The sequence below is a fragment of the Mobula birostris genome, chromosome 10, assembly GCF_030028105.1.
Source record: "Mobula birostris isolate sMobBir1 chromosome 10, sMobBir1.hap1, whole genome shotgun sequence".
NCBI classification, from domain to species: Eukaryota; Metazoa; Chordata; class Chondrichthyes; order Myliobatiformes; family Myliobatidae; genus Mobula; species Mobula birostris.
Genome location: NC_092379.1, coordinates 67029604 through 67477995, shown reverse-complemented (window position 1 = coordinate 67477995; position 448392 = coordinate 67029604). Strand labels below are relative to the sequence as shown.

The 448392-nt window shown below is 43.7% G+C and overlaps 2 protein-coding genes and 1 pseudogene across 5 annotated transcripts; all 3 read left to right on the top strand.

Moving 5' to 3' along the window:
- Nucleotides 1-4959: 4959 nt before the first annotated feature.
- On the top strand, nucleotides 4960-330170 carry dock11 (dedicator of cytokinesis 11). 2 transcript variants are annotated; one of them, XM_072270403.1, is made up of 53 exons: nucleotides 4960-5216; nucleotides 52839-52955; nucleotides 59740-59829; nucleotides 81126-81208; nucleotides 82368-82437; nucleotides 83535-83630; nucleotides 86102-86236; nucleotides 89140-89323; nucleotides 91960-92039; nucleotides 98212-98295; nucleotides 100142-100282; nucleotides 103265-103477; nucleotides 105498-105620; nucleotides 112840-112922; nucleotides 116771-116893; nucleotides 123823-123902; nucleotides 124003-124190; nucleotides 124284-124349; nucleotides 126072-126164; nucleotides 126264-126387; nucleotides 128172-128293; nucleotides 137241-137327; nucleotides 147358-147447; nucleotides 150830-150945; nucleotides 153998-154067; nucleotides 156323-156448; nucleotides 162541-162612; nucleotides 162771-162917; nucleotides 164548-164631; nucleotides 168253-168364; nucleotides 180080-180258; nucleotides 185913-186029; nucleotides 191166-191265; nucleotides 193517-193638; nucleotides 194689-194806; nucleotides 203013-203079; nucleotides 204289-204336; nucleotides 206058-206200; nucleotides 208624-208739; nucleotides 209215-209349; nucleotides 221940-222122; nucleotides 223939-224052; nucleotides 228714-228929; nucleotides 233836-233893; nucleotides 254445-254551; nucleotides 271092-271214; nucleotides 271596-271709; nucleotides 283914-284060; nucleotides 300008-300218; nucleotides 305270-305460; nucleotides 310447-310547; nucleotides 314902-315040; nucleotides 325482-330170. In XM_072270403.1, exons 1-53 carry the CDS (start codon nucleotides 5115-5117, stop codon nucleotides 325590-325592), a joined length of 6261 nt encoding a protein of 2086 aa, XP_072126504.1. In that variant the 5' UTR covers nucleotides 4960-5114; the 3' UTR covers nucleotides 325593-330170. The 2 variants fall into 2 exon arrangements, with proteins under 2 accessions (XP_072126504.1, XP_072126505.1); XM_072270404.1 differs by having other exon boundaries at nucleotides 193520-193638; nucleotides 325482-330169.
- On the top strand, nucleotides 169102-174511 carry LOC140204395 (clusterin-like; annotated as a pseudogene).
- A 17320-nt stretch (nucleotides 330171-347490) lies between the features above and the next one.
- Nucleotides 347491-403641, top strand: LOC140204082 (interleukin-13 receptor subunit alpha-1-like). Of its 3 annotated transcripts, XM_072270402.1 has the most exons (11): nucleotides 347493-347838; nucleotides 362583-362731; nucleotides 364891-365056; nucleotides 371594-371714; nucleotides 371792-371976; nucleotides 382851-383002; nucleotides 388580-388709; nucleotides 390146-390245; nucleotides 391734-391818; nucleotides 392383-392457; nucleotides 402265-402352. In XM_072270402.1, exons 1-10 carry the CDS (start codon nucleotides 347739-347741, stop codon nucleotides 392449-392451), a joined length of 1257 nt encoding a protein of 418 aa, XP_072126503.1. In that variant the 5' UTR covers nucleotides 347493-347738; the 3' UTR covers nucleotides 392452-392457; nucleotides 402265-402352. The 3 variants fall into 3 exon arrangements, 2 of the variants coding, with proteins under 2 accessions (XP_072126503.1, XP_072126501.1); XR_011887518.1 differs by lacking the exon at nucleotides 390146-390245 and having other exon boundaries at nucleotides 347491-347838; XM_072270400.1 differs by lacking the exon at nucleotides 392383-392457 and having other exon boundaries at nucleotides 347498-347838; nucleotides 402265-403641.
- The last annotated feature ends 44751 nt before the right edge of the window (nucleotides 403642-448392 follow it).

The following is a 448392-nucleotide window of genomic DNA, read 5'->3' as shown; positions in this document are numbered from 1 at the left end:
CAACTCCCATCCCCTCCTCCCTCCTCTCATTGTCTCTACTGTCCATGCCCTCTCCTGCGCATCCCCCTCCTCATTCCAAATCCCTCTCACTACCTCCATCCCTCCCTGCTCTCATCCTCCCAAATCATTCCCCCTCTTTCCCTCTCATCTTAATCTCTCCCCACTCTTCCCATCATACCCTCTCCTCCATCCCTCCCTCTCTGCCTTCTCCTCTCAACACCCCTTCCTCCCATCCTCACCAATTCCCCCCACTCTTCCCAACCCCTCCCTTCTCCACAGCCCTCTACTCTCCCTCACCCTCTACACTCTCACCATCCCCCTCAACTCCCCAACCTCTCGCTTCTCTTCCCATCTCCTCCCTTCCCCTTTAAACCACCCCTCCTCCCCTACCCACTCCCCAATCTCCTCCCCCTCTTCACCCCTCCTTCTCCCCTCACCCTTCCCCTCTCTCCCTTTACCTACCTCACACCTCCCCTCTCCCCTCTCACCATCCCTCTCACCCTACAATATCCTCTCCACTCTCTCCCCTTCCCCTCCCTCTCCCCTCCCCTCCCTCTCCCCTACCTCCCATTCCCTCCCCTCTCTCCTCCCCCTCCCTCCCCCTCTCTTCTCCCCCTCCCTACCCCCTCTCTCACCCCCTCCCTTCACCCTCACTCACCCCTCTCTCGCTCCCACCCCACACCCCACCCCTCCCCTTTCTCCCCACACCCCACCCCTCTCTTGCCTCTCCCCACACCCCACCCCTCCCCTCTCTCCCACATCCCACTCCCCACCCCACACCACACCCCTCTCCCCCACACCCACCCCTCTCTCTCCACCCTCCCCTCTTCTCCCCACACCCCAACCCCCACCCCTCTCTCTCCACCCTCCCCTCACCTCCCCACACCCCAACCCCCACCCCTCTCTCCCCACACCCCACCCCTCTCCTCTCCCCCACCCCTCCCCTCTCTCCCACACCCCTCCCCCTACACCCCACCCCTCTCGACTCTCCCTTCTCCCCACACCCCCTCTCCTCATCCACCCCACCCCTCCCCTCTCTCTACCCCCTCCCTACCCTCCTCCCCACACCCTTCCTCTCCCCTCTCCCCACATCCCTTCCTCCACACTCTCCTCCCACACCCCCTCCCCTCTCTCCCCCCACACCCCCTCCCCTCTCTCCCCTCACCACTCCCTCCCCTCTCTCCCCTCACCACTCCCTCCCCTCACACCCCACACCACTCCCCTCCCTTACACCCCTCCCCACCTGCCCCACACACTCCCCTCTCTCCCTCCCTCCTCCCTCCTCCCCACCCCTCCCCTCTCCCCCCCACCCTCCCCTCCCTCTCCCCCTCCCTCCTCCTTCTCCCCTCTCTCCCCCTCCCTCCTCCTTCTCCCCTCTCTCCCTCTCCACCCCCTCACCCCTCACTCCCTCCCTCCCCCCTCCCCTCCACCCTCACCCCCCCTCCACCCACCCACCCCCCCCCCCCCTCCCCCCTCCCCCCTCCCCACCCCCCTCCCTCCCCCCTCCACCCCCTCCACCCCCCCACCCCTCCCCCCCCCCACCTCCCCCCACCCCCACCCCCCCTCCCCCCACACCCCTCCCCCCCCCTCACCCCCACCCCCCCCTCCCCACACCCCACCCACCCCCTCCCCCCACCCCCCACCCCTCCACCCCCACCCCCCCTCCCTCCTCCTCCCCCTCCCCCACCCCCCACCCCCACCCCCCCACCCCTCCACCCCCCTCCCACCCTCCCCCACCCCTCCCCCTCCCCCCCACCCTCCTCCTCCCCCTCCCCACCACCCCCCCCTCCCCCCTCCTTCCCCCTCCCCCACCCCTTCCCCCCACTCCCCCCCTCCTCCCCTCCCCCTCCCCCCCTCCCCCCTCCCCCCTCCTCCCCTCCCCTCCCCCCTCCCCTCCCCTCCCCTCCCCCCTCCCCTCCCCCTCCCCTCTCTCCTCTCCCTCTCCCCCCTCCCCCTCCTCTCCCCTCTCTCCCTCTCCTCCTCCCTCTCTCCCTCTCCTCCCCCTCCTCCCTCTCCCTCTCCTCCCCTCCTCCCTCTCCCCCTCCTCCCTCTCCTCCCTCTCCCCCTCCTCCCTCCCTCTCCCCCTCCTCTCTCCCTCCCTCTCCCCCTCCCCCTCCCCCACCCCCCACAGCCCTCCCTCCCTCCTCCCCCTCCCTCCCTCCCCCTCCCGCCCTACACCCCTCTCCCTCCCCCCCCACACCCCTCCCCCTTCCCCTCCCTCCCTACACACCTCTCCCCCCTCCCCTTCCCCTCCCCCCTACACCCCTCTCCCCCCTCCCTCCCCCCCACACCCCCTCCCCCCTCCCTCCCTCTCCCACCCCTCCCCCCACCCTCCCCCCTCCCACCCTCCACCCCCCCTCTCCCCCACCTCCCTCCCCCACCCACCCTCCCCCCACCCCCACCCACCCACCCTCTCCCCCCCACCCCCTCCATCTCCCCCCTCCCCCCTCCCCACCCCCCACCCCCCTCCCACTCCCCCCACACCCCCCCTCCCCCCCTCACCACACCCCTCTCCCACCCCACACCCCTCTCCCCCTCCCCCTCCCACCCTCCACCCCCCCACCCACCCTCCCCCAACCCCCACCCTCCCCACCTCCCTCCCCCCCTCCCCCTCCCTCCCACTCCCCCCCTCCCCCTCCCTCTTCCCTCCCTCACCCCCCTCCCCCTCCCTCCCTCACCCCCCTCCCACTCCCCCCTCCCCCTCCCTCCCTCTCCCCCTCCCACTCCCCCTCCCTCTCCCCCCTCCCCCACCCTCCCTCCCTCCCCCCCACCCTCACCCCCCCCCCCCCACCCTCCCTCTCCCCCCTCCCTCTCCCCCTCCCACCCTCTCCCCCCCACCCCCCCACTCCCCCTCCCCCCCACACCCCTCCCCCACCCACCCCCCCACACCCCCTCTCCCCCCTCCCCCCCCACACCCCTCTCCCCACCCACCCTCCCTCCCTCACCCCCCCTCCCACCCTCCCTCTCCCCCACCCTCCCTCCCCTCCCTCCCTCCCTCTCCCCCCTCCCTCCCTCCCTCCCTCTCCCCCTCCCCCTCCCTCCCTCCTCCCCCCCTCCCTCCCTCCTCCCCCCATCCCCTTTCCCCTCCCTCCCTCCCCCTTCCCCTCCCTCCCTCCCCCTTCCCCTCCCTCCCTACACGCCTCTCCCCCCTCCCCTTCCCCTCCCTCCCTACACCCCTCTCCCCCCTCCCTCCCCCCCACACCCCTCTCCCCCCACCCTCCCTCTCCCTCCCCTCCCTCCCTCCTCCCCCCCTCTCCCCCTCCCCCTCCCTCCCTCCCCCTCTCCCTCCCTCCCTCCCTCCCCCCTCCCTCTCCTCCCTCTCCCCCCCTCCCCACACCCCCCTCCCCCCTCCCCCCTCCCTCTCCCCCCTCTCCCCCTCTCCCCCCTCCCCCCTCCCTCCTCCTCCCTCCCTCTCCCCCCCTCCCCCCTCCCTCCCCCTCCCCCTCCCTCCCTCCCCACACCCCTCTCCCCCCTCCCTCCCCACATCCCTCTCCCCCCCTCCCCCCTCCCTCTCCCCTCCCTCCCTCTCCCCCCTCCCCCCTCCCTCCCCCTCCCCCCCTCCCCCCCTCCCTCCCCCTCCCCCTCCCTCCCTCCCCACACCCCTCTCCCCCCTCCCTCCCCACATCCCTCTCCCCCCCTCCCCCCTCCCTCTCCCTCCCTCCCTCTCCCCCCTCCCCCCTCCCTCCCCCTCCCCCCCTCCCCCCTCCCTCCCCCTCCCCCCCTCCCCCCTCCCTCCCCCTCCCCCTCCCTCCCTCCCCACACCCCTCTCCCCCCCCCTCCCTCCCCACACCCCTCTCCCCCCTCCCCCTCCATCTCCCCCCTCCCCCTCCCTCTCCCCCCTCCCCCCTCCCTCTCCCCCCCCTCCCCCCTCCCTCTCCCCCCCTCTCCCCCCCTTCCTCCCCCTCCCTCTCCCCCCCTCTCCCCCCTCCCTCTCCCCCCCTCTCCCCCCTCCCTCTCCCCCTCTCCCCCCTCCCTCTCCCCCCTCCCTCTCCCCCCTCCCTCCCCCTCCCTCTCTCCCTCCCTCCCCCCCTCCCTCCCCCTCCCTCTCCCCCCCTCCCTCTCCCTCTCCCCCCCTCCCCCTCCCCCCCTCCCTCCCCCCCCTCCCCCTCCCCCCCTCCCTCCCCCCCTCCCCCTCCCCCTCCCCCCTCCCCCTCCCCCTCCCCCTCCCCCCCTCCCCCCCCCTCCCCCCTCCCTCCCCCTCCCTCCCCCCCTCCTCCCCCTCCCTCCCCCCCTCCCCCCCTCCCTCCCTCCCCCCTCCCCCCCTCCCTCCCCTCCCTCCCCCCCTCCCCCCCTCCCTCCCTCCCCCCTCCCCCCCTCCCTCCCCCCTCCCCCCCTCCTCCCTCCCCCCCTCCCTCCCTCCCCCCTCCCCCCCTCCCTCCCTCCTTCCCCCTCCCTCCCTCCCCCCTCCCTCCCTCCCCCCCTCCCTCCCTCCTTCCCCCCTCCCTCCCTCCCTCCCCCCTCCCTCCCTCCCTCCCCCCCTCCCTCCCTCCCTCCCCACACCCCTCTCCCCCCTCCCTCCCCATACCCCTCTCCCCCTCCCTCCCCACACCCCTCTCCCCCCCTCCTTCCTCCTTCCGCCTTCCCTCCCCACCCCTCCCTCCCTCCTTCCCTCCCCACCCCTCCCTCCCTCCTTCCCTCCCCACCCCTCCCTCCCTCCTTCCCTCCCCACCCCTCCCTCCCTCCTTCCCTCCCTCCTTCCCTCCCCACCCCTCCCTCCCTCCTTCCCTCCCCACCCCTCCCTCCCTCCTTCCCTCCCCACACCCCTCTCCCCCTCCCCACACCCCTCTCCCCCTCCCTCCCCACACCCCTCTCCCCCTCCCTCCCCACACCCCTCTCCCCCTCCCTCCCCACACCCCTCTCCTGCCCTCTATCTCTACACCCATCACCTCTCCTGTCTCCGTACACCCCCTCCCTATCTCCTCCCTGTCCCCCAACCCCTCTCCCCACACCCCTCCCTATCCCCCATTTTTTCTCCACCCTCTCTACTCCCTCCTCCCATCCTCTCACGCATCTCTCCCCGTCCGTCCCCTCCCCGAGGCGGGGCAGTTTAAGGGCGGACTCTAACGGTTCTCTGAGCTCCACGCTGATCGCTGGTTTCAGCCGCCGCTCCGACCATGGCCGAGGTTCGCAGTTTCACCAAACGGCTCAGTAAACCCGGGACGGCCGCCGGGCTCAGGCAGAGTGCGTCCGAGGCTGTCCGTAACTCGCTAATCGCGGTGAGTGTCGTGCCCTGTCTGTGTCTGTCTCTGTCCTGGGTTTGGCGCCTTCCGCGGCTCTGTGCACTTGTCTGCCTGCTGCCTGTGTATTTAAGTGTGTGTTCTTTCCCCTCTACGTGACTTTCTTTGTTCGCAACTTTGGGTTTGATTCGTGTGTATATGTCTGTCACTGGTTTGTGGGTTTATGTCACTGTTTGTGCCACCCTTTGTGTGTGTGTGATAGTATATGAATCTGACTATGTGTTTCCTGTTCTGTGTGAGTCCATGTGTATTTGTTTCTCCTCTGTGCATCTGTCTTTTTGTTTCTTTGTCTGTGGGTGATTCTCAGCCTGATGTTCTGTGTGTCTATCTTTGACTTCATGGGAAAAGACAGTATTTCATAAGGAACAGTTCTGGTGTATACTGTATGACTGTGCTGTGGAGACGATCCTATAACGGAGTTGTCTGCAGTATTGGAGTAAAAATCAAACGGATTATAAGTGGAAAAGCATGTGATGGACATTTAGCAACTAATACCTCCCTCGACAGGAGCTGAGAGGTATTCAGAGCGCCAGTTCTTCATTACGGATAACGGAATGGTGCAACAATGCCTTTTAAATCTAACTTTCAAACTATAAATCTTCTGAAAGAATATATAGTCGCTTGCTTTTGTTTAATTCAGAGTTGTGTATTAAAACAGTGTAGGATTGATGTGCTAGAATGTTGTGCCCATTAAGACAATGATAAACGGGACCGTTACAAGCCCAGGGGAAATGAACAAGATCGCACAGAAGCGCAGACTAGTCATTATGTTTTCCACTTAAATTTATTGTGTTTCAAATTTAAACCAGTAAGAAGTCATTGTGGGTACTTTAAAAATGTTCTAATCATGGTCTGTGGTAAGTTTATAAATCTAATCAGGGAATGGCTGTGTTATGGAAATTATTCCTACCAAAGATTTCTGCAGCATCAGTTTGCAACCTGTGTTTGCCCAATGGCATTCTCACCAGGAACCTCCCTCAGCAGCTCCAGTTCTGATCCCTCATTTCCATGGCGGTATCATCAGTGGCCATGCTTTCTACTGATCAAGGACACCACAAAACAGCAAAGGTTTAGAGTATGCTTATTAACGTGGTCTCCCACAATCTCCGTAAAATCCGAGAAAGCAGCAGTTTATGATGGCTATGTAATCCGTCCACTTAAGCATCAGGTTTGGCCTGAGGTAGGAAGTGCATCATGCATTTGTATATCCAGCTGAGAGGATGAGTGAATTTCAGTTTAATATCTGCTGTGAAAGGCAGCACTCCTGACAGAGTTGTTCCCCCCCGCAACTGCTCTTCCATCCCATTCTGTGCCTCTTTTCAGTGGTGCAGCAGGTAGTCCTGCTTTCCGCCCAGCTCCAATGACCCAGGTTTGACTGTGACCTAGATTGAGCAGTTTGCACGATCCCGCTGTGACTGCATGTGTTTTGCCCAGGAACTCCGGTTTTCCCTCCTGCATTCCAAAACTGTACTGCTTGGTTAATTGTCCACTGTAAGTTCCCACAATGGACAAGTGAGAGGTAGGAGAATCAGAAGAAGAATAGCTTACAGGGAACTAAGTGGGTGGAGGGGAATTGTGTTGAAAAATAGTGTCGATTCCATTGGGTGATTAGCCTATAGCATAGATTCCATAGGGTGAATGGCCTATTTTGTTGTAAATATGAAAATAAAATGAGCGCCCCTGGTTTGGGACTTGAACTCGCAGCCTAAAGACAGCGATGTTTGGGTACCGCAACTGATTGTAATACTTGATCTGGCTGCTGAAATTGTATTACAGAATACTATGCTGGAGGTGTGGGAGTCAATTTTGGTAATATCAAGAATGGAATGGATGGGACAGAGTTAAAGTGAATTTTATGATAGTTCAGATATGAAGCTTGGGTTTAAGTGACCTATTGGGCCAATGAATTGATCTAGGCTAAGCAAGCAATCAAATGAGGCAGATGAATGTTGAGCGTAGAGATTGTTTCTGGCAGGTTGCACAAATGAGAATTATGGTTGCCATTTGGAAGCCAGAGACATAACAAGGTATTTTTAGGATATGGAAACTCATCCTGTATTTGCAGTAGGAACTCTGGAGTTGGGATCTAAATCAGGGGAGAAGAGACTTTAAAGGGTGTGGCAGATTATGCAGGTGCATTTGGCTAGTCAAGTTGTTTTGGACGATGGACTGTGAAGGCAACTTGTCTCTTCAGTGGACATACTGTCTTTGGGGATGTCTTGAAATTGTGAAAGTTTCATGCAAAGAACATTTTCCATCAATTTGGAAGTGAAATCTGTAACTAAAGTATAAGTGAAGAGGTGAAGATTCAGAAGAAAGTAATTTTTTTGTGAGGTTCTCCTGCACTTGGAATACGATCATGTGCACTTGTTATGAGTTGGGTTAAGAGCCCACCAAATGATTGGAAGGCTGAAAAGAACCATCCCTCTGGGAGAGACTCTGTAATCCAAAGCCTGGAAATGATGTTTCCAGCCTCATCCTTACTTGCTCTGACAGATCAGCAAGGCTGAGCCATTTCTGGATAGTGGCATAACTTCACTCAGGGGATGGAAAATATTATGATGAGGCCAAAAGATTTTACAGCATTTTAGAACTCAAAAATTCAAAGTAAATATATGTTAACAAATACAACCTTGAGATTCATTTTCTTGTGGGAATACTCAATAAATCCAATAACTATAGTAGAATCAATGAAAGACCTCACCAACAGGGCGGACAACCAGTATGCAAAATACAGCAAACTGTGCAAATACAAAAATAAAGGAAAAAGAAAAGAAATAATACTAAATAAGTAAGCAATAAATATCGAGAACATGAAATGAAAAGTCCATAGGTTGTGGATGCAGTTCAGTGACAGGACAAATGAAGTTTTTCCCCTCTGGTTCAAGGGCCTGATGGTTGAGGTGTAGTAACTTTCACTGAACCTGGTGGTGTGAGTCCTGAGGCTCCTGTACCACCTTCCTGATGTCAGCAGTGAAAAGAGAGCATGTCTTAGCTGGTAGGGTCCTTGATTAATGATGCTGTTTTCCTGTGAAAATGCTTCCTGTTGATGTGCTCAATGGTGGGGAGGGCTTTACCTGTAATGGGCTGGGCCACATCCGCTGGCTGTTTCCATACCAGGCTGTGATGCAGCCAGTCCATATACTCTCCACTGCACATCTATGGAAGTTTGTCAAAGAGGCGGCTGGCATGCCTTCGTCGTAATTGCACTTAGGCCGAGCACAGGTCCTCTGAAATAGAAATGTACTGGTATATTACTGGATTGGCCCCCGTCAGGCCTTATAGTACTGATGGCTCTCTCTAATACTTTTCACCAATGCAGAAGGTGGAAAAAGAGGCAGGAGGGGAATTAAGGGGAGCATTGTGTTCCAATAATGCAATATTTCCCAGGGGAACAACTGCTTTTGAAGATTCGCTGTCCTATCTTGTGAAAGGTTCAGCTTTTTGTGGAAGTGTGATTGTTGCTGCTGATTTTTAAGATAAATTAGAATTTGATGGGTAGCAGCTGGAACGTTGTTTGAATTGCTGATGATTTGGGAGAGATCGTTTTCGGTCTGCATATCCGTGTAGAAATTAAGGAGTGTTGGGAAAAAGCAGGATAGTGGAGTTAAGCCATAATCTTGTCAATTGTGATCTTATTGAATAGCCCTGAGCGTATAGGACCACTATTTTGTTAGACGTTACCTAGCTCGATAATGATGGAAGCATTTTGATTTTCTCTTTGGGAATTTGCACTTGATGCTTTGCGGAATTAAATTAGTGTAAAGTGAATTGATGTTGCTCATTGTAGATTCAATGGGCTGAAGGGCCTGTTTCTGTGCTGTATGTCTCTCTGAGCATACCGGACTGCTCTGAAATGGAAAAAAATAAGGAGCATATCTGCATCACAGCTCACATCAGGAAACAGGTAGTGACTGCCAGATCTTTTTTTTAATATATAAAAAATGTTGTTGTAGATTTTGGACTGAACTTATAACTGCCGTTTTTTTTTTGTTTAAACTTGTGACCCTCAGTGAAGTAAATATGTGCTGCTTGGCTTTGATTTGAACTGTAGACTTGTGGCCGAGGGCATTGACTGAGCTTGCATTTGTGCTCAGTGAAGCCGATTGACTTTCAGAACTTTGATTTTAATTTTAACATAAATGCTTCCATTGACACGGTTTCAACTGGATGCAAATGTGCTTAGAGCAAGTAGCAATGTTGGAATGGATTTAGATCTCGATATCCAATCAGCCTGCTGTGTGCATGATGGGTCGGAAAGTTCTGATAGTTGCAACAGGTGTGGTGCAGTAATCGTTTGTACAGATGTGCCAGGAACTCTTTAGCTAAGTGCCCATCTGTTGCACATTATATCGACTATCTCTTAGAGTGTCTTCAGATTTCCCCATGCCAAAATTATTAACTATCAACACTTAGAGAGTTGGGAGTTGACTAAACACTTGAGATTTTCTTTTGGCTGCCGGATTTACCTCTAGGTTTCCAAGGATTTACTTGTTGCTGGGGCAATAACAATAACAATAGTTTGATTTCCTCTTTGGGATCTTGCAGTTGATGCAATGTTGGTCCCACGTGGAGAGTATAATAGGCATCGAGCTCTCTGTGTGCCAGATATGGCCATATTAATAGTAGGTAAGCAGTATTTTATCCAGAGAGACTTTGGTTTGCTTTCCCTCAAGCTCCTCCAAGGATCCCCCTCTATTAACGGAGAAAGCATTTGCTTATAGGCTTCCTCTGTTCCTGCATTAATATGAATCACAGGACTGAGAGTCTGTCCCTTGAGGGAGGGAGTGAGTGATGAATGAGTTTGAACTGCAGTTTGAAAGTCAGTAACTTGATAACTCCATGGTCAAAATGAATTAAAAGCAGTTTACTCCTTTCTTGGGGGAAAAAATTAGGACATACTTATTTTGTGGTGATTGCACTAATAGTGATTCTCACATTCGGCTTTAATCCGTTCCGTCAGATTTAGTAATGTTAGTAGGAACTGACTGGTTGCTTTCAAGGAGAAAAAGAGGTTCCTGCTGCCAACAATGACTTGTCAGCCAAATGGGCTGTAAAACTGAGTATCGGTGTTTTCTGTGAATCTGTTGCACTAAGGAATGGGTAGAGCAGTGGGTTAATGCATTGTCACTTGACCGCTGGAACCAAGGTTCAAAGTTAATTTAATCAGCGTCACAGTTAGCTTCTTGCCTGATATTGCAAAACATTGCCATGTCCTGCAGCTCAGTGGTAGCTACTGCTGCTTCTTCTTTGTCAGTCCCTTGGGATCAGGGATGACTGTTTCTTCTCTGTCTGTTCTGAAGTGGATGATGAGATTGATGTGGGAAGTGCAGATTCATCCACAGTAGGGGCAGGAGGGGGCAGATAGGTTAAGTGGGAGGGTGTGTCATATGCGAGGTGATGCGCTGCTTTCACAGTCAACGCAAGGCCCATGTGTACTCTTAATGCTCAGCCTCAGAGTTCTCAACACCATTCTGAGTGCTCCTGCGCCAGTGGTCCCAGCAGTCGTGGGGATGTTTGCATTCCTTCCAAGAGTCTTTGAGCACATCTTTGAACCATTCTCTTTACCTCCCTAGCCATCACCTCTCATGACACAACTCAGAATAGTTTGGGAACCTGCTATCACACATCTGTGTGATGTGGCCTAGTTGGCAAAGCCAGAATTCCTTACAAAATAGACTCATTGAATCTGTGCCAAATTATGGAACAATTCCAATCCCTAACTAAAATTTCTTACAACTGTCTATTTCCTCCAGATTTTACCACTCACTTACACACATACAGGTTTGGGTTAGTAAGTTCTGGGCATGTTATTTTGGTGGTGGAAACATGGGAACAATACCCAGCATATCCCCAGCCTCTGTTGGTCATTGCCGCAAACAATCCATTTCACTGTACGTTTTGATGTTTCTGTGTACCAAGGACAAATAACCATAATCTCTTTATCCCCCTTTGTCCCTGGGTAATGAATAGGTTCTGTTTTTACCAATGTCCCTAAGCTGATATTGTTCAAAAGCAGAAAATACACAAAAAACACTTGGTACTTCACCAGTTGATTCACAATTCACTATACCAACTTGCTGATATAGTAGCCATATCTCCACAGTGTTGTAACGAATGACATCAAAAGTGCATAAATTAACAAGAAAGAGCAATGACTAAAGTGAAGAGAGAGAGGAAACTAGTTCTAATGTTCATAGGAGCATATGGAGTATGTTGGACTTCCGAATTGAATAATATTATAGGAGCTCTTTGATATCTAGGGATGTCCATACGTCAGACATTTATAATGCAGAGACAGATTGTACAGTCATTAATCTGTTGTGGACATTCATTCACAAGAGAAGTGTTTCTGAAGAGGTGTTCATGGCTAGCCTATAGAAATCAGTTCCAGATTCCACAGTTCCTTCATGGTCCAAGATGGAGATGGGACAATTAAAGACTCTCAATAGTGAAAGTTTGGACAATGTTTGATGTTTTGCTTATTATGAGGAAAATGACACAGACATGACAGTCATGACCCTCTCCTCAGGCACACAGTATCATGATGTGCTAAGTACTCAATTTTTCACATGAAATCTGCAACATATTGTGGTGTCTCAGCTTTTAGAAAGCAACACATCTACATTCTGGTCCACTCCTCAGCACTGCTAAGTAAATGTGTTGCTATTGATAACCTTACCACAGCTGTTTGCTGACTTCCTGCCTTGGTAAAGTTTCCTTTGAGGATCACTCTGTCTATGCTACTCTCAGGTGTTGGTACATTGCATTAACCTGTATCTGTTTTGAAGTTTGGATTGTTGGAGGAAGATCCCATCCAAGGTGGCATGGAAGGCAACATGTAGCTATAGACTTTTAGCTGGTTTTCTATGACTTCTAATGAGGGGCCACTTCCTCTGCAATTTTCTGTAAGGGGAAGTGTGCATGCTCTATCATTTAGTAAAGGCGTATTGCAGCATACATTTCCTGGAGAAGAACCCTCCCACTGTAGCTACAATTCTTGAGCATATCCTTGGCATTGCCATTATCAGTGCTATTGCAAATTAGTTAAAAATCCTGGAAATTGGTGTTCTGATGGTAATAGAAGAATGCTTAATTAGTTCATGTAATGGTACTTGCTATCTTCAGAAAAGGGAGCTGGTGATTGAAATGGATTTGTAACGTGGCTAGAATAGTGTGCAGAGATACTACTTGAAGCTAACTGCTGAAAGGCCTTCAGCATTTGCTCCAAGATCTAGTTCCATTTATAGCTGTGCTTACAAGTCTTCCTTTTCTGAATTCTACCTTTCCTTCCTTGTCTTGTGCTTCTTACTCCATCTCTTTTGGCAAGTGGAAAGCTGAAGTTGCATTTCTTTTTGCCATTATGTTAGCAAAAATAAGCTTAGATGTAATTTTCCATTTAACCTGTGCACAAGACCCATTGATGAAAATTCATACCCAGTGACTCTATTAACGCTGTGAACTAACTTTGTGTTCGGGCATATCCCCTACCTAAACTGACAGCCTGTGTGTAACTCCTTGGCTTAGATCTTGATTTAATTTTGCTTCTTCATATTTAAGTCCAGGAATAGATGCATTAATTTATAAATAGTCCATCATGGTTAAATCTCTCCCCACCATTGAGCACATCTACACAAAGCATCAAGGACTCCCACCACCCAGGACATGTTCCCTTCTCATTGATGCCATCAGGAAGAAGGTACAGAAGCCTCAGAACTTGCACCGCCAGGTTCAGGAATAGTTATTACCCCTCAACCATCAGGCTCTTGAACCAAAGGGGATAACTTCACTCAACTTCACTTGCTCCATCATTGAAATGTTCCCAGAAGCAATAGACTCACTTTCAAGGACTTTTCATCTCATGTTCTCAATATTTATTGCTTGTTTGTTATTTATTTCTTTATGTATTTGCATAGTTTGTTGTCCTTTGCACACTAGTTGAGTGCCCAAGTTGGTGCATCTTTCATTGATTCTATTATGGTTATTATTCTATTATGGATTTATTGTGCATGCCCACAAGAAAATTAATCTCAGGATTGTCTATGATTACATATATGTATGCTGATAATAATTTCACTTTGAAGTATGTAAGTTATTATGCAAGATAAGAGGATCCAAGAGCATTTATTGATAGGGGAATGGACAGACTCACAATAATATTCATTATTGACAACATTTTCGGGAAAGGTCATGATCACTTAGATGGGTGATTGAGACATTAGCCTAGGTCTCAGAGAACTGAGTAGGAATTGGGTTTCATTCCATGAAGGTTAAGAATTGTTGATTAACAATTATTTAGATGTTACTGATCTTACATTGACAAACCTGTCAGTTTCCACTTTCATAACATTAGGTTTTTTTGTTATGATATGTGTCCATTGATTATAAGGTAGAAAGTTTCTAATTTATTGCACGAAACCCCTCATTATTTAGAATATCTTTATTAAATCTCCCCTTCTCTGCTGTAAAAGGAAAAACTCCATTTTAACATCAGCTAACTGTAACACCTGCTGAATTACCAAGCAGTCCACAAGATGAAGAGTGGACAGTCCCAGCAGTGAAAGGCCTGATGGTCACTCTGCTATCAGAGCTTACAACCACCAGTATCTCAAAGTCGATGTGGTCACCGTGATTGATACATGACGGGTAGAAGGTGTTCAGTTTAAGGAACAAGGCATCTTCTTCAGAATGAGCTAGTCTAGTGTCTGAGCAACTCTCCTGTGGAATTAGCGAAAGCTTTATGAACTCTTACTCACCCTAACATGAAACCAAAACTACGTGGTTATCAGTACATATCCTACTCTTGACTGATTGAGGATGACTTCCACTTTGACCTTGAAACAGTCATGATGTACGTCCCAAATGGACACAAATATCTCTCCTGAATTACTTATTCCCAACAATGTAGAAGATGTAAATTCTCTGGAAAGGATGATCAGCAAGTGGGGAGCAGAGGAGGATAAGTTTAGTGTCATCCTGTTCCTGAGAAGATGCTTGGAGCAATGAACATGCTTTTACTGCAACCTTGACCTTCAATGGAAGGTTAAATGGACGTCTTCGATTAACACTTATTTATCTCTAGCAGACAGGACATGTTGTTCATGTGTGTGACTTCAGATTAATAAAACAGATGCTCTGTTCTGAGCTCCACTTTGTGACGTCACAGATTCATGGGAATCCTTGACCCTAGACCATTCAAAGTGCAGAAGGAGCTTTTGGGTTGAATGCAAATTTGAAAGGAGAGCTCCATGCTTTCCTCCTTTTTGAATCATGCTTATGTGTTTAAGAAGAAGAAGGCTATTTTCTCTAAATTCTCTGCACTCCTGCAACACTGGTTCCATCAGTCAAGATGGCTGCATTGAGACAAGCTGGTTTGATAATGACATTAAGGAGACAAGTGCTTTGTTCAGATGGCCTTGAACATTGCAGCAAAAATATCACTGTTAACATAAATTTTTAACAAGAGAAGGCAGTAAATACCAACACTGAAATACGGACTTCTTCCTAACTGAAGGGGAAATTGCACAATGGGCAGATTTGTAATACAAGTCATGACGTCTGTGTAATTTACCCTTGCTCTTCATAAATTTGCTGGTTTATTAGAGGAATGTTGTAATATATTATGTATTCTTTGAGACTTGGGAAGGAATATATCCCAGTTATGACTGCTGCTCTAGGAAATTAGGGACTGTAGTCTCCATGGCTAATTGATCTGTAATCTCAATTCCTGTTTTCCTGTCTGATCCCAAAGATGCTGGAGTAATAAGGTAGAGGATGAGCTGTTAGCATATAAGTAGATGCACCATGTAGAGAGGCTGAGGATGGATTGGCGGTTGATAGGGCAAAATTGCAGTCAGTGCAATGGATTGGAGTGTGCCTTTAAACTAAATAGATACAGGGTGGGTTCAACAGTTCAGAAAGTGCAGTAACAGTAAAAGGGAAGGAGAGTGCAGGAGAGTTTACAAATCTCCTAACTAAATCAAAGGACAAAAAATTTAGAATGGAATAAGAATTTAACTTGCAGTAACATGGAGGCAAAATTGAAAGGTGATGAATACAGCACTGAAGGTATTATATTTGAATCCATGCAGTGTATGTAATAAGACAGGTTATATTGTATCGCAGTTAGAAATGGCAGGGATGACATTGTGAACATCACTGAGTTGTAGCTGAAAGAAGATAGTGTTGGCAAAGGATAGCTTTGTTGGTAAAACATGAAATAAAATCCTTAGAAAGAGGTTACATAGGACTAGAAGGTGTAGAACCCTTGTGGCTGGAGTTAAGAAACACCACAGATTAAACTAAAAATCCTGATGGGGGTTATACACAGATCTACAAACAATAGCCAGCATGTGGGGTACAAATTGCAATGGGACAGAGAAAAAGCATGTAAAAAGGGCAATGTTATGATTGTCATGGGGAGATTTCAATATGCAGGTTGATTGGGAAAATCAGGTTGGTGCTGATTTGCAAAGGAAGGAATTTATAGAATGCCTATGAGATGGCTTTTTACAGCAGGTTGCAGTTGAGCCCACTTGGGAAAAACCCACTTGGATTGGGTGTTGTGTAATGAACTAGATTTGATTAGAGAGCTTAAGGTAAAGGAACCTTTAGGAAACAGTGATCATAATATGATAGAATTCACCCTTCACTTTGAAAGGTAAAAATTAAAATCAGAATTATCAGTATTACAGTGGAGTAAAGTGAACTGCAGAAGCATGAGAGAGGAGCTAATCAAAGTTGATGGGAAGGGGATACTATCAGGGATGATAGAAGAACATCAATGACTGGTGTTTCTGGGAGCAATTTGGAAGGTGCAGTATTGATTCATCCCAAAGAAGAAGTAATATTCTAAAGGCAGGATGAGGCAACCGTGGCTGACGAGGGAAGTGAAAGACAGCATAAAAGCTAAAGAAAGGGCATAAAATATAGCAAAATTTAGTGGGAAGCTGGTTCTTTGTCATAGCCAGGGGAGGTAGTGGGGATAAACTTTCACTACTTATTAAAAGCTCCCAACAGTGTTCATCTCAAATAGTCTCTGACAACCAAGTCCAGCTCCAGGCCTTCACACATGGCTTAGCTACGAAGTTCCGCTGAATCGTTTATACTGACAGGAGGAAGGGTGTTACTGGCACCTTAAAACCAATCGCTTGGGCAGATGGGGTTCATCAGTCGTAGTTGGCAGCTCATCTAGGAGAAGGAAAGCTCTGATCTCAAACCTCCGCTGCCTTGCGGCTATGCCGACTTATGAGGAAGGCTTCAGGAGATAACCCTGAGGAAAAATCCAGAGCTGTAGTCCCTAAGGCAGTCCCGTGTTGAGTTCAGTGCTGAATGGCAACTCGTGAAGCGCTGCTGGTGCCAAACTTTGTCGGTCTCTGCCATTCCTTTGGACTCATCAGTTGCATATAGAGGGGGAGCCTGCTGCATGGGCAACAGCTTGCTCTCCATATTGTAGTGCATTAGCTATTGTATCACGTAGATAACTAGGATGCCATATCCATGGTCAACCCCAAACCAATGGTGTGAAGCTAGAGGATTGGGAAGCTTTTGAAAACCAACGGAAGGCAACTAGAAAAGCAAAAAGAAGAAAAAGATATTAAAAAATGTCTTGGCTAAATGCCACTGAAAAGCAGTGGTTCCGCCGCCTCCTCTGGGAGCACGTTCCAAATATCAACCACTCTGTGTGGAAAAACTTACCGCTAATCTCCTTCCTCTCACCTTAAAACTTTGCCTTTTTGTTTTTGACATCCTTGTATGGAAAAAAAGATTCTGACTATCTACCCTGTTTATGCATTATGCATAGTTCTCTTCGGTCACACCTCAGCCTTCTTCATTCCAGGGAAAAGAAGTCCAACCTTATGTGAAGTCCTTCAAGTCAGGCAACATCCCAGCGAATCTCCTCTGGACCCTTTGCTAGTGTCTTCATGACGTTCCTCTGTTGAGTAAAATAAGATTCACAAGTTGCCCATTAACAGCTAAACTTGAGGATGTCCTGAAATGCTCAGAAGTGTTTTGGAATTTATATGGGGAAGTTCTCAGTAAAAGCACAGTGCTAGTGAGCAGATGCTGTTAAGAGTTGTTAGCAAAAGGGCTAATGTAGAAATGGATGCACAAGATCAGTTCCTGTAAGCTCACTGAGGATAAAATATTGTACTTTAAAGAATCGGGAAGAATGAGAGGGAATCTTATAGAAAGTTACAAAATTGCAACAGGCTGGATGGATGAATGAAGGGAGAATAGTCCCATAGGCTGGAGCATGCAGAAACACGAGTTCCAGCAAAGAAATACAAAGTATGTCATTTAGAACCAAGAGTGGTAATGGGTAGTGAACCAGTGGCATTCTCTACTACAGAAGATGCTGCAGGTCAATTAATCAAATACTTTCAAGAAAGGAGTAGATGTATTTCTGAACAGCAGAGGGTCAAGGGATATGAGGAGAAGGCAGCGACAAGAGCCTCAAGTGGATGATCATGTTGAACAGAGGAAGAAACTGAGAGGGTGAAATGTCCACTCTAATTGTCTGTTCTTTCTAAGTAACATGGTTCAAAAATTCAAGTCCCATTTGAAAAAAACAGCTGCTCTGACACTGCAATAATCCTTCTGTGCTGTGCATGTAATAACTTGGCTGATTTTGCTTTGTATCACCTAACACCATGACATACCGTAGCAGCCAAAGCAGTTATCTCGGCTTCCTTTTGCAACTGGCGGTTGGAACCAGATTAAACAGCTGTTATACAGGACTCTGCATGTTCTCGTGATGTTTCAATACCTATGAAGTTGTTGGCTGGAGCGACGCACTCCTCACCTCAGCTTGTGGTTACCAGCTTCCTTTCGGAGCTGCTGCTGAGCTCCGTGAGGCTGGTGCAGCAACATGTTGAGAGGAAGTTCAGCCACAAGCAGATAGTTCTGTTTACAGCCCCATGGTGGGTGGCCACTCTGTGTACAGTACATATTGTAAAAACTTTTTTACAATGGCAGTGCTTTTAGGAGTTCCATGAAATTCATTAGTTGTTGTACTAGTAGTCCGAATATTGACATCTCTTGAGTTAGATCTGACTGCAGATGCTCTGAGTATCCATCTGTCAGGTATTACAATGAGCTGAAGTTTGGTGCCTCTGCTTCATACATGTTGGATTCAAAAAATTTCAAACATCTGCATTAATGGATGAGTCAAGTGCTGGTGAAGTCAAGTATTAAGCTTGGTGGAATGGTGATGGCCTTTTTTATCCAGCTCATACAATGTGTATGGAGAATGTTCCTCACACAAGCTCTGATTCAGGAAGTTCCATAATGTTCCCTGTGTACTGAGGTGACATCTAAGGTGGAATAGATTTTGAGTGCTATGCCCTATGAACATAGATTCACTGGTTGCCTTACTATTTAAGGAAAGTAACTAATTTTGAGTATGGTGGTCTTGATGTGGATGCTGACGAACAGTCAGTGATCAGGTTCTCCCCATCCTGTCACTGCATCTTTAACCTTGTGAGTTTCAGTTCTGCTAATCTCAATGTGCATATACACACTAACAACTCTATCACTTTTCATGAATCAGCCATTTCCTTTCCCTATTCAAGAACTCAAGTCAAGTTCAACTTACCCCTTTCCAACTTTAACCCAGTCAGACTGGTATCAGGAATAGGAAAACATTTAGAGACACAAACCCTTGAAAAATAATTTATTAGTCCTCATTATCCACAAATCTTACCTATTAAAGGTAAATTATTTCTGTCATTCCGTCCTCTTCGTATTTCTCAAAGATCTCCTGTGAGTTTAAAGACTTTGGCCAGCACTGACACTGTCACCTACAAAGTATCATGCACATGGCTGCATACTGTAATTTTGGATGCTATTAGTCCTGAAGTGTGTTTTCCATAAATGTAGTGACATGGAGTCAAACAACACTGTAGCACAGAAACAGGCCCTTTAGCCCATCTGGTCTGTGCTGAATTGTTATTCTGCCTCGTCTCATCGACCTGAACCTGGCCCGAGCCCTCCGTACCCCTCCCACCCATGTACAAGAATGCTGTTAAATGTTGAAATTCTGCTGGCTGTTCGTTACACATTTTCACCGCCCTCTGAATGAAGATAATTTCCAAAGGGTTCCCTTAGATACTTTGCCTTTCACCCTTAACCTATGACCTCTAGTTCTGGTCTCAGCCAACCTCACTGCAAAAAGCCTGCTTGCATTTGCCCCATCTATATCACTCATAATTTTGTATGCCTTTGTCAAATCTCCCCTCATTCTCGTACACTCTAAGGAATAAAGTCCTAACCTATTCAACCTTTCCCTATAACTCAGATCTTCAAATCTGATAAACTTACTCTACTCTTTGAATCTTTTTGATACCTTTCCTGTAGGTAGGTAACCAGAAATGCACTCAATACTCCAAATGCATCACCCACGTCTTGTATACCTTAACATCCCAACCCCTGTACTCTGTGCTTTGATTTATGATGGCCAATGTGACAAAAGCCCTCTTTATGACCCTACCTACCTGTGAAGCCACTTACAATGAATTGTAGATCTGTCTTCCAAGATCTCCATGTTCCATGACATTCCTCAGTGCTCTCTTGTTCATTGTGTATGTCTCACCCTAGTTTGTCCTCCCACAGTACAATACCCGACACTTAAATTCCATCTGCCATTTTTATTCCCATTTTTTCAGCTGGTCCAGATCCCTCTGCAAGCCTTGATAGCCTTCCTCGCTGTCCACTACAACTCCAAACTTGGTGTCATCCACAAATGTGATGATGCAGTTTACCACATTATCATCCAGATTGTTAGTATAGATGATGAAGAACATTAGCCCCAGCACAGATCCCTGCAGCACTCTAATTAACCAGTCAGAGAGGCGAACATCCACTATCGATCTCTGGCTTCTGCCACAAAGCCAATGTTGAATCCATTTTACTACCTCATCCTGAAGAATGTCAAGCGACTGAACATTCTTGACCAGCTTTCCATACAGGACCTCGTCAAAGGCCCTGCTAAAGTCTAGGTAGACAATATTTACTGCCTTTTCTTCATCAATGTTCCTGTTAATCTCCTTGAAAAAGTCTAGATGATTGCTTAGATACAACCCCTAACGCACAAAGTCATGGTCACTCTCCCTAATCAGGCTCTGTCTATCCAAATACTTATATATCTAGTCCCTTAGAATACCTTCCAGTAATTTACCCACTATTGATGTCACGCTCACTGACCTATAATTTCCTGGCTTGGAGCCTTTCTTGAACAATGGAAAGACATTAGCCATCCTTCAGTCCTCTGGCACCTCACCTGCGGCTGATGACGATTTAGCCACCTGTGCTACGGGCCCCTGTAATTTCTGCATTAGTCTCCCACGGGGTCCTAGGGAACACCTTGTTAGGCTCTGGGGATTTATCCACCCTAATTCACCTAAAGACAGCAAATACCTCCTCTTCTGTAATCTGTATACTTTATACTTTATTGTCATCAAACAATTGATACTAGAACGTACAATCATCACAGCGATATTTGATTCTGTGCTTCCTGCTCCCTGGAGTACAAATTGATAGTAAATATTAAAAATTTAAATTATAAATCATAAATAGAAAATGGAAAGTAAGGTAGTGCAAAAACACCGAGAGGCAGGTCCGGATATTTGGAGGTTACGGCCCAGATCCGGGTCAGGATCCATTCAGCTGTCTTATCACAGTTGGAAAGAAGCTGTTCCCAAATCTGGCCATATGAGTCTTCAAGCTCCTGAGCCTTATCCTGGAGGGAAGAGGGACAAAAAGTGTGTTGGCTGGGTAGGTTGTGTCCTTGATTATCCTGGCAGCACTGCTCCGACAGCGTGCGGTGTAAAGTGAGTCCATGGACGGAAGATTGGTTTGTGTGATGTACTGCGCCGTGTTCACGATCTTCTGCAGCTTCTTCCGGTCTTGGCAGGACAACTTCCATACCAGGTTGTGATGCACCCTCGAACAATGCTTTCTACGGTGCATCTATAAAAATTAGTGAGTGTTTTAGGGGACAGGCCAAATTTCTTTAGTTTTGTCAGGAGGTAAAGGCACTGGTGGGCCTTCTTGGCAGTGGACTCTGCTTGGTTGGACCAAGTCAGGTCATTTATGGTATTGACCCCGAGAAACTTAAAGCTTTTGACCTGTTCCACTTGTGCACCACCGATGTAAATTGGGCTGTGCAGTCCGCTATTCCTTCTGAAGTCAACAACCAATTCCTTAGTCTTGCTGACGTTGAGGGATAGTTTATTGTCTTTGCACCATGCCACCAGGTTCTTAATTTCCTCTCTGTACTCAAACTCATTACCTGAGATACGGCCTACAATTGTTGTGTCATCAGCAAACTTATATACTGAGTTGAATGGAAACTTGGCTACACAATCATGGGTGTACAGTGAGTACAGCAGGGGGCAGAGTGCACAGCCTTGTGGGGCACCAGTGTTCAGAGTGATTGTAGAGGAGAGCTTGTCCCCTATTTTCACAGCCTGGGTCCTGTCTGTGAGGAAGTTGAAGATCCAGCTGCAGATCTGAGTGCTAAGGCCCAGGTTCCAGAGCTTAGGAATCAGTTTATTTGGAATGATGGTATTAAAGGCAGAGCTGTAGTTAATGAAAAGGAGCCTTACGTATGCATCTTTATTCTCCAGGTGTTCTAAGGAGGAATGTAGGGGCAGAGAGATGGCATCTGCCGTTGACCTGTTGCTCCGGTAGGCGAACTGCAAAGCGTCGAGGTTGACCGGTAGGCTGTGGTTGATGTGTGCCATAACCAATTGCTCGAAGCACTTCATAGCAATTGATGTCAGAGCCACAGGTCGATAGTCATTCAGGCATGCCACCTTGCTCTTCTTCGGCACCGGGTTTATCGTTGCCTTCTTAAAACACGAGGGGATCTTAGACTGAAGCAAGGAGCAATTGAAGGTGTCAGCAAACACTCCAGCTAGCTCGCTTGCACAGGCCCGGAGAACCCGTCCTGGGACGCCACCTGGGCCCGTCGCCTTCCTTGGATTTATCTTCAGGAAGGCCCTTCTAACGTCCTCCTTGGTGACGATGAATCTCAATGCCACCAGGTCGGGTTCATCCGGAGAGAGTGGGACGTTCCTGTTCTGTTCGAGTCTTGCGTAGAATACGTTAAGTTCGTCAGGAAGAGAAGCGCCACAGTTATTGATATTCCCAGCCTTTTCTTTGCACCCAGTGATCTCATGTAGACCCTGCCATAGTCTACCGGCATCCCTCTAGTTAGCCTGGGCTTCCAACTTGGCTCAATATTGCCTCTCGGTGCCCTTAATGGCTTTCGGGAGTTCATGCCTAGATCCCGTGTAGCGACTGGTATCCCCGGACCTAAAAGCCACAGCTCTAGCCTTCAAAAGGGGCTTGACCTCATAATTCATCATTCATAATTCAAAGATACAAGTATCTACTTGTATCTTTGATTGTGACATCTTCCTTCAATGCAGATGGCCACAAAATATCTCAACCACCATAAGATTTTTTCAAAACCCTCACAATAAAGAATTTTCAAAATCCTTTATTTGAGTACGCGTTTGCTTTTTCTGCATTTAAATAAGATTTCTTGGCTGCCTTTAATCCTGGCCTATTACCTGTCCTCATTCTGTCTTTTCGCCTGTCTTATTTCCTTTCTCCTCTGCAAAGTTTGTTTGCTTTGAGCGTTGACTCTATTTTGCTCCACTTGAAAGAAATGGCAGGGAGTTGTAAACTTAGCTCCATCGTGAGCACCAGCCTCTGTAGTATCCAGGACATCTTCAAGGAGCACTGCTCAAAAAAAGGTGGCATTCATCATTTAGAAACCCCACCACCCAGGACTTGCCCTGTTCTCAATGCTAGAAACAGGAAGGACGTGTAGAAGCCCGAAGGCACACACTCAACGATTCTGGAACAGCTTCTTCCCCTCTGCAATCTGATTTCTGAATGGACACTGAACCCCTGAACATCACTCCACAACTTTTTTTATTTCTATTTTGCACAACTTATTTAACTATTTTATTTGTATATTACAGTCATTGACTTGTATTTTTTCTATTATTCTGCATTATACTGCTGCTGCAAAGACAACAAATTTCACAACACATGCCGATGATATTAAACCTGATTCTCATTTCTGATGGCTGAACTTTTGGTGCTGCTGCTTTACAGATCCAGTAACTTGGGACCTAAGGTGTTGTCTGCTTGCAACTTGCACATTCTCCCTGCGACCACGTGGGTTTCTCCTGGCTACACTGGTTCCTTCTCATCTCACTAAGACATGCTGAGGAAATTTCTGCAGCCCTAATGCAACGGCCTTGCAATTTGAGTCCATTTTAGCTTCCAGCGTTGATAGCCTTTAGAGAGATCACTTCCATCAACCATGCAATGAAACCTGTTTCAGTAGTTGTCGGAAGTCAAATCAGCTTCACTATAGTCTCACTCGATTAAGTAAAAAAATAAAACCAACACTGACAAGTTCCCAAACTTACTACATTAACACATCATCCTGTGTAAAGGTAGCTTAAGTTTTTCTTCACCAAAGATGCATTGACTCACTGTGGAGGATTTACTGATGCTTTGTGTCACCTAGACTCTGGCAGTTTTGACTGGATCGCAGGCACATTTGTTCCGAAGATTAGAAGAGGATGCTGGTGATGGTCTTTAGAGGTTTGACCATGACAAACACCCAGCCATTGTCAAAGCCAGGGCAAATACTTAGTAAGGAGAAGCCTGATTAAATCAAATTGTTGAATGAGCTCATGCTTGTTATGACACAGATGACCAATAGGGCCTTACCCCAAATAGAGCAACCCCATCAGCCCTATTTGCCCTCTATACGTTTCCTGTGAACACTGCAAATCCCACACATGCTTGTCAACAATCCTTTGAATACTTTGCCACTTATCAATGTTAAGGGTTAACTTACAGTGACCAGGTAACAAATCAGTGGGTTGTGGGAAGGAAACAGAGACCCACACGGTCATGATTGTCATGAGAGTGCAAAGCACACACAGGCAAGAGAGCACCAAAGTTCAAGATGAGGGGGTGCATGGGGCCACGACGAGGGGGTGCAAATGACACGCAGACGAGACGGCACCAGAGGCCAGCACTAAATCTTCTCCATGGCACTGTGAGATCGTGGCACTAACTGCCATACCACCAGGCCTGTGAATTGCAGAAAATGTTTAAAAGGGCCAAATACCTGAATGTAGATTGTAAGCTGCTGGATCCTTCAACTGTAGGAAAGACTTGAATCAGAAACCATTCCCTTGGATTTGTAAAGTTGTGGTGTGGGGATGGTCGGTCAGTCGGGGGAAGTAAAGCTTCTTCCAAGATCCAGATGGCTACGCTGTACTACAGAGCATAGAAATGGGCCCTTCACCCTGCCATGAAACCATCAAGTAACCATCTACACTAACCCCTTTGATCAGTACTTGGTCCATAGCCTTCAATTTTCTGTTCATTTAAGTCATATCCAGATACTTGAATGTGGCCAGAGACCTGCCTCCACCACCTTCTCAGATAGTGCCTTCCAGGTACTTTATACTTTATTGTTACCAAACAATTGATACTAGAGCATACAATCATCACAGCGATATCTGATTCTGTTCTTCGTGCTCCCTGGAGTACAAATTGATTGTAAATATTAAAAATTTAAATTATAAATCATAAATAGAAAATAGAAAAGGGAAAGTAAGGTAGTGCCAAAAAAAACAAGAGGCAGGTCCAGATATTTGGAGGGTACGGCCCAGATCCAGGTCAGGATCTGTTCAGCAGTCTTATCACAGTTGGAAAGAAACTGTTCCCAAATCTGGCTGTACGAGTCTTCAAGCTCCTGAGCCTTTTCCCGGAGGGAAGGGGGACGAAAAGTGTGTTGGCTGAGTGGGTCGTGTCCTTTATTATCCTGGCAGCACTGCTCCGACAGCGTGCGGTGTAAAGTGAGTCCAAGGATGGAAGATTGGTTTGTGTGATGTGCTGGGCTGGGTTCACGATCTTCTGCAGCTTCTTCCTGTCTTGGACAGGACAACTTCCGTACCAGTTTGTGATGCACCCCAGAAGAAGGTATAGTTATTAACTTCATGCAACTGAAACAGAAAATGCTGGGCTACACAGTGGGCTGCACAATACCTGTGGGAAAAGAAACAGAATTAATATTCCAGGTCAAAGACCTGTCAGCATATTTCTAACATCTGCAGTTTTTAAATTGTCGATAGTTAGTGCATGATGTTGCTGTAGCTGATGAGCGATCGCCCAGTCAGCGCAGAATATATGTAGGAAATTCTGTAACTCTCAAGAAATTCACCAGTGGTTTTAGCCAGTGGACTAATACGTTATAATTCTGTCTTTGAGAAACGTAATCATGGTTTTTGTGGTATTGTGAAATTAGGTTTATTACAAAATAGATAGATACTTTAATGATCCCAAAGGAAATTACAGTGTCACAGTAGCATTACAAGTGCACAGATATACAAATATTAGAAGCGAAGTAAGAAAGAATGAAAAATAATTTACCTCGAACAGTCTAACAAGAAGGGGATCATCACTTCCCCAGCTCCAAGTTGACTTATTTTTGAGCCTAATAGAACAGCGCAGTTGTCTTAGTCCATTACTAAAAGTACTCCTCTGTTCAGCCAAGGTGGCACGCAGAGGGTGGGAAACGTCCAGAATTGCCAGGATTTTCTGTAGGGTCCTTTGTTCTACCACGGCCTCCAGTGTCTCCTATAACAGAGCCAGCCTTTCTAATCAGTTTATTGAGCCTGTTGGCACCACCAGTGTTGATGCCATTGACCCAGCACACCACCGCATAGAAGATTATACAGGTGACAACGGACTGTTAGAACATGTGAAGGAGGGGCCTGCAAACTCCAAAGGACCTCAGTCTCCTCAGGAAGTAGAGGTGACTCTGGCCCTTTTTGTACATGGCCTCTGAGTTGGTGCTCCACTCAAGCCTGTTATTCAGGTGCACCCCCCCCCCCCCCGGTACTTGTGGGTCCTCACCACATCCACGTCCTCACCACCAATAGTAACAGGGAGCAGTACAGGCTTAGACTTCCTAATGTCCATCACCATCTCCTTTGTATTACTAATGTTGAGCTGCAGATGATTCAACTTGAACCAGAGCCCTGTATACATCAGGGGTCCCCAACCTTTTTTGCACCGCGGACCGGTTTATTATTGCAATATTCTTGCGGACCGGCTGACCTGGGGGGTAGTGTTGCCAACAGACAAGAGTAGCAGTCAAATACGTTGTGTTTACCCTGCGAAAGACTACCATGACCATGAAGCCTTGCGCGGGCACGTGTGTGCGCATGCGTGTGCGTGCCGATTTTTTTTACAAATCGTTTTTGGCGATCCTGTTCAGTGAAACTACACTGTACATACATTAGTTCTACTTTATATAGGCCGTGTATTTATCATATCATTTCTGCTTTTACTATATATTAGTGTTATTTTAGGTTTTATGTGTTATTTGGTATGATTTGGTATGTTATTTTTTGGGTCTGGGAACGCTCAAAAATTTTTCCCATATAAATTAATGGTAATTGCTTCTTCGCTTTACCCTATTTCGGCACGAAAGGTTTCATAGGAATGCTCGACCTTAGCAGGGGAAATACGGGACAAGGGCAGTCCTGTATGGGACAAACCAATTTAGCCCAATATATGGGATGTCTCGGCTAATACCGGACCGTTGGCAACCCTGTGGGGGGTGGGGGCAGTGTTAGCCACGACCGGAATATAGATGATAAGTCATTTGAGTTAATTGATATAATTTTTCCACGATCTAATTGTAAATTCTTTTAGTATATTTTCTTTTCTTGCTGGTGGTTTGATGTTTATTTTTAGAAGCTTTTTGTATGACGCATGGCTCCGGGGTTGTACACCTTACGGGTTCTTTTTTTTTTCTCACTTTTCTGCTCAGTAGGTTTTTTTTTCGTTATCACAAAATAGCGCGTATTTTCCTTGCATGAATATAGTGATGTCAATTATAAGTCACTTATAAGTCAATAGCATCATAACATTTTAAGTAACGTTTGGATATTAAACACACAGCACATATTTTCCCCGTATGAACATATAAAATCATTGCAACACACCAATATCACTGAATCAGTGGGAGCCCTGGGCTTGTTTCCCTGCAACAAGACGGTCCTATCGAGGGGTGATGCGAGACAGCGATACTCGAAGGGGGTTCCTTATGTCCAGTCTATTCCGCAATTTAGTTTTTGTTGCATTCTTTGCAGAAAACCCCGCTTCGCAGAGATACGTTAGAAATGGAAGCAAGATTTTCAGTGCTTTCGTGGCTATCTCAGGATATTTAGCCTTGACTTTGATCCAAAATGTTGGCAGAGATGTTATGTCAAACATACTTTTCAGCCCTCCGTCATTTGCAATCTCGAGGAGTTGATCTTCTTCCCATGCTGACATGGATGATGTGTGCATAATGACCTCACGTGTGTTCAAGTTCAACAGTGGGCGTGACAGGGAATGAGGAAAGGTGCAGCTGATGCATATCGCCAAATCATATCGTTTCCTCGTGGCCCGGTAACACATGCTTTGTGGCTCGGTGGTTGGGGACCACTAGTATACATCCTCCCATCCTCCCTTTAGACACCCAACTATTGCTGAGTCATCAGAGAATTTCTGCAGATGACATGACTCAGTGTTGTACCTAAAGTCCGAGGAATACAGGGTAAACAGAGAGGGAGCCAATACAGTCCCCTGCGGGGTCCCAGTGCTGCTTATAACCATGTCTGACACACAGCTCTGAAGCCGCGCAAACTGTGGTCTGTGGTCTGCCAATCAGGTAGCCCATTATCCAAGACACAATGGAAGTGCCAACCTGCACTGAACAGAGCTTTTCCCCCAACAATAAGGGCTGTATGGTATTGAAGGCATTTGAGAAATCAAAAAAACTTGATCCTCACTGTGCTACCCTGCTTATCTAAATGGGAGTAGGCTCTGTTCAGCAGGTGGATGACAGCATTGTCGACTCCAATGTGCTCCTGGTAGGCACACTGCAAGGGATTGAAGGCTGCTCCGACCAGCGGTCAGAAATGAGCCAGGACTGGCTTCTCCAGGCTCTTCACAATGTGAGAGGTTTGGGCCACTGGACGGTAGTCATTCAACACTTACAGTAATTATAGATGAGTTCCCAATAGTGCTCCACAGTTTATGGAGTAATATATTGAAGTTTTTTAATGCAGAAGATGTGACAAGTAATTTGTACACATCATGCTCCCATGGAAAGCAAGTTATTCTATCCTGCGTGAACACAAGGAATTCTGCAGATGCTGAAAATTCAAGCAACACACATCAAAGTCGCTGGTGAATACAGCAGGCCAGGCAACATCTCTAGGAAGAGGTACAGTCGATGAGCATCTCTAGGAAGAGGTACAGTCAACATCGATTGTGCATCTTCCTAGAGATGCTGCCTGGCCTGCTGTGTTCACCAGCAACTTTGATGTCTATTCTATCCTGCAACATACACAAAAAATGCTGTTGAATGCAGCAGGCCAGGCAGCATCTATAGGAAGAGATACAGTCGACGTTTTAGGCCAAAACCCTTCATCAAGACTAACAGAAAGAAGAGATAGTAAGAGATTTGAGAGGGGGAGGGTGAGATCCGAAATGATAGGAGAAGACAGGAGGGGGAGGGATGGAGCTAAGAGCTGGAAAGTTGATTGGCAAAATGGATACAAGGCTGGAGAAGGGAGAGGATCATAGGACTGGAGGCCTGGAGAGAAAGGAAGGGGGAGGGGAAGCCCACTATAGTGAGAGGGACAGAGGGAGAAAAAATAATAAATAAATAAGGGATGGGGTACGAAGGGGAGGTGGGGCATTAACGGAAGTTAGAGAAGTCAATGTTCATGCCATCAGGTTGGAGGCTACCCAGACGGAATATAAGGTGTTGTTCCTCCAACCTGAGTGTGGCTTCATCTTGACAGTAGAGGAGGCCGTGGATGGATATATCAGAATGGGAATGGGATGTGGAATTAAAATGTGTGGCCACTGGGAGATCCTGCTTTCTCTGGCAGACAGAGCATAGGTGTTCAGCGAAACAATCTCCCAGTCTGCGTTGGGTCTCGCCAATATATAGAAGGACGCATCGGGAGCACCAGATGCAGTATATCACCCCAGCCGACTCACAGGTGAAGTGTTGCCTCATCTGGAAGGACTGTCTGGGGCCCTGAATGGTGGTAAGGGAGGAAGTGTAAGGGCATGTGTTGCACTTGTTCCGCTTATAAGGATAAGTGCCGGGAGGGAGATAGGTGGGAAGGGATGGGGGGGATGAATGGACAAGGGAGTCGCGTAGGGAGCGATCTCTGCAGAAAGAGGGGGGGAGGGAAAGATGTGCTTAGTGGTGGGATCCTGTTGGAGGTGGCAGAATTTACGGAGAATTATATGTTGGACCTAGAGGCTGGTGGGGTGGTAGATGAGGACAAGGGGAACCCTATTCCTAGGGGGGTGGCGGGATGATGGGGTGAGAGCAGATGTGCGTGAAATGGGAGAGATGCGTTTGAGAGCAGAGTTGACGGTGGAGGAAGGGAAGTCCCTTTCTTTAAAAAAGGAGGACGCCTCCTTCATCCTGGAATGAAAAGCCTCATCCTGAGAGCAGACGCGGTGGAGACGGAGGAATTGTGAGAAATGGATGACATTTTTGCAAGAGACAGGATGGGAAGAGGAACCTGGACTATTCCTCTTACTATCTCTTCTTTCAGTTAGTCCTGCCAAAGGCTCTTGGCTCGAAACGTTGACTATACCTCTTCCTATAGATGCTGCCTGGCCTGCTGCGTTCACCAGCATTTGTTGTGTGTGTTGCTTGAATTTTCAGCGTCAGCAAATTTCCTCGTGTTTGTGTTATTCTGTCCTGGGCAACCAAAAGATAGGAATTGGTTTATTGTTTTCATATGTACTGAGCTAGAATGGAAAACTGGTCTGACAACTGATCCTTGTAGCTGATTTCAAACATACTGTATGTCTATCGAGTTAGTACTGGAGAAAACTAACAAAATGCAGATTATGACTGACACTTGCAGAGAAATTACAGTTCAGGTAGACATGGGTGGATTGTGAGGTTGAGTTGATCTTTATCATACAAGAGATTTGTTTAATAGATTTTTAACAGTGGGGGAAAAAGCTGTCCTTGAGCCTACTGGTGTCTGTTTTCAAGCTTTTATATCTTCTGCTCAGTGTAAGTGGAGAGAAGAGTGGGAGGTGTCTTTGGTTCTGTTGGCTGTTTTTCCGAGGTAGCGAGAAGTGTAGACTGGAGGGGAGTCTAGTTTTTGTCATGGACCGAGTTGTGTCCTCGTCTCTCAGAAATTTCTTGTGGTCCTGGGCAGAGCAGCTGCCACACTGAGCAGGACAGCAGATGGATTGTTGGTGATTGTTATTGTGGCTGATTTTTGCTGCGGGCGAGGGGGTTTGCTTCGGGCCTGCGAATACTGTTTCTTTTCTCTTCCGTGCCTATGGGGGGGGGGGGAGAAGTTGATGTCCTTTGTTTCATCAGCACCCATGCTCTGTATCTAATAGCTATCTGGAATAGACAAATATCAAAGTTGTATTGTACATACATACTTTAACAATAAAATGAAACTTTTTGAAACTTTATATAGAAAAAAATCTACTTCCACCTTAATACTTTCAATGATCTAGCCTCCACAACCTTCTGGGGTAGAGAATTCTAGAGGTTCACACCCTGAGTGAGCATTTGTTTTAAATGACTGCCCAAACTGCCTTTTAACTATAATGACCACTGCTTTAAAGACCAGAAGTAGGAACTGACGAGTTGGCATGTTTGCTGTGATGGTGATTAATAGAAACCTGGACAGATAGAGTGGTCGTCACCACCTGATAACCTCAACAATCTGAAGTTAAAGTAATACGCACTCCCATTTAATTCTCAGGATGCTGCCATCACTGGAAGGATGGTGTTGTTGCCCATCCCAGGTTATGCTGTAATACTGACGGCGAGCTGCACTACAACAGCAGTTTGATACAACTGAGTAGCTTGCAGTTAACCGCTTGATTTGGGAGATTTGACAATTTGTTATTCAAAGCAGTTTGCTGTGTACAACTTAGTTTACCTGGCGCCTACATTGTAACGTTAACATTGTGTCAAGAAAAGCTCCCCAAGGACTGCACTAGACTTTGGGACATCCCTGAGACTTGTAAAGTGCAATGCTCAATACAAGTCCATGGTTTTATATCCTCCTCTTTATTCTTCTCCTGACAGGACTGAGCAAAGAGTGTGGTTTTCCTGAAGAAAAATAAAGAGCCATTAGCTGGGTCAAGCAGCATCAATGGAAGCAAAAAGTTTTAACTCAATGTTTCGGATCAGGATCCTATATTAGTACTGAGAGGAAAGATGGACAACTGCCAGTATTGATTGCCTGCAATTGGAAAGTGCAATGTTTAGAACATTGCATTATAAGCTACCAAGCAGAAATGAACAATGATATGGATGATAAATTTTCCATTTTCAAGTAACCCATACCCTCAGTGTTCCCTTCGCAACTGATTCTCTCTCAGCCAACAGCCTCTGTTCCCCCTCTGGTACTGCTAGATACTGGTAATCAATGTTCCCTCTAATTTTTAGTAGTTAGTGTACGCAAAAATCTTATGTTGTGCAAATTTTTTTCCTGTGACAAAAGTATGTGCGCACTGAATGCACACATGGCGCAGTTTATGTAGGTTTACAAAATATTTGCACAGAATAACAACAAAATAACATACATATTTAAGTCACTCTGTTATTTTTTTCTCTCTCCTGTCTTTGGCATTTACCCATTCTTTGTAAACTCTATCTAGACTAATAGAACTTCCATCCAACTGATAGCTTTTGATTCTCTTTAACATATCCAAATGACATTCACCCAAACGGTTTCTCAGCTTGTTTTTGAGTTGATTCATTAGGCTAAAACCTCGCTCACAGTCCACACTAGACGCAAGAAAGGTTCCCGCGATGTCCATCAACTGTACAAGGTCACAAAACTGTTCATTTTGAAGTACAAATGCCACCATTTGAGCAAAGTTTGAAATCAGTTTGGATTTAATTTTTTCTTGCATGGAAAATTTGAAATCATTAAACTGTCTAACTATTACAGTATTTTCAGCTAGAAAATCATGATATTTTAGACATAAGGCATCGCCAAATGTGAAGTCAGCTAACAACACACTGTTGATAAGAATTTTGATCTCCTCTGGGTCTGATCGTTTTCGCTCTTACTCATCTGCACTCAACCAGCACTCCTGTAACGGGTAAAGACGGGTTCTGTTGCCTGAGCTTTTGTACACCGTCCAAATGGATTTACTTGCCAAATAACTCTTCAAAAAGTCATGTTTCCAAATGTTATCCCACTTCTTTCCACCAGCAAGTTCTCCAGCAACTTTCGCATCGCAACAATACAAACAGATAACTCCAGTTTCCAAATCATACATAAATATTTTTCGTAGCTGAACGTTCATGACCTCATGAGCTTTCGGTGTAGCAGTTTCTACTATTTTGTTAAGCCATTCAACTTTAAACAAATTTGCAGTTCTTTTGCGCTTCACGCCCTTCGCTCCTTTTGAATTCGACATAGTGAATTAATATTTTTTTCGATGAGAACTTAGCTATCTACAGGACTTGAAAGAGATCTTTGTAAATTTTATGATATGAACACTGTCCGCCAAAGATGGCTGCCACCGTCATGCAGCTGTACAAACTGGAACAGGAAAGGTGAGGTGACATAAGTAAGTGACGTGCATTGTGGTATTTGGAAAACTGACTAACTAGTTAACAGAAGCATCTAGCTAAAAGATTATTTTTAGTAAGCATGATTATTAATTATTACAGTATTTTAGGTAACTAATCTTTTGTGCGCACATTAATTTCCTCTGTGTGCTGGTTGAAAAATGTGTGCGTGTGCGCACACACGCACAGTTTAGAGGGAACATAGCTGGTAATCAATCCAGTCAAAGATAATTCTGTCAGGGTTTTCTTTCTCAAACTGAGAAAGGAATTGAATTTCTCTTTGCCAGTGTTGGGGTTGAATGGATCTTCTGGGTATCTGAATCAATGCAGAAACTTTACCACAGATTCACTATTTTTAACAAATAGATCCTCTGCTGTGACAACATTATATAGAACAAAGGACATAGAATATTACACCAAGAACATGGAATATTACAGCACAGTACAGCCCTTTGGCCCATGATGTGCTGACTTTTTAATTTATTTTCAGTTAAATCTCACTCTTCCCTTCTACAGATCCTTCCATTTTTCTATCATCTATGTTCCTATCTAAGAGTTTCTTAAAAGTTCTTAATGTATCTATCTCTACCACCACCCCTGGCGGGATGTTCCATGCGCCCACCACTCTCTGTTTAAAAAAAATCAACAACAACAGCAACATACCTTTGACATGCCCCCTCTTAGCTCCATAAAATTACATCTCCTTGCTTGAGCCACTTCTGCCATTAGCTATAAAAATAACATACCTCTGACATGTTCCCGAACTTATCTTACCATAAAGTTATGTCCCCTTGCATTAGCCACTTCTGCCATGAGCTATTTGCATTTCATGACAGGTTTTACAATTTATTGTGTGTAGGTTGATTAATCACGGTATTGCATCAGCTGCGAACTGCGAATATGCCTTAGTTCCCCAACTTGGCCTGCCACTCAAGGACATCAGTTTTCTTCATTTGAAGCCATTACATGTTTGCATTGGCAGTGTGCTTTGGGTCATTGAAAATCTACCATACTTTTGGACCTGACAGAGAGCAGGGGTACTTATTCAGGTGATTCCCAAATTTTCTACATTAACAAATTGGGTGAATTGGTAAGGTATATTGCAACTGAAGAAAGTTAAATTTAGAAAATGAGACAGTGAAATGTGAAAATAGTTGTAGGGCTGAATATGTTTTCAAGACACTAAGTCTAAATTTAGCTATTCATCATGATTAATAATGAAATGTCTGTTTCGAATAGGCAGAATCCCTTGTGAGGCTCCCAATGTGCCTTGGGGTTGACATTTAATGTGAGGAATTTAACCTTGTCTTCAGGGCAGGATGTCATTGAGTCATTTTGCAATGGGACCTTTGTGTTTGCATTGATCTGGCTGAGAAGACAATGTGTGAGAGGGTCTTCAAAGTGGATTAACATGAGACACTGACTTGCTGTTCCTGACATTGTGCATTTTACATTGTCGAGTTGTGGATCTGCAGGTTCAGTGAAACTACTCTGAGGCCCCAGTAACGTGATGGGAAAGGCTGAAGGAACTTGTATGGACCAAAGTTTCCAGAGGGCACAACTTAAACAGTGTGGAGATTTGAATTCAGTTGAAACATCTCTTAAAATTTCAAGAAGGGAGCATCCATTCTTAAAAACCCAAGAATATTTCTAGAGTGTCTTCCCTCAATAGTACATAATGCTGAACAGCACCGGCCCATTGATTAATCTAGCCACATTCTGCATTGAATTTATAAACTATCACACCCTTCATTTTGGCTTCCTTTTGCACATTTATGATGTATGTTCCATTTAAAACTGAAACAGCAGAGATGGAATAGTGCTGGTGCTGGATGAGAGGTTAGCGAAGCAGCTGATCTGTCTGGTGGAGGTGCAAATAGAAGGAATTGTATAGTCCTATTTGTTCTATTTTTTAAACCTTTGACAGATTCAGTTTTTAAAGAATGGGATAGATTGGGTATTAAATGCTTCCAGGATTTGTTTGTTGGAGGAAGTCTTCTTTCATTTGAGCAAATGTCAGCTAAATATATTTTACCCAAAACTCACTTTTTCATTATTTACAAATTAGAGACTTTCTGAGTTCTCAACTATATACATTTCCTATAAGTTCCGATAAGGACTTATCAAATGTAATTTTTAATTTGAAACATTTTTATAATGGTTCAATATCCAATATTTATAGAACATTGCTAGGAATGAGAAATGTTCCTATAGACAAAATTAAAAATCTTTGGGAACAAGATTTACAGACCTCAATCTCTGAGGAAACTTGGAATAAAATGTTCAAATTAGTTAACACTTCATCATCATGTGCCCGTCATTCCTTCTTACAAATTAAAGAAGATCAAGCTAACATAACATTGCACGTTATTAGCTTTGCATTGGAACTGGCTGATCTGAGATTGTTGAATTTTATGTTGCGTTCTGGAGGCTGTCTTATACACAGCCAGATGTGATGCTGTGCCTTACATTGGATTGTATTGGGATGGTGGAAGGGGATTAAGCAAAGACTTCAGAATGGAAAGAAGCTTTACAATGAGGGGCACCAGGAATCTAGAGTCCATTCTTATGGGCTAATGAAGATGTTCTGTAAAGTGGTTATTCAATCTACTGGGCCCTCAGCTCCCTTATCAGAATTAGAATCACTTTCTTTCCAGTATGTGAAACATGCCAGAATTGATTGTGGTTTGGTGCCAAGCACAAAATACAGGATAATACCACAACAGAAGACACAATAGCAAGAAAGCAGCATCCATCATTAGGAGCCTCTACCATCCAGGACAAGCTCTCTTCTCACTGTTACCATCAGAAAGAAGATACAGGACTCACACAAGACTCATACAAGATTCAGGACTCACACCACTAGGTTCAGGAGCAGTTATCACCCCTCAACCATCAGACTCAAACCAAGAGGGATAAATTCACTTAACTTCACTTGCTCCATTATTGAAATGTTACTACAATCAATGCAGTCACTTTCAAGGACTCTTCACTTCATGTTCTCAATATTTACTGCTTAATTATTATTGTTGGGCAGGTGGCCAAGTGTTTAAGGCACATCTTTCCCTCCCCCCCTCTCTCTGCATTCCGCAGGGATCGCTCCCTACACAACTCCCTTGTCCATTCGTCCCCCCCATCCCTCCCCACTGATCTCCCTCCTGGCACTTATCCGTGTAAGCGGAACAAGTGCTACACATGCCCTTACACTTCCTCCCTTACCACCATTCAGGGCCCCAAACAGTCCTTCCAGGTGAGGCAACACTTCACCTGTGAGTCGACTGGGGTGATATACTGCGTCCGGTGCTCCCGATGTGCCCTTTTATATATTGGCGAGACCCGTCGCAGACTGGGAGACCGCTTTGCTGAACATCTACGCTCTGTCCGCCAGAGAAAGCAGGGTCTCCCAGTGGCCACACATTTTAATTCCACATCCCATTCCCATTCTGATATGTCTATCCACGGCCTCCTCTACTGTAAAGATGAAGCCATACTCAGGTTGGAGGAACAACACCTTATATTCCGTCTGGGTAGCCTCCAACCTGATGGCATGAACATCGACTTCTCTAACTTCCGCTAGGCCCCACCTCCCCCTCGTACCCCATCTGTTACTTATTTTTATGCACACATTCTTTCTCTCACTCTCCTTTTTCTCCCTCTGTCCCTCTGAGTATACCTCTTGCCCATCCTCTGGGTCCCCCTCCCCCCGTCTTTCTTCCCGGACCTCCTGTCCCATGATCCTCTCGTATCCCCTTTTGCCAATCACCTGTCCAGCTCTTGGCTCTATCCCTCCCCCTCCTGTCTTCTCCTATCATTTTGGATCTCCCCCTCCCCCTCCAACTTTCAAATCCCTTACTCACTCTTCCTTCAGTTAGTCCTGATGAAGGGTCTCGGCCTGAAACGTCAACTGCACCTCTTCCTAAAGATGCTGCCTGGCCTGCTGCGTTCACCAGCAACTTTGATGTGTGTTGCTTGAATTTCCAGCATCTGCAGAATTCCTGTTGCTTGTGGTTAAGGCATTAGTCTAGTTACCTCAAGGTCGCTAGTTCGAGCCTCAGCTGTGGCAGCATGTTTGTGCCCTTGAGCAAAGCACTTAATCGCACATTGTTCTAGTGTCTGTGCGAGGAGCGGCGCCCCACACAGACTTCCAATCTGCGCCTTGTAAGGCATGAAAATGCCCGACGCAGGCCTCTCATGGTCTGAGCCGACGTTCCCTCCCTCTATTATTTTTACTCTTTTTCTATTTGCACAATTTGTCTTCTGTACCCTGGTTGAACACCCTCGCTGGGTGGTCTTTCATTGATTCTCAGAAATCAGAACCTGGTTTATAATTACCGGCATGTGTTGTGAAATTTGTTAACTTAGCAGCAGCAATTCAATGAAATGCATGATATAGAAGAAGAAGAAAAATAATAATTAAGTAAATCAATTTACAATATACGTGTATTGAATAGATTAAAATCGTGCAAAAACCAGAAATAATATATATTAAAAAAGTGAGGTAGTGTTCAAAGGTTCAATGTCCATTTAGGAATCGGATGGCTGAGGGGAAGAAGCTGTTCCTGAATCGCTGAGTGTGTGCCTTCAGGCTTCTGTACCTCCTCCCTGATGGTAACAGTGAGAAAAGGGCATGCCCTGGGTGCTGGAGGTCCTTAATAATGGACGCTGCCTTTCTGAGACATCCCTCCTTGAAGATGTTGTGGGTACTTTGTAGGCTAGTACCCAAGATGGAGCCGACTAAATTTACAATGCTCTGCAGCTTCTTTCGGTCCTGTGCAATAGCCCCCTCCTCCCCTCCCCCCCACACACCAGACAGTGATGCAGCCTGTCAGAATGCTCTCCGCTATTAAGATTTATGTAGTATGCCCAGGAGAAAAGAATCTCAGGGTTGTATGTGGTGACATATAATGTACTTTGAACTTTGATTAGCAACCAAGGATTTACAAAACAATAGTGCAGACAGCCATGAGCGATCAACAATTAACACAAACATCATTAATTAAATTTAAATAAATGTGAGCATATGAACAGACTATCTCTCTCCGAAGGCAGCTTATCTACCGATGTCTATTATAAACCAACGGACTCTCACAGCTGCCTGGACTATACTTTGTCCCATCCTGCCACTTGTAAAAACACCATCCCCTTCTCTCAATTCCACCGTCTCCGCTGCATCTGCTCTCAGGATGAGGCTTTTTATTCTAGAACGAAGGAGGAGTCCTCCTTTTTCAACGAAAGGGGCTTCCCTTCCTCCACCATCAACACTGCCCTCAACCACATCTCTTCCATTTCATGCACATCTGCCCTCACCCTATCCTCCCGCCACCCTACCAGGGATAGGGTTCCTCTTGTCCTCATCTACCACCCCACCAGTCTCTGTGTCCAGTACAGAGTTCCCCGAAACTTCCATCACCTCCAACCGGATCCCACCACCAAACACATCTCTACACCCCCCCCAGCCTTCTGCTTTCCGCAGGGATCGTTCCTTATGTGACTTGCTTGTCCATTCGTCCCTCCCCACTGACTTCGCTTCCGGTACTTAGCCTTGCGAGCGGAACAAATGGCACACCTGCCCCTACACCTTCTCTCTCACTACTACTCAGGGCCCCAAACAGTCCTTCCAGGTGAGTCTGTTGGGGTCATCTGCTATGTTCGGTGCTCACGGTGTGGCCTCCTGTACGTCAGTGAGACCCGACGTAGATTAGGAGACTGCCTTGCCGAGCAACTACGGTCCATCCGCCAGAACAAACAGGGTCTCCCAGTGACCATCCATTTTAATTCCACTTCCCATTTTGATTCCGATATGTCCATCCATGGCCTCCTGTACTGTCGTGATGAGGCCACACCTAGGTTGGAGGAACAACATTTTATATTCCGTTTGGGTAGCCTCCAACTTGATGGCATGAACATCAGTTTCTCAAACTTCCAGTAATGTCTTCCCCCCTTCACCATTTCCCATCTCCTCATCCCTTCCTCATGTTATCGCCTTGCCTGCCCATTGCCTTCCTCTAGTGTTCCTCCCCACCCCCGTATTTTCTTTCTTCCAAGGCCTTCTGTCTCTTTCACCAATCAACTTCCCAGCTCTTTGCTTCATTCCTCCCCTGCCAAGTTTCACCTATCGCCTGGCGTTTCTCTCTCCCCTGCACCCTCCCACCCCCCACCTTTCAGATCTACTCCTCAGCATTTTTTCTCCAGTCCCGCCGAAGAGTTCGGCTGGAAACGTTGACTGTACTTTTTTCTGTAGATGCTCCAGCACTTTATGCGTGTTGGACAGACTCATAAATTATCAACCAGCTGAGCGGAGCAGGAAAAAACACTTAACAGAAGTTGTGCAAGAGCAGTTCAGGTATTAAACCTTAGTGAGTTTGTTGAGAAGCTGGATAGCTACAGGAAAGAAGCTTCGGAGATGACATTTGTAGCACAACATTCTAACTCTTGTACTCAATGTCTCAGCTGATAAAGGCAAACATAACCATACGTCTTCACCACTCTGTCTACTTGTCTTTCCACATTAAGGAAAATATGTACTTGTATCCTAAGATTAATAACACTCCCTTGGGCCCTGCTTTCTCTGTATACAGTATGTCCTGGCCTGGTTTAACTTCCCAAAATGCATAATTTTGCACTTAACCAAGTTAAATTCCATCAGCAATGTTCTTGCCCACTTCCCCAGCTGATTGTTGTAACCTGAGGCAACTTCTTCACTGTCCATTCTACACATTGCTAGATCCCTGAAATGAAATTGTAACTCTCCCAGCCTTGATGAAGGGTCTCAGCCCAAAATGTTTGCTGTTTTCCATAGATGCTGCCTGGCCTGCTGAGTTCTTCCTGCATTTTGTGTGTGTTGCTTGGATTTCCAGCATCTGCAGATTTTCTTGTGTTTGTGGTAACTATCTTTCTCACCAGATGCTACCTGAATTACTGCAAATCCTCTGTTTTTATTTCAGATTTTGCTTTTAGACATGTATTTAAAATTGTATGCCCCTCAGTTAGCAGAGTATGTAATAAACCAATGCAATTTGATTAACTTTGCTGTTGAGCGAATTGTTAATCATGTCAATGCAGTACTGAGGTAATTACATATGCAACATCTGCAGAAATAGGAAATGGAATAATTATTGGCATTTTGACGATTATTATCTTGATTCTGTTTAGTTCTAGGTGCACTGAAGTATGGCTAGCCCTTTTGCCCACTTGTTGCTGTCAATTTCAATCATGCCCTGCCAATATTCCTCATTTTAAGAAGATTTAGTTAATAGAGCTCTCTAGGATTTATCATTACTGTGTCATGCTAACATTAAGCTTTGCCTTTTTTCGGAGAAGCCATTTAAAGCACGGCATCCTGGTGAAAAAGGCACAATGTGCAGAGTCAGTGATACATGGAGATATGTCTGCAGTCTCTGCAGATTTCAGCTTGGCCCACTCACCTCTGATTGAGTAAGCACACGGGTGTGTGTGTGTGTGTGTGTGTGTGTGTGTGTGTGTGTGTGTGTGTGTGTGTGTGTGTGTGTGTGTGTGTGTTCAACTATGAAGTCAGTGGTGAGTACATTCTGTCAGGGGTGTTGAGTCACATTTGGGCTTAGCTTATTAAGGATGACGTGCAGGAGCCAGACGGGTTTTTACAACAATCCAGTAGTTTCATCACAATTTCTTTAAGAGATGAGGCTTTCTTTTTAATTTCAGATTTATTTAATTATTTGTCTTTTTAAAAACTCCCAACTGCCTTGGTGGGATTTGAACCTGTGTCAGTATTAATGCTCCAGAATGCGGGTTACCTGTCTAGTACCTTAAACCCTACCAACCTGTATCCATTATACCATGCATTGATATTAATTAGAGACATACCCCAAGTGTTACTGACCCTTGCACTTGGTGCTTCAGCTATTAACCTTTACCCTCAGTACTTGGGATCACTGTCTCCTACCAAAAGCACCCAGGATCACTAACCCTCACACAGCACCTGGGCCATTGACTCACCCTTGGTGCCCAAGGGCACTGTTCCTTGCCCTCAGTCACCAAGGTCATTGAGTGTCCTTCAGTGCCCAGATCACCAACCCATGACCTCAATGCCCAGGGTCACTGACTCTCCCTCAGTTTTTGACTTCAAATTGACCTCAATTAAATCTCAGGGCTGAGTACAATCTGCCAGGGAAGGGTTTAAATGTGGTTGACATAATGATTTGTTCACTTTTTTTAAAAAAGCAATTTTTTATTGTCGTATCTCGAGTTTGAATGCCTGCAACTTACTGATAGTTCATATACAAAAGGACAGGGGTCCCAATTGCCTGTATGTCAGGAGTATATATATTCTCATAGATTCTTGCTGCCTGAACTCACTACCACTGGAAACACTGAACTCATCCTGAAACACTTGCTAGGTTTTCTTATAATACAAGGTGATGCAATGAAAGTGTGCCATGAATATGGTAGGCCATTCCAAAAGGGTTCCATTGTGCTTTGGCAGTGTCTGTATGTGCTGGGGTATGTGCTGCTCTCTCACTCTGAGTCAACTCCACACTACTATTGTGGTAATTGTAAAGATATGGGAAGTGGAAAAAGGAGGAGTCTATTCAGCCCATTGTGCCTGCTCTGCCATTTAACAAAAATTGTGAATAATCTTGGATATCAACAAACTTTCTTGCATTAACACTGTTGCCCTCAATTCTCCAAATGTCTAATTATCTGTGAATTTACTCAGTGACCAGGCCTCCCGTTGGGCCAAGAATTCCAAAGGTTTTGTGCAGCATTTTATTTAGAAATACAGTGAGAAACAGGCCCTTCTGGCCCAACGAGCAGCTCCACCCAGGTGGGTTACCTTTTAATCCCAGCCTAGTCACAGGACAATTTACAATAACCAGTCGACTGACTAACTGGTACGTCTTTGGTCAATAAAGAATGATAAACCTTGGAGAGAGCCAGTTTCCATCAAGGATTTCATGGAAAGCAGTTGGAATCTACTTTCCTTCCTCGAAATACCTTCCAAAGTTTCCTTAACATCAGAAAAAATGCAGGTGACTGATGGAAAGGAGAAAGGGAACTCGAGGTGTGAGAAGCAACACACTCAAAATGCTGGAGGAACTTAGCAGGCCAGGCAGCATCCATGAAAAAGATACAGAGGATGTTTCGAGCTGAGATGGTCTTGATGAAGGATCTCAACTATACTCCTTTCCATAGATGCTGCCTGTCCTGCTGGGCTCCCTGAGCATTTTGTGTGTGTTGCTTGGATTTCTAGCATCTGCAGATTTTCTCTTGTTCGAGGTGTTGGAAACCAGTTCGTCTAATATCACTCACCTGGAAATTACTCATCTTTACAACAAAAGATAGAGTATTGTCTTCTGATTTTTGAAATAGCTGCCAGGGAAGGTCTATGGTTTGGTTTTGTGGAGCGCCAAAGGGCACAGGATGAAAATCCTCAGAAGGGACTTGCTAAAATTGAACCTCCTGGACTCAAGTAATAAAACAGGTGTAATATAGACTGAGCTGCAGGAAACAGAGGATATTGAGCTGGTATCTTGACTGGGTGACGTGACAAGTAATGTCCCAGCAGCTTCTGATACTTCAGCCAACTCGTGCGATTTTCATTTACTCCAGCCTGCTAAAGGTGACTGTACTTTTATGCTGAAGGTCTGAACTCCTGAAGTTCCCCAGCTTTCCCTGTCATTCCCTGTTTCTTCATCCCTTAAAACACTCCTTTAAAACCTAGTGAAGGCAAACCTCTGGTTGTTAGTTTTGACTCAGTGTCTGATTGCCATCCTATAAGCATTGTGTAAATGTGGGCTCTTGTATCCTGCCCAAAGTGCTGTGCTAGGATCCTTGCATCATTGCCGCAAAGTTCCTTTTGGACACAGCTTCCTCTTTATTGAATTATCATTTATGTGACAATTTTCTCGGCAATCAAGTGAATTGCTTAGCTATGAGGTTCTTGCAAAGTTATTTTTTTTTTGTGGATGCACCTTTTTAAAAAGAGAAAGGCAAGGCAAAAGAGTGGACTAAACCAGTTAGTTGATCTCACTTTCCTGGGCTTCCGTGGATGGCTTATTCTCTCAGTTAAGCTTCAAAGGTTGAGGTACAACACAAGGTGTTTATACTGTTGGAAGTGAAAGTTGAATAGAGTGTTGCAATAAATTTGACTGTTTACTTCCTGTATTGATGCAAACTCAAAGTAGGCTTTGGACAAGAAATAGTTCAGTCAAATCAACAACGTTTAGTTTCATGAAATTATTGAGCTGATCATGAAATTATTGACAGCTTGCGAAGAAAATACCTGTGAACCATCTCATTTGGGTAGAGAGAAAGCAAAAATCAACGGGTGTCCTATATTGCTGTTTTCTCTGGCCTACTTATCTGATCTTGGTGTGTAGTGTGATGCCTTATCTCCTTCATTGGGAAGTGTTCTTTTCCAGCTGCCTTCTTCGGATCATTTGCTCACATAGCGCTGCCCCTGCCATGCAACAGAGGGTGCAGTGAAGCAGCTTGAAGCCACCCTTCCCGACCCCAGATATGTGATGAGAAGTAACATTGTTTAACTCCATCCTGTATCTCCAGGAGTCCATTTTGTGAATCAAAAGGCAACGTGAGACAAAGGGAACATTTCCAGATCTCCTTTGCATTCTTATTGGAATTTTTTCCCTCATTTGTTTTATCAGCTCAATGATACATAGAAACATAGAAAATAGGTGCAGGAGTAGGCCATTCGGCCCTTCGAGCCTGCACCGCCATTTATTATGATCATGGCTGATCATCCAACTCAGAACCCCGCCCCAGCCTTCCCTCCATACCCCCTGACCACCGTAGCCACAAGGGCCATATCTAACTCCCTCTTAAATATAGCCAATGAACTGGCCTCAACTGTTTCCTGTGGCAGAGAATTCCACAGATTCACCACTCTCTGTGTGAAGAAGTTTTTCCTAATCTCGGTCCTAAAAGGCTTCCCCTCTATCCTCAAACTGTGACCCCTCGTTCTGGACTTCCCCAACATCGGGAACAATCTTCCTGCATCTAGCCTGTCCAATCCCTTTAGGATCTTATACGTTTCAATCAGATCCCCCCTCAATCTTCTAAATTCCAATGAGTACAAGCCCAGTTCATCCACTCTTTCTTCATATGAAAGTCCTGCCATCCCAGGAATCAATCTGGTGAACCTTCTTTGTACTCCCTCTATGGCAAGGATGTCTTTCCTCAGATTAGGGGACCAAAACTGCACACAATACTCCAGGTGTGGTCTCAGCAAGGCCTTGTACAACTGCAGCAGTACCTCCCTGCTCCTGTACTCGAATCCTCTTGCTATAAATGCCAGCATACCATTCGCCTTTTTCACTGCCTGCCGTACCTGCATGCCCACTTTCAATGACTGGTGTATAATGACACCCAGGTCTCGTTGCACCTCCCCTTTTCCTAATCGGCCACCATTCAGATAATAATCTGTTTTCCTATTTTTGCCACCAAAGTGGATAACTTCACATTTATCCACATTAAATTGCATCTGCCATGAATTTGCCCACTCACCCAACCTATCCAAGTCACCCTGTATCCTCTTAGCATCCTCCTCACAGCTAACACTGCCACCCAGCTTCGTGTCATCCGCAAACTTGGAGATGCTGCATTTAATTCCCTCATCCAAGTCATTAATATATATTGTAAACAACTGGGGTCCCAGCACTGAGCCTTGCGGTACCCCACTAGTCACCGCCTGCCATTCTGAAAAGGTCCCGTTTATTCCCACTCTTTGCTTCCTGTCTGCTAACCAACTCTCCACCCACACCAATACCTTACCCCCAATACCATGTGCTTTAAGTTTGCACACTAATCTCCTGTGTGGGACCTTGTCAAAAGCCTTCTGAAAATCCAAATATACCACATCCACAGGTTCTCCCCTATCCACTCTACTAGTTACATCCTCAAAAAATTCTATGAGATTCGTCAGACATGATTTTCCTTTCACAAATCCATGCTGACTTTGTCCGATCATTTCACCGCTTTCCAAATGTGCTGTTATCACATCCTTGATAACTGACTCCAGCAGTTTCCCCACCACCGACGTTAGGCTAACCGGTCTATAATTCCCCGGTTTCTCTCTCCCTCCTTTTTTAAAAAGTGGAGTTACATTAGCCACCCTCCAATCCTCAGGAACTAGTCCAGAATCTAACGAGTTTTGAAAAATTATCACTAATGCATCCACTATTTCTTGGGCTACTTCCTTAAGCACTCTGGGATGCAGACCATCTGGCCCTGGGGATTTATCTGCCTTCAATCCCTTCAATTTACCTAACACCACTACCCTACTAACATGTATTTCGCTCAGTTCCTCCATCTCACTGGACCCTCTGCCCCCTACTATTTCTGGAAGATTATTTACGTCCTCCTTAGTGAAGACAGAACCAAAGTAATTATTCAATTGGTCTGCCATGTCCTTGCTCCCCATAATCAATTCACCTGTTTCTGTCTGCAGGGGACCTACATTTGTTTTTACCAGTCTTTTCCTTTTTACATATCTATAAAAGCTTTTACAGTCCGTTTTTATGTTGCCTGCCAGTTTTCTCTCATAATCTTTTTTCCCCTTCCTAATTAAGCCCTTTGTCCTCCTCTGCTGAACTCTGAATTTCTCCCAGTCCTCAGGTGAGCCACTTTCTCTGGCTAATTTGTATGCTGCTTCTTTGGAATTGATACTAACCCTAATTTCTCTTGTCAGCCATGGGTGCACTACCTTCCTTGATTTATTCTTTTGCCAAACTGGGATGAACATTTGTTGCAGTTCATCCATGCAACCTTTAAATGCTTGCCATTGCATATCCACCGTCAATCCTTTAAGTGTCATTTGCCAGTCTATCTTAGCGAATTCATGTCTCATACCTTCAAAGTTACCCCTCTTTAAGTTCAGAACCTTTGTTTCTGAATTAACTATGTCACTCTCCATCTTAATGAAGAATTCCACCATATTATGGTCACTCTTACCCAAGGGGCCTCTCACGACAAGATTGCTAATTAACCCTTCCTCATTGCTCAAAACCCAGTCCAGAATAGCCTGCTCTCTAGTCGGTTCCTCGACATGTTGGTTCAAAAAACCATCCCGCATACATTCCAAGAAATCCTCTTCCTCAGCACCTTTACCAATTTGGTTCACCCAATCTACATGTAGATTGAAGTCACCCATTATAACTGCTGTTCCTTTATTGCACACATTTCTAATTTCCTGTTTAATACCATCTCCGACCTCACTATACTGTTAGGTGGCCTGTACACAACTTCCACCAGCGTCTTCTGCCCCTTAGTGTTACGCAGCTCTACCCATATCGATTCCACATCTTCCCGGCTTATGTCCTTCCTTTCTATTGCGTTAATCTCTTCTTTAACCAGCAACGCCACCCCACCTCCCCTTCCTTCATGTCTATCCCTCCTGAATATTGAATATCCCTGAACGTTGAGCTCCCATCCCTGGTCACCCTGGAGCCATGTCTCTGTGATCCCAACTATATCATAATCATTAATAACAATCTGCACTTTCAATTCATCCACCTTATTACGAATGTCACAGCTTCACTTCAGCTTTTGAGAAGAATAGTATAAGCTGGAGTCCTGAACATAATACATTTCTCCATCTTCTGACAGGATATCTGGGTTTCACAAACAATTAATAACATAAAATGTTTAGTCAGTGTTGAAGTCAGGGGACCATAGAGTGAAGGAGGAGGCCAGGTTCTCCATTATGCCCATGTTAGTTCTTTTAAAAGAACTTCCCCAACAGGTCCAATTTTCCTACTTTTTCCCATCCAGTACTTTTATGATATTCATTTTTGAAAGTTTTGAACCTTTTTAACCATTCACTATCAATAAATATAAAATGTGTGTGTATATATATTATCTTCTACCCATGCCCATCAATTCTGTAGTCGCTCCATCACGCTGCTCATTCTCCTGTCAGTCACCTAGAAAAGGTGTAATTTACAGAGACCAACTAATCTGTCAACCTTTGCTGGATGTGGGAGGGAACTAGAACTCTTGAGACAACCCCTGCACTGCAGGGCAAAGGAGCAAACGTGTGGATACTTTTATGAAGCGATACTAACTGCTTTGCCGCTGTATTGCCACTGAAGATTTTGCTTTCCTAAACAGCCTTCTCAGCTTATTCAACCACTTTCAAAGACTTATTTGAGTAAATCCTCTGGTCTTTCAATCCTTGTTCTCATTGTAAAATTACATCCTTCAGTTTACAGGAGTCTGTCTTGTGTTTTCTTCACTTCAGTTTTCAGCATAAATTTGCATCTGTACATTGAGCTGCTCTCATGTCCATTCAATGCTCTCTCTCTGTCCTAGATCTGTGCCATTGGAATTCTGCCCTTTGCTTTTCTTTCTCTGAAACATTATTACTCTTGTTCCCACTATAGCGCAGTTAATTACTAGTTTAATTAGTTTGGTATAATATTGGGGTCAAAGGGCCTTTGCCTGTGGTGTACGGATTATGTTCTAAGTAACAGGAAAAGAAAATGTACTTCCTGTCTTGAACCATCCTAAATTGCTGTCACTTGGTGTGTGCCCCAAATATCTCAACTATCTCATGGGAGAATAAATTCCTAATTCATTCAAGGGGGGAAGAATCGCAGAAAGTTAAGCTATCAAAACGAATGCAGGAAGCAAGGTCTTTCTATATTTTCAAGGTAGTAGGAGGAACATAGTAATGAGCAAGGGAGTGAAATGTTGCAATGGGTAAACAGGAATGCAGAGTTGAGGTGACAGTCAAATTTGCCATAATTACACCAAATGGTTGAGTTGACACTGAGCATCTAGGTACTGGTCCAATGCTGCTGGTGAATCAATGTTCATTGTTAAAGGTCTTCCATTCTCTGCGAAAGGAAGAGTCACCAAGCGTTAAACTATTGACCATAGAGGAGCGGGCGAGGAATAGAAAACTCTGTCCCTCGGGTTTGATCATAGTTCAGCAAGGCTGGGACTGATCATTTATCCAACTCCATATAACTGTTTCATGCAATGTTTCTCAGCAACGTTAGTTAATGTGACTGTCAGCATTGGATTCCAAGAGAACAACATCTGAACTAACCAACTGCCAGATGCACAAGTGACTTCCAAACTCTGTCACTTTCAGTGTGTCAAAAATGTTCATTGACCACTTGTGGAATGGGAACTCTCAAGATCTCAAATTATGATGAATTGGCATACAGGAAGGTGACAGAGAGCCTAGTGACATGCTGTCATGACAACAGTATTTCCTTCAATGTCAGCAAAACCAACAAGCTTGTCATTGACTTCGGGAAGGAGGGACAGTGCTCCTGCTCCTGTTTGCATCAATGGTGCTAAGTTCAAGAGCGTTTAGAGATTCAGGTTCCGAGCAATGTACATCACCAGTGGCCTGTCCTGGTGCAAGCACATTGACAACACAGGAATGTAAGGTCACCAGCATCTCTACTTCCTCAGGAGGATCAATAAATTTAACATGTTCCCTTTGACATGTATCAATTTTTCTTGTCACACCATAGAATGCTTTGTGTTTGGATACATCATAGCTTAGTGTGGCAACTGCTCTGCCATGACTGCAATAAACTGCAAAGAGTCGTGATCACTCCTCAGCACATCACAGAACCCAACTCCTGTCAGTGGAATTTGTGAGCGCTTCTTGATAAAACAGTCAGCATAAAGAAAAATCCAACCTGCACTAGACATTCTTTCTTCTCCTCTTTCCATTGGGCAGAAGATACAAATGCCAGTAAGCACACACCACCAGGCTCAAGGGCAACTTCTATCTCACTGTTATGACTATTGAATGGTTCCTCAGTATAAGATGCAGTCTTGACCTCACAATGTACCCCATCGTGACCTTGCATCTTGTAGTCTACCTGCACTGAACTTGTTCTGTGCTGTAACACTTAGGGTAACTCTGTAATCTGTTATTGTTTTATCTGGCACTACTCCATTTCTCTGTTGTAGTGAATTGATTTGTAAGGATAGAGGTTAGCTTTATTTGTAGCATGTAGTTCAAAACTTCGAAACACACAGTAAAGTGCGTTGTTTGCATCAATGGCCAAGCATGTCCTGAGAGCAGCACACAAGTGTCTCCATTCTTTAGCTGCTAACATGGCATACCCACAACTTGCTAGCCCTTACACCTTTGCAATGTGGGAGGCAACCAGAAAACCCAGATGTAATAGAGAATGTACAAACTCCTTACAGCAAATGGCAGGAATTGAACCCGAATAACTGATCAGCGGTGCTGTAAAACATTGCACTAACTGCTACACTACCATCCTGACCGTATGCTCCTGTGTCATCTATTACACTACCATCCCGCCCATACTCCACTGCCATCCATGACCCTACCAACCCGCCCGTATGCTCCTGTGCCGTCCATTACACTACCATCTTGGTCATACATTCCTGTGCCATCCATTACACTACCATCTGTCCGTACATTCCTGTGCCGTCCATTACACTACCATCCGCCTGTACATTCCTGTGCCGTCCATTACACTACCATCCGCCTGTACATTCCTGTGCCGTCCATTACACTACCATCTTGGTCATACATTCCTGTGCCATCCATTACACTACCATCTGTCCGTACATTCCTGTGCCGTCCATTACACTACCATCCGCCTGTACATTCCTGTGCCGTCCATTACACTACCATCCGCCTGTACATTCCTGTGCCATCCATTACACTATAATGCTGTGCATAATGGAGGTACACAAGACAATTTTTCATGGTACTTTGGTACATATGACAATAATAAACCATTTTTCCAATTTTCGAAGTGATGTATTTTGGGAAGTTAAACCACAAGGACCTGCACAGAGAATAGCAGGTATGGGGAATAGTCAGGAATTTATTTCAGTCTGGTGTGTTGGATGAAATGCCTGTCAACTATCCATCAGGTTATAACCTGTAGTGCCAAAGGTCCCAATGTACTAGACCACTATCAGAGTAAGGTGAGGAATGCCTACCGTTCCATTCGCAGACTGCACTTTGGGAAACCTGGTCAATTGTCGGTTCTCCTACCCTCACACAGGCAGAGGCTAAAGAACAAGGCTCCAGAGGTTAGGACAACAAAGAAGTGGTCGTGGGAGGCAGAGGAGTGACTAAGGGATTGCTTTGATCTGGGCTGTGTTCGAGTACTCTTCTGTGAGTCTGTATGAATACACGATGGTTGTCACGGACAATAAAGACAGTTGTAAATGAGTGTGACCTCACAAAGTCATTCAGAGTCTTCCCCAACCAGAAGTCCTGGATGAACCATGAGATCCACAATCTGCTGAGGGCCTGGTCAGGGGCATTCAGCTCTTGCAACCAAGAAAGTTACAAGGGATCCAGGTACAGCCTACAGAAACCTATCTCACAGGTGAAATGGCAATTCTGGACTAAACTTGAATAAATGAAAGATGCTGAACGTTTGTGGTAGGGCTGAATGCTATCACCTCATATAAAGTAAAATCAAGTGACATAGGTGACAACAAGGCTTTGTTTCCAGATGAGCTCAATGCTCTCTATGCTCACCTTGACCAAAGCTGCTCATAATACTCCAAGTGAGGCCTCACCAGTGCTTTATAAAGCTTCTTGTATTCTAGTCCTCTTGAAATGAATGCTAACATTGCACTTGCCATCCTCACCACCAACTCAACCTGCAAATTAGCCTTTAGGGAATTCTGCACAAGGACTCCCAAACCTCTTTGCACCATGGATTTTCGGATTTTCGAATTTTCTACCTTTTATTTCTTCTACCAAAGTGCATGACCATACACCTCCCATCACTGTGTTCCAACCTGCACTTTTTTGCCGATTCTTCTAATCTAAGTTCTTCTGTAGCCTCTCTACTGCCTCAAAACTACCTGCCTCTCTACCTATCTTCATATCATCCACAAACTTGGCCACAGAGCCATTAATTCCATCATCCAAGTTGGCCATAATGTAAAAAGAATCGGTCCCAACACTGACCTCTGTGAAACACTACTAGCCCCTGGCAACCAAGCAGTAAGGCTCCCTTTATTCCCACTCTTTGCCTCCTGACAAAAAGCCAATGTTTTTTTCCATGCTAGTATCTTTCCTGTAATACTATTGGCCCTTAACCTGTTAAGCAGCCTCTAATCATGAACCTACATTGATAGGTTCCTGATTAGTCGGAGCATCAACGGGTGCAGGGAGAGGCAACGTGGATGAGTTGGGCTAAAGACTCTGTTTTTATGTTGTATAACTTTTTGACAATGTTCAAAGTTTCAAAGTGCATTTATTATCAAAGAATGTATAACTTATGCCACCTTGAGATGTGTTTCCTTACAGGCAGTTGCAAAGCAAGGATTCCAAAAGAACCCAATTTAAAAAAATAAGACAAACCTCCACACCCCTCACCCCGTGCCCACAGAGAAAGAGAAAAAAGACACAAAACAAATCATTTCAACAATAGATGCGAGCAACAACAATAGCATTCCAAACCAAACTGAGTCCTTAGATCCAAATCCCCAGAGTAGCCCGGAGTAGGCCCAAAGCCTTGGTATTCAGTTCATCATATTAGTGAAGCATCTCACTGTATAGTTCATTGACACAAAACACAGCAGCCGGGGGCGGTCTCACAGCCTTAGCAGTGTGGAAAGAGAAGCCCCTAGACTATCTGGGCCAGGGTTTAAGTTGTCCGAACCTCATAGTAGGACCCAGGCCCTGCCACCAGCGAATCGCTTCAGGCCTAGATTTCAACGTTGAAGGAGCCGTTGTCGACCTCTCCGAATTGATTCGTTGTCCAGATCATCTGGCCTCACCTGACTCTCCACACCCTGTCTGTCGAGTCTGTCTGGGCTGGCATTTAGATTTTCGAAACAGCAGATTGTGCCTCACATTAGGACCTGGGTTGCTGCGGCGAATCGCCCTGGGCCTTGAACACATTGCCCATCAATTTGCTTCAGACCTGGATTTCACCGCCGAAGAAGCCGTTCTGGACCTCTCCGATTCGGCTTGCCACTTAGAGCGATCCACCCTTGTACCTGGGTTGGTTGGGTGGGCATCGGAACTCCTCTGTCCCATCTTCTCCCCTCCAAATCGCTCACTCCAACCAGCATGGCTCCTACTCCAAGTGTGTCGAGTTTGCAGCGCACCAGCATGGCACATCCAGTGAATTCACTTTGCTTTTGCTCGTTTCTTCATTGCTTGTAGTGATAGTTTGCCACAATCTACTTTTTAAAAAAAAGTGTTATTAATAATGGTTTTAATCAAATTGCTTTGCTTTCGAACTACCAGTAAGCTGTTAAAGTTCAAAGTATATTTATTATCCAAGTATGTATATGTCATTGCATACAACCCTGAGATCCATTCTCTTGTGGACATACTCAACAAATCTATAGAATAGTAACTATGCCGGAATCCATGAAAGACTGCCCAACTAAAGTATTCATCCAGATTACAGAAGACAACAAACATGTCTGAGTATCTAGTCATTTGCAACATCACAGCTTCTAAACAAACATCTACGATTAAAGGTGAGCAACAACAACAGCAATGGCATATACAACTATGTATCAAAAATAGGAAGGATATGGTTAAGTTCCAGTAGGTCTATAAACAATTCACAAGAATGCTGAACAGAACTGAAATTGCTGGAGGAACTCAGTGGGTTGAGCAACACCTGTGGAGACAAGGGGATTGACGATGCTTCAGGCTATTATAACCCAGGCTATACCTTTGCCTGCTGAATAGCCTAATTCTGCTCCTTTGTCTTATGGTTTTGTAAGGGTTCTCATTAATTGCCTCCTCAAAGAATTGTGAATATGCTTATCAGCTTTCTGACTCCATTACCCCTTCCTTATTCCTGTAGTAAGATGTTTAGATATGCTTTTATAATAAGAGTAGAACAAAACTCTTGTGTAAAGTGTTGGTTTAATTGCTTTCCATTAAGCCTAAAATGTTTGCCTCTTCACAGGAAAAAGCAAAGATTATCGAGCCATTGGATTATGAGAAAGTAATTGAGCAAAGGAAGACACAGATTCAAAGTGATAGCCTGCGAGACCTTCTGCAGTTTCCGACAGATGAAGTCTCGGTACGTAGCAAATCAATAAGCTTGTATATCGTGTCAAACATCTAATGGATTTTGCAGATATTGGACATGAAGCATAATCGTGCTAGAGCACTAGGAAATGTGAAAGTTCATCAAAAGTTTAGGAGCAAGACAGGTCATTTAGCACAGAAGGATGTTCAGCACCTCAGCTTTGAAATTATTTAGTGGGTCACATTGTAAACATTCATAAAACCAGAATTGCACAAACATCTGAGACACATCTGAGTGGCTTATTATGCCAGTTGGAACAAGGTCACAGAGTGACAGCTTCTAAGTTCATGGAAATCAGTGGGTATCTGAGCAGGAAGAATATAGTGCAGGCTTGAATGTTTCCTTGTACGGCACTGACACCCTTCTCCCACGTCAAGGGTGGGCTTTAGAAAGATCTTGCACAAAAAAATACATTTTAACAATATATTACAGCATTCAGCTCAATGACTAGCACACCATCTTCTCCATAGTTGAGTGTGTGAGTAATTTAACCACCCATTTGCAGTTTTCCCACAGTGTTTAGTCCTGTGTCTGGCCTGTGTAATGTCACCCTGGGCAGCCTGGCACATATATAGCCTTACGTACAATATATACCAATGACATATCGTTAATAACACAGACCTGAATACCGGTGAATATTACACAGCTAGCGGAGCAGAAAGAGCTATGGGCTACTCAACAGTTATGTACCATTACTTAACAGAGAGTCGCCATAAGCATGCAGTCAATGCTCAGTCAGGCTTGGCCATTAGAATAGTTTCCATTGTACCATCCATTGTCCTGTATTATCACATATTGAAGTCTGTGATGTCCACTGAGAACCGTTTATGATTGTCTGACTGGCAGAAAATGAAGCACTCCTGAACACCAAGAACCTGAAGACATCTCCCAAAAATGTGATAGGGGCTTAATAGATCCTGTTGACCCCATACTGGGCTCAAGCCTGCCGATATATGGCTGATTTCTTGATTATGGGAAATGGCCATAAGGCCTGCTCCTGGATCGACTTCCTCTTCCTGTCAGAGTCCCTCATGGTCAGGTCCACCGACGTCACGCCGGTGTTCTTCTCTGACCACCGCCTTCTGCAAGCCATCTGTCTCTTACGGGAGGACCAGAAAGCAGGCAGGGGGATTTGGAAGCTGAATGTAAAGCTGCTAACCCCAGAGAACATCGAGGAACTAGAGAGGGAGTACACAGATTGGAGAATCTTGAAAGCCTTCTTTGATTCCCCGGTTCACTGGTGGGAAGCCATCAAGGAGAACATCAAGAAGTTCTTCATTCGCAAGGGTATCCAGAAAGCAAGGCAGGAGCAGAGGGAACTGCGTGAACTCCAGATAGAGTTGCAGCAACTTGTCCTTCTGCAGTCGAAGGGGGTGGATGTCAGGGAGGAATTGCGAGAGGTGAAGGGCCGGCAAGCCCAGCACCTCGCCGCCGAATCCTCCAAGGTCATCTTCCGATCAAGGGTCCAAACCGTGGAGCAGGACGAGACGTGCTCACTCTTCTTCTTCCAAAAGGTGCACGGGGGGAGCTCTGTGATCCACAACCTTAAGGAAGAGGACGGCTCAGTCGTGTCCTCGCAGACCGACATACGGAGGATCTGCAAGTCCTTCCATGCCGGTCTGTACGACGAAAAGGCCACAGAATCCACAGCCTCCCGCAACTTCCTGTCATCTATCACGCAGGTCTTAGACAACGGCAAGCGGGAGAGCCTGGATCAGCCACTGACCCTGGACAAGCTGACAGGCTCCATCCGTTCCTTTGAGTCGATTAAGACTCCCGGAAGCGACGGCTCACTGGCTGAGTTGTACTCGGCTCTGTGGAACTGGATGGGCCCAGACCTGCTGGAAGTGCACAACGCTATGCTTCTGGCCGGCAGCATGTCAGAGTCCATGAGGAAGGGCACAATCACCCTCATCTACAAGCAGAAGGGGAAAAGGGAGGACATTAGAAATTGGAGGCCCATCTCTCTCCTGAATGTGGATTACAAGATCCTGTCCAAGGCTATTGCCAACGGGGTCAAGGCTGTTCTGGGACAGGTGATCCACCCGGACCAAACCTGTGCTGTACCAGGCAGGAAGATCTCAGACAGCCTCGCACTGCTGAGGGACACCATCGCCTATGTGCAGGACAGGGGGGTGAACGCCAGCCTGGTCAGCTTGGACCAGGAGAAAGCCTTCGACAGGATATTGCACACGTACATGGCGGACGTGCTCTCCAAAATGGGATTTGGGGAGGGAATCCGGAAGTGGATCAGACTGCTCTTCACAGACATCCATAGTGCAGTCCAGGTCAACGGGTGGAAAACAGACAGCTTCCCCATCAGGTCTGGAGTCAGGCAGGGCTGCCCCCTCTCCCCTGTCTTGTTTGTGTGCCGCATAGAACCCTTTGCGGAAGCCATCAGGAGGGATGGGGGCATAAGAGGGGTGACGCTGCCAGGCAGTGGAGGGACCTAAGTGAAAACCTCCCTGTACATGGACGACGTCACCGTCTTCTGCTCTGATCTGAGGTCAGTTTGCAGGTTTTTTGGCATCTGCGAACATTTCGAGCTAGCGTCGGGAGCCAGGGTCAACTGCACGAAGAGCGAAGCCATGCTGTTTGGCAACTGGCCCGACCGATCCAGTGTCCCCTTCACTATCCGGTCTGACCAGGCGAAGGTGTTCGGGATCTGGCTCGGAGGGGCCGAGGCATGCAACAAGAACTGGCAGGAGCGGACTGCCAAGGTGAAACAGAAACTGGGACTGTGAGGAGGGCGCTCCTTGTCGATAACGGGCAAGAACCTGGTCATCAGGTGTGAAGAGCTCTCAGGGCTGCTGTACTTGGTGCAGGTCTGGCCTGTCCCCCGCTCCTACATCTCGGAGATCACCCGGGCTGTCTTCAGATTCGTCTGGGGATCCAAGATGGAGCAGGTGAGACGGACCCTCATGCACAAGGCCCTGGACAATGGGGGCAAGAACGTCCCCAATGTCGCCCTCACCCTGATGGCCAGCTTCGTATGTGGCTGCATCAGGTTGTGTGTAGAACCCAGGTATGTGGGCACCAAGTACCACTATGTGCCCAGGTTCTACCTGTCGCCCTGGCTATGAAGGATGGGCCTGGTCCCACTCCCACGCAATGCCCCAGTCAGCTGGTCGTTGCCGGCATACCTGTCCTACGTAGAAAAGTTCTTCCAGGAGAACGCCTTTGACCGCAGGGCCATCAGGCAGTGGTCGGCACGTAATATCCTGCAGGCACTGCAGGAGAAAGACGTGATGAACACAGTGGGGTGGTTCCCCGAGCAGACCGTCCAGTTCATCTGGCAAAATGCCTCATCGCCAGACCTTACCAACAGGCACCAAGACCTCGCCTGGCTGGCAGTGAGAGGGGCCCTCCCAGTCAGATCCCTCCTGTACGCCCAGAATTTCGTCTCCGCACCCTGCTGCCAACGGGAGGACTGCAGTGAGGAGGAGTCTGTGACCCACCTCTTTGCACACTGTCAGTTCGCAGAGAGGGTGTGGAGGAGGATGGACGGGCTAGTGTCACGTTTCATCCCCAGCAGCTGCGTAACAGAGGACTCTCTAATCTACGGGCTGTTCCCGGGGACACACACGGAGACCAACATCCGGTGCTGCTGGCAGATCATCAACTTGGTGAAAGACGCTCTTTGGTCGGCCCGAAACTTGATGATCTACCAGCACATGGAGGTGTCCGTGGGAGAATGCTGCCAACTGGCACATTCTGGGCTGCAGGAGTACGTGCTGAGGGACGCACTGAAACTCGGTGCAGCCACCGCAAGGGCCCGGTGGGGAAGGACCACGGTATAGGTTTCTTTACCCGTGGGAATGGGAGTGGGAGGGGTCGGGTGGCGGGGAGTAGACCCCTCAACAAGGATGTGATAAGGTGAACAACTGGAGTGCCACGTGGGTGGCCTTAAGTATGGATATGTACAGACTATGATGGAAACGTATGTAAAGGATGGAAAGTTATTTAATGGTTTATTGTATATAATTTATTTCTGAATAAAGTATATTTTGAAATAAAAAAAATAAGGTGCAGCTCTAATGGTAAAATCTGACACACGTGGTCCTTCCTTGAAAAACTGATCCTATTGAAACGAGGAGAGAAGTGTCACCATGTATTTCACTGGAAATGGAGCTGGGTAAGTCATTGCAGTTGGTGTTGAAGCTGACCGTTGCTTGTCTTCTGAACTTTACCTATCACGGTTATCTATATGTGGTCTTGTTCAGTTGAACCCAACTTGCTGGTAAAATTTTAAACACAAGAGGCTCTGCAAATCCTGAGTAAGCCCCTTCCCACCCAAATGCTTTCTGATGAAGGGTCTTAGCCCAAAACGTCGACTGTTTGTTCCTCCCCATAGATGCTGCCTGAACTGTGGAGTTCCTTCAGCATTTTGTATGAGTTGCTGCTAATTAAATTTTAGAGAGAGAGAGAGGAGAAAGGACTTCAACAAGACAGATGTTTTAGACAAATTATTACTGAGGGCTAGAGGCAGGACTTGCAGGTATGTTTTTTTTCTGAATTATGACTGCTCCCTTGCAGGAGGCCTTTCAGGTAACAGTCGAGATAAGAAACTGCTTCCAGAGCAGTACCCTTGTATAATCCAACCTTCCCTGAGACCACCTCAAACTTATAATTGGGTTGAGAATGAGAGGGGAGGGTGGGGTAAATACAGCTGAAAGGTTGGATGCAAAACAGAAGCTAGCAAGTGGTTGCCATGACAACTTTCGAGGCGGCTGCAGAGAAAAGGAAAGTGGAAGGACTGAATTGTTGAAAAGGGTGAATGTTATTTCAATGCAAAGTAAATTTCAGGGATGACTGTACCAAGTAGGGAGCTTAATGCAAGTGACCCCACACAGATACGATATGCTAAATCATCTCCTGAAGAGCTGAAAGATCCTGAGCCTTGTGGGGATATAGCCATTGAGTCAAGCCTTTCACTCCATAGATTCTGTGCCAACCATCAAGCACCTGTTCCAGGTTACAGTGTGATAATCATCCTAATGTTTTAAGGTGGTTCAGACATGCAGCTGATGCATGGGTCTACTATGTAGAAAGACAGCATGCACTGCTCTTAAGGTTTAAAAGTTTAAGGTAAATTTATTATCAAAGTACATATATATCACCATATACTACATGGAGATTTTCTTTCTTGCAGGCATTCACAGTACAAGAAAAACAATAGAATTAATCAAAAACTATATACAAACAAGAACTGATAAACAACCTTTCCAATGTGCAAAAGAAGACAAACTGTGCCAATACAAAACTGAATAGCAATAATAATAATAATGCAACCAAATATGAAATATTTAAGTCTCTGGGACATCAACATACAAAGAAAATAGATTACTGTGTGATAAAGGGAAAACTTTCAAGAATTTACTTCAAATCTCTTCCCAGAAACAGAGGGGTTCCTTGTGGCAATAGAGGACCAGGTGATTAACACAAAGAATTATCAAAAATACATAATAGAAGACCACCAAAATCAAGATGATAAACACAGAAGATGCCAAGAGAAACCAGAAACAATCCAATGCATTATGGGATCCTGCAGCAATTTAACTCAATCTGATTACTTACATAGGCACAATCAAATGGCAAACATCATTCACCAAAATCTTGACTTAAAATATAAACTCAAAAGGCACCATACCTTACTATAAATACACGCCTGATCTGGTTTTAGAGTCCTACAAATTTATATTATGACCAATGCTTTATTATAGATAGGACAATAATTGGATGTAAAATTGCAGGATAAACAAGTAAGAACAACTTTTACAGCCATGCCAAACACACATAACTTACAGAAATCACTAAGTGCAAAACACCAGAATATGCTGAATTAAAAGAAAAAATTTAAAGACAATGGAACGTGAACAGAATATACATTGTTCTGACAGTAATATTGACGACAGGTATCATCTCAAAGTCACTACACAATAGCATTATAAATTAGGTCTAAACAGCAATATTTATGTAAATCTTAGGAAAGCCACAATACTAACTACCACTAGAATAGCCCAAAAGTTTCTAGCAGTTGATGAATGAGTATGCCTGGCTATGCCCGCATCTCAGGCTTTACCCTCTTGAGGTGAAAAAAAAATAATAATAAAAGTAAATAAATAATACTGAGAACATGAGTTGTAGAGTCTTGAAAGTGAGTCCATAGGTTATGGAATCAGTTTACTGTTGAGGTGAGTAAAGTTATCCATACTGGTTCAGGAGCCTGATATTTGAAGGGTAATAATCGTTGTTGAACCTGGGGTGTGGGACCTAAGGTTCCTGTACCTATGTCCTAATGGCAGCTGTGAGAAGAGAGCATGTCCTGGATGGTGGGGTCCTTGATAATCAATGATGCTTTCTTGTGGCTGTGCTCCCTGTAGATGTGCTCAATGGTGGGGAGGGTTTTCCTCTGATGGACTGGGCTGTATCCAATCACAAGCAAGAGAAAATCTGCAGATACTGGAAATCCAAGCAACACACACTGTATCCCCCACTTTTTGTAGGCTTTTCCATTATCGGGCTTTGCTGGTTCCATACCAGACCATGATGCATACAGTCAGAGTGTTGTTGCCAATCCCAGCTGACTGAGATCTGCAAGTCAGGAAATTGAGGATGCAATTACACAAGGAGATATCGAGGCAAAGGTCTTGGAATTTATTGACTAGTTCTGAGGGCTGAGCTGTAGTCATTCAAGAGCATCCTGATGTATATATCTTCACTGTCAGAATAGTTCTCAGTAGTTTCTAAATGCAAATTTTATTTTCCTCTCTAGATCTCTACAATTCCACGCCAGAGGAGGACTGTTTACTCCACGCTGCCTTCGGATGCTGAGAAACTGGCACAAAGTCTGTTGGTTAAAGAGGTACAGAACAGTGAAGAGTAATCATTGATTTCAGGTTTATAAGCATGTGCTATGAAATATAGTCCTAAAACTTAGCAGACCCATTATTGGAGCCCTTAAGATCAACTCCTCCAATAAAGTAATTACTCACCTATACTACAGTCATCATGGCTTAATGGAAGGTTTTCCCTGATTATGCACATGGAACTGGGAGGACATTGAGTCTGGAAGAGTGGGAATTTTGGATTACTGTGGAAGCTTATATAAAGGGACAGAGAGGCACAGTAGTTGGTTTAGTTCCTCCTTGGCCCCAGTGATACAGGTTTGATCCTATCCTCGAGTGCTGTCTGTGCAATCTCTGCGTGGGTTCTCCCCACGTGCTCCTCTGGTATACATCTACATCCCAACACACAGTAGTCAGTAGTTCACTGAACACTGTAATTCATCACCAATATAAGAGGGTGATTTGGAGAATTAGAGACATGTAAGAAAATAGTGTAAAGGGGAAATAAATCGGGCAATGTGCTTGCAGAGGTCACTGTGAGGACACCACCCTATATATCACACCAGTTTGAAACACATAATTTACCATCTTTCTGTCATCCAGACTTGTATCCACATGACACTAATCCCTTTCACTCAGGAGTCTAACTAGCTGATTTGTGCAAGCCCAGCCTTGTACCCTCCCACAATTGCCGTCTTACATGCTTCAGTAGCAGAAGGCTGATTTAATTGCCCCACATACCTGTGAGTCAGGCCGAACACTCCTGCATGCTTTAAGGTAGAGCCTTCGCACGCTACGCCCCTCCCCCCACCACACAGCTGTCAAGGAATTTGGATCAATTATAATGGAATTAAAAGCATTCAAATCAAAATTAAGAAGGCTGATAAGGACCCCTGCCTTCCCATTCGTGTCCAAAGTGGAAATCAGTTCAGTTAATGGATTCAATGCTGACCTGACCTGAGAAATTCCAGTAAGACTCCAGTGGGAAACCAGAGGCAGGACTGACAGAATATTTTCTTCCATCAGTTAATTGTAAACAACAGTGGTGTCATCAGCAAACTTGAATATGGCAGCTTGAGAGGGTTACATTTGTTGGGTGTCTGTCTGGGTTTTGCTGAATGCTGTGTGAACGTTATTTTTGAGGACTGATTAAGTGGTTTGTGTGTTTAAGCCTGTGTTCAAGCTAGTGTCAGGGAAAATGATTAAGTACTTTATCATGGACACTGCAGAGGAACTGCACCCTAGGGTTCTGAAAGAGGTAGTGTTAGTGATTGTGGTAGCATTAGAAATGATCTTTCAAAAATCATTGGACTCCGGCATAGTGCCAGAGGACTGGAAAATTGCAAATGTCACTCCACTCTTTAAGAAAGGAGGAAGGCAGCAGAAAGGAAATAATAGACCAGTTAGTCTGACCTCAGTGGTTGGGAAGATGTTAGAATCAATTGTTAAGGATGAGCTGATGGAGTACTTGGTGACACAGGACAAGATAGTACAAAGTCAGCATGGTTTCCTTCAGGGAAAATCCTGCCTGACGAACCTATTGGAATTCTTTGAGGAAGTTACAAGCAGGATAGGTAAAGGAGATGCAGTGGATGTTGTATATCCAGACTTTCAGAAGGCCTTTGACAAGGTGCCGCACATAAGGCTGCTTACCAAGTTAAGAGCCCATGGTATTACAGGAAAGTTACTGGCATGGTTAGAGCGTTGGCTGATTGGTAGGAGGCAGCGAGTGGGAATAAAAGGATACTTTTCTGGTTGACTGCCAGTGACTAGTGGTGTTCCACAGGAGTCGGTGTTGGGGCCACTTCTTATGCTGTATATCAATGATTTAGATGATAGAATAGATGGCTTTGTTGCCAAGTTTGCAGATGATACGAAAATTGGTGGAAGGGCAGGTAGTGTTGAGGAAACAGGTAGGTATTAGACAGATAAGGAGAATGGGCAAGTAAGTTGCAAATGAAATACAATGTTGGAAAATGCATGGTCATGCACTTTAGTAGAAGAAATAAATGTGCAGACTATTTTGTAAAGGGGAGAAAATACAGGAATCTGAGATGCAGAAGGACTTGGAGTTCTTGCTCAGAACCCTAAAGGTTAACTTGCAGGTGGAGTCCATGGTGAGGAAGGCAAATGCCATGTTAGCATTCATTTCAAGAGGTCTAGAATACAAGAGCAAGGATGTGATGCTGAGGCTTTATAAGGCACTGGTGAGACCTCACCCTGAGTATTGTGATCAGTTTTGGGCCCCTCATCTTCAAAAAGATGTGCTGGCATTGGGGAGGGTCCAGAGGAGGTTCAAAAGGATGATTCCTGGAATGAAAGAGTTATCTTACGAGGAACGTTTGATGGCTCTGGGTCTGTACTCACTGGAATTTAGAAAGATGAAGGGGGATCTCATTGAAACCTTTCAAATGTTGAAAGGCCGAGACAGAGTAGATGGGGAAAGGATGTTTCCCGTGGTGGGAGAGTCTAGGACAAGAGGGCACAGCCTCAGGATAGAGGGGTACCCTTTCAAAACAGAGATGCTGAGAAATTTCTTTAGCCAAAGGGTGGTGAATTTGTGGAATTGGTTGCCACATGCAGCTTTGGAGGCCAGTTTGTTGGGTGTACTTAAAGCAGAGATTGATTGGTCATGGCACCAAAGGTTACGAGGAGTAGGCCAAGAACTGAGGTTAAGGAGGAGATTTTTTAAAAAAGGATCAGCCATGATTGAATGTTGGGGCAGACTCGATGGGTCAGATGGCCTAATTCTGCTCCTATGTCTAATGGTCTTATTAAGGTTTGGTGCGATTTGAAGAGGTTATTCACAGATAATGCTTGTGTTCTGAGTGGGGTGGATATCTGAAGCCCTGATGAACTGCTAATTAGAGTGCTGAGTTCTTTAAAAGTACTGGGGAAAGTACTTTAAAAGTATGCTGATCGAACAGCGTTTTGTTCAATTGGCTGGTAAGGGTGTTGTGTCATGTTAGTTCAGACTAGCAGTGACATAACTGAAGTTGCACTGCCTGATAGGATAGGGGCATCTGGAACAACAGGGCCATGGGGAGTCCATAATTTTAGAGAAGGGGAGCATGCAGCTGAGGGTGAATAGTTGTTCTCATTTCTGTGAAGTAAGGGAAAGGAATTGTCTGATGTGAAAGGTCTAATGGGTCCTTCAGCAGGTGATGGAAATTCTGAGCTGGTTTTGGCTATTACCTCACTGATTGATAAATGCCAAAGAGTACCTGCAGAGAGCAAAGTTATCGTAGACTGAGAATGTTCTCTGGGGTCAAGTCCACCCCTGATGGGTCGGAGGGGTATGATACTTGGGCTGAGCAGACACCTGAGTTACTGGATGAGTGGCAGTGCCCAGATAATATGAAAAGACAGCGACTGGTAGAGAGTCTAGAAGGTCAGGCTGCTGAGGTGGTGAGGTCTCTAAAGGCAGAAAGCCCATTAGTCACATCTGTGGAATAGATGCAAGTGTAAAAAATGGTTTTATACATGACGGATAGCCCAGCGGAGTTTATGATGAGTTCAGGCACACAATCCAAAAGAAAGGTGAGGAAATTCCTGTTTACATTTTCAGGCTAGAGAGACAGCTGCATTGCTTGTGCCGTAATGGGGCTATCCAACTGGCTGAGAGAAATCATTTAAGGATGGAGAAAGTGGTGAAGGGTGCACAGTCACGCGACATGATTGCTTTAAGCATGTGAATGTCTCTTAAGATGTGTCCCCTCCCTCGTTTGTTCAACTGATCATAGAAGTAAGAGAGGGGGAAAATAAAACGGAGGAGTGGGAGGCGTCCATCAGCAGGGCAAAGTCCTCAGCAGCTGCCTCTGTTGCTGAAGTGACCCCAGATGCCGCACAACGGGGGTTTTGCTGGTTGTAGTGAGAAACCTGCAGGCCAAGGTATCATGGTATCGTGCTGCCACCAAGTGTGATTGGAAACTGGACCCACAGGTAGGGTGTACTAAGCAGAGGGCTGCTACTGACTGGGGTCACTTGATAAGAGAAGTGACTGGTATTTTCTGTTACAACTGTGATGAGGGTGGACATTTCAAGCAGGGGTATAAAGGATAGGAAATCCTTCAGAAAGTACCCCAACAGTTGCTTAAACAGAAAAGGAAGTTGGGAAGCTCCATAGAGACCAAGTAGGGGAATGGTCTGGTGTCTCAAGAGCAGCGGTCCCCAACCACTGGGCCGCAGACCGGTACTGGGCTGCAAAGCATGCACTACCGGGCCGTGAGGAAACGATATGATTTGGTGATATGAGTCAGCTGCACCTTTCCTCATTCCCTGTCACGCCCACCGTTGAGCTTGAACACACGCGAGGTCATTACGCACGCGTCATCCATGTCAGCGCGGGAAGAAGATCAACTCCTCGAGCTTGCAAATGACGGCGAGCTGAAAAGCATGTTTGACATAACATCTCTGCCGGCATTCTGGATCAAAGTCAAGGCTAACTATCCTGAGATAGCCACGAAAGCACTGAAAACGTTGCTTCCATTTCCAATATATCTCTGCAATGAATGCAGCAAAAACTAAACTGCGGAATAGACTGGACATAAGGAACCCCCTTCGAGTATCACTGTCTCCCATCACCCCTCGATAGGACCGTCTTGTTGCAGGGAAACAAGCCCAGGGCTCCCACTGATTCAGCGATATTGGTGTGTTGCAATGATTTTATATGTTCATACGGGGAAAATATGTGCTGTGTGTTTAATATCCAAACGTTACTTAAAATGTTATGATGCTACTGACTTATATAACCATATAACAATTACAGCACGGAAACAGGCCATCTCTGCCCTTCTAGTCTGTGCTGAACGCGACTCTCACCTAGTCCCACCGACTTGCACTCAGCCCATAATCCTCCATTCCTTTCCTGTCTATATACCTATCCAATTTTTCTTTAAATGATAATATCGAACCTGCCTCTACCACTTCTACTGGAAGTTTGTTCAACACTTACTTCAAGCTCCCCTGTCCTCCCCTGATAATTGACTTATCATTATATTCATGCGAGGAAAATATGCGCTGTGTGTTTCATATTAAATTCGTTAGATAAACCCTTTTAGAAACGAAATTGAGTGTATTAGCCACCTATATTGTGTTCGTGATTAACAGCACCCCCCCGCCCCAGACAGAATCGCCAAAACCGATTTGTAGAAAGAAATTGGCATGTACACGCATGTGCAAATCACGCATGCGCACTGGTGCCCGCGCAAGGTTTCATGGTCATTGTAGTCTAGTCAGGGTAAACCCAACGTATTTGACTGCTACTCTTGTTCGTTGGCAACCCTACCACCCTACCCCCCACCCCACCTCCGGTCGGCCGGTCCGCAAGAATATTGTCAATATGAAACCAGTCCGCAGTGCAAAAAAGGTTGGGGACCCCTGCTCAAGAGAACATGTTCCAATCAATGTATCAAGGAAAACACTAAAGTGCAAAACTCTGTTCCTGAAAGCTTAGTGGGACTAAAGTTGAGTGTATCCACGCAGATTGAGGGTATTTAGGCTACAGCCATACTTGACACTGATTCTCAGGTTACTCTACGGATCCTTTTACAGCCAGTATTTGATGCATTTACCATTGACGCCACTCAGCGCTCTAGAAATTTGGGGCTTTAGGAATGATGATTACTCATATGATGGTTACTTGTCATTGAATCTGGAGTTTTCGGAAGCAGATGTTGGAGTAGCTGAGACCGTTGATATATTGATTTTGGTCTGTCCGGACCTGGTTGAAAAAGGTGAAGCTTCCATCATTGTGGGAATAAATACTCCCATTGTGAGAAGGCTCCTAGGAGCCTGCAAGGAGAGGGATGGAGAGAATTTTGTGAAAACCTTGTTCAATTTGAACTGTTTTTGAGAAGGTGCAAGTTCCCCCTAAGCAGGATAATGAGTAAAAACGAGGAACTATGTGGTACACCCGGCCAAAACCTGTCGTATTACATCCTAGGGAAGTAGCTAGAGTGATGGGAAACCCCAAATTTCCCGGAATGCCTGATACCGAGGCCCTCCGGCGGATCATGAAGATGAGTCAAACTTAACTGCTGGGGAGCTGGTGAGACCTGAACTGCAGAAACTTTCAGCAGTACATGTAAAACAGATGACGGTGATTATCAGGAGAGAGGGGTCAACCTCAAATGTGGAATGCTGGTGGCACATCTTTTCCCGGTCGCCATAATGTCTAGTCTTCTGGTGAGAAAACCAGGAGAGAGACAACCTCCTGGATCAGGTAAGTTAAACAGCAAAGTTATTCAACTTTGGTGACTCCCCGGTACCCAGGAGATGGAAAAGGAGACTAATGGAGAAGATATTGAAGTTTGAAGATGTCTTTTCTACTGACGAGTTTGATGTGGGTTGCTCCAAAAGTACTCACCACACTATCCAAGTGACAGAGGACCCCCCTTTCAGAGAAAGGTCTCGAAAGTTAGCACCAGCGGAGCTGGAAGATATTCAGTAGCATCTGCTGAAACTGAAGGAAGCTGGAATTATCACTGAGTCAAGGAGTCCCTATGCATCACCCATAGTGGTGGTGAGGAAGAAGAATGAGAAGGTACTAATACGTGTTGACTATCGGACACTGAACAGATGTACAGTCCCTGACCAATATATTGTTCCATGGAGTCAGGATGCACTGACCTGTCTGAGAGGAGCAAAATATTTTCAATGTGCTGGACATAAGCAGTGGGTATTATCAGATACCCATCAGTAAAGCTGACAAAGAGAAGATGACATCTATACGTCCACTTGGATTTTTTCCATTCGAAAGAATGCCCTAGGGTATATCAGAAGCACTGGCTACTTTCTAACACATCATGGAGAAGACTGTTGTGGACATTAACTTACTTGAGGTACTGGTGTATTTGGATGATCTCATAGTATTCAGGTCCTCACTAGAGGAGCACGAGGCGAGGCTACTGAAGGCACTAGACCATCTGAAAGCTGAGTGCCAGTTCTGTAAGATATCAGTCAACTATGTCGGGCACATAGTCTCACAGAATGGAGTAACTACGATAGAGGCGGTGAGCACATGGCTAAGGCCCAAGAATGTGTGTGCCCTTTGTTCATTCCTTAGATTCTGTGGGTACTACTGAAGATTTGTGAAGGACTATTCCAAAGTAAGCCACCCTTTGAATCAGCTTCTGTGTGGTTACTCTCCCTTGGGGAAGAAAGGGTGGAAAACAAAAGGAGAAGAAAGGTAAAGTTTATCTTAGCTCTTCGGAGCCTTTCAGAGAAAGATGGGATGCGAAATACGAAGAGGCCTTTCAGCTACTGAAAGAGTTGTTGACTAAAAGCACCTTTGTTGTCCTTTGCAAACCCTCAGTTGCCATACGTACTGCATACCGATGCCAGCCGTGAGGGTTTAGGTGGCGTTCTATATCACGACCAGGGCAAAGGGTTGACATCTGTTGCTTTCCTCAGCTGGAGTCTGTCACCCTCCAAGCAAAACTACCCTGTGCACAAATTCGAGTTTCTGGCATTGAAATGACCTGTGGTGGATGAGTTAAGTGACTATCTATATGGTGCCAAGTTTGAGGTGAGGACTGACAGCAATCTTGTCTCTGGTGTTAAAGCAATGTGCCAGTTTTCCACAGTGGGGAAATCAGAGGCAAGGCTATGGCATGATAGAGCTGCTGATCATTTGGGAGCTTCTAGTTCCACAAGCATATTTCATTTTGACGGCACTGGATACAAAACAGTTGCTCAGGAGCTTGAGACCTGCAGAACTGGCAGCAGCCCAGTGAGGCAACCCTTGTATAGGTGCCATTTAGTCTTCTGTTGGCAAAAGGGATATGGCCCAAGTTGAAAAGATGAAACACCCTACCATACCTCTACTGATGAGGGAGTGGGAGAAACTAGAGTTGAGCAACCAAGTTTTATACAGGGTCACGTCTCCTCCAGACAGGCCTCAGTGGTTCCAGATGGTTGAAGTCATGTCATGATGATTCAGATTATTTGCGGCTTTACAAGACCCACAGATTGGTCTGAGATCGGTTCTATTGGCCCTGAATGAAGCCTGAAGTTGAAGAGTAAGTCGTGCATCCACTGTATTCAGAGGAAGACGCTGCCTATGAGAGTTTCTCCTCCATTTTCTCACTTGCAAAGTATGGGGACCACTTAATTTAGTGTGTATGAATTTCTGCTCCATAGAGCGTGATTCCAGTAACATTGCAAATGTCTTGGTCATCATTGATCAATACACCAGATATGCTTAAGCCTTCCCCACAAAAGATCAGGGTGCATCCACAGTCACCAAAGTGTTATGAGAGAAGTAACTTTGTTCATGATGGTCTTCCAAGAACAATACACAGTGATCAGGGAAGGGCTTTTCAGAATTAGAATTAGGTTTATTATCACCAGTACGTGACGTGAAATTTGTTAACCTAGCAGCAGCAGTTCAATGCAATACATAATCTAGCAGAGAGAAAAAATAAAATTAAAAAAATAATAATAAACTAACAAGTAAATCAATTATGTATATTGAATAGATTTTTAAAAAAACATGCAAAGACTGATATACTGTATATTTATATAAAAAAAAGTGAGGTAGTGTCCAATGATTCAACGTCCATTTAGAAATCAGATGGCAGAGGGGAAGAAGCTATTCCTGAATTGCTGAGTGTGTGCCTTCAGGCTTCTGTACCTCCAATCTGATGGTAACAGTGAAAAGGGGCATGCCCTGGGTGCTAGAGGTCCTTAATAATGGATGGTGCCTTTCTGAGACACCGCTCCCTGAAGATGTCCTGGGTACTTTGTAGGCTAGTACCCAAGATGGAGCTGACTAGATTTACAACCGTCTGCCGCTTTTTTCGGTCCTTTGCAGTAGCCCCTCCATACCAGACAGTGATGCAGCCTGTCAGAATGCTCTCCATGGTACAACTATAGAAGTTTTTGAGTGTATTTGTTTACCTGCCAAATCTCAGACATGAGTTACTGAGCGGGCTTGGAGTCGAGAAGTCGAGGACGACGCCTCATCACCCTCAGAGTGATTCCTGGCCTGAAAGGTTCAACCGGACATTGTTAGACATGCTTAGAACCCTGGATGCCAACAAAAAGAACAAGTGGAGTTGGCAAATTGGGCATTTGGTACACTGCTACTCGCCAGACTATTTGAGGTTTGGACACGAAGCGAGATTGCCTGTGGATTTGCCTGTAGGTCTCTGTTTTTTGAGCCAGCAGTAAAGATTTACCACAGAAGACATATCTAAGGTATGTGTCTGACATGAGGAAAGAATTACAAAAGGCTTATGAGCTAGCAGCAGTCTCTGCTACTAAGTAAAATCAAGAAAATGAGGAGATATGATCAAAAGATTAAGTTCTCCCAACTAATGCCTGGAGACAAGAGTTTTAATAAGAAATTTGGCGCTACCAGGGAAGCATAAGTTGGCTGATCACTGGTGTCTATACCTTGCAAAGTGGAGAGCCTGATGTCAAATGTGCTTTTTTTTTTGGGTGAAGCCAGAATTTAGGAATGGCCCTGTCAATATTCTTCATCACAATCACATTCTACCCCTAGGGCAGGAGATATGCATTGACCCAGAGTCTGACATGGAACCTGCACCTAGTAGGAGAGCTCTGCACAGCAGAACAGAAAGGCGATTAGCAGAACACTGAATGCTGTATGGACTTAGAGGATGAGGAACTGGGGATGTGGTATGTGTTACCTCATGCAAACTCCCTTAGAATTGATGAAGAGATTGGTAAATCTCCCAGTTCTGGCTCAGATGTAGCGAGGAGGACCGCCAATGGACAGACAGACGTGATGATAGACAATGAAGGGGAACTGGGCTCCAATATAATTCGGGATGAAGCTGAGCTCAGTCAGGTGACAGGGGGACCTGAGTTGCCGTAAGGCACGAGTGATGACAGTGGGAGGCATCCCCAAGTAGACAGGAACAGTCACAAGGAATGCCTGAGGCTGAAGAAGCTGAAGATGAGATAAGAAGGTCTCAGAGAGTCAGGAAAGTCTCCAGAAAGGCTGGCTTATGGTGCACTGGGCAAACAGTGCTGTGCCTAACACAATGAATTGGGGGCTCTGAAATCATGAAATTCATTTGAATACTGTGTTATTAATAATGTTTTAGTAAGTTTAAAAGTCATAAAGACATGACTATTTTTGATGGTGGGGGGGGGGGGCGCGGGGAGTGTAATGCCCTGATTAAGATTTCGACTGCTATGCTGTAAGGTAGTTTATGTGAGCATTTTTCTGAAAAAGCTGTGAGCCATGCTGGAAAGTATGCTTTGGCTTGGTCAAGATAAGGTCACATGTTGTCCAATTTAGGGATGTGAGTCAGCCAGTCAGGATTGTGGGATGTGTGAGAAGGATTCTAGGGAGCTGTGGGGAAGAGCTTTCTGGAGGACAGTAGTCTGGTTTGTAGTCTGTTGGTGGGAGCTGTGGTAAAGAGAATATTGGGAGAGATACTCATGGGATTCGATCCAACGGGAAGATGCGATTGCATGGAGTTCCTTGCGAGATGAAGGACCTCAAGATGGGAGGTTCTACTGGTGATTGGTGATGAGAATTCAGCGCCGTGAGTAACGGTCGTACCCAGATTTTGGACAAAATGAGCCCCAACAATGTACACATTTGGACTGGTTTAACTGTAACGGGCCCTTTTATTTTTTTTTCTTTCTTTCTCTTAATAATGGTTTGATAATGAAATCAGTAAATATACTTTATAATTTTATGTAGTGTACAGTCTGTTATTTCTTGCCAACCAATAATTATGTACGGGTAGTATTTACACAGCATTCGCTCAAACCAAGGTTTCTTTTATTGGAAAATCACAACTTTCTTGTTTGGTTGAATTCCAAGTCATATCAACCCTAGACATACATTGTTTATGAAAGGTGGCCTTCTGACCACTGGGTCACGTGGCTGTTAATCAATGAGCCAGGTTTGTATACCGTCCCTGGTGGGAGGGTTACAGTACACTAATAAGGATGCCTGCCTTCCCATTAGTGTCCAAAGCTGAAATCAATTTAGTTAATGGATTCAATGACGATCTGATCTAAGAAATTCCAGTAAGACTCCAGTGGGAAACCAGAGGCAGGACTGACAGAATATTTTTTCCTATCCATTAATTGTTTATAAAAATGTAATGCGCGCTTAACCTCTAGCAACAGCTGGACAAACCCACAGGGTCTACCTGGCAAATCTGTCCACAGCTTCTGGACTGAGGGTCCCTATGTATTCCTGAAGCTAGCTTCAATTTAAATGATAGAAGCCAGGAGTTTAGTTCCAAACAGCTGCAGCGGCTCAGCCATTACGTGGTATACCGGCAGTGCCTTGTGTGCATAAACTGCACTGTCCTCATCACAGATGAACCCACCGTCAAAAATCAGCTTTGATCTACCTGTTACCCTTTATTTTTAACCCATGCTTTCCCAAATGTTCATCAGCATTTGTCCAGGTCATTGCATTGTTGAGGGTTGTTTCAGTTTCTGAATGCACAAATTGTGATTTGAGAGTATTTTTAATGAGTACATTTTTTGCGACCCTCATATTCCAGTTGTATAAGACAGTGGTTAGGCAGCATCTGGAGTATTGTGTGGAATTCTGCTTGCATCACTGTCAGAAGAATATGATTAAGCTGGAGAAGGTGCAAAAAGATTGACAAGGATGTTACGGAGACAGGAGGCTTGAATTATAAGGAGAGATTGGATATGTGAGGGTCTGTTTTCCCAGGACCGAAGGAAACTGATGTTATAGAAGTGTATAAAATCATGAGGGTAGACAGCAACAGTGTTTTCCAGGGGTTGTAAAACTAGAAGGCATAGGTTGAAGGTGAGAGGAGAATGATTGAAAAGGGATCTATGGGGCAAGCTTTTCAAATAGAGGCTGATGGCTAGTTAACTGCACTACTTTCACTTAAAAGCAATAGTCCTTAATTACAAAAATTGTGCAGTGTATACAATAATCAAAACATTTTACTGCAAATATATATACAAAGTGAAATATTTAGCTAACCATAAATATACTAATTTCTTGTGCTCTTGACTATAATATAAATAGAACTGAACAGCATACAGTATGTGCCCCTGATAGTTATAGAATCAGTAAATAATTGCCCATGTAAAAAATTTTACATCCTTTTGGGACTTTGGCTATATATAACCATGTTTACAGTATATCAAACACCCCCCCAAATTTAACGGAGACCATTTGCCCATTGCAGTTAAGCACAGTTTGCAAAGTATTTCAAAGTACCATGAAAACTACACATTACTGGTAGATAGGGTGGTGAAAAGATATTTAGCGTGCTGGCCTTCACCAATCAGGACATTGAGTATAGGAGTTGAGCCCTGGGAGTGAGGAACAACCAGATGTTTGACCGACATTGGAAAGATCAGGTGCGTGCCAAACTGAGGCAAAAGGGCCCAGGTCTGAGAGTGCATGGAAACGGCAGGGCCCGAGTCCAGGAGCAAGCCAGGACCTGCTATTTGACTGAATTAAGCGCAGGCCAGATTGAAAAGGTCAGGGTGTCGGAGCCGGAGGCAAGGAACAGGCTGGTGTTTAGCTCATTGCTCCTTGAAGTTGACTCGTCTTTTCACTGAACTGAGGCTGTGGTCTGCAACTAATGGGTTCCTGGAAAGGCTGCAGTGATGACCGGCCTTTGTGGCTGTGGACTCATTTTAGTAAGCTTCCGTTCTGAATGTCAGTTACTTACTTCTATTGTTGCATGATTTGTTTATTTTTTTGCACGTTTTTTTTTAATGAGTTCTATTGGGTTTCTTTGTTTTGTGACTGTCCATAAGGAAACGAATCTCAAGGTTATATATAATATACATTGATGGTAAATGTATTTTGAACTTTTATGGTGCCATTGGACAAGTTGTTGGTGTGGCTGCATGTGATTATTATTATTTATTTAGCAATTCAGTGTGAAGAAGGCACTTTTGGCCCTTTGATCTGTGCTAACCCAGCAACTCCACAACCTCGATGGTCAGCATGGACTCATGGAGGTGAAAGACCTGTGTCCATGCTGTATCTCACTATGACTGTTTAATGATAACATTTTCTCAATTAAAATTTTATTCGTGCTGCCTGTCCCTCACTCTAGATTCCTCAGCACACCGGGTCGTCCCTTGCAAGCTAGGGGTATGATCACCTCTGCATAGTTTCTAGAGCACACGGGTTCTCAGTACTTCTTTCTGCCTGTTGACCAGTGGACGGAGCTGACATCAGTCCCGGCTTAAGGTGGTTTGGTGCAGATGATCTTTGGGCTCTGTAAGGTGCATCTGCATGATCACTAAATTGCCTCTAGTATCTGGGTGAGCAGTAGGACCTGGGGCAGTTATTGTCAGTGTGAGGAGAATAAAACAGGATTAAGTGCAAATGGGTGCTTGATGGTCAGCACTTGTTCTGTGGGCCGAAGGTCTTGTTTCTGTTTTTTATTCTCTTTATGTGTATTTTTGGAGAGATTTGAAAACGAGATAAAAGGTGTTGCCATTGCCGTTGTGGAACTGCAGATGTTAGTGAATGTGTCTTGGGAGTGAATTAGATTGTGAGCAGGATTTCTTCAAACTTCAGGTTTATTAAATAGAATGAGAAGTGGATTGGAATATTCAAGACTAATGGTGAAAGTTTCAGAAGTAAAGGGAACAGCAGGGCTCGGTAACAGTAGAGAAATGGAAATGGAGGGATACAGAGGGTGTGTAGTTCACTTTGAGATTAGAGGCAATAGTTAGGATATGAACTGCCTATCTCAGGTTACAGACAACTGCTAGGGCAGTACTGGAGTTAGCTGATTGTATATGGCACTGAGATGGGTCTTGCCCTTCCTCGTGTCTAAATCGAGGTTATTTTTCCTCATCAAACCAGTGTGACAAATCAGAGTCAGCAAAGTGATTAAGTAATGATGTCGACCTGTGTCTGGAAGCCATCAAATACTCAGAGTACATGCTTTACAACAACTGTTACTACAATGTTCATTTAGGCTTCTTCCCAATATGAAGCAACACACACAAAATGCTGGAGGATCTCAGCAGGTCAGGCAGCATCTATGGAAATGAGTAAGCAGTCGACGTTTCAGGCGAAGACTGAAAAGGAAAGGGGGAAGATGCCAGAATAAAACGGCAAGGGGAGAGGAAAGGGGCAAGAGAGAAGGTGATAGGTGAAGCCAGGGGAGTTGGAAAGATAAAGGGCTGCTGCGCAGGTTGACTCTATGGTTAAGAAGGCATACAGTGCATTGGCCTTCAATTGTGGGATTAAGTTTAGGAGCCAAGAGGTAATGTTGCAGCTATATAGGACCCTGGTCAGACTTCAATTGGACTACTGTGCTCAGTTCTGGTTGCCTCACTACAGGAAGAATGTGGAAACCATAGAAAGAGTGCAGAGGAGATTTACAAGGATGTTGCCTGGATTGGGGAGCATGCCTTATGAGAATAGGTTGAGAGAACTCGGCCTTTTTTCCTTGGAGCGATGGAGGATGAGAAGTGACCTGATAGATGTGTATAAGATAATGAGAGGCATTGATCATGTGGATAGCCAGAGGCTTTTTCCCAGGGATGAAATGGCTAGCATGAGAGGGCACAGTTTTAAGGTGCTTGGAAGTACGTACAGAGGAGATGTCAGGGGTAATTTTTTTACGCAGAGAATGGTGAGTGCATGGAATGGGCTTCCGGCGACGGTGGTGGAGACGGATACGATAGGGTCTTTTAAGAGACTCCTGAACAGGTACATGGTGCTTACCAAAATAGAGGGCTATAGGTAACCCTAGGTAATTTATAATGTAAGGACATGTTTGGCACAGCTTTGTGGGCCGAAGGGCCTGTATCGTGCTGTGGGTTTTCTTTATTTCTAGAAGGAATCTGAAAGGAGAGGAAAGTGGACCATAGGAGAAAGGGAGGGAGGGGACCCAAGGGGAGATGATAGGCAAATAAGAAAATTGTAAGAGGCCAGGGTGAGGAATAGAAGAAGAGGAGAGGGGGAGAGAAATTTTTTTTACCAGAGGGTGAAATTGATATTCATGCCATCAGGTTGGAGGCTACCCAGACAGAATATATGAACACTCTGTAGCACTCTCCTTCTCTCTCTTGTGTAATGTTCCTATATTCAGGGAATATTGGCTTCCTAAGAAAAAGCTATCAGTCACTCCCGCTGGATATATTGATGGCCGTGTGGGTGTCACTGCTGAGGTGCTTTGAAAAGCCTTTTTGATAACTGCTATTTCAGATTGTATTCTAGTGGTGGATTTAGAGTATTTGATTGTTACTCAGTGCATTTCAGAACCTTCAGTGCTTTATAATTAATGAATGTTGTAGGTAGCAGTTAGCCAACTGCAGATTCCAATAACTCGTGTTGCCAAAATGACCAGACAGTCTGATTTTTGTGTTGGATGTGAGATAGAATTTGGGGAACACTTCTCACAACTCAGTACTTCTCTAATCCACAATACCTTCAAATCACAGTGTGTGATATGGACCCTGGACCTTCTCTGTGATGGATGGAAGTGCAGTGGATTCTGGTTAATTAGGCCATCGGTTAATCAGGACAGGGGCAACTGTTAAAGTAATTAAAACTAATCAAGAAGATACCTGGGAGTCCTTTCATTTATTTGGGGCACTATTCTATTTAATTGAGACAGGAGTGTTGCTGAAGTTTCCAAGTAGCATCAGTCGTATGAACTTGTGTGGTGTATACCGTGCTTGGAACGAACAGCGTCTTAATGATAGTTTGCAAGAAATAAGAAGTGAGGCAATTCACAACAGTTTTGCTCACTGTAGTTTCAAACGTTCAGGCTTGGAGATGCTAGAAATAGCCAGGAGTGAAAATGAAATTATTTCACTACTTCAACAAGATAGAACTTATACTTTATACTTTATTGTCGCCAAACAATTGGTACTAGAACGTACAATCATCACAGCGATATTTGATTCTGTGCTTCCCACTCCCTGGATTACAAATATTAAGTATTAAAAATAGTAAAAATTAGTAAATATTAAAAATTTAAATTATAAATTATAAATAGAAAATAGAAAAATGGAAAGTAAGGTAGTGCAAAAACACCGAGAGGCAGGTCCGGATATTTGGAGGGTATGGCCCAGATCCGGGTCAGGATCCGTTCAGCAGTCTTATCACAGTTGGAAAGAAGCTGTTCCCAAATCTTGCCATACGAATATTCAAGCTCCTGAGCCTTCTCCCGGAGGGAAGAGGGACGAAAAGTGTGTTGGCAGGGTGGGTCATGTCCTTGATTATCCTGGCAGCCCTGCTCTGACAGCGTGCGGTGTAAAGTGAGTCCAAGGATGGAAGATTGGTTTGTGTGAAGTGCTGAGCCGTGTTCACGATCTTCTGCAGCTTCTTTTGGTCTTGGACAGAACAACTTCCATACCAGGTTGTGATGCACCCTAGAAGAATGCTTTCTATGGTGTATCGATAAAAATTAGTGAGGGTTTTAGGGGACAGACCAAATTTCTTTAGTTTTCTCAGGAAGTAAAGGCGCTGGTGGGCCTTCTTGGCAGTGAACTCTGCTTGGTTGGACCAAGTCAGGTCATTTGTGATATTGACCCCGAGGAACTTAAAGCTTTTGACCTGTTCCACTTGTGCACCACCGATGTAAATTGGGTCGTGCGGTCCGCTACTCCTTCTGAAGTCAACAACCAATTCCTTCGTCTTGCTGACGTTGAGGGATAGGTTATTGTCTTTGCACTAGGTTCTTAATTTCCTCTCTGTACTCAAACTCATCATTACCCGAGATATGGCCTACAATTGTTGTGTCATCAGCAATCGTGGGTGTATAGTGATTACAGTAGGGGGCTGAGTACACGGCCTTGTGGGGCACCGGTGCTCAGAGTGATTGTAGAGAAGAGCTTGTCCCCTATTTTTACAGCCTGTGTCCTGTCTGTGAGGAAGTTGAAGATCCAGCTGCAGATCTGAATGCTAAGGCCCAGGTTCCGGAGCTTAGTAATCAGTTTATTTGGAATGATGGTATTAAAGGCAGAGCTGTAGTCAATGAAAAGAAGCCTTATGTATGCGTCTTTATTCTCCAGGTGTTCTAAGGAGGAATGTAGGGGCGGAGAGATGGCATCTGATGTTGACCTGTTGCTCCGATAGAAGCATCGAGGTTGACCGGTAGGCTGTGGTTGATGTGTGCCATAACCAATCTCTTGAAGCACTTCATAGCAATTGATGTCAGAGCCACAGGTCAATAGTCATTCAGGCATGCCACTTTGCTCTTCTTCGGCACTGGGATTATCGTTGCCAGGAACTGCAAGGAATTTGAAGGTTTCAACAATCATCTTGAATGTTACAATGAATATGGGGATTTGGAGGAATCATCAAAAGCATTGTGTGAAGGCAGTCCATTATCTATGCCGATTTTGTTCATTTATAGTCAATCAAAAGAACAGGGCAGCATACACTGAATGAATTCCTCTATCTATTAAGACTATTAATATATATAACAATATAAAACTATTAAGAAGTAATACACAGTTTTAAGATGCTGTAGTAATATTAGTTCTAATTTGACCTGTACTTCAAGCAAATACATAATTTTTTTTTTACTCTGCTACACATTAGTGTGTCTTTTTTATACCTTTTTACTATATCCTTGAATCTTCAGCTAATTGAGACAGCTGCTTAATTGGGCTAAAATGTACTGGTCACAAATGTGTCCCGATTAACCGGAATCCACTATACTTCCACTGAGCTAAGGCTTGTTGCCAGTATAAGCAGCTGAAGTAACTATCAGAATTAAGAAACCCTGAGAGCATGAAAGGAGTCAGATGCTATTGGCTGAGGTTGATTTTGATCAATGATTACGGAAATGTGCAGGACTACTGCAAGAAAGGGTGATGTAAACATTTGAGACACCTGTGAATCTTCTATTTGAGGGACCCTATCATCTGCAAATTCTGATTGTAAAACCTGGTAAGATAAAATCCATATAGCTTTTGCTGTGAACAATTATCTTTGTGTGACACATTGAGAAATCTTGTGTATATCTCTCTAAATATCTTCAGGTACCCCAGATTGTTATTAAACCTCTGTACAAAGGGGATGCAAGTCCGTTGCTCCCTGAATGTGGCCACAAACTTTTAATAGTGTTGAGAGGAGACCTGATAGAGGATATAAGATTTTGAAAGGCGTAGATGGATGACCAGTATCTTTCTCCCAGGGTTGAAATGTCTAATACTAGGGAGCATGCATTTAAGATGAGAGGGAAATTTTCAAAGGAAATGTACAGGACAAGTTTATTTTTCCCAAGAATGGTGGATGCCCCCCCCCTTCCCCCAGAGGTGGTGGTGAAGGTAGATACGATGGATATGGCTATGTGGAACAGTCCGTGTGCTAAGCTTACAGCAGCATTGCTCCCCAACCACAGGGATCATTCCCTACGTGGCTCCATTGTTAACTTATCTTTCCCCACTGATCTCCCTCCTGGCACTTATCCTTGCACGTGGAGCAAGTGCCATACCAGCCCTTACACCTCCTCCCTCACTACCCTCCAGGGTCCCAAACAGTCCTTCCGAGTGAGGCAGCACTTCATCTGCAAACTTGTTGGGGTCATCTACTGTATCCATTCCTCCCGATGTGGCCTCCTGTGTATCGTAAGATCCAACATTGATTAGGAGACTGTTTCGCTGAGCACGTAATTCCCAGTGGCCACCAACTTTAATTCTATTTCCCATTCCCATTCCGACATGTCAGTCCATGGCCTCCTTGACTGCAACGATGATGCCGCACTCAGGAACCACACCTCATATTCCATCTGGGTAGCCTCCAACCTGATGCCATGAACATCGATTTCTCAAACTTCCGGTAAATTCCATCCCCTCCCCCCCCCCCCCCTTCACCACTCCCCATTTCTGTTTCCCTCTCACATCTTCTATTCTTATCTGCCCATCACTTGCCTCTAGTGCTCCTCCCCCTTCCCTTTCTTCCATGATCTTCTGTCTTCGATCAGATTCCTCCTTCTCCAGGCCTTTATCTCTTTCATCAATCAATTTCCCAGTGATTTTCCCCTCCTCCCTCCAGTTTTACCTATCACCCGCCACTTTGTATTTCTTCCTCCCCTCACCTTCTTATTCTGACTTCTCCCTTTCCTTTCCAGTTCTGATGAAGATTCTCAGCACAAACACCAACTGTTTCCTCTTTTTACTCTGCCGCCTGGCCTGCTGAGTTCCTCCAGTATTTTGTGTGTGTGTAGCTTTGGATTTTTAGCACCTGTAGATGTTCTGTTGTCTATGACAGAGATGTTTGAGGATCTTAGATATGCACAGAAATGGGCAATGAATGAATCATAGCAGAAAAGAGTTTTAAATACTTTTTCATTAGTTCAGTTAACTCACTGCAAAATATGAGCTGAAGAGCCTGATCCTGTGTCAAACTGTTCAATATATTGCTGGAGGTTTGATCTTTCAGATGGTTAATTAAAGTGAAGATCCATTTGTCTGCTTAGGGGGCCTTGGCAAATCCATGTAACAATTTCAAAGGTGCCCATTCTATTAATTATTTTCACCACTAGTTGTGAGAGCTTGCTGTAAGTGAAGTGGCTGTCACCTGACCTATGTTACAATGAACCATGTCTTTCAACACACAGTAAAACTCTAATCCATTTTGGTCTGGCAGATTTTCCAAAGTGCACTTTGTTGATCAGGAAATGGAGGAAGTCTTTGTAGTCTTTGCAGTCTCTTGATGCTGGTAAGACAGAATGGATTGTTCCAGTGACTGTGAATGAGACAGTGTAATTCCTTTCAAGCTTGACACCAGAACCCAGGTGAATCTGTTGTCCATTGATGATTACAAAACTCTCAAAGTAAAGAGCAAGATTTATCCAATGAAGTTAAAAGTGACTGGTTATGTTGGAGGGAGTGTTTCAGTCGAAGGGGGTTGTACAGTGACCTTCAAGCATAAAGGCACAGCTACTGATTGTTGAAAAGTGAATACAACCAATATTGGGTCTGACTACATGTGAAAGGCTGAACCTGCTAGAAAGCGAACCTTTCTCTTGGTAGCCCCAGATTTGTAGCACCTTGCAAAATTATTCTTCTTTCCACAATGATTACAGAGCTTTCTGTAAGATTTCTGCTAAATATATATTGAATTGCTATTTGAAGCGTTTCCAATTATCAGCTAGTAAACTGCATGACTGTGGGAGGACTTAGGTTATCCATGACATAATTTTTAGGCTTCTCCCACCTGGTATTCTCTTAGTGAATCCGGTGGACTTCGGTAGCTTCAAGACTCAACATGCTCTCTGGGCTGCAGCTTCTCTCCATTGGAACCAGTGTCTCTTTCTCAGTCGCTTGCAGTATTCAATTATGCTTCATATTTAGACCTCGTGCCGACTTCTGACGCCATGTTATGTTCTTTAACAACAGCAAACTGTGCATGGGTTTTCAAACATTAACAGGAGACAGTCATGGCTTCAGCACGACCACATTTTACTCGGGACCTTCAACCCACCAAGAGCATGTGTCTATCACCTTCACCAACATCACTTCTGGTTCCAGGTGAACCACTTACATTTCATGCTGGGAGCTGAAATTTTTTTTTAAGTACACACATAATAACACACTGCCCACATTCCTGACCTCTGGCTTTCTGAACACCGAACCCAGCTCTGGCTACACACCACCTTCAATCTTTTGGCTAAGCAAGCCAGATGACATACAGTGCTGGATTATCAAAGTTTTCTTTTATGACTTTAACTGTAATCTATTCTGGAATACTCTGAGGTTGTTGGAAAATTGTCTTCTTTCAGAAAGTAGCAAATATTGACTGATATTTCACATTTCCTGCTTTTAGCATTAATGAGGTTAATTAAAATACAGAATAAACAACAGCTTAGCAATTACTTCTTGAAAACCTACAGTACATCCACGAGATTCACTGCATTTTCTTTACAATTTCCTCAATTAATCTTTTAAATTCGTTGGGCACAACTTGCCTTTAACCATTATACAATGGCTATGCTTCCAAATGGGTGCACGTTATCTGGCATGAACTCTCAGGGTATAAATGTTTCCTTATAAAGAAGGATTTATCATGCAGTGGGACATGTAGGGTTGTTGCTGGTGAATGAGCCAAGCTGGGCTGAAAGATTACTTTCTTGAATAATAAGTGTTAGTTAAAAAAACAAGCCTATTTTCATGTAATTACAGGTTGGAAAATTTTAGAATATATTTAAATTTGGGATTGACTTAATTGAATAAATTTAGGGAAAACTGAATTAGGGTGTTTTTTTTAGCTTTGGTTTGAAAATGATTAATTTTTCCAAGAGTTGAGAATTGTCCTAGGATTGTGAAGTATTGACTTGCTGCATCTGGTGTAATACTGCTGATCACTTTATGTTGCTGTTTGGCTTGCTAACAGTGTATCAGGACCTATAACTCAGACTGGCTTGCAGTCAGCTACAAATATGAAGCCTATGCTGGGGATTTCAGATCGTTGCCAAGGTAAGTCTGATTTTGGTCTGTGGTGATTAAACCTGTCAAGCTGTGCAGAAGTGATGCCCTGATCTGTGTCGGCCCCAGGGATTCCTTCTCCTGCAGCTCTGTCACGCATGTAATATTTTCACAGAACCGGGCCAGATTTACTAGAGATCAAACCATTTGCTCCGTCATCTGTACCAGCTCTATATTGGAACAGTAGGTAGCTAGTCCCTGCATTCTTTACGTGACTCTGCTAATTCTTCCTTTTCTTCTACTTAACCTGCTCCCTTTGAGAACACCGCAATTGCTACCATCCCTTTCTGTGTGTGTATGTCTTTCTCCCATGTTCTTGTGTCGTCCTCTCCATCGTGATCTCAATAACTCATCCAAACAATTGCTGTTTCACCAAACCCCTTCACTCTGTCAGCTCCAATTTGTTCCATTCGGAGGTGAATCAGAGGAAGTTGCAGATGGACTGTCTTGAAGAGTAGAATCGCCTGTGCCCTGGGGATGGGTTGCTTAGAGTTGTAAAACGTTCTTTGATTCAACATGCCCATGCTGACCTTTGCGCTCATCTATTCGAACCCCTTTTACCTGTACTAGATCCATAGCCCATGCCTTAAGGATTCAGATACTGCTTAAATGTTGCTTGCTCCCTAGCGATATGTGCTCTGGAATTAAATACGCAGACATGCCACAATGTGATGAAATAGTTCCTGCCGACTTTCCTCAGTTCAGCCTTACAATCTTCATGAAGAGGCAAAAAAGGCCGGTTGTAAAAACATTCTGAAAATTCTTTCTGTGACCCTTCAGGCGGTCAAGCCAGTCTAGAGGATTGTATGGATTGTTCTTCTAGTGACGTGATGTCTGTCCTGATCGGCGTTCAGCTCAGCTCATGGCTGAAGGCATGCCAAGTCTCAATGCCCACTACGCCAGCTGCCAACAAATCCCAAACCCAGTGCTGGGAAAGAGGAATGCCTCCCCTCCTGGCCGCTTCCCACACCCACACTGCCTGACACACTTGGGACCCCACCCTATAAATGCATAGAGAGCTGAGCAGGGGGGAGGCAATAATATGTCTCACAACAGAGGTTCCCCACCCGCCTCCAGTCCAGTGTAATTTTGCTGTTTTTTTTATTTAACTCTTGGCTTTTAAACTCATTTTGATTATTGTTTCCCGTAGCAAAGTGCACCAGCCAGAAAAACTGCCAGTGCAGCTGTTTGAAGTTGATGAAGATGCAGATAAGGAGGAAGTAAGTAGTTGCCGTTTCCATTAGTACCCGTGATTGGGAGGAGGTGCTGAGGACCATGCAGTGAGTGGACGGTAGACTTGACCTCATCTAAACTGGGCAATTTGTGAAGCCGAACATCTGGAGGTCCTGTTAACTCCTTGCAAAGAACGAGTGATTTAAAATGATACGTACCTACTGGCATCTGGAAGTTGCCTCAAGCAGAACCTGTCCATGCCTAGGAAAGCCAGGGCTTAAAGGGTTTGTGAAGGGGTGACGAGATATCACCAAGGCGTAGTAGGCGTGTCTGCCGGGGGATGGAACCCTGCAGAAGAGTGATCGTGAGGATCTTGGCTCATACAGTCAGAAAGTTTTATTTTTAGTGTACTCCCTCCTTAGTGACTGCTTGGCCCCTGAGTCAGTATTCACATTGGAGCTGCTCTGTTGTCCCCACCTCATGAGTCCTATGATTGACCAGTTCTTCTTTTGCTCCTGCATATGTTGAAATTTGACACAGAGGGAATCTGTGTGAAACCCCAACATTTGTCATTGATTTCAGGTGGGTGTTGGAGACGTTACAACCATGAACCTGTTGAATGAGATTCCACAGCATCTCAATACCCACCATGGTGGCAAAATGCACCAATACTCCTCCACTGCCTTGTACTCAATCTTGGACTATCTTTTAATCCTTCTACACAATAGTTTACTTAGATATTATATAATCTTTTTCACTTTGAGATAACAGTCTGAGAATTCCCATTTGAATGAGTCATCAGAGTTGCAAAAACAAGGTGCTGGAAACTCTCAGCAGGGCAGACAACATTTGTTAGAAGTGAAACAGTTACTTGGGATTTGGAACAGTTTCCGAAAACAGAGAAAGGTTTCCCCTCTGTTCTGTTGAAGGAAACCATTTCTGAAATGTTTCTGTCTCCATAGATGCTGCTCAAAAGGCTGAGTGTCTGCAGTACTTTCAGTTTTTATTTCAGATTTCCTGCACCTGTGATTTTCAAACTATCAGAATAATGTTGTACGTATAATATGCTAACAAGTGGAGTGCTCGACTTAACATCCCAGCTACCTCAAACATCAGTTGCTTATCCTTGTCTTTTACCCCCCAGGATGGTACATCAATTTGCTCTCAGAAAGGAGGAAACATCAAGGAAGGGTGGCTGTATAAAGCTCACATGAACAGCACTATTACTGTTTCAATGAAGGTAAGATCACACCTCTGGTTTGGAGAGGGAGACCCACAGTGGAATGGGATGGTTGTTTAAAATTGTAAACAGGAAAGGTGTATCATAAGATCACTTCCAGGCTGTAAAAGAAGACGATGTAATACAATTACTTATTCATATTAAAATATAAGGATACAATTTCAGGAGCTGGGATACGCCATCTAATCCTTTCAACTTGCTGCACCATTCGATGAGGACATGGTGATCTTTTACCTCATTGTATTTACAGGACTATTCCCACTATCTCCTGATTGCTTTAAAACTCAGATAATTCAACAGATTTAGGATTTAGCTGAGGCAAATTGGCAAATGTTCTGGACTATTGAATATTGCTTCCATGAATGCCTCAATTCATCCTGGCCTCCAGCAATTTGTGTGTGCTGTTTTTAATCACCTTTTATTAAGATGTTTCGCAGTGTGTAATAAATTTACCAGTGACCCAGAAGAGTTGAAAGTAAGCATAGGAACCAGGGTCCTGGTGAATAGAAAGGGGGGTAATGTATCAGGACCAAAGTGAGTAGTTGAGGAACGTGGTACCCATGATCCCAATGAATAGGGTCCCAGTGCTGTTACGTGGAGCTTGCATGCCCTTCCAAAAGTGAGTTGTTCACACTGGGTGTTCTGTTTTCCTCCCATAATCCAAAGAAGTGGTAGTATGTGTAGAAGTGATTTTTAGAATCTGGAGAAAGATCGGGGAGAATAAAATAGAATTGGTGTTGGTGGATTTTTGATGGTCAGTAGGCTGAAGGGACACTGTCTGCATAATGTAGCTTGACATTCGGGATAGGTGCTGCTTTACATACACTCTAGTTTGTAACTGGCTTCTCTGACTTCCTGCGTATTGTAGGAAAGGTATTCATTCATAATTTGCTCGTATATGGATATTTCCACTGGATTCCCCAGTGCCTTGAGGGAAGCCAGTCAAAGCATGGCTTTTTCTTTTGCACTGCTACTCTTGTTTACGGTGATCCAAAATGCTCAGATTTGTATGCCGTGATTTATTTTTCACTGCAAAAGAACTGCAAGAATTTATATGTTGACAGTGTCTCAGACAATGTCATTGAGCATAACATCAGTGGCTGAGGAGGAAGACCTGTGTTGGGAGTTGAGTTTGGGTGGAAGTAGACAGGTTATGGTGGAATGGTAAAGACCTACTCTCCAAGAGGGGATTTAGTGAAAGAGAAGACATGAACATGGAGGGAGTTACAAAGAAACAAACTTGGTGACTAACATCATCAATGTTGGTGTGGAGAATGAGGGCAGGAGCACAGAAAAGATTTAAAGCATTAATTTCCTTAGAGGTCTTTTAACTCTTTCTGAAAAATCCCTGTAATTGGCCACACGCGGTCTGTGGCCACAAGTGTTGTGAAGAGACAAGGGGACTCTTGGTCCTGGTGTAGGACAGACTAGTGAAAGATGACGGGTTCTTACACTGGATCTTATTGGCTGGAATTTCAAAACCAGATGAAGTAAATTGTAGCAGTTTTAAGATGCAGTTAGTCAGAAGGAACAGATATAATGAGAATATTCCTGAAAGGGTGGATGGGGCAAAGGCTGCCCAGATGATCCCAGTTTTTGTGTTGAAACTTGGAGATAATTACGGGTAAACATTTGTGGTTATAGTAGCAGTTATTGGTCAACACTTTTTTGAAGAATGAGGTAAAGAAGGTAAGAGTAACAAATGGATATTGTGCCATAAGAGGAGCAGAATTTCTTCTAAGTAAGCATTCCTGAAAGAAGTAACAGTGAATTCAAAAGTAATCAGAAACCAAAGGAACTGTGGATGCAGGAAACCGGAAATTAAAATAGAAAATATTCGAAACTGTACAACAGGCACTGGAGTAACTCAGAAGGTCAGGAAATATCTATGGAGGGAAATAGACATTCAGTGCTTCAGCTGGAGGCTGTTCATCTGTACTGGAAAGACGGAGAGATAACTGGTGAAAAGGTGGAGGAGAGTGGTGGAGCAAGAGCTGGCAGTTGATCGGTGAGGACTTAGCTTCGTCCTTTCCACTCCTCTCTCAATTTTCTTAATCTAAAAACTAACTTACTTCCTCACTTTTCACTTCCCCAATTCTAATGAAGAATATTTGACCTGAGACGTTAAGTCTGTTTCTTTTTCTACAAATGCTATGAGTGTTCCTTCATTTTCTGATTTTATTTAATTTTAGATTTTTAATTACCTGTTTTTATATTAAATATGATTATTTTCATTGTGGTTTTTTGGTAATAGTGTGTTACTTGTTTTCATTTCCCATGCTTCACGTGGCTGTCAATCAGGACTGCCATATTCAGCGTGGATCTAGTATCTCTTGTAAGGCTTGCATTTCTATCAGAGTCTAGTTTTGTAGATGAACATCAGTATTGCATTATTGAGTGCTTTAAACTTGAATGTTTGATTGCTTGACAGTTAATTTATATCAATAAAATAATTACCTGTTTTATTGTAGGTATTTAAGAGAAGATACTGTTACCTGACCCAGCTTCCCGATGGCTCATACAGCCTCTGTTTTTGCAAAGACGAGAAGGGGTTTAAGGAGTCCAAAGGATCGATTTTTTTGGATTCCTGCATTGATGTTGTACAGGTATAACTTATACATTTTTGTTAGTTAGCAATCTGAATGCATGTTATGTGCAAAATCAAAATCAGTGCATTTCGGACAGGTCAAAAATGGTGATTGAAAATGCACGCGCCAGGAATGGCGAGTGGTCTGTGTACAATAGATGGGTCTCTGTTATTCCTTGCTGCTTGAATCATTCAGGTGTAGAGTTTTATATTAGCCTCTAAATATTCTCACAATTTGCACCCTAACCACTCAGATATTTCTTGTGTAGCTTTTGGTTTTCACATCCGGCACTATCATTCCAAGGTGCTTTGTTTTTGACCTCTCTGGTAATTGGAAATATTTCTGTCCTTTCCATGGAAAGAGACCACAGCTGCATCAGTCTCTCTGTTCCTGCTATAACTCTTCTGCACCCTCTCTAAAGCCTTCTCTTCTCTCCAGAATAGGACCCAATTTTCTGGATGTGGCTGAAGCAGTGGTCTCTTGCTCATTTACCCTCTACTACTATTTAGAACATTTGGGACTCTACTTGCTTTTTACCCACTTTCTTAACTTTCCATTTTCCACTTCCAATGAGATATTCATTTATAAACCCAGAGTTCTTTCTGTTGCTTTTAGGCCATCAAGAATCTAGCCAGTCATGAGTTAAAAATATCTGAGTACTCTGCTTCCACAGCCTTTTAGGGAAGAGACTTTTCACTGCAGTTTTTTTTTTCTGAGAGATATGGTGCATCTCTTTCCTAATGGGATTTTCTCACACAAGAGGAAGTTTTCTCTCCATGTCCACCCTGTCAGGACCCCTTAGGATTGTGTGTTCAGTCAGCTCCACTCTCATTCCTGTAAACTGCAGCAGATATAACCCAGCCCGTCCAATATTTCCGGAAAGTAACAAAGCCATTTGAAGTATTAGTCCATTAAACTTGCATCTGAGCTACTGCTATCCTTGCATTAGCATTCTTCCTTGAGTGCGGAGACCTTGTACTGTGCACAGTACTCAACATCTGAGACAGATGGAGTTCAACCCAGATAAGTATGAAGTGGTTCATTTTGGTAGGTCAATTATGATGGCAGAATATAGTATTAATGGTAAGACTCTTGGTAGTGTGGAGGATCAGGGGTATCTTGGGGGTCCGAGTCCATAGCACATTCAAAGCTGCTGCGCAGGTTGACTGCTTGGTTAAGAAGATATTGACCTTCATCAACTGTGGGATTGAGTTCGAGAGCCGAGAGGTAATGTTACAGCTGTATAGGACCCTTGGCAGACCTCACTTGGAATACTGTGCTCAGTTCTGGTCACCTCACTACAGGAAGGATGTGGAAACTATAGAAACGGTGCAGAGGAGATTTACAAGGATGTTGCTTGGATTGGGGAGCATGCCTTATGAGAATAGGTTGAATGAACTCGGTCTTTTCTCCTTGGAGCGGTGGAGGATGAGAGGTGACCAGATGGAGGTGCATAAGATGATGAGAGGCATCGATCGTGTGGATAGGCAGAGAATTTTTCCCAGGGCTGAAATGGCTAGCACGAGAAGGCATAGTCTTAAGGTGCTTGGAAGTAGGTACAGAGGAGATGTCAGGGGTAAGTTTTTTATGCAGAGAGTGGTGAATACGTGGAATGGGCTGCTGGCGGCAGTGGTGGAGGCGGAAGCAATGGAGTCTTTTCCTGGATAAGTGCATGGAGCTTAGAAAAATAGAGTGCTATGGGTAAGCCTAGGTAAGGACATGATTGGTACTGCTTTGTGGGCTGAAGGGCCTGTATTGTGCTGTAGGTTTTCTATGTTTCTGTATGATCTTACTCATGCCCTACGTAACTGAAGAGCAGGCTCCTTAATTTTGTATTAAATTCCCCTGAGTGTCAATGCTACTCTTCTACTGGCTTAATTTATTACTTGTGCACCTGAATATGAGCCTTTTCCAAGTCGTACATCAGATAACCCAGAACCCAGTGCATCATTATGTTCTGCAGTCCATCAGTGATTGAATGCTGTTTTATTATAACCTTTTCTCCCTTAAATATCTCTAGCTGATCACCTGAGCAGCTCCACAATTGTTGCCTTCCACAATCTAATCATTCTCGGTGTAAAGAAATTAAGACTAAAATCCGTATTACTTTAATGACAAACAGAAATTGCTGGGGATACTCAGCAAGTCAGGCAGCATCTGTGGGAAGCAAAACAGAGTCAGTATTTCAGGTCAGCTGGAGTTCTGATGAAGGGGATTGATCTGAAACATTGACTCTGTTTCTCTTCCCACAGACGTGGCCCGACCTGCTGAGCACTACCAACATTTTTCATTTTTATTTTACTCTCCAAGCAGATGCAGATCCTTTGATTTCTGTGTCAGTTGTTGGTAACAATTTTACTTCTACAAACTCTTGATTTCAACAGACTCAGGTACAGAAGCATCCTTCCTATGACCACTTGATGAAGGGCAGAGTACTCGTTTACTCGCCCTTTCCACTGAAGACTCCATCATTTCAAATCTGGTCCCATTAAGGTTTATCTTGTTTTGTCGTCCACTACCGCTTTCTTTTTTCTACATGTGTCTGTCATCTGTGTGATCTAGCCATGGTTTGATAAGATTCCTGCCTCTTTGTAAAGCAAGATTCTTTTCCAAATGTAATGGCCGAAGTTCAGTTGACCCATTACCGTAATGATCAAGTGCCTTTTATTATGTGGCTTGAACTGCTTCCCAGTCTAAAGTAACACACTATAGGTTGCCATGCGGCAATCTTAATGGAAACAATGAAAGGGATAGACTTTTTCCATTAACTGAACTAACATATGCAAGGCATTAAGTAAAGCCTGAAGAAGGCTCTCACTAACTGTCCCATGGGCCATTTTAAAATCTTCTACCACTTTGATTGTGTTCAATTTTGCCATGCAGGAAAAGCTGCTGGAACTAATTCTGCTTCCTCTGTACAGTGTTCCAAGATGCGGCGATATGGTTTTGAACTTCGAATGCAGGAGAAGTGCAGTTGTCACTTGGCCGCAGAGAGTGAGCAGGAAATGGAAGAGTGGATATCAACTCTGAGAAAAGTCATTCAGAGCAACTTCGATGGCTTGGCGTCAGAGAGGAGGATTAGCGAATTGCCTGAGGGGGCACTGGGTAATTAACCCTTACATTGTGTTGTTGAGCCAATTCCATGATTTTAGCAAACCTTGAAGCAGCAGAGTGAAGATACTTAATAACTATAACAAGACAGGCATAATAATATCTTACCAGCAGTTCAACAAAGTGATAATTAGAGCACACTTGAATGTAGTGTTGGTACCTGCTCTCTTTAACTAATGAGGGATAGACTTGCCAAGGATGGAATGCAGTAAAAATTCATTGAATTGCTTCCTGGAATAACAGGTTTGCCTTATGAGGAGAGAATAAATAGATTAATCCCCTAATCTCACAATATAAAAAGATGAGAGACCATCTCTTTGAAACTTGTACAATGCTTATTGAGCTTGACGTGCTGGATGTAGGGAGGGTGCTTCCCCCAGCTGATGAGCATAGAACTGCAGGTTCATCTCAGAACAAGGGAGTTGGATATTTAGGATTTCAGTGAGGAGAAATCTTTTCAAAGGTCTGTGGATCCTTGGGTTTTTTTTTCCCCCAGAGTTCTGAGGAGGCTCAGTCTTTGAGATTGTTCAAAACATATCTATAGGTTTCTGAATATTAAAGAAATCAAGGAAATGGAGAAAGTTCAGAAAGTCACCCAGGAGAAATGGTGGAGCAAATTTCTCCTACTTTTTAAATTCTGTATGATGTATTCTATGCATTGTTCTAGGTTACTCACCTAAGAAACCCTTTCCTCAGGAAGTAGTTGCGGAGGCAGTTCAAAAGAAGATTGCCCTATTAAGAAAGACTAAATAGGTTGGGTCCCTATTCTTTGGAGGTTAGAAGAATGAGGGTGACCCTATTGAAACATGCAAGATCCTAAGGGAGTTTGACAGGATAGATGTTGGCATGTTTTCATGAAAGAAGGTCTTAAATGAGAGGACGTAAATACAGTGAGGGGCTGGTCATTTAGAAGTGAGGTACATGGTAGTTTCTCCTCACAGAGTGGCAAATTTCTGTAATTCTCTGATCCAGACACTTGTGGGGGCTGCATCATTGGGGATAGCGATTTGGACTTTTAACTGATGGATTCAATTGGAAATGCCACTGATGTCAAGTGTGAAGGATAGTCTTGGAGTTATAGTGTTGTATTGCATAGAAACAGGATTTTCACCCCATCACATATTTATACAAACCTATCGATACTTTTGAGAGATCATGGTACTAGGAATATGGGAAAATGACACAGAGAAAGAGTTGGACATTGGGATAGATCAGCCATAATCTTGTTGAATGCAGGCATCCCACCTCTCCCAGAAGTTCCGGTAGTCTCCCGCATATTGATAGCGGCTCCCTGATGCCCGGAAATTATATACAATATCCCGCAAATCGATTTTTTTGAGAGGGAGAGAGAGAGAGCAAGCATCCTGATTGGTCTCTGTTCATGCTAAGTAGACCTATCAGTTTTCTTTGTGGGCGGGCTTTACAGTCGACCTCAAAAATAATGACAGTGTTGCTCGCTGCACTGTTTCAACAGGGACGTTTTCTATTGCTCATGGTGGGTTAAAATGTAAAAGACATGTTGAGGTGAACTTAACAGGTGTCATTCATTCATTAGCATAACTAATGTTATTTAAACTAGCTGGCTAGCTGCTAAGGAGCTACTCTATTGATGTCCTACATGATGACACCAAACTCCCTGTAGACTTGCTTAAAATCGTAATAGAATAGACATAATAATATAATATACTATATGTACATAATGTACATATTTTAATGTCACGTTTTCTGCATATACCCAACTTGGTTTACAGGTTAGACAAAATCACTAAACAAAGTATGACATTACCCTTGGAGGTTGACCCCGGGCGGGGGGGGAATATGGGGTTGTGGGGGGTGGGGCTGCTACCTCCCTGAAATGAGTTTTTGCAGGGTGGGATGTCTGTGAATGGCAGAGCGGGATTGTGGCTTTGAGTAGCTTGTGGTCTACCCTGGAGTGAGTAGTAAGCCATTTGACAATATAGGGTTAGCTCAGACTACATTTCACCGAAAGCTTTATTGTGGAGAAATACGGAGTTATATTGATTATGGACTTTACAAACTGATGCATTTTAGAAGGACTGTCCCCAGTTAAGGCCATGATTTTGAATAATGTAGTTGAGTGGAGAGACTCTCATCCCATGTACACAAATGTTAATGATTGTAGAAAAATTGGTAAGATGGTTAATAAAAACAAGTGAGTTGCCCACATTTACTGAGACAAATGTTATGTATTAAATTATTTATTCCTTATAACTCTCCAGTTAGCAATCAATTCTCTACTAAGACAGAAGGACGCCCCATCTTAGAATTGGCAAGGCTGTAGGAGGCAATAAAAGTGCCGTTTTAGATGAACATAAAAGATGAAATGCAATTACTTGAAGCAGAGGAAGGCAATTCTAATGCCCTTTTGGTCTAATTTTTATCAGTAACTCAACATCACCAAAAAGACCATCATTTTTTTGCTGCTTACCTATATAGCTATGTGCCCTCTCTCCCCAGCAGTGCCTAACCCCCCACACTACCCTCCCCCCCCCCCCAATGTCCATCCAGTGTTCTGAACTAGGCCACACAATTGGAAGGTGCAAATTCAGTGCTTTGATTTCCCTCTTGTGGGATCTTGGATGATCTGCAAAAGTGTGTTTGATTTCTAGATGAAGACTCCTTCAGCCAAGGAAAATCTGAGAGCATGATGGAGAGTTTGGAGAAAAGTATGCACCCCGAGTTAATGAAGGTATTCTCACTTGTAACGATTTGATGAATTTTATTGGAAATGCACATTGGTGGCTAGTGTGAATGTTAATCTTGGAGTTGCAGTGTTGTACTGTGTAGAAACAGGTCCTACAGCCCGTCACTTCTATGTGTGCTTATCTGTACGAATCACTTTGCCTGCATTAATTCCATATTTCTCTATGTCCTGCTCATTCAAGAAATAGTCCAGATGCTTTTTCAATATCATTATTTTTCTTGCCTCCACCACCTTCTGTGGCAGGTCATTCCAGATGGTAACTAATTTGTGTGATAAGTATTATCCCTCACATCTCCTATAAACCTCCTCCCTCTCACCTTAAACTATGAACTCCAGTTTTTGATACTCCTAACATGGAAAACAGACTCTATCTACCCTGATATTGTCACTTAAAACTTTTCAGTCTTCCTCAGACTGGGGAAAAAGTATTAATTCTAATCTCCTGATAACTCGAGCCCTGCAATCCAGCTGACATCTCCATTAATGTTATTTGCACTGTCTCCAGCTTAATCACGTCCATTCTATAGTGTGATGGCAGGACCAAGCACAACATTCCAAGTGCAGAGTAACTAACATTTTGGATAACTATAACATGATATCCTAACTCTTTTACCGAGCATCTTCACCATTAGAAGTAAGCATGCTGTAAGCCTTCATCATCACCGTCTCTCAGTCTTCCCCTTTTCAGAGAATAACGTACTTCAATGTACTTCTCTATTTGTCAACACTACCAAGAGCCCTGTCATTCACTGAGTATGTCCTGCCTTGGTTTAACATACCAAATACACCACTTTGCACCTGTCCATGTTAAACTTCATCTGCCTGTTTTGTATTATCAGGCGTAGATTTTTGGCTTGTAGCGGCTGCTTTGGTTTACTTACAGTTGAAGTCAGAAGTTTACATACACCTTAGCCAAATACATTTAAACTCAGTTTTTCACAATTCCTGACATTTAATCCTAGCAAACATTCCCTGTCTTAGGTCAGTTAGGATCACTACTTTATTTTAAGAATGTGAAATGTCAGAATAATAGTAGAGAGAATGATTTATTTCAGCTTTTATTTCTTTCATCACTTTCCTAGTGGGTCAGAAGTTTACATACACTTTGTTAGTATTTGGTAGCGTTGCCTTTAATTTGTTTAACTTGGGTCAAATGTTTTGGGTAGCCTTCCACAAGCTTCTCACAGTAAGTTGCTGGAATTTTGTTCCATTCCTCCAGACAGAACTGGTGTAACTGAGCAACACACATAAAAGTTGCTGGTGAACGCAGCAGGCCAGGCAGCATCTCTAGGAACTGAGGGGTAACTGAGTCAAGTTTGTAGGCCTCCTTGCTCACACGCGCTTTTTCAGTTCTGCCCACAAATTTTCTGTCGGATTGAGGTCAGAAAATGATGTCAAATCTGGTTCATCCTTGGGAGCAATTTTCAAACGCCTGAAGGTATCACGTTCATCTGTACAAATAGTACGCAAGTATAAACACCATGGGACCACACAGCCGTCATACTGCTCAGGAAGGAGACACATTCTGTCTCCTAGAGATGAATGTACTTTGGTGTGAAAAGTGCAAATCAATCCCAGAACAACAGCGAAGGAGCTTGTGAAGATGCTGGAGGAAACAGGTAGACAAGTATCTCTATCCACAGTAAAACAAGTCCTGTATCCACATAACCTGAAAAGCTGCTCAGCAAGGAAGAAGCCACTGCTCCAAAACCACCATAAAAAAGCCAGACTACAGTTTGCAAGTGCACATGGGGACAAAGATCTTTCTTTTTGGAGAAATGCCCTCTGGTTTGATGAAACAAAAATTGAACTGTTTGGCCATAATGACCATCATTATGTTTGGAGGAAAAAGGGCAAGGCTTGCAAGCCAAAGAACACCATCCCAACCGTGAAGCATGGGGGTGGCAGCATCATGTTGTGGGGGTGCTTTGCTGCAGGAGGGACTGGTGCGTTTCACAAAATAGATGGCATCATGAGGAAGGAAGATTATGTGGATATATTGAAGCAACATCTCAAGACATCAGCCAGGAAGTTAAAGCTCGGTTGCAAATGGGTCTTCCAAATGGACAATGACCCCAAGCATACCTCCAAAGTTGTGGCAAAATTGCTTAAGGACAACAAAGTCAAGGTATTGGAGTGGCCATCACAAAGCCCTGACCTCAATCTGATAGAAAATTTGTGGGCAAAACCGAAAAAGAGTGGGCGAGCAAAGAGACCTACAAACTTGACTCAGTTACACCAGTTCTGTCTGGAGGAATGGAACAAAATTCCAGCAACTTACTGTGAGTAGCTTGTGGAAGGCTACCCAAAACGTTTGACCCAAGTGAAACAATTTAAAGGCAATGCTACCAAATACTAACAAAGTGTATGTAAACTTCTGACCCACTGGGAAAGTGATGAAAGAAATAAAAGCTGAAATAAATCATTCTCTCTACTATTATTCTGACATTTCACATTCTTAAAATAAAGTAGTGATCCTAACTGACCTGAGACAGGGAATGTTTTCTAGGATTAAATGTCAGGAATTGTGAAAAACTGAGTTTACGTGTATTTGGCTAAGGTGTATGTAAACTTCTGACTTCAACTGTACTTATTCTGTGTGGATGGCAGTGCGGAGATACCTCTCTACCAAAGGAGGTTTAAGGCACTTCTTCCCTCCACTAGTCTCCAGATCACCCTTGGCAAGGTGTAGCATCTGCTTAGCACTTTCTCCTCCTCCTCCCCCTCCCCCACACCTGATCAGGGTCATGTGAAGCCATAGGAGCAGATGGTACATATCACAAGTCCTGATTATGTGAACACTAGCGCCAGACAGGCAGTCTCTGAAGAGTATCGACAATAGTTGGGGTAACCTGTCTTACAAAGACACTGCCCAGAAGAAGACGATGGCAAACCACTTCGGTGGAAATACTTGCCAAGGACAATCATGGTCAAAAGACCATGATGGCCCACGTCATACAACATGGCACATAATGATGATAACAATGACATTCCATGTGCCAAGATATGATTGAGAGAGCAGTTATGAATAGTGATTTGCAAGCCTGCTTCATAACATTTTTGGCAATGTAAACACCTTTCCATTGCATTAGGTTTCAACACTTGGTCTGGGCCTCTCCACCTTGCGCCCCCCCCCGCCCCATCACCCACCTTTTAAATCTACTTCTCATCTTTTTTTCTCCAGTCCTGCTGAAGGGTCTCAGCCCAAAGTGTTGACTGTACCTTTTCCACGGATGCAACCTGGCCTTCTGAGTTCCTCCAGCAATGTTTGCACGTTGCTTGGATTTCAGCATTTGCAGATTTTCTTTTGTTTGTTCTTGAGCCACTGTTTGCAAACTGTCTTCTGCTTCCACTTGCTACAAATTCTGTCTGTTCAATGGACTTTGGGTGAATTCCCAATGCACATGGAATTGTGCCACAGATTTGGGAGGGGAAGCTCAGGTGAATTCCTGTTCATAGTCTCTCATTTTTGAATTGTCATATTTTATTTGTAAAAGCTCATTGAATGTTAAAAATTAGCATTGAAGAATTGGTAGCTAGTCCCTGCTTCAAGTCAATAGAATGTTGTTCAGAACATGTAGTTGCATTTTTGACGCTGCTGTAAGACCATAAGATATAGGAGCAGAATTGGGCCATTTGGCCCATCGAGTCTGGCCAGCCATTTCATCATGGCTGATCCATTATTCCTCTCCACCCCAGTGTCTTGCGCCTTTTCCCCATATTCCTTCATGCCCTGACCAATCAAGAATCTATCAACCTCTGACTTCACTATACATAAGGATTTGGCCTCCACAGCTGCCTGAGGCAAAGAATTCCATCGATTCACCTCCCTCTGGCTAAAGAAATTCCTCCTCTTCTCTGTTCTAAAAGGATGCCCCTCTATTCTGAGGCTGTGTCCTCTGGTCTTACACTCTCCCACCATAGACAACATCCTCTCCACATCCACTCTATCAAGGTCTTCAACATTTGATAGATTTCAATGAGGTTCCCACTCATTGTTCTGAATTGTACTGAATACAGACTCAGAACCATCAAATGCTCTTCATATGACAAGCCATTCAATCATGGGATGATTTTCCTGAACCTCCTTTGAAACCTCTCCAGTTTCCACACATCCTTTCTCAGGTAAGGAGCCCAAACTGCTTACAGTACCCCAAGCGAGGTCTCAACAGTGCTTCATAATGTCTCAACATTGCATCCTTGCTTTTATTTTCTAGTCCTCTTGAAATGAATGCTAACATTGCATTTGCCTTCCTCACCACAGACACGACCTGCAAATTAACCTTTTGGGAATCCTGCACAAGGACTCCCAAGCCCCTTTGTGTCTCAGTGTTTTGTATTTTCTCTCCATTCAGAAAATAGTCAACCCTTTCATTTTTTCTACAAAGTGCATGACCATACATTTCTGATACTGTATTCATCTGCCACTTCTTTGCCCATTATCCCAATTTAAGGCCTCAGTAGCCTCTCTATTTCCACAACACTATCTGCCCCTCCACCTATCTTCATATCATCTGCAAACTTTCGAACAAATCTATCAATTCCATCAGCCAAATTGTTGGCATATAACATAAAAAGAATTGGTTCCAATACAGACCCCTGTGGAACACCACGAGTCACCGGCAGCCAACCAGAAGGAGTCTACCTTTATTTCCATTCTTTGCCAACTGTCAGTTAGCACCTGCTTTATCCATGCTAGAATCTTTCCTGTAATACCACGGGGTGTTAACAAGTTAAGCAGCCTCGTGTGTCGCATTTTGTCAAAGGCCTTCTGAAAATCCAGCTACACAACATTAACCAATTCTTCTTTGTCTATCCTGCTTGTTATTTCTGCAAAGAATTCCAACAGATTGTCAGGCAAGATTTTCCCATGCTGACTACAGCCTATCTTATCATCCTTAAAATCAACTCCAATGTTAATAATTGTTTGATCGTTTGCTAGTTGGCACAGACGGTGAACTAAAAAGCCTGTTTCTGTTCTGTGTTTCTCTGTCAGGATGAACAAGGAGGAGAGAGTGAATGGGTAGTGAAGGGCAGAATTATTGGGGGTGAAACCTTTTAGGAGTCATCGGATATTGTGCTAATCCTCTCAAGAAGTAACAGGCATCCAAGTCATTGCCTTGTAACTTTCATCTGTTGACTGTGCTTCTCACCCATTGTCTCATAACCAAGTTCTGTTGTTCATGAATATGACTTCAAACGTCTCAAAAAGATAATGGACAAGTTTATGGTATTGTAGGTACTGGCTCGTCAGTGAAGCTTACAGAGTGAGAAACCCATGAACAGGATGATGAGTGCTGGTTGTACCTATCCTATTTTTCATCTGTACAGTCTCAGATTACATTTCTCCAGTGAACTTATTTAGTACATCAGTAAAGGAGGGTGGGATGTGAACTTACAGACAGCAAAAACTCTGGGTGTTTTACTGAATTGCTACAAGGTAAAAATCTGACAAGTTCTCCTTGTAGCCACGCAAATCTTCTGTCACTACCTTCTCAGCACCACCAAAACCATTCTCGTTCAGTCTCTCCATGTCTCTGTACCGTACAGTTCCTATGATCTCTCAATTCCTCTCCTCCCCTTCTGTCTACCCTAAGATGTGTCCAATTTGGCTAATAGTTGTCAAGCTGAAACATTTGACTCTGTTACTTTCTCCACAGATTCTGCACGACCTTCCACGCACTTCCACATCTCTGTTTAATTTCACATTTCCAGCAAAGAGCCGAACAGCAGAACAACACCTTTGGCCTTAATGTCCATGTCAATCATTATGGGCACTAATCCCTTTACCTGCACTTGCTCTATAACCATCTTTTTGTACCATAGTGATTCAGGTGCTTGTCCAAATAACTTTTTAAACGTTGTGAGAACACCTCCATGTTAGAATGTATTTTGTAGCAAAGTGATTTCGATCTAAGAAACATCTATCAGACTTTGTGTAGAATGACAGCAGTAGTGTCAGATGATCATTTAGGACAATACTCCCTCATCTTTAAACACAAAATCAACTTGTTTCAAAATAAAATGATTTGAATCTCCTCAGATTAGTATTACAGTTATCAGATGCTGATAGTGCAATCTGTGGATGTATGAATCCTCAGCCTTAAACTGTGCTATAAGGAACAATGGCAACATTTCCCCTCTCTTTCCTTTATAGTATGCCCGAGAATCGGATTACCTCAACAAAGCCAGCCGAAGTGAAGGCAGATGTAAACTGTTTGCATTGGATGCAGAGGCACAGGTAAAACTGGCAGCAGAGTAATCTCTGTAAAGCACTGTATGCTGGCATGTACCGGTATTCTGCCACCTTCCATGACCTTTAGTAGATATTGAATGGAGTGTTTTATCTATAGTTTATGTGGAAAATTGATCATTTTCTTGAATTTGCATCTACTTTTACGACCTCGATGAGATCACGGTTCAGTGTATTGATTATGCAGAACCAGATCAGGTTAGTTGTTCTCATTCAAAGCTATAAGCATTGCCCTGGCAAGAGTTGTTCCATACAACCTGATATTCCGTTTTCACAATCGCAACCTGATGAGTACTATTTTCTGTGGTGCATTCCCATTCCCCATTGAAGGATGAATTTTATTTTGTGTGTCAGTTTTCGCACAAAAAAAAAATCAACGTAAACAAATCTGAATTAAATTCATCTGCATGACATTTCTTTAACTGTGAATGGAAACGTCTGAGAATTCTGAATTGTTGATTGTACCTAACCTTTTAAATATTATCTGTAAACTCTGAGATTACAGTTTAACAAGGAATATTTTTAGTCTGTCATTAAAGGACTGGTTTTAGTTGGTATCAGATTTTTTTTGGCACTTCCTTTCTGGATCTTTTGTTCTGAGTGAACCTTCGGATTTGGACCTGATTGTGAAAATCTGCAAAATCAGAAAGAAAAAGCATGACATGGATTCTTGATTTATGAGTTAATTCACTGAGGAGAGCCCAGTTTATCTGTGTAGTTTATCCATTGCATCACAATCATCAGATAATCTGGAAACTCTTTCCTGTCCCCATTGCCTCTTAGCACTCTCTTTCATTGAGTGCAGGCTGTGGAAGCAATCCAATGAGTTATCACTTCCATTAGTGAATAAAATAGAGCTCCTTGATGCTCTAAGGAGCACGGACAAAAGATACGTGTACTGTTATCCGTCCACACAGGTGGGGGGGGGAGTTGTGGGTTCTCCCTTTTATTTTTCCTTTCAAAGATATTCACCTTCTGTTGAGTCACAGACACTGCTCACTGTGCCAATTGTGTGTAATCCGGTTTGGTGAGCTGGTCAGAAGACACTCACTACTCTTCAGTAGGTTAACTATTTACTTACAGGACAAAACAGACACTAAGCATTCAGTAAACTCTTCAAGTTACACTTGGTTTGAAAAAAACTTGATCTAAACTGAGTGTCCAAATTGTCAGGACAAAACAGACGCTAAACGTACATACAGTGACAAATACCGTACTCATCTAAAGTGTGCACTCGAGCCCTCTTTGCTGCAGCACACCTCCAATGTTTCCGTGGTGCTGTTTGTCTGCAGCAACCTGGACAGCACGTGGTTTCTGCGCACTTGTTTTAATTCTGCTGGCGCCGTGATGTCATTAGCTAAATGGCAGTGGTGGGGAGGGGCTACATTGTCCCTAAACGGGCCAACCCCTAGCTAGCATGAGGGAACAGCTTTTGATGAACAGGACAGATGGACACTTAATGCAGCAGCATGAGATAGTCAGCTTCTTCACACTTCATACTGTGGCTGCAGAGTGTGAGATGCATCTTCATGGCCTCTCGTAGGAGCACCTAGTTGATTGCTGTTGATGTGATTAATATGTCAGTTTACTGAGACAGAAAAAGGCAAAACAAGAAGCAAATAAGGTGCCAGCTGAACTCTCAACATTCAGATAAAGCACAGCAATAGTTATAGACATCATGTGTGTAATTCAAAACTGAAGGCAATGGTGGAATTCGGACAGAATTTGCACAACTAAGTCTTAACAGAAATTACTTGCATGATGGATTTTAATTAATTCTCTGGTTATCTACTTGTGATGTCAGCTATTGAAATCTGTGCTCTTTTTTTTTAAGAAACTAGATTTTTCAGGCATTGAACCTGATGTAAGGCCATTTGAAGAAAGATTTGGCAAGCGATTCCTGGTAAAGTGCCACAACTTGACTTTTGCTCTCCAAGGTCTTGTCAGTGAGCAGGGAGATGGAACACGAACAAATGTAAGTTGCATTTAAAATTATCTACTCTTTGCCTCAGTCTGTTCATATGAGAAGTAGTTATTTTAACATGGGGACTCCACAAAATAAACCTTGTTTGATTTACAATTAAAATAATTGGTAAAGACTCACTTTGTCAAAAAATTGTTCCCAATTAAATAGAGCAACTTGGAGATGCAAGATCATCCCTTTACCTCCACAGGTGCTGCTTAAACTGCTGATTTCCTCCAGCAGTTTACTTTTTTGCTCTAAGTAGATTGATGTAAGGGAGAAGAAAGAACTTCATATAACACATGGTACAGCATGACAAAGTATTTCACTGTCAATGAATTACTTTTGAACTGCTATTGCCATTGTTAGGGTGAGGCAAAGTAAGTGATTAATTTGCACAGCAAGTTCCCACAGAGAGCAATGGGCTGTTATAGGATCTTGACAGCACTGAAGGAGGTCAGGTAAATCATCAGGGATGATCAAGGCAATGGGAAGAAATACCAACAACAGGAATTCTGCAGGTGCTGGAAATTCAAGCAACACACATCAAAGTTGCTGGTGAACGCAGCAGACCAGGCAGCATCTCTAGGAAGAGGTACAGTCGACGTTTCAGGCCGAGACTCTTCGTCAGGACGAAGTGTGTTGGGAAGAAATACCAGTTCCTCTCACTCCTCAGTTTCATTTCTCATAGGATTAAAGTTTCAAACTTGCGTTTGTAAGTTAGTAGCAAGGCTGTTGTTTACAAGGAGAGCAGCCCAAATCCCACCAAACCTTCATGAGACAGATTCTTCCCTTCTCTCGAGTTCTACCTTTAATCTGCATCCAGTAGTTTCTGATCCTGCTTCCGGTGTTCCCATTGTATGTAATCCCTTATCATTTTGAATGACAAGGAGGCTTCTGATAGTATCGCAAAATCTTTAGTCCAGCCAAGGCGTGACCCCAGTATTTCATGGGCATTGCAGTTATTATGTTAATTTGGAGTAAGAGGCTTGAACCCCTGAGCCTTGATCTAAGAGCCTTAGCTTTTCAAATGCTGATGCGCACTCTGACTGAAGGAGAGGAAAGCAACCAGCGTAGATGTCTGGAGATCCTAGTGCATAATAACAGTTGATCAATTGTCTGCGTTGTTGGTCCTCCATAGGCACAACTGCCTGAGAGATGTAGGGCCTTTATTATGTGAAATGTGAAGAGATTCAGAGATTGGCAAAGTGACCAAGGAATAGCTATTAATCATATTTCAGCCAGAAAACAATGACTTTAACTTCTGTGACAATAATCTTTTGAAAAGAAAACTTGAATGGATTGGAATTTCTGGGCAGCCATTACCATAATTAAAGTCTTCAGTGATCTGTGTTTATGGTGAGATTCCTGTGAACAAATATCCCAAAAACTGCAAGGGGGTTTAACCTGTCTGAGGTATTTAGCATCCTGCTTGTGGCAGTGAATCTAAGTGGGGCTCATGGCATACATTACTTACTTGTAGGAGGATCTCTCTGTGACTCCATGGCTGATCTTTTACCTCAGCACCACTCTCCTGCATTGACCCCATGCTCCATGATAAAATGGAAAAGTCTGACTGTCTTGGACGTACAGTACTCAATGATTGAGCCTGCACAGTGCTCTTTGCACTAAAACAGACTCTCTCTTTATTTTAATTGTATTCTTTGTTGTAGAAATTTTGTTTAATTTATATGTTTGTGAAGATTGCATATGTGGTACTATGTGCCTGTGATAACGGTGTAAGAACTATTCATTGTACCCGTGCATGCATGTACTTGTGCACGTGGCAGTAAACTTGACTAGAGACTTCCAGAGACTTATGTTCTTCTGGGAGTTCCTCACATCTCTGTCCTGAATAGACTATCCTAAATTCCAAGACTATGACCCCTGGTTTGAGTCACCTCAGCTAGGTTAAGGATCAGCTCTGTATCTGCATTAAGCCCCACAAAAATATTGAATGTTTCACCGGATTATTCTTCAGAATTCAATAATATGTCCCATCTCCTTAGCCATTTCTGATGGGAGAGCACCCCATCCCATACCAGGAACGATGAACATTTGTTGTACTCCCTTGGTCACGTATTCGCTTCCTTGAGCAGCGAGACCAGGCAATATCCCAAGCGTGGTTTGTTTTCAAGCACAAGAAAATCTGCAGATGATGGAAATCCAAGGCAAAGCACACAGATCAGAATCACGTTTATTATCACCAGCATGTGACGTGAAATGTGTTAACTTAACAGCAGCAGTTCAATACAATACATAATCTAGCAGAGAAAAAAAATAAATAAAATGAAACATAATAATAAATAAAGAAGTAAATCAATTACATATATTGAATAGATTAAAAAACAGAAATACTGTAATTTTTTTAAAAAAGTGAGGTAGCGTCCAAAGCTCCAATGTCCATTTAGGAATTGGGTGACAGAGGGGAAGAAGCTGTTCCTGAAACGCTGAAGGAACTCTAGCACGGGCAGCATCAGGACCGTTGAAGCATCCCGGCCCGAAACGTCAACTGTTTATTTATTTCCATAGATGCTGCCTGATCTGCTGAGTTCCTCCAGCATTTTGTGTGCTTTTGTTGTTTCTTTGACTCGGATCTTGTTATATTCTAAAGGGAGTTTGCCATTTTAATATTTTAAACCAAGGGTGTCTCAGGTGAATGAAAATTGTTTCATGAATATTTGATGAGAAGAAAATAGTTCTTCCTAATTCTAGACTGATCTTTATCTTGTCGTCAGTGCCACTGTTTTATTAGGTCATTGGTGGGATCTTGCTGTTCAAAAATTAGCAGTTCATATTTTCTGCATTTCAGCAGTGACTGCATGTCTAAAGTACTTCATTAGGATTGTTCCGAGGTTTCTCAAAGTAAAATGAGAATGTACCAGGTGCTATGTAAACACATATTTGGTATTGCAAAGAGATTCACTGGCATATTAACCTATGCTCCTCACATCCACATTCCGAATTTCACTGTGTCAATGTGTCCAACTGCAGGTTGAACCTTTCTTTGTGACCCTTGCACTGTTTGATACCAATAACAACTGCAAGATCTCTGAGGATTTCCACGTGGAACTGAATCCCCCAGCTGTGCGCCAGATGTTACAGAGCAGCTCAGAGGGAGCAGCTGAAAATGGGAAGACGAGGGAGGACCATCATGGCAGCCGCCTGAAGGGGATAGATGAGAAACTTCTCTGTTACCCGAAACAGGTAGGATTACAATGGTGGGGTGGATCTGCTACCCCCAATACAGGTGGCATCAGAGACAGTAAGAGGCACGTTACCCCTTTAAATGGTGGTGTCAGAGACAATGAAGGGTACATTACCCCTTTAAATGGTGGTGTCGGAGACACAGTGAGGGGTACGTTACTCCTTTAAATGGTGTCAGAGACACAAAGGGTACGTTATCCCTTTAAGTGGTAGCGACAGAGAGTGCACTACCTCTTTAAATTGTGGTGTCAGCGACACAATGAGGGGTATGTTACCCCTTTAAATGGTGGTCAGTGACACAGTGAAGGGTATGTTACCCCTTTAAATGGTCAACAACACAGTGAGGGGTACATTACCCCTTTAAATGGTGTCAGAGATGAGGGGTACATTACCCCTTTAAATGGTGGTAACGACACAGAGGGGAACGTTACTCCTTTAAATGGTGGTCAGAGAGTGCATTGCCCCTTTAAATTGTGGTGTCAGCAACACAGTGAGGGGTACGTTACCCCTTTAAATGGTGGCCTCAGTGACAGTGATATTACCCCTTTAAGTGGGTGGTCAGCAACACAGTGAAGGGTACGCTACCCCTTATATGGGTGATGTCAGCGACACGGGTACATTACTCCTTTAAATGGGTGGTGTCAGCAACACAGTGAGGGGTGTGTTACCCCTTTAAATGGGTGGTCAGCGACACAGTGAAGGGTATGTTGCCCCTTTAAGTGGTGGTGCTAGTGACACAGTGATGGGTACATTACCCCTTTGGTGTTGTCAGTGACATAGTGAGGGGTACATTACCCCTTTAAATGGTGATGTCAGCAACGCAGGTTCATTACCCCTTTAAATAGGTGGTGTCTGACACAGTGAAGGGTACGTTACCCCTTTAAGTGGGTGGTGTCAGTGACACAGTGAAGGGTACTTTACCCCTTTAAATAGTGGTCAGCGACAGTGCAGGGTACGTTTCCCCTTTAAATGGTGGTGTCAGAGACAGTAAAGGGTATATTATCCATTTAAATGGTGGTGTCGGAGACACAGTGAGGGCTATGTTACCTCTAATACAGAGAGGACCATAGGCACAATGAATGAATGCCACCCCAAGGTTCTGATTTGGTTTTGAATGATGATTCATCAAACTGTTGATTTTATTTGGCCTTCCCCTTGCTTCCTGACTGATCAGAGAAGCAACTTCAAGGATATGTTTGTGAGTCAATTTATTTTTCTTCTTCTCTGGCGCCTGTGAAACACTTGGGATATAAATGTGTTTCCCATGTATTCCTAACCACTACTCTTCCAATTTGGCTAACCCCTGTTTGAGAAGATGTATATCAAGCAACAAAACAGTAGATGTTTCTGTACTATGATCCAATAGTGTCACAGAGAGCAGTAAAATCATTCAGAGAAATGAAATCAAGACTTTCACTACTTTCTCAATTAATATACTTGTATAAATGGCAGCAAAATCAACAAGATACCCATCCGAACATTGTGGATCATCATGGAAAAGATAGTAACAGTGCCTCTGTTCCATTGTTTGTTGGCCTGACAATGAAAGTGAAACATTCAGCAACTGTTGTTGTTCCATCACGAATTATGATCACCTTGTAATTTGTGCATCATTGTGTATAAACATGGCAATACACTGTGGTCACTAATAATCTTGTGTTGAGAGCTCTGGAATAAGATCAGGTTGGTGAGGTGGCACCAAGATGATACTCTATAGCCTTACAATATTATTCCATCTTAAACCAAAGGCCAACATTATCAAAGGCAAAGAAGAGCCAATGCTTTGATAAAGCAGCTATTTTGGTTGCTGATCTGAAAGGTCAGACCCAGCGACCCCTGTGATGTGGGCATCCCCTTTGTTACCATAGATTTGGGGTTCCAGCCAAACACTGGTATTTAGTGGCCTGAAGTCCTAAATCAGGTCCAGTGGGCTTCTATGAATGAATCCAAGAACATACACTGGTTTCTTACGGCTGTTGTCTGGACTCTGAAGTTGTCTGTGTGTATGTGTTTATTGCAGGGTGTATTCTCAGTGACGGTCCCTCACCCAGAGATCTACCTAGTGGCTCGAGTGGAGAAGGTGCTCCAAGGGGGAATTGCACAGTGTGCTGAGCCATACATTAAAAGTTCTGACACAGGCAAGGTATGTACAATGCTCACAAGCCCCAGGTCCCTGTTGTAACGAGGGCAGTTGCTTTGTTACATGTCAATCTGCTCAATATCTTTACGTTTCACTTGGAGGTAGAATGATTAAAAGTCTGAAAAGCTAACGTGTTTTCCCACGTGGGGAAGCTGTAGGAAAGGATTGGTGGATTAGGGATTGTAGCTTAGAGCACTGATGAATGGAGACAGAAGTGATTTTAGATGCTGAAATCTGGAGCAAAAACAAAACAAACTACTAAAGAAAATCAGCAGGTCAAATGGCATCTGTTGGGGGAGGGGGAGAGGAATTTATGGCATTTGCAGTCAAGACCCTGAAGAGGGAAGGTAGTCTCAAACTGTAATATTGATACTATCTTCCAGTTCAATGTTATTGTTATCTGACTGTACAGATACACAAATGAAACAATGTTCCTCCAGACCACGGTGCACCTACAATATGTATGTCACACACAGTACATACTGTAAAACAAAATATTACCACAAATAAGTTACTTTACTTTATTGTCGCCAAACAATTGATACTAGAGCGTACAATCGTCACAGCGATGTTTGATTCTGTGCTTCGCGCTCCCTGGAGTACAAATCGATAATAAATATTAAAAATTTAAATTATAAATCATAAATAGAAAAGGTAAAGTAAGGTAGTTCAAAAAATCCAAGAGGCAGGTCCGGATATTTGGAGGGTATGGCCCAGATCCGGGTCAGAATCCGTTCAGCAGTCTTATCACAGTTGGAAAGAAGCTGTTCCCAAATCTGGCCATACGAGTCTTCAAGCTCCTGAGCCTTTTCCCGGAGGGAAGAGGGATGAAAAGTGTGTTGGCTGGGTGGGTCGTGTCCTTGATTATCCTGGCAGCACTGCTCCGACAGCGTGCGGTGTAAAGTGAGTCCAAGGACGGAAGATTGGTTTGTGTGATGTGCTGTGCTGTGTTCACGATCTTCTGCAGCTTCTTCTGGTCTTGGACAGGACAACTTCCATACCAGGTTGTGATGCACCCTAGAAGAATGCTTTCTACGGTGCATCTATAAAAATTAGTGACGGTTTTAGGGGACAGGCCAAATTTCTTTAGCTTTCTCAGGAAGTAAAGGAGCTGGTGGGCCTTCTTGAAAGTGGACTCTGCTTGGTTGGACCATGTCAGGTCATTTGTGATATTGACCCCGAGGAACTTAAAGCTTTTGACCTGTTCCACTTGTGTACCACTGATGTAAATTGGGTTCTGCGGTCCGCTACTCCTTCTGAAGTCAACAACCAATTCCTTCGTCTTGCTGACGTTGAGGGATAGGTTATTGTCTTCGCACCATGCCACCAGGTTCTTAACTTCCTCTCTGTACTCAAACTCATCATTACTCATCATGGCCTCTGTTCATTCTGTGGGATTATGAGCTTTGAGTTAGCTGTCAAATTCAGTGACTGGGTTGGGAGATAGATCTCATTCTGATCTGTGTGTTCTTGGCCTCCTATCCTTTTGCAATAAGGGCCAAAAGAAGCATGAGGAATCCCACCTAAGATTCCACCTCAGCACTGTGGAATTCGATACCTAATTCAACAATTTCCACTGAATTAAAATGTTAAAATCCTGTCTCTTAGAATCCACTGAAGTAATTTTCCTACCATACTTGTTTGGCTCACTGCCCTGTAGTTCCCTGGCTTGATGTTGCCGCCCTTCTTAAATAAAGGTACAATGTTAGCTACCCTTTATCCTTACACTACCTCACCCATGGCTGACAGTGATACAAATATCCCTGCCAGGGCCTTATCAATTTCTTCCTTTGTCCCACAATGTCCTAAGATATACTTGTCAGTATATCAAGGGATGAAACACTGCGGTAAAAATCATCCACAGTCTGAGTGCTGGAATGGGTTTGATATGTTGTTGCAGATTTCAGTTTGCCTGCAGAGTGACACTTCATTTAAGGATTAAATATGTTCTGACTCTCACTTGCAATCTTTGCTGGGACTTGACTTGAGAGGCTTCAGAAAGGCAGTGGCACAATGGAAGGAAGCGTTACGTAGAAGTATTCAGTCAGTTTTGAAGGCTTTACTTTTGTGGTTAAGTCCAGACGTAACTTTACAAATAATGATTCAGTATGAAGAGAAAACTAGCACTTGCATATCCCTGAAGTTATACTGCATAATCACTTTCAGCATCATGTAATTTAAAAAAAAAGATTTTTCTGTGAGTGAAGTTCAGAACAATTATTTCCCATTTGATTTGCATCATTGCAAAGAGCTGACTGGGCATTGTAGGTTTCCCTGAGTTCCCGGGAGTGTGGACAATGACATTGTTCCTTTGGGGGCATGTCCAGGAACCTGGACAGTGTTGGTCTAGGACATCTGCTGTTGGCACTCATAGGGAGATCTGGTCTTATTATGGTAAATAGAGCTGGAAAAAGCAGGTAAGTGATGCACCATCCACGGACAATGCCCCACCTCAAAAGTCCAAGCTCCTCTATCTCCAGGGATCCTGTGACCACCCTTACTACTGATCTTCTGGGCTCCTCAGTATTATTGCCTCCTCAGACCCTGCTAGCCATTACACAAGTGCGGATCACTCTTTTGCAGACACGTGTACGCATGCACAGTCTTCCTTGTGTGTGTGGGTGCACGATAAGTACATGACCTGCCTTGCATGCTTTATCCCTTGTTCCCTCTCTCAAACTCTGCCCCTCGTTGTTTGCCACCTCGTCCCTCCTTGCCTGTCATCTCCCATCTTCCTTCACCCTCACTCAAATGTCAAATGCTCCCGCCCTGAGAGCTGCAATTACTCTTCCTGCTCCCACCCCATCCCAGACCAGCTTCTTCCCCCACCATCCTGGGATTGGACTTTGTCAAAACGAGATAGAATTTGCAAACCTCAGTTGCAGATGAGTTTTGAGGCCAGGACTGGGGATGATGTGGATTTTTTGACATTGCTGCCTTTCATTACCACTCTCCTTCTGGCTGTACTGATCGTGAACTGTCCTGACTTCTGTTTCTTCTCCCATTAGGCAGAGAAGGAAAATATCTCTGACATGTTAAGACTGTGTATTCATTGCTCAGTTAATTCCTGTGGGGTGGTGCTGCCTCCAAAAAAACAAGTGAGAAGGTGGTGCCTGTCATGAGAGAGAGGCCAGAACAAGAAGCTGTTGGCAACCCAGGAAAAAGACCTTGCTGCACAGAACATACAGCGCAGTGACAGGCTATTAATTCTGAGTGAATGCCCATGTTGTCCTGCTGTGAGCCTCCTCCCTTGCAATCTTGTTCCACCCATTAACATGTCTTTTGATTTCTGTTCTCCACATTAGTTTCACTTTACGCATTTCCCGAACTGGATCAATGCTTTCTTTTCAACTTAAGAGTCATGCAGGAAGGAAATGGGTTCTTTGCCCTTCCTTGCCCATGCTGATCATCAAGTACACATTTACACTGAAACTACACTAATTTTTTTTTATTCTCGTGTATAATTTCTCCCAGACTCAACCACCTGCCCACACTCAGGATAATTTACAATGGCCAGTGACCTTGGAATGTGCGAGGAAACCTGGGAAAGCCACACAGTCTCAGGGAGAACGTGCAAACTCCACACAGACAGCCCTGGTGGTCACGATTGAGCCCGAGTCTCTGAAGCTGTGAGGCAGCAGCTCCGCTTACTGCTCCAGTGTGCCATCCTATTGGGGCCACAGCTGATCATCCACTATACATCCTGTCCCCATTTTCTTTGATCGCCCCCAGTGGTATGAAGCATATCAGTGGCCACAAACTAGGGGATCAGTGGCTTCTATTCTCCTGGGTTGTCTGAAACCTCATGGAGTGAACAGTGAACTATTCAATTCAGAAAAAGTTCAAAGTAAATTTTATGATCAAAGTACATGTATGTCACCATATAGAATAGTACAGCACAGTACAGGCCCTTCGGTCCACAATGTTGTGCCGACCCTCAGACCCTGCCTCCCATATAACCCCCCACCTTAAATTCCTCCATATACCTGTCTAGTAATCTCTTAAATTTCACTAGTGTATCTGCCTCCCCCACTGACTCAGGCAGTGTATTTCACGCACCAACCACTCTCTGAGTAAAAAACCTTCCTCTAATATCCCCCTTGAACTTCCCACCCCTTACCTTAAAGCCATGTCCTCTTGTATTGAGCAGTGGTGCCCTGGGGAAGAGGCGCTGGCTATCCACTCTATCTATTCCTCTTATTATCTTGTATACCTCTATCATGTCTCCTCTCATCCTCCTTCTCTCCAAAGAGTAAAGCCCTAGCTCCCTTAATCTCTGATCATAATGCATACTCTCTAAGCCAGGCAGCATCCTGGTAAATCTCCTCTGTACCCTTTCCAATGCTTCCACATCCTTCCTATAGTGAGGCGACCAGAACTGGACACAATACTCCAAGTGTGGCCTAACCAGAGTTTTATAGAGCTGTATCATTACATCACGACTCTATCCCTCAACTTATGAAAGCTAACACCCCCTTAGCTTTCTTAACTACCCTATCCACCCATGAGGCAACTTTCAGAGATCTGTGGACATGTACCCCCAGATCCCTCTGCTCCTCCACACTACCAAGTATCCTGCCATTTGCTTTGTACTCTGTCTTGGAGTTTGACCTTTCAAAGTGTACCACCTCACACTTCTCCCGGTTGAACTCCATCTGCCACTTCTGCATCCTATCAAAGCTTCTCTGCAATCTTCAACAATCCTCTACACTATCCACAACATCACCAACCTTTGTGTCGTCTGCAAACTTGCCAGCCCACCCTTCTACCCCAACATCCAGGTCGTTAATAAAAATCACGAAAAGTAGAGGTCCCAGAACAGATCCTTGTGGGACACCACTAGTCACAATCCTCCAATCTGAATGTACTCCCTCCACCACCACCCTCTGCCTTCTGCAGGCAAGCCAATTCTGAATCCCCCTGGCCAAACTTCCCTGGATCCCATGCCTTCTGACTTTCTGAATAAGCCTATCATGTGGAACCTTGTCAAATGCCTCACTAAAATCCATGTATATCACATCCACTGCACTACCCTCATCTATATGCCTGGTCACCTCCTCAAAGAACTCTATCAGGCTTGTTAGACACGATCTGCCCTTCACAAAGCCATGCTGACTGTCTCTGATCAGACCATGATTCTCTAAATGCCCAGAGATCCTATCTCTAAGAATCTTTTCCAACAGCTTTCCCACCACAGACGTAAGGCTCACTGGTCTATAATTACCCGGACTATCCCTACTACCTTTTTTGAACAAGGGGACAACATTCGCCTCCCTCCAATCCTCCGGTACCATTCCCGTGGACAACAAGGACATAAAGATCCTAGCCAGAGGCTCAGCAATCTCTTCCCTCACCTCGTGGAGCAGCCTGGGGAATATTCCGTCAGGCCCCGGGGACTTATCTGTCCTAATGTATTTTAACAACTCCAACACCTCCTCTCCCTTAATATCAACATGCTCCAGAACATCAACCTCACTCGTATTGTTCTCACCATCATCAAGTTTCCTCTCATTGGTGAATACCGAAGAGAAGTATTCATTGAGGACCTCACTCACTTCCACAGCCTCCAGGCACATCTTCCCACCTTTATCTCTAATCGGTCCTACATTCACTCCTTTCATCCTTTTTTTCTTCACATACTTGAAGAATGCCTTGAGGTTTCCCTTTACCTACTCGCCAAGGCCTTCTCATGGCCCCTTATTGCTCTTCTCAGCCCCTTCTTAAGCTCCTTTCTTGCTTCCCTATATCCCTCAATACACCCATCTGATCCATGCTTCCTAAACCTCATGTATGCTGCCTTCTTCCACCTGACTAGATTTTCCACCTCACTTGTCACCCATGGTTCCTTCACCCTACCATTCTTTATCTTCCTCACTGGGATAAATTTATCCCTAACATCCTGCAAGAGATCTCTAAACATCGACCACATAGTACATTTCCCTGCAAAAACATCATCCCAGTTCACACCCGCAAGTTCTAGTGTTATAGCCTCATAATTTGCGCTTCCCCAATTAAAAATTTTCCTGTCCTCTCTGATTCTATCCTTTTCCGTGATAATACTAAAGGCCAGGGAGTGGAGGTCACTGTCCCCCAGATGCTCACCCACTGAGAGATCTGTGACCTGACCTGGTTCATTGCCTAGTACTAGATCTAGTATGACATTCCCCTAGTCAGCCTGTCCACATACTGTGACAGGAATCTATCCTGGACACACTTAACAAATAATATACAACCCTGAGATTCATCTTCCTGTGGGCATACCCAGCAATTCTATAGAATCTATATTCTATATTCTATAGAATATCTAAGATCAACCAGAATGCAGAAGACAACAAACTGTTCAAATGCAGTTATTAGTAAGTAGATATAAATAATGAGAACATGAGATAACAACTTAAGGAGTCCTTAAAGTAGATCTTTGGTTGTGGGAACATCTCAATAGATGGGCAAGAGAGTATGATTATCCCCTTTTGTTCAGGAACCTGACAGTTGAGGAGTATTATTTGTTCCTGAACTTGGTGATGCGAGTACTGAGGCTTTTGTACCTTCTACATGATGGCGGCAGTGAGATAACCTAAATACCCTCTATTCCTATCACTCCCCTCCTGATCCACTCATGCACCTCATTCTTTCCAATCCCTCAACCCCCTGTTAAGCAGTTTCTTTCCCCTCCCCTACTCTGGTTCCATCTGCTTTTCATTCATACACTCAACCTTCCTCACCTTCCCTCTGCCCTCTATACCTCCCTTATTTGGTGGTACTTATCACCTTCCTTTCATCTTCAGCCCTTGGTTGCCTCCACATAACCTCCCAGCCTTTATCTCCATTCCTCTATCTCCACCTGGCTGTATCTGTCCATCATTCTCCCAACTCATGGATCCGTCACTTGTCAACACCTGTCACACATCTCCTCCTCGCCTCTTTATACTGGTTCCCTCACACTGATGTTCTTAGCCCCTGTACAAGGTAATGACTTGAAATGTCAATTGTCCCTTTACCTCCTTGGGTAATACCTGACTCAGAGTTACTCCAACTGCTTGTGTTTTTGCTTGAAGTATATCTACCTCCTTGAAAATGTCTAATCTGAAGCATTCTCTACCCAGTGATGATCAGGATTACAGAGCAATGTCTGTGCTTGTTTGCAGTGTGAGTGGCATTCGGACTGTGCGATTTGTTTCAAGGCTTGGCCTTTTGACTCTGACACTTTCCTCTCTGTTTCCAGGCTGCACAGAAAGTGCTTAAGGCTGCAAGGCAGATCTGCAGCAGGCTGGGAGGCTACAAGATGCCTTTTGCTTGGGCGGCAAGGTTAGTGATCCATTTCAACTCTGTGCAAAGAATGAAAGCAGACTGTTGGGGATACCCAGCAAGTCAGGCAGCATCTGGGGAGAGGGAAACGGAGGTGACACTTCATGCTGATGATTTTTCATCTGAACCAAAATAAGAACAAGGATGGTTTAGACTTTGATGTAATTTATGCATGCCCTCTAACCTTTCCTGTCTCTAGTGAAAGGTCATCAACTTAAAAGGTTAACTTTCTCTCTCATGGCGGTACCTTAGCCTCTTTAACCCAGATGAAGCCTAAATCCAGCAGTGAGTGCTTTTAAAAGCAGCAGAGCTTTGATTCCTTTTGATACCCCGCTCATCTCGCTTGATCATGTTCAGTGCATTACACTTGGCCTTGTGGCATAAAACAGCAATCAGTTGGTGCAAATAACAAAATCTTATAAGTGGTGAATGAAACCTTGATCTTTGCATTGGATGTCTTGTTTGAGACTGGCATGTTAGCCAGGCAACAGAACAGTATTGATCAGTGGATTTTTGACAACAAGACCATTTCAGGAACGTTTCAGTTTATTGTGTTACTATTCCTATAGCAATGTATTGTGGCCTAAACCAAGGTTGTGCACTAAAATGAACATGTTAGGTAGAGGTGATTTCCTCTTCATTGGTAATCACCCAGAATGTCTTCTGGTTTGTCATGGGGTCCAGATTGGAGGGAGTTTAACAGGACATGGTGCACAAGTCCCCAGAGAATGGGAAAAAATGCATCTTATATTGTCTTGATCTTCATCTTCATGTGTGGCTGAATGAGGAAGTGTGTGATCCAAAGTACGTGGTACCAAGTGTTACTGTGTTCTGAGGTTCTACCTGTCCTGGGTGTTGCAGAAGATAGGCCTGGCCCCTCTACCATGCAACGCCTCATCAGTTGGACGTTGCCTTTGTTGAAGAGTTCTTCCAAGAGAGTATCTTTGACCACGTCCATCAGGCAGTGATTAGTACAAAATGTACAGCAGACGCTGGGTAGAGGAACACACTGGATTTTGTCTGAGCAGACATTCTCATCCGTTCGGCAGAATGCCTCATCACCAGATCTGACCAACGAGCATCAAGACCCCGTATGGCCAGCTGTAAGAGGTGTTCTCCCCGTCGGAGTCTTCCACTACAGATGACTTGTCACCCTCAGTGTACGCTGCAGCCCGTGAAGGTTGCACTGTGGAAGAAATGATCACCCAGCTCTGCAGACAGTGAATGTTTGAGAGGGCATGGTGATGCATTGCAAGGGCCCATGTCGTGGGTTATCCCTAGCAGCTGCGTGCCAAAGGACTCTAATCTACGGGCTGTTCCCCAGGGCACACACCAGACATCAAGTGCTGCTGAAAGGTCAACAACTCAGTAAGGAGGCCCTTTGGTCTGTTCAAAATTTATTGGTTCTTCATCCAAGTATTGTGAGGCAATAATCCCGACTGATCCAGTCCAGGTTAAAGTTGTGTGCACTGAGGGGCGCACTGAATCTCGTACTGGAGAAGGACGCTAGTCATAAATCAGCTGGTGGTGCTGGCTGGTCACTTTGGTCCCATTCACTGCCTTTGAGTCCTGGATCCAGAAGAGGCTGATGGATGACTTCTGGGGCAACAGGAGACACTGGATCTCTGCTGTGATCCCAAGTCTTCCAATTGTGGAGGGCGGTCAGTCACTGGTGTGCGTACATACTCAGCTGGCAGCTCTCCGACTCGGGAGTCTGCTGAGATCCCTGTACGGGGAGCACCTTCCAAGATGGCATGCGCTGGCAACACACTTCCTCTTCCTGGGATATTGCCTTCTGGAGGGCATGCCTCTCCCAGCAGCGAAAGTCAGTTGTGCTGCTCCCATTTTATCGAGTCTAGGGTCCAGTCACATCTAGTCAGAGTGCTCCTGTGCCAGTTGGGGTAGGAGGGTGGAGAGGCGATGGTGCTCTGACTGTGGGAAAGGAGTCCCCATCCCAAATTGATGGTTGTCGGGAAGGCTCAGGTATGTGGAGGGATCCTGGCAGTACTAACCCCTGCTGAGCTGGGATTTCTCATGGAATCCAAAATTTCACAATGGAGAGGGTCTAATATAATGTAAGCAGTCTTACAGAGATGCCACCGTGCCATTTTGTGATGCACCAAGGCGGTTCCTGTACGAACTGCTCGTGTGCAGCTTGCAGTTCCTTACCCTTGTATGGTAATGTAATGGGTGACCAATGACATCTATTGTTTGTAATAGAAACTGGTCTACGTAATGCACAAGCACCATCATTAACCTGTGTTCACTTTAAGAGATGGTGTCTGACATAATGACGTCTGTGTAAGGCAACTGCTTTTGGTTTGCACGTAATGGAAGCAAAGGGCTATGCTGTTCAAAAGCACCTAAAATGACTCTCGCATGTTTTATCCTACAACTTCGTCCTGATCTGTTTTTACCATCCAGCAATGAGGGAGGTCCTCAGTGGAAGTCTCTTTATGAAGTGGCCCTCTCCTTGTACGCTGGGGAAATTGTCTAGAAGGAGTTGCATGGGGCGGTGCCGTGTAACAGATGCTTTGTCTGGTTCACTGACACCACGTCCTCATATTCTTTCTGTGGCCAGGAGGGGTCAGTGTACCATACATGTATGGAATGTGGGAGGGTGCAGCTCCTCTTTCACATTCTGCTCCTCAAACTCTGGCTGCGCTCCAGCCCTGTGCTCCTGATATAAGGTCACCGGGGTGGAGGGCAGTGGGTCTCCTGTCAAGCTTGCTTCTTCCTGAGCTTGATCAGGACAACCATTCATGGGTCCAGTTACCTGCCCCTCTTCTGAGGTTACGTTTGTGCCCAGATGCCCTTGGAGAGGGAGCATGCAGTCCCTATGGGTACATTGGAGGATTTCTGAGAACGGTGGTCCCCCTCCACCTAAGAAATTGTCCAACAATCTTTTTAATCCCCTACCATCAGGCAGGAGGTGCCGTATTATTAGGACAAGAACTGTTGTCATGGGAGACAGCTTCTTCCTCCAGGCTGTGAGACTACTGAACTCCCATGTCTCATCATGTAGGAAGCACGAGTAGAGTTGTACTGTTTACTTTTTAACTTGTATCCACCCTGGTATTTGTTAATTTATTTGTGCTAATATTACTTTGTGTTATATGTGTGAGTTGTATGTACTGTGTGTTATGCACCTTGGTCTGAAGGAATGTTGCCTCATTTGTTGATATACATGGCCACGGCTGAATGACAATACACTTGAACTTGTGTTTTGTAGAGAATAGTAACCTTTGTTTTGAAATTATAAATAGTTTTTGTAATTCCCTGATCATTGTGTGCATCTTGTCAGTGAATGAACATTTGTCGTTTTGTAAAAACTAAAACATAATGCAGCCAATGCTAAGGCTGTATGGGGAAGGACCACAAGATGGCTCCTTCCACCACTTTACACAAAGAGGTTGGAAATGGGTGGGAAAGGCTCTCAAGTATTGAAAGGGTTATAACCTCAGGGCCACGCGATGACAATGGTGCTGTTCGTGTTTTTTTCCCCTCACTCTCCAAAGTATACATTCTGTAATGTACTGACCAAGAATGTAAAGGTTTCATTGCAGTATTTCATTCTTTTGTATATATTTTTCCTGTGAATAAAGTCTATTTTTGAAATTTAAAATAAATACACAATCTTCTTTCTGAGAAGGATTAATACTACAATAAAAAAAGGTGAAAAGTGGATTTAAGAGATGCCTTTCACAACACTGTACCAACTCAAATGTTTACAGCCAATGAAATATTTAATTATTGTTGTTGCAGGCTCTATTACTGTTGTCAAATTAGATTTCTACTTAAGCTGGACTGAAGTTGTTAATAGTTGTGTTTTCTCCTCTTTTTTTCAGACCAGTGTTTAAAGACACAGAAGGTTCTTTAGACACAAGTGGAAAGTTCTCACCTTTTTACAAGCAGGATAGCAACAAGCTGTCTACAGAAGATTTACTGAAAATGCTGGCAGACTTCAAAAAGTAAGCATATAGTGTTTTTTTTTAACCCCCCCAGAATAGCAAAAGGTATTGGAAGTTAAGATTAACTTTATGTCCATGAGCAAATATCATCATTGATCTGAGGGGCATTAAATGCAACCTAGAATTATGTAGTGCAAAAGCTGTAAAGCTAGTCCTTCAGCATACTGAGTCTGCGCTGACAATTACAAACTTACATTCTCTTCTCCACATTCCTAACAATCCCTTCAGATTTAACTGTTCACCAACATAGGGGCATCTTACAGCAACAAATTAACTCTACCGACCTGTATGCTTTTTGGATATGGGAGGACATAGCTACACCCAGAGGAAAGCCACTGTGTCACTGTGAGAATTTGCAAACTCCATACGGGCAGCTGAGACTCTGGAGCTATGAGTCAGCAGCTCTACGAGATGTGCCACTGTGCTTTCCTGGATCTGAGAGCGAGAATGAAAGATCCCTCCTTTTCTTAGTGCTGCTGTTGACCATGCTGACTTACTGGCATCTCAAGTTTGGCGAGTCTACAATTTCACTTTTACCACCAGTGTCAGAAGTGTTGCCTTGAGGTTTGCTGCAGTGTTCATTAAACTAGATGTGAATGGTGGCGTGGAGCAGTGACGCAGAGTTGTAGAGTGCAAAGCACAGAAGATAGCGATTTTTTTAAAAAATCTGATTCCACCAGCACCTCTGTTTGGTACATGCCAGATGTCAACCACACTCTGTGTGGAAAACATGCTCGCTTTTGAATCTCTACCTCTCACCTTAAAACTACGGTCTTAGTACTTGATACCCTACCATTGGAAAAAGATTTTGACTATCTGCAGTACACTATCTATACATCTTAACTTCAACAAAATGATGCAGAAATATGGTTCAAATGGTTCCATTTATTATCAGAGAATGTATACAGTGTACAACCTGAAATACTTGTCTTCGCAGACATCCACGAAAAGCAGAAGAACCCCAAAAGAATGAGCAACGGAAAGTTAGATCCCTGAAGACCCTCCTTTCTCCCTCCCCCACACAAGCGTCAGCTCATCAATCTCCCCCCCGACCCCCAGCCTATTTCATCAAAAAGCATCAGCGCCCAGCCCCCACCAAGCATCAGCAAAGCTCCCAAAGAAAGACCATGATCTGCAGTCACCAAACTCAATGGTTTACCTGATGGTTCGACATGCCACAGGCTCTCTCTCTCACTAATGAGGGACAGAAAGAGATCCGCCATTTTCACAGCAAAAGGGAGACTGACAGTCACTGTTACAGTCTGCTGTGTTGCGTTTTATTCAGAGATTCTCCCACTCGGTAATCAGCGGCAAACCGCCATCAAGAGGGAGAGTGTAACTGCTTGACTACAGAGATCTCCGTCCATATGTCCACCGCAGCGAAATCCTGCTGTTCCATCTCCCGCGATGCCCCAGTCGGTAACACCGGCCTGGAATCAGTCATCCACAGGGCCAAACCCCGGAGGTGCTATTTTCCAAGCCGCGTCTGGAGAATGTTGGAAAATGGTCGGCTGGCAAGTTCCAGGAACGGGAACTCACCCACCATAAAAAGGCAGTTTGAGTGCCTCTTGCAGACGATGACCTTGATAGGACCCTAACCACCTTGAAAAGGGAAAAAAGAGACATTAAAGAGAGGAATTTAAGCTTCTTCCGCAGATGAGCTCAAAGAGGCATCCGCTTGGCGCCATCTTAACTCTGCCCACCAATATAGGAAAAGGGAAGGGAGGGCAGGGTATGTCGACTCAGACCATGAGAGGCCTGGAGGCCTGCGTCGGGCATTTCCATGCCTTACAGGCGCAGTTTGGAAGCCTGTGTGGGGCGCCACTCCTCGCACAGACACTAGAACAATGTGTGGTTAAGTGCCTTGCTCAAAGACACAAACACGCTGTCACAGCTGAGGCTCAAACTAGCGACGTTCAGATCACTAGATGAACGCCTTAACCACTTGGCCCACGTGCCCAACTCAATATAAGAAAAAGACATGAGAAAAGTTCTGAAGGAATACTTTGATATGTTTTCTGTAATTACTACCACTTCTATTTTTATCATGCTGTTAACCTGACAATGCCCCTTGAATGATTATGTGACAAAAATGACCACCAAGCCATATTGGGAAATATTGGAATAGATGAGCAGAAATTTGGCAAGAGGGGATGTTTAGGAATTCCAGAGGTGAAGGCTGAGAATTCCTGATTTCAAATTTTGTTTGGTTCAGGTGAGGTCATCAATGTTGAAAAGTTTCACTTGGAGAAATAATTATTACGCCAAAATACACAGAGTACTCTTTAATTTGGGTGGTAGGCTAGAGATACGTCTCTACCAAAGGAGGTGTAATGCTCTCTTTCCCTCTGCTAGCCTGCGGGTCACCCTTGGGCAAGGTGTAACACCTGTGTAGCCTCCTGATCAGGGTCATGTGAAGCCATGGGATCAGATGGTGGATGGTTGTATAAACAGCTGATGCAGATCACAAGTCCTGACTATACAAGAGGCAGACAATCTCTGAAGAGTATTGGTAATGGCTAGGGTCACCTGTCTGCGAAGATACTGCCCAGAAGAAAGGAATGGCAAATCACTTCTGTAGAAAAAATTTGCCAAGAAGAATGATGGTCAGAAGGCCATAATCCCCCACATGATATGACACAGCACCTGATGATGGTGACTCTTTAATTAAGGACATTTGTGCCCTGTAGGACATACACTTCTCTCACATCTTTGTATTTTACAAGAGATTTCCTTAATAAATCATTTGCAAGGCCCCTTGTGTTACACCATAAGGAAAGATAGTTGACTCAGTAACCGTGTGCAGGTTTTTTCATTGAGGAGTTCGCTTAACTTCTCTGCCTTCCTTCTCCACGTACCCCTGCAATGTCCCTCCTTTCAAATCCATATGCAATCCCCTTCTGAAGTCCCATTAACAGACTTTACACAATTTCAGTTCAACAAGCAGCCAAAGGTTTCAAAGGATATTAAGTATCAAGTAATTCGTGGCAATCTAACTCAATCATTTGGATAAAACATGATTTAGCAATGGCAAGATGCTGACAAAAGCAAATCCATAAATGCTTAACTAAGGTGTGTTGTCTGGACTGGAGGGCTTGATTCATAAAGAGAGAATGGATAGGCTGGAACTGTTTTCCTTAGAGTGAAAGAAGTTAAGGGATGACCTTTCAGAAGTTTTTAAAATTATTAGGGGTGTAACTTGATACATATTCACAGTCCTTTCCCCGAGGCAGGTGAGTCCAGAGCTCATAGACATAGGTGTAAGATGATTTAAAGGGAACTTGAATAGTGTTTTTTTTTACAGAGTATGTGGTGAGGTATATGAAATGAGCTGGTAGAGAAAGGTACAATTAGAACCTTTAAAACACATTTGGATACAGTGCGTGGGAAGGTAAAGCATAGAGGGATATGGGCTAAATGCATATAAAAGGGTTAAGTCTCTTGATCAGCATGGACAAGTTGAGTCTAAGAGACTGGTTCTTCACTACTTAACTATAAAGCATGTTAATTAAATTTCATCCCGTCTTCCTGTGAACCTTTTCTGAATTATCCTGAGCTCCAGCCCTCCACTGTTGATCCTCCTTGCTTTTCTGTTTATAAAAGAAACCTGTTGGCATGAAGAGAATTGCCTAATTGGTCTCCCACAGTTCCACTATTGTTAGGGAGGACCAAGGAAGGAGCAAAAGAAATTTCCATCAAAACTGAAGTTCTTTCATTTTCATACTTGGTCCAAGTATAGTAATATAACTACATTTTAACTATTTTCTCCTTTCCACATTATTACATCTTAATCCAGGCTCAAATAATACTAACATTAATGGACCTGGGATAGATTCTTGGAGAGGGCTGTTTGATTTTCATTGTCAGCGCCTTGCCCATGTCACAGACCCTGACCCTGACTCCAACGATTCATTCAGCCTACCGTCCAGATTCCTAGCCCCACAACCCGCTTGCACACTGGACATACAAGTTCATGTCCTGGGCTATTGAATACAGGTTCATTCAGATTCATGTCCTGGGCTATGTATTGGATCATCAGAATTTGCAAACCGCAAAGAAGAGAAAATCTACAGATGCTGGAAATCCGAGCAACACACACAAAATGCTGGAGGAACTCAGCAGGTCAGGCAGCATCTATGGAAATGAATAAACAGTCAATATTTTGGGCTGAAACCTGCCGAAGTCCTGCTGAGGGGTCTTAGCCTGAAACATTGACTCTTTTTTTCCATAGATGCTGCCTGGTCTGCTAAGTTTCTTCAGCATTTTGTGTGTGTTGCTAGAATTTGCAAGCAACCAGATGTCAGATTACTGGTCTTCACTGGTGATCTAGATACATTAATCAGTTCTGTCCACAGTTTCAAATTCTAACCAATCAAGCAGTGTAAAAGAACAAACTGGAAGTTGTTGGATGATGCTGATGAGCATTAACAAGATGGTATCTTTATTTGCATGATGGCATCAAATGCTTTGGCAGCATTCATCTCTGGAGTAAATTTGTTCTTGTGTGGTTTGTTTTCAAATGTATTTGGGTCAGTCAAGTCTGTTCTTTGCAATGGGAATCTCACAGACTGTTAGGAGCACAGACAAGACCATCAAGATAATACTACATTCAGTTCCCATATCAACACATCAATGTATAGTGAAGGCCAGTTCACTGAATATGTACTTGGAGAGAGATGTCCTGATGCAAATTGCATCAAAGAGAGTGTATGGGAATATGATACTGAGGTAGAGGGTCTCCCATGATGGTACGTAATGGTGGAGGAGTCTGAAAGGCTGAACGACCTGGTCTCCTGTGTGTCCCGTGGGCTTCCAAGATAATTGGCAAATCTGCAAGCCAACAAATCTTCAAAGTGAAATTCAGTTTGATATAACCTGGCATATGATTTCACTCAGTGGTACCATGATTGAACTGCGTGCAACCCTTACCTTTAGTATGGTCATGTGGAATTTGTACCTTCTTTCTGTGACTAGGTTTCCCCTGGGTGCTCCAGTATCCTCCCACATCCCAAAAGCATGAGGCTGTAGGTTGATTGAGCCCTGTAATTCAACCCTAATGTGTGGCTGAATGGTAGAATATGAGGGAAGTTGATGAGAATGTGGGGAGAATTTTTTTAACATGAGATTAAAGTGGGGCAAATATGAATGGGTGGTTGGGCTGAAGGATCTGTTTCTATATGACTCTGACACTTGTGGAGAACTGCTGATCAAGCTATCAAGCTGTGGAGTTACTTGGTGAAAGATACTGATTCATAGTGTTTCTGGTATTGGGCTCACATATTGAGAGTTGAAACCACTAAAAACATGATTGAATCGCAGAAGAAAACACTTATATTTAATCACTGTATCGGGACATGCACACTGATGCATAACTTATGAAGCACTTTCGATCAACAGGAAATACCAAGTTGCTGCTGCAAGAGCCCAGAAATAGCAATGAGAACACGACCAAATAACGTGTTGAATGATGCCTGTAGAGGGAGCGATATTAATACTAATAACAATTTAACAACATTTAATAGGTATTAGGACACATACATCAGTAGGAAAGGTTTAGAGGGATATGGATCAAATGCAGGCAAATGGGACAAGCTTGGGTGGGCATGGAGCAGATAGGCTTTAGAGCCTACTTCTGTGCTGTATGAAAGTTACTCTGTAAGTAATGTGGTATCTTGTGGCCTGAGAGTTGTGCCTATGGCACATAATCTGGTGGCACTCTTAGGAGCCATTGGGTTCCTGCATAGTCCTCGGGGAAGGCCTCTGATAACATTCTCGGTGCATTAGACTATCTGCCTCCTGTCCTATGCTATACATTCAGTGCTAACTTTGAAGGAAAACATGAAATAATTTCCAAATACTTGTCTGTGGAATCATTGCTTTAGACTATTCTTTTCTCAATATGGCGCCAAGTTGCGACGTCCGTTGACTCACGGTTCAGATATAGTTGTTTCTTAAAATTAAGACATAGAAAATGCTGGAGGAACTCAGCAGGTCAGGCAGCATCTGTAGAAAAGAGCAAACAATTGACGTTTCAGGCTGAAAGCCTTCTTCAGGACTAGACTGATTTTCTTTTGTTTCTTAAAGTAATTTTTTTAGGTATGAAAGGATGGTTTGGAGGACAGAGAGGGGAGTTAGAGGTCAGGCTAGGGATTAGGAACCGGAATGTGATGAATTTGAAATCAGGCCAGAGTCTACATCTCAGACATCCCACCCTGCAAAAACTCATTTCAGGGAGGTAGCACCATCAATTTGCAGGAGACTTCCAGAACTTCAGGGAGAGGTGGGATGTCTGCAATAGAGTAGCTCCTTAGCAGCTAGCCAGCTAGTTTAAATAACGTTAGCTATGCTAATGAATGAATGACACCTGATAAACTCACCTCAACATGTCTTTTACAGTTTTAACCCACCATGGACAATAGAAAAGTCACTGTTACAAGCAGTGCAGCGAGCAACACTGTCATTATTTTTGACCCCTATTAGGCAGAGGTACACTTTAGTGTAGTCTGGGGTGATGTATGTTTTATATTTTCTTTTTTTGGAACACGCTGCCATGGCGTGCTCTCCTTCTCTCACGCTCGCTCTCTCACGCTCTCACTCTCGTGCACTGTCTCTTGCTCTCTTTCTCACACACTCGCTCGCTCGCTCTCAAAAAAAATCGATTTCCGGGATATTATATATAATTTGCGGGTATCAGGGAGCCACTGTCAATACGCGGGAGACTCCAAGAACTTCCAGGAGAAGTGGGATGTCTGACATCTCCACTCCACATTCGAAGGCCTGTGGTTGTTAATGCAAACAGCCAATGTTCTTCACTGTATGTTTTGGTATACTTGTGTTAAATAAACTTAAAACTTTAATCTTAATCTTGATCTTGTTATTATGGACAATATATGACTGAGTTTTCAATCCATTCTGATATTTTGACTTAGGGTAGAGAAAATATCCAAACTTCAAGTGATTCCAGGAGATTTTGATGTCGCCATCGAGTGTGTTCCTCCTGATATTTCCAGTAAGCAGGTTTATTCTAGTTGGCTTTTCATTTGAAGTTGTCTGATGTAAATTTTTTAGAGCTGCCAGGCAATGAAATGCATCTCTCTTCCTTTGTTTAGATTGTGTAACTTCATCGTACATCCCTGTGAAGCCATTTGAGGAAGCCAGCTGTGACACTGTGACGTTTGAAATTGAAGAATTTGTTCCAGATTTTGCGAAGTACATGTACCCTTTCACAACTTTCAAGAACCACATGTATGTTTATCCCATGCAGCTGAAATATGACAACCAGAAAACTTTTGCAAAGGTATATTGCTTCAAACTCTTACTGTACAATTTCTGAATCCTCTCATTGACCTGACTCTCTCTTGTACTGATACTATCTCTTCCCTATCCTCAGGCAAGAAATATTGCAGTCTACGTGGAGGTGAGAGATTCTGATGGAGATAAGTCTCAGCCACTGAAGGTGCGTGAGACAGTGGACTCTATAACACACAGTGTTCAAAGTTTGCAGAATTGCGGGGTGGTAGTGAAAACAGATGAGCAACATAATCCTGGAGCAACACACACCTGGAGTCAGATTCCCCCTTCTCCAGCCCTTTATCTCTTTCACCAATCAACTTCCCAGCTTCATAACGCACCCCCCCCACCACCCCGGCTCTGACTTCTCTTTCTTTCCAGTTCTGATGTGCGGTCTCGGCCCAAAATATCGACTGTCTACTCTTTTCCATCAATACTGCCTGGCCTGCTAATTTCCTCCAGGAAGTTCTAATAGAGCTTGGCAGGATGGGTGCAGCATTGAGGATTCTCATGGTTGGGGTGTCTGGAACAGAGTGTGGGCCATTCAGGTCAGAGGTCAGATGAAAGTGCTCACTCCGAGGGTCTTCGATCCATGCAGCTCTCTGCCCAGCTGCTGTGGAGAAAACTGGAGACAATATCTCTCTCTGAAATACCATCCCCGAGTATATTCAAGGCAGAGACTAATAAACTTTATGTATTAAGAGAAACAGGAGTATGAGGTTAATGCAGATGATGGTGCTGAGGTGAAAGATCAGCCCCAATATTATTCAATGGCAGAGCCAGTAGGAAAGACTGAATGTCGTCTTGCTTAAATTCCATATGTTCTGATTTGTGAAGGTCTGAGTGAGCTGCAAATCTGCTTCCAAATTGTGTCTGGATGCCAGTGCAGTAAAACATTGCTGATCCACTATCTGATGGTTCAGCATCTTACTCACTGGGTGTTAATTCCCTCAGTCCAATTCACACACCAGGGCCCTGTTTCCTTCATTCCCTCTAGCACGTATTGCCAAAAAGACAGCTCACAAGTTGGCAGGTTATTAGTGCGTATGTTATTTTCTTAATCTACCAGTTCACAACCTATCAACTCATGCTAGGTTTCACTAGTTACCAGATTTAGTGGTGTTTCAGGCAAGTTAACATTACCCTACTGGACATACATTCAGAGGCCACCTGTACTAATAAAGTAGCCACTTTATTATATGTTAATTGTCTTCTGCTGCTGTAGCCCATCCACTTCAAGGTCTGATGTGCTGTGCATTCAGGGATGCTCTTCTGCACACCACTAATTAATGTGTGATTATTTGAGTTACTGTCACCTTCCTGTCAGTTTAAACCAGTCTGGCATTCTCCTCTGTCCTGTTTCATTAACAAAGCATTTTCACCCACAGAACTGCCGCTCACTGGATTGATTTTTTTTTGTTTTTTGCATCATTCTCTGCAAACTCTTGAGAGTGTTGTGCATGAAAATCCCAGGAGATCAACAATTTCTAAGATCCTGTCTGGCACCAACAATTATTCCATGGTCAAAGCTACTTAGATCACATTTTTTCCACATTTTACTATTTGGTTTGACCTACAAAGGAACTTCTTGACCATGTCTGCATTCTTTTATGTATTGAGTTGCTACCACATAATTGACTGATTAGTTAGTTGTATAAACAAGCAGGTACACAGGTCTACCTAATAAAGTGACCACTGAGTGTATAATACAGAAGGAATCTATTTTTACACTTTAATATTCCATATTTAATAACGCATTGTTGCAAAAGAGTTCTGGTATGCAGCTTTCTTGCAGTTTATGTGGAAATCATGATGTTTTGAGTGTGATGTGTATTAAAATAGATCTAGCTGAAAACAAGAATGAGATCCTTTTAATAACTGTCTGCAGTGCATCTATGGGAAGCCAGGAGATCCAATGTTCGTAACCAAAACTTGTGCAACAGTTTTGCATCATCAGCAGTGTCCAGAGTTCTACAACGAGGTACGTCAGTGTGATTTGCTTTCTGTACACAAGTGAATTAATAGTCTGTCTGTGACTCCCAACATTGTGTAATACTCCGCCTGTTATTTGTCCTTGCAGATTAAGGTTGAACTGCCTGTGCAACTTCACGAGAAGCATCACCTCTTGTTCACCTTCTACCACGTCATCTGTGACATAAACAGTAAAGGGACAACTAAAAAACGCGAAGCTCTTGAGACACATGGTACGGATGTGAGGGTAGCCAAGTGACAAAAATTATTGCTGAGGTAGAATCCAATCTCTGCCACATTTCACTCACTTTGAGTTATTTCCATATAATTGCATTCACAGTAAAACTCTTATTCCCTGGCACCCTTGGGTCCTTGCCCTGCAGCAGATTTTCTGGACAGTTGAATGTTCCTCCTATTAATTTTTACGTGTTAAAGAGAAGAATAATAAATCTTCCAGAGCACCCAATGTTTTTAAAGAAAGACGGAAAATACCCAAGCCCTGGACATTATCTCCAGCTGTAAGCACACCCAACTTCCTGATTTCTGCTCTTATGGACTCTGACCCCGGCTCCAGCTCACAGTTTGGAGTTCAGATCACATTGCTCTCCAGGCTTCTGGCTCCATCGTGATTTCTGATCAGCCTCCGGATTCCTGGCTCATGGTACAGACGAATGACCATTGGGGTTCTCAAAGTAGCAGATGCCAAATTATTGCAACTTGACAGTTATTTGAAGTACTTTGAGTATGTAGCCCAGTGCTCCTATGTTACGATACTGGACTAGAAATGTTGGTTGAAGCTCCACAATGGCAAGTTGGGGCTCTGAATTCAGTAAAATCTGGTAACATATTGACTGAATTGTAAGAACCCCCACCAACCACCATCAGGAAATAGGATGGGTTAATGTCCTCCCTATCCCCACCCCCCCAACATATCAGGCCTGCCTACATACAATAGCTACACATCGTGCGATTGACCCTTAGTGTCTTATTTTTCATTTAAGATATTTATCACCCATTACTGTTTGCTTTCATGCTGGAGAGCAGCTGATGTTTGGGAGTATTGGTCATTGTTGCGATAATTGCAAGTGATCCTTTGGTTAGAAGATTGCTTCTTTCACTCAGGTAAAGTTCATGTAAATAAGTCTGATAGAAAGAAGTAGTTATTTTGAAAGCTTTCAATGACTGATTTTTTTTTTGGTCATTTTAAATTCACAATGGAAATGCAGAGTTTAAACAAGACATTATTTTGTGTTTTATTTGTTGAGTTCAATAATCATTGCAGTGTGCCCTATTTTTCAACATAAAACATCCCTTTTGTTCTTTTCCATTGTTGTTAACCTAGACCAGTTAAGTGTCAACAGAAGAATGAGGAGCAGAAGTAGGCCACTCAGCCCCTCAAGCTTGTGCTACCCTTCAATATCATCATGGTTCATTTATTCCAGGCCTCAATTTCTCTTCCTTTGCTCATTCCACATAACCTTCAATTTCAAAATCTATCAAAAGTTTAATCTCCTCCACGTTAAATACCTCAAATGAGCTCGACTCCATAACCCACTGGGATAGAGATTTATGGAGATTCACCACCCTTTATGAACTGACATTTCCACACACTTCAGTCTAAAATGACCACCTCCTAATCTCGTAGCTGTGTTCCTTCATTTGAGATTCTCCCACAAGTGAAAAGACCTCTATGTCGATCTAGTCGATTTCTCTTAGGATCGTATATGTTTCAATAAATTCATCTCGTTCTTCCAAATTCCAAAGAATATAGAACCAACCTGTTGAGCCTCTCTTGATGGAGCTGCTTTATAACTCTTACCCTATTTAGTAGTTTGAACCGAGTATAAAATCACTAGAGATCTTTATAGCTGGATTTATGATTAAAGTATTAAATGCAAAAGGAGGGCACAAATTGAATTTCCCTGCAGTAGGTTTTCTAACACATGCTGTTGGGATATGGAGCTCAATATCCGAGCCCAATGCTCCATGTGACTCGGGTGTTTTGTGCCTTGTTCAGTTGGTTACGCTTGGCTGCCGTTATTGAAAGATGGTCGAGTGGTTACATCTGAGCAGCAACTGCCAATCTCTGCCAATCTGCCTTCTGGATACCTGGGCCTTCATGATCCTGACAACAAGAAGGTAAGATAATAAATGTTTTCTTTAGAGTGTTGAAGGCTAAGGGATGACCTGATGGAAGTGTATAAAATTATGAGATACAGAGAGAGGGTGGATAGAGACATTTCCCACGGTAGGAATGTCAAATACCACAGGGTTTAAGTTGAGAGAGGGGAATTTTAAAGGAGATTTATGAGGTATGTTCTTTTACGCAGAGAGTGATAGATGCCCAGAATGTGCTGCTGGGAGAAGCCAATGATGTTTGAGGCATTCAGACCAGTGCATAAGCAGGTAGAGAATGGAGGGATATAGACTATATGCATGCAGATAGGATTAATTTGAATTGACTGACATGGTTAGTACAGACAGTGTGGACCAAAGGGGTTGTTCTTGCATTCTGAGCTGAAATAAGATTGCTTGTCAGTAAGTGGTCATGTTTCAATATTCATTTGAAGATATCCTTTCAGCCAATGATTCCACAGACAACAATGCCAACTCATGTGCATGAGTTAAGACTATTCCGAGCTGCTGGTGAGACAGCAGTCCCAGAAGGGATGGATAGGTGGGAAGATAGAATGAGTAGTTGAGGAAATGGCTCATCAGATGGAGGTAGAGTTGGAAAGGTTTAAATAGAGAGTTTCAGAGAGTTGGACCAAAGGAAAGGTTCCTTGCAGCTCTCCTTGACCTCCCTGGGTCTGAGGTGGGATGGGCAGAATTGCCAAGGAGAGAAAGGCAGAGGCTCCGAGAGAGATTTGCATAGAGCAGTTAGGTGCAACAGAGGGGATGTTAGGTGCTAGAGCAAATGAAGAAATATGGGTCCTTGTTTTACCCATCCCCCAGCCAGAGGGCTGGCCTTGACAGAGTACTGGAGAGTCTCAGTGATCCACAACAAACTCTGCCTATTTCATGGAACCCAGGCTGATGTATTAATGAGAAAATTCACCATCATGAGATTGGCCTCTGTTGATTAATCTGTGTCACACCCACATTCTCTTTATGCGCATTTCAGGCTGCTGCTTAAAGAACAGAAATCAAAGGTGGATCAACTGCTAACTTCCCTCATTTTCTTGTGAGTCCTTACAATGAGCAGAAAGGCTACACTTGAATCAGAGTGTTTTGGACAAACCTAGAGTCAGTGTGAGCTTGTAGTTTTGTAGGGTATGGTGTGGCATTTGTGTAATTTGCAGATAATCTTTGATTTTTATTTCATGATAGCAATATGGGGAGAAGCTGAAGCATATGTTAGACTTGACTACATTCCCAAATATTGCTATGCAGAGTGCCTTGAGATTTGACATTCCCACTGTTTTTGTTACCATGTGACAGGAAAGAGAGATTGTACAAGAAAATAATTGAGGCATTAACTGGAAAGGAATGCCTTTCTCAAAGCTTCATGTTGAATACTGGGAATCTGCGTCACTTAATGCCATTGATTAGTTCATCTTTGTTAGTTTTTGATCAGCTCTCTCTGCCTCCTAATGATTGGTTCTGTTATTTTCATGAGGTGAAGCTAAATTCACTGTCAGTGACTGCATGGAATTGGTACACTGATTACCTCAGCAGTTGTACAGAAGCTTGTGTTCATGTTTAGACCACTAGATTTGTAGCTTCTTCACAACTCAGGATAAACATTAGCATTTAGCTCCATGCTACTGAACTGTATTCACATGAGTTGAGTTAAGTTTGGTCTGGCTTGTGTCCAGTTTTTAATTTGTGAAACATCAATATTTATTTGGTTGTTAATTCTTGGAACTAACTGCCTGATTATTGCAATTAAAGTGTGCTGGTCCTGTCACTATCTGACAACGGAACTACAATAGGACAAGGATTAACATAGAACATAGAAATCTACAGCACATTACAGGCCCTTTGGCCCACAATATTGTGCTGACCATGTAACCTACTCTAGAAACTGCGTAGAGTTACCCTACCGCATAACTGTCTATTTTTCTACGCTCCATGTACCTATCTAAGAAAAGACCCTATTGTATCCACCTCCACCACAGTAACCAGCACTGCATTCCACACACCCAACACTTTGTGTGAAAAACTAACCTCTGACATCCCCCTTGTACCTACTTCCAAGCATCTTAAAACTATGCCTCCTCCTGTTAGCCATTTCAGCCCTGGGAAAAAGCCTCCGGCTATCCACACGGTCAATGCCTCTTGTCATCTTATACACCCCTGTCAGTTCACCTCTCATCCTCCGTCACTCCAAGGAGAAAAGGCCAAGTTCACTCAACCTATTCTCATAAGGCATGCTCGCCTTATCCAGGCAATATCCTTGTAAATCTCCTCTGCACCCTTTCTATAGTATAATACAGGATGTAGTGCCCAGTGACAGTGAGAAACCCAGAAGGATAAATCGTGGGCATGCTTTGTTACATTGGTCTGTCAGTTAGTCTTTTTTTTCTGTGCACTGCTTTCATTTGCCACCTTCCAGTTTGGGGTTTGCCTTCAACTCCTGCTCAAATCCGTCACTCATGTAGAGAGCCCCAACATAAAATACCCAATGAGAATGGAATGAATTCCCTGACTGGATTAACGTTAAGGTCAAAGTTACCCATGTCCTGAGGCCAGTTAAAATGTGGGAATGTGGCGACCCACTTTCTAGCGCACACGAACCGGCTCACAACAGCGCGCTTAGGCAGAGGGCTGGCCCCAAAAAGGGCGCCAGGCCATCTTCACCAGCAGGGGGTAGATCCCGCGCGTGGAAGGGGTCTGGGAATATGCATTCCCCACGGTAGTCTCGCCCAGGCAGGGCGGGAACGGGAAGGCTTTAAAGCAGACCGCTAAGTTTGAATAAATCTCTTTCATCGCAACTCTGACTCACTGACTACGTGTGGTTATTTTAGCGCTGTGTGTAGCACACCGCTACATTTGGTGACTCCGATAGCTCAAACGATATTTGGGCCAGAGATGACTGACGCCGCATCTGTTCACGCAGTTTCATTACAACTGCCAAGCTTTTGGCCGCTGAGATCCCGTCTGTGGTTGGAACAGGCAGAAGCACAATTCCACATTTGGCAGATAACCTCGGAGTCCACTCGCTACTACTACGTGCTGAGCTCTCTTGACCAGGAGACAGCTGCTCAAGTTGAGTTTATAGAGTCGCCCCCGGAGGACAGCAAATACACAGTATTCAAAGCCCTGCTCATAAGGACTTTTGGACTCTCACGGCACGAGCAAGCTGCCCACTTACTGCACCTGGATGGTTTGAGAGACAGGCCGCCGTCGGCATTAATGAACGAAATGCTGGCCCTGGCTGAAGGACACAAACCCTGCCTCATGTTTGAGCAGGCGTTCCTAGAGCAATTGCCCGAGGACATATGCCTGTTGTTGTCCGACGCAGATTTCAGCGACCCCCGGGAGGTGGCGGTCCGGGCAGATGTGCTGTGGAATGCCAAGAGGGAGAGAGGGGCGTTCGTCGCACAGATCACCAAGCCGAGTATCCAATGACAGACCAGACCAGGCCCGGCAGCAGAACCCAACGAACAATGGTGCTTCTACCACCAGTGGTGGGGCACAGAGGCCCGCCGCTGTAGACCACCCTGCAAATTCCCGGGAAACGCCAAGGCCCAGCCGTCGCCGATCGCTACGGCGGCTGGCCATCAGGACAGCCTCCTGCACGTCTGGGACAAGCAGTCGGGACGCCGATTTTTGGTCGACACCAGAGCGGAGATCAGCGTTTTACTTCCAACGAGTTACGACACCCGCAACAGAGAACCGGGACCCACCCTGAGGGCCGCAAATGGCAGCACAATACGAACCTACGGCACCCGCACGTTGCGGCTACAGTTCAGCTCCAGCCGGTTCACATGGGACTTCACACTGGCCACCGTGGCCCAACCACTCCGGGGGGCAGATTTTCTGCGAGCCCACAGCCTGCTGGTCGACCTGCAAGGGAAGCGACTAGTCCACGCCAAGACTTTTCAAATGTTCTCCCTGGGTGAAGCAAAGTTGCCAGCCCCACACCTGGACTCCATCATGCTGTCCAACGATGAATTCACCAGGGTCCTGGCGGATTTCCCATCAGTACTGACACCGCAGTTCACGGCAGCTATGCCCAGACACGGAGTACAGCACCGCATCTCGACCCAGGGACTCCACGCCCGTGCTCGAAGGCTTCCCCCGGACAAGCTCTGACTGGCAAAGGAGGAGTTCAAGAAGATGGTGGAATTGGGGATCATACGACAGTCCGACAGCCCATGGGCCTCCCCCCTGCACATGGTGCCCAAGGCAACAGGGGGCTGGAGACCATGCGGTGACTACCGCAGGCTGAACGAGACTACAACGCCAGACCGCTACCCTGTGCCACACATTCAAGACTTTGCAGCAAACCTACATGGCACAAGGATCTTTTCCAAGGTAGACCTCGTCCGGGGATACCATCAAATCCCGATACATCCGGACGACATCCCCAAAACAGCACTTATCACCCCGTTCGGACTTTTTGAATTCCTCCGAATGCCGTTTGGTCTAAAGACTAGCGCACAGACTTTCCAGCGGCTAATGGGCGTGATGGGGCATGACCTGGACTTTGCATTCATCCATTTGGACGACATCCTCATAGCAAGCAGTAGTCGGCAGGAGTATCTGACCCACCTCCGCCAGCTCTACTCCCGCCTGAGCGAATTCGGCCTTACAATCAACCCAGCCAAATGCCAGTTCGGACTCGATACCATCAACTTTCTGGGCCACGGGATTACTAAAGACGGGGCAACCCCGCTGCCCGCCAAGGTAGACGTAGTCCACAACTTCCCCCGACCCAACACAATCAAAGGCCTGCAGGAATACGTGGGTATGGTGAATTTCTACCACCGTTTCCTCCCCTCAGCAGCCCGAACCATGCGCCCCCTCTTCACTCTAATGTCAGGTAAGAGCAAGGACATTACCTGGGACGAAGAGGCCGCAACCGCTTTCGTTAAAACCAAAGAAGCCTTGGCAAATGCCGCGATGCTAGTGCACCCCAGAACGGATGTTCCTACTGCCCTCACGGTGGACGCATCCACCACAGCAGTCGGTGGAGTGCTGGAACAACTCACCGAGGGTCGCTGGCAACCCCTGGCGTTCTTCAGCAAACACCTACGACCACCTGAACTCAAATACAGTGATTTCGACCAGGAGTTATTGGCACTATATCTGGCAATCCGGTATTTCAGGTACTTCTTAGAAGGTAGGCCCTTCACCGCGTTCACGGACCACAAACCGCTTTCCTTTGCATTCACGAAGGTGTCCGACTCCTGGTCGTCCCGCCAGCAGCGACATCTGTCCTACATCTCCGAATACACGACGGACATCTGGCATGTCTCTGGAAAGGACAACGTCGTGGCGGACTCACTATCCAGACCTACAATACAGGCCCTGGCCCAGGGGGTGGACTATGCAGCGCTGGCAGAGGCACAGCACGCAGACGCTGAGATCCCCAGTTACAGGACTGCAGTCTCCGGTTTGCAGCTCCAAGACCTCCCCGTAGGCCCAGGTGAGAGGACCCTACTATGTGACGTAGCTGCCGGCCAACCCCACCCCATCGTCCCAGCAGCCTGGCGCCGGTGGGTTTTCGAGTCCATTCACAACTTAGAGCATCCCTCCATCAGGACAACCGCCTGGCTGGTCTCCAACAGGTTCGTGTGGCATGGGCTGCGTAAACAGGTCAGTGAATGGGCCAAAACGTGCATGCAGTGCCAAACGGCCAAGGTGCAGCGGCACACCAAGGCTCCAACGCAGCAGTTCGAATCCACCCACCGGAGGTTTGACCACATTCATGTGGATATCGGGGGGCCCCTGCCAGTGTCACGAGGAACGCGGTACCTCCTAACTATGGTAGACCGGTTCACCAGATGGCCAGAGGCAGTCCCACTCACCGACACCACCTCCGAATCCTGCGCCCGAGCACTGCTCGCAACCTGGATAGCCCGCTTTGGGGTACCGGCCCACATTACCTCCGACAGGGGCGCCCAGTTCACCCCCAGCCTGTGGTCGGCTATGGCCAACCTTTTAGGATCACAGCTACACCACACAACTGCCTACCACCCACAGTCGAACGGACTAGTGGAGCGTTTCCACCGTCACCTGAAGTCGGCTCTCATGGCCCGACTGGAGGGGCCTAACTGGGTGGACGAAGTTCCCTGGGTCCTGCTCGGAATCCGCACGGTGCCCAAAGAGGATCTGCACACCTCATCGGCCGAGTTGGTGTACGGCGCACCCCTGGTCGTCCCAGGAGAGTTCATACCAGCCCCAAGGGGCAAGAGGAAGAACCCGCAGCAGTCCTGGACAGACCATGGGAGAGGCTCGGTAACCTGGCCCCCATCCCCACTTCACAGCACGGACAGAGCCCGACCTGCGTACCCAAAGACCTGCAGAACTGTAAGTTTCTTTTTGTACGACGGGGCGGACACCGGGCACCGCTACAGCGGCCCTACGAGGTGATCAGGAACAACGGGTCCACGTTCGTGCTGGACATTGCGGGGAGAGAGGAGGTTTTCACGGTGGACCGACTCAAACCGGCCAATGTGGACTTGGCGCAGCCGGTCCAGGCTCAGGCACCGCGGCTCAGGGGCAGACCTCCCAAACAGAGGCCGATCCAGACTGTGGACATTGGGGGAAGTATTGCCGGTTCTGGTGGGGGGGTTATGTGGTGACCCACTTTCTAGCACACATGAACTGGCTTACAACAGCGCGCGCAGGCAGAGGGCCGACCCCAAAAAGGGCGCCAGGCCATCTTCACCAGCAGGGGGAAAATCCGGCGTGCGGAAAGGGTCTGGGATTATGCATTCCCCACAGCAGTCCCACCCAGGGAGGGCGGGAACGGGAAGGCTTTAAAGCAGGCCACGAAGTTTAAATAAATCTCTTTCATCGTAACTCTAACTCACCGACTACGTGTGGTTATTTTAGCACTGTGTGTAGCACACCGCTACAGGAACATCATTAATACCATCAGACCATAAGACATAGGAGCAGAATTCAGCTCATTCAGCTGATTCCAGATCCCATTCAACACCATACATCTGCCCTGTTATCACATCCCTTGATACCCCGGCTAGTCAGGAACCTATCAACTTCCGCTTTGACTATTCCCATGGACTTGGCCTCCACTGCAGCCTGTGGCAGAGCATTCCACAGATTCTCCACTCTTTCGCTAAGAGAATTCCAACTTCCTTCTGTTCTAAAAGTTCACCCTTCAATTTTGAGGCTGTGCTGTCTAATTCTGGATACCCCTACCACAGGAAACATTCTCTCCATAATGAAGCAATTTGTATCCCATTCCAATGCAATAGGCCTGTATCCTGCATTATACTGCATTTTGCTGTTTTAATGGACCAGGCAGTAGGGGAATGTGCAGCCTTACTTTCTTGCTGCTAGGTCCTCTGGAATTTGTGTATCTCACTGCACATGATAGGCATATATCTGTGTCTGATGTTAACCGGAACAGGCAGCAATATTTTATAATGTATCATGACCCTGTCCATAACCTGAGTCAGTCTTACATTGGCCGTCGTTCAGTTGAGTTGTAACTGGTCGACTCAATGAAGTGGCTGTAAACAAGATTAGACGTGATCCGGATTTGCTCTGCGGGGTTGGTTCAACTTGCTGAGTCACTTCAGCATTACTTCAGCTTTTTAACTTTATAAATTGGTGAAACACAAAATATGCACATACCTTTTGTAATTGCCAGGAACACAGCAAGTAATAGGATTTACTCAACTCCTGAGTTGGCCCTTATTGCCAGCTGGTGGTAGGTGGTCATGGTAATACACTCCATTACTCCCTATGCGATAATCTGACTCAAACATCTGCACATGAACTATTGCTCTGCACTCACAGACAAAGTTTGTTGTACTTTGACCATGATCGAAAGACTGTGCTTCAAGTCCAAATCCTAGGCTTTAATGTACAATTGGGCTGAAAGTTCAGACCTGTCGTATGACTCAGTACACATCCTTCCTTAAGTATCTTTAGGTAGGACTACGTGACAATTATTAAAGTATACCATGACACTTTTCCAACAACAGATAAGTTTTTGGCCAGCTTTTCTCGACCCTGTCTGGGCAAATCATTGACCTCATTGTTAGTTTGGAATCATCTCTCTTGAGGGCTGGAGAGGATGGAGAGGAGATTTGCTAGACTGTTGTCTAGGATGGAACATTTCAGTTGTGAGGAGAGACTGAAGGGGGTGTCTGACTACCTCTGAGTGGAAGTGGTTAAAAGTGAACGTAATCGAGGTATATAAATTATGAGGGGTGTTGACTGGGCAGACAGTAGAAAGCTTTCTCCATATTGGAGATAGATAAAACCAGATGTCATTGGATAACTAATAAAAAGGTTTGGGGATCAGAGAAGATCCTTTTCCACCTAGAGTGTGTTGAGTACCTAGTACTGTATATACTGCATAAGAGAGTGGTGGAAACAGAATTGCCTGCAGCATTTAAGAATTGCCTTAACAAGCTTTTGAATCACCCAGGCAGGAATGTGGATACGCGGGAGACTGCAGATGCCGCAATCTAGGACAACAAACTTTCGGAGGAGCTCAGTTGCTTGAGCAGCATCTGTGGGGAGAAGGGAATTGCCAGTAATTCCATCAGTCCTGACCTGAAATAATGACATTTCCTTTCCTACACAAATGCTGTTTGACCTGTTGAGTTCCTCGCACGGATCCACAAAGCTCTAGGTTAATGGCTGAGATCTATGGCATTAAAAAGATTGGGAACCCCTGCTCTATCAGATTGTTTGTTGCACTGGGCATAGGAAGCTGTGGGCCAAGTACTGGAAGATGGGTTTAATACTGGTGAATGTAGATACGGTGAACCAACCGGCCTGTGGGCATGCTGTATGATTCTATGAGAAAATAGCTGTCATACCTGTATAATGTAATGCATGTACTACAGTCTGATCCACTGCACATAAAGCACCTGAAAACATTCTGAATTGCTGCAAAAATGATCACCTTTACTTTTTTTTTCTTTCCTGGCAGCACATAGTTCCTGACATTAAGTGGGTGGATGGAGGAAAACCGTTACTGAAAGTTAAAAATCACTTGGTATCCACAATTTACACCGAGGTAATTATCTCAAATGTTAATATACCAATAAGTTTTACAAATATCCATGTGGATCTGAAGTTTCTGGAAAAAGATGTGGATTGGGTTTATGCCTAAATACTAGGTTCTAATAGATGTGAGGACATTGGAGAAGCTTGAGAGGAGGTTTGCACGAATGACGAGACCTGAGGGAACAGCAAATGCTATGGAAAGCTTCAGGGAGATGAAAGAACAACAGATGCAGAAGCTGTAATTTTTAAAGCATTCAAGACTAACTGCTGATTTAATGAAGAAAAATTTTAAGGGGATTTGATACTTCATAAGAAACTGTTTCCATTAGCAAGAGAGTTGATAACCAAAGGGCACAGGATTTTTGTAAACAAATGAAAGGAGGAAGCAGGAACATTCTTTAATTCAAATAGTTGTGTGAGGCGACACGGCTTATCTGGTAGAATGTGGAAGCAGATGCAACTTGGAAGCAATTGGAAGGATTGTTGGGTGGGACAAATACTTTGGCAGAGCCATTGCAGGTATGAATAACTAATTGGCCATCATCTGTGCCCTGTTATTTCTGCCTTCTGATAATGGCCAGCTGACTTCTACAAATTTTGCCCAGGGATTGTGGTGTCCACATCTGCCTGAAATTTTCCCACTGAGCACAATGGTCCAGGACTCAATGTCCCAGAGTATTGAGAAGCCCCAGTGATACCAACCCAGTCCAGTTGGGGAGGAGAGAGAAAGTGACCTAAACACTGAATCACATTACATAGAAGATCTTTTTATAGGCTTAATCAGGAATCTTCTCCTGTGTCTGTAAAATCCAACTTTAAAAACAGTGATCAGGCAGACCAATTGGAGTTGCTGGAGAAGCAGTGCTCGCTCCTGGCCCTTTTTAATGAGGACACACTTGCCTTTTGGAGCTGCTCTATCATCAGTTCCCAACCTTATCCCTCAGAATATCCCTTGATAACCTAAGGCAATGACTTCACACAAGCTTACCCTTTGCTAACTTTAATTGTTCAGCAATTCATTTTGCATTTTCATGATTTTACTATTCTATTTAACTCTTGCAGTATCTCCCCTCAGTTACATCCCTTCCGAGGTCAGAAGTGTTATGTGTTTTGACTCTTAAGGGTTGTGGTCAAGCTTCCCTGCGTGTGCTATGTAATATGAGAGGGCATTCTGGTTATTTACAAGTAAAATAAACAGCTACGCACTTGTTCCTCAGCTCTCCGTCTCTCATGTGTGCTATACACGGTCACTCAGCTTCCCAATACCACAAACATAACAATTGGCAGCGAGGTGGCAAATCCTCGCGCTATATTTATTGTTTTGTTCTCTTCGGCAAGAGAAGTTTGCATGCAAAGCTGGTGGTGTGCCGTTGTGTAATGTGGGTGAGCGAAAAGAAAATGGGCATAGGAAGCAGGGTGAGTGAAGAATCTGAGAGGAGAGAATGAAAACAGAATGGTTAAATGAAACAAATGAGAGAGGGAGAGATAGATAAGACTAGTTAACTTTTCTGGAATGTGATTATGATTGAAAATGCAAGTGTTTGGACGTATGAGGCCGTATGACAAACACCAGATCAGTGGAGTTTATATACTGAAAGGTTTGATTATTTTACACTGACAAATCAAATTTCAGATGATATTCACTCATGTTCTCACTCTTTTTGGCTGATGGGTGCAAAAACATTTAATCTATTACTCACTCCAGTGAAATGGCAATAAGCAGTATGTGGACACAGTTGAAGTCTTAAGGGATGGCTATTCACCAAAGACCTTGATTGTTGCTGAGAGGTTTAGATTTCAGAAAGGATTCAAGAGGAAGATGAGTCTATTTCACTGACTGTTGCAGTGCTAAAGCAATGGCCCGAATGCTGTGATTTTGGTCAGTCACTGAATGACACATTATGTGATAGACTCATATGTGGTCTGCGTAGTGAGGCATCTCAAAGACGTTTGCTTACAGAAGACAGACTAACATTACAGAAGGCAAACACGAGGAAATCTGCAGATGCTGGAAATTCAAGCAACACACACAAAAAATGCTGGTGAACGCAGCAGGCCAGGCAGCATCTATAGGAAGAGGTATAGTCGACGTTTCGAGCCAAGACCCTTCATCCAGACTAACTGAAAGAAGAGATAGTAAGAGATTTGAGGGGGGAGGGGGAGATCTGAAATGATAGGAGAAGACAGGAGGGGAAGGGATGAAGCTAAGAGCTGGAAAGTTGATTGGCAAAAGGGATACAAGGCTGGAAAAAGGAGAGAGTCATGGGACGGGAAGCCTTAGGAGAAAGAAAGGCCTCCTCTACTGTCAAGATAAAGCCACACCCAGGTTGGAGGAACAACACCTTATATTCTGTCTGGGTAGCCTCCAACATGATGGCATGAACATTGACTTCTCTAACCACTTCCGTTAATGCCCCACCTCCCCTTCATACCCCATCCCTTATTTATTTATTTATTTATCTATCTATCTATCTATCTATTTTCCCCTTTTTTTCTTCCCTCTGTCCCTCTCGCTATAACTCCTTGCCCATCCTCTGGGCTCCCCTCCCCCTTTCTTTCTCCCTAGGCCTCCCATCCCATGATCCTTTCCCTTCTCCAGCCTCGTATCCCTTTTGCTAATTAACTTTCCAGCTCGAAGCTCCATCCCTCTCCCTCCTGTCTTCTCCTATCATTTTGGCTCTTCCCCTCCCCCTCCCACTTTCGCTTACTATCTCTTCTTTCAGTTAGTCCTGACAAAGGGTCTCAGCCCGAAACGTCGACCATACCTCTTCCTATAGATGCTACCTGGCCTGTTGCGTTCACCAGCATTATTGATTACAGAACGCAATTGAGATTAGTCATCTATGTAGATGGCAGCTAAAGCAGCATAGCTGTTAAGTGCATCTTCCCAAGTTCATAAAGTTTCTACTGACTTCAAGGATAAGATACCTATTGGCCGTCAAAGTTGCCATTGTAGCAAAACTGGGCATTGAGCAAAAGAATGCTGGTATAAGGATTTAGATTGCCGAAGCTGTGGTAAGAAGGGACATATTGAACACACTTGTTAAAATAAAAAGACACGGTCAGCCAAAACATTGCAGTAAATAAAGGAGTTTTGGAAAAACAAAAAGAAACATGAACAAGATGGAGCATACTGAGGATGGACTGAGTGACTCTCACTCTGTGGTCGAAGAAGCTTTGCATGTTTCATCTGTTTCAGGACAAGGACGGCTATTGCGTGTCCCTACGGTTGGATGTGGCCACAGTGAGGATGCAGGTGGACACAGGTGCTGCGGTATGACTAATGGCAGAGACAGTTTACAAGGAGAAATTGCAGCATCTCACCATTGAAGGGGCAAAGTTGAATTTAAAGACTTAGACTGGTGAGGTTGTTCCAGTGAGGGGAGTAGTACAGGTTACAGTGGAGATTAATGAACAGAGAAAGAAAATTCTACTGTACATTGTTAAAGGAAGTTATCCAGTGCTTCTGGGCTGTGCATGGTTGGAGCATCTCAAACTCAAATGACATGAAGTGCACTTGATTGGTGGGAGCACTGGTCTACAAGAGGTATTTAAGAAACATGCAAAAGAATTCAGCAGAGAACTGGGGTGTATGAAAGGAATGATTGTTAAACCTAACACAACACCTAAATGCCTGAAGGCAGCTGAGATTAGTCATCTCTGGAGCTGGCAGCTGAAGCAGCACGGCTGTTAAGTACATCTTCCCAGTTCATAAAGTTTCAACTGACTTTGATAAGATACCTATTGGCCATCAATGCTGCTGTTGTGGCAAAGCTGGGCATCCATACACCCTCACAGCAAAGGTAGAGACTGAATTTGGATGATTGGTCCAGAGCAAAGTATTGATTGTGTGTAAGTCAATGGGCAAATTCAGTGGTTCCTGTCCTAAAAAGGAATGGGTCTTCAAGGCTTTGTAGAGACTTCAAGGTAACCATTAACCTGGTTCTTACAGCTGAACAATTCTCTCTTCTCCTCATTGATAACCTTTTTGCAGGATTGGCCGGAGGACGGACATTTAGCAAGATTGATTTGTATCAAGTGGTCTTGCAGATGCATATGGAGCCAGGGTCTCAGGAACTGTTGACCACAGTGACTCACAAAGGAATGTTCAGGTAGCAAAGGCATCCGTTTGGCATCACCTCATCTCCCGTACTAATTCAATGGACCAGATCCTGAGCAGGTTGACAGGGCTGCAGTGCTGTTTGGATAATTTTCTCATTACTGAGAAAAATGAGTGTGAGCACTTACAAAGCTTGGATGTTACACTACAAAGTCTCTAAGAATGTGGGCTAAGGGTCTGGAAGGACAAGTGTGAGTTCTTTCAGCTTTTGATTGAATATTTTAGCATGTGATCGACAGCTTAGTGCACCATCAAAAGTGAAGGCAATCGTGGAGGCTCCATCCCCACAGAATATGAATCAATTAAGATCCTTCCTCGGACTACTAACAAACTACACAAAGTTTGTTCCTAACCTAGCTAGCATGCTGAAACCACTTCATGAGCTTTTAAATAAATCAACACACTGGCAGTGCACAAATCATTGTGAACAGCTTTGTCAGAGCCTGAAGCTCTCACACTCTACAACCCATCATTGCTCATACGGTTGGCCTGTGACGCATCACCCTATGGCATGGGGCCAGTTACCTCACACATCATGCCGTTGGGTGACGAGCGACCAGTCACTTTTGCATCAAGGAGAATAAGCAAGGCAGAAAGCCACTATGCCCAGATTGAGTGGAAAGTACTCAATTGTCTTTGAACTTGAGAAATTCCACCAATTCTTCTTTGGTCAACGATTTACACTACTGACAGATCATTGCACCTTGATGTCAATTTTTGGTCCACGTGCAGGCATTCCTTCCTTGGCTGCTAGTCGAATGTAAGGTTGGGCTCTATTACCATCTGCACATCAGTACGATATAAAGTACGAGGTCCAAGAACCATTCGAATGCTGATGGACTATCTAGACTTTCCTTAGTTGTTACAGCTCCAGAGCCATCTTGGAAAGCGATCTTTTACTTCAAGGAAGTACCTACGGCTCCACTAACTGTGGCACAATTCCAGAAGTGCATGCATACTGACCCTAAACCGGTGACATGGTAACTCATGAATGGAAAAGACAGCCGACCATAGAGTTCAACCTTTACCAGGCTCGGTGGAAGGAGCTCACAGCCCATGCAGGATGTTTAGTATGGGGCCACCATGTTGTCATTCCTCCACCATTCAGAGAACAGGTGCTTGGCGAGCCCCGTGCAGGAAACTGTGGCATAGTGTGCATGAAGGAAATGGTGCACAGCTGCTTCTGGTGGTTAGGACTGGATGTAACCATTGAAGGGAAGGCCATAGCCTGCCCACATTGTCAGTGAATGAGAAATGTTCTTCAACTTGTTCCTTGACATCCATAGGAATGGCCTGAAGAACCATGGCAGAGGACTCACATAGATTTTGCAGGACCTATGGAAGGCCTCGTCGTAGTGTGCACCCAGCAAATGACCCAAGGTTGCCATCATGAGGAGCACTACATCTCAAAATTGCATGGACGAACTATGTTATATCTTTAGCCATTTTGGGCTTCCTGAACTGCTTGACAGTGGTCCACAACTCCTCGCTGAAGAGTTTTAGGCAAGCGGTATTCAGTAAATCAAGTCAGCACCATATCATTCAGTCACTAATGACCTTGCTGAAAGATTCCTGCAATGAAACAAGCCCTCAAGACTTCAGTGGGAAGTCGATCCCTTAGCACTTCCTTGCTGACATACCGCAACTCACCTTGTGCCACCACCGCAATGGCTCCAGGCACTGCTCTGATGAAAAGACAGCTTCACACCCACCTTGACCTGCTTAGACCCCAAACACAAAACAGATTGTGCTATATGAACAGAAACCCCAAGTGGAGAGATGTGTGTCAAAGCACAGTCCAGAAGTTTCACAACTAGAGAGAGAGTAGTTGCCCGGAAATGCACCTCTGGTACAAAGTGGATATCTGTGAACATGGTGGCACAACCTGGTCCTGTGTCATACTCAGTGGAAATTGGTGACCTCAACATCTGGAGGAGGCAGATTGATCAAATGTTGCCCACTTCTGAGACTACTGAAAACCAACTCAAACTGACTAATCCAGATCCACTTATAGAAATGGGACAGTGTTCTGAGACGACTGCAAAACCACTGTTAAGGTCAAATGACACAGCCAGTGCTCCCCCGTCATCTGTGCTTTCTAAGGTGCTCCCTACTGACAGTGCAGTACCCAAGCCAAGATCTATATATACACCACCAAGAGTTAAAATGACTTTGGCATCATCCCTAAGTTGCCGGTACCCTCACAGGAACAGGCAGCCTTCAGACAGATTGAATCTCTAGTTTAGTGACTAACCCTCAGCACATGGGGCAGAATAATCCCCAGGATTATGCCTGGGAATGCAAACAGTCTACCCTCTTTCCTTAGTTTAGAAAAAAAAATGTTTTTTTGTTGAATTTGATGATTACTCTGTTGAATGTTAATAGTTCAGCAGCTGGTCTGTGTATGGGAAAGAGGGAGGGATATGTTATGTATTCATGTGTATTTTGATCCTTACGGGCTGCTGTCAAATTTTCCTGTGTGTTATGTACTGAAGGTAATGTGAGAAAGCATTCTGGGTAGATGACTTACAAGCAAAATAACCAGTTCCTCACCACTCTGTCTCTCGTGCGTGTTTTTCGTAGCCAACCGGCCTCCCAGTACCACAAGCATAACAAGAAGCCCTTTGCTCTCTAGCCTTCCTAATGTGTGAAGATGCAGGTCGTGACCTTCCACACTCATCATAGGCATTGAATGACTTCCTGTGTATCACCAGTTAGAACAAGATGTGATCTGGCCAGAACTGCATCATTTGAGCACTGCCTGCTGCTGTGCTTTGCTTGATCCCGCCTCCTGTGGGTCACCATTTCTGGGGAAGAGCCAAAGCTGCCTAGTTTCCCTCTGCTGTAATCCATCCAGGGCACATGTTCTACTTCATAGCCAGGGGAATGGAGCAGGAGGAAGTGAAAGTAGGGTTGCACAGAACAGCTGATTCTTTCTTTAGTATGCAACTTGACCTGAGGTTGCACTGTCTGTCAGACATGTACACCTGCACCGGAGGTCACACTGTCTGACAGACATATACATCCGTACCGGAGGTCCCGCTGTCTGTCAGACATATACATCTTGACCTGAAATCACACTGCCTGTCAGACATAGAAGTGCCTATAAAAAGTATTCCACCACCCACCCCCCCCATGGAAGATTTCATGTTTTATTGTTTTACAACATTTAATCACAGTGAATGTAATTCAGCTTTTTTGGTGCAGATTTGCAGAAAAAAGAGTCTTTTCATGTCAAAGTGAAAAAGATCTCTACAAAATAATCTAAGTTAATTACAATTATTAAACACAAAATAATTCATTGAATAATTATTCACCTTCTTCAAGTCAGTATTGAGTAGATGTACCTTTGATGGCAGTTAAGCCTTGAGTCTGTGTGGATAGGTCTCTATTAGCTTTGCACATCTGGACACTGCAATTTTTCCCCATTCTTCTTTACAGAACGGCTCAAGCTCTGTCAGATTGCATGAGGATCATAAGTGAGAGCCCTTTTCAAGTCCAGCCACAAATTCTCAATTGGATTAAGGTCTAGACTCTGACTTGGCCACTCCAGGAGAATAACTTTGTTGTTTTTAAACCATTTCTGTGTAGTTTTGACTTTATTCTTGGGGTTATTGTCTTGCTGGAAAACAAATCATCTCCAAAGTCATAATTCTTTTGCATACTGCATCAGGTTTTCCTCCAGGATTTCCCTGTATTTTGTTGCATTCATTTTACCCTCTACCTTCACAAGCCTTCCAGGGCCTGCTGCAGTGAAGCATCCCCACAGCATGATGCAGCCACCACCATGCTTCATGGGATTGTTTATTTATGATGATGTGCCATGATTGGCTTGTGCTAAACACAACATTTAGTCTGATGGCCAAAAAGCTCAATTTTGGTTTCATCAGACTATAGAACCTTCTTCCAGTTGACTTCAGAGTCTTCCACATGGCTTCTGGAAAAACTCTAGGCAAGATTTCATGAGTTTTTTTTTCAACAGTGGCTTTCTCTTTGCCACTCTCCCATAGAGCTGTGACTGGTGAAGCACCCGGGCAACAGTTGTTGTAGGCACAGTTTCTCCCCTCTCAGCCACTGAAGCTTGTAACTCCTCCAGAGTTGTCACAGGTCTCTTGGTGGCCTCACTCACTCACTAGTCCCCTTCTTGCACGGTTAGACCTTCCAGGTACTGGTGTATATTTACTACAATCAATTGAAACACCATGGCTTTACACAGGTCTCCAAAAACAGATCCCGATTTAATTAATTATGTAACTTCTAAAACCAATTGATTACATCAATGATTATTTGGTGTGTTATATTAAAGGGGGGTGAATAGTTAAGCGATTAATTATTTTGTGTTTTATATTTGTAATTAATTTAGATCACTTTGTAGAGATCTGTTTTCACTTTGGCACAAATGAGTCTTCTTCTGTTGATTAGTGTCAAAAAAGCCAAATTAAATCCATTGATTTTCAATGTTGTAAAACAAAAAAACATGAAAACTCCCAAGGGGGATAAATACTTTTTACACGCACTGTACATCTGCGCCTGAGGTCACACTGTCTGTCAGACATATACATCCCACCTGTTGGCTAACTCCATTGAACATTAGTGCTATCTGTTTTTAAGTTCTGGAAACATACATGTGCACATTCCAGTCTGATCAGAGAGGGGCAAAGCTGTAGATGGCAGATGTCTAAATTCAGATTAAGATTTATTGCTCACATGCACATCTAAACACACAATGAAATGTGTTGTTTGTGATGACACCAGCACAGCTAAGGATGTGCTGAAGGCAGCCTTAAGTGTAGACACTCATTCTGGCTTTAACACCTTATGCCTTCAATGTTCCACAGGACAACGCAAGCAGCAACAACAGCAAACAAGCCCCTTTTTCTATCCCTCCCACCCAACCAGCTTCTCACAAATTCAGACAGGCTTCAAACCCCAGGACAGGCTGCCTGAGGTTCTCCTGTCTTTGCACCCCCCACCCCCCCCCGATTCTCAGACTTGCTGATATTAGGCCTCCAACTTCAGACTTCACCCCAGAATGCCGATCCTGGCGCAATTAAGATCGTATGGAGTGAGGGGCAAGTAGTGGACTGCACAGCCAAGGTAGACAACATTAAGGGGGAAGTAAAAGTTGATAGTCGTGGTTGATAGAAACAGAACTCCCACAAGTCTGTGGAGTGCGACCACTGTTATTCACAATTTATATTAATAATATGGAGTTCAGGAATCAGGAATTCAGTAAGTTTGCAGGTGGCACCAAATTGAGAGTGTCTCATCAAATGGCAGCAATTTGAAACCTGCAGGAAGAATAGGCATATGACTGACAAAAAAAAAATCCCATAGGAAAATTAAGTCACACATGATGAAGAAAATGGGGTGAAGGAGCAAAGGAGTTTTAGAGTGTGAAGATACAAATCCAATGAATCACCAGTGAAATAAGTTGATAGCAAACCAAATACTAGGGTTTACTTCCAGAGGCATAAAATTAAGAGGTTAGTGGCTGGCCTCTATGGAATTTGGTTGGATTGCAACTGGAGTATAATTCCGAGATCTGGTTGCTGTATTTTCGAAGGAAAAGAGAGATAGTGGATCAGGTGTGTGTGAAAGGAAAGATTTATAAATGTGATGTCAGAGCCGGAAAGTAGAACAACAAGTAAATGTCTTTGTTGAGATGGAATATGCCCAAATGTTTAAAGCTGGTCAAAGCACCATATTTTGCATTCTAAATTTTTGCTTTATACTGTTTCTATGTACATGTGTGTGGAGTGATCAAGCAAAGGCTTTTCACTGCTTTCAGTACCTGTGACAATACTGAACCAATTAGCAAGCACAGGAAATTAGAAACAATGGCTAAGTGTTAGTATGCGGATTTTGTGTTACTCCAGCAGAAACCTCTTCTAATATGTGATCTCTGCTTTGTCTACAGGACCAGTACTTGCACAATTTCTTCCACCACTGTCAGATGAACCAATCAGCAACACAGGAGAACACTGGAGATCTTGTGAAGCATTTGAAGGTAACTGATAGCATTCAGTCTGACTAATATGCAAGAAATTTACAAAACACCGTTAGATCACAGTTGGAGTATTATGTGCAGTACTTGTCGTCATACATGAGGAAAGATGTAGTAGTGATTTTTCAGCCCTCTTTCTCCCCTCCCCCACCTTGCTCTGTGTCTGTCTCTCCCTCCCTCTCCCCCCTCTCCCCCCTCCCCCCCTCCCCCCCCCTCCCCCCCTCCCCCCCTCCCCCCCTCCCCCCCCTCCCCCCCTCCCCCCCTCCCCCCCCTCCCCCCCTCCCCCCCCCTCCCCCCCTCCCCCCTCTCTCCCCCTCCCCCCTCCCCCCCCTCCCCCCCCTCCCCTCTCCCCCCCCCTCTCCCCCCCTCTCCCCCCTCTCTCCCCCCTCTCTCCCCCCTCTCTCCCCCCCACACATTTAGGTTGCCTTTTATCCTCCCCCCTATTTTAACAAAACCACTCGTGTCTGTCCTGCCTTTACTAAAAACTAAAGCATTACTGGCAACATCCACAAACCTCTGCTTCCCACTCCCAAGTAATGTCATGTATTTCCTGCAATGTCTTCACTAGAGCCACACAGGGTTCTCCAGCTGTGGTCTAACTTCCACAGTTCTGAAATGATTCTGACCTTTACATTCAGTGTCGTATTCTTTACAGGGAAGTCCCCTGCATCTTTTTAACCATCTTAGCTACCCGCCTGCTTCCAGCAGCGATTTTTGTAGATGCACCTAGTATCTCCCATGGTGTCAATGGGAGACCTCAGCACTTTGTTAATTTAATCCTCATCTAACCTGACCCTCTCCAGATGCAGAACTTCACCCTTCTCCAAAATGCATTTCATTCCTGCTCTGTTTTTCTTCAGCCTGTCTAATTTTTCCTGACATTGAACCATGTGGTCAATTTTTACTTAAACCATTGGCATGAAGCCTAACACTGCTGGCCATTGCCCCATGAACCTTTGCTTCTTATCTCTGAACTAATTTTGCTTGAAATTCAATGCTTTGCTCTGAAGGCCACTGGCTGTTCCTGATTAGGTTTGCTTGTGAAACTTAACCAACAAATTGATAAATTCTGCATAAACCTCATCAGATAAATTGCTCTCATCAAAGCTTTGTGCTTCCTCTTAGGGAAAACTAATTGTAGTCAATTATAATCTTGTTGTAACAGTTCTTTTGATTGTTGAGGCCTTACTAAACAGTGTTATACACTGTCCCTTAACATATGTCTCCAGTAACACATCGATGGCTATGTTTGTCTGACTGCCCTGTCAGTCTGTGTCCTGCTGCCTTTTCCCACTGAGATGGCCTCCCATGTCATGCTTATCATGATAGACAATTTAAAAAAAATAGACAGGCTCAATTAATTCCTCACTTATAGGTTAGGATATCTTTGGGCTCTGTATCTAATGAGCTATCACTTTCAAAGATTTGAAGTTTCTTAATATCTTCATTCATGATTTTCATCATATCTACTATTTTAGTCTTTTAACTACAATATGAACTACAGTGGTTCATGAAGTCAGATACAAAATGTTAAAGTCAACATCATTCCCATGCCTTCTATTACCACACTTACGTTTTGTTTAGATTGTTAAAAGATTATTTTTTGCCTATCCTTTTATATTTTATTAAATATGTTTGTGTTTTCTTTGATTTTAAGCTAATTTTCCCATGCACTCCTTTGCTTTATAGATTTTATTTTTAATTTCACCTCTGAACTACTTATAACCTTTTGGCATTTCATAGCGTTCAGCATCTGACAATAGTCTCCTTTATAAAATTATCCCTCTTTATACAAACCTTGCCGTTTTGGGTAGAGTTTGAGGGAAGTTTGTTTTAGAGTGTAGGCTTTGAGGGAAGTTTTGATGGATGGAATTTGAGGGGAGTTTTGGAAAGTTTGGGGTCTGAATAGGTGGTTTGTAACTGGATGGAAATTTGGGAAGAGTGGGGTTTTCTAATTTTTTTTTTGTTTCCCACTTTCCTGACACTGATCTGCTTTGGGTAATTTCTGGTTCTAAGTGGCCTTTCAACCTGGTGGAATTGTGCTGGGTTCACTTAAGAGTGTTTCACCATAGTCTTTATCAAGATTGAGGGAGGTACCATGGAATGCTTCAGTATGTTGTGTACAGGTTCCTTGGAATCTAAGTGCTTAGACTATTTATAGAGGTACTGATATAGAAACTGAAGAATTTGTATTGTTATGTACCCCGTAACTGGGTTGCCAAACCAGCAGAAATGGATCAGTCAGTTGGAGTCTGGATTACTAGAACTAAGAAAGTTTTATTAAAGAAACAAGCAACACAGTACTCTAATCAAAAGGATAATAAATGCAACAGTTCAGCAATGATAAACACACATGTACACAGAATTAGGATAACAGGATCAATCAAGCTCTATCGTCGTCTAGGGGTAAATGACCAGTTTCAAAGTGACGCAAAGTTCAGTTCAATTGAATTCAGTTCAGTTCGCAGTAATCACTGCCGTGGGAGATGGACAGTGGGGGGGAAGGAGAGAGAGAGCAAAACGAATGAATATTCAAATGGCTTCCACACAGACCTTCGATATTCTTCGCAGTCAGCTTTCGGGCAAGCCCTTTACGATGTCTTCTGAGGTCACCGACCGTGACCCCTCCGTTTCCAGATACGATCATTTCTCTGCGGTGAACCTGGCACCCAGGCAAGGGTGGACACACACCAGGTTCCCGCCGATCGTGCCTTTCCACCTTGTGCGTTTATGGCTTGGTCCTGCGACCAGCCCTCCAAAACTTCCCACCGACTTGTGGGAGGTGCACTGCTTCCAGGGTCTCGTTACCTCGGGGTGTCGTGTGTGTCTTGCCTTAGCGAACCTGTCCCTTTTTATCCTCCTGCTGGGGTATCGCCTGTCCATCACTTCAAACAGTTCAGGGTTCAAAAGGGGGAGCCGATCTTGACAGCTCTCCTTCCGTTAAACTCTCCCGTCCCTTCATTAACATCTCCAAATGCTGCTTCATTGTTTTCCTTATCTCTCTTTCTCCTGAAGACAGGTGGCAGACCAACTGCTGATCCCACTGGTGCCAGCCCAGGCCAGCTAACATCTTAATCTATGTGTATTCTCGTCACAGTATCAATCATTACATTCATGTTTTTGCATATTACAACTTATGCCTGTAAATGAGTTGTATTTAATATTTTAAAAAACAATTAAGTTAGAAATAATCATCAAAGTAAAGTGTACAAAAGAAGGATGGTGTTTAGTCCATTGAATCTGTTCTGCTATTCTTTGAGATAATCACTGTTCCACCTGCATTAAAATGTATGGTTAATGTGGTCAGCTGTGACCTGGAACGGCAAGCAAATTTCGAAGTACCACACACATTCCAAAGAAGAAACTTCAATCTGTTTCCTTCCAGTGTTTGCATGCCATGGAGACCAGTGTGATGATCAACTTCCTACCAACAATCTTAAACCAGCTGCTACAGATCCTTACCAGGACCAGCCAGAGTGATGTGGCAGTGAATTCTGTCAGGTACATTATATATATATATATTGTTTTAAATATTCAGCCTCTCTTCCACCTCTTCTATTCCTCAACCCCTACTTAAAACAAAAATAAATCGTTAGTGGTGCATGCATTTCTGAGTGCCTCTACGCATGTGTGTGAATGAGTGTGTGTGTTTGTGAGAGTCAGTGTGTATGTATTGGTGTGTGAGAGTGGGACAGAAGAGAGTAGCAAACCTTTTCCATGAATTTCACAAGAGTGTGAAAAAGATGAACGCAGTGTCACTGAAGGCGATGGGAATGGCGAAATCAAGTTTTTGCTCATGGATTTACATTTTAAATTGTACCTTGGTTAGAGATGTTCCAAAAGAAGAGATGGTTAAATCTGAGGTTGAGCAAGTAGGCAGAATGAAGGCAGATCCGCATCTTATAGGGATTGAGGTGATTACAAAGAAGGAAAGTAAAATCATGCAGACATTTGAAAACAACAATGAGAATGTTCCAATCAAGGCACTGTTTAAACAGAAGTGACGCAGCTCAGCAAATACATGGGCCACAGACGAATATAGTACAGTGCAACATAGGCATGGGTACTGATGGGAAGAATGATTAGAGACTCGCGTGGAAATTAACCAAGAATAGTTTGGAGTAGTTAAATCTAGGAATAGAAGAAGGCTTGATCTGCGGTGAGTGGCATCACAGGTAAAGTCCACCCAACCATTGAGCACATCTACTTGAAACATTGTCATAGAAAAGCAGCGTCCATCATCAAAGATCTTCACCACCCAGGCCACGCACTTTGCTTGCTGCTGCCATCAGGTAGAAGGTAAAGGAGCCTCAGGACTCACATCACCAGGCTCAAGAACAGTTTGTACCCCTCAACCATCAGGCCTTTGAACAAAAAGGGATAGCTACACTCATTTAAAGACTCATTTAAGGACTCTACTAGATTGTTATTTCATGCTTGTTATTTATTGCTATTTATTTATATCTGCATTTGCACAAGTTTGCTGACTGTTTAGTTACTGTTCTATAGATTTTCTAAGTAAGTCTGCACAAAAAGAATCTCAGGGCTGTATGTCATGACAAGTATGTACTCTGATAATAAATGTGACTTTGAACTTTGATTATGTGATGTTACAGGGTTAGGAATTGGCATGGCACTGATGTGGATGCAGGAATCAAAGCAAAATGTGGTCAAGGTTGCAAACATTCGGAGTTTGGTTGCCTGGGGATGGTGGAGTTCATGGTTGGGAAATAGTGTGTGGAAGGCAGATAGAAAACGATGGATTTTGCCCTCAGTATTCAGCTGAAGGGAAATACTGGATGTTCGACAAGCAGTTTGAGTATCTGCAAATGGGCTGGTGAACCAAGGTGTGATCAGCAAGGACGTGGAAACTGACAAGGTTTAGAGCATCACCAATGCACACGCTATTAATGGGAAAGGGACAGGAAAAGTCCTTGGGGAATACCAGAGGCAATGGTGTAGCAAAGTGGAGAATGCAGTCCTGTTGATTTCCTGACCTTAATCAACAAGGAGTCTGATCAGACCTGGTGATCCTAACCTCGTCATGTAACTGACAGTGGAGAGCGCGGGGGGCGGGCGGAATTCTGTTATCTGATTTTTTTTAAATGTGTAGCCATGAGCACAGTTGAATCACAAACTTGATTTAATGAACTTGCTTATGGCCCCTCCTGATTTGCCCCTTGAACTGGTGGCTTACCAGGAGGCAGATTGGAGTCAATTATATTGGTGGGTTGGGAGTCACATAAAGGTCAGACTGAGTAAAGACAGCAAATTTCCTCCACCTGCCCCCCCTCCCGATGGGCCTGGGCATAATCAGTAGTTAGTGTATCCAGCTCCATGTTGACCTCGGTCATTAAGAGTCACATCACCACTTGCAGTTTATCTGGAACTGCCATTCACATCCAAGAAGGAAGAAAATAAAGTTTAATATTTATACAGCACCTGACACATCCTCAGGATGTCTAAGAGTGTAGTACAGGCCATGAGTAGCACAGTGAAGCAGCTGGCAGAGTTGTTGATCTACAGCTCCAGCAACCTGGGTTCAATCCTAACCTCTGGTGCTCTCTGAGGTTCAGATAAATATCGGCCAAATGCAGCTCAGTACAACTAGCTTAGATGGACAACTCGGTCAGCATAGACTGGTTGGGCTGAAGGGCCTGTTTTCATGCAGCTGTGTGAAGTCTGCATATTCTCACTGATGTGCAACTTGGTAGGTTAGCTTGCCACTGTAAATTGCTCTGGAGTGTGAATGGTTGTGTGTCTGGGAATTGGTGGGAATGTGGGGAGAATACATTTGGATTAGTGTAAGTGTGGTTCAGTTCAGTTTTGGTGAAGGTTCAGAAGGCCAAACAGCCGGTTTCTGTTTTTGGTGCAGATTCAGAGGGCCTAAGATGGCTGAGTCTCCAACTAATGCGATCTTCATAGTGTGAGCATTGTAGTCTTGTGTACCAGGCTAAATTCCACAAGCACCAGCATAGTATTGAACAGAAAATCTATTTTTACTTGTGTTTGATAAAGGATAACTGTTCCCTAAAACATGAAGAGCTCCCTATTCTTTGAGACCTGTCATGGGATCTTTTAAATCCCCTTCTGTGAGCTTCAGCTTAACATCTCCCTGAAAGGTAGCCCCTACATCAGTACTTCACTCCATCAGTACCACAGTGGTTTCCCAGCTGGGGTCATAGGCTCCAGATCTGGAGTGAATACCAATTTTTTTTCTTTGCATCGTGCCCCCCCCCCCCCGCCCAATAATCATAAAAACCACCGATGCTGATGCTTCCAACTGAGGTTTTATCTTATTAGTAAGTTCTTGTTAATACTTTTCTCTGTTCCACAGCTGTTGTGGTGGATTTGAAAGCTGGCCATTGGATTACTAGTCCAGTGGCTACATTGTCACATGGTGATGAAAGTTAAATCATTGACAAATTGATGTTCGTTCTGAGTAGAGGACCAGTAATACTGAATGGGCTTAGATCCTACTGCTTTATTGATACATGTTCTTGTTTTACTTCTGCAGTATGTGAATACCTTGATTCCCTTACCTCTTTTTCAGGGTAATGATACACATTGTGTCAAAGTGTCACGAGGAGGATCTGGACCACTTTTTGCGATCTTATATAAAGGTAACTTACTTTACAAAAATGTAATGACGTTGAAATTAGATTTCACTCACATTATTGCTTCAAATAATCATAGGTGGTGGGTTTACCTTTGACAATATCATCTATTCAATAGAAAAAACAAAGGCAAGGTGCAGTTCAAGCACTGAGCATTTGGTGGCACATTGAGCCACTGCCTCGTAGTACCAGAAACCAGGATTCGATCCTGACTCTGTGCTGGTTGCCCGTCGGGTGTAGGTGAAAGGCAGAATTGCAGGGTGGCGGGAGGTAGACAACAAAGCTAATGGGACTGTAAGATTATTGTAGGATTGATGAAAATGAGTGACTGTTGGCCAGTGCGGACTCAGTGGGCCCAAGGGCCTATTTCTATATCTCTAAATGCCTCCATTGATCATCAGATGATGATGCGCTTTAAACATTGAAAATATAAGGGGATGGTGCAGAATCTGATGTTTCTTTGATCTGTTGGGTGTGAAGTTTCAAACGTTGATCAGATTTGACAGCAGAATCTGACAGTCAAAGAGGAGACTCTAGACTATGGATACTGGAGTCTGTCACAGCAAGCAATCTGCTAGGGTGATGCAGCATCTGTGGGGGAGAAAGAACCTTCCCTTTCCACAGGCTCAACACAATAGGAATTGAGAACAAAGGAACAGGAGCTTAATCATTTGTCGAAGCAACAGGGTGACTAATACAATGCACAATCCTCTGCTTATGTTAGAGAAATTGGAACTAGCTTGGATGGACACCATGGTTGGCATGGACTGGATGTGCCAAAGGGTCTGTATTCATGCTATATTGCTCTATGACTCCGCTCTTTCAAAAATGGTATTAACGGATTTAAGTTGAAAATGAGCACCGAGGTGCAGGTCAAGGAGGATCTAATTGTGTGGCACATCATGTTGGAGGTGTTGAATGACAACTTCTTGCTTCAAACTGAGTGAAAATGGATGTGTGAAGAACCACCTGAAGTTCTCCTTTTCTTAAACGGTTAATGTTTCTGCCAGCTCTTCATTGTGCAGACTTCCATGAGCATCTGGGGTGGCACCATAGCGTAGTTGTTAGCACAATGCTTTTTGGTACTGATGACTCGGGTTCAACTCCCGCTTCTGCCTGTTTGTACGTTTTCTCCAGGTGCTCCGGTTTCCTCCCACATTCCAAAGGTGTACCATTTGGTAGGTTGATTGGTCATTGTAAATTATCCCATGATTAGGCCAGGGCTCAACAGGCTCAAAGAGCCAGAGTGCCTACTCAGTGCTGTATGTCAATTAAAAAAAAATTAGTGTGACAGTGTGTTGGGTATGATTTAGCTAGCAGAAATCTCTCTATGCTGCCTGGATGAGTGTTATTATTGCTGCCTGTGGTTATATAGACCCTTTGGGAACATATACCCTTTGTTGAGTTAATGATTTGGTCAGTCTAAAACCACTAGTAGTTGAAGCTGACGGGGTGATAACAGTCAGTGATGAACCATTTGGGTCTCCAGGAGTAACTACTATGCAGTAGGTCAGTTGCTGCTGTCTCTGGTGACATCCCCAATCCACCTGAAGTTGCAATAAGTTACTGTTATTTTTTTAGTCAATTTGCAACTCTGCTATATTGTTCATGACTGCACCTTATGGCAAATTGCTGTATGGCCATGAGGGGTATTTGAACCACAGGCACCACTGCCTTTTGGCCATGAAATTGTGGATCTCTACTTGGCTTAAGGGCAGAGTTGCTTCAGGATGCGTCTGGTTGGTAGCCAACAAGGTTGTGCTTGAAATTCCAGAGCTGTGCTGAAGCCCATGCACTGCTGATTGGAAGCGGTCTTTTCTCCAGTGAAAGTGTTAATGTGATTGTTCTCTCTCCTCACTGACATGCATACTCGAAGAGGTTAAATGTTCACTGAAAGTACACAGGAACCTAAAGTGATCAGTTCACCCTATGGTGTTAGTTCTGGGCAATGAACATGATAAAGTTTATCTTTGTGATGCAGTATGAAGATGTTTTAAATTTATCCATGACCTTTTTCACCTCCAGACTCAAACAAAATCAAATAAAAATACTGAGCCACAAGTAAGGGGAGTGCTAAAGTCAATGAAGAGTCTTAGTTCATTTCCCTCTGCAGATGTAGCCTGAATTGCTGATTTCCTCCAACATTTTGTGTATGTTGCTCAAATTAAAGTACAGCAGGTTTAGTAAGCAGAAACTGTCAGCAACACTTGTGACAGAGAGTGATGCAGAGGCAGCTGAATCTTTTACTTTTACTTCTTTAGTATGTTTTCAGAACAAACCAGTATGTGACCTCAGAAAACAAGACAACACATGAAGAACTGGCTAAGTCCATCATCACCATCCTGAAACAGTCTGCAGACTTTTTCACAATCAACAAGCTGTTGAAGGTTGGTGCCTCCTCTCTTTTAGAGCTAATGGTGATTGCATCCACCTCCTCAATCCCAAACAAAAATTAATGATAGAAACAATTAACAATTTTCTCTTTGCTTGATTTATCCACTGTAGTGATATCTGTTCATCGAGGGGCACTATGCTGCTAAGCGTCTGGTTCAGACTGCATTTCTCTGCGCAAGTACACGTATGCACAATTGCAGTGAGAAACTTACATAGTACCTACCAAGACACATGGAATCATACATACAACCCGAATTCATAAGAAAAAGATAAATATGAATATGACTTTCTCAAGAAAGAATAAAATTAAGACAAAAAATCAAAGTCCATTTCAAAGTCTTCCACACAGAGATAATCGAACGTTTGGTGGAGTAGCTATCCCTATATCTACTGTTTCAGGCCTACCCTGTTCACATTTACTTTTCGAAGGATACAGCCCTAAATGGATCTAGAAGTCATCTTAACAAGACTTTGTCTTTTATCGGCATGTTATGCTTTGACAGCTCCCCAGACAGCTGTAGGCACACAGCAGGTTCAGTCTCCCAGTGCTGATGGCTGAGTGTCTGTTGGGCATGGCGCGGTAGTGCAGTGGTTAGCACAGTGGTTTACAGTAGTAGCAACCCTGGTTCGATTCCTGCCACTGCCGGCAAGGAGTTTGTACGCGCTCCCCGTGACTGTGTGGTTTTCCTCTGGATGCTCCAGTTTCCTCCCACAGTCCAAAGGTTGTTGGCAGGTTAATTGGTCATTATAAATTGTCCTGTAATGAGGCTATGGGGGATTGAAGGGCTATTCTGTGCTAAATGTGAGGTTATCCACTTTGGTGGCAAAAACAGGAAAACAGATTATTTAAACGCAAACAACAGGAATTCTGCAGATGCTGGAAATTCAAGCAACACACATCAAAGTTGCTGTTGAATGCAGCAGGCCAGACAGCATCTCTAGGAAGAGGTGCAGTCGACGTTTCAGGCCAAGACCCTTCGTCAGGACTAACTGAAGGAAGAGTGAGTAAGGGATTTGAAAGTTGGAGGGGGAGGGGGAGATCCAAAATGATAGAAGACAGGAGGGGGAGGGATAGAGCCAAGAGCTGGACAGGTGATTGGCAAAAGGGGATACGAGAGGATCATGGGACAGGAGGTCCGGGAAGAAAGACAAGGGGGGGGGGGACCCAGAGGATGGGCAAGAGGTATATTCAGAGGGACAGAGGGAGAAAAAGGAGAGTGAGAGAAAGAATGTGTGCATAAAAATAAGTAACAGATGGGGGAGGTGGGGCCTAGCAGAAGTCAGAGAAGTCGATATTCATGCCATCAGATTGGAGGCTACCCAGATGGAATATAAGGTGTTGTTCCTCCAACCTGAGTGTGGCTTCATCTTTACAGTAGAGGAGGCCGTGGATAGACGTGTCAGAATGGGAATGGGATGTGGAATTAAAATGTGTGGCCACTGGGAGATCCTGCTTTCCCTGGCGGACAGAGCGTAGATGTTCAGCAAAGCGGTCTCCCAGTCTGCGTCGGGTCTCACCAATATATAAAAGGCCACATCGGGAGCACCAGACGCAGTATATCACCCCAGTCGACTCACAGGTGAAGTGTTGCCTCACCTGGAAGGACTGTTTGGGGCCCTGAATGGTGGTAAGGGAGGAAGTGTAAGGGCATGTGTAGCACTTGTTCCGCTTACACGGATAAGTGCCAGGAGGGAGATCAGTGGGGAGAGATGGGGGGGGACGAATGGACAAGGGAGTTGTGTAGGGAGCGATCCCTGCGGAATGCAGCGAGGGGGGGGAGAGGGAAAGATATGCTGATTATTATCTGAATGGTGGCCAATTAGGAAAAGGGGAGGTGTAACGAGACCTGGGTGTCATTATACACCAGTCATTGAAAGTGGGCATGCAGGTATAGCAGGCGGTGAAAAAGGCGAATGGTATGCTGGCATTCATAGCAAGAGGATTTGAGTACAGGATCAGGGAGGAACTACTGCAGTTGTACAAGGCCTTGGTGAGACCACACCTGGAATATTGTGTGCAGTTTTGGTCCCCTAATCTGAGGAAAGACATTCTTGCCATAGAGGGAGTACAAAGAAGGTTCACCAGATTGATTCCTGGGATGGCAGGACTTTCATATGATGAAAGACAGGATCAACTAGGCTTATACTCTCTGGAATTTAGAAGATTGAGGGGGGATCTGATTGAAATGTATAAAATTCTAAAGGGATTGGACAGGCTAGTTGCAGGAGGATTGTTCCCGATGTTGGGGAAGTCCAGAACGAGGGGTCACAGTTTGAAGATAAAGGGGAAGCCTTTTAGGACCAAGATGAGCAAAAACTTCTTCACACACAGAGTGGTGAATCCGTGGAATTCTCTGCCACTGGAAACAGTTGAGGCCAGTTCATTGACTATATTTAAGAGGGAGTTAGATATGGCCCTTGTGGCTAAAGGGATGAGGGGGTATGGAGAGAAGGCAGGTACAGGGTTCTGAGTTGGATGATCAGCCATGATCATACTGAATGATGGTGCAGACTCGACGGGCCGAATGGCCTACTCCTGCACCTATTTTCTATGCTTCTATGTATCTCAATAAATGAGTAAAATCAGTAAAAGTAACGGCTAGGACAGAAATCTCACTGGCGATGCTCTGAAAGTCAACGTTCACAAACAAGATCTTATGGTATTCTTGTAATGAAAGTGAGGGAATGACACAGTTACAGCTATAAATTGTCTTTTGTAGCAAGGAATCATGCCTAAAGTGAAGCTACTATTGCACTGGAGGAAATGTGGCTACCAATTTAAAACAAAAACTTGGCTCAAGAGAAAGCAGTGCAGTAGTAAAAAGATAAACTTTGGTAGTAATGTTACTGTAGGGTTAAGTATTACCCTGTGTATTCATAGCCCCTCTTCATGAATATATACTCTGTAGGAAGTTTTATATCTGGCTGAACGATCAGATGAGGCCCCAGTTTCAAGCTATATCACAAGCTTGGCCCATGTGGCACTGCGCCAGTCACACCGGCCCGCATACAGTATGTGTAAGCCTGGATCATGTGCTCATGTAACTGGTGGGAAACGGAAACTTGTGATCTCTAAATCTGAAGCAACAGTGCCATCACTGGACCAGGATGGATATGAGTCAACAACTTGACACTCTCTCACCTTACTGGGCACGGCTAGGATTGTTTAAAACCCTATGTCAGCCCTTGTGAACTTGATGAGTTGCTTGTCCCGTTTGTTTTCCATGTCCTCATTTTCCTTTTGCAGCTTTTTTAAGTGAGAAGAAGTTGGTCAATTTAAAATAAAGGGGAACCATGGAGTGATGGTGAATCTGAAGCTTTGTAATTATGGGTTGGCCTAGGATAATGTCTTGAGGATATTTATAGTTGCTCATTTATCCCTCTGAATCAGAGCTATTTCCAAGGATAGCTGTTTCTTTTCAGCATATCTTAGCTATGGGTAAAGTTGATGGTGATGCTATAAGAGTCCTTATATCCTTAGTGCTAAGCTCTCAGCTGATTTATTTCACCCCAGTGGATGAGAACTTATTTGAGTTTCTGGAGTGCAAGAGTTCATCTCATGCCTTGTGCTTGCCTATCTATCGTGTTCCAGTTCCTGATTCCATTGCAGAGGCTGGATACTGAGAGAAGGCTTGACCATGCAGAAAAACCTGACCTGACCTGTTAATCACAAGAAGGACGTAAGAAATAGGAAAGACTAGGCTATTCAGTCCCCTGCCTCTACCGATTCACTCGCCTATCTCAGTCTCATTTTATACAAACGTAAGGAATAAGATCAGATTATGTTCAATCTAGCATGACTGGAGCCAGAGAGTTAATACAGTTTCTGTTTCTGACCCAGAACTATTCACAGAAACACAGAGAAAAATCTGCAACAGGGTGTGTTGATCCAAATCTGGGGATTAGATAAGATGAGATAAAACTTTATTTATCCCGAAGGAAATTATTGTTGCAAGGCTGCTCAGTCAGAAATATATACTTTAAAATACAAAATGTAAGCATAGAGGTATAAAAAGTAATAGTGCAACGTTCAGATGTGCAATGAAACTATATACTTAAAGAGGAGGAGTTGTAGAGTGTTATAGCCACAGGGAGAAAGGATCTCCTGTGGCATTCAGTGGTACACCTCGGTGGAATCAGTCGGTTACTAAAGCTGCTCCTCTGTTTGTCCAGTAGGTTGTGAGGGGTGAGAGGGATTGTCCATAATGCTCCGTAGCTTCTGCAGCATCCTCCTCTCAGACACAACCACCAGGGAATACAGTTCCACCCCCAGAACGGAACCAGCCTTCCTGATGAGCTTATCAATCATCTTGGTGTCAGCTGCTCTCATCCTGCTGCCCCAGCAGACTAGAACGTAGATTAGAATGCTGGCTGCCACTGAGTCATGGAACATAAGTCCCCGGGGCCTGATAGAATATTCCCCAGGCTGCTTCACGAGGGGAGGGAAGAGATTGCTGAGCCTCTGGCTAGGATCTTTATGTCCTCGTTGTCCACAGGAATGGTACCGGAGGATTGGAGGGAGGCGAATGTTGTCCACTTGTTCAAAAAAGGTAGTAGGGATAGTCCGGGTAATTACAGACCAGTGAGCCTTACGTCTGTGGTGGGAAAGCTGTTGGAAAAGATTCTTAGAGATAGGATCTATGGGCACTTAGAGAATCATGGTCTGATCAGGGACAGTCAGCATGGCTTTGTGAAGGGCAGATCGTGTCTAACAAGCCTGATAGAGTTCTTTGAGGAGGTGACCAGGCATATAGATGAGGGTAGTGGAGTGGATGTGATCTATATGGATTTTAGTAAGGCATTTGACAAGGTTCCACACGGTAGGCTTATTCAGGAACTTAGAAGGCATGGGATCCAGGGAAGTTTGGCCAGGTGGATTCAGAATTGGCTTGCCTGCAGAAGGCAAAGGGTCATGGTGGAGGGAGTACATTCAGATTGAAGGAATGTGACTAGTGATGTCCCACAAGGATCTGTTCTGGGACCTCTACTTTTCGTGATTTTTATTAACGACCTAGATGTCGGGGTAGAAGGGTGGGTTGGCAAGTTCGCAGACGACACAAAAGTTGGTGATGTTGTGGATAGTGTAGAGGATTGTCGAAGATTGCAGAGAAGCATTGATAGGATGCAGAAGTGGGCTGAGAAGTGGCAGATGGAGTTCAACCCAGAGAAGTGTGCGGTGGTACACTTTGGAAGGACAAACTCCAAGGCAGAGTACAAAGCAAATGGCAGGATACTTGGTAGTGTGGAGGAGCAGAGAGATCTGGGGGTACATGACCACAGATCCCTGAAAGTTGCCTGACAGGTGGATAGGGTAGTTGAGAAAGCTTATGGGTGTTCACTTTCATAAATCGAGGGATAGAGTTTAAGAGTCATGAGGTAATGATGCAGCTCTATAAAACCCTGGTTAGGCCACACTTGGAGTACTGTGTCCAGTTCTGGTTGCCTCACTATAGGAAGAATGTGGAAGCATTGGAAAGGTACAGAGGAGATATACCAGGATGCTGCCTGGTTTAGAGACTATGGATTATGATCAGAGATTAAGGGAGCTAGCTAGGGCTTTACTCTTTGGAGAGAAGGAGGATGAGAGGAGACATGATAGAGGTATACAAGATATTAAGAGGAACAGATGGAGTGGACAGCCAGCGCCTCTTCCCCAGGGCACCACTGTTCAATACAAGAGTACATGGCTTTAATGTAAGGGGTGGGAAGTTCAAGGGGGATATTAGAGGAAGGTTTTTTACTCAGAGAGTGGTTGGTGCGTGGAATGCACTGCCTGAATCAGTGGTGGAGGCAGATACACTAGTGAAATTAAGAGACTACTAGACAGGTATATGGATGAATTTAAGATGGGGGGGTTATATGGGAGGCAGGGTTTAAGGGTCAGCACAACAATGTGGGTCGAAGGGCCTGTACTGTGCTGTACTATTCTATCTATCTATCCACAGCATACTACTGCAGATGTTAAATATCCATTTATACTCAAAATATTATCCAGGCCCAGAAAAGGCCACCCAAATATAATGTTTGAAGCAAATGTGTAATGAAGGAAGGTACTTTGCTGAGCAAATCTTATTTAATCTTCCAGCATTCGTGGTTTTTCTTTGACCTGTTGATAAAGTCAATGGTCCTGTACTTGATTGAGAAGAATAAAATGAAGGTAAGCTAGATCTCTTTATTCAGCAGGTAATAAGGGATTGTTCAATGTTACTGAATACAGAACTATTTTGATCTTTCCTCGACTGTTTTCTGACTGCAATATGTGGTTAACTGCACTTCTTACTTGTTTTAGTCCAATTTCTGACTCTGTGTTTCCAGCTTCCCAGAACGGAGAGATTCCCAGACTGTTATCATCACACTGTGCACTCACTACTTCTTGCAATTGTTCCCCATGTTAATTTGAGATATGGGGAAATTCCAAAAGAATCCAGGAATATAAACATCAGCTGGGCTCATTTTATGAAGGTCAGTAAAAGAGAAACTCTTTGTGCTGTAGCTGATTTTGTTTGAAACTCGGTCATGAGTTGCTTTGAGAATGCCTGTCAGGGCATCTTTCTCACTCTCTGTGTGATGATTGAATACTGCTGAGTTTATCCCAGCATTTGTTATTCGCTTGTGTTTTAAGTCACTCACTTTTAAATCCTGGAACTCCCTCCCTATGACGATTGTGGGTATACCCACGCCCCGAGGAGTGCAGCAGTTCACAACTGCCTTCTCAATGGACACGAGGGATGGGTAAAGAATTACCAACACAAGCATCTTCCCCCTTCCTTCTCAATCCCGATGAAGAGTCTCAGCCCGAAAAGTCGCCTATCTGTTCATCTCCATGGATGCTGCCTGACCTGCTGAGTTCCTCCAGCATTTTGCATGTGTTGTCACGGGTAGTGAACTATTTTCTCAGCTTGTGAAGACATTCTTCTCAAATGAATAAAAGCTAATACTTGTGGACGAGAGTCCATTCCCATTCTGCTCAACTCCACTGCTTTCCACACTCTGTCCTACACCTGTGCCTTCATTGTCCCAGCAAACTGCTTACTTAAATAATGTTTGTATCCACCCTTGCTCGTAAATATTATTTTTGTGTCAATTGCTCCATGTACCCAAATTCACCAACATCACTCCCGTTAGTTTGACCCATAATGGAACAGGCACAGGAGCAGGTACGATCCTCAAGAATGTTGCTCATTTCAGAAAAACCAACCTCATTACATCACTCAATATAGGTGGCTATTTTTGATTTAAAACTTTACCTTGTTATTGACAGTGGAAAGGGAGGAAGGGTTCGCTGGCTGGACGTGAAGTTGGAGATAACCATCATATGATGAAATCTCCCAATGTCCTCCAAAAAGAGTTAGTGACCCTGCCCAACCCTTGAAGTCAGGATAATGACCTGCCCTGAAGTGGCCCAATGTCAGGTCATTCCTGAGAACAGAAGGATGAAGACATGCTGTAACTTCAGTGCCTTGTGTAAATACTCAAGTTACATTCAGAGATTTGAAGGTGCTCATAGAATCTCTCAGAAGGCTAAGATCAGCTGTTGCATGTCATTGTCGGAGAATCATACTGCTTCAGGCTCTGAGCATTGTTGACAAGGCCAGCATATATTGTCTATCTTTAGCTGCTCCTTGAGAAGGTGTGGCGAGCTGCTCCGTGACATTGCTAGTTTGGTGAAGACACTCCAACACTGCAGATGGGCAGGGAGCTGAAAGATTTCAACCCAACAAGAATGAGGAAGCAGCAATGTGTTTCCAGCTGGTGAAGTGGAGGAGAAGCTGCAGGAGCTTCACACTTTAGTTCAAACTAACGGGAGTGATGGCAGGGAGTTTGGGTACATGGAGTGATTGGCACAAAATTAAACTTTGTCATTCCTGGTGGTAGATGACACAAATGCTGACAAAGTAGCCTGGAATAAATACAGTGCATTTTGTGGATAGTGCGCCCTGGAAGCCACTGTGCATTGATGGTGGAGAAAGTGAATGTTGAGGGTGGTGGATAGGTTGCCAGTCAAGCGGGCTACTTTGTCCCAGATAGTGTATACCACATGGTGAAGCATCTAATCTCGTAACTTCATAACTCACACATTGCTCATTCACAGCGGAGTTTGACACTGATGGACAGAGGATTTATCTTCAACCTAATAACTGACTACGTCAACTGCTTCTCTCCCAAGGATTCAAAGGTGAGATTCGTTCTTCATTGACAGCATGGTCTGGCAATGTTGTCTTTGCTTTGTCTGGTGGTCTCAGGAATTATTTAATTTGCTGGCTGGTGTGTCAATGGAAGTAAGCAGAGTAGGTAGATTGTAATATCAGCTGTTCACATTGTAGCATAGAGCCACACGTAATGCACCCTTTAGACCTCATCTAGTGAACACATTCAACAATAGGAAGGACAATTCCTCCCATTTACTAATGCAATTCCAATGGATCACCAACTACTTGTGGGTCAGTGGCTGATTGAATCCCACAGGCTGCCAGTATATCTGTACACTTGCTTTGTTTGCTCACCTTGGCCTGTTAAGGTGGTTGAAGTCTCTAATAAATGGTGGGAGAGGCACCAAGGGACCTTCTCCTGGATTTGGAGGGATTTTGATCAAAGAGAGTGAGTAGACTTTCTCCTGGGATTCAAGATGTCTCCAAGAGTGAACAGAGCAGAACAATCTGTGGAAAGGGGGGCCCTCAGCAGCCCCGGTAAAGTTAGCTAATATCTAACCTTGGGGAGGAGTGTTGACCAAGATGTTGGTCGGTCTGTAGGAAATCCATGGAAGTACACAGCTGCCTTGCCCACAGCCTCACTATGCTTTGCTGAGTGCCCCCGTGTCCTGGAAAAATTTGCAATAATACTGCCCTTCATTGCAGGAGAGATCTATGCTCAGTTGATGGAGCATGGAGCACTGCAGTGCTGCGCTGACAGGGAAACAACCAGGGGTCAGCTGGTAATATGGAGAAACCAACAGGGGTTCCTCTCCCTCAGTGCTCTGCTTGAGTGTGACTACCTTGCATCCGGCATCCTGCCAGCCATCACGGTTGCTCAGTCTGCAGCTCATGGCTACAGTTTTCTGTGTTTTGAGTCACGAAGGAGCAAAGGATGGCCAGTGTGGGCAGCTTGCGGTAATTCCCCTGTTACCACACAGCACAGGAAGGATGCTGGATCAGGAGTAGGCCATTCAGCCCTTCAGTCCTAATCTGCCAGTCAACAACGTCATGGCTGATCTAACAGCTCAGCACCATTCTCTCCAAATCCCTTGACTCACTTAACATTCAGAATCTCCACAGCCTAAGGGCAGAGATTTCTAAAGATTGACCCCTGTCTGAGCCAAGAAGGGCCTTCCTGTCTTAGTCATAATTGGCTAACCCTTATTTTCAGAATGTGATCCTTGGATTTAGATTGCTCCACCAGTGAAAAACATTCCCCTTGCAACAAGCCCTTCAGTGTTTGAATAAGATCATCCCGCACTCCTCTGATCTCTGAGGTTTGCAGCCCTCCTCGGTTCCACAGTGCAATTCGTATTTGGATTCGGATTTATTTGTTTATACATGTACATTGAAACATATAGTGAACTGCGTTGCTTGCATTAACAACCAACGCGACCTGCCGATGTAACGGGGGCAGCTTTCATGTGTCGCCACACCTTCCAGCACTGACACAGCATGCCCACGATGCTCAGCACAACAACACAGAACACAGCAAGCAGCCAAGCAGCAGCAGCAAAGCAAGCCCATTTCCCCCCAGTGCATATACATAGTCCTCCAACCCCAGGACAGGCCGCTTTCGTCCTCCAATAGACCTGTAGATTCACAGACCTTGGGCTTTGACTTTCCCAGCAGATCCACAGAGCCTTGCAGGCCCAGGCTTCCACAGACCTTTTGATCATTCTTTGTGCTCCGATCTTTGGTTTTTGACCCCAGGACTTGTTGATGATAATGAATGAGGACCCTGAACACTGGTAGGCCTCAAACTCCGGACTTGCCGAAGAGGGGACCTGGAACACTAAGCATTGAACTCCAGACGTGCCGACCCTTAAACCTATAGGGTCATGGGTTTTTGTGCCTCCTGCCTGTACAGAACTTTGGTCCCGGAACCCAATGACAACTCAGTGACCTGGGGTTGGGGAGTGTGGGTCGGTCACCAGCCCTCGTCCTCACTGGTTTGGCACAACCTCAGAATAGAGGTACGTCCATTTAAAACAGAAATGAGGAGGAATTTCTTTAGCCAGTGGGTAATAAATCTGAGGAATTCATTGCCACAGCTGTGGAGGCCAAGTCACTAAGTATATTTAAAGCAGAAGTTGACAAGTTCTTGATTATTCAAGGCAACAAAAGGTTATGGGGAGAAGGCAGGAGAATGGGGTTGAGAAGGATAACTTTAAATCAGCCATGATGGAATGGTGGAGCAGACCTGATGAGCCGAATGGTGTAATTCTGCTCCAAAATCTCATGGTCTTGTGGTCTGTTGGCCCAACGTCTACCCATGGATCTCCCTCATCTGCATTGCTGGCCTTTGAATTCACATTGGAGGATTGGACTCCAGCCTATATCCCTATTCCTAAACCATTACCTGACCCCTAACTCTTCACTCAGTCCCTCCTTCCTTCCTCCCTCCCACCGTCCCACCTGGAGGCCCCAAAGCCAACGCAAGCTCAATATTCCAAGTCAGATGTCAGCTACTGGTTCCAGTTTGTGCCTAACCCCCATGTGGTTTCGGGAGGCCTGGAGATGCTGTCAACATTGGAGCATGAATTTTCCTGGCCTGCAGTGTTTTGGGAGTGGAGTTCAAGCAGCTGTAGGAGACCAGACCGCACCATCTCCACATGAAAGGCTGATGGACAACAGGGATTGAGCTGGTGCGGAAGTAGTGGTGGGAAGACTGGTGTATTCTCCTGTAGGGGGCAGCAGTTTCTTAGAAGTCAGTACACCCCCTGCGAAGATGGCACCTCACCCATCCTCGATATGACTGTCTGCAGTTGTTACAGGCAAAGCTGGCATCAGTTGGGTATCTCCACTTGCATTAAAGTGTATGGAAGATACCCTCATATGCTCTGGACCAGTTCTAGGGTTTTTAATCAGCGGTCAGGCAGAAGCTACTGAACATGCTCAAGTTCTGGGAGTCTGCAGCCTTCTGGATAACACACTGAGCTTCAGTGATGCAGTTTGGGTTTGGGACTGGCTGTTGAGAGGCCTGAGTGAGTCACTGCAGTGCATCCTGTAGTTGTAGTGTTAGTGGAGGGAGTTAATGTTTTGGGTGTGGATGAGTGTCCAAAATTGGATTGGGTTTCTTGAGTATTAATGGAGCACTCAATGGTGTTTCAAAGCCCTTTGACTAGGCTGTGCATGCTCATGGTGCCAGATTCTGAACAAGGCGACGTGTCTGAGCCGCAGCTACAGGCCCCAGAAGTCTGATGGCTTCTGTGAGTCCTACAGTAAAAGCTGAAATGTTAGATTTATCCATATTTGTGCTTGTGGGCATTCACCATTTCCCTGTTCATCCACCCTACCCCACAGGCAGATACTGACTCCAGACTGGTACCTAAATAACATGGCATCGTCACCATCTATTAAGTTGGGCAATAACTCCTTGCCCTTACTTGCTCCTCCTGTTTTGTGGCCTAGTCACAATTGCTGGCTGTCCCAAAAAAAGGCAAAAAGCGCTTGTACTGTTCTCCACCACCCCCCCCCCACCCCGGTATTGATTTATCCTGAACTGCTCCACCCCAGAGCAGCTCCTTTTTACTCACGAATACTTAATGGTGAAGACTAACTGATTGTTGCAATCATGTTCCCATCAACTCTCTCCTCATCAGGCACTCATCGAGTACAAGCTGGATTTCCTGCAAATCATCTGCAACCATGAACACTTCATCCCTCTGAACTTGCCAATGTCCTTTGTGAAGAGCAGACTCCAAAGGATGCAAGGTACGGTAGAACAATCCCCATTTGTTCTTCTTAAACTCCAAAGGCTGAAATTCTCTCTGCAGGAAAGCTCAAATCCCTTAAACCTGTAAAAAATTGTGTCCATTACTTTGTCCATATGTACTGTATATGTGTATATACACACACAATATGTTTTAACATGAACACATGAATATGACGTGTCTGATAAACATGTACTGTAGCTTAGTGCTCCATCAGTGGGCATAACATTAGAATGTTTGGTAATTCTCGCATCAGGTCGTCACAAGACATTTTGCTCTCGAAACTTGATCTTCATTCTTTGAAATGCCACCCTCCTCCCATCTTGCTCAGCCCCCTTCCACCTCTCATTCTGCCCTTTGAAGGCCCATACTCAGCAACAAACCTTCCCCTTCCTTCTTCCTCTCAGTCCTCTTCGAATTTCTCCCATACCTGTCAGGCCTTGCTTGCCCTGCTGTACTTGCCCAAATGGGTGCTAGATGGTCAGCCACAGACCCTATATGCAGAGCGGCCTGCTTCTGTTCTATTTGACTCTCACTCCTCATACTCCATTTCCCCTCCTTTCCCTCAGCCCATTCCCCACCTGAATCTCTTCCATACATCCTCCAGCCACCCTTTCCCCTTCATGACCCTGTCCCTGGGATGCATAGCTTGCACAGTAATCTGTAGATAATGGGCTTCTGACCTGCCTGCTCACACTGTCTCTCAAATATTGCATGGACAGTGGACAATGTTCGAGAATGATCTCAATGAGCATGCTGCAGGTGAGAAGGATGCACAGATGTTCCTTCGTTATTCATAGGTACTTTCAGCAGTCTGTGAGCGCAAATGGAGTTAACTCATATTAACAGATTCTGTGTTGAAATTAATCAGAAGCTTACTGTTGTGAAGATATGAGAGACTGCAGAGGCTGGAATCTGGAGCAAGAAGCAATGTGCTGGAGGAGCTCAAAGGCCTGAAATGTTGACAACTTCTTTCTTCCACATTTGCTACATGACTCAATGAGTTCCTCCTGCGGATTGTTTGTTGCTTGATGCTGGGAATCATTCTCTGCTGTTGTGAGACAAAGAGTATGTCACTCTTTATGATTTGAGCTGTAGTGGGTTGGGCACAATCAGATTTAAATTCATTGGAGCATAGTCAACAGGGTAACCTTACTGAGATATAGTAAAATTCTTTCTCTGTCTGGCTCCCTGCTCTGTCTCCTGTGTGTGTGTGTGTGTGTGTGTGTGTGTGTGTGTTTGTGTGTGTGTGGCGGGGGGGGGGGGGCAGGTGTTGGTTCTATCTGTCTCTGTCTCTCTGTATCTCCCTGGCTGAATTTCTCCCTGAAGTGAATCAAGGCACATTGTTAGTCCATCCCCCACCCACAGTCAAACGGAAATGGGGAACAGGAAGCTCATTTCCAACCTTGACATCACAGGGCAATGAAAAAGTTGCACTGGGATGTCTCAGCATGAGTATTTTAAATGACACAAAGCTGCCCATCAATTGTGGACCATTATACTTAGTGCTGCTGAGTTGCTGGCCCATTGTGGTAGCTCGGCTTGTCAAAGGAGATGGCATTGTGGAGAGGTTTTGTCTGGCTACCAGATGTTACATGCCTTTGAAACTTGCTCTTGTATCTGGAGTGTTTTGTTTTTGTAATTATTTTTGGGTCAATGATCTCATCAGAGTCTGCTGCACACAGAGTGTTTTGTCATCTGAGGGACAAGCTGTGCATTCACTGAGCTTCCTATTAGATGAGTGGTAGCACGTCGAGGAAAAAGCTGAAGCTAGTTGGGACTAGGTCTCGGTTTTTGTAACGCAGGGACTCCCAACCTTTTTATGCCATGGACTGGACCTCTACCATTAACCCATGGGGTGGGGGGTGTCCGTGGACCCTAGGTTTAGAACTGCTGGTGTAACACCTTTATTGACATTTTGAAACTCAGAAAATGAGTGACAGAGACCAAAATCCATATTTTCTTTTGCTTTTTGAAGACTGTGGGAAGTCTCCCTTGATAACCCTGCATCTAGAACATGAGGTTTTGATACCTGACTATTTTGTGCTTGTCACTTACAGCTTAAACTGTCAGTGATTAACTGAGCATCACCAATAATACCTTTCATCAGCTGACTGATGAATAAGTGGCATTGCAGGAATTAGCTGAGTTGAATGTCGTCTTTGTTTTGTGGGCAGGACGTAGCTGGTTGATTTTTCCATTGCTTCATTAATGTTATGGCCACAGTGCAGCAGTAAGTTTTTGCAGTTCAGAGCTTCAGTGCCGCATATGCACGTTGTTGTATCTTCTACACTCAGCCATTTTGTTTTGCTGCAATGCAGATTACCAGCCCTCTGTAATGGTTTGGATCTATGGATCTAGGACAGAGATCCAGAAGGAGCAACCATTAACTACCTCTAGTTGCAAATCCGTCAGCCTTGCTTTTCCCACTCATTGCTGTCAACGACAAAGACTGAAGGCCCAGGGGTGGCCTGTCCGGGATTTGGTGGCCTATCTGAGTGTGTGAGTAGGTGTGTGGCTGGAAGGGGTAGGAAAGGGGCTTGTTTTGCTGTTGTTGTTCTGTGAAAAATTGTGGGTATGCAATGTTTTGTGCTGGAGTGTGTGGCAACACTCGCATAAATATGTCTTCAGCCCATATTTGGTTGTTTTCCTGTTTGTTAACACAAATGACACATTTCACAGCATGTTCCAACGTACATGTCATAAAATAAATCTGAATCTGAGCTCTGCCTTCCCAAGGGTCAGGATTAATTGTCAACCACTAGGGCTTCAGAATTTTGATTGCAGGATTACTGAGATCTGCCTTTTGCAAGGTACTCTTGTTCACCATGCATCATCCTTCAGTGTTGTTTTGCCACATTGGCCGTGCAGTTTTAAATGCGCCTGCTATGGCCCTCTCACCAAATTAGAATTCATTCTTTCATTGATGATAATGGCAGAGTTCGGGATACCCTTGTGCTCTGCAGGCCAGCTGGTATCTACAGAGAGAGATTTGACGTGAAAGGGTAACTGTTTCTCCCCCTGCAGATGCTGGCCAAACTGCTAGGATTTCCAGCATTCCCTGTTTCTATTGGAGATGTATGATTGTGACGACAGTAGGTGGCATTCATCAGAAGGTTTATTTGCCCCTCTGAACCTTGTTGCCATGAAATGGCATTGACCGACGATGACAGCTGCTGGGGCCAATCTCTCCTGACCATGGGAATGGTAAGAGGAGGGGAAATTCCACCTTATTTATGACCTCTCCCCCACCCATTCCATCTGTCCATCACCCACACACTCCATTCACTGAGTCCCCTCTCCCCGCTGTTCCCACCAGACCACAATCATTTGTCTCTACTCATCACCTTCCTTTCTTATCAGATTCCAACTCCTGCAGGCCTTTGCTCTCTCCTCCAAAGCCTCCCAGTTTCCGTCACTGTCTCTGCTCCTCTGTCCTCCAGTTGGTCCACCTGTCCATCAACCCTTCCTTGTCTCATTCCACCAATTGCTGGCCTGTTCTTACCCGTCATCTCGTTTTAACTCTTTCAGTCCAGGTGCAGTATCTCAACTCACAGATGTAGTCTGATCTGCTGAGTTCCTACAGCAGTTCTTTTTTTTTGCTCCTGTGTACAAAGCAGTTCCCCAATTTCAGCAGCATTCTCAGATGCTTGTGCAGAGGATGTAGCATAAGCAGCCTGACAGGCCACGTCTGTGTCACCACTAAATCTACTGCCAAAGTAGATGCTGGCTCTTCAGCACTTGCAGTCCTTGGCTACTGAAGTTTACCCCGCAATGGCAGGAAATTCAGGAGGGAGTTGATAAGCATGTGAGAGACAATGGGTTACAGGAAAATAAATGGAAGAATAAGATTGAATGGATTGCTCTAAGAGACAACATAGATTCAAAGGTTGAATGGTCTCCTATGTTGTTAGGTAATGTGAAAAGTATCTACTCAGTATTTCAGGTTGCCAGCTCTTCAATCTTGTCTCTTCCACTGCCACTCAGCGTCATCCCGAGTTTGGGAGGGTTCCGTCCCAGACGAGTTTGGGAGTGATTCACAAACTTCAGAGATAAAGTTTCTCTGTGTATTTCCTCCATTCTTTGCTGCAATTATAGGGAGAATAAACACTCTTTGTTTCTTATAAGGAAATGCAGCTCAAATCAAGATGCTGATAAAACCACTCCTTGTGACTTTGCCAAGGGAGGTGTTTTAGTTTGTGGAGATAAATTTTCACTTCTAAAAGGAGCTGGTTCTTGATGTAACACACACATAATGCTGGAGGAACTCAGCAGGCCAGGCATCACCTATGGAGAAGAGTACAGTTGGAGTTTTGGGCTGAGACCCTTCAGCAGGACTGGTGAAAAAGGATGAGGAGTCAGCCAGAATGTGAGGGGAGGGGAGGAGAAACTCAAGATGATAGGTGAAACTGGGAGGGGGAGGGATGAAGAAAAGAGCTGGGAAGTTGATTAATGAAAGAGATACAGGGCTGGAGAAGGCAGAATCGAATAGGAGAGGACAGGCCATAGAAGAAAGAAAAAGTGAGAGGAGCATTAGAGGGAGGTGATGGACAGGCAAGGAGATAAGGTGAGAGAGGGAAAAGGGGATAGGGAATAGAGAGGGGGGCCATTACTGGAAGTTTGAGAAATTGATGTTCATGCCATCTGGTTGGAGGTTACCCAGACAGAACATAAGGTGTTGCTCCTCCATCCTGAGTGTGGCTTCATCACGACAATGGAGGAGAGCATGGATGGACATATCGGAATGGGAAATGGAATTAAAATGGGTGGCCACTGGGAGTTCCCGCTTTTTCTGGTGGACGGAATGCAGGTACTTGGTGAAGCAGTCTTCCAATCTATGTTGGGTCTCACCAGTATACAAGAGGCCACACCAGGAGCAGTGGATACAATAGATGACCTCAACAGACTCACAGATGAAGTGTCACCTCAACTGCTAGGACTGTTTGGGCCCTGAATAGTAGTGAGGGAGGTGGTGTAGGGGCAGGTGTAGCACTTGTCATGTATTATTTTTTTTTAAAAAAAAGGAAGCTCTTTTGGATGCTGAAGAAGAGCAGAGAAAACTGAAGGAAGCTGAGCAATGTCAACTCAGGGAGTCTCTGTGGGATGAATGGGAGGCCTGTTTGAAGTAAACGTGCACACAATTCTACTCGAGGGTTTGCAGCAGAGGCTTCAAGACTGTTGAAAAAGTGGAAAAAATCTTCAGCGAAATACTGGTAGTCTCTTTTTGGGTTAATGTTGAGAGAATAGACTCTTTGAAGGAGAAGAATGAAGACAGTAAAAGTATGAAGACATGATGAATTGTTCAAAGAGAACGCAGGTGCCTTCGAAGCTATGGATAAATAGACTGATAGTCCCTCAGTGGCATTGTATTTTTCTTGTTTCCAGGTTACTTCTTTCCCCATTTTAGAACCAGCACCTATGATGGCCATGGAATGCTTTCCTCGTTCTTTGACGTAACTCATGGGATGTTTGAGAAATTCCATAAAACCATGCATGATCCCAAATTAAATCCAGAACAGTTTCCTGAGAGAGAAAAGGAAAATGAGACAAAATCACCAGATGAAAAAGATCAATTCACCTGTCGTGAAATGTGTCAGAACTCTTCTGGCTACATGAAGCTTTCGAACAGGTGTGAGAAGTGCAGCAAACTCATGTCCTTGGACTCCTTTGTAGATCACAAACCTTTATGAAATGCATTTGAAAAATCTCTCATAATGGTAGAAAACTTTGCAGAAAGATATTACAATCTAATGGAAGATTGTCAAGAATGCATGAAAAATAAAACAAAGGAGATTTGTTGGACGGATGTCCAAATTGGCAAATTATACAAAAAGCTCAGATGGGCTTTTCAGAAGTAAAGCCATAATGCTAAGATGAGAAAGCAACATCAGTGCGTCCAGCAATTCTGATACCGATGTCACTGTCCAGATACTTGATTCACCTCCATTGACTTTCACCATCCCAGGATTTGACTGGGATGATCCAGAGCTCTCAGATATATTGACAAAAAAATCAGTGGACCTCTACAACAAGAGGAAGATTGGAAGTCCTACCAACACATCAGCTTAGAAACTATAGAAGCGTGAATGGAACAGATACTTGGTTCACTTGCTTCGAAGACTGCTTCTGTAAACGTTTTAGCGGGTAGCAAATCAGTTTATAGAACAAAGCTACTGAAAATCTTCTGCACCAATGTTGCTGGTCTACTGCACTGCTGCCATTTAACATGGACTATTAATAAACGCTATTGGAAGCAAAAAAAAACATGAAAACAGGACCACCCCTTCGTGGTCTCGATCTGCAACGCTCACTTTTTGGCATCTTTTATGAACGTCAGCAGTCGGTCGTGGGAAAACTAAATTTAGTGCCCTGTGTGTGTGGACTGAGTGGTTTAACACATCTCACAGGCTTGTCTCGACAGGACTGTATGCTGATTCATGCTTTGCCAGAGCCAAGCACTCAAGACACTTGACTAGAGCTGTTAGGACTAACCGTAATCCTGCAAGTTGACACATAATCTGAAGACTGTGTGGGCGATAAAAAGATTCTTGGAAAGTGCAATAGCCAGGATAGTGATAGTGTTTCAAGGGCAGAACATACTTACTTTATACTTATACTATTGTCGCCAAACAATTGATACTAGAACGTACAATCATCTCAGCGATATTTGATTCTGCGCTTCTCTCTCCCTGGAGTACAAATCGATAGTAAATATCAAAAATTTAAGTAATAAATCCTAAATAGAAAAGGGAAAGTAAGGTAGTGCAAAAAAACTGAGAGGCAGGTCTGGATATTTGGAGGATATGGCCCAGATCCGGGTCAGGATCCGTTCAGCAGTCTTATCACAGTTGGAAAGAAGCTGTTCCCAAATCTGGCCGTATGAGTCTTCAAGCTCCTGAGCCTTCTCCTGGAGGGAAGAGGGACGAAAAGTGTGTTGGCTGGGTGGGTCATGTCCTTGATCACCCTGGCAGTACTGCTCCAACAGCGTGCGGTGTAAAGTGAGTCCAAGGACGGAAGGTTGGTTTGTGTGATGTGCTGTGCTGTGTTCACGATCTTCTGCAGCTTCTTCTAGTCTTGGACAGGACAACTTCCATACCAGGTTGTGATGCACCCTAGAAGAATGCTTTCTACGGTGCATCTATAAAAATTAGTGAGGGTTTTAAGGGACAGGCCAAACTTCTTTAGCTTTCTCAGGAAGTAAAGGTGCTGGTGGGCCTTCTTGGCAGTGGACTCTGCTTGGTTGGACCAAGTCAGGTCATTTGTGATATTGACCCTGGGGAACTTAAAGCTTTCGACCTGTTCCACTTGCGCACCACCGATGTAAATGGGGTCGTGCGGTCCGCTACTCCTTCTGAAGTCAACAACCAATAACTTACTTTCTGAGATAATTTTGAAGGATTTCCTTGGATCTGGATCAGTGTGTAAATATATGCTAAAAAATCACATGTCATTTAATTTCATTCAAAATTGTTGCTTCCATTTGCAGGGGCAATTAATTTTATCTCCATTTCCCATTAAAATTAAATTCATTAATTTTGTATGCTCTTACCATTTAGTTGAAGAAAAATCAATTATTTTTTTCAATTTCACTTGTTGACAGCACCCTTCCTTCAATTTCAAAATTTGTGTCGCATCAGGATTCAGCACTGACTGAATTGCTTCATGGACCAATGTTTAAAATTGTTTTTATTTATTCATCTGTTGAGAACAAGTGAAACTAGAAAGGCCACCACTTCTTGCCCATTACAACATTTAAAAGTTAACCATTGGTAGGCCTGGAATCACTTACTGTCCAGATTTTTAGTGAACCAGAATTTTTTTAACAAAATTCCAGTTATTGTATGGTCATTGTAACAAGACTAGTTTTTTTTTTTGGTGGGTGGAAGAATAATTCCCAGAATATTATAGAGTTGCCATGCTGGGATTTGAAACGTGATCTCTGGATAGTTCGTCCAGCTTTCTATGTTACTAATCCATTAACTTGTTCTCTAACAGAAAGTAGTTTAAAAACCAACCAGCTTGTCACATGGAGTCACATATATATATATATATATATTTACAGCACAGAAATTGGTCATTCAGCCCATTACAGCTATGCTAACTTTTTGACATCTACACCAATTCCAATTTGCCCAAAAATTTATTTGACACCTAATACACTTTGAGTGGCATAGTGGATCAGTTAGTAGAACTGTTATCTCATGTCTCCAGAGGCACTTGGTTTGAATCCTGACCTTTGGTGCTGACTGTGGGATGTTTGCACATTTTCCCTGTGACTGTGTGAGTTTCTCCCACATTCCAGATGAGCTGTTAGAAAACTGATTGCCTAAGGTAAATTGCCCCTATTAGGTCATAGTTGGAATCTGGGTGAGTTCATGGGAATGTAAAGAGAATATAAGTTCAAAGTATATTTATTATCAAAGTACTTATATATCACCATATACATTCCTGAGATTCATGTTCCTGTGGTCACACCCAGCAAATTTATAGAATAGTAACTCTAACAGGGTCAATGAAAGATCAACTAGAGTGCAGAAGACAACAAACTCTGCAAATGCAAATATAAATACATAGCAATAAATAACGACGGCATGAGGTAACAAGATAGAGTCCTTAAAGTGAGACAATCAGTGTGGGAACACCTCAACGAATGGGCAAGTGAGAGTAGTGATCCTGTTCGTTCAAGGGCCAAATAGTTGAGGGGTAGTAAATGTTCTTGAACCCGGGGGTGTGAGTCCTGAGGCCCTTGTACTTTCTACCTGATGGCAATAGCGAGAAGAGAGCATGGCCTGGATGGTAAGGATCTCTGATGATGGATGCTGCTGGAATTCCTCTGACAGCATTTCTGTGTATGTAAATTGATCACTGTAGTTGATTGTTGCTACAAACTGAGTGGGCTAAAGAGCTGGACTCTATCCTGTATGACTTTATAACTACATTATTACCTGTTGCTTTTCATTGAAGTGTGCTCTTGGAACATTAGTCCAGACTCTCAGATTACAAGTGAATAACCTGTTTCCAGTACAACTGGTATTTTTCTCTCTCCTCGCCCCCACCCCCACCCATTTGGCCTATTGAGTGCTCCGCCATTCAATCATGGCTGATCCTTTTTCTCCCCCTCCTCAGCCCTATGCCCTACTCCCCAGTCTTCTCCCCATAACCTGCGATGCCATGGCCAATCAAGAACCTATCAGTCTCTACTTTAAATACACCCAGTGACCTGGCCTCCACAGCTGCCTGAGGTAACATATTCTACAAATTCAGCACCCTTAGGCTAAAGAAATTTCTCTGCATCTCCGTTTTAAATGAACACCCCTCTATCCTGAGGCTGTGCCCTCTTGTCCCAGCTCTTGTATTCTAGACCTCTTGAAATGAATGCTAACATTTCATTTGCCTTCCTCACCACTGACTCAACCTGCAAGTTAACCTTTAGGGTGTTCCGCACAAGAACTCCCAACTCTCTTTGCATCTCTGATTTTTGGATTTCCTCCCAGTTTAGAAAATAGTCTGCACATTTATTTCTTCTACCAAAGTGCATGACCGTGCATTTTCCAATGTTTGCCTCCTTCTTACCCACTCTCCTAATCTGTCTAAGTCCTTCTGCAGCCTACCTGTTGCCTCAACACTACCTACCCCTCCACCAATCTTCATATCATCTGCAAACTTGGCAGCAAAGCCATCTATTTCATCATTTAACTCACTGATATACAGCATAAAAAGCAGTCCCAACACTGACCCCTGCAGAACACCATTAGTCACTGGCAGCCAACCAGAAAAGGATCCTTTCATTCCCACTCATTGCCTCCTACCAATCAGCCAATGCTCTAACCATGCTAGTAATGTTCCTTGATACCATTGGCTCTTAACTTGGTAAGCAGCTTCATGTGTGGCACTTGTCAAAAGCCTTCTATCTATCCTACTTGTAATCTCCTCAAAGAATTCCAACAGGTTCATCAGGCAGAATTTACTTTCTCTCTATCAGATTTCTAGTTGAACTCAATCATATTGTGATCACTACCTCCTAACGTTTCCTTTGCCTTATACACCCTAATTACCTCTGGTTCATTACATAACGTCCAATCTAGTATAAATGATCCCCTAGTAGGCTCAGCGACAAACTGCTGTAAAATGTCATCCGTAGGCATTCAACAAATTCACTCTCTTGAGATCCATTGCTAACCTGATTTTCCCAATCTACCTGCATGTTAAAATCTCCCATGACTATCATAACATTGCCCTTTTGACACACTTTTTCTATTTCCTGTTGTAATCTGTAGTCCACATCCCAGCTACTGTTGGAAGGCCTGTATATAATTGCCATCAGAGTCCTTTACCCTTGCAGTTTTCTAATGCAACTCACAAGGATTCAACATCGCCTGATCCCATGTCACATGTTTCTACTGATTTCATGCTATTCTTTACCAGCAAGGCCATGCCAGCCCCTCTGCCTATGTTCCTATCCCTCCAAGACAACATATACCTTGGACGTTCAGCTCTCCAGTACAACCATCCTTCAGCCACGATTCGGCGAAGGCCACAACATCATACCTGACCACCTGTAAAACTGCAACAAGATCATCCACCTTATTTCTTATATCCCATGCACTGAGATATAACACTTTGAATACTGTATTTGCTGCCCTTTTAAAATTTGCATCCCTAATGCACTGATACTCACCCTACAAACTGCAATCTTGTCCTATCATCTGCTTGCCATTCCTGACAGTCTGAGTGCATGCTGTCTTTGTTTTTTTTAACCATCCGTCCTATCCTGAGTTCCTTCAATCCAAATCCCATCCCCTTGCCAAATTAGTTCAAACCTTCCCCAACAACTCTAACAAACCTGGCCGCGAGAATATTGGTTCCCTCTCGGGTTCAGGTGCAGCATGCACTAAGTGATAAGTTACAGTGGCCAGTTGAGCAGCCCACACATCTGTGGGTTGTGAAAGAGAATAAAAAGACTTGTGGGGGGGGTGGGGGGGATTCACACAAACTCTAAGAGACTATGGTTGTAGGAATCTGGAGAAAAGCAAAGCAAATTGCTGGAGGAACTCAACAGATCAAAGAAGTATTCTTTTGCTTCCACAGATGTAACCTGACCTGCTAAGTTTCTCCAGCAACGTGTTATTTCTAAATACATGCAGTCACAGGGGCAAACTCAACACAGATAGCACTGGAGGACAGGATTAAACCTGGCTTCCTGTTCTGTGAACTACTATCACCTGTCCTTATAAACTGACTGGATTCACCAGATATCCATTACAATGCTCATTGCTGTAAAAATTCATTACTTTCTTTTAGAGATGCATTTCCTTGTATGTTCTGATGTACATGTGATAAGGAACCTGAAACAGCCCATTGTCGGCAATGTCGTGCTGGATCATTAATACGCTATTTCCAGATTCATGGTGTTCTTTCTATAACTGGGTGAAGAGAACTTCATGTGTATTCTCACCGGTGTCTTGTACGGTTACAATGTGAAGTATCAACGCTTGTTCTCAGTGCCCTAACTGATGAAAATAAGAGTACTGTATTCCTCCTTCACCACCTTGTCAAGGAACTATGTACGTGTACCCCTCGGTCTCACCACGAGCTGCTTCCATTTCATAATATCCTTCCTTAAAAATGAAAAAGAATACCATGCACAGGTGTACATTGATTTAATTCTGCATCTTTGCTTCTTTTTAAAAAGAATGTTTTTGTGTATTTCTCATAGATCTGCAACTGGAGTACACTCTCTCTGATGACTTCTGCAGGCATCACTTCCTGGTGGGTCTTTTACTCAGGGAGCTCACTGGTGCTCTCAATGAGTCTCGGGACATCCGACACATGGCCATTGCCATTGTCAAGAGCCTGATAATGAAGCACTCGTTTGATGCCCGATATCCACACAAGGTACAAAGGCTGCGGTTATTTCTACGTTGTGAACTGCTGTAGAAGGAGCATTGACCCTGTGCACGACAGACATGTTCTTCAGTATTGACATCAGTGAAGAAACTGTATTTTGGGTCCACACGGATATGTGGATTCATGTGGTTTTGGTCCTTGTTTACATCCCGGCTTTAGTATAGTGGATAGGAGTGAATCCTGCATTGATCTATTGCAAGGTGTGAGATTCACATTCAGCCACATTGAATTCACAATTTTATCTTTGTAAAACCACTAGGAGTTGAAAATCACTTGGAGCTTCGACCACAAGAAGCAGAAGCAAAGGGCAACATTCAGTTTCTCCCGCCATTCATGGCTGATTCTTTAATCAGTTCCATGTAATTGCACTAATCTCATATCCCTCAACTACCTTCATCTTCAAAAGTCTATTGAACTTGACTTTGAATATACAAAGGTACTTAGCAACCAAGTCTCCATATGCCCTTTGGAGGTTCCAAAGATATGTAAAGATATTTCCTCCTTTCTTCAGTCCTGATTGACTAACCCCTTATTTTAAGAAACACCCTTTAGTTCCAGGCACCCAGCCAGGGGAAGAATCATTGCTATCCCAAACCTATCAAAACTTTTAAGAATTTTATGTGTTTCCATGAGATCACTCTCATTCTTCTAAATCACCGAGAATACAGGCCCAGTCTTTTGCATTTCTCCTTACACAAGGAACTCACTACTATCTAGTAGGGAGACCAGATCCATGCAGAATATCTCACCTGCAGTCTCAGCAGCCTCATATATAGTTACATTTGTACTAGAGTCCTACAACTGTACAGCACAGAAATAAGCCCATGAGCCCAACAGATCCATGCTAACCTCTTTGCCCATCTACACTAATGCCATATGTCCACTTCAGAACCATATCCTACTGTGCTTGTTTCATTCCACTGCTCTCTAGAAAGGCATCAGGAGTTGCTCCACTGAAGCAGACAGTGCTGTGCGTGTCCTTGTGGAAGGATGGTATGATGCTGCAGTCCTTGGGGGTGGGGGGGGGGACGCGGCAGCCAATCTTTAGCAGGAACTTGAAGAGTCCTCTTCTACTGACAAGGTCGAACACCTTGGTCAGATCATTGAAGGCTGGGTACAGTGGGCTTCTCCTGCAGCTGGTACAGTGAGAAGGCCATGTCCTCTCTGGACTTAGTATCAGCTCTGCAATAACACATGCCATTGTAAACTCTGCAAGTTGATGACCTTTCATCAAAACTTCACAGTTCTGCTACAAACCAGAGAGATGGTTATTTGAAACTATTGAATTAAAGTCGGGTCTAAGCAAGGACTTGGACCAACTACAATTTGCCTGATAATCTCTTCTTGGGCTTCCAGCCAGGTACAGGTATCGATTATGACGGACATTTCGATGACAGATTTTGCTATCTTCACCAGGTATCTGCTGTTCATCCCTGATGAAGATGGCAGAGTTTCTCATGAAAATGTCTGTTATAATTGATATCTGTACCCAGCTGGAAGCCCAAGAAGAGTGTATTTGTCATAATCATGAGCAAAGCACTAGATCCTTTTTGCAATTTGCAGATGCAATCTCACTGGCTCTTCATGTGGCCTTGGATCATCTGGAAAATACTAATACTTGCTGACTGCTTTTCATTGACTACAACTCAGTGTTTAATGTAATCATTCCAACAATTCTGATCAAAAGCTCCAAAACCTGGGCCTCTGTACCTCCCTCTGCAACTGAATCCTTGATTTCCTCACTGGAAGACCACAGTCTGTGTGGATCAGAAATAACATCTCCTTCTCACTGATAATCAACACTGGTGCACCTCAAGGAAATGTGCTTAGCCCACTGCTCTACTCTGTTTACACTCATGACTGGTGTGGTTATGCACAGCTCAAATATCATCTATAAATATGCAGATGACACAACTATTGTTGGCAGAATTTCAGATGGTGACGAGAAGGTGTACAGGTGCAAGATTTATCAGCTAGTTGAGTGTTGTCACTCCAACAACCTTGTGATCAATGGCAGTAACACCAAAGAATTGTGGACTTCAGAGAGGATAAGGCAAGGGGACACACACCGGTCTCATTGAGAGATCAGAAGTGGAAAGGATAAGCAGTTTTAAAATGCTGGGTGTCAATATCTATGAGGATCTGTCCTGGGCCCAACGTGTTCATGCAGTTGCAATGAAGGCATGACAGTGGCTGTATTTCATTAGGAGTTTGAGGAGATTCGGTTTGTCACCAAAGACGCTGGCTAGTTTCTACAGAAGTACCATGGAGAGCATTCTAATTGGCTGCATCATCGTCAGGCATGGGGAGGGGGTCATGGCACAGGATCGAAGTAAGCTGCAGAAAGTTATGAACTCACTCAGTTCCATTATGGGCACTAGCCTCCCCAGTATCCAGGGCATCTTCAAGGAGCGATGCCTCAAAAGGTGTCATCCAACATTAGGGACCCCTTTCACTCAGTCCGTGCCCTCTTCTCTTTGTTGCCATCTGGGGGGAGGTACAGGGGCCTGAAGGCACACACTCAGCGATTCAGGAACAGCTTCCTCCCCTCTGCCATCAGATTTCTGAACGGACACTGAAACCCTTGAACTTTTCTCGCTTCTTGCACTACTTATTTAATTTAACTTTTGTTACGTACCCCGTAACTGGGTTGCCAAACCAGCAGAAATGGATCACTCAGTTGGAGTCTGGATTACTAGAACTAAGGAAGTTTTATTAAAGAAACAAGCAACACAGTACTCTAATCAAAAGGATAATAAATGCAACAGTTCACCAACGATAAACACACATGTACACAGAATTAAGATAACAGGATCAATCAAGCTCTATCATTGTCTAGGGGTAAATGACCAGTTTCAAAGTGATGCAAAGTTCAGTTCAATTTAGTTCAGTTCAGTTCGCAGTAATCGCTGCCGTGGGAGATGGTCAGTGGGGGGAAGGAGAGAGCGAGCAAAACGAATGAATATTCAAACGGCTTCCACACACAGACCTCCGATATTCTTCGCAGTCAGCTTTCGTGCGAGCCCTTTGTGATGTCATCTGAGGTCACTGACTGTGACCCCTCCGTTTCCAGATACGATCGTTTCTCTGCGGTGAACCTGGCACCCAGGCAAGAGGGGACACACACCAGGTTCCCACCGATCGTGCCTTTCCACCCTGTGTGTCTATGGCTTGATCCCGCGACCAGCCGTCAAAAACTTCCCACCGACTTGTGGGAGACGCGCCGCTTCCAGGGTCTCGTTACCTCGGGGTGTCGTGTGTGTCTTGCCTTAGCGAACCTGTCCCTTTTTATCCCCCTGCTGGGGTATCGCCTGTCCATCACTTCAAACAGTTCAGGGTTCAAAGGGGGAGCCGATCTTGACAGCTCTCCTTCCGTTACTCTCTCCCGTCCCTTTTTCCTTATCTCTCTTTCTCCTGAAGACAGGTGGCAGACCAACTGCTGATCCCACTGGTGCCAGCCCAGGCCAGCTAACATCTTAATTTATGTGTATTCTCATCACACTTTCTAAAAAAAATATACTTACTGTAATCCAGTTATTATTATTATGTATTTTCATGTACTGCTGCTGCAACAACAAATTTCATGATCTATGCCAGTGATATTAAGCCTGATTCTGATTTTGATTCACTTTCGAGTTCAGGGGGATGTGACACGCCCTGCACAAAGATGGCTCAGTGGTTCCGTGATGAAATGAAGTGTTGTTTGAGCTTGCATTGTGTACCTTTGGAACAGTGTAAGATGCAAATAACAGTAAGGTCAGTGTGGGAGGGGTAGGGAGGATTAAATTGTTTTATTTTGGCACTAGTTTATAGTCATGAAGAGCTACCATATCATTGTGTAAATACAGATTTTGACCACTAAGTGCCGCTATGGGACCATTTCTTGATCTTAATGCAAATATTGTCTTTTCTCTATTTCCTTATGACATAGAGAGAGGCCATTTGGCTTGCATGGAATTCCAATCAATCCCATCCCCCCACACATTTCCTGTACTGTGTTTTTTCTCATTTCCATCACTCACCCCAGATGTTCCTACCACGCGCCCACATTCAGGGTGAATCCTAGTGGTCAATTAACTGACTGACTTGATGATTGTTGGGATTTGGGAGGAACGTATTGGATGCCTCTGACTTTGACATCATTACTGTGGTCAATGTCTTTTGCTGCCCCCCCCCCCACACTTATTTTTGAAAATCCATCACAAAACTCCTTCTTATTCACCACAAAGTTTTTGTTTGGGGTTTGGTACCATATACTCATTCTGGAACTGTACCCAAGCCCTTGGAGAACACACTTGCATAACTTCACCTGGCATTTGTTATGAGTTGATTTCTTGAACTGCAGGCAATCTCATATCCACTTTAATTCAATTATGTGGGATTTTGTAAAAAAAAAAGTTGAGATTTTGTATTTGCAACATCAACTGCATTGCTGTATTTATAAATCTCTATCAGCTTGCCACTCAGCCTGCATCGCTACAGAGAAACAATCCAAATCTTGTATTATTATTTATTTTATTCAGAGATGCTGGATGGAACATGCCCTTGTGAAACAACTTGCTACCCAGCAACCTGTCATTTAACGCTAGCTTAGTCACAGGACAATTTAAAATGACAAATTAACCTAATACCCAGCACCCAGAGGAAATCCATGCAATCACAGGGGTCGGGGGGTGGGGGGAATCGTATAAACTCTTAACAGATGGTGCCAACATTGAACTCTGAAGTCCGATGCCCCGAGTTTTGCACTATCCACTCCACTACTGTGGTGCCTGGCATTTACTGATGCCCAATTCTCTCTAATCCAGGAAACCTCCTTGGTGAATCTCTTCCGTACCCTTTACAAGCCCTATGTATCCATCCTGTAGAGTGGTGACCAGAACTGTATAGAATATTCCAAACGTAGTCTAACTGGCATTTTATACATCTGTAATATGATTTCCTACTTTAATTCTCAATGCCCTAACAGACACATGCCATGTGCCTTCTCTCCCTCTCTGTGCACTTGTATTGCCAGTTTCAGGAAGTCGTGGATTTTTATTCCAATGTCTTTCTGTGCATCAGTGCTGCTATGGGTCTTGGCCTAAATCCATCCATGCCTCACGTGATAGAGGACATCTCCAGCTGCGCTGCTCTCCCTTGGTACTACACCGGAGTGTCAGCCTGCGTTTTGTGTTCCTTGCCCTCTGTACTCTTCCCTTACAAAATCCAGAGCGATGGTCCAGTATAGTGGTGAATGAATGCTGCCTTGTTAGAGCTGCCAGCTTTTATTTGTGGACTAGACTGGGGAGCTGCCTTTAGATTGAGCATGGAGTCAGGTACATTGAAGATCAGTGGCCAGGGAGTATTGGTGGAGTGAGGAAGGAGTGCAAAGTGTGAACTGTGCACAACAATCTTAGCAGTGCCACTTGTCAGAGAACTGAGTGATCATGGTCAGGGGCATATCAAAGAGATACAGAAGGGCTGAAATGCCTTGTAAAACCTGCCTCTGTCTGGGTCAGGTACATGTTGTACATGACAAAGGTTTTATTTTGTGATACCTTTTTCCTCCTTTCAGGACTCGCCAGAGAAAAATTCTGATGCACCAAAGTGAAGTCTTCCATTTTTAACTGAAGTTTAACAATTTAATTCATGTATTTCAGAACCAACAGGCAAGAATAGCCCTCTTGTACCTACCACTTCTCAAAGTGATGTTTGAAAATGTTCAGCGGTTCATCGTAAAAGATCTGTCTTCTCTCAGCATGACCTTCTCGAATGCCGTAAGTGCAAGGCCCTTCTTCGCTCCGTGTTGTGGTGTCTTCCAGTGCTGCTGTGCCGCAGCTGCAGAAGAAAGCATGCTAGATGCAAATATGAAGAGAATTACTGACCTGTAATCAAGCATACCTTCCTCAGTATGAAGCCTGATTGCATTTCAGATGTTTCCAGGAAGGTAGTGCAACAAGTACTATACAGACATTTCTCGATTTGGAAAAAGAGGTGTGTTCCTGTAAAGTACTTTATTTTAAAAAAATAGAAAGTTGAGCGGGTTAGATAGGTTTATTGTAGAAACTGTGGTGCAGTGTATTCACTCACATGCTTCCAGCTTCACAAATTGAAGGCATGTATCCCAAAGGTTCATTTAGAATACATCCAGAGTGTACAAAGTAGAACATCTGTGTCTAATTATCTTGGGGCACCACGACCATGATAATGTGGGGAAAATCCAATGGACAAAGAAGGGGTGGTCTGAACACACATGTCTTATTTGAAAGATGCGCCTGGCTCTGTGCTGCACTGACGTGTCAATCTGAATCTTGCTAGGAAATTGTGGAGGAGAAAGAACTGGTGGGAATGGAATGTATCAACTCCTAATGGAGACTGGTTGCTGATAGTCCAAAGGTGAATGGGAGTGAACATTTTCCGTCAATATTTGAGGAATGAGACATTCCTTGTTTTTGCCTCCAGTGAATAAGTTGTGTCAATTAGAGTGGGATGACCTGGGGAGCCTGATCCCTGGTTTGTGTATATCCTCATGACAGTACAGCTTATCCAATCTACCCACACTCTTTATCCTGCCTCTTCATGTAACTATCTGAATAAACATTGACATTGTAACTACTTTAGCACTTCCTCTGGCAGCATGATCCAGCCACCTACCATCTTCTGTGTAAAGAGCTTGTCTTGTAAATCTCCTTTAAATTGTTTCCCTGTCAGGTTAAACATATGCTCTCCAACATTTCACATTTCCACCCTGGGGAAAAGGACCTTATCTAACCTGCCTATGAGTCTCAGAATTTTTTGAACTTTTATCAGGTTACTCCATAACCTGTTTTGCTCCAGAAAAAGCAATCCAAGTTTGTCCAATCTCTCCTTGTAGGTAATGTTCTCTAATCTAGGCAACATCCTTGTGAACCTGCTCTCCAAATTCTCTGCATCCTTCTTGTAATGTGGTGACCAGAACTGTACACAACGCTCCAAATACAGCTTAACCAAAGTTGTTGACTGTCAATTGGCTAAGGTACCACAGTTGGAATTTCATGCCTGTAGCCATCGGGTAACCATCGGAGCATGTGTGTGGGGGCGGGGGGGAGGCGCGTGGTGTTTGCTGGATTTTCTTCCCAGTGCATTACAGGAGAATGGTTCCAAGTAGGTTGATATCTACTGGATATCAGTGATGTTTGTTTTTGCAGAACATGAAGCAAATTTCATAAATCTAATCACTGCTGGAACCATCCAGACCCCAGTAAAAAAAAAAACCTGCTGCTGGACTGAGAATGGTGCATGTTACCCTGGCAGGACCATAAGCTTCTTTTGTGACTGGTTATCCAGATAGGATTTGTGGTTTATGGGGTATTCAGGGCCCCTCCTGTTGGAGAATATTGAGCACCAATAAAGATCTGAGGGAAGTACGTAATTCCTTGGCACACTGGTCTTATCAGTATAGAAATTGGGATGCTATGTTGCAATTGTACAAGACATAGGTAAGGCTACGCTTGGAATATTATGTTCAGTTTTAATCACCCTGTCATAAGGAAAATACCATCAAGCTGGTAAGAGTTCAAAGAGATTTACAAGGTTGTTGATGGACTTGAGGGGCTAAATTATTGGGAAGTTTAAGAAGCTTTTAGGGTGAATGTATACAATCTTTGTCCAGGGTAGGGGAATCAAGGACTAGAGGGCAGAGGTGAGTGGGGATAGATTTGTAGTAAAATGAAGGGTAATTTCTTTACCTAGGGGGTGGTCTGTATGTAAAGGGAGCTGCCAGGGAAAATGGTTGAGACAGGTACTTTAATAACATTTTAAAGATATCTGGGCAGGTATATGAATAGAAAAGGTTTAGAGGGATACGGGCCAAAGGTAGGCAAATAGGACTAGTTTGGCTGGGTGCAGTGGGCAGCCTGCATCAGTTGGGTCTATTTCCAAGCAGTATCACTCTGTGAGCTTGACGTTAAATTTGGATGTTCAGGTGCATCGGAAACTGGGATGGTTCACATGCTTAGGAATTCTTCACCCAAAAAGCTGCCAAGGCAGGTGTGAATTAAACTGTCATGAAAGGACACCAGTTACAATTTTGTTAGCAAAACGTGTTAAAGGATAATGAATAAATGTGGGCAAATGGAGCTGCATTACTGAATTACGGAGAACTCAGAGTAGCTAAATAGTCATAGTCATACTTTATTGATCCCGGGGGAAATTGGTTTTCATTAAAGTTGCACCATAAATAATAAATAGTAATAAAACCATAAATAGTTAAATAGTAATATGTAAATTATCAAGTAAGTCCAGGACCCAGCCTATTGGCTCAGGGTGTCTGACCCTCCAAGGGAGGAGTTGTAAAGTTTGATGGCCACGGGCAGGAATGACTTCGTATGACGCTCTGTGCTGCATCTTGGTGGAATCAGTCTCTGGCTGAATGTACTCCTGTGCCCACCCAGTACATTACGTAGTGGATGGGAAACATTGACCAAGATGGCATGCAACTTAGACAGCATCCTCTTTTCGGACACCACCGTGAGAGAGTCCAGTTCCATCCCCACAACATCACTGGCCTTACGGATGAGTTTGTTGATTCTGTTGGTGTCTGCTACCCTCAGCCTGCTGCCCCAGCACACAACAGCAAGCATGATAGCACTGACCACCACAGACTCGTAGAACATCCTCAGCATCATCCGGCAGATGTTAAAGGACCTCAGTCTCCTCAGGAAATAGAGACAGCTCCGACCCTTCTTGTAGACAGCCTGAGTGTTCTTTGACCAGTCCAGTTTATTTTTGTCAATTCGTATCCCCAGGTATTTGTAATCCTCCACCATGTCTACACTGACCCCCTGGATGGAAACAGGAGTCACCGGTACCTTAGCTCTCCTCAGGTCTACCACCAGCTCCTTAGTCTTTTTCACATTAAGCTGCAAATAATTCTGCTCACACCATGTGACAAGTTTCCTACCGTAACCCTGTACTCAGCCTCATCTCCCTTGCTGATGCATCCAACTATGGCAGAGTCATCCGAAAACTTCTGAAAATGACAAGACTCTGTGCAGTAGTTGAAGTCCGAGGTGTAAATGGTGAAGAGAAAGGGAGACAAGACAGTCCCCTGTGGAGCCCCAGTGCTGCTGATCACTCTGTCGGACACACAGTGGTCTGCCCCCTGTAACACATTTATTATAGGCATCCATTAGTCTCATGAGACAATGGATTTGCGCCTTGGAAAGTTTCCAGGGCGCAGACCTGGACAAGGTTGTATGGAAGACCAGCAGTTGCCCATGCTGCAAGTCTCCCCTCTCCACGCTACTGATGTTGTCCAAGGAAAGAGCATTAGGACCCATACAGCTTGGCACCGGTGTCGTTGCAGAGCAATGTGTGGTTAAATGCCTTGCTCAAGGACACGCACGCTGCCTCAGCCAAGGCTCGAACTAGCGACCTTCAAGTCACTAGACGAACGTCTTGACCACTTGGCCACGCGCCAACACATTATACAGCACAAATCCCACATCGATACCACAGCTGCTGACAAAGAAGGCGGTAGAGGTTTGCTGCTCCAGGTAAAGGTTTGAGTTTATTGGAAGAATAAATTCTAAGCTCGTATTGAAGCCCTGTCTCAAAGGGCTGAGTGCCTCAATGACACAGCTCAACAGCATCTTCTCTTGGCAACCAGTGTCCCCAATGTCAATGACACTTAGATCCCAAGGGTAATGTTTTAGGAAGTCAAAGAATATGTGTTAAATGATAATGATTTCTATAGGACAATTAATTGTTTGCCACCTATGGTGTAACATTTACCAACTTGATTTGACAAGGCCTCACAAAATGTTGTTAAAATCCTACTTTGAGCTGTCAGAAGAGATAGTGATTAGAAAACTCACGGTAATGAGCAAAAAAAACAAATGAGAAAGGTAACGATTTCTCTGGGAGGGTACCAGCAAAGTTGATGGAAGGAGTTGCTCTAATATCAACTGTGGTTATCATCAGATACACAGGTTCAATGAAAACCTTACTTGCAGCAGCATCAAAGCACATAGCATCATATAAACAGAATTGACAAGAACAAAATAAAAATTATACAAGGGAGAACACACTTACAACAATAAAATCCCATTTAATGAGTGACTGATCTCAATCTGGTCATGTCATTGTTATACTTCTGTGATTTAAGGTTGGGTCAATGTTCCAAGAACTGAATAGTTGAAGGGAAATAACCTTTCTTGAACCTGGTGTTGTGGGACTTCAGGCTTCTGAAACCAGCCTGATGGCAGCTGCAAGATGACATGGCCTGGATGGTGGGGATGTTTGATGACAGATGTAGCCTTCTTGAGGCAGACCCTCTTATAAGAACTACCGATGGTGGAGAGGCACATACCCGTGATGTATTGGGCTGAGTTCCTTACTCTCTGCAGCATCTTGTGTTGTTGCTGTTATGAATTGTCATAGCAGACCACAATGCAATCAATCAATACCTTAAACAGCACATACATCAAACTTCGTTGGAGTTGTCAATAACACACTGAACTTAATCTCTGATGCTGGTGTGCATTCCTTGTAATTGTATTCATGTGCTGGAACCAGGAGAAATCACATGTTATCTTCATGCTTAGGAATTAAAGCTTGCTGACTATCTCTGCTGCCGATTTTTCCCCCCTCTCCACCTCCCAGCAGACCAGTGCATATTCGCTTTCCTTCCCTTTCCTTCGTCAACTATGAGAGTGAAATAAATAGTTGTAGGGAAGACTGTATTGGGAAAAGGACGAGATCATGGATGGGTGATTTAATAGTACTTACAAAGAGTTACAACAGGCATGTTGCATTGAATAGTCAAATTCAATGGTTTATGATTCCTAGATAAATCAAGTAATCAAGTGCAAAAAATATTAAATTATCAACATCCTGCTGAATATTGACAAACATTTATTTTTACAAAATAGTGTGTTCGAGGTGACTTGGCATTTAGCATCCCAACAACAATTAATGGATCAGCTGCACGCAAATCAGGCATCTTCACTGACAAAGAATTAACTCCTTCAGGTAAAATCTTAATGATTTAAGTTAACCACTGAACACAGCATAAAGAGTACAGACTTTAAACCAACTGGTTTTCATGTGAGTTGGGTTGAGTTAAGGAACCAACAGTAACATTCTATAAGGTGTAGATTTTCATTACCATTACAATTTATTAAGAAGGAAGAGATTTACTCATTTGCTTTCTTTACTAGGTTTAATCAATGTGGTTTGTGGATTGGACTCTGTAGTTCACATTATGATGTGTTTCTGGTTTCTGGTTTTTTTTAGTTGCTATTTTGGGCAATTTTGAATCTGAGTGGCCTGCAGATAACGAACACTGAGCTGAACTAAATATGCCTAGACTCCTTCAATTTTGTGTTTTATATTCTGTATTTTTCGTTTTTTTTTCTGTACGCATGGTTTGATTATTTTATTGCTCATGGGGGGGGTGATTTTTTTTTTGAACGGGTTCCATGGTTTTTCTTTTGTGGCTGGCTGTGGAGAGAGCAAATCTCAGGGTTGTACACTGCATATGTACTATGATAATAAATGTTCTTTGAATCTTTAGAATAACTCTGCATACGTCCCCACCAGGGTGAGATGAACTCTAATTAGTCTCAGCAGCTCTGTTTTGGGGAGGGAACAAAAGATTATTGCCATAACTTTAGGAATAAATTTATATGCCCACAGACACAAATTAGATTTAATTTGTTTCACTCAGTAACCAAGATCCAGAAATAAAAGCAGATGATCATGTGATTACAATGAGCAAATGAAGCTGCTTAGCCTTATGATAATTCATCCATCAAGAGAGATTCTAAACGTTTAGATATTTAATCAGAATATTACTTTATTTAACTTTCATCTAATGTTTCCATGTGTTCATTGTTTCTGTAAACTTGGCCTTATTCCGCCTGTTTAATTGTACTGATATTCTGGGTTAATTATTCCTGTGCGGCTCTTTAAGGACATTTCTCAGACATACTTGAGATCCAGGTTTGATCATAAATCTAGCTTGGCACTGCAGAGCAGACCTCATGGGTTTAACTCCTCCTCCACTTTTGTGCCTCAGCTGCTGGAACTTGGGTTAGTTGTCAAACCAGAAGCACAAGGGTGTGCAGATGCTGGAATCTGGAGGAACAACCATGATGCTGGAGGAACTCAGTTGGTCAGGCAGCATTTTGTGAAGGGAAATGATGGTTAATGATTCACTTTGAGTCTCTTCTGGATTGGAAGGACGTGGCTATGGTATAATGATTGAGTGAGAATGTGGTTGAAGAGCAGTAGAATTCATTAAGTGGGAGCAGTGAGAGAGGTTCACACAGAACTCCTTTCAAAGAGTGGAGGGAATACCTTGAAGAGACTTGGCAAATTGGTGACACTAAAATCTGGAGCAACAAACAAGAAGCTGGAAGAACACGACAAGTCAAGCAGCGTCTGGAGAGAAATGGTGTTTTGAGTTGAACCCTTTCTTCTGAATGCAGATACAATGGCTGCAAGTCAAGAATGTAACTTCTGTATTTGTCTGGGTGAGTGAAACTGCAGCAAGAAGCTAAGTACATCCATGACAATTACAAAGGTTCATCCATGACCCTAAAGACTCGCTACTGCTTTACAGATACTTTGGAGTTGTACCATCTACAAACACATCTCAGTTACTTAAACCATTCAGACCAGACTTTCAAAACCCACAACCTCTATCATGAAGGAAAACTAAGGTAGCACATGCGATCACCAGCATCTGCAGATTCCTCGCCATTTCTGTGACTTGGAAATATATTTGTACTTCTTCCTTAAAGCAGGATCTATGTCCTGAAACACACTCCCAAATGCAATGGGACTGCCAAAGATGGAAGGGCTACAGTGGTCCAAGAAGGTGGCTGAAGACCATGCTTGGATGGACAGTTATTGTTGACTCTGCCAGTGGTGTAAGCAACCTGAAAAATTATTGGATTAAGAAGAAATCATGTGAGACTCTGCTTGCTTTGTTTTCTATTTAGGATGACCATGGAGTTTAACATAGCATTGACAATGCTGATCATTGTTCATCAGTGGATGGCATTTTATCAGTTATGACCAAGAACTGCATGTTTCCAAATTTACAATAATTTGCAATGATTTTACTTTCTTTCCATAATACATTCATAAATTTCTGAGTTGTTGCTTCAAAGTCCAGACCACCCCTTAAATTGGTGTCACTTTCTCCAAATGTAAATATTGCCTTGTGTCTAACTGTAAATTCTGCTTGTTGTGACTGTGGCTTTATTTTTGTCAGTAGGATACAGCACGTCTTGTGGGCCGGTGTTGAAGCGTGATGATTCCAGAGGCACCTTGAGCAATGAATTGAGTGCGTGTACACCAGAGAGAGCTGAGGAAAGGCGGAATTCCATGGACTTTGTAAAGAAAATTCTTTCAACTTGGTCATTTGTTTTTAAACCTTAATTCCATATCCTGGTGCAAAGATGGAATTTTTCAGAAATATGTCAAATGCATCCAACATTAGGAACTATACAAGCAAGGCTGCCACATTGCTAGAGTGTGTTGTCTATATTAATGAGTACTTTTAGTCTGATTGAGAGACTTACTTCCAGTTGTTTTTTAAATGGTATTAGAATCTCAAAGACAGAAAATGTGTGAGAAACACAGCAGGTCAGAGAGCATCTGTGTAGAAAGAAGCAACATTTCAGGTTGAAGGCCTTTTATCAGAACTGTTGGAATATTAACTCCGTTTCTCCCTTGGCAATGCCCGACCTGCTGTTAATATCTGAAGTTGAAGCCACATTACCTTTTCTGTGGGTAGGAGGGCTTCTTGGCTTGCTGGACCTTAATGAAGAGAAATTGGAGAATATGTCATGTGAAGTTATATAGTGTTGAGCTTAATATAGTTTCATTTAATGCCAGAGAAATGTACCATATACATCCTGAAATTATTTTTTGGATTAATATGCCAATAATCTTATGCAGAATCAATGATTTAAGTAATATACTTGATAACAAGGGTATATAACTTAATTCTTGATATTGTTGCTTGTGAGCTACCAGTTCAAATCCAGAACTAACAGTTTGGTCTTGATCCATTTCCTACTCTGTGTCTAGCCATGGTTGGAGGTGGGGTGGGGGTGGGGGGGAGCTAAGAATAGTCAAGGTTCTATCCAGCTGCAGGCACGGGCATAATGGGTTAAGTGTTTCCCCTTTGATGTCATGTGTTTAGTGCAATCTGATTCATAGTTCTGGCTATTCCAAACCTTGAGGAAAATGTTAACAAATCTAATGTTGGGATGAAACTAAACAAGGCAGAATTCCTGTTTACTGACTTCTGTTCCTTATCTGAGTGTTGGAACATTCCATGTGAATGAGCAGTTCAGCTTCTCCATGGATGACTGTGAAGTTAAAGTCAGTAGTGTCCAGCTGCTCCTGCACTCATTTGTTTATGAACTTGTCTTTCAGAGTCAACAAAGAAGGAGCTCAACAGGGAGCAATTTATCCAACTACGGCAAGTTAGACCAACATGAAATAAGAAGTCTCCTTATGTGCTTTCTACATATCATTAAAACAATGTCAGAAGGTATGTTGTTCCCTTTAGGAACGTGTTCATTTCCAACTCCGTGACAAGGTGTGAAATTGATACGCCGATAAAGGGTAACGATTCTTTTGATAATATCCTGTGACTCAGTTTCTGGAGCATTTTAACTGTATGCAACATAGAAGACAAGCAAACCTCCACCACCACCCCCAAAAAAAATGTAGTATTCCCAGTCCAGTGAAAATCAGTTGTGAAAATTCCTCTCCAGTCTGAGCAATGCAGAACAATAAAGGAATATATTTTTGTGTGTTGCTATTGCTGTGCCAAACTGGAACCCATCCAACTCCTTTCTAAAAATTCTGCTCCAACGGAACTAACAAAAGCTCTCTTGAATTCTTTGAGAACTGCCTTACCACTCTCGCACTCAGTTGCTTAGTCTTCACGAATATATTGCACAACAATAATCCACCAATAGGCTGACAACTGTATTTTTGCATAAATCTTTTTCAATATTAAACAATATCAGTTGAATATTAACCAGTGTGTCAATAACTGATCAAAGGCCCAATCCAGGGATAAGCTTTCAAATGTTGGTTGAAAGAACAGAAAAACAATCATCAGAGTGATGAACAGCCACAATCGTCCTGTTGTAAATATAATTAATTTGTTAACTTTTAAAATGTAAAACACTCAAACACCAATCCTGTATATGGAAAACAGACAGAAAACCAATGTTTAAAAAATTTTCAAAAACTGCAGATGCTGAAAACTAAATTAAGTAAGAGAAAATGCTGGAAAATCTCAGCATGTCAGCCACATCTGTGGGAGGCAAAATGGAGTTATGGAGTTACTGTTTTGGGTTGAAGTTCCTTCATCAGCACCCCTTATGTAAGGATAACCATTGATATCCCTGGACCGACCACCAGGTAGAAGTGTTTGAATGGCAGATCATTTGATTGGTGGTGCTGAAGGACAAGGGGATTGTAGAGAAGAGGAGCCATGCAGAACATCTCAGAGGAAAAAATAATTTAGACTATGTCACTGTGCATTGTTGCCTTTGCCTCCTTTGCTCATTGCAATCGAGCTGTGCCAATGTTCAGTCAGGAATCCATTGGTTGAAGCTGTAAGGCTGCCTTGAATAAAGCTCCCAGGTCAGAGCAGCAAATAGAATCTGATTTCACTGGAACGCCGATCCTGAACTTGGTCAAAGCTTAGTGGAACAAGTTACCAGGAAGCTGCCTCTGCCAGTGAAAATGTAACAAGTAGAATCTATGTATATGTGAAAAGATATGATACAAAATAATGTTACTGTCAGAAGGAATTGTACTGTAGTACATGTATCTAGGCCTTGGATGAAAAATACTTTGGTTGCATAAGTACCTTTAAGAGCTGTGCGCTGTGTGTTTGACCTTTACATTATTGTATCTGTTAAAGAGTTAGTGGAGTGTTGTTTAAAAAGTCCAACCTTAACATTACTGAACAGTGATACAGAAAACCCCCCACAAAAACTACACTGACAGTGAGATGAAATGTTACAGCTGAGGTAGTAGCAAGGTAAAGAAAGAATGGTAATGACCAGTGATAGAGTGGCAGATGTGTCAATGAGCTAGAAATATTTGTGAGGTCACAAACAAGAGGAAATCTGCAGATGCTGGAAATTCAAGCAACACACACAAAATGCTGGAGGAGCTTAGCAGGCCAGGCAGGAGCTATGGAAATGAGTAACAGCTGACACATTGGGCTGAGACTCTTCATCAGGAATGGAAAGGAAGGGGAGATTTCAGCGTAAAAAAAAAAAGTGGTGGGGAGGAGAGGAGAGGAAGAAGTACAAGGTGACAGGTGATAGGTGAAACCGGAAGAGTAGGAGAGGGTGAAGTAAAGAGCTGGAAAGTTGATTGGTGAAAGAGATACAGGTCTGGAGAAGGGGAAGTCTGATAGGAGAGGATAGAAGACCATGGAGGAAAGGGAAGTGGGAGGTGCACCAGAGGGAGGTGATGAAGAGGTAAGGAGATAATGTGAGAGAAGGAAACACAAATGGGGAATGGTGAGAGTGGGGTGGGGGGGGGGGGAATTACTAGAAGTTCAAGAAATCGATGTGCATGCCACCAGGTTGGAGGCTAACCAAATGAAATATAAGGTGTTGCTCCTCCGACCTGATTGTGGCCTCATCACAGCAGTAAAGGAGGCCATGGACTGACATGTCAGAATGGGGACTGGAAGTAGAATTGAAATGGGTGGCCACTGGAGATCCCACTTTTTCTGGCCGATGGAGCAAAGATGTTTGACACAGCAGTCTCCCAACCTATACAGGACGCCACATGGAGGCACTGGGTTCAGTAGATGAACCCAACAGACTTGCTGGTGAAGAGTCATCTCAGCTGGAAGGACTGTTTGGGACCCTGAATGGTAGTGAGGGAAGAGATGTAGGGGCAGTTGAAATACTTGTTCCACTTGCAAGGGTAAGTACCAGGAGAGAGATCAGTGGGGAGGGACGAGTGAATAAGGAAGTCATGTAGGGAGTGATCCCTGCGGAAAGTGGAAACTGTGGAGGAGAGTAAGATGTGCTTGGTGGCGAGATCCTGTTGGAGATGGCTGAAGTTACAGAGAATTATGTGCTGGACACGGATGCTGGTGGAGTGGCAGGCGAGGACAAGAGTAGCCCCTATCCCTGCTGTGGCGGGAGGATGGGGTAAGAGCAGACGTGCGTGAAATGGAAGAGATATGGGTGAGGGCAGCACTGATGGTGGAGGAAGTGAATTCCCTTTCTTGGAAGAAGGAGGTCATCTCAGTTATCCTGGAAAGAAGAGCCTCCTTCTGAGAGCAGATGCAGCAGAGATGGAGGACTGGAGAGAAGAAGATGGCATTTTTACAAGTGATGGGTGGGATGAGGCATAGTCCAGATAGCTGTAAAAATCGGTGGGTTTATAAAAGGTATCAGTAGCTCGTCTGTCTCCAGAGATGGAGACAAAGAGATTAAGAAAGTGGAGGGAGGTGACTGAAATGGACCAAATAAACTTGAGAGCAGGGTGGAAGTTAGAGGCAATGTTGATGAAAGTATGGGTGTGGGAAGCAGCATGAGTGCAGTCATCGATGTAGCGTAGGAAGAGGTAGAGAGCAATGCCGGTGTAGGCTTGGAACATAGACTGTCCCACACAGCCGACAAAAAAGCAGGCATAGCTGGGACCCATGCTTTCACTGCTTCACCAAAGCTTTCAGTGAAAAGAAACAACTTCAAAACTGCTTTAGATCTGGCACTGCAAGGTTGGTGGGTTTGTGGACAGTTTGTTGAGGGAATTAAGATGAAGCCGTCTGTCACAGAAGGGGACAGGGATGTTGTCCTCCACTGTGGAAATGATTTTCAGAAATGAGTTGTTCTATGTGAAGCATGATTGCAGGCTTGCAGTGGTCACACAGTGGTAGATACAGGATGTTGGTAGATAGAGAGTGAAGCATTATTGCAGGCTTGCAGTGGTCGAACAGTGGTAGATACAGGATGATGTGCAGTGGTTGACTTGGGTATGGACGATGGGTGATGAAATATGTGAGCAATCGCTTGGTTTGACTCCAGTATGCAACCACAACACCATTCTGCTGCTGTGCATTGAGGGCATCCTTCTAGTAGATTAAGTCATAGAGTGAGTGAGTGAGAGAGAGAGAGAGAACACACACAGTAATAGGCTAACCAAGTGCTGCCACCCTGTTTCACTAATCCCATTTTATCTTCCCCATATTCCCATTCATTCTTTCTAGATTCTAGCCCTCACCTAAACACTAAGTGCAATGTACAATGGCCATTTAATCTACCACCCCATGCAACTTGGAGATGAGGGAAGAAACTGGAAGTGTGGGCTGCAATTGAACCTGAGACTTTGGCACAGTGAGGTAGCAGCTCTGCTAACTGCAACACTGTGCTTCCCAGTACCAGGCGATAGCTGAAAATCATTGCTGCCAATTTCAGAAGGGGATGCTATACATTGCCTGGGGAACATCCACAGAATCTGCTGTCAAAATGATATCCTCAGCACCACAACAAAAGTTCAATAGGCAGGTACTGGGGAGACTGAGCAACCACAGAGTATGACTCCAGTGGAAGAAATGAATATTCATGCAGCCAGTAATTCATTTGGTGAGTTTATATTGGGTGACGTGATTAACCTTCACTGTTTCCTGGGGGCTGCTTCATCGTAACACAGAGTTTTCAGCATGTTAGATCCCTTCCACCAGTTGTTAGACAAAATGGAGCATCAGGGTGAAGAGTGGAAATAGGTGTGAAGGTATGATCAGGTCTATAGAGCAATGCTTAGCAGTAAACCTTTCCCGGCCTTTTATGACAAGCACAACCCACTATGGCCGTGGTGCTGTGGTATTTTGGTGAGCGCTGATATCAAGTGATCTTTAGTCTGAATTCAGCATTCTCATGATGCAACTGCACACATCTGGATTAACCTAGCGAATATCATACCGCAAAATAGTTGACTACTTCAGTTGTGTTGTCACAGATCCCCAGTGGGGAGGCAACAGTTAATTTGAAACGGAATTTGTCAGTCATCAGGTTTCAGATTTGATTTTCCAGTCATAGCTGGTGAGCTCACCAGGGCTAATGTACAGATGTTTCTTTCTGACAAGTGCGGGGGTGGGGTAACATAGCCATGTGGAGTAAGTGGTGAGGAACGGGTTCATTAGAGAAGTCAATGTTGGTGGGTCAGGGCAGTCTGAAGTTGAGAGCATGGATTCGTGATTCTGAAGGTACACCGCATTGGGCTCTTCTAACTGTAAACTCAAAGCTCCAAGCTGAGACAATGTATTTGGACATGGGATTGATGTAAGGCATGGAGGATCTGGTGAAGTCCTGCTCAGATGCAAGATCAGTGTGAATAGACGTCTTTCATCAAGGATATCTGGATGAGACTCACTCCCAGTGGCTAGGAGTGTTCCTGTTTGCATCGTGTCTCTCTGTAGTGCACATATTGTCGCCTTTCTCTACCTGGGTCACCAAGTGTTCCCTTTTATCTAACATCTAAGTGCTGTGATAGAAACAATGAGGCTGCAGTTGTCGGAGAAGAGTCCTAGTAGTTCACAAGACATAAGCTGGCATCGTTGCTGCTGGTACACAGGTAAGATGAGAGGGGTTTCCAGTTGCATTCAGATCTCAGGGATGAGCAAAGAGAAGCAAGATGAACCTAAAGGGGTAGCACAGACAGGAAGGTCGATGGAGATGCTTCCAGTGATCAGTATGATTTGGCCGTTAAGGCTTAGAGCATTACTGTGGTAGAGCTGTTGAAGCCCTGGAAATTGGGAGCCATGTATCAGCGGTTGGGTCAACTGATGTGATGGAGGAGTCTGAGTCTGAGTTTACTGGGCAGGTGGTAGGATGTAACAATTGATGGATAAAGCAGAGACCTGGAGTTTCCAGACACTTGCACTGTGACCCACAGTGTGCTGGAGGAAGCAACTTGACAGAATAATAACAACACTCTTGTAGGTGTGAATATTGCAGAGATCAAAAGAAGGTGTAGATCAATTAAAATTTATAACTATTTCACTTTTACCGCTGTACCATTGAGAGCATACTCACCAACTGCATCTCAGTGTGGTATGGCAATTGTCCCGTATCGGACAGCAAAGCACTCCAGCGTGTTGTGAAAACTGCCCAGCGGATTATCGGCACCCAATTGTCCACCATTGAGACATCTACCATAACGCTGCCTGGGCAGGGCGAAAAGCATTATCAAGGACGCATCTCACCCTAACCATGGACTGTTTACTCTTCTCCCATCCAGTAGGCGCTACAGGAGCCTCCACTCCCGCACCAGCAGGCACAGGAAGAGCTTCTTCCCTGAGGCTGTGACCCTGCTGAACCTCACATCACAGCGCTAAGCAGTATTGCACCCATATTGTGCTGTCTCAGTACTTTTATATTTGTGTGCTACAGCACTTACTTTTTATTCACAGTTATTTTGTAAATAACACTATTCTTTGCATTTCTGGTTAGATGCTAATTGCATTTCATTGGCTTTGTATCTGTACTCAGCACAATGACAATAAAGTTGAATCTAATCTAATGTAAGTATCAGATATTTGTATAGTCAGACCTTAGAAAATAATTAATAAAATCTAGACTGTGAGTAGATATATAGGTTTATACAGTCTACCTGGGTCTAATATATGTTTGTTACTTGTAATTAGTGGAAGGGGGTGTTTAATATATTGTGTTATTACCCTTCTAGAGCTTTCTGCATGAGAATCAGAGCTATTATCACTGACTTAAGTAATGTGAGATTGGTTTTGCTGCAGGAGTGCATTGCAAAGACAAAGAAACTACTGTACCTTACAAAATCAAATAAATAGCACAAATCAAGAATAACAAAATAGTTTTCATAAGCTCATGGACTGTTCAGAAATGCCTTGGTGATGGATGCCACCTTTTTGAAGATATCCTCAGTGGTGGGAAGGATTATTTTTCTGAGCAGGCTAAGTCTATAACACTCTGCGGCCTCTTGTAATCCTGTGCATTGGAGCCAGGTTGAGATGCAGCCAGTCAGAGTGCTCTCCAATACCCAGCTCAAACCAGTGCTTTGAATTTAAATGCACTGTTATATCAGTTTGTATATTGTAGTTTAGCTTCAAAACGAAAACTGGAGGCCCTGTAGTCACAGGGAATATATAAACTCTACACAGCTAAGGACTGAGCCTACATCATTGGAGCTGTGAGACAGCAGCAATACCAGTGGAATCACTGTCATGATCTCAAAGGAAGCTAACATCACCCCAGTATGTAGTCCCTCATTAATCCCCTAACTCACTTTATTGACACACTGGACCTCCAGGCTTCTGAAGAATTGAGAGACAATAGACACGGAGTGAGCTTCAGGCCATAGTGAGACATATCCATGCCATGTGAATCAGTGAATGTGAATGCTTCTCCAAGTTGGTCTTTGAGGCAGAAACAGTGTGAGCAATAGATTGGCCTTTGAACCATCCTGAAGTGTACATGCACTCTCACTGATTTTCCCTTTGCTTCCTTCATCTGTGCTGTGCCCAATCTTCAACACTGTCCCAAGAAATGATGAAAGACAAGGGTTATTTTTAGAAACATAGAAAACCTTACAGCACAATACAGGCCCTTCGGCCCACAAAGTTATGCCGAACATGTCCCTACCTCAGAAATTACTAGGCTTACCTATAGCCCCCTATTTTTCTAAGCTCCATGTACTTATCCAAAAGTCCCTTAAAAGACCCTATCGTATCAACCGCCACCACTGTTGCTGGCAGCCCATTCCACGCACTCACCACCCTCTGAGTAAAATATTTGTCCCTGACGTCTCCTCTGTACCTATTCCCCAGCACCTTAAACCTGTGTCCTCTTGTGGCAACCATTTCAGCCCTGGGAAAAAGCCTCTGACTATCCACGTGATCAATGCCTCTCATCATCTTATGATGAGCATCTTTTGTGTGAGGAAGTTGATAAGCTTCTGCAGCAGACCTACCAGTTGTGAGAGTGTGTGAAACTTTGCATTTTCATTGGCGTTCTTTGCTTTGGCATTAGTGTCTCCCTCCACTGCCTTTCCCCCTTCCATTTGAACTGAGAGCAAGTGTCAGTCACTCAGCCCATCAAACTGGCTCCACCTTTTAATAAAATCATGGGTGATTCAATCATAATCATAATTAAATATTCCCTCCTGGTCGAGTAACCTTTAAACCCTTTGGCTATCAGTAATTATCTAATTCTTCCTTAAAACTACTCAAAGACTCTCTGATTCACAGTCCTTTGTAGAAGAGAGCTCCAAAGTATCTCAACCTTCTGAGCAAGAGAAAAAAGCCTTTTTCTGTCTTAAAGGGAAAACCCATTTTTATTATTAAGTAGTGACTCCCTATTTGTGATTCCCCTTAAGAGAAAGCATCCTCTCCACGTTTTCCCTGTCAAGACCACTCTGTCTCTTTCTTTCAAACAAATGTATCCTCTCCAGCCTCTCCTCATTAGAGATGCTTTCCATTCTGGGAATTAGCTATACATGAACAGAGCAAAATGAAGCATAGGCTCATCCAGTATCTGAGCTATTTCTCACTATCTTCCCTACCACTGACATAGACTCTCTGGCCTTTAATATCATGGATTATCCTGGTTCCTGTCTTGCATAAAAGAGACATATTTGATGATTCCCTCAAAATTCTGATGATGCTGACTTGTTATTTATTTCCATAAGCTTGCATTTTTATATAACATTGTAATCTCTATTTTTTCTTAAAGATGCTCTCTTGGCGTACTGGAATAAGATGTCCCCTCAAGAATTAATGGATTTTCTCACAATTTTAGAGTAAGTACATATTAGGGGATTTTTGAGAAAGGAAGCTGATGAACTAATTTTTATTTGTTTTGAATAGAAGATGATACTGTACAATATAACTGGTACAGTTCTTCCAGTATTAGACGGTTAATCACCACCAGCAGTAACATTGCCTGCACTTTCATTGTATGTTATGGGAATCAAGTGGATTTCCCTAAGGTTAAGGTGCTGTAATTTTCCTAACATTTGGCAAAGCAGGCTTCAGGGAAGAAAGACCATGGGAGAGATCTTGGAGGAAGGAGGAAATTGGGGAATAAGTTGGAGATTGAGGGTAAAGTATAAAGAGGGTACATGGAAAAAGTGTACATCGTTGTCTCCAAGTGGATGTATGCAGTGTGCATGTGTGTATGGATTGGGGGTGTTATTAGTGTGTATATTGTACGTCTATTTTATGTGTGTGTCTGTACTCTCACTCCACACTCCACACATCAATCTCCAATCCTTTGTGTCTGTCAAAGAGGAAAAAGACAGTCTGGACTGTCAAAAATGCTGCAGATTTGTGCTGTAAGTTTGCCAAACTCTGCCTCATTCCTTAGTACATTTGCTGTCACCTCAATATGGAAGCAGGACTAGTCCTCAAGCTTGGAGGAGTTGTCTGAGTGGAAAAACTATCTGGCCATGAGGTAAATGCACCTTTCTGCTACCAGCCTCATTACAGCTGCTGGTGGACTTTGGTTTCCAGTATGTAAGAGCGATTCCCCATGCAAGTTCTGGAGATATACATGAGCTGAAGCATTTGAGGTTTCCCCTGAAAAACCAAGGTTAACTTTGTTAGAAAGGAGACACAGGAGACAGTAGATGCTGAAATCTGGAGTAACACAGAGGATGTTGTGGAAACTTAGTGGGCCAGGCAGGATCTATGAAGGGAAATAGACAGTCAAGATCCTCCATTCATTGCTCCTAATGATACTCTCCACCATGTATTGAGATCTTCTGGCCCCCTCTCCCCTTCTCTTAAAAGTAGTACAGGTAAAAGATCTCAACCTGAAATATCAAATGTCCATTTCCCTATATAAATGTTGCCTGACTTGGTGGGTTCCTTCAGCTTAGTGTCTGTCTGGTAGAAAGTATCTACTTTTGGATCAGTATAATTCAAGAAAAAAATTAGATTTGCATTTGGAAGAATGTGATCAAAATAATGTGTGAATATACCAATCATTGACTGTTCTGTTCTTATAGGATCTGCCTTTACCAGTTCAGATACATGGGCCGGAGATATATAGCAAGGTACTGCCAGGATTGCTGTTCCCATTTTGAGGGAGGGTGGTGGCTTCTGAATGTTTAGAATGGTGGCATTATTCCATTTTATACTATTTTTGATGGAAACATTTCTAACAGTCGCTAAAACAAGGAAAAGTATTTAAATGGATGAGAATGACTGGGAGATTTTTCTCAAAGCCCTTTCTATATACATTTTTGAATGTATCAGACTCTCTTTTTGTAGGCACGGAGCACAGATTTCCAACCTTTCCTTGATTATATTCCATCTAATCTAAAATCCTGCCAGCATTTAGAAATTGGGTGAAAATTGTTGTCCCTTGACCAGCCTTTATCCATCTAAGAGGGCACACACCAACCTCTGCACTTGAACATGATTTGCATTTCCAACAACAAATGCAAAGGAAATCCATTGAATGGGTCTCAACTGCTTTCCCCAGGATTTCTGTTAGTGCTGTAAATGGTCCTGCTTCTCAACTTGTCTCACTCCTTCTGTGATTGCTCTCACTTTCCCCACTCTTCCTTCCTTGCTACTCTCCCCTTCTCTACTCTGCTCCTCCCATTCTGTCCCCTCACCTCTACTGTTACTCTATCACACTCTCTCCCCTACCATCTCCTATTCTTCCCCTTCTCCCTCCCTTATCCTCCTACTCTCCACCTTGCCTAGCCCCCTCCCATCTCCACCCATTTTCACCCTCCCCTGTCCATCACCAACCACTATCCCTTCCTCTCTCCTCCTCCTCCTCCTCTTCCCTTTCCCTTGGGAAACAGAAGCCAGTGATGATACATTAAATCTGTGTCTCCTCGCAGATGGGTGTTTTGGTTCCAAGGTACTAATTTTGCCGGAGGGTGTTCAGAATCAGAGCAGGTACACCACATGAAAGGAAGGCATACCACTCACATGCTGGTTTGAAGTGAGCTCCCCTGCCTTTTCCTACCTCTCCGTACTGGCTCATGGCTCTTCTGCACAACACAGTACTGTTGAAGTGTGCAGTAGTTAGTGACCAGAGTGAGAGTTGTAGACCTTCACCGTGCTCCAGGTAATAAGGTTTGTTTTCATGCCCCTCTAAGCTTTTTCACAAGTATTTGAAATCTCTGCCCCTTGGTGTTCCCCCTCCCACCCAGTGCTGGGTTCTCTGTCTTAATATCTCAATCTCAGACTTGCTCCCACTTTTCCTTTTCCAAGAAAAACCATACTAACCTGCTCCATGTTTCCTTATAGTTCTTCCTTGGAAATCTCCTTTGTATTTTGTCCAGGTACAAATGCAAGTTTATTCTTTCTTTCTGGTCAACGCCTGTTGCACTGGAGACTCCAGAAGTCAATCATTCTCTCATTCATCCATGCCAAAATAATTTGGCTGTAAACCACCAGAATGTGCTTCATTTTTCCTGGCCGTTTTTTGAATGCGAGAACAAAGAGACTGCAGCTGCTGGAATCCAGAGCGAAACCAAACTACTGGAGAAACTCAAAGGGCCAAACGCAGATCAGAAAAGGCAAAGTGCTAGTCGGCATTTCAGTCCTGATGCAGGGTCTCAATCCAAAACGTCATCATCACTTTGCTCAAATGCTGCCTGACCAACTGAGTTTCTCCAGCATGTTTTATTGTTGACTTGAGTGAATTAAATTTTAAAATTGTTGTGCTTATTATGTGCATCGTAAGAATGTCTTGATAAAAGAATCTGTCAGTCATTGACTGACAAGTAAGTATAAAGTATGTTTCTGCTTCCAGAGTTCAAGAGGGCCTAAGCTTCAAGTACTCTCCAGCTGACAGGAAGTCTCAAACTATGCCAGCTCTCTGGAGTCGTGCAGGAACAGCACACGCCAGGCTCCAACAGATCAGCCACATGGACAGCTCATTTACCCTCAACCACCGTATGTTCAGGAACCCCTCCTTTCTCCCTCTTCCCCTGCATGTTCTTTAGACTGACATCGGGTCAATAAGAATGCCTGCTATTTTGTTAAGTATCCTACTGGCTATCTGGCAAGTGCCCCTCAAAGGAGCAGGTGCTGATCTGGGCTTCAGCTTTTGGACAGCATATGGAGCTGCTGCCTCACAGATCCAGAGACCTGCATTCAATCACATTGATTTTCCCGAAGATTTGCCAATTGACCTGCTGATTAGCTCCAATAAATTTGCCCCTGGTGAATGTCGGTGATAGAATGGCAGAATCTGGGGAGAGTTGAAAATAATTAAACAAAAAACTGGATTGATGTAGGATAAGGGAAAATGGGTTCAAAGTAAATTTTATTCTCAAAGTACATATATGTCAGCATATATTACCCTGAGATTCATTTTCCTGCTGACATACTCAGCAAATCTAGAATAGTAACTATAACAGGGTCAATGAAAGATCAACTAGAGTGTAGAAAACAACAAGCTGAGCAAGTACAAATATAAATAAATGGCAATAAATAACAAGAATATGAAATAACAACGTAAAGAGTCCCCTTAAAGTGAGATAATTGATTATGGGAAAATCTCAATAGATGGGCAAGTGAGTATAGTTATCCTCTTCTGTTCACTAGCATAATGGTTGAGGGGTAGAAACGGGTTTTGAACCTGGTGGTGCGAATCCTGAGTATCTTGGGCCATTCTACCTGATGGCAGCACCTGGGGTGGTGGGGGTTCCTCATGATGAATACTGCTTTCTTACGACAGCATTTCATGTAGATGTGCTCAGTGGTTGGGAGGGCTATACCCGTGATGTACTGTGCCAAATTTACTACCTTCTGTAGGATTTTCCATTCAAAAGCACTGGTGTTTTCACACCAGGCCATGATACAGCCAGTCAATACACTCTCCACAACACATCTGTAGAGGTTTGTCAGAGTTTAGATGTCATGTGGAATCTCTGACGACTCCTAAGGAAGGAGAGGCGCTGCTGTGCTTTCTTCGCAATTGCACTTACATGCTGGGTCCGGGACTGGTCCACTGAAATAGTAACACTCAGAAATTTAAAGTTGCTCTCCACCTCTGATCCTGTGATGAGATGGTTGATGGTTGGCATGAACTCAATGGGACAAAGCGATTCTTTATATTCTATATCTCTTTTTAGACTCTATGACACCTTTAATGGTCATTCCCAGCCCAGCACAACTAATCCCATTTTAATGATGGTCAGTTTGTGCTTGACTATCATTAAGGATCTTCATTACCCCTCTTCTCATTACTACTATCAGGGAGGAAGCACAGAAGCCTGAAGACACACTCTCAACGTTTCAGGAACAGTTTCTTCCCCTCTGCCATCAGATTTTTGAGCAGACCATGAACATTATATCACTTTTGCTCTTTTTTCACTACATGTGTTTTAGTAAATTTCTTACTGTAATTTATAGTAATGCTATGTCTTTCACTGTACTGCTGCCACAAAAAACAAATTTCACGACGTATATCAGTGGTATTAATTCTGATTGTGAAGCACCTGTTTCTACTCTAAAGCATTTTATTCTCCCACCAACTGCCTCCAGGCCCTTGACTCTCCCACTCACCTACCAACTAGGGTGTCATGATGTCAAAGCATCTCAAATGCATAACTTTGCCACTTTGGTTCACCCAGATTATTTAATGATTAGGCACCAAGATGTGGTTATTGAAGGGTTGATTACATGGATGACACCTTAAATGAATATCTGTTTGTGTCTTCATGAAGGAAAGTAAGTGCTGAAACCCTGGACTTGGTACAATTTTCAATGTGACCAGCATGTTGTGTTTTGATCATCTTAACTAAAGAAGGATATAAATATTGTAGAGGAGTGCCAAGGATTGTTTCTTGGGGTGGTGAATGAGGAGACATTAAATAGGCTGACCTCTGTTCTCCAAAGCTTAGAGAAATGAGATGTGACTTCAAAGAAACATATAGAGAAATTAACTGAGGGAGGGCATTCCCCTGGCTGAGGAAAAATGGTCTCAAAATAAGGAGACCATTTAGGATGGAGATGAAGGGGAGTTTATTCACAGAGTGCAGAATCATTGAGATTTTCTGCTCAAAAGGTTGTGAAGGCTTTGTCACTGCATTCTTGACAGATGCCAGTAGATTTGGTGTACAGCAAGAAAAAGGAGCTGAGGTAGAAGATTAAACATGATATAGTTGAATGTGGGGAAAACCTTTTCTAACTCGTGGAGTCATGTGACATAAAATCAGGTCCTTCAGCCAGCCCACTTACTGCAGAGTACTCTGGTTTGAACAGCCTGTATTCTAATGTGACATGGCGTCCTCACTGTTGTGATTTTACTTTGAGAAACTGGAGACACCTTTTGATTTGAAATGGCTGTTTTGCTGCTGGTCCTTGCACAGGTTCTGGAATCAGTGAAGCAGACATTAGCCACCAGTCGTTGTTGGAAGGGAACCTAGCCACTGAAGTGTGTCTCACAGTGTTGGACTTCGTTACTTACTTCATTCAGAACTTCAAGGTCAGCAGTACTTGTTTTGTGATATATGTTTTGCTCAAAAAAAAAATACACATTCAGTTCTGGTATGCATCTAATATGTTGAGTAGGGCAGAAGATAAGGACGAGTGAACTATCTAGGAGGAGAAGGGGTGAGAGCAGTGGTGTGGGAATGAGGTGCGGTCAATGGTTCTGTTTTCTGTGCTATTAGGGAAGCAACAGTTAATGAAGAATGTTAAGGGTCACAAACCCAAAATATTGACCTTTTTTCTCTTTTCACAGATGCTGCCTGACTGGCTCAGTTTTTCCAGAATTCTCTGTTTTTGTTTTGTATTTACAATACCTGCAGTTTTGTTTTTATTTCATGTAGTGTTCATCCATTGTGTTGTGTGGAAAGGTGGGTTAGTGACCCAAGTGGTTGTACATTAAAGTCCACCAGCAAAAGTTGGAGGCTTGATTAATACTTATCTGCTGAATTTGAAATCTGCAACTCTCTCAGAATCAACTCATTCAAGATGACGGGCACAACCCACTGATGAAGAAAGTGTTTGACATCCTCCTCCTGCTGACCAATGGGCAGTCCGAAACAGCCATGAAGCATGTGTTTGCATCTTTACGGGCGTTCATTAGCAAGGTAATCTGATCATCCTTGTTCCATTTGGTGCAGTGATAACCAAGCACATACACACCTTTGGAAAATATTGTTTAGATTGCAATTGGGATATTGCAGGAGCTCTGGTCACCAGACTATAGAAGGAAGGTGCTTGAGCTGAGAGAGTGCAGGGAAGATTCACCAGAATGGTGCCTGTATAGAGTACCTCAGTAATGGAGATAGCTACAACTGTAGGGAAGCTGCTCCCCATCAATAGCTGGAATGGACCTCGTTGTCAGGTGTCTCAGGGCTGCTGTACTTGGTGCAGGTGTGGCCTATCCTCTGCTCCTCCAGCTTGGAAATTGCCTGACCCATCTTCAGATTCAACTGGGGATCCAAGATGGAGTGGGTCAGATGGGTCACAATGCTCAACTCCCTGGTTACTGGGGGCAAAAATGTACCCGGTGTCACCCTCACCCTGATGAACACTTTTGTGTGTGGTGGCATCAGGCTGTGCATGGAGCTTAAGTACGCGGGCACCAAATACCACAATGTGCCAGGGTTCTATCTGTCCTCGGTGGTGCAAAAGATGGGTCTGGCTCTGTTGCCGTACAACTTCCCAGTCAGCTGCATGTTGCCACGCTACCTGTCCTTTGTGGGAAAAGTTCTTCCAAACCAACACCTTCGACCAAATCCATCAAGCAGTGGTCAGCATGAAAGTCCTGCAGGCTAAGGACTCGATGGACACAGTGGGCTGTGCCGGGGCAGCTTGTCCAGACCATCTGGCAAAGTGCCTCATCTCCAGGCCCCACCAGCAAGCACCAAGACCTTGCCTGACTGGCAGAGAGGTGGGCACTCCCAGTGAGATCCTTCCAGTGTGTCTGGAGCATCACTCCACAGTGCTGCTCACAGGATGACTACAGTGGGGAACAGACGGTAGCTCACCTCTTTGCAGACTGTGGGTTTGCAAAGAGGGTGTGGAGAAAGGTGAAAGGGCCTGTGTCACGGTTTGGCATGAGGAACTGCATGGCAGAGAATACTCTGATATATGGGCTGTTCCCAGGGACTCGCGTGGGGAGAAAGAAACATCAAGTGCTCTGGCAGATCATCAGCTCAGTGAAAGATGCTCCTTGGTCTGCCAGCACATCGAGATGTCCGTGGAGGCTGCAGGGGTACTGCTCAGGGACATACTGAAGCTCGGTGCAGCCAAGGCAAGAGCCCGGTGGGAAAGGTATACAGGGTAGGGTTTCTCTCCTACAGGAGAGCGAGGGCCCAGGTTGAGGAAGGAAGCCTCTCAATTATTATTGTAGCAGGTTACCACCCCAGGCTGCCGTACCAGTGGCGACAATGCTATCAGAACAGTACAGAATGTAAAAAATGAAAAGGCATTGAACAGGTTATTCTTGTAAATAATATTTTTTATGAATAAGGTTTATTTGTTTAAAAAAATAGGATGGACTTATTTTCCCTGGAGTGAAGGAGGCTGAAAGGTGACCTGACAGAGGATATAAGATTACGAGTGGCAGACATAGAAGATAGCATGGTGGGAGTATCAAGAGATCCAAAGTGAGAGGAAGGGGATATCAGAGGAAAAATTTCAGTACAATCAAAAAGTTCAAAGAAGTCAAATTAAATTTATTATCGAAGTATGTTTATGTCACCATATACTACTATGAGATTCTTTCTCACTGCCATCAAATTCAGTCTCATTATCGTGAGATTCATTTTCTTGCAGACATTTACAGGAAAGTAAAGAAACACAAGGGAATTTGTGAAGAAGTATGCATATATAAAGACTGACAAACCATAGAAAAACCACAGCACAGAAACAGGCCTTTTGGCCCTTCTTGGCTGTGCCGAACCATTTTCTGCCTAGTCCCACTGACCTGCACACGGACTATATCCATCCATACACCTCCCACCATGTACCTGTCCAATCTATTCTTAAATGTTAAAAAAGAACCCGCATTTACCACCTCGTCTGGCAGCTCATTCCATACTCCCACCACTCTCTGTGTGAAGAAGCCCCCCCCCCCAATGTTCCCTTTAAACTTTTCCCTCCTCACCCTTAACCCCTCCTCTGGTTTTTTTCTCCCCTTGCCTCAGTGGAAAAAGCCTGCTTGCATTCACTCTATCTATACCCATCATAATTTTATATACCTCTATCAAATCTCCCCTCATTCTTCTACGCTCCAGGGAATAAAGTCCCAACCTATTCAACCTTTCTCTGTAACTGAGTTTCTCAAGTCCCGGCAACATCCTTGTAAACCTTCTCTGCACTCTTTCAACCTTATTTATATCCTTCCTGTAATTTGGTGACCAAAACTGAACACAATACTCCAGATTCGGCCTCACCAATGCCTTATACAACCTCATCATAACATTCCAGCTCTTATACTCAATACTTTGATTAATAAAGGCCAATGTACCAAAAGCTCTCTTTACGACCCTATCTACCTGTGACGCCACTTTTAGGGAATTTTGTATCTGTATTCCCAGATCCCTCTGTTCTACTGCACTCCTCAGTGCCTTACCATTAACCCTGTATGTTCTACCTTGGTTTGTCCTTCCTACGTGCAATACCTCACACTTGTCTGTATTAAACTCCATCTGCCATTTTTCAGCCCATTTTTCCAGCTGGTCCAAGTCCCTCTACAGGTTCTGAAAACCTTCCTTACTGTCTACCACACCTCCAATCTTTGTATCATCAGCAAATTTGCTGATCCAATTTACCACATTATCATCCAGATCATTGATATAGATGACAAATAACAATGGACCCAGCACTGATCCCTGTGGCACACCACCAGTCACAGGCCTCCACTCAGAGAAGCAATTCTCTACTACCACTCTTTGGCTTCTACCATTGAGCCAATGTCTAATCCAATTTACCTCCTCTCCATGTATACCTGGCGACTGAATTTTCCTAACTAACCTCCCATGCGGGACCTTGTCAAAGGCCTAACTGAAGTCCATGTAGACAATATCCACTGCCTTCCCTTCATCCACTTTCCTGGTAACCTCGTCGAAAAACTCCAAGAGATTGGTCAAACATGATCTACCACGCACAAAGCCATGTTGACTCTCCCTAATAAGTCCCTGTCTATCCAAATGCTTGTAGATTCTGTCTCTTAGTACTCCCTCCAATAACTTACCTACTACCGACGTTAAACTTACCGGCCTATAATTTCCCGGATTACTTTTTGATCCTTTTTTAAACAACGGAACAACATGAGCCACTCTCCAATCCTCCGGCACCTCACCTGTAGAGAGCGACATTTTAAGTATTTCTGCCAGGGCTCCTGTAATTTCAACACTAGTCTCCTTCAAGGTCCGAGGGAACACCCTGTCAGGTCCCGGGGATTTATCCACCTTAATTTTCCTCAAGACAGCAAGCACCTCCTCCTTTTCAATCTGTACAGTTTCCATGATCTCGCTACGTGTTTCCCTTAACTCCATAGACTTCATGCCAGTTTCCTTAGTAAATACAGACGCAAAAAACCTATTTAAGATCTCCCCCATTTCCTTTGGTTCTGCACCTTGCCGACCACTCTGATCTTCAAGACGACCAATTTTATCCCTTACAATCCTTTTGCTCTTAATATACCTGTAAAAGTTCTTTGGATTATCCTTCACTTTGACTGCCAAGGCAATCTCATGTCTTCTTTTAGCCCTCCTGATTTCTTTCTGAAGTATTTTCTTGCACTTCTTATACTCCTCAAGCACCTTATTTACTCCCTGTTTCCTATACATGTCATACAACTCCCTCTTCTTCTTTATCAGAGTTGAAATATCCCTTGAGAACCAAGGTTCCTTATTCCTATTCACTTTGCCTTTAATCCTGACAGGAACATACAAACTCTGCGCTCTCAAAATTTCTCCTTTGAAGGCTTCCCACCTACCGATCACACCTTTGCCAGAGAACAACCTGTCCCAATCCACGCTTTTTAGATCCTTTCTCATTTCTTCAAATTTGGCCTTCTTCCAGTTCAGAACCTCGACCCTAGGACCAGATCTATCCTTGTCCATGATCAAGTTGAAACTAATGGTGTTATGATCACTGGAACCAAAGTGCTCCCCTACACAGACTTCCGTCACTTGTCCTAACTCATTTCCTAACAGGAGATCCAATATTGCATCCCCTCTAGTTGGTCCCTCTTATATATTGATTTAGAAAACTTTCCTGAACACATTTTACAAACTCTAAACCATCTAACCCCTAACAGTATGGGAGTCCCAATCAATATATGGAAAATTAAAATCCCCTACCACCACAACTTTATGTTTCCTGCAGTTGCCTACTATCTCTCTACAGATTTGCTCTTCCAATTCTCGTTGACCATCGGGTGGTCTGTAATACAATCCCACTAATATGGCCATACCTTTCCTGTTTCTCAGCTCCACCCATAAGGACTCAGTAGACAAGCCCTCTAATCTGTCCTGCCTGAGCACTGCTGTAATATTTTCCCCAACAAGCAATGCTACTCCCCCACCTTTCATTCCTCTGCCTCGATCACATCTGAAACATTGGAACCCTGGAACATTAAGCTGCCAGTCCTGCCCGTCCTGTAGCCAAGTTTCACTAATTGCTATAACGTCATAATTCCACGTGTCAATCTACGCCCTCAACTCGTCTGCCTTCCCTGCAATACTCCTAGCATTGAAATATATACACCTCAGAAGATTTTTACCACCACTCACAACCTTTCTATTAGCAGATTTGCTTGAACTTTTAACATCATTTACTTTCACCCCAGCCACACTGTCAGCTCTGGCACTCTGGTTCCCATCCCCCTGCAAATCTAGTTTAAAGCCTCCCCAACAGCACTAACAAACCTCCCTGAAAGGATATTGGTCCCCCTGTAGTTCAAGTGTAACCCGTCTCTCTTGTACAGTTCCCACCTGCCCCAGAAGAGGTCCCAATGATCTTGAAATCTGAAACCCTGCCCCCTACACCAGTTCCTCAGACACTTGTTCATCCTCCAGAGCATCCTATTCCTACCCTCACTAGCACCTAGTACAGTAGCAATCCTGAGATTACCACCCTGGAGGTCCTGCTTTTCAGCTTCCTACCAAGCTCTCTATACTCACTGTCCAGGACCTCCTCACTCTTCCTTGCTATGTCATTGGTATCGATGTGCACCACGACATCTGGCTGGTCACCCTCCCACTTCAGAATGTCATGCAGGCGATCAGAGACATCCTTTTAGCAAAAGAAGACAAATTGTGCAAATAAAGAAGTGCATAAGTAATACTGAGAACATGAGCAGTGGAGTCCTTGAAAGTGAGTCTGTAGATGGTGGAATCAGTTCAAAGTTGAGGTGAGCTAAGTTGTCATTGCTGGTTCAGGAGCTTGATAGTAATAACTGTTTCAAAACATGGTGCTGTGGGATCCAAGGCTCCTGTACCTCCTATCGGATGGTAATGGCAAGAAGAGAGCATGGCCTGTGTGGTGGGGGCCCTTGATGATGGATGCTGCTTCTTCGTGGTAGCTTTCTGGAAGTAATTTAGAAGGCACAGGATATATACTTAGTAAAAAGGAAGAAATATTCTAAAAGAAGTATGAGACAACCATGGCTAACAAGAGAAGTCAAAGGTTGGGCATGTAATAGAGCAAAAATTAGCGGGAAGTTAGAGGATTGGGAAGCTTTTTAAAAACCAACAGAAAGCAACTAAAAAAGCCATTAAGGAGGAAAAGATAGAATACCAAAGTAAACTAGCCAATAATATTAAAGACAATACCAAAAAAATTCTTCAGATACAAAAATTGTAAAAGAGAAGTGGAAGTAGATATCGGGCTGCTGGAAAACGATACTGGAGAGGTAGTAATGGGGAATATAGAAATAGCAGGTGAACTGAATAAGTATTTTGCATGTCTTCACTGTGGAAGACGCTAGCAGTATTCTGGAAGTTTGAGAGTGTCAGGGGTCAGAAATGTGTCAAAAACTGCTTAACAAGTTAAGAGCTCATGGAAAACTGCTTAACAAGTTAAGAGCCAATGGAATTATGGGAAAGATCCTAGCATGGATAAAGCAGTGGCTGGTTGGCAGGAGGCAAAGAGTGGGAATAAGGGGAGCCTTTTCTGATTGACTGTCAGTGCGTTGTGGTGTTCCACAGGGGTCTGTGTTAAAACTGCTTCTTTTTACATTATATGTCAGTGACTTGTATGATGGAATTGATGGCTTTGTGGCCAAGTTTGTAGACAACACTAAGACAGGTGGAGGGGCAGATAGATTTGAGGAAGTAGAGAAGCTACAGAACAACTTAGATTAGGAGAATGGGCAAAGAAGTAGCAGATGGAATACAGAGTCAGAAAATTATGGTCATGCACTTTGGTAGAAGAAATTAAAGGGTAGACTATTTTCTAAATGGAGAGAAAATTCAAAAACCTGAGGCATGGACTTTGGAGTCTTTGTGCAAGATTCCCTAAAGGTTAATTTGAAGGTTGGTGAGGAAGGCAAATGTGATGTTATCATCCATTTCAAGAGGACTAGAATATAAAAGGGAGGATGTAACGTTGAGAATTTATCAAGTACTGGTGAGGCCTTACTTGGAGTATCATGAGCAGTTTTGGAAGGATGTGCTGACACTGGGGAGGGTTCAAAGGAGGTTCATGAAAATGATTCCAGGATTGAATGGCTTGTTATATGAAGAGGACTTGCTGGCTCTGTGCCTGTATTCACGAGAATTCAGAAGAATGAGGGATGACCTAATTGAAATCTATCAAATGTTGAAAGGTCTCGATAGAGTGGATGTGGAGAGATGCTTCTTATGGTGGGAGAGTCTAGCAGCAGAGGGCACAGCTTCAGAATAGACAGTTCTCCTCTAAGAATGGAGATCAGGAGGAATTTATTTAGCCAGAGGGTGGTGAATCTGTGAAATTTGTTGCCACAGACAGCTGTGGAGGCCAAGTCTTCACAGATATTTGAGGCAGAGGTTGATGGATTCTTGATTGGTTAGGATATGAAGGGATATGGGGAGAAGACAGGAGATTAGGGCTGAGAAGGAAAATGGAAATTCGGCTACAGATTGGCAAGTATGACGTTGTGGCCATCTCTGAAATTTGGCTAAAGGATAGCTGCCATTGGGAACTGACTGTCCAAGGATACACAGTGTATCAGAAAGATAGGTTAGTAGGCAAAGGGGGTGGTGTGGCCCTGTATAGAAGAAATGATAATGAATCATTAGAAAGAGATGACATAGGATCAGAAGGTGTAGAGTCTCTATGGGTTGAGTTAAGAAATGGTAAGGGTAAAAGGACCCTAATGGCAGTTGTATACAGGCCTCCAAACAGCGCCGGGATGTGGATTACAAATTACAGCAGGAGATAGAAAAGGTGTGTCAGAAGGGCCATGTCATGATAATCATTAGGGATTTTAACATGAAAGTGGATTGGGAAAACCAGGCCAGTACTGGTCATCAAGAGAGAGAATGTCTAAGGGATAGCTCTTTGGAACTGCTTGTTGTTGAGCCCACTAGGGGATCGGCTGTACTGGATTGGGTGTTGTGCAATGATCTGGAGGTGATAAGAGAGCTTATGGTTAAGAAACCTTTAGGGTACAGTGATTACAGTATGATCAAGTTCACATTGAAATTTGAGAGGGAAAAAATAAAATTGAACGTGTCGGTATTTCAGTGGAGTAAAGGAAATTAAAATGCCATGAGAGAGAAACTGGCCAAGATTGACTGGAAAGGGACACTAGCAGGAAGACAGCAGAGCAGAAATGGCTGGAGTTTCTGCGAAAAATGAAGTAAGTGCAAGATAGATCTATTCCAAATAAGAAGAAATTTTCAAATGGTAGAAGGACACTACCGTGGCTGATAAGTGAAGTCAGAGCCAAAGTAAAAGCAAAAGTACAATGAAGGCAAAGCTAATGGCAAGATAGAGGATTGGGAAGCTTTTAAAAACTTGCAGAAGGAAACGCAGACGGTCACTAGGAAGGAAAAGATGGATTATGAGAGGAAGCTGGTGACTATTATCAAAGAAAATACTAAAAGCTTTTTTAAATATATAAAGGGTAAAAGAGAGTTGAGAGTAGATATAGATTGTAATGAGAGACGCAGAGATGGCAGGGGAACTGAATACATATTTTGCATGTCTTCACAGTGGAAGACATTTGCAGTATACCAGACATTAAGAGTATCAGGGAGGTGAAGTATGTGCAGTGAAAATTACAACTGAGAAGGTGCTCAGGAAGCTTAATGGTCTGAGGGTGGCTAAATCTCCTGGACCTGATGGAATACACCCTTAGGTTCTGAAGGAAGTAGCTGGAGAGATTGCAGAGGCATTAACAATGATCTTTCAAGAATCGATAGATTCTGGCATTGTACCAGATGACTGGAAAATTGCAAATGTTACACTACTATTTAAGAAGGGTGGGAGGCAGCAGAAAGGAAACTATAGACCTGTTAGCCTGACATCAGTAGTTGGAAATTTGTTGGAACCAATAGTTAGGGATGAGATTATGGAGTACGTTGAGGCACATGACAAGACAGGCCAAAGCCAGCATGGGTTCCTGAAAGGAAAATCCTGCCTGACTAACCTACTGCAATTTTTTAAGGAAATTACGTAGAGTAGACAAAGGAGATGCAGTGGATGGGGTGTACTTGGATTTTCAGAAGGCCTTTGACAAGGTGCCACACATGAGTCTACTTAGCAAGGTAAGAGCCCATGGAATTACAGGGAAGTTACTAACATGGGTGGAGCATTGGCTGGTCGGCAGAAAGCAGAGAGTGGGAATAAAGGGATCCTATTCTGGCTGGCTGCTGGTTACAAGTGGAGTTTCACAGAGGTCAGTGTTGGGACCACTGCTTTTTACGATGTATGTCAATGACTTAAACTATGGGATTAATGGATTTGTGGCTAAATTTGCCGATGATACAAAGATAGGTGGAGGAGTCGGTAGTGTTGAGGAAATAGAGAACTTGCAGAGTGACTTAGATAGTTTAGGGGAATGGGCAAAGAAGTAGCAAATGAAATACAATGTTAGAAAGTATATGGATATGCACTTGGTGGAAGAAATAAATAGGCAGACTATTACTTAGATTGAGAGAGAATTCAAAATGCAGACTTGCAAAGGGACTTGGGAGTCCTTGTGCAGGATACCCTAAAGGTTAACCTCCAGGTTGAGTCGGTGGTGAAGAAGGCGAATGTAATGTTGCCATTCATTTCTAGAGGTATAGAATATAGGAGCAGGGATGTGATGTTGAGGCTCTATAAGGCACTTGTGAGACCACACTTGGAGTATTGTGTGCAGTTTTGGGCTCCTCATTTTAGAAAGGATATACTGACATTGGAGCGGGTTCAGAGAAGATTCACAAGAATGATTCCAGGAATGAAGGGGTTTGAAGGGGTTACGGTATGAGGAACGTCTGGCAGCTCTTCGGCTGTATTCCCTGAAGTTCAGGAGAATGGGGGGGGGGGGGGGTGGAGGATCTCATAGAAACATTCCGAATGTTAAAAGGTCTGAACAGATTAGATATGTCAAAGTTATTTCCCATAGTAGGGGAGTCTAGGACAAGAGGGGATGACTTTGGGATTGAAGGACATCCTTTTAGAACAGAGATGCGGAGAAATTACTTTAGTCAGAGGGTGGTAAATCTGTGGAATTTGTTGCCATGAGTGGCTGTGGAGGCCAAGTTACTGGGTGCACTTAAGGCAGAGATAGATAAGTTCTTGATTAGCCAGGGCATCAAAGGGTATGGGGAGAAGGCAGGGGAGTTGGGATGACTGGAAGAATTGGTTCAGACATGATTGAATGGTGGAGCAGACTTGATGGGCCGAATGGCCTACCTCTGCTCCTATAAGACTGCTCTGAGCACACTGACTGGCACATGTTCAGGGAGGCTGCAACCAACTTAGAGGAGTACACGACATCAGTGACTAGCTACATCAGTAAGTGCATCGATGACGTCACTGTGGCCAAGACCTTCACTATACGCTCTAACCAGAAACCATGGATGACTGCCCTCTACACCTTCCTTGTTTGCTCGCAGCCCTTCCTGTCAGAATCCATCTTTCCCAGCTCTTTGTCACCTCCACCTATCATATCCCAGTCTCTGTCACTATTTCGATTGTGCCCTCCTCCATCTGCCAATCACCTTCCCTTACCTCTATCCACATATTTCTCATCAGCATTAGCCCTGCCCTTTCTGACTCCTCTTGTATCCCCTCTACTCCTTCTCTGCAGATGAACGGTCTCAAGCTGAAACATCAGCTGCCCATTCCCCCCCTCCCCCCCCCCCCAGATGCTACCTGGCCTGTGGAGGTCCTCCAACTTCCTGTTTGTGTTCCAGAATGTATTTTTTTCTGTCTCCCTCATCGGTTACTTCTGATGCTTTCTAACCAATCACCTGGTTATTCCAAGCAATCACCAGTTGTTCAGGAACACCATCTACCACCACCTCCTTAGGGTAAGGTGCCCACCTGCTAATGGTCTCAATATCCTAATACTCAGGATATTCAGGAGGACATGGAGCAATCACTCTCCGCTGAACATTGACGATTGCTCTGTGAGATCATTAGAAGGACAAAATTTCTTTGTGTTCACCTGGTGGAGAATCTCACCTGGTCCCTCAACACCAGTTCCATAGCAAAGAAAGCCCAGCAGTGTCTCTACTTTCTGCGAAGGGTGAGAATAGTCCACCTCCCACCCCCCATCCTCACCACATTCTACAGAGGTTGTATTGAGATCATCCTGAGCAGCTGCATCGCTGCCTGGTTCGGAAATTGCACCATCTCAGATCACAAGACCCTGCAACCCTGTGGTCAGCTGAGAAGATCATCGGGGTCTCTCTTCCCGCCATTACAGACATTTACACCACAAGCTGCATCCATAAAGCAAACAGCATTATAAAGGACCTCACGCACCCCTCATACAAACGCTTCTCCCTCCTGCCATCTGGAAAAAGGCGCCGAAGCATTCAGGCTCTCATGACCAGGCTATGTAACAGTTTCTTCCCCCAAGCCATCAGATTCCTCACTACCCAGAGCCTGGACTGACGCCAACCTACTGCCCTCTACTGTCCTCTACTGTGCCTAGAGTCTTGTTTATTATTTATTGTAATCTCTGCAATGTTTTGTGCACTTTACGCAGTCCTGGGTAGGTCTGTAGCCTAGTGTAGTTTTTGTGTTGTCTTACGTAGTTCAGTGTAGTTTTTGTATTGTTTCATGTAGCACCATGGTCCTGAGATAGGTTGTCTCATCTTTACTGTGTACTGTACCAGCAGTTATGGTCGAAATGACAATAAAAAGTGACTTGACTGGTATCTTATAGTTTTATGGATTAGCCATGCTGAAACAGTGGAGCGACTCAGTGGGTTAAATGGCCTATTTCTAATCTGAAATCTTATGGCCTCTCGTTGTATATGTACTCAATGCTGGAGAGGATTGATACCTGGAATATGCCACCAGAGGATGTGATAAAATCAAATACAATCACTAGGGATAAAGCGTGGAGGGATATAGGCAATCAGGATTAGCATAGATGAGCAAAAAAGTCAGCACGGACATGATGGGCAGAAGGGCCTGTTCCTGTTTTCTTTGACTCTCGGTGCTAATAGTTTTCATGGCATGGTGATCCAGTTGTTCTGGTGGAAGTTGATTTCTTTGACATGACTCAGCAGACGAGAAGTGAGTGATCTGACTTACGGCATTGAAATGTTGGAGGGATTTTGCACTCTGAGGTCATTTCCTTTGGCAAAGCATCCAAAGCATGAGATCTGAAACTAAGAGGTAACCAGGATGATTCAGGCTGAAACTGGTTACCAAGCCTGAGGCCAACCACGACTGCCTTTTGGTGATCCAGTTGGAGCTCCTAGATATTGATTTTAAGTACCAGAGGTTGCTGATGACGAGTCTGGGTTTTGTGTTCAATGGGAATTTTTCACATAAAGTTTGCAGCTATGTATGGAGTTAGCTTGTGTTGTTCCCTGTGCTCTCTCTGCCCTGCAGTATCTCTACAATGACATTAGATTACTTAAGGATATAGTGGAAAAATACCATTCGGGCTCATCGGCTTCTGTCTGCATTTCTACTCCACTCCAGTCCCGTTTTTCCTCATTGAACCCTCTCAGTGTAACCCTCTGTACCCTTCAGCTTCCTGTTATGTGTAATCAGTGAAAGTGAGTTCCACATTTGCTTTGACTAAAAACCTTTCTTCTGAATTCCCCAAGGGATTTCTTGGTGATTTCCACATGAATTTGGATTCTAATTAAACTCTTCCCCATAAGTGGAATTATTCTCTCTCTATACTCTCACGGTATCTCTGTGAGGGAGACCCTCGGCCTTCCTTTCATGCAATAATCTGGGAGCTCAGCACCTCGTCTGGTTCTTCAGCAAAATAAAGGAAGCTTGATCCTGACCTTCAGTGTGTGGGGTTTGAATGCTCTGCTGCAGACTACAAGCTTTCCCTCAGGTGTGCCTGTTTCCTCACATATCCCAAAGTGCAGCTGGGAGGCGAATTGGGCCACTGTAAGTTGTCCCATGTGTCATTGAGTGCGAGAATCTGGGAATAGTGGTGAGAGGAATGAAAAGGGATTTATTATGGGATTGGTGTCAATGGTCAGCATGAATTCAGTCAGCTGAAGCTTCTGCTCCCGCACTGCACTGTTCTCTGTTCTATGTGTTCCAGTTCCCATCAATATTTTTCAAAGGACGGGACAACATCTGCGCCACATTTTGCTATGAAATCTTAAAGGGCTGCACCTCAAAGCTGAACTCGACTCGTAGTGAAGCCTCTGCTCTCCTCTACCTATTGATGAGGAACAACTTTGATTACACCAAGAGGAAGACCTTCCTGAGAACTCACCTGCAGGTCAGTCCCATGGTGATGAACCACCCCCAGTGTCCAGTCTTGCAGCGTGCCTGCAGTTAATGTGGTGTACTGTTGGGTGCATCCATCTTATTGCTTGTGATTCGTCCCAACAGTAATCATCATTCACATCTGTTGCGGAGATCCAAATCATCCCCACCTGCGTGCTGTCTGGACAAGTGTACCTGCCCTCACACAATGATCCACAAAACAGGAAAACCTTTGCATGTTCCATAGGGAAGTGGGGAACTGTTGCTGGTGTACGTTATGTAACCAGTAGTGAACTCAGGATTGAGAATATAAGGACAATAGCAAAGAGTGTCAGGAGGAGAATTGTAAAATGGAGACCCAAGAGACTGTGGAATCATTGTCCTGTTGTAACCCACAACAACCTTGTACACTATCCAAGCAATCAACCTTCATGGCATGTACAAGCTTACTAACTCACCCTTCCACTTCCTCATCCAAGTCACTTATAAAAATGACAAAGAACCAGGCACTGCTAGCTCAAAGTCAAAGTTGAATTTATTGTTATATCCACAAGTACATGTATGCAGAGGTGCAATAAAAAAAATTGCTTGTAGCAGCATCAGGGCACATAGTATCAGAAAAGCAACATTCACAAGATAAATGTAAATTAAATACTAGTTTCATAAGAAAAACACACAGAGCCAAAAAAAATAAAGTTCATTGAAGTTCAAGTGTGAGATGAACAAAGTGGTAATGGTGTTGCTTTACTGAAGGGTTGCACACATTGGTTCAAGCATCAAATGTTTAAGGGGAGTGGCTGTACTTGAACCTGGTTATGTGGGACTTCAGGCTTCTGGACTTCCTGCCTGATGGTAGCAGAAGATAACATTGCCCGGGTGGTGGAATTCCTTGATGGATGTTGCCTTCTTGAGGCGGTATTGGGTGAAATCGTAAGATGATCCATGTCATCTTTTTAGTTTCCTAAGTTGTCTTCTCTTCCCCCTCTTTCAGGACCATAGCACAGTCTCCTGGACTCTCGCCCCCGTCCCTCCCCCAGCATCCACGCTTTCTGACCCTTTGGAGTCATATGCCACTATCAAATATTTTTTCCCTTCCTTACCCTTCAGTGTTCCAAAGGAACTGCTGGCTGTTTTCGACATCCACTACCCTCCCTGTGGTATATTTTAATGCAATCTTAGGAAAGGCTAAATTTGCCCCTTTATTACCTCCATTATCAATGATTTCAAGGGGTCCAGATGCTCCAGGTGAATGAAGCAGCAATTGATGCAAAGTTCGTTCAGTGCTCCTGTCCAGCACAGTGAAGGTAAACCCAGCCTGGGTGACTACTTTGTCATGTGTCTCAGTTGAGTCCACATGACTTACCGTTGCCTCAATTCTCCATCCCACTCTCACTATGACTCTGGAGGACAGCAAGCTCCAGACAACAGCACAGCCACTGCATTCAAACTTTTTGGATGTGACACAGATCTGGTCTACCAAATGACGGATCACCTCATTGCTTTTTCTCCTCCCTTAACCCCACCACAGCCCTTTCTTTACACCGTAAAAGTGCTTTATTTCATTTACGATGGAACCAAAATCTGCTTCTCGTGCCACAATTGCTGCCTGACTTGAGTAACACCAAAATGTTCTATTTTTAACTGAAACCTCCTTTGTTATAAGTCTTCCTTTTCATGCCAGTGTTTCAGCCTTAACTGCCTTCTTAAAGATTGGATTCCAAACTTATATTAAATGATCCTCTCGTTGATAAGTTTACGGATTTGTGCTCATTCCAAAATATCTCATCAGTGGGAAGGATTAACAAACATAGCCTTTGTTTCCATTCTAGATCATTATCGCAGTGAGCCGATTAATAGCCGATGTTGTTTTTACTGGAGGTTCCAGGTTCCAAGACTCGCTTTCTATTATCAACAACTTTGCCAACAGTGACAAGGCTCTGAAGGTATGGATACATTTCCTAACACAGACGCAGACAGGTGCCCTCCTGTGGCTATGTGTGTGGTGGGCTGAATGACCTGCTATATGATTCTATGACAGCAAATCACATGATGTAGAGACGAGTATTTCCTAAGCACTATTATCCCACTTAAAGTGAAAGTACAGCTCTTTATCTTAATAGCACCAGTGCATCAACAAGTAGTAGGAGGGAATTAATCACCAACTGTCCCATTAGTTAGATATTGTTCATACTTCATTGTTTGTCCATCTTGCCCGTGAATATTCTATGCCAGTCTCTTACTTTGGCGTAGATGCTTATCTGCATTAGTATAATTTGACCACCCCTATTTAACTGGATTTTCCAAAGGCATCCATTAAGGCAGGAGATTAAAAGAATGTTAGATTAATTAAGGGTTGCTCGGTCTAGGGACTAACATTTTCAAAGTTCAAAGTAAAATTTATCATCAGAGTACATGCATGTCGCCACATTCAACCCTGAGATTCTTTTTCCTGCGGGCATAGTCAGCAATTCTATAGAACAGTAACTGTAAACGGGATCAATGAATAACAAACAGTGCAAATGCAAATATAATTAGCAATAAATAACAAGATAAAGAGACCTTAAAGTGAGATAGAAACATAGAAACATAGAAAATAGGTGCAGGAGTAGGCCATTCGGCCCTTCGAGCCTGCACCGCCATTTATTATGATCATGGCTGATCATCCAACTCAGAACCCCGCCCCAGCCTTCCCTCCATACCCCCTGATCCCCGTAGCCACAAGGGCTGTATCTAACTCCCTCTTAAATATAGCCAATGAACTGGCCTCAACTGTTTCCTGTGGCAGAGAGTTCCACAGATTCACCACTCTCTGTGTGAAGAAGTTTTTCCTAATCTCGGTCCTAAAAGGCTTCCCCTTTATCCTCAAACTGTGGCCCCTTGTTCTGGACTTCCCCAACATCGGGAACAATCTTCCTGCATCTAGCCTGTCCAATCCCTTTAGGATTTTATACGTTTCAATCAGATCCCCCCTCAATCTTCTAAATTCCAACGAGTACAAGCCCAGTTCATCCAGTCTTTCTTCATATGAAAGTCCTGCCATCCCAGGAATCAATCTGGTGAACCTTCTTTGTAGTCCCTCTATGGCAAGGATGTCTTTCCTCAGATTAGGGGACCAAAACTGCACACAATACTCCAGGTGTGGTCTCACCAAGGCCTTGTACAACTGCAGTAGTACCTTCCTGCTCCTGTACTCGAATCCTCTCACTATAAATGCCAGCATACCATTCGCCTTTTTCACCGCCTGCTGTACCTGCATGCCCACTTTCAATGACTGGTGTATAATGACACCCAGGTCCCGTTGCACCTTCCCTTTTCCTAATCGGCCACCATTCAGATAATAATCTGTTTTCCTATTTTTGCCACCAAAGTGGATAACTTCACATTTATCCACATTAAATTGCATCTGCCATGAATTTGCCCACTCACCCAACCTATCCCAGTCACTCTGCATCCTCTTAGCATCCTCCTCACAGCTAACACTGCCACCCAGCTTCGTGTCATCTGCAAACTTGGAGATGCTGCATTTAATTCCCTCATCCAAGTCATTAATATATATTGTAAACAACTGGGGTCCCAGCACTGAGCCTTGAGATACCCCACTAGTCACCGCCTGCCATTCTGAAAAGGTCCCGTTTATTCCCACTCTTTGCTTCCTGTCTGCTAACCAATTCTCCATCCACATCAATACCTTACCCCCAATACCATGTGCTTTAAGTTTGCACACTAATCTCCTGTGTGGGACCTTGTCAAAAGCCTTTTGAAAATCCAAATATACCACATCCACTGGTTCTCCCCTATCCACTCTACTAGTTACATCCTCAAAAAATTCTATGAGATTCGTCAGACATGATTTTCCTTTCACAAATCCATGCTGACTTTGTCCAATGATTTCACCGCTTTCCAAATGTGCTGTTATCACATCTTTGATAACTGACTCCAGCAGTTTCCCCACCACTGACGTTAGGCTAACCGGTCTATAATTCCCTGGTTTCTCTCTCCCTCCTTTTTTAAAAAGTGGGGTTACATTAGCCACCCTCCAATCCTCAGGAACTAGTCCAGAATCTAACGAGTTTTGAAAAATTATCACTAATGCATCCACTATTTCTTGGGCTACTTCCTTAAGCACTCTAGGATGCAGACCATCTGGCCCTGGGGATTTATCTGCCTTCAATCCCTTCAATTTACCTAACACCACTTCCCTACTAACATGTATTTCACTCAGTTCCTCCATCTCACTGGACCCTCTGTCCCCTACTATTTCTGGAAGATTATTTATGTCCTCCTTAGTGAAGACAGAACCAAGGTAATTATTCAATTGGTCTGCCATGTCCTTGGTCCCCATAATCAATTCACCTGTTTCTGGCTGTAGGGGACCTACACTTGTCTTTACCAGTCTTTTCCTTTTTACATATCTATAAAAGCTTTTACAGTCAGTTTTTATGTTCCCTGCCAGTTTTCTCTCATAATCTTTTTTCTCTTTCCTAATTAAGCCCTTTGTCCTCCTCTGCTGAACTCTGAATTTCTCCCAGTCCTCAGGTGAGCCACTTTCTCTGGCTAATTTGTATGCTTCTTCTTTGGAATTGATACTATCCCTAATTTCTCTTGTCAGCCACGGGTGCACTACCTTCCTTGATTTATTCTTTTGCCAAACTGGGATGAACAATTGTTGTAGTTCATCCATGCAACCTTTAAATGCTTGCCATTGCATATCCACCGTCAATCCTTTAAGTGTCATTTGCCAGTCTATCTTAGCTAATTCACGTCTCATACCTTCAAAGTTACCCCTCTTTAAGTTCAGAAACTTTGTTTCTGAATTAACTATATCACTCTCCATCTTAATGAATAATTCCACCATATTATGGTCACTCTTACCCAAGGGGCCTCTCACGACAAGATTGCTAATTAATCTTTCCTCATTGCTCAAAACCCAGTCCAGAATAGCCTGCTCTCTAGTTGGTTCCTCGACATGTTGGTTCAAAAAACCATCCCGCATACATTCCAAGAAATCCTCTTCCTCAGCACCTTTACCAATTTGGTTCACCCAATCTACATGTAGATTGAAGTCACCCATTATAACTGCTGTTCCTTTATTGCACACATTTCTAATTTCCTGTTTAATACCATCTCCGACCTCACTACTACTACTCAGTTGTGGGAATGCCAGGAATCGAATATATTTTAATACATTTTAGCATGTATACAGAATTGATTAAAAGAGAGTGGGACTAGGAGTAAATTGGTCTTTTTTCAGGCTGCAGGTGAGCTGTCTCAAGAATCATTACCATTGCTATTCATTGTTCGTATTTGTTTTTGGTAGAAAGGCAATGTATGGGTTTATTGTGATGCAGAACAAGGTGGTGAACTGTGCTGGGGTGGATTCAGAGTCAACAGGGGGACCTAGATTAAAGAAGTAGGTGAGAGACCAGCGGATGGAGGACAACCTCAGAGAATGAGATTACGCATTACAGTGGGAAGAGCAGGAAAGCAAAATGTTCTTTCAACAGTGGGAAATTGGGAAATGTATGATTCAGGATCGTGAGGTGTGAAATGTCAGCCTTCGGGTATACCACACAGCTATGAACACAAGTGAGATGTTCCTTTTTTTTTTGCAATGAATTGGAATGAAAAGTAAGGAAGTTTTGGTGAGATTGTGCAGAGCTTTGGCAAGCTGTATTTGGTTTGAATTTTAATGCAGATGTTAGTAAAAGGAGTAACTCTTTGGAATATGTACAGAATGATAATTTATAATTGTGGAATCTCTGTAACCAAAAGCAATATGTGAGCAGCTTTATATAAACACAGGGCTTCAATAAAATGCCCAAGCTAACCTGAGCAGTGGTAGTAAATGGCAAATTTCAATGTCCCTACAGTTCATCTCCTTCAATCCATTCAATATTCCATTCTCCAGCCTTAGAAAGCACATTCTTCTGGTATTTATTGCTACGGTAGAATGAATTGATTGAACCTTAGCTAATGAGTACCTCTCCAACCCATGGATACTGCCATGATCTGAGCAATGGCAATGGAAAATCATGTGATGGCATCCTCTAAACCATCTCAGTTCTGCCTCTCACACTGGTACATTACTGCCATACGTGTCTCACCTCCTTCCACCCATCTACCACACTGTAGATTGTCCAAAGTTTTGCTATCCATGTCCTGGACTCTTCTCGCATTGCCCCTAACTCGAGCTTTCTCAATAAGCTTCTTCATTCTTAGAAGCTTCTATAGCCATCCCCCAGCTTACCGCTGCAAACTGAACCAGACTTGTAGCATTGCAAGCCCTGTATTCTTTCAAGCCAAGCCCTGTATTCTAGCAAGATTGAAATTTCCTCCCAAGCCTTGCTATCTCTCAGCTTTTCCAATTCATTGATTGAAATTTGGCTTTGGGTATTTCAATTAGATGTGTGTCCTGGCATCTCAGGTTGTTCAATGTCAAAATTTATCCTTTTGAATTTATTGTGGAATGCCAACTAAATGTGTTACATTATTGTAATGTGGGGTTTATTGAGCAGGATTGTTAAGGTGAAATTGTGGTTATCTTGGTAATTATTCTGCACATTTTGTAAAAACATTTCAGAACTGAGTTTCCTCCTTTTTTCAGGCAACTGCTTTTCCAAGTGAGGTCAAAGATCTAACCAAGAGAATTCGGACAGTCCTGATGGCCACTGCCCAGATGAAGGAGCATGAGAAAGACCCTGAGATGCTGGTGGACCTTCAGTATAGCTTAGCCAAATCCTACGCCAGCACACCTGAGCTGAGGAAGACTTGGCTGGGTAGTATGGCTAAAATCCATGTGAAAAACGGAGACCTCTCGGAGGTGAGTAACCATCAAGCTTGAGTATATGTATGTGTGCTCAAATTCTGGGATAATTGTTGGCAAATTTTAACTAAACCTCAATGTAGTCAGGAAATAAGTTAGCTTGTTAGTCAGAGACAAGAGACTACATATGCTGAAATCTGGAACAACACACAAGAAAGCTGGAAGAGCTAAGTGAGTCAGACAGCATCTGTGGAGGGAAGAGGACATTCGATATTTTCTGTGAAGAGATGACCAGAATAAGAATCCCAACCTGAAATATCAACTTTTCATTCCATCCATAGATGCTGCCTCACCCACTGAGTCCCCCCCAACATTTCCTGTGTAGTTAGTTAATTACAAAGTGTAGTTTATCATCATAAATGTCAGGGTGCATTGGAATTCCTTTTCACTCAAAGGGTAAACAATGTAAATGGTAATAATAAATATGATGGTGAGTGTCAAAGAGCTGAATGGTGCAAAGATTGCAGTGCAAGAAGAATACTGGAATGACAATGTAGAAATAACTAAGGGAGACTAATAAGTACATGAATGTGACAGCACCACTAGGAAGATTGATTGGTTCAGGAGTCTGATGGCAGTGGAGCACAATTCATGAAAAGTAACCATATAACTATTGAAAACTCAAACCATTTCCCTTGGAGAAAGGAACTTACAGACCTTTGCCCAGACTGGTCCAGCCCAAATCATAAAGTTGCTGTTAGTTTGCCTTATCAAGTTACTTAATAAATATCCTTAATTAGTTTAAACCAGGCTAATACCAGCCATGGCAGTCGGTGGTGAACTTATGGCATGCTTTATAGCCAAAGAAGGTAAGCAACAGCAGAAGTAGGTAACTTGATCCTTCAGTCCTGCTCCATCTTTCAGAAACCACACAGGTTTTGGCTGCTTTTGGCCTCAGCAACATTTTCCAGCACTGTTCTCACATCTCTTGAATCTTTCACTGTCTGGTGCAAATGTATCTATCTTTTGCCAATGGACTTGGTGCCTGAGCCTCCATAGTTCTCTCTGGTCACGAATGTCAAAGATTCACCAGCCTTTGAGTGATGGAAGTTCCCTTCATCTTCGTCCTGAACACCATAGGGCGCATGGTAATTTAGTGGCTTGGCCTGCGCAATCACTTTATAGCATCAGTGATTATCGATTGGGGTTCAACTCCTGCTGCTGGCTGTGAGGATATTCTCCCAGTAACCACGTAGGTTTCTTTCCGATGCTCCAGTTTCCACCCACGTTCCAAAGACATGGTTAAGGTTAGGGTTGTATGTTAGCACTGGAAGTGTGGCGACACTCGTAGGACGCCCAGCACAATCGTCGTAGTTTTCATTTGACACAAACAACACATTTCACTGTCTGTTTTGAAGTATGTGTGACAAATAAAGTTAATCTTTTGTACTATCTCGAACTCTCTCCCTAATTCTAGAGTCCTCAGCTGGGATGAATATCCTCCCTACACCCATCAAAAAGTGTTGCAAGTTCCACGATGCTTCTAAATTTGAAGCTCTAGAGAATGCAGTCTCAGTCTGTTCAGTTTCTTATCTTAAGGCAGTGGTTGCTGGATAGTGAATCTTTACTATGGTAGGTTTTTCCTTTCTTGGGAATTAAACTGCACACAATACTCCAGACAATCTCCTCAAGTCCTACTCAGTTGCAATAAGAATTCTTCAATGTTATATTCAAATCCTCTCCAGTAAAGATTGCTAATCACTTACAAGACATGCATTTTGGCCTCCGGTGACATGTATGCAAACACATCCAAGTCCCATTACACATCAAAGTTACTCAGTCTTTTGCATTTAATTATCACTCTTCTGCATTGATTACTAAAATGGATAACCACACATTTACCACATTATATACCAGATGTTCTGAATTGTTCATTACTCCATGTGTTTAAAGATGCAGGAAGGTAACATTGAGGAGTGGTTTGAGGCATGAATTCCAGTGCAGCATTTGCTACAAAATTTGGAATGTTCATTTATCAGAAGCACAGAGAACAGTGCAGCATATTAAATAGACGCTTGGCCCACCATGTCAGTGCCAACCATGATGCCAGTTTAAACTAATCCCATGCTTGCAAATGTCCATGTCCTTGCATTCCTTGCCTGACCCAATGTCTAAGTGCCTCTTAAATGCTGCTGTTGTACCTGCTGAGGCTTTATAAGGCATTGGTCAGACCAATGACCGATTTGCGAGTAGTTTTGGGCTCCTTATCTAAGAAAGGATTTGCTGGCGTTGAAGAGGGTTCGGAGGAGGTTCATGTGAATTGTCCCAGGAAGGGTTAGTGTATGAGGAGTGCTTCATGGCTCTACGCCTGTACTTGATGGAGTTTGGAAGAATGAAGTGAGATCTCATTGAAACCTATTGAATATTGAATGACCTAAAAAAGAATCTAGTGCTTTTCCAGCATATACGACAAATAAACTCTTCCAGCCTGGGACAGGTATGGACTTGAGCTGATATTTTGATGACAAACTCTGCCATCTTCATCAGGGTTGATGCCTGGGCATGTCTAGTCTGTTGGTATATATACCCATGTCGTCCGTCCGTCCTGATCGGTTAGTCCTCATCCAATTAGGTTTTTGCTTCCCCAGCTTGTTTACAATCAATTTCCAGTTCTTACTTAGAGTGAGACCTTCACCTTTGTTAAAATTCTTTTTCTTTAGTTTCATTTCAATGGCTTCCAAAAGTCATTGGTGCGGCACAGTAGTTTTGTGTCAAAGTCATTCCTATGGCCACTGGCTTCACCGGGTAACTCAAATGGATACACCTACTATGCTTCTTGATGTAGGTTTCCACTATGCGTCATGTCTGGCTGATATAGATCTACAAACCTATAAGGAAGCTCAAATCACAGCTTAGGCGATCAAAGGTGACCTGAGGTCGGCTGGCACTTACAGGATTCCCTATGAATGCAGAGTAGCGTATATCGGCCAGATGGGACGCATGGTAGAAGCCCACCTCAAGGAGCACAAGAGGTGTTTCTGTTTGAGTTACCCAGAGAAATCAGCCGTAGCAGAACACTACATACACAATGGCCATAGGATTGACTTGAACTCAAAACTACTGTGCCCCACCAATGGCTTTTTGGACCGCCTGCTGAAGAAAGCCATTAAAATAAAATTAGAAAAAAATAATTTTAACGAAGACAAAGGTCTCACTCAAAGTAAGAACTGAAATTCGATTGTAAACAAGGTGGGGCAGCAGAAACCTGATTGGTTTAAGTCCTTACTTAAGAAAGGATGTGCTGACGTTGGAAAAGGTACAGAGAAGATTCACTAGAATGATTCCGGGAATGAGAGGGTTGACATATGAGGAATGTTTGTCCGCTCTTGGACTGTATTCCTTGGAGTTTAGAAGAATGAGGGGAGACCTCATAGAAATATTTCGAATGTTAAAAGGCATGGACAGAGTGCATGTGGCAAAGTTGTTTCCCATGATGGGGGAGTCTAGTACGAGAGGGCATGACTTAAGGATTGAAGGGCGTCCATTCAGAACAGAAATGCGAAGAAATTTTTTTAGTCAGAGGGTGGTGAATCTATGGAATTTGGAGGCCAAGGCATTGGGTGTATTTAAGGCAGAGATTGATAGGTATCTGAGTAGCCAGGGCATCAAAGGTTATGGTGAGAAGGTGGGGGAATGGGACTAAATGGGAGAATAGATCAGCTTATGATAAAATGGCAGAGCAGACTCGATGGGCCGAATGGCCTACTTCTGCTCCTTTGTCTTATGGTCTTATAGTGAGTCCACATCCAATCAGGAGGAACAGATTACGGGGTTATGTGTACCACTGGACTAGACATACCCAGGTATCATCTCTGATGAAAATGGCAGAGTTCGTCATCAAAGCATTGGTTAAAATCAATACCTATACCTGGCTAGAGGCCCAGTTTGAATGTCCTAGATGGAGTGGATGTGAAGAGGATGTTTCCTATAGTGGGGGAGTCTAGGATCAGAGGGCACAGCCTCAGTATAATGGGGCATCCATTTAGAACAGAGATGAAGAGGAATTTCTTTAGACAGAGGGCTTAGTGGATCTGTGGAATTCATTGCTACAGACAACTGTGGAGTAGAGGTAGTTGAGTATGTTTAAAGTAGAGATTCATGGGTTCCTGATTAGTAAGGGTGTCAAAGGTTACATGAAGAAGGCAGGAGAATGAGGTTGAGAGGGATAATAAATCAGCCATGGTGAAATAGCGGAGCAGACCTGATGTGTCAAATAGGTGCAGAATTAGGTTCTGTCTTATGGTCCTTTGGGGGAAAAACCGACTATCCATCTTATCTGTGCTCTTCAGAGTTTAGAAACAATGCGTAATGTTTCTTTCTCACTGCTATTTTTATTGCCTTATTTCCTTCTCTCTTGATTCCCTTAATGTCCACAAGTCTATCAAGCCGTCACAGCTGTCTGCGGCAGGAATTCCCATCTCTGGTTCACCACCATCGAGATTCTTCTCACTTTGGTCCCAATATGGCCTACGTTCAGTTTGGGACAGTGTGGCCTCTGTAGTAGTACTCAGAATACGGCAACTAGTTTGTATCCAAGGTTTGAGCAACAGCAGCATGGAAATGATCTATTTAGGTGATGCTAATCATGGATTCAATAACCAACCACTGTAGAATGCTGCCCTGCTCATCTACAACTAATTCAAAGAGTTGTGCAACACCAAAACAGACATTTCAGCCCAACTTGTCCATGCTAATGTGAAGGCATCAGAGAAGGGGCATTTTTTTTTAAGCATCAAATCTGAATTTCACCACCTATGAGAAAGCAGCAAGTCCAGAGAGTTTGTGATGGTCTCATGTACATGATAAGGATCCCATAACAAGCTGAATGCATGCAACAATGCTGATTCGGATATGACACTTAATTAAACAACTTGTACTTGATTGTTTGTCTTCTCCTTTGCAGGCAGTGATGTGTTACGTTCACATGGCAGCTGTTGTCGCTGAATACCTTTACAGGAAGAGTAAGACCCAAATTTTCCTTATAAATCCAGTGCTGTTTTTAATTGATGAGAGTGAGATTTTAATGGATGCTCCAGCATTAGTTTCATTTGTGGATCTGACTGGCTTCTTATTTGAAGTGTCTCTCTCTGTTAATGAGAGAAATTGTGACCAGACGCTACATTCTTTTTTTTTGTCTAATCTTGGAGTTCACTGTCAAGGCCAGAATTTGTCGCCCATCCCCGGAGGAATTCAGTGGGAGGAAGGGGAAAAGAACTGTTGATATATCAGGTTGAGACCCTGTATCTAGATTCAGGGTTCAAGAATGTTCACTGTCATTTTCAGTCCACAAGTGTTGCTCCAGATCCGATACAGCACAAAAAACACACAGGGAGGGTAAAAAGCACAATCATAATAAAAAAAAAACATATTAAATGTAAATGAAAGATAGCTTGTATTCGTACATAGATCAAATGTATGTTCATAAAGTGATGCTAAGCTATATATAAGGTGATGAACAGGAAATAATAAAGTAGTGGTGGAGTTAGGTGTTAGTGGAGTTACTGCTTGGGGAAGTAATGTTTTTGAGACTGGTGGTCCTGGTGTGGATGCTATGTAGCCTTCCCACTGATGGGAGTGGAACAAACAGTCCCTGAGCAGGATGCTTGGAACCTTCATGATATTATTGTCCCTTTTCCTGCAGGTTTCTGTATATATGTCTTTGGTGGGTAAACTGATGCCAGTGATGTGTTGGGCAGCTCTGATTACTAGTTGCAGAGCCTTCCTGTCCACCACAGTGCAGATTCCATACCAAGCAGTGGTATGGCTTGTCAGGATGCTCCCTACTGTACATCTGTAGAATGATGTAAGTATGGATGTGCAAAATCAAGTTCTCTTCAGCCTCTGCAGAAAGTAGAGGCATTGGTGAGCTGTCGTGCCTGTGATGGATGTGTTCTAGGACGATGAGGGGTTCTGTGAGGTGTGCACCCCGAGGAGTTTGAAACTATTCGCAGTTTCCACTGCTGTGCTACTGATGTAAAGAGGGTGTGCGTGGTGCAAGTTCTCCTGAAGTCGATAACCATCTCACTTGTCTTGTTGACTTTAAGAAGAGGTGTTTCCCTGGCGTCAAGCCTCGAACTCTGCCGCTCACCACTGTCATGTCATTGGCAAATTTAACAAGGTACGTACTGTAACTGCTTGGGTGTTCAGCCAAGTTGTCAGTGTGTGAGCAGAGTGTACAGCAGTGGGCTCAGCCCTCAGTCCTGAGGGCATCCGTGTTGAGGATGATGGGGAGGGCGAAGTGGTTTTGCATCCTGACTATCTGGGTCTGTTGGTTAGGAAATCCAACACCCAATTGCGCAGCGGTGTATTTAGACAAAGGAGTAGGAGTTGTGTTTACCAACGTCCTTGGGGCAATAATGAATGACAAACTGAAATCCAAAGACAGCAAAGTGACTTAAGTGTTTTTGTTTTCCAGGTGTGTCAGAGCCAGGTTCTGTTACATCTGTTGTAGAATGATCCTGTTATTAAGCATATTGGTGGGTGTCTAGTGTGGTAGGAATGGAGTTTTTGATATTTGCCATTATCAACCATTCAAAGCATTTCTTGATGATTGGCGTCAGTGTCACCAAGCAGTCATCATTTAGTTCTGAGGGTGTAGATCTTTGGTATGGGGATTTTGGTGGTTAATTTGTAGTCTGGATGAGTGAAGTTTTGAAGATGGCTGGATGAATCGTGAATCAGAATCAGGTTTATTATCACCGGCATGTGACATCAAATTTGTTAATTTAGCAGTAACAGTTCAATGCAATACATAATCTAGCAGAGAGAAAAAAATTAATAATAAATAAATAAAATGTAACAATAATAAATAAACAATTACATACATTAAATAAATTTTTAAAAACCTGCAAAAACAGAAATACTTTTTTTTAAAGTGAGGTAGTGTCCAAAGCTTCAAAGTCTATTTAAGAATCGGATGGCAGAGGGGAAGAAGCTGTTCCTGAATCGCTGGATGTGTGCCTTCAGGTTTCTGTACCTCTTGCTTGATTGTAACAGTGAGAAAAGGGCATGCCCTGGGTGCTGGGTGTCCTTAATAATGGACGCTGCCTTTCTGAGACACTGCTCCCTAAAGGTATCCTGGCTACTTCGTAGGCTAGTGCCCAAGATGGAGCTGCCTAGATTTACAACCTTCTGCAGCTTCTTTTGGTCCTGTGCAGTAGCCCCTCCATACTAGCCTGTCAGAATGCTCTCCACTGTACAACTATAGAAGTGTTGTAGATGTCAAGACTGAGCGCGGAGATCGAAGGTGGTATAAAGAGATGGGGGAGGTTTGGTGTGGCAATGTGACAGAGGCTGGCAAGTTCCACCTGCCCTTCACTTCTCCTCTCGTGATTTCCTTTATCATATCCCTTCTTTATCAGACTCTAGCACTGCAATCCTTTGTTTCCCTGCGTATCATCCTCCAGTCTGTGACCCCAGCTTCACCCCCTCCCACTGAGGGTGGATGATGGGTAGATGAACCAGACGGGGAGTATGGTGAATGGAATTGGAGGACACAGACAATCATTGCAGTGTAGGAAAATGGGGGAGGAGCAGGGGTCACATAGTGGTCCATAAAGTCTTGAGGGGCATAGATTTGGTAAATGCACAGTCTTTTTTCTCAGGGCTGGGGAATCAAGAACTGGATGGCGTAGGTTTAAGGTGAGAGATTTAACAGGGGCCTGAGGGGTAACTTTTTTCATACTGGATATGGTCCATTCATGAAAGGAAGTGAGGCGAGTACATTCACAACATTTAGATTAGATTAGATTATGAGGACGCTCAGTCCTCGTTTATTGTCATTTAGAAATACATGCATTAAAAAATGATACAATGTTTCTCCAGAATGATATTACAAGAAACACAAGACAAACCAAGACCAAAACGGACAAAACCACATAATTATAACATATAGTTACAACAGTGCAAAGCAATACTGTAATTTGATAAAGAGCAGACCATGGGCATGGTAAAAAAAAGTCTCAAAGTCCCGATAGCCTCATCATCTCATGCAGATGGTAGTTCATCTCCCTGCCATGATCCTCTAAGCACCGCAAACTTGCCAATGCAGCACCATTGGAAGCACCCGACCGCAGCAGACTCTGAGTCCATCCGAAAACTTCGAGACTCCGACCAGCCCTTTGACACTGGACGCTGAGCACCGAGCACCACCCTCTGCCGAGTGCTTCGACCCTGCCCCGACCGCCAAGCAACAAGCAAAGCCGAGGACTCTGGGCCTTCCCCTCTGGAGATTTCGTACCACACAGTAGCAGCAGCAGCGAAGCAGGCATTTCAGAAGTTTTACCAGATGTTCCTCCGTGCCCTCACATCCGTCTCCATCAAATCAGGATTGTGCACGGCACCCTACTTGACAAATAACAGACATCATCACCAGAGTGGCCGCTGCGAACTGCTTCGTGCTGCCATCTTCTCCATTTAAAAGGAATTTGGGCAGATTCACATGTTGGAAAGATGCGGGTAAATGAGATTACCTTCAATGGGAATTTTGGCCAGCAGTTGGGCCAAGAGACCCATTTCCATGCTTGATGGATGGATGGAGTAGGGAAAAAATGGCAGGTTCAGCCAGGTGATGGGAGGGTTGAGGGGTGAAGGTGGGGGTCAGAGACTGGACGATGATAAGCAGAGAAACAAAGGATTGCAGTAAGAAGAGAAGTGATAAAGGGAAATCATGAAGTGAAGGGCAGGTGGAACCAGATGGGGGAATGGATGTGCTGTCGGTAGTTGGGGGGAAAAGGGGACAAAATGCGAATGGTGGATGGGAAGGAGGGGTAGGATGCAGGGTACGTGGTGTAGAGAGAAACTCAGGAGGTAAGGGCTATGTGAAATTTGAAAATTCATTCTTAAGGATTTTGCTGCTTGTTAGTTGCCATTGCTTGCAACAGTAAGTGCCCCACTTACTCAGTGAGATGCTCAGCCTAGTCTTGTGATCTCTGTCCCAGTGATAAGAGCCTACAGGAAGAATATGAATTGCACTGCAGAGGAGGTGCACCAGGATGTTGCCTGGATTCGGCCATTTCAGTTTCTCAGGGCGACTGGATCAACTGGTTTGTTTGCCCTGGACACTGGAATGTGTTGTGACAGGAAATAATGAGGGCCATCGTGAGATAGTGCGAACCAGTTTCCCATGGTGAAGGTATTTGAGGTTTTGCAACCAAGCATAAAGTGAAAGATAGAAAGATTAAAGAGGATCTGAGGTGAATTTGTTTTAACCCAGAAGGTGTTTGGAATCTGGAGTATGCTGCCCGAGAGCAGCAGTGGAGGCAGGGATTCTCTCTATTTTAAAAAAAATCATCCAGACAAGCACGAACCACCAACTCAGAGAAGGTCACAAACAAATGCACATAAATAGGATCATTGCAGATGGGGACTTGTTGGTCGGCATGCAAATACATGTAACTGAGTTAGTGCAGATGGCGACTTGTTGGTTGCCATGGAGTTATGTGTTGTGTGACTCTGTAATTCCTTGGTACATATACAGAGATGCGGTGAATAACTTAGTTTTGCATCCAACCAGACAGTTCATTTCAAAACATAAATATGTTGATGTAGTTTGTGGGGAAAACAATAACAAAATGCAGAATATAGTGTGACAGTTGCAGAAAAAGTCCCGTGTATGCAGACAAGTATAAGAGCTATGATGGTGTACATTATGAAGGCAAGAATCATTATTTGCATACAAGAGGTTCATTCAAGATGCTAGTAACAGTGGGATAGAAGTTTTCCTCGAGTCTGGAGGTGCACATTTTCAATTTTTGTATCTTCTGCCTGATGGAACGGGGGAGAAGAGAGAATGCGTGGGAGGGATCTTTGATGATGCTGGCTGCTTTTCTCAGGCAGTGAGGAACGTAGACAGAGTTCTTTTGTTTCATATCATGCCACAGATCTTACAGCAATTTAAAAAAACAGAAGTGCAATGAGTATCCCAACACGTGGGTATATTTCACTTCAGCATCACTAATAAAAGTGAAAGGCTTCACTTTACTCTGGTTTTAAACAATTATCCTCTACGAATATATATTCAACTCAAATTTTAGCATTATGAGAAGTAGTTTCCAAATACCACAATTCAGAATTGTCTGGTTGAAAGAGGTGCGTCAAAATCCATCAAACAGTGCTGCACCTTCTATTCATTGTGGGGTGAGGTGTCCGTCAGAACTCGTATTTATTCACCTTTGGAGTGAGCTGGTTAGTTATAGATTGAATAGGAACACAGTCTGCAAATATCTGTTAACATGTAAAACAGAAGTTGAGAAATGCTATTCACACACAAGTTGGAGTAAATGTGACTTCTTCTGTGACATGTTACTGTACGGAACAGTACCTGTAAGTTAATTAAAAAGGAATTAAGTGGAAAACCATATCAGTGGAGTGTCCCTGTGGAAGAGTGGAATTTTAAAGGTGATGGAGCATGGAATTGGATTGGATGTAGGTTAGAGTTTTCATAGAAAAATACTGATATGCACTTGATTAGGCAAATGTTGACATGTAGGTACAACATACCCCTGACTGTCAAGGGAGGCGCATGTTAAAAACAGTAGCAAATCCGGAAAACCACAAGTACCGTTTTAGCTACCTAGGTAGTATATTGTGCTTGTTTCTCCACTGCTCACTGCTTCAGTGTGAGTCACTAGTTATTTTCTGCAGTGGTGAGAAAAGTCCAAAATTCATCAGTCTTCTCCCCCAACCCTCAACCAGTGAGGAGGCAGCAAGTCTGAAGTAAACCACAACAGTTAAGTCATTCATCAAAACCTCAAAATTAATGGAAGATTTTTTTTTTTCATTTTCAATGGTATTTTTAATTTCATAGGAAAGAGAAAATGAGGTAACTGAGAATAGATAGCTGAAACTTTAGAAATTCAGCTTGAAAGCTGACAAGAGTTTCTGTCAATTTACACACTCATATTTGCACGTTAAAATTTCTAAGAAGTTGTTTTATCCTCGAAGCAGCATACCAAGAATTTTCGAACCTCTAGGCAGCATGGGGGCGTAGTGGTTAGCACAACGTTTTATAGTTCCAGCAACCGGGCTCGATTCCTGCAGCTTCCTGTAAGAAATTTGTACATTCCCCCTGTGACCGCATGAGTCTCCTCCGGGTGCTCCGGTTTCATCCCACATTCCAAAGGCGTACCGGTTGGTAGGTTAATTGGTCATTGTAACTTGTCCCGTGTTAGGCTGGAGTTAATTCGGGAATTGCTGGGCAGCCTGACCTGAAGGGCCAGAGGGACCTTTTCCGCTTTGTATCTCAATAAACCAATAAAATAAAATAAAGACACCAAATTAAGGATTCCCTATGCAATGAATTATGTTATTGTACATTAAAATGTGAAACCAAAGGTGATAAAGGAGAATGGTTTGTGTAACCAATAAATGGAAACAGACACATTGTATTCGGAAAAATAATAACTCTGAATTTAGTTTGTCCATTGTGCTTTTTTTCTTTCCTGTTCTTCGCAAAATCCTTGTCTTAAAATCTGTGTATAGAACCAATGATTCTGCTTTTTTGGTCTCGTATATTCTCCATAGTGCAGTAACTAATTGAATAATCTACAAAAAGAAAACATCTGTGAAAATAATCTAGAAATCAGAGGTAGGTTTATTTTATCAGGGAAAGTAATCAGTGACTGAATTACACACAGAGAATGCTGGAGGTACTCGGCAGGCCAGGCAGTATCTATGGAAAAGAGTATTGTCAACGTTTTGGGCCAAAACCCTTTGGCAGGAGTGGAGAAGAAAAGCTGAGGAGTAGATTTGAAACATGGGGAGAGGGGAGAGAGAGAAATGCCAAACGATAGGTGGAACTTGGAGTGGGGGGGGTGGCGGGGCGGGGGGAATGAAGCAAAGAGCTGGGAAGCTAGTGAAAAAGGCAGAAGGCCATGATAGGAAGAAAAAAGGGGGGCCGGCTGATGGCGCAACAACATCGGCACCGGACCCGGGAGCAGAGGTTCCCGAGTTCGAAACTCGTCGGATCCGCTCCCGAGTACGCCTTCCATCCGTGCTGGGTTGAGTGTCGAGATCGCAACTCGACCTCGTAAAACAAAGGGAAAATACTGCGAAAAATGTCTTGTGTGAGGACTGGCGCGTCACACAGTCTCTCTCTCTAGCTCCGTGGTGCTCCTGGTTAAAAAAAACCATGAAAAATCCATCATCATGGACATGCAGACGCATACGCACACAGGCATACGCGAAAAAAAAGGGAAAAAGGGGAGAGGGGAGGAGCACCAGAGGGAGTTGATGGGCGGGCAAGGAGAGAGGGACAAGGGGATGGGAAATGGTGAAGGGGGGGAGGCATTACTGGGAGTTTGATAACCATTGAATTACACCACTGGAAGTGATGGTTGAGTCTGATACGTTAGGAACATTTTTGGAAAAAAAAACACAGGCTCATGGAAATAAGAAAAATGTAGGGTCCTGGGCTGTGTTGGAGGGAACGGTTATATCGATCATGGGGAGAGTTTATATCGATTCCATAACTGGCCCATACTGTGTTGAACTCTTCTGTGCTGTTCCATCTGTCTTTTTACATTTGTGCATTGCAGGGAAGATAGCAATTGTTTTTTTCCCCGATTTGTTTCACTAAATTACTCTGTTCATGACAATTTTTTTGAACTTTTATTCTCCCCCTCCCTCCCCCTCTCCTCCACAAGGTGCATTTATGTCTCAAGTTAAAAAAGTAAACAGTATAACACTACTGGCACTTCAGATATGATGAGGTGGTGTCAGGGAGTTCAGTAGTCTTACAGCATGAGAGAAGAAGTTGTTTCCCATCTTAGAAGTCTTTCTGTTAGCACTATGGTACTTCCTGCCTGATGGTTGGGGCTTAAAGAGATTATAAACTGGATGGCAGGGGTCAATTACAATGCTAAGGTCCTTGCGTACACAGCCCTCCTGATAAATATCTCAGGTGAGTTGGAGAGAGACCTTTATGACCCTCTCAGCAGTCCTTGCCATCCTTTGTAGGGCCTTGAAATTCTTGGACCAGATGGCGATGCAGCTGCTCAGAACACTCAGAGATGCTCCTGTTCAGATTAGTTAGATTGGTTGAGGGGAGGGACCAGCTGAGATCGTTTGTTATGTGCTCTCCCAGAAACCTGGTGCTCTTAACTCTCTCCACAGAGGAGCCATTTATGTGCAGTGAGGAGTGATCTGCCTGTACCTTCCACAATCATCTCTTTCATCTTGTCCACATTGAGACTTGCGTTGTTGTACGTGCACCTTTTTACCGGCTGCCCTACCTCTTCTGTCTATGCCTTCTTATCGTCATTGTTGATGAGGTCAGCCATTGTTGTGTCTTCAGCAAACTTGATGATTTGGTTTGTACTGGATCTAGCAGTACAATCATACATCAACGTGGTCTGGGCATGCAACCCCAGTGCTTAGAATGATGGAGTCGAGATGCTGGTGCCAATATGGGCTGACCATGTTCTTTATGTGAAGTCCAAGATCCATTTACAGAGAAGTATTGAGACCTAATGAGGACAGCTTACCCACTAGCTTCTGAGGGATGAGTGTATTAAATACTGAGCTGAAGTCAATAAACGGCACCCTGGCATATGAGGCACCGTTCTCCAAGTGAGATAGGGTGGAGTGGAGTGCAGAGGCTATGGTATCATCAGTGGACTGATATGAGCATTAAGCAAACTGAAAATGTAGCAGCAAGATGGGATTTAATGTAATCCATAACCAGCTGCTCAAAGCTTTTCATTTATTTTTGAGGTCAATCCCACTGGGCAGTAGTTGTAGAGGCAGGTTACTGTTGCCGCCTTGGGCACCAGATAATAGTGACCGCCTTGAAGTCGGCGGGAACAATTGACTGTTCCAGAGAGATGTTGAAGATGTCTCTTGGACCCTTTTTTAACTGGGCTACATGGTCCCTTAGCTCTAGACTAGGTATGTTACCAGGCCTTGCAGCTTTACATGGTTTAACCCTAGCCAGGGCCTTTCTCACCAGCACATTGTGCTGTGCTTCAAATCATGCATAAAAGGCAGTCGGCCTATCAGGAAGAAAGTCATCATTGTTGTTGACGCTTTGGGTGGATTTGTAGTCCGTTACAAGCTGAAGACCCTGCCACACACGCCTCATGTCTCTGGTGTTACAGAAACCTGATAACTAAGTGGTAATGGGAACTATCAGAGAATAGAGGAGGGGCAGAGAAGAATGAAGTAGATGATGTTTGAGGATGTCCTTACCTCACCTGGAAGGGCTGTTTTATGTCCATGGGTCGTAGTGAGGGAGAGGGTGTAGGGACAAGAGTTGCACCTCCTAAAGTTGCGGGGGATACCTTCAAGGATCAGGGAGGGGTGGACGGTGAGGGATGAGCAAACCGAGGGGGGGCAGTTGGTCAAAGGGAGAGGGGTCCTGCAGAAAGATGAAAGAGTTGGGGAGGAATAGCTGGAAATGGGATCTTGTTGCAGCTGGCTGAAATGACAAAGGAGTTCTACCACCCTTGAAATAAGGGAGAGGTGTTTAATTAGCCAGTGGGTATTATGTTTCCACGCATCTTATTCATCTGCTCAGTACCAAACAGAAGTTAAAACTTTGAGACACATCTCAGTTGAATGCAAAAGTATTCTACTTCAGTGTGCTGGTTATTGCTGTAAGCTCATTTCCCTTGAGGTAGCCGGCGGCCTCATACCCCAGTGAGATAGGGACATGCCTGTCCTTGCATGTGATTTCAGCTCCAGTGGACGGGGTGGATGAGATCTACAGTGAGATCCAGTGGCCAAGAAGGTGGTTCTGCAATACTCTGTGGAGAGTGAAGGGCGTGACAAGGGCACAGTCATCCACTGCAACCAAGAAAGACCCCAGTTTGTGACGCTTGTTCATACCACTGGACCTGGATTACCGAGGTTGAGAGAGTAGAATAGCCCCAGTCCAACAGATTTTCCATTTTCCACTTTTCACAGCTCTCCAGACAGGTTTATTGTCTTTGTCAGACACAATGGACAACCACCAGCACTTCCTTTACCAATCAGACTTCTATCATTAAAATTGAGGCACTTTCACCTTCCAGTCCTCGAGTGAGCCTTCCCTGTCCATATTTGCTCTGCTTAACGCACTGGCTTAGTTTCCCTTCAGTATTTGACTGAACCTTTTCCACAGTTCTATATCTATCCCGGGTCCCATTGCTCCTCAACGGCATGAACAAACTCACTGCAAGGATGTTGGACCCACCTTGCTTGCACAGGCCCCATTTATCCTCGAAAAATCCCCAATGATCCAAAACCTGCTCTCTCTCCTGCATCATCCCTTTAACCACAACTGACCTAGCTTCCTGTTCCTAATCACAAGAACATGTAGTTTCAAAGGTATATTTAATATCAGAGAAATATGCATCCTGAAATTCTTTTTCTTCACAAACATACAGGAAAGCAGAGGAGTGCCCAGGGAATGAATGACAGTTAAATGTTAGAACCCCAAAACCCCCTCCAACTCTCCCCACCCACACATAAGCAGTAGCAGAGCAATGGCCCTCCTCCACCTGTAAAAAAGCAATGGCACCCCATGGAGCACTCAAGCATGCAACAAAGCACCAATAAAGACACAGATCTGCAGTACCCTGAAGTCTACCTGTTCACCCGGTACTCGACATAGCACAGGTTCTCTCTCTCTCCTTAGTAAGAAAAAAAGTGTCCCTGTTTCACAGTGAGAAGGGAGACATAACCAACAATTCGCTGATTTTCGATGTTAAAAGTCTGTTGCATCACTTCTTTCAAGCTCTGTGCCCAAAGAACTCGGGTCTCTGGGCACACAGCCAGCAGGCAGCTTGCTGCTTTCAATCTTCCATCTCTCACAACGCACGAATTTCCTGCAGTGGCACTGACCTCGAGTCCACCCACCTCCAGAGCCACGAAATCCCGGAACCCTGAAGGTGCGCTAGTCTTCTAGGCCACTTCTTTGGCATATTGAATGCTACCCGAAGATTACAACTTTGCTCTTTAATCTTCTTTCTACCTCATAAATTCATAATGCAGGACCTCATTCCTTTGGTTGGCACCAACTCGTAACACGAGCGTTGTCTGTTCACCCTCCCACTTCTTTGTAGCCGCAGAATCCACAATCATTATAGTTCTGTTTGTCTTTTGCCTCCGCAGATGAGCAATGGAGGTGAGTGTGGATCTAGGTGCTTGGCTGCTTTCCCAAGTGGTCGGCCCGCACAAAAGTATCAAAAAAATGGTGTACCAGATGGAGAAAGGGCTGTCTTGGATCACCTGCCTATGCTTACTGCTGTTTCTGGTCCTCTTCCATAGCTTGTCCACCTGTCTAGCCATTGCTTGCAATGGAACTTGCTCTAATTATGTTCTCCATGATGATCTCAGCATCACCAATGTTCCATAGTGAATTATTCTTCAGGTCCAGCTGTGCAATGCAGTCAGTCCAGAAGCTGTAGCTGGAAACACTTTCTGCACACATGGCCACCAGGGACACTGGATGTCTTCCTGTTTCCCCTTATGTTGTAGCAGGAGTCTCCTGCTGTAACTTTGGACTTAGAACCATAGAACCGTAGAACACTACAGCACAGAAAACAGGCCATTCGGCTCTAGTCTGTGCTGAAACTTTATTCCGCTAGTGCCATTGACCTGTACCCAGTCCACAACCCTCCAGACCTCTCCCATCCATGTATCTATCCAATTTATTCTTAAAACTTAAGAGTGAGCCCGCATTTACCACATCAGATGGCAGCTCATTCCACACTCCCACCACTGAGTGAAGGAGTTCCCCCTAAACCTTTCCCCTTTCACCCTAAAGCCACATCCTCTCGCATTTATCTCTCCTAATCTAAGTGGAAAGAGCCTACTCGTGTTTATTCTGTCTATACTCCTCATAATTTTGTAAGCCTCTAGCAAATCCCCCCCTCATTCTTCTATGCTCCAAGGAATAAAGTCCTAACCTGTTCAATCTTTCCCTGTAACTCAACTCCTGAAGACCCGGCAACATCCTAGTAAATCTTCTCTTTCAAACTTACTGATATCCTTCCTATAGTTAGGTGACCAAAACTGCACGCAATACTCCAAATTTGGCCTCACCAATGTCCCACCGTTACATCCCAACTCAATACTTTGATTTATGAATGCCAGAATGCCAAAAGCCTTCTTTACAACCCTGTCTACCTGTGACGCCACTTTCAGGGAATTATGTATCTGAAATCCCAGATCCCTTTGTTCCTCCTCACTCCTCAGTGCCCTACCATTAACTGCGAATGTCCTACCTTGATTTGTCCTTCCAAAATGCACCACCTCACACTTGTCTGCATTAAATTCCATCTGCCGTTTTCTGGCCCATTTTTCCAGTTGGTCCAGATCCTTCTGCAAGCTGTGAAAGCCTTCCTCGCTGTCTACGACGCCTCCAATCTTAGTGCCATCAGCAAACTTGCTGATCCAATTTACCACATTATCACCGAGATCATTGATATAGACAACAAACAACAATAGTCCCAGCACAGATATCTGAGGCACACCACTAGTCACAGGACTCCAGGTCTGAGAAGCAATCATCCACTACCACTAACTGTCTTCTCCCACACAGCCAATTTCGAGTCCAGTTTACAACCTCTCCATGCATACCTAGTGTCTGAACCTTTTGAACTAACCTCCCAAGTGGGACCTTGTCAAAGGCCTTACTAAAGTCCATGTTTATCCCCCTTTAGTTTAGTGTTACACTGGGACCTCCTCCTAATCTAAACACTACTTACTGAAAACTGTAACCCACCTGCAAAAATCAGGTGGGTTAAGCAGAGGAAGCCCACCTGGTTGACACCTACCAGTCAGCTGTCGCTAACACTGGACACACCAGGAGTTGGCAGGTGATGTGTGATGCAGAGAAGATGGTGGTGGACCCAGGAACTGGGAAGGGCAAAGGCAAGACGAGGGGCTGTGGTTGGGATAGAGGATTGTTTTGGGATTTGTCTATGTGCGAATGCAGTTGCACATGTGTACAGCAGGTACAGTTCCATACACATGCATTTATATATTTGCATGTTCGTGCATGTATAATCACAGGTGGTTGTGTGTGTACATCTGTGTGTCTGTTTTCTGTCCGGGGGTCATATGCTGAGCCCATTGCTGTGCACTCTCTCACATGTGACTGCACAGCCAAGCACCCAAGTCATCACATTATTAAGTTGCCTGATCTCACAACTGTGTGGGGCTCATCACCAACAATGATGAGACAGCTTACATAGAGGAGGTGGAAGAGCTCAGGGCCTGGTGCCATGCAAATAATCTCTTCCTCAATGTCAACAAGATAAACGCGATGGTTGTCAACTTCAGGAAAAGTCGCACCCCTCTTTACAACAGCAGCACAACAGTGAAAGCTGTGACCAGTTTCACATCCTGGACGTGCACGTCTTGCACAACCTCTCATGGTCCGAGGACACATTCTACACCATCAGGGAAGTTCAGCAACACCTCTACTCTCTGAGTAGGCTGAAGCGAGCTGGTGTATACATGTCTGTACAGCTGTTTAATAGAGAGCATCCAAACAAACTGCAAGTACGGAAACTGCACTGCAGCGGACAGGAAGGCTGTACAATGGGTTGTCAAAACTACTCAACATTTCATTGGCATAGCCTACCTACCATCAAGGACATGTAGACAGAGAGGTGCCAGAAAAGAGCCAGTAATATCATGAAGGACCCCACCCACTCTGCTCATGGGCTGTTCCATTCTCATCAGGGAGGAGGCTATGTTACATCCACGCCAGGATGTCCAGACTCAGGGACAGTTAATTTCCCTAAGCTGTAAGGCTGATCAGCATCTCCACCCAGTAACCCCCCCACTCCACATCCCCAGCTGCCACTACTTTATCGTTTCCTGTCAGTCACCTTCTGTACAGACACTCCTGTGCTGAGTGTCACTTTATGAGCATACAAACAATCTATGTAATAAGCTATCTTGGGTATTTATATTTATTGTTTTTTAATTATTATTGTTGTGTGTTGTGTCTGTTGTGCTACTCGAGAAACAATTGTTTTGTTCTCTGGAATGGCCTACTCCTGCACCTATTTTCTATGTTTACACTTGCGTACAAGAAATGAAATCTTGAATTTCCCTTGTGTTTGTCAGTATGTGTCTATATGTCTTTTTGTGCATGTATGTCCATGCAAGCCTCGCTGTGTGTGTGTGTGTGTGTGTGTGTGTGTGTGTGTGTGTACACACGCTTGCTTCTGTTAGGAGGGAGGATGCCTGATGAGAGCTGCTTTGTAATCTGGGAGAGGGTTCATTTGGATGATAATTTTCTTTGATACCTATGAGTCATTTTTCTCTTTGTTATTGCTTCCATTGTTTGTTAATTTGTGAGTTTGACTCGAGCTGCAAATCAGCCTCTTCTCAAATCTTTCACTGTGAAAACCATTAAACTGTCAGAATAATGTTCATCCAGAAAGGCAGACAATTCAAGACTGCAAAGCTTATTTTGTACATCAGTTAGGCTGTAGGCGAGGCATACTGTCCAATGCTGACTGGTTAATTATAGAAAGGATGTAGCGGAGTGTAGAGCATAAATTCACCAGGATGAAGCCAGCATGAGGAAAGATTATTAATAAACCAAAGAGTATGTTAAATAGAAAAAAACTAAAGAGAGAGGTTTACTTCCTTCTTATCAATGAGGGATCAGGAATTAAGAATACTGAGCCAGTTAGCTATGTTACAAAGCTTCAAGAGAGTAAGAACCACATTTCCTCAAGTGGAAATGTTGATAAATATGGTAGACAAGTAGCTTCAGGGCTATGGGGAGGTTTACAGTTTAATTAAGAGAAGCAAAACAAGTCCAGTATTCACTCGAAGGGCAGTGGTGTTATAAATTTCCACAATTCCACCAATTAATTCCTCCTGATGTCAAACCTCATTTGTGTACAAAGCAGGATAAAGTTTCAAGATCCTGGTCTTTGTTTAATCTGAAGTGTGGTGAACGTGCAGAGGACTCCCAATGACTGCTGGTGCCTCAGAAACCTTTTTCAGTGCTAGGAAACATGAAGTTAGTCAGAAGGCCATTGGCCCTATGGGGAGTCTGTTGGATCTTTGAAAGAGCTCTTGAGTAAGCTCCATCCCCTCTGTTTTCCCAATAGCCAGAGTATGTACTGTGAGTTTGGTTCATTGGTGAGACTGATGACAGGAGAGGTGCATGGTATCAGTTTAGGGGTGGACCAGGCCTCATTCATGCCTTGGAAAGGAGATGCCAGAGCTGGCTGTGTGCCACTGGATTCCCCGCTGGATCGGAGGCCTACATTTCCATCTGTGCTGCTCTCCGGTGTTCACTCGGTGGAAGGCAAGTTGGATTGTGGTCGACTACAGCTCCACTGTGTGATATGAGGAACTGCTATGGGCCGTCCTTGAAGAAACGTGGCTCTAGGACAACATCCATGCATTATCAACCTACAAGCTTGGACACTCAGGGACTTGGGCTACAATATTTTTAAATATATTTGTTACTTTAGTTTTTACTTCCCTGCTAAGGCTCTTCTGAGTCTGAAACCTGAAGGGCTTTGTCCTGAAACGTTGACTGTTCATTTCTCTCCATTGATGCTGCCTGACTTACTGAATTCATCAGTGTTGCTCCTGTGGCTACAAAACAGCTCCAAATGAAGACAACTCCACCTTATTTACAGTATCAGGAATCATCATTAAATCTTTATTGAGACTCTATTGAACTGTAAGCAAACAAGTCCAGCTTCACCAAAATTTCTTTCCATGCATATGATTATGGTAAGATTCTGTACTTGAATGGATATTGAAAAAAATGGTAGAAATAACCACAGAATCTATTTGCTTCCTAGCTTAGCAATAGCTTTCTGTCCAGAATGAAATGGTGCAAATCTCATTTGTGTAACCATATTTAATGCAACAGTTTTCCTTGTGGATGTGGTGAATATAATTGAAATTGTTCTCATCATTCAGCCAAAGTCATAGAGCCTCCACAGAGCAGGCAGAGGTTGGTCATCCTAAAAAGGACTGGTCAATCCCATTCCCCTGCTCTATCCATCAACCTCAGCAAGCTGAGAGCCATTAAGTTGCAAGTTAACAATCCTTTAAAATCCTCCCTCCTTATGATCTCTCTCCTGATCCTGGTTCATTTCATCTACTACCTCCTCATTTCACCCATCAGCTCTGTCCATCTAGTTCTGGCTTCTTCTGCCCTTCACCTCTACCCTGATGGTGCCCATTATCATCGTATCACATTCCACCTTAGTGTTTTGGCTTACCATCCTCCTAGTTATCTCCACTTTTACCCTGCCCTTACCCCACCTGGCTCCATCTGCCTCTCCTCATTGTTTGTCTACCTGAATCTATCATCCACCTGCCTTTGTCTCACAATTCCATTCCTACATCTTCATCACCTGGCTTCAGCTGCTGATTATCATTCACCCCTCCTGAATCTGCTGTGCAAGAAGCCCAGGTACAACCTGTGGAATGCTATTTGAAGAGTGAGGAAACAATTCCAGTTGAGGTTAGAGGCAGAATTGAATGCATGTCAGCTCTGGCAGGGCTTACAGGCCATTAATTCCTACAATGTAATACATAACATCATGAATGGCTGTGATGCTTCAGTCCCAGATGAGGTCAATACTTTTTATGCGAATCCCTGCAGCATCCGGTGATCTTGTGATTTCAGTCTCAGAGGCCGATGTCAGAACATCTTTCATAAGGGCCTGAACATCTATCACAAGCTATCAGGCCCTGATGGTGTACTTGGTAGAGTTCTGAAAACCTGTGCCAGCCAACTGGTGGGAGTGGTCATGGGCATCTTCAGTCTCTCATTGCTGCAGTCAGAGCAGTTAGTCCATCGTTGTTACAGATTCCCATTGGCTTCAAAAGGGTGATAATATTACCAGCTCCCAAGAAGAACAAGGTGAGCTGCTTCAACCACTATCACCCAGTGGCATTACATCTACTGTGATGAAGTGCTTTGAGAGGCTGATCATGGCTTGAATCAACTCCTGCCTGAACAATTTGCCTATTGCCACAATAGCTCTACAGTGGATGCAATCTCACTGGCTTTCCACTCGGCCTTGGATCACTTGGACAATAGTAGTACCTATGTCAGGCTGCTGTTTATTGACTGGACCCTTGACTTCCTCAGCAGGACACCACAATCTATGTGGATCGGATATAACATCTCCTCACTGGCAAACCTCAAGAATGTGTGTGCTTAGCCCACTGTTCTCCTCTCTCTACACCCACAACTGTGTGGCTAGGCACAACTTAAAGGCCATCTATAAATTTGCCAATGACACAATATTGTTGGCAGAAAATACCCACAAGATGCTACAGGAGCAGCAGGCCAGGCAGCATTTTGTGTGTGTTCCTTGGATTTCCAGCATCTGCAGATATTCTCTTGTTTTTTATTGTTGCCATTTGAAATTCTGCCAATGAGGATGCAAGCTATATCAGCTGGTTGAGTGGAGTCACAGCAACAACCTTGCACTCAACATCAGTAAGACCAAAGAATTGATTGTGGACTTCAGAAGGGAAGTCGAGTGAGCACACACCAGTCCTCATAGAGGAAGCAGAAGTGGAAAGGGTGAGCAGTTTCAAGTTCCTGGGTGTCAACATCTCTGAGGATCTATCCTGGACGCAGCATATTGATGCAATTACAAAGAAGGCACGACAGCAGCTAGACTTCATTGGGAATTTGAGAAGACATATACTCAATGTTTCAGGAACAGCTTCTCCGCCATCGGATTTCTGAATGGACAATGAACCCCTGAATCTTACCTCAATATTTTCCTTTTAATTTTCCTCTTTCTGTGCGCGCGCACACACACGTACTTGTATATATATTTTTGTAATTTATACTTTGTATTATTATGTATTGCAATGTACTGCTACCGCAAAACAAATTTCATGACATATGCCGGCAATTTTAAATCTGATTCTGATCACTAACTGGCCTCCATCTCACCGCTCCCCCCATTATATTTCTACTAGGTATCTTCCCTCTCTTCTCTCAGTTCTGATGCAGGGCTTTCACCTGAAATGTCAAAAATTCCTTTCCCTCAGCAGATACTACTTGATCCACTGGATTCCATCAGCAAATTGTTTGTAGCTCCTTCCAAATAATTATCATTGTCTGTTTTAAAATATAGTTATTTCTCATGTCCCAGTATTGCTAGTCTAGAACCTGAGATCTGTGACCCTGGTCCTTCTACAAGCCACTTAGTCTTTATCTGTCTTAAACAAATTCTAATCCGGTGCACATCTGTCAGCCCTCATTGCAACCACCTCTGCTTCAAGGGGAACAACTTTGGCCTCTCCAACCTAACCTTCCAGCAAGTATTTCCCTTTGTTACAACCATTCTGGTAATTCTCCACATCCTTCCTAAGTTGTGGTAGCAAGAAGCGGATGAAGTACTTTACTTGTGGCCTAACCAGAGTTTTAAAACCTACAGCATAACCTCTCTGCTTTTTGTACTCAATATCTCTGTTATAAAGCCTGAAAATATTTGGCCAAGATATACGAAGTGAATGATGGGGCCCTGGAGAACGTTATTGAACAGCAGGGTGTTTGGGTAAATACATAGTTCCTTGAAAGTGGTGATATAGTGAGACAGTTGTAACTAAGGAATACTTGCCTTTGGTGGTTGAGGTATGGAGTATTTGAGTTGGGGCATCATGTTACAGTCATGCATAGCATTGATAAGGTTGCATTTGGAGTATGTATTGTTCTGGTCATTATAGCAAATATGTCTGAAAACCAGAGAAGGTGCAGAAAAGTTTGACAGGAATTTGCTGAACTGAAGGGCTTGAGTCATAGGGAAGAGACTGGAGGGGAGTTCTCTGGAATAAAGGAGTGACTTTATGGGGGTTTATAAAATTATATTCCTTACAAATAGGATAGGTGGTCTCAATCTGTTCTTCCCCCTCTGGTAGAGCAGTCTACATCTTAAGGGCGTAGTTTTAAGGTGAGAGGGGAAAGATTTAAAGGGGATCAGAGAAGCAAGTTTTTTAACACAGAGTGTGGTGGGTCTGTGGAACTAGCTGCCAACATAAGTGGTGGATCTGAATACACTAGTTAGAACACAATTGGACAAGTGCATGGATAAGAAAGGTTTATAGAGATATGGATCAAACATAGGCAAATCTGATTAACATTGCTCATCATCTTAGTCCACTTGAACAAATAGGGCCAAAGGGCCTGTTTCTATGTTGTATAACTCAGTGAATCTACCTACAATATCTATTTCCTTTGCCAAGTGCTCTTGAAATATACCTTGCCACCTCCTCTGTTCTTACATACTACTACTTGGAGCTGCCACTAACTGTCTACCATCCCTCCCTAACACACATGATCTCAGGTAAATTCCACCTGCTGCTTGTCTGCCCATTCTGCCGGCCTCCCTGCGACGTAATTATTGCAACACAGAAAGTGGCCTTTCAGATCCATAACCAGATAGTCCCAGAATGTTCCCTTCAAACCCAACCTCCAGTTTGTGTAACTTCTTCCCTCCCTTTTGATACACAAGGGCCATTTAACCAACCTATGTGTCCTTGGGATGTGGGAGGGAACTGGAGGAAATTAGTAATGGACAATAGAAACTTGTGTTACCGGCAATACCCAACATCCCCAGTATATCAATTAAAGCAATTGCTGCTACAATACAATTCCGGGCTTGCCATCTCATCAGATCTTGGTTTTGCCTTTTTTTATTAGTTTGGGATTTTAGTCCCTTGTTATTTTAAATTTTTATTCACTAAAGCTATGGCAATACAGTGGTGCAGCTGGTCGATGCATTGCTTCATAGCTCTACTGACCCATGTTTGGTCATGACTTCCAGCACTGTGTGTGTGGGGTTTGCATGTTCTCCCTAAGACTGGATTTCCCCCGGGTCGTCCCGTTTCCTTCCACGTCCCAAAGACCTGCAGGTTGTAAGGTTGATTGGCTACTGTAAATTATTCCTGGCATGCTGCCAAGTGTTAGAATTTGGGAGGAGTAGCTGTGAATCTGGGGAGACGGAAGCAGAATGAGTGTCAGATGTGTGCATTAGGTTATAAGAAAATGTGAAGAGAATGGCATTGTATGAGAGCCAGCGTAGACACTTTGGGCCAAATGGCAGCTTCCGGTGCTGAAAACAATCAAAATAAAAAGTCTGCAAAGTCAGTTATATTTTTCTTTCATTGTTTAAAACACTGTGGCTTAAGGGGCAGAATCAAAGGGTAGTGCTTTATTGGCTAATTGGTATATTATTTTCATATGTACTGGAGTTCAGTGAAAAACTTAGTTTCTCATGTCACCCACACAGGTCTTTACATCACATCATTATATTGAAGCACTACAAAGGGGAAAAATAACTGAGTACAGTTATAACTGCTCTATTGTTTGCTGTTTGTGCACCTGTTAAGATTTAATTTGCATCTGATGTATGTATATTTACAATCAACACACATCAAAGTTGCTGGTGAACACAGCAGGCCAGGCAGCATCTCTAGGAAGAGGTACAGTCGACGTTTCAGGCCGAGACCCTTCGTTAGGACCCTGTTGTTTGTACATTTACAATGTTGTTTTTTTTTTATTCACAGAATTATTTCCTAAAGGATGTTCAGCTTTCAAAGCCATTACTCCCAACGTTGAGGAGGAAGCAGCAACAAAAGAGGATTCAGGAATGCAGGATGTAAATTACACTGAGGTAAAATCTCATAGGCTTTTCTTTCACTACAACAAAAATGTGATACTCATTGAATAGCTTGATTTTCACATCATCCTGTCAAATGATTGCATTCTTGTCCAGCTCCAAAAGCATAGAGTTCTCATCCTATTCTTGAGATATTAGCTTGAGAAATTAGCCTGTTACCTAGACTCTTGCTTCATTGGGGCACTGTGATACTCGTGCACTCTCTGAACCACTCTCTTTCTGATGTTATCTCGAAGACCTATCATTCAATTCAGGCCCGTCTCATACTGGAAACGTAATGGGGGATTTCTCAGCTGCTGATCAAATCATCTGAGAGAACTACTCAGTCAGTTGTTTTATGCACTGTCCATGGTTTCATCCGGGGCACAAAATGGCTTTTGCTCTATTACATATGTAACACTGACTGCAGGGTTCAGTTGGGTGAAAGATTAAGGACCCTGTGGATGGGTGAAACGAAATGGGCCAAGTGTCCTGGGGCACTTGAATGGAGGACTGGATCTGAGTTGCTCTATAATCGCCTTCTCTTCCTACCTGCATCCCTTAGAATTGTGTGAGCTTATAGTTGGAAGCTTTATTCCTAAGGGGTGTTTCCCTAACCTGATCGTAACAGTACATTCATGTATCACCATCTGCCTGAGTTTCACGGAGAGAAAAAGACCATTGCATTTCTTGACAGATATCCGGCCAAAAATCTAAAACACTTTGCCACCTCTGTCGAATGCTTCACGTTCAAAGGATTACCATCACCTGTAGTCCTGGCATGTAGGTCTTGTGGGCAAAGCCAGCATTTACCTCCCATCCCTAATGGCCTCTGAGAAGCTGGAGGTGCTTTGAATTACTCCGGTCCTTCTGGTGCAACTGTTTCCACACTGCTGTTCGACAAGGGAGTTTCACGGTTTACAAAGGAACAGCAATATACCATTCAGTCAGGGCAGTATGTCAGTTTGGGGGATACATGTAGGTAATGGTGCTTGTGTAAACCTGCTGCCCTGTGTTTTCTTGATGGTGTTTTGTAGGTTGCCAACACTGCAACCACTGTTTGCCAATGGTAGAGGGAATAAATGTTTAGAGTACTAGTCAAGTGGAACACTTTGTCTTGGATGTTGTTGAGCATATTGATGAAATATAGGAGCTCCACTCATCCAGGCAGGTGCAGGGTCTTCCATCACACACCTGAGTCCTGCCATGTGCACGGTGGAAAGGCTCTGGGGTGTCAGATGGTGAACCACTCATTAAGTGTCAGCTAAGATAGAACTGGTGGCCAGAACAACTTATTACATGTCTTTAACAAGTGTCTTTGAATCTTACAAAACAAGACAATTAGAAAAACTTACAAGACTGTCATGTGACTTGACAAGACAAAGAAATGTTTAGAACCAGTGGTGGGTCTCAGAATAAGGCTTTTAGGACTGAAGCAACGAGAATATGTGTTTTTTTTCATTCAGAAGGTGGTGAGCATTTGGAATTCTTAACCTTGCAGTGCCAAGAACATTGAGTCCTTGTGTTCATTCAAAAGAGGGACTGATGCATGTCTGCTTTTTTTTTTGTTTGGTCTGATGTTTACCTCCTGACCTCTCTTACAGTTCCCAACGACAAACAATGATACTTGGCCTTGTATGTAATTCCAGAATGAGGAAATGAAGTCAAACTGGGATCAGGAATCCCAGATTCCAGCCAATTGTCTGCTAATTTAAATTAATAACATCGAAACATAGAAAACCTACAGCACACTAGAGGCCCTTTGGCCCACAAAGTTGTGCTGAATATGTCCCTACCTTAGAAATTACTAGACTTCCCCATAGCCCTCTATTTTTCTAAGTTCCATGTAGCTATCTAAAAGTCTCTTAAAAGACCCTATGGCATCCGCCTCCACCACCGTTGCCGGCAGCCCATTCCACACACTCACCACTCTCTGAGTAAAAAATTTACCCCTGACATCTCCTCTGTACCTACTCCCAAGCACCTTAAACCTGTGTCCTCTTGTGGCAACCATTTCAGCCCTGGGAAAAAGCCTCTGACTATCCACACAATCAATGCCTCTCATCATCTTATACACCTCTGTCAGGTCACTTCTCATCCTCCATCACTCCAAGGAGAAAAGGCCGAGTTCACTCAACCTGTTTTCATAAGGCATGCTCCCCAATCCTCTGCACCCTTTCTATGGCTTCCACATCCTTCCTGTAGTGAGGTGACCAGAACGGAGCACAGTACTCCAACTAGGGTCTGACTAGGGTCCTATATAGCTGCAACATTACCTCTCGGCTCCTGAATTCAATTCCACGATTAATGAAGGCCAATACACCGTATGTCTTCTTAACCTGTGCAGCTGCTTTGAGCAGAGGACTCGGTACCAAGATCCCTCTGATCCTCCACACTGCCAAGAGTCTTACCATTAATACTATATTCTGCCATCATATTTGACCTACCAAAATGAACTACTTCACATTTATCTTAGTTGAAGTCCATCTGCCACTTCTCAGCTCAGTTTTGCATCCTGTCAATGTCCTGCTGTAACATCTGACAGCCTTCCACACTATCCTCAACACCTCCAACCTTTGTGTCATCAACAAACTTACTAACCCATCCCTCCACTTCCTCATCCATGTCATTTATAAAAATTACGAAGAGTAAGGGTCCCAGAACAGAGCCCTGAGGCACACCACTGCTCACCGACCTCCATGCAGAATATGACCTGTCTACAACCACTCTTTGCCTTCCGTGGGCAAGCCAGTCCTGGATCCACAAAGTAATGTCCCCTTGGATCCCTTGCCTCCTTACTATTTCAATAAGACTTGCATGGAGTACCTTCTCAAATGCCTTGCTAAAATCCATATACACTACATCTACTGCTCTTCCTTCATCAATGTGTGTAGTCGCATCCTCAAAAAATTAAATCAGGCTCGTAAGGCACGACCTGCCCTTGACAAAGCCATGCTGACTGTTCCTAGTTATATTATACCTCTCCAAACGTTCCATAAATCTTGCCTCTCAGGATCTTCTCCATCAACTTACCAACCACTGAACTAAGACTCACTGGTCTATAATTTCCTGGGCTACCTCTACTCCCTTTCTTGAATAAAGGAACAACATCCGCAACCCTCCAATCCTCCGGAACCTCTCCCTTCCCCATTGATGATGCAAAGATCATCGCCAGAGGCTAAGCAATCTCCTCCTTCACCTCCCACAGTAGCCTGGGGTACATCTCATCCAGTCCTGGCGACTTATCCAACTTGATGCCTTCCAAAAGCTCCAGCACATCCTCTTCCTTAATATCTACATGCTCAAGCTTTTCAGTCTGCTGCAAGTCATCACCACAATCACCAAGATCCTTTTCCATAGTGAATACTGAAGTAAGGTATTCATTAAGTACCCCTGCTACCTCCGGTTCCATACACACTTTCCCACTGTCACACTTGATAGGTCCTATTCTTTCACATCTTATCCTCCTGCTCTTCACATACTTGTAGAATGCCTTGGGGTTTTCCTTAATCCTGGCTGCCCGTGCCTTCTCATGGCCCCTTCTGACGCTCCTAATTTCCTTTTTAAGCTCCTTCCTGTTAACCTTATAATCTTCTAGATCCCAAACATTACCTAACTCTATGAACCTTTTGTAAGCGTCTCTTTTCTTCTTGACTAGATTTATTACAGCCTTTGTACATCACGGTTCCTGTATCCTACCATAACTTCCCTGTCTCATTGGAATGTACTTGTGCAGAACTCCACACAAATATCCCCTGAACATTCGCCACATCTCTTCCTGTTACTATTAGTAGTTTTATAATTTAAATCAACTTGATCCTCTCAACGATATTCAAGAATGATTCAGGTGTATTTGGAGGGTGTGGGGATCAGTCGAAAGATCATCCTTTATTTCATCCTTTACCCTGACTACCTATGTTTAAGAATCAACTACATTGCACCAGATATTAGTACAATTTGCTCTTCCAAAGGACCTTGGTAGACTGGGCAAATTTTTATCATAACATGGTAATTTTGTGGTAATCGTCATACTAAACCCAGTTTGTTGATATAAATTTGGATCCATGTTGTTTTGGGTCTCTGGGTTATTAACCTGATAATTTAAACACTGCCCTACCACTGATGAAGTGCCACACCCTTTTTGCAAATATTTCTCTTCCAGCTCAAAAGCTTTATTGAAAATTTTTCCCTTGGACCTGTTTAATAATCTTTCCATTAGGACGATAACAAGATGCGGTTTCACTGTGACAATCCCCTCCCTGGTTGGCTCCTCTATCTCAGGGGTCCCCAACCTTTTTTGCACTGTGGACCGGTTTTTTTTTTTGCGGACAATATTCTTGCAGACCGACCGACAGGGGGGAGGGGGTGGTGTTGGTGGGGGGTGGGTAGGGTGCCAACGGACAAAAGTAGCAGTCAAATACGTTGTTTACCCCGGGAAAAACTACAATGACCATGAAGCCTTGCGCGGGCACCAGTACGCATGTGTGAACGTGCCAATTTTTCCCTACAAATTGCTTTTGCCGATTCTGTTCGGTGGGGGGGGGTGCGGGGGGGCTATGTTAATCACGACCGGAATATCGATGGTAAGTGGCTAATACATGCAATTTCATTTCTAAAAGGGTTTATCTAACGAATTTAATATTAAAAACACAGCGCATATTTTCCTCGCTTGAATATAGTGATAGATCAATTATCAGGTGAGGACAGGGGAGCTTGAAGTAAGTGTTGAACGGACTTTCAGTAGAAGTGGTAGAGGCAGGTTCAATGTTGTCATTTAAACTTAAATTAGATATGTATGTGGACAGGAAGGGAATGGAGGGTTATGGGCTGAGTACAGGTCGGTGGGACTAGGTGAGAGTAGCGTTCGGCACGGACTAGAAGGGCCGAGATTGCCTATTTCCGTGCTGTAATTGTTATATGGTTCTATAGGTCATTTATAAGTCAATAGCATCATAACATTTTAAATAACGTTTGAATATTAAACAGACAGCACGTATTTTCCTGCTATGAACATATAAAATCATTGCAACACACCAATATTACTGAATCAGTGGGAGCCCTGGGCTTGTTTCTCTGCAACAATACGGTCCTATTGATAGGTGATGGGAGACAGCGATACTCGAACGGGGTTCCTTATGTCCAGTCTATTCCGCAATTTAGTTTTCGTTGCATTCATTGCAGAGATATGTTGGAAATAGAAGTAGCGTTTTCAGTGCTTTAGTGGCTATCTCAGGATATTTAGCCTGACTTTGATCCAGAATGCCAGCAGAGATGTTATGTCAAACATACTTTTCAGCCTGCCGTCATTTGCAAGCTCAAGGAGTTGATCTCCTTCCCGCGCTGACATGGATGACGCGTGCGTGATGAGCTCGCGCGGGTAATCACCTTGCGTACATTCAAGTTCACCAGTGCGTGACAGGGGATGAGGAAAGGTGCAGCTGACTCATATCGCCAAATCATATCATCTCCTCATGGCCCGGTACCGGTCCACGGCCTGGTGGTTGGGGACCACTGCTCTATCTGTTCCGATGGTTATTTGTCGCCTCGCGCCCCCTCACGCAACCACTGGAGATCCAGTTGCCTGTCCCTTCATTTCATTTTCGTACTCCTCCCCAACCTTTCTCTCTGTGGCCCCCTACTCTCTTACAATGAGAACCAATGCACGAGCGAGGAATGGCTCCTCATCTTCCATATGGGTAAGTTGAAGCCTTTTGTGCTCAACATCAAGTTATCCAGTTTATGTAATCTGTCTGTCTACGTTAGAACTAGCCATCTGCAGTCCAAGTATCTATGTGTGATATTGGCTTAGTTTTTTTCCTCTTTAGTCTTGGTGTTTCCAACACATTACTCTTCTGTGTCTGTACCCTCTAAATGCTCCAGTTAACCTGTTGACCGTGGAGCTCTCCAACTTATTGTTGTAGTGGTTCTACCCTCACCATATCACAGACAGACCCTGTGGCTGACCCATCCCTCCCTCGCCATCAATTCACATGAACTCTAACTTGTTTTCCTTTCGCTCCAAGTTCAGAAGAAAAGTCTTTGACCTGAAGTGTTTACTTTTGGTTTTTCCAGCAATGCTGCCAGACGTGCTGAATGTTGTCAGCATTCGCAGCTTTACTGCTGCTCTATCATCCTGTTATTTTCTTTCTTTATAACAAAGGTTCAAGTGTGACTGAATAACAGTTTGAGGGTATCTAATGAATCTGACATGGTTACATGGGTTTCCTATAATTGACTTGTGGGCATGTGTTTTAAGATTTCTCATGACACTTTCACATACTGAAGTATTCAAAAACCTGAGTCAGGTTTGCATTTCCTGAGTTTAAATATTGTGTTTCAATTGCAAAGGAACCTCCCATCCTCTTCAGTAGCCACTGTCTTCCCAATTCACAGAGTTGGCACCTCCAGAACTTGGCCAGACACTCTCATCCTGACCAACAGAGTGCCATTGTCAGTTATTCTCAAAGGCTATAGATATTAAGCTATGGGGCCACACAGTAACATAAATAATAGAGTTGTTACCTCACGGCAACAGAGTCACTGACCTCCAATGCTGTCTCTGTTGAGTTTGCATGTTCTCTCTATGGGTTTTCCCTGGGTGCTCCTGTTCCATCTCACATTCCAAAGAAGTGCGGATTGCTAGATTAATTGTCCACTGTAATGTTTCCCTGGTGTGTACGTGAGTGGTAGACTACAGAAAGAGTTGTTTGGAGTATGGGGAGAATGAAAAGGATTGATGTAAGATTAGTACGGATGAGCAGTTGATGTTTGGCATGGGCCTGATAGTCCAAAGGGTCTCTTTCCATGTTCTGTTTTCTTCTTTGGTTCTCCCAACGACTCCAGAGTATAACCACGATGAGGCTGCTGAGAATCAAGCACCACATTCCACGAAAGCTTGAGGATACCAGGAATTCATCTCTTCCCCCACTGGGACATTGGATGAAAGCAGAATCCGTCAAGTCTGACCTGCTGATGTCAAAGCCCATTGCATTTGCCTGGTTTGTCCAGTGGAGTTATATCAATGATGATGATACTCAATACTTAATGGTATAATTGAACATCATCTCTTGCCAGGAATGGCTATTTCCTGATACTTGGCTTACATGGATACTATTTGCCAATTATTAGGTCTTGATTGAAGTTTGAGACTGAAGAAGGCCACATATAGAGGCTATTTATGCTTAAACCATCTTTCTTAGAATTATCATACAGTGAACATCATGCATCATGCCACTGTGCTTCTGGAAGGAATCACTCTTGGATCACTGGGAAAAGGTGGTTGAGGAGAACCCTGGCAATGACTTTACCTGTGCCACACAACTGGGAGACACACTGTAGTTACAGCAGTCAAGATGGTCATGATTACAGCATCTTTATGGTCCACTTTCCAGATGTAGATAGCAAAAATTTGTAACTGGAGCCCCTTTGCTGCCAAGGTTTAGGGATTTCAGTGGGAATCCTTGTTGTTTCTGAATCAGGTTCTGGACCTTTCAACAACTTGTTGGCTGCGAGTGGCACTGAGGCTAGCTTGAATAGGTTGCTATGGGGCTAAGTCCAGTGGGCTCACATAAACAAAAGGGTTGCAGTTGAGGAGCTCTTTCTAGTGTCCTTCCCGCAGGTTTAAGCTGCTTCTATCCCTTATATGACCTACACTACCAACTGTACTGCCTGAAAGCACTTTACGGGCCACCCTCTCTGCAAAACCTTCCAAACCTACCTGCAAGGGAAGCAAACCAATATTAACCTCTTCTCCCAGGTCAGCATCCTCCACTACAGCAGCCCAGATTACTTTCTGTTGGCTCTAAAGGTCACATGCCCAAAGTCAGACTACTGAATCCGTTTCAAAGCACATTTATTATCAGAGCCACTCTGAAGGAGATTCTCAGGTAGATGGAGAAAGTGATTTGAAAATGTTCTCAAACCTTGCTTGGAAAAATATCTAGCATCCTCACTGATTCCTGGAATTACTGGTCCCAGAGAAGCAGCACTGGAGATTGAGGTGAGATGTCAAAGTTCAGTGAATATGGCGGAAGGGTGGTATTTCCTTCCAAACCCGCCACTACCCATCCCATCAGGCTTCCTGTAGATCCCCACAGCAGCTCATCACCCACATCTGAACCCACCAGATTGGAGTAGATGTGGGTTACCCTCCATCCCAACAAACTGCTGCAGGAGAGGTTGTCTCTCCTTTGGCTTACATTAAGTAAGGCAGAGCTGACGTTGGGGTGGAGCTGAAGTTCACTTTGCTGGTTTATTGTTTCTTCCTCGGGCTGCTGCTGCCTTCGAGCAAGCGGTGTTGCTCCTTCCTGTGTTACCAATGCAAAATAAAAGGATGATATGACTGCGTCCAAATCTTCATCCTGGTTGGTGCCCTGGTGGTACGCTGTTCCAGGAAGTTGAAGGCTAAGAACCGCCAACAGGGAACTAGATGGCTTATCCCCTCAGGTCTCAGAACTGATAGGTCAGAATGAAGTCTAAACCAGACTCCACTGGCGAACATCGTCGGGCAATGCAATGATGCAGATAGGAGAGATGCTACCAACTGGTACCCAAGATCCATGGTCAATCCAGATCCTTCCTACAGATGTTTCTTCCTATGTTCCAAATGTGTGTCGGTCAGTAGGTTAGTTCGCTATTGTAAACTACTATGAGTGTGTAAGTAAGTGGTAAAATCTGAGGAAATGTGAGGAAAATGCGCACGGTATATAATTCTAAGACAATAAAATGGAATTAGTAAATATGCAGAGCGGTGTTTGGTAGCCAGCATGGACTTGATGGGCTGAGTGACCTGTTTGCCTGCTCCATGTTTTCACCACTCTGTCTTATGCAATCTCAGTCTTGCTTCCAGTGGTTCTGAGCTAGCTTGCGTGGTTTCCCTTTCATAGTCAAATAGGCAGTTGGCGCAGTTGGTTGGGACGTGTGGTCCTTCAAACCAGGAGACATTGTTGGGACAGAAACAGGCCCTTCTGCCCAACACGTCCATGCTGGCCATCAAATATCTATCTATGCTCATCTGATTTCATTACAGCCACATATACAATGATGATTAAGCTTCAGTTTATTTCTTTTTAAACAGCAACCATCAATCTCATTTTATGTCAGTAAATCACATAGAAACATAGAAAATAGGTGCAGGAGTAGGCCATTCGGCCCTTCGAGCCTGCACCGCCATTTATTATGATCATGGCTGATCATCCAACTCAGAACCCCGCCCCAGCCTTCCCTCCATACCCCCTGACCACCGTAGCCACAAGGGCCATATCTAACTCCCTCTTAAATATAGCCAATGAACTGGCCTCAACTGTTTCCTGTGGCAGAGAATTCCACAGATTCACCACTCTCTGTGTGAAGAAGATTTTCCTAATCTCGGTCCTAAAAGGCTTCCCCTCTATCCTCAAACTGTGACCCCTCGTTCTGGACTTCCCCAACATCGGGAACAATCTTCCTGCATCTAGCCTGTCCAATCCCTTTAGGATCTTATACGTTTCAATCAGATCCCCCCTCAATCTTCTAAATTCCAACGAGTACAAGCCCAGTTCATCCACTCTTTCTTCATATGAAAGTCCTGCCATCCCAGGAATCAATCTGGTGAACCTTTTTTGTACTCCCTCTATGGCAAGGATGTCTTTCCTCAGATTAGGGGACCAAAACTGCACACAATACTCCAGGTGTGGTCTCACCAAGGCCTTGTACAACTGCAGCAGTACCTCCTGCTCCTGTACTCGAACCCTCTCGCTATAAATGCCAGCATACCATTCGCCTTTTTCACCGCCTGCCGTACCTGCATGCCCACTTTCAATGACTGGTGTATAATGACACCCAGGTCTCGTTGCACCTCCCCTTTTCCTAATCGGCCACCATTCAGATAATAATCTGTTTTCCTATTTTTGCCACCAAAGTGGATAACTTCACATTTATCGACATTAAATTGCATCTGCCATGAATTTGCCCACTCACCCAACCTATCCAAGTCACCCTGCATCCTCTTAGCATCCTCCTCACAGCTAACACTGCCACCCAGCTTCGTGTCATCCGCAAACTTGGAGATGCTGCATTTAATTCCCTCATCCAAGTCATTAATATATATTGTAAACAACTGGGGTCCCAGCACTGAGCCTTGCGGTACCCCACTAGTCACCGCCTGCCATTCTGAAAAGGTCCCATTTATTCCCACTCTTTGCTTCCTGTCTGCTAACCAACTCTCCACCCACACCAATACCTCACCCCCAATACCATGTGCTTTAAGTTTGCACACTAATCTCCTGTGTGGGACCTTGTCAAAAGCCTTCTGAAAATCCAAATATACCACATCCACTGGTTCTCCCCTATCCACTCTACTAGTTACATCCTCAAAAAATTCTATGAAATTCGTCAGACATGATTTTCCTTTCACAAATCCATGCTGACTTTGTCCGATCATTTTACCGCTTTCCAAATGTGCTGTTATCACATCCTTGATAACTGACTCCAGCAGTTTCCCCACCACCGACGTTAGGCTAACCGGTCTATAATTCCCCGGTTTCTCTCTCCCTCCTTTTTTAAAAAGTGGAGTTACATTAGCCACCCTCCAATCCTCAGGAACTAGTCCAGAATCTAACGAGTTTTGAAAAATTATCACTAATGCATCCACTATTTCTTGGGCTACTTCCTTAAGCACCCTGGGATGCAGACCATCTGGCCCTGGGGATTTATCTGCCTTCAATCCCTTCAATTTACCTAACACCACTTCCCTACTAACATGTATTTCGCTCAGTTCCTCCATCTCACTGGACCCTCTGTCCCCTACTATTTCTGGAAGATTATTTATGTCCTCCTTAGTGAAGACAGAACCAAAGTAATTATTCAATTGGTCTGCCATGTCTTTGCTCCTCATAATCAATTCACCTGTTTCTGTCTGCAGGGGACCTACATTTGTCTTTACCAGTCTTTTCCTCTTTACATATCTATAAAAGCTTTTACAGTCTGTTTTTATGTTTCCTGCCAGTTCTCTCTCATAATCTTTTTTCCCCTTCCTAATTGAGCCCTTTGTCCTCCTCTGCTGAACTCTGAATTTCTCCCAGTCCTCAGGTGAGCCACTTTCTCTGGCTAATTTGTATGCTTCTTCTTTGGAATTGATACTATCCCTAATTTCTCTTGTCAGCCACGGGTGCACTACCTTCCTTGATTTATTCTTTTGCCAAACTGGGATGAACAATTGTTGTAGTTCATCCATGCAACCTTTAAATGCTTGCCATTGCATATCCACCGTCAATCCTTTAAGTGTCATTTGCCAGTCTATCTTAGCTAATTCACGTCTCATACCTTCAAAGTTACCCCTCTTTAAGTTCAGAACCTTTGTTTCTGAATTAACTATATCACTCTCCATCTTAATGAAGAATTCCACCATATTATGGTCACTCTTACCCAAGGGGCCTCTCACGACAAGATTGCTAATTAACCCTTCCTCATTGCTCAAAACCCAGTCCAGAATAGCTTGCTCTCTAGTTGGTTCCTCGACATGTTGGTTCAAAAAACCATCCCGCATACATTCCAAGAAATCCTCTTCCTCAGCATCTGTCCCATATTTGTGGTCGCAGCCTAGATTTCCATGCCAAGTGTCTTGGCAGCAAGATTTTAAATATGATTAACTGAGGAACTCTTTACACCACAGTTGATGACTTTACTTTAGATTAAATTCAACTTTATTGTCATTGTGCCGAGTACAGATACAAAGCCAATGAAATGCATTTAGCATCTGACCAGAAATGCAAAGAATAGTGTTATTTACAAAATAACTGCGAATAAAAAAAGTGCTACAGCACACAAATATAAAAGTACTGAGACAGTACAATATGGATGCAATACTGCTTAGCGCTACCAGATTTCGAATAATAGTGTTAATTCACTTTACTTTATTGTCGCCAAACAATTGATACCAGAGTGTACAATCATCACAGCGATATTTGATTTTGCGCTTCACGCTCCCTGGAGTACAAATCGATAGTAAATATTAAAAATTTAAATTATAAATCATAAATAGAAAATAGAAAAGGGAAATTAAGGTAGTGCAAAAAAACCGAGAGGCAGGTCCGGATATTTGGAGGGTACGGCTCGGATCCAGATCAGGATCCGTTCAGCAGTCTTATCGCAGTTGGAAAGAAGCTGTTCCCAAATCTGGCCGTACGAGTCTTCAAGCTCCTGAGCCTTCTCCCAGAGGGAAGAGGGACGAAAAGTGTGTTGGCAGGGTGGGTCGTGTCCTTCATTATCCTGGCAGCACTGCTCCGACAGCGTGCGGTGTTAAGTGAGTCCAAGGACGGAAGATTGGTTTATGTGATGTGCTGGGCTGTGTTCACGATCTTCTGCTGCTTCTTCCGGTCTTGGACAGGGCAACTTCCATACCAGGTTGTGATGCACCCTAGAAGAATGCTTTCTACGGTGCACCTATAAAAATTAGTGAGGGTTACCAAATTTCTTTAGCTTTCTCAGGAAGTAAAGGCGCTGGTGGGCCTTCTTGGCAGTGGACTCTGCTTGGTTGGACCAAGTCAGGTCATTTGTGATATTGACCCCGAGAAACTTAAAGCTTTTGACCTGTTCCACTTGCGCACCACCGATGTAAATGGGGTCGTGCGGTCCGCTACTCCTTCTGAAGTCAACAACCAATTCCTTCCTCTTGCTGACATTGAGGGATAGGTTATTGTCTTCGCACCATGCCACCAGGTTCTTAATTTCCTCTCTGTACTCGAACTCATCATTACCGGAGATACAGCCTACAATTGTGGTGTCATCAGCAAACTTGTATATTGAGTTCGATGGAAACTTGGCTACACAATCATGGGTATAAAGTGAGTACAGCAGGGGGCAGAGTACACAGCCTTGTGGGGCACTGGTGTTCAGAGTGATTGTAGAGGAGAGCTTGTCCCCTATTTTTACAGCCGGGTCCTGTCTGTGAGGAAGTTAATGATCCAGCTGCAGATCTGTGTGCTAGGGCCCAGGTTCGGGAGCTTAGGAATTAGTTTATTTGGAATGATGGTATTAAAGGCAGAGCTATAGTCATGTAGCTGTAGCTGCATGATTCTGTTGGATAATGTTCACTGGATTCCCAAACAAAGGCTGGGACCAGTCAATGAGTCTAAATCCCACCTTTATGTTCAATAAATCTGAAATTTTAATAAAAAAGAAACCAACTCAGTTACAGTAACAACCAGCTGCCCTTTCCTCAGTCTAGCCTGTGTGTGACTCCGAACTGTCAGGGCTGGTTAGGAATGGGCAATATGCTATCTATGTCTAAATTCCCTAAAAAGGTACTGTAAAAACAAAATAACTTTGTAAGTAGTGTGTTTGTATTGAAGAGCTGGAAATATTGTTAGACTTTGTTCTTACTGATTGTTTACATAGATCCCAAACAGCTGTCTCAAATCATGCTAGCCCTCAGCTAAGTTTCTCTTTCTTGAGACTCAGCTGTTCCAAACACTCCAGGCTACGTAGGCCACTCATCCTATTAAACTGCACTCCCCCCACCCCGTCTCTGAGTAGTCCCAATGCTATATTTACTTCTCTGTGACTCACTCACCTCCACATTCCCATCAACCAACCCCTCACCAGTTCTACTGCGATGGGTAATTTGCAGTGACCAGTTAACCCATCTGCGTGTCTTTGGGATAAGACAGGAAAAGTGCCAGGGGTCAGGACTGAACCCGGGTCTTTGGTGCCCTGCGACTCTAACCAGCTGCTCTGTGATTCATACCAGCCCCATTCCTGGGTAGTCCGGGAGACATTTCATTTTGCTGGGCCGATGACCATTCGCATGTGTGGAGAACACGCATGGCCTCCAGAACTATAGCAAGCGGATGATATCTCCTCCCAGATTCCCCATCACACATCTCACGAGACTCCTGCCCCTCCTGTGGATTTCAGACCAGCCTGTTCAGCTACATCAGAACCCACTGACCAGAGTAGATGCAAGTCACCACCCCACCTCTCCGCCCATGCTGAAGGACTGCCACGAGAGAGTCGCTGTTGTCTACTCTGCAGTTTAAGTAAGCCAGAGTTAGCATTGTGGTGGAGGGGATGAAGCACCTTCAATAACTCCAAAAGACTAAGGTTTGGTAAAATACTGAAAGGCTTTTATTCGCTGTACAATACGACCTCCACGGTGAGAGTCTGCCCCCGGACTGAGGGGGAGGGGCAAGGTGAAACACCTTTATACAGGACTCTGTGGGAGGAGCCACAGGGGCAGTCAGCAGAGGGGCATTTCCGGACAGTTAACCCAGTCACAACATATATATATATATATGGTTTACCACAGCGGACGTTCACCTTGCTGGTTTAATGTTTTATCCTCAGAGTGGTGGTGTCCTCAGGTCATTCGTCTGTTCCTTTCTGTGATGGAAATATACAAAGGGACAAAATGTCTGCTTCAGACAGGACAGTGTTGAATGAGCCACATCTCCAAATACTGTGTACACGAGGGCTGAGGTAATTACCAGCTCTCCAGATGAGATCGGCAACAGCAGCAAGAAATAGGGGTATGCTGTTGGTCTCTTAAGGTTGCTGCACCCTTCATTTCTGGCTGTTTCCTTCCATGGAACTTTCCTGAACCAGCTCCATAATCTTGCACTCCCTAAACATCCACCAAGAAAGATGATCTTGCTCTGCCATTTCCCCTGCAATACAAAGGTAGGGGTGACAGGTGGTGATGAGATCACAAGGGTGTCTGCAAAATTAGGCCAGGGCAACAATTTGGCAACTAGAGGGAGGTTTTGGAGAAATATTAAGTTGTCCCAAATGGAGAGAGATGAGCATTGTTTAACAAACATTTGGATTGGTACATGGATAGGAACAGTTCAGCGGAACATGGGCTAAATGGGCAAATGGGACTAGCTAGATGGGCAGCATGGTTGCCATGGATGAGTTGAGCAGCAGTGCTTATTTCCTGCTGTATTACTCCATTACAAGAAACTGCAGAATACGGGGAACAGGAAGTTGTCCTGTAGGTATGCATCAGGCAATTAGGGCAGCAGATGAAATATATGCATTTGTTGCAAAAGGATGGAATATCAGAGAAGGGGCATTTTTCTACAACTGGTGAGTCCTTTCTATGAGGAATGATAAGCAGCCTGAGCCAACACTCCGTGGAAAAATGACAAGTGACCTTGTAGAAATTGGGAGCTTTCTAAGAGGGATGATATGAAAATGCTACCCCCTGTAGAGGAATCTAGAGCCAAAGGCACATTTGATGAGCCGAGGGTGAACGACCATGAACTTGACTTTGGAATTTTCTACCATGGAGAGCTGGGCAGGCAGAGTCAATAAGAATATCTGGGGCCAGAAGGGGCAGATGCGTGTCTATAATGAAATCAGACGGGTATAAAAGTCGGGCAGGAAGGTGGGGATGTGTTCAGGATCAGTTCCACTGCAACCTTATTGAATGATGGGTAAGGCTTGGAGGTGCAATTATCCAACTCCTGTTCCTATTTTGGACATTCATGGAGTTAACAGTAAAGGAAAGGCCTTTTGGCGCACAGAGTCCATGGTAACTGTTTATCCCTCGGTTTGATTCATTCCAGATTAGTTGGAAAGTAAGACAAAAAATAGTTGGTCTTTAAACGATGAATCGGAGAATAAGACATTCTAACAGCCCAACTCATTTTTTTAATTTAATGGCATTTAAAATGTTGAAGTTGCCACTCCCAATAGGAACATAACTACTCAGTGTTTAGCTAAGTATAGTTAATATTTATCCAAGTAACCTATGGCCTTAATGCTTTGCTTGTTTAGTGTGGATAAAATTTCAGCTGAGCAGGATTCAGGAGTAAAACTGCTACAGATGTTTTCCAAAAACAAAAGGTGATTGTGGTTGTTGGAAGCCTCGGGGAATTGCTGCTCTCTCTGCTGCTTTATAATTACTTTCTTCTGCTGTACGTATGACTAAGGGATTTTATTAACAAAACTCTCTGTGTCAGGATGCAGCAAGGCTTTTAAGTTTGAGCCGATGGGCAGAAAGGAGTTTCCTTCATCCACCAGTGCAGGTCGTTACTGTCTCCATCAGGAGAGGTTAACCATATTGCTTTTGACATTCAGTTGCCATCAGCAAACTTCCCACTTTATTAGCAAATGACATTCCTCAGAACCTTTCCTGCATTTACAAGGCATAAGTCCAGAGCATGATGGAACATTCTCTCCCCTATATGGATGAGGTTGGCTCCAGCAACAATCAGGTCCACTTCACTGGCACTCAATCCACCAGGCTAGATTGAATGCAGCCAACACTCATTGGCTGCAGAGTGCAGCATCCACAGAATGTGCTGCATCTACCCAGGCTTTCCAATAGTATTGTCCAAATCTGTGATATCTGCCATGCTAGACAAGGCTAGAGATGTACGGGAACACACTCAAAAGTTCACCTCCTTCATACACACCATGGATCATCTCCCCTTTATGCTTCTTAGATCAAAATTGTGGAGCTGTCAGCCTAATGACTTACTGTGAACACCTTCACTGCACATGTTGCAAAGGTTCGAGAGACTGGTTTGGGGGTGCCCAATAATTCTCTCCTGCTTTTCTCTTGTACCTGCAGGACGTCCTTGTGGAACTATTAGAGAAGTGCGCGGACGGATTGTGGAACGCGGAGCGGTATGAGTTAATTGCTGTCATTTACAAGCTCATTATCCCTATTTATGAAAAGCGGAGAGACTTTGAGGTAAGTGGTTGCTGAGACCTGGTGAACTCTTGTACCTGATTCCCCTGTTTGGAATCAACACTTCCACAACCTTGATCTGGCCTCCTTCCCACCGCAGTTGGAGTGTCGGCTTAAGTATTTGTGGTTGGAATACAGTATGGGACAACCACCAAACAACAGTACATTAGCAAATAGATCTATCATGGGTTTGCAAGACCAATCCTTGAAATTATACTTTTAATGTATGTCAGCTGAGACTTTAATTCTCAAGTTACTTCTTAATGACTTTAAGAAGCAGTATAATGCACAGCACAATATTTGTTATCTGTCAGTATTTCTGCACATTATCCCCCAGTACCTCCTGCACATTATTACTCATTAGTTTATGTGTGTTCATTTTAGAGGTTGGCTTTCCTGTACAACACACTGAATGAAGCTTATAAGAAAATAATTCAAGTCCTTCACACGGGCCGCAGACTGCTGGGGATGTTTTTCCGAGTGGGCTTCTATGGTCAGGTAAGTGTGAAAACTTAATTTACAATTCAGCGTGCTTGAGGCAGATGAGTTCTGCCCCTCCTCTTGCACCCAAGTCACTCATAATGTCACTAGAACTGCAGCTAGCTCTTGACTTCCCTTCAGGATGATCACCCCTCCCCAGCTGGGATGAGGGATGGGGGTAGTTCAACGTTTCAAACAAATCAGAGCACCTCCAGCATGGCAGAATTTCCTCAGCTCTTGCAAGACGCTGGGTCTTTTGCAGAGATCACTGAAGTCAGATGTGAACACTATCCCACTGGTTTAAAGCCACTGCCGAAACTTACACTCAATGGCCACTTTATTAGGTACACCTGTACACCTGCTTATTAATGCAAATACCATGACACAAAAGACATGATTAAGAAGTTCAGTTTTGTTCAGGTCAAATATCAGGCTGTGGAAGAAATTTGACTTTGACTATGGAATGATTGTTGGCGCCATATGGGAGGTTTGAGTATCTCAGAAGCTGTTAATCTCCTGCGATTTTCACATACAACGGGCTCTAGGGTTCACAGAGAATGGTGTGGAAAAACAAAAAAGCATCCAGTGACTAGCAGTTCAGTGGGCAAATATGCCTTGTTAGTGAGCAGTCAGAGAATGGCCAGACTGATTCAAGCTGACAGGAAGATGATAGTAATTCAAGTAACCACACATTACAAAAGTGGTGTGCAGAAGAGCATCTCTGAATTCACAACATGTTAAACCTTGAAGTGGATGGGCTACAGCAGCAGAAGATCAAGAACCTGCACACAGTGCCCACTTTATTAGGTACAGGAGGTCCTAATAAAGTGGCCACTGAGTGCATATTGCTTGCAAAATGTTCATTTGCACTTTGGTAGGCGAAGATACCAGTTGATTTGTTTTCCTGCAGTGCTTAGATTGTTAAACAGAAAGTGAAGGCAACACTTCAAGAGTTTTAATCCATTGACAAAGGATTAAGTCTACTCAGTAGTACATTTGCCATTCAGGAATAGATTGCAGAGAAATGAAATGAATAGATACACTTCCTCACCAAGCACTCTCGGAAGCAGCAAATCGCCAGATCGCTCAATTGGCCCAAAAACACACCATCAAAATGTAGATCACCAGCTCCAACAGCAGCAAAACTATATTTGAAAGAGAAAGAAGATGTAAAGAAAGTGCAATAGTTAGTTTCATGAATCTTTTGGAGAATGTTGCCCATGGCCGTGTTGTACACGGGTGCAATTCTTCTTCCGGAGGTGAATGTTGAATGTAATCTGATTGGAATCTTTTGGAAGGTGCAGGCTGATCACTCCTTACCGTACAGAAACGATTCCTCATGGAGAGGGTTCAGAATACCAAGTTTCTGGGAGTGCACATTATGGAAAATCTCACCTGGTCCCCCAACACCACCTTTTTAGCCAAGAAAGCACAGAAAAGTCTCCACTCCTGAGCAGATTGAGGCGAGGAAGGCTCTTCCCCCAGTCCTACCCCCACCCTATTCTAACCAATTTGTACAGGAGCACCATCTACATCACTGTCTGGTATGGGAATTGCAAAGCAACTGAGCACAAATCCCGACAAAGCATTGCTGAGAGAGTCCTCGAACTCTCTATTCTATCCATCCAAGACATTTATCATGAATGACACATACGCAGGGCCCTTAGTATCGTCAATGATCCGTCCCATTCTTCCAACAATCCCTTTGACCCCCGCGCCTTCCACCACCATCTGGTAGGAGACACCATAGCATTAGGACAAGAACTGTTAGGATGGGAAACAGCTTCTTCCCCCAGGCCGAGAAATTACTGAAACCCCCACCACCACCCAGGTCTCATCAGTAAAGCATAGTGTTTACTTTTTGACTTGAGTCGTAAATGCGCCTTATTACTTGTTAATTTATTTGTGGTATTATAACCTTGTATGTTGCGAGTGAGTTGTATATACTGTGTTGTGCGCCTTGGTCTGGTGATATTTAGCAGTAGAAAAGTATACAGTTGAATGACAATAAACTTGAACTTGAGCTTGCAAAATTACACTGTGATAAATAATTTTAACCACTTTTCTTTCACTAACCTTTCCAGCTGTGAATTTCAACCCTACCCTATTACTCTTTTCGCTTATCTACCACCCTCATCTTTTGAACTCTCTTCCAAGGACATTGAGCCTTCACCCAAACTCCAAGTCATTCCACTCAATTAAGTGCCCTCACAACCACCTCTGCTTCATTGAAAACAACTCGGATAATCAAAACTTTCATTAAAACTACAATATGAGATTAACATTGTAAAATTTTCTGTGTCTAACTTCTCGATCGGGAGAGTCAGCTGTCGTATTCCTTTGGCCGAACTAGATTTTAAACGCTGTCTGTTCTTCAGTTCTTCCTGTGGGTTAATAAAGAGGAAAAGAATTTATATGTCCCTTGTCTACCCTTTCAAACGCTGCTGCTACTTGTAATTATTGTTAGATATCCACAATGTTTACAGCTCACCTCCACCACCTGTGGATGTAGTTCATGCAGGTGCTGACAATTTTTGTATCTGGATCAGGTCCAGGACATTGGAATGGTTCTGATGTTGCTATGCAAAGCATGCGCCGTCTGCTAATCTCAAAGACGCTACCATGCCTCCGCTATTAGATAAACCAATACGTGCTAGATTAACTAATTCACATACAATATAAATGTAAACAGAAGAAAATCTGCAGGTGCTGGAAGTCCAAAGCAATGCACAGAAAATGCTGGAGGAACTCAGCAGGACAGGCAACATCGATGGAAAAGAGTAAACAGTTGGTGCTTCGGGCCAAGACCTTTCATCATGTTCTGATGAAGGGTCTCAACCCGAAATGTCAACTGTTTATTCTTTTCCCTAGACGCCGCCTGGCCTGCTAATATAAATATAAATTCTGTTTCACTGTTATGTCCATTGCCTAGAGACTCATACACTAGCGTCACAAGGAGTTACTGTTCTGTTATTAAACAAAATGAACATAAGTTTGTACAGTCCTGTAAATAGAGACATAGGGAAGTACAGCACACAGAAACAGGCCCTTTGACTCATTTTAGTCTGCGCCAAAACGACTTAAGCTGCTTACTCCCATCGTCCTGTACCAGGACCATAGTGCTCCATATACATACTATCCATGTACCTATCCAATCTTCACTTAAATGTTGAAGTTGAGCTCACATGCACCACTTATGCTGGCAGTTCATTCCACGTTCTCACAATCCACTTAGTAAAAAAGTTTCCCCTCATGTTCCCCTTAAACTTCTCACCTTTCACCCTTAACCCATGACCTCTGGTTGTAGTCCCATCCAACCTCAGTGGAAAAAGCCTGCTTGCATTTATCCTATCTATACTCGTCATAATTTTGTATACTTCTATCAAATCTCCCCTCAGCCTTCTATGTTCTAAGGAATAAAGTCTGAACTCATTCAATCTTTCATCATAACTCAGGTCCTCCAGACCTGGTAGCATCCTTGTAAATTTTTTCTGTACTCCTTCAACCTTATTTACATCTTTCCTGTAAGGAGGTGACCAAAAATGCACACAATACTCCAAATTAGGTCTCACCGATGTCTTATACAACTTCAACATAACATCCCATCTCCTGTACTCAGTACATTGATTTATGAAGGCCAATGTGCCAAAAGCTTTCTTTGCGACCCTATCTACATGTGACACCGTTTTCAATGAATTATGGATCTGTATTCCCAGATCCCTTTGTTCTACCACACTCCTGAGTGCCCTACCTTTCACTATGTAAGATCTACCCTGGTTGGTCCAACCAAAGTGCGACACCTTGCACTGTCTGCATAAACGTCCATCTGCCATTTTTCAGCCCATGTTTCCAGCTGATGCAGATGCTTCTGCAAGCCACAATAGCCTTCCTCACTGTCCACTAAATCCCCAATCTTGGAGTCATCTGCAAATTTGCTAATCCAGCTAACCACTGTATTATCTGGATTGTTGATATAGAAGACAAGCAGCAATGGACCCAGCACACCACTGGTTACAGGTCTCTAGTCAGAGAGGTAACCATCTACTACCACTCTCTGACTTCTTCCACAAATCCAATATCTAATCTAACTTACTACCTTGAATGAATGCAATCAATTCAAGTGTTCTTTTACGAGCTAGATGTAGGTGAGGTAACATTCTCACTTGATCTCTCGACACCTGTTGGTGATGGAATGTACATTTCTGTGGGTATTTCAAAGTGAAGATTATCGTTGTCATGAGGAATGCCTGGGACAGGAATAACTTGTTTCCTAAGGGTCCAGGGGCTGCGCTTTGTGGGGAGTCAGATGACACGTTAATAACAAGTTATCAACAAGATGAGTCTGGATGTAGCATTGGCGCATGTAACACGTCATGCAGATATATTACTTCATGTGTTTGCTCTGTTTATCAATGGCAAAAATTCGATGAGCAAATTCCTGGAAGGAAAGACATATGATTTTCATAAAAAATGGATCCAGATTGGAGATGATATTACTGTGCTCTCACACGTAGAAACGTATTTTGGTGGGGAGGTCTGAACTGGCCACGCTACACTAAGTTAGTTTCTTCCTGCTTTAATTTCACCTCAAGTTGTACGTTAAATATCATCCATAAAGAATGTTATTCAGTGATTATACTGAAAGAACAATGGTTTCACGGTAAACTACTTTCCAATATTATGGGATTTATGGAGGGGGATGTTGCCATTTCCATTGAGAGGGTGACGTGATATTTTCACTTTTGACAATACGGAGAGTGACATTCAATGAAAGAGATGCATGATAAAACACAAATACCGTATTAGGAAAAAGAGAGATTTCCCTCGCCAATTCCCTTTCCGGCGGTAACGTTAGTATCCCTGTTGCTTTTGATTTTCTTGATGGAACAATTCGAACAAAAATTTGAAAACACAATAAATTGGATTCCTGCACAGAAAACTCAGCCTTCTTCCTCACAGTCGCAATATCTTTAAATGAGTTAACTTATAACTGTTTATAACGGCACTCGGGAAAATAAACCGACTTTATGAAAGAAGGCAACTAACAAAAAGTTCACAATGGTTCCATCAATCATACATGGAGTGATGATATCAGACAACCTGACTCTTACTTACAGGGCCACACATTGTTGAGAGCTGGAAAAAAGCCAGGGAGTAAGACAGGCCTACCAAGAAAAAAAAATTCTTTGAAATAAAGTGAAAACCCTGTGTTCTGTTCTGGCTGATAGTGAAATATCCCAAATTACTGCACATAAACAGAGGGATTCTTCTTCAGATATGACTAAATATGTCACAACTATCACTATCTTCATCAAGAACTACATGGACGAGTGTATGCCTCAGAGAACATACTGAAACTTCACAAGACCAAAGCCCTGGGTAAACCAAGAGATTTGTGGTCTGTGGAGGGCTAGATCTGTGCCGTTCGAGACTGGGGAAATGGAATCCTATAAAAAGTCCAGGTTTGACCTATGGAAGGGCATCTTGAGAATGAAAGGTTAGTTCCGAGTGAAACTGGGTACATGACACTGTGGTAGGGTTTGCATGCCACTATTTCCAAGTATGTGTCAGCTAACAGTATAAAGTGTAGTGATGTTTCACTCCCCGAAGAGCTTCATGCAATCCATGCACACTTTGAAAGGGAGAATAATGTTATAGCTGGGTAACACCCCATAACATCTGGTGACCCTTTAATGCCCATCACCCAAGGTGATCTCTGAGTATTCTTCAAGTAGTTCAACCCTTACAAGGCGTCAGGCCCCAACAGTGTACCTGGTTGGGTATTGAAAACCTGTACCAAACAAATGGCTGGAATATTCAAATAAATTTTAAATACCCTGAAGCACAATAGACAAAATGCTGGAGGAATTCACCAGGTCAGGCAGCATCTATGGAAATGAATAAACAGTCATAGTTTCAGGCCAAGATCCTTCTTCAGGTCTGGAAAGGAAGGGGGAAGACGCCAGAGTCCAGACCTCAATCCAATTGAGAATTTGTGGCTGGGCTTGAAAAGGTCTGTTCTCTCACGATCCCCATGCAATCTGACAGAGCTTGAGCAGTTTTGTAAAGAAGAATGAGGAAAAGTTGTTGTGTCCAGATATGCAAAGCTGATAGAGACCTATCTACACTGACTCAAGGCTGTAATTGCTGCCAAAGGTGCATCTACTAAATACTGACTTGAAGGGGGTGAATACTTAAGCAATCAATTATTTTATGTTTTATATTTGTAATTGATTTAGATCACCTTGTAGAGATCTGTTTTCACTTTAAAACTAAATAATCTTTTTCTGTTGATCAGTGTAAAAAAGCCAAATTAAATCCATTGTAATTCAATGTTGTAAAACGGTAAGACATGAAAACTTCCGGGGTGGGGAAGGTGGGGGGGTGCGAGGGTAAAAAATTAATGGGTTAGATTTGAGAGCCAGCATAGATTTGATGAATGAAGTACATAAAAAATATGAAGATACTTCTTTTCCTAAGCTGTTCAGCCAGAAGATACAGGCGCTGTAACTACTCTGTCATGGCTTAGAAGAAATTTGTTTCATCTTTAAACTTCAGATCATAGTGCCCTTCTGCTTAAACATTTTCAAAGTTCAAAGTACACATATATCATCATATCCAACCCTGAGTTCCATTTTATTGTGGGAATACTGAATAAATCCATGATGGAATAATATCCATAACAGAATCAAAGAAAGACCACCCATCCTGTGTGTTCAACCAGAATGCAAAAGACAACAAACTCTGCAAATACAGAAAGAAAGAAATAATAATAATAAATAAATAAGTAACAAACATTGAGATCATAAGATAAAGTGTCCTTGAAAGTGAGTCTTTTTCTTTTTTAATTTTTTCTATTGGGCTGATTTAGAACTACAAAGATGTCCGCAGCGTCAAGATTTCCAGTTCCTCTCTGATCATGTATTCCTCTTTCGATTTCATGAGTTCACATTATGGTTAACCCTTTACTTACCAAAGGGTTAATCTTAAATTATGGCTCACATTATTAATTTTGTCTCTTGGAATACAAACAGTTTAAACCATCCAATAAAACGGAAAAAGATTTTCAAAATATTCCAAAGACTGAATGCTCGTATTATTTTTGCACAAGAAGCTCATGTAAGGAAAGAAGACAATCAACGCTTCTTTAAGTTTTGGAAAGATTAACAATACCACTCAAATGCCCAAGCCAAAATTAAAGGTGTTTCAATTTTTATAGATCCCTCAATTACATTTATTCATCAAGACATTATCTCAGATCCTAATGGCAGATTTTTGTTAATCACTGGGTTACTTTTTAATAAAAAGGTTGCTATGGTTAATGTTTACGCTCTGAATGTCGATTATCCTGAATTTTTTGAACACCTATTCACTTCTTTTCCTAACTTAAATGAGTATATGTTGATAATGGGCAGTGACTTTAATTTATGTTTGAATCCCATGTTGGACAGATCCATAGGTAGTCCGGCTTTACCGAATAAGTTGGCTACTCTTATTAACTCTTTTATGTTTGATTCTGGGATTTCAGAAATTTGGAGATTTCTACACCAAAACGATAAAGAATTCTCATTTTTTTCACATGTTCATCGTTCTTATTCACGAATTGACTATTTTTTATTGACTCTCAATTAATCCCATCTGTAGTTGATTGTAATTACGACATTATCGCTATTTCAGATCATGCTACAAAGAAACTTTCTATCAAGTTAATAGATACTTCTTGTACTAACAGACAATGGCAATTTAACCCTATTTTGCTTCAAGACTCGGACTTTGTCAAGTTTATAAAGGAACAGATTGATTTCTTCTTTTCATCTAATACTACGGAAGAAGTTTCCAATGGAACTGTTTGGGACGCTTTTAAAGCTTATATCCGTGGTCAGATTATTTCCTATTCGGCTGGTTTGAAAAGACGTGTTAAGAATGAAATACTTTTGTTGGTTGATAAAATTAAAGAAATCGATAAAATATATGCTATTTCTCCCAGTAAGGAGCTGTACAAACACAGAGTTGAACTTCAATTGGAACATAGCTTATTATTAACATCCTTGATTGAAAATCAATTAATGGGAACTAGAAGTGATTTTTATATTCATAGTGATAAATTGGGTAAATTATTGGCTAATCAATTGAAATTCGATTTGGTTAAATGTCAAATTACTAAGATTCGTAAACACGATGATACTTTGACAGTTGATCATGATGGGATAAACAAAACCTTTCAAGAATTTTATACCTCTTTATATCACTCTGATTTTCCTCATGATTTTAATATCATGCATGATTTTTTAAGTAAGCTGAATTTTCCGAAAGTATCACCCAAAGATTGCTTATCATTAGAAACTCCCATTACAGAGGAAGAAATAATAACTGCAATCTCATCATTGAATTCTGGTAAAGCACCTGGTCCGGACGGGTTTACAGTGGAATTTTTTTAACTCTTTTCCTCTATTCTCTCTCCGAGGTTGTCTAGAATATTCAAAGAAGCAATCAGTTTAGGTAAATTACCACAATCGTTTTATAAAGCCTATTTCTCTTTAATTCTTAAAAAGAATAAAGATCCTGCTGATTGTGCATCATACAGACCGATATCTCTTTTGAATGTAGATTCAAAAATTTTTTCAAAACTTCTAGCAACTAGGTTAGAGAACGTATTACCTCAAATTATATCTATGGATCAAACCAGATTTATTAAAAATCGTTATTCATCCTTTAATATTAGGAGGTTAATGAATATTGTTTATACCCCCTCACTTGCTACCCCTGAATGTATTATCTCATTAGATGCTGAGAAAGTCTTTGACAGAGTCGAATGGCCTTATTTATTTAGTGTCCTTGAGAAATTTAATTTTAGATTGACATTTATATCTTGAATTAAGTTGTTATATTACTCCCCGGTAGCCTCTGTTTGTACTAATAATCATAGATCTCCCTTTTCTCGTCTTTTTCGTGGTACTAGGCAAGGATGTCCTCTTAGTCCTTTACTATTCAATATCGCCCTTGAACTTTTAGCAATTGCTATCCGCGATTCGCCCAATATTTTTGGTATTACTCGTGGAAACGAAATACATAAATTATCACAATATGCAGATGATTTGTTGTTATACATCTCTAATCTAGAGAAGTCAATTCCTGCTATTCTAGGTTTCTTGGCTCAATTTATTAATTTTTCTGGTTACAAATTGAATCTTAATAAGAGTGAATTATTTCCCCTAAATAAGCAGGTACCTATTTATGGATGTTTACCATTTAAATTGGTTACTGACTCATTTATATATTTAGGGATAACAATTACGAAAAAGTATAAAGACTTATTTAAAGCTAATTTTTTACTTTTAATTGATCAGATTAAACTTTTGTTTACTGAATGGTCACCAATCTCTTTGTCTTTGATTGGTCAGATTAATGCTATTAAGATGATCATTTTGCCCAAATTTCTATATGTATTTCAATTGGTTCCAATTTTTATCCCAAAATCTTTTTTCGATAATGTAGATTCAAAAATTTCCTCATATATATGGCAGAACAAAAATCCTAGGTTAGGTAAAAGGTATTTACAGAAATCTAAAAAGGAGGGGGGGCTCGCCCTCCCGAATTTTAAATTCTATTATTGGGCAATTAATATTCGATATTTAAAATTTTGGTTACGAGATTTGGATGTATCTTTAAATCCACATTGGGTAAATCTTGAATGTAACTCGTTACAAGGGTTTTCTTTGGGTTCGGTTTTAGGAACTTCGCTTCCTTTTACCTCCTCTAAATTGTATAAACAAATGAATAATCCAATAGTTAAGCATACTTTATGTATATGGTTTCAATTTCGAAGATTTTTTGGGTTTAGTCAATTTATTTTAGCAAGTCCTATTATATATAATTTCCTTTTTCAACCTTCCACTATGGATCAAGCTTACTTTGATTGGAAAACCAAAGGTATAATACGTTTTCGTGATTTATTTTTGGATAATTGTTTCATATCTTTTGATCAACTTTCTAATAAATATAACTTACCCAGATCTCACTTTTTTAGATATCTACAGATTAGAAACTTTTTAATTACTGTTTCTCCTAATTTTCCACACCCATATCCAATGGACACTTCGGAAAAAATTTTAGATTTAAATCTTTCTCAGAGAAGTGTTGTAGCAATTATATATAATATAGTTATGAAATTATGTCCTGATGTTTCCAATAAAATTTAAGCTGATTGGGAAAGAGAACTTAAGATTATTATACCGATTGAAAAATGGGAAATAAATTCTTCAATTGGTTAATTTATCCTCTATATGTGCTAAACATGTGTTGATACAGTTTAAAGTAGTGCACAGGGCTCATATGTCGAAAGATAAACTATCTCGTTATTATTCTTATATTAATCCAATATGTGATAGATGTCATTTCGAGATAGCTTCTTTAACTCACATGTTTTGGTCATGTCCTTTGTTTGAAAAATATTGGAAAGATATTTTGACATTATTTCAATGGTTTTGAATGTAGACTTACAACCTCATCCAATTACTGCTATCTTTGGATTACCAATGATAGATTCAAATTATTTAACCTCTTCAGCATGCAGGATAATTGCATTTCTTACTTTAATGGCTAGAAGATCCATTTTGCTGAATTGGAAAGAGATTAACCCTCTTACTGTATTTAATTGGTTTTCACAAACTATGATGTGTTTGAATTTGGAAAAAATTAGAAGTGTGGTTTATGACCCTTCCATTAAATTTGAAAAAACTTGGAGGCCATTCATTCAGCATTTTCATTTGATGTAATTTGACCATTTCCAAACTTATTTTATTTCTCTGTACTGTTGGTTGAGAGGAATGGAGTCGTCAACACTAATGTTTTCTTCTTTCCCATTTTTAAGTTGTTAGAATTGCCCAAGTCTTTTAGTTTAGTTGACTAATTCTGTTTAGTTTTTTTTTTGGGATGGTGTTTGTTTTTTTTTCTATTTCTTTTTCTTTTTCATGATTTTTCTTCAGTTTTTTTCGTCCTGTATTATTCATTGTTATTCTACATGATTGGGAGCTTTGTCAATTTATACTATTTGGTTTTACAATTACTCATTTTAAGTACAACAATGTATCTCCTACTATTTGTATTATTGCTATGTTATGTTTTCATTTTATGAAATTAATAAAAAGATTGAAAAAGAAAGAAAGAAAGAAAGTGAGTCCGTAGGTTGTGGGAACATTTCAATGATGGAGCAAGTGAAGTTGAATGAAGTTACCTCCTTTGGTTCAAGTGACTGAGAATTAATAATTGTTCCTGAATCAGTTGTATGAGTCCTGAGGCATCTGTGCCTTCTTCCTGATGGCAACAATGAAAAGAAGGCTTGTCCTGGGTAGTGACAATGTATACTGCTTTCCTGCAACAGTATTTCATGTAGATGTGCTCAATTTTTGGGAAGGCTTTACCCATGATGGAATGGGAAGTATCCACTAATTTTTGTAGGATTTTCTGTTCAAGGGCACTGGCTGTGATGCAGCTGGTCAATATACTCTCCACTACACATATATAGAGATTTGTCAAAGTTTCAATGTCGTGCCGAATCTCCACAAACTCCTAAGGAAGTAGAGATGCTGTTGTGCTTTCTTTGTAATTGTTCATTAGAAAGTTGCTGATCCTCTGATGAGAACTGACCTATGGACCCCTGGTTTCCTTCTCCTGAAGTCAATAATCAGCTCCTTGGTCTTGCTGACATTGAGTGAGGGGATTGTTGTTATGGCACCATTGAGCTGATTTTCAATCTCCCGACTACATGCTGATTTGTCACCACCTTTGATTCAGCCTGCAACAGTGTTGTCATCAGCAAACTTGAATATGGCATCGGAGCTGTGCTTAGTCACACAGTCATAAGTGTAAAGTGAGTAGAGCAGAGGTCTAAGCACACAGGCTTGTGGTGCACCTGTGCTGATGGAGATCGTAGAGGAAGTTTTTGTTGCCAAACTGAACTGACTGGGGTTTGCAAGTGAAGGAAATCAATGATCCAATTGCACATGGAGGTACTGAGGCTAAGATCTTGGGAGATTATTCATTAGTTTTGAGAGGTTGGTAGTGTTGAATGCCGATCAGTGGTCAATGAAGAGCATCCTGATGTATGCATCTTCACTGTCCGGATGTTCCAGTGTTGAGTGAAGAGCCATTGAACTGGTTGTGCTGGTAGGCAAAATGGAATATATTTCTTAATTTAATCCCTTATTGTCATTCTCTTTTAAGAGCTTCTTTGAAGAGGAAGATGGAAAGGAATATATCTACAAGGAGCCCAAGCTGACTAGATTACCTGAAATATCTGAGAGACTCCTCAAACTATATGGTGATAAATTTGGAGCTGAGAATGTGAAAATCATCCAGGATTCCAACAAGGTAACTGGAAAGCAAACCACAACAGGCAAAAATGGGTGATGTGGGAGGGGGAGGGGTATGAAACGAGGTGAACTGGGGCTGCATTGGGACAAAACAGAAGGGGGATACATACAGGATGGCAGGTTACCTGGGATTATAAAATCCATTATTAATGTCATTTGCTTGTGGACTACTCAGGCAGAATTACTAATATTGTATGAAACCCCATGTCCCCTCATAAAATTCCAACATTTTATTGCACTCTCTGCTGCTAATTTTCCATCCATGGATTTGTGCATATATGTGGGCAGCCCTTTTTAATGTATACATTGAGAAACCAATCATTGTGTGTATAAATGCAGTGATCAGTCTCCGGACCATTCATGTCACGTGACTCCACAGTAAGCACTATTCCATTAGCTAGCAAACTTTACTTACATGGCTGTACCTTGTTAATTCATTTCCTTTTGAGTAATTAAGGGTTTATTATTCCCTAATAATGAGTTAGAATATTATAGAGTATGTTTAGTTGTATTTAGGGTCTGTAGGTTAAATAGAGAAGCTCTTATTTGTGTCTAAGTATTAGTTTTCTACAGTCAGTTTGTTCCTCCATTCCTTGCATGTGCTTAACATATTGCCGTTGCAGAGGTCTGCATGCATGCCTGACACTGTTCAGCTCCACTTTCCCATCTTGTGCTGTAAATCCCTGATATTACGCTGATACCTCCAGAACCACAGCATGGTGAACTCCATGAGCTCACACTTCTCTGCGCAGCTAATAGAGAGGAGATGGGGAGAGCGATGCAGTCTATTAAAGCTGAAGAGAAAAGCCAGTTGTTGAGAATACCATCCACAACAGATGTCAGGAAACAAGGCCACCATTTTCTCTGAATGTCTGTGGCCTGGAACACAAGCCTTTCCACCCTGACTTCCCTTTCCAAAACACCACCTCTCCCAGGTCTGCCTCTCAGAAAACTGGTATGTCAGTACACCAAGGAGTCAGGAGAGGGACAGCATGGTATCACTTATTGCTGAGTGAATTAAATACACATGTAGACAGATTATGTTTCAGTGACATGGAGCATTAGGAAATCCCTATATGGCATACCATGGACAATATCAACCTTTTTATTGAAGGACAGATGTTAACACATTAGAAGCAGTTTAGAGAAGGTTCATTGGACAAGTAATTGCAGTGATAATCTTTGTCTTATGAGCAAAAGTTTGAACAAGCTGGACTTGTCTTGCTCTGTACTTCAAAAGGGTGAGAGTGGGCTTCATTAAAACATGTAAAGCATTGGCAGTTCTTGTCAAGTGTGGAAAGAATTCTTCCTCCTGTGGATAATCTAGAATTAGACATCACTGTTTAAATATAAGGTGTTATGTCCTTCCAAATGTAGTTTGTTATTTTATGTCTAATGAACAGATCTTATTGCTTAATTGTAAGTTCTCAGCTGTGGTTGGTGATTCATTATCGCGTTGTTAAGCAATTAGCTTTCACCGTCAGGTCGGCCATTTGTATCGTTTGTACATTTCATTTAGTCACTGTTAGTTAGAAGCACTTTGTTAGGGGTTGAAGGAATTTCAGTCGATATATGAATTTACCTTTTGTGGAAATGCTGAGTCTTTTTACATCAGCTCCTTGCGTACTCTAACACGTTGGTGAATAATAAAACCGCCTTCAGCTACAGCTGCAATGGGACTGGAGTTTACTGACCCATTTAGCTTGAGAAAATGGGGAGACTCTTGAGAGAGGGCAGGAATGTGGATGAATTGAAAATCCTTTCTCTGAGGGAGCCACGGGTCTATTTACAGTAAATATAATCAAGACATGCATTCATTGTCACGTCAGTTCAATGCATTCCTTTCCAGTGCCTCAGCAACACTGATGGTCCTTCATCAAATCTGCACCAGTGAAGCGTCTCAGAAGCTGTAAAACAGTACCCTGCCAGTTAATGCCCAGGACAGTTGGACTCTAGTCTGATTCTTCCATACAGTGCCTTAGTCAGGCAATAAGTAGCAAGATGCCACATTCCCTATTGTGGACAGCAACAAGCTAGTATTGGTGTGAAACCAAAGAGCTCTCAGCTAGCTGCTCAAGTCTCACACTTTACCAAATGGGTTCAAGTCAAGTTCAAGTTTATTATCATGGTCATACATACATGGAAATTAACTTCTAGGAGGAACAGCAGCACAGTGCATTACAAACATAAATTACCTACATTTAGATCAGTGTAAGTTGAACCTAAGTTCTTCCATGATGAAATAAAGTTTGTTACATTCTCCCTGTCCTTTACTCTTCACGCTTGATCACTTATCATTGTCCTTTGTCAGTGAACCAGTCAACAAATGGTACCCTCGTTAGCTCCTATCATCTGATTTGAATTTGCTCTGCAAATCTTAGCTTTGAACTTGCTTTTGAACTGGAGTTCCTAAGAAAATGCAGGTTTATTGCCCACTGTAAACTGCTCCTAGTGTGTAGGTGTGTGGTGGAATCTGGGGGGGGGGGGGGGCGGGTTGAGAATATGAGGATTTTTTTAAAATGGGGATTAATGTAATATTAATGCAAAGTGTTGGTTGATATTTGGCATGGATTTGGTGGGCGGCTTGTGTGCTGTATCTCTGTATAGCTCTAACAAAGGCATAGTTAGGCATTAGTATAGGTTCCTGTTTGATAGTCGCCATAGATTTGTAGTGTAGGTTAGTATTTGATGGTAGGTCTATGATATGACGATAATGCATACTTTGTGAAGTTGCTAAAGTCCTATTGCTGTGCTGGGTGCAAGTGGATACCAATAAAACAATGTAAAGGAAGACGTACAAACAAAATTGTGCTTGGTTCATCCTCTGCAACAGCAAGCCAGGTTGGACCAATCCTCTTTGAGTAGGCTTGACTCTTTAGTTATGATGTGTACTGGTGCGACTGCGCTTCATCAGTAACTAAAGAATTCTTTGCAAAGCATGGCTATATATTTAATGCACTCTGCTTGGCATCATTAAAAATGCGTAGTTAACTTGGTGTAGAAGTACGTCAAATGAGCAGAGGGTTTAGGTGGAGTTAATCAAAATGAATCATACAAACACAAAAGACCTTATCATATTTAGAGATTATTTTGTAACGTAATGCACAAAAATATTAAGCACCACAAATCAATTCCTGCAGCAGACATTACTTAAGTCACCTTCACTTTGTTAGGGTCTGCTTCAAGAATGCAGTTACAGCAGAATTTAAAAGTACGAGGAGGAGGTTACCAGGAAAGTGGATGAAGGGAAGGCAGTGGATATTGTCTACATGGATTTCAGTAAGGCCTTTGACAAGGTCCTGCATGGGAGGTTAGTTAGGAAAATTCAGTCACTAGGTATACATGGAGAGGTGGTAAATTGGATTAGACATTGGCTCAACGGAAGAAGCCAAAGAGTGGTAGTAGAGAATTGCTTCTCTGAGTGGAGGCCTGTGACTAGTGGTGTGCCACAGGGATCAGTGCTGGGTCCATTGTTATTTGTCATCTATATCAATGATCTGGATGATAATGTGGTAAATTGGATCAGCAAATTTGCTGATGATACAAAGATTGGAGGTGTAGTAGACAGTGAGGAAGGTTTTCAGAGCCTGCAGAAGGACTTGGACCAGCTGGAAAAATGGGCTGAAAAATGGCAGATGGAGTTTAATACAGACAAGTGTGAGGTATTGCACGTTGGAAGGACAAACCAAGGTAGAACATACAGGGTTAATGGTAAGGCACTGAGGAGTGCAGTAGAACAGAGGGATCTGGGAATACAGATACAAAATTCCCTAAAAGTGGCGTCACAGGTAGATAGGGTCGTAAAGAGAGCTTTTGGTACATTGGCCTTTATTAATCAAAGTATTGATTATAAGAGCTGGAATGCTATGATGAGGTTGTATAAGGCATTGGTGAGGCCAAATCTGGAGTATTGTGTTCAGTTTTGGTCACCAAATTACAGGAAGGATATAAATAAGGTTGAAAGAGTGCAGAGAAGGTTTACAAGGATGTTGCCGGGACTTGAGAAACTCAGTTACAGAGAAAGGTTGAATAGGTTGGGACTTTATTCCCTGGAGCATAGAAGAATGAGGGGAGATTTGATAGAGGTATATAAAATTATGATGGGTATAGATAGAGTGAATGCAAGCAGGCTTTTTCCACTGAGGCAAGGGGAGAAAAAAACCAGAGGACATGGGTTAAGGGTGAGGGGGGAAAAGTTTAAAGGGAACATTAGTGGGGGCTTCTTCACACAGAGCGTGGTGGGAGTATGGAATGAGCTGCCAGATGAGGTGGTAAATGCGGGTTCTTTTTTAACATTTGAGAATGAATTGGACAGATACATGGATGGGAGGTGTATGGAGGGATATGGTCTGTGTGCAGGTCAGTGGGACTAGGCAGAAAATGGTTCGGCACAGCCAAGAAGGGCCAAAAGGCCTGTTTCTGTGCTGTAGTTTCTATGGTTTACGTACGGCCAGATTTGGAAACAGCTTCTTTCCAACTGTGATAAGACTGCTGAATGGATCCCGACCGGGATCTGGGCCGTACCCTCCAAATATCCGGACCGCCTCTCGGTTTTTTTGCTCTACCTCACTTTCCATTTTTCTATTTTCTATTTATGATTTATAATTTAAATTTTTAATATTTACTATTTTTTACTATTTTTAATATTTAATATTTGTAATCCAGAGAGCAGGAAGCGCAGAATCAAATATCGCTGTGATGATTTTACATTCTAGTATCAATTGCCTGGTAACAATAAAGTATAAAGTAAAGTATGTTAACGTCCATAAAACATGCAGATAGATCCCTCTGTCAGTGAATGGAGTAAGGGTAAATGCCAAGAGATGCAGTTGTATTGTACAATCTCTCTCCTTGTGTCCCTCAGCCCTGTCCACCAGTCAGTTAGATCATGTCAGTCTCTGAACTTGTTGTCACTTTCCTGCACCACCCCCATGTCCCCCCCTGCTAATTTTGAGAAAGCTGTTAGTCTGTACTAGATTGCACTCGATAAGGGATATGATGCAAAGAGAAGGCTTACTGACCTGGTATGGTTGACCTGATGTGAAATAGTTTAAATGCCTTTTTTGCCACATTATTTTGTAGTGTAATGCAATCCTTCAAGAAGCAAAAGTAAAACAATTTGAGAAACTGGCATTTGTCATTTTCTATCTTGAAATCTGTTCTCAGTTACACAAAATGCCAGCAATTCTGATGAGCAAGAACAGTATTTTTCAACTTATTGAAAAGCCAATTCTTTCATTAATGATGGAAAAATTGGTTGTCACAAGACACAAGAGACAGGAGCATAAATGACAAACTGCCTGTGGAATTTATCTAATCTAGCAGAAGCTGCAGGAGCAAAGACACAGTTGATATTTCCAGATGAAACTACACACCAGCACTGAGAGTGTAGAGGGGAGATAGCTAGTATAAAGAGGTGAGGTGGAAGATGGGGGCAGGAGCTGGCGCATGATAAATGAAACCAAATGCGGAGGTGGAATAAGAGCAGGGGAAGGGGAAGTGGAAATGAAGACAGAGGCTGGATGATAATGTGTAGACACAAGAGGCTGCAGAAGTGAGAATCTGATAAGTAAGGTTCATTTATTATCAAAGTATACAATTTGGCATTTTTCTTCTCTGGGTAGCCATGAAACCAAGAAAGAAAAGAAAGGCAGCACAATTATCAACTCCCAAGTTACCCCACCCTGTGCAAAAAAAAACAAACAAAACGGAACAGGCACATCGACCCTCAAGTCTCACCTCCTGCTCAAAAAAAGACAAACAAAAACTGAAAGGGCACAACAATCCCCAAATCTCTCTCTCTGCACGAAAAAACTGAGCAGGCATATCAATCCCCCTTCCCGCACAAAAAAACAAGCAAGATCAGGCAAAAGACACAGAATATTTAAAAGAAAACTATAGGACTGGAAAAAAAAGAGTCTGTAGTCCAAGTCCACATCCAAAGCGCAGAAAACCTGGCCAATACTCTCCGGGCACAGCGGCTGGTCTTTTCCTCTCTGTAGTAGAGCAATTAAAAGACAGACAGCCAACGCTCACCCTTCACACTAGGCGTGATGCTTCATTCTCCCTCATAGTATTAATAGGCATGCAATGGAAGCTTTAATCAGCGAAATGGTGTCGAACAACCTCCTGCAGCCTTCTTGCCATGGAGTTCGTGTACTCTGTCTCCTGGAATCCCCTCAGAGACTGCAGGGCACTGAAACCCCCAAATGATCTCCAAACATTTGCACTCACCTCGAGGTTTCAGTCTCCCTTGTTGCTTGAACCGACGAACAATGGAAGCTGAGGAAGGTGATAATTGGAACTAAATGGGGAGGATGGACAGCTGGAGTAGGGTGAAGGAGCTGGTTAATGGAGAGGAGGAGAGAAATGAGCACAGATTATGGGTTATCTGAAGCTTTCCATTAGGTTGTACACTACCCAAGAGGAACGTGAGTTCTGTTTCTCAAGTAAATTGAATTATTATTGTCACATTTTTAATTACTTATTATTTATTGGGATACAGTGTGAAACAGGCCCTTCCAGCCCTTCAAGCCACACCACCCAGCAATTCCCCCGATTTAATCACAGGGCAATTTACAATGATCAGTTAACCTACCAACCAGTATGAATTTGGAATGTGGGAAGAAACCAGAGCACCCAGAGGAAACCCACATAGTCACAGGGAGAATGTACAAACTCCTTGGGTACAATGAAAACCTTTGTTTTGCCTGCCATCCATACAGATTATTTCATCACATCAGTACATTGAGGTAGTAGAAGGGGAAAACAATAACAGAATGCAGAATAAAGTGCTATAGATAGAGAGTATGGTGCAGATAGTAAATAAGATGCAAGGCCAAAACAAGGATATTGTGAATACAACAGTCCATCTTACTGTACCGTTCAATAGACTTTAACAGCAGGATCGAAGCTGTCCTTATGCCTGTTAGGATGTGTTTTCAGGTGTTTGTATCTACTACTTGATGAGAGAGAATATTTGGGTTGGGTGTTGTTTTTGACGTTGTTGACTGCTTTGCCAAGGCGGTGAGAAGTGCAGATGGGCCGTGAAGGGGAGGCTGGTTTCCACGACGTGCTGAGCTGTGTCTGTAACTCTGCCCGTTCTAGTGCGTATAGGCAGAGTGGTTGCCATACTGATCTGTGATGCACCTGGATAGAATGATCTTATGGTGCGGGTCGAATGGGTTTTGCCAAATTTCTTATGGTCATGAGAAGATATTTTGTGTTTGGAAAAAGCTGAGGATGGTCAGGTCTGTGTGGGAATGGGAAAAGGATGAAAAGACATGCAACCAGGAGGCCAGTATGGGCATTGCATCAAACATCTCTACTCGCCAGATCATTCTGAAGTAGCCTCAGTTCTGGTGTATTATTTGAATTACAAGCTCATTCATTTAGAGATTGGTGCATATTGATGCTTACAGGTTTAAAATTCGGAAATTTATGCTGGATTTGGTACTATTGGCAGAGAAGGGAAATTGAGGCCATCCGAAATGAGCTATGATCTCACTGAATGGGGCAGACTTGAGGGGCTGAATAGCCTACTGCTGTTCCTATTTTTCTTAAGTTTCTCTTATGTAACCAGGTTTCAGTTTCGTTATTCTCAATATGTTTAGTCTTTAGAGTCATACAGTGCAGAAGTAGGCCCTTCAACACTACTGATTGATGCCAACCATGATGCCTATCTAAGGACTGTATGCATTCACCAACTATGCCCCTCGTGATTTTATATACCCTTTATGAGTTTGCAGGTGGTGGGGTGGAGATGCATCTCTACCAAAGGAGTTGTAAGGCTCTCCTTCCCTCCGCTAACCTGCAGGTCACCCTTTGGCAAGGTGTAGCACCTGCCTGGACCCCAATCAGGGTCAGAAGAAGCCATGGGAGCAGGTGGTGGATGGTCGTATGAGCAGCCAGTGCATATCACAAGTCCTGGTTATGCGACCACTGACACCAGGCAGACAATCTCAGAAGAGTATCGATAATGGCTGGGGTCACCCTTCTTGTAAAGGCACTGCCCAGAGAAAAGCAATGGTAAACCGCTCACTCATGTAGAAAAATTTGCCAAAAACAATCCTGGTCATAGAAAGATCATGATCACCCACGTCATACAGCACACCACACAATGATGATGATGAAAGATCATTCTTCCCCCATTCTATCTCCAATGAATGAAGTCCTAGCCTGCCCAATCTCTCCCTTGAGTCCAGGCAACATTCTCTTAAATCTCTTCTGCACTCTTTCAGTTTCCTATGGACCTGTGACTAGAACTGAACACAGTATTCCAAATGTGCCCCCAGCAATGCTTTGTCTTTGTTACATCAGGGATTCCAATCACCTTGATCACCCATAGGTATCATTATCAATACTTGTATTGGGAAGTCATGTTGAAGTGGGAACAGGTTAAAGCCCTGGATAAGACTGTCCTGCTGAAGGGTATTGGCCCGAAATGTTGACTGTTACTCTTTTCCTGTCCTGCTGAGAGTTCCTCCAGCATTTTGTGTGTGTTGCTTTGGATTTCCAGCATCTGCAGATTTTCTCTTGCTTGTAAGGCTCCATTACTTAGCTTAGGTTGGACTTTGCTGTCGTGGACTACTCACCTTTTGGCTGAGGTGTTTGGCAGGGACTCTGGCCACTCTCTCACACAGAGATGGCAGCTTCTACACAACGATCTGAAGAACGGAATGGCTGTTCTTCCTGTTGTCCTGACAACTTGTCGGCGAAAGGATTTGATCTTCTCATTACATCTGTGGACCCTTGATGTGTGCATTATGTTTGTGGACCCTTGCTGTGTGCATTTTGGTCGATATACTTCCTGTTTCACCACATTCACAAAACTTCAAAGGCAGTCTGTGACGTGCTGAGGTTTAAATGAAAGCTCTCTCTACATTGTATAGTACATCAGTCGCAGTCAGCATTTTTAATGCACGCTTGCGGAAATTACAATTTGAGGTATGAAGCTGAAGACACTGGCTTGTATTTTCTCCTGTTTTCAACCAAAGGATGAAGACTTTCCACTGACTGATAACTGAACCTCAGTACTGAGTGGGCTGAGGCATCTTTCTTCACTCACACTTTCCTTTTCATTTATTGTGAATTCATTTACAAATGACACACCAAGCATCATTCCATAAGACCATAAGACAAAGGAGCAGAAGTAGGCCATTCGGCCCATCAAGTCTGCTCCACCATTTTATCATGAGCTGATCCATTTTATCCTATTTAGTCCCACTGCCCCGCCTTCTCACCATAACCTTTGATGCCCTGGCTACTCAGATACCTATCAATCTCTGCCTTAAAGACACCTAATGACTTGGCCTCCACTGCTGCCCGTGGCAACAAATTCCATAGATTCACCACCCTCTGACTAAAAAAATTTTTTCGCGTTTCTGTTCTGAAAGGGCGCCCTTCAATCCTGAAGTCATGCCCTCTCGTACTAGACTCCCCCATCATGGGAAACAACTTTGCCACATCCACTCTGTCCATGTCTTTTAGCATTCGACGTGCCTTTTAACATTCAACAGATAGAAGGATGAAACCTATAGCACTCTGGTTCCTTTCATACAAAGGAAAGCATAGGCATGACGGTCACAAATCTGTTCAGGTTAAAGAAATTCACCCTGAAGCAACTTTTGAATCATCACCCAGTGATTTGAGGTATAACTATAGATGAGTACAGCACAGGAACAAGCCCTTCGGCCTACAACGTCTGCAGCAAATATGATACTGAGTTGAGCTATATCACTTCTGCCTTTACATAATTATGCTCTGCGCACCATACATATTCATGACCCTGTAAAGGTCTCTGAAATGCCACTATGATATCTGCTTTCACCTCTATCTCTGACAGCCCATTCGTTATCTATCACTTGCTACATAAAAGAAACTTGCCCTGCACATCTCCTTTAAACTTTCCCCTTCTCACCGCCAATGCATGCCTTCTAGTACTACGCTGGGGAAACTCCAAACAGCGAGTGGCTGTGGTCAGGATGAAACCCAGGCTGCTGACACTGTGCGGCAGTAGCACTAAGTGTTGTCACACTGTGCCCTCTGCATCACAGCTTAACCAAGTGTGAACACAACAACAAGGTACATTTCTGGAGGGAAGAGAATTCAGAGCAGAGGAGTTAGGATAAAACTGTGTTGGTTAGACTAGGTGTCCGAGTCACAGGAATATAAAATGGGAGCAGGAATAGGCCACATATCCCCTCAAGCCTGCGCCACAGTTTGACACTATTATGGGCACCTTATGCTTGCCTCAAAAGCTCTTCTCTGCCAGTTCCCCATAGCCTTCAAAAAATGTCTCTTTCTTTCAAATGTTTATCTTATTTCCACCTTATATATCTAATAATTGAGCCTCAGCTGCACTCGCGGTGAGAGAGTTCCAGAGATTCACTGTCATCTGATGGAAGATATTCCTATGTTTAAATTACACAAATAGCCAGCCTGTTACCTTGTATCTACATTCCACTATTCATAGCTGTCCCACCAGTGAAGACATATGACACCAAATAACAGGGTTGTTGTAATTGGTGACTTCAATTTCCCTAATATTGATTGGCACTTCCTCAGTGCAAAAGGCTTAGACAGGGCAGAATTTGTTAGGTATGTCCTACACAATACGTAGACAGGCTGAAGGGAGGAGAGGCCATACGGGATTTGCTCCTAGGTAGTGAACCAGGTCAGGTGACAATCTCTTGGTGGGCAAACATTTTGGAGGCAGTGACGGCATCTCCCTAATCTTTACCATAGCCGTAGACAGAGATGAGTAAATGGTATGAGAAGGCATTTATCTGGGGGAGGGTGAATTATACTATTAGGCAGGAACTTGGGAGCATAAATTGGGAACAGATTTACTCAGGAAAATGTATGACAGAAATGTGGAAGTTGTTCGGAGTTCTGGATAGGCTTGTCCCAATAAGACAGAAAAAGGATGGTAGGGTGAAGGAACAAAAGATGTAGACCATCCAGAAGAACCAAGCATGCCTAAGGCTGAGGAAATATGGATCGGATAGAGCTCTTGAAAGTTACAAGGTAGCCAGGAAGAAATTTAAGAATGGACTTAAGGGAACTAGAAGAGGACATGAGAAGGCCATTGTGAAAAGGATTATGGAAAACCCAAAGGTGTTCCATATATACATGAAGAACAGGGTAGGACTAATCAGAGATGAAAGAGGAAACATGTGCCTAGAGTTGGATGAGGTAGGGAAGGTTCTTAATGAATACTTTGCTTCAATAATTGCCAATCAGAGGGGCCTTGGCAAATGTGAGGTCAGCCTAGAACAGGCTGATCTGCTGAAACACGGCAATGTTAACAAATAGGAAGGAACTTTTGAAAAACACATTAAGTAAATCTCCAGGGCCAGATGGATGGGATAAAACCCAGGTTACTATTTGAAGCAAGACAAGAGATAGATGTGCCTTTGTTGATGATCTTTGCATCCTCCCTGGCTTCGGGTATAGTACCAGAGGATCCTCTTGTATCAAGTGTTATTCTTTTGTTCAAGAAAGATAATAGAGATAACCTGGGAATTGTAGACCAGTAGGTCTTAAGTCTGCTGTGAATTCTTAGAGACAGGAATTCTGAGCATTTGGAGAAATACTGTCTGATTAGGGACAGACAACATGGCTTTCTGAGGAGCAGGTCAAGCCTCACAAGATTGAATTCTTTGAGTAAGTGACGAAACATATCAATGAAGACAAAGCAGTGGTAGATATGGATTTCAGTAATAAAGCATTGGATAAGGTTGGCTCATTCAGAAAGTCAGGAGGCAGGGCATCCAAGGAAACTTGGCTGTGTGGATTCATAATTGGTGTGCCCACAGAGGACAGAGGGTGATGGTAGATGGAGCATATTCTGCCTGAAGGTTGGTGACCCATGATGTTCCACAGGGATCTTTTCTGGAATCCTGCTCTTTCCAATTTTTATAAATGATTAGATTTGAGGAAGTGACTACAGAGGAAGGCTGAATGCACAGTTAATGGCAGCATTTGAAACAGTGTGGAGGAACAGGGGGATCTTGGGTTTTACATCCATAGATCCCTCAAATTGCCACACAACTTGATAGGGCAGATAAGAAGAACATGGTGTGTTAGCCTTCATTAGTCAGGTCATGAGTTCAAGAACTGTGAGGTAATGTTAGACTTGCAGTATTGTGGTTAGCTTTGGTTGACTCATTCTAGGAAGGATATGGGAAGCTTTACAGAAAATGCAGAGGAGATTTACCCTGAATATGCGTGGATTAGAAAGCATATCTGACCAGGACTGATTGAGCAAACTAGGATTTTTCTCTTTGGAGAGAAAGAAATGAGAGGTGACTTGACAGAAGTATTCAAGATGATAAAAGGCCTAGACTGGGTGGACAGCCAGAGACTTTTTCCCAGGGAGGAAGTGACTAATGCAAAAGGGCAAACATTAATGTGTTGGGGTAAAGTACAGGGGGGCTGTCAGAGAGTTTTTTTACACAGGGAGTGGTAGGTGCACTACTAAGGGTGGTGGTAGAGCCAGATACATTAGGGGCAGTTCAGAGATGCTTAGACAGGTACATGGATGAAAGAAAAATGTAGGGCTATGTGGGAGGGAAGGGTTAGATTGATCTTGGAGTAAGTTAAGGGGCTGGCATAATATCATGGCTGACAGGCCTGTACTGTGCTGTACTTTCTATATGTTCCGTACTCTAACATCTCAGCATCTACTCTTCCAGTCCCTCTCAGAATCTTAAATGTTTAAATCAAGCCATGTCTCATTCTAATAAATTTCAAGGAATATAGACCCAAACTGTCTAGCCTCTCATTCCAGGGACTGGTCTCATAAATCTCATTTGGACTGCTTCCAGTGCTATTATATTCCTTGTTCAATTAAAGCAACAAAAACTGTGCACAGTATTTGGGTGTGGTTTCACCAACACCTGGCACAAATACAATATAACATGCTGTTTGCCTTTTTAAACTACTTCTTGGGCCTACAAAGATTCTGGTGGAAAAACTCAAGTCCAGCAGCATCTGTAGGAAGAAAGAATTGTGGATATTTTGGGTCAAAAAAAAACCTACATCTGGACTTGTTGCACCTGCCTGCTAAATTATTATGATTCATATGTTGGATCACCTTTCAGACCTATCTCTTTTAGGAGATGCAGAAAGGGATTATAAGTACAATGGAAGAAAATTTATTTTGTAAGTTGCTTCTCCTGAAATTTATAGATAGCATTTGAGCTATGCTTAGCCACATTGGAAGCAGAAATCAGCTGAAGGGGCATTAACCTTTTTGAAAAGTTTCTTGGTCCTCTAACTCTGTTTACATTGGATGTTATTTAATAAGATGTATTACCTTCTTCGACACAGAATAACTTTTCTTGCAACACATTGAAAGCAAAGTAAATGGGGAAATTGGTTTCTCATTGTCAGAGGTACAGGGTAAAATGAAAGAGATAGCTATGCGTTCCAACCATAAAGGTCATTTCAACACATCGGTGCCTGGAGGCAGTGGAAGGAAAAAATGTGTACATATACAGAGAAAGTATTTTTCAGGCAGATGAGGAGGTGTAATGCCATAATGAGTTAGATTGTGATGTCTTTATTTTATCATACTTGGGAAACTGTTATATAGCCTTATAACAGTGGATAGAAGCTAATCTTGAGCCTGCTGGTACGTGCTTTCAAGCTTTTCTATTTTCTACCTGGTGGGAGGGGAGAGAAAATGCCCAGGGTGGGAGGGGACTTTGATTATGTTGTCTGCTTTACCAAGATACTCAGAAATATGGAGTCTCACTTTGAGTCAAAGTTCAAAGTACATATATGTTGCTATATATTACACTGAGATATATTTTCTTGCAGGCATTTGCAGAAAAAATACAACAAAATTTTATTTTTAAAAATTTTTAAAACAAAGACTGGCAAACAACCAATGTGCAAAAGAAGACAAACTGTACAAATAAAGATAATACTGTGAACATGAAGTTCAGAGAGTTCCTGAAAGTGAGCCTGTCAGTTATAGAATTAGTTCAGAGTTGTGTGAATGAAATTATTTGTGCCATTTCATGAATCTGATGTTCTAAGGGGAATTAACTATTCCTGAACCTGGTGGTGTTAGCCTAACGTCGGTGGTGGGGAAACTGCTGGAGTCAGTTATCAAAGATGTGATAACAGCACATTTGGAAAGCGGTGAAATCATCGGACAAAGTCAGCATTGATTTGTGAAAGGAAAATCATGTCTGACGAATCTCATAGAATTTTTTGTGGATGTAACTAGTAGAGTGGATAGGGGAGAACCAGTGGATGTCGTATATTTGGATTTTCAAAAGGATTTTGACAAGGTCCCACACAGGAGATTAGTGTGCAAACTTAAAGCACACGGTATTGGGGGTAAGGTATTGATGTGGATAGAGAATTGGTTAGCAGACAGGAAGCAAAGAGTGGGAATAAACGGGACCTTTTCAGAATGGCAGGCAGTGACTAGTGGGGTACCGCAAGGCTCAGTGCTGGGACCCCAGTTGTTTACAATATATATTAATGACTTAGACGAGGGAATTAAATGCAGCATCTCCAAGTTTGCGGATGACACGAAGCTGGGTGGCAGTGTTAGCTGTGAGGAGGATGCTAAGAGGATGCAGGGTGACTTGGATAGGTTGGGTGAGTGGGCAAATTCATGGCACCTGTTAAAGAAATCCAGGATTTTCAAGAAGGTATTGAGGCCAAGGTCTTGCAGCTTATTGATTAGTTTTGATGGGATGATGGTATCGCATGCTGAGCTGTAGTCGGTAAAGATGTATGCATCTTTGCTGTCCAGATGTTCCAGGTCTGTGAGATGGCATCTGCTGTGGACCTGTTGCTCTTGTAGGCAAATCGGAGCTGATCTAAGTCGCTTCTCAAGCAGGAACTGAAATATTTCATCACCAACCTCTCAATGCACTTGATCACTGTGGATATAAGTGCTACTGGACGATAGTCATTGATGCAGGTCATCATGATCTTCCTAGGCACTGGTATAATTGAAGCCTGCTTGAAGCAGCTGGGTACCAAACACTGCCTAAGCAAGAGGTTAAATATTCTGGTGAACATACCGGTCAGTTGATCAGCACAGGTCTTTAGTACTTGGCCAAGTACCCAGACTGGGCCGGATGCTTTTTGTGGGGTCACCCTCCTGAAAGCTGCTCACACATCAGTCTCAGGGACTGAAATGATATAATCATAGGGGGATGCAAATAGTAGAGGTATTTATCAGCAGTACTTTACAGAAGCTCTCTGGGTTACAAACACCTGACTTATGAGCAGCCCTGTACATGCAAACTCTTGGGGAGACCGGTGGAGCGGATGAGTATGGATTTGCTGGCTGCTCTGGGGCTGCAAGCATCTTCAGCTGAGAGGGAATGAGACATTTGCACTTGCCTTTTGTCTCCCACCCACCCCCAAGCTGCAAAACTTGGAGCTGGGTTGAACTGAGCAGAGCTGTGAGAGCAACTGGTGGCCACTCTTCCCCCACCTGCTCATTCTCTCCAACTCTTTGTGACCTACCAGCAATCTGGCGGATGAGCAGTTCTCGGGAACTGGGGGCACTGTCTGAATTCATAATACATGTTGTAAGTATAATCGCTGTGCATCATTCTCTACATAAAGCGCCTAACCTTGGAGATACAAGCAACACACGCAAAATGCCAGAGGAACTTCTGCTGAAGGGTCTCGGCCTGAAACAGCGACTGTACTTTTTTACACGGATACTGCCTGGCCTGTCGAGTTCCTCCAGCATTTTGTGTGTGTAACCTTGGAGATAACTAAGGGTCCAGAAATGAGAGCAAACACCCTGAGAAGGTGATAGGGCTACGGAGATCGTGGCGCTCAGCTTCTGATGAGCCTTACCAGAAAGTTCAGGAGAACGGGTGTGGAGTTCTGTTTTGTTTGACAAGATAAAAGATACTTTGTTATATGTGTTGCATATTCCTTTTTTTTACTATTCAGGTAAATGCAAAAACCCTCGACCAGAGATTTGCATATATTCAGGTAACGTTTGTTGAACCATATTTTGATGAGACAGAGCTGCCAGAACGGAAGACCCACTTTGAGAGAAACCACAACATCACGCGATTCGTCTTTGAAACGCCATACACATTATCTGGGAAGAAGCAGGGCGGAGTTGAAGAGCAGTGCAAACGGCGGACGGTTCTGACAAGTAAGAATGAATTTGCCACTGTAAGGTAGAGACAGAACTACAGCAATGGTAAACACTTCAAAATGGGATAGTTCCACCAATTGACGATAGTCTGCCATGGCATTCTGAGCATTAATGGTGAACCAGAATTGTAAACACTAAGTCCGGTCTGGCAGATAAATGCAGAAGGTTAGCATTATGCTTTGAAGAAACATTATTTACAGTGCTGTTTCCTTTGTTCGGGCTCATTCAGTCCCCTGTATCCTAACTCCAACCCAAGAAGCAGCCTCGTGTATCTCCCCGGTACAATCGAATGTCTCTTGGTATACAGTCACCTTTGCTGCCTCTTTGCTTATCTATTGTGAACCCTTGTGACAAATATATGTTTGCTATTTCACGGGAGTGTACTCAAACTAAACACAAAATTCACATCTAGCCTCATGAGCTACATCCAAGGAGCTTTATAACAAACCATACAGTAATCAGCTACAGTCAAGTACGAGGGGTGATTCATAAGTTTGTGGCCTAAGGTAGAAGGAGTCGATTTTAGAAAACCTAGTACATTTAATTTTCCTACATTTACACACTTAGTCCAGCAGTCATGGAGCATACAGATCCCTTCTTTGTAGAAGTCGGCGTCTTGGACCCGCAGAAGTGGTCCGCAGCTGAGGAGATTGATAAGTTCGTAGCCTGAGGTAGAAGGAGATGAGTTATTAACTTCAAACTTTCTGCATTTCCACTCAGAGTTGAACTGCGCATGCATGTAATGAGAGCTGTATAACTCATCTCCTCCTACCTTAGGCCACGAACTTATCAATCACACCTGCTGTGGACCACTTCTACAAAGAAGGAATCCATATGCTCCAGGACCGCTGGACTAAGTGTGTACATGTAGGAGGGGACTATGTTGAAAAATAAATGTGCTAGGTTTTCTAAAATTGACTCCTTCTACCTTAGGCCACGAACTTATCAATCACCCCTCGTACGTATTCCTTGTCGTGTCAGAATTAACTCCATTCTCTTGTACTCCATACCGAAGGGAACTTGTCATTCCATTACCACCTTCCTTCACTATATTTATGCCCTTTGATGCTGACCATTCATTTGTATCCCTTGACTTTGTCTTACATCCACTATTCTGGATTGACTTTTCACCAGTTGTCCGTTCTTCAAACCATTCTCTTTGTCACCTCCTGCTTCCTGTAACTTTCTGCTTTACTGTTGATCACAGTGGAAATCATAAGCAAATCTCTTCATCAGGACACCCTGTATTCATGGGGACAGTAGCGCACTGATTAAGTCATTGGACTAGCAGCTAGAATTGTACACTGATCATTCCAAGGACTAAGTTTAACCACTACCAAGGAAGCTAAGGAATATAAACTCAAATTTTAAACACTACCATCAGCAAAAATAACAATGAAATGAATGAGCTGTTTAAACAAAAGAGACATCTGGTTCACAATTATCTTACTTTGAGGGCATCCGCCTCAGTTTAGGGGAATTAATGTTGAGCAATAAATGTTGGTATTGTAAGTGACGTTCACGTACTGTGTGCAGAAATAATAGTGTTCAAACAGAACCCCACACAGAACCCTCCAACCGCTGTAACACATGTTCAATGTAACCATTACCTTTCTATCAAAGAAATACTTTGGATCCAGTTTGCTACTTCGCCTGGGATTCCATTGGTCAATGTCCCAGTCGGTCATTTCACCAAGGACCCTACAATCAAACTTATAACCCTGATTCACACTGCTTGTTACTTCATAACATAATGCAATGATTAGAGGGAAACAGTTCCCTCAAAAAAAAACATTTCTGCCCTGATTCATCTCTGCATTTTTAAATATAGATTTTATTCTGTCCTTCAGAACTTCTGATGATCTGTTCACACCAAAGTTGGACTTTGGGTCTGTCTCTCTGTGGAACTCTGCTACCTGTCTGCTAGTCTTCCAACACTGTCTTCAACTAGAGAGCACTGGCAAATGATGACCAGAGGCTGCTGTTTCCTCCCCTGCTTCTTTAAAATGCCATGCCTAGATTTTACCCTGGCCTAGTAATTTAAACAGTTTGCAAGATAGAGGACTGAATATCTGTTTATTATACTTCACACCTTCCCCCCTTATCGTCAATGTCTACTACTTCTTCCATTCTTATGAAGAGTGAAGTATTGAGAATAGGCCAACCTGTTTGGAAGGATTGTTCTCTAGTCTCAGCATGGAAACAAGCCACTCAGCCCCTCATATTAATGCTACTCATCTGTATTTTCCAGCACCACCTGTTAAACAGAAAGAGGATTACACGGGAAATGGATCACCTTGGCATAAAGGTGATTTGTTTGCTGTGTAATCCTCTTCCCTTTTAACATATTTGGAAAGCAGGTTGGCATTTATTTTATTTTACCTATCTGCATTTCTTCTGCACACTTTTTGTACATCAATTTGATTCTTATGTTTCCTACCCGTATTCTAGTAAGTTTGTTGACTCTAAAGCAATTTTGGAGATTTTGATTATATAAAAAGAAAATAAAGTATGAAGTTTATCTTTGTTGCAAAAATCACAAGACTAGAAAATCTTTAAATGAAAATTTTGTGATTATAAGATTAAATTAAATTGCCACAAAATGAAGTTCTGTTGTTGAATCCTCTCACAATTGAGTGAATTACAAATCCTTGAGCATTCTGGAAGTTTAAACTGCAGATGCTCAAAATCTGAGACAAAACAAAAACACTAATAGGTGAGGCAGGAGAGAGAAGCAGAGCTAACATTTCAGGTCATTAGGTCTAAAATCTTTTGTCAGTTCTGAACAAGGATGTCCAACCCGAAATGTTAACGCCGTTTCTCTCTCTGTAAACCTGCAGTTTTTTTGTTTTTGACTCAATTGACTAGTAGTGTATTTCTATGCTGGGAAAGACACTCCAGAGGGCAACTAAAGGTTAAGCAATGTTTTTGTGGGACTGGAATCAATTGTCAGCCAAACCTGGTTAAATTGGCCAGTATCCAAGCGGAATAATTGACAATTCATGAAAATTTGACAGTTTTTTGATTGCTTTTTAAGCAATAATTTTTTGTCTCAGAATAGTTAAATATACAATAACTTCCACGTGCCCTGATTCTTCAATATTTACTGCACAGTAACAAGCTCTTTGTCCCAACTTGTCTAAACTGACCAAGGTTCCTTCTCTACCTAAGCGAGCAAACACGAGATTCTGCAGATACTGGAAATCTAAAGTAAAACATACAAGATGCCAGAGGAACTCAGCAGGTCAGGCAGCATCTATGGAAAGGACTTAGCAGTCGAAATAGACTATTTCTTTCCATGGATGCCACCGGACCTGCTGAGCTCCTCAAGCGTTTTGTATCTGTTACTCCCACCTAAGCTGGCCCCGTGTGCCTGTATTTGGTCCAAATCCCTCCAAACCTTTCCTATCCATATACCTGTCCTAAAGAATTCTAAATATTATGTTACCCACTTCTACCACTTCCTCTGCCAGCTTTTTCCATATACTTGCAATTCTCTGTGTGGGAAAACTTGCCCTCAAGTCTTCTCTCAATTTAAACTTGTACCCTCTGGTATAGGTTTACCCAGAGAAAAAGATGTGACCATTCACCTTTTCCAAGTCCTCAAGATTTCTCAGGTCACCCCTCCACCTGCTACACTGACAGGAAAAAAGCCTGAAATATAAAGTCTCTCCTTGTAACTCAATCCCTCCAGCCCCACTTGCATGCCTCCAGCCCCAATTACATGCCTATGAAATTGTTTGAACCCTTTGCAACTTGATGACATCCTTCGTATAGCCACGCAACTAGAATTGAACACTCTGTGTGTGGTGTCACCAACATCCAGAACAAGAAATCCCAACTGTGTACTCAGTGGCTTAACCAATGAAGGCATGCATGCCAAGTGCCTTCTTCACCCTATCTACCTATGTCTCCAATTTCAGGAAACAATGTACTTCTATCCTAAGGTTTCTCTTTTCTAAAATCATGCTTCAGGACCCTGCTATTTACTGTGAATTTCCTGCCCTGGTTTAACCACTAAATGCAACAGTTGGCACTTGTCTCAATCACACTCTGTCTACCATTCTTGGCCCACTTTCCCAGTAGATTCAAAACCTTGATCTAGACAGCCAGATGCTCCTGTTTTGTAATGTGGACATGATTCAAGACGTCACTGTTCTCTCGCCAGAGCATTCTAGCTTCCGTGACCTTCTCCACAGGAGAAATACTCATTTCAGACCTCACCCGTCTCCTGTGGCTCCACACATTGACAACATACTGATCCTTAAAGGAGTGTATTCTGTCCCTGGTAACCCTCTTATTCTGAATATACTTATGGAGCCTCTTCGGATTCTCCTTCACCTATCTACCAAAATTATCTTGCGTCTTCTTTTTGCCCTCATGCATTTCCTCTTAAGCTATAAAGCAATACATATTTGTTTCAGAATTTATCTTTTGGTGGTGAATTTTTGGGCTGCTGCATGTGGATATGAACTGGCACACTCTGGTGAGCTACTTCAGACCTCTCAATTACCATTTGAGTGACATAACGACTGTAGCCCTTGAACCACAGAAGAGTTAATGCCATGTATCCAGCTGGATAGATACAGGTGGTAACAATTGTTATAGGATGATTCACCATTCGGTTTTCAGTTTGAGCCCAGAAACATATTCAGATTTATTCATCATTGAAACATACAGTAAAATCCACCATTTCCATTAATATCTAAGGATATGCTGGGGACAGTCGCAAGTGCTGCCACACGTAACATGCCCAGTAGTGAAAAGAAGCTTTCCTAATATATGAATTTCATATTTACAATCGGCTTTTGGGATAAATATTTGGCTTAAGTTCTTCTCATGGTGGAGCAGCCTGTAGTAATTGAACAGCTGATCTGTTTCCCTGATGGCCAGTTATTAGACCATTTGGTTTAGTTTCCACATCTCTGCCTGCAGTTCCAAGCCCAGTATAAGGAAGTAATTAGCTCCAGATACTTCTCCAGTTGCCTCAAAGTCTAATTGAAAGGTTCTGCGGCGGGGTGACATGGTTTTGTTGCAATTGCCCACAGCAACACATTCCTTCCCATATGTGAAGAAACGGATTGTAGTCATGAACGAGCAGCAGGTCGAACTGAAGCCCATAGACGTGGCCATCGATGAGATGAAGGACAGAACGACAGAGCTTCAAAAACTGTGCAATTCAAATGGACTGGACATGATCCAACTACAGCTCAAGCTTCAAGGCTGTGTTTCCGTGCAAGTGAGTACTGACCCAGCTGACATTCTTGACCCTGCTAACTTGGTTCATGCTAATCATGTACTAATATATAACAAGCATCAAGAGATTGATGTTTTTGATGACCATGTATACTGTGTAGTTCTGGAACTTTCCCTCAGTTTCATTTACTGACACTTCTATTGCAGAAATGCCGACCATGAAGAATTTCTCCAACTCTCTTGGGTGGGATTTCTGTCTGACTCCTTTCATATTTTCTGGTTCCTTCCCATTTTTGAGCTAATTCTTCCTCTGAATATTGATTAGGTGGCTCCATAAACCTCGGAATCATCATAGCAACTCAGACCTAAGCTCTCTGGCCATTTTAACCCTTGCCAGCCCTCTGCAGCATAAGGCTAGCTTGTTTTCTCACATTCCTAGTTCTGGAAAAAGAACCTGAAATGTTAAGTGTTTCTCTCCCCCCAGACACTAGTCGACCTGCTAAGTGTTTACAGGGTTTTCTGCTGTTCAGATGGGGAGGTAGTAATTTTAAGGGTAGGAGTTTTAATGGATCGGAAGTAGTTTTTCTGCCTTCCTGATTTCTGGAAAGTAGTGGATCCTGATCAGATCTTGTTAGTGTATGTTCAATTTTCTTTTACTCCCCAGGAATGTCCTTAACCTTCACCTACACAGTCAGTCCCAAGGATTGTACTACTGAACTAATTTTCTTTCTCTCCAAGTTTGAGATCCCTGGCCTTTTTTTTCCTAATTGTACCAGCTGGCAACATTCAGCAAAATTTGTTGCAAGATAAAGCAGTATTATCTGCAGTTTTCCATCAGTGGAGACAATAATTAGTTGGCTGCATCCCTGCAGCCCTTCCTGTGTAGTCAGAAGGATGGAGTGACTGTGCAGGTTGATGTGGGAGTTGTCACCGTGACATTCTGCTGCTTAAGATGCAACTCTGTGGTCAGTGACAAGGCAGGCAGCAAGTGCAGTATCTTTGTGTTCTTTTCAGTTATCCATGAACTTGTCGAGACCTATGCAGCATGCAATCAAGTCTTTCAGTCCATCATGTTTCTCACTGACTATTAACCACTCACTTGCACTAATCCCATTTCATTCTCTCCGGGTTCCCATTGTTTTACCCCAGATTCTCCCTCACGCCTACACACTAGAGGAACTTACAGCAGGCGGTTAAGCTATGGATCCAAACAAAACAGAATCTGCAGATGCTGGAAATCCAAGCAACACAAACAAAATGCTGGAGGAACTCAGCAGGCCAGGCAGTATCTGTGGGGAGAAAAGTACAGTCGACATTTCGGGCTGAGACCCTTCGGCAGGACTGAAAAAAAAAAAGATGAGGAGTAGGTTTAGAAGGTGGGGAGGGGAGGAGGGGAGAGAAACTCATGGTGATGAGTGAAACTGGGAGGGGAGGGATGTGACCTACTGACCCATGTGTCTTTGGAACATGGGAGGAAACTAGAGTAGGTAGAGGAAATGCACACAGTTGCAGGGACAACATGCGCAGAACCCTACTCACTCTCATGCCACCCTAATTTGTTGGCACTTGAATAGAGTTAAATTGACCCTTCTGCCAGCTTATTCGCCTTTTGGGGACCAGGTTCATTAAACTGACCTCCAGTTGTTCCTTCCAGTGGGAGCTAAAGAATCTACAACTTCAGGAAGGTCAGGGAGTTCCCCTTGATGTGTAGATCCAACGTTTATAAAGCAGCCAAGCATTGAAAGTACAGGAGACACAAGAGACTGCAGCAGCAGAAATCTAGAGCAGAAAGCCGAGCTGCAGGGCTGGGCACCTTCGGTGGAGGGAAATGGACGGTCTGCATTTCTGGCTGAAACCCTACATCACATCTGAAAGAGTGGAGGGAAGATGGTCAAGATAAAAAGTTGGAGTAAGAGCTGGCAGGCAGTAGGTGGATCTGGGTGAGGAGTGGATGAGCAGGCGAGGGAGGGGATACTGACAGAAGACAGAAAGTGATAAATGTACGCAGCAAAGAGCTGATGGAATCCAGTAAGAAATCAGGATGCTGAGTGGAATAAAGTAAGGGAGGGATGGTGGGCAGGTGGCCACAGTGGGAGTGACAGGAACAGAGGAGACAATGGGAGAAGTTTGCGTGAGTAGGTGTGTGGGGGAAGATAAACCTGGAGATGAGGGTTGTGGGGGCTGGGGAGTGGGACAAGGGTCTGGAAAGAGGAGTGTTTTGGAAAGACGAGGAAAAATTAGAAGGATAGAGAAAAAGGACAAAGGGAGGAGTAGGTTATCTGAAATTCAAGAATATGTTTTTCATGTAAACTGTCTAGGTGGAATACCAGGGGCTGCTCTTGATGGTTTTTGAACATACAGGAGCAGGCTATTTGGTCCTTCAGACCTGCTACCCCATTCAATGTGGCCATCCTGATCACCCACCATCTCCTGATCTCTGGCATAACATCCCTGATATGACATCCACTTTCCCCCTGAATAGACTTATTGACACCTTTGTGTCGCCACCCCCAGGGTGAGGGCATTTCTTCTGATCTTTGCATTTCATATCCGGTGTCCTGAGTACTGATCACTGCATTCATTGGAAACATGTTTCCTGTGCCTAGTATGAAAATTCCTATTCCAACTCATACCATTCTTTGAAATTCCTCTCCCGAACACCAATGAATATATGCTCAGTGGTCACTGAGTGTGAGGTCTGGTCTTCTGCTGATAGCCCAAGGTTTGACATGGTGTGTGTTCAGTCAGGCTGTTCTGCACACCACTGTTCTAGTGCCTGGTTATTTGAGTTACTGTCACCTTCCGGGCAGTTTGAACCAGTCTGCCCATTCTCCTCTGACCTCTCTCATTAACAAGGCATTTTCAGCCACAGGACTGCCACTCATTGGTTGTTTTTGTTTCTCGCACCATTCTCTGTAAACTCTAGAGACTGCTGTGTGTGAAAATCCCAGCAGTTTCTGAGATACTCAGACCACCCCGTCTGGAACTAACAATCATTCCACTGTCAAATTCACTTAAGTCACACTTCTTCCCCACTCTGATGTTTGGTCTGAACAACAGCTGAAGCTCTTGACCATGTCTGGATGTTTTTATGGTTTGAGTTGCTACCACATGATCAGTTGGTTAGATATTTGCATTAATGAGCAGGTGTGCCCAATAAAGTGGCCACTGAGGGTAGTCTGAAGTGATATCATCTCTCCTCATCTGCCACTTCTGACATCTCTACAACACTGGAACAGGTTATTTGATTACTTGTTTTATCGCGTGTTTTGCCCAAGTGATTCTGAATGGAAATTACATATCAGTTGTTTGACCCGGGAGTGATTTGGGATATTGAGGGTCTGAAATGCACTAAATAAAGTCAAGGATCCCTTTCAACACCACATACACCAATGATATTCAAGTTCAAAAAATCAATTTGAATTGAATTGACTTTATTACTTACATCCTTCATGTACACGAGGAGTAAAAATGTTTACGCTACATCTCCGTCTAAATGTGCGATGTGTAATTTATAGTAATTTATATTAAATATTATGTACAACAGGATAGTCAATATAACATAGAAATACAGTTGCATCACCAAGAATTAAGCGGTCTGATGGCCTGGTGGAAGAAGCTATACCGGAGCCTGTTGGTCCTGGCTTTTATACTGTGGTACCGTTTCCCAGATGGTAGCAGCTGGAACAGTTTGTGGTTGGGGTGACTCGGGTCCCCATTGATCCTTTGGGCTCTTTTTACACACCTGTCTCTGTAAATGTCCTGAATAATGGGAAGTTCATATCTACAGAAGCACTGGGCTGTCCGCACCACTCTCTGCAGGGTCCTGCAATTGAGGGATATACGGCTCCCATACCAGGCAGTGATGCAGCCAGTCAAGATGCTCTTAATTGTGCCCCTATAGAAAGCTCTTAGAATATGGGTACCCACACCAAACTTCTTCAGCCACCTGAGGTGAAAAAGGCGCTGATGTGCCTTTTGCACCACACAGCCGGTATGTACAGACCACGTGAGATCCTCAGTGATGTTTATGCCGAGGATCTTAAAGCTGTTCGCCCTCTCACCCTCAGATCCATTGATGTCAATAGGGGTTAGCCCGTTTCCATTCCTCCTGTAATCCACAACCAGCTCCTTTGTTTTTGTGACATTGAGGGAGAGGTTGTTTTCTTGACACCACTGTGTCAAGGTGATGACTTCTTCTCTGTAGGCTGCCTCGTTATTATTTGAGATTAGGCCAATCAGTGTAGTGTCGTCAGCACATTTAATTAGCATATTGGAGCTGTGGGTGGCGACAAGCATGGGTATACAGAGAGTAAAGCAGGGGACTTAGTACACAGCCCTAATGGACACCTGTGTTGAGGGTCAAAGGGGCAGAGGTGAGGGAGCCCACTCTTACCACCTGCCAGCGATCTGACAGGAAGTCCAGGATCCAGCTACACAAGGCAGGGTGAAGGTCAAGGTCTCTGAATTTCTTGTCGAGCCTGGAGGGAATTATGGTGTTGAATGCTGAATTCTAAGAACAGTATTCTCACATACGCATTCTTCTTCTTCAGATGCATAGGGACAGTATGTAGAGCTGTGGCTATTGCGTCATCTGTCGACCGGTTGTGTTGGTAGGCGAATTATAGGGGGTCCAGTGCGGGTCGCAGATGTAGTCCTTGACCAGACTCTCACAGCATTTGAATATTATTGAGGTGAGAGCGACAGGATGCCAGTCGTTCAGACCTGTTACCTTGGTCTTTTTAGGTACCAAACAATGGTGGAAGTTTTGAAGCAGGGGGCACTCTACCATTACAAGAAAATGATAGGATGTACTGTATCTAATCCTACATACAACCCAGAGACCCAGCATTGCTATTAAAACTGGAATGACTTAACCTCCTGACCAGGCTTCAAAACATACAAAACCTTCCTTTATTTTTACTAAATCTAGTGAATATTTTTTTAGCCAGATATTCAATTTATAGCTGATGCTTGACCATACATAACCTAAACACTGTACTAATGAATATATTTGGCTCTATTTTAGGTAAATGCCGGTCCATTGGCCTATGCAAGAGCATTCTTGGATTGCAGCAAATCACTCAAGCTCCCAGCCAAGAAAGTGAAGCAATTGAAGGACATATTCCGGTTAGTGAAGGAAGAGGAAAATTTACAAAATTGAACGTGGACCTAGCACACAACATGCTGTTAATGTCTTTGATACAAAAAAATGGACTTCCTCTACTTTCCCCAAAGATCTTTACTAATTTCTCTTTTTAGCTTTATTTCCTTCACTGCCATTACCTCCCCCTCCACTCCTGCCCCACCCAGAAATCAGAAAAAGCTTAGAAATACTCAGTGGGTCAGACAGCCTCCATGGAGATTTTTTTTTTGAAGTTTTAATGTTTCATATTAAAGACCTTCAATCCACCTGTTATCCAAAATTTACAAATCTCCATCTACTGCTAACTTGATGATAATCACCCTGGGAACAATAACATCATCAGAGGTTACTCCTCCCTGTGTTATGAACTGTACATAAAGAAATCAGATGCTTCATGCCTTATCGATCTCAAATACTAGTGCCTGCACCGTAGATGATTACGGCATCTCATTAAGTGTTAATCAGTAACAATTACTGGAATATAAGTTGTGTGTTTTGCTAAATTGCATCATAAAATGCAGAGCCAGCAGGTTGAGGATTATATTAATAATGACAACTCATGTTTCTGCATAAGTTTAATGTGACTTTGTATTTCCTTTTAACATAGAAGGAGGCCATTTGGCCCATTGCAAATATGCTAGCTCTTGGATCCCATTCCGCAAGAACCCATTCTCTCACCTACTACCTACCATTAGTAATCTTAAATGGGCAACTAACCCATGAACCAGCTTAACTTTAGGATGTCGGAGGCAACAGGAACACCCAGAAGAAACCCACATGGTTACGAAGGGAACGTACAAACTCCACACAGACAGCGCCAGAGATCACAATCAAACCTAGGTCTGTAAAGCACTAACTGCTGCAGGAGACCTGGTGAGAGGAGCAATGGGTGACATTGCTTTGTAAACAATGGCTTCAATACTGGGACCAGTGTCATCTTTCTTTGACAGAGTCATTGACAGGACAATAGTAAATTCTCTTCGAATCATCTGATAACTAAGTTATTGAAACTTAATCTATTATTGTTGCATTTCAAAGTTCAAAGTAAATTTATTATCAAAGTACATATATGTCACCATATACAATCCTGGGATTTAGATTAGATTATGAGGACACTCAGTCCTCGCTTATTGTCATTTAGAAATGCATGCATGCATTAAGAAATGATACAATGTTCCTCTGGAGTGATATCACAAAAAAAACAGGACAAACCAGAGACTAACACTGACAAGACCACATAATTATAACATACAGCAGTGCAAAACAATACCATAATTTGATAAAGAGCAGACCATGGGAACGGTAAAAAAAAAGTCTCAAAGTTCCAATCAACTCCCGATAGCCCCGATAGCAGGCAGCAGAAGGGAGAAACTCCCTCTGCCATAAACCTCCAGGCACCAACAACTGTCGATGCATTGGAAGCACCCGACCACAGCCAACACTGAGTCCGTCCGAAAACTTCGAGCCTCCGACCAGTCCTTCGACACCGAGCACCATCTCTGCCGAGTGCTTCAACTCTGTCCCGGCCGCCGAGCAACAAGCAAAGCCGAGGATTTGGGGCCTTCCCCTCCGGAAATTCTGGATCATACAGTAACAGCGGCAGCGAAAAAGGCATTTCAGAAGTTTCTCCAGATGTTCCTCCGTTCTCTCACGTCTGTCTCCATCGAATCAGGATTGTGCACGGCACCCTACTTGACAGATTTATCTTCTTGCCGGCCAACTCAATGTATAATAATTACCGTAAATGTGCAAAAGACAAGAAGAATGCGCAAATGCAAAAAGAAAGAAATATAATAATAAATAAATAAGCAATACATATTGAGAACACAAGATGAAAAGTCATTGAAAGTGAGCCCGTTGGTTGTGGGAGCATTCAGTGATGGGGTAAGTGAAGTTGACTGAAGTTATCCCCTTTGGTTCAAGAGCCTGGTGGTTAAGGGGTAATAACTATTCCAGAAACTGGTGGTTTGTCCTAATAGCAGAGCAACAATAGCTGATGATCTGGCTGCTGAGGGTCCTTGATGATGGATGCTGCTTTCATCTGACAACACTCCATAAAGATATGCTTAATGATGGGGAGTGCTTTACTTGTGATGGACAGGGCTGGATCTACTACCTTTTGTAGGATTTTACATTCAATGTTATTGGTGTCTCCATACCAGGCTGTGATGCAGCCAGTCAATATACTCTCTAATTTACATTAAAAGAAGTTTGTCAAAGTTTTAGATGTCATGTAGAATCTTTACAAAATCCTAAGCAAGTAGAGACACTGCAGAGCTTTCTTCGTAATGGCACTTACGTGCTGGGCCCAGGACAGATCTTCTGAAATTATAACACTGAGGAATTTAAAGTCACTGACTCTATCCAACTGATCCTCTGATGAGGACTGGTTCATGGACCTCTGGTTTCCTCCTCCTGAAGTCAATAATCAGCTCCTTGACCTTGCTGACATTGAACAAGAGGTTGTTGTTGTGGCACCACTCAGCCAGATTATCAATCTCCCTCTCTGTGCTGACTCATCACCACCTTTGATTCAGCCTAGGACAGTGCTGTCATCAGCAAACTTGAATATGGTATTGGAGCTGTGCTTAGCCATAGTCATAAGTGCAAAGTGAGTAGAGCAGGGGGCTAAGCACACAGTTCTGTGGTGCACCTGTGCTGATGGAGATTGTGGGGTAGATGTTGCCAATCCATACTGACTGGGGTCTGTAAGTGAGGAAATCGAAGATCCAATTGCACTGGGAGCTATTGAGGCCAAGGTCCTAAAGCTTATTGATTCGTTTTGAAAGGATGGTGGTATTGAATGCTGAGCTGTAGTCGATAAAGTGCATCCCGATGTATGCATCTTTGCTGTCCAGATTTGAGTGAAGAACCAGTGAGACAGCATCTGCTGTGGACCCATTGTGCCAGTAGGCAAATTGGAGCAGATCCAAGTCACTTCTCAGCCAATAGTTCATGTTTTTCATCACCAATCTCTCAAAACATTTCACCAATGTGGATGTAGGTGTTACTGGATGATAATTACTGAGGCAGGTTACTACATTCTTTTTGGCACCAGTATAAGTGAAGGCTGCTTAAAGCAGATGGGCACCTCAGGCTGCCAAAGCGAGAGGTTGAAGTGAACATACCAGCCAGTTGGTCAGCACAGGTCTTCTTTAGTACTTGGTCAGGTACCTAGTCTGGGCCAGATGCTTTTCGTGGGTTCACCCTCCTGAAGGCTGCTCGCACATTGGCCTCAGAGTCTGAAATCACAGGGTTATTGAGGGAGTGGGGCTGTGGGAGTTTGTGGTGGTTCCTCCATGTTTTGATGGTCAAAGCGAGCATAGAGGCATTGAGCTCATCTGGAAGTGAAGCTCTGTTGTCACCTGTGTCGTGTGATTTTACTTTGTAAGAGATCATAGTATTAAAGCCTTGCCACAACTGTTGAGCATCCTTCATTGATTCAAACTTAGTCCGGAATTCTCACTTCGCCCATGAGTTGGCTTTCCGGAGATCGTACCTGGATCTCATCAGACTTGAACGCCTCTGATCTGGCCCTCAGCAGATTGCAGATCTCATGGTTTATCCAAGGATTCCGGTTGGGGAAGATTCTAAATGATTTTGTGGGAACACACTCGTCTACAACTGATTTAGTAAAGTCTGTGACAACCGTGGTGTATTCAATTAGATCCATAGAGAAGTCCTTGAACATGGCACGGTCTACTGACTCAAAGCAATCCCATAGCCACTTCTTCGCACTTCCCATGGGTAATGGTGAAGAGAATTGCCCAAAGCAGATGTAAAGGAGATTTATTTATTGAAGTCATATCACATAGATAACCCCTAAAGCAGGGTTCACAACCTGAGGTTCATGGATCCCTTAGTTAATGGCATAAACAAGGTTGGGAACCCCTGCCCTGGAGCTTCTCTTCTATCTTCCTGAATTGTGCAGTAAGTGATTAAACATTCATGTGAAGCACAGGTTATTAACCATTCAATGGACATGATCAACTGGAGCTTCATAAGTTAAAGTCAAGTTTATTGTTGTATGCACATGTATTTGTTTGCACAAGTGCAATGAAAAACTTATTTGCAGCAGCATCTCAGGCACAGCATTCACATGAAAAACAGAAGATATACACAATTTTTATCAGGAAGAACACAATTAGAACAAAAAGAAGTCAGTGCTAGTACAAAGTGGTTGTTGTGGTGCTAAACTGTCATGATTAAGGCTGTACTGGTACATTTAAGAACTGAATAGTCTTAAACCTGCTGGTGTTTTATTGCAATTGTTACTGGGGCATCAAGTTAACTCAGTAGTGTCTAAACCTAAAACAGAAATGTTTCCTTTGCCTGCAGGGAATTTGTTACAGTCTGCAGCCTTGCCCTGGATTTAAATGAGCGGCTGATTAAGGAGGATCAGCTGGAGTACCATGAAGGGTTAAAGGCCAATTTTAAAGACATGGTGAAGGAATTATCAGAAATCACCCACGAACAGGTGAGTAACACAGAATGGTTGACAACAGGCGATGTGAGCCAATAAATCAAATTCCTTTTGGAAGTTTTATACTAACCATAAAGGCCATGTTAATGATTAAATTTTCTTTTAAGTCATTTATTTGTACAGTCTTATGCAGGCTAGTCTGAGCGGGCGGTTCTATCGAGCTACAAATTCTGCATTGGTTCTTGCTCACGGAAAGAACTGTTTTGTCCCTCTGGACCTGAAGGGCTGTTGCAGTCAGAGCACCCACATCTCTCACCCTTATGCCCCTCACCTCGCCTATTTTTTTTTCCCTCTATGTCCCAGTTGGATTCAGACTTGTACACAGTACTTTTCGCTCAGTGCTCGTTCGGCAATCAGCGTGGGTGTCAACACCAGAAGTGTCCAAATAGGTTTAGTTCTCAACTCCTTCTACCTCGTTAGTGCATTAGCCCTGCCTTGCAGATCCAGGGACCAAATTTCAGTCCTGAGCAGGGATGCTGTCTGTGGGGAGTTTTTGTGGGTTTCAGTTTTCTCCAACATCCCAAAGATATGCCAGCCAGTTAGTTCGCCATGAAAAATTACCTCTTGCTGTAAGGTGAGTGGGAAAGGGATCAAAGGGATGTAGATAGGCATCTGCGAGAGAGCAGGTTGCAAGTAGACAGAGAAATAAGGGGAGGGGAGATTCTTGATTGGAAAGGGAATGAGGGATATGGGGAGAAGGCAGGAGAGGATAATTGGATCAGCCATGATGAAATGGTAGAGCAAGCTCAATGGAGCAAATGGCTTAATTCTGCTCCTCTGTCTAATGGTCTAATGGGTGTGGAATTGTTGGGATTATTCTCCTGGGAGCTGGCATAGATACAAGGAGTTGAAAATCATAGAATCATGATTATTCAGCCCAACTCATCAATGTGTGCCTGAGCTATTAGTACTTTCCTGCGTTTGGCCCATATTCATCTAAATCTTTCCTATCTGTGTACTATACAGATGCTTCTATAAATGCTGTAATTGTACCTGCTATACCACTCATTTTGCCAGCTCATTCCATATCTTCACTACCCTTTGTGTGGAAAAACCTTGCCCCTCTACATTTTTCCCCTCACACTTTAAATTTGTGTTTTTGTTTTAGTTTTAGACACCCCTACACTGTGAAAAGAACTGTGACCATCCAATTATATAAGCTGCTCATGATTTCTAAACCTCAGTAAGGTCACCCCTCAGCCTCCTTTGCTCCAGGGAGAAAAGCCCAGCCAATGCCGTCTCTTTTTATAACTTAAGCTTACAGTCCTTAGTGAACCTTTTATGCTCCCTTCCTAGTTTAATGACATACTTCTTGTAGTATCGTGACTGGAACTGCACAGAATATCCCAGGTGAGCAGTGATGGGCATCAACCTCTGTATCTAACTGGATCCCATGTGATCTAACTGTTCAACCTTGTCAAAGTCATTGCTGAAGTACAAGTAGACAAGCTCGACTGCCCTGACTTTGTAAGTCCTCTTGGCCACTTCTTTAAAAAAACACACACTCTAATTTCTTAGACATAATTTTCTACTCTCAAGTCCATTCTGTCTATTCTTAACTGGTCTAACTGCAGGTTGATTCTGTCTCTCAGAATGTCTTGTACCGCCTTTCCCACCACTACCACCAGCAATTTTCACATGGCTTTCACATTACTGATGATAGGCTCTCAGCTTGTTATTCCTTTGCTTGTCTTTGCAGCCCTTCTTAAATAAAGGCACAATATTAGTCACACACATAAAATGCTAGAGGAACGCAGCCTGATGAAGGGTCTAGGCCCGAAACGTTGACTGTTTATTCTTTTCCATGGATGCTGCCTGGCCTGCTGAGATCCCCAGCATTTTGTGTATGTGTTGTTTTGGGTTTCTAGCATCTGCAGATCTTCTCGTGTTTCTAATTTACAACATAAGCCACCCTCCGGTCTTCCTGTGCATCACCCTTGGTGAACGGTGATTCAAGTGTCCCAGCAATTTCATCCCTGGTTTCAGACAATGTCTTGGGCTGTACTGTGTCATAATAACTATGGAAGCTTTTCAGACAGAATTGATGTGGAGAGTGTACATATATAGTATAGTATAGTCGTAGTATAGTATAGTCATACTTTATTGATCCCAGGGGGATATAGGACAGAGAATATGGCCCATTCTCTGAGCACTGACCTAAACACATGTTCAAATATCTCTATTGCATGTGGAGAATTTGAATTTAGTAAATAATATAGTATTCTTGAGAGAAAGGTTCGGCACATGTTCACTCAGTCTGCCCAGCTGTGTGGTTGGTCTTTCCTTCCCTCTGAAGTGGCTTCACAAACCATACAGGAGCTGTCCAAGATGAGAGAGACATGCAGGAAAACACTGGGAAGAACTTACAAGGAGGAGAGAGAGAGAGAGAGAGAGGTTGGAGGATTGGGGTAAGGCAAGAGAAGGATATTGGAGAGATAAGCAAGTGAGGTCAGTGCATGCTTTAGGAACACAACAAGGCAGATTACATGTTCTGTAAATCAGGAAGTGAAACATTTTTATGTTATAACAGGAAGGAGAGGTGATGTTACATAAAGTCAATGTTCAGGGATAGGATGCCCCAAGATTCTTGCTGCTCTGTTCAAACCCAAGGTCAAGGCCAAGGCCAAATATATTCTGGAGTGGAGAATAACAAGTATGTTTCCGTTGAGCCCATCTTTGTTAGATTCATCAGCCAAGTTCTGCCAGTGGTGTGAAGAAGTTGTTTTATCGTTCACCTTCAGGAATGAATAGGAATAAACATGCAGGGCTCTGAAGAGAGGGGTAGGTAGTGGGACCGGCTGAATTGCTCACATGGCCAGATAGCCTCCTTTGGTGATGTAATGCAAGCTTGGCTCTGCTAATGATGATCTTAAATGCCAACTGTGAAGTTCCTGACAACGTTAACAACATTTTGTATATCAAGTTTGCTCTTCTCAAGTGTTTAATACATGTTGAAGTCTTGGCTTGTCTAAACTTGGTACTGCCAAGAAAGTAACTACAAGGATAGGTTGAGTGAGGTAATAATTTGAGATCCAATTCCTTTTTCAACTTGCACCTAACCTTCCGTTAACAGTGGGCTTAGCTCGCAGTTTCTGATGTTTATTGTGGCATGCAAAGCAGCTCTTTGTGCACTATTAACTCCAGATACTCATCCTCACAATGAACAATACTGCCTGTCAGTCTGCACGGTACGTTTTGCATCTGCCTCTCTCTGCATGCTATATCTCGATCTAATAATAATGTTACATTTGCTTAATGAAACTAAATGGCATGTCAAAGTTGAATCCTTGAATTTACACATGACCACTCTGTTGGAAGTTCATTAAAAGCAATTTAACTAAACTTTCAAACTGTTTTGAATTGTGGGAATACTCCATAGTGAGATAAACCAATGAGCAGTGACAATATCTGTCCTTCAGGCTAAACAGGTCAATGTTTCATCACAAATAAGAGTAATGTTAACTTCTTATCAGGAAAGTAGGTTTCTGGAAAAACTGCCACGTTTACTGGTCTCCAGTTAGATTAGATTATGAGGACACTCAGTCCTCATTTATTCTCATTTAGAAATGCATGCATTAAAAAAATGATACAATGTTCCTCCAGAAAGATATCTCAGAAACACAGGACAAACCAAGACTAACTGACAAAACCACATAATTATGGAGGGAGGAGAAGATGGCGGCGCAGTGCAGCGTGCAGCGGCCACTCCGGTGATGAATATCTGTTACCTGTCAAGTAGGGTGCCGTGCACAATCCTGATTTGATGGAGGCAGACGTGAGAGCACGGAGGAACATCTGGTGAAACTTCTGAAATGCTTGTTTCGCTGCCGCTGCTACTGTGCGATCCAGAATCTCCGAAGGGGAAGGCCCCGAGTCCTCGGCTTTGCTTGTTGCTCGGCGGCCGGGGTGGGGTCGAAGCGCTCAGCAGAGATGATGCTCGGTGTCGGAGGGCTGGTCGGAGGCTAGAAGTTTTCGGACGGACTCAGAGTCGACTGCAGTCAGGTGCTCCAATGCATCAGCAAGTTTGCGGCACTTCCGTCTGCGTGAAATGATGGGGCTATCGGGACTTGAGACTTTTTTTTACCGTGCCCATGGTCTGCTCTTTATCAAATTACGGTATTGCTTTGCACTGTTGTAACTATATGTTATAATTATGTGGTTTTGTCAGTTAGTCTTGGTTTGTCCTGTGTTTCTGTGATATCTTTCTGCAGGAACATTGTATCATTTTTAATGCATGCATTTCTAAATGACAATAAACGAGGACTGAGTGTCCTCATAATCTAATTATAACATATATTTACAACAGTGCAAAGCAATACCATAATTTGATAAAGAGCAGACCATGGGCACGGTAAAAAAAATTCTCAAGTCCCGATAGCCCCAACATCTCACGCAGACGGCAGAAGGGAGAAACTCTCCCTGCCATGAACTCCAAGTGCCGCAAACTTGCCGATGCATTGGAGGCGCCCGACCGCAGCCGACTCTGAGTCTGTCCGAAAACTTGGAGCCTTCGACCAGCCCTCCAACACCGAGCACCATTTCTGCCGAGTGCTTTGACCCCGCCCTGGCCGCCGAGCAACAAGCAAAGCCGAGGACTCGGGGCCTTCCCCTCCGGAGATTCTAGATCACACAGTAGCAGTGGCAGCGAAACAGGCATTTCAGAAGCTTCACCAGATGTTCCTCCGTGCTCTCACATCTGTGTCCATCAAATCAGGATTGTGCACGGCACCCTACTTGACAGATAACAGATATCATTCACCGGAGTGGCCGCTACAAGCTGCGTTGCATCACCATCTTCTCCTCCCTCCATAGTGAGGTACCCCAATGAGCAGTGACAATATCTACCTTGGGAATGTGGGATTTCACTGCAGTCCAGAGCTGAACATGGTCTTGAACTGCTTTAATGAGAGAGAGGAACTTAAACCAGCACTGAGAAAAGAGCAGTGTTATACATTCAGGTCTGCATAGTGTGTGACCTCAAGGGGACCGGGACAAGATTGAAGAGGTGTCACTGAAACAGCTTTGTTAGTTCAGTTGATGGGTGGAGTGTCCACTGTCGAGGGTCCTGAACATAGTGTCAACCAGCTTCCTGGGTGTTGTACATCCAAGTGAATGGCAGCTCTTTTAACACATTCCTAAATGAGGCCTTGCAGAAAATGGCAGAGGTTTAGAGGTAGTAAAATAAGAAACATCTCTCAAAATACTCAGACTGTAGCAATCCTTCTAATGGATTCCATGAAGCTTCTAGTCAGTGATGAGATCTTCCACTTGCCCTGTCCTCAAGACTTGCATAGTACTGGTGGTAATGTGGGCCAGGTTATAGAGACTAGTCATCTGATGTTTATCGGGAAAAAGATGCCATGCCCACTAACCACAGGCATTCATTCAGAGTTGTGATCAGAGCTGAATGTAGTCCAGTGGTTCACCAATGAGCCATGACCCATGCACCCCATCAGAAAAGAAAGCTCATCATTAATGCAAAAAGGTGGTTGAACTGAGAATATACCTGGTCAATGTGAATGACCTTTCAGAATTCTACAGGTCACGTATATTCTGAATTACCATGAGCTCAATCCTAAACCAGGAGTCGAGAGTAGGTCAGAATGTTTATGGATCGAACCAACAATGCACATTTGTGGAATATTATTTAAACCTGTGGAATATCACTTCAATCTTTCTCGTGTTTATAAGGCCCAGTTACAGGTCCACCTTCACCTGCCAATCAGGATGAATACCTGATGTCTAATTTAGATTGAAAGAAGGACTTCTGTTTACCTGCCCCAACGTGTGTAATCAAATTTCAGTAAAATAAATATCTGCATCATGTATTTTTATGCCAATGTCCCAAATTTTAGATTTTCTCTTCACTGCCTTTACTCTAATCACTTTTGTTGAGCTTTCCTGCCTTCCGTGCTTGCATTTATAAGAAGCCTTTAAATGCCATGGTTAAGAACCTTTTAAAGGATAACTCTTTGCTCCATGAAGAAGCACTAAGGATTACTTACAGGTATCTGAAGGGACTTGGGCTAATAAATGGCAGAGGGAGTTCAATCCAGATCAGTGTTAAGTGCTGTATTGTGGGAGCACTATTGTGACTAGGATCTTCACTGTAAATGGGACTTTGGAGAGAATCGAGGAACAAAGAGATCCTGGAGTATAAGAGCAGATCCTTGAAGGAGGCAGCCCAAGTGAATAACATGGCTAAAGCTTATGGGATATTGGCCTTCATTAATCAAGGTAATGAATACCGAAGCAGGGAGATTATCTCCAACCTCATAAAATCACTGTTATATGCAGTTCCGGGAACCTCCCTTAGAGTGGCTGCAGAGGAGGTTCAGCAGGATATTGCCGGGGGAGTGATTCAGTTATGATATCAGATTGGAGAAGCTCGGTCTGGTCTCCTTGGAGCAGAGGAAGTTAAGAGGGGATGTGACTCAAGTTTATAAAATAGCAGGATATACATAGGGTAGACAACAGGAAAAATTTCCCCACATGGACAAAATGAGACAGCATAGATCTAGGATAATCAGGAAAACAGTCAGAGCGAATGTAAGTGATCCTTTTTCGTCTAGGAACTGGTAAGTACTGCTCAAGAAACTGGTTGAAGCTGAATTGCTGACATCATTCAGAAAGTTTCTAAGTATGGACTTAGGCATAGAAGGGTTTAGGCCAAATACTGGGAAACGTGATTGGGTGCACGCTGATGAGCTTGTATGTGGTGCATCAAATTGCCTGTTTTTGTGCTACATGACACTGCGATTAATGTTGCATCTGAAAGAATGTTTCTGCAGCAAGGCAGCGATGAACAATGTGTCAACCAAAATCTTTCAGCTCGATCTTCCACACATTTGAACTATGACCTTTCACTTTGCAAGTTGGCAAGCTTCTCTGCTCAGACCGTTCCAAAACAGGAACTACAATAAGAAAAACACACAAAAAATTCTGGTGAACGCAGCAGGCCAGGCAGCATCCATAGGAAGAGGTACAGTCAACGTTTCGGGCCAAGACCTTTCGTCAGGACTAACTGAAAGAAGAGATAGTAAGAGATTTGAAAGTGGGGGTAGGGAGGGGAGATCTGAAATGATAGGAGAAGACAGGAGGGGGAGGGATGGAGCTAAGAGCTGGAAAGTTGATTGGCAAAAGGGATATGAGGCTGGAGAAGGGAGAGGATCATGGTATGGGAGGCCTAGGGAGAAAGAAAGGGGGGGGGCGGGTAAAAACCCAGAGGATGGGCAAGAAGTTATAGTGAGAGGGACAGAGGGAGAAAAAAAGAGAGGGGAAAAAAGGGAAATAAATAAATAAATAAGGGATGGGGTGCGAAGGGGAGGTGGGGCATTAACAGAAGGTAGAGAAGTCAATGTTCATGCCATCAGGTTGGAGGCTACCCAGACGGAATATAAGGTGTTGTTCCTCCAGCCTGAGTGTGGCTTCATCTTGGCAGTAGAGGAGGCCGTAGATAGACATATCAGAGTGGGAATGGGACGTGGAATTAAAATGTGTGGCCACTGGGAGATCCTGCTTTCTCTGGCGGAAAGAGCGTAGGTGTTCAGCGAAACGATCTCCCAGTCTGCGTCGGGTCTTGCCCAATATATAGAAGGCCGCATCGGGAGCACCGGACGCAGTATATCACCCCAGCCAACTCACAAGTGAAGTGTCGCCTCACCTGGAAGGTCTGTCTGGGGCCCTGAATGGTGGTGAGGGAGGAAGTGTAAGGGCATGTGTAGCACTTGTTCCACTTACAAGAATAAGTGCCGGGAGGGAGATCGGTAGGAAGGGATGAGGGGGACGAATGGACAAGGGAGCCCCGTAGGGAGCAATCCCTGCGGAAAGCAGAAAGAGGGGAGGAGGGAAAGATGTGCTTAGTGGTGGGATCCCGTTGGAGGTGGCGGAAGTTACGGAGAATAATATGTTGGACCTGGAGGCTGGTGGGATGGTAGTTAAGGACAAGGGGAACCCTATTCCTAGTGGGGTGGCGGGAGGATGGGGTGAGAGCAGATGTGCATGAAATGGGAGAGATGCGTTTGAGAGCAGAGTTGATAGTGGAGGAAGGGAAGCCCCTTTCTCTAAAAAAAAAGAGGACATCTCCTTTGTCCTGGAATGAAAAGCCTCATCCTGAGAGCAGATGCAGTGGAGACGGAGGAATTGCGAGAAGGGGATGGCATTTTTGCAAGAGACAGGGTGGGAAGAGGAATAGTCCAGGTAGCTGTGAGAGTTCTGGTAGCCTCCAACCTGATGGCATGATCATTGATTTCTCTAACTTCCGTTAATGCCCCACCTCCCCTTCGTACCCCATCCTTTATTTATTTATTTATTTCCTCCTTTTTTCTTCACTCTTTTTTCTGTCCCTCTCACTAGAACTCCTTGCCCATCCTCTGGGTTTTCCTCCCCTCCCCCTTTCTTTCTCCCTAGGCCTCCCGTACCATGATCCTCTCCCTTCTCCAGCCTCATATCCCTTTTGCCAATCAACTTTCCAGCTCTTAGCTCCATCTCTCCCCCTCCTGTCTTCTCCTATCATTTCAGATCTCCCCTCGCCCTCCCACTTTCAAATCTCTTACTATCTCTTCTTTCAGATAGTCCTGACGAAGGGTCTCAGCCCGAAACGTCAACTGTACCTCTTCCTATAGATGCTGCCTGGCCCGCTGCATTCACCAGCATTTTTTATGTGTGTTGCTTTAAATTCCAGCACCTGCAGATTTCCTTGTGTTTGCGTTTTTAAACTACAATAAGAAGTCGCTTTGGAATGTCACCAGACAAGATCTGACACCATGCATCGTGAGCCAACGTTAGCTCAAAGGGAATAGGTTTTAAAGCCTCTTAAAGGAGGAAAAAGACGTTGAGAGGTGTAAAAAGAAAGGCTCTTGAGGGATTGCAGTTGCTGGAATCTGGAGGTACAAATATATGTTGGAGTTCAGCAGGGGAGCAGCATCTGTAGGAGGAAAGGGATTGTCAATGCTTCAGGCCGAAACCCTGCATCAGAGCTATAACAAACTCAGAATTTGATATCTGACTATCAATGAGGGTAGTGAGGAGGAAGGCCAACTAAACACCAAAGTTCTGGGTTGAAGTTTGGATATTTGAAACGGTTGAAGGAAAGTATTGAGTAGGGCAGGGATACAGATATGAAATGATTCTAATCCCATGATTAGAATATTTTTAGTTTGTATCCTGTTTGAACAACTACTGGAACAACCAAAAACATTTTCAATCGGTCTTGTGTAAAGCTGAAAACATAACTATCCAGATAGCAAAGCAGGTGTGAAATTTATGCGGAGGGAAAATGTCTATCATCTTGCCACTCTGAGAAAGCTGTTATAACCAGTGCTGCATCCACCAATGGGATAATTCAGGCTTCAATTGTCATGTGTGTAACACAAAAAAGCGGAAATCATTTCCTTCTTGGTACGATTATGGAACTCCGAGCAGAACACTGTTGTGTTTTCAAATCTGGCTTTGTTTTCAGAAGTATGTGAGCTAGCTGTCTGTACAGTGTGTGATATCGGTGACTTAGTTTTGAATATTCTCTTCCTAGGTGAGAGGGGCTATTCAAAGTGTGAAACTCAGACTTTTTTCAGACTGAGGGGAAGGGTTGGGAAGAGTGACAGTTGAAGGCAAAGTAAGGAAAGCAAATATATGGAGTTGAGATGTAGTTTTGGTCATGATGTACTTGAATAGTGGATTGAGGTCTGACTTGTCCATTTAATATATTTCATTTTCACTGAACTTTCCATGTACCTAAGACCATTACCACACATTACTCAGCTGTTTGCAATGTTGTGAAAGTTATTAACCTTCTGATCTCTCCTTTATTTCAAGCATGCTGGCTTATTATGAAGTGCTGAAGAAATTAATGGGTAAATGCATTCCATAATTTCTGCATCGAGTGTAAGAGTGGCGAGGGAGGGAGCTTTGTAAATACATTTCCAGTAAATTCCCACCCTCACTAAGCACTGTCTTGACTCTCAGCTCCCCAAGTTGCTCATTGTACGCTATGTCCTCCTCAAAACTGTGGCTGATCCTGTCTGCAACCCCAGCTACTCCACTGAACCTTTGGTAGCTACAGCATCCCCCTCCTTGAATAAGATTCAGGTAGTTCTACTGCTGTCACCCTTCATTTAACTGACATGGAAGTTGAGGAATATGCTCAGTACTTGCCAGATGGGCCATGGCAGGCAGGTGTTGGGGAGGTTCCTTTTTGCAGGCCAGCATGCAGCCAATCCCATTCAAGATTGAGAGTGAGCCCCTTTGCAATAATTTGGGGGAGCTAAAGAGCTGATTAAATGTCAGTGACCATCTTGACATTTGACAAAGGATCTTCTTCCTAAACTCTGTTGTAAATGATTATAAACTATGCTATTTCAGCAACTTGTTGATTCCAGCCTGTCTTGGAACTGTGCCTGTTTTCTTTTCTCTCACCCCCGCCCCCTTGTAATTCAAGATGCTGGCAGAAGATGAACTGGTGACGTCCCAGCTGAGGAACTCGCTGCATGTTTTCAGTGCAATCAGTGGAACAGCCAGAGGCCACTCCGCTTTCCCCTCGACACTCTGACACCCACCGCCAAGCAGAGGTGCTGCCCAGTCTTAATGGATCCTTTCCTCACAGAATGGAAAGCAGGGCTGGATTGTCGGGACGGTGTGACTTGAACTTTGAACTTTGCACTGCAGGGCTTCAGACTCCTCCCACGCTGGCTACCCTGCATCCTGATCACCCTCTCAGCCCTCCCTTGTAAGAAAAGTGCTCTTCAATCCACACACCCGGGCCTTACAGGACAGCGCGATGCCTTGCACACTGAAGAGCCTTATCAGGACGTCTGTCTGCACTGGACTTGAGATTTACAGAACTGTGGATTTGAAAATAATTGATTGGGTTGGAACACCAATCCCAAACCGAATATTTAAAGGTGGCCAATTCTTTTCCAAAATGTACAGTATAAAATAGAAATAGTATCTCACATCTGTATGTCAAATTGTCATCTCAAATTGTTGTGTATTTAATTTGTAACTGTGAGTAGCAACACACTGCAATCTATAGTGTACAAAAATCCTTAGATATATTCATTGTTTTATATACAGTATATTTCATATGGAGTTTACTTATTTTTCTGCGAAGGGAGTGAAGCAAAGTTTTGTTACTAATTGAATAACAGGCCATTGAATTTAAATCCCCTCTCAACCTTTCTTGGTGTTGATAGAAATTCTCCTTGGGTGCTTTAATATCTCTGTAGGCTTTGGTCATGTTTGAGGTTGTTGACATGCTGGCAGAGAATTGCCAGGATAAAGTATACCTTGTGAACCACCACTCACTAAAGTTCTTTGCCAGAGGAATTGCCCCTGTTCCCTTTGCCTCGTCAGAGGTTATTGAGTGAATGAGGAACTTGGCCGTTATGCTGTCCTCGGGGAGTGTCCTAGATACAACTCCAGTACTCTGACCTGACCACGTTCTCAGGAAGACTATGTCATAACGGTATCTGAAGCTCTCAAATTGAAGGGAGGACGTTTAAGCATCTGGATGGATTTAGGAAGAAGTGGGGGGAACCCTGCTGTTTATCAAATAGTGCTATGGGGTCTTTCAATTTTATAAGTGTCTACTTATAAAATTCAACAAGGCTGCACCTCCAGCAGTGTACTACTGAACTGCCCCAATCAAAGACTCTCAATCCTCAGGGGTGTGATTGAATCTTTGAAGTGTTGACAATAAGCCAAAGCTGAAACTCAAAACCCTGTCTTATTTTTTGTGTTCTACCCTTTGTTTTCTCTTATTCTTATCAGCCTAGGAAGGTCTGTCTTCTCTGATTTGACAATGATCTATTGGCCATGGGCTAATGTAAGAGTGGTTGTCTGGGACTGATGTATAAACAGTGAAACCAGCAGCCAATTGGTTCTAGGTGAATCTCAAGACAAAAGAACATTGGTGTGTAAAAATGGAAGTGGTTCCAACTATTGCAGATTTTTAACAGTTACACAGTAGGTGAGGCGAAGCAAGTGTAATCTACTTGATTATTGATAACTGAAGTCTTAGCGCTCACTGTTTAAATATTGATAAAAAGAACAGACAATATTGTAGGGTGAGAGGAATAGAGTGAATATGAAAATAGTAAGGACTCCAGCACTACACGTTCAATATGGAAAATCAAATGAAATTCTGAGGTAGACAAATGTTAGGACCCGCAGCAGCACATTTACCCTTTGATCTAGTTTCACACCATTCTGAATCGTGGCTGCATTATCTGTCTCTCTCTACTATCTTACACGATATTCTTACCCAAACAAAGCTTCCCCATCTCAATCTTGTAAACCTATTTGGCTTCAAATACCTGTAACTTTTCTGGAAAAGGAAGATGCAAAATTCTACTGCTTAACTCAACTTCTAACAATGTGACCCTTGCTCAAGGTACTCCCTACTAAGGAAGCTATTTTTCTCCTTGTAATGTTTAAAGATTTAAGTTAAGTACTGTTTAATTTCTTGGCCCAATCCCATAAACTGGCAAATGCAAATCAAAAGCGTACTAGAAATCTGAAAATGTCCTAGACATGAAATGTTAACTGTTTCTCTCTCCACAGGTGCTGCCTGACCTGCTGGTTGTTTCCGGCATTTTCTTTGTTTATTTCATAAACTGATACATGGGGGTCCAGTTGTGTATCTTTCGGGGAAAAATTGATTTTCTCTGTCATCTATGTTCCTTTGGTGACAACGCTTGAGCAGTGCTGCGGCTGTTAGCATTACCACCTCACAGCTTATACAACCCGAATTCAACTCTGATGCCAGTTGCTGTCAGATTCGGGAGATGGCTTGGGCTGATGGGAACAGTGGAGGAATGAGATCTGATGTGTGGGTACGAAGTTCCTACAGGATTTGAACAAGATCGCTTTAGACTTGATGCTTTTCTTGATTAGAGTATCTGAAAATGGAGGCAATTGAATCTTAAAATAAGGGTTAAATATTTGGAGCAGAGATTAGCAGAAATTTCTTCTGCCAAGACAATGGAGTTCTCTACCCAAGAGTGCTGTGGAAGCTCTGTTGCTGAATGTATACATTACAGAGGTTGATGAATTTTTAGATCCTAAGGGAAAAATGTTTGGTAAGGAGAGTGCCATAAGGAACAAGATCAGCCCTGAGGGGCTGAAAGGCCTACCATTGAGTACAAGAGTTGGGAACCCATTGCAAATGTTGGGACATCATTACAGCTGTACAAGACATTGGTGTGACTACACTTGGAATACTTGTGAAATCTGATCCAGTCTTGAGGCATCATCAAGGTGGTGAGAGGCATTGATCATGTGGATAACCGGAGGATTTTTTCCAAGGCTGAAATGGCCAACATGACGGGGCATAGTCTTAAGGTGCTTGGAAGTAGATACAGGAGGGATATCGCAGGCAAGTTTTTCACACAGAGTAGTGGGTACGTGGAATTCACCGCTGGCGACGGTGGTAGAGGCGGATAAAATAGAGTCTTTTAAGAGACTGTCAGATAGGTACATGGAGCTTATAAAAAATGGAGGGCTATGAGGTAGAGAAATTCCAGGCATTTTCTAGAGTAGGTTACATGGCCGGCACAATATTGTGAGGTGAAGAGCCTGTAATGAGCTGTAGATTTCTATGTTCAACTGGGTGAAGGAATTTTGCTGTCACACTGGAAAGGATGCAGGAAAGATTCTCAAGGGTGATACTGGGACTGGAGGGTTTGAGTGAGAAAGAGACAGGATAGGCTGGAGAGTGGTTTCTCATGGATTGTTCAAGTCTTAGGGGTGACCTTAGAGAAGGGGTTCCCAACCCTTTTTATGCCATGGACAAATACCATTAAGCAACGGGGCTGTGGTCCCCAGGTTGGGAACTCATGCCTTAGAGATTTATGAAACAGTGAGGGAGATAGGTAAGGTAACGATCACATCCTTTTGCCAAGGCTGGTAGAGTCTAAAACTAGAGAGTGTAGGCTTAAGATGAGAGGGAAAGATTTAAAGAGGACCTGAGGGCAACGATTTCCTCACTGCAAGTTTCCCCATATAAACCAATGTAGATGTGGCAGTCCATTTTCTTCACAAAGGATGAGAGGGGAAAGATTTGAAAGACACCTGAAGGGGAAATTTTTCCACACAGAGAGCCGTGAGTATGTAAAACAGCCTGGCAGAGAAACGGATTAACGCAGGTACAACTCAGAGTTTAACCGATATTTAGAAAGTTATGTAGATAGGAAAGGTTTAGAGGGACATGGACCAAATGCAGATATATGAAACTAACTCAAGTAGACAAAATTTTCAGCATTGTTGAATTGGGGCAAAGAGCCTGCTTCAATTCTATGACTTTATGTCTATGACTCCTGGTTTTATTTCTTACACTCTGCTATGGAATTGAGTTTGCACTGTTCAAGTACCTATCATTAGTACTTCTCCTCTTCCCCTTGTGAGGAATGTTATCAGGATAACAGAGAACCAGGATACCTGCTCTAGACAATATCCAAATGCCAATGGTATTTGATGGTACGGTCATTCTGTCAAGGGTAGTTCAGAGGCCTGAGTCAATTTTGTAAGGAATGAAGATCAGCAACAGCGTAAGGCGTTGTTCCTCTAGATTATGCCAGACCTCATCCTGGCAGGGAAGAAGAATTAGTGGAAAGAGATCCTGAAATTGGCCTTGGCAGATGAATGTACGATGTCTCTGGTGAAATGGTCATTGCATCATCTAGCGTGGTAACAGGCCCTCTTTTCTGCTGTGCCCATGCTGACCATTAAGTATTTCTTTATACCAAACCCATTTTTTAGCACTTGGTCAGTAGCCTTCTACATCTTGGTGTCTGCCTCCAGTCTTCCAGATTCCAACCATACTCTAGGTGAAAGAAAACACTCTTTCAGATTTTAATAAACCTCTTACTTCATCAATTTAAATGTAAATGGTGAGCAGGCTTTGCCTGTGATGGACTGGGCTGTATCAACTACTTTCTGTAGTCTTTACAATTCCTGGGCACTCATGTTACCATACACCTCACTACTCCCCAACTCTTCCCCCTTTTAACCCCCCCGACACACACCCCTCTGACACACACACCCCTCTGACACACACACCCCTCTGACACACACACCCCCTGACACACACACCCCCCGACACACACCCCTCTGACACACACACCCCTCTGACACACACACCCCTGACACACACACCCCCCGACACACACCCCTCTGACACACACACCCCTCTGACACACACACCCCTCTGACACACACACCCCCCAACACACACCCCTCTGACACACACACCCCTCTGACACACACACCCCCCGACACACACACACCCCTCCGACACACACACCCCTCTCTGACACACACACCCCTCTGACACACCCCAAACTCCCCCTCTAACACCCCCACCCCCTAACCCCTCCAACCCCCATCTAAACCCCCCTCAACCCCTCCCTCCTGCTCCCCTCCCTCTCTGTCTCCACCACTCTATTTCATTCATCCATTCAATGACCTACGGTTCATTAATAGTCCACATTCTCATCTCCCACATAGATCCAGTAGGATCTTTTATACTGATTGCCAGTTGAACTTGTGAGCTTTCATTTTCTTTATTCCTACTTTTATCTTTATGCCTTTACAGCTAATCTAATCATCAGACATCGAACCTGTCAATTTTGACTGGATTCTTGTACTTTATATCATACAAAGAAAGACTTGCTGTTCTAAAATCCTGCTTATATTTATCCTTTTCCAAGCCCCACACACCCATCTTTGCTTTATCATCTTCACTCTTCAAAGCATGCGTGGAATTTACAACTTGTTTTTGCACTTCACTGGTTGCTGACATCTATGAAGAAATTTACAAGTGCAAGGAACGTTGACAGTCAAGAAGCAACATGATTACATAGTGATTCAGGAGAAGATTTTTTTGGTCATTGGATTTTCCATTAATTTATTTACCAGTAGAACCTTAAATCATAAATTTCAGAACCCCATTTGATATTTTCAGCTTTGTTTCTTAATATCTTAATCGTCCATTACATTTTCTCAATATAAATGAAATTTACTTCTACTTTATTCACGATCATTTTGAGTTAAACCAAATAATGTAAAGCTATTTCAAGACACAGCATCGATATAACACATCTTAAAACTGCCCGCTTTGGAGTTGACCTGCTACCAATCACTGAGTGGCAGTACGTGAAGAGAGCTATCTTTTCAATCAGATCTACACTCAAGATTAACAAGACAGAACTTTGCAGCAGTTTTTCAGAGTTGGCTGCAACTAGTCACTGAGCGGGAGTCATCAGAAAGAGCAAATACAAATAACACAAGCAGAGCGGACAGTGTTTGGCCTGGGCTTTGGCGCATCAGGCTTGGGCAGGGTAAAGTATCTGATAAGTTTCTCTTTTTGATTTTAATTCTTCATTCCTCATCTATTTGGGCAGAGTGGTGTAGTGAGAATGGCTCCTGGGCCACTGTTTTGTACGCTGTGTGGGATGTGGGACTTCTGGGAGACCTCCGTTCTCTAAGATAACCACATCTGCACCAGGTGCATTGAGCTGCAGCTCCTCAGACAACGTGTGAAGGAACTGCAGCTGCATCTCGGTGACCTTTGCCTCATACAGGTGAATGGGGAGGGGATAGGTAGGAGCTACACCGAGGTAGTCACCCCGAGGTTGCAGGGGACAGGTAACTGGGTGACTGCCAGGAGAGGGAAGGGAAATGCACAGGCAGTGCAGAGTACACCTGTAGCCACTCCCCTCAATAAGTACACCACTTCAGATACCGTTGAGGGCGATGACCTACCGGGGGGTGGGTGGGAGCCCCAACGGCCAGGTCTCTGACACTGAGTCTGGTGTTGTGGCTCAGAAGAGAAGAGAGGTGAAGAGTACTGCAGTGGTGATAGGAAATTCAGAGGAAAAGAGACAAGATTCTGTGGGTGCGATAGAGACACCCGGATGGTATGTTGCCTCCCAGGTTTCAGAGTCAGTGATGTCTTGGATGAGGTCCATGGCATTCTAAAAGGGGAGGGTGAGCAGCCAGAAGTCTTGGTACATATTAGCACCAATGACATAAGTAGAAAAGTTGAGGAGGTCCTGAAGAGATATTTTAGGGAGCTAGATAGAAAGCTGAAAAACAAGACCTCCAGAATAATCATCTCTGGATTGCTGCTCATGCCATGTACCAGAGAGGGTAAGAAAAGGATGATCTAGTAGGTGAAGGCATGGCTGAAGAACTGGTGCAGGGAGCAGGGGTTCAGATTTCAGGATCATTGGGATCTGCTGTGGGGAAGGTACAGCCAGTACAAAGGGGATGGATTACACCTGAACCCAAGAAGGACCAATATCTTTGCAGGCCAGTTTGTTAGAGTTGTTCAGGAGGGATTTGGTAGGAGGGTGGGAACTGGAGTGATAGTGCGGAGGATGAGTTAGCTGGTTTACAAACAGAGGCAGAGTGTAGTTGCTTAACATCCAGGGATTCACATTGTATCGAAAGGACAGGCAGGAAGGCAGAGGGGATGGAGTGGCTCTGCTGGTAAAAAATGAAATCAAACCATCAGAAAGAGGTGACATAAGGTTGGAAGGTTTGGAATTGTTGTGGGTAGAGCTAAGGAAATGCAAACATAAAAAGACCCTGATGTGAGTTATATAGATACCCCATACAGTAGCAAGGATGTAGTCTACAATTTACAATGGGAGATAGAAAATACATGCCAAAAGAGCATGGGGGATTTCAATATGCAGGTAGGTTGAGAAAATCAGGCTGGCTCTGGATCCCAAGGGGGGAAATTCAGGAATGTCTATGAGATGATTTTTAGAAGAGCTCATGGTTGAGCCCACAAGGCGATCATCTATTCTAGATTGGGTGTTGTGTAATGAACTGTAATTGATTAGACAACTTAAGGTAAAGGAACTCTTAAGGGCATGCAACCATAATATGATTGAATTAATCCGGAAATGTGAGAAGGAGAAGCTAAATTCAGATATATCAGTATTACAGTGGGGTAAAGGGAATTACGGAGGCATGAGAGAGAAGCAAGTCAGAATTGGTTAAAAAAGAACACTAGCAGGGCTGATGGCAGAGCAGGAAAGACTGGAATTTCTGGAAGCAATTCAGAAGGCACAGGGTATATACATCTGAAAGAGGAAGAAGTATTACAAAGGCAAATGACACAATTGTGGCTGACAAAGGAAGTCAAAGCCAGCATAAAAGCCAAAGAGATGGCATATAATAGAGCAAAAATTAGTGGGAAGTTAGAGGAATGGGAAGCTTTTAAAAACCAACAGAAGGTAACTAAGAAAGTTACTAAAAAGGAAAAGATGGAATATGAAGATAAGCTAGCCAATAATATTAAAAAGGATACCAAAAGTTTCTTCAGATACATAAAGTTTAAAAGAGACATGAGAGTGGATATAGGACTGTTGGAAAATAATGCTTGAGTGGTAGTAATGGATGACAAGGAAATGGCGGACAAACTGATAATATTTTGCATCAATATTCACTGTTGAAGACATTAACAATATGCCGGAAATCCAAGAGTATCAGGAGTCAGAAGATTGTGAAGTGCCATTAATAGGTGGAAGGTTCATGGGAAACTGAAAGGTCTGAAGGTAGATAAGTCACCTGGACCAGATGGTGTACACCCCAGGTTTCTGAAAGAGGTAGCTAAAGAGACTGTGGAGGCATTAGTAGTGATCTTTCAATAATCAATAGATTCTGGCATGGTTCCAGAGGAATGGAAATTTGCAAATGTCACTCCACTTTTCAAGAAGGGAGAGAGACAGAAGAAAGGAAATTATAGGCCAGTTTTCCTGACCTCAGTGGGTGGGAAGATGTTGGAGTCGATTGTTGAGTATGTGGTTTCAGGGTACTTTGGAGGATCTTGATAAAATAGGCCAAAACCAGCATGGTTTCCATAACGGAAAAATTTTGCCTGATAAATCTGTTGAAATTCTTTAAAGAAACAACAAGCAGGCTAGACAAAGGAGAATCAGTGGTTGTTATGAACTTGGATTTTCAGAAGGCCTTTGATAAGGTGTCATACATGAGGCAGATTAACATCTTTCCATGGTATTACAGGAAAGATACAGGCATGAATAGAGCATTGGCTTATTGACAGAAGGCAAAGTGGGGGAATGAAGGGAGCATTGTTTGGTTGGATGCCAGTGACTAGTGATGTTCCACAGGGGTCCGTGTTTGGACCGCTTCTTTTTATATTATATGTAATGATTTGGATGAAGGAATTGATGGCTTTGTGGCCAAGCTTGCAGATGATAGGAAACAGGTAGAGAGGCAGGTAGTGTTGAAGGAGCAAGAGAGGCTGCAGAAGGACTTAGACGGATTCAGAGAATAGGTAAAGAAGTGGCAGATGGAAATCGTAAAAGGAAGTGTATGGTCATGCACTTTGGTAGAAGAAATAAAAGGGTAGGCTATTTTCTAAATGGAGAAAAAATTCAAAAACCTGTATTGCAAAAGTACTTGTGAGTCCTTGTGCAGGATTAATTTGTAGGTTGAGTCTGTGATGACAAATGTGGTGTTAGCATTTATTTCAAGAGGATTAGAATATAAAAGCAAGCAATGCACTGTTGCGGCTTTATATGGTACCAGTGAGGCCTCACTTGGAGTACTGTAAGCAGTTTTGGGCCCCTTATCTGAGAAAGTATGTGCTGGCATTGGAGAGGGTTCAAAGGAGGTTCACGAAAATGATTCCGGGATTGAAAGGCTCATCATACAAAAGCGTTTGATTGCTCTGGGTCTGTACTCACTGGAATTCAGAAGAATGAGGGGTGAACTCATTGAAATCTATCAAATGTTGAAAGGCCTCAATAGAGTGGATGTTTCCTGTGGAAGGGAAATCTAAGACCAGAGGACACAGCCTTAGAATAGAAGGGTGTCCTTTTAGAATGGAGATGATAGAAGAATTTCTAAATGTCTCCATTTAGAGAAATTTCTTTAGACAGGGAGTAGCAATTCTGTGGAATTCATTGCCACAGGCAGCTGTGGAGGCCAAGTCATTTAAGGCAGAGATCGATAGATTCTTCATTAGTCAGGGCATGAAGGGATACGGGGAGAAGGCAGGAGAGTGGGGCTGAGAGAGAAAATGGATCAACCATGATGAAATGGCAGAACAGATGCAATGGGCCAAATGGCCTAATTCTGCTCCTATATCTGAGGATTTTATATACTGTGTATTTTAGCATTATTCAAATCTCAAACACGATCAACTTTTTTCAGTGGAAGAAATATCTTGGACATTCTTGCTATCCTTTCATGGACACAGCATTTGACTGGATCGAATACTTTTGTGGGTTTGTCTGATCTCACTACACTCCTTTTGACCATTGTGTCCATGTCCCAAAGCTATCCAACTGCACAGCATCTAAACAATCACCTGGCTCTTCAAATACATCTCCAGCTATGATTTGTTATACAGTCATACAACAGGCCCTTTGGCCCATTGACTCAGTGCTAACCATCATGTACCCGCCTACACTAATCCCATCTTGTTATCGCCACATTTCCCCCAGAGTCTACCGTTCATCCCCACACATTCATCCATTGACCAATCGACTGTGGGATGGTTCAGTTTAATATCAGAGAATGTATACAATATACAACCTGAAACTATTTTTCTTCACAAACATCCACAAAAACGGAGAAGAGTCCAAAAAAATGAATGACAGTTAAAATATTAGAACCCCAAACACCCCCTGCTCCCCCTTTCCAGGCACAAGCAGCAGCAAGGGAATGACTCCCCCCAACCCCGGCCAGCAAAAAAAGCATCAGTGCCCTCCACTAAGTACTCAAGCGTGCAGCAAAGCATCAATAAAGACACAAACTTGCAGAACCACAAAGACTGCATATTCACCCAGTAATTTGACATACCACAGGCTCTCTCTCCCGAATAATGGAAAAAGAGATGTCCCTGTTTCGCAGCAAGAGGGGAGACATAACAAACAACTCACTGATTTACGATGTTAAAAGTCTATTGCCTCACTTGTTCTGAGCTCTGTGCCCAGAGAGTCAGCCCCAAGGCATATCTCTCGGGAAACAACCCACGGCAGCAACCCCGCTGCTACCAAAGTTCCACGTTCTCCCACAATGCTTCAGTCGGGAGCACCGGCCCAGAATCAGCACATCTCCAGAGCCACGGAAATCCGGCACCCTGAAGGCACGCTTGTCTTCCAGGCCGCGTCTTTCGGATATCAAAAAGCGGCCAGTCCTGGGGCCCTGAGAGCAGGTCCCATTTCCACAAAGAACTGAAGTCAGGGTCTAACTCCAGGTCAGGGTCTTCAAAAGAACCTTGAAAAGGATATAGGGAGATATCAAAGATGTCAAAAGACCTGAATTTCTTGCTCTTTGCAGACATCCACAAAAACAGAAGACAACCCTAAAGAATGAATGACAAAAAAGTTAGAACCCCAAAGTATCCACTCTCCCCCACGCACAACAACAACAAAGCATCAACCCTCCCCCACTTATTTTGCACCACCACCCACCAAGCAAGCAGTTGCAAAGTCCCCCGTGAGAGGCCATGATTTTCAGTCCAACAAAAACTATTGTTCACCTGACAGTTCGACACACCACACTTTCTCCCCATCTCCCCCCCATCTCCCCCCCATCTCCCCCCCATCTCCCCCCCATCTCCCCCCCATCTCTCCCCCCATCTCTCCCCCCATCTCTCCCCCCATCTCTCCCCATCTCTCCCCATCTCTCCCCATCTCTCTCCCCATCTCTCTCCCCATCTCTCTCCCCATCTCTCCCCCCCATCTCTCCCCCCATCTCCCCCATCTCTCCCCCCATCTCTCCCCCCATCTCTCCCCCCATCTCTCCCCCCATCTCTCCCCCATCTCTCTCCCCCATCTCTCCCCCCATCTCTCTCCCCCATCTCTCCCCCCATCTCTCCCCCCATCTCTCCCCCCTCTCTCCCCCCATCTCTCCCCCATCTCTCCCCCCATCTCTCTCTCCCCATCTCTCCCCCATCTCTCCCCCCATCTCTCTCCCCCCATCTCTCTCTCTCCCCATCTCCCTCCCCATCTCTCTCCCCTCTCTCCCCCCCACTCCCCCTCTCCCCCTCTCCCCCTCACTACCCCTCACTCCCCCCACCATCCCCTCACTCCCCCACCATCCCCTCTCCCCCTCACCCTGCCTTGCTCCCCTCACTTCCCCCCTCCCCCTCACTCCCCGCCTCGCTCCCCTCTCCCTCCCATCTCGACAGAACTGTTGCCTTTCACAAAGAGAGGGGAGACCAACAAAATGAAACATCTCACCGATTATGATGTTACAATCTACCATGTCGCTTTTATTCAGAGTTTATCTGACTCGAGAATCAGCAGCAAACTCTCCCACACCACCAAGAAGAAGAGAGAGCAATCACCCAAATACAGAGGCGTCTGACGGGCTCATCTTTTGGCGCAATGCAATGTTCCATTGTGCTGCAACGCCTCGGTCAGCGACATGGGAATGGTTTGGTCCGTCCACAGGGCTGCGGGGGCCTCACCCGGAAGGAGCTGGTCTTCCATGCCATATCCTGGAGATACTGAAAACAGCTAGTCAGTGAGCTCTGGGAGTGGGAACCATCACCGTAGTGAAACACAGTTTGAGTGCGGCTGTAGATCATGGAATCCGACAGAACCCCTTCCGCCTTGAAAAGGGAAAGAGAGGCATTAAAGATGAGAAATTAAATTCTTTCACAGATGAGCTCGAAGGAACTGCCCCCTGGAGGAGGAAACTGGAGCATGTGAGGAAACCCACGCAGACATAGGGAACGTGAAAACTCCACCAAGACCGCAGCCGAGGTCTGAACCAATCCCTGTTCGTGGGATTTTGGCATCTCAATCACCTGTAAATTTTGATTGTGTCTGAATTTCAACATTTATATTCCATATAAACAGCCACCTCAGCATCAGCAGAATTGGAGTAGAGGCAAGTCAGCCCCATCTTGGGCTGAAGAGGCTGCTTTGGCAAGTGTAAAGTCTGTTTGGACAGAATCTTATCAACCACTGTTACTTCATTAGAGCCTTCAATTATTTTAGTCAAACACAGTCTGTTCTTTACAAATATGTTTCCTTTCACTAAAGGAAGCCTCTCCAACTGCATACCAATTGTTTCGCTGACAGATTTTTAGTAAAATTTTACCACTTTTAATTTTCAACTGACTGCTATGTGATTGCCAGTTCTCACATCCTTTCTTGAGTAACATTAGTTATTTTCCAAACTTCTAGCACTTCCCCCATATCTGAAGACTATTTCATGGGTATGACACATCCTTTCACTTCTGCTATTGGTGGTACAATTGCACAGTAGGTAGCTCCAGTGACCTGGGGTTGATCCTGACCTGAGGCTCTGGCTGTGTGCAGTTTGCTCGTTGGCCTGTCACTGCCTGGCTTTTCACAGGTGACCCCAGTTCATTCCCGCGTCCCAAACATTTGCTGGTAGGCCTGTCTACTATAAGGTGCCCCAGTGTATAAAGGTGGAGTATTAATAGGATTGTGAGAGAAAATAGGTCAGGGAAAATGAGGGAGGGAATGAGATTGATGGGATTACTCTGAGATGTAGTTTGGAAAACTGAAAATTGTGCTTCCCTTGTCCAGGAAGGGAGGAAGACATAAAACAGGTCATTTAGTTCAATGTCTATTAGTAGCAACATGTTCCAATTTATAATCGAAAAAAAAACCTGTCATTTAGTGAAGCTTTATGTAATCAAACCAAGTCCAAATAGTTTCATGAAAGATACATCATCTTTGACAAATTTTCTCAATGTCTTTTTTTGTAAGTTAATTTTTTATTGAAGTTAATCATCAAACAAACATTTCCATAAGATGTATTTCAGATACTGTACATATATATCATATAATCATATTTGTCATATTTCCTTCAGGTGCCTGTGTGCTCAGTGGACATACCCTAAATGGCTGTGATAACCCTGTTTGGCCTCTTTGAGTTTCTGCACATGCTGTTTGGGCTGAAAAATGCAGCACAGACTTTCCAATGTCCGATGGACTCTGTATTAAAAGACTTAGATTTTCTTTTTGTTCGCCTGGATGACATACTTGTCATCAGTGCATCCAAATCTGAACATGTATCTCATCTTTTCATACCTTTCAGGCACTTAAGGCAACACCGGTTGATTATTGACCCAGCTAAAAGCCAGTTTGGGTTGTTAACCATTGACTTTCTTGGCCATCACATCTCCACAGAAGGTGAGAAACCCCCGCCCATCAAATGTAGCTGCTATTATGGATCTCCCACCACCCCGTACCGCACTACCAAGTAACTACAGGAGTTGTTAGGTATGACAGCACTATATCACTGCTCCATTCAGTGACTTGCTGAACTTGTGCTCCCCCTGTATAGTGCACTTAAAGGGTAATACCCCTAATCATGTGCTTGACTGGTCAGTGGACATCACCAGAGCATTCGATGATGCCGAATAAGCACCTTCCAGTGTGACCTAATGGTGCACCCACTCCCCAATGCACCCATAGCCATTACTGAGGCTTCACACTGTGGTGTGGGTGACGCACGTGAACAGTTGGTTGGATTCATGTGGCAGCCGTTTGCCTTCTTCAGCCAGCAGCTCCATCTCCCCGAAAGGAAGTACAGCATGTTTGACCATGAGCTTCTCAGTCATGATCTGGCTGTCCGCCATTTTCATTTTCTTCCAGAGGATCACCATTTTGCAGCAATCATTGATCACAAACACCTGGTGCACATGATCTCCCTTGGTCTGCATAGTAGTAACACCAACTGGCCTACATATCCGAGTTCACAAATGATACACAATATATCAAGGGGGAAAATAATGCTGTGACCAATTGACTCTCACGGCCAGCTATTAAGGTCACACACATGGGGTGGACTGTGCTGGCATGGCAGCTGACCAATCTATAGACCCAGAGATCCAGCAGATTATGTGCCGCACAAAGGGCTAGTACACGTGGTCATAGGAAATGCATTGGAGACTGGCTACAGAAGACAGAGAATCAGAATAAACATACCTTTATTTAGGCTGGGAGAATGCGACCAGTGGAGTGCCCCAGTGATCAGTTCTTGCCCTCCAGTATTTTCTATTTATATTAATGACCTGGAGGAGTGGGGCAGGGTCTGATATTCAGCATTGCCAGTGTGAAGAAAGCAGGTGGGAGGGCATATTCGCAAGAGTATATTTATACTCTGCCTCAGGATATACTTAGATAGGTTGAAGGAATAGGTGAAAATTTGTAAATTAGGGCATGCACTCCACTGAGCGGAATCTGAAAGAAGAATACTATCTAAATGAATAACTCCAAATGCACGAAGTACAAAATAATTTAAGTATTCTTGTCCACCATTCACAAAGTACTAGCAGGCAGATGTACTAAGTGGTTAGGAAGACAAAATGTATCTTAGCAGTTTAGAAAGAGGGACATCTGTTACAATTGTACGGAGTGTTAGTGAAGCCTCATCTGGAGTACTGGGCATAGTTTTGGTCCTCCTATTTAAGACGGGATATATTGCTATTGTATGCAGTCCAAAAGAAAGATCCACTGGACTGATTCCTGTGGGGGGGGCAGGGGGTTATCCTACACGAGTGGATAAACCAATTACAGCTATGTTTTACAGTTTCGTAGAATGAAGGCCCACCTTACAGAAAAATACAGTCCTTGGAGAGCATTAAAGAGTAGAAGTTAAAATGTTTCCACTTGTGGGTGAATCTGGAATGAAGAATTAAGTTGTTATTTCAAAGCGAGATGTATAAGAACATGTGTATGATTATTCTCAAGAATTCTCTCCCCAGAAGTCATGGAATTTAGATGACTAGCAATATTTAAATAGGAAGTACATTTAAAAAAAAAGGTATGGCATTATGGTCTACGGGGAACTGATAAAGAAGAGGAAGTGGGACCTGGGGCATACCAGCCACGATCATATTAAATGTAGGACAGACTTGAAGAGGCTACTCAGTCTTATGTGTTCTTACGGACAACGAGTTAAGCACGTGTTTAAATTAGAAGTAAATCAGAAAATAGTAAATGCTTGTGAAATCATCTCACCCTACTTCCCTTATCAATCAGAATGAAAGTTTATTTGGGCAGGGACTTACCCACAATATAAACCAGATTTCCAGTAAGTCCCACTCACCGACTTTCACCCCATCTAGTTCTGTCATCTCTTCCACCCACATCTTTTCAGTATCACCTTTCTCTGTAAACAATGACACAAATAATCTCTCAAGAATCCTAGATGCTGAACCTCTAAGCACATATCTTCTTGGTCCAAACAATACCTCAATCTATCTTCTACCTACCAGTGTTCTATTGAGATGCCAGTGAATGACTTCTGTGTTCCTTTCATTCATTTTTCATTTATGACATTGAGGAAAGCTGTTCTGCCTATCGAGTCAATGTCGAACCATAAGATAGATGAGCAGAATGAGGCCATTTGACCCATCGAGACTGCTCCACCATTCCATCATGGCTGATCTGTTCTTCTTCTCAGCCCCAACCTCCTGATTTCTCACTGTATCCCTCCATGTCCTGACGAATCAAAAATCTGTCAACGTCTGCCTTAAACATACATAAAGACTTGGCCTCCACAGTTGCCTGTGGCAACAAATTCCACAGATTCATCACTCTCTGGATAAAGCAATTCCTTTTCATCTCCATTCTAAAGGGACGCCCCTCTATTCTGAGGTTTTGTCCTCTGGTTTTAGACTCTCCCACCATAGCAAACATCCTCCTCGCATCCACTCTGTCAAGGCCTTTCACCATTCAATAGGTTTCAATTAGGTCACCCCTCATTCTTCGAAATTCCAGGAAATGCAGTCGCAGTGCCATCAAACACTCTTCATATGACAAATTGTTTAATTCTGGCAACACACATGGAAGTTGCTGGTGAACGCAGCAGGCCAGGCAGCATCTCTAGGAAGAGGTACAGTCGACAGTTCGGGCCAAGACCTTTCATCAGGACTAACTGAAAGAAGAGTTAGTAAGAGATTTGAAAGTGGGAGGGGGAGGGGGAGATCCAAAATGATAGGAGAAGACAGGAAGGGGAGGGATGGAGCCAACAGCTGGACAGGTGATAGGCAAAAGGGATATGAGAGGATCATGGGACAGGAGGCCTAGGGAGAAAGAAAAGGAGGAGGGGGGAAAACCCCAGAGGATGGGCAAGGGGTATGGTGAGTGGGACAGAGGGAGAAAAAAGAGAGAGAGAAAAAGAATGTATATAAATAAAAAATGGATGGGATATGAAGGGGAGGTGGGGTATTAACGGAAGTTAGAGAAATCAATGATCATGCCATCAGGTTGGAGGCTACCCGAACTCTCACAGTTACCTGGACTATTCCTCTTCCCACCCTGTCTGTTGCAAAAACGCCATCCCCTTCTCGTAATTCCTCCATCTCCACCGCATCTGCTCTCAGGATGAGGCTTTTCATTCCAGGACGAAGGCGATGTCCTCCTTTTTCAAAAAAAGGGACTTCCCTTCCTCCACCATCAACTCTGCTCTCAAACGCATCTCCCCCATTTCACGCACATCTGCTCTCACTCCATCCTCCTGCCAACCCACTAGGAATAGGGTTCCCCTTGTCCTCACCTACCACCCCACCAGCCTCCGGGTCCAACTTATTATTCTCCGTAAATTCTGCCACCTCCAATGGGATCCCACCACTAAGCACATCTTTCCCTCCTTCCCCCCCCCCGCTTTCCACAGGGATTACTCCTTAAGCGACTCCCTTGTCCATTTGTCCCCCCCATCCCTCCCCACCGATCTCCCTCCTGGCACTTTTCCTTGTAAGTGGAACAAGTGCTACACATGCCCTTACACTTCCTCCCTCACCACCATTCAGGGCCCCAGACAGTCCTTCCAGGTGAGGCGACACTTCACCTGTGAGTTGGCTGGGGTGATATACTGCGTCCAGTGCTCTCGACGTGGCCTTCTATATATTGGCGAGACCCAACGCAGACTGGGAGATCGTTTCGCTGAACACCTGTGCTCTGTCTGCCAGAGAAAGCAGGATCTCCCAGTGGCCACACATTTCAATTCCATGTCCCATTCCCATTCTGACATGTGTATCCACGGCCTCCTCTACTGTAAAGATGAAGCCACACTCAGTTTGGAGGAACAACACCCTATATTCCATCTGGGTAGCCTCCAACCTGATGGCATGAACATCGACTTCTCTAACTTCCGCTAAGGCCCCACCTCCCCCTCGTACCCCATCTGTTATTTATTTATATACATTCTTTTTCTCTCTCTCGTTTTTCTCCCACGGTCTCTCTCACTATACCCCTTGCCCATCCTCTGGGTTTCCCCCCGCCTTTTCTTTCTCCCGGGGCCTCCTGTCCCATGATCCTCTCATATCCCTTTTGCCTATCACCTGTCCAGCTCTTGGCTCTATCCCTCCCCCTCCTGTCTTCTCCTATCATTTTGGATCTCTCCCTCCCCCTCCCACTTTCAAATCTCTTACTAGCTCTTCCTTTAGTTAGTCCTGACGAAGGGTCTCGGCCTGAAACGTCGACTGTACCTCTTCCTAGAGATGCTGCCTGGCCTGCTGCATTCACCAGCAACTTTTATGTGTGTTGCTTGAAATTCCAGCATCTGCAGATTTCCTTGTGTTTGTGTGTTTAATTCTGGAATTATTTTAGAGATCCTCCTTTGAACTTTCATCAGTGTCAACACATCCTTCATAAAATAAGCAGCTCAAAACTGCTCACAATACTCCAAGTGAGTACTCACCAGTGCTTTATAAAGCCTTAACATTACATCCTTGCTTTTATATTCTAGTTCTCTTGAAATGAATGCTAACATTGCATTTGCCTCCCTCACCACAGATTCAAACTGCAAGTTATGCTTTAGGGAATCCTGCACAAGGACTCCCAAGTCCCTTTGTGCCTCAGATTTTTGAATTTTCTCTCCATTTAGAAAATAGTCAACTCTTTTATTTCTGCTACAGATGTGCATGACCATACACTTTCTGACACTGTATTCCATCTGCCACTTCTTTGCCCATTTTCCTAATCTAAGTCCCTTTCTCAAAATTACCTGACCCTCCACCTATCTTTGTATCATCTGCAAACTTTGCAACAAAGGCAATAATTCCATCAACCAAATTACTTACATATAATGTAAAAAGAAGTGGTCCTAACACAGACCCCTGTGTAACACCACTAGTCACCAGCAACCAACTAGAAAAGGCTCCCTTTATTCCCACTCTTTGTTTCCTGCCAATCAGCCACTGCTTTATCCATTCACGAGTCTTTTCTGTAATACCATGGGTTCTTAACTAGTTAAGCAGCCTCCTATGTGGCACTTTGTCAAAGGCCTTCTGAAAATCCAAGTTACAACATCAACCTATTCTCCTTTGTCTACCCTGCTTGTTGACTCTTCAAAGAATTACAACATATTTGTCAGGCAAAATTTTCCTATGCTGACTCGCTTATTTTATCAAGTGGCTCCAAGTACCCTGAAACCTCATCCACAATCGACTCCAACGTCTTCCCAACTACTTAGCTCAGGCTAACTGGCTTATAATTTCCTTTCATCTGCCTCTCCCCCTTCTTGAAGAGTGTAGTGACAATTATAATTTTCCAGTCTTCTGGAACCATGTCAGAATTATTGATTCTTGAAAGGTCATTGCTAATTCCTCCACAGTCTCTTCAGCCACCTCTTTCAGGACCCTGGGGTGTACACCATCTGGTCCAGATGACTTATCTACCTTCAAACCTTTCAGTTTCTGAAGAACTTTCTCCCTCGTAATGGCAACTTTGCACACTTCTGACCTTTGACACACTGGGACTTCCACCATACTGCTATTATCTTTCGCAGTGAACACTGATGCAAGCTACTTATTCAGTTCATCTGCCATATCCTTGTCTTCCATTGCTACCTCTCCAACATCATTTCCAGTGGTCTGATATCCATTCTCATCTCTTTTATAATTTGTGTATCTGAAGAAACTTTTGGTATCCTCTTTAATGTTATTGGCTAAGTTATTCCATCTTTTCCTTCTTAATGGGTTTTTAGTTGTCTGCTGTGGTCTTTTAAAAGCTTCCCAGTCCACTAACTTCCCACTAATTTTTGCTCTATTATATGCCCTCTGTTTGGCCTTGACTTCTACTGTTAGCCATAGTTGTCTCATTTTGTTTTAGAATACTTCTTCCTCTTGGGTACGTACTGTATATGTCCTCTGCCTTCTGAATTCTCCAGAAATTCCAGCCATTGCCACTCTGCTATCATCTTTGCCAGTCTTCTTTTCCAATGAATTTTGGCCAACTCCTTTCCCGAGCCTTTTTAATTCCTTTTCCTCCACTGTAATACAGATACATTTGACCTTAGCTTCTCCTTCTCAAATTTCAGGGTGAATTTGATCATATTATGATCACTTTTCCCTATGGGTTCTTTTACCTTAAGCTCTCTAATAAATTCCGGTTCATTTCACAGCACCTAATCCAGAACAGCTAATCCTCTAGTGGGATCAATGACAAGTTATACTAAAAAGCCACCTCACGGGCATTCTGGAAACTCCCCCTCTTTGGTCCAGTGCCAGCCTGATTTTCCCCATCTACCTGCATACTGAAATCCCCCATGATGATTGTAACATTCCGCTTTTGGCATGTGTTTTCTATCCCCAGTTGTAATTTGTAGATCACATTCTTACCTCTGTTTGCGGATTGGCATACGACTCCCATCAGGGTCTTTTTACTCTTGCAGTTCCTTAGCTCTACCCACAGTTCAACACCTTCCAACCCTATGTCACCTCTTTCTAATGATTTCATTTCCCATTTATTTTTACCAGCAGAACAATGCCACCCCCTCTGCCTACCTGCCTGTCCTTTTGATACAATGTGTATCCTTGGACATTGAGCTCCCAGCTATAATGTTTCAGCCATGATTCAGTGATGCCCACAACATCATACATACCAATCTGTAACTGTGCTACAAGTTGGTCTATTTCATTCTACATACTGCACACATTCAAATATAGCACCTTCAGATCTGTATTCACCCTGTGGATCTTCCCATGAAATTTTCTCTCCATCCTTTTTTATCAACTCCCCTTTCTTGCCACCCCCCAGCCACCTGCCTAAGCTAGGGATAATTTACAGTAGTCACCAATATGCAGGTAAACTCCTCAAGGAAGACATCCAAGGTGGCACAGTCACACCAGCTAGGTAGGGGAGGGAACGTCGACTCAGACCATGAGGCGCCTGCGTCGGGCACTTTCATACCTTACAAGGCGCAGATTGGAAGTCTGTGTGGGGTGCCACTCCTTGCACAGACTAGAGCAATGTGTGATTAAGTGCCTTGCTCAAGGGCACAAACACGTAGCCGCAGCTGAGGCTTGAACTAGCAACCTTGAGGTAACTAGACGAACACCTTAACCACTTGGCCACGTGCCCAACTATCTAGGTAATTGTGTGTTCATCATCATTCTGTTCTCCTATCTCTGTCCCAATGCTAGAAAGCCCATGTCTTTCCTTACAGCTAATTCCCTTTAATCCACACAACATCCTAGGAAGCTCTTCTGCACCTTCTCCAAAGCTGTAATGCAGTGACCAGGACTACACCTAAACAAATTAATATACTACTGCAACATAGAATATAGAAGACTAAACTTTGCAGCTGGAGCCTGGCAGAGTAGAAGATGAAGAGGGTAATATTATTCTTGTTCTGGGATCACAGGAGCAGGGGTGAACACGGGACATACAAGGGATTCAGAGGCGTTACAACCTGTCGGACTCTATTTAAAATCCACCTATTTCCGTAAACCAAACTTCCCAGTTTGTGACAGTACCTAATCCGCTTTCGTTCCAACCACAGCCCAAAAAATGCAGATTGGCAGCTTGATTCACAAAAGAGACGCTGATAATAAAAGCATCACACACACACACACACACGCGTGCGCGCGCACGCAATGCTGGAGGAACTCGGCCCTGCAGCATCTTTGGGGGGGGGCGGGGAGTACCGGCGACGTTTCGGGCCACGTTGACTGTGTATTTTTTTTTCCATAGTCGTTGCCTGGCCAACTGAGTGCGAGAGAGACTGACTGAGTCTGTCTGGTTGATTCAGAGTTGCCCCATTGCGAGCGTGAGTGGTGGAAGATTTGAGCGCCGGAGGCGTTCTTTGTATGTCAGAATAAACTTCATTCACAATTTTTAAACACTTCAGAAGATCAACCTCTCAGTGTATTTTCATTCTTACATTCATAGTCAGCGTGTTAAGAAGGGTTCTATCACATTCTAAAAAAAGCAGTACTGCCACTCATTTGGAACCATAGGGTAGTACACTGCCCCCATTATTGAGGGGCTGCCTCGCCCAGCCCGGCCCTTCCCTGTCCAGTACCGGCAGAACCCTGTACTGGGAAAGTAAGATGCAGATAAATGAATATGACTGGTCTGAGAACCAGCATAGATAGGATGGGAGGTGTGGCCCTAAATTTAAACACTCCCTTAACAAGTTCGGGCACATTTTTTAGTCCTTGATTACATCTGTTGAGGGTTGGGTGTCGGGAAATCGAGTACAATTCTGACGGCAAGTTAAGAGTCTACTAGGGAGAGGGCGGGTGTCTTTATGCCGCACACACAGCCTCGCCGCTCCGCTCTATCCCGTCCCGACTCGGACCAGTGAGGGCGCGGCCTCCCACGCCCCTCTGACGTTGTCGGGATTTTTGTCGACTTTCTTCCGTTGTTGGGAAACACAAGCGAGTGGAACTGGGACCTGGTGACTGAGTTCGTGGGTGCTGCCTCTCCTCCTGAGGATGATGCTGGACTTGGTGCCGCCGCTCTTGTTGTTGCTCTGCCTGCCCGGCTGGCTGACGCTCCCGCTCGAAGTTCACGAGGACTGCGATAATTCCTCGGGTAAGTCCGCCCCTAGCCGTCAGCTCCCGTCCCCTCTCCATGTCTTCAGCCTCGGATCTTGTTCCGTGGCTGCTCAGTCTTAAGCCCCTCCAAACAGCCTTTGTAGCGAGGTGGGGCATAGTGCTTTAATACTGACGGGATAACAACCCGCCCCCTCGCCCCCCAAACCTGGGCTCCCACACGTTAATAACTTAAGAAATGGGGAGGCGAGGAGAAATCAGCCTGTGAAATAATAGTGCAGTAAACCATTCGGGAGCCTGGCCAAGAATATCTGAATGTCCCACCGGTGTAAACAGCGGTTCAAACCTTCCGCAACGTCACTGGAGGGGCAGAGATTCCCACCCGGGGGGATTTTGCTCTACGCTTTAAATGTATACTTCTATTCTTCTGACGAATATAGTTGGAATCAGTGTACGTCCTTCTGTTGGTTAAAAAAAATCCCCTAAGATGCTGGAGGAACTCCGTGGCTCTGCGAACCTATGTGGAGGGAAATGGACGGTTGACGTTCCTTCAGGTTTTTTTTTTGCCCCATATTTCAGCATTTGCAATCTCTTGTGTCTGTCTTTCCATTACATTCCATCAAAGTAATAAGCACTCTTACAGGGATCGTCGAATAACTGCAAGAGGACCTGGAATGCTCTGATATTAATCCCAGCTGTGCTCTCCTGCCCTTTCCCCTCAGCTACTCTGCCCATTAAAACATTTGGCTTTTTGCCTCCAAAAGGAAAACAAAATATCATCTCCTCCTCCTCCAATGCCCCTGGGGTCACTGCTCAAAATTTGGCAGGGAATCCTGTAAGAAGACTTTCTTCTACTGCTGTAGGAGCTTAATATTCAGGCAAATTGTGGAGGCAAAGGAGTGCTCCTTGTTTTGGATTGTCAGGGCTCAGAGTTCAGGGGGAAATTACAGAGGACATAGAGTCATAGAGTTATCCTTCATTCCAACTTATCCACACTGAACAAAATGTATCTGAGGTAGTCCAGTTTGCCTGCATTTAGCCCACATCTCTCTGAACAATGTCCCTGCCCAAATGTCCTTTAATTGCATCTGCCTCCACAGCTCCCTCTCAGCTGCTCATTCCAGTTGTGTGTGTGTATATAGTTAGAGAGATGGGGTTGGGTTCTAGTTCCACCTATCTATTCCCTCTGGCATCTTGGTCCTGATGCAGAATTTTGACTGAAAACACTGGCCTTTACTTGCCTGACCTGCTGAGTTATTTCATTGTACCAGGTTCCACCATTTGCGGCCGTTTCGTTTTCATTTTTGACGTCAGCTAGCTGTGAACTTCCCGTAATCCTCAGTTGCTTCCAGGCTTTTTGTTGAATCAAGTCACGACTGCTGGGAGGGGTGTGATCTGTCGAAACAACTCTGTCAGACCTACTGACTATCTTCAGCATGTTGTATTATAAGAAGGGTCCAGTCCAAAAATTCCTCCGGCATTTTGCCAATCACCCTCAGCTAACGGATTGAGGCCCCTCGGCAGACTAACAGAAATACATAGTGGACCCCACCTATCATATTCCTGGCTGCTGCTCATTGATATTTATGTTATTTCAAGGGGTTGGTGACCATTCTTATACCTAGAGAGTTGGAGATGTACAGCACTGAAAGAGGCTTTCAATTCAATGTTCCAGCCTGCATGAGCCAGTCTTATTTACCTCTGAAACTATCCTGTTCATGTCCCTGCCTAAATGTCTTTTAAGTATTGTAATTGAACCCACCTCTACTACTTCCTCTGGCAGATCATTCTGTATACCTCCCCCCACCCCCGGCCCTCTGTGAAAAACATATTGATTAAGGCGGTCTCCAAAAAGTTGTCCCTCAGGTCCCCTTTAAATTTTCCCCCTTGTATCTTAAATCTATGCCCTCTAGTTTTAGACTCCCTTATCATTCAGAAAAAGACTGTGCCCTTCATGATTTTATAAGGTTACCCTTCAGTCTCCTACTATTCTGGGGAAAATAGACCAAAACTATCCTGTCTCTCCTTGTACATCAGGCCCTCCAGTTCTGGTAACATCCTGGTGAATCTTCTCGATACCTCTTTCAAAATTAATGAATTCCTTCCTACAACTGGCCAAACAAAACTGTACACAATAGGACATAAAGTCAGCATCACTGACGGGATAGGAGATCAGAGGTGAAGGTTGAGAGCAAAAGAACTGTTATTCCTCTGAGGGTTGCAAATCTCTAGAATTGTCTATCATATTTGTGGTTGCCAAGTCCTGGAGATTTTTGGACGCAGAGATTGATGCATGTGGGAATTGGAAGGGAAACTGTTGAGGAATTCAGAATATTGGCTGTTAGTAAGAACTTTAAGATTAAAAACTCCAGATGCTGGAAAGCTAGAGCCAAAATATCCCAGAAATAGCTGCAAGTAGGTTGGCAGAGTCTGCAGGAAGAGAAACGGGATTTATGTTCTGTCAAAGAGTCTTTGCACAGATATTCTTTGATCTGGTGATTGCTCCTGATACTGTCTGTACTAAATTCTGCTCTGTATACTAAATTCATGGTCGAGGGCTCAACTCAGCCAACTTACATGGAAGTATGAAGTCTAAGAATTTGTTCTGTAAAGAGAGTTGGGCTCAGCTGAGACCTGCTGGAAGATGCAAGAATAGAGAGCAAACTCCTGTATGACTTCTGAAACTGGCCCCCAAATCGCCAGTCTCTCCCATCCCACTGCACCCCGCCAATCAAGCACCAGTCTAAAAAAAATACTGCTTTTTAAGCCATTCACTCTGAGCTAAGTTCTCCAAATGCCAACCCTTATGTCAGTGGAGGCCGTTTCAATCTATCCACGCCCTATTTTTAAACACTTCCGTAAAATTTAACCGCAATCTGTTTTGCTCAGTAGAGAACACACACTGCTTTCCCTGTGTATCTGAAATTGTCAATTTGTTATATGGTGCTTTGGACAACTATGCTGTGCCACTGACTTAATATGCTGGCATCCTCCCCAGTACTAGAGGGTGGGTCACAGGCAGGGTAGTCCAATCTCCACCAACCCTAATGCAGTTTGGAAGCAAAGATGCTGGGGGCGTGGAGTGAGGCTCAGATCTGATACCCACACGCTCTGAGGTGCACCCTCACCATCAGGACATGCCCTCTTATAATTGCCATCAGGGAGGAGATTCAGGAGCTGGACAACGTACACTCAACATTTTTAGGATTACCTTCTTGCCCTCCACAGACAGATTTCTGATGGTCAATTTCTGAACCCATGAACACAATCTTGTCATTCATTTTTTTTATATTAAACCATTTGTTGAATTGCTATGGTGATTTTATTTCATTGCATTGTACTGCTACTGCAAAACAACAATTTTCACAAGTCAGTGGTAGCAAATCAGATCAGAATCAGGTTTATTGTCACTGGCATGTGACGTGAAATTTGTTAACTTAGCAGCAGCAATTCAATGCAATACATGATCTAGCAGAGCGAAAATAATAAATAAAATTTTAAAAATAATAAGTAAATCAATTGCGTATATTGAATAGATTTTTAAAAATGTACAAAAATAGAAATACTGAGTATTTAAAAAAAAAAGTGAGGTAGTGTCCATAGATTCACTGTCCATTATGAATCAGATGGCAGAGGAGAAGAAGCTGTTCCTGAATCGCTGAGTGTTTGCCGTCAGGCTTCTTTATCTCCTACCTGATGGTACCAGTGAGAAAAGGGCATGCTCTGGGTGCTGGACGTCCTTAGTAATGGACACAGCCTTTCTGAGACACCGCTCACTGAAGATGTCCTTGGTACTTTGTAGCCTAGTACCCAAGATGGAGCAGACTAGATTTACAACCCTCTGCACCTTCTTTTGGTCCTGTGCAGTAGCCCCTCCATACCAGACAGTGATGCAGCCTGTCAGAAAGCTCTCCATGGTACAACTATAGAAGCTTTTTGGTGTATTTGTTGACATGCCAAATCTCTTCAAACTCCTAATAAAGTATAGCCACAGTCTTGCCTTTTTTATAATGTTAAGAACTGTAACGTTTTGAAATAAACCAGCAGGAAGAGATTTCACACTGAGTCAGGTTTTAATGTTAAAACCACTATCTTTATTAGTATCTACTTATAATATCGTAACTTAACCAAGATAAACAAACGTTAACAGTGTTATGTGTATATATGTGTGTAAATATAGCTCCCAAACTAAGTGAAGCTTGGGGAAACAAAGCTTAGAGTCATGAGATGGTAAAATAGGAAAGTTCAGTTCATCTACGGAATGTATGATAGGAGAGAGATATTTGTAATCCAGGGTGAAATGTAGAGAAAAGGTGGTTACGTCGAATTTCACAGGTGAACGAAAGTATCCCACAGATTCCATGATAGTAAAACGAGATAACAGTCACTGTAGATCTTATCTGTTGGGTCATTCCAAATCCACATACGAATTATCACCAAAAGTGATCTGTCACAGAGATATTGTCTTCAAGGGGTTGCCACACAACATACCCAGGCAAGGGTTAACACATAAGTGGTCTCCACAGGATATCCCAAACAAAATCCACTCCTTTGGATTATGCGAAGTAACAGACACCCATTCGTGGTGCGACATGTGCAGATATTTAACCCACCCTTGTGGGCATAAGAGAGTTTCGAACCATCGCAGTGACAGCTGAAGTTTCAGCAGCCGGTCGTCTTTTCTTTCTTTTTCTATTTTTCTATTTATTTTTCTATTTTCTTTTTTTTTTCTTTTTTTCTTTTTTCTTTTTTCTTTTTTCTTTTTTCTTTTTTCTTTTTTCTTTTTTCTTTTTTCTTTTTTCTTTTTTCTTTTTTCTTTTTTCTTTTTTCTTTTTTCTTTTTTCTTTTTTCTTTTTTTCTTTTTTCTTTTTTCTTTTTTCTCTTATCTTTTTTCTTTTTTCTTTTTTCTTTTTTTCTTTTTTTCTTTTTTTCTTTTTTCTTTTTTTCTTTTTTTCTTTTTTTCTTTTTTCTTTTTTCTTTTTTTCTTTTTTCTTCTTTTTTCTTTTTTCTTTTTTCTTTTTTCTTTTTTCTTTTTTCTTTTTTCTTTTTTCTTTTTTCTTTTTTCTTTTTTCTTTTTTCTTTTTTCTTTTTTCTTTTTTCTTTTTTCTTTTTTCTTTTTTCTTTTTTCTTTTTTCTTTCTTTTCTTCTTTTTCCTTTTTCCTTTTTCCTTTTTCCTTTTTCCTTTTTCCTTTTTTTCTTTTTTTTCTTTTTTTTCTTTTTTTTCTTTTTTTTCTTTTTTCCTTTTTTCCTTTTCTCCGTCTCTCCGTCTCTCCGTCTCTCCGTCTCTCCGTCTCTCCGTCTCTCCGTCTCTCCTTTCTCTGTCTCTCCTTTTCTCCTTTTCTCAGTCTCTGCTCTTAAAGAAACAGTCCACAGTAAATGAAAACTGTGGGTTCATAACAATAACTACATCGATATATTGGAAACAGGTTAGATCCTCAGAGATCTTGATACCCAGGAACATGAAGCTGCTCACTCTCTCCATTTCTGACCCCTCTATGAGATTCTGAATACCTCATACCATATAGCCAGAGTTCATCCTCTGAGGGTATTACACATCTGTAGTTTGACAAGGATTAAATAACCTTTAAGAATTCTGCATGCTTATGCACTTAAGCCAATTACCTCTGCTGGGGCATAGGCTGACAACAGCAGTTCATCAGAGTCCTCTGTCCTGCACCAGTTTTTCAAGTTGTCCCCACATGTAGCTCATCTTCTTGGTGTATCCTTCCTCTCCCAAGGATGAGGTCTTTGGACTTTCTGTTGGCGTTTCTGTAGCACCAGGTTTTTAGCCCCGTGCCAAGAAATCTGCATGCTCACCAGTAAAACAACCACTTCCAGCCCTGCTTTGAAATTTGATTATTCATATTAAAATCTCACTGGTTCCCTCATTGTCATCTCCTTTTTTATTTCAGAAATACACTTCTTAATAAAAATAAAATCATCGCTAAAATGTATACAAAAGAAACAATGCACAACCTTTTCATGATCAACACATTCAGCAGTGTTAACTTGTTTTTTTAAAATATATTACCATTTCCATTCATGTAGCTCCCTGGGGTAATACATCATTTCTGTCCCTTCTTGTATTAAATTTGGTTAGTGCTTTAGAGACTCTGCTTTTGACTTGTAGCCACCCCGTGTGGGGAAGGTTTCATCTCGGCTGCTCTCAACTTCACGAGTCCTTGTGCCCTTGGTGTTAGGGACTGTAATCCTTACAGGACCTCTCCAGAGTTCAAGTTTTCTCTGTTGCTAGGAGACCTTAAAAATGCATTAATGTTCAAACTGACTCATGAACTGTACAGTAAAAACGTTCATTGCCATTGATGATGGGTTGAGAAACAAAGGTGGGCAAGACAGCTGGAATGGTGGTGGAAGGCATTGCTTTGAGTATTACCCTCTTTCATCTTAGCAGACCTGTAGCTAAATTCAGTAAACTTCCTTGAAAGTGAATTATATGGAATCTTTCAAAGAACTGCTCAATGGAAAATCTTTGGAAGAGCCATTTAATTGGTTCTTTCTCAGCTCCATAAACTTTTTCATTCATATAATTTTCTTTATAAATTATGACTGAATGTGCTTTCATTTCCCTTTACATCTGAAAAGATTTTCCTGTTCTCTAAGTTCTTTGAATGCAGATATTTCAGAGAGTGGGGATAAGTTCTTATTAAATTGATGGAGTAGATAGTTTTCAGTATTTCTATTAAAGTTAACTACAATCCCTTTGCGTTGATAGTGAACAAACCCAGCTTTCCTTGTGTCATTCATCCCCAGTATATACTGTGCGGTGGCACAGTGTTTAAAATCATAGACATAAAGTGGTACAGCATAGTAACAGGCTCTTCAGATTACTGAGTCTGTGCCATTCATCAGCCACATATTCTACACTGATCCTTCATTATCCTGTTTTTTATTTTCCCAATATTTTCCAGCCATTCCAAATTCCCCCACCCTATAGGTTCTACCACTCAGCTACACACTACAGGCAGTTTTCAGTGGCCTGCATGTTTTATAAAATGGGAGGAAGCAGGAGCATCTTGGGGAAAGTCACATGGCAGACAGAGATTGTTCAAATTGGACAAGACATCGTTCCGGACCAGGACTTAACATGGGTTGCTGGAGCTGTGATGCAGCAGCACCTATTGATCTATTCGGCCACTCACTAATTGCCAAGTCATCTAGGACTTTGACCTAACAGCCCAGAGAGACAAGTTCAAATCTGACTAGGGCAGACGGGCAATTTAAGTTCAGTTACACGGAAAATTTGCAATTTGCCATGAAAATTCATTAATACCCCTTGGAGGAGTAAATGTGCAATTCTTTCCTGGTCTCTGCTGAATGTGACTCCAGACCCAGCAATAAGGTTGACTCCACAATTGTCAATGTTCTGGTGTCACCCAACCAAAGTTAGATAGCTAGCATCCTCTAGTAATAAAGCCAATGATCCAACACCTTCATTAACTTTCCCTGTCACCGTCAAAGCCAGTGTTAAAGATCAAAAGGATGTGAAATGTAGGAGTAGACTGACTGGTCAGCAAATCATAAACTTCATGTCTGATTCAGCATTTACTTCAAAACACTTTCCTGCTCTGTCTTCATGAACATTTGCTCCTTTAAATGCCTGTTGAATACATTGCTGAGACTCTAGTTCTGGGGTAGAGAATTCCAAAAATTCAGAGGCCTCTGCAGAAAGAATTACTCCACACCTCAGCCAGAGATAGACCACATCTTATTCTGAAACAGCTCTGCCTAGTTTTGGATACCATCACTAGGGGAAATTTCCTCTCAGTAAATGCCCTCTCAATACCCCTCAGAATCTTGAGATTACCTCTCTTTCTTCTATATTCCAGTGTGTATAGCCTAACTATTCTTCATATGTCAATATGTTCATGTCCAGAATGACACCAGTGAACATTATCCAATTCAAATACATTACTGTATTACATTAATATGGATATGTAAACTATACCCAATACTCCAAGTACAGCCCCACCAGTGCCCTGTAAAGATGCATTGTAATTCTCGTTTCTCTATGCTCTGTCTCTGTGAGTAGTGTGGACACTTGGATCTGCTATTCCTGAATTTACCTTAAAATTGGTTTTTGAGCAGTTAAGTGTGTCTTGTTTTGCAAATGTTTAAATTCATTATGATTTAAAGCAAAAGGTTGGGTTGGATATTTATACCTGGGCATATGCAGCATACATTCTGACTTGTGTAAGTGTCAGGTGTGGCTCATCCTCAACATGATTGATTCTAAGTCATGAAGTTATGGGTTCAAGGTCTATTTTGGAGACTTGAGATCAAAATCCACTTTGATAATACAACGTGGTGGTAACTGATTGCTATTGTCAGTGGTGATATCAAACTAAAGCTGCTTCCTTAAAGGAATGTTCCCATTACTTTATTTGAAGAACAGAAGTTCTCCGAATATTTATTGTGAAATCTTTCAGCCTTTTCAATCTTCTTTGGCAGCTCCTCAATCCTGAGGAAGGCTTGCTTCCTCCTCAGTTGTGTGGTGCAGTGGTCCCCAACCTCTGGGCTGCGGACCGATACCGGTGCAGCGGTAGCCGGGAGGCACCCAGCACACCTTTAAGAAAAAAGCCGAAATAAACAAGCTAACTAATCATGCCACGTGGCACAAAAATGTCGGCCCAGATCAGAGGCGATTGCCGATTTCACTTGCTCTACGCAATGTTCACTCCTCTTTCTAGGGCACTGGAGCCTTTAGCTGTTCCATTGTTTGGTCAATTTAAACACCGGCCCAGACAGGCTGAAAAGACAGGGCTGTCAGGATCGAGGTGACATGTTGAATCTACACGAACTTTAATAAGTATTGGCACTGCTGTGCTTTATTTGTAATGACAGTTACGTGCTGGTCCCAGGACAGATCCTCTGACACTTTTCAGAGAGAGGAACGTCTATCCTTAATGCCGAAGAATTTAAAGTTATTGACCCTCTCCCCCTCAGTTCCTCTAATGAAGACTGGCTTCTGGGTGGCACCTAATTAATTAACTTGTTTATTTTGGCTTTTTTCTTAAAGATGTGCTGGGTGTGTTCCGGCTACCGCTGCGCCCCTGCATGCTTCGCGGCCCCATATCGGTCCGCAGCCCGGAGGTTGGGGACCACTGCTGTGGTGGACAAAGTCAAATAGGAAATCACACACTTCCAAAGATGGGGCAAGAGCTGCCTAATGGGATAAGTGGATGCGTAGTGTGTGAGGTAGACCACACCTTCTGCACCTTGCACGCCACTATCAGACAGACGGATTTGAGGGCGACCTTGTCACTATCTCTTTGTTGATTGAGCGACTGCTGTGCTTCCATTTTTCAGTCATGGACACACATCACTGTAGGGATAACACACAAAAAAATAGTTCCAGGACTGTAAGAAGAGTCTCCACCATTGTATAGACTACAGCACGATCTAGCATGATCAACTGCTGAAGCAAGTTGCATCTAAGAAAATGCTGACTAGGCTCAAATCTCAATGGGGTCCAGGGAGCTTGGTACAGGTAGCAAGGAGTATCAGAGGGATAAGTGCTTGAGAAACGCCCTGTCACCAGGAAGGTTCACCATAGCATTGTAGATGACGTTTGATGGGTTGTAGCATTATTGAATCACAATATCAGCAGCTCCATTGTGGCAATAACAGAGAACTCTGCAGCAACGCAAGTGGACTGCTGACTGAGAGCTCCTTACCATTGCCTTTTCAGCATCGTCTTCCAGCAAGTTGTGCAAGACACTCATTGTAAGTAGGTCTCAGGGCAGAAGGACCAATAAACGGTACGTTTGTTTTAAAATTGAGCTGTTAGCAGAGACACCTGAGGAAATTTAAGGACTTGCAGAGATTCTGAACAGAATCGCTGGTGATGGATGAAGGGTGACAGGTGCTTGGGAACCACACATACTGAAGACCACACAGAGGACAATGAAGAAAAGACCCAAATAACAATTGCCAGCAGCAATGAAGATTTGGATAAGCAGCACAGTCCCTTGAAGGGAAAGTTAGGCTCTGTACATGCCTTGACCCAGCATATTGTATGACTATGAAGGCTGGATATTTGTCAAAACCGAGAACAGCCTGTGAGACATGCTGCTGCATGACCAGTGTGGGTTGAAAGCATACCAGGAAGATTAACAAGCAGCTAATTCCTTGAAGGAGTTGGAAGCCAAGAACTGTTACTGGAGGTTGTGCAAGAGAGCGTTTGGACACATGATGAGATGGCACACATTTGTCAATGCAGGAAGTTGTCCCAGGAAGAGCTGCAGTGAAGGTGCTGAATGCACTGTGTGCAATGGACAATAGTTGTTGCCACATCTGAGAGGCTGTGATCATCCTAGTGACCTCCAGTCTGACTTGAAAAGAACATCAGGGCATCTGTCACATATTAAGTGTCATGTTGTGTGATTTGTCTCCCATATGCTAGCCTGCATTTCCCTGTTTCATTCAGTTGCTACTTGCTAGTTGCCATCTCACCACATTTGGTATCCACGGCAAATTTTTGAAATGCATTTCTTACCAACATCAAGGTTATTTTCATATTTCAAAAACAAATGGCTCAGCATTGATTCTATGAAAATCATCTGAGAACGAGTTACTCACCGCTTTCTGTCCTTCAGTTAATTATTTTATCTAAGATGGCACTAATTATTCCATTGTACAAGCCTCAATTCTGTTATCTGGAAGGAAAACCACATCTTCATGGGGAACATAATGAAATTCCACTTAAACAGTGCCTGAGGTCAGGATTGAGCCCTGATTGTCGGATCTCTAAGGTGTTGACATGACGTCTGTGCCAAAATGCAGTGGTAATGAGCTACCATCAGCCTGCATTTTACTAAAGTTAAACATTTTGTTTGTGAATATGGAAACAGGCAAACTGAGATCACAGTGAGTATCTAATCAGCCAGAATATGTTTAAATGGTGAACCTAGTCAAGCCTTGAGCTCCTTGTGGGGGGTGGGGGGCGAATGGAAATGTTTGTCAAAACCAATCAACTGCCACAAATAAAACACAATGAATATTGTGACATAAGATGTATCAGGAAAGTACCGAAGATCATTTGATATAGAACACTAGCTGTTGCATGTCGCACATGGCCTCTCCACTCTTACCCAACTCAGCTTTAACCCTTAACCATAACCTATGCTTACTTTTACTCTCTAACTTCCTTTGCAAACTCTTTTGAACATTACGTGTTTCAGCAGATAGTTTTGGGCAAAACTCACCCTCATGATCACTGTACAATGAATACAGTAGTTTGGCCAGGTGGGTGAGAAAGGTAAAGATCCTGAGAAGGAGGAATATGATAAGAGAGGAGTGGACTATGGGAGAAAGGGAAGGAGGAGGGGAGCCAAGGGGAGGTGATTGACAGGTGAGGAGGTCAGAGTGGACAACAGAAGAAGAAAGAAGGGGAAGGAAAAAAATAAATTACCAGAAGGAAAAGTCGATGTCCGTGCCATCAGGTTGGAGGCTATCTGGGTGGAATATGAGATGTTGCTCCTCCATCCTGAGAGTGGCCTCATCGTGACAAAAGAGAAGGCCATGGACAGAAATGTTGGAATGGGAACAGGGATTGGAATGAAAATGTTTGGCTCCCAGAAAGTTCCACATTTGGTGGATGGAGTTGAGATGCTCAAAGAAGCCGGTCCCCCAATTTCCAACGGGTTGCACCAAAGTAGAGGAGGCTGCATTGGGAGCACAGGATGCAATAGGCAACCCCAGCAGATTTGCAGGTGAAATGTTGCTTCACCTGGAAGGACTGTTGAGGGCTCTGAACAGAGGAGGTGAATGGACAAGTGAAGCTTTTCTTTGCCAGAAGGGAGAGTAGTAGTGAGGGATGAATGGACAAGGGAAACACAGAGGGTATGATCCCTGTGGAAAGTGGAGAGTGTGGGAGCAGGAAAAGATGTGTTTGGTGGTAGGATCCCATTGAAGTTGGTGAAAGTTGTAGAGAATGATATGTTGGATGTGGAGGCTCTTGGGGTAGTAGGTGAAGACAAGAGGAGCTCTATCCCTGTTAAGGTGACAGGAATATGGGACAAGTGTAGATATCCCAGGAGATGGAGGAGATGTGTGTGAGGGTATTATCAATGGTGGAGGAAGGGAAACCCCATTCTTTGAAGAAGGAGGACATCTCTGATGTCCTGTAAAGGAAAGCCTCATCCTGGGAACAGATGTGGCTGAGATGAAGGAACTGAGAGAAGGGATTGGCATTTTTACAGGAGACTGGGTATGAAGAGGAATAGTCAAGATAGCCCTTGGAATTGGTAGGTTTATAAAAAGATGTCAGTAGACAGTTTGTCTCCAGAGTTGGAAAGAAATCAAGAAGGGGGAGAGAGGTGTCAGAAATGGGCCAAGTGAAAGGAAGGGCAGGGTGGCCGTTGGAGGCAAAGTTGGTGCAATTGATGAGCTCAGCATGGGTGCACAAAGCAGCATCAATTCATTCATCGATATAGTGCAGAAAGGGTTGGGGAGCATTACCAGTATAGGCTTGGAATGTTGACTGTTCTGCGTAGCCAATTGAAAGGCAGGAGTAGCTGGGGCCCTTGTGGGTGCCTATGGCTACACATTGGGTTTGGAGGAAATGGGAGGAGATGAAGGCGAAATTGTTGGGGGTGAGAACCAGTTTTGCCAGATGAAGGAGGGTGGTAGTGGAAGGGAACTGTGTCTTTTGTTGAGAAAGAAGTGGAGAGCTTTAAGGCCTTTTTGATGGGGTACAGAAGTGTATAAGGACTGGATATCCATGGTGAAAATGAAGCGGTCAGGTTCAGGGAGTTGTTGAGATCGAGAGCATGTTAAGTGCTGTGGATGTAGGTGGGAATGGACTGAACCAAGAGGGATAGAATGGAGTCAGGGTATGTTGACACAAATTCAGTGGGTAGGAGCAGGCAGAGACAACAGACCTTCCTGGAGAGTCAGGTTTGTGGATCTTGGGAAGGAGGTAGAAATGAGCAGTGTGGGGTAAGGGAACTATGAGTTTGGTGGCAGTGGATGGGAGTTCTCCAGAGTTGATGAGGTTAGTGATGGTGTTGGAGACAATTTCTGATGGTCCAGAATGGGGTCCTTTTCAAGAAGTAAGTAAGGGGAGGTGTCTGAGAGATACTGCCTTTCCTTAGCAGGGTAAAGATCAGTTTGCTATATCACAACAGCACCCCCCCATTGTCTGCGGGTTTAATAGTAAGGTTGGGATTGTTGCAGAGAGAGTGGAGAGCAGTGTGTTCAGAGGGTGTAAGGTTCGAGGAGGAGAGGGGAGTGCTGAATTTAAGCTGACTGATGTCTCATCAGAAATTAGAGATTAAAAATACCAGAGTCGGGTGTCCAAGAGAGGAGGAGGATTGGAGATGGGAAAAGGCGTCATTGGTGCAGCTGGGGAATTCTTGGCAAAGAAGTGGGCTCTGAGACAGAGGCAAAGGAAGAAAATCTCTGAACCATGGCAGGTACAGAACTCACTGAGATGTGGGTGAAGGAGGTCAAAGGTAAGGCACTTTCTGAGGATAGTATGATCTGCCTCAGAAAAGGAAAGGTCAGCTGGAATGGTGAAGGCTTGGTAGGGATTGGAGCTGGGATCCGAGGGGGGGAGGAGAGTTGGTGGTGTCAGAGGAGAGGAGGAAGGTTGGGGTGTTCAGGGAAGATATGGGAGGAGGAAGATGGAGGCTGTGAGGACTGGAGCTGCCCAGGGGTATTTGGAGTTGGTCTTGGTGGGATCTGTAGTCTGGAACCGCCCAGGGTCATTGGAGTTGGTGATGGTGATATCCATGGTCTGGGGGCATCCAGGGCTGTCAGAACTGGAGTTTGAGACAGCAGGATCTGTGATGTGGAAGCGACTCGCAGATAGTAGAGAGCATAGAATGGAGGTTGCATGGGGAAAGTTTAAGGATGTGTGAAGCAAGTTGTTTTTGTTTTACACGGAGTGTGGTAGCAGGCTGAAATGTACTGCCAAAGAGGCGATGGGAGCAGATATGATAGTGAAGTTCAAGAAGTATTTAGACAAGAACTGGAATAAGCAGGGATTGGAAAGATGTAGATATTGTGCAGGAAGATAGGATTAGTTTGCGTTGGAAAGTGCCTAACACACATGGTGGGCCTGAAGGCCTGTTCCTACGCTGTACTTTTCTATATTCTATGTAATAATAAATTGGTTATTGACAGGTAAATTGGAAGGATTGCTTTATCCTCTTGAAAATTATCTTGGGATGACCCTGCTTGTCTACAGGAGTGGATAAGGTTTCAATTTTGTCCACAAAAACACCTTCAACAGCGTTGCACTCCCCTATTCAAAAGGAACTCTGATAATCTTCACCTTAAGCATTTTGCAGTACTAGACTAATATTTTCTGTGTTAATAACCTCAGGAGTTTCAACTTGCAGATATCACCTTGTATATTTTGGGTGCAAATCTACCCAGGTTCTCGATCCACTCTCTTCCCACCCACCGTCAATGTTTCCACTCCCAACCCTGTCCTCAGCTCCAGCCACACACCCAGGGCTGATGTCAGTCCATCCTGACACCAGTTCACTGGACCGCACTGGATTGGGCACTTGTCTCTGGAGATACACTTGAATGTAAATGTAGGTGAGAATGCTGCTGACCTACCCTGATCTGACACCCTGGAGTCTGTCTGTAGAACTGCTGTCTCACAGGTATTGAGCAGTGTCATCATGTGTGTTGGTTACACAGGGGTGGACTAACCTGCACTCTCTGTGCACTGTGCTTTGGTCTGACTGCTCCCTGTTTGTACTGTATGTCCATCTGATCTGCTCACTGCATGTTCTCCTTGCCTTTCAGTGAATCTTCAGCCACCAAGTGACTTGACTGTGGCACAGAGAGGGATTGGCTTAATTAATTATAGCTGGTCTCCAAGTCATCTCGAAAATACCACCAAGTATATTTTAAGATACGAAAGTTCATTTAAATATGATAGTGGTGATTGGGAGGTAAGTTGAGATGTTCATTATTAATTATTATTTTTGTATATTACTGCATATTCACTATCCATTCTGTTTTCAAACATAGTTGATTTTAATAATAATGAATGCCCGAATATTTGTTATTTTTCGATGAACTGTTAAAATGCCCACTTATTTTCTTTGATTCATTCTTGTGATTTCATCAGGTGAAACTTATGTTTATAAATTGATTTTTCATCTTCCTATTAGGAATGATGTATCAGCAAATATACAATCCCCTTGAAAGAAAGCAGAAACAAAAAAAATACTAGAAATACTCAGTGGGTCAGGCAGCATCAGTGGAAAGAGAAACTGTTGATGTATCCGGGTCAAAGAGGTTTTGCACTACTGAAGAAAGTTCATTCACTCTGATGCACTCTGTCTCCCTCCTTCTCTGTCCACAGATCAAAGATGAGTTTATTATCATACTGCACAAGTACACGTTTACACAAGTGTAATGAAAAGCCTGTTTACTGCAACATCTCACACACAAACAAGCAACATTTGCAAGAAGAACATAAATGTAAATTGCACACATCTCACTGGAAAGAATGCAATTGGAACCCAAAAAGCAAAGTCCATTATAGTACAGTTTTTGTTCAGTGCATTTTAGATGCTATCCAATCAGCTGACCATTTTCAATCCCAATCGAGAGAAAATCTGCAGATGCTGGAAATCAAAGTAATACATACACAATGCTGGAGGAACTCAGCATGTCAGGCAACATCTATGGAAAAGAATAAACTGTCGATGTTTCAGGTCGAAACACTTCGTCAGGCAGTCTCAGCTCGAAATGTCAGCTGTTTACTCTTTTTCATAGATGCTGCCGGTCTGCTGATTTCCTCCAGCATTGTGTGTGTGTATTACTATGTGTATTTTCAATAGTTCCGTTTAATATCAGAGAATGTATACAATCTGAAATTCTTACTCTTCGCAAACATCCACAAAACTGAAGAAAACCCCAAAGAATGAGTGATAGAAAAGCATTAGAACCCCAAAGATCCTCCTCCATCCCCCACACAAGCTGCAGCAAAGTATCAGCCCTCCTTTCCCCCACTTGTTCCAGCAGAGAGCATCAGTGCCCACGAACCACCAAGCAAGCAATAGCAAAGTCCCCAAAGAGAGACTATGATTTGCAGTCCAACACCTGACAACCCAACACATCACAGGCTTTCTTGCTGACAGGGGTGCGAGAGATGCCCCCCATTCCACAGTGAGGGGGAGACCATCAAACTGTTCCCTGTTACAATGTCACTGTCTGCAGCTGCACTTTTATTCTGAGTTTCTCTGACTCAAGAATCAGCAGCAAACTCCCCACCCAGCCCGCCATCGAGAGAGAGAGAGAGAGAGAGGTAACCCAAATACAGATGCCTCCGACAGCTGCACCCGCTGTTTCAATGTCTGTTCTCCCGCAATGTCTCAGATGCTGACTCCGGCAAGGATCGAGTCCACAGGGGCCGCACAGGGCTTTACCCTGTAGGCACACGTCTTCTAGCCACTCCTGGGATATCAAAAATGGCTGGTTGGTGAGCTGCAGGAACAGAAACACACCGCCATAAAAAACCTCAATTTTAAGTGCAACTGTAGGTCACGGACTCTGACAAAACCCCAGCCACCTTGAAATGGAAAAAAGAGATATTAAGAAGAGGAATTTAAGCTATTTCACAGATGTGCTCGAAGAAGTCGCCCTCTTGGCACCATTTTAGCTCTGCCCAGCCTTTTGCATCAACTACAGAGTTTTTATTTCATGTTTTGTTTCTAAATTACTGTCCTGTTAAATTTTTTGTTAGCTAATTAATTTTACATTTTGTCTAGCTGATCACTGTTTGATAGGTTGAAGATCATTGTGCCAACATTGCTTTTTACTTCCACATTCATAGACAAAAATGGATACTAACTCTCACAACCATGTAAGGAAAAAAAACAGTAAATTTGATCAACTCTCCCACCCTCCCTCCCCACAACTGCTGCCCATTTTAAAGTGAAAACTAGCCCCAGTTTTTCAGGTGTGGCTCAAACTCACCTGAACCAGGCATTCTAGGTGTGATTCATCTGTGTTTATGTACAACTACTACATTTTTTGAAGATTAATTTTATTCTGCTAATGTTACAATGTTATCCATCCATTATCTACTCTCTTCATCTAGGGAATAAAAGTAAATCCTTTTTTGCACCGTGAAGAAGTCATGTTTCTTAATGAGGGTATCCATTTCCGAGTGAAGGCATTGGCGTCATTGAATATAGAGGAGAATTCTAACCTACCTACTTGTCAACAAAGTGACTGGGTTGATACATATATAGATGCCATAAAAGGTAATGCCAAAGTTCTCACTGTTTACACACTAATGTAATACCAATCCTTACTGAATGTAATTACAGTCTTTACTCAATCTCTTGAATCAAACACCAGGAATTTCTAAAGTGTCATTAGAGGTACCCTTTATGTTCTACCTGTACATTATTTATTGCTTGTGTGTTGAGTAGATTGTTATATGTTCCTGTAAAGTATTGTACTTTAATGTGATTATTTGGAGCAGTCATCAAACAGAGATTTAAACATTTGTAAGCAGGATAGGACTTCTAGGCTTTTGTGCCAGGACTGATCTTCATCAACTGACCAAAGGCTATGGCAGTGGGCTGAGGTGACAGTGACTGAGATATAGATATAGCCATAGACTTGTCCCACCAGTGTTATACAATGGTAGACTTATCCCCACCGGCACTGTAGCCTAGTGCTTTGAATGACCTACCCAACCTGCCAGTGTTGTACCTCAGTGTTATACAGTAACAGAACTGCCCACACCAGTACTGTAGCCCAAAGTTATACCATGACAGACTATCCCTGCCAGTACAGTATCCCAGTGTAATGCAATGTCAGACCTGTTCCTACCTGTGCTGAACAGCTTAACGATCATCCGAGCATGCAGAGGATATGGAATACTGATTTAGAGGATTGTTTCTACAGAATACAATCAAAACTGTATTTTTATTGGAAGAATATATTAAAAGGAAGTAAAAAGCAGTGTAGGGTAGAGCAATGACTAGAAGGAAGTGGCTGCAAAATTTTCCTTCAGTTAAACTGTGGAGAAGTTCACAATGATGAGTCAATATACACATTATTCACAATGACACAAACTGTTGGCAATGGAAACACTTCTCTTCCCATACATTTCACTATTGAAGGGAACTTGTCTGATAGTTGGTGATGACCTAACAATTCATAGAAAGGTGCTGCATGAAAACAGGCCCTTCAGCCCACTGAATCCATGCTGACTATCAACTCTCCATGTACGCTGATCGTACTTTAATCCCAGTTTAGGCTCCCCACATTCCCATCAACTTGTGTAGATTCTAACACTCAGCACTTTACAGCACAAAAATTAACCCCCATGACTTTAGGATGTGAGAGGAAACCAGGCCAAGCAAAGGAAATCCATGTGATCACAGGGAAAACAGTGCATAACATAAAAAGTGTAAGTTACAATAAAGACTAAATAATTAAATAGTGCAATAGTGTAAGATGATGCTGACGGACCATTCAGAAATCTGATGGCGGAGGGGAAGAAGCTGTTCCAAAAGCATTGAGTTTGTGTTTTCGGGCTCCTGTACCTCATCCCTGATGTTGGTAACAAGAAGAGGGCATGGTGAGGGTTGAAGCCGCCTTTTGAAGATGTCCTCAACAGTGCGGAGGCTTGTGGCTATGATGAAGCGGCTGAGGCTCCAACCCTCAGCAGCCTCTTTCGATTCCGTGCATTGGAGCCTCCACGCCAACATTGCAACCAAGTCACTGGAGCTGTCGGCCAGTAGGTCTCTGAGTGGTTCTCTGTGCTGCTTCTGGCTCCACTGGTTGTAACATTGTCAGAGAGGAATTGTTTGTTCTCCAGAGCAAGGGTCCTACCCTTGGGGCTTCCTATTACCCCTTTCCCACCCCACCCCCCTCACTGTGGAGTGAGAGGGAATTAATTTCATCCAGAGCCAAATCTGAGCCAGAGGGTTTGCAGGGAGAAAGGTACAAATACAGCAGAGACAATGGGGATCATTAAAGAGTCAGGGGTGAGGGTACAGGGTGTACAATAATATGGGGGGTTGAGAGAGAGGATAGGATAGATGGGTTTAGTGTTTGGGTTATGGTCTTTGATGGGACTGATAGATGGAAAGGATGTTAGTTGGGATGTGCAATTAATTATCATGATGTTATTGGCCATCTACTAATTGGGTCAGGTTGTAATAGGCTTTAGGGTTAGGGTCTATGATGGACAAATCAAACATAGATTAGGTGACTGCTTTATAGAGCACTGTCATTCAGTCCACAAAGGTAAACAGGAAGTGCCAGTCGTCTTCACTTTAATTCTCCATCCACAACAGTCAATTGGTCTGTGGCCTCCTGCACTGTTCCAAAGAGAATCAAGATAGGCTTGGAGAACCTTGCCTTCTATCTGACCATGTTGCAGCTTATGGGCACATTACCTGACATTGTTGAATAGAATATTTTGCATTTTCCATTTGTTTATGAATAGGACAGCTATTTTATTTGTTTTGTTGTCTGTAACTTTAACCATTTTTCTCTCTGGCACAGCAATTGCTGGGCATTTCCAACAATCTCCTTTGGATTTGGGGTTAAGCAACTTCTCTCACCTGTGCTGTCTCTGTCTCATTAATCTATTAAAACAACACTACATAACCATCATGGCAGTTTATAACTACAGAGTAAGGCGATAAGCGAGTTCTAATAAAAAGTTTTTGATGTGAAGCTGTGACTGTGTTGCTCTCTCCTAAATGTTGCAGGACAGACAGGAGTATTTCTTGCATTTTCTGTTGTTTTATTCACGTTTCCAATGGTGTTCAGAATCAAAGGACCTGTTTAATTCATCTGCCACCTCCAAGTATTCTCTTATTAATTACAGGTATCTGACTTTATAGGACCAACTCCTTTAATTCTTCTGTCTCTTAAGTATTTATAAGAATTCTAATCATCTGTTTTTCTTTAAATTTGCCTTGATTTATCCTGCCATCTGTATATTTTTTCTTTCTTATTTACCTTTAACGTTAAGGATACAGCTTAAGACTTGTTCATTTTTGAAGTTGCTGTTGTCATACTTGTGTAACAGGACTGTTTTCCTCAGCTAATCAGCCCAAGCCAGAATGTTGCTTAGGGCTTGCCACATCTAGCATGTCCTCTTTCGTCATCTGGCCAGTTACAAATGGAACCGACCAGTGTACAATTAAGGAAATGTTATTGCACCAACAAGTGCACTACTACTAGAGGGGGAGGCAAGAACTAACTGAAGATAACTGGGTTTGAGATATTGCCCTGAGCAGTGTTCCGGGCTGGCATGATTGTCTTCCAATAGCCACGGCCAGCTTCCAATCAAATGCTTAGTGCTGCCCATTCTCTTTAATTTTGCCAAGAGTAATTGATCAAATGCTGCCTAGGGTCAAAGGGTGGAATATATATATCTTTTTATTCAGCTCTGGTTTCTGTACTTGCAGTGGTATATGAGGTGAACAATCTATAGAGTAAAAGAGAGATGGGGCCTTTGACCCACCTACTCCACACTGATTGTCAACCACCCATTCACACTAATCTTGCCCAAGCTCATAATTCATTGTCTTTGCATTCCCATCATCTTTCCCAAGACTTTACAATGGCCAGTTACCTCACTAACTTGCACATCCTTGTGATGTGGGAGAAGATGAGGACACCTGGGGAAATTGGCAAGTTCATGGGAAGAAGCTGCATACTGCACATACCCGAGGTTGGGATTGAACACGCCTCTCGGGAACTGTGATGCAGAAGCTCCACTGCTGTGGCCACCCATGGTTTTGGAAAGCCTTTGACTTTGTACCTTTTACCCATGAACTAGGGTTTGCTGTTAGCAGATGCTGGGATGTGCATGTCCTTTGTCCTTAACTCTGCACCTCTGTTCTGAGATGGATATGGCAAAGCAGCAGAACTTTGATTATACAAGCCCTTCTATCTGTGCAATGTCTACTCTTTGTACTGATGTCTGTAGTCCTGCATCGTAACACTGATAGACTGATTCATCATTTTTGCCATTTTAAATAAAAAGTCAAAATATAACTTGCAAATTCTGGAAACCTGCAATAAAAACAGAAAGTGTGGGGAACACTCAGCAGGTCGGGCAGCATCTCCAGAGAGAGAAGGAGAGTTATGTTTCAGATAGTGCTACTCTTTCTGGAGAACATAGAACTGTTGCATCATCACCATTTCAAAGCTGCTCAATTTGAATGAGCACTCTTGCATTAGCTGAGAGAGTGAAATGTGCCAATCATCAGCTTTCCCACTTCATGGCTGAACTGATGCAGTGTTGTCCAATGTTGAGGCTGCTCAGTGGCCCCTCCCCAGCTTCCCAAATGCAGACTCCCTAGTACCTGAGACCAGACCAAATCAGACCAAGACAGAACATGAAAGATGCCTAAAACGTATGACCTATTTATTTGTTTCAGTTAGTTTGTTTGTTTGCTGAGTTGAGGTTTACAAATCAATCTATAAATCCCAGCAACTAACATCAAAGTAAATTTATTACTGAAGTACGTACCTGACACCATATATTACTCTGGGATTTTCTTGTGGGCATTCACAGTTAATACAAAGAAACACAGCAGAATCAATGAAAAACCACACACAAAGTTGGACAAACGGCCAGAGTGCAAATGACAACAAATTAAGCAAATACAAAAAGAACAAAATAATAATAATACATAAGTAATATTGAGAGCATGAGTTGTAGACTCCTTGAAAATGATTCTGTAGGTTGTGGAATCAGTTCAGTGTTGGGGTAAGTGAATCTAGCCATGCTGGTTCAGGAACCTAATGGTTAAGGCATAATAACTGTTCATGAGCTCGGTGATATAGGACCCAAGGCACTTGTTACCTCCTTCCTGATGGCAGCAGCAAGAAGAACACATTTCTTGGCTGATCAGGTCTTTAATGCCGATGCTGCTTTCCTGCTATAGTGCTTCTTGCAGATGTGCTCAATGCGGGGGGGGGGGGGGGGGGATGGGCTTCACCTGTGATGGACTGGGCTGTATTCACTACCTTTTGTCCGACTTTCCATTCAAGAGTATTGGTGTTGGAGTACGTAACTCTGCTATAATTAGTCAGTATACCCTCCACCCTGCACCTATAGAAATTTCTCAGAGTTTTAGATGACATGCTGAATTTTCGCTAACCCCTAGGAAAGGAAAGGTGCTGCCATGCCTTCCTTGTAAAATGACGCTTACGAGCGAGACCCAGAACCAATTCTTTGAAATGGTAACACGGCGTAATTCAAAGTTGCTGACCCTCTCCAACTCTGATCCCCCGATGAGGACTGGCTCGTGAACCTCCAGTTTCCTCCTCCTGCAGTCAATAATCAATTATTTGGCTTTGCTGATGTTGAGAGCGAGGTCGTTGTTGTGGCACCAGTCAGCCAGGTTTTCAATCCCACTCCTATATACTGATTCCTCACCACCTTTGATTTGGCCAATGATAGCAGTGTTGACAGCAAACTTAAATAAGCTGTACTTGGCCTCATGTCATACGTATAAAGTTGGTAGAGCAGGGGACTTTGCTGCATCTGTGCTGATGATGATTGCGGAAGAGATATTGTTCCCAATCTGAACAGAAAATCCAAAATAAAAACGAAGTGTGGAGAACACTCAGCAGGTCAGGCAGCGTCTGCAGAGAGAGATGGAGAGTTATGTTTCAGATAAAGCTACTGTTTCTGAATGACATTCCATTCGATTCTATTTCTGGTATTCCCACATCTCACTTTAAAGAATCTTTATCTTGTTGTTCATCCTCTTGTTATTTATTTATATTTACATTTGCACAGCTGTTCATTGATCCTGTTTATAGTTACTGTTTTATAGATTTGCTGAGTATGTCCACAGGAAAAAGAATCTCAGGGTTGTATGTGCTGAGATGTATGTACATAAATTTTACTTTAAACTTTGAACTGACTGAGGTCAGCACGTGAGGAAATCATGGATCTAATTACATAAGGAGGTGTTGAGGCCTAGGCCTTGGAACTTATTGATTAGGTTTGAAGCGATGATAGTGTTGAATACTGATCTGTAGTCAATGAAGACCATCCTGATGTATGCACCTTCACTGTCCAGATGTTCCAGGACTGAGTGAAGAGGCAATGAAATGGCATCTGCTGTTGACCTGTTGTGACGGTAGACAAATTGGAGCATGTGCTAGAATCAAGAACAATGTCAGATAGAAATACAGCAGAGAAACAGGCCCTTTGATCCATCACATCCCTTCTGAGTGTCAAAAGTTCATTGTCATTAGTCCTATTTACCGGCACTTGGCCTATAGCTTTCTATTCCTTGGCAATACAAGTGCTTGTGTGCCTTCTTCTTAAATGCTAGGAGAGTTTCTGCATCCACCACCTACCAGGATATGTGTTCCACATTGCAACCATCCTCTGTTATTTCAAAAATTATTTTTTTTATAAAAAATCATATATACAAGATAAACAGCGCATGGCTTTCTTTACATTTGTGGTGTTGTCAAATCTATGTATGAGCAGTGTTTTCAAGTTAATACTTTCTACATACAAAGCAAGATGCCATTCCTTGGGTGTTGGCAGGGTTATTACACAGAGACTGCAGCCATTTGTATGGAGGGAGGGGAGACGAAATCCTCGTCAGACTGACGCTGGGCCTCTTTCGCTCTTGCCCTAAACCTGTGCCTGATACAGTTTGTGTTGAAGTTCAGGTTGATAAATCTACCTGTGGGTTCTATGATAAGTTGATGTTTTAGTGGGAGAGTAAGCAAGAGATATTATTCCTGATTGGTAATCAAATCTAATTTCTGATATTTGCATTTTTTTGTAGGTGACAATAACACCGTCGTCACAAACTTTACCTGCTTTTACTACAACTTTGAATATGTAAATTGTACTTGGACTCCTGGAAGCATGGCACCTCCTGACACGATCTATACCTTCCATTACTGGTAATTGATTGTTGAGTCACTTAATCTGCTGTATGCGTTGTGTATATCGGAACTAAACATGCCTTATAATCTTGCAGGCAAAAAAAGATGGACACTATTCAGAACTGCACCGAATACATGTTGGAAAACAGCAAGCATGTAGGTTGCCGAATTTCAAGTAACCAGTTCAGTGACAAGAAGGATTTGAATATTCAAGTTTCAGGAAGAAGTGCCACTGCAAAGATAAAACCCTTCTTCTACAAACTGGAATGCCTTGCCTTTGGTATGTCACCAATTCCATGCTATTGACACCAGTCTTAACAAGTTATGGCTGATTCCATTTGTGAAAGCTGGAATGTGACCAGGGAATATTTGTGATTGGATTTCTATTTGCAAGCTAAGGCTTCTTCACCAGCAGTAATGCACAGTACTGCTCCTTGAACAGGTTTTGCACCCTAGTTATTGAAAGTAACCTACAGGTTAGACAGCAACACACACAAAATGCTGGTAGAACGCAGCAGGCCAGGCAGCACCTATAGGAAGAAGTACAGTCGATGTCTCGGGTCGAGACCCTTCGTCAGGACTAACGGAAAAAAGAGATAGTAAGAGATTTGAGAGGCGGAGGGGGAGACCTGAAATGATAGCAGAAGACAGGATGGGGAGGGATGGAGCTAAGAGCTGGGAAGTTGATTGGGTGAATGAACAGGGGCTGGCCTGAGGTCCAGTCTGCTCCAATTCATAAGTAAATGAAAGTTGAGCTGATTGAGTTAAAAGTGTTTGATTTTTTTTTGAAATAAAATTAAGTTAGTCAAAATAGTGCTGCAACAGTTAGTATCTCAGCACCAGATGTGCAGGTTCAATGCCAACCTCTGGCACTGTCCCTCTCTGGAATTTTCATGTGGACTTTCCCTGGGTGCTCTAGTTTCATCCTCATGACCTACTAATGAGCTAATTAACTGCTGTAAATTGCCCCTCTAGTTAGGTTAATGGCAAAAAACTGCAAAAATGGGGAGTTGGTGGGCAATTGTGTGAAGGAATAAAATGCATGTGTACAGGGAAATAAGGGTGGGATGGAATCTGTAAGCTTCTCTGCTGATTGGCCTCACTCTGGAGGTAGAAGTCAGAATCCATTCTCTTTTCACTTGTGCTGCTTTGTCAAAGGAGAATAGGTTCTCATGAAACACCAAAGTGACTTTCTGTTGCATTATGCAGGGACAATGCAGTTTCTGGAAGCAATGTACTAGTATACAATCCAAACAAGAAAAACATACAAATTACAATTTTTTACACAATCTCTGTTGGGTGTGTCCTCCCGCTCTGCATTTTGCTGCCCTTGCATTCTTACTGTCTAACTGATTCTTGTTTACAGTTTATCCCTGCGGTCACACCATCAGAGAAATTCTCCTCACCCCACCCTTCTTTTGTCTCCTTTGATCTGAAAATCCTTTCTGTTTCTGGAGTTTCCTTCCAAATGTGCAGCCTGAGCCTGTGTAGCATTTTCTGGTTTTGCTCTGCTGCAACAGGGGAAGGGTTTAATGCTGCACAAACATTAATCTGTCTGCCTTTAAATCTCTCTGATCTTGGCAATTATTTTATGTCAATATTTAATGCAGGAAATTAGCAGTCACTGTTATTGCTGAACTTCCCCAAATTGCTAACATCACGCTAACAGATAACAATTGGTGCACAGGAAACTGCAGGATAAATTCGAGATAAAACTGTTGGACACTTTTGGTAGGTCACAACACAGTCTCTGCACCCTGCTCTTTTGAAACCTCACATACAGCTGCAGGGATTTTATATTTTGTTTAGATCTAGTAGGTGTGATGTGGAGAGATACAGTACAGAAATAGGCTCTTCTGCATACGGTACATTTCTATAGCCATTCTGTACCTAACACATGTTATTCTCATCAAATTGCACACCCCCACCCAGATTCTACCCCTCATCTACATACAATGGGGCAAGTAGTAGCAGCCGATTAATCTGCCAACCCACATGTGGAAAAGAACATTGTTCAGTTACTGGAAGAACAAGTAAACTTTACCCAGACAGCACCCAAAGCCAGGATTGAATACATTGGTGGTGTGTCACCAAGTCACTGGAGGTGTGAGACAGGGCTCTACCAGCTATAGCACTGTTGCCTTTTGCTCCTTCTCTTTGTTTTGTCTTAAGGTATTAATTTTGAATTCCTCATTATTATTGCCTTCTTGGTTCCTATTGTGTAGGCAAGTACAAAAACTTTTACACAGATTATCTTTAGTCTACAAAGAACAGCTTCATCCTCAGTTTTGTTGCTGTAACTGTAGTTCCACATCTCAAGTCCTCATGGTCTTCTGCAAATGTGTTCAGAATTGAACATGATTCTGGAGAGAGGGTTAAACTGACATTACATACAGGAGTAGGAAGACTTCCTTTCGTACTTTGTATCTCTTTATAAAACTCTATGTCCCATTTCCTTAATGCGCTGCTACCTTCAAAACCTACTTCTTGCTTGCTTTAAGTAAATGATATAGAAACATAGAAACATAGAAAATAGGTGCAGGAGTAGGCCATTCAACCCTTCGAGCCTGCACCGCCATTTATTATGATCATGGCTGATCATCCAACTCAGAACCCCGCCCCAGCCTTCCCTCCATACCCCCTGACCCCCGTAGCCACAAGGGCCATATCTAACTCCCTCTTAAATATAGCCAATGAACTGGCCTCAACTGTTTCCTGTGGCAGAGAATTCCACAGATTCACCACTCTCTGTGTGAAGAAGTTTTTCCTAATCTCGGTCCTAAAAGGCTTCCCCTCTATCCTCAAACTGTGACCCCTCGTTCTGGACTTCCCCAACATCGGGAACAATCTTCCTGCATCTAGCCTGTCCAATCTCTTTAGGATTTTATACGTTTCAATCAGATCCCCCCTCAATCTTCTAAATTCCAACAAGTACAAGCCCAGTTCATCCACTCTTTCTTCATATGAAAGTCCTGCCATCCCAGGAATCAATCTGGTGAACCTTCTTTGTACTCCGTCTATGGCAAGGATGTCTTTCCTCAGATTAGGGGACCAAAACTGCACACAATACTCCAGGTGTGGTCTCACCAAGGCCTTGTACAACTGCAGTAGTACCTCCCTGCTCCTGTACTCGAATCCTCTCGCTATAAATGCCAGCATACCATTCGCCTTTTTCACCGCCTGCTGTACCTGCATGCCCACTTTCAATGACTGGTGTATAATGACACCCAGGTCTCGTTGCACCTCCCCTTTTCCTAATCGGCCACCATTCAGATAATAATCTGTTTTCCTATTTTTGCCCCCAAAGTGGATAACTTCACATTTATCCACATTAAATTGCATCTGCCATGAATTTGCCCACTCACCCAACCTATCCAAGTCACCCTGCATCCTCTTAGCATCCTCCTCACAGCTAACACCGCCACCCAGCTTCGTGTCATCCGCAAACTTGGAGATGCTGCATTTAATTCCCTCATCCAAGTCATTAATATATATTGTAAACAACTGGGGTCCCAGCACTGAGCCTTGTGGTACCCCAATAGTCACCGCCTGCCATTCTGAAAAGGTTCCTGTCTGCTAACCAATTCTCCATCCACATCAATACCTTACCCCAATACCATGTGCTTTAAGTTTGCACACTAATCTCCTGTGTGGAACCTTGTCGAAAGCCTTTTGAAAATCCAAATATACGACATCCACTGGTTCTCCCCTATCCACTCTACTAGTTACATCCTCAAAAAATTCTATGAGATTCGTCAGACATGATTTTCCTTTCACAAATCCATGCTGACTTTGTCCGATGATATCACCGCTTTCCAAATGTGCTGTTATCACATCTTTGATAACTGACTCCAGCAGTTTCCCCACCACCGACGTTAGGCTAACCGGTCTATAATTCCCCGGTTTCCCTCTCCCTCCTATATAGACTCATAGAGCACTACAGCACAGAGAGGCCCTTCAGCCCATCTAGTCCAAGCCAAACTATTTATCTGCCTAGTCCTATCGACCTGCACCCAGACTGTAGCTCTCCATACCCCTCCCCTCCATGTACCTATCCAAATTTTTCCTAAATGATTAAATCAAACCCACATTCACCACTTCCCCGGCAGCTCGTTCCACAGTCCCACACCCTCTGAGTGAATAAGATCCCCCTCATGTTTCCCTTAAACATTTCACCTTTCACCCTTAACCCATCACTTCTGTCTTTCATTTTCTAGTAAAATATACCCTCTTCTGGCTGGATTTTCTTTTTCTAATTACTTTAGTTATTGACTAGTCTGTCTGTGCACTCTTTAATCCTAGTTATTATCTTTGTCATTTTTTTTGTCAATCCTAAATTTGGAGATTGCTTTAACCATTCAGACTTGAAGACACAAATGGTGTGAAAGTGTGAACCTTCCGGTTTTAGCAAACAGACTTTGTTTTGGAATCAAAGTGCATTATCACAGTGGCAAGAAATGGCAGAGCATTGAATTGCAAACGAACGAATCTGGGTATCCCAGTGTGTAATGTGAAAACAGTTCCTGAAAATATAGCAACTAGTTAGGAAGTGTTGATTGCAAGGAGAGTTGAATAAAAATGAAGGGAGATTGCATGTCTCGTTCAGAGCATTAATGAGAGCACATCTGGATTATTGTCTGCAGAATTTGTGTCCTTGTTTAAGGAGAGATGTTAATGCAAGCCTGGAAACAATAGGGTCTTTTAACAGACTCTTAGATGGTACATATAGAACTTAGACAAAAAGAGGGCTATGCTCTCTTGAAATTCTTGGCAGTTTCTAGAGTAGGTTACATGGTCAGCACAACATTGTGGGCCAAAGGGCCTGTAATGTGCTGTAGATTTCTATGTTTTATGTTGATTCAGAGAAAGTATACAGAATTTTAGTGGGAGGATTATAAGGTCTACAGATGTTGAGTGGGTGGGTTGTAGGGTCTACAGAATTTGACTGGGTGGGTTGTCGGGCATACAGGATTTGGGTGGGTTGTCGGACATACAGGATTTGGGTGGGTTGTAAGGCATACAAAATTTGACTGGGTGGGCTGTAAGGTATACAGACTTTGGGTGGGTTGTCGGGCATACAAGATTTGGGTGGGTTATAGACAATAGACAGTAGGTGCAGGAGTAGGCCATTCGGCCCTTCGAGCCAGCACCACCATTCACTGTGATCATGGCTGATCATCCACTATCAGTATCCAGTTCCAGCCCTATCCCCATAACCTTTGATTCCGCTATCCTTAAGAGCTCTATCCATCTCTTTTTTTGAAAGCATCCAGAGACTTGGCTTCCACAGCCTTCTGGGGCAGAGCATTCCATATATCCACCACTCTCTGGGTGAAAAAGTTTTTCCTCAACTCCGTTCTAAATGGCCTACCCCTTATTTTTAAACTGTGGCCTCTGGTTCTGGACTCACCCATCAGCGGGAACATGCTTCCTGCCTGCAGCGTGTCCAATCCCTTAATAATCTTCTATGTTTCAATACGATCCCCTCTCAGCCTTCTAAATTCCAGAGTATACAAGCCCAGTCGCTCCAATCTTTCAACATATGACAGTCCTGCCATCCTGGGAATTAACTGTGTGAACCTATGCTGCACTCCCTCAATAGCAAGAATGTCTTTCCTCAAACTTGGAGACCAAATCTGCACACAGTACTCCAGGTGTGGTCTCACCAGGGCCCTGTACAGCTGCAGAAGGACCTCTTTGCTCTTATACTCAATTCCCCTTGTTATGAAGGCCAGCATGCCATTAGCTTTCTTCACTGCCTGCTGTACTTGCATGCTTGTTTTCAGTGACTGATGTACAAGAACATCTAGATCTCGTTGTGCTTCCCCTTTTCCTAACTTGACTCCATTTAGATAATAATCTGCCTTCCTGTTCTTGCCACCAAAGTGGATAACCTCACATTTATCCACATTAAACTGTATCTGCCATGCATCTGCCCAATCACCCAGGGTTGTCGGGCATACAGGATTTGGGTGGGTTGTCGGGCATACAGATGTTGACTGGGTGGGTTGTCGGGCATACAGGATTTGGGTGGGTTGTCGGGCATACAGGATTTGGGTGGGTTGTCGGGCATACAGATGTTGAATGGGTGGGTTGTCGGGCATACAGGATTTGGGTGGGTTGTCGGGCATACAGGATTTGGGTGGGTTGTTGGGCATACAGATGTTGAATGGGTGGGTTGTCAGGCATACAGATGTTGAATGGGTGGGTTGTCGGGCATACAGATGTTGAATGGGTGGGTTGGGGCATACAGGATTTGGGTGGGTTGTCGGGCATACAGATGTTGAATGGGTGGGTTGTCGGGCATACAGATGTTGAATGGGTGGGTTGTCGGGCATACAGGATTTGGGTGGGTTGTCGGGCATACAGATGTTGAATGGGTGGGTTGTCAGGCATACAGATGTTGAATGGGTGGGTTGTCGGGCATACAGATGTTGAATGGGTGGGTTGTCGGGCATACAGATGTTGAATGGGTGGGTTGTAAGGGCTGGGCATGTATGTGCTTGAGAGTGAACTTGATTGAAACAAGTCAGATACCAAGGAAACCTGACAGGGTGGTTGGAGAGATAATGCCTCCCGTTGCATGAGAATCTGGAACTCGGGATCACATTTTTAAAATAAAGATTTCTCATTAAGAAAGAAATGAGGCAAAATTTGTCTCCTGTTCCTTGAAAGTCAGTGGAAACAGAGAATCTGGTTGTTTTAAGACTACTGGTTTGTTGACATTTGGTAAGAAAGGAGCAAAATGTTTCAGTGGGTAGACGGGAGTGCAGATTTAAGATTACAATCAGATCAGAGCCATTCTAAGTAAATCGTGCCATCGGTTCAATGTGGTGAGTGGCCTAATCCTGAATCTTGTTTTGGTTTTTTTTTCAGATCATAATCAGAAGTTTGCTAGATACTGTAAACTATCGTGTTTTCAATGGTCAACTCCAATCACTCAGCGCACTTCTGTTACCTGTCCTTTCGCGCAGTGGTGGTTCCTTGTTCGTCCTGCTCTTTTTATCCCGCATGCTGAGTCTCCTGCACATTGATTTTGTGTCTTTTTTTCTTAAAAATGAACTTTGCAAAGGAACACTACTAACTCAGTTCATCCATATGGCAACAGTACGCACTCTGCTACCTAACCACAAATCTCAGGGATGTTACTAACAAGGCTGTAAATGGAAACAGTAAAATTCCACGAAACAAAGTGAGCTGCTGAATTTATAACAACACACAAAAAAAATGCTGGTGAACGCAGCAGGCTAGGCAGCATCTCTAGGAAGAGGTACAGTCAACGTTTCAGGCCGAGACCCTTCGTCAGGACTAACTGAAAGAAGAGCTAGTAAGAGATTTGAAAGTGGGGGGGGAGGGGGAGTTCCAAAATGATAGAAGACAGGAGGGGGAGGGATGGAGCTAAGAGCTGAAAAGTTGATTGGCAAAAGGGGTACGAGGCTGGGGAAGGGAGAGGATCAGGGGACGGGAGGCCTACGGAGAAAGAATGGCGGCGTGGGGGGGAAACCCAGAGGATGGGCAAGGAGTTATAGTGAGAGGGACAGAGGGAGAAAAAGGGGGGAAAAAGGAAGAAATAAATAAGGGATGGGGTACGAAGGGGAGGTGGGGCATTAACAGAAGTTAGAGAAGTCAATGTTCATGCCATCAGGTTGGAGGCTACCCAGACGGAATATAAGGTGTTGTTCCTCCAACCTGAGTGTGGCTTCATCTTGACAGTAGAGGAGGCCGCGGATGGACATATCAGAATGGGAATGGGACGTGGAATTAAAATGTGTGGCCACTAGGAGATCCTGCTTTCTCTGGCAGACAGAGTGTAGGTGTTCAGCGAAACGGTCTCCCAGCCTGCGTCGGGTCTTGCCAATATATAGAAGGCCACATTGGGAGACCCGATGCAGGCTGGGAAACTGTTTCAGGACTAACTTCCTGACGAAGGGTCTTGGCACGAAATGTTGACTGTACCTCTTCCTATAGATTCTGCCTGGCCTGCTGCATTCACCAGCATTTTTTGTGTGTGTTGCTTGAATTTCCAGCATCTGCAGATTTCCTCGTGTTTGCTGAATTTATAAACTATTTTAGTGATGTTAAATCAGGAATAAATATTGGTCAGGATTGACTGGAATTGCCCTGATTTTCAAATAATTATTCAGGGTATTTACATCTTTCCAATTACTGATAATGCAGCTCGGAGGCCATGTACCCTTTAGATTCAGGGGAGATAACCCATCTGTTCTTATTCTCCCATCTCCTTATTTCTCTCTTTCATTATTCTCATGTTTTAATTCTTTTGCCACTTACCTATGCAGGGGACAATTTGCAGCAACCAGTAAGTCTTTGGGATGTGGAGTATCTTAGGGTGCCCACAGGCTCACAAGAAGAGCATGCAAACTCCACACATACGTAGCTACCTAGAGGCTGGGATCAAACCTGGGTCTCGGGAGGAGTGAAATTGCAGCTCTGCCAGCTGCACTACCCAGTGATGTTGTCACTCACTTAACCTAAAATCGTTCTTGATGGGTATGGTAGAAGAATTATTACTGTCGAAGAAAGGAGACAATGTTGTGGTTAAATTTGTGAACTGGTACTCCAGAGGTCTGGATCCACGTTCCCATGATGGCAATTATGGAGCTTAACTTTAGTAGACATCTGCTTTTTTTTTTAAAAGAGGTGATTAGTCATAATAATGAACACCATCCCCTTGGGAAAGGAGATCTGCCTGTTCTGACTTGTGACTTCAAGGTCACAGCAGTGTGGTTGAATCATAAAGAATATCTCAAATTCTAGGGCTTCTCAGGAAAGGGCAAAAATGACTAATCTTGCCATCAAAGACTACCATTCTGAAAGATTAACAAATTAAAGGTGATATATTCAGAATGTTCAAGTTTGACTGGGTAGATTGAGAATTGTGAAGAAGTCCTTATAAAGAAAGGAAATAAATTACCAATGCTAAAAGGAACCATGAAGTTGCTAGGTTACCGTGAAACCCAACAAACTACAGTATATCATTCCCTTTATTGATTGTGAGACCCGACCATTGGCAGATCTGACCTATGTGTGCCTATCTTCCCTCTGTGCTTTTTCTGAAGTGCAACTATTATGATGGAGATGGTCTCTGGGAAAATTGGCTATCACCAGTAATGTGACATCAGTTAAGATTCAATGAAGCGAACTTCGGAAAGCCAAGACCTCCAGTATCCCTGACGATGACATCTGCAAAATTGACATTTCGCTGCATCTTCTTACAGACTGTTAGGAAAATGGAGTTGTAGCTGATGTCTTTAGATCATACAGATGATAGATAGGAACTGCAGGAGGCAAATTTCTGTCAGGAGAGGGGAGGGATTTGCACTTTATGCAAGATAATCCTGTGGCAGTTCCCTTTAATAACAAGTGTACTGCTTTGGATACTATTGGGGAGGAGTGGGCAACCTACCAGTGGAAAACCACAATGACCAACTCTGGAACTGAGCCTGCCTCTGTGGCTCAGAAGGGAGGTGGGAAAAAGAGCAGAGCGTTAGTGATATGGGATTTACTGGTTAGAGGAACAGATAGGTGATTCTGTGGACAAGAATATAAGATTCCCAGATAATGTGTTGCCTCCCAGGTGCCAGGGTGAGAGAGATCTCAGATTGAGTCCATAGCATTCTAAAGGGAGAGGGTGAGCAGCCAGAGGCCATGGTCCACATCATTACCCATGTCAAAGGCAGGAAGGGTGACGAATTCCTGCAAGGTGAATTCCGTGATTTAAGTACTAACTTAAACAGGATCTGTCATCTTAGGATTGCTACCTGTACCATATGCTAGTGATGCCAGAAATGGGAAGCTATTACAGTTTAACACGTCGCTAAGGAGGTGGTGCATAATGGAGGGCTTCAGATTTTTGGAGCATTGGGCTCACTTTCAGGGAAGATGGGACCAGACAGAACGGTTTGCATCTGAGCTCGAGGGGACCTTGTGCTTCTCTGGAGGGTTTAAACTAGAGTTGCAAGGGGTTGGGAAGCAGGGTGTCAGGGCAGCTAGTGGAGAGGTTGTGGGGAAAATGGATGTCAAGCCTATTAACAAAGACAGGAACTAAATGTTGAGCAGGGTAGGAAATATATCCTGAGGTGCATCAGTTTCAATACAATGTGTCAGTATTATATTTAGGGCAGATGAGCTTAGAGCATGGATCAACATGTAGAATTAAGACCTTGTAGTCATTAGTGAGACTTGACTGCAGGAGGAGTAGGAGAGGCAGTTTGATGTTCCTCGGTTCTGTTGCTTTGGACGTGGTAGAGAGGAGGGGTGGCATTATCAGGAATAATGGGACTAAGGCTATATAGGTGGAACTGAGGAAAAGAAAGGGATATTGATAGGATTATGTCATAGAACAGCCAATGGGCAGCAGGATTTAGAAGATCACATTTGGAAAAAGTTAGCAGGCAATTGGAGTAAAAATAAGGTTGTGATGGTAAGAATGAAAGAGTACAGAGAAAACTTACCAGAACTTTGTCAGGACTTAAGAACCTGGGTCGTAGAGGAAAAGTTGAATCTGTTAGGACTTTATTCCCTGGAGCATAGCAGGAAGAGGGGAGATCAGATAGGCAAATTATGAAGGGTATAGATAGGATAAATGCAAGGATGCTTTTTCCATTGATGTTGGATAAGGCTAGAGCTAGAGATCCTAGGTTAAGGGTAAAAGGTGGAATATTTAAGGGGAACCTGATGGAGATCTTCAATCAGAGATTGTGGAATGAGGTGCTAGTGGAAGTGGTGGATGCAGGTTTGGTTGCAACATTTAAGAAATGTTTGAATAAACATATGGGTGGGGGGGGGGATATGGAGTGCAATTCGATGGGACTAGGCAGAGTGACAGTTTGGGATGGACTAGATAGCCCAAGGGGCCTGTTTCTGCACTGTAGTGCTCTACGACTATTGCGTGTCATTTCTAACTCTTGGTCTAACATTGTGATGTGGAATGTAATTTCGATTTGTACAGATTTTGAAGTGAAGCTGAGGAAAACAATCCCCCAAAAGTCCCTGATGGAAAAATACTAATTCTGACCTTGCTTAATCAATAGCCCAACTTTTAGGGCTCTGCCTGCAGTAGCATTACAGCATGCTTTGCTTTACCGGGAAACAATGCAATTGATGATGTCACAATATTTTATTTTCTTGAAGTGAAACTGCAACCACCTGTGGTGAACAATGTGTCAAAGATTCATGAAAGGATTTATTTGAACTGGGAGATCCCTGAGAGTTGGAACAGACGATGTTTGGAGTATGCAGTAAGAGTTAAGAGCAGCAAAGCGAGTTCCTGGAGAACCTATACGGTGAGTAATGGATTGATAAAGTGTGTTAAAGAAACAGCTTTAACAAACTGTTAAATGCGACATTTTACTTACTATACTTATTGAGATACAACATAGATAGGCCCTTCTGGTTCTTTGAGCTGTGCCTTCCAGCAAAACCCCTAATTTAACCCCAGCCAAATCACAGGACACAATATACAATGACCAATTAACCTACCAGCCGGTCATCTTTGGACTGTGGGAGGAAACCAGAGCACCTGGAGGAATCCCACATGGTTACAGGGAGAATGTACTAACTCCTTACAGACAGTAGAGGGAATTGAACCTGGGTCGCCTGTACTTATAGATTTGGAGATATGTGATGAGTGAGCAAGCTGGACTGGGATTCATTCAGAATGAAATATCATGGGTTAAAGAAATGGCAAGAGATCAAGTAACAAGAAAATACAAATCAGGTGCAGGAGTGCACCATTCAGCCTCAAAGTCAAAGGTTATTGTCATATGCAGAAGTACATTCATGCAGAGGTACAATGAAAAACTTGCAGCAGCATCATATAAGAAGCATTTGCAGGAAAAATGCACTTATGACAAAAAAAATACCAAAGTCCATTTTAGTGCAAGGTGGTCATAATGCTATTAAACTTTAGTGATCAGTATTGTGCCATTTGGTTAACTAACAGAATAGATGAAGGGAGTAGTTGTTCTTGAAAATGATAGTGTGCAACTTCAGGTAATGGTAGTGTGGCGCCTTCTGCCCTCTGACAGCAGTGAGTAAATGGCGTGGGCCAAGTGGTGGGGATCTGTGGACGTTGCCGCCTGGAGACGGTGCCTTGCCTCCTGTCCATACTACGGTAACCATGAAGTATTGAGCTGAGTCATGACTCTCTGCAACTTCTTGCATTCCTACACATTTGAATTGCTGTGAAACAGACCACGATACAGAATTTTGTTACTGCTTTTGGTGATGAGCCGGACCTCCTCATCGAATATATTAACGTCCAGGAATTTAAAACTTATGACTATCTTGAGCCAGCTGTGTCACTCAGCAAGCTGCGGGGTAATCTGCTGCCTCTTTTACGTTTCCCTGAACAATCTCAGTACCCCTTTATTCTCTTCTTTAATAGCAGAAATGTATCCATTTAGTCTGAATGAACCTACGCCTGACCTTTCTCAGCCCTTCATTGTGAAGAATGTGAAGATTTACTATACTGTGAGTGAAGATCATAAGATATAGGAGCAGAATTAAGCCATTTGGCCCATCAAGTCTGTTCCACCACTTCATCATGCCTATCCATATCCCTCTCAGCCGAATCTCCTGCCTTCTCCCCGTATCCTTTCATGCCCTGAGCAATCAGGAATCTATCTACCTCTACCTTAAACATACCCAATGACTTGGCCTCCACGGCTGTTTGTGCAATGAATTCCACTGATTCACCACTCTCTGGGAAAAGAAACCCCTCATCATTTTCATTCAAGATGCGCATCACTTTATTCTGAGGCTGTGTCCTCTGGTCTTGGATCCCGTTCCCCCCCCCACCACCACAGGAAGCATCCTCTCCATATCCACTCTATTGAGACCTTTCAACATTCAATAGGTTTCAATGAATCCCCCCTCATTCTTCTGAGTTCAAATGAGTACAGGCCCAGAGTTATAAAATGTTCGTCATGTGAGAAGCCTTTCAATCTGGAATCATTCATGTGAACCTGCTTTGAACCCTCTCCAATGTCAGCACACCCTTTCTTAGATAAGAGGCCCAGAACTGCTCAGAATACTCCAGATGAGGCCTCAGCAGTGCTTTATAAAACGTCATTGCTTTTATGTTTTAGTCTTCTAGAAATGAATGCTAACATTGCATTTGCCTTCCGTACCACTGATTCAACCTGCCAGTTAGCCTTCAGGGAATCCTGCACGAGGACTCCCAAGTCCTTTTGTATCTCAGATTTTTGAATTTTCCTCCATTTAGAAAGTGGTCTTCTCTTTTATTTCTTCTACCGAAATGCATGACCAGATGCTTCCCACTGTATTCTATCTTCCCTTCGTTGCCCATTTCCTAATTTGTCCAAGTCCTCATGTAGCTTGTCTGCTTCCTCAACACTACCTGCCCCTCCACCTATCATCATATCATCCAACAATACTCCTTTGTCTGCCTTGCTTGTTATTTCTTGAAATGATCCTAACAGATTTGTCAGGCAATATTTTCCCTTAAGGAAACCTTGCTGACGTTGTCCTATTTTATCATGAGCCTCCAAGTACCCTAACACCAGATCCTTAACAATCAACTCCAAAATCTTCCCAACCACTGAGGACAGACTAATGGGTCTTCTGCCTGCCTATCCCTTCTTGAAGAGTGGAGTGACATTTGCAATTTTCCAGTCCTCAAGAACCATGCCAAAATTTATTGATTCTTGAAAGATCATTACAAATACCTCCACAATCTTTTCAGCAACCTCTTTCAGAATGCTAGGATGTAGACCATCTGGTCCAGGTGATTTATCTACCTTCAGACCTTTAATTTTCCCAAGCACCTCCTCCCTAGTCATGGCAACTTTACTCACATCTTGCCCCTGACTCTCCCGAAATTCCGGCATACTGCTAGTGTCTTCCACAGTGAAGGCTCATGCAAAATACTCATTCAGTTCATCTGCCATTTCCTTGTTCTCCATCACTATCTCTCCACTCCAGCATCATTTTTACAGCAGTCTGATACCCACTTTCACCTCTCTTTTACACTTCATATATCTGCAAAAACTTCTGCTATCCTCCTTAATATTATTGGTTAGCTTACCTTCGTATTCCATCTTTTTCTTCTTTATGACTTTATTAGTTGCCTTCTGTTGGTTTTTAAAAGCTTCCAATACTCTAACTTCCCATTAACTTTTCCTCTATTATATGCCCTCTCTTTGGCTTTCTGTGCTGGGCTTTGAATCCTCTTGTCAGCCGTGGTTGCATCATCTTGCCTCTAGAATACTACTACTTTCTTGGGATGTATCTATCCTGTGCCTTCTGAATTGCTCCCAGAAACAGCTCATCTCTCATGCCTCTGTAATTCTCTTTACTCCACTGTAACAGAGATACATCTGACTTTAGCCTCTCTTTCTCAAATTGCAGGGTGAATTTCATCATATTATGATCACTTTCCTCAGGGTTGCTCTACTTAATGCTCTCTAATCAACTCCAGTTCATTGCATAACATCCGATCCAGAATAGCTGATCCCCTAGTGGACCACCTACGAGCTGCTCGAAAAAGCCATCTCATAGGCATTCTTAAAATTCCCCCTCCTGAAATCCAGCACCAACCTGATTTTCCCAATCTACCTGCATACTGAAATCCCCTATGACAATTGTACCATTGCCTGCTTTAATTTGTAAACCACATCTTTGCTACTGACCCATCAGGATCTCTTTTTCCCTTGCAGTTCCTTAGCTCTATCTACAATGATTCAACAACTTCCAACACTTTGTCACCTTTTTCTAATTTCATTTCATTTTTTTTTGTCAACAGAGCCACCCCACCCTCTCTGCCTACCTGCTTGTCCTTCTGATACAATGTGTATCATTGGACGTTAGGCTGCCGGCTGTAATCTTCTTTTAGCCATGACTCAGTGAAGCATACAATGTCATGTATGCCAATCTGTAACTGTCCTATAAGTTCATTCCATAAACTGCGTGCATTCAAATATAACACCTTCAGTCCTGTACTCACTCTTCTTGATTTTGTCTCCCTCTTACACTGCAACCCATCCCATTGACTGCGATTTTGCCCTGTCATCAGCCTCTCCTTGCTCGTAGTCTCAGTACACACTGCCTCTGTGTGAAACCAACTGCCCCTTCCTCAGCGCTATCACCTTATTCCCTTCTCACGTTCTTCCATTTCACTGATCTGTCCCTTAATCCGATTTTATAACCCTGATTCTATTCTCTTCAGTAAGATAAATATCCTTTTTGTACCAGTCTTGAGTCCTGGAAGAATTTTTCAGGTTTCAATAAAATATACCCTCATTTTCTATAAGCTCAATTTGTCATACAGAAAACCCACTATCCCAGGAACCAGCCTGATGAATTCTGGCAGTGAATAGCAATGGATAAAAGGATATAAAACTTCCAATAAAAGGAAGTTTATAGAGCCATAAATTAACATTTATTGGTATTAATTTAGATTAACTGTAAAGCATGGGCTTTACAGTTGTAAAAAACATTCTGAGCATTTCTGGTTACAGTATTAAGAATTCAATTCACTCTCTCCCAATTAATCTTCAACCAGCTAAGAGATGCAAAAAATCTGGTGGAATAGAATTTGAGGAGCCAAAAGGACCCAAGTCCCATTCCTGCACATGCTGCTGTCACTCATACCAAGTCTCAAGTCTTCAAATAATTTCAAAGCTCAAAGTAAATTCATTATCACAAGTATGTACATGTTACCATATGCTACCTTGAGATTTGTTTTAGAACATTTACAGGAAAAAATGCAACAGAATATTATATTTGAAAACAAAACAACTACACATAAAGACTGACAAATAACCAATGTGCAAAAAAAAAAGCAAATTCTCTCTCCTTTTTCTCCCTCTGTCCCTCTCACTATACTCCTCGCCCATCCTCTCGGCTTCCCCCCTCCCCCTTTCTTTCTCCCTAGGCCTTCCGTCCCATGATCCTCTCATATCCCTTTTGCCAATCAATTGTCCAGCTCTTGGCTCCATCCCTCCCCCTCCTGTCATCTCCTATCACTTCGGATCTCCCCCTCCCCCTCCCACTTTCAAATCTCTTGTTATCTCTCAGTTAGTCCTGACGAAGGGTTTTGGCCCAAAACGTCGACTGTACCTCTTTCTATGGATGCTGCCTGGCCTGTTGCATTCACCAGCAATTTTTATGTGTGTTGCTTGAAATTCCAGCATCTGCCGATTTCCTTGTGTTTACGAAATAAAAATAATGTTGGTTACATGAATTGTGGAGTCCTGGAAAGAGAGTCTGTAGGTTTAGAGTAGTGGTGAATTAAAAAAAAACATTCCGACTTGAACCTGTGATTATAGGGTAATTGCTGTTCCTGAAATTGACCTCGTTTTCATTTGTAGGAATTGGTATTGCCGGCTTGCTGCAATTCCTCTTTTATTCGTTCCCTCAAGTTCATGTTCTGCCACCTGGGCAAGATTTATTTTCCTTCAGGCACTGGACAGTGTATTGGAGAAGATGAAATAATTTTATGCCTTCAATATTATTTGTCCCTCTGAATACTAAAATGAAGCTAATCTGTTGTCTTTCAGTCTCTTTTGTTATAACCAGGTCAATGTGTACAAACTTCCCTCACTCTTCAGTTTCTCAGTCGCACTAGTCACTCAGATTGAAGATCTTTCATTCTTTTCCAAAGCGATGTGGTATTGTTATTCAGCATGGAACACAATCCCACTCAGGATTTTAGATGTAGGTGGAACAATGCAATATTATGTAATGGATTTAATTCACTGTTCACCTCAATAATTATTCACTTTGCAAAGAAACATTTTTGAAACAGCTTTAATTTCTTGCTGGATTGTATTTTCTATTGAAGTAACATGATCTACAGAATTTTATTTTTAAGCCTCTCAATTATTACTTGCTTCCAGACCAAAACTCAAGAGAAGAACATCACTGATGCAGATACCAATTCAATTAACGCCATCCAGGTGCGAGTCAAGTACGTTACTTGTGGAAAATCGGGTTTATGGAGTGAATGGAGTGAAGTGCGATATATTGGTAAATCTTTTTCCTTTGATTAAGTAACAAAATGTAGAGTGTGAATTTTCTAAAAATACTGTTTTTTTCTTAAAATGAACTTGGAAACTTGACATGGAGTTAATCTGAAGTAAGCCTCCTGGTTGTTCAGTTAAACAGAAGACCAGTTGATCTGTTTGTTGAAAAATAAATGTTATTACATTTCATTTCTGACCAGCCGGTGGTGTAGTGGCGAGTAGTCTCTGGTTCAAACCTGGCTGTCTCCTTGGAGGCTTTCCATCCCTGCTGGGTTGAGTGTCGAGCTAGCAACTCGGCCTCGTAACAAAACAGACATGCTAAAGAGTTGCCTGCCACCTGATGTAGCACAAGGCAAGGGGAGGAAAAAAAGTTATTATATTTTGTATAATAGTACAGGAATAGGCTGTATGGTCCATAAATTCTACACTGAACCCAATGCCTAATTAAACTGTGCAGAATCCATATCCCTCCATTCCCTGCATACTCTCACACCACTTAAGCACAGTCATATCTGCTTCCAACACCACATCTGGTAGCCTGTTCCAGGCATCCACCACTCTCCGTGTAAACAAATAAACTTAGCTGGAACTTCTTCTTTGAAACTTTACTGCTTAGCTTACATGCATGTCCTGTAATATTTGACATGTTATCCAGCACGTGGGAAGGAGATCCACTGGCTTTCTGGAGCCTAGGACAATAAATAGTCATACTTTATTGATCCCGGGGGAAATACTATGACACAATTGAAGATCAGTCCGTGATAGTGTAAGAAGTGGGTCTGTAGTGTTCTGTTGCTGAACGAGGATTAGGGAATTGCAGGTTGGTTGTTGTAAGAAAGTAGTTTCCCTGAACCTGCTGGTGCGAGACTTCAGGCTTCCATACCTTCTGCCCAATGGTAACAGCGGAAAGAAGGCATGACCTCGATGGTGGGGATCCTTGTTGATGGATGTTGCCGCCCTGAGGCAGCAGTTCCTGTAAATACTACCAGTGCTATTGATGGTGGGGAAGGCTCTGCCATGATGGGTTTGACTATGTCCACAACTCTATAGGCTTTGGGCCTGTGTATTGGAACTTACTGTTCCAAGCCATGATAAAACCAGTCAGGAAACTTTCAAAACAGCACCTGTTGAAGGTTGTATTTGGTGATATGCCAGATCTCTTGAAGGCTTTTCTTGCATTATTCTTTAATGTCTTTGCCATTCTTCAGTGGTGTGGAAGAAACACGTCCAATGTGACAATCATCAATTAAGTTCACTTCCTTACCACTCTGCTGCAGGGTTGGATACACATTGTGGCATCTGAAAGACGGGGACACTGTGATAATGCTTCTGGGTGTCATCTGATTGTGTCATGACGATTTTATTGGCACAAAGCTTATGAGTGTGCCATTTTAAAGAGGGTAAAATTGTCTGTGACTAATAAAGCTATATTCTCCTCAGGAAAGGACACCAAAGAATGGAATTGGAACATTGCTTTACTTATCTTCATCCCTGTACTAGTGGCTGTAATTGCAATCGTCTGCCTCACAAACCTGAAGAAGTAAGAGACTTGTTTGCTCATTTCTGTAATATCCTACTAGAACATATTTGCCAGATTTACAAAGATGAACAATTTGTTTTGAGCCTCTTAGTTACAGTTCCTGTGTTATTGGCTACTCTTAACATCTGACTTGGTTTGTCCAATGGAAACTGCTTCACAGATCTTGTCTCTAGACATTATCAAGGAATCTTGCTAGAACAGAAGTCAATGGTATCAGTTGAAAAACTAATAGAGTCATTGTGTCATACAGCATAGAAACAGGCCCTTCGGCCCAAATAGTCCACCCTGACCAAGATGTCCACCTAAGCTAGCTCCATTTGCCAGCATTTAGCCTACATATTTTCCATCCATGTACCTGTCCAGATATCTTAAAAGTTTTACCGTACCTGTCTCAACCATTTCCACATGTGTACTACCTTTTTAAAACAAAAAAAGTTACGCTCAAGTTCTTCTTAAATCTTTCCATCTCACCCTCTATGCCCTGTAGTTCCTGATTCTCCAATCCTGGGAAAATGGCTGCATAAATTCACCCTATCTATGTCTCTTGTGATTTTATACACTGCTATAATATCAACTCTTGTCTCTTCAGCTAGAAAATAAATTGTTCTAGCCTTGCCTGACTTCTCCCTATGACTCTCACTCCCTTGAATCCTGGCAAATTCTAATAGTAGGAAGCATGCCGAGCGTAGAGGAAAACAGCTGCTTGTCAGAGGTTCACTGTCTCAGCCCAAGGCATCAATGGAGGAGTTTCTCAGAAAAGTGACTCTTTGTCCAGTCTTCTTCAGCTGCTTCATCGATGACCCAGAAATGGAGATGTGCACTCACTGATTCACTCACGTAAATACTTTGGCTACAGAAACTGGGTATCCTACAGCAAGTTACCTGCATCGCAAGCCTTTCAAACAACCAAAAGGCTCAAATGAAGACTGTGATGGACTATTCTCTGCTTATCTAGATCAGTGTGCCCAAATGACTTGACGAAGCTGGATACAATTCAAGATGAAGCATCTCACCCACCATCCTAAAGTTCAGACCTTTCACTACCAGTACACAGTGATGGACCATATACAAAATGCATTTCATTTACTGACCCAGTCTACTCTGCCAGCACCTCCCAAGCCCATGAATTGTGCTACTTAAGGGGGACAAAGCAGCAGGTGTGTGGGTAGATCACCACCGGCAGGTTCTCTTCCAAGTCATGCACCATCCCATTGGGTCTAAACCCTGGAAACCCCTCCCAACAGCATAGTTAAAGACCTTCAGCATGAAGACAGCAGTAATTGAAGAAGGCAGTTCACTAAGCTCACCTCCACATTCCCAAGGGTACTTGCAGTCTGACAGCCCTGTCAATAATCCTGAAAACCAAACAGATGAGTAAATGAACTCCTGTGGCAAAGGTGATAAATGAAGGCTTACAAAGTATTTTATGTCTGGTATTTATTTTGTTCTTTAACCAGATGCCATTGTTAATCTTTTCTTACTTTTAAGGCTTAGGAAGTGGATCCTCCCACCAATTCCCGATCCCGGAAAACTGCTCAGGGGTGTGTTTGGAGACTCAAATGGTGACAACACAGTAAGTTGAAAACTTCCCAAGTTAACCTTAAAACATTTAGCATTTCCTTTGGAAAAAGAAATCAGTGAGGAAATGAGAGAATTGTAGATGGCAGAGATGAAGGGTTGTGAAGCTGGTAAAAGTTGCAGTGATATGGCAGGTGGTGGGAAGCACATTTTCCAGTCTCTGCTCTTAATGTCATATGCCCCTTGGCATGTGTTACATTTGCGTTTCAAACATGCTTTGACACAAAGTTTGCACTGGGTGCAGGATTTAGTTATGCAGAAAGGACATATGGTCAGCTATAAATGGTAAATATTTATATCTTTGTTGTTGGAGAGAATATAAACATCCTTGTTCGAAGCCCTGTGTCTTAAAATTGCAGTTGTAAGTAGAAGTTACCAGTTTCCAAGTAATATCTAAGTTCTATTTTAACTATACTAGCAACTGTAGAAAAGGATAGTTATGTTTCAAAAGTAACATCAATGTTAATCAGTGTCCTACTTTTAAATGTTGTTTCTACCTCATGACTTTGGGGTTGGAGAGGAAATCCTATGCAACGTTCCCTCTATTTTTTTTTTACAGCCGCACAGACCAACCATTGCTTTGAAAAGGAAATTTTTTACGCAACCTGAAAACTACATGGCCCTTTAACAAAAGGTTATATGAAAGAAAATTTCAGCTATGCACCAACAAAGGCTATGTGCATGGGAGCATTTCAATTACTGTACAGCCACACACCCATATATATCAGAAAATAGACTGAACTTTGAGAATATTGTTCCTCTGCGAGTGAACACCACAGCAGGGGCATTGCGGAAATCAATATTACCACTAGAGAGTTGCTCCCATGTGTATTTTGCACTCTCTGACATGATAGCTCCAGAATATGTTACATGGACCTAATTTGGACAGAAAATTCAGAGGCTGAAAAAAACATTTCAAACCCATGGTTATGGTGAAAAGTGAAAAGTTAGAAATTTGGAACATTCAGTCAAAATGTGGGAGTCTCTGAATGATTGATCTCAAAGACTTTCCAAATAACTGTAATGTTCTGGACTGTGCACAGGTTTGTGTGTGATCTGAGAGGTTAAGACATACAGCTGCAGTTTTTTGTGTACAAAATCTGAGGGATTATGACTTCCCTAGAGTTAGCAGCCAAGAATACCAGTTAGTTCTATCCTTTGTTGGGCATAGATATAATGGTAGTTCAGAAGAAAAAAGTATCGTAACAAGGGCAGCATTTATGACCAAATGTGGCAGGAGTCTCTGTTATAGATTATTCATGTCACGGTCCTTTTTTTAAAAAAAGTGCCTCAAAACTATTCGCATTAAAAGGACAGACACACAGCAGCTTGTGATAGCAGAGCAGTGGACATGAGCTCTGTTTCAAATGCCCAGTACAGAGTGAACAAGTTTGTCATAGGAGTTCAGGAAGAGACCTGAGCGGTATCACAACGGCTGCAGATGACAGTGTTCATTTTATGCTGCATCTGTATTACAAACAACTCTTCTATGACTCTCACATTACAGTGTTGGATAATAGAAAGCTGAGAAATCCAGGCTGACTGTCCCATTGCAAGGAAAGACGTATGTTGAGTTCAATCATTGACCTTTAGTAAGAAGGAAGGTCAATCATAGGAAATTTTCAGGGCAAGGTTTGAAAACCTTTTGTGAGTGTACAATGGTGCTAGAAGCATCAGTCTCATTTAAGTCTAAGTTGTAGTGACTATACTGAATAGTAGTCAGTAATTCATTACTGAGATGAATTATCTTGGTTTGTGAGTGAAAGTTGATTTTCATACTGAGCCTTTCCTGATGACAACCACTAAGCTTGCTCACACAGCAGGGCAAGACCTGTGCCAAAGCAGTTTGCCAAACACAGGATGGACCAAGCAAGTGCCCAACAGTGACTTCATGGCCAGTCTGTAGACATGGTTCTGAAGCATAAATTAAGTTTAAAATGAGATCAAGGAGTCGTGTGTTCTTGAAGACTGTAGGTTACCTACCTGCCGATCACACTGGAATTGTCAACATAAAGGCCATTATCATGAATTTTATGTATTAGCTAAATATTGGTGGAGTTAGAAAAGGCTGTCACCGTGTAGTGCAACACATATTAGGGCCATGTTATTGCTCCAAAGGGAAGCAGTCATCACTTTCTGATGACAAAATGCATGCAAAGTGGATCAAGGCCAGACATTGTCACATATATATTAGTGAAACATATCATTGCAGAGTTGTGTGCCATGCTTGCAGGTGTGGCAAAGTTAGTACTTGTACAGTACATGGCATTGGAGAATATTGCAGAGCAAAACAAGTATGTAGTTCCCTTAATGAGACCACACGTGGAGTATTGTGCACAGTTCTAGTCACTCAGCTATAGGGTGGATAATATTAGGCTAAAATGGATTCATGAGGATGTTATTGGGAATGGAGGGTTTGAATTATAAGCAGACAGATGGGCTTGAGCATCTAAATGGGAGGAAAAGAATTCAAAAATCTGAGGTGCAAGGGAACTTGGGAGTCTTCGTGCTGGATTCCCAGAAGGTTAACTTGCAGGTCAAGTCAATTGTGAGGAAGGCAAATGCAATGATAGCAGTCATTTTCAGAGGACTAGAATATAAAAGCAAGGATGTAATGCTGAGGCTTTATAAGGCACTGGTGAGGCCTCACTTGGAGTATTGTGAGCAGCTTTAGGCCTCTTATCGATTTAAAAAAGATGTGCTGACGTCGGAGAGAGTTCAAAGGGGGTTCAAGAAAATAATTCCAGGATTGAAAGGCTTATCATATAAGGAGTGTTTGATGACTCTGGGCCTGTACTTGCGGGAATTTAGAACAATGAGAGGGAATCTCATTGAAGCCTATGGAACGTTGAAACGCCTAGACAGAGTGGGTGTCCCCTATAGATGGGGAGTCTAGGACCAGAGAGCCAACTTCAGAATAGAAGGACGTCCATTTAGAATTGCGATGAGGAGGAATTTCTTTAGCCAGAAGGTGATGAATCTGTGGAATTCATTGCCACAGCAGGTAGCTGTGGAGGCCAAGTCATTGAGTGTAAGGAGGAGGCTGATACATTTTTGATATGTCAGACATGATCAGGGAGAAGGCAGGAGGCTGGGGTTGAGACAGAAATGATCAGTAACGATCAGATGGTGGAACAGATTTAATGGGCTGAATGGACTAATTCTGCACCAATGTCTTATGGTTTCATAAAAAAGATCTAGTGCTTTCCTGGCGTATGTAGTGAATAAACTCTTCTCAGGCTTCCAGCCGGGTACATCTTCATCTGAAGATGGTGGAACTTGTCATCAAAATGTCAGTTATAATTGATACCTGTATCCAGCTGGAAGCCTGGGAAGATTGTATTCATCTTGTGGTCTCATTTTTCCACTGGAGCATGAGAGGTGTATAAAATCATGAGGGGCATTGATAGATTGAATGGTCATCCTTTTTCCCAGAGTAGGGGATCCTAAAACTGTAAGACATTTGTTTAAGGTGAGAATGGCAAGATGTAAAAGGGACCTGAGGGGGAACGTTTTCACATAGAGAGTGGTGGGTATATGGCCTCAAAGGCTGGAGGCAGTGGTACAGACAGGGAGGATTACAATGTTCAAAAAGTATTCAGACAACTGTATGAATAGAAGAGTTTCAGAGGCACATGGGCCAAATAGGAGCAAATGGAGCCAGCTCAGATTGATGTCTTGATTGCGCGGACAGGTTGACCTGAATGGTCTGCTTCTATGCTGTACAACTCCATGAATCCTGTGGCAATGAATTCCCCAGATTCACTGCCTTGCAGCTGCTGTGTATCCTGCTTGCAGTAGGACAACAGAGCCACCTATCCCTGCGTTTAAAGAACTGGCAAACTTTTGCTTGACCTGGTTTCTGAGAGGTTAATGTGTTACCATCTTTGCAGCCTCATGTAGAAGGCAGAGAATACCTTCCCCTCATCTTAAATCTACACCCTCTTGTTTTGGCACCCTAACCACCCTACTCTGAATTCTGTCTCTAAACCTCTCCATAACCTTATATATTTTATAATGTTCTGTCAGATTGTCACTCAGCTTGCTTTATTCTAGGAAAACAAGCCTGGTCTATCCAGCCTTTTCCAGTGCAGGTAATGTGCTGTTGAACCTCCTCCAGTGTAACCACATTCTTCCTATTGTGTGGTGGGCAGATCTGCACACGATACTCCAAATGTGGTCTGACCATATTACGTAAACCTGCAATGTGATCTTTTATTCCGTGCCCTGACCTATGAAGGTGAGCATATCATGCATTTCTAGACTACCCTGTCCACCTTTGCACAACAGTTGTGACTCAAGTCAGGAGTTTGTAAATTCCACAGTTTCAGGAAAGCATAAATGTGCATTTGACTAGGACCAAACCATATTGAGGAAGCCAGTCAACAGGGTGAATCAGTAATAACTATGTAAGCTACAAAAGGTGTTTACATCAAAGAGGAAAGCAATGCAATGTATTTCGACACAGTCATCTGAATAAGTCACGCTACTGATAACTTCATACTCTTATATAAATAAGAGAATAGTTGAATATTAGACTCCTGGGTTTTTCTTGGAGCCAGGAACCCAGTTGTATCCAAGGTCCAACTTACAACACACTATGCTGAGGTGGCAGATAAATACAGACCATTGTTTATAACACAAGCAATGATGCATATGACAATTAACTATTTCCCGGGAAGGAAGAAGACATAATACAGGAACAGTGCTTAATCGGAAAGCAGGGTCAAGGACTATTTCGAAGCTTAATGGTCTGTGAACTCAGTGTTAAAAAGCAATCCCTGTCGCTCGAAGGCCAAAGTGCCCAGAGATGGAGGCCAGGGATTGCTGGCGTGTCTGGAGATCACGTCGTGTAGGGTGGCTGGAGACTGGGTTCAGGTGGAAGGGGTGGGGCTTGCCGGAGGTTAGGGATTCCAGGGATCCATGTGGAAGACAATCTGACCTGGTACTCGGGGGTCTTGCCTGTTGCTATACTGTCTGACCCACACTGCAGCTCCAGGCTTGAATGACTTCACCTGTTGACCAAGGTCTGTGTGGCTGCCTTTCTGCACCAGATCTTCTGCTGTCTTGGATGATGGGCAATGTGACAGCACTGCATCCAACACTGTGTGCAGTTTTCTTCCCAAAAGCACTTTAGTTGGTGATTTCCCCTGAAGGCCTGGAATTTGTGTAATTCAATATGTTAGGAGAAATGTGTTGAGAGCCTACTGATTTCAGAAACGACCATATGAAGAAAACCACAAACCTCTCTACTTGGCTGTTGGACAGTGGACGATGGAGATGAGCAGATGTAGATACTTCCACATCCTGCAAGAATGCAGCAAACTGCTGTGAACTGAAATGAGTGTTTTGGCATCCCAAAGCAGCTAATGATCTGCAGAAGCCGTTGAATGGTCGACACTGTCATTGTTGTCTTCATAGGTAATTGCCCTGCTATTTGGAATGAGGTATCAACCAGGACGAGACAGGATCACCCATTCATTGTGCCAGCAAAGATGATGTACTCGACTCCAAGGTCTGGTACACTGAGGGTAATGTTGTGGGTCTGCCCTACTTAGATTCCTTGCTGTCACAGAACATTGAATATACAGTTTGCATATGGATGTGAAATCTTCGTCTATGTCCGGCCAGTGCACAAAGCTCTTTGCCAGAGCTTTCATTTGATTAATACCTGGGTGATCCTGGTGAAATTGTTTCAATGCTTTTTCTTGAAGTTTTCTTGGAATGACTATTCTATCTCCAAACACTAGGCAGCAGTCCACAGTTGAGAGCGATGAATGAGACTGATAATAGGGTACAACATCTTCCTCAACCTTGACTGGCCATCTGTCAATGAGGTATCTGCAGATGCACTGAAGGAGACGATCTGCAGCCGTCTCTACTCTCATCTTGTCGACTATCTGGAAGACCTTCAACAGCATCCTATACAACTCAGGAGATTTCAGAATCCACTGAAATTGTAGTCGCAACTGCATTTTCATTTTCAGTAACCTGCTAATTCATAAGTCTTGAGAGGGCATCTGGTTGACCATGTTCCTGGGTTGATGTATACTTGATTTAAAAATTGTAGGTTAATAACATTGTTGCATCCCAGTGTATACAGCTCTATACACCAGGATGCCTTTCTTAGACCCAAGGATGGACAACAGTGGTTTGTAAACAGTAAGGAGAGTGAAGCATTTTGTGGAATTTCTTCACAGAAAAGATGATCCCCGAGGCTTCTCAATTTGTCCTTAGTTCCTTTCTGCTGTGGTCATAACAGCTTTTTTGGAACCATCAGGAAAGATGTGGGATATGACAGTTCCCACCCTATAGTTGCATACATCCAGTGTGATGCCAATTGGCAATTCTGGGTTGAAATACATCAAGAGAATATCGGACAACAGCATATTCTTCACCAGTCAAAAGCCCCTTGGTATTGTTTGCACCATTTCCTTGTAGCACCCTTGTTGAGTAGGGCATTGAGTGGCTCCCTCAGCTGGTGCATTCCTGGCAGAAATGCTGAATAATGACTGATGATGCCCAAAAATGATTGTAAAGTGCTGACATCTAATAATAGAGGCATCTTTAAAATAGCAGTGATTTTTTTTTTTGGGGGGGATCTGGGTGATGACCAAGCTCATCTATGATAAATCCCAGATACTTGATTGAAAACTTATGGAGGCTGCATTTTTTTCTGCCCAAAGTTGCAATCCAATGTCTTGTAGTTTGTTCAAAACATGGTCCAGGCATTGGCGTAGTCCTGTCTGATCCGTACCCATCACAATGATGTCATCAAGTTAAGTGGCCACTCTCTCAAGGACCATTCAGCACTGTGTCCATAAGCTTTTGGAAAACTGAAGGAGCTACCTTTACCCTGAAAGGCAGACAGAGGTGAGAATGGTGACACGAGGAATTCTGCAGATGCTGGAAATTCAAGCAACACACATCAAAGTTGCTGATGAATGCAGCAGGCCAGGCAGCATCTCTAGGAAGGGTCTTCGTGAAGGGTCTCGGCCCGAAACGTCGACTGTACCTCTTCCTAGAGATGCTGCCTGGCCTGCTGCATTCACCAGCAACTTTGATGTGTGTTGTGAGAATGGTGAGAAGCTCCTGTGAATTTCCGCCGCTTCTACCAGGAGCTAGGCTTCAACCAAGTCCAACTTTGTAAAGTAGTGACAATCGTTCAATTTTGCACTACCAGGGCCTTGGCCCGAATGTTGTATACTTTTTTCCATAGATACTGACAGCTTCCTGAGTTCTTGCAGCATTTTGTGTGTGTTGCTTGGATTTCCAGCAACTGCAGATTCTCTCCAGTTTGCTGCCGGAACCAGTCATGGGTACTGATGTGTCTCCAGAGCTGCAATGAGACCAATTAAGAAGTCTGCAAGCAACCTCACTGTACCGTTGGCTTTCCAGATAATGACCATTGGAGCAACACATACAAAATGCTGGAGGAACTCTGCAGGCCAGGCAGTATCTATGGAAAAATTGGACAACTGGAACTGTCCAGTGTGAATAGTTAATCGCTTTGATCACATCAGCTTCTTGCAGGTGATCTAGCTCTTGCTCCACAATTGGTACCAGTCCTTTGGGACAGAAGACTGGCTTTGTGTATGAGGTTCTGTTTGCAGTTTGATGCAGCAACCTAAACGTCCTTAAACACTGCTGCTGTTATTGTATGGTCTCACGTACTGATGATGATATGGTATTGACTGACAAGATTCAAAGTGTATTTATTGTCAAAGAATATATAAATTATACAACCTTGAGATTTGTTTGCTTAATAGGCAACCCCAAAGCAAGGAACCCGAAAGAACCCAATGTTAAAAAAAGACCAACCCCCGGTGCGCAGAGAAAGAGAAACAAAACAAATCATGCAAACCATAGCAACAACAGCATTCCAAACCAAACTGCGTCCTTGGATCCAAATAACTGGAGCAGCCATAGTAGGCCCAAAGTCTCATTGTTCAGTTCATCATGTTAGCGGGGCAAATCACTGCATAGTTGCAGACACGAAGCACAGCAGCCGGGGGCAGTCACACAGCCTTAGCATTGTGGAGAGGGGAATCCCCGGACTATCTGGTCCTGCATTTAAATTGTCCGAGCCTCGCACTAGGAACCGGGCCACACCACACTGATTTGTTTCAGACCTAGATTTTGCTGTCAGAGAAGCTGTTCTCAACCTCTCTGAAACGGCTTGGCACCCAGAGCAATCCAACCTCGCCCAGCTCTTGGCACCCTGCCTTTCCAGTCTATCTGGGCCGGCGTTTAGATTGTCTAAAAGGCGTATCGTACTTCGCATTAGGAAGACCTCGCCGCAGTGAATTGCTTTAGGCCTAGAACACACCACCCATCAATTCACTTTGGACCTAGATTTTGCTACCAAAGAAGCCGCCCTCAACCTTACCAAATCGGCTCAATGCTTAGAGCAATCCACACCCGGGTAAGTTGGACGGGTGTGGGAACTCCTCCCTCCCATCTTCTCCCCTCCAAATTGTCGACTTCAACCAGCACGGCTGCGGCTCCCAAGTGCATTGATTTCGCAGCACACCAGCAAGCACATCTCTCGAACTTGCTTTGACCTCACTCACCTCTTCATTGTTTGTGGTGATAGTTTACCACAATTTACCTTTTTTTAAAAAAAAGCATTATTAATAATGTTTTTAATTGAATTCCTTTGCTTTCAAACCACAAGTAAGCTGTTGTAACGATGTAACTTGAATGGCCAATGTCTTTGTACAGACCTCATCCAGAAGGATGCTCCAGAGATTAAGCTTGGACATGCCAAGGACATTCAGATCTTGCTGGTCTGTTAGGTAACACACACAGGATTGACTTGGTTACAGATCAGCTCACCATGCAGTGCAGTTTGCCAATCAGATGGAGTGTTTCACTCAAAGTACTGCAGATGAAGTGCTGAGTTGATTTGACTGGCGGAAACCCAAGAGCCTGCCATGTGCACTTGGAGGTAATGGTGATGTCTGATACCATATCAAGTTGTAGCTTGACAACTGATTGTTGCTAAGTATGGTGACGTACCTTCTCCTGAGGTAGAAGTCAACTTTGAACATGACCATTAAATTCCTTGTAGATTTTGAAGGCTTTTGAAACAACTTGTCTGTGTGTTTCACTGGCTTAGAAGACAAGATGGCAAAAGCCGCCTTTGTGACCATGGCGTTGGCATGTGTTTCTTGTATTGGAATTTTCTTGCGTAATGCCATGCACCACAGTTCCACCCAACTGTGTTTGGCTGCCTGGAGACTTTTTGAGTGACTATACCTGGGCCATTGGAAACCACAGTGACCAGGCTGGAATCATTTACCAAACCCTCACATTCTTGAGATCAGTTTCTGACCTATTTAAATCACCCTGTCTGGTGCCAACAATCATTGCACAGTCAGTCTCTTAAATCATATTTCTCCTCCATTCAGATGTTTGAGTTAAACAACAACTGAACCTCTTGACCATGGCTGCATACTTTTATGCATTGAGTTGCTGCCATGTGATTGGCTGATTAGATATTTGCATTAATGAGCAGGTGGACAGGTGTACTTAATAAAGTGGCTACTGGGTGTATACACTCAGGAAGCATTCCTGGACACATTTCACAAATTCCACCCTGATTAGGCTCTAACAATTAAAATCTCCCAGAATTGATCCTATTATTCTTGTAACTGCATATTATGATCAGTGTCTCCTAAGGTTCCTATACCTTAAGCTCTCTAATCAATTCTGGTCTGTAGCATAACACCCAATCAAGAATAACTGATCTCTTAGTGGGATCAACTTCAAGCTGCTCTAAAAAGCCATCTCGTAGGCATTCTACAATTCCCTCTTGGGATTTAGCACCAGCTGGATTTTCCCAATCTACCCGGATACTGAAATTCCATATGACTATTGTAGTGTTGCTCTTTTGACGTGCATTTTCTATCCCACCTTGTAATTTGTAGTGCACATCTTTGCTATTTTTTGGAGGTCTATATATAACACTCTTGCAGGTCTTCTTTCCCTTGCAGTTTCTTGGCTCTACCCACAATGATTCTATATCTTTGCATCCTGTGTCACCTCTTTCTAAGGATATGATTTCATTTTTTACCAACAGAGCCACCCCACCCTCTCTGCCTGCCTATCCTTTCAATACAATGTGAATCCTTAGATGTTAAGCTCCCAGCCATAATCTTCTTTCAGCCACGATTCAGTGGCTAAAGCTTTCAATCATCTCCACCATCGATGCAGTTAGGGTGCATGCTCCTCCCAGCTTCCTGAACTCCAATGACCAGCTCCTTACGTTTTTCTGATATTTGCTGACAAAAAGAAAATTTTGTTGGTTGGAGATGCCTTTCATTATTTCTAGTTTCAATAGCAAAATAATAAAGCTTGAAAGACTAGGAAATGCATACTACTGTCCGTGACAAAGATCCAAGAGAGGTTAATGGACCATCTGTTCTTTCTCTTGCAGATAAGGAATAAACAGCTCAAAGGAAGTTTGACTTTAAAACCTGAAATAGAATTAACCTGCAATGTTACAACAGTGGAACAATTGAAATTTCCTGCAGAAAGTGAAAGGAAACTGATTGTGAACGAATGTTCAGAGGAAAATAAGGAGGTCCCCATGGACGATGATTATATGCAGTATAACCTGGTGACATCGTGATCATAGCACATTCTTGTATTTTGACACTTGTATACTTTTGTTTTCTGAGTTGCAAACAGGACATTGTGATACACAAAATCTACAGACTTGAAACATACAGAGCAAAGCCAGTGAGCATCCAGAATGCAAGAATGAAGAATCTCGAGCTGTCAGTCTCATGATTCTTATCATCATTATCCAACCTGACCACTCGGTCAGACACAGTGATAGCTATCACAGACTGCCTCAGCTGCAGCTCTCTGTTCTGGTAAATCATACCGAAGTCTGTTCTGGTCTCATTTTGTACAACTGGCAATTTGCCTTGTGTCAGTGCTCTTGTCTGTCGGCCTCAAGCGGTGAGCTTGCGGCAGGTTTCATTTGTATCACTGGCTTACTTGTGCAGATGAGGAGAGCAAACGAGTTCAGCACAGACTGTCCGTAAGAGCACGAACATATTGAATGGAATTCCAGTACCATGAAGACCACAGAAGTTGTGTCTCACCATGTTAACATCACACATTCACCATTTGCTGACTATATCAGTGGAGGATAATGTATAAGAATTATCGCACTGGTTCATGTCTGCGTGTGCACCCCCCACCCCCCCAACCAGAGGTGCATACATGCACACGCATCGCTCAGATACGTGCGTGCACACACACAAAAATGTGCACATGCTCCCCTCAGAGGTGTACAGGAACACACACCTACCTCAGAGGCACAAACACACACGCAGGAGTACACACACCCCTCAGAGGCACACACATACACCGCCCTGGGATATATCCGTGTTTGCTCAAAAGACAAGAATGTGCCTGGACTCTTGCAGAAGTATCTAACAGATGGGTATACAGATGATGCTCATACACTTAGAAGCATATGTACGTACAAACCTATGTGCTGAGTATCAAACTACTGCACACAACTAGATGTGTGAAACATCACGCCAGACTTAACGTATGTAACAGGCACGCTCAAGCTCGCCCACCAGTGTATACCCACTTTGAGTTACACTTTTGTTCTAATTCAGCATATTTCTGCACTAGATTTAATTTTATATTATTTCAAGGGCAAAATTGTGCATCAGGATATAACCACATACAATGCTATTTCTCCCAGTGGCTAAACTTCAGAACATCGGCTTCAGGTATATCAGAGATTTGTCATATAAAAGAGCAAATAAAACTACCTTCAAACTCCAAATGTGTGTTTTTGATTGGAAATATTAAAATAGGGCTGTAACCTCTCAATAACCTGGCAATGATTTACAGTGAAATGTCAGTGGAACACCTATACAACCAATACCAGCTGATCTGGAGCAATTTAATGAACTTTACTGGTCAGTGGTTTCTGTTGCGTGATCCAGGCCGTGTCCATCTGAAACCATGCAGTCGGAAAAGTAAAGGGTGGAGATTGTGAAATTGAGTAGGAGTGATGAGCTAGAGTTGTGAAATTATCATTTGTCTGGTGCCTCAGATGGAGTTGGAACATGCCTGTTCCAAAATGTAAGTTTGATGCAGTGGATTTTACTTCAAAAGGCACCTTACAGCACCAGGAATCTGTGCATGTTGTAACTGGTTGGGCATCATGAGCATTTCACTGAGCTCAGTGGCAGTTTTATCAACCATGCCCACCTGCCTCGGACCATCTGAGAGAGTGGACTCCTTGTCCACCTTCTGCTATGGAAAAAACGCCATCCCTCAGCAAACAGCTTTATTTAATTTGAGAATAATTCTGTCTGAAATTTTGAGGGCTGTTGTTAAGAAATATCTACTGCATATAACATGAGAATCTTTAACTCCAGTTAAGTCTGTAATAATTTTTTAATTGTGTTTTTCTAACTGCTGTTGTGATGGAGAAGAGAAAAGAAAGAATATCAAAAGAAATTTTCTGCAGTGCTATTTCAGGCCCCAAATTGTTAAAAAGTTCGACAGAGAGTGAAGCATTTTTGAAGTGCAGATACTCCAAAGGCATTATTTAGGCTGACAGTCAGGTCTCCCACTGAGTATTGCTTCATCAGAGCTTCTGATATTCAGATCATAAACTAAGCAAAAGCCTTGAAAGTCAAAGTAGTCAAAATAGTTCAAGTGCTGGTGGTGCAGGTAGTTGATATATTTTCCTCACAGCACCAGAGATCAATCCTGACCTCCTCCATGGTTTGTGTGGAATGTGTACAGTCTCCCTGTGAAGGTGTGGGATTGCCCTGATACTCTGGTTTCTATCCACATCCCAAAGATATCCTTGTTGATAGGTTTATTGCCCATTGTAGGTTGCCTGTTGTGTGCAGGTGAGAGATTGATGGGAATGTGGGGAGAATAAAATGGGATTGGCTCCTATTAACTCCATGGATCATGGTTGATGTTTAAAATGGTGTTTCTGGGTTTAACAGTCTGCTTCTTTACTCTGTCTATAAATGAAACAGAAAATGCTGTATACACTCATTATCTGTGAAAATTAACATTTCAGATTAAAAACTTTGACTCTGTCTCTCTCGTCACAGATGCTGCCTGACCGCCGGAGGCAGCGTTTTCTGGTGGTTAACAGAGTTTTCACCTGCTTTCAGGAATGGGTGTAAGAGATTCTAAAGGAGGAATAGAAAACATCTTCCTGACAGGGACAACATGATTTTCGAACTGAAATAGTTGCAACAGACATGTTACTGCTTTGAAGTGTGTCATCTAGCATCACCACAATTGTTGCTTGAGGAAAAATTAATCAAAAGGGAAAAATTTGGTCTGTTGTGCCAAGCCAAACACTTGTATTTTCCGTATGACTCTGCAAATCAAATAGAGTGTGTATGCCAGATTTACAGTTGATTATATTGGCATGCAAAAGTTTGTGCACCCCAGTCAAAATTTCTGTTACTCTGAATAGCTATGTCAGTAAAAGATGACCTGATTTCCAAAAGGCATAAAGATGAGACATTTTAATATTTTAAGCAAGATTTTTTTTTGTTTCCATCTTTCACAGTTTCAAAATAACAAAAACGGAAAAGTGCCCCAAGCAAAAGTTTGGGCACTCTACATGGTCAGTACTTAGTAACACCCCCGTTGGCAAGTATCACAGCTTGTAACTGCTTTCTGTAGCCAGCAAAGAGTCTTTCAATTCTTGTTTGGGGGATTTTTGCCCATTCTTCCTTGCAAAAGGCTTCTAGTTCTGTGAGATTCTTGGGCCATCTTGCATGCACTGCTCTTTTGAGGTCTATCCACAGATTTTCAATGATGTTTAGGTTGGGGGACTGTGAGGGCCATGGCAAAATCTTAAGCTTGCACCTCTTGAGGTAGTCCATTGTGGATTTTGATGTGTTTAGGATCATTATCCTGTTGCAGAAGCCATCCTCTTTTCATCTTCAGCTTTTTTACAGATGGTGTGATGTTTGCTTCCAGAATTTCCTGGTATTTAATTGTATTCATTCTTCCCTCTACCAGTGAAATGTTCCCCATGCCACTGGCTGCAACACAAGCCCAAAGCATGATTGATCCACCCCCGTGCTTAACAGTTGGAGAGGTGTTCTTTTCATGAAATTCTTCACCCTTTTTTCTCCAAACATACCTTTGCTCATTGCAGCCAAAAGTGTCCATTTTAACTTCATCAGGCCACAGGACTTGTTTCCAAAATGCATCAGGCTTGTTTAGATGTTCCTTTGCAAACTTCTGACGCTGAATTTTGTGGTGAGGATGCAGGAAAGGTTTTCTTCTGATAACTCTTCCATGAAGGTCATATTTGTGTAGGTGTCACTGCACAGTAGAACAGTGCACCACCACTCCAGAGTCTGCTAAATCTTCCTGAAGGTCTTTTGCAGTCAATCAGGGGTTTTGATTTGCCTTTCTAACAATCCTACGAGCAGTTCTCTCGGAAAGTTTTCTTGGTCTTCCAGACCTCAATTTGACCTCCACCGTTCCTGTTAATTGCCATTTCTTAATTACATTATGAACTGAGGAAATGGCTAGCTGAAAATGCTTTGCTATCTTCTTATAGCCTTCTCCTGCTTTGTGGGCATCATTTATTTTAATTTTCAGAGTGCTAGGCAGCTGCTTAGAGGAGCCCATGGGCTGCTGATTGTTGGGACAAGGTTTGAGGAGTCAGGGTATTTATAAAGCTTTGAAATTTGCATCACCTGGCCTTTCCTAACGATGACTGAACAAGCCATAGCCCTAACAAGCTAATTAAGGTCTGAGACCTTGGTAAAAGTTATCTGAGAGCTCAAATCTCTTGGGGTGCCCAAACCTTTGCATGGTGCTCCTTTCCTTTTTTCCACTCTAAAATTGTACAAAACAAAAATAATACACTACTCTTGCTTAAAATGTTGAAAAGAATGTTTCATCTTTATGACTTTTGGAGATCAGTTCATCTTCTACTCACTTAACTATTCATAGTGATAGAAATTTTGACCAGAGGTGCCCAAACTTTTGCATGCCACTGTATGTCACAATGGGAAATTTAACAATGCTGGGCAATTCAGGCTAATGAGGCAGGAATGTGCTAATAGAGTCTGTTCTGGGAAATGCAGCTTATGCAGAAGGTGACATGCATCATTGTAGGGGAATATACAATAAATAGGTGGATATTGAGTGGTAAGTTGGAATGAAGAGACCTTGGATACATAGATCCTTGAATATAAGCTAGCACTCTGTTCAACATTAGCTAGGTTGCAGCAGACAGTTCTGGTCACCATTGGAAGAAAGGGGGCACAAGAGCATCTGCAGATGCCAGAATTCTAGAGCGGCAGATACAAAATGCTGAAGGAACCCAGCAGGTCAGGCAGCATCTATGGAGGGAAATACAGTCCTGATGAAGGATCTCAGTCCAAAATGTCAACTGTTTATTCCCCTCCATGGACGCTGCCTGGCCCACTGAGTCCCCCTCCTGCATTTTGTATGTGTGTGTGTGTGTTGTTGCAACACTGCAAGGAAGATGTGATTATAATAAAGGGACATAGGGTGCTGTTCAGTGGAAAACTGTAGCTAGGAAGAAAGATTGAAAAAGTAAGATACAGGTGCTGAGGAGTGGCAGTAGAGTGGTATGGACTTTGAGTAAATATCAAGGACTTTACTTTCCAAGATAGATGGATGACAGGTTAAGGGCATGCCAGGCAGAAGGATTAGAAAGAGGATGTGTACACAGAGGAAGCTGAGAGCCCAGAACTTGCTGCCTGAAAGGGTTGGAAAGGCAGAGACCCTTGCTACATTTCAACAGTAACTGGGTATTGGACTTTAGGGGAAGGGAGACAGAAAGAAATGCGTTGGGAGAAATTGTCGTGGGAACTGAGAGGGAAGGTAGGAAGAGTGCAGGGGTGTGAGGGAAGTGGTGGGATCTAGGGAAGAAGAGGAAGATGAAGAGAGCAGAGGAGAAGGGAGGAGGTGCAGGATAGTCTGGGAGGTAGGAAAAAGATGGAGCAGGAAGATGAGGAGCAATTAATAATAGGAGAGGTGAAAGGCAGTGATCGAGAGGGGAAATATTTGAGGGAGTGGGACGAGTTGGAATATGTGAGGGCAAAGGAAGTGAGGTAGAGTAGCTGAGAGAGGGCAACAAGCCAGAAAGGAAGAGTAGATAAGGATGAGAGATGAAACGAACAGGGAGGTGAGGAAACTGAAGAAGAGAAGAAAGGCAGTAGTTCAGACTGTGACCAGATGGAAAGAAAGAGGGAAAGAGAAAAGAAAGAAAGATGAATGGGATGGGAATGAGAGGGTTGGAGAGGATGAGAGGAGAGGGGAGGTGGAGGAGCATGAAAGAAGAGTGGGTGAAGAGGTGGTGGGGGATAAGAGAGTTGGGTGAAAATGAGAGGCACCTCTATTTTGGGAAGTGGTGCAAGAAATGGGTAGGGGGAGCAGAATGAGTTTTGAAATAATATATGGTGGGAGGGGCAGTGGGAGAGGGAGGAAGCTTGAAAGAGGAAGGGGGGATGGGTTGGAGGACAATAAAGGAGGGAATAACCTAATGAGGATATGGCATGGGTGTGATTGGGACTGAGAGAGGAGAAAGAAGGATGAGGAATGAGGACATTTTTGAAAAGCAGGGAAAAAGAAAAGGAAGCTGGCAGGAAGGGAGTAAAGAATGGGAGAAAGTGGGACTGAGGGGCAAGGGTGGCAGAAGAGAAAAGATGGGAGAAAAGGGAGATGTGATTGAGCGGAGGAAAAGGTTAGGAGGTGGAGGGAGAAGGAGTACGGGAGGGTCAGATAGTCAGAAAGAGATGAGGCTGGGTACTGTTAGAAGGGGAAAAAGGGGAAAATGAGGGAGAAGAAGGAATACAACAAATGTGAGATGGGAAAGGGATTGGGAATAGCTAACCATCCCTTATTAGCTGCCTGGCACAATGTCTGTTTGCTCCAGCTCTTGAATTCTAGGCTTTTCTCCAGCTGATTGAGCCTCCAACTCTTAAGGCATCACAGGACCAGAAAAAACATGTCCTGACCATGACAAAACCTAAACCTAAACTACCACGGCGGACTTTGGCTTTGGCCAAACCTTCTCTATTTAAAGTGGATGTTGACAACTGAACCTTACAACTATTTTGTTCAGTGTCAACCATAATGTTCCCATTCAATGGCTTAAATCAATTGCCCCATTAAGTATTCAATTCCTTCATTGCGTATTCAATGCAGTGTTAAACTAACAACTGAATGGGATTGTAAGGTCACTAAGTATATCAAAACATGATGATGGCACAGTGACTCATTTTAGTGACTCAAAAAGTTTCCAGTACTTAGTCAGAGACACTTAATTTTTAAAAAATTAGAAAATTTAGGGAGTTAATGGGTTTAAGAGACTATCTAGGTAATATGGATTATTCTGATTTGTGTAGACTTAATCAGCCAAATAGCCTACAGTGGATGCAATCTCACTGAATCCCTACTTGGCCTTGGACTATCTGGACAACAGCAATATGTACAATAGGCTGCTGCTTGTGTATTTTTCCCTCAATCTTGGGTCCGCTACCAGAGTCCTGAGAGCTTGAGGGATCAGTACAGTATCCTTGCTGGTCCTAGTGATGTGGTCTTCTGGGCCAAGATCTCAGATGTTGTCCCCAGGATCTTCATTTGTTGGAGCCACTCTCCCAGTCCAGCCCCTAAGAGCTCCTATCACCACTGGCATTATTCTGGCTTTGACCTTCCGCATCCCTTCTATCTGATCTTTCAAGCCCTGCTATTTCTCCAACTTCTCTTATTCTTTCTTCCTGATGTTACTGTCATTCCGGATTGCCGCATCTATTACTATTGCTTTCTTCTGTTCTTTTTCCAGTATTAATACGTCTGGTTGGTTTGCTGCTACCTACTTATCAGTCTGTATTTGGAAGTCCCACAGGATCTTAGCTCTGTCGTTCTCCACTAACTTCTCAGGTGTTCCCCATTTTGGATTTGGGAGTGTCCAATCCATACTCAGCGCAGATGTTCCTGAAGACATTTCCTGCAACTTGCTGTCCCTGCCTGCATCTCGCAGCCTGCTACTATGTTCAGTTGATTCCTTTCACAGTCTGCATCTTGGATCTTGTCTGATGTGATAGACCCCTGCTTCAATTGCTCTTGGGCTCAGTGCCTGTTCTTGTGCAGCCATGAACAGCATCTCTGTGTTGTCCCTCAGCCATGCCATTTCCAGCCATTGGTAGGACTTTGTCAGCCACCTTTGATATCTGGCGATGGTACATCCCCTGCAGTGGCTTGACCTGCCATGGCCTCTGGTCCTCTGGCTCTGCTTCACCCACATCCTCTGCCTGCTGTCTGAGGTATTCTCCTAGCAGGTCATAGGAGAACTTCCTGGCATACTCATGGACAAAGGATCTAGTGGTTTCCTGGCATATATGACAAATAAACTCATGGGCTTCAAGCCGGGTACAAGTATCAATTATAACCGACATTTTGATGACAAACTCGGCCATCCCTGGAGAAGATGAGAGTTTGTCATCGAAACATCAGTTATAATTGATACCTGTATCTGACTTGAAGCCTGAGAAGAGTTTATCCTCATGGATGGTTCACATTTCTTTTAGGACTGTGGCCTTGACACTTCCAAGTCCCTGTCCTCCTTTATTCCAGCGGGTGTACAGTTGCTCGGCATTGAACTTTGGGTGGAATCCTCCATGTATTGTTAGTCGTTTCCAGGTCTTGATGTCAGTGACTTCCAGTTCGTTCCTTGGCCGGCACACTATTGCAGATGGGTATCTGATGACTGGTAGGCGAATGCGTTGATGGCTCTGAGCTTGTTCTTCCAAATCAGTTGGCTTTTTTGGATCTGCCTCACTCTTTTGGATCTTGTGGCTTTCCTTGTGTCCTCATTATGGCTTCTATGCGCTTGCAGGATCCACAGGTTTTTGTGGCTGTCCTGCACATCTGGTATGTGGTCTTCAGGCTTTCATGACCATCAGGCTGCACTTTTCCAGTCATAATGACATCCAAATGCCTCTGCTGTACAGAACGACAGTGATATTAAACCTGACTCCCATTCTTATTGCTGAGCAATTACTCGACAACAAAGATTTTGCTTGCTGAATACTTTTGGGTGTACCTTAAGGATTTTGGGCTGCTGATCATGAAAATCACGACAAAATTTCCCTTTCACACACCATTCTCTTTAAATCGCCTGTATTTGTAATTTCAATTTATAATTCAGGTCAGAATAACTGATGCCAAGATTAAGGAAGGCATTGTTGTTGGTCCACAAAACAAACAGGTCATCAATGACAGGAAATTTGAAGAACTTCTCGTGGGACCATCGAAATTCGCATAGATAGCATTCAAGGATGTTGTTGAAGATTTTCTTGGTAACTACAGAGCACCAAACTACATGCAGCTAGTTGACAACATGCTTCAAGCATACAAAACCATGAAGTGCAAATGTCACTAAAGATTCATTTTCTGCATTCCCGTTTAGACTTCTTCACTGCAAAGTTTGGCGCCGTCAGTGATGAGCATGGTGAAAGGTTTCACCAGGACATTGCAGTCAACTGGAGTCCATCAATGCTGGCTGATTATTGTTGGACACTTAAGTAACAAGCCTCAGACACAGAGTACAAGTGAAAATCATCAACAAAACATTTTTAGCTTAGTTGAACTATTGTAAAGTACCAGCACCATTCTGCAATTAAACACATTATATTCAATAAAAGTTAATTTCTTGTTTCTCCAAATTCCTGCTTGATACAAGCAGCTTGAAATTATATTTGTGTTCAGCTTCAAGTGGTTGATCATAAACAAAAATAAAAAATTCTGAGGAAGCAACTCTTCCAAAGAAGTTGTTGTTCAGTATGAGATACAAGATCAAGGGGTTTTCTCAATATTGATTCATTCTTCAGTCTAAGGCAACACCTCATTAAACTCACCCAGACTTGCCTTTGTTAGTTTGGGTGAAAGGGTTTTTTTTGTAAAGTAGGGGTTGTGTGGAATATTAACTTTGAAACTGGTGAGTCAGTCAGAATTTCAAAGGTGGCTTCTCAGTGCCAAGATATGGGTTCCTTTAATGATAAATTTAGACTGCAGTTGTGTGAGTCAGTGAAATGTTGCTGCCTTTTCCGTGGATGTGACGGAGTCTGTCACTACTTCCCCACACTTTCCCATTGTTGCTAGTCCTTTCCCCAAGACACTTTATAATCACACCAAGACAGTGGAAAGGAATCACTTGAATAAGGACAGAAATTTAACTGGAAGCAAGGATGTTACTGGGGTTTATTCTCCCTGCACGGCTCCTGTGATGATTGTTTTGTGCAATAGTTTCTACATCATATATGAAAACAAGAAGTTCCATTTAAACAATCTGTTGTGCAATAATTCAAGCATAAGTAACTCTTCCTTCACCATGGCATGTTAGGTCTCCCTCTTCCCTTCTGTCTGACCTCCCCTTCACAACCCTTTCCCTCTTAACTCATTTCCACTCTCCTTCCCATAACCCACCCCTACTTATCCTCCCTTCCCCTCTCTTGCCCCTCCTCTATTTCTCCTTCATTTCCCTTTCTGCTTCCGTCTCCAGTTCTTCTTTCCCTCTTACCCTTCTCTTTTGTCTTTGTTTACCTCTCTCTCCTCCATCTTCCTTCTCTTCACTCCTTTCCGTCTCCCTTCCCTATCCCTTTCCTTCAACCAAGCAACACTTTCCCTCTTTATCACTACATCTTTCCACCTACTCTCCCCTGCCTTCACATGGTTGTTATCTTACACCATTCATATCTTCTCTTCGTGCCTTTGCTTGCTCTCGTCATTGTACCAAACTTCCCCATTCCCTCCATCCCTCCCCACCCTCTATAACCCTCTCCTCGCTCCTTACTTCCATCAAGGAAAGAAAATAAGAAACATGCCCTTAGCCCTGATCTGCCTTTGGAAATCTGTCAAACTCTGTTCTAAATAAATTCACTTAACAAGCTAGGAAAAAGATTTTCACTATCTCCACCATTTATGCCTCTCGTAATCTCATATAGATCTGTCTGGGTCACCCTCGACTCCATTCATTTCAGGGAAAAGAAGCTGAGCCTATCTGATATCTTCCTATCATTAAAGCCCTCAGTCCAGACAAATCCTATGAATATCCTTTGAACACTCTCCAACATTATGTGATTACATAATGAGCAGAAATGCACAAAATATTCCATGTATGGTCTAACTAGTATTTTGTAAAGTTGCAAAGTAACATAATGGTTCCTTAACGTTTTCAAGGTAGTGGGGATAAGCTCCCACTACCTATTAAATGCTCCCAAATCACAAATAGCTTCTGACACCCAACCCAGCACCTGGCCTTACAGAAACAAAGGAAAATCTGCAGATACGGGAAATCTGAGCAACACACACAAAATGCTGGAGGAATTCAGCGGGCCAGGCAGCATCTATAGAAAAAAGTACAGTTGACGTTTTGGGCCGAAACCCTTCAGCAGGACAGGAGAAAAAATGGCTGTAGAGTTAAAAGTTGGGGGAAGTTGAGGGAGAAACAACAAGTGATAGGTGAAACCTGGAAGGGGAGGGATGAAGTAAAGAGCTGGAAAGTTGATTGGTGAAAGAGGCCGACGGCCATGGAAGATAGAAAAAGGGGGAGGAGCACCAGAGGGAGGCGATGAGCAGGCAAGGAGATAAGGTGAGAGAGGGACAAGGGGATGGGGAATAGTAAAGGGGAGGGGTGGGTGGGGTGTATTACTGGAAGTTAGAGAAATCAATGTTCATGCCATCAGGTTGGAGGCTACCCAGACAGAATATAAAGTGTTGTTCCTCCAACCTAAGTATGGCCTCATCACGACAGTGGACGAGACCATGGATGGACATATCAGAATGGAAATGGGAAGTGGAATTAAAATGGGTGGCTATTGGGAGATCGAGCTTGTTTTGGCGGACAGAACGTAGATGTAGCTTAGCTACTAAGACCAGTGGAACAGTTTCTACTGACAGGAGAAGGGGCAAAGGCAGGTTTTCTTGCCTTAAAACCAGTCACTTTGGGCAGCTTCTATGGAAAAAAGTAAACAGTCAAAGTTTTGGGCCGAGACCCTTCATCAGCAGAGTTGTTGCTGCTCCTTTGGGTTTATCCGCTGTGTGGACAGAGGGAACCCTACTGCATGGGCAACAGATTTCTCTCCTTAGTTCTGGCTTGCATATCAACTGAACTTAGACAGTTAGGATGCAACATCAATGGTTGACCCTGAGCAACAGAGGGCCTCTCTGCAACATAATATCCCAGTTCTTATATTCAGCACTCTGACCAATGAAGGCAAGTATGCAATAAGCTTTTCATGATCACAAGAGATTCTGCAGTTGCTGGAAATCTTAAGCAACATGAGCAAGATGCTGGAGGAAACTCAGCCAGTTGGGCAGCATCTAACCGTTTATTCCCCTGCATGACTTGCTTGGCTCCTCCAGCATTTTGTGTGTGATACTTTCTTCACCACTTTATTAACCTGAGATGCCACATTCAGGGAATTATGACTTTGGATGCTGGGGTGTCTCTGTTCATCAACATTCCCTAGTGCCCTACTCTTTTCTGTACATGCTCTATTCCAACATGACTTTCAAAATGTCAGGATCTAGAGCCAATGCTGATTGGCCAACCAGCCAAAGGTTGGGAGTCACAGGAAGGTCCTCGCTTAAACTTTTAGACTCCCTCTCTAATTTTGCTCTAAAACAGCACCGTCCGGAACTCTGTCCCCTTGTGATATTAGTTCTCACTCCAGTCTTCCATCCTGCCTAGTTTTACCCCAACCTTAAAATGGGGCATTTACACTCAATGGCCACTTTATTAGGTACCTCTTGTCCCCAATAAAATGGCCACCGAGTAGATGTACGTGGTCTTCTGCTGCTGTCGCCCATCCACTTCATGGCTTGATGTATGGTGCATTCAGAGAAGCTCTTTTGCCCACCACTGTTGTAACGCATGGCTATTTGAGTTACTGTAACCTCCCTGTCACCTTGAACCAGTCTGGCCATTCTCCTCTGGTCTCTCTCATTAACAAGGCTTTTTCGCCCACAGAATTGCTGCTCAGCAGATCTTCTTTCTTTTGCTTTTCGCACCATTGTCTGTAAACTCTAAAGATTGTTTTGCATGAAAATCCCAGGAGAGTAGCAGTCCTGAGATACTCAAACCACCCCGACCGGCACCAGCAATCATTCCACAGTCAAAGTCACTTAGATCATAATTGTTCCCCATTCTGATGTTTGGTCTGAACAACAACTGACCGTATCTCCATACCTTTATGCACTGAATTGCTGACTAGATATTTGCATTAACGAACAGATGTACAGGTCCACCTAACGAAGTGGCCACTGACTTGTGGTAGTTAAGATGGAGTTGAAAGACTTTGGAACCTCACTCGGAGCTTCAGGATCAGTTCCATGGAATAAGCACCGTAAGGGCTCATTAGAGACCAGAGACAACGGAGACCGCAGGTGCTGGAATCTAGGTCACTGATCACTGGAAGAACTCAGCAGGTCAGGCAGCAATCAAAAGGTGTAAGATAATGTTTTGGACTGAGATGGAGCAGGGACAATTACCTGTATAAAGCAGTACAGTGGGATATTGATTGGTGGAACCAGGTGAGAAGGGATGATGGGTAGATTACTGGGGGGGAGGTGCGGGGAAGGGGCAGGGCATGGGAAGGAAGAACAAAAAGAGAATAGAACTAGAATTACCAGGAACTGCACCATCAATTTGCAGGACATGTTGCACAGGGTCTTAGACTATACATGTTTTTTGTTGCGTGACTATGTTTTTTTTGCTCACTATTTTGAACATACTGTGTATGTTTTGCACCTTGGCCCCAGTTTCATTTGTTTCATTTGCTGTTTCATTTGGCTGAATCCATGTATGGTTGAATGACAATTAAACTTGATTTGATTTAGAACCCAAGGTGAATGTGTGAGGAAGGAGAATACCATGGATATGGGTTACCTGAAATTGGGAAGTTCATACAGAAAACAAACTGCTGGAGGAACTCAGTAGATCGGGACAAGAAGAGCGGCATTTGTTTCCCACGGTGGGGGAGTCTAGTACGAGAGGGCATGACTTAAGGATTGAATGGCGCCCATTCGGAACAGAAATGCGAGGAAATTTTTTTAGTCAGAGGGTGGTGAGTCTATGGAATTTGTTGCCACAGGCGGCAGTGGAAGTCAAGTCATTGAGTGTAATTAAGGCAGAGATTGATAGGTATCTGAGTAGCCAGGGCATCAAAGGTTATGGTGAGAAGGTGGGGGAGTGGGACTAAATGGGAGAATGGATCAGCTCATGATAAAATGGCGGAGCAGACTTGATGGGCTGAATGGCCAACTTCTGCTCCTTTGTCTTATGGTCTCATGGTCTTATGATCCATTAGCACCTGTCGGGGAGGGGGGCAGGAGTGTAGAGAAGGTTACATCAGGAATGCAATAGACCACGTTAGAGAAGGTGCAGGTGAATTCCTGCCTCACCTCGGGATGTTATAGGCTTGTTTACAGTGCAACAGGTCTCCATCAGCATTGCCACGCCAAGACCCACAGACCAACTCCTCTCATCTATGCCATAACTGCTGTCACCTACTGCTGGATGAACAAAGTGGGGTTTAGTTCTGAGGAAATAGTATCTTCCATCAGTGTGTAGTCAGGAAAGCTTCATCTCAGTGGCAACAACACCAAATTCAACCCTCAAATTAGGTCTTTACGTCCGATTCATCTTTTTCTCCCTCCATGCTGTTGAAGGATGGTGCTGGAGCAAAGTTTAATTGACACAGTTTATAGATTGGACTCTAATTCATGTTATGATCTGTTCTAGTTTCTGGTCATTCCTTTCCTATGCTGCTGTTTTTGGGTGATTTCGAGTCAAGGTGGCCTGCAGATAATTAACACTGAGCTGAATTGAAATATGCCTTTTGATTTTGTTTTATATTCTGTATTTTTGCTCATTTTGTTTTGTTGTTGTCATTTGCGCGATTGTCAGCACAGCATTGCGGGCAGAAGGGCCTGTAATATGCTGTAGATTTTCTATGTTCTATGTTCTCTATGATTTGTTCGTTTTTGTGGGTGGGGTGGGTTTGATGTTTTTCTTTGAATGGGGCCCATGTTTCTTCGTTGTTTCGTGACTGTCTGTGTGGAAGATGAATCTCAGGGTTGTATACTGCATACTTACTTTGATCATTGATATACTTTGACCTTGAATCCTTTGAAATGCAGCTTCTCCAGAACCAGGGGCAGATCCATTGGTGGGGGAGTGCTAGAAGAGGCCAGGAGCTGATGCTTAGTGGATGAGTGTCAGAGGGCACCCAACTGTGAATGTTTGGCTGGAAGTTCCTTCAGCACCACAATGAACCAGTGATCTTCAGGCCAGCAGGAAGTGGAATACCACAGTTCAAGGTTTTCCTGGCAATGCAAAGAGCAAACAGATTCCAGGAAATTCTATGTCAGAGAGACACAGCATGGAAATAAGCTATTCAGTGCAACTTGACACATCAACCAGGTTGTCAACTTGAGCTCGTCCTGCTGCCTGCATTTGGCCCTTAGTCCACTAAATCTTATCTATCCATTTCCCTGTCTAAATATCTTTTGAACATTGTAATTGTACTTGCCTCTAATGCCTCCTTTAGCAGTTAGTTCCATATACTCACCGCCTTCTACATGGAGAAATGTTCCACAGGTCCCCTTTAAACCTTTCCCCTTTCCCCTTAAAGCTGTGCCTTCCTGTTTTAAACTCCACTACCCTGGAAGGTTAGACACTGCCCAGAGGAAGGCAATGGCAAACTACTTTTGAAGAAAAATTTGCCAAGAGCAGTCAGGGTTGTATAAAGACCATGATCGCCCATGCCATAATGTCACAGCGCATCATGAAGAAACCTTAAGGTCACTTTTCAGCCTCCTTTGGCCCAAACAATCCCAGCCTATCCAGCGTCTCCTTATAACTCAGCACCTTAATGTCTGTAACTGTATTATGCATAGAGATGGAAAAAAATATAGAATTATCAAATGCTGTGAAGTCCACTCATATGGAACCCGAGGAAGTAAAGGGGGAATATAATGATGAAATGGCACAATAGCCATACAGAGAGAGATTGAATCAGGTAGATCTGAGTTCACTAGTGATTGAAAGAATAAGAGAGGATCTCGTAGAAAGATACCAAATCCTAACAGGGCTCAATAGACATGGGGAGGACGTTCCCCTTCTGAGAGGCTTACAGCAGGGGTAGGCAGCCTTAAGCACAAATGATTTTCTAGCATGCGTTATTCATTAATTTGAGGCAAAACATAACTAGATGTATTTAAATCGATAATTGCCATATTTCAAATTTTTATGGCATTTATCCGGCCCACCATCTGCTCATCAACACGCAATCCGGCCCACAGAGGCAAAAAGGTTGCCGACCCCTGGTTTACAGTAAGGTTTCAGAGATTTTGACGTTTAGGACTGTGGAGAGGAGAGATTCCTACACTCAGGGGAGGGTGAAGCTGTGGAATTCTCAGCTGAAGAAGTCAGTGGAGGCCAAAACACAATGTAAGGAGGAGTTAGATCTACAGATACAAAAGGCATCAAGGGGATTGGAATATGGTACTGAAATACAGGATCAATTGTGATCGTATTCAGCAGCAACCATAGTTCACACCACCCAGAATCAGACCTTTTGGCCCATCAAGTCTGTGCTGACCATCAGCCATCCATTTACACTTATCCTGATTTATTCTTCCCAAATTCTCTCCAGATTCTACCATTATGCTACGCACTAGGGGCAATTTACAATGCCTAATTAACCTGCCAGCTTGCATGTTTTCGGGCTGTGGGTGGCAACGGGAGCATCCAGGGGAAAGCCAGGAGATCACAGGAGGAACATGCAAACTTGGCGTAGAGGTGCTGAGGTCAGAATTGAACCTGGATCACTGGAGCTGTTGGGCCAGTAGGTCCACTAGCTCCACCACTGTCGCATTCCTCCGAACGCCGGAACAGACCTGAGGGGCCGAATGGCCTACTCCTTCTTGTAGTTGTCCATTAGGTGGTATGTGTCTGGATTTAGTTAAACAAATTAAAAGCCCTAATTTTTCACTGTATTTGGTTAGATTCAAACCCCCAAGAGTTAATATAAAATAATACCTATATTTTGATCATTAGTAATTATTACTGCAAGACCAACACACTGTTACGTTTGGGAGTTTGAAACACATACATACAGGCAGTCCCCAGGTTCTGTTTCTGAGAATTGTTCGTAACCCAAACTGCTCATTAGCTGGCCTCACTGAGTGAGTGAGTGAGTGAGTGAATGTGTGATTGTGTGAGTAATTCTGCTCAGCATTCCCAGCTTTGCTCAACTCGACTCAGACTCAGTTGTTGTGGCTGACGATGGAGGAACAAGGCGCAAGTGAAAATGTCCATCCCCATATGGTAGAAAAATGCCAGCAGCCCTGTAGCAGCCAGCAAATTCTTCCTCGAATATCCTGCCAGTCTTACAAACACTTGTTTGTAAGTGCGGGTCGTTCATAAGTTAGGCCCTTGTAACCCAGGGAAGACCCATACATGAGAGAGGAACCTGAATTTTGGCATATCCGGGAATTCATCAGCTGGCCCGTACTCCATCAACAGCAGCTCCAAGGGACGTGCAGGAATTTTCTTGCTGTGCTGGTGAAGATTCAGCCAGAGCTGCTCAACCATCAGCCAGGTTGCTCAGTGCCTCCACCTGGTGGCAGAGAGAGTGACTACAGTGCTGGCAACCAGTACAGCTCTTGTTTGAGTTTTGACTTGTGCAGACTGTCGTGTGGGTTAATCTTGACTCATGGAAAGAAATATTCAAATTTGGTGAAGTACCAGGGACAGAAGTGTTGAAAATTCAGGTGCTGCTAAGAAACTTGAGCTAATTATGCAGAGAGAAGGGAATGATCATTACCTGAAGTGACAAGATATTCGCTGTACCTGCCTTTTGTTGTGGTCTTAAAGGTTCCATTTCAAAACAGGTTCACACCTTCGGGGAGCTAGTCAACCTAAAATAGAAGTGTTTCAATAAAGACATACTGTTTTGAGGGAATGGTTGGAAACTTGCACTTTATTGTTGAATCAGAATCAGAATCAGGTTTATTATCACTGGGATATGTCATGAAATTTGTTAGCTTAGCAGCAGCAGGACAATGAAATACATGATAATGTAGAAAAAAAAGTAAATAATTCAATTACAGTAAGTTTTTTACTCAGAGAATGGTGAATGTGTGGAATGGGCTGCCAGTGACGGTGGTGGAGGCAGATACAGTAAGGTCTTTTAAGAGACTCCTGGACAGGTACATGGAGCTCAGGAAAATAGAGGGCTATAGGTAACCCTAGGTAATTTCTCAGGTAAGGACATGTTTGGCACAGCTTTGTGAGCTGAAGGGCCTGTATTGTGTTGTAGGTTTTCTATGTTTCTATATTTCTAAGTATATATACGTATGTTAAACAGTTAAGTTAAAATTGTGCAAAAACAGAAATAAAATTTTAAGAAGTGAGGTAGTGCTCATGGGTTCAATGTTCAGTTAAGAATCGGATGGCAGAGGGGAAGAAGCTGTTCCTGAATCGCTGAGTGTGTGCCTTCAGGCTTCTGTACCTCCTACCTGATGATAACCATGAAAAAAGGGCATGTCCTGGGCGACAGGGGTCCTTAGTGATGGATGCTGCCTTTCTGAGGCACCACTCCTTGAAGATGTCTTGGATACTATGGAGGCTAGTACTCAAGATGGAGTTGACTAATTTTACAACTTTCTGTAGATTCTTTTGGTCCTGTGAGTGCCCCCTCCTCCCATATCAGACATTCATGCAGCCTGTCAGGATACTCTCCACAGTACATCTGTAGAAGTTTCTGAGTGTTTTAGGTAACAAACCAAATCTCCTCAAACTCCTAATGAAATATAGCAGTTATCTTACATTCTATATTCCTGCATCGATATGTTGGGACCAGGTCAGAGATATTGACACCCAGGAGCTTGAAATTGCTCACTCTCTCCACTTCTGATCCACCTATGAGGATTGATCTGTGTTCCCTCGTCTTGCCCTTCCTGAAGTCCACAATCTTTGGTTTTATTAACATTGAGTGCAAGGTTGGTGCTGTGACACCACTCTACTAGTTGGTATATCTCACTCCTGTACACCCTTTTGTCTCCATCTGAGATTCTACCAGCAAAGGTTGTATCATCAGCAAATTTATAGATGGCATTGGAGCTATATCTAACTACACAGTAATGGGTATAGAGAGGGTAGAACAGTGGGCTAAGCACACATCCCTGAGGTGCACCAATGCTGATCCTCAGCAGGTTGTAGTTTTCCAGTTATGAAATCAAGGATCAAATTGCAGAGAGAGGAGAGAGAGAGAGAGAGAGAGAGAGAGAGAGAAAGAGAGGAGAGAGAGAGAGAGAGGAGAGAGAGAGAGAGAAAGAGAGGAGAGAGAGAGAAAGAGAGGAGAGAGAGAGAGGAGAGAGAGAGAGAGAGAGGAGAGAGAGAGAGGACAGAGAGAGGAGAGAGAGAGAGAGAGAGAGAGAGGAGAGAGAGAGAGGAGAGAGAGAGAGAGTGAGCGGTACAGAGGGCTTAGTTCAGTAGCTTCTCTAGGACTGTGGGAATGATGGTGTTAAACACAGTGCTATAGTGAACGAACAGCATCCTGACATAGGGATTTGTATTGTGCAGGTGATTTAGGGCTGTGTGAAGAGACAGTAAGATTACATCTGCCATAGACCTATTATGGCAACAGGCAAATTGCAGTGGGTCCAGGTCCTTGCTGAGGCAGGAGTTCATTCTAGCCATGACCGGCCTCTCAAAGCATTTCATCACTGTAGATATGACTGCTACTGGACGATAGTCATTAAGGCAGCTCACACTGTGCTTCTTAAGTACTGGTATAATTGTTGCCCTTTTGAAGTAGGTGGGAGTTTCCAACCACAGTGAGAGGTCAAAATGAATACACCTACCAGCTGGCTAGCACAAGTTTCCGGAGCCTTACCAGGTACTCCATCGGGGCCTACTGACTTGCAAAGGGTTCACCCTCCTGAAAGGCAAGCTGACATTGGCCTCCGAGACAGAGGTCACAGGGTCACTGAGTGCAGAAGGGATCTTCACAGCTGTAGTTACACTCTCCCAAAGCAGGCACAGAAGGCGTTGAGCTCATCCGGTAGTGAAGCATTGCTGCCATTCATGCTATTGGGTTTCACTTCGAAGGAAGTAATGTCCTGCAAACCCTCCCAGAGTTAATGTGCATCCAATGTCACCCCTAAGCTCAAACTAGGAAAGGCTCCTGGTTGCATCATGGAATAGTGTGACAATTTCATTGTGTAGGAAAATACAAACCTGCAAAGAGCAGTGAATTCAGCCCAATACATCAACAACACATCCTTCTGCATGATCAGAAGAATCTGCTTAAGAGTCTCAGGAAGGCAACAGCTATAGCAAAGATCCCCACTATCTGCACTATGTAACTACCAGTGGTAGGAGATACGGAAGTCTGAAGTCTCACACCATCTTGTTCAAGAACACCGTATGGTTCTTGAGCCATACTGCACAACCCTAATCACTACCTCAGCATAGCAACCCTCTGACCACTTCCATTAGGGTTACCATAGCAACCCTATGACTACTTCCATTAGGGTTACCGTAGAAACCCCATGACCACTTCGCACTATGATGGAGTTTTGGAATCCTAATTGCCTTCTTTCTAATATAATTGTGTATAACTTATGTTTTTCTTTTGAATGTTGCAAATGTCTTAACGTCTTATAGGAGCAAGGGATAATAAATCAGCCATGATGGAATGGTGGAGCAGACTCAATGGGTTGAATGACTGAATTTTACTCCTATATATTATTGTCTTATGATCTTATTTGGCGCTGTGTGCCTGTGACACTGTTGCCAGCAGGTTTTTCACTGTACCTGTGTAGACATGTACTTGTGCAGTATGACAATACTGTAACCTCGACTTGCACACTCATGGATCAGCACAGTATCCATTGAACTAGGACCTTTCTCCTCATCCCAGACAATGCCATCAATGTAATGACCCTCTTCACCACCCCTCCATTAGTGCATCCTGAGGCCAAAAACTGAGTAAACATCTGACAGGTTCACTCACCCCTCGCCCTGCTGCTGCCTCCTCCCTAGGCCTTATGCCTCGATCCCATACTGTGGCCCAGCTAGACTCCTCACCCTGACCACAATGCATCCTGAGCACCCCACATTCTTCCCTGGCCTTAGGAGGATCTTACCCATCCTGAGAAGCTGGAAAGTTGGGCAGGTGGGGAGGATGAGCGAGGGAGAGCAGAGGCTGTGTCCCAGATCACAGTGGCAGTGAGATTCAGCCTGTGCCCTGGGAGGGGGTCAAGTTAGGAGGGGGAAATGAGCTGATAGTTGCCAAGGATCACAGCGAGATTCTCAAGAGTGAGTGGAGATGAGAGACATGCAAGGGCCTGACAGACAGTGGTCCTGTTTAGGGTGTTGAGCAGGAGACATGAGGTTTGGAAATACTTTTGGGTGAGGTGGGAGTTAGGTGCAGTGTCAGGCTGATGTAGGCTATGCAGGTGGCTATGTATTGCCACATGCCAGGATTGAGTTTAACCAACTGAGCTCACAGTGCAACCTGGCACAGGTAGGACCAAATATTTGAAATTGGCAGGTAGAGAGTTGCCTGCAAGACTGCACATGTGACCTGATAGAGATCTGCTGAGAAAGGGGATATAGTCAGGGGAATATGGAGCAAAAACCACAGAAAACACTCAGCAGAAACAAAAGGAACATCTTAATGTCAAGGTCAAAGTCGAGTTCATTGTCAGAAGCACAAGTACATGCATGCACAGGTGCATTCTCAAATGTACTTGCAGTTCACCACAAGCAAATAGTATCAGGTAAGTGATATTCACAAGAAAAAACATCTTAAACCTAAATTATATACCAGTTTAGAAGAAATAACACAATAGGAACAAAAAGAAGTTGCACAAATTCCATTTTACTGCAAAGTGATCACAGTAGTAATAGTGTCGGTGTACTTCAGGGGTACGCAGTTGTTTCTTTTCCCAAGTTTTGGTTGTTGTTTCCCTGCCCTGATCCCTCCACAGTTTTATAATTCTGAACACCATACAGTTGCTCTATGATTTAAGTCCTATCAGTAATATCCTTCTGCCGGAGGTTGTACATTGTGGTTGTTAACACCAGGGGGTGCTGTCAACAAGGGAAGGAATCCAGTACCTAACAGAGCTGCTACACACATTAAAAGTTCAGTGATAGCAATCCGCTTTGGAAATTCACTGCAAGTGTGCTTAAAGCTTAAAAATGGCTCATGCTTAATGCCTTAGAAGATATGACTGCCCATTTGAAGAATTTGAAATATAATCCAGGAGTAATTTAATTTTAAATTTTTAATACCATTGTGAGCAGTTAAATAGCATTAGAAACATAGAAACATAGAAATCCTACAGCACTGAACAGGCCCTTTGGCTCACGATGCTGTGCTGAACACGTTCTTACTTTAGATATTACCTAGGGTTACCCATAGCCCTCTATTTTTCTAAGCTCCATGTACCTATCCAAAAGTCTCTTAAAAGACCTATCGTATCCGCCTCCACCAGTCGCTGGCAGCCCATTCCACACACTCACCACTCTCTGCGTAAAAACTTACCACTGACACCTCCTCTGTACCTACTTCAAAGCAACTTAAAACTGTGCCCTCTCGTATTAGCCATTTCAGCCCTGGATAAAAGCCTCTGACTATCCACATGATCAATGCCTTTCATCATCTTATACACCTCTATTTGGTCACCTCTCATCCTCCATCGCTCCAAGGAGAAAAGGCCAAGTTCACTCAACCTATTCTCATAAGGCATGCTCTCCAATCCAGGCAACGTCCTTGTAAATCTCCTCTGCACTCTTTCTATAGTTTCCACATCCTTCCTGTAGTGAGGTGACCACAGTACTCCAAGAGAGGTCTGCCCAGGGTCCTATACAGCTGTAACATTCCCTCTCGCCTCTTGAACTCAATCCCACGATTGATGAAGGCCAATGTCTTCTTAACCAAGCAGTCAACCTGCACAGCAGCTTTGAGTTTCCTATGGAGTCAGACCCCAAGATCCTTCTGATCCTCCACACTGCCAAGAGTCTTACTATTAATACTATATTCTGCCATCATATTTGACCTACCAAAATGAACCACCTCACACTTATCTGGGTTGAACTCCATCTGCCACTTCTCAGCCCAGTTTTTCATCCTATTGATGTCTCGCTGGAACCTCTGACAGCCCTCCACACTATCCACAGCAACCCCAACCTTTGTGTCATCAGCAAATTTACTAACCCATCCCTCCACTTCCTCATCCAGGTCATTTATAAAAATCACAAAGAGTAGGGGTCCCAGAACAGTTCCCTGAGGCACACCACTGGTCACCAACCTCCATGCAGAATATGACCCATCTACAACCACTCTTTGCCTTCTGTGGGCAAGCCAGTTCTGGATCCACAAAGCAATGTTCCCTTGGATCCTATGCCTCCTTACTTTCTCAATAAGCCTTGCATGGGCTACCTTATCAAATGCCTTGCTGAAATCCATAGACACTATATCTATGGCCCTACCTTCATCAATGTGTTTAGTTACATCCTCAGAAAATTCAATCAGTCTCATAAGGCACGACCTGCCTTTCACAAAGCCATGCTGACTATTCCTAATCCTATCGTGCCTCTCCAAATGTTCATAAATCCTGCCTCTCGGGATCTTCTCCATCAATTTACCAACCACTGAAGTAAGACTCACTGGTCAATAATTTCCTGGCCTATCCCTACTCCCCTTCTTGAATAAGGGAACAATATCTGCAACCCTCCAATCCTCCAGAACCTCTCCCGTCCTCATTGATGATGCAAAGATCATTGCCATAGGCTCAGCAATCTCCTCCCTCGCTTCCCACAGTGGCCTGGGGTACATCCCGTCTGCTCCCAGTGACTTATCCAACTTGATGCTTTCCAAAAGCTCCAGCACATCCTCTTCCTTAATATCTACATGCTCAAGCCTTTCAGTCTGCTGCAAGTCATCCCTACAATTGCCAAGATCATTTTCTGTAGCAATTACCGAAACAAAGTATTCATTAAGTACCTCTGCTACCTCCTCCGGTTCCATACACACTTTTCCACTGTCACACTTGATTGGTCCTATTCTAGAAACATAGAAACGTAGAAAACCTACAGCACAATACACAAAGCTGTGCCGAACATGTCCATACCTTAGAACTACCTAGGTTTTACCCATAGCCCTCTATTTTTCTAATAGAGCCATCCAGGAGTGTCTTAAAAGACCCTATCGTTTGTGCCTCCACCACTGCTGCCAGCAGCCCATTCCACGTTCTCACCACCCTCTGCGTAAAAAACTTACCCCTGACATCTCCTCTGTACCTACTTCCAAGCACCTTAAAACTATGCCCTCTTGTGCTAGACATTTCAGCCTGGAGAAAAGCTTCTGACTATCCACATGATCAATGCCTCTCATTACCTTGTACACCTCGATCAGGTCACCTCTCATCCTCCATCGCTCCAAGGAGAAAAGGCCGAGTTCACTCAACCTATTCTCATAAGGCATGCTCCCCAATCCAGGCAACATCCTTGTAATTCTCCTCTGCACCCTTTCTATGGTTTCCATGTCCTTCCTGTAGTGAGGCGACCAGAACTGAGCACAGTACTCCAAGTGGGGTCTGACCAGGGTCCTATATAGCTGCAACATTACCTCTTGGCTCTTAAACTCATGTCATATCCTCTTGCTCTTCACATACTTGTAGAATGTCTTGGGGTTTTCCTTAATCCTGCCTGCCAAGGCCTTCTCATGGTCCCTTCTGGCTCTCCTAATTTCATTCTTAAGCTCCTTCCTGCTAGCCTTATAATTTTCTAGATCTCTACCATTACCTAGTTTTTTGAACATTTCATAAGCTTTTCTTTTCTTCTTGACTAGATTTACAACAGCCTTTGAACACCACGGTTCCTGTACCCTACCATGCTTTTCCTGTCTCATTGGAATATACCAATGCAGAATGCCATGCAAATATCCCCCTGAACATTTGCCACATTTCTGCTGTACATTTCCCTGAGAACATCTGTTCCCAATTTATGCTTCCAATTTCCTGCCTAATAGCTTCATATTTCCCCTTACTCCTATTAAATGCTTTCCTAACTTGTCTGTTCCTATCCCTTTCCAATGCTATGGTAAAGGAGATTGAGTTGCGATCAGTATCTCCAAAATGCTCTCCCACTGAGAGACCTGACACCTGACCAGGTTCATTTCCCAATACCAGATCAAGTACAGCCTCTCCTCTTGTAGGATTATCTACATATTGCATCAGGAAACCTTCCTGAACACACCTAACAAACGCCACCCCATCTAAACCCCTTGCTCTAGGGAGATGCCATTCAATATTGGGGAAATTAAAATCTCCCATCACGACAACCCTGTTATTATTGCATTATCTGAATTTTTTCTTTCAGAGAAATGCACCTTGAAGCCAAGGTTTTGTTTTATGTAAAAGCTTGATTTCAATGCCAATATATTTCAAAACCAAAAAGTGGATAATGTGTGGGCTACATTTTGTGTTATCTTAAGGGTTCTGTACCAGCCATTGTTTGAGATGAGTATCCCTTAAATGAATAGTGTCCTTGATCCATTCAGCTTAGTATCAACCAAGAATGGGATTCTGGGTATAGAAATGTACACAGGGAAAGGGATGTCCTATATTACGATCTCGCAAGGACCAGGTACCCACCGTCCCTACCGTCCCTCTTGATTAACAGACTCAAAAAATCCAAATCCTATTTAAATGCAAGATGTTCTCTCTTATGGGAGCATATTGGTCACCGTGTTTTGGCTACTTCCAACCTCCTTTCCTTTATAATTCAACCTTCTACTCTCCCACTTGCCACACCTCTTCCTAACTACAAACGTATGTCCTGTGCTCCTTATTGTGTCTTTACCTGCCTCCTTCCAACACTCCTTCCTTCCTCCATCACTCAATCCTCTCTTCCTCTCACAGCCCCTTTCCTCCCACCCACCTTCCAATGATCTTCCTCTGTCACATGCCCTGTCTTCCCACTCTTCCTCCCTCCCTCCCTCATTCCTCCAACCTTTCTTCCTTCTCACAAGGTTTCACTCTCTTGTGCACTTCTTCTTCCACTTTCTCTTCTCCAGCTGTCCTCAATCCCTCCTTCTGCCTCACCTCCATACCATGCAGTAGTGGTATTATAGGGTAATGTCATGGTGGAAACGTGCATGATTCAAAACCATCGACACTGAGCTGGGGTTGGTTCACTTTAAGAGGCTGGTTTGTCCTGATGATGTAATTACGTGTTTTTCTCCCCCTGTGCTTTTTTGTTCTGTGTTTGGAGGACGATAAAGGAGATGTTACGATGTTCCTTAAACTTAAACTGCCTCTGCCGTTTCATTTCTGAAAAGCTACAACAGTGATCCCAACACTCTAGGATGATTCCAGAGTTATTCAACACGTCAGCCAACACAGTTGCTTTAAAACTGCTGGAGTTTTGGGAGCAAAATGCTGTTGCTTGGTTTGTAGAAGCCTAATTCGCACTGCGTGAAATCTCCACGGAGGATACCGGATATTACCACATAGTAGTGTTGCTCAGTAATACCACAGCAGCGAGAGTGGTGAGTCTGCTTGAGCACAATAAATATTACACACCGAATGCTCACCTATCACAGACTTTGGGTTATCAGAGTCTGAGCATGCCCTTGCTCGGCATGGGAAATGCTAGGCCTTCAGAACTAGTGGATTACACGTTGTCTCTCCTGGGAAATCACCATCCTTGTTTACTTTTAAAGAACTCTTCATGCAGCAAATGCCCGATCAAGTTCACATAGCCCTTGCTAATGCACCCATAGGCGAGCTTGCTAAAATGGCTGATAGTCTACAATCAGCCAGGCAGAGGTACATAATTCCTCCCCTTTCCAACATGACCCTACTGGCGTGCCCATTCCCCAACACACCTAAAGCCATTACTGCTGATGCTTCAGACTATGCTGTGGGGGCTGTGCTCGAACAGTTGGTTGGAGACATTTGGCAGCCACTTGCCTTCTTCAGCTCCTTACCCCCGAAAAGAAGCACAGCACGTTTCACTGCGAGCTTCTTGGTCTCTGTCTGCCTGTCCGCCATTTTCATTTTCTTCTAGAAGGTCACCATTTCAGAGTTCGTTGACCACAAACCTCTCGTGCATGCGATGGCCAAGATATCAGTCCCTTGGTCTACACGGCAACAATGCCACCGGGCCTACATATCTGAGTTCACAAACGACATACAACACACCAAGGGGAAAATAATGCCTTGGCTGATTGCCCCTCACGGCCAGCCATTGAGCCTGTACACATCAGGGTTGACTATACTGGCAGGGCAGCTGACCAAGCTACTGATCCAGAGGTCCAGGATTACTGAACAGCAGACACAGGCCTGTGACTGGCTGACACTAACTTCAGGGAATCTGGGGCTTCTCTCTTGTGCAATGTCTCAACCAGTCATTCTTAACCCATAGTGCCCAAAACTGGAAGTGGACTGTTTTTAACTCCATTTGCGGCCTCTCTCATCTCAGTCAGAAGGCCTCACAGAAACTGGCTGCACTAAAGTTTGTTTGGCATGGCTTTAGAAAGGATTGCATGATTGGACTGCAACCTGTGGGGAGTGCCAGCGGGCAAAAATTAACCATCATGCTCAAGTGCCATTGGCACCTTTTTGAGGTCCCTGAGCAACGGTTTGACCATGTCAATGTGGACCTAGTTGGTCCTCTTCCCTCCAGCAATTTTTTGCACATCCTTACCATGGTGGACCGTACCACCAAGTGCCCAGACGTCGTCCCTCTAGCCTCAACGATGGCCGCAGACATGGCTCTGGCGTTCATCAGCACCTGATTTGCTTGGTTTGGCATCCTCTGACTGCGGTCCCCAATTCATATCAGACCTCTGGGCCATGATGGTCCAGAACGTCAGCGTTAGGCTACAACACATTCCCATCAAAGCAAGTCCTGTTTGTCAGTGTATGACTCTTATTCCTCTAAACCTCACCTATCCATGAACCTGTCTAAAAACATCGTAAGTGTTGTTAATGTATGTCTCAACCATTTCCTGTGGCTGCTGATTCTATTTACTGACCACACTCTGGGCAAAAAAAATTCCCCTGCAGGTTCATATTAAACCTTATCCCTGTCACTTTAAACTTATGTATGTCCTCTGAAAATAGGACAAAGAACATAGAACATAGAAAACAGGAACAGAATCAGAATCAGGTTTATTATCAACTAAATGTGACATGAAACAGGCCCTTTGGCCCACAATGATATGCCAAACCAATTAAATTAGTAATCAAATGGCCAACTAAACTAATTTCCTCTTCCTACACAATCCTTTAACACACACACAATGCTGGAGGAACTCAGCAGTCCAGGCAGCATCTATGGAAAAAAAGTACAGTCGACAATTCAGGCTCGGATTTCCAGCATCTGAAGACTTTCTCTTGTTTGTGTCCATATTCTTTAATTTCCCTCATATTCATGAGATCCCCATGGTATACCACTAATCACAGACCTCCAGCTAAAATCACTACCCTTAGATCACTACCCTCTGGCATCTATGGGCAAACCAGTTCTGAATACAAACAGCCAGTTCACCATAGATTCCAACACTCACAACACGCTGGAGGAACTCAGCAGGTCGGGCAGCATCCATGGAAAAGATGAGTCGACGTTTTGGGCCAGAATGCTTCGTCGGGACCCTTCGTGAGTGTTGCTTTGACCCCAGCATCTGCAGATTATTTTGTGTTTACACCATGGATTCCATGCATCTCAATCTTCTGGATGAGCCTTCTGTGAGGGTCCTTGTTAAGCACCTTACCAAAATTCATGTAGGTAACTTCCATAGCTCTAACTTCTTCAATCACCTTCATTACCTTGTCAAAAACTCCATCAAGTTAGTAACATATGACTTGTCCTGCATAAAGCCATCCTGGCTCTCCCTAATTAGGCCATCATTTTTCAAATGCTCATAAATCTAATCCCTAAGATTTCTCTCCAGTAACTTCTCTACCACTGACATGAGACTTACCAGGCTATTGTTTCCAGGATTATCCTTGGTTCCCTTGAATTTTGGAACAATATGAGCTACTTTATAGCACCGGACCTGTGGCAAGAGAGGACTCAAAGATATTGCCTAAGCAATCTTATCTCTTCCCAGTCTCATCTCTCTCAATAACTTGAGGCATATCCCATGAGGCCCTGGGGACTTATCCACCTCAATGCTCTTTAAAGAGTCCAAACACGACCTCCTCCTATACCTTGAAATGCCCTAGCATATTAATATGCACGGGTCACCCTCTCCTCCACGTTCTTCTCCTTGGTAAATACTAATGTACAGTATTCATTCAGGACCTCACCCCTATCCTCAACATCTAAGCAAATGTTCCTCCCTTTATCCTTGAGTAGTCCTACCCTTTCCCTAGTTATCTTCTTGCCCTTGATGTACATATACTTTTATCCTACTAGCCAAGGACTCTTCATGGCCCCTTCTGGCTTTCCTAATTCCGCTCAAGTTCTTTTCTGGCTTCTTTATAATCCTTAAAGGCTCCTTTTGATTCCATCTTCCTAAGCTTGACAAACTTTTGCTTTTCCTTCTTGACTAAGTTCATCACCTCCCTCGACATCCAAAGTTCTCTGACCTTGCCATCCTTGTCCTTCCTTCTGACTGGAATATACCTGTCCTGATGCTGTGCAGTTGGACTTTAAACACCCTCCACATGTTGGATGTGGACTCTCCCAAGAACAGCTGTTCCTTGTTAACTCTGCTGTGTTCCTGCCTAATGTACTTCTATTTTGCCCTGCTCCAGTTGTATACTCTCCCACAGGTCTGTTTTCATCTTTATCTATAGCTATCTTAAAACTTAAGAAGCTGTGGTCACCGTTCTCTAACTGCTCACCCACTGAAAGATCGGTCACCTGGCCAGGCTTCTTACTCAACACCATGTCCAGTACAGCCCCTCCTCTCGTTGGATCATCTGCATATTGATTTCAGAAACCCTCGTGGATGCATATTCCGCATTCTACCCCATCTAAACCTGTTGTATTAAGAAGGTCCCCGTCTATATTAGGAAAGTTGAAATCTCCTATGATGAGAGCCCTATTCTTTTTACACCTTCCCTTAATTTGTCTGTCTATTTGTTCCTCCATGTCCCAGTGGCCATCAGGAGGTCTGAACTACAATCCCTTCAGAGTGAATGCACCCTTCATATTTTTGAGTTCTACCCATATAAACTCAGTGGATAAGCCCTCCATTATGTCCCTTCTGAGTGCAGCTGTGGTATTGTCCCTGATTAGTAGTGGAACTCCGCCCCCCCATGTCCTATTTTATCTCCTTTTCTATCTTTTCTAAAGCATCAAATGCCTGGGACATTCCTGTTCCTCCCTCAACCCAGCCACAACATCACGTGCTGATCCATGTTCTCGGCTCATCACCTTTATCCATAATACTCCTCGCATCAAAATACACAGTCAAGTTCGTGAAAACGACTGAGCACATTTGCCCTATCTATGCCCCTCATGATTTTAAACATCTGATTCATCTGTAGATTTTAACCTTACCTTCATGATTTATCGTGTGTTATGTGTACTACTGTGCTTTACACCCTGGTTCAGAGAAACAGTGTCTCGATTCTATATACATTATATAGTTATTTCTGCTATAAACATGTATATAGTTAAATGACAATGAAAGACTTGACTTGACATGATACTCCGAAGCTCCAATGATAAAGGTCCCAGCCTGCTCATCCTCTCTCCATAACTCAATTCCTTGAGTCCCAGCAATATGCTCATAAATCTCCTCTACATTCTTTCCAGCTTAGTAGCATCTTTCCTACAGCAGGGCATTCTAAACTGAACACAATGGTCTCACCAACATCTTGTACAACTGCAAAATAATACTTTGTTACTCAGTGCTGGACTGATGAAGGCCAGTGAGCCAGCATCTTCCTCACCACACTTTCCACTCTTTCTACCTGCAACACTGCTTTCTGGGAACAATGTATTTATATTCTTAGGTCCCCCTGTTCTACACTTCAAAGTCCCCTGCTATGGACTGTGAACATCCTATCCTGATTTGTCTTCCAAAAATACAGCACCTCTCACTCAAAAGAATTAAACTCCATTTGCCATTCCTTGGCCCACTTGCCCAGATGATCAAATCTTGATAGGTATTTTCACTGTCAACAACACTAGTTATTTTAGTGCAAGGACTACCCAGTTTAGGGGCAGGGCTTTTTATCACCCCATCCATGGGATGGTGGTGCGGGAGACCCCCTCAATACTCTTCATCTTGCTAGGAAGGCTTGAGTGGACTCCAGACTAAGTTCAGGTAAATGCTGATATGTTTTTTGAAAATGCACACCTCTCCCTTAAAAGCTGTGACTAAGAATTGGTGATATATTTCCAAAGCAGAATTACTTGGAGAGAGCCTGTATGTGGTGTTGTTCCCCAGCTACCCTTGTTCTCCAAGGTGATATATAACACTTTACAGATTCATACACGACAAACATCGACCAGTTTGATTTGCAGTGCCGTCATCTTGCCTAGGAATGGATGCACTGTGAACATCTGGAGGATTGACCCAGCTCAATAAAGTCTCTGGAGTGTGGAGTCAAGAGGTGCACTTGCACCCTCTTCTAAAAGGACAGTTACAAATAGATGATAAATGGTAGCCTTAAATGCAATAAAAATCCATGGTTCCTTGCTCCCACTTACACACCTGGGTTCAGGCTTCCATGTTCATTCACAAAGTACCAGGATTCGAGTTTCCTCATGTCCTTTCAAGTACCAGGATCCCAATTCCTCATTCCCTCTGTCACACAAAGGTCCCAGTTCACTCACACTGTGGGTTTCCAAATCCATCATTCCCTCTCACAGAGCAGGATACCAGTTCTCTCATTCCCTCTCACACTGTGGGATCCCAGTTCCCACATTCCCTCTCAGACTGTGGGATCCCATTTCCCTCATTCCCTCTCACACTGTGGGATCCCAGTTCCCTCATTCCCTCTCACACTGTGGGATCCCAGTTCCCTCACTCCCTCTCACACCGTGGGATCCCAGTTCCCTCATTCCCTCTCACACAGCAGGATCCCATTTCCCTCATTCCCTCTCACACTGTGGGATCCCAGTTCCCTCATTCCCTCTCACACTGCGGGATCCCATTTCCCTCATTCCCTCTAACACTGTGGGATCCCAGTTCCCTCACTTCCTCTCACACTGTGGCGTCCCAGTTCCCTCACTCCCACTCACGCAGCAGGATCCCAGTTCCCTCATTCCCTCTCCCACTGTGGGATCCCAGTTCCCTCATTCCCTCTCACACTGTGGGATCCCATTTCCCTCATTCCCTCTCACACTGTAGGATCCCAGTTCCCTCACTCCCTCTCACACATGGGATCCCAGTTCCCTCATTCCCTCTCACACAGCAGGATCCCAGTTCCCTCATTCCCTCTCACACTGTGGGATCCCATTTCCCTCATTCCCTCTCACACTGTGGGATCCCAGTTCTCTCACTCCCTCTCACACCGTGGGATCCCAGTTCCCTCATTCCCTCTCACACCGTGGGATCCCAGTTCCCTCAATCCCTCTCACACTGTGGGATCCCAGTTCCCTCATTCCCTCTCACACTGTGGGATCCCAGTTCCCTCATTCCCTCTCACACTGTGGGATCCCATTTCCCTCATTCCCTCTCACACTGTGGGATCCCAGTTCCCTCACTCCCTCTCACATCGTGGCGTCCCAGTTCCCTCACTCCCTCTCACACAGCAGAATCCCAGTTCCCTCATTCCCTCTCACACTGTGGGATCCCATTTCCCTCACTCCCTCTCACACATGGGAACCCAGTTCCCTCACTCCCTCTCACACCGTGGCGTCCCAGTTCCCTCATTCCCTCTCACACATGGGAACCCAGTTCCCTCACTCCCTCTCACACCGTGGCGTCCCAGTTCCCTCACTCCCTCTCACACTGTGGGATCCCAGTTCCCTCACTCCCTCTCACACTGTGGGATCCCAGTTCCCTCATTCCCTCTCACACAGCAGGATCCCATTTCCCTCATTCCCTCTCACACTGTGGGATCCCAGTTCCCTCACTCCCTCTCACACTGTGGGATCCCAGTTCCCTCATTCCCTCTCACACTGTGGGATCCCACTTCCCTCACTCCCTCTCACACCGTGGGATCCCAGTTCCCTCATTCCCTCTCACACCGTGGGATCCTATTTCCCTCATTCCCTCTCACACTGTGGGATCCCAGTTCCCTCATTCCCTCTCACACAGCAGGATCCCAGTTCCCTCATTCCCTCTCACACAGCAGGATCCCATTTCGCTCATTCTCTCTCACACAGCAGGATCCCAGTTCCCTCATTCCCTCTCACACTGTGGGATCCCAGTTCCCTTAGACACTTTCTGTGACTTCACTCATGACGAGAGTAGAGTGGGTGGATTGTTACTGGAGAGTTGGTGTTGTTTTTTGTATTGTGAACAGGACACACTTGGGTTATTTGTGCATTGACAGGTAGTTTATGGTGTTGGGATTGTACTGAAACAATTCGACGACAGACACAACGAGTTCTGAAGCTCAAGTTCCTCAACCTTTCGTATTCCATTTGGTTAACCTGCAGCCCAATGGTACGAACATTGCTGTTTCATATTTCATGTCCCCACCCTCTGAGTTCTCTCCCACACAGGCATCTGTCCACCTGATTTTCTTCGCCCTTTGGTTACCGCTCCAATTATCCCCCCTTCCTCTTCTCTCACCGGGTTTCACCTGTCCATTATTTTCCTACTGATCTGGTTCTACCTGTCACCTACCAGCCTGTGTCACACCTCTTCCCGCATTGATACATACTGCTAAAAACAACGGTTTTTTGCCTCTGTTGTTGCTGCCGGACTGACTAACTTCTTCCAATGTTCTGTTTGTGTTGCAGAGTCCAGCATCTGCAACATCCTTACTCTACAGCAAGTATCGAAGCCTCATCAGCAAGGATCTTCAAGTCATCTTACCCAAGTCCTCTTCGTTGGCCTGCCACAGAGCAGGCGGTCATGGTGACCAGTGTCCCAGTGATGTGCCACCCTGAAATGGCAGGGTCCCAACCAGAGAGTGATATGATGACAGCCTCACAAACCTGAAGCATGTAACGGTGGGAACCTACAAATCAGCAGTGAGAATCAGCAAGACAGGAGTTCAAGCCTAGATGTTGGAGTCCCATCAACTTTGAGTCCAATCTTCAAAGCCTGGAATACAGGTCATAGAGGGTCATTCATCATCATCTGCGAGTTCTGGATCAAAACCAAAGTGCAAAGCCTGAAGGTTGGGCAGAAGTCTGGATTGAAGCCCAAAGGCTGATCAGATGTCCAGATTGAAGCTTGACACCCAATTGGAGGTCTATGTCAAAGCTCAAAAGTTGATCAGAAGACTATTTGCGGGCCAGTGGCTGGAGCCTGCACCTGTGAAACTCAGCGAGTCCGCTGGGGAAATCAGGGCCTACTGTCTGCAAATCAATATTTGCTCAGGGAATCAGAGCCTACTGTCTGAAAATCCGTGAGTCCGCTGGGGGAAATCAGGGCCCAGCGTCTATAAATCTGTGAGTCCACTGGGGAAATCAAGGCCTACTGTCTGCAAATCCGTGTGCGCTGGGGAATTCAGGACCTAGTGTCTGCAAAACCATGAGTCCACTGGGAAAATCAGGGCAGAGTGTCTACACATATACGTCTGCTGGGGAAATCAGAGCATAGTGTCTGCAAATCCGTGAGCCCACTAGGGAAATCAGGACCTAATGTCTGCAAATCCATGAGTCCACTGGGGAAATCAGGGCCTAACGTCTGTAAATCTGTGAGTCCACTGGAGAAATCAGGGCCTACTCTCTGCAAATCCATGTGCGCTGGGGAAATCAGGGCCTAGTATCTGCAAATCCGTGAGTCCGCTGGGGAAATCAGGGTCTAGTGTCTGTAAATTGTGATTCTCCTGGGGAAATCAGGACCTAGTGCCTGCAAATATGTGTCTGCTGGGGAAATCAGGGATCCATGTGTCCGCTGGGAAATCAGGGCCTAGTGTCTGTAGATCCGTGACTCCACTGGGAAATCAGGGCCTAGTGTCTGTAAATTCATGAGCCCGCTGGGGAAATCAAGGCCTAGAGTCTGTAAATCCATAAGTCAGCTGGGGAAATCAGGGCCTAGTGTCTGTAAATCCATGAGTCCGCTGGGGAAATCAAGGCCTAGTATCTAAATCCTTGTCCGCTGGGGAAATCAAGGCCTAGTGTCTGCAAATACATGTCTGCTGTGGAAATCATGGCCCAGTGTCTGTAAATCCGTGAGTTGGCTGGGGAAATCAGGGCCTAGTGTCTGTAATTCCGTAAGTCCACTGGGGAAATCAGGGCCTAGTGTCTGTAAACATGCGAGTCCACTGAGGAAATCAGGGCCTAGTATCTGCAAATCCATGTCTGCTTTGGAAATCATGGCCTAGTGTCGATAAATCTGTGAGTCCGTTTGGGAAATCAGGGCCTTGTGTCTGCAAATTGTAACTGCGCTGGGAAAATCAGGGCCTAGTGCCTATAAATCCTTGAGTCTGCTGGAGAAATCAGGGCCTAGTGTCTGCAAATCCATGTCTGCTGGGGAAATCAGGGTCTTGTGTCTGTGAATTCGTGAGTCTGCTGGGGAAATCAGGGTCTTGAGTCTGCAAATCTGTGAGTCCGCTTGAGGATAGAGGCTGAAGTAAATGGCCTGTCCTGGGTTTAGGGGACTATGTGTGTTCATGGGTGGATGTGCACGCTTTGTTTAGCTGTTGCCTTGTTATATAGTATGTACCATTTTGTTGCAGTCTGTGTTGTTCTGCCAAGCATTGTGGGCAAGCTCTGCTGGTGCTGGAATGCGTGGCGACACTTGCAATCTACCCCCTGCACATCCTTGGGTGTGTTGTTTGTTAACACAAATGACACATTTCACTGTATGTTACAATGTATGTGATAAATAAATCTAAATCTGAATTTGAATCTGCTTCCTGCCCGGAGAGGAGTGCAGCCAGGACAAAATGCCCCTGTGGCACTGTACCGTGTGCCGATCTGAGACCACATCCTTGATGCGCAGGAACAATCACTGTTGAGGGCGCAGTGAAGTTGTGCATCAGCTCCCCACTAACAGAGCTGCTGAACTTACAGACACTATGCCCCCCCTTCCATGTGTGGCCTGTCCAGGTCCGAGAATGAATTTGGAAACAGTGCAGCCTGTTTATGTGACTCTTGCTGGGAATCTCGCGCTAACTATCACTTACCCTCTCCACACAACGTCCTGCCAAGATAGTCAACTTAGCATTCCCTTTCTCCACATGGAGCAGTTCCTGACCTCCCCAAACATATTTACCCATCTGCCGCCCTTTCCACCTGAACCTATTCTCCCTCCCTCAGCCACGTTCTTCCACATTGATTGAGCTCCCCACCCCTTCACTGCCAAACCTCTATAACCTCATTTAGTCACTCATCTGCTCCTCACCTCCTTACACCCTCCCTGAAATGTCTCCCTCCTGGATCTTACCCAGAGCTAAATCTGTTTCCCTCATACACTGGTCCCCTCACACAGCCCCTCTAATCTCTTTCTACCTCTGTCCCACCCAGCTAACACCCTCAATCTATTTTCAAACTGCTTGCCCTCCTACCGCATAATTAGGACCCAACAAACAGCCTCCAGCCCAAAACCAATCCCTTCCCTAAAGTAATCTCGAACTCCTCCCCAAATTAAGCTTCAAAGTTCAAAGTAAATTTATGTTCAAAGTACAAATATGTCACCATATACAACCCTGAGATTCATTTTCTTGTGTGTATACGCAATAAATCCATAATACCTCCATGATACCACTGAAGTACCTCCCCAATTTGGGGACTTAACCAATGTGCAAAAGACAACAAACTGTGCAAATATGAAAAGAAAGAAATAATAATAATAAAAAGCAATAAATGTCAAGAATATGAGATAAAGAGTCACTGAAAGTGAGTCTATAGGTTGTGGGAACATTTCAATGATGGGGCAAGTGAAGTTGAGTGAAGTTATCCCCTTCGGTTCAAGAGCCTGGTGGTTGAGGTTCCTGAATCTGGTTGAGTGAGTCCTGAGGCTTCAATACCTTCTTCCTGGTGACAGCAGCGAGAAGAGAACATGTTCTGGATGAGTGGGGTCCCTGATGATGGATGCTGATTCCTTGCAACAACACTTTGTGTAGATGTGCAGAATGGTGGGGAGGGATTTACCCATGATGGACTGGATCATATCCACTACCTTTTGTAGGATTTTTCACTCAAGGGCACTGGTGTTTCCATACCAGGCTGTGATGCAACCAGTCAACGCACTCTCCACTACACAACTGTAGAAGTTTGTCAAAGTTCTAGATGTCATTCCAAATCTACGCAAACTGCTAAGGAAGTAGAGGTGCTGCCGTGCTTTCTTTGTAATTGCACAGGTCCTCTGGAATAATGAACACAAAGGAATTTAAAGTTGCTGACCCTCTCTGCCTTTGAACCTCCCATGAGGACTGGCTCATGGACCTCTGGTTTCCTACTCCAGGGGTCAATAATCTCCTTGGTCTTGCAGAGGTGGTTGTATTGCACTACTTAGCTAGATTGGTTTCACTAAGCCAATCTGCATGAGCTGATTGTAACCAAACTAATTTTTTTGTCAGCTCAACTACTCCTCTCTGAATGGCAACTCCAACAAAGTAATCTCAATAAACTACAAAACTACACTCCAATTTGGACCATTTCTTGGTCTGATCATCCAATTCAACTTCCTTGAAGGAAACCAATCTTTTTGCATGCCACATCACAGTGCTTCTAAGCTGGACATCCCCGCCACAGAGTTTCATGGAGTTAGGCATTATGGAACAGGCCCAATGAGTCCATACTGACCATCAAGCATCTTATGCAAATCCCATGATATATTACATTGCCATGAACTCCTAGAGTCTACTACTCACACACTCAGGGCAATTTACAGTGGCCAATTAACCTCCTAAACCACCTGTGTGAGAAAGCCACAGATCCCAAGGGAAATGCACTTGGACACGGGGATAACATACAGGCTCTACACATGCAGCACCTAAGATCAGGATTGAACCCAGGTCTCTGGAGGTGTGAGACAGTTGCTCTAACTGCTATGCCACTGGGCTTTTCAAACCCAGGAACTTCAAACCACATCATTCGGTCTCAGGGCTTATACCCTGCTCTGTATACGTCTCTGAGGATTGAGGTCGTGGTTCCAATTTTTTTAATTGAGTGACGCCTTACATTGTGTTGGAAACAAGTTGAGTGATATTTTCCAATGGATGAAAAGGTTTAAAAGCCACTCTTGCTTAGGAGAAACTGACACACGTACAATGCTTCTCTGCACATTAGCTTGGGCAGTCTGTGATGGAAAATCAGTATATCCTCTTTGTTCATAAACAACAAAAAGAAACATAACAATACTAAAATAATAAGCATGGACATAGAGGAGAACATGTAAACTGTGTGATGTTCGTAATCTGGAGAGTGAGCAGGGATTTGTGACTGCTGACAGAGCAGATCAAGAAGAGGTGAGTCTTGATGGAAAACTCTCAAAGCCTCGCAGTCCTTTGAGGGCACTGAACAGATCTGTTCACAGGGGCCAGGGAACCTGTATCCGGATTGGTCGCGAAATGGTTCAAGGTTCAAGGTTCATTTATTATCAAAATATGTATACAGTACCCAGCTCTGAGATTTGACTGCTCCAGACAGACACGAAACAAAGAAAACTATGGAAGCTGTTCAAAAGAAAAACATGAATCCCACCAACGCACATAAAAAAAGAATGGAACAGAGTGAGAAACTCTCATGAAGTGGATTGCGCAGCTCGGGCAATGTGTGGTTCCTGTGTTAGAGAGGTGTTACGGTAAAGTGCAGAGCAATCCAACTGCTTGGTCTCGAGATTGCACACAAATCTGGGCATCAGCTCTAATACACACTAACAAGACTGAGAGTGAGGTGGAGATAGAAGCCCTGTGGCAGGGAAGCATGAGGAGCCTATTCAACCCCGTAACACAACCCCAAAACACAACCCCAACATCCAGAGAAATTGCAGCACAAGTCCATCCACAGCACATTGAGATTAATAATGGAGCAATCAAGAAGTATTCTGCGAGGAGGATAAGGCAACCATGGCTGACACAGACAGCATGAGGGTAAAGGAGAGGGCATATAATATTGCAAGAAGATTTTTCAGATATATAAAGAGTAAAGCAGAGGCAAGAGTGAATATCGGATCACAGGAAAATGATGCTAGAGAGGTAGTAATAGGGGACAAAGAAATAGCGGAGAACACATTAAGTATTTTGCTTTAGTTCTCACTGTGGATGACACCAGCAGTATGCCAGAAATTGGAGAGTGTCAGGGGGCAGAAATGAGCACAGTTGGTATTACTAAGTAGGTGCTTGGGAACCAGAAAGGTCTGAAGATAAGTAAGTCACCTGGACCAGATGGACTACATCCCAGTGTTCTGAATGAGGCAGCTGAAGAGACTGTGAATATATTAGTAGTGAACTTTCAAGAAACTCTAGATTCCAGAATGGACTCCAGATGACTGGAAAAGTGCAAATGTCACTTCACTCTTTAAGAATTGAGGGAGACAAAAAATAAAAAAAACCAGGAGATTAGGGGACAGTGAAGCTGACAGTGGTTGGTAAGATGTTGGAACCCATTATTAAGGATGAGGTTTTGGGGTGCTTGAGGGCACATGATAAAATAGGCCAAAGTCAGAATGGTTTCCTTAAGAGGAAATCTTGCCTGACAAATCTATCAGAATTCTTTGAGGAAGTAACAGGTGGGATAGACAAAGGATAGTCAGTAGATATTGCTTACTTGGATTTTCAGAAGGCATTTGACAAGGTGCTGCACATGAGGTTACTTAACAAGATCAAAACCTGTGGTTTACAGGAATGATACTAACATGGATAGAAAATTGGCTGTCTGGCAGGAGGCAAAGAGTGGGAATAAAAGGGGCCTTCTCTGGTTGGTTTCCAGGGACTAGTGGTGTTCCGCAGTGGTCGGTGTTGGAATCACATCTTCTCACGTTATATGTCAATGATTTGGATGATGGAATTGATAGCTTTGTGGTCAAGCAAGCAGACAATTCAAAGATAGGTAGAGGGGTAAGTAGTGCAGTGTTGAAGAAGCAGAGAGTCTGAAGGACTTGGACAGATTAGGAGAATGGGCAATTAAGTGGCAGATGGATAACAGCACAGGGAAGTGTATGGTCATGCACTCTGGTAGAAGGAATAAAGGCATTGACTATTTTCAAATGAGGAACAAGTTCAGAAATCAGAGGAGCAAAGAGACTTGGGAGTCCTAGTGCAGGATTCCCCAAAGGTTAACTTGCATGTTGGGTCAGTGGTGAGGAAACCAAATGCAATGTTCGCATTCATTTCGAGAGGTCTAGAGTATAAAAGCAAAGATGTGATGCCGAGCCGTTATAACACATTTGGAATATGGTGAGTATTTTTGGGCCCTTTATCTAAGAAATGATGTGATAGAATTGGGGAATTCCAGAGAAGCTGTGGAAAGCGGCCAGTGAGTGAGTGGGCCAGTGAAGGAGTGGAGCTTTGAAGCTTTGACTCGAGAGATTCTGGCAGTTTTGGCAGTTGGACTGTACAATCAAGTCAATCAAGTTTTGAATAGCTCAGCAGAAAGCAGTTGATTAGACATCAAGATTTGAATAGCTCAGACTCAGCAGAAAGCAGCTGATTGGGCAATCGAGGTCAGGTGACCAAGCAGTTAGAAAAGCTCAAACAAATAAATAGAGGGGTAGCTCAAGCAGAGCGGCCAGTGAGTGAGTGGGCCAGTGAAGGAGTGGAGCTTTCAGGCTTTGACTCAAGAGGCTTCGACGAGAAGAGGCGGAGGACGAGCTTGTTCCCAGTTAGTCTTTACAATGCCTCCTGAGACGGTGATGTGTTTCTCATGTGAGAGGTGGCTGTCTTGGGGATCTCTCTTCTCCCGCAGAGCCACATCTGCCAGAAGTGCATGCGGCTGGGCGATCTGGAAGACCATGTAAGGAATCTGGAGCAGCAGCTGGATGACCTTTGACTCATTCGGGAGAATGAGGCAGTCAGAGATGCGAGCTACAGGGAGGTAGTCACAACTAGGCTGCCGGAAGCAGGTCGTTGGGTGACAGTCAGAGGGGGGAAAGCTAAGGTGAGCAGACAGGTAGTGCAGAGCACCCCTGTAGCCATTCCCCTGAATAATAAGTTTACCGTCCTGGATACTGTTGGTGGGGACGATCGACCAGGTGTGAGCCATGGTGGGAGGGCCTCCGGCACGGAGTCTGACCCTGTGGTGCAGAAGGGTGGGACGGAGAAGAGGAGAGCTGTCATCATTGGAGACTCGATAGTCAGGGGAGCAGACAGGAGATTTTGTGGACGTGAGAAGGACACCCACACGGTTTGTTGCCTCCCGGATACCGGGGTCCAGGATGTCTCTGACCGGGTGAGCAACATCCTGGTACGAGAGGGAAAGCAACCAGAAGTCGTGATACATGTTGGGACCAACGACATAGGCAGGAAGAGGGATGAGGTCCTGAAGTGTGAGTTTTGGGAACTAGGCAGAAGGCTGAGAAGGGAAGGAAGGAAGGAAGGAACATCGACCCAGACCATGAGAGGCCTGCGTCAGGCATTTTCATGCCTTACAAGGTGCAGATTACAAGGACCTCAAGGATGGCTTTCTCAGGATTGCTGCCAGTGCTACGTGATAGTGATGGTAAGGATTGGAGGAGATGGCAGATGAATGCGTGGCTGAGTTGTTGTTGCAGGGAGCAAGGATTTAGATTTTTGGATCATTGGGATCTCTTCTGGGGAAGGTGGGACCTGTACAGATTGGATGGGTTGCACGTGAACTTGAGGGGAAGCAATATCTCTGCAGGTAAGTTTGCTAGCATTGTTCGGGAGAGTTTAAACTAATTTGCAAGGGGGATGGGACCCAGAGCGATAGAGCAGTGAAAGAAGTGCATGGAGTAAAGCCAGATCTAACATATAGAGAGGCTTTGAGGAAGGAGAAGCAGAATAAAGGGTGTAAAGGTAGTAAGGTAGAAGGGCTAAAGTGCATGTACTTCAATGCAAGAAGCATCAGGAACAAAGGTGATGAACAGAGAGCTTGGATACATACATGGTATTATGATGTAGTGGCCAGTACAGAGACTTGGCTGGCACCAGGGCAGGAATGGATTCTCAAAATTCCTGGACTTCAGTGCTTTAAAAGGGATTGGGGGGGGGGAAGGGGAGGAGGGGTGGCATTACTGGTCAGGGATACTATTACAGCTACAGAAAGGGTGGGTAATGCAGCAGGATCCTCTTTTGAGTCAGTATGGGTGGAAGTCAGGAACAGGAAGGGAGCAGTTACCCTATTGGGGGTATTCTATAGACCCCCTGGTAGCAGCAGAGATACCGAGGAGCAGATTGGGAGGCAGATTTGGAAAGGTGCAGAAATAACAGGGTTGTTATCATGGGTGACTTTAACTTCCCTAATATTGATTGGCACCTGATTAGTTCCAAGGGTTTGGATGGGGCAGAGTTTGTTAACTGTGTCCAGGATGGATTACTGTCACACTATGTTGACAGGCCGACTAGGTGGAATGCCAAACTGGATCTGGTATTAGGTAATGAACAGGGTCAAGGTCACAGATCTCTCAGTGGGTGAGCATCTGGGGGACAGTGACCATCGCTCCCTGGCCTTTAGCATTATCATGGAAAAGGACAGAATCAGAGAGGACCGGAAAAATTTTAATTGGGAAAGGGCAAATTATGAGGCTAAAAGGCTAGAGCTTGCGGGTGTGAATTGGGATGATGTTTTTGTAGGGAAATATACTAAGGACATGTGGTCGATGTTTAGCGATCTCTTGCAGGAAGTTAGGGATAAATTTGTCCCAGTGAGGAGGATAAAGAATGGTAGGGTGAAGGAACCATGGGTGACAAGTGAGGTGGAAAATCTAGTCAGGTGGAAGAAGGCAGCATACATGAGGTTTAGGAAGCAAGGATCAGATGGGTCTATTGAAGAATATAGGGAAGCAAGAAAGGAGCTTAAGAAGGGGCTGAGAAGAGCAAGAAGGGGGCATGAGAAGGCCTTGGTGAGTAGGGTAAAGGAAAACCCCAAGGCATTTTTCAATTATGTGAAGAAAAAAAGGATGACAGGAGTGAAGGTAGGACCGATTAGAGATAAAGGTGGGAAGATGTGCCTGGAGGCTGTGGAAGTGAGTGAGGTCCTCAATGAATACTTCCCTTCGGTATTCACCAATGAGAGGGAACTTAATGGTGGTGAGGACAATATGAATGAGGTTGATGTTCTGGAGCATGTTGGTATCAAGGAAGAGGAGGTATTCGAGTTGTTAAAATACATTAGGACAGATAAGTCCCTGCGGCCTGATGAAATATTCCCCAGGCTGCTCCACGAGGTGAGAGAAGAGATTGCTGAGCCTTGGCTAGGACATTTATGTCCTTGTTGTCCATGGGAATGGTACCGGAGGATTAGAGGGAGGAGAATGTTGTCCCCTTGTTCAAAAAAAGTAGTAGGGAAAGTCCAGGTAATTATAGACCAGTGAGCCTTACATCTGTGGTGGGAAAGCTGTTGGCAAAGATTCTTAGAGATAGGATCTATGGGCATTTAAAGAACATGGTCTCATCAGGGACAGTCAGCCTGGCTTTGTGAAGGGCAGATCGTGTCTAACAAACCTAATAGAGTTCTTTGAGAAGATGACCAGCATATAGATGAGGGTATTGCAGTGGATGTGATCTATATCGATTTTAGTAAGGCACTTGACAAGGTTCCACATGGTAGGCTTATTCAGAAAGTCAGAAGGCATGGGATCCAGGGAAGTTTGGCCAGGTGGATTCAGAATTGGCTTGCCTGCAGAAGGCAGAGGGTCGTGGTGGAGGGAGTACATTCAGATTGGAGGGTTGTGACGAGTGACTAGTGATGTCCCACAAGGATCAGTTCTGGGACTTCTACTTTTCATTATTTTTATTAACGAGCTGGATGTGGGGGTAGAAAGGTGGGTTGGCAAGTTTGCAGATGACACAAAGGTTGGTGGTGTTGTAGATAGTGTAGAGGATTGTCAAAGATGCAGAGAGACATTGATAGGATGCAGAAGTGGACTGAGAAGTGGCAGATGGAGTTCAACCCGGAAAAGTGAGGTGGTACACTTTGGAAGGACAAACTCCAAGGCAGAGTACAAAGTAAATGGCAGGATACTTGGTAGTGTGGAGGACCAGAGGGATCTCGGGGTACATGTCCACAGATCCCTGAAAGTTGCCTCACAGGTAGATAGGTTAGTTAAGAAAGCTTATGGGGTGTTAGCTTTCATGAGTCGAGGAACAGAGTTTAAGAGTCGAGGAACAGAGTTTAAGAGTCGCGAGGTAATGATGCAGCTCTATAAAACTCTGGTTATGCCACACTTGGAGTACTGTGTCCAGTTCTGGTCACCTCACTATAGGAAGGATGTGGAAGCATTGGAAAGGGTACAGAGGAGATTTATCAGGATGCTGCCTGGTTTAGAGCGTATGCATTATGATCAGAGTTTAAGGGAGCTGGGGTTTTACTCTTTGGAGAGAAGGAGGATGAAAGGAGACATGATAGAGGTATACAAGTTAGCAAGAGGAATAGATAGAGTGGATACCCAGCGCCTCTTCCCCAGGGCACCACTGCTCAGTACAAGAGGACATGGCTTTAAGGTAAGGGGTGGGAAGTTCAAGGGGGATATTAGAGGAAGGTTTTTTACTCAGAGAGTGGTTGGTGCGTGGAATGCACTGCCTGAGTCAGTGGTGGAGGCAGATACACTAGTGAAGTTTAAGAGACTACTAGACAAGTATATGGAGCAATTTAAGGTGGGGGCTTATATGGGAGGCAGGGTTTGAGGGTCGGCACAACATTGTGGGCTGAAGAGTCTGTACTGTGCTGTACTATTCTATGTTCTAAGATTCATGAGAATGATCTGGAGAATAAAAGGGTTATCTGCAAGGAGTGTTTAATGGTTCTGGGTCTGTACTCACCAGAATTTAGAAGAATGGGGGGGGGGGGCAGGTGGACGAATCTCATTGAGACCCATCAAATATTGAAAGGTGTAGACACAGTGGACGTGGAGAGGAATTTTCCTACAATGGGGGCATCTAGGACCAGAGGTCAGTGGCTCAGAATACAAGGATTCCCTTTAGAACAGAGATGAGGAAGGATTTCTTCAGCCAGAAGATGACGAATCTGTGGAATTCATGGACACAGATAGCTGCGGAGGCCAGGTCATTGGGCGTATTTAAAACGGAGGTTGCTATGTTGTTGATTAAAGTTCAAAGTAAATTTATTATCGAAGTACATATATGTCACCATATACAACCCTGAAATTCATTTTCCTGTGGACAATCACAATATATACAAGAACACAATAGAATCAATAAAAGACCACACCCAACAGAATGAACGAACAACCACTGTTCAGAAAAAAACAACAAGCTGGGCAAATACAAAAAACAAGAGAAAAAAACAACAAATAAATAAACAATAAATATCTAGAACATGAGATGAAGAATCCTTGAAAGAGAGTCCATAGGTTGTGGGAACAATTCAGTGATGGGGTGAGTGAAGTTGAGTGAAGTAACTTCCTCTGTTTCAAGATGATTGAGGGATAATAATTGTTCCTGAACTAGCTGGTGCAGGTCTCGGGGTTCCTGTACCTTTTTCCTGGTGGCAGCAGTGAGAAAGGAGCATGTCCTATATAGTTGGGATCCTTAATGATGGATGTTGCTTTCCTGCGACAGCGCTCCATGTAGATGTGTACAATGGTGGGGAGGGCTTTACCCATGATGGACTGGATCATATGCACTACTTTTTGTCCACTTGGTGTTTCCATAAAAGGCAGCCATTTTACATCCTCTCCACCACACATCTATAGAAGTTTGTCAAAGTCTTAGATGACCTGCTGAATCTTGGCAAACTTCTAAGAAGTAGAAGTGTTGTCGTACTGGACCCAGGACAGATCATCTGAAATGATAATACCGAGGAATTTAAAGTTGCAGATCCTATCCATCTCTAATACCCCAATGAGAACTGGCTCATCGACCTCCAGTTTCCTCCTCCTGAAGTTAATACTTAGTCATTTCTTGGTCATGTTGACGTTAAGTGAGAAATTACTTGCTGAGATTAGTAAGGGTGTCAAAGGTTATGGGGAGAAGTCAAAAGAATGGTGTTGAGAGAGATAATAAAACAGCCACGATGGAATGGTAGAGCAGACCTGTTGGGCCAAATGGCCTAATTCTGCTCCTATGCCTTATGGTCTTATGAACTTATCGAGAAGCTTTAGTCAATGCTCAACAGTTGTTGAACCTACATAATTGGCCAATTTGGCTTCAGCAATTAATTGATACGCACTGCATCAGTTCCTCCTTAATTAACTGCAATCAATATCAGGGTCCAACGACAGTGACCCTTCAGCGGGAGATCACTTTGGACAAGAGTTCCTTTCCTTGCAGCTAACAGCACACACAGAACTTTACAGCT

Excerpts from the sequence above, each read along its gene's own strand:
- dock11 (XM_072270403.1), top strand. The coding sequence starts at position 5,115 with ATGGCCGAGGTTCGCAGTTTCACCAAACGGCTCAGTAAACCCGGGACG. Across the intron at positions 150,946-153,997 it reads GTGGCAGTGAATTCTGTCAG|GGTAATGATACACATTGTGT; the intron begins GTACATTATATA and ends CCTCTTTTTCAG. Across the intron at positions 191,266-193,516 it reads CAAAGAATTAACTCCTTCAG|TAGGATACAGCACGTCTTGT; the intron begins GTAAAATCTTAA and ends TATTTTTGTCAG.
- LOC140204082 (XM_072270400.1), top strand. The coding sequence starts at position 347,739 with ATGATGCTGGACTTGGTGCCGCCGCTCTTGTTGTTGCTCTGCCTGCCC. Across the intron at positions 347,839-362,582 it reads GGACTGCGATAATTCCTCGG|TGAATCTTCAGCCACCAAGT; the intron begins GTAAGTCCGCCC and ends CTTGCCTTTCAG. Across the intron at positions 391,819-402,264 it reads ACTCAAATGGTGACAACACA|ATAAGGAATAAACAGCTCAA; the intron begins GTAAGTTGAAAA and ends TTTCTCTTGCAG.